The sequence below is a fragment of the Phascolarctos cinereus genome, unplaced genomic scaffold (assembly GCF_003287225.1).
Source record: "Phascolarctos cinereus isolate Bilbo 61053 unplaced genomic scaffold, phaCin_HiC Scaffold_5;HRSCAF=322, whole genome shotgun sequence".
Taxonomy (NCBI): Eukaryota; Metazoa; Chordata; class Mammalia; order Diprotodontia; family Phascolarctidae; genus Phascolarctos; species Phascolarctos cinereus.
The window spans coordinates 218,396,473-218,973,188 of record NW_027555958.1 but is presented as its reverse complement, the minus strand read 5'-3'; the positions used below and the strand labels follow the sequence as shown (position 1 = coordinate 218,973,188).

The 576,716-nt window shown below is 37.4% G+C and overlaps 2 protein-coding genes across 2 annotated transcripts; both read right to left on the bottom strand.

Annotated features, from left to right (window-relative positions):
- Positions 1-92,559: 92,559 nt before the first annotated feature.
- On the bottom strand, positions 92,560-361,134 carry LOC144457583 (fibrocystin-like). The gene is made up of 18 exons (XM_078155330.1): positions 360,887-361,134; positions 345,097-345,162; positions 339,214-339,342; positions 308,330-308,467; positions 273,676-273,789; positions 267,146-267,233; positions 256,780-256,934; positions 254,004-254,156; positions 249,702-250,580; positions 248,414-248,582; positions 245,949-246,106; positions 160,348-161,353; positions 142,002-142,137; positions 139,829-139,916; positions 128,563-128,670; positions 117,712-117,870; positions 112,693-112,836; positions 92,560-94,598 (listed from the first exon to the last, which is right to left on the bottom strand). The coding sequence occupies exons 1-18, from the start codon at positions 361,098-361,100 to the stop codon at positions 94,150-94,152; spliced, it is 4,353 nt and encodes a 1,450-aa protein (XP_078011456.1). The 5' UTR covers positions 361,101-361,134; the 3' UTR covers positions 92,560-94,149.
- Positions 361,135-362,197: 1,063 nt separating this feature from the next.
- Positions 362,198-541,939, bottom strand: LOC144457664 (fibrocystin-like). The gene is made up of 14 exons (XM_078155660.1): positions 541,835-541,939; positions 499,039-499,195; positions 474,375-474,587; positions 445,968-446,175; positions 444,894-445,051; positions 436,925-437,116; positions 435,325-435,450; positions 425,029-425,159; positions 410,547-410,659; positions 405,251-405,356; positions 401,868-402,002; positions 395,490-395,628; positions 391,115-391,361; positions 362,198-362,396 (listed from the first exon to the last, which is right to left on the bottom strand). Exons 1-14 carry the CDS (start codon positions 541,937-541,939, stop codon positions 362,198-362,200), a joined length of 2,229 nt encoding a protein of 742 aa, XP_078011786.1.
- Between the last annotated feature and the right edge of the window lie 34,777 nt (positions 541,940-576,716).

Below are 576,716 nucleotides of genomic sequence, written 5' to 3'. Positions count from 1 at the left end.
GCATTCAGAGTCCTTCAGTGTTCTATTTGGATGTAGATAGTATTTTCCTTCATGAGACCTTTGTACTTGTCTTGGAACATTGTGCTGCTGAGAAGAGCTGAGTCATTCATGGTTGATCATCACATGATGTTGCTGATATGTGTATTCTGGTTCTGCTCATTTCACTTTGCATCAGTTTGTACAAGTGTTCCAGGCTTTTCTGAAATCTGCTTGTTCACCATTTCTTATTGCAAGATAGTATTCCATTACATTCATATACCACAGCTTGTTCAGCCATTCCCCAGTTGATGGGCGTCCCCTCAGTTTCCGATATTTTCCCATCATGAAAAGGGCTGCTATAAATATTTTTCCCCTTTTTATGATCTCTTTGGGGTACAGACCTGGTAATGCTATTGCTGGATCAAAGGCATGCACAGTTTGGTTGCCCCTTGGACATAGTTCCAAATGGCTCTTCAGAATGGTTGGATCATTTCACAACTCCACCAACAATGTATTAGTGTTCCAATTTTCCCATATCCTCTCCAACATTTATCATTTTCCTTTTTTGTCATACTAACCAATCTGATAGGTGTGAAGTGGTACCTCAGAATTGTTTTAATTTGCATTTCTTTAACAAAAAGTGATTTGGAGCACTTCTATATATGCCTACAGATAGCTTTGATTTCTTCATCTGAAAACTGCCTGTTCATATCCCTTGGCCATTTATCAATTGGGAAATGTCTTGTATTATTATAAATTTGACTCAGTTATCTATATATTTGAGAAATGAAGCCTTTATCCAATACACTTGCTGTAAAGATTGCGTCCCAGCTTTCTGCTTTCATTCTAACTTGGTTGTATTGGTTTTCTTTGTGTGAAAACTTTTTCATGTAACATAATCAAAATTACCTATTTTACATTTTGTAGTGCTCTCCATCTCTTGTTTGATCATGAATCTATAACTCACTTAACTTCTCCTTTAAGGATTTAAATGATATACCACTTAGTGCATATATATTTAGTATTGATTCATTTAGTATTATCGATGGTGCCTTTTAGCAAGATGTAATTTTCTTCCTCTTCTCTTTTAATTAGATCTATTTTTGCTTTTGTTTTATCTGAGATTACAATTGTTACCCCTGGTTTTTTTTTTTAACTTCAGCTTAAGTATAATACTTTCTGTTCCAGCCCTTTACCTTTACTCTGTGTGTCTCTCTGCTTCAAGTGTGTTTCTTGTAAACAACATATTGTAGGGTTCTGGTTTTTGATCCACTCTGCCATCTGCTTCTGCTTCATGGGAGAGTTCATCCAATTCACATTCACAGTTACGATTACTAACTGTGTATTTCCCTCCATCCTATTTTTCCTCTTGTTTGTCTTCTCTCTCCTTTCACTCTTTGTCTCCTCAACAGTATTTTGCTTCTATCTTTCATCTCCCATAGTCTGCCTTCTCTTCTGTCAGTCCCCTGCCTTTATTTAATCTCTTGCCCTCCTACTTTCTTGTAGGTAAGATAGATTTCTATATTCAACTGATTGTGTATATTATTCCTGCTTTGAGCCATTACTGATGAGAGTAAGGTTCAAGCAACGCCCATCACCCACCCTCCCATATTTCCCTCCACCATAATAGGTTTTTCACACTTCTTCATATGAAATAATTTACTCCCTTCTACCTCTCCCTTCCTTCTGCACCCAGTGTACTCCTCTTTCTCATCTCTTATTTATTTTTATGTCATTCCCTCTAATTCATCATGTATCTGTACCCTCTGTCTATGCATATTTCTTCCAGTATTTGTGGTACAATTTGTAAGAATTACAAACATCATCTTCCCATGTAGGGATGTAAACAGTTTAGCTCCATTGAATTTCTCATATTTTCTTTCCTTTTCTTTTTACCTTTTTAGAAAGGCTTCTCTTGGGTCTTGATATTGAAGATCAAAATTTTTGTTCAATTCTGGTCTTATGAAAGCTCAAAATCCTCCTATTTTATTGAATGACCATTTTTTTCCTTTGAAGTATTATGCATAATTTCACTGGGTAGGTGATTCTTGGTCATAGTCCTAGCTCCTTTGCCTTCTGGAATATTATGTTCCATGATCTCAGATCCTTTAATGCTGCAGCTGCTAAGTCCTGTGTAATCCTGATTGTGGCTCCTCAATATTTGAATTTTTTTTTTCTGGCCACTTGCAGTATTTTTTTTCTTTGGCTTGATGGTTCTATAATTTGGCTATAATGTTCCTTAGAGTTTTTATTTTGAGATCTCTTTCCTGAGATGATCGGTGGATTCTTTCAATGTTTAATTTGCTCTCTGGTTCCAAGATATTAGGGCAGTTTTCCTTAATAATTTCTTGAAAGATGCTGTCCATGTCCCCTTTTTGATTGTGGCTTTCAGGTAGTCCAGTGATTCTGACATTGTCTCTCTTGGATCTGTTTTCTAGGTCAGTTGTTTTTCCAATAAGCTATTTTATATTTTCTTCTATTTTTTCATTCTTATGAATTTGTTTGATTGATTCTTGATGTCTCATGAGTCATTAGCTTCCCCTTGCCCAATCCTAATTTTTAAGGCATTGTTTTCCTCAATTAGCTTTTGTACTTCCTTTTCCATTTGGCCAGTTGTACTTTTTAAGCAGTTGTTTTCTTTTTCCAAGCTGTTGACTCTTTTTTCATAATTCTCTTGCATCACTCATTTCTTTTCCCAATATTTATGCTACCTCTCTTTATGATTTTTAAGTTCCTTTTTGAGCTCTTCCATGAGTTCTTTCTGGGCTTGAGACCACTTCCTGTTGTTCTTTGGGGTTTTCCTCATAGGTGTTTTGCCATTGTTGTCCTTTTCTGAGTTTGTGTCTTGATCTTCCTTGTCACCATAATAACTTCCTATGGTCAGGTTCTTTTTTTGTTGTTTTTTTGCTCACCTTTTTTGGGGTTTTTCCTTTCTTTAAACTTGAGCTCTGCCCCCACACCCACCCCCAGGGTGGAAGGGGCACTATCTCTTGGGCCAGGGGCTACAGTTCCTGGTTGTTTACCTGGTGCTGCAATGATGTTACCCTGAGATCCACAGGGGAATCCTCATGTCAGGTACTTTGCTGAGAAGATAGGGTGGGGAGTGGCTGGCACTGCTGGAGGCTCTAGGACTCTGGCAGCTTACCTGGTGCTGAGCCAAAGTCCTAATGCTGTTGTCTGAGGCTGATGGAGTGTTTTTGCATTTCTGTGGGGCTCTACTGAAGCATTGGATATCTGGCCTCTGGAGACTGCCTATTTTCCTGGGGCTACACTGAAGCATGTGGTGGGGAAAGAGGGCAACTTTGTGGTTGGTGTCTACCTGTTTGCCTGGGACTATGCTGAAGCACCTGGCAGTTCTTATTGCTGGAGTCTGCCTGTTCCCCTGGCTATGCTGAGGCAAATGGGGGAGGGGGAGGAGTTCTGGTGTTGACTTTTGCCTGCTCCACTTCGCTGGGGCTCATGATCTCTGGTTTGCTGAGGTGAGACTTGCTGTTGGCTTGCTGGCATGCTTCCCGTTCTGGACTGGGCTCCCCTTTTACTTGAGTGAGACAGAACTTTCTTCCCAATCTTCCAAGTTTCTTGAAAGATTGTTTCACCCCATCTTTTTGCTGGTTCTGCTGTTCCAGGATTTGTTTTGGGGTGCTATTTTATTGTTGTTTGGAGGTGAATATAGGAGCGTTACAGCAATTTACTGTTTACTCCACTCTCTTGGCTTTGCCCATTGAAATGCATTTTTTTAAGGATAACAATAGCTTTCCTTCTAAATAACTCCTAAATAATCTCATTCCCATTGGGTTGGGCTCGGGAAAAAATGCCTAGAGAAAATAGAAATGAGTGTGCAAAACCCCATGAAATGCACTATCTGGAAAGTTTTCAATTTACAGAGACCCAACTTACCAATAACATACACAAAAATGATTGCCTTTGGTACATCCTTTCCTATGCCCTCAGCCAACACTATGCTGAAATAACACAACACTTTTAGAGGACCATTAGGTTCAAAAGTAGACAAAGAGAAAATGGTATAAAGAGTAGGAAGAGTGTCAGGGTACTGACCCTAGTACCAGGTTGATGCAGGGCTTCTTCTTCCAAGAATGTCTCCTTCATTATACTGCCTAGAATTCAACATGTTGGAAACTTATGTTAGCAAGCATCTGCATTTCTTTTTTTTTTTTTTTTTGGTGAGGCAATTGGGATTAAGTGACTTGCCCAGAGTCACATAGCTAGGGAGAGTTTTATGTCTGAGGCCAGATTTGAACTCTGGTCCTCCTGACTCCAGGGCCAGTGCTCTATCCACTGTACCACCTAGCTGCCCCAAGCATCTGCTCTTTAAGATACTAAGGTTCCTCTGAGGTTTGGGGTTTATCAGTTATTTACACTTAAGTACGAATCAATTGCTATCCTTCTAGGGAAGCTTAGGCTAAGCAGCAGGACTAGGTATTTTAATCAGATAGATGAGAAGTAGGTTGTTGGGGAGGGTAGATAATGAGTGGTTGCAAAGATGGGGTATCACAATGACATACAAATATTTAGGGCAGTTTCATGACTGGGAAAGAAGGTCACAAGGAGATGGAAGAAACATGCAGAAATAGAACATGGAGTTCACCAAAGAAAAGACAGGGTTTCCACCATTTAGCCCAAGCCTATGCTCAGAACAAGAGTGAGGGAGAATTCTCTACCTCTTTTTCTTCCTCCTTGGGCCTCTTAGCCCCTTTCCCCAGATTCAAAACTTAAATCAGTTCTGTTTTAGTTTTTTCCCGTTGGTCTGGGAATCTAATTATTACTCAAAGCATTGTTTATGTGGGAAAAATATGTTCTAAGTTTAAAAAAACCTAGCCTATAAGTGAATTTTCATAATACTACAACCCATTTGTATGTTTAGAGATCTCCTGTACTTTCTTCAATAATTTTAATATAAACACTGGGTGATCATAGTGGATGGTATGAAAATATCCTCCATTTAGTGAATAGAGATAAGAATGCAATTGTCTCATGAAAGGAAATAATAAGAAAGATAATTAGGATAGCAATTTGAAGCATACAGTAGCATATACTATAAAAAAACTGCCTTTGTGTAACTATCAACCTACAGACACCAAATATTTGCATAAGCTCACAGATTTTGAGCTACAATGGAGTAAAGTGATTTGCTAAGGATCATACAGCTAGTAATGCATGAGGTGGGATTCGGACTTAGTTCTTCCTGAATCCAGGCCAGGTAATCTACTGCGCCACCTAACGGCCCATGCTGTTACTGTTACACTAAAGCCTCTGTAGGTCCTAAAATCGAGAGGCTTGCTCTAGCTAGGCCCTGTTTTGCATCTCAGTCCTGGATAATATAGCACCAATACAAGTATATCCTATACTGAACTGTTTGCCTTCTCAATGAGGGACATTGGGGAGGGAGGGAGAGAATTTGGAACTCAAAGTTTTAAAAACAAATGTTAAAAATTGTTTTTACATGTAACTGGGGAAAAATAAAATACTAAATAAAAGCTAAAAATGAGAATAATAATAATAATAATAAGACTTCCAGTTAAAAGGCATCCATTTTTTGTTTTGTTTTCTTTTCTTTTAACTGACTTCTCTTTGATCTCTCCCCTTGGATTCCTGCTGCCATTCTCCTAATCTGGCCCTAATTGCTTGGACTATTCCAACAACTTTCTTTTGTTTTTCGTTTCTATTTGCTTGGACTATTACAGTAACTTTCTATCCAGTATCCCTGCCACCATTTATACTTCCATCCTCTGTCTACCTTTTACCACCTTCTCAGATTATTCTCCCTAATTTAACCACCAAGCCTTTGCCTAAAACTTTCAATGACTCCCTACTGACTAAAGTTCACCCTCTGGAAGCTGCCATTCAAAGCTGTCTATGACTTGTCTCTTCTCCACCCCAACCTTTCCAGCCTAATTCATCCGATTCTTCCTTTTGTACTCTAAGATTCAGTGAAACTGAGCTATCTGCCATCTATCCTTATGATCTAGGCTTTTGCCACCTCTGAGTTTTTGTTTACATCTATAACCCTCACTGCCCTGTCTCTAGCTATTGAAATTCTACTTGTACTTCAAGATCTAGTTCAAATGCCAAATCCCCTATAAAAAGTTTGAGGTTTCTTCCAGTGAAAATAATCCTTCTTCCTTGGGACACACCAAAGAGGGACTTTGTACCTCTCATTGATCCACCCAATAGTCATTTATTGAACATTTTTAGGGATCTGAGAGGACTAAGCCGGGTGGAACTGCTAGGAGTATGAATAAACTCAGCATATGGAGGTCTGATCACAGGCTCATAGAAATAGAGCCAGAAGGTGATCTAAGAAGTCATTCAGTTCTCATTTTATAGATGAAGTCTACTAAGACTGGAATAAATGATTTGCACAAGGTTACAGAGCTCTGAAAAATCATAGGTGGGATTTGAACCCAGGTTTTCTGACTATGGGTTCAGTATATCATACTGCCTTTCTCAAAAAAAGGGACAATACAATGGCAAAATGAAAAATCCTCTACACTCAAAAGCCTTCATTTGACTTAACACGTTCTGTCTCACAATATAGTTATTTATGTATGTATTGTGTCTCCAGGGCAGCTAGGTGGTGCTGGGAATCAGGAAGACTCATCTTTCTAAGTTCAAATCTGGCCTCAGGCACTTACTAGCTGTGTGACCCTGGGCAAGTCACTTAACCCTGTTTACCTCATTTTCCTCATTTGTAAAATGAGCTGGAGAAGGAAATGGCAAACCACTCCAGTATCTTTGCCAAGAAAATCACAAATGGAGTCACAAAGAGTCAGACATGACTGAAATGACTAAACAACAAAAAAATTGTGTCTCCATCTATCTGATTTATCTCTTTGAGGTAGGCAGGTAGGTGACCTAGAAGACATAGAGCCCTAGACTTGCAGTTAAGAAGACACTTACTAGCTGTATGACCTTGGGCAAGTCACCTATCCTCCCAGAGTTTGTTTTTTCATTGTTAAAAAAAAGAGATAATATCAGAGCAGCTAGGTGGCATAGTGGATAAAGCTCCAGCCTTGGAATGAGGAGGACCTGAGTTCAAATCTGACCTCAGATATATGACACTTACTAGCTGTGTGACCCTGGGCAAGTCACTTAACCCCGACTGCCTCACCAAAAAGGCAAAAAAAAAAAAAAGAGATAATACTGTCTGCTACTTAGGGGTGTTTTGAGGGCCAGATTAGACCATACATGTAAAACATTTAGCAGAACTTTAAAATATTGTATAAATGCTAGCTATTATTATCAGGGCCTAAGTATCTTTGTCTCTCCAAAAAGTTTGTTGTCCCTCAACAACTCAAAGATCTGTGATTTCATTGGGATGAGTATCACCTTCACCAAAGCAGACCATTGTCTTTCTGTGCATTAGTCAAAAATATTTTGAGTCACTATCCAAAAAAAAATCTTCCTCCCTTTTCTGCCCCAGAAAACAAAACAAAACAAAAAAACCCAAAACAAACAAAGAAACAAAACACTCCATCACCATATGGGCCTCCTGGTGATAAGCTTTGTTAAATTCAGGTAGTCCTGTTAGTTAATAACTCTCCAGCTGTGGGAAGAGTGGTTCTCAAACTTTATTTTGTCCTTGGTTCACTATTTTTTGCCATGATTAATCATGGAAATTGAACTTTTAAGTTAGAAACACTAAATAAGAGGTAGGAGACTCAAATAGGAGAAGTTTCTTCTCAATAAATGCTGCCATTTTTTTCTTGAGCTTTCTGTGAGTTCAAGGCAAAATCATGTACGTTTTGAGTTTTCTATGTACATATGACAGGGAACTTTTGTTCATTTTGTGAATGCTATACTGAACATGTATGTGCTAGGTAATAAAATTGGTATAACACAAATAGCTTTTGTATTAAACAGTTTTTAAGCAACTAAATTTTCTTTTATCTCCAACATACAAAATTTTGTGGAATACCAAATAAAATTCTGATGAAATACAGACACCCTTTGAGAACACTGTGACAGAGTTTGTATACTATCATATTCTTCAATAATAATAATGATAATAATAATAATAATAATATTAGCTAACATTTATTAAGTACCTATTATGCGCCAATCAGTATACTAAACACTTTGCAAATTTTATCTTATTTAAGATACTTACAGCAACCCTGGGATACAAATGTTCTTATCATCACCATTTTACAGATGAAGAAACTGAGGTAAACATGGGTTAAGTGAACTGCACAGTGTCACAGTACCCCACCAGCTGCCTCTTCAGAAACCACATTCACTTTTGTGTCAGGATGAGGCTTCAGAAAAGGACATAAGTAGACAGTTTTGTGTGTTATTAAGTATTTAATACATTTTTGTCGATGAGAAAGATACTAAATGTATCTGGCCACAAGAATAAACAACTACAAGGAACTTAAAACTTTCTTCATTGTGTTCATTCATTAGAGCCTTACCAGGAGGTCTCCAGGTCCTGCTCTGTAACAATGCTTAAGGCTCCAAAGATCCAAGTCCAGGAGATCATAGGATTGTAGCTTGAAGCTGAAAGGGACCCCAGAGGGCATCTAGTTCAACCCTGAGGTTTTGAAGATGAAGAAACTGAGACTCAGGAGGTTGTGACCTGCCAAAAAGCATACAGGTAGTGTATATATCATCTGTGGTACATACATCAGTGGCAGAATTTGAATCCACATCCTCTGCTTATAGAACCAAGGTTATTTCCACCCTACTATGCAGTTTCTAAGGGCTTCGTGTGTGAATGCATGATCTTCAATTGGTATGTTTAAGTGTGTAGAGAAATTAACTTCATTTAAAGTGGCCAGTTGAACAAATTGAAATCAAGGACAAAATTATGTCATCAAGCTTTTAATGAAACTGCCACAAATTCGCTCAAGGCTGCCCAGATGATTTCAAAAGCAATGTGGCAGAGAGTATCTATTTCTGAGTGATAAATGCATGTTCAACTGCTAATGTTTCCTTTAGAAATTCTGGTGTGTAGCTTCACTGAAGCCAATTTATAAACCTTAACTACTGTAGCTAATTTAACTCGCTAATTTCAGACAATGTGCCAAATTAAAATCTGCATTTTATTGTATATCAGTTTGTCTACTGCTGGCAACATTAATATGCATTTTGTAGTGTGGAACTACAGACTTTTTAATTTCCTTTTATTTATGCTTTGAGAGGCTTTTATGTTTGCTGGATCTTTTTTTTTTTTTTTGCTTTTCTAAATTGTGACTGCTACTTAACTTACATAGACATCAGTTAAGAAAACTGGGTGGATGCATAGGGTCTGAGAAGGTCTGACAAGACAGAAGGAAACCAGGCTAAAGAAATAAAGGACATTAGCAGAGCTTTAACCACCAAAGTGGTTAACTGGGCTTTGTTCAAGAGTACCAACTTGTAAGGAGCACACTTCCTCCTCCAGTGTGCATTTTCTACCAGCTGTAAACCCTTGCCTACAACCTCCCACTGACACACACACACACACACACACACACACACACACACACACACACACACACATAAACAACTTAAAAAAAATAGATTTTGGGTTAGCACGCCATTGCCACGTTTTCTCGTTGATGTGGTACTCCCTCCCAGTGCTTATCCTCTCTACCTCCCAAAACCTAAGCAGACTGTCTTGGGGATAGGCTACCCATCCTCCAAGAATGACTCTTCCTGAAACCAGACTGTCCTTTCCACTAACAGACTGCCTTCTCCCATTCCTAACCCCACAGTTTTTGTTTTCATTTTTGTTTTGCCTAAGGTGTAAACAAAAAAAAATCATCTACGTGACTGGGCATTTGTAAACGCTGTCCTTTATTTCTAGTACCTCACTGTCAAAGAGGAAAAAAAATGCATTTATGTGAGTGCCAAAGGTACTCTCTATATACAGGTAACTTCTCATAACCATTTAGATTAGTGATAGGAAATTACTAGTGGATGTTTGTAACCAGAACATAGAATGGCGTGGTAGACAGAGAAAAGTCAAAACCAAGTTTGCCAGCTTTTGAACCTTTCTTGTGGAAAGCTGAGAGCCTTCCACTCCACTTTGCTCATTCTATAACTTTCCATCAGTTCAAAATCAATAAAATGCAATCTATTTCATATCATTTTGCAGTTATAGGACCAGAGATTTACTCCTGGAAGAGACCGCAGAGCCCATCTCATCCAATGCCCTGATTTGAGAGATGAGGAAACTGAGGGCCAGGAACACTATGTAACTTGCTCATGTTCTCACAGGTCATGAACATCAAGGTCAGAATTTGAACCCAGTTCCTCTGACCATGGAGCCAATGTACTTTCTCCTCTTTCATTTTCAATATGTGACTTTTAAAATTGTTCTTATAACATTTCCTCTGTGTGTGCTCTTTCTCCCTAAGTAGATTGTGAACTTCTTGAGGTCAGGAAACATGTCATGGTTTTTGGTTTTTTTTAAATCTTCTAACCACAATCCCGCCTCCCCCACTGCTTTTTTTCCCAAACCTCTGAGCATGATGCACTTCCTGGAGATAGCTGGAGCTCAGATATACATGCATTTATATATATATATATATATATATATATATATATGTGTGTGTGTGTGTGTGTGTGTGTGTGTGTATGTGTGTGTGTATATATGTGTGTGTGTATATGTGTGTGTATGTGTGTGTGTATATGTGTGTGTGTGTATATATGTGTGTGTGTGTATTATATACACACACATATACATACACACATACACACACGCATATGTACATGCATATATATGCATATATCCACATGTGTATTGTGTGATTATTGTGTGTATGTGTGTATATGCATGTATGTATATGTGCATGTATAATGTTCATAATTATTTGTATGCTATGCCCCCTTTAAAATATGAGCTCTTGGTAATCAGGGACCATGCTTTTTCTTTAAGTAACCACTTATTAAATGTTTATTCATTGATCAACTGGCAGACTGTCCAACCCTAGGAAAGTCATTTAGCTTCTCAAGCTTTGTTGGTATGGTGGAAAGATTTACCAGACATTTCTGCAACCAGGGAATACCAATTGCACATAGTGGAGCAAATTGGCCTAATATTCCATGTAGCATCAGGTTCTTCACTATTGTTTTTTTCAGTGTGTTTTAATGATATTTTTCTTCTCCTTTTTAATCCTTTAAAATTTTAAATTATTTTTTTCCTTTTTTAATCTTTTATTATAAGGGACAGTTTCTTGGGAGAAGGGAGAATAAAGAGGGAAATCTAGGTGATATAAAGCAAAATATGGAAATAATCTGTTCTTTTTTTTGTGGGCAGGAGTAGTGTACTCAGAGTGCACAAAAATGAGTGGTAGAGGTAAGAGGTATGAAAAGAAATTCATGTCTTTGATTAACTTTTACACTATCTACAATTGTTTTCATTAAAGATAATTGCAGAGGGGGAGTTTCCAGAAAGTAGATGCTAAAGCAGAAAAATGATGATGATGATGAGAAATTGGTATAGAACCATAGATCAAGAGCTTAAAGGGGATCCTCCAACTTCATCTAGCTCAACTCTCCTGTTTTATAGCAACCTGAGACCAAGGGACATTAAGTAAAATGTTCATATAGAGAGTTAGCAGCATAGGTGGTATTTGAACCCAGGACCATTGATTCCAAAGCCTGTACTCTTTCAAAAGTATCATAATAACTGTTTTATGCCTTTTGGAGAAGCCAGTGTTGTATATAGTACTGGACTTAGAAAGAAAATGGACCTGAATTTGAATCCAGACTCAGACACTAGCTATATGATCTTGGCAAGCCATTATCCTATTTGCCTGTTTTCTCACTTATAAAATAAGAAAATTAGACTACATGGGTTGTAAGGTCCCTTTTGGGAACAAATTTATGATTTTTTTAAAAAATAAATTTTATGGTTTATGAAGTATGCACAAATACATTACCACTTGATTCTCATAATAATCTTATTGTGATAGAGAGAACAGGTATTATCATTGCAATTTTACAGATATGCATACTGAGTCTCTGAAGAGCTGAAATGTGAGCTCCTTGAGGGGAGAGACTGTTTTGATCTTTCTTCACATCCATAGTATTTTGAATAGAGCTTCACCCATAATTAGTTTATTGATTAGACTCCTAGTAAGTGGTTAAGTCTGCAAACTAAATTGCTCTAACTCCAGGTCAAATGCCCATTCTGTTATGACTCAACTAAAAGACAATAGAGACAACATCTTAAATACCGGAAATACCTTGATAATCAAAATGTTGCCCATATCACCAATTTTCCAGGGCTTTCTATTTACCCATTCATACACGAAATTGTGCTTGGCTCTCCAATGCAAGCCAATGAATACTTATTGTGTTTGTTATGATCAAGGCACTGGGTTAAATTGTAATGATTACAAATGATGCAAACAAGCAGCCTCGAGGTTCTTGCAACCCAATAGGGTGGCTATTAGGACATGTTTATGAGTAAATAGGATAAAAAAATAGAATGTGATCCAAAAAATGGGAAGACTCAGACAAAGAAAATTTGAAGAGGGAAAGATTGATTTAAGCTAAAGGAATAAAGAGATGCTTCATGGTGGAGGTAATTCCTGAGCTAGGCCTTGAAGCAAGAAAAAGATTCCAATACGCAGAGATAAAGGGTAAATTTATTTGATGCATAGAGAATAGTCTGCTCAAATGCACAGAGATGGCAGAAAAGAAGACAAGATCACAATGCAACTAGTCAACCTGGGGCTAGAGAATAGAGGAAAGATGATTAGTATGAAATAAGCCTGGAAAAATAGGTTGACAGCCAGGTTGTGGAGGGCCTTGAAGGGCAGAATAAAGAGTTTGTATTTTAACCTATACGCAACATAGAACAAAATGTTATTAGTGTGAAGAAACCAAAAGTCAATGGAATTAAGTGGTCTAATACCATGAGAGGGTGACTGATGGGACATAGGTGACTTGGTAGTGGTAGTCAGGATGAAGATCAGGGCTGAGAAAACCTATGTACCAGAAGGGCAACAACGGACAGCAGGAGTCCGAGAAGGTTTAAGCCAGCAATGGAAAAGACGTGCAGGTAACAGGGTATCAGTTAGGGCATTATTAGGGTATTATTAGACTGGGTTATTTTTAAGGTCCTTCTCACTCTAAATACTATATCAATAAATACAATAATTTGTATCTATATTAGGTTGTAAGATTTCTAGAGCACAACAATGGGAGAACGTTAAGTCCAAGGTCAGTCCATAACTTAGGGCAAGAGTGTCAACAAGATACAAAGGCTAGAGCAAGAGTGGTTGAGGAAGCATGATACCACACTGGTGTCAAGTACATTTGATTCCTGTAACTCTTTCTGGATCTGGCTTCTGTATTTTTCTGTGCTTCCCATGGGGCCATACCAGCGGAAGTGGTCTAGACCCTGCATAGGAGGAGCAGGCAAATGGCGGCATCTGGTGGATACGAAGAACACAGGGGCAAGGAATCTGCCACAGACCCTGGTGAGCAACCCCTGGAGTGGGACCAACAAAGTGGAAGTCTGGTTGACAGCAGGACTTAGAAGTCCTGGCTCCCAGTCATGTGTCCTCGCCACAAGATAAATCTCTATTGCACTCAAAGACAGGGAGCTGGAAGATATACGGCCCTTCCAAGGGATGTCAGCAGCACCAAGAGAACCCATCTGTCAGGAATGCCAGCGAGGCCCAGCAGCAAATAATCAGTGAATTGTTTTGTGCCTTTTAATTTCCACAGGACCCTTCGATGATATTCATGTCTTTTGTCCAACTAACTCCACCAACAAATATTCACTGACTATTTAATAAGTAAAATGTACTAAGAAATACAGGTGTGGGCTGAAAAAAATAACCTGTTAAGAAAATGTAATGCGCTATTTCTTCTTCCTTATTCTTTCAACCTCATTATTTCTCCTTTCCCCAGTGATCTCAAACAATTAAAACTAGGTTTTGTTCAAATTATGTGAGATCTAAATTTTTTTCATTAGAAAGCATATATGTGTGTATAATATATATACAAGTTTAATATATGTATGTATATGTGCAAGTATATTTGTTGGTACAAATCAGCAAAAAATAAAAAAGACTCTTTTCCTACAAAGTCTGATGGGATACAGTCCGGGAAATATCCACACATAAGGCATTTTTAAAAAATGAGAACCATCTTCCAGCCCAGACTGAGACTTCAGCACCAAGGGGAGAGGTGGCAACATGTAAAGGAGGAGCTTGGCAAAGATCTGGGAAGGAGTCAGCCAAAGCCAGCAGTCACAGAGAGATCGAGTTACACTTAGGATATGCCACAGAAGTGTAAACAGAACAGTGACAAGAAAATTCTTGCCACTTTTACGTCATGTTTCTCAAGAAACTTTTCCTTCATTTTGTTAGTCGCATTCTCTCCCCCTTTCTCCTTCCCCCTATTTGTCTTCCTCTCCTACGCTTTCTCTGTTTTTCTCTTCCCCTTCTCTGTTTCTTTCTCCACTCCTTTTTTCTCTATCCTCTTCTTTCTTTACTCCTCTCCCTTTCTTTCCCTCCTTCTTTTTCTCTCCTCTCTCATTATCCCCTTTCCCCCTCTCTTTCTCTCAACTCTGCCTTTCTTCTTATTATTCCTTCTACTCTTCTCTCTCATCCCTTTCTCTCACATATCCTTGCCTTTCACATTTTCTCCTCTCTCTCTTTCTCTTTTTATCCTTTTATTTTCCCTTCTCTCCTTTTTCTGTCTTTCTCTTTATTTCTCTCCCCATCTCACACACTTCTATTCTCTCATTCCTCTCTCTCTCTCTCTCTCTCTCTCTCTCTCTCTCTCTCTCTCTCTCTCTCTCTCTCTCTCTCTCTCTGCCTTTCTCTTTTCCCCCTTTCTTTTATTTGCCCACCCCTCTCCAAGTGTTGTTGTCTTCTCCCTCTCACACTCTCTTATTACGGAGCCTTTGTCCCCTTGCCAGAAGCTGGCCTCGAGGCTACATCCACTTTTCTAATAAAGCAGCCCCTTTGTCAATGACAGCAATGATTACCTCTTACAGCTGCCCATGGTGTTGCATTTTGTAACACAATTTGGCCTCCTTCCGCCCCAGTTAGTCCTGTTTAGCGTACTGCAGGGGTTCCCTTTTTGATCTGTAATTGATATAATTGACTGGGAATAATCAGGGAAGCTTTATAGATTTTTATTGATAGCTAATTTTCCTTCGTCCATTGTTTAATTCGATAAGAGCATAACCTAATTTATTGTCACTCCAATAGGGATCCATTACCCTTTTGATAAATGCTTCTGGGGCCGACTTGTCAGTAACTGATTTCAAAGAGCTGTTAAAGCCTACAGAGCCCTTCATTAGTTAATGGCAGTTTAGAAAGCTAATGGTGTTATAAATTACAATCAATAAGTACGTGGAAATTACAGTTGTTGAGCAAGATAGCACTATATTATTAAACAAACATAATCCTGTACCTTTGCTTAATATACATGTAGGGAGTTTCTGAATCCATTTAAGAGCAACTATGATTAGCCCAAGAAACCATTGCTTGGGAGGAAGACTGCCTTCCCAGTGCTTAAAGAATAGTGCAGGAAATCTAGAGGAGGGAAGAAGAAAGGTGGTTTGGGGTTGGGTTTTTTTTTTTTGGTGGAATGGCAACCTGAAGCAATGACAAAATGCCACCAACGTCACCCTTCCTACACACAGATAAAAACAGACAAATAAACTCCTTTGCCTCGATCTAGTCCAGCAACACATTCACACCAAACCATGCCAATTAGCAGAGGGAACATTGTTGTATTCATCACGTAGCACGCTCAGAGGCAAACCCCTTGGCAGTCTCAGACAACTCCCTCTCATTTTCTTTAAGTGTCTGGTTGTCACGGATAAAGTTTTCTAATTGAGGAATACCATGGTTGTGTGACTGTGTTACTGTACAATTAACCGTGTCCAAATGCTTATTATTCACAACATCCTTTCGGTATTTGTATCTTCACTCAGTGGTATAGCCAGCAGATAATCCACAGCTGTGGGCTTCAAAGGACATAAACACCTATTACATTACTTCCTTACTGAGCCAGAATTGATTCATAAGATAGAATTGGGTTTCTTCTGCTCTTCACTCTTGTGATAGCCTAGTTCTCTTTGAAAAGATGGCCTAATTCCAGTTTGTTGAGTGAGTCAGAAGCAAGTCTCAGAGTAGTTTCTAAAGTTCAATGATAGACCAAGCAGTTTGCTAAGGCCTTCTGAATTACCTTCTAGTGCTCAGAAAATATCCTTTCTAGCTTGCATAAGAAGATGTTAGGATTATGGGGTGCAGTGGATAGAGTTCTGGCCCTGCAGTCAGGAGGACTTGAGTTCAAATGTGACCTGATACTTGATCCTTGCTGTGTGACCCTGGGCAAGTCACTTAACCCCAATTGCCTCAGCAAAAAAAAGAAAGAAAGAAAGAGATGTTAGAATATTGATACAGAACTAGAAATTATTTTAGAAGCCATCTGGTCACTCCCTTTATTTGTCAGATGAGGAAACAGAAGACCAGAGAAGCTTCTTAACGTGTTCAGCCATTACAGAGGAGAAGCAGGAATTTCATCCTGTTCCTCCTGATTTCAAGGGATCAATTCTCTTTCTACTACGCTAATGCTGCTTGGCTAATATTTAGAAAGGGAAAATGGAGTTTCCAAACAAAAGAGGTTCTCTGCTGTGAAAATACAATAGGTGACTGAAGAAATGTCATGTTACCATTTACCCCCAAAAAAGCCAAAGGCAGAGGGAAAGGGCACATATTAATAAAACAAAATAAGACATCAAACTAATAGTAACACTTCTTTTCATAGTAAAGACATCAATTTCAGAATGGCTGAATAAATTATGTTATACTTTCAATAGAATATTACTGTATTGTTAGAAATGGTGCAGTAGATAGAGCTCAGGGCTTAGAGTTAGAAACGCATGAGTTCAAATCTAGCCTCAGACACTAGCTGTGTGACCCTGGGCAAGTCACTTAACCTCTATTTGCCTCAGTTTCCTCATCAGTAAAATGAGAATAAAAACAGCACCTGCCTCCCAGTATTGTCATTAGGATTAAATAAGATAATAATTGCAAAACACCTAGCAGAGCCCCTGTCACATAGTAAGGGTTATATGAATGTTATTTATTTATTTATTTACTTACTTACTTATTATATAATGGATTCAGAGAAACCTGGGAAGACCTGTGTGAACTGGTACAAGGTAAAACAAGCACAAACAGTAGAACAATTTATATAATGAACAAAATAATATAAAGGAAAATACTTTGGGAAAAATTTTAGAAGTCTTGTCAATGGAAAGGCAAATTATGACTAAGAAGATGATAATTAAACACACTTTCCCCTTCTAGGCAGAGGTGATAGACTATAGGGGAATACTGAGATATTCCAACTTAACCTAAGTATTAATTTACTTTACTTGAATAGACTTGTTTTTCAAATGAGAGGATTTCTAAATGAAGGGGAAGATGAGTTGTGAACTGTGATAGCAATGCAAAAAAAAAAACCTCAAAACTTTTTTTAATGCAGAAGAGAATAAAAAAGAAATTCAGGAACGAAAAGATAGGACAATCTAGTCGCTATCATTTAATATTCACTTTTTAAAAACATAATATGTGAACGAGGTTTATAGTTTCATACACAATTTTCATGTTTGATCTTTGTTTATTAGATATTCATGCATGATGATGACAGTTAAATTCATAATAAAAAAGGTTTAAAAAACCCCCACCACTGAAGATACTTTAAACTAGTTAGGACTCCACCTCTATAAAAATACCTGAAATATCTTTGTTTCTAGTGAATATCTAAGATAGATGTTCATTTGTTTATTCCAATATTAATTTCTGCTCTTTGATAGAATCTTATTATTATTGTTAAAGGCCATAGGAGAAGTACATGAGTAACACAGAATCCAAATTTCACTTTCCAGGAAACTTGGCAGTGATTTCAAAAGATATTTTCTTCTATATATTAACAGCCTTTGATCATTCAGACTTTATTATCACCATAGTGAGGAGTGGTACAGAATTTGTCATGGAGTTTGGACTGTGGGTGTCCAATGGCCCAAGTGAATATATTCAGAATCGTAGGATGAAGAATGTGTGCAGTCAAATATTTTTCAATTCAGGCTGAAAACTGAAGGTAAGATTATTCAAACAGAGCCTGAAGTCAATTACCAAAGGCATAGAAAACTCAACCCATGATGTTGTTTTTCAGTCTCATCTGACTTTTTGTGACCACATTTGGGGTTTTCTTGGCAAAGATATTGGAGTGGTTTGCCATTTCCTTCTCCAGTTCATTTTACAAATGAGGAAATAGAGGCAAATGAGGTGAATAGAGGCAAATAGAGTCCAGGGACTCAGGAAGATGAGTCTTCCAGACTTCAGGCCCTATACTGTCTCCACTGTGCCACCTGGCTGCCCCAACCCATGGTACAGAGGCCCAAGAAGGGGTCTAGATTGGAATCAACAGTGGTATTAAGGAGCCGCAAATGTGAAAGAAGGTCAAGCAGAGGGGCCCAATGCTAGCAGCAAGAATGAAGTCTAAGTTCTGTAGCACATTGAAAACAGACTACGGCACTCAGCGTGATAGATCCATGATGGGTTTTATGCCAGAATATGTGCTGATGGTCCCTCCCACCAACTTTCCCTAAATTTGTTGCATCTGGTGAGTTTCTAGTTGTTAGCTGTAGCATTACACTTGGGAAATAGCTCTCTCTGAGTAGCAGTGGATAATATTTATTTCCAATCATGTGACAATAATTTCAACCTGATATGCTAATTCATTAAGCTGATAGGATCTTAGATTTAGACTTTAAAGGGACTTCACAGGTCATCTAGCCCAACCCTCTGATTTTACATATGAGGAAGCTGTGGCCCAGGGAAAAGTCATTTGCCCAAAAGCAGACAGATTACAAACCTCAGACCTGGGATTTGAACCCAGGTCTTTGGACTTGAACACTGTTTCTCACAAACTTTACAAATATTTCCTAAAATTATGATTAAATCTACAAAGGGCTTAGAGCAGGAATTCTTAGGCGGGGGCCTAGGAACCTTTTTATATTTGATAACTATTTCAATATAATTTGTTTTATTTGTAATTCTATACATTTTATTTTATGCGTTTTAGAACATTATTCTAAAAAGGGGTTCTTGGGCTTCACCAGACTGGCAGAGGGGTCCTTGATACATACACAAACAAAAGTTAAGAACACTAGAGTAATAACCACATTCTTTTGCCACTAATAGTGTGACCATAGGTAAACCACATGACTTCTCTGTTTCCTCATCTGTAAAATAAGGTTGTCAGGCCATATCTGGATATTTAGGTTCACTTTGGGATACAATATTTTAGAAAGGAAATTAATAAACTTGAGAGTATACAAAGGCAACCAGGATGGTTAAGGACTTTGAATTCACAATATAAGAGGATTTGATGAAGGAAGTGGGAATGTTTTGCCTGGAAAAGAGAAGGGTGTGGGAAGACCTTCTCTGTAGTCAACCATTCAAATAAATGCCTGTCATGTGGAAGAAAGATTAGATTTATTCTGTTGGATCTCTCAGTGAAAAAGAGGGCCTAATGTGCTGCCTCAGAAAGCATAGTAGTACTCCACCCTACTTCACTGGAAGCCACACACAATGATTTATTGACTACTTGTCTGGATATTGTAGACAGAATTCTTGCTCAGTTATGGGTTGGACTTCTGAGGTACCTTTAAAGTCCATTAGAGACAGCTAAATGGCTCAATAGTTAGGACACTGGACTTGGAGTCAGGAACACAAATTCGAGTCTGTCCTCAGATATTCACTAAATATATGGCTTTGGACTGGCAGAGGGGTCACTTATGATCTGATCACCTCAGTTTCCTCAACTGTAAAATGGGGTTAATAGCAGCATCTACCTTACAGTGTTGTGAAGATCAAATGAAATATTTTGGAAAGTGCTTAGCACAGTACCTGGCACATAGTAGACATTATATAAATGCTTGTTCCCCTCTTCCTTCACTCCATTTAAATTTTGACATTCTGGTATTCTTTGATTCTGTGACTAGTTTTTTTGAGCTTTCTTATCACTCTAAAATCCTATGAGTCAAATACCAGAAGTCCAACACTACCTTTCTATATATTTTTATAGGATATTTTCTAGGATACCATGATGGCATAATTAAGCTCATAGCTCTCCAGCAAGATGGTATGCTCATATACACTGAAATTCAATTGATATGGACAGGCTAGAAAATTTTTGAGGAAAAGGCTGTCTTGGAGGAACAGGTGGTACAGCTGATGCTCTTGCTGTATTCTTATCACACTTAAATAACAAGAGCCTCGGTTTCCTTCCCTATAAGGTAAGGGTTAAACTAGACCTTCCAGATCTGAAAATCTGTGATCTCATTATTCAAGAGATTCTTTGGCCACTGTGTTAACCTATCCTTAACTTCTATTTTACATGTCTTCTTAGGATAGAAGCCAACTCCAAGTCAAATAAATAGTGAAACAGAAGCTTGATCTTTGACATATCAATCTTCCTTCTCTCCCTTTCCATCCTCTCCCTTCAAGCACCCAGTGTCCTCATGGTGCTCTCCATCTGCCCACACCTCCCCTCCCAGTATGTGCTCAAAGTGCCTGTCTCTCTAGTATCCCTAATCCCTGACAATGTTCTTTATCTTTTACTCGCCTCCATCAAAATCTATATATTCTGCACCCCAGTTTCTTGTGGCTACCCTCATTAATATGGTAAACTAAAAATGGCTGATGTGTTAATGGGTGAACATGCTATGCCTTCCAGGTACATATTTGCATTTTCTTCATCTTCCTCATCCTCCTTCTCATTATCATCATCCACCACCACCACTATCATGATAGTTGGCATTTTTATGGAGCTTAATGTTTGCAATATGCTTTGTAAATATTATATCATTTTATCCTCACAATGACCCTAGGGGGGAGATGCTATTATTACCTCCATTTTGCTTATGAGGAAACTGAGGCATATAAAGGTTAAGTGACTTGCTCACTATCAGAGTAACTTTTGGACATGATAGTTCAACCATAAAGACTCTAATAGTGGAAATTTTAAGCACCTGGGCACACTGTGAGAGGAGATACTTTTTGGCAATAGTGGCTTTTCAGCACAAATAATTTTGGTCCAGAACCTTTTACACAAAAATAAGAGGAAGGAATAGAGTGGAAGAGAATCTGTAGCCATGTAGGACCAGGGCAGAGCAGCCTTCATCCACTCAGTTTGCCATGGTCAACACACATGGCCCATGGAAACAGGTCCAAACTGGACTTATACATGTAGCCATATGGATTTCTGATGAAGACCACTCGAGTTCAGGGCCATTGTTCTCATTTTCATTTGTTTGAGCACATCTTGACATTGTCATAGCCCAGAGCTTAGGTCAGAAAAGGAAGGAGTATCATAGAACCTAGCACAAACACTCCAGTAAGGTCACGTGACAGCTATAAAACCTGGAAGGAACCTTAGCAGTCATCTAACACAGTCCCTTCATTTAATGGAGGAGGCAACTGATGGGTCAGAGTGATTAAACAACTAGTCCAGGGAGACACAGGTGGTAAGTAGCAATGTCTGAGTTCAAAAGACATTCACTTGTGATTCAGAAACTCACTAGCTGTGTCATTATGGACACTCTCTAAGCCTCGTTTTGCTCATCTATAAAACAGGGATAATACTATTTCTACTACCTACCTCATAAATTGTAAGGAAGGCACTTTGTAAACCTTAATGTGTAATATAAACGTGGTTATTATATTTATCTGCCTTACAGTAAGCTGCATTTATACACACTATAAATGAAAACTTCCTCTAGGCTACTTCCCCATCTTGTACTCTAAGACCCCAGAGAACAACCACTGCTTAGGGTCCGGCAGTTAACTGCCTAAAGGTGACCATCCAGGAAGTTCACTAAATCAATATTTGGAGGGAGATGACTTTTATATATTTTCTTTTTATGAGGGACAAATAATAAGTAAGATAGACAGACAGACAGATAGATAGATGTAAGAGATATGTACAGATGATAGGAATAGATAGATGATATCTATGTTGTTCAGTCCTTTCTTTGGAACAGGACCAATGACATTCCGAAGTAAAGTCTTGACTTGCATGTGAATTAGATTTGTGAGGCAGAGTTGCGCAGTCATCGGCCTCACACTCTTCCAGTCATCGAAGTCTAGTGGCAAGACAAAAATCATGCCGACTGGCCACGGCCCAGTGATTGGCAGTGGATGACCTGGGCATCTTTGATATCTAACCAAGGTGTAACCACTTCACAGCACTGGCTTCAGCTGCCTTCCTGACTGTTGGAACAAGTTGTTCTCACCTATTCTGCCAGCGGAAGTCTTCTCGTGGTCAGGGTAGACATCCCCCCTAACTCGCTGACAGGTTTGCAGCCTGTTAGTTACCATCAACCTGGTTTAGCCTACCTGTCAAGACGGTTTTATGAGGATGTGGCTGCTGCGTATGCTACAGCTTCTTGGAGCCACAGGTGAGAGCTGGGTGAGAGGTGGACACCAAAGGTGGATGAACAGCCCTGAAAAGGGCTGAGCAAGCCCTCACACCAGACGTGCTAGTCCCCTCTGAACACCTCACATACTCCATCTATAGATAGACACATCACATATGTATAGATAGATAGCTATAGGTGATGGGAATAGATAAATGATACACAGAGGGCAAGATAATAGATAGCTAGATGCTGGGTAATAAATGATAAAAGATGATGGACAGATAGATAGCACTAGCTTCCACGCTGTGTCCAAGGGGTCATTACACATTCACCCTAAGCTTCTATGGCCTACAATATCTACAGCCATAGAATTGAAAAATTAGACTTGCTATAAAAATGAAGGCCCTGAGGCACTTCAAAATCCTAAATATCTTCTTAATTGTCAAAGAGAGATTATATCATGAACAATATAATCTGGGCATTATAAATTTCATTTCTTCTGGTCCTTTGGAAGCTGGTTATCTGACATTTGTTCCAACTCTAAATTTATGCTCCTTGAATGAGATTAATAATAATAATAATAACAACAACAACAACAGCAACATATTTATAAAGTAATTCAAGGTTAACAAAATGCTTGCCCATTTTATTTCTTTTAATCTTCAAGACAACTCAATAAGGTATGTTTGGTTATTGTCCCTATTTTATAGATGAAGAAACTGAGGTAAGGTAAGAAGAGTAGAGCAGATAACCCAACTGGCTCCAACAGGAAGTGAGCTCTGCCAAGCAAAAGTATGACCAGAGTACGTGAGGCAGCACTGTGGAGGGAGTGCAGAAGATCATCCTAGATAGGCCTCAGACTTCAGTGTGTCATTAGGGGCAACCCTCTCATCTTCCTATACCAGAGCCTTGTGGAATTGGCGGAGAGCAAGAAACAGTGAGAGAGACAGACAGATAGAGACAGACTTAGAGACAGAGACAGAGAGGAAACTGGAGGAAGGAATCAGGGGGAGTAGTTGGTGCTAAAAAAATTAGGAATCCCTGAAAAGCTGTCCCTGACTCGTTGAGGATCTGGAATGGGGTGGGGGGTGGAGCATCATTGGAAGAGAGCTTCTGATAAATTAGAGTATGAGAGGGTATACTGAACACATCCCATATTCGTGCCTATGGTTGGAGATAGGATTTGAACACAGTCTTCCTGACTCCCAGTAAAACACTACTGCATGATGTTTCCCATATGGTTAGGTAAACAGAATATCCAATTATCCATGGTATCCTATTTTATTGAAAATAACACAAACTATCATGTTTCTCTCCCCCACACACACACCCCAAAAGAAAAAAACAGTCACAACAATTGTGTGCTCGTAAAAGTTTAACAACCAACTCTCAAAAAAAAAAGTACCCAGAACACATTTTCAAGTTTAATTTACAGTATTAGCATTTTCTCCACCACTTTCTTTTTTTCTTTTCTTTTTTTTCCATCACTTTCTTAAGTCTAGACAATCAACAAAATAATAAATCAAGCTCTGATTTACAACATTTGCTGATTTCCAAGATATAAATGGATCACTCTGAAATTTTAAGAAGCTAGCTCCAACAGTCTCCTGCACTTGCTCTGCCTCCATCAAAGTAACTTTACATTATGGGCTAAAATTTAAAAAAAAAAATAAGAAGCAGGGAACAAATTGTTTCCTATAGCTAGTAAGTTATTCCCTTAATACACTAGTTTAATTACCACTACTAGCATTAAGTTAATAGGTAAAGAAGTAGATTCTCCTCCATGGTGTGTGAAGGTAGGTACAAAAATCAATATTTGTGCTGCCTTCAGTTTTACCTGGCATAACAGATATCAGCTCCCTTTTGATGCAGTTGTGTGGATAAATTTAGATAAACTTATTTTGCCCTGTTGTGCATGTCTGATGCATTCTAATGTGCTTCCCTAAGGACATAAATAGGGTTTGGTCTTGAAAGATCAGGAAATCAGGTACTTGGGAGGGGGGGACACTATTGAGAACCTATTTCTTTCTCGCTCTTCTTCCCCAACATCTCATTGTACCTTCCTGGGTATCATCATCCCAGTCATTTTCACAGAATTCACTTTTAATCTGGAAGGGAAAAAAAAGGATTATGATGTTAGGTTTGGGATAAACAGCAGAGCAGATGAAATCTTTAAAAATAAATGAAATATTCTGTGCCCAGGCATGGGCCATTAACGTTAAGTGAGGGAAGAGAAATACAAGTCCCACAGAGGGAGCTGGCTCCAAATAGACTATTTATCTGTGTTCCGTGAAGCATTGGCCGCTTTTCGGCTCTATTCGTTCTTTGCCACTTCAAAGATGCAGCAGAGGGGTTAGTGAGCGAATCGAGGAGCCATTCAAGATTGATTTCATTGCTTCAGTTGCTCCTGGATACTGCAAAGTTGGGGCCCTGTTCTTTCGGGGAAAATGACAGCCCTGCCAGAGCCGACACTCACCACCCATCTACCACGCCCAGCTGTGAATTAATCCTAGCTGCCAACTAGCGGGGGAAACCATTGTGATCCTAATGTTTCCTGATGGTGTTTTCACTGCCTGGAAGAAGGAGAATTTGTCCTTAAGCTGCTTATTTCTAAACTACATGTGAAGACAACAAATTGTGTGGCATGTTTATCCAATAAGCTATAGCAAGGAGACTGAAGAATCCGACGGGGAGGGAGGGAAAAGAAAAAAGCACGCTAACAGCCGGCATGCGGCAAAGAAAGCAGGCGAGATTACGAGACACATGTACAATTCTCCACGGTCCCTACAGTCTCTTGCGAAAAGGTAGAAATGAACTAATTTATTAGTAAAATCACATCAGGGCCAGTAATTTCATGTTAGTGAATTTACATGTAATAACATTAGGCTCCCAACCTCCATTTCCACGCAGTGTGGCCCTCTCCTATGATGAATGAGCTGCCTAAAGAAAGATGATGGTTTGATTGTTTTCACAGCAAACAGATCAGCATTTTAATTTCTTGCCTCTGTGTTTATTGCTTATTTGGCCCCTTGCTCGCCTTGTAAAAACTTGGCTAAATGGAAATGAATAAATGTAATTACTGCGGGTGACAGTGGTAATCTGTGTGGGTTTTTCATATTGGCTTTGCCAGCGTTAATCTAATCACTGGAGAATATGTGTCACTGCACAAACGCTCTGACGGAAAGCAGAGGCCTCAGTGCCAAATGTACACGAGCTGGAGAACACTGCTCTGGCCTATAGCTCCCACCTACGTCTCCTTCTGCTAAGGGCAGAAGAGGACACCCAGTTCAGAGGGAACAGTGTGTTCTACCCAAGGGAAAAAAGGACCCTGAAGGTAATGGGGTGTGCATTTGGGGCTTGCACAGACACCTATAAATAATGCCAAATTAAATATAAATAGGAAAGACATGCTTTCTTCAGTCAAAGAGGGGTGATTATAGCTCAGTGCATAAGTAGGTTCCAAAGTAGAGAGACACAACTAGCAATTTCTACACTTGTGGAAAAGTGGAGAGGACTACTATGCAGAGGGCATGGAAGAAGCAGGTAATATGAGATGTGACCATGAGAGGATGAAATACCTCTCGGTGTACCATAAGGTTGCTAAGCTGCTAAACAGGGAGTAGTTGTCCTAAAAATGAGGATACTGATGCCACCAGGGCAGGGTGGGAAGCAAGTGCCCTTTGGTTGATACTATTATGCGTCAGAACAAAACTCTAGTCACTTTATCCTAGTTGAAGGTCTCCCAAATTTTTAGGCTCTCTCTCTCTCTCTCTCTCTCTCTCTCTCTCTCTCTTTCTCATTTAATATTTAAGTTCACTTGGTTAACCCGTCTGAAACTTTAAAAAGTTACGAAAATTATAAAAATATAAAAAGTTCCAGTTATAAAAATGGGAATGGGGCAAGTATGCTTACTTGACTGTATTATAGGAGTAGTGGGTCATGGAGAAATTAAGCAGTGAAAATAAAGTTCTGGGTCCCAAAAAAGCTACAGCATGTGGAAGTCCTTTGTAAAGTAAAAAGTGCTATATGAAGATGAGGTGTTATTATCCTTACAGTGAAAAGAGATTTCTGGAGCCCAAGGATCTGGGTTCAAATCCTATCTTTGCTTCTCATTATACATGGGATGGAGGGTAAATCAAATGACCTATCAGGGCTTCAGTTTCATTACTTATATAATTAGAGAGTTTCAGAAATTGTTCTCTTAGAATGATCTCAATTCTAAATCATATGCTTCTTTGAATAGGTTTAAACTTTGGTTCTGCTACTTATGATCTGTGAAACCTTGGAAAAATCACTTCTCTCAAAGTTAGTTTTCTCATCCATAGAAAGAGGGGAATGGCTATATGATTTTTAAGTTCCTTTCTAGTTTTAAATCCTGTGGTTTTACTACTGTTCCTAGTTAACAGGGAAGTAACTTTAGAGGAAACATTCCTCATCCTCTGAGGGAAGTGGGGACACAAAGAGAGGACTTTTTCATTTTTCTAGATCCGTGATGAACTTATCAGGAAGAGTCGATTGAGAAAGGAGTATACAATACACATAGGGAGAGGGAACCCAATAGAGTAACACGTCCAGCAGATATGCTGTACAAGGGGGAGAAATATGAGAACACCATGAGAAGAATAAAGCCATCAGGACCCTTCAGTGACAGAGGTATGAGTTGACTTGGCCAAATGTGTTCCCTATGTGTAGAACTCTTTGGTAGAGTCCACTGTGTGTGTGCCTTCTGTTCCCACCAATGCTGTATGTACTTGTGAGAGAGTGCACCCCGGCTTTATGTGGGAATATATTGTTACTAGAGTTTGTGCTATTTCATTTCAGAAAATGCCTTTTCTTTGAGCTAATTTAATCTTCTAGCCAACTGTTAAAAGGTAACATACCAATTAGGGCTCAGGAGCCATGATTTGGGGAGTGCAGACCAACAGAATACCTAGAATGTGAGGTACATATCCCTAGTATGACTATAGGTTAATGTGGAATAACCCAGAAAGCTTGCTACATTAGCTATTCAACACAGTGTCTCATGAGAGCTCATTGAACAAGATGAGGAGATGTGGTCTTGATGGTAATACAATTAACTGAATTATACACTAGTCTAATGAATTTCCAACAAAACAGTGACCAGTGCCAAACTGGAGGGAAGTTTCTAGTAAGGGTGTCCAGGGGTCTGTACTTACTCCTGTCCTGTTCAACATAAGATCATAAATTGAGAGCTGTAAAGAACTTCAGTGGTCATCCAGCCCTACCTCTTCATTTTACACGTGAGAAAACTAAGGCCTGTCCAAGATGAGATTTGAATCTTCGGCTTGTCACTCTAGAGCCAACGCTCTTTCCACTCTACCACATTTTTTTTTCAGTGACTTAAAGGAAGTCAAAGGTAGCGCACTTATCAGATCAGCAGATGGAAAAAAAAGGAAATAAGCATTTATTATGCACCTTCTGTGTATCAGGTACTGAGCTAAGCATGTTAAAAATATGAGCTCATTTGACTATCACATCTAGCTCCAAGTTCAATAAGCCAATGGTGCTACATGGCAGCAAAGACGTTAATCCAATCTTAAGCCGCATTAATTGAGGGATAGTTTCTAGAACAAAGTAGGGAATGATTCTCCACTATGTTTCCCTAGGCAGCCCACAACTGGATTAAGTGTTCATTTCTGTGTGCCACATTTTAAGGAAAGACTTTGACAAAAGAGAGTATACAGTGGTAGAGTAGTTAAGGAAGTTAAAACCTGGCCAAAAACCATCTCACATGGAGAACAGTTGAAGGAATTGAAGATTTTTAGCCTGAGAAAGAGCAGACTTGAGGGTGTTTTGATTGTTGTCCTCAAGTATTTGAAGTTTGTTCTGCTTGGCCTGAGAAGGAAAAATAGATAGAAGTTGCAAAAAAAAAAAGTTAGATCATTACTCAATTGAAGGAAATAAAACCTGCTAACAGTTGGAGTCAATCATATGTTCAATAGGTTGTTTTAATGAGTGATAAGTTCCATTTCTAGAGATCTTCTAGTGGAAGATAGATGACTATTTATCAAGAAGCAATTTCTTTTCAGGTACAAGTTAGAGTGGTTAATTTCCAAGACTTTCTTCCATCTCTGAGGAGCTAAATTTGTAAATACATATCAATATATTCATACACATGCACATGCACACATGTGCATACATATATATGAAATGAATATTTGTATCTATGCATCCACAGACATATATATATGTAACATGAATATATATTTATACTTACCCTACTATGTATAAAGCACAATTCCTGATAATGTTAATTCTTTCATGGTGCTCTTTATAATTGTTAAGCTTTACTACTTGTTAGGATAATGCATTATATGTGTTTATATTTATATATTTGTTTGCTTGACTATCTAGCTACCTATTTATCTGTCTATTCATCTATCTGTCAATTTGTCTCTGTCTCTTTGATCCAGAATTATGACCTCATTTTTATAGGGATTATTTTTGGTAAATGTTCGCTCCATCAAAACAAAATGTCAGCTTATTCATAACTTATACTCTTTTTTTCAATTCATAATATATACATAATTTTCCCCCAATGACATGTTAAATTTTTTTTTAACATTTGGGTTTTTTTTGTTATGAGTTCCAAATTCTAATCCTCCCTCTCCTTTTCTCTCCCTGAGACAGTAAGTGATCAGACATAAATCATACATGCACAATGTAAAACGTTTCCATATTAATGATTTGTACTCTTAAAGAGTTGCCTGGTACATTGAAAAGTCAAGTGCTTTGCCCAATGCTGAATAGTTTTGTTTTCTTCAGTATCCTGATACATATTTTTAAGATTGATCAATTATAGGCAAGACTTGAATCCAGGAATTTCCAACACCAAGGTTGGCCCTCTCCCCACTATACCATACTAGCTGCCTTACATATATATTATTTAAAGTAGTACTTTCTTCTCTGATCTAAGTTTATCTTTTTTTTCAAATTTCTAGGATTACTTTCTAGTTCTAATATACCAGTCATAATCATTTAAGTTATTTTGTACTTTAACTTTCTATTCTGGGGACCCATAAATTATGGGACAAGTATACCACAGTATCTAGTTGGGCAAGACCATTGGCCATGATGCTCCTCCAGCATATGAGGACACACCCCTGTACTCTATGCACATCTATGCTGGGGACATCATCTGAGCATCAGTTTTTGCATTTCAGTCCCAAGTTCTTTTCAAAAGAAGATAGCAACATCTCAAAGATCAAAATAAAACCCACCTATCCTGATTTGTGGTTTTTGCTGTTGTTCAGTTGTTTCAGTCACGTCTGACTCTGTGACCTTAATTGGGGTTTTCTTGGCAAAGATACTGGAGTGTTTTGCCATTTCCTTCTCCAGGGTTTTTATGGATGAGGAAATTGAAGCAAACAGGGTCACACAGCTAGAAAATATCTGAGGCCAGATTTGAACTCAGGTCTTATTGATTCCAGGCCTGCTACCTAGCTGCCCTGATTTGTAGCTAGCAGGGTCCAAATAAAAACTTTCACCAAGGGATATTTGGACAGATTATATAAAGTAAATTTTTATTTATTAGCAAAGTGCCTTGCATAGAGTATTCAATTAATAAATGTTTATTGATTTGAATCTAGTTAACTAAGTTAACAATGGTTCTACAATGCCAAAGCTAGAAACTCATTCCTGTTTGTACTGGGCAAGATGCCATAGTGAGCAAGAATCGAGTTGTGACATGCTTCTTGCTACGTTCCCCAAACACAATGCAAATTATGTTGGTTTGTTTAAAGCAGTTATTGTAATAATTTCAGTTTGGAGCAACTACTTAGTCTTAAAGAAAATCTTAAAGTCCTGAGAGTGTTAAAGGAAAGTCATAATGGTGAGAATGTTTGTTTTCCTTAATTGGGAGTAGAAAGAAGCATGCAGTGCAGTAGAAAGAGCACTGATTTTGAAATTAGAAGTCCTGAATTTAAATCCTGGCTCTTCTACTTATTAATAAGTAATAAATAATAAGCTGTGTGACCTTGGGCAAGTCATATCTCCTCAGTTTCTTTATCTATATGTTCACAGCTTAGGTTAGAAATCTCTAAAACCTCTTAAAGGAGCAGCTAGGTGGGGCAATAACTAACTCACCAGCCCTGGAGTCAGGAGACCTGAGTTCAAATCTGGCCTAGCTGTGTGACACTGGGCAAGTCATTCAACCCCAACTGTCAAAAACAAAAACAAAAAACAATGGACTTAAAAGTGAAAGAAACTAAAACCACTGATTATGCAGAAAAGAGGTGTTAGTTTTTATTTTTTTTTTAAATAGAGATAAGGACTGGAGCTAGCTGTGTAGTTAGGTACGGTAAGGTCAGGGGAGGGGAATTCAAAAGGAAAATAAAAATGGGGGTGGGGAGAAAAGTTGGGGGAATTACTGAATATTACCATACTGAACATCTCTGATCTAAAATGAAGATACCCATCAGGATGCTTTCAACCTGCAGGTGACATGGTAGGGCTGTAAGGGACGTAAGGCCTGAGGCAATCTGTCAGGAAGGATGGCTGACAGAAGACACAATCCGCTTCAGAAACTTAAAAGGGCTCAGGAAACCAAAGTGAGGTGCTCACAGAGAAGAGGAACACAGCATTCAATCTGACCCAAACCACACTGGGTAGGCCTCCACCCTTTAATAACAAAGAAGGTCTATCAAGTTAAATATGGGGAGGCTGAAGTTGTCAGACCCAGAGAATAGCTTCAAGAGACAAGTGGCAATTGAGTGCAGGCCTCTTACCAGGGAGCGTCTCAGCTTGAGGCTTTGCTTTCCTCATTTGTGAAATGAGGGAGTTGGGTGAGATTGCCGAGTCATAGAATCCCAAGGTTGGAAAGGACATAGGCAGTCATCTAGGCCGACCAATGTAGGTGATGATCTCTGGGATCACTCCCAGTTAAATCTAAAATCCTGTGGTTCTGCACCTTAAACCCAAACAAAGGAGTGATACAGAAGTTTGGGCAGGCCAAGCCAAACTGGCTAATTTCTAGGGATGTTCCTAGAATCAAATACCATGTGCGTGTTGTTTTCTCCTTTTATTATATATAAACTTGAGTTCAGGGGCCATTTCATTTTGTCTTTGCATCCCCATTGCTGAACACAGTGGTTGACACATATAGGGTACGTGATATCAATAACACTAGATAGCATTTACATAGCCCTTTAAGATTTGCAAAGTGCTTTACATTTGTTTAACTCATTTGATCCTCTCAACAACCCTGGGAGGTAGATGCTATTATTCTTCTCCATTTTACAGATGAGGAAACTAAGGCAGACAGGGGTTAAGTGAGGTGCCCAGGGTTACACAGCTAGTAAGTGTCTCAGGCTGGTTTTGAACACAGATCTTTGTGATTACAGGTCCAGTGCTCCTCTACATTCCACAGCTTTCTCAATAATGTGCTTAATTTCTTGTTGACTTATTAATTGGTTTATTAAATCATGAACGAAATAGGTGGGTATAGTCTTGAAAGATCACATGATTGTTGTCCCTTCCAGCAAAAGGATGTTGATCTATACTTTATAGCCCCCTTATTTCTCGGTCTTTCTGTAAGCAGGGTGCCAATCTTAGACATAGTAGCCTTTGGTATGATAGTAACAACAATACTGCAATACCTCAATCAGTCTGTGGAATCTTTGCTGTGTATGTGTTTCTTTAAGAGCATAGATCTTTTTCATTTCTTTTCCCATGTCTTCCAAGAAAGCCTTCCTTAGGGAATCTACCCAACACAGCACTTTCTCTTGGTCTTTTAGAGTTTCATTGGGAATAGCATAGCACTTGTCAGTATTATCTGTTATTCTTTACTATCCCTACACAGTCTACCTGACTTCCTTTCCAACCATTCCCCAGTGATATTTTTTATACCAAGAGGCAGCTAGGTGGTGCAGTGATTGGAGCACTGAGCCCACAATAAGAAAGACCTCAGATCAAACATATCTTCAAACACTTACACTGTGTGATCCTGGATAAGTCACTTAACCTCTGTCTGCCTCAGTTTTCCCATTTGTAAAATGGGGATAATGATAGCACCTACCTTCCAGGGTTGTTGCGAGGATCAAATGAGATAATATTTATAAAGGGCTTTGCAAATATTAAAATGCTATATAAAAGTTATTTCTATCATCATCATCATCACACTGCTTCTTGTACATGAGTCATTGCTAGTAATATCCTTCAGTCTACATATGTTGACAATATTTCCTTTGCCCTATAAATTAGCAGCAAATCTGATTCAGGGAGTATCATGTAGGGCTGTTGCTGCTCAGTCATATTAGTCATGCCCAACTTTTTGTGACCCCATTTGGGGTTTTCTTGGAAGATACTGGAGGGGTTTGCCATTTCCTTCTCCAGCTCATTTTTATAGATGAGGAGACTAAGGCAAACAGGGTTAAGTGAGTTGCCCGGAGTCACACAGCTAGTAAGTATCTGAGGCCAGATTTGAACTCAGGAAGATGAGTCTTCCTGAATCCAGGCCTGGAACTCTATCTACTGTGCCACCTAGCTCTCCACAGTAGTGGTGTTAAACTAAACGGAAATGGAAGCCGCTAATCCATATCTAAGGATGCCTGCTGCTGTAATGACCTAGTTTTAAGGTATAATGTTACGTATGTTTTGTTGTATATTTTTATTTTGTTAAATGTTTCCCAATTATATATTAATCTGATTTGGATTGCCCTGGAGGGTTGTAGGTCACCAATGTATCCTGAAGGCTATATGTTTGACTATTTGCTGTAGGGGATAGAATGTAGAAGTTGGAGTTAGGAAAACCCAAGTTCAAATTTGACCTCACATACTTACTAGCTATATAACCTTGGGTAAGTCATGTATTTTCTCTGATCCTCAGTTTCCTCATCTGTAAAATGAGGAGGTTCAATTAAATGACCTCTTGGTCCCTTCTAGTATTAGATCTATGGTACTCCATGATTTATGGCCAAATAGAATTTTAACATTGTTCTTTAACAGAGCAGTATGAGTTAACCATTTCTTATTTCTCAGTCTCATCGATTGGTCATACATGTTCTCATCACGCTTTACCCTTTATTGCATGTTTTATGTGACTTATTAGATACAAGTCATCATTAGTGATATCCTGCCACCTATTTACAACAACCATATTGTTAAAACAATCACCTGTCATGTGACCCTCACTTGTGGCTCCAAGAAGCTGTAGCATACATAGTGTCCACACTCTGGTAAACCGTTTTGACAAATGGGCTAAACCAGGTTGTGGGTAACTTGTGGGCCTCAAAACCATCAGTGAGTTAGGGAGAAGTCTTCTATAAGTACATGAAGCCTTCCCTCGTCAGAATGGGTGGATGAGAATAATTTGTTCCAATGGCCATGAAGGCAACTGAAGCAGGTGCTGGGGAGGGCTTAGAATCTGGTCAGACATCAAAGATGTTGCGGTCATCCACTGCATCCTGGGCCATCGCCAGTCATCCTGACTTTGGTCGTGCCAATGGATTTTGATGATTCTGGAAGGGAGAGTGAGGCTGATGACTTTGTGCAACTCTGCCTCACTTAAATCCAATTCATTCACACAAGTCAAAGCATCACCCCATGATGTCATTGGTTCTCTTCAAAACGGAGGATGAACAACCATGATTCTATAATCCTAACTTTGACCCATAACTCTAATAACTCAAATCTGAAATTATATTTTTTTCTGAGATTACAGTGTTCCATGTTCTATAGTCTCTATGAATGAACATACTGGTATTTTTAAATTGGGCTTTTGTAAGTAATAGCTGAAATAATTAAAAGAAAACATTCTGCAATTTTCTAAATAGTATGACTTCATTTTATGTACTTCTTACCTACCTCATCAGATATCTGGAGTCCCTATAAAAGATATAACTCAATAAGTTGCCATTCAACCACATGGTATAATCTGAATAATATGTATTTTTTATTCTCCCTTTCTCTTCCCCTCCCCCACCCTTTGTTGGCTTGCTAGACTAATACCTTTTGAGTGTGAATAGATTTCATGAAAATGGCCCTATGTTTTTCTAAGGCTTCCTAACAAAAAGCCTTTTGTTTGTTTGATGACAGAACAACATCACCCACAAAATCCAAACCATGAAACTAAGTAAGACAAGGTGATAATAATAGTACAAGAAGAGATGGGTTGCGCTCATGTCTTTGATCCTTGGACCACTGAACTACCTTTGATGTAGTATTTTGCATCACCTAATTTGGGAAGTTGAGAACCAGATTCACTGAATCAAAGAACTGTAGGAAATCAGCTCTGGGAAGATCTCCCTATCACCATTTAATCCATTCCCCTGCCTCTACATTATTCCTAATACCATAAATATTAATAATCCTATATAAATAACTGCAGTGTGGTATCATGGATAGTGCTGGGTTTGGAGATGGGATGATCTGGATTGGAATTTAGCTTCTGATACTTCTTATCTATGTCGTGTTGGGTTTAATCTCTCTCTTAGCCTCAGTTTCCTCATCTATAAAATGGGTATAAAAACAGTACCTACCTCACAGGATTGCTGGTAGGTTCAAAAGAAATGATATTTGTAAAACTGTAATTTAATAATACTACAATAATGTTAACTATCATTATTTTTGTTTTCATTGTCATTATTGTTGTTTCCCTTAGCTTCACCCTTCTGAGTAGCTAGACTCTCTCATTTGTGTTGTCTCCTCCAATCAGAATTCAAGCTACTTGAGAGCAGAGACTGTATTGCTTTTATTTTTTTTTCCTTTCTATTTGTATCCAGAGCACATTAGTCCATATTTAGTGTTTGGCCCCATATTAAGACCTTAATACAAGGGTGTTTTCATTCATTCATTCAGGTCATAGAAAAGTTATGATCTGCATCAGTGGAGAAAACACAGCCAATGTTGCAAGCCCTTCTTTAAATAACTAAAGCACTGCATGATACGTGTTAAAAAGAAATTGATGATAATGGTAATAAAAATACTACCTGTCTAGCACTTTACAATGTTAAAAATGTTTTCACATACATTATCTCACTCAATCCTCACAACAATCCAGGGATGCAGGATAAAGAAGCAAGTTATGATGACTGATGAAAGAAAAGACTATAAATAACTTTTCTGGTAACTTAAAGAAGCAGAGGAGACCTCTGTTGTGGTTAACCCATAATGCTCTGTTTATTTATCTGAAATTTATCTGAAATGGTCTGTCTCTGACCACTAATTAACTAATTAACTCTCTGCCCTGTCTGCAGGTCTCCTCCTCCCTGCATATCTTCACTCCTATTCTTTCCAGCTAAAAATGCTCCCTTCTCCTTTGTCATTTGCTGATTTTTCCTAATCTTTCAGCATCTAGTTCTAATGCTGACTCCTTCAGGAAGCCTTCCTTGATCCTCCTAGTCAGGAGATAACCTTTTTCCTTCAGACTTTTTTGTTTGACACATACAATGCAATGCTTTAATTATTTCAAGAAGGGCTTGCAAATTTAGCTGTTTTTTCCACTGATGCAGATCATGACATTTCTGTGACTTGGATGAATGAATGAATGAAAAAAAAACATTAATTCAAGACTTAATATGGGCCAAACACTGTGCTGTGTGCTCTGGATACAAATAAAAAAGAAAAAAAGATAAAAGAAACATAGTCCTTGCCCTCAAGTAATAAGAGAATCAGTATCTCATAAGTCCAAAGAGTTTCCTAAAGGAAAACATAACAATAATGATAATGGAAGCAAAAATAACAATGATAGCTAACATTTTTGTAGTCCTATTAAATTAGCCTATAAAACCTTTTATAACAATTTTTCTTTTGATCCTACCAACAATCACATTAGGTGGGTATTTTTTTAATACCCATTTTATAGATGAGAAAACTGAGGCTAAGAGAGAGCTTTAGTGACTAAGAAGTATCAAAGGCTAGATTCCAATCTGGGGCATCTTGTCTCCCAAACCCAACATTATCCATGATACCACACTGCAGTTATCTACATAGGGTTGTTATTTATGGTATTAGGGATGATGTAGAGGCAGGGGAATGGACTAAATGGTCACAGGGAGATTTTCCCGGAGCTGATTTCCTGTGATTCTTTGATTCAGTGAACCTGGTTCTCAACTTCCCAAATTAAGTGATGCAAAATAACCTCTGTTATCACTACACCAGAAGTAGCTCAGTGGCCCAAGGGCCAAGGACTTTAGAGCAAGGGTTCAACCCATTTACTCTTGCACTATCTGGGTAGTAGGAAAAATTAAAGAAGTTTTATTGCCTCTGGTTTTTAACAAGAGGACTAAAGCACAAACAGAGAACTCTCACTTAAAAAAATAAAGATGGGAGAGAAAGTTTCTTTTATGTTTCAGGAAATTATTACATTTGGTGAAGTGCTTAGAGGTATAATATGTGCTGGATAATTTTCACAGCATTTGATGTAGAGAGTGTTGTGGGGCTTTTCCATGACACATAATCAGTATTAAACCAACATTTATAACATAAAAAATGAAACCAGGTTTCTCACCAGGAAAATTGGTTTCCATTCAACATGATATCCTACGGCATCCTTATAATTTTGAGGTTTCAGTCCCTGGTACTCACTTTACCTTAAGAGATGATGATTGGAGGTAAAGTGTCTTTGAGGTCCCACAAAAGCAAGTAAAGTCAATCCTTAGGGAAATATCTATATGAATATTGGAAACTCCCCATAATCCTAAGCCCCAGGGTGCCCATTGATTTGGACTTTCCTCTCACTCACCTTCTCCATTCCCCCCCAACCTACCCTTTTTGGTGGATGACATATCCTGACACAGCCTAAGAATAATTTTTTCAGTACTCCTCCTAGCCTAACACTTGATTACCTCCCATTACTTCACTCCTACATTTCAGTCAGAAATAAGTTCAACCTGCATTAGGAATGACATTTCACTTGTGTAAGGAGTACCGCATTAAGCAAATCAGCACCTGTTTGTTGAATGTTTTCCTTGTGCAAAGCCTACAGAGGGTTTTTTTAAAGTATAAGATAAAGTTCCAATGTCCCAGAAATTTATAATCTAGTAGGGGAATGAAGAAAATGCAAGTGTCAAATTAATGATAATCCAAGAGAAATTATGAAAAAAGCCAAAGAAGAGATCATAGGATTAGAAGGTCATAGAGCTACAAGAACAAGAAGTGTTATAAAAACTTAGAACATGAAGAGATATTTGTGGTATTGAGTGGTCAGAGGAGCCTTTGGGTTTTTCCACCTGTTAACATTTTCCTTGGTGATTTATCTGCTTATGTTCAAGATTTCTGAGTTTTTATCTTCCCAAGATCTTTGGTAATTTCAGGGTTTTTTCCCCTTATTTTCCCCTATTGTTCATTTTCTGACTCTTTCCCCTCTGATAGTGGTTTCCATGGCTCTGAAAGCATCTTTGTCTCTTCCCACACTGGATAATTCACAGTTCTCCAACCTAGGTTTCTGACCCAAATGACTTTTAAGGGGAAAGAATTGGCCCTAACTGGATATCGAGTTATTTCCCTGAGGCTTAGTGGATTACCACAATCTCTCTTCCTCCTCCCCAACCCCCACTAGACACACATACATACGGTGTTTCATTTCAGTGTCCTATTCTGTCCTGCTCTGTTCTTCCACTCTCTGGCCAAGGACCAGTAGTTCAGTGAGCTACTATACTGGTGGTACAGGGTTGATTTCTGTGGTTTGGTTCTCTGAGGTTCTGGAAGAAGGGAGGGTAGAAGTGTGTTGTTGAACTCTACTTTGACTCTAGACATGTGCCCTCACCCCTTTTGCTCTGTTTAGATCTCTGAATGAATTGAGTTTATGCATCCATGGTTAGGATTTTTAGCCAATCAGGAACCTCTTTGTTAATGACATGTTTTAATGCTCTAATCCAATCCAATATCCCCACTCACTGAACCACTATCGAATTAAATAACTGGTATAACACTCTAAATATAGGATATAACACTCCAGAAACATTCTTCCCAAAGCTTACAAAGACACTATCCATCTTTTTTGGTTGCTTCCCCACCTTGGACCCTTTAGCTCTCCAGAACCAAATTCACCCCCTAACAAAAAATACTCTCAGGCCAAAAGTTGAAGGAATACCAAAGTTCAGAGGCCCCTAAAGTAAAAGTACCCAAACTCCCAGAAGCCCAAAGACCTCCAAAAGCTTACTTCTCTCTCAGTCAATCAATCCACAAATATTTATTAAGTCCCAAAACACCTGCTTTGTGCTAGGCATACAGAAGGGAAATAGTCTTTATTCTCAAGGAGTTTACGATCTCATAATATGTGTATGTAAGTGAGGCATCGTGTTGAAGGTGGTGTTTACATGATCCTTGAAAAAAAGCCAAAGATTCTTAGAAACAGAAGTGAGAAAGAGTCTATTTCAGTCATGATACAAAGAGCCAATACAAAGTTAAGGAAAAGGGACATGGATGCTATGTGTGAGGGATAGTAAAGAAAGCCATTTGGACTGGATTAGCTGAAAAGGATTACAATGATGTGTATAAGGCTGGAAAGGTAGATTGAGGCCAAGTTTTGAAGGGCCTTAAATATTACACAAAATAATTCATATTAGGTTGTTTTTGTAATTCATTCTCTTTTCCTATTGAAGTTTCCCATCCCTCACATCCTTTTTCTTGCCTCTGCTAGTTTTATGACCTTATCACCTATAGTAAAGGAGGATAAAGAGGAAAGACCATCTTGACCTCTCTAACCCAGAGATGAAAATTATTCTACTTCTTCCCAAGCATTTCTTCTCACTGAGTACGTCTTATTAACCATTGTTCAGTCTGACTGCATTTCTGTGTTTGCTCCTTAAGCTCTTCCTTTATATTCTTGCATAGTATATGTGAGCAAGAGAGTGAATAAGACAGACTATGGAGCCTATACATAGCTATAGGTATGTATGGGAAACCAGTGTAAGGCAGTGGAAAGAGCTAAGCTTCCCAGTTAAGAGGATTAGTGTGACCTAGGGCAAGTCAAGGTTTCTCTACATTTCAATTTCCTCATCTCTCAAATGAGAGGGTTTGAATAGATGACCCCTAAAATCCCTTTCAATTCTAATCGGACCTGGGTTAGAAACAACATGGAATAGTGGAAGGAGCATTAATTGTGTAGTCATTTCACCTGGTTCAAACACCAGCTCAACTATTTACAACTTGTATGACCTCAGGCATGTTATTTAATGTCTCAGATCCTCAGTTTCCTTATCTATAAAATGATAAGGTGGGAGGAAGTGACCTTTAAGGTCCCTTCCAGTTCCAAACCTACAATTCTGTGGTCTATGATCCCATGAATCACAGCTCTTTTGCTTAGCACTTGTGTAACCTTAGACAAATCACTTTACCTCTCTGTGACTCAGTTTGCTAGCCTGTAAAGTGAGGGGGTCAGGTTAGATGATTTCTAAGGTCACTTTTGATTCTCAATCTATAATCCCCTGATTTTTCTCAGATCCAGATGTACAACAGTCTCTATAATTGTCCTTAGTTGGCTTAAACAGAATTAAAGGGGTTTGGTGGAGACCAACTTGTTCTCTTAACCCTTCTCCCAGAAAGGAGAAATGAGAAAGCATGGTGACTCCCTGCAGCTTTAAAAGTTTGATGTTACTGTTTTGTTTTGTTTTTCCTGAAAAGATTTCCATCGATTTAAAAAAAATGAACAAAATAGATGTTTCTGTGTTAACAGAGTGGAGACTACTTTAGAACTATCCATGGTCTGTGGAGAGCAGAAGTACCCAGACCTCACCCCCCCCCCGACTTTGCTTTTTTGAGGGCTTTTTCAGCTTCAAGGATATGAAGAGTGGGGGGGGGGGCTGGGAGTCAGGGGGGAGGGCAGGGAGGGGAATTAAAGAAACCATTGCTCTTGTTTCTGGAACTGCCAGCTTGGTGGATGGCTCCTCTATTTTCTATTTTTAATACAGAGAATTCTGAGCATTTACCAAATCTTTCTGGTTTCAGTCGATTCTAACGCATTTTATCTCCTTTATAAGGGATGGTGGGGGCTGGGGAAGGCAAAAAGGAAAGAGGATGTTTTGGCAATGAAAGCTTGAGCCCTTCAGTGCAAAGTGGGGTAAAAGTACTGTGGGAAACTGGTTATCAGAAAGTTTGAGGCACCTGTGCATCCTAGGCTGACTAGCCTCTGTTAGGCAACTTTACAATCCACCCACTGTCTCTGAAAAAGTTGAAGATGAGAGGAGAAAGGACCTCCTTCAATACATATTTATTAATTACCCACTATATTCAGAAGTACTATACAAGTGTAGGGGTTACAAAGAAAAGGGGGAGGGGAAAGCAAGGTCCCTGCTCTGTGGGGGCTCATATTCTAATGCACATACAACACATATACTCTATAAATGGGAAGTAATCTTAGAGGGAAAGAACTAATAGAGGTGGGGGGGGTGGAGGATTAAATGCCTCTGGAAGAAAGTAAAATTTGAATTGTCTTGAAAGAAGTCTGGAGGGGAGGAGAAGTAGTGCATTAGAGGCATGGGGGCAGCTACTGAAAAGGCTTAGAATTGGGAGATGGAGTATTAACTATGAGGAATTACAAAAAGGCCAGTGTCCCTGGATCTTGGACTTGGATAGGGATTAAGTGTTAAGGAGTTTGGAAAGTGTTAAATTAAGCCAAGGGAAGGGGAGGGAAATTATTATCATTCTAGATCAGACGTGATTTTTCAATAGTTTAGAAAACAACCATTTAGGAAACATCCTTTACCAATGCAGATTAGTACCTGCTGTATAATTTATGGTCTTAGAATGTTACCCAAAGGTGCTGAGAATGTAAATGATTTGCCCAGGGTGGCACAGCTGGTTACTGTCAGAAGTAGGACTCGAAGCCTGGTCATCTTGACTTTAAGACATAACTTAAAGAAAAATATCCTAAGGCCATTTTTTGTTTCTTACGTGTAGACACAGGATGTGGAAGACTATGAGATAGGGAAGGGAAAATTCAATGAGAAATAGAAGAATGAAAGAAGAGCAAACAGGCAGAGAAGGAAGGAACGGGGGGAAGGAGGAAGTGGAGAGAAGCAAATGGAGTGGGGGGACTGAGCTTTTCTGATAATTGACTAAACACACCTGAGGGAGACGTACCAGCTACAAATAAAGGAACAGCAGTTTAAAGCTCTCTTCTCTCTCCCCGGATATTTATAACGTTCTTTTCACTACAGCTGCACTAGTGAGCAGTCACAAATCAACTTTTTTTTTTCTCTCTTTCAAAAAAGGACCTCAGATATATTCCCAGAGTCTACACACAAAGTACCCAGCTGCAACAACAGGAACATGCATGAGAAATTACAATTTCCCAAAACGTTCCTTCCTAAAGGAGGGGAGGGGGAGAGAGAGACAGACAGACAGAGACAGAAGAAAGAGAGACAGAAACAGAGAGACAGAAGAGACAGGGACAGAGAAACCCATAGAGGGAGAGGGAGAGAGAGAGGAGAGAGGAGAGACAGACAGACAGACAGACAGATATACCTTGAAGTGTGTTTGTCCTCAAACTTTTTGTATTATGCTGTGATGTTTTGGAATAAAATGCAATGTAAGATTAAAAATAATGTATCCCTCTCTGTGTTTGTCTTTCTTCACACACTTATTGTACTCTTAAATAGTCTCTAAAGTAATCTTCCCTTTCCCCTTTGAATCTGATGTGCCCTTCTGGGCACAGATGGACTAAATCCTTTGGGCTTATTCTCATTTTCTTTGCTACCAACAGGCTAATGCTTAAATGGAGAAAGGTAAAACTGTCCTTTCACTTGGCAGGGGAGAAATAGCTTAAGAAGAAAGGAATTTCTTACTTTCTCTCTCTCCTATAGTCTCTCTCTTTCATTCTTCCCTCAGCAATTTAAAGTAGAATGATGGAGAAGAAAGTGTCCCAGTGGTCTGTACTGTCAGGATTGAGTCTTCAGGGAGGGAGAGGGTCAGTGTCTGTTAACCCTATGAGTTTGTTTTTGTTTTTTAAGTGAGAGGGAAGGGTTAAATCTGTGAGTTTAATCAGGCAGAAGACAATATAGAAGCCAGAAAGCTGACTCTAGAATCAGAGCCACAGTTCAACTCCCAGTCCTGGTTCAAATCCCACCCCTGCTATTTGCTAGCTACATGACTTGGTTCAAGTCATCTAACTGCTCTGGACCTCATTTTTTTCACCTATAAAATGGGTAAATTGGACTAGGTAGCCTCTAAATCCCAACTCTAAATTTATGGTTGTAAGAGGCAAAAATATTAAACATAATTTCAGACCAATCTCACCATTTTGTTTTCTGAAGAACCTCGAAAGACATGACAAAATTTCTATGTTGCCATTAGCTACATATAACACTCCCATTGGCTACAAATGGGCTATAAAGCTAAAAGTGAAGAAAGAAAAATGGGGCATCAAAGAGAGTCTAGAGAGGAGAGATAATTCAGCAACTAGAAGGGGAAGAAGTTTCCTCAGATATGTGGTTGTGTGGTTTGTCCTTTGTTCTTGAAGAGGACCATGACATCAGGAGATGATGATGACATGACTTGAAATTGAATTGGATTTAAGTGAGGGAGGGCTGTGCAAAGTCCCTAGCCTCCCTTTCCCCTCCAGAGCCATCTGCGTCCAGTGGCCAGATATAGGTCAGGACAACTGGAGATGGCTCAGAATGCAGCTGGAGACCTTGGCCCTTTTAAGCTAAGATCCTTTCAGTGAGGCAATGCCCATTAAGTAATTAGGGCTACTTAAGAAGTGAGCCAGGGGAGAGTCCCTTTAATTAAAAAAAAAAATCAAACTGGGAAGGGAAGACCCTCAGGTTTGCTGGCCAGAAGAGAAACAGTTACTATTTACATTCACTGTGAGCCAGGAGGACCCACAACACACCATTAAGTGGTGCTTGGGCAAGGATTCATGGTGGCCGAAACATACCTATTTCACTTGGGGGTTGCTAGCTAGATTTCTTTTTCAAAGACCATGCCTTAAACTCAATTCACTGTTGATCTCACAGTTTGGACAACAATAGGTCCCTGCCCAACAACAATTCCTCAGATAAAGGCTCAAAGGGAAAACAAGACTGGCAAGGAGAAGTAACTACAAGTACTCTAACCCTCTTCCACCTCAACTTCCTAAGCAACTGAAATCTGTGGTCCAGAGAGGGATGTGCAGGTGGTCCAGTGGACAGCAGACAGGAAGAATAGGGAAGGGAAACTCTCAAGTGAGCTCTATTGTCTAGACTAGAGCTTAAATTGATTAGCTGAAATAACGAAGAAAAACTTGCCAAAGAAAATACATTTAGCAACCAGTCCAATGATTCCTGTCGCATATTCAAGTTCAGTAACTTCTAACCTGTGCTAGGAAGGGTTCAGACTATTGCTACTTTTGATCTATTCTATCTTTCTGTCTGTTCCTTATTAATGGAAAAGAGCTATGCCCCATCGTTTGAACTTGAATCAGGAAAGGACCTTCAAGCTTTGGCTGACAACTAACTAGTCTGAAAATAGAAGTATATATATGGAGAAAACAATGAAGCAGTAGAGAGGAGGAATGATACAAATTTACTAATTGAACTTTTTTTCAATTCTAGTGTGAAAATTATGATGTATTTAGTTATGTAGAGCCTTACACTGCACTTTATGGGGGTGGGGAGGAGAAATTTTTGAGGATAAGTGCTTGAAACAAAATGTACAATCAAACAATTCATACAGAAGTATAAATTTAAGGCACATTAAGGCAGCCTTTTACAATGCAAATAACACCAAATTTTAGATCAAAGTGTTTGGGTTCAAATTCCAAGTCCCTTACTTGCAAGGCAATGTGAGCGCAGTTAGATAGACTAGTGAACCTGGATTCAAAGAGTCTGAGTTCAAATCCCAGTTTAGCTGCTTATCATGTGTACAACTTCTTAAAGTTGTACCCAACTTTAAGTTGGGCAAACCCCTTAACTTCTCTGCACCTCAAATTCCTTATCTGTAAAATAAGGGGGTGGGATTAGGTGGGTTCTAAGGTCCCTTCCAACTCTAGATCTATGAATATATCCTATTTCTACTACCTCCCAACTATAAGTCCATGACTTACTGACTACTTGTGTAATCCTGGGCAAATTACTTAATATCTCTGGGCCTCAGTTTTCTCATCTGTAAATTGAAGAGGTTGGGCTAGCTAACCCTTCCAAATAGAAAGCCCTTGGTACCTGAACCACTTTAGAGTACTTGAGTATTACTTGAGACCCTGACACTTTCTGCCTGTGTTACCTTGGCCATGTACCTCAATTTTATCTTCTATAAAATGACAGCTTTGGATTCAATGCTCTCTCAGGTGTCTTCCAGAACTACATCCTCTGAACTCTTTCTGACAGGCAATAATAAACGTACTACATTAAGAAGCCCTCAGTTTGAAGAAATTATTATAGCTGATAAAGCATAAACATGATCCTAATTAAGAAATTAGGTCTACTTGGCCTCTGGTTAAAGACATCAGTTCCAGCCAATGTTCCATCTTTAATCATAACATTTATAATTCAACAAGAATTTGATTCAACAAGAGAGAAGCAGAGTAGCAGAGTGGATAAAGAGCCAGCCTGAAAACCAGGAAGGTCTGGGCTTCAAATACTGCCATTGATACATGCTGTCTATGAGACCCCTGGCAAGTAACTTAACCTCTCAGTACTCTGGTCTAGAAGGCGGCTAGGTGGTGAAGTGGATAATGTGCCAGGTTTGGAGTCAGAAAGACAGGGGTTCAAATTTGATCTTAGAGACTTACTAGCTGTGTGACCCTGGGCAAGCCTTTTAACCCTGTTTGCTTCAGTTTCCTCTTTGTAAAATGTGCTGTAGAAGGAAATGGCAAAACACTCTGGTATCTTTGCCAAGAAATCCCTAAACGGGGTCATGAAGAGTCTGAAATGACTGAATAACAACAATACACTGAGTTACTCTCTAAGACTAATAAATTCCTGAGAAGGTGCTGATCTGTATTGGTAAAGGGAGTTTTCTTACCTAGGAGTCCTCTACATCAGTGAAATCACAGATCCACAAAAATAACAGATTAATAATAATTAAATAATCAACAAAAAATAACAGATTAACATGCACAAGGCCCTCTGGTGCTGTGAGTGACTTTGAGAGGAATAAGACAAGAGTCTCTGTATATACTTGGACCTCTGTGGTGGGTTGCGCACGAGCGAGGCCCATCCTCTGTAGTTTAGGTACTAAATTAGAAAGAAATGAGACCCTCATGATCTGTATAACAATGAAAAAAAGGAGGTTTGCTTGCCCATAGCAGGGAAGGAACATACAGAGAGGGAAAGGGATATTGATCCATGATAAAGCATTGATCTAGGTGAATTGAGCACCCTGGTATAGTTGATGCTGCTACTCTGAGGTTACAAGCCAGAGGGAGGAGCTACTGCCTCTGCTATCTTACAGGTTTTTGTACCCCTGGGCAGAGATTTATATCAATAGCTAGAGCCTTAGTCCTCTGAGGCAATCAATTTTTCTCAAAGACAAGTTCAATACCTTTTAAGGTAACAGGATGCTAACTTTCAGGGTAGCTAAGTGGCACAGTAGATTGACTGCTGGGCCTAGAGTCAGGAATACTCATCTTTCTGAGTTCAAATCTAGCCTCAGATACTTACTAGCTATGTGACCTTAGATAAGTCACTTAACCCCATTTGCCTCAGTTCCTCATCTATAAAATGAGCTGGAGAATGAAGTGGCAAACCACTGCCAAGAAAACCCAAAATTGGGTCACGAAGAGTCAGACATGACTGAAGAAACATAAATAAAACCCATCTTGGAGAAGGAGAAATTTGTTTTGGCTGAAGAAATTAAGGAAAACTTCACGGAGGAGGTATCATCCATTCTGGACTTGTAAGAATGGAAAGAATTTCATCAAGTGGCCATGGTTGAGGCAACATTCTGAGAATAGAGCATACCATACCTAGATGAAGGATGATATAAGACTAGAAAGGTAGGTTGGAATTTTGTTAGGTCCCTGAATGCAAGCCTATGGAGTTTTTGTGTTATTGGGGAGAATAGTTGTACATATATAATAATGATGACTAACATTTATATAGTGCTTTATGGTTTGCAAAACATTTTATTATTATTAATAGTGATAATAAGAGCCAACTTACATAGTACTTACTATGTGCCAGGCACTATGCTAATTGCTTTATTTATTATCTTGTTTGATCTGCACAATAATCCTGGGAAATAGGTGCTAATATTATCCCTATTTATAGATAAGGAAACTGAGGTAATGGGATTAACTGACTTGCCCAGGGTCATATTTTATTTCAGGTCTTCCTGACTCTGGGTCCAACGCTCTATTCACTGTGTAACCCAACTAGATAAAATAATGGATGGCTGGATGGAGAGACTGAGAAACATTTTTTTCGTATGTCCAGGTAAGATCACAACAATGATTTTTTTTTCCATTGTGACTTTATTGAGCTATGATGTAACTGGACTGAGTTACAAATTGTAAATTGCAACCTATAAAGCATCTAAATGTTCAGGAAAGCGATTTAGCCACTAAAGAAAATTTGGAAGTCAAGAACATTATGTGGAATTAATGCCCAGTTCAGGGTTCAGTCTCCTATATAGTGTTCAATCATCTGATAGGAGAGATAACCGAGTGAAAGGAATAAGAATTTGGGGATAAACTCAAAGAATGTCTTTTTGAGAACTTATAATTTGAATTCTGGATGCACAAGGCCTTGAAATCTGTTCATAATCTTCTTACCCGCTGTGCTTAATTAAGACTCTGAAACCATCATTAAAAAACACAAGTCACATTTCTTTTTCATCTGCTCTCCACACACTTACCAATTTCTAACCCTCCCTCCCCCACTTGTCCTAAAGGAAACAAAACCAGCTAATGTGGCAACACACTTGTCTTACTTTCTCTTAATCTTAATTTCCTCCAATGTGTTTTCACAATGTTCTTGGACACACACATGTGTACTATATGTTCTTATAGTAGGTAGAAATTGAAAACTTTTAAATATATAATTAAACACAATAAATAAAATAAAAAATAAATTATAAAATAAAACATAAAACTAAATTTAAAATAATAATTTTCCCTCAATTGGTAGAGGGAAATTATAGGTTCAAGTGCCTCTCCTTATCAACAGAAAACAATAGATTTATTAAGTGCCTACCATATGCAAGGCAGCATGCTTGTGAGTTGTGAGTGAATTATGAGTGAATTACTACTGGTCTTGAAGTCAAAATCCCTTAGGTTCAAATCTATAGTCTGGCAGTTATTAGTGTGGGCAAGTCCCTTGACTTCCTTGAGTTTTAGTATTATGTATAAAGTCTTTTTTCTTCTTTTTTAAATTTTGAGGCAATTAGGGTAAATGACCTGTCTGAAGCTGTTTGAACTCAAGTCCTCCTAACTCCAGGGCTAGTGCTCCACCTACTGTGCCACCTAGTTGCCCCCTGTAAAGCACTTCTAATAATATTTGTATGAACTACCTCAGGTTAGATGGCACAGTGAATAAAGTGTCCAGCCTGGAGTCAGGAAGCCATCTTCCTCAGTTCAAATCTGGCCTCATACACTTACTAGCTATGTAACCCTAGGCAAATCACTTAACCCTGCTTGCCTCAATTTCCTCATTTGTAAAATGAGCTGGAGAAGAAAATGGTGAACCATTAGCTTACAAGGTTATTTTAAAGATCAGATGAGATAGCACATATAAAGCACCTTACAAATATTAAAAGATTATAGAGATATAAATTATTACATAACAATTGGGGGCACCCTCCTCCAACACACAGGACAAATTCCTCCATAACACTGCTATCCCAGATTCAAGATACTCTGTGTGTCCACATCTTCTAAAATCATAACTCAAAAGCCCCACTAATGTGTTTACCTTTAATAGTAAACCAGACGTCACAATTAGTTCAAAGCGAAGGTGAATTTTAAATTTTAAATTAAATTTTAAAAGATGATACATTAAGAAAATCAGCAAAAAAAAGACATTTCTCAGAAAAATATAAACATAAGAAATTTCTTACTGCCTAGTTCAACAAATATAGTCTTATTAACAGAAATGACACTAAGGGTAATGCATTACCACCTCGGGCCTTTTCATCTGATTTGCAGCTGAAACCTGAATATGTTGCTTCATCCTATTAGAATATGAGGATATTGAGGGCAAGGTTTTCCATTTGTATCCCCAGAACTTGCACAGTGCTTTACACACAGCTTTATAATTTTTTTTTCATTCATTCATTCACAAGTTATAAATAAATGCAACATCAGTAGAAAGAATGGACACATGTAGGGAGCATACCTGAAGGTACAAATATGCAAGAACTATGTGTGGCCAAGGCAGGGGGTATATATGGAAGGATAGGCACAGAGGGAACATGTGTGACAAGGAATATGTATAGAGGGATGCCTAGGTAGGGAACGCATGTAGAATGTATTATCATTCTCCACCAAAATGCCCCTCTTTTGAATTTCCCTATTACTATTGAGGATACCACCATTCTTCCACTCAACCAGGCTCACAACTTTGGTGTCACCCTTGATAATAATAGCTAACATGTATACAATACTTACTATGTGCCAGGCACAATGCTAAGCGCATTCCAATTATTATTTCTCATTTGATTCTCACAACAAGCCTGGGAGGTAAGTGATATTATTATCCTGACTTTACAGATGAGAAAACTGAGGCAAACAGAGGTCAAATGACTTTCCCAGGGTCACACAAATAGTAAGTGTCAGAGACTGGATTTTAACTCAAGTCTTCCTGACTTCAGGCTGAGTGCTCTATCTACTGAACCACTTTGTTGCCTTCCTCTCTCTTACTAAATCCACATATCCAAATCATGCCAAATCTTGTCATTTTTTTCTCTACATGATCTCTCATGCGCTTCACATTTTCTGCACTCCTATAACAACAATCCTGATTCAGGTCCTCATCACCCCTTGCCTGGGTTATTACAGTACCCTCCTAATTGTTCTCCACTCCAACCCATCCTTCAGTCAATTGCCAGAGTGACTTTCTTGAAACCTGACCAGGCCACCCCTACTTTTCAGTAAACTCAACTGATACCTATTACTTCCAATTAAATTTAAAGGCCTTTGTTTGGCATTTAAAGCTCTTTACAATCTGGTCTCTACCTACCTTTCCTTTGTTTTCTTTTTTTTTAACATTTTACTATCCTCCACCAGACGACTTAATGTCAATAGCTTAGAGTGCTTCTCCTTGTGTGAACAATTCATTGTTAACTTGGTAGAAAAGCTGAGCCAACACACAGTTGGCAACAGTGGAGCAGAAATGGAGTGGGCAGTTTAAAAAAAATTATTTTTAGTTTTCAACATTCACTTCCATAAGATTTTGAGTTTCAAATTTTCTCCCCCTCCCCAAGACAGCATACAGTCTGATATAAGCTCTACATATACATTCATATTAAACATATTTTCACATTAGTCATGTTGTAAAGAAGAATTAGAACCAATGGGAGGAACCCCGAGAAAGAAGAAACAAAACAAAACAAAAAAAAAAAGAGAGCAAATAGTATTCTTCCATCTTCATTCAGACTCTACAGTTCTTTCTCTGGATGTGGATAGCATTTTTCATCATGACTCTTTTGGAGTTGATCCTTGCATTGCTGAGAAAGGCTAAGTCTATCGATATTAGTCATCTCACAACGTGGCTGCTATTGTGTACAACGTTCTCCTGGTTCTGCTCATTTCACTCAGCTTCAAACCATATAAGTCTTTCCATGTTTTTCTGAAGTCTGCCTGCTCAGCATTTCTTATAGCACAATCATGTTCTTTACATTCATATACCACAACTTGTTTAGTCATTCCCCAACTGATGGGCAATTCCCTTAATTTCCAATTCTTTGCCACCATGAAAAGAGCTGCTATAAGTATTTTTATATGTGAGTACTTTTCTCATTGTTATGATCTCTTTGAGTTAAAGACCTAGAAGCAGTATTTCTGGGTCAAAGGGTATACACAGTTTTGTAGCCCTTTGGGCATAGTTCCAAATTGCTCTCTAGAATGGTTGGATTAGTTCACAAAGGAGTGGACGGTTTTCAGAGATTTGGTGTACAACACTGTATTTACTTACCTGGGCCAAAATACTCACAAACATCAAGACTGGTTTGGTAAAAATGATGGGGAAATTCCGAAGCTGCTAAATGAAAAACGAGAACTCTACAGGGTTTACCATCAGTATCATACTTCTCTAAGAAAGCAGCATTTAATCCCATCAAAAGTAAAGTACAGGTGAAGCTTAGAGAGATGCAGAATTCTTGGCTCAGTAAAAAGGCAGATGAAATTCAATTTTATGCTAGTAGTAACAATCCAAAGTGCTTTTTATGATGCCTGTAGGTTATTATGGGCCAAAGACCTATGGTGTGTATCAAATACTCAGTGCTGATGGAGCCACATTGATTAGTGATAAAGACATGATCCTGGAGAGATGGGCTGAACACTTCCATGGTGCTCTCAACAGACCATCATCAATTAATGCTGAAGCCACTGACCATACACCACAGGTTGAAATCAATCCCTTTCTAGCTGAACTTCCAACTGAAGAAGAGGTTTTGAATGCCATTAGGCTCCTCTCTTGTGGCAAAGTGTCTGGTACTGATTCTATTCAAGTGAGATTTACAAGGCAGGGGGTCCACTGTTCATACAAAAGCTGACTGAAATTTTCTGGGTTATATGGCAAGAGGAGGTTATCCCATAGGAGTTCAAGGATGCCTCCATTGTTCATCTCTATAAAGGAAAGGGAAATAGATTGTCCTGTGACACTCACAGCAGGATCTCTCTCTTAGTCATTGCTGGCAAGATTCTTGGCAGAGTCTTCCTTAATAGACTGATTCTTCATCTGGAAGATAGTCATCTATTTAAGAACCGATGTGGCTTCAGAAAAGGCTAAGGAATGATCAATATGGTATTTGATGCTCAACAACTCCAGGAGAAATGCCAGGAGCAGAACAGAAGTCTGTACACAATGTTTGTGGATCTAATGAAGACCTTTGACACTGTCAGTTGTGAGAGCATGTGGAAAATTATGGCAAAATTTGGTTGCCTGGAGAAATTCATCAGTATTGTATGTCAGTTTCATGATGGCATGCTTGCCTAGGTTCTAGATAATGGACAATGCTTTTGTACTTTCCCAGGCACCAATGGAGTGACACAGGGCTGTGTGCTTGCTTCCATGCTTTTTAAGCATGGCGTTTTCTATGGTGTTGTCAGATACCTTCAAAGAGGATGAAAACAGCATCAAGGTCAGCTACTACACTGTCGGTAAATATTCAACTTGAAGGCTACAAGTCATGACTAAAGTGGAGGGAGAATTGATATATGACTTTTTGTTTGCCAGTGATTATACACTCAATAATGCAGCATCTGAGGCTGAGATGCAACAAAGTATGGATTGATTCTCTGCTGCTTGCGCTAATTTTGGCTTGACAATTAACACCAAGAAAACAGAAGTTCTCCACCAGCCAGCACCCTATCATCCATATGTGGAACCGTCAATTATAGCAAATGGAGAAATTCTGAATGCTATGGATAAGTTCACCTACCTTGGAAGTATACTTTCCAGGAATGTACATATAGATGATGAGGTTGATGAACTCACTGCCAGAGCTAGTTCAATGTTTTGTAGTCTCTGAAGGAAATCATGGGAGAGCAGAGGTATTAGTTTGCCTACCAAACTGTTGGGCTGTCCTCAGTGTTGTGTGCCTATGAAACCCGGACAGCACGCCAACACCGTGCCAGGAAACTGAATCACTTCCATTTGAATTGTCTTAGGAAGATTCTGAAGATCACCTGGCAAGATGAGGTACTAGACACTAAGGTCCTTGCTTGAGCTGAACTACTAAGCGTTCATACTCTACTGCAGAGAGGGCAACTCCAAAGGGCTGGCTGTGTTTGAATGCCAAAGGTACATTTACCTAAAAGACTATTTTACAGAGAATTCAACTAAATCAATTGCTCACACGGAGGTCAGAAGAAGTGATACAAGGACACTCTCAAGGTCTCTCTGAAGAACTTCAGAATCAATTGTGAGACGTGGCACAGGACCACCCAGTATGGCACGCCTGCATCAAAGAAGTTGCTGTGTCCTGTGAGCAGAATTGCTCAAAAGAAAACATGAGACGAGCAGATTCGGAGGCATCTCTGTTCCAAATGTTCATATCGATTATTTGTGTGCAACTTGTGGTAGAGACTTCTAAGCTCCTATTGGACACATATTGACGTTGAGCTCATATTGAGCCACAGCTGGACACACTGTACCCTGACCCCAACTTAGTGATGTCATTTTAGTCCTCTTCAGGAAGGACAAGAACCAATCAACTACTATAACAACCGATGACAACAATGACTATAACCACTAGATTTCTACTTTGTCATTGTTCAGTCATATCTGACTCTTCGTTACCCCCTAAACTTGTCTGTGAGGTTTTCATGGCAAAGATACTGGAGTGGCTCACCATTTCCTTTGCCAGTGTATACCCATTTTATAGATGGGGAACTGAGGCAAGTAGGGGTTAAGTGACTTGCCCAGTGGTGCATAGCTAGTAAGTGGCTAAGAACAGATATGAACTCAGCCCAGTGCTCTATTCACTATGCCACCTAGCTGCCCCAATGCACTGCTCCTACCCCTACTCCTACATTAATAGACACTGAAAGACAGCAGAGGACAGTGGAAAGATGGCCGCTTTTGGTGTCAGACTGTCTGGTTTTGAATACTAGCTTTACAATTTACTATCCTTGGTCTAGTCATTTAAACCTTACTGTGTCTCAGTTTCCCTACCTGGAAAATAAAAAAAGTTTGTAGTGGATGGTCTTCTGAGGTCTCTTCTGGCTCTACAATTTTGATCCCATGATTCTAATGGAGCCCCAGAAATAGTTAAGTATAAATATAAATACATACAAAATATCAAATATAAATAATATGTAATTTGTTGGAGGTAGATGGGGACTACCAGCAGAAGCCAGTGACTACTGACAGAGAACTAGTGTAGGAGGTTTATGCTGGAGTCATTGGAAGAGAAGGTCACAAATCTATCCTGTACTTAGCCTTCCCTCTGACTTGCTTTGTTGTGTCATGTGACCTCATTGATCACATGTTGCTAAAACTTTTAAGTGTTTTTGGTGCTTCACTCTGTGTTACTTCATAGAGATGCTCCCACTTTTCTCTGAAACCGTTCATTCGATATTCAATTACATTCACATACCAAAATTTACTTAGCTATCCCCTAATAGGTAGGTACCTCCTTAATTTCCAGTTTGGGCTACTATGAAATGAGTTTATATATATATGTATATGTATATATACATATATATATATATTTATGTATATGTATATACATATATACACACGCACACATATATGTATACGTGTGTGTGTGTGTGTGTGTGTGTGTGTGTATAGTTTTTCCCCCTTTTCCTTTTCTTTGCGATATCGGCCTGGTAGTTATATAGCTGGGCCAAAGGTAACACAGAGTTTTGTAACATTTTGGATACTACTCCAAATTAATTTTTAGAATGCTTTGATCCATTTTAATTTCCAAAGACTTTATTACTTGGGTAATATTTTGTACCTCTTGTTAATTTTCTTTCAGAGTGTTTCTTCCAAGTTTCTCACTCCTTTTCCAGTTTTTCTACTAGCACTTTGATTTTGTTTATAAAATCATTTTTAACTCTTAAACTAAACTTTTTGCTTTATTTCTTCTAGGAATATTAGATGATCTTGCGATCCACATATACTTTTCTTTGAGGCTTTACTTGCAGCTATTTTAGAATCTTTCTCTTCTAGGCAATACCATTGTAGCCGGCTGTGGAACCAGTGGATTACTGCCGTTCCCAGGCCCTGTCCAGTAACTGGAAGGCTCTGCAGATTCAGTGACAGGAGTACAGACTCCCCTTTGATCTAACTTCCTGACCTGACAGGCCTCAGATGGGGTTAAATACTGAATCCAAGACATCTCCAGGGTCAGAGGCATACAGCTTCTAATTACTTCTGATCCTGCTGCTTGCCCCAGTAACATAGCTTCCAGCCTACTGCCATCTATTGTCCTGGTACGCAGCATAGGCGAGGCACCCCTTCATGCAAGCTGGATTTGAGATACGCTCTGGGATGAAAGTGTCAGAGGGGCCAATCTCATCCTGCTCTTGCTCCTTGCACGGTTTCAGGCTTGGCTCTGTTGGACCTGCAATAGCAGCACTTCCCAGTTCAGTTCTGTCTCTGGACTGGAAAGCCTTGTGAAATACCTTTCAGGGTACATCCAGTCACCAATGCCTTTCAACCTCTTTTGGTCTGCTTAGGCCAATCTCAGATAGGAAAAAAAAAAGCAACATTGTAACTTTTACTTAGATATTCTGATCATGACTTGGTTTGGTCATCTTTCTAGGTCTTTGTTGAAGTGGTTGTGAGGTGAGGAGGAGAGCTGGATTGAATTGCTTCTTTCTGCTCCACCATCTTTGCTGGTCTCTCCAGCATAGCATGTTATATATTATTACTTTTGATGGTGTATGCACTCGTGTATGTGGTGTGTGTGTGTGTGTGTGTGTGTGTGTGTGTGTGTGTGTGTGTGTGTGTGTAAACCCCTGGAAATGGGCTGACTGACCACAAAACCTCCTGCTATTTATAGTTCTCAGTTTGGGAAGAGAAGAAATTAATGGAAGAAAGTTTTCATACATCTAAAAGGTAAGAGTTTGGCGACTCTCCAGGGGAACTAGGATGGGAGGGAAAGATGGCAGCAGTACCATTGCAGCTGCTCTCCCATGTCAGCCGCTTGCGTCTGCCACTTTCTTCAGTTCCCTTCTTTAAGACCATGAGTCTTCTACTGAGCAGCGTGTTGGTTGTTACTGTTGTTACTTGGTCGTTTCTGTTACGTTCAGCTCTTTGTGAGACTGGAGTGGTTGCTGTTTCCTTTTCCAGCTCATTTTGCAGATGAGGAAACTGAGGCAAACAGGGCTAAGTGACTTGCCCAGGGTCACACAGCTAGTAAGCGTCTGAAGTCACATTTGAACTCAGGTCTTTCTGACTCCGGCGTAGTGCTCCACCTAGTGGTGTGCTGGAGCCAGTTCTAACCAGCTTGTGAGAGCCATTGTTAAAATTTTCAGCGTGAAATAGAATCTTACAGATAGAATCACTACAGCCCTGATTGCTTTGTTGATTGTCTAGACTTGAGAAAGTATTAATAATGTAGATTAAACTTAAAAGTGGGTCTGCATACATTCTTTTTTTCAGAAAGCCTGGTTGTCATATATTTACCAGCACACCCTATATTGCTTTATAAACATTGCTTGAACTCATTAGAAGTACAGTAAAATGAGACTCCGAGAATGAAGTCATCACCAGACTGAAGGTCTGGTGACCACAGAACAATAATAATAACAATTAACAAATGATAATAATAACTAACATTTATATAAAGATTTAATTATTTATTTAGTAATTTAGTTTTTCCCAATTATATAATAAAACAATTTTAAATATTCATTTTTTAAATTTTGAGTTCCAAATTCTGTCCCTCCCTTCTCATCCCCCTCACTGAGAAGACAAGCAATTTGATAGTTATACATGTGTAGTCATGTAAAACATATTTCCATATTAGTTATGTTGTAAAAGAAAACATAAAAAAACAAGAAAAATAAAAAAGTTATATAATCATTTAATCTGTTATACAATAATTCAAAATTTGCAAGGTGCTTTATGCCAATTTCCTCATTTGAACCTCACAACACCCCTGCCTCCAAATGGGCTAGCTAGGATGGGAAAGTGATTGTATGTTTTATGTCCAGCTCCAGCAACAGTAACAGGGGTGCTGAAACAAGCCAGATGAGAGAAATCGGCATGCCCTATCCTGCTCTAGCCTTATTTCCATTTGTGTTTTTCCTAAATTTATTCAATAAAGAAATACATTGGCTAGATTTAATAAATGCTTTTCATAAACATCTGTGGTCACCCTTGTCCTTGTATTACTGAGTGTCCCTTTGTGGTATGAAGGAGGGAAGAAATAAACATTTATACAGAGCCTGCTCTGTGCCAGGCACTGTGCTTTCTAAAGCACTTGACAAATATCATCTTATTTGATTCTCATAACAACCCCATGAAGTAGGTGCTGCTATTATACCCATTTTATGGTTGAAGAAACTGAGGCAAGCAGATAGCTAGTAAGTGTCTGAGTTCAGGTCATCCTAACTCCAGGCTTAGTTACCTGTGTGTGAGGGCCTCATAGGAGCCATGAAGGACAGAGTTCAACTGCCAGCCCATTGTTAGAGAATTTTTCTCTCTAAATAAGAAGATAAGTGCAAGCCTCTTCATAACTACCCTCCTAAGGGCAGAATCACTATAAATGTGGGCACTATTTTATAAAGCTACGCCCTAGACCTGAGCCAATAATTTGGCTTTTAATAGCATATATTAATTAACATCCAACTATCAGATTTTTGCATTTAGTCACATATATTAGATGTTTTATCTCCCCAGCTAAGCTGTAAGATTTAGGTGATATTCTTTGGGTCCTTCATAGTGCTAATAAGCCTTCAGTAAATAATTGTCAAAGGATTGATTATCATTATTATTAGCAATACTATTATTTATATCAGATCATCTGAATCTCATGTAATCTTTGACAATTCACAGATGCCTTTGTCTTAGTAGTGACAACTATAAACCCCATCCCTCACAATATATTAAATTTATCCAGTAATTTATTTTCTAGTTACACTTGTGTGGTTTTTAATATCTCTGAGATGTAACATTATTCCACTCACATTGGGCTTGGCTCTCACTGTTCCCTAGGTCTGGAAGCTCCCATGGAACTTTAAGGGACTTCACAGATCACCTAATCCAACCACCTTGCTTTGCAGGTGAGGAAACTAAGTCTCAGAGAGGGCAAGTGACTTGCCCAAGGCCTGACAGGTAACAGGTGTCAGGGCTGGGATTTGATTGCAAATTCACTATTTTTCTACTATAGCACACTGCCTTCAGCCTTCTTACTCATTTTCTCAGGCTAAATTCCTGCATGTTCTTTGGAAACTAACCCAAATGCCTCTTCCAACAAAATTCTGGCACCAGCACCCAAGCCATTAACATTTCCTCTCTAGACCTCAGTCTTTCATTTTGCATATTTCTAATGCCCTTAAAGTAGCAAGCGTTAGACTTACCTGTTTCCTATACCCCCCTCCCAGCCCCCACTAGACAGTAAACTACATGAAGACACAACCATGTCTTCTTTTAAATGTTGTTCACCTCTCACAGTAAACAATATATGCCTTTGAAATTGAATCAAATCAGCTAGATACATGGAAAGCCTCTTGATTTTTTTTTTGCATTTTTGAAATGCACAAAAGAACATCCCAGAAACAGAACAATTATTGGTCTCATTAACAAAGAGACATTGCAAGTATAATGGGGTATTTCCTCCCCTACCACTGAACAGAAACATATGCTAAATAAATATGAAGGGAAGTGAGGACCTTAGGATTTGATGAGTATCCCAAAGTTCTATACAATATTCATGTATGGCTTATCTCACTCCAATAATATTCTGTGATACTTAAAGATAGCTATTAGATTTGTTTTTATTCTTACTGGTAAAGAGTTATTTCAGAGTTATTTGATGTATAATAAAAATAACAACAACAAAAACCCAACTGCGACTTGTTTGTAAATTCTTTTTTTTTTTAAGTGAGGCAATTGGGGTTAAGTGACTTGCCCAGAGTCACACAGCTAGGAAGTATTATGTGTCTGAGGCCGGATTTGAACTCAGGTCCTCCTCAATCCAGGGCCGGTGCTCTATCCACTGTGCCACCTAGCTGCCCCCAAAATCTTTTTTTTTAAATTTTTTGGGCAATGGGGGTTAAGTGATTTGCCCAGGGTCACACAGCTAGTAAGTGTCAAGTGTTTGGTCTGAGGCCAGATTTGAACTCGGGTCCTCTTGACTTCCGGGCTAGTGCTCTAGCCACCGGGCCACCTAGCTGCCCCCTTGTTTGTAAATTCTAAAGAGTTAGTTTTGCCAATAAAAAAGGTGAAGATGGGGTAGAGAACAGCCCTGCTCTTCTTTAGGTTTTCCTCAATATTTGTGAATGTTGCATTTATTTTCTGATCCTCTACTTTGGGTTATGTTGGAAGGGGACTACTCTTTCTAAAGTCTGAAGCATGGAAACAAAAATCTACAACCAATTGAGCATTCAGTAACCTTATGAAACATTGGAAACTTCATTAACTCTTTCTGGGCCATTGTGTCATGGTCCTAAATGGTTCTCTGAAAGGGTCAGTGAATGTAGCACCACTTTGTGCCAGCTCTTTATCAGCCACAATGAAGACAATCTGGGTCTGACTAGACTGGGGTGATGAAAGTAAAGAAAATGCCTTGTGTCAGGCTGATGTCACATTATGAGGAAGATGTTTGAATTGTTGTTGTTTCTCCTTTGCTTTCAAAGAGGACCAATGACATCAGGAGGGTGATTGCACGTGAATTGGATTTAAGTGAGGCAGGGCTGTGCAAAGTCATCAGTCTCACTCTCTCCTCCAGAGTCATTGGAGTCCAGTGGCAAGATCTAAGTCAGGATGACTGGCAATGGCCCAGGAGGTAGGGGTAAATCTTGCCCTCTTTAAAACTAAGGTCTTCCACAGGTCTCAGTTTGTCTGAGGCTATACCCATTGAGTGATTAAAGGCAAGGTTAACACTGAGACAAAAGATGGCCTAATTTGCCTTCCCAAAAGAATCAGTCTGAGAGGGGAAGACTCTCAGAGCTTTTGTAGATATTTGAATAGAAGGGATGAAAGAGAAGATGGGCAGCTAGGTGGCCCAGTGAATAGAGTGCTGAGCCTGTAGTCAGGAAGACCTGAGTTGAAATCTGGACTCAGACACTCACTAGCTGTGTGACCCTGGTTAAGTCACTTAACTTCAATTTGTCTTAATCCACTGGAGATGGAAATGGTATACTACTCCGATATATCTTTGCCAAGAAAACCCCAAATGGGGTCACAAAGAGTCAGAAATGACTGAAACAACTCAGCAGCAACACAGAAGCTACCAGAAGAAAACATATCAAAAGCCTACAAGAAGAGATCCGGCTTGAACCTCCGGCCCTTTGGTAGCCAGTCTGTGAATTGGCCATCAGGGCTTGGTTTAAGTTGCTTGCCAGAAGGATGTGGAGGAACCCATGAAGTTTGAGGAGTAGTTGTTGTGGATATATCCAGATGGTGGGAGGGAGATGCAATAAACCAATGAGGAGAATACTGTACACCATTTGCAATTGAGATAAAAATGCTTGAGAGGTAATCCTCCCCCAACATAGTCTGTAGGTGTGCCTTTGAGGGAAAGAAAAGGGGGTTAATGAGGAGCAGAAGAATGGGGCAGGAGAGATATGCGTCTAAGATTTCAGACCTTAACAGAAATAGCAAGTTGCCTACCACTTAGGAATTTTAAGACCAAAGTTTTCATTTCATTTTCATTGTAAACAAAAAGACTGGAGAAATTAAGATTTCGGATTCTGCCCCAAGAATTGGTGCTTTAGACTTTTGACTCTGTACTTTGTTCATTTTGATAGCACTTTAGCAAAATGTACTCCAGTCAATCCAAATGTATTTATTAAATGCTAGCTATGTGCCAGGCACTATGCTTTGTGCTGTGACAGATACAGATACAAAAGTGAAACTATCTCTGCCCCCAATGAGCTTACCTTCTGCAAAGGGAACACAGCTTGCTCACAGATAAGTAAATATAACTCCTATGCAAAATAAATCCATGTCTGTTTGGAGGGTCACTAACAATGAAGGGGATCAGAAAGACTTCTGGAGGGAAATTATTGTTGTTTGTAATTAAGTGTCCTTTGTTCTTGAAGAGGACCAATGACATCAGGAGGGTGATGTCTTAACTTGCAAGAGAATTGGATTTTAGTGAAGCAGAGCTGTGTGAAGTCATCAGCCTCACTCTCTCAAAGGAAGTAGTGCTTGAGATGAACTTTGAAGGAGTAAAATGTTCCAAGAGGTGGAGGTAATGAGAGAGGTCATTCAATGCATGGGGGAGGGGGAATCAGCCTAGATAAAGGCCAAGAGGTGGGAAATGCAATATCATGTTCAGAGAAAAACAACTAGATAGATAGAGCCTAGTGTGCAAGGGTGTGCCATCAGCCTGGGACAATAGGCCGGAGCCATATTGTGAAGGGTTTAAAATGTCATAGGTAAGGCTTTATATTTTATCCTAAATAAAGAACCATTAAAGCTTTTTGTATAAACCTGTCACACACCTGTGCTCCCCTGTAAATGAGTTTATGATGCTTTTAGAAAATATAAAATTGGGGAAAAGATTGGAATCTCAGTAGAACAGGACCAAGACTTGAGTCATAAATTATTATAGTTATTCATATGTCTAGATTGAAAACCCAAACTGAGGCATTAAAGAGAGGGTTGGTAGCTGCTGGACACAGGCAGCTCCCATCTGGTCATGTCCACAGGGATTTAGGGCTTAGGACCCCTAAACTCTACACTAACTTGCATTGGTACCAGAGCTGATAGCCCCAGGAGTGGGGAACCTGTGACCTGAAGTCCACATGCGGGTCTTGGGCCCTAGATCCTGGACTACCATCTGGTGCTGATATAATATACTGAAAATAATTCCAGAAAATAATGTAGTGAAAGAATTTAGGAATGAATGAGTGATTAAAACCATTTGTTAAGTACTTAGTATATGGCAAGCACTGTGCTAGTGCCTGCATTGGAGATACAAACACAAAAAGCAAGGCAATCCCTTGTCATCAAGAAGTTTGCATCCAAGTAGGATGTGACAATGCACCTGATGGAGTTCTAGTAGGATGTGACAATGCACCTGGTAGAGTTCTAGTAGGATGTGACAATGCACCTGATGGAGTTGTGCCAGGAAAGGTTGGTTTATTTGTCTGTTTTTAGAACAAAAGGATAAGTAGAGTCATTAGAGACTTGGTTGACATCTTTTCCATAAACAATTCTGATATCGATTTGGTAACTGTTTCCTGGACAAGAATTAGAAAGCCAGAAGGGGAGGTATGTGCATGACCACAGAGGGGAAGGAAAGAATATGGCTAGGGTGAAGAGCTGGATAAGTTGTGAAATGTATTCTGGATTCCAGGTCTGGCTGTATATAGTAGGCCATTTGTGTTCACACTGGCGGACTCACCAATCAAAACTGTGTGGACCCAGGGCCATGGTTCCAAGGTTGAATGGATTAAGTTACTTAGGGAAGTAACTGAACTAAGGAAATCCAAGAAGTCCCATGGTTCAGGATTCCACAGATCAGATGGCCAATGTGGACAGTCTCAAGGATTGTAAAGCTAGTGCAAAGAAATAATTATTTCACGGGAACCTCCCCCTTTCAACAACAGAATGAGAAATCTGCTTGGACACAAGAATATGATTCATCTGGTTTGATTGATTCAAGGCAACTAAAAATGCTTGTCTTTTCCCTCCTTAAGACCACTGTTGTCTGAGCAGAGAACACAGCTAATCCTATTATGAAATCAGATGTCAATGAGAGATGCAACAATATTGATTTGCCATTATTATCTGCACAGTGCTGCTCGCAATTGGCAAAAGTGCTAATTCCAAAGCTTACGGGACCATTTGAGGGAGGTATGGGGAATAGAAAGTAGTGGATCCTGGCTCTGCTACTTACCGCCTCTTTGCCCTTGGTCAAGCCACCTTGACCAAGTCTCTTGGCCTCAGTTTTCTCATCTATAAAATGGGGAGGTTACACTAAATTGTCTCTGCTATTATGATGATGATGGTGGTGGTGCTAGGATCTTCTAGAATTTTTAATTATCTGTACAGATATAGGTGGAGGATGCTAGGTCATGCAGTATATAGAGCACAGGGCTTGGAATTAGGAAGACTCATCTCCATGAGTTCAAATCTGGCCTCAGACACTTACTAGCTGCGCGGCCCTGGGCAAGTCAATTACCTTGTTTGCCTCTGTTTCCTCAACTTTAAAAAGGGGATAATAATAGTACCTGCCTTCCAGGGTTGTTGTGAATATCCGATGAGAATATGTATAAAGTGATAACACTTTTAGGCATTATAGGAATGCTAGTGATGATGAGGATGACGATTGATGATGAGGTTGGTGTGGATAATGATGAAACAAGAGCAGCTTGTGTTCTAGCGATGACTTAAAATTTGTAGAATTCTCCCTTCATAACAATCCTGCAGGTAAGTAGTGGAAGAATCATCATTTTCAGTGGAAGAATAGGCTTAGACACATTGTCCAGGTGACTTGCCCAGGGTCAAACAAAATGGCTACTAAGTGTCAGAGCTGATCTTTGATCCCAAGTTTTCTGAATCCAAGGTCAGTACTCTTCTTTCTTCCTTCCTCCCTCCTTTCTTTCCTTCCTTCATTCCTTCTTTCCTTCCTTTCTTCTTTTCCTCCTTTCTTCCTCCCTCCCTCCTTTTCCTCCTTTCTTCCTCCCTCCCTCTTTTTCTTCTTTCCTTCCTCCCTCCCATCCTCCTTCCCTTCCTTCTTTCTTTCCTTTCTTCCTTTCTTTCTTAAGTTGAGCATTATAGAAAAATAAGTACTAGATTTGGAGTCATAAGAGCCATGCTGTATTCTTCGGTTTGCCACTTACTAGCTACATAAAACATTTCACTTCTCTGAGCCTCGTTTCTTCATCTGTAAAATGGAGATAATAACACTCACACTACTGACTTCTCAGGATTTCTGAAAGGAAGGCACTTTGCAAACTGAAAAGCACTATATACTTTGAGAGACAGGGTGGTGCTTGGCACATAGTAGACTTTGCTTCAGGTCTCAACTGTGACACAAACCAGCTCAAGATATGTTCCTGGTAAAGTCACTTAACCTCTAGTGTTCTTGGAAACTCTCTAAGACCATAAATGTCAAAGCTATCAACCTAAATTAGTAGAGAGAGTTGACTTATCTTAAGTAGTTCCCTATACCAATAAAATCACAGGTTCAGACTCTATCCATATTATTAAATTTGTATGTTAAGGTTCTTACTTTTCATGATAATCAGTAATATTACATGTGTATATGTGTTTGTGGATTCCTATCACACTATGTTGTCCCTAAGGGTACAGAATATATCTCTTTTTTCTTTTCATCTCCCAATGCCTTGACCATAGTGTATTGCTATTAAATATTTGATACATGAATGAATGAATGAATGAATGAATGAATGAATGCTCAGCCAAAGGAACAGTTTACCTTTGCTTTTGTTTGGGCCATCTGTTTGGAAAGATAGATGGTCCATGAATTAACATTAGGAGTCTATTGCTCCCAACGCAAGTATTAAAATCCCATATCACTAAATGTTCCAGGACTCTCCCCTCTTGAGTGAATTTGAAGCTTGGGGGATTCCTTGTCCCCTTTGAACATTTTCTCTAATCAGTACAAGTTAGGAAACAGCTCATTTCCAAAGACATTGTGCATTTCCAAAGTGGTCATTTGGGGCATCACCAGCATCAGCCACAATCCCCCCCCTCCCCAAATAAGGAGATCTGTCTTTAGACAATATCATGGAATATTGTATTGCAGATGTGACAACATATTATTAAAACAGCAAAATCCCAGCTTCCATCTGCCAGTTGAGATGCAAGGCTTTGCTCCTTTCCCTGTAATGTTAGACTTTATTGGGTTTGTCAGCAGCACACTCCATTTTAATATTTGATAAATAGATACAGGAGGGGTTGTTTCAAACTACAATCCTGCTGTTTCCGTTGTTCACCTTCTTTCTCCAACTCTCTCTCTCCTCAAACTAATATCCCTACTCCCCTGAAAAGAAAAATCAATTTCAAAATGACTATGAAAATGTGTTTATTTTTTTTTTCTAGCCTTGGGATTGAAAAAGCTGAGGAATGATTAATTATTTGTCTGGGAAGATAATGTGGGCATTTGGGGGCATAGCAATTTTGCATCTTTAATTTTCATCAGTTCTAGTATTTTATCATTAAAACTGCATGACTATATACGAATATACAAAGAGTGAGTGTGTGTGTATGAGAGAGAGAGAAAGAAAGAGAAAGAGAAGAGAGAGAGAGAGAGAGAGAGAGAGAGAGAGAGAGAGAGAGAGAGAGAGAGAGAGAGAGAGAGATGGTAATACCTCATATCTCTTAGGCAGTATTTCCTGTGTTTCAGATTTCTACATTGTCTGACCCCATTTCAGTCAATTTTCCCTACCCTGCCTGTCTCCTATCCTCTGAGGGAGAGCACACACTCCTGCTCTGTTTATGCTAATTTTATGCTCTCTGAGTTGTGTCTGTTATTCAAAGCAGTTGAAGCAGTTATTGCCAGTAATCTTATTTCTTCTGGAGCCCCAGGGCAGACTAGGCCTCAAAATCAGGCCTGCAGACCGAGGCAGAGCCCATCATAGCCTGCTGGTAAATGGCAGTTCTTTCCCTCAGAATCTGATATCAGTTACTTCGCAAACACAGTAATAAAATGAAACAAATCAGATTTTCAAGTAAATAAACCAGACTTCAGTAGGAAGCGACAATGGTCAGGACAACAGGAGTTTAATAAGTGATACTGTATACATAGGGAAAAAATAAAAGGCCATCATACCCTCCTGCTCAGCTCCTCTTCTTCTTTAAACTTATCCCCTTCACTCACCTGCTGTCCACCCCACCCCACACATAAAGGTGTTTTATTCCCAGCAGAAGGAAAAGAACAAAAGTCCAACAAAACTGCTACTGGAGTTGACCGTGACTTTTTGCTGGCCTAAAATAAAACCCCAATGCTGAAATGTGTCCCGCTGTTCATGGAGCAGCTGGGGATGAGTTGCCAGTGATGAAATACTTATTCATTAAGCATGCAAGAAGGAAAATCAAATAGTCCTTTCCCTCCATCCATTAAGGAAAAAAAAAACACCTAACCCAAGAGAGTCCTAAAGACCCCTTATAGAGATGGAAACAAAGCCAGTAGCTGTGATTTGTTGGGGAAGAGAGGTTTGTGCAAAGGTAGCAAGAGAACAGTGAATGTTTTTTAATTTTATAATAGCAGTTCTCAGTAAGCTAGCATCTTATTTCTCCACTTTGACTTTCAAATAATAATGTTAGTTTATATTTCTGTAGTCCTTTAAACTTTAGAAGGCACTTTCTATACATCCTGTCATTTGACTCTAACAAACCCTATTAGTCCGGTGGCTACAGGTGTTAATTCCATTTTATACTTAAGAAAACTGAGACTTAGTAAGGGGATATGTTTTCCATAAGGACACACTTAGTGTGGAAGGAAGGATTCAGATCCAGGTATCTCTTCATTCCAAGTTCCACAGTCCCACACTACACTACTCGAAAAAAAAAGATAATTCTATTAGCAGATATTCGTATACCACTTTAGAGTTGCAAAGTGCTTTATTTATATCATGTCATAGAACTAACTCTTCAATGAAAGTGCTGTTCATTTCCAAATTCTCCAAATGAACACCATCCTTTTAAATGTTGACCTTATTTGAGATATCATTGAAGGTCCTTTCCAAACCTAAAATTATATGATTCCAAAATGCTGCTCCCTCCCTACTCCATCCTAACCCCCCTCCAAGAGTGTATCACGATAATTGATGAAAATAGCTTATTAACAGTAAATAACTTCTATCTAGATTATTCAGAACAAAAGAGCATTTTCTTTTAATGGAATAGCCTACCTGTAAACTGTCAGGTGATATGGGCCAGACAGAGGGAAAAGTTTAAAGTGATTTGAGTAGAAAACTATTAAACCTCTCCCCCCAAAAATAATTATTGAGTTAAAAGAAAATTGAGGTAAACTAATTAAGCATCTAAGTCCTGGCAAAAAACTGGAAACAAAGCAGACATCCATCACTTTGGGAATGGATAAACAAGTTGCCATGGATGAATGTAATGGAATATTATTGTATTGCAAGAAATAATGAATAAATTGAATAGTAAAGCATATGTAGCATCCCATCTAGGGCTGTTTTCCACCTCCCTCTTACATTGCCATTTTGGGTCTCTGTAGTGAAATTACTACTGCCCTTCTCAGGGTTCCAGGGGAAAGAAAAACCGAGGGCCTAGGGGAGTTTCTCCAATACTGACTCTCTAGCCCTCATTCATTGTGCTCCCCATTGATTTCCAGTCAGTCAGACTTAATTAGGTTTTAGAGAGGGGTATTAACTAATGTGGTAAGGGCAACTGGTTAAAAAAAAATTCCTCTCTACCTCCCCAACCTCCTCACCAGGTCTTGAACAGGGTATAGTGGGCTCAAGGATTACATGTGGCAAAGGGGTAATTTACAGATCCCAACTGGATGAAATTCCTTTCCCTCTTGCTCAATTCTTCATTAATTTTCACTTAGCTGTAGCTCTCTTCTGAGACCCAAAGGTTGGTGCCTTTGCAAAGTTCACCCCAAAGAGATCTCCCTGCCATTCTGCTGCCTGGAGCTGCCTTTTCCTGGTGTGTCTAATTTGTCATCTCTTAGCTCCTGACTTAGTCTAGTTTCTTAGTCTAGTTTCTTTAATGCCATGGTCAATGTTGGAGGGAGGAGGGATATTATCTCTTGGCTTGCTTCTCTCTGGTACAAATACATGGGGTTTGCCTCCTCAGAGAATATCCCAAAGCTCTACTACTGATGATAGGCCTGGAGGAGTTTCTGATACTTTAAACCAATCCTAATATATTTTCTGGGTAGCTCATCTGCCATCATCCAAAGGCTAACTGATTAAAGACTTGTTTGCACTTTGATCGATTCTATAACTCAATCAAATAGACATTCTCACTTGTTAACATTATCAAGCAATAGAGCATTTTGCATCTTATTAGTTATATTAATTGGGTTTGAGGAATTTACTCCTTTCACACATGGAAAATTTATATAAACTAATGCAAAGTGAAGTAAGTAAAATCTGAAAAATAATATACAAAATAGCCTTGAAATATGTATGGAAACAAAACAATCAAAATTCAATGTTTCAAAATTATACTGACCAAGCAGGGTTCCAAAGAAGAGATAAGAGAAGGGACCTCCCATCTTTTCATTGCAGAGGTGGTGGACTATGAATAAATAGAATACTGTATATAATGCCAGACTTTTTCAGTATGTTGGTTAGTTTTGCTGAACCTGTTTTTATTCTTTGTTACAAGGGATAGATGTCTAGGAAGAAGAGAGAGAAGAGAGATACATTGCAAAATGTGGGTGATGTAAAAACAAATTGATGATGTTTATTTTAAAATAATTAAGCTTAATAAGGATCTTTTTAATTAAATGAAAATTCCTTATCATTTTACTTGTTTAATCTTAACATATATTAACTCAGTGTTTAAAAAATAATTGTTTTTGGAATGCATTGGTTTTGGTTTGGTTTTGATACTACTATTTTAAATGGTTCTACTGGCTGATTTGTAAATGGGCTGGTTTTTATAGCCCAGTCTTAGCTGTAAAAAGCCTTACAACTGTGTAGATTTGTGTTTTTGTGTGTGGGATAGCTGGATGGTATAATGGATGCCTTACTGGCTCTACAGTCAGGAAGGTCTGAGTTCAAATCCAGTCTTGGAGGCTTTACTGTGTAACGCTGCGCAAGTCACTTAACCTATTTCTGCCTCAGTTTATTCATCTGTAAAGTGGGGATGATAACAGCATTTGCATCACAGGATTGTTGTGAAGATTAAATGGCATAATATTTATAAAGTTCTTTATAAACCTTAAAACCTTATATAAATGCTAGCTATTATTATTATTTTTTGTGTGTGTATATGCATGTACATACAATTTGCCTTTCTTCGTATCCACAATACTTGGCACAGTGCCTGAGCTAAGCTCAGTACTTTGTTAAGCACTTAATAAATGCCTATTGATTGAGTGCCTCATAGACTGACTGACTTGTTTATATGTTGCATTTTCTCAATAGAACGAAAGCTTCTTGACCATGGATTGTTTAATTTTTGCCCTTATATCCCTAGGACCTAGCATAGTGCCTTATACAAAGAAGGCTGCTAACAAATAACATATATGTGTGTATGTATATATGCATATACATGTGTATTTGTAAATGTGTATATACATATAATTATCTACATATATACATAAATATATACAGTTACGGTTGTAAAGCAACAGGTACCAATCTGTACTGGTAGGAGTTCCTCACTGATAAAATCACTGGTCCAGTAATTCACAAATATATATAATATGCAAACATATGAACATACATGTACACAAACGTATATGTGCCTTGAGTACAAAATATTCAGATCCAGGCAAAAGTAGCAAGTCTACAATGATTGAGACTCAGTGGAAAGAAAATATATTTGAAGTTAAAGGACCTAAATTTTAATCTTAAATCTGACACTTCCTATATAATCTTAAGCAAAGCACTTAATCTCTCTGGGCCTCAGTTTCCTCATCTATAAATTGAGAGGGCTGGATTGAACTAAGTGCTCTCTATTCCCCTTTCCAGCTCTAGGTTTATCATTCATCCTGTGGACCTATGAGAAGATTATGTCAAACTCTCACTGGTTGGATGGATGGGGCTCCTAGATTCCAAATTGTCACTTCTTATATCATGGCGACTCGAAGATGCTGAAGAAGATAAGATGTTACATAGAGAAGGAGTGGGATCTCCTTCAGTTGAATCTGATTCTTTCTTCCCATGATGTTACAGCCCAGATGATACTGATCAATGAAGCTGTGTAGGGAGATGAAGTTTCTAGCATAGAAAATGCCCCAGAGATTGCACAATAGAGAAGAGGCAGGTGTGGCTAGGGCAGAGACAATTAGGGAAGATTTGGACCCCCATACTACAATAGATACCCTATCTTCATGGTCTCTTTTGGAGGCAAAACAAATTATCCTAAAGCAACAATGAAACTAAATATGAACCTACTTGCCATGAGTCTGAAATTAAGAGAAACATAATGCAAAATAGACAGTGGACTTCTAATTTGATCTGTTTCTTTGGGCAAGTTACTTTAAAACCCTTGTCTTTCTCTAGATGTAAATTAATGATGCCTTACATTTCAGCTTGCAAAATGTTTTCCTTAATAGCCCTGTAAGGTAGGCAAAAACAAACAAAACTCCAGCATTCCAAATCATCCACATTTCAAGAAGTGAAACTGAAGTTTAGAGTGATTTTGTGTATTCCCGGGGCTCATGTTCTTAATACAGTTCAGAGCTGGGACTTTAACCCAGTTTTTCTGACTGTAGGATTGGTGTGCATACCATGGCCACACACTGCTTTTCAGAGATAGTTTTGCTACCTGCTGTATTAGCTCTTTTCTTTTAATAGTGACTTGACGACCATTACATAATGAATTCGAGACCATGAAGTCAGAACACTGATATTCAACATCCTGGTCTCTCTCTAATATGACTTTAGGCAAAACACTTCTTGTAGTATCAGTTGGATAAAGAGGAAAAACATCATTTCTACCACCCTCACAGTTTTGATTTTCACAAAAGATTTGTAGTGGCAGAGGTGATAGGGCAGAGGAACTAGTAAAGCATAGGAAGAATGTAGTGCTTTAAATGCCAGATCATTTTATATTTGATCTTGGAGGTAATGGGGAGCCATTGGAATTTATTGAGTGGGGATGAGGGAAAGAGACTGGCCAGACATGTATTGTAGATAGGTCACTTTTACAGCTAAATGGAGGATGGCCTGAGGTAGAAAGAGATTTGAGATAGGAAAACTAACCAGGAGGCTATTGTAATAGTAAAGACCTGAGAGAAAACCGTTTCATTGGCTACTGAGCCAAAACCAAGTATGCATATAAAAGGCAGACCTAAAGGAAAGTTCTCTCTCTCTTCTGTCAGCTTCCCAGTGAGGAAGAATTGTTGAGGTCTTCTCTGAGGGGGAGGTTTTTTTGGCTCTTTCTCTCAAGCAGCCACCACATGGCCTTGAACTCCTTGCATTGATCTTTTTATGTCTCCTCCCACCTCCCGATCTTACGCAAATGAGTATTAGAGGTGAAATAGACCTTATTATGACCTTTTGAACTTCAAAAAAAAACCCAGCAAGGTTCTTTTAATATTTAGAATTGATAGCTGTTGCAGCCAAGCCTGATAAAGATCCAGCCCTACAGAGCGATGTCCTTGACCCAGCCCAGTAGTGGATGAACCCACAAGTTCTCATGGGTTCAACCCACCTGGTCTAAGTAAATGCAGGACTCATGCATCAGTTATGTCACACCCAAAAGTGAACTTGGTGGGGGAATGTTTTGGAGCCATCATTTGAAGTCTGAGTTCCCTCCCCCATCTCCAAATTATTATTTAATAATCTATTTCACCAGATGTTACAAAGGAAAAAGAGAATTATAGCGTCCTAAGAGAAGAATTACTGGGAAAGCTGCAAATTCATTTTCAGAAGACACATACCCTAGTTTTGACTTTATTCCTACGTTGCTGTGTAACCTTGAGCAAATGTTAACGTCTCTGTATTTCTGTTTCTTTGTCTGGAAATAATACTATTCTCATTTCCCCCCCCCCCAGTTTCCTCATGGGAAAAATCATTTATGAATAAAGGTGCTTTATAAATGCAAGCAATTATTATAATTATTATAAAGTAGCTTATGAGATCAGACATGTGATGATTTTTCCTTGAAGACCAATGATGACTGGCATACCCTTCTTCAAAGAAACAGACAAGTCCTTCAGAGTTCACCTACACAATTAGAACGAATATCAACAAAGAGACCCCAAAGGGGGAAATGAAATAATCACCAGCAATGGTAATATGCTGACTTCCATGTGAATACTATGATAAAAGCCGCCTTGACCGAAATATTCAAGAATTTAAGAATACTCTTATTTTTTTTTCTCTTGTGTGAGAGTACATAGAAAGAAGCCATTGTCAGGCTTAAATGTGTTACTGTCCTCATGAGGAGAAAAATTTTTTTTTTCTTACACATCTCCAGATAGCTCTGACATCTTTGAATTATGAGGTCTCTCACCTCTCTCAAAAATGAATTTCAGCTCCCAGAGATGTCAGTTATTCTGTACTATGTGGGATCCTTCCCTCTACTTCATTATATATCATTTAAAGGAGGTGCCTTTGAAAAAGGCTTCTTGTTAGACCAGGATTGGAATAAATTATTTTGAGTTTTTGGTTCAGATACGTCTTGCTTTAAGCAAAATCAGTACAGAAAATCTGTTTTCCAAAATACAATATGTTATATTTTGGGGGAGGGGTAGTACTATTCATCTCACCAAAACATTAAGCTTATGGCAGGATTTCTTAAAATAGCAACATTCAAAGTGGTATTTGATTCACAAAAAAAATCAGTCTCCATATTACTTTGAGAAACACAATTATTCCACAAGGGAATGAAGATCTTAGCCTCGAAACAACTTCCACTTTCTGAGACTGTAGCAATGTTTGTATTTCCAACCTCTTCGCATTCATGTCACATGCATCTTGTGAATGGTTCCAGTGGGGGCAAATGGTGAACTTGGCCCATCAGCCAGTAGGGGTTTCCCATGGATTGGGTTGGTGTATGGAGAGGAAGGATGAGTAAAGGAGGAAGGAAGCTGCAAGCACAAATTTTTAAAAAAGAATTTGATTTTCTTTTGAAAATGAGAAAAATGAGCCTATAAAGACCATAAGGAATGGCTTTTCATTGAAGCCAATGAAGATTTTTTTATTCTCCTATTTGGGAGTGGAGAACTTAATTATGTGTTTTAAGTAGCCTGAGAGTTAATCTTCAAAAATGTTCCTTCTTTATTTCCTGATCCAGGCATAGAAGAGCTTTGCCTTATGACTTCTCTGCTCCCTCCCTCTTCCAGCTAAATAAAGTCCATTGCCTCATCTAACCATAATGAGGCAGAAAATATAATATTGAATGACTTAAAAATATAATAGGAAAAAACTTCCAAATATTGTGTGTTCAAACGTTTCTCCCCTCACTCATATAGAGAGGCTGGGGAAGAATTTAGTGCTAAATAAATGCTGCCTCAAACCAGGCAAGATAAAACATAAATCATTGCATTAAAAACCTCTAACAAGTCTATCTGCTTTTTGAAATGACTGGGAGATGAAAGAGAGGAGTCTCATTTAAAAAGGCCCAACGGATCAGTTCTGCATTTATATAGCTGTTATCAAAAGCAATTCATTTGGAGATCAAATAGACTGACAGATAGGACAAGCGGGGGATCACTACTGCCTTGAGGCAGCCAAAAGCCAGGATGGCTTCCCAGCACCATCACTAATATTGGGTCTAGTCAATGCTCATGTCTATTACTACTTTCAGCCCCTGCCAGATGAATGTTAATACACACTCTGCTCCCTGGCCAGTGGACTTGTAGGGAAAGGAGGAAACAGTAGTAGCATTTCCCATCTGGGCTAGTTGGGAGATCTCTCTGTCCTATTATGTTGAATTGCAGGCCTGTTAATCCTGACTCTAGGCAAAGGGAATAAAAGGAAGAGAAGGGGGGAGGGGGAAAGGAAGGAAAAGGGAACCTTCCTCCAGGCCCTGAGGCCCTACCACTGCTTTGTAAACTGCCAAATCAGAAAGAATAATAGCTTACATTTACATAGGACTTTACAGTTTCCAAAGCACTTTTCTTTTGAAAAACAAAAAATTTAGGAAACTAGGATTGGGCCCTAACTTTATACTGTCTGTATGACCTGGGGCAAGTCACTTAACCTCTCCTAGTTCTAGTCTAGGCAACTCAAATATTCTAAGTTATAGAGAAGGTGTAAATCTGTCTTTGCTATGGGTACTTCCCTCAAGGAGTTCTACTACATTAAAAGTAATTTCTACTATCTCAACTTTCACCTGTGGCTCGTCCAGAGGTCACACCTGGTAAAACCTCCTTAGCAGATGGGCTAAACCAGGTTGAGAGTAACTGACAGGCCTCAAACCCATTGGGGAGTTAGCGAGTATCTACCCCAAGGGTGGCAAGACTCCCTATCCGCCCCAAAGGTGGATGAGAACAATTTGTTCCAACAGCCATGAAGGCAGCTGAAGCAGACATTGTAGAGCGCTTAGAGTTTGGTCAGGCATTGGAGATGCCAAGATTATCACTGCACCCTGGGCCATTGCTAGTCATCTTGACTCATGTCTTGCCACTAGACTTTTATGACTCTAGAAGAGGGAGTGAAGCTGATGACTGTCTGCAACTCCGCCAATGACCAATGGTATCATTGGTCCTCTTCAAAAATGAAGGACAAGCAGCACAAGACTATATCAATAAATACACAAGTTGAGTTCTTATAATTTCTTTATCAGATAGATGTGTCACATTTATGTAGCACTTTAAAGTTTACAAAGCACTTTGCTTAGGGACTTTGTAGTGGATTCAAAGAACTGAATTCTAATGCTGACACTGATGTTTAAAACCTATGGGACTTAAAACAAGTTACTTGAGGCCTCTTGTTTTCAGTTTTCTCACCAATAAAATAAGGGGGTTGGATTAGGTGGCCTTTGAGGTCTCTATGATCCTATGAATCAACAAGGATGATATAGTAAGTCAACAAGAAACAACTCTGTGAGGTAGATAAGGAAATAATTTATCCCCATATCACGGAAGAGGAAACTGAGTGTTCAAGTGGTTGTAATAGTCCAGAAAACTTGAAGCTTATGGGGCCTGTCACTGAAACTCATAAAGCTCCTTTGTGACAAGCTGTGCATGGTGGACATTGAATATGCCTCTTATTTTTCTTTGTTCAATATCATCTTCATTACTAGCTTTTGTTTTTACATCACTTTGATTTCTAAATTTATCTTTCCCTGTACCACCACTCCATAAACTGTCCCTTATAGTAAAAATGTTAGAAGAAAAGAGGGGAAAAAAATCACTTCAGCAAAATTGTCACCTAGGATAATAGATCAAAAGCCTGAAGGAATAGTAGACACCATGAATTCTAATGCCTTCATCTTACAAATGAAGAAATTGAAACATAGAGATGGTAAGTGACTTATCCAGGATGGTATAGCTAGTAAGATTCTTGTTAAACCAGGTCTGCATCTGGGGCCATCGCCAGTCATCTTGATCTATGTCTTGCCACTGGGTTAGGGTAAAGTTTAGCCGTCAGTTCCTACGTAGGGTCATCTAATGATACATGCCGATTCTGATACAGGAAGTATCAAATTTAAAACTCAAGATTCCAGATGCTAGAACAGGTATCACCAAACTATGGTCCAAGGGCCAAATCCAGCCCTTTGACTATTTTTGTTCTGGCTTGTGAAGTAAGAACAACTTTTACATTAAAAACCATTCTTACTTTCTGGCTAAATAATAACAGGCAATTGGATTTGGCTCTTAGCTGCGGTTTATCCACTGCATTCTAGAAGATGATAAGCCTTAGACTAGATAAATTATGACCATCCAGCACAGTAACTCCCACAAAAGGTGTGAAAGGTGTGATGACGGCAGACAAAGATATGATGGCACCGGGTGCTTAAGGAGCTGCTTGAGGCCCTGAAAGACTGTGATTTGCCCAGGGTCATATAGACAATAGGTACACAAACACACTCAGAGAAACTACACAGGGCAGTTTTCAAAACTTGTCAGGGGAGTGGGACACAAATTATTATTTTAGTTACTTTACGGCTAGTTCAATTTCCGTTTTCTGAAAATGGATTATTTAAGATCTCTAGTTGGTATTCTATTAATTAGAGTATTTTATATTTCTGTAGATTACTCTCTATTTTTTTTAAACTCTTGTTTCTTGCTGGCATATACCTCTATTATACTAATGCCTCATAATCTCTGTTTTATTCCTTTTCTCTTGTGATTTCACATTGCTAAATAAGTGTTGAGGTAGATGGGAAAAGTCGAGTGCAACTGAAAGCAATCTTCATGGAGAAGATGGGCTTTGAGCTAGGAGGCCCTGGAGGATGAATACGATATGAATTTCCTGAGAGCAGGAAAAATCTCTATCCCTTAATACACAAAAGCCAAAGTTACACCTAACAATTCACTTATCTATAAAAGGAGGAGATTTTTATAACACTTTAAGGTTTACATGACGTTTTTCTTAAGATAATTCCATGAAATAGGTCATATAATTATTAGCATGTTCTTTTTAAAGAAAAGGAAACTTCAAGGATTTGCCAAGGGTCACACCATTTCTAAGAGTCAAAGTAGAGATTCAAACCTATAAACACCTTACTTCGATACCAGTGATCATCCCATTGCACTGTTCATTTTCAACTCTGACATCGTTATGCTAGGCAGTGAGTGGCATCCTCACGTTTTGCTTTTGTCCTTTGGATGTGGCTTTAATGCCACTCTGTATTACCTCCCTATCCCTAACTCATCTCACCAAGGATAGAGTGGTTTTTTTTTCATCCTTCCTACCCCTCCTTTCAAAGAGAGGGACTAGATAGAAGACCAAGATGTCTTCATCATGTGGTTACTCTTTTCTATTACCTATCCTGGATAATGATGAAGGCAGATTTGGGCTGGTTAGGAGATGTTATTTTGCTCATAAATCTGGATCTCTGTTCTTTGCCTCTTTGTATTTGTTCTTTCCTATTTTAGGTGAAAGAGAGCGGAGATGGTTACAACTAAGTGAGTTTAGAAAGGTCAGGCAGAGGAGCCCCCAGAAGTTCTGGACCTAGAGTAAATTTCCAGATCTACTAGAAGCCAGACAATGAGAAGTAAAGTCTCTGAGGACCAGCTACAGCTAGCAATAGTAGAGATGCAGTCTCATCCATCCATCAGCCATGCTGCATTTAGAAATGGAGGTGGTATGGCTAATGCTATGTAAAAAAATGCATTAAGTCTGAGTCTAGGGATTAAGTTGGCATGAGGGATAATACTCCTCCAGTTGTTGTGGGGGGAAATGTTTATAATTTCTGTTCTTTAAAATAAATATGTTTTGATAAAAGCTTAAACAAAAAAAAATAAACAAATAAATGAAATTCCATCCTATATAATTTGATCCATTTTCCTAGCCTTTGAGATTATTTTATATCCTGACTGTCATTTAATATGTGACCTACCTTTCCTGGCTTCATGTTTTTTTCTTCTTATCTAATGAATCTGTCATCTATGCTATTAAATATGTTATTGAGGTCACTGATAAAAATGTTAAAAACAGCACAGAGCTGAGGACACACTCCTGAAGCACTCCACTAGAAACATTCCTCCAAGTTGACATTGATCCATTAATCACTATTAGAGACATAGGATAGTAGTGTAGGGTACAAAAAGTACTGACTTGGAGTCAGAAAGAAAAGGGTCAGAATATTACCTCTGACATTTGTTTGGTATGTGATGATTGGCAAGATAGTTAACCTCCCTGCCTTTTAGTTCCTTCCTCTGCAAAATGTGGAGAATAATATCTTTATTTCTTCCTTCACAGGGCTGTTGTGAAGATCAGACAAATGAGATAAAATTTGTAACATGCCTTGCAAACCTGAAAGCACTATTGTTATTGCTATTGTTATCGTATTCTTTCTCTACGTAGGTGGGTGGGTGGCACAGTTGGATAGAGTTTTACACCTGGCACCAGAAAGACTCAAATTAAAATCTGGCATTGTACACATACTATGTGTAACTAACCCTGGGCAAGTTACTTAGTCTCTGTCTGCCTCAGTTTCCTCATCTAGGAAATGGGGATAAGAATAGCACTTACTTCACAGGGTTGTCACAAGGATGAAATGAGATAATATTTGTATTATATAAATACTATAAATTATTATTATTTTCATGTTTTTGTTGGGGTTCAGATAGAAGTGACCCAAGGATAAGGCACCATTATATTCTTATCATTTTATATTCAGTGTTCTGCAGACCATTGCAGATGGATGAAATAATTGCTTTTTGTAATTTTCCAAGTATATTGTGATGCGAGCTCATGTTTTGTAGAAGCATGTTCAAGACAACTCAAGTAAATGACAAGATGATAGGATTGGCATGTATGTCAGCCTATTTTTAAATTTTTCCCACTAGGTCTTTATATTTTGAAAGCTTTTTTATTATGTGCAGTTTGGAGATTAAGAGTATTCAATATGGTGACATCTATTTAAAACATTGTTCTTAGTTTGAGTGTTGGAGAAGGAAATGGCAAACCACTTCAGTATCTCTCTCAGGAAAACCCCAAATGGAGTCATGGAGAGTTGGACACGATTGAAAAGTGACAACAACTGTTTTCACCCCTTCTGTTCCCTTCATCTTTTGGCTTTTTAAGTTTTTGATTGAAAGCATCAAGAATTTCTGCTAGGTATTTGTATTGAGTCAATTCTGTAAGCTCTTCTTTATTGCTTTCAACTGAGTGATATACTGTTTAAGTTTTCTAAAGTGTGTGCCATCTCGATATTTATATAATCTTTCATTTTTTCCCTGAAGTCTTTAGTAATTTCCTCAAGCCACAGCTGCCATTGTGGTATTTGATGTTCATCTGCAAGAATATTTTTAGAAAACTCCATATTTCCTCCTATTATAATTATCATGACAGTGGTCTTGGCAAAGACTGTTGTGTGACAATCCTGAAATGTTTTTTATATTCTCTCAAATGTTGTTTGTAGAATAATATATTCATTCATGATGCTTACTAAAGATATGATTTTTTTTTAAATTGTTTGGTTTTGGTATAGTTGGTCTGCTATGTTGCCAGAATCAAAAACGGCTTTTCAAAATTTCATTCAAAGTATGCCCCATCTCCTTTCCAAAATCATTTTAAATCCTAGTATTGTTCTTGTCATACATTTAAATTTTAGGTATAATTTCTCAGGTCAGTTTCTTAAGGGAAGATTTTTAATGACTCTAGTTTCCTCAAAATTTCTGTCTTGATATTTTCACAATTTATCAATGATGTCTTCAATTTCAATTAATTTAATCTTAGAGGTGAAGTTCTTTTTTCTTCTTTTTTTCCTCATTGCCATGCACTGGTCAACATTAGGTTGTTGCGTGATGTGAAACAGAGAATACAATGGATAAAAAACAGTATGAAGCCTTTGTCTATACCTGGAGATGTCTATTTCCAATTTTTTATGATATATAGTAAGCATAAAATAAAAATATTTTTGTTTTCTATTAATATCATGCATATTTGGGATTCCACGGAGGGTTAGCCAACAACTCTATGTCATCTCATTGCTTTCTTTGACTTTTAGGAACACAATGGTTCAAATGTTCATCCAAACTAGTAGCTCAAATGCCCAGTTAACCAATGTTTTTGGGTTCCTACTAGGCCTCTACAGTTATGATTATAGTATCAGGACACACAAAATCTTCATTATACATCACTTTTCCTGGAATTACTTTGCTAAAGAGGCATTGCAATTTGTTTGAAAGTTTCTTCTTCTTCCCCTCCTCCTCCTCCTTCTTCTTCTCCTCCTTCTCCTCCTTCTTCTCCTTCTTCTTCTTCTTCTTCTTCTTCTTCTTCTTTTTCTTCTTCTTCTTCTTCTTCTTCTTCTTCTTCTTCTTCTTCTTCTTCTTCTCCTTCTTCTTCTTCTTCTTCTTCTTCTTCTTCTTCTTCTTCTTCCCTCAACCAGTTCTGAATCCATTTAATTGTATTATTGTTCAGTCCACCTGTCTCCATCCTATACACAAGTATACCACTATAGACTCTATAACATATTTCGCTGGAATCTACATAAACAATATCTATGATATGTCCCTATGTAGTGTAGTAACCATGTCAAAAAAAGAAAATGAGACTAGTATAGCATTATCCTTCTTTGATGATGCCATGCTGACTATTAGTGATTAATGCTTTCTTTTATATGTTCACTACACAAATATTTGGTAAAACATTATAGAATTTACCAGCATTTGAAGACAAGTTCATTTGCCCATAGGATTCAGACTACATTCTTCCCTCTATTGTAATTAGAATATTGGACTTTCTCATGTCCTGTACCATCTCCCCTATACCAACAGTCCTTAAAAGATCACTGACAGTGACTCTGTAATCATATCTGCCATGTCATTCAGAACTGCAGGATGCAGTTTGTCTGGAGATAGAGGTAATTTGAACTCATAAAGGCCATCTAGTTGTTCTCTTACTGTCTTCTCCCTTCTCTTGGGTGTTAGCTCTATATAAATCATTCTTTTTTGACCCAGTCTAGTACAAATACCATTCTTCTTAACCAGGAAAAGAAGCAAAATAACAGTTCAGTAATTCTGCTTTCTTTTGTTTTCATTGTCATCACCTCCATCCATTTAAAGCCACAATCTCATTCCTCTTCTCTTTCTTTCCTCAATATGTTAAGATGACCCTTTCTATTGTCTTTTGCATTAATCGCCAACTTCAACTCCTTCTAAACTTTAACATTTCTGACACTCTTCTAAGAGGACCATATCATGCATTTGTATTCAATATCAATTACCTGCCCTGACTACCATCTTCTATACATGTCTTCTCAAAAATCTAAGTTGGTTGAGATGTTCTTTGTGCTACCACATCTGAGCCCTTTATAGTTTCCCCTTTTCCTTCTTATTAACATTTTTTGTTATCATCTTCAGAATCTAATTCTTGTAAACTCCCCATTCCTTCTTGAGCTAATTTGGTTGTTGTATTGTTTTAATAGACTTAATTTTTCAAGTAAAACTGTACTATAACTCAACATAATTTTCCTTGCATTTTTACATTACTTGTTTTCTTTTAAATTCTCTGTATTAAGTCTGCCTTCACATTTGGACAGGACCAGTCAGCTGTCAGATAAGGTAGCAGTTGGTTAGATAGTAGCACTCAGAACATAACTTAGAGATCTTTAATGCTATTTCAGAAGCATATGTATCAGACATAAGATCACTATTATCCTGAATAAGGACGCCATGTAGATAAATGTCCTGGTGGGCAAAGCTTTCAAAGGATGCTGCTGTTTATACCATGGACATGCATCTCTGCACAGCCATCAGACACCAAGAAATCACAAGGCAGTGAGTGACTGAATAAAACACATTTCCTCTCCTTGCCCCTGTCTCGCACCCACCAATTCCTCTTTCTCTTCTCTTCCTTGCTCTCTTCTTCAAATGTTCATTCTCAAGACATACTTTTGCTGGGATTAAAACAGGGTTTGCATTTTAAATTTTCATTTACCAAACAGAAAAATATTTTACTAGAAGGGAATGGTATTAAGGAGAAATGATTTTCCTTGTGCCCTGAGGCCTGGCAAAGACAGGATTTGATTTGCTATGTTCGGCTGGAATCTGGATTGATACACAGAGATGAGAGGGGGTGTTTAATAAAATTTACATTTCATTTTCTCACTTGACATAAGTCTCCTGTCACTCATCGGACTGATGGGAATGCTGCAAATAACTTTTGTCAGACCCGAGATGGGGAAACAGGCTGCGAAAAGAAAGCTAAAAAAAAAAAAGTAAGAGAAAAGATTTGGGTTATTTTTATCTTGCATCTCTGAGATGGCGGTCCAACTGGTTGGCTCTGGGGCCTAGAGGATATGCTGTTTCACTTTGACATGAGCTTGATATGCTGATGTGCCTGAAGAACACTTAATTTCAGCCTCACTGATTGGAAAGACCATAACAACAGCAGAGTCAAATTATCATAAGCATTACTTAGCACAGAATGTGCCTTTCTTTTCCTCTATACCCTTTACCTCTAGAGCAAGGGTTCATAATTTTTTCTTATATCACAGATCCCTTTGGCAGTCTCATGAAGCCCATGGACCTCTTCTCAGAGTAATGCTTTTAATGCATAAATAAAAACAGAGGACTAATCAATTACATTGAAATATAATTTGAAGCAGTCATCAAAATCTGTATTTTAAAGACTCATCAACTCTGGATTAAAAACCTCTCTTCATTTGGAGGGAGAGAGGTTGGGTATACATTCAATTCAACTCAAGTAAATTAAATTGCACAGGTATTTAGTGTATACCTGTATTATGCCCCACCCTATGCTAGGGACTGTAGTGGATGCAGAAGTATCAAGCCTACCCTCAAGAAACTTATAATCTCATTGGAGAGACAATACATTCACATGCAAAACAGCTAATTAAAAGTGACCATACTAGGCAATATATGACAATACCAAAAATGAGTATTACAGACAGAGAAATGCCATAGAATTTCATAAGAGAGAGATTAATGGAGCTTAGAGTGAGGGAAGATTTCTTGTGGGGGTGGGACCTGCTTTAAAGTACAGAAGGTAGATAGGATTTGGCTAGCTAAAGAAGAGGAAGGGAAAAGGGGGAAATTTCAAACAGCAAGAGGAATTCCAAGCACAGAGGTGGAGTGAGAATGAATAGGGCATATTCAATGGTCTACAGGCCTGATTAGAGCAGAAAGTTCATGATGGAGAGAAAAAAGGAAATAAGGATCACAGATTTAGAGCTAGAAGGCCCTAACAGGTCATCAAGTCCATCACCTCCTTTCTACAGAGGAGGAAATTAAGACACAGAGAGATTAAAGGGCTTGCCCAGGGTCATAGAGTTAGTAAGTGTCTGAGGCAAAATTTGAAACCAGGTCTTTCTGACTTTGTGTCTAGTGCCCTATCTACTATTGCCTCAAGTTCCTGAGGGCTATGAGAGCCATGGTAAGAAAGTCAGACCTACCGTAGGATATAGGGAGTCACAGAAAGTCTCTGAACATTAGAATTACATGATAAAAGCAATATAGAGAAAGATTTCCCTGATTATCAATATAAAAGCTAGAGGAGCAAAGAGAGCCTTGAGGCTACCAATTACATAGAGATTAATTAGGATAAACCAATGAGTTTGAAATAAGGAAGGTCTGAGCTCAAATGGAGCCTCAGATACTTGCTAGTGGTATGACCCTGGGCAAGTCACTTAACCTTTTGTTTGCCACAGTTTGCTTATCTGTAAAATGAGTTTATTAATGGTCCCTATCTCACAGGGTTGTTGTAAGGATCAAATGAGTACAGTGCTTAGCACAGTGCCTGGTACACAGTCAATTTTATATAAATATTAGCTATTATTATTATTATTATTATTATTATTATTTTAAAATCCAAAGGGGGACTAAAAAGGCATATTCTGACTAATGTTTAACATGTAACTTTCAAGACCATTTTTCCCACACTGGAATTAGTTTTGAGGCTAACACATACTGATTGCTCCATAATAAAGGAATTTCTAAGTTAGCTGGAAATTGAATGTTTATATTTATCCATCCACTCTGTCTCTGATGCTGTTCTTTATGGTTGAGGACAGAATTCCTGTCCTCAATTCTTTTCTGCTCTTCCCACAACCCTGCATACATTTAAGGTGGCTGGCTAGAGTTAACAATGAAGTCTATGCTCACACATGAAAACAAAAAGGAATTTCATCCAAGGGGATCACGTGGCCTTGGCATCATTAGAACATAGAAATAGGAAGGACTTTAAGAAACATCTAGTTTGTCTTCCTGCCTCTAATCAAGATTAAATTCCATTTCAGGAAGTACTTGTCTAGCCTCCCCTTGAAAAGCTCAACAGAATACTGGTCCATACCAACTACTTGACGATGCAGTCCAATGTTTATCTCCATAGTAGGAATGTTATTTTTTTAATGCCTGGCCAACAGAGTGCATTTGTATCTTATTGACGTAGGTCAGGTAGTCAGGGACACTTTTGCTAGAGAAACAAACCCCTCAGCCTACAACACTCATTTATTATACTTTTACATTATACCTTATATGGTAATTCTATGGTATTTTTCATCTCTCCTACTAGACTATAAGCTCTTTGAGGACAGGGACTACATTTCATTCTGTGTATTTCTCATAGTTTCTAGAATAGTGCTTTGAAGATAGAAGGTGCTCATTAAATATTTGTGAAATAAATGAATGAGTGAATGGATTTCCTCTGCTCTGATTGTAGTTGAAATGATCACCAACATCTATATAACACTCAATACTTCTGTTCCATGTATTAAGTACTTTTTAAACATTCTTCCCTTAAATTAAATTATCGCAATTCCAGTAATTCTCATAGGTCCTCTTGCCTCCTTTTATCTCAGCAAAAATCATTCTGATTCCTGTCTCCATGTCTCTCCTTGTGCTATTTCCTCTGCCTGGAATGTTTTAACCCTATCCTCTCTGTCTATCCAAATTCTAACTATCACTCAAGACCCACCTAAATCATATTGGTATAGCTATTCCAACATTTAGAAATTTCTCCTTTCTCTGAACCTCTGGGATATAGTACCATAGGGCTTTATTATATGAAGTTACTAATTTAGAGATGTTAAATATACTTTCCAAAAGTCCACTAATAAGACAAAAAATTCATGTTAAATGATGATTAGATTACCAGACTAGACCACAAAATCCCTTTAACTCATACTGCAACTGAGTTTAACCATCTGCCAGTATAGTTCAATTAAGTTGTCTATCACTGTTTGCTCTTAAAGGGTTCTTAAACTGGAGCCCATGAACTACTTAAAAAATTGATAACTGTATTTCAGTATGATTATTTGTCTTTCAAATCCTATATATTTTATTTTAAACATTTAAGAATATCATTCTGAGAAGGCCTTCTAGGCTTTACCAGCCAGACCTCCAAAGTGATCCATGACATCAAAAAAGGTTAAGAGCTCCCATTTTATCTCTTCCTATTTCAGGTACTTTCTGGGTTAAATAAGCTGTGAGTAGTGACCTAGGAATCCAATAACAATTTCTAATGATTTCTATGTAGAAAAGTGGTCTTTAACTCATGTTGGAAAATGCTGTCCACATCCAGAGAAAGAACTATGGAGTCTGAATGCAGACTGAGACATATTATTTTCTCTCTCTCTTTTTTTTTCTTTCTCATGGTTTTTCCCATTTGTTATTATTCTTCTTTCACAACATGACTAATGTGGAAAAATGTTTAATATAATTGTACATGTATAGCTTATATCAGATTGCTTGCCATCTTGGAGAGGGGGGAAGGAGAAAATAATTTGGAACTCAAAATCTTATAAAAGTAAATGTTGAAAATTGTCTTTCCATGTAATTGGAAAAAATATCATTAAGTGGGAAAAAAGAAAAAAAAATAGAGGGGCGTCAATAAAGAAAAAATGAATAAATTTGGTAATTCTACTATAAAAAAAAGAGAAGAGGTCTTTAGAAGATCCATAAGGGGAATGGTTTAGGGAACACTAATGCTTATGACCATATTTTCTCTTATGCCAGCTATTCATTACACAATTGTTACTTCCAGGGCTCCAGAAGAAGCCACTCTATACCTGTGACACTGTTCATGAGATTATTATTTATATGTACAGAGCTTGTACAAGGTTGGCTCCTAGTCACTCCACAGGGCCTGCCTTTTCATCTTGCTCTAGGCAGGCCATGCTTGCAGCCACATACAACTTCACAGGGTTTGCCTTCTTCCCACTCTCCATGTACCTCCCTCCCACTACTTGCCAGCCATTCACAGCTATCCAAAAACCTGAGACAACTCTATCTGAGGATGAACTCTTTTGATAACAGTAACATATTTAAGTTAATTCCTCAATGATTAACATACTTCTTCTCCATTATATACACCATCCCAGTGGTTCTGAACCTTCAGCTGACATTGTTCAAACTGTGGTATCCATCTTCATCCTCCACTGACCTTATTTCCTTATTCCCATCCCTCTCAATCCAATCCCCACCAGGACCTCCCACTCCAAACTTAGCCAAGCCTTCACTGTTCTCTCTCCAACACATGCTCCATAGGTAACAAACTAGATTTTATCTTAAATTTTTTTTTTCCATTCTTGCTACCTCTGTCTTCTCAGATTCACTGAAACCTAGATCCCTTCTGAAGACACATCTTCCCTGATGACCCTTTTGAGCACTGGTTGCATTTTCACTCGTACTGCAATTCACTGGTCCTGGTATGAGTATACTCTTTCTTTGCTCCATCGCCACTCTCAGGATCACCTACTACAATCACTCAGGAACCTCTCCTTCTTTGAGGTTCATGAAATCCATATGTATCACCCAATCAAGATTTGGATATCCATTGTCTACAGGCCACAAGCAATCTCTCCTGCCTTCCTGGTTCACAGTCTTTCTCTTCTCCCCAACTTTTTTTCTCATCATACGGACTCCAACATGCATATTGATGCTAATTCAAATAAGCTAACCTCCCAATTCCTCAACTTAGTCATTTCCTATGACCTCCTCCTCCACCATACCAGAGCTATACACAGGGGTGATAATAGCCTTGATCTTACCATAACCCACAAGTATTGAACATATCCATGTTTGTTAACTCTGACGTAATTTTCTATGATCATAATCTATTTTCTTTTGACCTCTCCCTCTGGCTTGCAATTCTAAATCCTTTTCTTTATCCTCACCATGACTTCCAATCTCTGCTCTCAGGTCTTTCAAACCATTACCCTTGAATTGACTACATCTTCTTTTCCCTGTCTTGACCATCTGGTGAACCAGTTTAATTCTACACTGTCTTCTTGATTTTCTTGCCTCTTAATCCTATTGGATATCTTGCCCTTCCAAACCCAAGCCTTGGATCAATGGCACCATCTGTGGCCTTTTCTCCTATTCACATGGCTGCTCAATAAAGCTAGAGAAAATCATGAAACCATGCTGACTGGATCCACTGCAAGTTTCTGTTGGACAATACTAATTGGTTCTCACCCCAGCAAGACAATCCTTTTAACACCTCCCTAATAGATTCACTCCCCCACTCATCACAAAATCTGTCCCAAATCTTTCATCCTTCCTCCAAGCACCCATAGCTACCTCTCCCCCAAACCTATCATGTGAGAGTCTTGCCTCACATTTCATTATAAACTTTAAGGTCATTTACCAAAAGCTTCTCTCTTGTTTTCCATCTCAAACCACTCAGATGCCTTCTGCCCCTATCTCCTTCATCCCTGTTTCACATGATGAGGTGGGGCCATTCTCCCTGCTAAGGCTAACTACTCTATGTGAACAGTGACCCCATTCTTCTCTCTATTCTCCAGCAGATTGCCTCCTTTATTAACCCTGTGCTGTTGTTGTTCAATCATTCAGTCATGTCCATCTCTTCATGTCCCCCTGGACCATAGCATGCCAATACTGTGTATGGGGTTTTCTTGGCAAATATACTGGCGTGGTTTGCCATTTCTTTCTCCAATAGATCAAGAACAAAAGTTAAGTGACTTGCCTAAGGTCACAGAGCTAGTAAATGTCTGAGACTGGATTTTAACTCAAGTCTTCCTAACTTCAAGCGTAGTCTTCTAGCCACTGAGCCACCTACCTCTCTTTAGTTACTAACCTTTAATTTCTCCCTGTCTACTGGCTGCTTCCCTATTGTCTATACACATGCCTATGTCTCTCCCATCCTCAAAAATATTCTTGTTTGATCCATCCATCCCTGCTTGCTATCATCCCATCTTTTCTCCATTTTGTGGCTAAACTTCTTTAGAAGGCCATCTACATTAGGTCCTTTACTCTTACTCTCATCTTAATTCTCTGCAGTCTGGCTTCTAAACTAATCATGCAATCAAACCTGTTCCTCCAAAAGTTACTAATGATCTCTTAATATTCATTTGGTTACCAAGTCCTGTCAATTCATGACCTCTCTTATATATGTCCCTTTCATAACATCTCTTGCATATACCCCCTCCTCTCCCCTGACAGTATCACCATGCTGGTGCAGGTCTTTCACTCCTCACACCCAGAATGTCACAAGAGCACACTGGTTGGTCTCTGTGCCTCAAGTCTCTCCCCATTCCAATCCATCCTTCACTTGGCTGTCAAAATAATTTTCCCAAAAATGAAACACTGACCATATCATACCTTTACTTCAGTAGCTCCTTATTGCATTTAGAATAAAATACAAAATTTTCTGCCTGGCTTTTATAGTCCTCCATAACCCTAGCCCCTTCCTACTTTTACAGTCTTCTCATAACTTTATTCCCTTCCATGTTCTTTGCAATCCAGTGACAGTAGACTCCTTACTGAACACGACACTCCATCTCCTGACTCAGGATTTTCTCTGGCTGTTTCTCATGCCTGGAATGCTTGCATGTTGTTTCTCTCATTAGATTGTGAGTTCCTTGAGGGCAGGGACTGGTTGTTGTTGTTGTTTTAATTTATTTTTGGTTTTGCCTTTTTCTGAACGCCCAACATTTAGCAGAGTGTCTGGCGTGTAGTAGGAACTTAATTTTTGTTGAGGTTCAGGCCTTATGGATTATGGGCTTTCTATTATTCTATATGATTTCATGTGTGCTAATATAATGATGATGAGTTGGCACAGTGGATATAATATTGGGCTTAGAGTCAGGACAACTTGAGTTCAAATCCTGCCTCTGATTTATTAGGAGGGTGACCCTGAGCACCTGATTTAAACAGTCTCAGTTTGAATTTGATTACCTCTACCATCCCTTCTGACTCTAAATTTTTATTCCTCCCAAAGGCTACATACTGCTTGAGAACAGAAATCATTTCTTTTCTTGTTTAAATATTCTTCATAGTATGTGATCTGTGGAAAACAGCTCTAGACTTGTATCTCTATGCCCAGAGACAAGAGCTAAGTAAACTGAACTAAGAAGGGCTGAGACACTTAGCACTCTTGCCAAACTGACAGAGCAAAATCTAGCATCTAGTCTAGACAGGATTAGTCTGACCCAGTCTCCAAGGATAAGACATAGAAGAAAAAACTCAGCCAGTCAAGAGCTGGAAACACTTATACATTTGTATGTAGGATCAAGAACATGATGTTCACTTTGATTTAATTCAACAGATGAAGACTCTGTAGGGTTGTATATTTTTAATTTCTTTTTAAATTTAATATCTAGAGTTCTTTCTTTAGTAGGTTCAGCCAGTCATTCACAATAGAAAAATGTAAAGACTGCACAGTTTTCTACATTAAGACCTAGTGTTCCCCAATTGCCTAAAAATAAAAAAAAAGACCTAGTGTTGAATAACAATTGTTGTTTGTCCTTCATTTCTGAAGAGTTCCAATGACATCACTGGATTTAAGTGAGGCAGAGCTGCACAAAGTCTTCAACCTCACTCTCTCTTCCTGAGTCATCGAAGTCCAGTGTCAGGACAAAAACCAAGATCAGTTGGTGATGGCCCAAGATGCAGTGGATAATGTTGGTGTCCCTGATGTCTGACTAAGCTCTAAGTGCTCCACAATAATAATAAGGATCTGGTTGTGTATTAGAATATTGGGCTGAGTTTAAATCCTGCATCAGACATTTACTACCTGATTAAGTCACAACCTCTCAGATTCATTTTCTTCATCTATAAAAATGGGGATAATAGTAGGGTTGCTGAGAAGACCAAATGAGATAACATATGTAAGGTACTTTTCAAACCTTAGAGAACTACGTAAGTATGAGATGTTGTTGTTATTGTCATTGTTATTATTATCATTAAGCAGACAGACCACTGAGTCCAGTGGCACATACCTCTTGGATGGCTATTGCAGATGGACAAGAACTGGGCCCAGAATTGAACAGGATAAGGAAATTGGCCTGGATCGCATTTGAGAAACTTCAATTAAGTTTATCCGTTTCTCACTGCAAAAGCTGACATCTTTACTCCCATGGCTCTCCTAGTGTTGCTATACAAGATGTCCCAAAAGTTTGAGTGTGGTTTTAAGTTATTAAAGTTACAGTATTTTCTCTCTTGGGAGGATGAGTTATTGGGAGACCTGGCTGTCTCCCAAGGTATCAGTAATAAAAGGCTAAGGTTATTGCTTAAGTCACCCTGGTTTTCTTTAATAGCTCATTAAAGCTCTTAAAGCTTGAAACTATGTTAGGGCCCTGTGTAGCTTCAAATCATGGAACATGATAATCTCCAGAAAATCAAAAGCGCTAGTCACCCAAAAGAGTAACAGAAAGACACCCAGTGGCTGCTACATATTACCAATGACTAATGCTCAAATAAGTGGTATAAAAGGCGTCAAGATCAAGAAAGCAAATGATCGGAAAAGGAAGGGGACTGTCCAAGCAATGAGAACGATAACAGTTGGGCAATCTGAATGTTGCATTGTAATCCATGAAATGCCAAAGGAACTGGAGGAAAGCTTCCAACCCATTAGGTGGATCCTTGATGAAGGATTTATGGAAGGACATGAATGAGAAAAGCATTGCTCCAGAGTCAGATGACTTGGGTTCAGATATCACCTCTGACATTAATGGTGACCTTGGGTTTCCACTTCTTCATCAGTAAAATGTAGAAGGTTGAGCCAGATGGCCTCTCAGGTTCCTTCCAGTTGTAAAATTATGATTTTACTATTAGAAATAATGAATATAAATAGTATTATCACAGAAGAGGATGAGAGAATGGTGGGCAGGTTGTACTTTATACCAGTGGAGGGAGTTCCCAAGTTGATGAGATGGTAGATTGATCAGAGCTCCAAAGTTCCATATTTCCTTTAATTCCTTAGAATATACTGAAAGAGTAAGAAAATAAAATAAATACCAAGGGCTATTTTTTCATGGAAGGCATGAGGAGAACATAAGGGATTAAAACAATTCTACAACCTAAATTCAACTGTAGATGGAAGGGTGGTAGCAGTAAAAAAACAATCTGTTAAGGGGCATCAAGGGATTTGTGTATGGGCCTTGCACTGGTCATCTGCCATGTTTCAAATGAACTTCATCTTCACTTTAATTTCCTAGAATATCCCTCTTTCTTCAAGATGCAGTTCAAGCACCACCTTCTATATGAAGCCTTTCCTGAGACCCTTGACTACTAGTGCCATTCTTCTGAAATTATGTTATACTTAATTTATATCTATTTACAATTATTCTGGATATGCTTATGCATGTCCTTGTCTCCCCTGTGAGACTGTAAACTCTCTATGCTCAGGGATTATTTTGTTAATTGTATCTGTATCACCAGAGGAACTACCAGAATGCCTGGCACATAGCAGGTGCTAAATAAATGCTTATTGATTGATTGAAAGAAGTGAGGAATCATCCTGGGAGAATAGGTACATGTCTTCATAGTACCCAATAACTATCTACTTGAATATCTCCTGGAAATGGAATTCCTCAGCCTCTTTTAGCAAACCATTCTAGGTTCCTCCCCCCAAAAAAACATAATGTAGTTTCTTGCTTCTACCCACATCCCCCAAATTGCTTATTATTACTGGTTCATCATTTAACTTCCCAAAGCCATCTTCCTATATTCGTTTGTTTGTTTGTTTGTTTGTGTTTTTTTAAAATCGCTTTCTGGAAACAGGATTTCTGCCTAACTACATCTTTAAGTGGACATAGCTCTATGTATAAGCAGAGATCAAGATACTACCACTCACTATAGTTCAATTCCTTCTACTTATAGTTCTTGTAACAGACACGGGAGACATTATATATTCTGTAATCAAAATATGGAATAAATGCATGAATTTTAAATGAAAGAATTAATTAAAATGCTTAACTGTTATTGATATGCATAATTTTATAGATGCAAAGCTGTATAATATTTGCATGTGATTTACATTCAGTATTCAGATACCACTTTTGCATGCTGTTTGCATATATTTTAACATATAGTAATTACATATTTTTGCATTTAGATTGTTCAGATGTGACAGTCACTTAACTGAGTAAACCTAGTTAAGTGGTAGAGTGTTGGGAACAGTCATTGCATGTCAATATTTTACAGTATTCCTTCTATAAGAACATAGGCATTCCCATTCTGCATCAAAACCATGTTCCATTTAGTACAGTACTCCCTCACTTATATAGGCATCAGGTTATCGAAGGCCTAGTTATCTTCCCAAGTATCAATAATAAAAGGTTAAGGACATCACCTAATCTGTCCTAGTTTCTCTTACTAGCTCATTAAGGAGTTTGCATTAAAAAAAATTCCTTTTTTGAACCACCATTCTAGGGAGTTAATAGACCAATCAGGCAAAGGCCACCCTTCCCAAGTACCCATCTTGTTATTATATGATCTCCGTCATCCTCATGGGGAATTAACATTGGAAATAGGAAAGTTTTCTTTTAAACTGCCACACTTAAAAAAAAATCACAGTTATTCTTTTCTTTGGTAAAATATGAGTTTCTAATGAAACTTCATATATTATGTGTGTTCATGGGCTTTTCTGTTATTCATCCACTTGTCCCAAAGTAGATATGCACCTAAAGTACTTATTCTAGTTTCCAGCATTTATTATATTCTCATAATTTCTGGGGTTATAATAAATTCCTCTAGAATATGGATTAGACTAAATGAACATTAAGGTCTCTTCCAAACCTAAAATTTTATACTTCTATGAAATATGGGTTGAGACTGGAGAGGTAATAACAAAAAGTTAGTTACCATAAACACTGAAGTGTTCTACAATAAAGACCAGAGAATTCTAGCCATCCTGTGGTCCACTCGACTCAATACTCTAATCTAGGACACATACTGCAAATTTGAGCTCAAAATAGATGGGTTATGGAGAATCCATAGTTCCTCCAGGGACACAATTCTGACATGAGGTACCCCAAACATCATAGAGGTTGGGTGGATTAGTTACGGCGACGCAATTTGAGGTAGTAGAATGAGCATTAGATCTGAAATCAAAGGACCGGGGCTCAAGTCTTATCTCTTCTACTTGATCCTTGGGCAACCTTTTCTAAGGTCAGTTCCCTCATTTGTAAAATGGGGACACTAAGTTAAATGATATCTAAGAACTCTTCCACCTGTATTTCCTATGAACCTAGGAACCTATGGGGGGCCCTCAGTTATTCTGGAAGTTAGAAGGTAATAAAGACATAAGCCCTCAGATAGACTCCAGATAAGAACAAAGACCTTTGACAGGGAAAAATTTTGAGAGCTGAACCAAAAAATTGTTCCAAATGCAGAGTGGACCATTTTAGTCTGATGTCCACGTTTCCAGGAATTGCTTTATATTGATCCTTAGGACATGGTAAATTCCTTGGTTTAGTATTAGACATAAGAAAATGGACATTCTGATCCTTAGTATGGATATTCTTAACTCCTACAATATTATCCTCCCCAACTTCCTTCCTTGATTCCTTCCTTCCTTTCTACCTTTCTTCATTAATTAATCAACTGATGTATTTACTGTAGGGGATCAGTCTCTGGGTTTATTGATATTTCTTCACATTCAATGGCACTTCACAATGGGTTTCCATAGTGGGGGGAGATTCTTTCCTTCCACATGTATCTTCCCTGTCTTATAATGTAGCAGCTCTGTGTGTAATACCAGAAGAGTAGTAATTTTGCCAGGCAGCTCCAAAGCAAGCCTGCACCATGTCAAGAAATGGCCCAAGCAACACCATCTCCCAAGATTCTCTGCAGTGTATCTGCTTATCTCCATTGGCCTTTATCTCCAGGTGCTCCTAAAATTCTATGTGCTCTGGTACTGTTAAGGATACATACATTCAAAAAAGTGGCTAAAATGTCCATACCCTTTGACCTGGAGATTCTATTGCTAGGCATACACACCAAGGAGGTCATTGATAAAAAGAAAAACTCCATGTATACCAAAAATGTTTATAGCAGTGTTTTTTTATGCCAGTAAAGATCTGGAAACAAAGTACATGATCATTGGTTGGGGAATGCCTACATAAATTCCCATATATGAATATAATGGAATATTTGCTTTGCTTGAAGAAATAACAAACATGATGAATATAGAAAAGCATAGAATAACTTAGATGAACTGCTGCAGAGCAAAATAAGCAGAGCCAAAAAACAATTTGCACAGTGACTACAACAAGGTCAGTGCCACGAACAACCACACACACACACACACACACACACACACACACACACACACACACACAAAGATGAATATTGCAAAATTATAAAGAACAAGCTTGGTTCTGGAGGAAAGGTATGAAAAGACATCCTCTCACTCCCTCAATTTTTTTTTGCAGAGGTGGATAGGGTGTATTCACAGGTGTGGAACAACCAATTATGACATCAGATTTTTTTTTTGATGCATTGATTGAATTTACTGATTTTTTCCTATTCTTTTTTTCTTTTAAAAATAATATTTTTACAAAGGATGGCTCAGTGGGAAAGAGAAGGGATACAAAAGGAAATATAGGTGGTATAAAAAAAAAGATGTCCATAAAATCTATTTCTATAAAGAATGCATGAATTTATGTTGTCTGCTCTATTTCATCCTGCATCTATTTCACACAAGAAGACTCCAATTGAGAAGCCAACCAATAGATAACTCTGCCTCCTGATCTTTTCTAAAGTTTCCTGATGTTCTTCATGCCTCTCTCTTCCAGTTGTGAATTTGACCTGTTATTGATGGTGTTGATCAAACAAACACATTTAGTCCAGGGATGATCATCTCCCCACCTCTTGCTATCTCTGCTTCTATTCTCTTTCCCAAAATCTTAGGGAAACTCATGAAAATATCAACTGTCACATGCAAATTTTCATGAGGTGCAAACCTAATATGTTTGCACTACTTTGGACTCATGATAATCCTAAGCATGAGATAAAATCAGCTTATAACAAAACAGGAAGCTGCCTTAGGGCTGGAAAAGTTAGCTCTGGCAGATCATAGATAGGAGTCTTCTCCTGTCCTTCAAATACTCTTACAATTATGTTTCACTATGTGCTTGCATCTGTAACAACAGCAGACCCTTTCATATCTCTTCTTTTTTTGATCTTTTCTTTTTTGTGCCTTCTTTGAAGGCACCCAAAGAGCCTTCACAGAAATACCTCCTGATAATCAATGTTACTCCAATTTTATGACACATAGTACGCATTTAATAAATGTTTCCTGACTTGTTGGATGAAATGTTCATTCTTCCTTGCTAGGATCATATGTTATCTGTCTATCAATTGACTGAGTAAATATTTATTGTACCCATTATATACCCAGAATTGTGTTGGGTATGGGCTGGGCCACGGTGGAATAGGGGAGAAGCTATAAAACTATTTAAGGCATTCCTTGCTCTCCATTTTAAAGTACACATGTAGATACACACACAAAATAATTCAGGAGCCTTATTTCTCCCTTTCAGGCTCCTCTCATATGTCAGATTTCCTCTGTCCCTGCTCTACATCTGGAGAATTTGCCAACATTTTCATTTTAATACTCAAATGGTCAGGCTTCTATCTGATCACAATTGTCCCTGAAGAGGTGCCTGCTGCAGTGAATGTGGGTGGAAGGCCTCTGAGTCTGCTTGGGAAGATTTCCTCTCCCAGTAGAGGCCCAAGTCACCATTTTTTTTGCTAGCATGTCTCTGCTCCTGTAGCCTTTGCCCCTCTTGATCGAAGCTAGGATATAGCACCAGTAATTGATCTTGTTCTGCTAGTTGATACCCAAGTAACTGTGCTTGAGAATCCTTCCAATTGTTGACTTTCCGGATAGCTACTTGCTGAGCAGGAGCACCAATAGTGAGGATGTGGTCGTGGGATGGAAGGTGAGCAATGCCATCCACTGGGGCAATGTCTTCTCCCTGCACCGCTTCCCTACGCACAGTCCGGACTGTTCTTCTTGATAATCCATTCAGGGACTGTCGATGGGGCAGCTGGTTCAGCTTGCCTGGCATGGCCTTCTGTCCCCTATCTGTGAAAGGAAATAAAGGAAGAAATGGCTTTATTTATAGCCCCAATTTACCTTTCCAACCTTAATATGTAACACTCCCCTTCCCGCACTCTGTGGTCTAATCAAATCACTTCTTACTGTTCCTTATAAACAACACTGTTTCCTATTTCCATGCCTTTTCACCACCTCTCCTTCACATGAAATGCATTCTTCCCTTGCTTCTGCCTCTCCTAATACCTAGTTTCTTTCAAGATTAAGCTCAAGTGATGCTTTCTATGGGAATTTTCCTAATCCTTCAGGTGCTAAAAAAAAGTTTATATTTGTATATGTTCATTTTCTCCTTGTCTATCTATGTCCTACTTTAAGGAACTTTGGCTACTTTCAGTTATTTATTCCTTCACCCATCTCTACTTTTTTTATAGTCATAATGGAATTCCAGCACATAAGGCTTTCTCCTCTCTCACGTTTCATTTGCATCCATAGATCTTACCTCTTACATTCAGCATCCCCTTACTCACAAAATCACAAATTTTGAAATAGAAGGGAACATAGAAGTCAAATAGTCCAACCTCCTCATTTTAGAGTTGAAGAAACAAGGTCAAAGGAGTTGAGTGACTTGCTTAAGGTCACAAAGCTAATAAATCAACAGGCAAGATTTGAACTCAGGTTGTTACTGTTGTTATTGTTCAGTCAGTTTTTCAGTCATGTCCAACTCTTTGCTGAGCCCATTTGGGGTTTTCTTGGAAGATACTGGAATGGTTTGCCATTTTACAGATGAGGACACTGAGGCAAACAGGCTTAGATGACTTGCCTGGGATCACAAAGCTAGTAAGTGTCTGAGGTCAGATTTGAACTCAGGTCTTCCTGACTCCAGGCCCAGGGTACTCTATCCACTGCACCACCTAGCTAAATCCAGCAGTCTTGTGCTGTAACATCTTGCCTCACTCCATAAAAAGACAATGATTTTCTGATACATGCAGCTCCCATGATTGCTTTTTACTTTACCTCACTTCTAAATTCATCATCCCCTTTCCTTGCACTTATTGTAAATACAGGCAAATTCTACAAAAGTTTGCCCTGACCAACATAGCTTCTTAAGTATTTCATTAAAACCAAATCCCACAGTAAATTATAAAACTTGCTTACAATATCATTTGGCCATTTGTGATATTTACAACAGTTTTTGAAGCCTATTATAGATTGAACACAAGCTCCATTTTACACTTAGACAATATAGACAACTTATATATAGGCCATAATTTTCTGACATATAGCACTTTTATGATTGCCTTTTACTTTACCTCCCATCCAAATTTATTAACCCCTTTACCTGCATTTCTTTTAAATACAGGTGTATCCTACAAAAGGTTGCCCTGACCAACAGAGTTTCTTAAGCACTTCATTGAAATCAAATTACACAGTAAATTGACAAAAGTCAGTTATAATATCGTTGGGCCAATTGCTCATTTGACGTGTATGTGTGTGTGTATAGATAGATAGATAGATAGATAGATAGATAGATAGATAGATAGATAGATACATAGATATACACACACACACATATATACATATATATGTAGGTTAATAAAGCCTATTACATGTTGAATATTTAAGCTCCATTTTATATAGAGAAGGGCTGGGTTGCTCACAACCATAGGGACAATGTCCCAAGTGTTCAGTCCATATCACAGTCTACTGAGCCTGTAGTGGGAGGAGAGATATGGGGTTGGAGGGTCATCATTTCAAATCCAAAAACTTCTAAATTGCTGAGATTACCCCATGTCTTAATATGACCCTAGGCTTCATTTGTGAAGTATCTGGTTAACAGTACAACAGTACCCTTAGAACAAAGCTTCTCTGGATTTGAGATATCCAACTGTTTTTCCTTGATATGTGAGTTTCAAGTGCCCTGGTTAGGGACAATTTTTTTTTCTGCTAATAGTTAAATGCTATTCTCCTGAATACAGTTAGTAGTCAGAGTTGCCTTGGATACAAAAGTGCCTCCTACAAGGAGTAGCCCTGGAATTGATCTTTGCTCTAGCTATGCCCAGGTGGTTTGCCCGTGAAGAGCTCAGATGTAAAATGAAAACTGGCCATTCCAGGTGCTCATGTACCACCTGGGATGTCTGCCTGGCACCAGCTCCAAAGCTGCTAACAAATCAGGACCATCTAATGGTCAAAGGACAAAAGAAAAAAAAAGTAGAAACAAACCATAAAAAATGACCAGCACTTTGATTTTCCTCTCAATAAAACCAACTTATTCTGTGTAAGAACACTCACACCATAAACCATCCACATTCTAACCACTGAAGGCATTGTTCTCCCTGTTTAGAGAGAAAGCATTGGAAATCTTTTTTTTCCTCCTTTCTTTTCTTCTTCAAGTCAGAAGCTATTCATAAAAGACCAATACAGGATTGGATTTCCTTTGCAGACCAAAAATACATTTTTTAAAAAAATCTCCCCATGAATTATTTACATGGCAGCTCCAATCAGCAACATACCTGACAGACTCCCTAGCTGAAATGAAAGTTCACTATGTAAAGGTGCCAAGGGAGAATGGCAGCCTCCCACTGCGAGTTTATAGACAGAACTAAGTCAGCACACATTATATGTCAGAGCCAACATCAGAAGGAATCAGATCCTTTGATCTCAGACTTCCACAGGAAGCTTAGATCTCAGACAAATTAGATAAAAAATGAATTTATAGCAGATATGTGTCCTAAGGCACACAGCTGAACACTTGGGTTTTGGGGAAAGGAGGATAGCGAGTATCAAAACATAGAAATCAGTTGCATGTTTCTCCCTCCTTCTCCCTCCCACCCCACCTCACCACTGCCTTGGGGTTACATGCTCATTAAAATAAGAAGATGGGATTCCAACTTACCTCTTCCTGTGTCTTATATAATCCTTACTTTTTTTTTAAATCCCACAACAACAAAACAAATCCCAGCTATGGGAATGGTGTGATGTAACCCGGCCAAGTCTTAGAGATGTAATGATAAAGGGGGTTGGGGCTCCCTGAGGGGAAAAGATGTGGGTGATCTATTTCTGCTCTCCCCAGGAAAGCAGGAGCTCACATTGTATACTCTTCCATGACCACCCAGTATAGCTTGTCGGTTTCCCATATCCAGGCAAAGCCAAGTACAGTAGAAGGACCTCTTGATTTTGGATCAAACCATGCGGGGTTGAATCTTTAGGAATCATTTCACTTCTCTGGACCTTAGTTTCCCCATCTATGAACTGAGGACCTCAGATGACCTGTAAGGTCACTTCTATTTCCTGTGCCTTCTCACTTTTCAGGTACAAATAAATACATTGTACATGTGTCCTTAAATCTGGTTTTGATTGTAGTCATCTGTTTTTTTTTTAAACCAATGAGAGCATGTAAAGATATCACGCATATTTTACCTGCAAAATTATAGTGAACTTCAGTCTTCTTGGAAGGGGCAGCTAAGATGATTCAGGTACCTCTTTTTGCCTACTAATATTATATATGTTACTATATTCTGAACCTAGAGTTCAAAAGAGAGAACTAGGTGAGGACTAATATATTAAATGATCAGTGGATATAGAGGATAATCTCCCTTCATTCCAGGTTTTCATTTGTCAAATAAAAGAGAGTCCTGATACATGTCCCCACTCTTGACCCTGGGTTACAAGCATAGGAGTCTAAGAAAATTGCTTCTAATTCTATCTTTGCTATGTACAATATTTGTTTGAGATTATTTTGATATTCAATGTTTTAATATTTGATATTTTTCTATTTGTTTGGGCACAGCAGTGCTGGTCAATGTTTAACAAAACCCAAGTGCAGTAAAATGTATATAGGACTCTTTTAAGTTTGTTGCTGATTGTTCAGTCAATTTTTCAGTCTTGTCATACTCTTTGTGATCCTTTTTGGGATTTTCTTGACAAAGATACTAAAGCAGCTTGCCTTTCCTTCTCTAGATCATCTTTACAGATGAGGAAACTTAGGCAAATAGTGACTTGCCCAGGGTCACACAGCTAGTAAGTGTCTGAAGCCGGATTTGAACTCAAGAAGATGAGTCTTCTGGACTCCAGACTCAGCAGCTTATCAATTGAGCCACTTATCTACCCTGCTTTTAAGTTTAATCTGCATGAACATTTTCTCCATCCTTTTCTTAAATCTAGGCAATTAAAATAAATCATGCTCTGATTTGCAGCTTTTGCTAATTTTTGAGGAGTTAAGCTGAAAATTTAACAAGCTTTCAAACCTTTTAGAGCTGGCTTAGGCACATTATTGACTAGGCAAGTCAGTTCCCTGCTTTGAACCTCAGTTTCTTTTTCAGTAAAATTGTGATCATAATGCCTGTCCTGCCTATGTCATAGTAACTTGGTGAAGATTTAATGAGATAATATATGTAACAGCATTTGGTAACCATAAAAAAATCATGTAAGTGTAAGCAATTATCATTATTTTACCATGTTATACATCTAGCAAGTGACCAATACATTGGTTGAATGAACTGCAGTGCAAGTGAGTGTCATAAGCAGAATGGCATAGTGGATATCTTGAGAGTCAGGCTCAGAGTCAGGAAAACCTGGGGTGAAGTTCGGCTTCAGATATATATACTGCTTATGTAGGCCACACAACCTAAAAGTATCTCAGACAGCTGTGTAAGAGTTTAAAATCTAAAGTTGGTGCCTGTCTACATTAGAAGAGTGAGTTTTCGGGCAGCTAGGTGGCTCAGTGGATAGAGAACCGGTCCTGAAGTCAGGAGGACCTGAGTTCAAATCCGGCCTCAAACCAAACACTTGACACTTACTAGCTGTATGACCCTGGGCAAGTCACTTAACCCCAATTGCCTTGCCAAAAAAAAAAAAGAGTCTCTCTTTGTGGGCAGCTAGGTGGTGCAATGGATAGAGCATCAGCCCTGAAGTCAGGAGGACCTGAACTCAAATCTGGCCTCAGATCAAACATTTGACACTTACTAGTTGTGTGACCCTGGGCAAGTCACTTAACCCCAATTGCCTAAAAAAAAAAACAAAAAAAACCCCGCAAGAGTGAGTTTTCCCACCAGATGAAATCACAGCAAATGAAATCACAGGTAAATAAGATTGGCTTCTCAGAGGAGATAGAAGAATGTATTCCTCTCCATTTTTTGCTGAAGTAGAGCACTCCGGGTAGAGTGTAGTATGGAGCATTGGATAAAATGTCAGACTTGGTTGATGAGTTGGTTAATTTTACTGAACTGCTTATTTTCTGCTCCTTTTTTATCCCCTTTCCCCCCTCTCCATTCTCTTCTTCTTAATGCTCTCTAGGTCTCCCCCCCCCATTATATACCATTTCCTATTCCTTTTAAATATATAATAAAGTTATCATGTAAATTGCTTTTTTCTCCTTTTTTCTTCCCTCCTCCCCTCCGACCTACAGATGGCTACCATTAGACACAAATACGTGTGTATGCATATCTATGTGTGAAATCATTCTATACATATTTCTATTTATCAGTTCTTTCTCTGGAAGCAGATAGTGTCTTCCTTTCTATGCTAATGTGGGTAAGTGAAACAACTCTCTCTTGGTTCTTCTCCTTCCTGTCTGACCTCAACTTGATGGTTCTTCATCCAGGCCAGGCCTGTTAACTGTGGCTATCCTTCCAGGCTGCATTTTGGGCCTTCTTCTCTTCTCTCTATTCTATTTTTCTTGATGCTCTCATTCGCTCTCAGATACTCAATTGTCAGCTCTCTATTCTAAATTTAACGTATCTAAAACTGGACAAATTATCTTTCTCCTCAAAACTCTTCCCTCTTCCTAATTGTCCCATTGTAATACCACTATTCTCCCCGTCACACAGATGCACAACCCAGATGTCATTAACTACTCACTTCCTTTTACCCCCTCCTCCGTACCCAAAGTGTTGCCAAGACCTGCATATCTACCTTCATAGTGTCTCTCGTGCCTTTCTCTCATTTGACACTGCCACCACCCTGGTGCCAGCCTTAATTATCTCTTGACCTTCCTACTGATATAGGCTGTGGTTTGGTCTCCCTAGGGAGCCTCTAGTCTCTCCCTAGTCAAGTCCCTTCTCCACTCAGCTGTTAAATTGATCTTCCCAAAGCCATATCTGATCATTTTACATCCCTACTCAATAAACTCCAATGGCTCCCTATTACCTCCAGGATCAAATATAACAATTCTACATTGGGCTTTTAAAGCATTTCATAAATTGGCCCCTTCCTACCTTTCCAGTCTTCTTACTCCTTACATCTTTTGTCATCCAGTGACACTGGCCTCACTGCATGTCTGGGAACTATGCTGTTAAGATTAGGTGATGCTTAGAAAAAACAGGAAACAAAACGGCTGTTTCCCAGGGGAAGATTCAGATAACAGATCTTTTCCATCTGTAATTCTATCTTGTGGTAAAATGGCCTTTTTGGTCCCCATCCCCCTTTAATTCAAAAGCTTATACAGGAAGCCTTCCCCTTGTTTCTTCTCTAATAATTTATTAATAAGCCACAACATAAAAAATGTAGGTTAATAAAACACCAAGGCATTGTTGACTGCTTAACATAGTTAACTTAAGTGGCATTGATAAGATTCATGTAGATGGCCATATTAGATTATCTAAGAGATTAGCATCACTCCAACAGTTAGCCAAGGAATGTGACTGGATAGATTTCTCTTTATGGAATCTGGGGCCAGGAGACTATTCTAAGCATCTGTCCTGCACACAGATAGAGCAAATTACACCAGGGATGTGTCACAAAAATAAAAATAAAAATAGCTCCAAGAACAGTAAAACAGGCAAGGACATCTAAGGAAATGGTGTGAAGCATATATTAAATGGAATTTTCAAGAATTTCAGATTTGGTACATTATGCTTCTCCTTCCCTATTTCCATATAATACTCTATACCATTATAATAACACTTGATATTTTCAGAATATATTATCATGGGGCAGTAAATAAGAGATTCAACTTTGAAGTTAGGAAGATGAGGATTCAAATTCCTGCCTCTGATAGATACTGGCTGGGAAACCCTAGATATGTCCTTTAACCTATCCAAGACATAGGCAGTTGCCCAAGATTGGAAATAGCAGAGAATGTATTTGTCTGCATTGATAGAGTAAATCCCACGCCAGGAATTCTATATCTTGATGAAATAACAGGTCTGGCAAACACCTGTATGCAAACATCGAAATACTTTGCTGTTAAAACATGTGTAGATGTGTACATGTATACACATATATATATACACACACATATATATATATATATATATATATATGTGTGTGTGTGTGTGTGTGTGTGTGTGTATTCTCTCATATGTTTCTGATAAGAAATCCTATGAGGAAGAAGTGAAGGAATTTTTACTTCTATTTTATAGATCACGAAAATGAGACTTTGAAAGGTAATTAAATTTGCTCAAGAACATAAAGTTAGTAAAGATAAACCCTCAGAACCCAGGGATTCTAAGTATTATTCCACTGCCATAATGGACACCAGGAAAAGTGGAAGTATTTGGTAATCTTAAAAAGCTGTTAACTTCCTGCTTTGAAAAATTAAAATAAAACCTGGGGCTTATTCTATAAAACATAAGCCATATCAAATAATGTTATTCTTCAATAGACACTCCAACTGTATGATGTTGTTGGAATTTTTTATCACACGGAAATATTGCGGTGTTTGACCATTGTTTAGAATTATCAGGAACATAGCTTATTCTCATGGATAGGGATAGATGGACTTAAGTCCCCAAAACACTTTTAGTAGTCTGTAGAATTTTTCATTGACCCTACCAATAGTACATTGAGTAGAGCCCTGTGGCTTATTTCTGGCAAGATGTGAACAAAAATGGCTGAGAAGAGGTTGGCATGATTGGCTTATGATCAATCAATCAATCAGTAGATATTCATTAAAAACCTACTATGGGCCAGGCACTATGCTATGTTCTGGACATAAAAGTACAAAGAATGAAACAGTCTCTGCTGACACTCAGTTTACATCCTAATGGAGGAGACAGCAAGGATAGATAGATAGTAGAGAGACAGATACAGATAGATATAATAAATACAAAATAAATAAATACAAACATATACAAAATAGCTAAATACAAGGTGCTTTGGGACAGGGTATGTATAAGTTGTAAGACCAGGAAAGACTTTATTCAGAAGATGGCACCTGAGCTGTATTTTCAATGAAGGGAGAAACTCCATTAGATGGAGGTAAATGTGGTAAAGATGCTCAAGTGGTTGAGTAGTGTAAAGGCACTAAGATGAAAGATGGGTTGAGGAATAAAAAAGAAGGCCAGTTTGTCTAGATTGCAGAATTTTTGAGGGGAGTAATGTCCAGGAAAGATCAGAGCCAAGTTGTGAAGGAATTTAAAAGATCAACAAATTACATATTATCTTAGACATATTAATGAGTCATAGATTGGGTAAGAGAGTCACATAGACTGAATTGCATCTCGGAAAGAAATTCCCATATCATTGAGATAACACATTTATCAAAGCATCTAAGTGTTCAAGTGTCAATTCAAACCTCCAGCTATGTCTTTTGTCCTTGCCTGTAGGTTACTAGCTTGAGTAGGCATTACTTGAACCTCATGTTTATCTAAACAATTCAAATAGGGTGGAGTATACATATATACACACAGAATTTGATGTAGAAATACATGCAAGTGATACAGGAAGGAAAAAGAAGAAAGAAAAGATGAGATAAAGAAAGTAGATTAATGAGAAAATAAGTCATTAGAAAAAGCCCTAAGCTTAGAAAGAGAATCTTGAAAAGAGATATGAAATAAAAGAAAGGGTAAGAACTATAAAGAGTGATGGGGAGCAGACAAACAGAAAAAATGTATAAGAAAATAGTCATAATTGTAAATATGAATGGAATAAATTTATAAATAACATGGAAAAAGACAGAGGAATCATACATATATATACCCACACAGATACAGATAATACATACAAATACACAGATATATATTTACATGAAACATACTTGAAACTTAAAGATGCACGCAGAATTAAAATAATGAGTTGTGGCAGAATCTGGTATGCTTCACTTAAACAAAACAAAATAAAAAACAACCAGGAGTAACAATTAAGATTTCAGACAAGGCAATAGCAAAAATTTATTTCATTAAAAGATATAAAAAGGAAAACAACATTTTATTGAAAGTTACCATATGCCATTAAGTAATTTCCATTGTTAACATATAGGCACTGAATTGAATAACATCTAAACACATTAAAAAAAAATTGGGGGACCCTATAGCACCCCTTTAAGCTCTAAATAAATCTAATAAAAATAAACATGAAAGAAAATAAGGACCTGAATAGAATTTTAGAAAAGTTAAATATGATAGACATATGGCAATTATTGAATGAGAATAGAAATGAATATTCATATTTCTCAGCTGTGCAAGACACTTTTACAAAAATTGACCATGTATTAGGACATAAAAATTATACAAATGCATAAAAGCAGAAGTATAAAACACCATTTACTATCACAATGCAATAAAATTATCAAATAAAAGGCTTCTGAAAAGTTTAAAAATGAACTGGGGACTAACTTAATCCTAAAGTAGGGCCAGATGGATTTACAAGTGAATTCTATCAAACATTTAAAGAACAACTAATTCCAATACTATATAAACTATTTGGGAAAATACTTGGAGTCCCACCAAATTCTTTCACAATACAAATATGGTTTTGATACCTAAACTGGGAAAAGCCAAAACAGAGAAAGAAAATTATAGACCAACTTCCCTAATGAATATGGAAGCAAAAATTTTAAATAAGATATTAGCAAAGAGATTACAACAACTTATCTCAAGGATAATACACAATGACCAGGTAGGATTTATACCAGGAATGCAGGGCTGGTTCAATACTAGGAAAACTATTAACTAATTGACCATATCAACAACAGAACTAACAGAAATCATATAATTATCTCAATAGATGCAGAAAAAGCATTTGACAAAATACAATACCCATTTCTATTAAAAACACTAGAGAGCATAGGAATAAATGGAGTCTTCCTTAAAATGATAGATTAGTATCTATCAAAAACTATCAGCAAGCATTATATATAAGGGGGATAAGCTAGAAGCACTTCCAATAAGATCAGGGTTGAAACAAGGATGTCCGTTATCACCATTGTTATTTAACATTGTTCTAGAAATGTTAGCTGTAGCAATTAGAGAAGAATAAAAAAATGGAAGGAATTAGAATAGGCAAAGAAGAAACAAAGCTATCACTCTTTACAGATGATATGACGTTATATTTAGAGAATCCTAGAGAATCAAGTAAAAAATTACTTGAAATAATAAACAAATTTAACAAAGTTGCAGGATATAAAATAAACCCACACAAATCATTGGCATTTCTATATATATTACTAACAACAAAGCCCAGCAACAAGAGATAGAAAGAGTAATTCCATTTAAAATTGTCGTAGACACTATAAAATATTTGGGAGTCTACCTGCCAAAACAAAACCAGGAACTGTATGAACACAATTACAAAACACTTTTCACACAAATAAAGTCAGATCTAAATAATTAGAAAAATAACAGTTGCTGATGGGTAGGCTGAGCTAATATAATAAAAATGACAATTCTACCTAAATTAATTTACTTATTCAGCATCATAACAATCAAACCACCAAAAATTATTTTATAGAGCTAGAAAAACAACTACATAATTCATCTGCAATAAATGTTGGAGAAGATGTTGGAAAATTGGAACACTAATGTATTGTTGGTGTAGTTGTGAAATGATCCAACCATTCTGGAGAGCAATTTGGAACTATGCCCAAAGGGCTATAAAATTGGGTATACACTTTGACCCAGCAATACCCCTTCTAGGGCTGTATTCCAAAGAGATCATACAAATAGGAAAAAGACCCACATGTACAAAAATATTTATAGCAGCTCTTTTTGGTGGCAAAGAATTGGAAATTGAGGGGATGTCCATCAGTTGGGGAATGGCTGAACAAGTTGTGGTATATGAATGTAATGGAATACTATTGTGCTATGAGAAATGATTAGCAGGTGGACTTTAGAAAAACCTAGAAATACTTGTATGGACTGATGCTGAGTGAAGTGAGCAGAACCAGGAGAACATTGGACACAGTAACAGCCACACCGTGTAATGACTGACTTTGATAGACTTGGCTCTTCACAGCAATGCAAAAATCTAAGACAACTCCAAAAGACTCATGATGGAAAATGCTATCCACATCCAGAGAAAGAATTATGGAATCTGAATGCAAATGGGAGCATATTATTTGCTCTCCTTTTCCTTTGTTGGATTGTTTTATTGTTTAATTCTTGTGGTTTCTTCCATTAGTTCTAACTATTCTTTATACCATGACTAACAGGAAAATATGTTTAGTATGAATGTATAAGTAGAACCTATATCAGATTCCATGCTGTCTTGGTTGGGGGGAGAGGGAAAGGGAGAAAATTTAAAACTCAAAATCTTATGGAAGTGGGTGTTGAAAACTAAAAATAAATAAATAAATATTTTACAAAAATTGACGGATCAAAGAACAAATCATAAAAAGATAGATAATTTCATTTAGGAAAATGACAATGAAATGGTATACCAAAAATTTTGGCACACAAACCAAATCAATCCTCAGAAGAAAATTTATGCCTTTAAACACTTTTATAAACCAAAAAAAAGAGAAGAGTGGGGGGAAGGATTTGCAATTAAATGATGGAAAACCAACAAATAAAAAAAATACCAAAAGAGGAATCCTGAAAATTAAGAGATGGGGAAAAAAAAGAAAGAAAAACAAAGCTAAAAACTTATCCACTTCACACCTTACTTTGTTTTCTATCTCTTGTTTATTTATAAATTGTTTGCTTATCCATAAGTCTGAATGTGTCCCATGTTCTTCTAATTTTCTCATGATATCTCTATTTATATGTAGGTAATGTATCCATTTTGACCTTATCTTGGTAAATGGTGTAAGATAATTGGTCTATGCCCAATTTCTGCCATGCTGCTCTCTAGTTTTCCCAACAATCTTTACCAAATAATGAATTCTTAGCCCAAAATCTTGTCTTTACAATTGTCAAATATAAAGTTATTATGTTTATTTGCTGCTGTAAATTCTATGTCTACTCTATTCCACTAATCTACCATTCTATTTCTTAGCCAGTACCTGATAGTTTTGATAATTGCTGATTTATAATGTAGCTTAAAATCTGGCACTGCTAAATTTATTTCACACTTTTTATTTCCTTTGATATTCTTGACATTTTGTTATTATTTTTTCTAAGCGAGTAAAATACTTTTTGGTAATTAAATTGGGATGGCACTGAATATATAAATCAGTTTAGGTGAAATTGTCGTTTTTATTGTATTGGCTCTGCCAACCCATAAACAATATTTCTCCAATTATTTCAATCTGATTTTATTGTATAAAAAGTTTTAAAAATACTTTTGTAATTCCTGGATTTGTTTGGCAGGTGTACTAAGAGGTATTTTATATTATCTAGAGTTATTTTAAAAGGGGTATTTTTTACTACCTCTTCTTGCAGAGTTTTGTTTGTGCCATATAGGAATGCTAATGATTTATGTGTATTTACTTTCTATACTGCTATTTTGCTAAAATTATTGTTTCAACTAACTTTTTAGTTGAGTCTTTGGGATTTTCCAATTATATCATCATATTGTCTGCAAAAAAAATGAGTTTTATTACCTCACTCCCTATTCTGTTTCCTTCTATTTCGTTTTCTTCTCTTATTGTTATTGCTTGGATTTCCAATACAACACTGAATAATACTGGTGACAGTGGGTATCCTTGTTTCACACCTGATCTTACTGGGAAGGTTTCTAGATTATCCCCATTACAAGTAATGCTTGCTGATGTTTTAGAGAAAAGTTTTTTTTTATCCATTTAAGGAAAAATACATTTATACCAATACTTTCAAGTGTTTTTAATAAGAGTGAGTGTTGAACTTCATTAAAAGTTTTTTCTGGGGCAGCTAGGTGGTGCAGTGGATAGAGCACCGGCCCTGGTTTCAGGAGGACCTGAGGTCAAATCCAGACTCAGACACATAACACTTACTAGCTGTGTGACCCTGGGCAAGTTACTTAACCCCGTTGCCTAGCCAAAAAAAAAAAGTTTTTTCTGCATCTATTCATATGATCAAATGATCTTTTTTACTTTTAATATTGATGTAATCAGTTACGTTAATAGTTTTCCTTATGTTAATCCATCCCTGCGTTTCTGGTATAAATCCCACTTGATCATAATGTATAATCTTTGTAACATATTGTTGCAATCTTTTAGCTAGCATTTTATTTAGGATTTTTGCCTCCATATTTATTAATGAAATTGGCCTGTAATTTTCTTTTTATGTTTTTACTCTTCCTGGTTTAGATATAAATGTCGTATTTGTTCCTTAAAAGGAGTTTAGTATGATCCCTTCTTTGTCTACTATTCAACATAATTTATTTAATTAATGATTTATTTAATTTATTTCTATTACATTAAATTAAAAGGTTTTTGTACAAATAAAATAAATATAGCTAAGATTAGAAAGAAAGCAGAAAATTGGGAGAAAATTATAGACAATCAGATAAAGATCTCATATCAAAAATATATAAAGAACTTTGTCTTTCCCCAACTGATAAATGGTCAAAGGCTATGAAAAGGTAGTTTTCCAATGAAGTAATCAAAACAATTTATAGTCATATAAAAATGCTCTAAATAATTTTTGATTAGAGAAATGCAAATTAAAACAACCTTGAGATATTATTTCATACCTACCAGATTGGCTAAAATGATTCAATGGGATAGAAATGAATGTTGGAGAGGATGTGGAAAAATTGGGACACTAATTAATTGTTGGTGGCATTGTGAACTGATCCAACCATTTTGGAGAACAATCTGGAATTATGCCCAAAGAGTTATTAAACTACCTATATCCTTTGATCCAGCAATACCTCCTACAAGGTCTGTTTCCAAAAGTGATTACTGGAAAAAAGAAAAGAACCTATGTATTCTAAAATGTTTATATAGGCTCTCTTTGTGGTGCAAAGAGCTGGAAATTGTGGAGGTACTCATCAATTGGGGGATGGCTGAGTAAGTTGTGGTATATGGTTGTGATGGAATACTACTTGCTATAAGAAATGATGAGTCCAATGATATTAGAAAAAACATGAAAAGACTTGCATGAAATAATGAGTAGTGAAGGGAGCAGAACCAAGAGCACATTATATACAATAACAGAGATATTAAGAATGACTTTGAATGACTAAGTTATTTTTACTATTATAAATGTGCAAATTAGCCATAAAGGACAAATGAAGAAAGGCTTTATATGCATACATATGTAAGGATATATAAGATAATTTTACACATGTGTGTATATGTATGTGTCTATATGTGTATCTAATGGTAGCCATCTCTAGGGAGAGGTGGATGGAGGGTAGGAAAAAGGTAGAAAAAGAAATTTACATGATAAATTTGTTGTATATTTGAAATAAATAGCAAATTGTGCCTAGTACATTTGCAACTTCCTGTACAATCATATTTTTACTATGCTATGATATGGAAATACTTATTTTATTCCATAAATATGCACTAATGTAATAAAAAATAAAAGGGAAAAAATAAATAAAGCTAAAAGTTGGCTTTTTGGAAATATGTGTGTGTGTATATGTCATTAGGTAATGTTGTTAAAAAAGAAGAAAGAGGGAAAAAAAAAGAAGAAAGAGGAAAACCAAATGACCAGAATAAAAAAAAATGATAAAGAGGAATTCATAAGAAAGAAGGATATTATTAAAAACCACTTTCTATAACTATATCCCAATAAAAATAAATAAATAAATAAATAAATACTTTTAAAATTTCAAGATAACTAGATTGAAAGAACAAGAAATAATTTAGCCCACTCTCATAGAAAGAAAATAAACAACCTATAAATGAACTCCTCCAAAAAAGGACTACATGTTCACAGGTAATTTCTATTAAACCTTCTAATAATAATTCAAATATTTTACAGTTTGCAAAGCAAAAGGCAAAAGAAGAGATACTACCAAATTCTATCTATGTCACAAATATGGTTTTGATACCTAAATGAGGGAGAAGCAAAACAGATAAAGAAAACCATAGATTAATATCTCTAATAAACATTGATGGAAAATTTTTTAAATAAAATACCAGAAAAGAGGTTATAGCAGCATATCACTAAGATTATCCACCATAACCAGGTTGGATTTGTATCAGGAATGTAAAGTTGGACTAAAAGTAGGAAAACTACAATTAATTAATTGTATCAATAACAAAAACATGATTATATTACTAAATGCAGAAAAAGTATGACAAAATATGATATCAATTTCTGTTAATACTTAAAGACAAAGGAACAAATATGATATAGTTATATCTAAGGCCAAGAACAAGTATTATATAATACAGGTCAAGTAAAACTCTTTTTATAAGAAGATCAGGGTGAAACAAGAATGTCCTTAGCTACCACTTCTATTTGACATAGTGCTATAAATGCTAGCCATAACAATGACAAGAAAAAGAAATTGAGGAAATGAGTACAAAGAAGAAACAAAATTATTGGGCTTTTTTTAAAAGATAGTGTGATGATGTACTTAGAGAACCCTAGAGAATTAACTAAACTTAATTGAAACAATCAACATCTTCAGCAAAGTTGTAAGACGTAAGATAAATCCATGCAAATATGTAATGCAAATAAAACTGTAAGATGAGATAGAAGAAGAAATTACATTTATAATAACTATAACATGTATAAAATACTAGGAACTTGACCTATCAAGATACACCTAAAAACAATTCAAATACTACTACAAAACACTATTTATAGGAATAAAGATAAGTCTAAATAATTGAAGAAATACTAATTGTTCGTGAGTAGGCAGAGCCAATAATAATAAAGAAATGCAACACTGTTTAAATTAATGTACTTATTTACCAGCAATACCAATCAAACTTCCATAGAATTGCTTTATATAGCTAGAAAATAATAACTAAATTAATCTCGAGGAACAAAAGGTCAAGAATCTAAAGACAAATAATAACAAAAGGTGGGAAAGAAAGAGGCCTACCAGATCCCAAACTATACTACAAAGCAATACTTCTCAAAAATAATTTGCTGCTGGTTAAAAAGCAAAGAGATTAAGGGGCAGCTAGTTGGCACAGTAGAAAGTGCTCTGGCCTTGGAGTCAGGAGAACCTGAGTTCAAATCTGGCCTCAGACACTTGACATTTACTAGCTGTGTGACCCTGGGCAAGTCATTTAATGCCAATTTCCTCACCAAAAAAGAAAAAAAAAGTAAAGAGCTTGCTCAATGGAACAGATTAAGTACATAACAGAGAAGTAAACAAACCAAGTAGCCTAATCTTTGAAAAATACAAAGACCCCAGCTTCTGGACTGCAGTATGGCAGAAGGTAGGCTTACACTAACACCTCATACATTGTACTAAAATAAACTCCTAAAGGATACATGCCGTAGACACAAAAAGGTACAACAAAAACAAATGAGAGAAACAAAGAAGAAACTGCTTTTCAGTATTATGAAAAGGGAAAGGAACAGAGGAGGAAAGCAAGCACCTACTATGTGCTAGGAACTGTGCTAACTGCTCCATAAATATTATCTCATTTGAATCTCACAACTTTCTGATGTAGGTGCTATTTTTATCCTGATTTTTTAAATGAGGGTTTGAGGCAAAGAGTGGTTAAGTGACTTGAGAATTAAGTGTCTGAAGTCAGATTGGAACACAGCTCTTCCTCACCAATTGGTCTAGTTCTCTATCCACTGCTCTTGCTGATTGCCTCCAATAGGTGAAGAATTTATGAGCACATGAAGGACAAAGAGGATCATGCATGATAAAATAGATGATTTTTTTATAATATAAAATTTACAAGTTTTTTCCCATAAAAACACATCCAATATCAATAAGATTTGAAGGGAAACAATTAACTGGAGAAGAAACATTGTAAAAAGTTTTTCTGGTAAAGGGCTTGTTTCTAAGATATATAAAGAATTTATTTAAATTTATGAAAATAAGACCCATTCTCCAATTGATAAATAGTATAGAACATGCACAGGCAGATCTCAAGGGAACAAATCTAATCTATTTATAATCATATGAAAAAGTGCTCCAAATTACTAACAATTAGAAAAGTGAAAATTATTCTGAGCTTCCACTTAACACCCATCAGATTGGCAAAGCTGACCAAAAAAAAAAAGGAAAAAAAAGAAAATGACAAATGTTAGAAGGGCTATGGGAAAACAGGCACAATGATTCACTGCTATTGAAGCTATGAATTGGTCCAACTTTTTGATAAGCAATGCACAAAAATATACTAAACAGTATATGCCTTTTGACCTATCTACACTGCTGCTAAATGTATACCTGAAAAGAGATCAAAGAAAGAAAAGTTCTATGTGTACAAAAATATGTATAGCAACTTTTTTTTTTGCAGTAGCAAAAAAAAAAAAATGGAAACAGAGTGTCAATCAATTGGGAAATGGCTGAACAAGTTATGACACATGAATAAAGTGGAATACTATTGTGCTATAAGAAATGAGGGAAAAGACAATTTCAAGGAGACATGGAAATTCTTATATGAAGTGATACGGAATAAAGTGAGCATAACTGTAAGATAATTTTATACTACGACATGAATATCATAAAAATGAAAATTTCAAAATACTTAAGAATTCTTATCAACTAAATAACCAACCATGATTCCAAAGTACTGAGAAAGAAAGAATAGTGCCCGCCTTATGATGACAGACTAATGGAGATGCTAGACTAATACGTAGAATATATTTTTGGATGTGACAAATGCGGCCTTTCTTTTTTTGCTTCTTTTTTCCTTCCTTCTTTCTTTCTTCCATTTCATATTTAAGGAGACCTCATTTAGAGTGTAAACTTGTCATCTAGACTAAGTAACTAGTTTCTTGCCATCTGGCAAGTCAAAACCATCTGGCTTTGCATCACCTTTTGCTGAGGTGATTTTTTGGTAGGGTGGGAAAATAATGAAGGAGGACCCACAAAATATGGCTTAGAGCTGAGATAAGAGAGAGTCCACATCATGCCCACACTTGTTACAGAAAAACCTTTCAATGACCATACTTACGTTCTTGTATCATGGTGGCCTCTTTTTCAGTCTCTTCCAGTCTTCCTTGAAGCCTTGTGTGATGTATATGGTGTTGGGGTATGACCTGAGGATTTTTCTTTTTGTCCTCTTCCTGAGTTTCACAAGTCTCTTCAGTTTTTGTTTCTGCCAATGAAAAACACATAACACATTTGGCAATTTGGGGGAATGAAAGCTATATATATCTTAGCATAGAGCATGCTATTTCAGAATGATACTTTGTCCCTTTGTATATAGGTTGCCCAGAAAAGGGGTATGACCTAAATTCTAAAGGACAGACTGGGCATAGACTCAAAGCATTACTGTATTAGTTTGCTCATCTAGAGCAAAGGGCCATTCATCCCCATATCTTTGTTTTATAGAAGAAGAAACTGAAACAAAGAAATTAAGCCATCTTCCCACGTTCCCATGGCAAGTAACTGGCAGATTCAAAACAAGCACTTACCCATGCAGGGAAAGAAAGCAGAAACTGTTGCCAGAGGCTGAACAAGGCCACCAGATGTTGTCTTACCTTGTGACTGCTGGTAGGACCACATAAAAGCAGGGAGATCCTAAACTATTGTTAGTTTTAGTGTTAAGACTGGTCAGTTATACTATGATTTATTGTATAGTCAATTAGTCATCTCTGACTCTTCATGACCCCATGTGAGGTTTTCTTGGCAAAGATACTGGAGTGGTTTACCATTTCCTTCTCTAGCACATTTTATAAATGAAGAAACTGAGCCACACAGGCTTAAATGACTTGCCCAGGGTCACACAGCTGGCAAGTGTCTGAGGCCAGATTTGAACTCAGGTCTTCCTGGCTGCAGGCTGGACACTATCCACTGTGCCACCTAGCTGCCCTTCATACTATGGTAGTTGAGCTACGTGTTCTAAAAGGAGAGTAAACAAGATAGTTGAGTAAGGCCTTTTTTGTTACTGAGCAGTCCAGAGGGAAGTCCAGTGATCTAGCTAACTTATTTGTGTTTCATTATGCTATTTTTGTCACTAGGGAAAGGCTTGTACAACAGACTATGCCAGAAGCTGCTTGTGGTCTTAGGCATGTCATGGACCATATATTGAAAGGTCAACACGAGCTGCATTCTTGACCACATCTTTTGAGTACTTTCCTAGCCTCACAGGCAAGTCTGTGTCAGAGGACATGGGACCCTGGTAATCAGTGGTCATGGAGTATACGCCCAAAGAACACACATGGCTGGTCTTATCCTTTTACTTCACTCAGGTCACAAACTAAGCAAGATTAAATGATCTGGGATAATAAACGTGCTCAGAGTGACTGAATGAACCTGTAGAAAGCCTACAAAGAAGGATGAGATAATCACATGTAAAGGTGGGTAAAAAATTATATATCATTTCATCTAAGGCCATGTAAGATACACACACACACACATACACATATATATGAAAACAGCTGTGTGAGAAATGTGCTATAATTTCCCACCATTTTCAGATGATAAATTTGAGTCTGAGAACAATTAAGTGATATTTGTGCAAGATGTCTGAGGCAAGATTCAAACACAAGTATTACTGACCCCAAGACCAGTGCTTTATCCATTTCACAACATAGCCTGTACCATGATTGTATCATATATGTCTCTTTAATTAATTAATAAATATTAATATTGTCTTGACAACCAGACTGAGTTCCTTGAATGCAGGAACAGTTTCATCATATTGTATTACATATAGCACCCAGTACTGCTCAGAAACAAAATGGTCACCAAACAAATATTTATTGGCCGATGGATTGGCATTGGATGGATGGAACATGGTATAAGAAGCCATGTGGCTTATCCAACAGCAGGCCTGATAAGGCAGCAGAACAGTCATGTTGAGGAGTAGGGGGATGATGAAAATAGGGATAGGAGGCACAACAAAGAACCCCAGAATTTAATCCTGGACATGAGGAAAGTTCTCAGGTAACCACTTGACTTGATCCCAGAGATGACTCAGATTTCGGGTAAATCAGGAATAAGGACTAGGGAAAGAGGAAGTCTGAGAATGAAAGAACAGATTGATGAGACGTATTAGTGGACTGGTCAATTCTGTTTTCTTTAAGACCACACTAGACTTTTATAGAAACAAATGCCATTTCTATACTAGCACCTTGACACTTATTATCTGAGAAAATGCCAGAGTGCTTTGTGTGTTCATGCTACTGGATTTTTGGAAAATAAAATGAAAATCGGTTGGGTCTCTGTATTTTCTAGTGATTATTTCGAATAATCTACTTTGCTGTGCTAGGGAAGAAACAGCCTGAGAGAAACCCCTGTGATCACATATATAAGGGCTACCATTAGAAGAGCTCTAAATGTGCTCATGTTTCAGAGCATGAAGTAAACACATTCTCCACACATAGCCTTCAGCTCCATCCCTGTTGCCACTGAAGACTTGCTCATATTATAGTGGAAACTGTGTTAGCAAGAAGCGAACATCGTTCTCATTAAACAGGAGGCTGACACAGTTTCCCTAGCATAGGTAGCAAGACAGCTGTTTTCAGTGATGATGGAGCTGTTAAAGTCAGCTTGAAAATCAGCAAGGGACTGACAGTTTTCCTTTTCCTCATGCTAAAGGCCACATGATCCAGCTATACCCATAAACAATAGACAAGGCCCCCTAGCCTTTAGCCTTTCTATCAGAATGTCTTAGAGGGAAGGTTAAAGATGACATGAAAATATACATGCTGGTCCACCTGCCTAAAATAGTAAAACATACATAGTGTTCTGCCCCTCCATCCTATTGACTTTTTAATATAAATATATATTTTTTTATGAAACCAATATCTGTGGGAGTACCTGCTGTTACTATTGGTAGATGCTGGCATTCTCTGAGTGATGTGGGGAGAAAACAGAATTGGTGATGTACAGTAAATTTGGAGAGAGGCATAGGTAAATATAGGTGAGGCTGAAGAGAATGTTGGTGAGTCTAATGATTTCTGAAAATGATTGTCAAAGTTATATTTAATGGCCTTTAAACGTAGATAAGAGTGTCTCAGTAGGGCTCAGTAGTGAAAAGCTACTAACTTGGAGCCATATTTTCCCTACTCTTCCACAGCTTAATCCTGAATTTGAAAATAATTTAGTATATGGCCCGAGGAAAGTCACGGGAGTTTGGCCAAATGCATAGGGCACCAGACTTGGACCCAGAAAAAAAAAACCTGAGTTCCATTATCTGTAAAATGGGGATAATAATAGTACCTTGGGAAGTAGGATATGATAGGGGATAAAGAGTTGGATTCCAGGAATAATACCTGGGTTCAAGTTCTTTCTCTAACATATAGTGGTTATATGACCCTGGGTAAGTCATTTATCTTCTCGATGTCCAAGACCACACTCCAATTATTATAAATACAGTGCATAGGTAGAGGAGTCTTCCATAATGGGAGTTCCCTATACTGATGAAATAACAGCTCTTGTCCAAAGAGAGTGGGTGGAGATAACACTACTAATCTGGGCTTGTCATGAAGAATCAGACTTTTTCAATATGGTGGTTAATTTTGATAACTTTTTTAATTTCATTTAGCTTTCATCACGAGGAAAAGAAGGGGACAGAAGGAAAGCTATATCGGGAAATATGGGTAATATGAAAATAAGATATCGAATATTTTAAGGAAATTAGGAGATTGAGATAATGACATTTTTTCTCTAGGCTTTTAGTGACACTAGTGGTGAGCTTACATGCCCCTCATTTTGCATAGTTACAAAAAGCAATCATTTAATTCATCTATGTAATAGTTTACCAAGCATTAAACATAAAAGAACCACAACAAGGTACAGGATCATCTCTGTCTGAATTCCATTGAATAAGATGAAAAGAAATGAAAATTATTATGATCGTCATGGTCATAGTGATAGCTTACATTTACATCTAGTTTTAAAGTGACATATATAGGATAATGTATATCATACAAATATAATTGATTTTTTTTGTAATTTTCTTTATTTAAAAACAATATCCTGAGAAGGGTCCATAGTCTTTGAGCAGACTGCTAAAGGAGTCCATGACACCAAAAAGATTAAGCGCCCTTACTATATAGATATATGGGGCCACATATATCTAATTCAGTGATCCTGGAGCTGTCATTGAGCCCATTCCTTTGTCTCCAGGCATCAAGGGATCCTATACTCTTTTTTTTTGTTTGCTTGTTTGGTTTTTTTTTGGGGGGGGAGGGCAGACAATGGGGTTAAGTGACTTGCCCAGGGTTACACGGCTAGTTAGTGTTATGTGTCTGAGGCCAGATTTGAACTCAGGTCCTCTTGACTCCAGGGCTGGTGTTCTATCCACTGCGCCACCTAGCCGCCCCCAAGGAATTCTATTCTTAAAGAACTTTTAATGTCCCTTTCAGCTGAAATATATTATATGATTCTGTGACTCTCTGAACTACTAGAAAGAAAATGTAGGCATAATGGTAGTAAAAAACCAACCACATTTTCATCATACTTTTAGATTTTCAAAGCATGCTCACATATATCCTCTCAGTTCATCTTTACGCCAACCCTGCAATTACAAAGGGGCAACAGTTTCTGATCTCAGAGAGTTTATATTCTATAGGTAGGGAACCCATAGATAGATAATTAAATAAAGGATGTGTACACAGGGTCAATTTTTGTTTAGGTTAGGAGTTCCTAAACTTTTTTGTATCATGGACCCCTTTTTTTCAATCTGATAAAATGTATGGACTCCTCAGAATAATGGATTAAATGTATGAAATAAAATACTAAGGATTACAAAGAAACCAATTATACTGAAATACAGTTTTTTTAAAATATATATAAAAAAACAAGTTAGTGAACCTCAGGTTCTCAATCAAGAAATGGAAGACTATATACTGAAGACATAAGCTCAGCAAGTTTTATGTGGCCAGTTATCCATATAGGATTATAAGAGATCTCATTGGTGAATAAAACTATCCTTACTTATCAGAAACCAAGACATTTTAATTAATGCCTGCATTCCACAGATCAAAACAGGCATTTCCTTCTTTTGGGAATGCAAACTTACTTTTGATTTTTCTTTTCTTAAACCAACAAAATACCAGAAAGCACAAAGCAACCCACGAGGCAGCAGAACACAAAATAAGAGCCATAAGGATAGTAGATTTTTCTCCCATGTTAACAGGAAACACTGCAAATGGCTCAGATCGAACTCTAAATTTGGCACCTAAAAGTAAAAAAATGATAATAAAAATAATTAATTATATTGTGCTATAAAGAAGCAATATAATCATGATGGAAGGTTATTATTTCTGAACTGCTCTCATCTCTCAAATATAGTATTCATTTATGTAGTCAGCAAACGTTAATTAAGCACCTTTTGGGTTCAGCACATTGTTCTACATGATACAGAAGACACAAAGTTAAGATATGTCATGCTCTCTACCCTTATGGAGTTTATTATCTAAAAGTGAGAAGGAATCACTCTGATTTTCCATTTCTACATTTGAACAAAGTATACTACGTATATTCTTTTCTCTAGGTCTTGACTAATTATGGGGAAAATCACCTAGTTTGAACTCCTCTGCAATTCTTCACTTGAACCACTTTTATGTATGATTAATACAACAACTCACTCCTCTATACCACTTGCACAGTTCTTGGCTCTGACACTTAAAAACAATCACTTTAAAAACAGAAAATGTTCCCAAGTAAATATTTGCTGAATGGTTGAAGCAGGGGAAAAAAAATAAAAGTAAAAATAAAGGAACCTGCACCACACAGATTAAAAACAAAACAAAAGAAATAACCCCGGGGTAGCTAGGTAGTGCAGTGGATAGAGCACCGGCCCTGAAGTCAGGGGGACCTGAGTTCAAATCTGGCCTCAGACCAGACTCTTGACACCTACGAGGTGTGGCAAGTCACTTAACCCCATTACCTAGCAAAAACAAACAAAAAAGAAAGAAAGAAATTAACCCTGTACCTATTTCTAATAGGAAAGGCAAATAATCATAGTTGTCCAACATTCAATATCCATGAGAGCATAAACCACAAGGAAAAAGATTTCATGTGTGACAAGAGCTTCTGGGGAAAATGGAAAGTAGTTGTGTCTAAAACAATTTGGAACCAATATCTTTCTTAGACTATACACTACACTAAACTCTAAAAAAAAAAAATAAGTATAATCATAAAAAAAATTAGAAGAGACTAGAACAAGGGGAATTTCCACAAATATAAGGGGGGGGAATCTGTAAGTGAATAAGCAGTAAATGAGAACATTTCCTGAGTGCAAGGCAAACCCTCAGAGATTTAAAAATTTGCATAGAAGTAAAATAAAATGTATTCTTGAGGACCTTCTCAGAAGCTGGGGACTTTGTGGTCTCCGGATGCAAAAATAGTGAGTGAAGGAAGCTCCCTTTTATATGATTCTCAAGGTGTGAATGGTAACTAGTGCAGAGGAGAGGAGTGAATAGAGGGTAGATAATTTAGTATTGATTATATGAAAATTTAAAGTTTATTTATATCTGAACAAAATCAATGTATCTAGACTATAAAGAAAAGCTGTGACATTTGGAAGATTTTTTATGTGACACTTTGAAAAATTCTGATACCCAAGATGCATTGAGAATTTATAGAAATATGCAAGAGTAAGAAAAATCTTGCGATAGTAAGCAAAGAACATAAGCAGTTTAAACAAAAGAAATGAAAAACTGTCAACAACCACACAAAAAGATTCAAATCTAAGATGAATACAAATTATGAAATTCTTATCTTTAACGTCATAGTGAACAAATTAGCAAAGATGGTAAAATATGGAAATAGTCAACGTTGGAAGGGCTGGTAGAAAGTCAAGTACGCCAATACACTGTTGGTGGAACTAAGAATTTATTCCATTTTTAAGAAGCAATTTGGAATTTTATGAAAATATTATTAATACTGGACCTAAGCAATCCCACTCCTAGGCATTTACTTCAAGGAGGTAGAAGACAGAAAAATACTCATAGGAGCACTTTTTGTCTCAGGAAAACAAATGGAAACAAGGTGTATTTCCATCAATTGAGGAACAGAAAAAAATGGATGAGTAAATTGTGATATATGAAAAGAATGGAATATTATTGTACCATAAGAAATTATGGATATGAAACACTTAGAAAAACATAGGAAGTCTTGTATGAATGGATGCAGAGCGAAGAAAGTGGAATCAAGACAACAATATACATAATGACTATAATGGTATAAAAAAGCAAAAAGACAGCATTCAAAAACAAAATTATTCAACTGAAATGTAATGATCAGTTATGGTCCTTGAGACCGATGATAACCTTCCACTTCAGCTGGGTACAGAGATCATGAACTAGGAGTGAAAACATGTCATATATCCAATCAGACATGCGTGTTATGTTGGTTTGTTTTACTTAACGTGTCTTTGTTCTGAGGGAGAGATCTATAGAGTGAGTATTGGGAAAGTATAGTAATGTAAAAACAATATAGATTGATAAATATTAAAAAGTAAGCACATGACTAGAATAAATAAAATAGATGTAGACTATGTTAAAGAAATATTGAAAAGCTGCCATCAAACAGAAATTGAGAGACCTAAATTCTATTCTTAACTCTATTAGTATGTGAACTTGGCTAAGATTATATATATATATATATATATACATATATTGCCTTTCTGGGCCTCAGTTCCCTCATCTGTAACATGAGGGAATTTTATTTGATGATGTTAATGTCCCATTTAGCTCTTTGATACTAGTTCATTCTGCTCATGTGAATGAAGGAAGAATCATCCTCCCATCTCTACATAAATTCATAGAAGGCTCTGAGAGATTGTCAGAGTCTTGTCTCAAATCAATAGACGAAAAATTCAAATTCAGCTTCCCAACATCAAAGATGACAAAGCCACAAGGATATGTAAAACTTGACTATGATCATGAGTAGTTATGGTCAGAATTCTTTTGGAAACCAAAAACAAGCAAACAAATGAAAAAGCAACTCTGTTTTTATCTGAAGAATGCAGAAAATTCAGGTAAGGCTAGGGAGTTTTGTTTCTTCTAAGTTACTCAGGAAATGCACTTATTCTGCAAGATTCTATTAGTCCTAGAACTCATACGTTGTCAGTACCCTCTGCCCTTGGGGTTCCTCTGAGTGGGGTTCTCTCTGAGAGCTCCTCCCCAAACCTCCATTTGAGGAGAGCACCTAGGCCAGCCATCTCTTCATTCCCTGCTTGGCTACATTCCTTTGTGCCTCTCCGTCATGCCTTTGTGCCAGGCACCTTTACCCACTTCTTTCAGTTTCCTTTTCTGTATTGTTTCCCCCCATTACATTTTTAAGCTCCTTGAGAGCAGGAACAGTCTTTCTTTCTTTCTTTCTTTCTTTCTTTCTTTCTTTCTTTCTTTCTTTCTTTCTTTCTTTCTTTCTTTCTTTCTTTCTTTCTTTCTTTCTTTTTCTGTCTGTCTGTCTTTCTCTCTCTCTCTCTCTCTCTCTCTCTCTCTCTCTCTCTCTCTCTCTTTTTTTCTTTCTTTCTGTCTTAAATTTGAATCACTAGCACTTAGCATAGTGCTTGGCAAAAGTGCTTAGCAAATGTTTATGAACTGATTGGATGTGTTGACCTAGCAAGTTAATAATGGGATAGATTGATTACATAAATTGTGAGGGGGTGTCTTCTTTCAGTATTGTGTCATATTAAATAGAATCGAGACAGCCTTGTAGCACCAGAAATATTACTGCTTAGTAGTCTTCTTAGTACTGTGCAGAATAACCCACTGGTTATTACATGTGAACATCTTGCTCTGAGTTTCATTTGATTTGGTTACTGATGAATACATGCAAGCATTTTTTTGGAAGAAAAATTCTATGTCTTAAATGTCAGCACTCTTCTGGTGTTGTTAAATGGTTGCAGATCATAGAATACCATAATCTCCAAGGAATCAAAATTTCAGATCACTCAAAGGGCAAAGGAAGAATATACAGGAGGAATAAATAGGTGGTTGAATATTAACAATGGTAAATAGCTTGCATGATTGAACAGAATTTTTAATTCCAGGTTGAGAAATTTCAACTACATAAAGTGTTGGAGAGTTCTTGAAGATTTTTATTTGTAGGAAATCACAGGGATGAGGGAAGAGTCTGGAGGCAAGGAAACCAGTTAGGATACTACTGCAATATTTTGTGCTTGAGGTGATAAGTAACTAAACTCTGGTATTGGCAGTGGAAATAGAAAGGATGGATGAGACAACACTGCAAAAGTACTATCCAAAAACCATTATCTTTTTTTGGCAGTGGTTCAGGAAATGAAGAAGCTATTAACAGGGCCAGATTCATGAACACACAAGAAAGATCTAATTTTGACTTTGAGGCTGAATCTGTATTGCCTTGGTTAAATTACTTATAATTTCTCTGGCTTTCAGTTTCCTGATAGGCAAAAAAAGGAGTAGCAATATTAGTCCTCATTCTAGGGGCACTGAGGAGGAAAAAAACAATGAAAGTGATTATAAAAGCATCCTTTACCATGTAAGAGCTGAAGGATAATATATGAAATTAAAATCAAGAAAACTCATTAATCAATGGTTGCCACTACCACAATTTTAAAGCCTGTTTCACAAGAGAAGATGAAGATGGTTGGGGGATGGGAGAGAGAAGAAAAGAACATAACATTGTAGGAAGAAGTAATAATGAGAGTAAAGTTGCAAAAGTTAAAAAAGCAGAAGGCATGAATTGGAAATAATAAATCACTCAGTTTCCCTAAAGCAAAGAATTCATGTTAAAGAATAGTATGTGATATGGTTGGGATGAGAGAGAAGGACCAGATTATAGAGGTTTCCGGCTCTACCCCTTACTTGGACAAGTCACTTTCTCATTTCGAGCCTCAGTTCATCATAAAATGAGGGGGTTGAATTGAATGATCTCTAACCTTTCATTCTGTATATTTTTAGTCTATTTGACTTATTTGATTAAGTTTTTGTGTAAAAAAGGGGTCAGAGAGCTATTTTATATGTTAACATAATGTTAATGTCAACTGCCATATTTTGATAAAAGAAATCTAGAAACTACCTCAACCAGCAAACATATGATCTCTTGCTAAGCAGACAGATTGCCCACCAAAGTTAGAAACGATTTAGAATATAAACTCATTTCTAATAAAAAAAAACTTTAAGAAGATATAGGAAGATCAAAAGTAATATCTCCTCAGAAAACATTAAGAAATGGTGAAGAGAAAAATAGGTTTACTAACAGCTTAGTGAAAGACCCAACTAAGCAAAATCATCCCAAGGGCATTTTAGGATGAAGTTTAAAGAAGGACAACAAAAGTGAAAAATTCTGAAAAGTTTTTTTTTTGGTAAGAAACTTTTTTAAACCAGTAAAGACATTGTAACACCAATCACAGCTTGCCTGTGTTATTAGAAGAAATGCATATGGCACTATACACAAAGAAGGTCTGAGATGGAGGTGACCCTACTATGAGGATGTCAAAGGATCAATGTTCATGATATCTGAAAGAGAGCAGGATACCAAAAGTGTGTAAAAAAAAGTGTATTATTGCCAAAAATTAGCGCATATCAATAACATTGCTCCAAATATCTTATTTTCTATCTCAAAGATTTAAAAAATTATGAGAATAATAAACATAAGCATCACGACAATCCTTGAGGATGCTATGTATGAGGAGAGAGAACTAAAAATAATGATATTTCACAACAAACCACATCTTTATAGTTACTTAATTTAATGAAAGGCATTGAGAACACAAAATCCCATTGTGTTTATTTTTTTGTTGGCTATAAAAATCATTTGATTTCCCAAAGAGTAATACTTCCTATCCTCCATGTCTCCCACTTACATGTGAAAATCTTACAAGATTCCTTGAAAGATGACAGAACTGACAAGTTCTTTTGAAGACTTTCTAATTGTAATTATCAAGTGAGATATAAAGGAGGGAAATATATGTTCACCCACCATGCTTGTCATCATCATGGAGGATGCCTAGCATAGAAATAAAATAGAGACTCAATACAGATAGTGAGGTTCTCCAGATGCTCCCATTTGTGAATTGTATTGTGCTTGTTGAATCAAGTTCATGAATACTGCATAGCATCTGAAGTATCCACACAAGAAAAACTAAGTGGATGAAAAATACCTATTATCTAGTCTATCATATACAATTGAATTAATAATGGATCTGGTACAAATCACACAAATGGACAATAAACAAAGCTAGAACTAAACATGGGAAGACATTAACCTGGCTTTCATTTAAGAAATAACACAATTTTAATGACCTTAATTTTTTTTCCCTGAAACAAAGGTTCATCTTATTTTCCTCTTCTTTGGTATATTTTAAAGTTTACTTTTTTTCACTTAACAAAAACCTTTATTTCCCTTCTATCTCCTTGACCTTTGGGGAAAAACAAGAAAAAGAAACCACTTGTAAAAAGTATGCATATTTAAGTCAAAAATAATAATAATAATGCATTGGCCACATCTTCCCAAAATATGTCTCAATCTCTATCAAAGGAATATCTTTTTTTTAAAAAACAGCAATATTTGTCTCATTAGGATTTATAGTATGTGAGTATACAATCTTTAAAAATTGATTTTTTGCAATCAACAAAGGAACAATGAAAAGTCACATGATGGGTGTGAATAGTCTAAAACATTACAATGAAAAAATAATGCAGAAGTAGAGTAAATCAGAGACTAAGAAAAATATGAGCTACTTACATAATAAAAGACAGAAGGCTAGCTAATTGACAGCTCATACATTCTCAATCTATCAACTCAAAATATAAAGAATGAATGGAATGTCCTCAGCATGTCTGGTGATCCCTTTTTGGTAGATTTATGTAAAAAACCTAGATAAGATTTGCTCTGGATGGGCAAGCACAGATGGAATAGATGGTGACCACCATTAGAAGGTAGACCTGCCCTAAGGATTTGACAGGTCAACTGGAGAATGTTACTAGTTGGGGCATCAACGTTCTGCTCCAAAATCCTATTCCAATGTTCAATATGATATCAATCAAGTATGAGAGAAATGAAGGCTTCCTGAAAAAGATGTGATTACTTTTATTCTTTTATCTACATTCTTCCCAGTTTACATTGCTCTGAAGCTAGTTCTGACAGTTAACTTAAGTCTCTTCCTTCTGGAAAGTTATAAATAGGAACTCTGGGGAAAGCAATATACAGAAATACTTTAAGTCTATTTTGCTAACAAAGTTCTTTGAAGATTTAGAAGAGAGGGAAAAATTGCTCACTAACAGTTTCCCAGACATTAACAACAAGCATAGCCCAGAATCGGTACTTACTCAGATCCCTGATGCTGAAGAGTTTTCATCTACAAAGCAGTGTGCATTCCCCCTTGTTACTGAGTCCTCAAAATGACCTTCACAGTCTAATAACATATTGTTAGGTATGGGGCTTTAAGTTTTGCATATCATGTATCAGTTAAGCCTTGCAACAATCCTGTCAAGTATCCGCTAAAATTATTATCCTCATTCTATAAATGAGGATACTGAAATGGAAGAAAGTTAAGAGACTTAGACAGAGTCTCATAGCTAGTAACCATCTAAGGCAGGATATGAACTCAGGCCTTTCTGACTCCATCACTAATCCATACTATAACCTAATTGCCTATCTTCCTATTCCTATTTCACCAAAAAGGAAATTGGAGAACCCGATGATTCTCCAAAATGGTTTAGTCAAAAACACATTGGATTTGGTGTCAGAAAATGAGGGCTTCAATTCTGGGTCTTCTACTTATTACCTGTATGATATTGGGGGAAGTTGTTTTACCTAGAGCCTAAATTTCCTCATCCATATAAAAATGAGTCAGGCTTTAACAAACATTTAACAACCATTCCAACTCCAACATCCTAGGAAAAATCACCTATGAAAAGCTATGGACAACTACAATGGAAATGCATTTCATGTACATTGAAAAATACTTGACCCATGTATATACATTGGAAAACCTCTTATAGATAGTTAGAGGCTGTCCTTGTTCTTATTAGTCAACACTTGGTAATTTATCTTCTATTGATTACAGTGTCAATTCCAGGAATGAAGAGATCAAACCCTTTATCTATTTAATTCAATTGTATTGTACCTAGTATTAACGTGTATCAAAAAATGTTTTAAATCTATGATCTTAGGATCTTACATGAGGTAATTTTCAGTAGCAGAGTGTTCACATACAATAATGAAAAGAGTGTTAGATTTATAGTTAGAATCCTGGCTTTGCCATTAGTATGTTTGTAATCTTGGACAAGTTACTTGCCTGGAACTCAGTTTCCACATCTATAAAATAATGGGGGTTGGAATATTTTACCTCTAAGATAACTTTTAACTCTAAATCTGTGATCCTATGTTCTCTGAATAAAAATTTTAGCAGCTAAAATTCACTTCCATTGTTTCAGGATCTATTTTTTTAAATGAATGGATGAATGAATGAATAAATAAGCATTTATTAAGTACTTAACCTGTGCCAGGCACAAATGTTGAGAGCACAAATATAAAAAGGAGTTTGTATTCTAACAGAGTAAAACAACACATAGTGAATGGTGGTAGCCAGGGAGGGATGTTTTGGTCTGGGAAGTCATGGGGATAGTGAGTAGAGTGATAGAGTCATTGACTGATGTCCATTCCAGTAACGGTAGTGCTGATTTGGTTTCCAGAGAACAAGAGAACAAGACAGAAAGCAGAAAGTTAGAGTGAAATATGGTGGCATAGCATGAAGACAGCCAGAGTACACTGGCTCAGTCTTGGGATGTATAGGTGTGGTGAATTCTCATTAATTAGGAGTGCAGGACTCTTGATGAGATCTGGAGTGCCAGTTTGGAGGCAGAGGGTGGAGTGATGGGATATGACAAGAAGATGGCTGAAGTGGACTATGATGTGTCTGGGGAAACCTAGCTATGGTGTCCCTCCACCAGTGTAGATGACATCCATTTTTATTGTGGAGTGGATGATATTGATAATGGGATCATCACCTGGTGATCAACCATTCGAGCATGAGTTTCCCTAAATTTAATTGGGTTGGTCCTCAGAAGGCAACACAGTCCATTTTCAGACAAACAAACATCAGGTAATGTTAACATGTTAACTAATAAGGGCAGATGCAGACTTTAAATATATACAAGAGGCTTCACAATATGGATTAAAAACATCTAGATTAGGGATATAAAGTCAATGAAATAGACCTGAGAGGGAAATTAGACATAGTCTAGTTAAATCCTATCATTTTACACACGAAGAGACTGAGGTCTATAGAGGTAAAGTGACTTGCCCATGATCACACAGTAGCAGAGCCATGCTTCAAATCCAAGTCACCTTGAATACAAATACGGAATGTTCTGTCCACTGTACCAAGTTTTTTCTCAATACAAAGTTCTTAATTGATTGCAAGACTTGAAGTTGTTCAAGCTTGGTAGACAGATACTTGGAGAAATCAGGGTTGTTTCCATACTTCAATGAGGTATAAGATCATATTTTAGCCAAACACCAGTTTAAAAACTACAAAATAGGTTTTTTTCAAGAAACATTTTTCCAAAATTCCTAATGATCATATTTATATATCCTGGGCTTCAGAATGTTTTCCCCTCAACCCCCCCCCAATAAACAAACAACCCAAAGTTATAAATCTATTTTCCCCATCTAATATCTATCATCATTGCTATGAATTCCAACTTAGAAAGCCCTAAGAAACAAACAATGAGGCAAAGCTGCATTATTGGAGATGATGATATAATTGTTCTATTATTTTTACTTCCTATGTTAGATGAAGATTTCTGAAATTCCCAGTATAATTTCTGAGACTATATTTTAAAGTCATTCTTCTTCTCAGTGAATCAGCATCTCTTTATATCATCTCTATCCCACTTTGGAAGGGCATCCTCTTAAAATAATTAAGTCAAAACCTTTACTTGGAACAAAAGGATAAGAAGTAAAATCTTCAATTGTCACAAGGCCAGATAAGCAAGATTCAATCAATTTAATAAACATTCATAAAACACCTGCTACATGCTGAGCATGGGAGATAAAAAGAATAAAAATGAAACGATCTTCAAGGAACTTATATTCTACCGGGGAGACTACGTAATGTGTATAGATAGATGTACAAAATATACATTAAAAAGTAAAGCAACATGATTTCAATTGGTTCAGAGCACTAAAAACTGAAGGTTGTTTCAGGAAAGGCTTCACTTAGCAAATGGCACCTGACCTGTGCTTTAAAGGAAGCTTGGGTTTCTAAGGGGGTAGTTATACATCTCAAGAATGGGGGATATTTTGTGCAGTCCCAGCTAGACTTTGTCTAATATTTTCCATAAAAATATCAAAACTGGTAATAGAGGTTTCCCAGAATAGGGGACACTATCGTAATGATTGCCAATAGTGCTGGAGATGTGAGAAGAGTTGTCCACCCTTCCCAATCCACCTCAATTGAAATAAACAAGGAGTTTTATACATAAATATAAAATTTATACATATTTTTAATATAGAATTGAGTTTAAATTATTTTTACACTTTCCATCTTATGGTGCAAAGGGCTCTTCAAATGCTCTCCCAAGGCTCTTCTTCATCAATTAGGCCGTAACAATAGGTCACTGCTAACAACCTCTATAGAAGTAAAGATTTGGCTCCTTTTTGAAAATATTAGAATCTAGATCAAGTGTTTCCACTTTTATCTGGATTCCTGTCCATTATGGGTCACACTATTGCTATTTCCTATAGGTCCTGCTTCCATCTTGGTCTGTTTTCTCAGTAATAAGACCAAACTATGTCACTCTGTGAAACAAAATGGAAGGTAAACTTCCTATGTTTGTTTGACCAAAGCTAATTCCATTGCAAGGAAGGGGCTTACTTTTTAGGAAAGGAGCCAAAAGCCTGTAATGACAAATGTAAACAGTGCTTAAGTTACCTGGTGGGGATGTCACAGTGAAAAGAAAGTACCACTTTGATCCAGATCTTGAGACAGCCAGATTGGAGAAGCTTACTCGGCCATGTCGAGCTTCTGACTGGGTGTGCCCTGCATATACATAAGCAACAACTATAGCAGCAGAAATAGCAGGCTTTAATTCCTTCCCGTCCAAGAGAAAACTCCACAAGCCATCTCCTAAGCCCAGAGGTGATCCTTTAATTTTCAACCACCCAAAAAAATAGAGCTGGAAAATACATTTACATTATATGGTCCATCCCATTTCCTTCAGGCAAGACTTGGAACTAAACCATCCCAGATAATTGGATCTTGTTCTTAAAGGGCTTCCAGTAAAGACATTCTACAAGTTCCCTAGAGAAACAATTTCAGGGGCCCCATATAGCTGAGGGATTCATTATTCATACATTAAAATCTTGCTATTGTATTACATGGCAGAATAGTCAGCATTCTGTTTTAAAGTTCACTTATTTAATAATGATTAGAAGAATTGGAAGTCACCTTAACCTTTTTTATTCTTCTAATCACCACTAACCAGATCACCCTGAAAAAGTAACTTCAGTGACCTCCACTTTGGTTTTTCCCATATGGAATAGTAGGCATATAACAGATGTGAATTTCTAAACAGTAAGCCTGAAAATAGTTAACATTGAAAGGGCCGTGAAGAAATAGACACATGATCACACTATCTCTAGAGCTGCCAATTGATCTAACCAATCTAAAAAGCAATTTGGAGTCATGTAAGTGACTAAACTATTTCATACTCTTTGATACAGTGATCCTACTACTGAACATAAACCCAAAGGAGGTTAAAGGCTAAGAGAAAATCCCCATATTAAAAAAAAATAGCTAGCATTTATACAGTGCTTTAAGATCTGCCAAGTACTTTACATGTTATTTTATTTCATCCTCACAACAATCCTGTGAGATAGGTGCTATGGTTATCCCCTTTTCACAGATGTGAACATTGAAAAATCATACAGGGTCATATAGCTAGTTAGTGTCTGAGGTAGGATTTGAACACAGGTCTTCCTGACTTCAAGCTTGGTGCTCTATCTACTGTACTATTAGAGCTGTCTACACATCTGAAAATATTAGTAACAGCACTCCTAGAGGAAAAAAGGTGGGCGGCCGGTTGAATGAATGGCTGACCAAATTGTGGTATATGCTTGTAATGGAATACTTACATCCTAATAAGAAGTGATGAATATGAAGAATTCAGAGGAATATTCAGAGGAAGATGTATGAACTGATGCAGAATAAAGCAAGTAGAATCAGAAGAACAACATACATAATAAGTTCATTAATATACACAAAAATATTACAAAGTGCTTGATTTATGATTAGTGGTAATAACAAAATTCAGTTTCCAGAGCACTGATGGTAATGAAATAGACTTCCCTCCTCTCAGTAGAGGGGCAGAGACTATGGCTGTAAATTATGGCATATATACTGTCAGATGTAGTCTGTTGGTTTTCCTGATTTCTTGTTTTCATAATAAGGGACAGCAAATTGGATGGTGGAAGGGGTAAAAGGCGATTATTTTGATGTAAAAACAAAAGATAACAAAAACGCATTAATTAAAGATAAACAGTGAACCTTCTATCCAAAGCGCCCTAAGAGGATGATAACTTATATATGGCACCAAATTTAGAATCACAGTCACATAGTTATTAATTATTCTCCTGATTACCCTGCCTCTGAGGTTCTTCTAATGACTAGTGTCATTGTACTCCAGAAGTAGCTATATATTTGATTCGGTGAGTATAGTTCTTAAAGTTTATAAATTGGTTTGAGATCTATATGGCTGAAAGGTGCTATAAAGATATAGCGTGTCTAGTGCTACATTTTTCAATTCAATAGCATCATTCTTTTTAGAAAAATATTGCATTTTCTCATCAATTTTGCCAAGCTAACTAAAACTTCCTTTTTGGGAAACATATTTTACTTTATATCCTCTGAGCCTTAAAATAAATAAAAAGCCCAGAAAATGGAAATAAATAAGCCAAGACTCAAATAAATGATGGCTGCTCAAGACAAATGCAGTTTATACTCTTTAAAACCTATATGCATCAAAATTATGGTCAATAAACTCTTACAAACAATGAACCACAGAGTACAGATGTTCAACATGCAATCATTTGCTGCAGTTTTTCCTTTGACAAACGTCCTTATTGTGCTCGTCTTTGGAGGAATACAAAACAGCATTTAATCGCAATGTGTCCGTCGAGCACAGTGAGTCTGCCTCATAGAACAGCAGCCAAACTGCCTAATGGAAAGTGCTTTAGCTCCAAATGGGTGTGCTTTTGTGTTAAATACCAGCTTGCCTCAGAGATCTCTGAGAAGATCCCCTTTCTCTCTCTATGTATCTATGATATTCTCAAATTTGAAGCATATGTGCCCAAAAGCTGAGACAGTTGCTACAAAGTACAGTACATTACTCCAGGGTTCATCATATCCTTGGAATTGCAATTATAAAATATACAAATGCTGTTGACAGGCTCCTCTATAAAAATGGAAGTAAACAATGAGCTGAGTGGGGGAGCTTGGGATGGCATGGAAATGGGCTTGAAGGAGGACTGAGACTGATTAACTGCCTGACTACCAGGAAGATGTTTCTACCTGCTACCTCAATGTTTCTCTGAGCAGACTATGAGTCCCTGGGACATCTCCTCAGTAGCTCTTATATACACACACTATCAGAGAACTGCATAATTAAATATGGTTTTTTTTTTCAATTACTCTGAATGTTTTTCTTCCATAAAGTGATGGGACCTGTAACTAAATGTCAAAAGCATTGGGTTAGTTCACCAGGAAGGGCCTGAAGTAAGTCTGAGTAGATGATGTGATATTGTCTATCAGACATAGACTATAGCTAGTTCCAGTTTCTGCTGAGATCAGGGCAAAAGAAATGCAGCACAGACAATTTAGGCTAGACGCAGGGTAAAAATAGACAGCTGAAAAATATTGATGATGACGACTTCAGAGGAAGCATGGCCAAGTTGAGAGAGAGCTGGTCTCCTATCCAGGAAGACCTGTATTCAAATTCTGCCTCTGAAATATAATGCCTCTCTGACCCTGGGCAGGTCACTTAATCTCTTCCTTGAGACAACTTTCTTAAACTGTAAGTTTCAGAGAAGGTGCCAAGCTATATTAGTAGAGTTTGTCTCCTCCTCTGGGAGTTTCCCTAGTTTCTATCCCTACTTAAGTGGGACTGAAGTAAAATAAATAAACAAATAAGTAGATAAATAGGTGAATGAATAGATGAATAAAGAGATGAATAAATGAGTAAATAAAGTAAATAAATAAGTGAATAAATAAATAAAGGAAGGAAGATATATGGAATTTGGAATCTTTCTTTTTAAAAAGAAATCTGGGAAATCTTTTTGTTGTTCAGTCATTTTTCAATTGTGTCTGACTTTTTTGTGACCCTGTTTGGTTGGTTTTTTTTTTTTTGGCAAAGATAATGGAGTGGTTTGCTGTTGCCTTCTCCAGCTTATTTTACAGATGAAGAAACTGAGGCAAACAGGGTTAAGTGACTTTTCTAGGGTCATATATCTAGTAAGTGTTTGAGGCCAGATTTGAACTAGGTCTTCCTGACTCCAGGCCCAGTGCACTACCCGTTGTGCCACTTAGCTGCCCTAAGAAATCCCAGCAGAGTTTTGGTGTAATACTGATGAGACACAAGGGGAAAGGATCTCATAATGATCTCTAGATAAGATACAATATATGGTTTAGATCTGGAAGGGAACCCCTTGGAGATTTTCTAGCCTAATATCTTCATTTTACAAGTGAAGGAAAAGGTCTAGCAAGACAGCATCCTTGTTTTACAGATGAAGGAAATGGTGGTCCACCAAGATATCCTTTTTTTGGTTGCTTTTTGCTCATCTTTTTTGGCCTTTTTCTTTTCTTTTAAATTTGAGCTCTGCTCCCAGGATGGAAGGGGCACTATCTCAAGCTTCTTTTGTCAGAGGCTGCAGGCCCTGGCTGAGATCATAGAGGTAATAAGTAATACAGCCAGGATTCAAACCCAAATCTTCTGACTCCAAATCCAATGATCTCCAGGGCCCAGAAGAATGTAAATTCTGAATTTAAAAAAAAAAGAAAATAAACTCTTTGAGGGCAGGGACTCACTCATTTGTCTTTAAATTTCCAACTTCTAGCGCAGTGCCTTCCACATTATAGGCACTTAGGAAATATTTGCTGAGCTGACTTTCCAACACTGCATAGATGCTTCTTGAATTTAAAGTCCTTCCCAATCTTGCCTGTGCTTTAATTCCTGCTAAAAGTGAACTTCCAGAAATTTCCATGAATAGAACTGGAGAAACAAAGCACTCTATCTTGACCACGAGGTAATTAGGCAATACTCTTCAAGATATGTTGGCCAAGTAAAAGGAAAGCTACATTGTGAACTGGGTAGAGAAAAACAGCCTAAAGGGACAGGTTCACCAGACTCTAAATATGTCAGTACTGCAGGTATTATTTTCACAAAAGCAAGCATCTATCTAAGGACTGCAAATAGCAGCATAGCATAAAGGAATCATGGAATAATCCTCTGCAAACACAGTATTCATTAAGGGTTTTTTTGTTTGTTTGCTTTTTTAAACTGAGTGACAGTTATGAGTTTTGCAAACAGATCCAGGAGAGGGCCCAGAGAAGTGCAATGAAGATTGCAGAAGGATCATGAAAAAAAAAGGATTAGAAAACATCTTTCAAGGAAAAACTAGAAAGGTAACTTGGGTCAATAAGAAGTATGTTAAAAAGACAAGGGAATTATAAGGCAATCTGAAGATATGAGACCACATGTTGTCTCAAGGCTGCGGGTTCTCCACCCCTGGGTTAGACTTTCTGGTCAGAAGGGTTGAAAAAAATGGAATACATAAACAAGGACCTTTAGGCCAGAGCCTCCCCAGAAGAATTTTTGGAGGAGGAGAGGAGCAGGGTTTAAATTCCAGCTCTACTACTTACCACCTGTGTGATCCTGGCTAAGTCATTTAATGTTTGTGGCCCTCAGTTTCTTTTCTATAAAATGTGAAGTTTGGACTAGATGATTTCTAAGGAAATCTTTCAACCCTAGATACTATGACTAGGAATGGTTCTGCAAAGAGGCAAAGGGTATAAATGAAGCAATATCCAAACCTCTACTTTGATGACTAATTAGAAGAAAAAACCTGGGAATACTTCCTATAACTGAACAGGATGAGGCCTACTTACATTCAAACTATTATAGCACCCTCCCACATTTCTTACTTATTAATAAAAACATAATAAAATAGGTAACATTTATATAACACCCACTATATACCAGGTGTTATGCTAAGTGTTGTTGATCAGTTGTTTTCAGTCACGTCTAACTCTCTATGACTCATTTGAGGTTTTCTTATCAAAGATACTGGAGTGATTTGCCATTTCCTTCTCCAGATCATTTTTAGAGATGAGGAAACTGAGGCAAACAGGGAGAAGTGACTTGCCCAGGGTCACAGAGCTCAGACACAGAATAAGTGTCTGAGGCCAGATTTGAACTCAGGAAAATGATTCTTCCTGACTTTTAGCCCAGGGCTCTATCCACTACACCACCTAGCTGCCCAGTTATTATTTCATTTGCTCCTCACAACAACCCTGGGAAATAGGTGCTATTATCATCCCCATTTTATACATCAGGAAACTGAGGCAAAGTGAGATTGTTAAGTGACTTTCCCAGCTCACACAGCTAACAAGTATCTGAGGCTGAATTTGAACTCAGGTCTTTCTGACTCCAGGCCCTGTGCTCTATCCACTGTGCCATATGATTAAGAACTGATGGCAACCTATTTTGATGAAGCACATACTTGAAACATGTAATGCAATGGCCATTTCATGATAAACATAGAAGAAACTGAGGCAAACAGAGGTTAAGTGTCTTCCTTAGGTCATATAGCTAGCAGGTGTCTGAAGTTGAATTTGAAGTCAGGTCTTCCTGACTCCAGTCCTGAAGCTCTCTCTACCGCTCCAAAATAATTAAGAATTGATGACAACCTCTTTTGACGAAGCATATACTTGAAACACATCATGCAATGACTATTTTGGCATAAATATCAACCTACTTGCAGAAAAAAAAAATAAGACATTTATTATATCTAAGATTGCCTTCATCCTATACAAGATAACATTTCATATATATTAAAACAGCCATGAGGAAGATCAAAGGCATAGGGCCTAAAAGAAATCAGGTCAGTTTATATAAGCAAGTTATAGTTGTTATATTATAACCCATATTTGGAATGTTTCAAAGACAGACACGTCTATCTTTGATGGGGCAGACTAGCCTGGCCCAATTTTAGAAAAATATAAAGGTCAAATGAAATGTCAACACTGACTTGGTTCTATTAGTGATGCAATTTTGAAGTGTCCTTGATCTGTGATAAACACACACACAAAAAATTGAAATCTATTAGAAGATATGTGTTAGATAGTCACTTAATTCTTTTTCTTTTCTTTTTAGTTTATGGAATAAAATAAGCATTTCTGTAACATAATAAAATAAAAAAAGATAATTACACATGAAACTGCAAATCTATGATGTACAATTTGTGATTACTTTCAAATATGCAGTAAAATTCTTTTGTAAATTTCTTTTTTTTCTTCTCTTCCACTTCCCTGCCCTAGAGATGGCTACCATTAGACACAAATAGGCATATATGTATACAGTTATTCTATTATACTTCTATTTATCAGTTCTTTCTCTGCATGCAGATAGTGTCTTCGCATGTCCTTTATAATTAATTTGGGTTTTTATAATAAACAAAATAATTTATTTGCTCAAAGTTGATCTTAAAACAATAAGGCTGTTAGTGTACACGATGTTCTCTTGGGTTCTGCTCATTTTGTTCTTCATTATTTCGTGAAAGTCTTTCCACATTTTCTCTAAAATCATCAAGCTCATCATTTCTTATAGCATAGTAATATTCTTTCACCATCATGTACAACCACTTGTTAAGACATTCCCCAATTGATGGGCATCCCTGTGATTTCTAGTTCTTTGCCACCACAAAGAGAGCTGCTACAAACATTTTAGAACATACAAGTTCTTTACCTTTTTTCCTAATTATTTTTGGACATAGACCAAGTAGTGGTATTGTTGGATCAAAGGGTATACAAGGTTTAGTAGCTCTTTGCCTATAATTCCAGATTGCTCTCCAAAATGGTTGCATCAGTCCACAATTTCGCAAATAATGAATGTGTCCTAATCTTTCCATATTCTCTCCAACATTTGTCACTTTCCCCTTCTATCATTTTAGCCAATCTGGTAGGTGTAAAATGATATCGAAGGTTGTTTTAATCTGCATTTCTCTAACCAATAATGATTTAGAACATTTTTAATATGACTATAAATTGTTTTGATTTCTTCACTGGAAAACTGCCTACTCATATCCTTTGACCATTTATGACTCATGTTCTTGTAGATTTGACAAAGTTCTTTATACATTTTAGATGTATTTATCTAATATCACTTTTTGATGCTAGGCAGGAAAAGCATTAAAAAAATTACTATGTGTCGGACACTGTGATAAGTACTAGGGAGACAATAAAAGAACACAGGGCAGTACCCAGCCTGAAACAGCTTTCATTCTAATGGAGGAGACAAGACGTGTTGGAAAATGGAATGGCAAGGAGATTGCAGGAAGTGATCTGGAAGCTTGGTTCTCTGGAAGATAAGGCAAAGGGTTCACTTACCAGCACTGAGAGTACAGCCAGGGGTGGAATCGAAGAATAGGAATACAATAAGGAGACAGGACAAGTTAGAAAAATAGGAGAACTGGTGCCTCTTTAAGACGGGATTACACATAACCTGCCTAACCTGGAGTCAGGACCAACTATCTTGGCTCTGAAAACATCTCCATATCTGAGCAGGATTACTTTGCAGAAATATAATTATTAGTCACAACTGTTATTATGTGTTGTTAAATCATGTCTGACTCTTTGTGCCCCCATTTGAGACTTTCTAGGCAAAGATACTGTATTGGTTTGCCATTTCCTTCTCCAGCTCATTTTACAGATGAGGAAACTGAGGCAAACAGGGTAAAGTGATTTGCCTAGGGTCACACAGCTTGTTTACTTACAAGTGTCTGAGGCCACTTTTGAACTCAGGAAGATAAGTCTTCCTGACTCTAAACCCCACTGCACCACCTGGCTACCCCTATTAAAAGTTTTACATGATTAGTATTGGGCCTATCTTTCATTCTACTGACACCTGTTCTATAGAAGGCAGGATCACCATAACATAAAAAAAAAAGTTGTATGCAAAGAGCCAATTTTTCTAAAATAAAGGGAAATTAAAAGGTTCAAATTTATAATATAGGGTTTCCCTGTTCCTTCCCATCATTGTTTAGGAACGTTATATCAACAATGGCTCATTACACTTTAATTCATGCATATAGAATGCTATTCTTTTTTTTTTTCCTTTTTAGCCACAAAAAAGGAAACACGTGTTTATAATCTCAGGATTACATCCAGATTCTGCAGCAGTTTTTAATTCAGAGATCACACCTGAACCAATATTAGCAAGTGTGTATATTTAAAAGAACTATGTAAACTTTTCTTCCACAAAATAGCATGAACCCAGCAGAATTCAAGAATTCATATGCAAGATAAAATGTATGTACTGAGTTTCTTCTTTCTAGTATCTCAGTAGTGAACTGTAAGGTTTTTTTGTTTTGCGGTTTTATTTTTGGTTGTTGTTTTGAGGCACTTTTTGAAGTGTGCTGCTAAGAGAGATCCCTGTTTCTATTCTTCAGAATATTAGTCTCTTAAGTGGTTTTATTCACATTCCACACCTCAACTACCTCAGCCAGTGGAATTAAGCTACTCAGTTTCTCTAGGCAATTACAATTACTGGTCATCATTCTGCAGGAAGCATACATGATAAGGGAAAGCCCTTAGGTTGGATGGTAAAGAAATGTTGCTTGGGTCCCTGCATTCTCTTCCTCCTGAGTACACTTAAATCACAAACATATTATCTTATTTTAATCAAAGCTCTCCATTACCAAATGAGATGTTATAAATAGTGTTATCAGCATTGATTAGGTGAAGAAAATGATTAAGGTAAAGTGACTTGCTCGTTACAGCAAACCAATAGCATAAAGAGGATTAAAACTCAAGGCTTCAGTGTTTCCGATCCATGATTTAGCCAACAAGACTATATAGTTCTGACGCAGTGATGAGCTACTGTGTAAAATACTTCTAAGGCTCCAAAATGTTTTGTTAATGCTTTAAAAGAAGAGAATTATGTCATTGTCATTTCCTAATTTGTTATTGTTGTTCAGTCATGTCTGACTATTTGTAACCCTTTTTGGGGTTTTCTTGGCAAAGATACTAGAATAGTTTGTCATTTCCTTCTCCAGGTCATTTTACAGTTGAGGAAACTGAGGCAAACAGGGTTAAGTGACACTTGCTCAGGGTCACATAGCTAGTGAGTGTCTGAGGCTACCTGATTCTATGCCTGACACTATCCATTGCTCACTGAGCTGCCTTTCATTTCCTAATACCAAACTTCAATAAATTCCTCTGTTAAAACAAAGATATATACTTCAGGACAACAAACTGACATATGAACCAAGTCTAACAGAGTATGCCTCATGGGAAATCTGTAGTTCATAATCTATCTAATGTCAGTCAGGCTATAAATCAATCATCAAACATTTATTCAGTGCCTACTATGTTCTACACTGTGCTAATCACTAGGAATACCAAAAGAGGCAAAATAGCCCCTATCCTCAAAGGTTTTACAATCTAATGGAGAAGAGAGGCACACGTAAACAAACAAATAGAAAGCAAGCTATATACAGGATAAGTAGGAAATTATTAAAAGAGGGGAAGCACCAGAATTAAAAAGGGTTGGGAAAGACTGACTATAAAAGATGGGATTTTATTTGGGACTCAGAGGAAGCCAGAGAAGTCAACAGGCAGAGGTGAGGAGAAATTGAATTCCAGGCATGGGAGAAGGCCAGAGAACACATCCTGAGCCAAGACGTGGAGTCTCTTGTTTGTGGAACAGGTTGGAAGCCAGCGTCACTGGATCAAAGAGTGCATATATGATGGGGAGGAAGGTGTAAGAAGACTGGAAAGGCAGGGGAGGGCTTGGTTATAAAGGGCTTTGCATGCCAAACAGAGCATTTTGTATTTGACCCTGGAGGCAATAGGGAGCCAGAGTTTGTTGAGTTGGGGGTGGGGGAGTAACATGATCAGACTTGCAATTCAGAAAAATATTTTAGTAGCTTTGAGGAGGAAAAGGCTATGTTTCATCATTCATCCTCTGGAGTGCATGTATTTTAGTGTTGTTTTCCTTTGCATTATTGTGGTCATTGAGTAAATTGCTTTCTTAGTTTTACATCAACTCACACAAGTCTTCCCAAGTAATTTTTTTTCTCTTTGAATTCTTCATATTTTTTTTTCTGTTTTAAATAATGTTCTATTGAATTAAAATGTCAAAAAAAATTTTAGTCTTTCTTCAACTGATGGGCACCCATTTTGGTTCTAGTTTCTTGCTCAAGTACTGCTATAATTATTTTGTATGTATGAGACCTTTCTCTTTGTCTTTGACCTCTCTAATCATAATTCTTTGTGACCAAAGATAAATTGAGAGTTATAAGAATACCCTCAAAACTTTTTCCTAACCATTTAAGGGAGAAAGTGGATTTTTCTTCTCCTCTCCCTTCCTTCCTTCCTTCCTTCCTTCCTTCCTTCCTTCCTTCCTTCCTTCCTTCCTTCCTTCCTTCCTTCCTTTCTTCCTTCCTTCCTCCCTTCCTTCTCTCTCTTCCCTCCTTCTTCCCTTCCTCCTTCCCTCCCTCTTTCCCTCTCTCCTTCTCTCTCTCTTCCTTCCTTCCTTTATTTCTCTGTCTCTCTGTCAGTCTTTCATCTGAGTCTCCCCATTTTGCCTAGGCTGTTAGTAGCCACTCACAAGCCTAATCCTAGAGCTGATTTACATGGAAGTTTTAAATTGCTCTTTTTTGACATGGACCAGTTTGCTTTTCCTTAAGCAGGCTGGTGCCCTACCCTTTATCCTCATTCCCATGAACTCACCATGCTGGCGTCAGACTTAATATAGGAACTTTAGCCCTGTTGTAGCTCAGAACTCCCAAGGTGAAAAATCCACCAGCTTTACCCTCCCTCCCTTTCTCAGCAAGAGAAACTATATGTGGGTAACACCACATGCAGGTAAGACAATTTTTAAAAAAGATGTACAAACTACAGATCTATACAAGCAATGCCATACCTTTCAATACAGTTTCTGATGCCCCCTCCAGAGAAACAGCCACAATCCAAGGCTCTGAGGGAGGTCCTAATGATTCTACTACCCATCCCTAGAAAGGAAAATGAAAAGAGTTTAGAAGAGATCTGGGGAGAGACTATGAAAGGATTTTGAAACATTTATTTTCCAGGACACCAACCAAATATAGGATCATAGATGGAGTTGAAGGAGACTTCAGAGGCCCATCTATCTAGTCCAATACCTCACTTTACAGACACAGAAAATGAGGCCAAGGAGTTGATATGACACAGGTCACATATGTAAGAAGCACCAGAGGCAAGTTTGAAGCAAAGTCCTCTAATTTCAGAGCTAGGCATCCTTCCATCATACCGTGCTGCTTCCTTCAATGTCATACATGTTTTCGTTTTTGTGTTTACTGTAACCTCTGTGTAAAGTGCTTTGCAAACCTCAAAGTGCTATATAAATGCAACATATTATTGTTAGGTAGCAAGGTGTTAAAGTGGATAGAGCACTGAGTATGAAGTCAGGAAGACCTGAGTTCAAATCTGGCTTCAGACACTTACTACTCATGTGACCCTGGGCAAGCCACTTAACCTCTGCCCCAATTTCCTCAAATATAAAATGTGCATAATAATAACACCTATCTCCCAGGATTGTTGTGAGGATCAAATGACATAAAATTTTTTTAAGTGCCTTGCACAGTAGCTGGCACGTAGTAGGGCTTAATAAATGCTTGTTTTCCTTCCCTCTACTAATGTTCTATCTCAGTGCCTCATTGTGCTATAGAGATGACCCTGGAGTCGCAAAGGTCTTGCCAAGAGAATTTAAGTCCTCAAAGATCCTAGCAAGTTGGAAAACAAAAGTACAGGTGCATTAATGGACCCTTTGTGCCATCTAAGGATGAATCTGTCTAGGTTTAGATAGGTTCAAGACTAAGTTGATTGTAGAGTAATCTATATTTAGCTGTAGTCTGCTTCATGATGGTCTACTAAGTCATAGAAGGGTCACTGTCAGTGGAGGGAAGAGGAATACCCAACATGGCAAAAATCACAGATCTCTAAAATCTCGAGCAAGTATTTAATACACATCATAAAAAACTGATTTTGGGGGGAGGAAGAGAATGGATTGTTTTAGAGGGGAAGTAATTTGGAAGAGTTCAAGAGAAAGGTGAATGATCAGAAGGAGCAGGAGAAAGTAGGTTTTGTGAGAGATAAGCACCTCGTATGCCGATTAGAATGAATGAGGGAATGAGGAAGGAATCTGGAGAGGAAGTGAGGCAGCATGGGATTGTATAATATTATATCTTTCCTCTGGATAATTACCAATGTGACTATGGGCAAGTCACTTAAATTTCTGGACCTAAGCTTTATCAGCTGTCAAATGAGGGGGTTAAATTAGGCCTCTTTGGTTCCTTCCAGCTGGAGATCTATGATGTCTATCTCAGCCATCTTGCCTTCTGCTCACTGTAACCAGATAGGAAGGGTGCTTGTTTGCTTTTTCAAGGGCAAGAAGAGGTGATTTCATTAGTGCAGATTTTTTTTTCATTGTTCTAGGAGAGATGAGAAAGGAGGAAATAGAAAAGGGGCATGGTGCTACCAATGGAATTAGAAGAGCTCATCATTTGTGATTTTAAAGAAAAGGGGAAAAACACTAATGAAAATGACACTTAGAACAAATATATGTGTGCATGTATTCATAAACTGTTCTAAATGATCAAATACACTTTGTCAACATCTCTGGTGAGGAAGCCAGAGAAGTCAACCGGCAGAGGTGAGGAGAAACTGAATTCCAGGTATGGGAGACAGCCAGAGAACATATCCCGAGCCAAGATATGGAGTGTCTTGTTTGTGGAACAGGTAGGAAGCTCACTGTGAGGAGGGTCAAAACTACCTTGTTTGTCCCTTGCTCATAAAGCAAACACATTGAGATTGTTGTTTCTTCAGTCTTTTGGTGACTGCTGGAAAGCAAAAATGTGGAATTGAAAGTTAACCAGAGAAAGGAGTTAAGAAATGCAAAAGACAAAGGCAGCACCTTGGGCTCAGAAGGTAAGCATCCACTAAATGTGTTCCTGTACTGATGCGGAAGTGTAAGACACAAAAAGAATTAAATGAGCTGCTCTGTTAATCAGCATGTTTGCTGCCAACCTCAGAAGGTAGTCACCTATAGAAAAGGTTACCTGTTTATCCAGAAAAACAAGGAGTGGTTGCACTGGAAGCTCTATTCCCACTTCTCCATTGGATGGCTGAACTTGGATTGAAAGGGTATATGGTCGTTTATATACCACACCACCAGTATCGAGACTGCTTGAGTTTCTTTCCCATCGAGGAAACAAAGGGAAAAAAAGGGGGAGAGAAGCATTCATGAGATAACAAATTTTGCTGAAATCACTATCCTCTTTACTATGCATATATGTCACTAATTTAGAAATTAAAATTTGTCTGAAGGTTGAGCAGAACAAAGGACAGTGAACTTGAACTAGTATCACTGGTATTTTTCTCAATAGAATCTCTTAGACTTAGTAAAAAAAATAGCCTAGATAAATTTTAAAAATAAATAACAACTATAAAAAAAGAACTATGGATTGATAGATTGATAGATTCTGTAAACTTTGCTGACCAATATCAGTTATCACTGCTGCTATTTATTGGAAGAGAATCTTCCTACAGAGGGACAAAATCAGAATCTCAGGATTGCACACTTCTTGGTGGAAAGGACTATGTCTTACATTTAATACATATTTGTTTAAAACATACAATATGCCAGACGCTAGGTCACACAAAGATAAAAAAAAAAAAAGACAAAGTGCCTTCTCTCTGAGGCTTACAATCTGAATGAAGAAAGAGGTACCAAATACTCTGAGAGATACAAGAAAGGAGAGATTGGGAAGGGGGGAAAGAGGGAAGAATATGGAGGGATAAGAGAAGGCTTCATAGAAAAAGCTGCACTTATGCTGGGCTCTGAAAGCAAGTATTCAATAGCTAATAATGGGAAAGAAAAAGGAAGGAAAAGAACTATAGGCATGCTCAACTCGACAAGCACAAAGACACAGAGCCAGGTAAATATACACCTCCACCTTTACCCACATCCTAGCACCCAGCATAGTGCTTTGCATGTGAGGGACATTCAATATATGTTTGTTGGCTAATGAATAAGGAAATGAATAAATTAATGAATGAACTGATTTACTTAGTACTAGGAAATTACTCACACATTGGGGAGAACCTAGCTGAAGTTTATTAACCACTGGCATAAATGGAATGATAAAATGGAACAGAGCATTTAGTAAACCTTAGAGCCCCAAAGAAATGTGAATTATTATTAATATTTTCATATTTTTAATGTTATTAATATTTGGTGGGAAGTTCCATGAGGGTAAGGATCATCTCTAACTCATCTTTGTATCACCTCCAGTATTTAGCAAAATGGTCTAAATATAAAACTTAAAAAAAATTCACTGAATTAATGAATAACTGGATAAATATATGCATAAAAAAAGAATTACTCAGGAATTTCTAATTGCTAAAGTTGCCCCTTTCATATTAAACCTCAAAAAAGCTGGGCCTAAAGGTTATAGCTTTTATAAGGCTATGATCTTAAAAATGAACACTGTTCCCAAACACAAATAAACCAGAAGAAATGATGTGAATGGTATGATCATTCACTTACTATATACTAAGGATCCTCAGTATTTTGTGTGGAAGAGCAGATTTTCATTTCTCCAAAGCTCTGAGACTAGGAGGGGAGAAATCTGAGTTTCTTAAAAGGTAAGCGGAGGTAGTACGATAAGTACTGTACTGACAACTAAATCCCAGAGCAGAAGGGCTTGCTTCTGTCAATTTTCTCCCTTTCCCAAAGGTAAACTGGAGAGGAAAGGAAGTTCGGGAGAGGGAAGGAATTGGAGTAGAATATGTTATGGTCGTGATACTTGGATTGGAGATCTATCTAGCAGAAAAGGTTATGAGGGCTACCTATTGATTTTTATATACAGGCTGGGAATCCTACTGAACATAATATCATACTGCTACATAGACTGGTCCTAATTGTCATTCATTAGTATATTTAGGGTAAGTAGGTAAGCCAGCTTTCTGTTTTAATTAACCAATATGAACCAGGTTAAAGTGTAAGCCATAATCACCATTGCTCCTAGTTTCCTCAATCTCTACTCTTGACTGTACTTTCTCTGCTATGAGTCCCAGGCTGCTGGGAGATTCTAAATTCATTTTGCAGTTTGAATTCTGCCCCTAACCTAATCCTTGCATACTTTCCCTGAAGAGCTGCAAGTAAGAGGGAACCATCAGGATAGGAAAATCTGACAACCCCCCTTCATAGAGTCTGACATATCATCAGTGATACCAAGAGACCCAGTAGCTGGGAAAAAATGTCTGAGCACTAGCTAAAAGCCCCTTTCCTGACACACTTTTAAGTTTATTGTGAGCAAACATCTCTTATTAAATGTAAACAGCATCTCACTGGAGGTCAGAGACTTGCTGCTACAGCATATCCCTAGGTAATACCACTTTAAGCTCCACATAAACTCTTAAGCAGTTTCTATCCTAAAACCAGACCGTAGGTGGTACAGTTTTTTACGATATGTTATAATAGTGCAATAAATCTGTTAGCTTAAAATCGAATCTCCGTGGCCTTTTAGAGAAATCATCATTAAATGCAGGGTCCTGTTAATGATGCCATCCAAGTGAAATTGTTTAATCTGCTAAGGGGGTGAAAGGTCACCAAATGAATTTTTTATAATACATCAACTTGACACGCAATAGGGAAAACTGTAATAGATAAAAGCAAAGGAAAAGGGCACTGTCTTCTTCTGATAGGTCAATAGCAGCCAGGAGAGTCACTCATCCACTTTCCCTTCACTATGGTGCTCCTTTTCCATTTAATATGGACACCCAATTAATACCTCAGCACCACAGACAACCTCATTTTAGGTGACTTATAGCAATTTCTCCCCCTTCCCTGAAATGAAAGTGATCACAATACATCATAGCATTGTGCGAATTAACGTTAATTGATTCGAGTTACCAAGCAATGATGGGCCACTTATATAATCTAGGCGTTATTGGGTGCTGGAAGGGATGGAGGGAAGATTAGATTCCAGTGTCCGTTGCTGTGACGACGGGAGTCACCTGACACCTTGTTAGACAGTTGTAAGGTTCTATTGCCGGCCCCAGTGGGGTCGTCAGTAAACTGGAGTGATGTCCAAACATCATTACACGCTGCTCCGATATTAAAGCAAAGGGATTAGCACCTTATTGCAAGCAACCTGGATTTGTCATTGTGCTGTCGTTATCCAATTTCCAACTGCTAATGTAACTTTGGCCTGCAGGCAGAAGGACCTACAGCCAAACTTAAAAAAAACAGGGGGGGAAGAGAAAAAGCCCACCCCCCAATTTAACCCCTCATTTGACATCTTCCAATAACTAGTGAGGAGTGTGAAAGAATTTTTTTTTCCCCTACATTGCCTTAAGCAGAGGATAAAAGATAAGGAGCAACAAGAACTGGAAAATTCACAGTTCAGACAGTTTTGGTGTCCCTTTTGTCCCTTGCTTTCTGGGCCTGCCAGATCCAGGATGTTTAACCGAAGGGAGGGAGTACAGAAGGAATGTACCACAGAGCATCTACATTCCTCTTCCAGGACCAGCAAACAAATAGAGCCTGCCTGTCAGCTGCCTTTTTTAAAGCAAGACCTGTACAGGGTAAGGGATTGGTGATAACACCATCCCTCTCCCTCTAATGGCTAATAAGGTAGATAACCTTAAAATATATTTAGGCTTCGATGAAGAGTTCCAAAATATTCTGTGGACTTTCCATCTCTATTGTTCTGTAAAGGTTCCAAAAGGCAAACATAGGGTATTGTGTAATGAGTATAAAAGAGAATTTAATTCCAAAAGGATTCTGAAGTTTTGTTTTTCTGAAAAAGATCCAGTACTTTCAGTGACCCCAAGCTATTTCCTCAAGCCAAACCTTATCCTTTTAACACTATATACTTCTGATCATTATATAGGAGCATGATTTCCAAAGAATCAAAATTGTGAAAGACCCAAAAGTCAATAGAGAGACACATAGTGGGAGCAAGTAGACTTCAGAATATCACCAACAAGAGGCATTATGGGACAGGAGAAGGAGCACTAGCTCTGAGTACTTCAGTTCAAATTCCACTTCTGAGGTTTACTACCTACCTGTGTGACTATGAATAAGATTCTTAACCTTTCTGGATTTCAGTTTCCTCATCTGTAAATGAGAGGATCCCTGTGGTCCTTTCCAGATCCCAATCTATGATCCTTAGTGATAAAAGCTATTACCTGAGATATATGATTGGAAAAGCAGGTGAGCCTGTCAAGTAGAGAGAGCAAAAGATAATAGATACTTGGTCTGTAGGTTGCTCTGGTACCTATATACTGTTCAAGTACCTAGTCGTAGGGGAAGGCTTCCAGAAAATTGGGTGAACTCCCTGGGAAGGATTTGTGGTGGGTTATAAATACAAGCTGTATAAGATGAGAAGTTATAGATGGGTGTCAATCTGCGGCATCAGAGTACCCAAATCAGTGAGAGAATGGATTAATTAAAATACCTAATAGAATTAAGCATCCCCTTCTCCTTGTGTACAATGTAATGGAAAGGACACTTGACTAGGAGTGTCTTATTTTTCCAAGTATCCATTCCTTTGTACAACATTCTTTTGCAGAATTTATGTGTTTTCACTTGCTTATCACTATCAAACAAGTCCCCATTATCTTTTGAGGGAATAACAATTCTTTTTTTTCTGAAAATTTTAGAATTTTGTGACTTGTAGCCATACCGTATCAGTGGCAGAAAATGGTTTGTTTGTTTTAAAGGTTGGGCCTTTGTTGCAGGCAGTAGCTCAAGGCCATTAAAATAAGCTTCCAGAAGCACTCTCTTTCCACATTCCTCCTATTCAATGTTAGGATCAGTTCATCATTCTATTGCAATGTCTGCCGAAGATATATATGATAATGAATGCACTCTATGGGATGCACATTCAACTGTATGTTATAGTTGGGACAATGCTATGTTGTTAACTCTTTTTGCAGCTGTGTCTGACTCTTTGTGACCCCATTTGGGGTTTTCTTGGCAAAGACACTGGAGTAGTTTAGTGTTTCTTTCTCCAGTTCATTTTACAGATGAGGAACTGAGGCAAGCTAATAAGTGTCTGAGGCCAGATTTTGAACTCATGAAGATGAATCTTCCTGACTTCATTCAGGTCCAGTGCTCTATCCACTGTGACACCTAGCTGGGACAACAGACTTTCTTTATCCACCTGGTTTCTTCTGTGTGTGGATGGTAAGTTTGAACTCTTCAGAAAGGTAGTAACCAACAAAAGAAAATAAATTTCCTTGCAAAGAGGGAAGAACTGTTTATTGGGATGAAAATGATAAATACTAAGAAGAGTAAAGCCCACTGCATCTTATAATCCATGACAAAGGAAAGTAAAACCAGGCATAGTCTGACTTGCACCATAGAATTAGGGAAAGCAGATTTCAATGAGTTGAAAAGAGGTAGGATAATATAAACTCAAATTCCTTCGGGAAAATAAGGTACAGAGGGGTAGAAAACTCTCAAGAATGCAATTCTAAAGACACAAAGAGAAATTATTTCACAGGGAAAGAGAGGAGTGGTCCAAAGAGACTGATGTGGGTATACAAGAACTCATCAAGCAATTTAAGATTCTGAAAAGACATGCAAAGAAAATAGGAGCAAGAATAGGTAATAGAAGATGCATATGAAAGTGCACAGAACTGTGAGAATATTATCAGCAGAGAATATTGTATACAGTAACCACAATATTTTTTAAAGAATAACTTTGAATGACTAAGTCATTTTGACTATTACAAATACCTAAATTAACTACAAAAGACCTATGAAGGAAGACGCCATCTGCTTCCAGAGAAAGAACTGATAAAACAGAAGTATGTATGGAATGATTTCATACACACACTCACACACACACATATATACATATGTGTGCATATATATATATATATATATATATATATATATATATATATATAGAGAGAGAGAGAGAGAGAGAGAGAGAGAGAGAGAGAGAGAGAGAGAGAGAGAGAGAGAGAGAGATTTGTGTCTAATGGTAGCCATCTGTGGGGGAGGGAGAAAAAAGGAAAAAAATTTACATAGTAACTATTATATATTTAAAAGAAATAGCAAGTTGTACATCACAGATTTGCAATTTCATGTGCAATCATCTTTTTTTTTTAAATTCTACTATGTTATAGAAATGCTTGTTTTATTTCACAAATTAGAAATAAAATAAGGATGGCCAGTAAAGCTAAGGACAACAATAAAGGTTTTGGCTTAATTGGTTTTTTTGGGGGGGTAAATCTAGAACACTACACAGTCTACTGGAAGATAAATAATCATCCAAAGGAGATTGGCCTGACCATTCATGAAAGACAAATTGGTTGGAAGATATCTGTTGCCAGATTCCAGTGTGTATTTGAAAAGATGATCTATAGAACTTGTTCATCAATATGTATAGCTGGGACAGAGAGTACCAATGGACAACAATGTTTAACAGAATGAAAGTGAACTTTATTGCCTTTGAGAAATTTCAACACTCCTTCAATCACCCTGAGCTTCCCGCAAAAGCAAAGACCCATCTTTACAAGACTAGCTTTACATCAATGTTGCTCCTAGGCAGCAAGATATGAAATACCATGGTCTCTGGTAAATTTTATGTTCATATCACACTGAGGGTAATGGAGAGATGCATAGGGTAAAAAAAATGCAACCAAAGAATTATATGATAGGAAGAGAAGATGGTCTGGTCGTGTGGTGAGAGAAAAAGATTATAAATAGATAGAACATTCCACTGGTACTCTCAGAATATAAGGAGAATGGTGGACCTACAGTAAATTATGAGGACAGGGATAAGAGTATCACAAGATGGGCAAGCATGGATAATTTTATAACTTCATTATGAAATAAACCTCTGAATCAGTGAGATCACAGTTTGAATATTGACTACATAATGAGGGAAGAAAAGAGGATGCTGAATGAAGGGGAAAAACCATTGCTTGAAGAAGATGACCTTTGCAATAGAAATGATATAACAAAATCGGTATTATGAAGTTGATACCAAAGATAAAGAGACAGTAAGACAGCACCTTACTGCCCTTGGTGAATCAATGAACCAACAAATATTTATTAATCATGTCCTATGTGTCAAGCAGTATGGTAGGTGCTGGGAATAGAATTCCAAAAATGAAAGTGTCTGGCCTCAAGAAACTTATATATACATATCTACATACATGTACATATGTGTATGTGTATATTAGGGGAGATAATATGTACATAAATATATGTGTATGTGTGTGCACAAATGAAATAAATACATAATAAAGTAGCTAGGTATTGGCAACTGGGAAGATCAGAAAAAGCTTAAATTATGGTCAGCACACTCTTTAAAAAAGCAAGAAAGTTTGTGCTAAATTTTAGAAAGATTTGCATCAAAATGGTTACAATTTAAAAAAAATAGTTTCGGCATTAAAAGAGGTAAGTTTTAATTATCTAGATATTCTACTCATGTGGAAAAGCTAGTTCTTTAATGATGGCAGAAAAGGGAAAATTTATGTCTAAAATAGATGTATTTGTGTTTATGATTCCACATATCTGGGTGTATACACAGGAGGGGTGAGTTGAGATTATCAAACTTTCTAAAAATATGAAATACCTCATATCTTATTAATCAGATTTCTCTCAGTTTGGGTATTCTTTAGACCAATAGCTCTCAAAACTTTTTCATCCTGGGACCCCTTTACACTTTTAAATTTTATTGAGAACTCCAAAGAGTTTTTGTTTATGAGGGCTATATTTTTCGACATTTACCATATTAGAAGTTAAAACTGATTAATTTCAATGTATTTATTAGTTAATCCAAAATAATAATAATTTTATTACACATTAATATAAAGTATGTATTTTTTATGAAAAATAGCCATATTTTCCTAACCAAAAAAAAAACTTAAGTGAGAAGAGTGACATTGTTTTACATGTTTGCAATTGTCTCATGTCTGACTTAATAGAAAAGATCTAGATTCTCATATCTGCCTTGGCATTTAGTCTGTTGTGACATGTTGTTTTGGTTGAAGTATATGAAGAAAATCTGAGTGGAATTTTAATATTATTAATAGGCCAATAAAATCTTAATATTTATTATAAAAACGTTTTGACTTCAGTAACCCTGTGAAAAGCATCTCAGGGATCCCCAGAGGTCCATTGACCATACTTTGAGAACCAATGCTTTAGACATAAACATTTTTCATTTCCTTGCACTTTAAACTTTCATTAGCTAGTAAGAAGGAAACTAGAATGGTTTGTCATCACCCAAGCAAAGTAGCATTCTCTCTGAAAATCAAGTATCTGTCAGCTGAAATACCTAAAAACACATTGATACTAAGGAGAGCCAAATGTCTTAAAGAGAGCCTGGCCCATAATATAAATAAGCCAGCCTTCTTGCCTCACTTTTCTCTGTTGGATGCCTGAGGCTAACCCTTTAACTCATCAGTTTCAGTGCTACCTCCCAACTCCCAATGGTTAAAGTTGGCCAAGGGGTCTGGGCAAACTACAAGGCTGTTTGCCATATCATGTAATAATTAAATCCACTGGAGAGCGTTTGACAGGTGTTTTGTTCCTCAGTATGGACTTGCTCAGGCACACATAGTGAATCAGGAAATCGGCTTTCTGCCTGAGAAAATTTGCTTTACATCATGTGCCTAGGTCCACCATCTAGATTTTAGACACATGGAAAGAAACAAGACAGAGAAGATATTCCAAAGTCCCCACAGAAAACAGATGATATGATTTACAAAAGTTAGTTTCTTATTACATCACAAATGTCAAAGTCAAGAGTGAGTTCCAAATGGCTATGACAGATGGTGGGTAATAAACATAAGTGATGATATGGAAGTCATAACCTGTTGACAAAATAACGTGCTGTATGTTTGTGCTATCTCTACTCTCCTGACTGTTTCTATCTGCTAAGCCTCTTCTTGTCTCTTTTTGATTTCTGTACTCCTTGGATTCGTCTCCCTCTGCCCCTGCCCCACCCCTCCCCACCCCCCAAAAAAAGCTTAGCCCCAAGAAACTTACCAAATATCAGGGATATTGCATCAACTTTGACATTTACACTTCAACAGTACAGGCAGTTGCCCCTGTGACTGGAGGACTGTAGGGAAGAGAAAAAACTCCTCCCAAAGCATCCATTTAAAGAAGGCTCAGAAGCCCACAACTCTTCCTTCCCAACCTGCACCTTCCCCTGCATTCTTTGGACTCCATTATTATCATTTCCCCAGTGCCCTTCCCACCCCTTTGCAGCTTGTTTTTATATCTTATCTTCACCCATAAGATGGTAAAGTCCTTGAGGGAAGGAACTACCTTTCTTTTTCTTATTTGTATTCCCAGAGCCACCTGACGTGTAGTAGGTGCTTAATAAATGTTTATTATGCTGATTTAAAAAACATGTTCTTCAATAGTATTCTAAATGCCTATAATACCTTTTAATACTCCCCGAACTACTTCCTCTGGAATGATGTCCCACTGGGAGGAGGAGAAGAGAACAACTAATAATATTTAATATTGAAGCTATAATTTTCTCTTTTTTATCCATACCCATGAACATAATCTATAGATATAGTATCCCCATGACCTCAGGCTAGACGAAAAAGAAATGAGGCTGAGGGAGAGTAAGTTTACTTACAACTGAAATGAAACCTGGACCCATCCAAATTTTATGACTTGGGCTATGGATAATTTTGAATCTTCCTTGTTTGTGTATGTTTGTGTACATGTGTATACATGCACATATATGTGTACATACATATATTCATACAAAATATGCATTGCATTAATAATATCTGACATGTAATGTTTCACAATTTGAAAAGTGCTTTACAGACATCTTTTTTTAATCCTCACAACAACCCTGGGAGGCAAGTGATGTTGTTGTTGTTTTTGTTGCTGTTGTCTTTGTTCAGTCATTTGCAATCCTGCCTGACTCTTTATGACTCCATTTGGGGTTTTCTTGGCAGAGATTGTTTGGTGGTTTGCCATTCCTTTCTCCATCTCAGTTTACAGATGAGGAAACCGAGGCAAACAGAATTAAGTGACTTGCCCAGGATCACACAGCTAGTAAGTGCCTGATGTCAGATGTAAACTCCCAAAGATGAGTCTTCCTGACTCCAGGTCTGGTACTCTAACCACTGCATCACCTAGCTGCCCCATGATATTACTCCCAATTTATATATGAAGAAAATGAGGCTGAGAGGCTTAAGCGATTTTCCCAGCTCGTAAGGCACCAAAGCAGTATTTGAGCATGTCTCCTGACTCCAAGTCCGTTGCTCTTGTGACATATATGCATGTGTATGTATATACACCCATTCCTATATGAATAAATGTATGTGTATATATCTATATATACATTTATGCCTATGTATGTATACACACATACAAACACCTGTGCCTATAGGTATATGTATATTTAATGATAAACATATAGCATACCTGTACATATGTACCATATACATGTATAGGTATATGTGTGTGTATCAGAATTTTCCTGTGATTTTATTGAAACAGGGAACTCACTCCTGGAGGCTCGCTTCTCCCATGAAGATCTAAACTTAGATAGTTGACTCAAAGGTTAAGTTGTTTGTCTATAGTAATGTAGCCATTTCATATCCAAAAGTAGGAATTGAATCCAGAGCGTTCTGAATTTGATGTTTATCTTTTATCCATTACACCGCAGTGTTTTGGTATGTATGTCTCGGTATCAGTCTTTGTTGGTCCCTTTTTTCTAACTGCCTGTCTATCAATCTGTCTCTTTCCTTCCTTCCTTCCTTCCTTCCTTCCTTCCTTCCTTCCTTCCTTCCTTCCTTCCTTCCTTCCTTCCTTCCTTTTCTTTTCTCCTTCCTTTCTGTCTCTTTCTGTGTCTCTCTGTGTGTCTCTTTGTCTCTCTCTCTTTCCCTCTCAGTCTGTCTCCGTGTCTCTCTGTGTCTGTGTCTCTTTCTCTCCGTCTCTCTCTTTCTGTCTCTCTCTTCTCAGTCTCACTTTCTTTATCTGTAAAAAAGAATAATAATAGTACCTATCCCATAAGGCTAGTATGAGAATCAAATGATATAATGTATGAAAAGCACTTTGCAAATCTTAAAACACTATATTATGATTAGTGTTATATTTTAATTATATAGTCTCTGCCCTAGTCCAGTGGTTCTCATACTGTGAACAGCAAACCCTGGGGTAGGAAGGGATTGACTTATTTCAAGGAGTGGGGGTGGGGGGCAAGAATGCATATGTGTACCATGTTTATGCTTGACTTTTATTGAGATACAGTAAAATGTACATTATGAATACCACTGCCATCAATTTTAGAGTCTGCAAATTTTTTCCAATGTTGAAAAAAGATTCCTGGTACTTGAAAAATTGCAAACCATATTAGCAGATATTCCCTGAACTCATCTTTTCCACTTTTTATTTCCGTTAGGGCCATCTCCTTGCATGGAATTAATAAATCAGCAAATATAAAGTATGTAAAGTTTGTCAGGTAATCAATGAATTCTCTCTCTTCTCCATGAAGTCTTTCCTAAACCCTTCAGTAATTTCTCTCCTTCCTCCAAATTTTCTAGAGCATATTGTCTTAATCACTTCTTAACCCTTGCCACAATCTATCTGTACTACTTTTATTTGTGTGCATGTCATAAACCTATAAATTATAAGATCCCTAAAGGCAGGGATTGTCATTTTCAGCTTTCTATCCCCAGTACCTATCGCAATGCTTTGAGTTTTATAGTCATTTAAGTGATAAAATTATATTTATCTATTAATATATGATAAGCAGGATACTCAATTACCTCAATTTTGTAGATGGAGAAATTGAAATTCTGTTTGGTCATCCTTTTCTCCCATTAGATAGGTAGCTGCTTATGTGGCAGGGTATTCAACTAATATGCAATCTTGAACAGAAGTACTAAGTATTCCTCTCCTGGTTTTAATTGTATTGAATCTTGGATCCATTAGAGATGTTAGCATAAAAGTAATTGCTGCCCATTAAATATTAATTGATTATTTATTAACAGCAACACCAATGAGATGAGAAAAAGGTACAGCCTAGTTGAACTGAATACTCAATATCCAAAATGCATTTAGTAAAATATTCCAGAAACTAAATATTATATTTAACCTTGGTTTTTTTTATGAACAAAGATATAATGGACCTAATGTCAAGAGACATTTGGTTTATTTATTTTTTTAGTAGTGGTGATGACTTTCCTAAAATTATCCATATTTTTTCACCCAAATAGATAATTAGAGATAGATATCTACATGTGACTTTCATAAAGCTATCCACATTATCTCACCTAGATAGATAGATATAAATAAGTTTCTATATGTGTAGGTGAGAGAATGTGGGTAACTGTATGAAAGTTACAGATATATATATAGATAGATAGATAGATAGATATATCTATATATATATATACACACACACATACATACATACATACACATCTATACACATACATACATATATACATACACACATATATATGTGTATGTATATATATATATATATATATACATATATATATATATATATATACAGAGAGAGAGAGAGAGAGAGAGAGAGAGAGAGAGAGAGAGAGAGAGAGAGAGAGAGAGAGAGAAAGGAAAACATGATGTTCAGGCTAAGGGCTTATTTTCCTTTATTCAGCATCACCTTTTTCCAACTAGTAACGTAAGGAAGGAACTTTGTAAGCTAGAGCTAGAGAGGAGCCCCTTTCACTCATTCATTCATCCATCCATTTATTCAACTCAAGTGCCATTTCAATTAATAAATCAACAATTCAAGTCAGTGAACACTTATTAAGAGCCTACTATGTGTCAAGTATGGTGCTAGGTCCTGGGGATACAAAGACAAAATTGGAACAGTCTCTGCCTTCATGAAGCCTACATTCTACATGAGACCTATCCTGTCCTCCTTCCCCACCACCATCTTGCCCCAATTTTTTCTGACAACGTCTTGTATTTTCTTCTCTATTTAATATACTGAAATTACACTCTCCAATTTTTTCTAATGACCTTGTAGTTCCCAAATCTAATGTCTTTCTTAATCTTCCTTTTTCTTGACCTCTCTGTAGCATGTGTCATGGGCAACAACCTTCCCTTTCTGGATACTATTCTTTGGTTTTCATAAAGATGCTCTCTCTTGGTTTTCTTCCTGCTTACCTGATACGTTGCTCTTAGTCTCTTGCTGTATTTAAAATTTTTAGATAGATAGACAGACAGACAGACAGATAGACAGATAGATAGATAGATAGACAGACAGACATATAATTCTTAATTTAAACACCCATTCAAAAGCATTTCTATATTCATGGTAGAATACAAAAAAGGTCCACATATGAAACTGAATCTCCACTTCATAGGTGTTATTCAGTTGTATCTGACTCTTTGTGACCCCATAGCCCATACTGTCAATAGAGTTTTCTTGGCAAAGATATCAAAGTAGTTTCCCATTTCCTTGTCCAGTGGATTAAGGCAAACAGAGATTAAGTGACTTATTCAAGGACACACAGCTAGTAAGTGTCTAAGGCAGGATTTGAACTCAGTTCTTTCTGACTCCAGACCTCAGTGCTCTATATACTGAGCCACCTAGCTGCCTCTATGTATGTATAAGAGAAACCAAGCAGCATTTGAAACAAGAAGGCCTTAACCACTTGATTAGCATCATAAAAGATAGAGGATATAAAACTGATAGAACGTGGATTGAATTAGAGCACCCATCAGAGGTGTCTTCAGTTTACAATGTACAGCCTTCTCTTGGTTGACTGATGGTTGTTGTCCTTCATCCTTGAAGACAATCAAAATGACATCACTATGTTAGAGTCAAGACACAGTCTTCTGTTAGGGGTTGTGGAATGCATGTTATCTATTGCTATTTTAGATCTCCCTTAAGGCTGAAACTGACCATATTAAAAAAGCCTTTCCCTTGCTTGGTTTCTGAGAAAGTCATTGACAAATTATTATTTATAAATTTTGAAATACAGCAGCTATCTCAAAGCTTTTCAAATTTTACCTTTGAAAGGTTCGTACCTAAAAGCTATATTTACTTTAAAATGAGGCAAATTTCCTAATCACCAATAGAGTGTGCACTATTGTACATTGGTACAACAGCATTGTTGAAAATCAGTGTTTAAAGATTACTCTCCCCTGAGCTTTTATTATGCTTTTCCAGAGCCAATAAAAACATGAAAACAAGTATACTTTGCGATACAAAATAAATAACTGGAAGGATAACCAGGCTGTTGCAAATCTGTACGTTATAGTACAAATGTATGTCAGTTTTTCTATTTGTGTATGTCATCTTTGGAAAGAATGAAGAGAAAATTTAAGAGTCCTTAGTGATTGATAATATTTTCTTTTTGGGACTGCAAGGATTTGAAAGATATTTTTATATGGTTTTACTTATTTGCAAAGTGAGCCTAAGCCCTTAGGAAATAACAAAAAGTGTTTGTTCATTTTTAAAACATTATCCTCTATTTTTTTTCCCTTTTTATTTCTGTAAAAGATGGAAAAAGGTAGCTAGGTGGTACAGTGGATAGAGTGCCAGGCTTGGAGTCAGGAAGACTCATCTTCCTGAATTCAAATCTAGCCTCAGACGCTTAATAGCTGTGTCACCCTGCACAAGTCACTTAATCCTGTTTACTTCAGTTTCCTCATCTGTAAAATGAGCAGGAAAAAGAAATGGCAAACCACTCCAATACTGTTGCCAAGAAAACCCCAAATGGGGTCACAAAGAGTTGGACACAACTGAAAATGACTGAACAATAACAGACAACAACAAAAAGATGGAAACTTCTTATAAATTCTTGCTTTGCAATTTGAAACTATGCCTAAAGGGCTATAAAAATGTGCATACCCTTTGACCCAGCGATAGCACTTCTAGGACTGTATTCCAAAGAGATCACAAAAATGGGAAAAGGACCCACGTGTACAAAAATATTTATAGCAGCTCTTTCTGTGGTGGCAAAGAATTGGAAACTGAGGGGATGCCCATCAATTGGGGAATGGCTGAGCAAGTTGTTGTATACGAATGTAAGGGAATACTATTGTACTATAAGAAATGATGAGCAGGCAGACTTCAGAAAAACCTGGAAAGATTTGTATGGAATGATGCTGAGTGAAGTGAGCAGAACCAGGAGAACATTGTACACAGTTACAGCCACATTATGCGATGACTAACTTTGATAGACTTAGCTCTTAGCAATGCAAGGATCTAAGACATCTCCAAGGGACTCATGGTGGAAAGTGCTGTCCACATCCAGAGAGGGAATTGTGGAGTCTGGATGCAGATTGAAGTATACTATTTGCTCTTTTTTTCCCCTTCTGTTTTCTTTAGTTTCTTCTTTCTTGTGATTCCTCCTATTGGTTCTAATTCTTCTTTATGGCATGACTAATGTGAAAATATGTTTAATAGGAATGTATATGTAGAGGCTTTATCAGATTGTAAGGCATCTTGGAGAGAGGGGAGGGGAGGGAGGAGGAGAAAGTTGGGAACTCAAAAATTTGTGGAGGTGAATGTTGAAAACTAAAAATAAATTAATTAATTAAAATAAATTAATTAATTCTTGCTTTGTGATAATATATATTTACATATGTACATTTGTATGATTCTAATTATTTTACATACATATATGTGTACATATCACATATACACACATATGTCTACCTACATGTGGCACCCTCCTACATTCGACTTCTTAGATTTTTTTACTCCCCCCCCCGACACTTAATCACCCCTTCAGGATTAGAAAGTTTGCTTTGCTGGAGGCTATTTTCTTCCCAGTAATATTTTCCTTTTTGTATTCAAAAGGATTTTCAGGGAGTCCCGTGATTTTTAAATTATCTCTCTTTGACCCTTTTTCCAGGTCACTTGTTTTTGATGTTAGATATCTTACATTTTTATTTTTTTCAATTTTTTGATTTTGTGTGTGTGTATATATGTGTGAGTGTGTGTACTAAGTATGTATGTGTACATGTGTATGTATATATACACACATGTGTATATACATATTTTATACATATATGTAGCTATCTCATGAAGTCATTGATTTCTGTTTGATCTGTTCTAGCTTTGAGGACTACATTACTTGGGTAAGGCTTACCACTTTATGTTCTAAGTAATTTATTCTCCTTCTACTCAAAGCTGCTTCTTTTTTTTTTAAATCTCTTGCTTCATTTCTTCTAGGTAGTCTTGTGGTCCTTGTGAAAAATTCATCTTTTCCCTTGAGCTTTTGCTGGCAGTTTTTACAGAGATAATTGCTCTTTCTTTTGGAAATTATCTAGATTTTACATACACACATTATATATTGTATAATATTATACATATTATATATCAGGTATATATAGCATATGTCTTTATATCACATGTATAGATTTGCATGTGTATATATTTTATAGGCACATATATATGTGCATATATATGTATATCTCACATATATACACACATATGTGTCTACCTATATCTGTGTATGTGAGTATATATGATATCTGGCATCTATCTTGCTTTACTCATCTCTTCAGCCATGGTTGCTGAATTGGGCTTTAGTGACAAGACAGGTTCTTCCCCATGTTGTGGTCTTTCCTGCTTGGTCTCACCCTGGGTCCCCTGGGTTCCTGCACTAACATCTACTTCCCAGACTGAGGCCCCTCCTTGATCTTTGAGGTTCAGAGTTCAGGTTCTTCAGAGCCTTCTATGGCATCTCAGGGCCAAATGCTGAGGTCCTCAGGGACCTTTGTGCCTGAGCTGTGGCAGGCTAAGTGTTTCAGGGTTGCTATGATTGCTACCATTCCTCGCAGTGTCTTTTTGACCACCCTGGAGTTTGTTTGTTTGTTTTTAACTTTCCTGGGTCTTTCTTGAGGATGCAGAGCCTTGCAGGCTATATGTGTTAATCATAGGATGCTAACTCATTTGTCTACACCAGGGCTGACTTTGCTCCACGTATATTCCTGGTGGGAATGTAAACTAATGCAAATATTGAGGTACAATTAAAGCAATACTCAGTAAGATACACAACTTAATTATGCCTTTTGATCTAGAAATTCAAATTTAAGATTTTATAGTAAATACATCATAAAAAGGAAAAGAGGGTCTATCTATGCAAAATGGTTTATAGCAAGTCATAACAATGATGACATTAATACTACTACTATACTACTAATAATAACTAACATTTATGTGGCACTTACTATGTACCAGGTGCTGTGCTAAATGCTTTACAACGATTTTCTCATTTGGTCCTCGCAAGAACCCTGGAAAGTAGATGCTATCATTATCCCCATTTTATAGATGGAAAAACTGAGGCAAAAAGGAGCTAAGTGATTTGCTAGGAAGTATCTGAGGTCATATTTGAACTCAGGTCTTCCTGAATCTATCCACTGCACAACCAATTTAAAAATGAGAAATAATTTATGTGACTAACAATCAGAGGAACTTTTGAATGAATCATGGTTATATTAACATAATGGAATATTATGGTGCTATGAAAAATGATAAGAACAACGAAAGAAACAATCATAAAATCTGTATAAAGTGATCCAAAGGTAAATCAGCAGAACAAAAATAGTATACACACTGGCTGCAGCTATTTTTTTTTCAAGTAAGGGGGTAAAGGGCAGAAGTAGCATAAAATCAGGAAAATCTGGACAAGAACACAAAATAAAAATATTCTTTTGTCTAGTAATCATTGAGATGGTTCTATCTTGTTAAATGCTAAAGATTTTATGTAAGGTTTTGCTGCTTCGATTCTTTATCTGATTTTGCTGCTGTTGATCATAATTTGACTTTTTAAAATAATTTTATAATTGCGTGCGGAGTAGTGAGGCTGCTGGTTGGGTAGGACCACTCCAGTGATTTCACTGGCATATGGGAACTTCTTTTGTGGAAACTCCTTTTACCAATATGGATCAATACCTCCTTCATTACTTATAGACACTGAGAAATTATGATTTGGCCATCATCACATGGCCAATATTTATCAGATGTGGGACTTCAACCATAGTACTCCTGACTCCATGCTGGCTCTCCATTCAGCATGCCACACTGCCTTTCTTAAGTTTTTCTTTTAAAATTTAATTTAAAATTTCTGATATCAAATTTCATTTAAAAATTAAATCGAATTAGGGAATCCTAAAATGGATTTTTTTTCAAATCTTTCTTGAGAACTATCAGTGATCTGAGGATAATTAACCAGGTACAGAGTACATAAACAAAAATTAAAAGATCATGCATGAAAACTTGGGTAATTATCTGAATTCTCATTCTGACTTTAGAGTATTATTTCAGTCATGTGATTCAGGGTGATTAGTTTAACTTCTCTGTGCCTCAGTTTCCCCATCTGTAATGTGAAGCCAAGAAGACCTGACTGAATTTGCTACCAAAATTCATGACAACAGCTTTTACTTCAGCAAACACTTACCCAGAAGTATCTACTCCAGCTGAAAGACTGATCAGCAGGGCCTCAGTTGGCATATCCAAGGCTTCCTGCAATTCCCCAGTCTGTTGAGCATTGATAATCTGATGAGCCAAACGCTGCAATGCATCGGTGGATAAGGAGGGAGCCACTTTGGCACTTCCTATAGCTGACAGATCACCAATTTCAATGACCACCACTTTTGAATTGTTTTCTGAATAAGTTGGTGGTGGGACCCATGTTTCCATCTTTTTCATGAGCCTTCTATGCTGATCCATTCTAGGACAACTAGTACAAAAGGTCCCAGTGGGGCAGTGATGTTGCCTTTTGGCCGCACCATCAGCAATGGCCTTTAAGGTCCATTCACCACCTGGCATTACATGAACAATTCTGATACAGTCTTGGCCAATCTGTAAGAAACGAGCCAATCTTTGTTGAATGGCTGTTTCCCAACCTTCCAGTGTGATTGATAATGTCACTGTGAAGGCTACATGGATAGAAACTGCAGAATGCACCTCGACAGGCTCATCCCCTTGCAGGAGGATATACAAAAGATTATCCATGAAGCTGAAATAGTTGGTACCAATAGCCCCACTCTCTTGCCAAGCGTCTGATGGAACTGGAGTGGGCGGGATGAAATGTCCACGGAAGAAAACACGAGGGCTCTGAAGCTCAAAGTAGAACACAGCCAGAAGTTTAGAGGACCTTTCACTCCCAATGAGATAAAAACGCATGGCTTGAGGAACACAATTCACAAAGCAAATTTTGGTGAGTGAGTTGATTGGTAAAACAGAATAGAAAGCTGGTAAAAATGAAGAAGCAGAGCAGGAGGGGTGGGCAGCTATGCGAGAGAAGGTTCCCACAAAGCCACTTGTCACTGATAGCACTGGAGATGGATTTTTCCTCCCTGGAGCAATAATTTCAAGGATCAGAAGTGCATAGTCTGCCTGTTTGCAGACATAGCTTTGCAATGATGGTCTATAGGTGCATTTTTGGTCTTCTTTAAATATACCTAGAATATAATTAATATAATAAATAAGTGAGATTAATATCTATAATTTCCCATTATAACCCTGAGTCTATCACATCTATATAGACATAATGTTTCATCATCAGTCCTCTGAAAACATAGTTAGTCATTATTTGTCTGTATAATGTTGCTATTTTAGAACTTGTTCTACTGGTTCTGCTTACTTCACTCTGAATCACTTCAGGTAGGTCTTCACAGGATTGTCTGAAACTATCTTTTATAACATTTCGTATGGCATGAAAGCATTCCATTACATTCCTATAATTTGTTTAGTTATTCCCCAATTAATGGGCATCCCCTTAGTTTACAGTTCTTGACCACCACACACACACACACACACACACACACACACACACACACACACACATACACACAAAAGAGACACTATAAATACTTTTAAACAAATGGATCCTTTTCCCTTTTTCTTTGATCTTTTTGGGATATAAGCATAGTATTGATAACACTAAGGTTAAAGGGTATGAAACATTTAAATTCCAGATCTATGTAGATGATAGAAATAGTGAAAAATACATTTATTTATATCCTCACCACACTCTCAGCAGCAGCTGTACTGGCACAAAGCAAGAATAGTAGCAGTACCAGGAGTAATTTTCACTTCTATGCAAGTGCCTTACATCCAGTAAGTTAACTCATTTTCTCTCAATAGCAATACTATAAGACAGGCACTACAGATATGATTTTTCCCATTTTACAAACAAGGCAAGGAAGACTGATATAATTCTTCCCATTTTTGAAGCAGGATTCAAATCCACTTGACTTGAATGAAATCTCAAATTTATCTAATTTTGAGTCTTTAATGTTTCCTTCAAGTGTTATGGAACCTGCTGCCTCAAGGTCGCATGTGGCCTTCTAGGTCCTTGGATGTGGCCTTTTCACTGAGTCCAAGTTTTACAGAACAAATCCTTTTATCAAGGGGATCTGTTTTGTGAAGTTTGGATTTAGTCAAAGGGCCACACTTGAGGACCTAGAATTCTAGGTCTTTTTGTAATTCAGCAAATTTTTCATAATGAACTTGAATTTGATAGAATTTGGCATACATATCTAATAATGTTACTACTTTTTGACATTGCATATTACTTGCACAAAATCAGAACTTCTAGCAGCAAATATGTTTCATAAAGAAACTAGCTAAGACGGGGCTTTTTGACACATTTGTTCATTGAGGGTTGCTCTAACATGAAACCAGTTTGGTGAGAATTAAAACAAACAAAGCAATGATAAGAGGAAAAAAAAAAGATAGGCCAGAAATACTTCTGTTCCTCAATGAGTCTGTGATCTCAACAATGCGACTACTCTCTCTAATGATGTGGTTTACAATTCATCCATGCCCTCGATGATTGTACAATTTTTGTCAATGTCTTTCTGTACATTGACCTGAAAGGAGCCAGTCCAGGTCCTTAGGGAATTAACCTCAGTCTCACTATTACATGGATAACTGTAGATCATGTGGGTAATCCTTTGGTTATCCCTTTTCTTCACTATGGAACTACTAGACTGGCTTCTTTTATGGACATATACCTATATGCTAATATCCTTTATGCTGTATCTCTTTTACAATTTTTTATTGGTGATGTGTTTCCATTTGTTCACACGTACATTGTGCAACTTCCTATTACATTTTGGGAGACCCTCAACTTGAATTCTTCAGAAGCTATGGTATTCTATGTCTTACAACCATAAAGTACCACTGAAGAACTATTTTTATTTTAATGAGGCTTTTATTCAGATAAATACTTGGAAAACTAGCATTTCTGCCAAGGAAATCTAGACCATGACTCTTCTCTTCCTCTTTAATTCTAGGTAAAGTTCATTGACCATTGGCATTATCAGTACAAGATTTATGTGCTAATGGAATATTTTGTAGGTTGTATGGACAACTGAATGTCCTAAGTCTGGACAATAAGCAGTCTTCATCTCATTTAGGAAGTTCAGCAATGTTGCAGGCCTTAATGTAATTAGCATAATTTCACTTGCAAACTGGAGCATTTGAAGGACCCCACCATTTACAAAGAATCTGTCTTACATGTGGACTCTGGGTAGAATATATTTCATAACAGTGGCAAACACCTGGGACAAGCATAGGTCTTCATGTTTTATACCTGATATAAGGGATTAGAGAGTTATTGAACAAAATCATCTCTATTATTGCATATTCAAGGAATCTTGTATGATTTTATATACACATAGACATAGACACAGACATATACACATACACATACACATATACATATACACATATACACATACACACACATATACACATACACACATACTCATACACATACACACATACACATACACATACACATACACATACACATATACATATACATATACATATACATATACATATACATATACATATACATATGGAAGACACTTTGGTAGACAAATGAATTTAAGATGCGATTTTGTTCTTATTAATCAAATGCTTGTTTATGGCAAACAGAACATAAACACAATGTGATCCAGTATACACTATACCACTTAGTGTTATTATAAAGATATGGTATGTTAAAGAATGCTGTTTGCAAAACAGCCTCTTACAGTTGCATAACTTCATGAAGTCTTCCTTCAATGTACATGTGAATTATTCTCATAGCAATTTTATAGAGATGGGAAAGTATAAACATTACTTGAAAGTAATATTATAGATTATGAATTCAGATGACTCAAATTAAGCACTTCTCTTTAGCATGGATCACTTCTAAATATTGTACTTGCATCTTCACAATCAAGTCATTCATTTTACTATGCACTACTGATCAAATGTCTTTTGTGCTTGATATGGCTCAGTCACCATAACTAGGAATCAGAAGAGTTGGATTCTCTGTCTCTAAGAAGCTGTTTAATATTAGATGAACCATTTACTTTTCAAAGAATGAATTCTTATCTCAAAAATAATCAGTGCAGCTAAGTGGCACAGTGGATAGAGCACTGGCCCTGAAGTCAGGAGGACCTAAGTTCAAATCTGGCCTCAAACCAAACACTTGACACATTTACTAACTGTGTGACCCTGGGCAAGTCACTTAACCCCAATCTCCTTAAAAAAAACACACACATAACAACAACAACAAAAAATGGCATTCCTCTGAAAGACCAGAGATTGTCTTATAATTTTTATTCTACAGTGTGCATAACACAGTTCCATGTATACGATGGTACTCAATAAGTAAGTACTGATGGATCTAAGTTTTCTTTCAGCTCGAAAATTTTATGATCCTAATATTATTTAATATTCCTTCCAGTTTAACCCCAACCCTCTAGGTATCTTTGTTGTATAGCTCATTTAAATGTGAATTTCACTACAAAAAATATGGGCCTTTCTGATTAGGCATATTATAATTTACTCCTTTATTTACCTTGCATTTATGAAGCAACTGTTACACGTAAGATCAGTCAGTCAATTTTTAAGCACCTATTCTGTGCAAAGCGCCGTACTAAGTGCTGAAAGCTGAAAGACAGTTTCTGCCTTCAAGGAGCTCACGTTCTAGTAAGGGAGATACCATGTAAATAACTATGCACAAATAGTAGAGATATTCTGGTGATATGACAAAGAATAAAATTAGGGGATTGGGTTTAATAACAGTTTGGCTGTCATTTAGCTCTGAATTCTAAAAGCATGGAGTATCTAAGCACTAGCCTGTGAATTGGTTTAGATGATCCATCACCAGTATGTAAGATATTTAACTAGTCTACATGAATCCAGTCTAGCTGTCAACATTGTAATTGAATTTATTCTTATTCCCACAAATATATTTGCTTTAGCTCTTCTGCCAGAGTCAGGTGCATGTTTACTTTTCCCACAAAACTTCATACTATAATAAAACTTCAGCATTTTCCTAGTTCTGGCCCCCTTTTCTGTCACTAATAGCAAATTAATGGGTGAACAAATGAAATTTTAACAGTTAAAAGTTATATAGTGGTAGAGAAACCATATTTCTAACCCTCTATCGATGGTTACACATATAATGGGCTTGTCTGTAAGATGGGCATTTCCCATAATGTTTACATCTAAGGGGTCCTTACTCAGGGGAGAAAATTATCTAGCCTATTATTTCTTGGAGGACTGTGAGTGAGCCCACCACGCGGTGATGGAATCCAAATAAGATTCTGATTCGATGAGGAATACCCATACTATAATAGACTTAACAAAAAAGTGAAGACCGTCTTGTGAAGAAGGCAATATGGACAGAGAGGTGGTAATAGGAGAATCACAAAATAAGACCCTTGTCTTTGACACCTTGAAACTCATCTCTGTGATAAGAGATTCCATCATTTACCTGGCCAAAAAAAAAAAAAAAGTCAAATGTCAACACTCTCTGTCTATAGCACTGAGAAATCAGCACTTTACTAGATTGTCTCATTAGTATTGAAAGGCGAATGGTTAAGCAAGAATACTTTGGACTGTAACCTTCAAAGCCCATGCCCTGAGTGATCTGAAAATGATCCTGTCCCACTATGTTTGGGGGACAGAGTAATTAGAGACTTTATCCTACAAGGAATGGGAGGTGACATCCATTTGTTATAGATACCAAAAATATTTATTATCTGACTCAATTTGTTGTTATTTACCATTTGATTCTGTTTCATTAAATAACCTTTGCTCTGAATTTGTATTTTATTTGCCTGCTTTTTTTTATTTTTAGGCAAGGATACTGTAGTGGGGTTCAAAACTTTGTATTGAAAGCATTGCTTACTTAAGCAGTACTCTTTAATATAGTACCTGACATAACTGAGAGTGGAACTACACATAAAATAAAAGGCAACATGATTAACAAAAAGTGAATCCTTCAAAATGTGAGTTGTAGGGACAACAATAATCATATTGGCAATCAAGATACAGCATGTTTTGTAATGAGTATTTTATATGCATATCTTCAGTGAAACAAACATATACATGTTATTGGCTATTCATTAGTACAACTGGATATGCAGATTTGGTGACAACCAGTTAGCTTTCCCTATTTTGTCTTTTTTTTTTAATATTTCTTGATGTTATCACAAAAATATGACAGTAAAACCATAACCAACTTATGTTTTCAAAGCTACTCTGAATTTCAGGGTGCTAAATAGTCTGGATATAAGCATCAGACAATAAATGATTGATCAAGTTTATGTAAATAAGTTAGAACACTAATCATTTTATAAATCAGTCTTTCTCTAAAAAAAAAAAACTACCAATATCTTAAAGAAGGGTTTGCCAGTGCTAAACAGAAATACTAGGACTTCTTTTATTCCCATTTGCCTTTTTCCTCTTAGAGTTAATTAGAAAGAAAAAAAAAGAATCTGCTTGAGCAATATATTTAGTTTCAATTCAAATGCGCAGAAGTGCCTCTTTACTTTGGGAAGGTACAGGTGATATATACTGAGAGAAGAGCAATGTATACAACCTGACTATCATAATTCAATCTTTCAGGCAACATCTCCACCAGAGAATCCACTGAAATTATACCATTGACTAGCTTTTCAGCTCTTCAGTCATCTTTCAGAGTTTCTTCCTTTTTTGCTCCTTCCTCTCTTTTGGAAGAGGTTGACTCCAGAATAGTTGTAGCTGGTTCTCTTCCTCTTGTTTATGTCCTTTCTTTTCCTACCTCCCCAAATGGCCTTATCTGCCAGTCACAATTTCTGTGGTCTGCAATTCTGATCACTTTTAAATGAAACCCATGCTGGCCTTGGTAATCATAATGTCATTTACAATTTACCACCAAACACGTTTATTCAGTTAGTAGCACACTGGAGAAAGAAGAACTCCATATGAACTCACCGCTGAAGGCCTAATCTGATTATTTCCTCATGAAAATCCAGGCAGGGGTGCTTGTAAGAGGGGCCAAGAGAAGAAGGGAGAAAAAAAAGCTAGGTCTGGCCACAGCTGACTCTCATAATCAATGTGAATAGATAAGTGACACAGTCTGTGAGGGCCACAGCCCAGTTGCCCTCAGGGCTTCCCTCTCAAAAAAGGCCAGAATGGACAGGACTTAATAAATACTGAGTGACCACTGAATATTGACTTGACATATGCTATTTGCATTCAAGATGGACAATAACAGTGATAAAGTCCAGAAACTCTTTTCTAAATGGGGGAAATTAGATTAAACAGGTTGTATTTGTGTTTGTGAGCGTGTGCGCATGGGCACTGCCTTTGTGTATATCTCTAGCCTTCTCACAGGCCCCAGATATACCTTTATACCTTACCCTGTATTCTCCTTTCCTAAGACTGGAAACCTTAGAAATAGCAACTGAAAATAGGTGTGGCGTGTGGCGTGTGTGTGTGTGTGTGTGTGTGTGTGTGTGTGCATGTGTGTGTGTGTGTGCGTGTGTGTGTGTGTGCGTGTGTGTGTGTGTGTGTGTGTTTTAAAATACTCAAGTCGCTTCCAGGGTTCTGACAAATATTAACTTTGTGTCAATATTTGTCCTTCCTGTCGTGAAATGAGGATTTTCCACCTCATTTCACGTTTGAAAAGAAAATACGCCAAAGGGGTCGTCTTTACTCAGAAAAAAAAAAAATTAAAAAAAAACAACTCATATCCTTTATTTAGAAAAATGGATCAGAAGGGAAGAAAAAAAAAAGTATTTTTAAAATAAATGTTTTGACTCAAAGGCACATAGAATCCTTCCATCTTCCCCTTTTCTGTGAAAGAAAAAAAAGTTATATGTTTAAAATTGAATGAAACACATCAACATTAATGATTTTTTTTCCTTCAGGTTAACACCACCATTTCCCTCAGTAATTTTTTTAGCCATTTTGTGATGGATTCTACAATTCATGGTAGAGTAAAATATAGGAGATTTTTGACAAAAACAAAATACATAACTATTCTCCTATTTTCAAGAAGAGAGAAGAAATCTTTTCCAATTTCTTCTGTCAAACCAGATTTACACTTCATTATTTCCAATTTAACAAAAATTAATGACCACAAGATAAAATAAAGTGAGGAAAGGTTGAATTTAACCCTATTTAGATATGTTGTCCTGTTGCCCTAGGCTATTAGGAGTAAAAATACAAAGTCCCCAAGCAGTCCTAAAATTGCAAAGGGAACAGTTGAAATCTCAAGATAAAAGTTCAAGGAAAATAAACTCTTGTGCTATTGGAAGCATGGGAGGCTTCATTATTATTATAAAACATTGACTGTGCATCTTTAATTACTATTTTAAGATTTAAGAATGATGGTGCATCACAGAACTTCAACAGTAAGAGTAAGGTGGTTTCACCGTGAAGTGATGCTAAATGTAAATCAAATATGACTCAAAATTGTTATTTAAAACAGCTTTCTAATTTAGAGATTACTTGTGATGGCTTCTGAAGGTTTGTTGAGTGCCAATAATGCACCGATTCTTATTTAAAAAGAACCTCCATTTAAAAAGCAACAAAGATATACTTTGAAAAGTGGAAAGTGCAGTGGATCTGGGCACAAACCTTGACTCTCCTACTCACTACTTGTGTAACTTTCTAAAACAACCAATCAATCAGCAAGCATTTATGAAGTGTGCTAGGCACTGGGACGAGTAGCAATTTCTCTACATGCCTCCATTTTTCTCATCTACAACAGGAGAACATTGAACTAGAAGACCTCAGAGGTCCCTTCTAGGTCCCATAAGATCAATGAATGATCTTATGAATATATGTCAATTATCTGTCATTATAAGTATATATGTTCTTTGAAATTTCTAATTTTTGAAGTGAAAGAAGATTGAATGAATGAACAAATGAATAAGTGAATGAAACATGCATTAAGCACTTATTATGGGCAAAACACTGTGCTAAGCACTAGGGATACCAATAGAAAAGAAAAACAGTCCCTTCTCTCAAGTAGATCACATTTGGAAGCTTTCAGCTCTAAGTCAGATGGAATGGTCCCTTACTCCTTAGGCACAGTGGAAAAAAAGGTGGTAAAGATGTTGTTATTCAGTCATGTCTGACTCTTTGTGACCTTATTTGGGGTTTTCTTGGCAAAGGTACTGGAAAGATTTGCTGTCTCCTTCTCCAACTCATTCTACAGATGAGGAAACTGAGGCAAACAGGGTTATGTGACTTACCCAAGGTCACACAGCTAGTAAGTGTCTGAGGCTAGATTTGAACTCACAAAGATGCATTCCTGACTCTAGGCCCAGCACTCCATCCACTGTCCCACCTAATTCCTGAAGGTGGTAATACCTCTAGTTTGATGACATCTATACTGATAAGGTTGTGAGCCATTTGATTGAGTCAAGGACTTTGGTAACAAGATTATCTTGTACAGGTAGATAATGACTGGGGAACCAAAACCCTATGTTTCAAATTCTGGCTCTGCACTTACTGTGTGAGATCTTGGGTAAGCCACTTAACTTCTGTGGGCCTCAGTTTCTTTATCTGTATAGTAGAAAGGATTAAACTATGGTGTTAATGTCTCTATTAACTCTAAATGACAATACATTATGTTCTAGGAAATTAAAGTTATAGAATTTTCAAACTGAAGTCTACACATTTGTAGATGTTATTACCTACTGATAAAGCGTGACACTACAGCATTCTATTCTAAATACTTTGGCAAAAAGAGAAGGGGATCAATGTTCTGGGAATTATGAGCTTACAGTGAGGAACTTCCCAAGCATTGGAAACTTTTCTGGGCTTTGTGGTTTAATCAAAGATCCAGTAAGCATTTATGAAGTACCTATTAAGTTCCAGGACCTCTGCCAAACTTTGGAGAAACAAAGGTGAAAGGGAAATAGTTACTGCCTTCAGGAAGATTACATTCTGATGGGGAAATGGCTAAACGAACAGAAAATGTTCACAAGAAAAGGCCATTTGTTAGGTAGGTCCTACAATTGATTGCAAGGGTGTGTTAATAAATGTGTAAAAACTACCTGGGGAGAAGATTTGTGAGAATGTACACAGGACACACTTCTAAGTTTCATCTGCTTTATTAATATTTTCACCATCTCTTTCCTAAGTCTAAACAACCAACAAAACAATAAATCAAGCCCTGATTTGTAGTCTTTGCTAATTTCTGAGGTGATAGAGTACCAGGCCTGGAATTAGAAAGACTCATCTTCCTGAGTTCAAATCTGACCTCAAACACTTACTTAGCTGTGTGACCCTGGGTAAGTCACTTAATCCTGTTTGCCTTTGTTTCCTCATTTGTAAAATGAACTGGAGAAGGAAATGGCAAATCACTTCATTATTGTTGGCAAGAAAACCCTAAATGAGGTCACAAAGAGTAGGACATGATTGAAACTGAACAACAGTACCTAATGCTCACACTGAAAATCTAACAGATAATTCTTGAGAGGTAGTTTGAGCTGTCCCCAGCACACTTGTGACTGACTCCCAACAAAAATGGTATACTACTAAGATAATACATTAGCCAGTAGGACACAGAGTTGTTAGAGGCAGTAGAATTTAACTCAAGATCATTTGGAATTGTTTGTATTGCACAGAGATTTCTCGTATACCATGATTTTGCTTATAGATTTAGATGAACACTCCCCCAGTTCTTTAGTTTTATTTTCTGAATGTCATATAGAATTCAGGTCAGACTATATCAGTTAATTATAGTGAGTTGCTAAATTTTCAACATTGAATAAGCTTAGACCATAAACTCTTGAAGCTCAGGGATTGTTATTCCTTCCATCTTTTTTTTTTTATCTCTGTGTCCCTAGCACCTATCACAAGGTTTTTTTCACATAACACTTAGTAAATTTTGTGTTATCTTTACAGATAGAAAGTAAACTTTAAGCCAGAAACTGTTTCATGTCTTCGTATCTCTACCCAGCATACGTGCTTATTGTTTGACTCTTGAATTGTATTGGATTAGGTTGGATTAGAAATTTTCTACTCAAAGATTTAAACTCTGAATAGCAGACGATCAGGATCATATACTCACAAAAATACTCAGTGCTGGACAGAACCTAAGCACTCAATCTAGTACAACCTTCATCATTTTACAAATAGAGCAATTAAAGCCTAGATAAATAAACTGCCCACCGTCACACAGTTACCCAGTGGTAGAGTTAGGGTTTGAATTCAGGTCATGAGATCATAGATCCTGGACCTTACAGTTCCTTATTTTATAGATGAAGAAACTGAGGACTAGAGAAATTAAGTTACTTGCCCAAGGTCACTAAGGCAGCAAGTGGTACCATTTATCCCCTTCATCTCTCTGATTCCAAATCAGTGCTCTCTCCATTGCTTCAAAAAGTTTCTCACTGAAGGTAGGGATAAATCTGGGGCATGAGAATTCACTTCTTAAAAGAGATATAAGAAAGGGTTAAAGACAAACAGGATACCTCTATACTTCACCTAATTAAAAAAAATACACTGTAAAATTTATGGTGGGTTCACCATTTAACTTTCCTTATTTCCTCCCTCAAGTCCTCATTCCCTTTATATCCTGCATTTAAAACCAACCACAAGCTTTTCCCTCATCCTCCCTCCTCCATATCCCCCTTTTTTTTTCTGCTAGTAAACCTCGTCTGCCAGCTTCAAACAAAGCGATGCTCATGGCTTAATTTAAAGGCAGGGGCAGCCAACAGCATTCTTTACAAATACAATTCCTGGCTCACTCTCTTCCTAGAATGATAAACCTATCACCTCTCCAGCCCTCGATTTGAAGCTAGAACGGTAATTTTGTCGGATGCCAGAACGAAAATGAATGTGGTTGTGCCATGGCCTGCTCTGAGCTGTGGATATAATGAGATTTGAATGGGAAGCCCCGGACACAATAAATCTGCGCCATATGTGACCATTTCCTGTGTCAGTTCCTTTCTCATAACCAGTGGAGGCTTCCCCCCTCCTCTTTTTTTTTTCCCTTTCATGACCCCACACCATGACTCTGAAATCTTTCATGCCTGCTTATGGGCCTGGGGCTTTTCCACAGCAGTTGCATAAATAAATGAGTTTGACAGCAAACATCATAACAGTTAGCAGTAATGTGTGTTCACCACAAGTGCCCATACTACTCACTCGAGAAATGGGAGAGGAAAGAGCTTGTTTTGTTACCGTAAACAAAAGTATGTTCTTTTGACAAGTGGTGAAAGAATTAGTCAAATAAAGTTGAAATCTATTCCTGACGATTATTGCCACTTCTCTCTCTAGAGAGAAATGTTCCCACTTTTCAGTAGCCAGAACTCATAGACAGGTCTTGGTGAGATAAATCATTCCTTCTCTCCAGCAAAAAAAATATAAAATAAAAAAAAAATTATCTGAGATAAAAATCAGTGCTGGGAATAGGAAACTTCAGCCTCATCTCATTTTTATCTCAGTCTCCTTTTGCAAGGAGGGCTGTCAATTTATGGGAACTCAGGTAGAGCAGAGAGTATTTCCCAGGAAGCCTGTGGGTGGCAAGGCCACTAGACATGCTATTTAAAGGAAGAACAATATTTGTTGCTGTCATTTCAGTTATTTCAGTTGCGTCCGACTCTTCGTGACCCCATTTAGGGTTTTCTTGGCAAAGGTACAGCAGTAGTTTGCCATTTCTTTCTCTAGTTCATTTCACAAATGAGGAAACTGAGGGGGGAAAAGGGCTTGCCCAGAGTCACACAGCTAGTAAGTGTCTGAGACTGGATTTGAATTCACAAAGATGAGTCTTCCTGACTCCAAGCCTAGCATTCTATCTACTGTGCTACCTACCTGCCCCGAGAAACAACATAAACATGACAATTAATGATCATATCTTAAGCTCTCATGTTTCCTGAAGCTTCAGAATGTTTTGTTCCCAACCATATTTTCTTTATTTTGAAATTTGTATCAAGTAGCTTCAAATAAAATGGAAAATAGCTTTTTTATCTAGATATTCTCATAGATTAGTTGAAAGGCAACGTGATGCGATGGAAAGGAGCAAGGGATTTGGAGCCAAAAGATTTGGGTTAAAATCCTGGCTCTTCCGCATATTACCTGTGTGACTTCAGACAAGTCACTTCAGCCCTCTGGGCCTCAGTTCTTCATCTGTAAAATAAGATGATTGTACTAGATGACTCTGTGGCTACTTCTAGGTCTAAATCTATCCTAGCTCCCAGGATTCTGTGTATGGGGAACAAGCTAGGAAAACCAGGTTAAAAAAAAAAAACCAGCAGTACAACTTTACTTGAATCGCCTGATCTAACTACTTAGAAACACCTACTAAATTTTATGCAGCATGCATTTCTTCATCTTGGTTGTCTAGATTCAGTTATAGGATGCCAACTGGGTAAAACAGTCTGCAAACAAGAGGACAGATGACATGCTACCAGAAAACATTCAGAACTTTCTTTGTAATGATCTAATCCTGATGTGAGTGAATATGAGAGGCAGCATGGTACAGTGGATAGAAAACCCACCTTAGAGTGAGGAAGACCCAAATTCTATTCTTGCCTCAGGTATACACAAGTTGTATGATCACAGGGAAATCATTTAACCTTTCAGTTCCCCTGGCCAAGAGTCTAAAGCTCCAAGTCACAGACTAGTTGCCAATCTGTATTAGAAGAGAATATTTCTATGTTGGAAATTCCTCACACTGATGAAATCACAAGTACAGGACTGGCTACCCTCTACTCTCTCAATTCCACTCCCCTACTCTAAAAAAGAAAAAAAAATGGAGAGGAGCCACATGGAAAAGAACTAATGAATTATTTAGAAGAAAGACAATATTAATAACATTTGGCATTCAACTTTCACCTAAATAAAAATGTTAAATCAAATTAGCCACTTTTTTCCTAAAGGAGAAATCATTGTTTTCCTTCAAATCATTTTCTTTTCCAAGCTTCCTTATTCCTTCTTAGTGCATAGCCATCCATACGGCCATTCAGGTTGGTCCTTGAGTCTTCCTCACCCAGCATATATCATACGGTGTCAAACCTTTCCATTTCCACCTCCACAGCATCTCTACCATCTCTTCCCTTCTCTCCATTACCATGGCCCCACCAGTTCATCATTTCTTATAGAACAATAGTATTCCATTACATTGATATATCACAACTTGTTCAGCCATTCCCCAAGTGATGGGAATCCTCTCAACTTCCAATTCTCTGCTACCACAAAAGAGCTGCTATAAATATTTTTGTACACGTGGGTCCTTTTCCCTTTTTTATGATCTCTTTGGGATGCAGACCTACTAGTGGTATTGTTGGACCAAAGGGTATGAACAATTTTATATCCCTTTGGGCATACTGGAATTCAAAACTTGAAAAAATATTAAAAATTGTTTTAACATGTAATTGGGGGAAAATAAAATATAAGAAAAAAATGATATTCTACAAGGAGAGTCTGTTGTTGTTGTGTTTGTCCTTCATTCTGGAAGAGGACCAGGACATCAGGGAAATGATGACATGACTCGCAATTGACTTTGATTTAAGTGAGGGAGGGCTGTGCAAGGTCACCAGGCCCACTTTCTCCTCCAGACCCATCTGGGTCCAGTGGCCAGATATCTGTCAGGACAACAGGATCAGGATGCAATGGGAGACCCTGGACCTTTTAAGCTAAGGTCTTTTCAGGTTCTCACTTTGAGTGAGGTAACGGGCCATTCAGTGAATAGGCTTCTTTAAGAAGTGAGTCAAGGAATGGCCACTTTAATTTAAAAAAAAAAATCAAAGTGGGATAGGAAGACCCTCAGGGTTGCTGGACAAAAGAGAAACAGATACTATTTACATTCACTCTGAGCCAGCAGCACCCGAAAAATAACCATTAAGTGGTGCTTGGTCAGGGACCTATTGCTGGTCAGTCTATGAGCTCCAGAGTGAACTGGGTTTAAAGGTATGAAGTTGGACCAATCATGTCACTACCCTGCTCAGTAAGTTTCTGTGGCTCCCTATTATCTTCAAAACTTAATATAAATACCTCTATTCACATTTAAAACCCTTCACAACCTGATTCCAACCTACCTTCCCAGTCTTGTTATACATTATTCCCCTTTAAGTACTCCCTGCTCCAGTCAAATCTTGTTCCTCTGCAAGAAACTCCATCTCCTACCCAGTTCCAGTCTTGTTATACATTATTCCCCTTTAAGTACTCCCTGCTCCAGTCAAATCTTGTTGTTCCTCTGCAAGAAACTCCATCTCCTACCCAGTTCCATTGTACTGGGTACCCCTTATGCCTATTATTTCAGCCTCTTTTTATCCTTTGCTGCTATTGTTGTTGTTCAGTCATTTTTCCATTGTAACCAACTCTTCATGACTTCGTTTGGGGTTTTCTTGGCAAAGATACTGGAGTGCTTTGCCATTTTCTTCTCTGGCTCATCTTAGTGGTGAGAAAATTAAGGCAAGTAACTTGCCCAGGGCCATATGGCTAGTAAGTGTCTGAAGCCAGATTTGACCTTAGGAAGCTGAATCTTCCTGCCTCCAGGCCCTGCATTCTATCCCCTGTGCAGCCTAGCTACTCCCTTTGTGTACTTAATTTCCTCTAAAGCTCAGCTTAAGCACAACCTCCTACATGAAGCCCTAGCTGATTTTCTTCCACACCCCAAATTCCTACCTTGCTCCAAGATGTTTGTGACTCTCTTCCAAAACCATATTGTATTCATTTTGTGACAGTCAGTTTCCTCTGTGGATAGACAGCTGGCCCCAGAGACAGGAGGGCCAAGGTTCAAGTTCCATTTCTCACAAACACTGACTTTGTGACCCTAAGTGAGTCTCTTAACCTCTCACTGCACCAGGAATCTCTCTAAAACATTCAGCTGAAGAAGAGGACGTGACTTGCCTTCCTATCAAATTCCCTCACTTGAGAGTTCCTGATACCAGTGAAATCTCAGGCCCTGGCCCTAATCCTCATTATTTTACTTATACTTTTACGTGTACATGTCTTTCCCTATGTTATGTAAGCTCCTGAAGGCAAGGACTGTTCTGTTTTGGCTTTTTGTATTTTCAGTTCCAACCACAGCGCCTAGCATGTTATAGGCACTTAATAAATGCTTATTTATTGATAGATTTGCCACTATCATTATTATGTTCCTGATCAATTAATTGTTTTTCCCTCAATTTCTCCATCATTAAACGTGTACAATAACATTTTCTACTACTTCCTTTAAAGGAATGTGTATATACTTAATGTGAAATTTTTCTCATTTCTTTAGGAGGTCTATATAACTTGGGTAATCAGGTAACAATATTTACTGAATTCCTACTGTGCACAAAGTAATATTCAGATTGTCTTACTTTTTGTCTCTACTTCTGTTTTATGTGTCTGTCTACTTTCTCTCTAAGTACCTGCTTAGAGAAAAGGAAAAGAGGTCATGCCTTTTGATCAAAAACAGTGATTGAAAACAGAAAACCTAAAGTACTAGAAGGAACAGGTACAGGTAGATGGCACAGTGGATAGAGTACTGGGCCGGCATCAGGAAGACTAATCTTCCTGAGTTCAAATCTGGCCTTGGACATTTACGAGCTGTGTGACCCTGGGCAAGTCACTTAAACTTGTTTTCATCACTTTTCTCATCTGTAAAATGCGCTGAAGAAGTAAATCGCAAGCCACGTCAGTATCTTTTCCAAGAAAACCTCAAATGGGGTCATGAAGAGTTGGACATGACTGAAACAACTGACCAAAAACAACAACTAGGAGAAAACTGGAGGGTATACACAGATCCAAAAAGTTTGCCGATAAAAATGGAAAGGAAAAACAACAACAAAAACAAAATCAGTGGAATCTACTTGTGGTGAACTGGGCTTAAGTGAAACTCCATTTATAATCAAATGGAATGAAAACCTCAACTTGTCTCCATTGATCACAACATACAAGCTATAATGATGCACTGAGGGAGTCTCTACTCTAAGAGCAATTGGTCTGTGAGAAAATGACTTTCCCCTTAGGCCTTTCCACTGTTGCCGAATGTTATCTGACAAACTCCCTCCTTTGCCACTTTCAAAACCCTTCTCAAAATCTACTACTTCCAAGATGCCTTTCATGAGTTACTCCAGTTTCCCAAAGACACAAATTCAACACCTGAACACTTCTATACTAGGCATGATCATTGATGTTGATGCAACAAAGTTTACAAGTATCCCACTTAAGCTGCTACCTGCTCATTACTCTGAGATTAATGAACTTACTTACATCATTTTCTTTTCCTGGATTAAAAAGAAAAATGAAAGGAAAGATGAAATAAGAAAGAATAATTGTCCTTTGAAACCTTTGGAAAATATTTGGAGTCACTAAGAAAAAGGATTTCTTTTTATTTCCTTATGAGGTTACACGATTCTGATACTTCATGTGTGTGAGTACATATGTATGTGTGTGCCTGTGCAGGCCCAGTTTAACTTAGACCTGAAGTTAATAAGTGAGTACCAAATTCCATGTACACTATCCCCAGCACATGTTATTAGAATGCAAGTTTTTTTTAATGCAATGCTTGTTTCATTTTTGATTTTGTATCTCTAGTGCTTAGGTCAGTGCCTGAGATGTAGTAGCATTGAATAAATGCTTATTGATGGACTGATTAATTAGTTCTACTCAATAGCATTGAGAATAATTTCTCTTTGGATGAGGGAAGATTGCATAACATTTAAACATAGGAGCCAGTGACTATCTTCTTTCATTTTCTTAAGTCCTTTCTGGGAATAGCAAAATAATTGCTAATTTGCACAATACAAACAATGAGAAAAAAAACCTATGCTTTTTGCTCTCTGTTTCATCAGTTATTAGAGATTCTTTCTTAATACATCTCTAAGCAATGGGACAGATTTAGCATCCACTGTTAAATAAGAGGCAAATGAAAGACAAAAGTTTATAGTATGCCTCTGTACTCAACTCACTCAACTCCTGATCCAACTCCCAAGCTCACTGCTTTGCTGATTAATTAGGGCTTTCTCTTGGGTAACTACTAATCTTATTACCAAAACCAATGGCCTTTTCCTCTCCCCACCCAGCACACCTTCCTTAATTTCTCCGCAGCACTTCATAAAGTGGCCCAGCCTCACCCTTCTGCATGCTCTTAACTCCATGGCCCTGTATACTGGGTGGGTGCTCTTTCTTTGTCTCCTTTGCTGGCTTAATCTTATTCCAGGCTCTTAAACCATGGTATCCTTCTCCTACCCCCACCTTCTATCCTGGGCCCTATTCTCTTCTTTCTGTGTTCTCTCTTAGTTATTTCATCCATTCCTGTGTATGGCTTTAATTATCACTCTTTGCAGCTATCTCTCAAATCAACATCCCCAGGTCTGACTTCTGCCCAGAGTGATGGCGGTATCTTGTCAACTGCCTGTTGGAGATTTCCTCATAGATGTTTATACACACACACACACACACACACACACACACACACACACACACACACAACTTAACATTTGTTCCAAAACAGAACTCTTCCTCATTTTTTCTGCCTTTCCCACCAAACCTTCCCTATGCTAATTTCTTAATTTCTGTTATTGTCATAACCATTCTAAAAGTCTACTTAGGTGTCAAAACCTCAGAGTCAGCCATCTGTAAAAAAAGGAAACTTCCTTAATATATGTCAAATAAGAAGACAGGTCTCTTCATTTACAAGGCCTGACAACAATGTTAGTAATTATTTATCCAGCATTTTAAAGTTTGCAAAGTACCATACATGAGTTATCTCATCAGATCCTCACAACAACTCTGTATAGTAGGTACTTACTGTTCTTTTTATCCCCATTTTACAGATGGGAAGACTGAAGCTCAGAGAGTTACTGACTAGCCTAGGGCCACATAGTATCTGAGGAAGGATATAAAGCTATGCCTTTCCAATTCTAAGTCTGGAACCCAATCCACAATAAAGCCTTTTAATTTGGCTTTAACATTTAAATATATTGGAACAAGATGGGGGAGTGGAGCAGAGGAATGAATATTGCTGTTGCATACAGATCTTCCCATTACCTGGCAGAAAGATCACCATCTTTTTTTTGTACTATAGAACAGGTTCACCAAACAGCCTGGCCACAACTGCTGAGGCTTGTGCACAAACATGACAGGCAGGAGGACATTATGCGGCAGAGAAGATGGAGCCAAGGGGAGATCTTGCCAGGGAGCTAATGGATTTAAGGGTGTTGATCTCCATCCCTATTCTATTTAACTGTTGAACATGAGCATTACATACATGTCTCATACGTTGACAGTTTTCCTAACTTCCTAACTTGGAAAACAAATAGGATCAAATACGAACTCCTTCATTTGGCATTTCAAGCTCTGTCTAACCTAGTCTTTTACTATCTTTCTAGTGTTTTAACACATTGCTCTTCTCCATCACTCTAAGGCCTATTTGCTGTTTCTATCCCATGATATTACAGCTCCTACTTTCTGGTCTTTGAACTAGATGCCCCCAATGACTGGAATGGTCTCAAAATTCCTAACCTCTGCCTCTTTGAAAATTTGGCTTCCTTTAAGACTTAGTTCAAGCGCCACTTTCTGCTGGAAGCCTTTCCCTCTTCCCCAGAATCTACTGCTGTCCCCGCTAATGCTGCCTTTCATATTACTCTGTATATCACATAGATACATACATGTATGTATATACACACATATACAATATGCATATTGATGTTGATGCAACAAAGTTTACAAGTGTCCCACTTAAGCTGCTACCTGCTCATTACTCTGAGATTAATGAACTTACTTACATCATTTTCTTTTCCTGGATTAAAAAGAAAAATGAAAGGAAAGATGAAATAAGAAAGAATAATTGTCCTTTGAAACCTTTGGAAAATATTTGGAGTCACTAAGAAAAGGATTTCTTTTTATTTCCTTATGAGGTTACATGATTCTGATACTTCATGTGTGTGAGTACATACGTATTCAAATCTAAGAGACTTGAAGGCAAAGGCCAATTTTGCTTTTTCTTTCCTTCTAGGCATAGCACAATGCCTAGCCTGTAGTTAGCACTTAAGAAATGCTGAATGATTGATTCACTGATGGATGGAAGGAAGGAGAGGGAGAGAGGAAAAAGGAAAAGGAAAGGAATAAGCCTTTATATAGCACCTCCTATTGTGCTAAACACTTTATAAACATTACCTCATTTGATCCTCACAACAACACTAAAAGGTGGGTGATACTATTATCACCATTTTGCGATTAAGGAAACTAAGGCAAAGAGAGGTTAAGTGACTTGCTCAGGGTCACACAGCTACTAATGCTGGATTTGAACTCAAGTCTGCCTGAGTCCAGGCCCAGTGCTCTATCCACTAAGCCACCAACTGATGGAAAGAAAGACAGAGAGAAGAAAGAAGGTATTTAAACTGGATGATTCCATAAGAGTTATGAACTGAAATTCCAGGAAACATTTGAGGGTAAGTGAAGGATATAGGAATAGAATGATAACTTCTGATAAGCTATCCACTTCCTCAACATAAGAATTATAGCAAAACAAGGGGAACTTAGAATGAAGGATATGCTTGGATTAATAAGTGACCTACTTCCTAGCAGAGCCCTGTAAAAGGGAAAGTGAGCCATGTAAATAATTTGCTTTAAATGTCAATTAGGTGTATTCAATTTTTCTGGCCACCACAGTTTAGCAGAAAATAGCAAAGTATAATAGGCATTATAGGAAATGTTATTTGAGAACATTCTGGAGTACAACTGTAGGCAATGAAGTCCAGCTGGACTCCTGAGAAGTACTAGCAGACAGACAGTTCAAGCATACAAGGAGAGACATGATGACATATTTAGAGAAAAGATCTTCTGCTGCTTCGAAAGCTTAGTGGATGGAATTAGATGGACCTTTCTGCTTCCATCTCCACAAAATCACAGATTGCTGGAAGGGACTTTGGAGATCACTGAGCCCATCTAATACAAATACCTAGTTTTATCCATGAAGTATCTGAGACCCTAGAGAGCAGTCAAACAGCTAGAAAAGTATATAGAGTCATACCCCGGAAAGTAGCCGAGGTTATACAGCTTCTAAATTATAATGCTAGAATACATTTTGACTCCAAGGCCAGAGCTATGTCCTTGGTTCCTTCTCTTCTTGGTATCCTGAGCTTCCCCAGAGCTCAGAGGATGCAGGCAGAGATCCTTGCCAAACAGTAGAGCTAAAGGCACAAGTAGAGATTAAGAGCCTCCCTGGACATATGTGAAATAAAACTAGCAAGTAGAGGTATCACCTCTTGAGGGGCATCTTATTAGTCCTTCATGGTATGAACTGTTCTGGGTCATAAGTCAGTTTCTATGACAAATTGAAACTATTGTTAGACATGCATGTGGATATAATCCTGGGAACTCAAAAATTGGATATACAGAGAAATTATGTGTCATCTATCACTGAATTGCGAATCGCTCAACACCATACAGATTTCTGTTTTCTGGGATATGAAACTGATTTTTTCCTGAAACAAAGGGTATTCCAGATGAGACCAGCCACTGGTCTTTCAAGCGTAGTTCTTTAGGTTAATAACATCTGCCTCTTGGGGAAATCTCCCCACAATGCACCTGGCCAACTCTGCAATACCATACATGGTAGGGAGGGGTGATGATGGGGGAATTCCTTCCTGCCCTCTATGGAGATCATTTTATGCCCTGAAGCTTCAGACTTCATTATCCTTATCTTAGTGCATAATTACAAATGTTATTATTGGTCATAAAATTAACCGGGTCTTTCTTCCCCTCCCTTCTTCTCATCCAGTTCCAGCATTTGACTCCCTGACCTCCTGAGGCAGGGAAGTCCATGGGCTGATTACATGCTAAATGAAGAAGTATTTCCTTTTATTTGTTTTAAATTTACCTGCCATTAATTTCATTGGGAGAGTACTTGTTCCCATATTATGGAACAGTGTAAAGAGAGAAACAAATTAAGTAGTCAATCCATTTTCCCTCATGCTTTCTCAAACTAACAAAACTTTACTATCTACCTCCTGACTCTACTCTGTCAGGCATGTCTTACCATGTTTCACCAAGTTGGCATCCTCCTCTGCCTTTAAATCAGTAGTAGACTAAATTCTTGTGACATGCATCCAAAGCCATATTTTAATTGCATTCCTAATTCTCTGCCTCTTCATATGCTTATTAAGACTCATCTTTCACTGCTCAACACATTGTCTCAGCTCAGGCGAAGCCAATCTCTTTCATATCCTTTGCAAACAATTTGGTAAAATTTCTGTGATTTTTCTTCTTTTGTTTTATTCACCCAGAATACATGCCCATGTCATCTTTGTCAACTCATACATCTAATTCATCAAATTGGTGAAGAGCCTCAGGATCAGGCTAAATGAGCATCAATGGAAGGAAACAGTGATGTTTGGTCTCGAAAAAAGAAGACTTGGAGCTGTCAGGAGATCTATTGCCAAGCAATTAATTGAGAAGATGTCATGGGAAGGTACATTAGACTTAGCCACATAGGACCGAACTGGGAGCAGTGAGACTTCATTGTTGCTTTCCAAAAGTGGAATGGGCTGCCTAAGAGGAATTTGGTTCTCCTTGAGTACAAGTTGTCAAACAAAGGCTGGCTGAGTATTTATTGGAAATGTGGTAGAGGGAATTCCTGTTTAGGTATGAGCTGGACTAGATAGTCTCTGAGGTCAGAAATTCTGTGATCCTGAGATTCTTTCAAGGCTCTGAGACACAACTAATTAATGGTCATTGGTTGCTTACCACTCTCTTCCTTTGCCTATCGTACAAATAAATACATGATTAAAAATGTAATTTGTTTTCAGATAGTAAGTCATATCTTATGCTATAAAATAATTCTGCTGCTGACAATCATATAACCAGAACTCAATTTGGAAAGACTACTACTAATCAAGGGTGAGAAGCCAAATAGATATTGAGATCATCAATCCATGGACCTTTTGCTCAGGGGTTGATTAGTCAATCAATCAATTATTGCTGTTTGTCCTTCGTTCTCGAAGAGGACCACGACACCAGGGAAGTGATACTATGACATGCAAGTGAATTGGATTTAAGTGAGGGAGGGCTGTGCAAAGTCACCAGCTTCACTTTCTCTTCCAGAGACACCTAGGTCCAGTGATCAGATATAGATCGGAACAACTGGAGATAGCTCAGGGGGTGTAATCAATAACTAATCATTTATCAAGTACTTCCATGTGCCAGGCACTATACTAAATGTTGGGCATGTAAACAGAACAATGAAACAGTCCTTGCCTTTAAGTAGTTTATATTCTAACAGGGAGATAAGTACATAAATAAGTACAAACATACTCTGTACAAAGAAATACAAGGTAATTATGACTATAGCAATTGGAAATATCAGAAAAGACTTCTCATAAAAGATAGCACTTGAGTTCAGTCTTGAAGGAAACTGAGGAAGAAATACATCCCAAACATGAGAGAAAAACTAATGCAAAGGCATGGAGATGAGAAGGGGAGTGTGGTGTGTGCAAAACAGTGGCCAGTGTGTCTAGATTTCAGATTCCATGAAGAAGAGTAATGTGTAAGGAAGAAGACCAGAAAAGTAGGAAGGCATCAGAGTGTTAAGAGCTTTAAATGCTGAATATTTGCTCCTGGAGGTAATATGGAGCTACCTGAGTTTCTAGAGTGGGGAGGAGGTGATATGATCATACCTGTATTTTAGGAAAATCGCTTTGGCAGGTATGTGGAGGATGAATTAGAGTGAGGAAACAATTGAGGAAGAGAGACCAATTATGGGACTATTCAACAGTATAGGGAAGCAAGCAGTGATGGGGGCCTGCACTAGGGTGGTGGTTACCTGGGTAGTGAGGACTGGACATATTTGAGAAATATTGGGAAGATAGAAACGGTAAGATTTGGCACCTGATTGGCTATGTAGGATGAGTGACAGCAAGGAATCAAGGATGACACTGAGTTTCTGAGCCTGGGTGACTAGAAGTTTGTCATTATTATCTTTGACAATAATAGGGAAGTTCAGAAGAAGGTATTTTTGGGAGGTGGGGGGAGATATAGAATTGTTTTGCACATGTTGAGTTTGAGATGCCTATAAGACATCCATTTTGAAATGTCCAATAGGCAGTGAACTGGTCTTCACTTATTGTTGTTTGTCCTTCGTTCTTGAAGATAACCAATGACATCAGGAAAGTGATGTCACGACTTGCAGGTAAATTGGATTTAAGAGAGGCAAGGCTGTGCAAAGTCACCAACCTCACTCTCTCTACCAGAGCCATCTGGGTCCAATGGCAAGATATAGGTCAAGACGACTGTAGATGGCCCCGGGTACTAGTCTTCTAGAAAATTAGTCAAGACCCCTTGTATTGACAATCTTCAGAGTCAAATTAAGTATTAAACTGATTTATGGAGAATGGGAGGAGTAAGGATAACTAAGCATCCCAACTTCTTACTCTTCACTCTAGTGATTTTGAGGTTTTTCCTGTTGCTTGCTTTTATTCTGGTTCACTTCCATTCATACAACTTTGAAGTACAATTGTAGTTTCTATTCATTCCCTGCCAAAGTTCCTCTATTCATGGGAGTATGTAGGTTTGAAATCTACAAGGAAGTCTTTTTTAAAAAAACAATGTCCAGGAGGGACTGAGTATTTGGCAAACTACACATCTTCAAGGTATCAGATATGAGCTTACACATCCTCAGATGCTCTTTTCCTCTAGGGTTCAAGGAAAGCTGATATTCTTGGCTCTCTGCAACCCCAGCACCAAAACATGAAGCTATATGGTGGAGGCAAACCCACAATTGCCTGAAGTCAATGAAGAGGAGTGAAGGTAGCAGGGCAGGGAAGGTACAGTCAATAAGATTTCTATTTTCTTCACTTTATAGAGCCGAGTGGAGGAAATGCTCAGACAAGGATGTCACTAAAGTAGATATCTGAATTTAATAAAAACTGTCAGGAGGAAGGGGGAGTGAAGGTGGGGAGTGGAGCAAGATTTCAAAAATAAGACTGACAAGAGATAGGAGGAGAGAGCAGAAAGACAATTATAACTGATCAATGAACACTCACTATCCATCTAGGGTCAAGTGGCCACAACAGAAATATTTGAAAGGTGGGAAAAGACTACCACAAAGAAAGAAAATAGTACAATATTAAGAAATTCTTCAAACTTGATTATTTCCTAAGGGAAGAAAGGACTCTCTCCTCCCCCACCCACAATCTTTCCCAAGAAAAAAACCTCCCACATTTTCTTTTAAATACAAATGCTATACACTAAAAAGCTATTATCAGAATAAGAAAATAATGACTTTAGATTATGCCATTGAATCTCTGACCCTTCCAGCCTCCCAAGAGAATTCCCCATGCAATTGAATACATAGATACGCAAGGTAAGGCTCAAGCTCAAAGGCTTGGGCCCTCTCTTCAGAGAGAAAGATGAAGCACTAGAAGGTGGGATTTCATTTCTGTAGAGTGTATTTCTGCAACATTAATTCATTTCTGTGGGGACATAAGGGCCTTGGAAGTTTTCAAGGAAAGAAACAGAATTTGTGAGACTGGAGGAAGCTGGACCACCCTGAGTATACAAGTGTCAGGGCAGAAAGCTTCCAACACAACTAAGGGGATGGAGCTTGGATCACAATTTTGGCATTTGGGATTGGTTGCCTTTCTCTTTCATCCACTGTCCATTGGGTTAACTATTTCCAGTTGCCACACCAGTAATTGTGAAGGGTGGATTACAGATTTGGGGGTAGTGTGGTGATTCTGAGAGGTGATTGGGACAGTTGCTGCTACTACTGCTTTGGTCATAGTCAAGTAAGCAGTGACTGAAACTATGCCTGTGATTTCATTAGTATAGGGAACTCCCAGGTGAGGAAATTCCATACTTCTCTCTACCTATTCTCTCTACCAGTCTCATATGATATCCTAGCTAAATTCTGGACCCATTCTGGAAAGATTCACAATGCTCAGACTCCACAGCTTAAAGCAGTGGTGCTGTGATGGGAAGAGAGCCCTCTGGTGGCCAGAAAGGAACACGCAGCCTTTTGGGAGACTAGCTAATGTATGTACCAGACAAAAATTAAAGGGGCTTTTGGCCTCTTGGCCGAAGCAAAGCATCACCTGCTGGACAACTCATATAGTGCACTCCCTTGCTGGATGATGGTGCTACATATCACCTTCCTGCAAGATTAAAGAAGATAATGCAGCGACCTATTTATGCTATGGCAGTGCCTCAAATATTACAAGGGCATTAAGATGTCATACTTCATTCTACCAATGCAGTACATCATTTCAATATATCTGCATTTTTCCACATAGAGTTGGGAAAATGCAGAGAGTCTTTGGTTTAAAAATGACCTATACTTATAAACAACCAAAACGCATTCCAACTGCCTAATGTTAGAGCTCTCCAACACTGCCATGAGAGTCACTGTTGGAAACCCTTAGTAATTCTTAGAGAAAGTATGAGTTAAGAAGTGGTGGAAGGAGAGGAATATGGACATTTAGAACAGTTTAAGGAAGCTGATCTTCAGGTCGAATTTTCAGGCAGGAAATCTACCTGTATTCTGTGCCATACCCTAAAGCACCTTTAAAGAATTTTTATTGTAATTGGTTATATTACATGAAATTCTACCAAGAGATTTATTTTGATTGGCAAAGCTTTTTAAAAAAAAATGCAGATACCTCTTAAGAATGTTGTATCTAATGGTCATATATTAATATAAATTACCTTAAGTAACTTATTTTCTCCTAGCTCCTAGCTAAGCTGAACTACATAGAGAGGATAGAAATTTTGATTGGGTGTGGTAGAAGATGGAGGTAATTCTGGAACATAAAATATCTGTAGCCAAGAAGATTGGTCAAACGTACCTCACCCTCCCAAGTTGGAGTACCACTAGTGAATCTCTTACGGAAGTTAAAAGCTTCAAAAATCAGAGAAGGGTAAGATATTCATAAAGGGAAATAGAAAGATGCCAAAGGTGAACTTCAGCTACATCAAAAAAGATTGGTACTGTTAGCCTTGCCCCAGCAAGAAGCAATTTTCTTATTTTCCCTCCCTACTCTTTCATCATTGTTAACATCATTCTTATCATCCTCATAATAACTACAGACAGCTTGTGGTAACAAAGTATTTTCACATACATTTTACCTTTGATTTATACATTAACAATGTGTGGTAGGAGGTATGAGTATTATTATCCTTATTTTACAGACAAAGAAACAGAGACTCAGCAAAGTTAAAAAATTGACTATTATTATTAAATTCCCATAGCTGGGAAGTAGAAAAGCCAAGTCTAAGAATGAGGTTTTCAGAATTGAATTCCAGAATACTTTTCACTATACCACAGTCTTATATTCCATGACCCCTTGTTTTCTAAGCTGTTTAAAGCCCAGCCAAAAGCATGAGTACTTTTTACTTACTTTACATAGGATTTAAATAGAGTTCTGTGAGCTAGTCTAGAGATTCAGTAATTATTTGTACAATTGTTCCCATAGCAAAATTTATTCAGAGTTACTTCAGAATCTTAATATGTACTATTACAAAAATCAACTAATAAAGAATAGATAGAAAAGTGGAAAGTAGCTTGGTTGACTGAAATTAGGGTTAGAACAATGTCATTGAGTTTATGTCACAACAAAGTCCAAATAGATCCATGGCCTAAGTAAAAAAGATCATTATTTAAAAAATATAGAAGAATGGAAGGATGCACCTTATTTCATTATGCCTAGGGGAAGAATTCTTAAATAACATATGGTAGAAGTAATCATAGAAATTAAAATGGCTAATTTTATGACAAAATTGAAAATCTTTTGCATAAACAAAATGAACATATATAGAACTAGAAGAAAAGTGATTAACTGTGGAAAAATCCTTTCAGCATATATATTTGATAAAAATCTGATATCCAAAATGTTTAAGGATGAAAGTACATAAGAGCAAGAGTAATTTCCCATTGGATAAGTAGTCAAATGATGTGAATATCCTACTTTTCAACGAGGAAATGTAAGTATTATCATCTATATAAAAGAAGGCTCTAACTGACTAATAATGAGAAAAATATAAATTAGAAAAAAAAATCTCTGAGCTTTCACCTTGCAAAGATAACAAAAGACAAAAATGATAAATGTTGTCAGGACTGAGGGAATGCAGGCATAACAATGCATTGTTGATACAGCTATGAATAAAGCAAACATTAAGAAAAACTTAAAATTATACTTTAAAACCCTTTAATCTATTAATAAGGGAGGGCCTGAGTACCAGGAATCTTGGAATGAGATGAGGTACCTTTAACTCATTAAGCAGTTCAAAAAAGAGGTTTATTTGGTCCTAACATAGCAAGAATACAGTAGTACTTAGCTTGTATAGATACGATCCTCCTCATATCCATGTAAAAAGTTTCAACAGGGAAGTCATGGTGATTCCAGTTACCACATTTAATGGAGTCTTCAGATATCCACCAAGTTGGAAAGACCCAGAACTCCATATGGATGTAAACTTTCATGCCCTAGGTGACCAAGAAATCACCTCAACATAGCCAGAGGCCACCAAGAAGCTGTATCAAGGGTGACACAGCTTGGGCTTTGTTCTACCCCTTAGCCAATCAAGTCCTAGATTTATTACCTTTTCCTAACCCATGTTGGGGTTGGAGCAGGGATAAACCTGGTAGATATTGGCTCTATAATATCTGAATATATGTGCATATGTGTATATATATGTATACACACATATATCTGAAAGAAATTAAGACTATTAGGAATTCAGAAAAAAATAAATAAAGACCTCAGGGATATACGGAAGAACTGGAGCATGGCAAAGTGAACAGAACCAGAAAAATAATTTACATGATGTGTTCAATAATGTAAAAGAAAACAAGATTGGTAGATTTCAGACTTCTGACTAATTGAGAATTTGAAGGACCTGATAGATATCATGGGCTAAACTAAATTAAGTAAGTCCAATCATTTAGGTTAAAGGTTTAAAAATTCCATGAGTAAAAAAAAAAAAAATTCCATGAGTATAAGTACTCATGGAATGTAAAATCCAATTAAAATCAATTTTACTAATTAGGCTTTAAAATATTTTTGAAGAACTCTTCAAAAATGAAAAGAATATAAAATACCAGCTCCCTCAGTCTCCAAGTCAAGAACTCTGGCAGATGACCTTCAGGAAGTTGGAGCTCAGGAATAACCTCTAACAACAATTCTCCTTAGGCTAGGCCTTTTATACTTCAAGTGTCAGTGCAGGCAAAATGAGCTCTTTGCCCTTTAGAGAAAAAGTCCAGCCTACCTAATGCTGGAGCAAGTACCTGGGATATAAGATATAAGGAGGGAGAGGAGGGATAGTGAAGAGAGAGAAGAATGGAAGGATGGGGATGAGGATGAAGGAAAGAATACAGAATGGTCTCCTGCAGAAGCCAACCAGGGGTATAAACATAGCCTCCTCCCTAGGGATGTATGGCAGCCCTTTCGTCCTGACAATAACCCTCTAGCAGCCTGGTTGCTGTACAATAAACACAGGCTCTACCACAGTGAAACATACACAAAGGGATGGTTGATAATAGCAGAATGACACACACATTCTCAAAAATGGCCAATGTATCAATTTATATTTTTTGAACTGTACACATTAATTACACAGAAAGGTTTGAGGTTTCAGGGGGAAATAATTGGGATGTGATGATAGTGATAAGAGAAAGAAAGAGAGAGAATTAAATCATTTAAAAACAGCAGCAACAAATTGCCTATTAAGTTTCCGCATATTCAATCTCTCTTTCACTTAAATACTTCTTACACATTGATGCCAGATGAGTCTTCTTAACACACAGCTCTGATCATGGAAATTCATTGTTTAAAACTCTTCAATGTTTCCCCACTGCCTGCTGAATAAAGTCCACATTCCACAGCACAACATTCAAAGTTCCCCACAATCTGCCTCTAGACTACATTTCTCCCTTTTGTATATCCCATGGTCTATCTAAACAAAATTGTGTGCAGCCCTGGGAGACTTTTCCCACCTTCATGCTGTTCCCTATATACAAAATGTCTTCCCCGACCGACCTGTTGAAATTCTACTTGTATTTTGTGACCAAGATCAATACCACTTCTCCTAAGAAGTCGTTTCTGATCCTTCCCATGAATATAATTTTCTTATTCTTTTAAACTCATTTGTACATCTATAATAATTCTACTTTGTATTATGACTATTTGTGTGCATGTTATTTTCTTTACTAGATTGTAAACTACTTAAAGGCTAGAACTAGGTCTTATTTCTTATTCATCTTTGTATCTCCCTAATCCCTCAGCACAATGCTTTTTATATAGTAAATGTTCAGTAGATGTTTACTTATTTAAATTCAACTGAATTAAAAGTACCAAGTAAAATCATTCATGAATTGGAACTGATTGTAATACTGCTTATCCTCTATTCATGAACATCCATTTTCATGGCAAATAAGGGGTATGAGGAGAGGGTTTATTAGCACTCTAGAAAAATACCGACAATTATAATACTCAATTATCTGGTCCTGGAAGAAGGCCTTCTCATATGTCATTGAAATAGCATACTTGTGATCTAGCTTCCATCACACACACACACACACACACACACACACACACACACACACACTCCAAGATGAAACTATGAAAATAGGTAAAGAAATAAATGGAGGACTTCGAGATGCTCCCTGCTTTGAGATATCAATCAATATTAAATAGCTATGATTCTTATTATCACTTACATGCCACAGAGGGATCCAGAACCATAAAATTTCAGAGTCAGAAGAAGCATCAAATATAATTGAGTTTGACTTATACCTAACAGACATCCTATTGCATAACTTCCCTAACAAGCAGTTATCCAATCTTCACCCAAAGTCCTCCATTGATGGGGAGCTCATGACTTCTTGAGGCAACTCATTCCAATTTTGGATAGCTCTGCTCATTAGGAAATTTTTCCTTACATAGAGATGACATCTGTCTCTTTACGTTGCTCCTAATTTTGCCCTCTGCGGTCATGAAGAACAAACTCAATCCTTCTTCCACAAGAAAATTGTTGAAATTCTTCAACAGAGCTGTTACGTTCTTCCAAAACTTCTCTCCTCCAGGCTAAGAATCTTCAGTTCCTTCAGTTAATCATCAGACGGTATGATGCTTAATTCTGCAAAATACTAGCCACTCTTCTCCAGACACATGCTAATTTGTCTTTCTCAAATATGGCACCCAGAATTGACCACAATACTTCAGATATATTTTGATGAAGGCAGAGTACAATCAGACTACCTAGTCTTTTACATTACATTTCTATTAATGTAACCTACCCCTTTTTTAAAATTTCCATGATATAATAATGACTGCTCTGCTATGAAAACTACTAAATTCCCAGATATTTTTCTCTTTGTCTGAGTTATTGTCTTTTGGCCCCTTCTTCAGATTGTTTTTATGCAGTTGACTTTTTCGTTCAAGTAGGGGACTTTACATTTAACACTGTTAAATGAGGGCACAGGGAATTGAGAGTTGGCCTTGGCATGAGAAAGACCTAAGCTCAACTCCCACCTTCATCACATACTAATTTTGTAAATCAGGCAATAACTGGTAACATAATTGCTACTCAGCATTTGGAGAGGGAATTTCTTCAGCATAAGGTCTTTATAACAATGGAAAAACAAGTATAGTCCCTAAAATTGATCTTATGGATTTGGGCCTATCATTCTACTTTGTAGACATCTTTTGAGGAAAGGAAATCTGGGTATAATATCGTGTGTACCCTAGATTTTGTTTTAGAGTTCAGCAGAAATATATAAGACACTTCATGACACAGTGGATATAGTGCCTGGCCTGGAGTCAGGAAGATAAGTCTTCTGGAGTTCAAATCCAGCCTCAGGCATTTATTAGCTGTGTAACTCTGGGCAAGTCACTTAACCCCAATTACCTCACAAAAACAAAAACAAAAAAAAAATTGAGAGTTCTGTGGACTTTCAGAAAGCCCATTCTTTATCAAGGGGTTATCATTACATATTTCCAAACTAAGGCTTATACCCTATAATCTCATCAGGATAGTTGGGTAACTTGTATAATTGATTAAAGATATCCTTGATCAACCCACTTTATACAGCTATTATGCATGTGTACATATACAAACATAATACACATATTTACATGTTGAAATGTCTAAACATGTAGTAAATTAAAGCAACTCTTAATTGTCTGGATAACTGGGCTAAAGCAAAATCCTCAATAATCATTGTTTTGGGGAAACTTTTTTGATATAGATATTGTTTCAAGTTTCCAGTTTACTTTACATGTGTCAGTTTAGTTACACATATCTCTTCTCCTCTCCATTAATTCTTTCTTCAGCTAAATTAATATTTAAAATTAGTATTTCACCTGAAATAATCAGATAGTTTAAGAAAGAGTAGAGGCTCCCATTTGTACTCTTAGTATACACTGCAAACTAGGATGTTTTGAGCACCCTTCAACTCCTACTTCCTGGGACTATCTCTTCTCCACCCTCAGAATGCTTAAAGCCCCCCATAATGTCGCTATACACAGGCTTTACAACATGCCTTTCACGCTCTTTACCTAATCCTTTGTTCTAGTATGAGGTGGAGGGGATATAAACAGCTCACTAGATAACTTTTCCTAGGTGACTGCTACTTCTTTCCCCAGGTATCTTCTATTTCTTATGATAGTTCAATACCTACTAAATAAGTATTAAATACCCATTTCTTTGATCTAATGTATCCTCTGACTGGCTGGTTAAAGAAATACATTGGTGGGGGGTTTACACCTGGAGTATTACTCAGTGAGGCTCAGATATGCTACAAAGATAAACATAAATTCTTACTCTTCATTTCAAAACATCAACTTTACAAGTCCAAGATGAGAGAGGAATGTCCAGATAGTATGTCCATATCTTTGACCCAGAGATTTTACTGCTAGACATATGCCCAAGGGAGATCACTGATAAAGCAAAGAACTAGAGACAAAGTAGAGACCCCCTAATGGGGGTATAGTTAAGCAAATCGTGGCAGATAAATGTAATGGAATATTACTGTGTTATAAAAAACAACTATGATGAATACAGAGAAGTATGGGAAAACTTACATTAACTGATGCAAAGCTGAGTGAGTAGAGTGGAGAAAAATAATACACACAATAAACTACAACAGTGTAAATGTAAAGGACAACAACACGAAACAATTAAAATCAGTTACAAAATTACAAAGAATAAGCTTGTCCCTAAAGATGAGATAAGATACCTCCCTCTACTCCTTTGCAGAAGGAGGCCCTTATACAAAATTTATTAGATTTGGGGGGAGGGATATATTTATTGGTTTTGCTAATTTTTTTTTCCTCTTCTTTTCATTTTTTTTCTTTTTAAATTCTTTGTTAAGAGGGATGACTTTCTGGAAGGAAGAGGGATACAGGGGAAAATCAAAAAAAATAAAAGACAGCAGTAAGATTTATTTTTTAAAAGGATAGGCTATGGTCTTTACCACTGGATGAAATATTAAAATCAGTTGGATCACAGAGTCATTTGAATAGCTGAGTATAAGAAGAACTGTCATCTGTTTGATTAAACCTTTCTGCTTTTCTCAGGAGAGACCTGATAGTTTGGTAATGCAAGTATTATTATCTCCCTGTCATAGAGGAGGACACTAAGATTTAGCAATGGTAACTGACTTTCCCATTGTGATATGGTTAGTAAATATTGAATACAGATTTTTGTATTGCAAGACTAATGCGCTTCCCACTGTACCTAGTTGGCCCTCTTCCTAATACCTGGGGTGAGTCAAACATGGAGGAGATTACATCCTGAGAAATGAGCAATTTACTAAGTCTTTCTAGATAAACCCTACCACGGGTACCTCACGATCTAAGAAACAAGCCCATGACCCCAAATGCCTTTGATTTAACAGAACAGGCTGGTTCTATTATGTTGAGTCTGTAGAATAACTTTGAATATCCAGAGGCTAATTATCCACTTTACAGCTTACCTAGATTTTCCTTTTCCTTCTTGCTACCAGGTCATTTTATTGTTTGTTTTCATTTCCACTTATTAAGAGAGGCAGGCAGTAGAAGGGAAGGCAAGAACAAGGAAAGGAGGGGAGGGGAAATTCAAATCAACAAAGCTACTACTTAGATAATGATAATGACTCCTAGAGCCATGGGAGGAGGTTAAATCTTTAGGCAAAATGAGGGTTTTGATCTTTCTATAGATGTAATCACTCCATGCCTCCTCGGTATCCCATTATTAGTGATAACAGGGAGTTAGGTGAAACTCCAATGTAACATTTCCCAAAGACCCAAGTGGGAAAACATTAGGTATGCTAAACACCAGCTGCTTAAAAGAAAGTCATTGGGTGTGAAACTACTGTTGAGAAGGGAGTACACTGCTCAATTTATGGAGACCACTGGGATATCATTTAGGATAACAATGAGGTGATATACTAAATGGACTCTAGACTGTTTCAAAAAAAACTATTAGGAAGCTCTCACTCTCAGGAGAAGGTATATAATTCTTCAGAATCCTAGTGGAAGGTGATGAACCCTTTGTTGTTATGATGTTGTCTCTAGGTATAAAAAAGCTGCTCTGGAAGAACAAGCCAGTGATAAGATTCAAAGGAGAAATGCTACGAACTCATGTCTTGAAAATAGTATTTATATAATATAAATTTGTATACAAAATAATCAGAGTCTAGTGCCTCTGGATTTTATTACTAATATTAATAACAATTATCTTGAATTTGAGTGTAAAGCACTTATAAAATTTTGCAATGCTTTCACATACATTATCTGGTGTGATCCTGACAGATTCTCTTTGATTTAGAGCAGTGGTGTCAAACTCAAACAGAAACATATTCCTGATATCTGCTGCGCATTGACCTGGGAAATCACAAATTAACATTATCTATGTTGTACTATATTTTTATATATTTTATTAAACATTTTCTGATTATGTTTTAACCTGGTAGAGTTATGAGGCCAGCTAGCTTTGAGTTTGACCACTCTGATTTTGGAGGATCTAGAATTGGAAGGGGGGACTGCAGGTGCCATCTAATTTAATTTCCTTCTTTTACAGAGGGAGAATTTGAGACTCAGAGAGATTAAATGACTTGCCCAGCATCACATAGGTAGTAAGTATGATAAGCAGGATGAGAAAAAGCTGTGAGTTGGACTAGGTGACCTCAGAAGTTCTAAGATTCTTTGAACCTATGAAGTAACAGCAAAAGCTGGACTAAAAAGCAGGACTTCTAACCTCACAGTTGTAGTGCCCTTTCTATTATGTGACATAACTGAAAGATTCTGGAGAACTCATCAGAGGTTTGACAATAACACTATCAAAGGGTGTCAGAAGTAGTTTCACTGCCTATGTATGAATTAGGAGTGAAGTTGGCACAGGCACTTCATCAAAAAGTAGTTCTGGGAGGAACTCTCCAATGAAAGGAGAGGATCATAAGGGAAAAGTGGGAAAGAATATTGGAGAAAGTACAACCAGTCCTGGAATAGATTGCCAGGGTTAGCCAGGTGTCTATGAGTACAAGAAGACAGAATGATCCTGAGAGGAACTGGTTCAAAATGAATGGAGAGCACAGTGGAAAGAATAGATAAAGCTGGAGTGCATCACTGGAGGGGTAGAGATGAGGTGGATGGCAGAGAAAATGAGTAGTGGGAGTTGGGATGGGGGAAGGGGGATATTTTATGTACAAGGTGGTACCAGACCATGCTTTATGGGAGGAAAAAGATATTACCTCTGCAACCCAGAGACTAAAAATCTAACTGGAAGGATGTGACAGGCACAAATTAAAGAGTAAAGTCAAAATTAAAGGAAGTATGTGATGAGATATCAAATAGAATGCAGCCAATAATTCCTATAAGAGTGGATGAGAGAAGATAGAGACCATTTGGGACTATAAAAGTTAAGGTATACCTTTTGGGGAAGAGAGGATTTGAGCAGGGTTATGAATGGCATTATGAAATTAGCATTTTTAACAATGCAATAATATAATTCAACCAATATTTATTAAACATCTGCTCTGTAAAAGTCATTGTGAAGGACTGGGGCCAAAACAACAACAAAAAAGGAAAAAACAAAATAATCCCTGATGAAGAAGAAGAAGAAGAAGAAGAAAAGAAGAAGAAGAAGAAGAAGAAGAAGAAGAAGAAGCATTTATATAACACCTTCTACGCATCAGGTGCTGTTCTTGGCACTTTGCAAATATTTGATCCTCACAACAATCCTGGGAGGTAGCTGCTGTTATTATCCCTATTTTAGAGTTGAGAAAATTGAGGCAAACAGAGGTTAAGTGACTTGCCCAAGGTCACACAGTAAGTATCCGAGGCTGGTTTTAAACTAAGATCTTCCAGACTCCAAGCCTCACAATAATTCCATTCTTTGTGCCACCTAGCTGCCTTATATAGCTTACCTTCTGCTGGGAAGTAAGCTAAACTTATTCATTGTTGAGGATGAACCAGAGAGCATAAACATTGATAGAGAAGCATGGGCATGAGGCCATAAGATCCTAAGGTACCATGGTAGCAGTGGGTCAGAAATGAAGGGATGAATCCAAGAAACCTTTTGAAGGAAAAATCAAAACTACCTGGTTACTGGTTTGAATTGGGAGATCTAAAGGAGAGTTGCTAATGAAGGACTGTTAGATGACTTCAAGACTGTGGAACTATGACACTGGTGAGGTCACAGATAGTAATAATAAAAACACATATTTGTATACTGAGTCAAGGTTTATGAAACACTTTTCTCAAGATGGCCCTGCATTTCAGTTACTAGAAGCATTGTTATCCAAATATTTTAAGAAGGGAAACTAAGGTTTATAGAGGTTACATAGCACAAGATTATATAGTTAATAAATTAATATATAGTTATTAACTATAGCAATTAATATATAACTATAATATATAGTTAACTATAATTATATAGTTAATAAATATCAGGATTTTAAGTTATATCTTGAAACTATAAGCAACATCATCATCATTATTATACATATAAATTATATAATAAATACACATAAATTATATAATATTTATAAATTATATAATAATTATTACAAGTATAATAAATCATATAATAATGAGTATTGTTATTATAGCTATCATATATTTTAAGTATAAACTTTAAAGAAGGCTTTACATGTGAGCCTCACAATAACCCTGTGAAGTAGGTGCTATTATAATCCCATTTTACAGTGAAGTAACCTGAGGCTGAGAGATTAAGTGAATTTGCCCGGGATTCACATAGATAGTAGATTTCAAACTCAGGTATTCCTGATTTCAAGTCTAGCACTCCATCCACTGAACCACATAGCTGCTGCCTCAAAGTTCTCTTTGTATTACACTACCCTTACTTTAGGAAGGGGAAGTAATTGTTTGCTTTGGGGGAGTGAAATCAGATTGATTTAGGGTCTCTTCTAGAGCAGATCCTCTCTGCAAATGGTCCTCAAAATTCTAAAATGGAACTCAGGTACTCTATTTTGGCCATACAATAAAGTACATGAGAACAAAGGTTCCAATCAGGGATGATTCCATAATTGACCAGATTCTATTCCAAGTATAGGAGAGAATCAGACTTGTCTCTGGTGTTTGATACATGGGGCACAAGAGAAAAATGCCATTAACTTTGTTATTCTATGGCATCCAATGTCATTCCATGACTTAAAATCAGGACATATTCCAGGTACTGAAGAAAGATGGCTTACTTGATAAATCAAGGTTACCTATGCCTTGGGGCATATTTTGAGGCAGAAACAAAAAAAAAAGTAAAAACAAAATAATCTCTAATAATGATAATAATTAGCATTTATACAACACCTTCCACATGTTAGGCACTTTGCTTGGCACTTTCCAAATATTATCGTATTTGATCTTCACCACAACCACAATAACCCTACATATATATATATATGTGTGTGTGTGTATATGTATACACACATATATGTGTATGTGTGTGTATGCATATATGTATGTGTATATTTATATACACACATACATGCATATATATATGTATGTATGTATTGTTGTTGTTCAGGTATTTTTGAGTTATGTCTAACTCTTTGTGACCTCATTTGGAGTTTTGGCATAGGTATTGGAGTGGTTAGCTATTTACTTCTCCAGCTCATTTTACAGATGAGGAAACTGAGACAAACAGAAGTAAGCGAAATGGCCAGGGTTACACAGCCAGTCTGAGGCCAGATCTGAACTCAGGAAGATAAGCATTCCTGACTTCAGGCCTGGTGATCTATCTACTCTGTTACCTGGCTACTCCATTTATATGCATGTATAAACATATATGCATACATATGTATATATACTTTTAAATTTAATCTGCATTATTAACAGTTTCTTAAGTTTAGACAATAAGAAAACAATAAATCAGGCCTTGATTTGTAGTCGTTGTCTATTTCTAAGTCATAAATGGCCACATTGGGAATTTAACAATCATCTCTTGAAACAGTTTAGAAGTAGTTCCATCATACCTTTACCTCTTCTCTCTAAAAAATTTTGCATGTTCCTGTCACTTTGCTATAACTAACACAATATAAGCAGAATTGATTATATTTTGTACAAAATTTTGGAAATCATTCCAAAAGCCCAAGTGAAAATCCTGCTGAGATCTGTAAGAATGCTAACAGACATTCTCAACAGTGTCTTTCCTGTCAGTCATTCTGAGTCATCCTTTTTTTCCCTGTTTATTTTTATTTTCTGGTTCTGCTAGACAGCCAGTATGGAATTTTAATCAGAGTAATCAAAGAGATGGTGGCCTGCTTTATATATAGTTGCGAGGTCGGGTTCTTTTTGGAGGCCACCAATGTGCCTGTTACTTCAACTTCTAAGGCACAAGGTGAGACATCACAATCTACTAATTCCTCTCTAATTCAAAAGCATGAATTCCCTGAGAACATCACTTCAGTTAAACTGTTTATTGAACAAAGTGTGTGCCCTACAGGTCCTGTATGGGCCCATGTCTCCTGATCTTGGCCCAACAGTCAATAGCCTTCTTGATGAGATGGTTAGCTCTGTCTCTAAGTCTCCAGTTCCACTTCCTAAAGGGCAGATGCCTTAGAGATGCAATGTTTTTCTCCTCCCTTATTGTCCCTGCTTTGCCTCTGAAAAAAAGATGTCACAAATTATGCACCACTTTCAATTCCTGGGGTCTCTTGTTTCTTCCTCACCTTTTGTTCACTCTCTTCTCACATATACCCCTTCCAAATTATCAACTGTGCTTACAGTAGAACTTTATTCAGTCGGTCAACAAGTACTTACTAGGCATTTCCTAAGTGCTTATACCATGCTAAATGTTGGGGATACAAAGAGAAGGCAAAGACATAGCCCCTGCTCTCAAGAAGTTCACATTCTAATGGGGGTACAAATGTGAAAAATTGTACATGGAAAATATATGCAATGTAAGTGAAAGGTATTCTCAGAGAGAAAAAAACTGGCAATGTCATGGTAGACATGGTGGCAATGGAGTGGGGGTTAAGGGAAGAGTCAGGAAAGGGCTCCTACAGAAGATGGAGTTTGGTCTAGTGCTTCAAGGACACCAGGTGAGAGGTGAAGAGGGAGAGTATTCCAGGAATGGGGACCAGCCAGAAAAAAGCACAGACATGGAGCATAATGGGAGAGAAATAGCAAGGCATGTGTGTCACTATATGGTAGAATATGTGGGTGGAAGTAAACTACAAAAGTACTGGAAAAGTAGGAAAGGTCCAGGTTGTGAAAGGTTTTAAAAGCCAAGGATTTTATATTTGATCCTGATAATAATAAGGAGTCATTGGAGTTTACCCAATGGAGGTAGAGTCCCCATGATTAGACCTGTGCTTTAGGAAATTCACTTTGACAGATGAGGGGGGATGGATTGGGGTGGGGAGAGATGAGGCAGGTAGACCCAACAGAAGGCTATTGGAATAGTCTGGGAGTGAGGTAATGAGGACCAGCATCAAGCCAGCGGCTTTGTGAGTGGAAAGAAGATGACACAGGAAAGACATGAAGGGAGGAATGATAAGATTGAGCAACAGATTTAAAATGTAGTATGAGTGCAGGGAGGAGCTAGAGGTGACAACAAAGTTAAAGGCTTGGGTGACTGGGAGAATGGTGTTGTACCTTGATAGGAAGAGGAGAGAGCTTGGGGAGAAATTGAATGAGTTCTGTTTTAGACATGTTAAGTTTGAGATTCTATGAATTATCCAGTTCAAGATGTCTAAGAGGCAGCTGGAAATTAAATATTAGAGGTCAGGAAAGACATAATGAATAAAGATAGAGGTCTGAGAATCATCTGCATAGAGATATTAACTAAATCCACGGAAGCTGATGAGTTCACCAAGTGAGAAATACAGTGTATCAGTCTTCAGAGTCTAGTTTAAGAACTAACCCAGTTTCACTTTTCAAACATCCCCACCCACCTACCCCCACAGACAATAAGGCAGCAAGGTGGAAGGAGTCTTTGATTTAGAACCAAAAGATCTAATTTGAGTCCTGCTTCTGATATTTATCAGCTTTTTGGCCTTGTTGCTTAAACTTTGAGATTCAGTTTCCTCCTGCTAACTTCATCCCTTTCCCTTCCCCCACTCCAAAGAGTTCTAGTGAAGAAAGCACTCTGTAAACTTCAATTGTTGTTTGTTGTTGTTGAATCATTACAGTCCTGTCCAATTCTTTATAACCCCATTTGGGGTTTTCTAGGCAAAGATACTGAAGTGGTTTGCTATTTCCTTCTCTAGCTCATATTACAGATGAAGAAACAGGTAAACAGGGTTAAGTGACTTGCCCAGGGTCACACAGCTAGTAAGTGTCTGAAGCCAGATTTGAACTTAGGAAGATGAGTCTTCCTGACTCCAGGCCTTGCACTCTATCCACTGTGTCACCTAGCTGCTCTGTAAACCTCAATGAACCACATTAAACCTATTTTCTGTCTTGTAATGACATTATTAGTGGGTTAGCTAGGTGGCCCAGTGAACAGAGTGCCATGGTGGGAGTCAGGAAGATCTGAACTCAAATGTAGCCTCAGACATTTACTAGCTGTGTGACCCTCAGTAAGTCAGTTGAGCTCTGTTTAACTCATTTTCTTCACCTGTAAAATGGGGATAATAATAATACCTACCTGCCAGAATTGTTGTGAAGATCAAATGAGATAATAATTGCAAAGTACTTAGCACAGTGCCTGGCACATATAAGTGCACTGTATAAATGTTAGTTATCATCATCATCATCATCATCATCATCATCCTCATCTGTATATATAAGCATTATCATCACCATCATCACCATCATCATCATCATATTTATCATCATTATTTATTACAGAACTGTCAACAAAAGAGGTGAAAATGCTCCAGATAAGTAGAATAACTTACACAGAATGGAATCTTGCCCAACTTTAAAAAAATCCAGAAGAAAGTAATAAAGAATAAAATTTAAGTTTCCATGAAAAGTAGGCATAATAACAGAATCCCAATAAAAATTATTTTTAAGGTACCCAGCATTGTCCCTTTAAATGACTAATGTTTAAAGAACAGAAGTCCTCCTTTTTAAATGGCTTTCAATGAAATCCACATTATAATCTCTTTGAAAACACTCATTTCTTGCTAAATAAACATTATCTGATGAACAGAGGACTTCAATAAAACCCTCTCATATCTTATTATTCCAAAGTTTAGATAGGAGCTTTTACTTGTCCTCATAACTCAACTACAGGATCAGTCCCGTTACCCTCCTCCTTATCCTTTCATTGCCCTGATATTATTTCTGTAACATGATGGCTCTAAAAGAGAAAAACAAAAGAAAGAGGAAAAAAAAAAGAAACCCTGATACATGTAGCTTGCACTAAATTTGTGGTGACTGTAGCATTGTTTTAATCTAAACTTTTTAGGTTTCATTTCTATTTTTATTTGACCTTGAGATATTTCTGATAAATATAAATGAAAATCCCAGGTTTTCCACCTGAGAGCAGGAAGAAGCCATATTAAGAGCCTATGTTACCCTCATGAAGTTCTTATACCTGAAATAGTCAAAGAATGTTTGTCCACAAGTGAATATATGGATGGATGGATGGATGAATGAATAGAAAAACCATTATTAAGTGCTAAGCACCAGAGATACAAATTGAAAAAAAAAAAAAGGTGAGATCATCCCTGCTTTCAAGAAGCTTGTGTTTTAGTTTGGGGAAATAGTATACTCAAGAATGTTTGGTTGCAGGATGGATGGCTGGATGGCTGGATGTATGTATGGATGGAGCTGGTGGTCCTCTATCTCATTGGAAGAAACAGAGTTGGTGGCTCTATTTCATCCAAGGAATGTAAACAATCAAGCAGCTTAGATGGATTTTGCAAGTATTAGGAAAAGGGAAAGGGGAGTGGTAAGGTAAGAGGGGAACCTATGAATGGAGATGAAACTTCCACATACATCATGTGCTTCTTAAGGTATTTTGCTGACAAAGGGGTTGGACCAAGCCAATTTGGTTCTTTCTTTATCATTCATAGTCAAGAACACCTTTCCCTTACTATGAGCATGACAAGCATTGCATGAGCTTCTTGGACTGTTTCTGCTTTTCTACAATTCTACAAATTGTTTCTATTTCTTGGGCATCTATAGTGCTTGTGTGGGTTAGTTTTGTTGTTAACATTAAGATAATAACGGCAGCTACAGCCATACATCAAGCAAAGATGTATCTACTATACAAGTATAAGTGCCCACTAAAATAACAGTAATAACAATAATAATAATAATAACTGAATAAAGTCATTGACTGAAAAGTCATAGACTAACAAACTATTAGAGATTAAATAATCTCAGATATCTTCTAGCCCAAGGATTTTTAGCTTGGGGAGGTCTATGATGTTGTTTTTCAAAAATATTTTTATAGCTCTATTTCAAGGTAAATGGTTTCCTTTGTAATCCTACATATTTTATTTTATGTATTCAAAATATTATTCTGAGAAAGAGTCCCTAGGCTCCCACATCCCACACTGCCAAAGGGGTCCATGACCGATAAGGTTAATAACCTCTCATCCAGTCCAACCTGCCTCATTTTATAATTATTTTAACAAAATTTTTAAGAGGGTAAATGACTTATTGAAGGTTACACAGCTTGCTGGTGATCAAGGCAGAACCAGAACCCATGTTTCTTATCTGGCAGTCCAATACTATTTCCATTATCCTGTGCTATTTCCCACCACTAGCAGAGGCCTAGCCATGGTCCCCAAACCTGACTTTAAAAAGCACAAACAATAAAATGCTGGCCACTGAACTCATCCAGAAGAACATTGTTGTAAGGTTCCTTATTTAGTTCTAACATACATTCTTCTACTCTTCAAGAGTGGTCAAATGCATTGCAGTGAAGATTTAAATGCCCCTCGAAAGCATCTGATAATTACCTAAGCCAGAAGCAAGATGTTAGACCAGGCAGACTAATGATCTGATCGAAGATGGAAATTCCCTTAGTTCCTAAGGAGCATAAACATAAATCATTGTATAAATACATGTTTTTAGTTGGACCTCAAACTGGGGGAAAAAAAGCCTCTCTAGCGAGGAAATTATCAGCGTTCTCTTAGCATATCAATGCTCATTTCCCTTTAAGCAAAGTCCTTATGCCCAAAGAAACTCTGATCTTTCTTTCAAGTGTTGCTGTATGACTCACCAGTGCTAAATAAACACCCTTGTAAGCACTAGAGGTTGAAAATCCACATAACTAGACAGTAAAATGATGACTTTTAACAAGTTCCCTCAACTTTTCTTCTTGAATAATTATTGGAAAGTTTACTCTTTTGATGGCAGTTTGTATGTTTCTTTCTACTTTTTTTTTTTAAACATAGCTGACTTTCCCCACACTTTTCCCTGACTAGGCTTTGTATCATGTGAACTGTGAACTCCTTGAGGACCTAGTTAGTGAAAACTTATCAGATGCTGTGGAAGAATACCTCTAAGTTGCCTAAACAATGAATTGAATATCAAGAGCTGAGTTTTATCCAAGGATCATAAGATTTAAAGCTGAAAATGAATTTTAGATATCATGTCATCCAACTCCTTTTACGGAAGAACAAACTCTGAGGCCCAGAAAGATGAGGCAACTGACCCAAAGTCACATAGCTTATAGAATTGGGAACTGAGCTCAAGTACTCAGGCTGCAAATCCTGTTCCAAAATATATCACCCAATTTTATGGGAGTAAATTTATTTAGATAAGTACTTCTAAAGAAGGTACTTTATAAAAATCATCCATGGATCCACTTGGGAAAGAGCCACCTATCTTCCTCTTTCGATACAATATTTTGAGGGAAGTAATTTGGAGTCATTAAAATGTTTTAGTCACTGATGACAGTTAAGAATTTGGAATATAAAAACATGTAAATGTATGATCATCTATGTACGCTTTTGATGTGCACTGTAATGTTGAAGGATATATTTTAATGTCTGTTTTCATTAAAACTACTGTGAAATCCCCTGCATACTTTTTGGATAGAATCAAAGAGTTGCCATAGAAAACAAAAACAAAAAATGAAAAGTGACTTTAGGGAAATCAATAAATGTACTAGGTTGTTGATATATTCCTTTTCATACTTGAATATTTCAACATATCAATAAATCTATTATCATGTTAGCATGGGGAATCCTTCCATTGGAAGAGATCACAACCCATTCATATCTTCTTTTCTTTTGAAATTCTTGCCCATGTCTTTCCATAAATCCTTGTGGATCATCTACCCCACATGCTTGAAGCCTTCCTCTGGTTCTTTTAACATTTTGTGGAGTCCAGTTTAGTGCTTAGTATGTCCATGTACTACTCCTCACTTTTGATCCATGACTCACTCACATTTCCAGCTACTTGTTCTTCATTCTATCTTTTATGGTGCTTTTCTTTCATTCAGATCTTTCCCTTATCAGATAATCAGTCACCCTGCATTCATTAAGTGTGCCTACTATGTGTCAGGCATTGTGCTACACCCTGACAATACAAAGAGAGGTTAAAAAAAAAAAAAACACAGTCCCAGCTCCCAAGGAATTCAGTCTAATAGAAGAATTCACCTGAAATTGTGATTCAATGATTAGTGTCAGAATAAGATATTTCCTACATATGTGCCCCTGGGCAAGTCACTTAACCTCTGTTTGCCTCAGTTTCTTTAACTGTAAAAGGGTGATAATAAAAGCATGTACTTTGATTATTGTGAAAGATCAAATGAGGTAATATTTTAAAAATCGCATAGTACTGTGCCTGGCACATAATAGGCTCTATCTAAATCCTTCTTCCCTTCTCTCCCTATATACATCACAGATATACGGCATCAAGAACATATTGCTTCTGACTAGCTGTGTGACCCTTCACCATGTCCTCCATATCAGTATGAGAAACACTGATTGTCCCAACTAGTTACATATCTACTCCTTCTACCACCCTTTATTCTCCCTCAGGGCTGAAAGTATTCTCTTTATTTTCACATTTTCATGCAATACTTATCTGGAAAATAAAAACCTCTTCATTTATCCCATTCTACCTTGTATAATATGTTTAATGTGTATATCTCCTAGTAATATGTAAGCATCTTACATGAAGACACTGTCTTTTTTTTAATCTCAAATTTCTAGCACCTAAAACAATGACTAAATCATTTGCTAAATTTGATATAATTAAATTGAAACACTCTATGACCCCAAGAAACTTCCAAAGATGTATAACTCCAAAGGAAGAAAGCATACACTGGAAAAATCTAAATTTTGCAGTAATTCAGCAAGGGAACTACAACAGAAGTCCTTAAAGGTTCTTCTAAATTCTGACTGAATAGTTAAAGCTCTCAAGAATGGTAGATTTCTTCCTGAACTTTCTCTTCAGAGCTAGTGAGGTATACAGTAGGGCCAGCTTTATTTTTTTTTATAAATTTATTTATTTTTAGTTTTCAATATTCACTTTCACAAGTTTTTGAGTTCCAAATTTCTCACCCCTCCCCCTACCCCAAGATGGCATGCATTCTGAATACCCCTTCCCTTGGTCTGCCTTCTCTTCTATCTCTCCCCCCTCCCTTCTCTTATCCCCTTCCCCTTCTATTTTCCTGTAGAGCAGAACAGACTTCTGTACCCCATTTCCTGTATTTCTTATTTCCCAGTTGCATGTGAAAACATTTTTTTTAAAACATGTGTTTTTAAAACTTTGAGTTCCAAATTTTCTCCCTTCCTCCCTCCCTATCCACCCTCATTGAAAAGGCAAGCAACTCAATATAGGTTGTACATGTGCAGTTATGCAAAACACTTCCTTAGTAGACATGTTGTGAAAAACTAACTCTATTTCCCTTAATCCTATCCTGCCCTCCCATTTATTCTATTCTTTCTTTTGACCCTGTCCCTCCTCAGAAGTATTTACTTCTGATTACCCCTTTCCCAATCTGCCCTCCTCTCTATCACCCCCTGCTCTCTTGTCCCCTTCTCCCCTATTTTCCTGTAGGGTAAGACAGATTTCCATACCCAATTGAATGTGTATGTTATTCTCTCCTTAAGCCAAATCCTATGAGAATAAGATTCCCTCATTCCCTCTCACCTTCCCCTGTTTCCCCTCCACTGTGAGAGACTTTTCTTTTCTGTTTTTTTTTTGTGAGATAATTTACCCCATTCTACCTCTCCCTTTCTTCTCCAGTACATCCTCTCTCATCCCTTAATTTTATTCTCCAGATATGACCCCTTAATCTTCAACTCACCCTGTGCCCTCTATCTATCTATATATACATACATACAATTTTTTTCCTTCAACTACCCTAATACTGACAAAGGTCTCATGAGTTACAAATATCATCTTTCCATGCAGGAATGTAAACAGTTCAATCTTAATAAGTCTCTTATGATTTCTCTTTCCTGTTTACCTCTTCATGTTCCACTGAGTCCTGTATTTGAAAGTCAAATTTTCTGTTTAGCTCTGGTCTTTTCATCAGGAATGCTTGAAAGTCCTCTATTTCACTGAATGACCATTTTTTCCCCTGAAGGATTATACTCAGTTTTGCTGGGTAGGTGATTCTTGGTTGTAATCCTATCTCCTTTGCCCTCTGGAATATTATATTCCATGCCCTGCGGTCCTTTAATGTAGAAGCTGCTAAATCTTGTGTTATCCTGATTGTGTTTCCACAGTACTTGAATTGTTTCCTTCTGGCAGCTTGTAATATTTTCTCCTTGACCTGGGAACTCTGGAATTTGGCTACAATATTCCTAGGAGTTTTCCTTTGGGGATCTCTTTCAGGAGGAGATCTGTGGATTCTTTCAATTTCTATTTTGCCCTCTGGTTCTAAATATCAGGGCAGTTTTCCTTGATAATTTCTTGAAAGATGATGTCTAGGCTCTTTTTTTGATCATGGCTTTCAGATAGTCCAATAATTTTTAAATTCTCTCTCCTGGATCTATTTTCCAGGTCAGTTGTTTTTCCAATGAGATATTTCACATTGTTTTCTAATTTTTCATTCTTTTGGATTTGTTTTACAGTGTCTTGATTTCTCATAAAGTCACTGTCTTCCAATTGCTCTATTCTAATTTTTAAGGAAGTATTTTCTTCAGTAATCTTTTGGACTTCCTTTTCCATTTGGCCAATTTTCTTTTTAGGGCATTTTTCTCCTCATTGGCTTTTTGGACCTCTTTTGCCATTTGGGTTAGGCTGTTTTTTAAGGTGTTATTTTCTTCAGTATTTTTTGGGTCTCCTTTAGCAAGCTGTTGACTTGTTTTTCATGATTTTCTTGCATCACTCTCAGTTTTTCCTCTACTTCCCTTACTTGCTTCTCAAAATCCCTTTTGAGCTCTTCCAAGGCCTGGGACTGATTCATATTTTTTTGGAGGCTTTGGATGTAGGAGCTTTGATTTGTTGTCTTCTTCTGGTTGTATATTTTGATCTTCTTTTCACCAAAGTAAGATAATATAGTCTGACTCTTTTTGTGCTGCTTGCTCATGATCCCAGCCAATTACTTGAGTTTTAAACTCTTTGTTAAGGTAAGAGTCTGCTTCCAATGTGGAGTGTACTGTCCCAAGCTTCAGGGGTTTGTGTAGCTGTTTTCAGAGATACTTGTAGGGACCTGTAAATTTTCAGTTCTTCCCAGGTGGTATGATAAGGGGCAGGTATTTACTCCTTTCCTCGCCTGTGACCACAAGTATTCCTTTCTGTCCTGTAACTGTGAGGAGGGGTTCCTCTCCACAGCCACTCCAAGCTCCACCAGGCCAGTGCTCCTCCTCACCCCAGCACTGCCGCCCAGAACTGTGACCCAGATCCACACACGGGCAAAGCAAGAGATTCCTGCCTCAGCACTGGCAAAGAGATCCCTGCAGTCCTTCTCTGATCAGCCACTGGATTCCCCCTCAGTCTGTGGGCTGGAAGCTCGGGAAGCAGCTGCCCCCCCCCGCCAGGTTCTTGGGGAATGGAGCTGAGACCCCGCCTTCCTCTCTGACCACCGACAGAAACAGACTTTTCCCACTGACCTTCCAAGTTGTCCTTGGCATTAGTGGATTGAGGAGTCTGGAAACCTCCACAGCTGCCCGCTATTCAGTCCTCTGAGGCCTGCTCCAGGTTTGCTGCAGCCTGCATACCCACACTGCGCTGCGCTCCCAGTCCGGTGCGATACACCCTTCTGATCAATCATCCAGGTTGTCCTGGATTTGTTTCACTCTGTCTCCCTGTGGGTTCTGCTGCTTCAGAATTTGTTTAGAGCCATTTTTTTATGAGTATTTGGAGGGGTTTGGGGGAGAGCTCAAGCAAGTCACTGCTTTCACTCTGCCATCTTGGCTCCACCCCCTAGGGCCAGCTTTATAAGGATACAGCTGTCTATATGGTATATATGGAAGGGTATAAGAAAATCCTGCTTCCCACAGGAGCTTTCATTCCTTCTAAAATTTCATCATTACATGCTTTTGGATCTAGAATCAATAATCAAACGTTCTACCTAGCTCACACTTACCATGCATATCTCCTTTTGCTCTTCGTGTGATATTAATATTTAATTCTTTGGAGGCAGTGATGTCCCATATCTTGCCACATAGTAACATTAATAAAATATCTGTTTTGAAATGATGAGCCTTTGCTCTTATAGGAAAATGGGTCAGCAAAACAATCTTAAAATTTCCTGAAAGCAATCCATACCTCTCTCTTCCTCCATTTCAAGTCTGGTCCAGCTCATTATCCATCTGTGGTACCAGACCAAGATATTCTATTAGACAATCTCTATAAGATGTCTATGCACATTGAAATCAATAATATATATTTTTCATCCACTTGGTCTTTCCTGTGTGGATTGATAGGCCAAACTCCTTTCAGTGATTACTGAAATCCTCTAGATGTTTTGTTTCATTTTGTTTTGTTTTGTTTTGTTTTTTTTAACATCCTGGAGTTTGATGCATTCAGTGCAATGTCATTTTTGGATTAGAGAACCTAGAATTCCTCCATAAATTACATATCTTCCCTCATGGTGGCAAATACATTTGGTTAGCACACATCCTCCTCTTGTAATCCTTGCTTGAGTTTACTAATAGGGAGTCATTGAATAATATTATTTCTATTGCTACATCTTCCAAGAAATGCTGAATGATAATTGATGTGTGGATAGGAGACACTTGCTGTAAAAGAGCCTATAAGAAAATACTTTATTCTATCAAAAATTTTAAATGAGCATAGTGGGAACTTTTATTCTTTGCATCTTTTGGTAAACTATAAGATATTAAATATGTGACCAATTGTTGAATATCACTTATGGAAGTCTGCTTGGTCTTTACTAATACCTTCAGCAATGATGTCCTCAATTCATATGTAGTCTGTTGTATAGACTTTTAATAGATGGGAAAGGAAATACATAGGCTTATAGATTTTTAATGTCTTTGGGCTAACTTTTTATGTATCGGTAAGATTTGAGTTTTTTCAACACTTTTTATATCTTTCTTTTCTTTAGATAATGATCTCTCACATTCTTCATAATTATATTGTCTCCAGCACAGATCTCCTCTGCATATATACTTTGTCCAACCTGGGTCCTTCTCCCCTCCCTGTATTCTCTTGAGTGCCATTTCTACATCTTTTAGAGGTACCTTAGGGATTATGATGTTATTATATAAGTCTAGTGATTCCACAGTCCTTGATAGAGAAAGTGGTTTCTTAAAATATTTTTTGGCAAATCTTTTCCATTTTTCTTTTGTTTACTATCCTGTTTTCATTATCACCTTTAAATGATGTTGGGATGACTTAGCTTAGTCAGATATCTTGCCAAGCTTTTTTTTTTTACCCTCCACTGTTCATGATGAGATAACACTAGTCATGATCATCTAGCATCTATATTCATAAAAGTGTTAAAGATGTGTTTATATTCTAACCTGCTTTGGCAGCCCCATCTCCTTCCATTTGGTAAGTATATCAGATATATGCTGACTAAGGTATTTCTGGACTTTGTTGGGTTTTTTTGTTGAGACAATTAATTGACAGAAATTAAATTATTATGAATGAAATTATTATAGTCAGTATTAATAATATTTCAGTTGTCCACTTCTTATTTTTTAATTTGACAAACAAGAAATTTTCCTATAATTAGACCCATCCAAAAGTGGATGGGTTGCTTTGTGAAGTAGTTTCTCATCATTGAAGGTCTTTAAGAAAGGCTGTACAATCTTTCTTGGAGATGATCTACAAGGAATTCCTGCTAAAGTTAGGTAGAGATTGAACTAGTTGACCTCAGAGATCTCTTTCTATCAATATAAGACTATTTTATTTTATGCTAGTTTTTCACAATTTTTGATGTTTTATTTTTGTCCTTTATTAAATTCAATAAGTTTTCAACTATAATGACTCTTTATTATCTCTAGGAAAATTATAGAGTCCTCTGATTATAATTTATAGCCCTTCACAACCTTATAAATAAATGACTTCCTTTCAAATACTTTATGATCCAGCTAAATGGATCTTTCTGATATTTACACTTTATACTCCATGCACGCCCCATCTTCTCCTTTTGCATAAATTGTCTTCCATGCCTATAAAAGACTTTCTTTTCTTCTTTGTCTCTTAAAATCCCTAAATCCTTTCAAAGCACAGTTCAAACACCATGTCCAATATAAAGCTTTTCTTTATTCCCCCAGCTACTGGTGTCTCACCTTAATACACATACAAACAAATAAACAGATAGATATGTGTGTATGTACATATAAAAACTACATATAGAGTATTTATGCTATATATGTGCATATATGCTATTTCTTTTGATAACATGTAAATACCTTAATGGCAAGAAATATTTTATTTTTGTAGTTGTATCACTAGTGGCAGTTACAGTGACTATCACATACTGGCATAGTATGATGTATAATTCTAGTAGGAGAAGGAAGAGGAGGCAGAGTGGAAGCGGGAGGAGAAAGAGGAGAAGGAGGAGGAGTTTGGCAATTGTTTTTGTCATTATCATTATGTTTTTTGTCTGGTCTTATGATTTCATTGGTATAGATAATCTCTGGTGAAGAAATTCCTACAAATATAGATTAATAATAGCTCTGCAATTTCGGTTTAGAAAATTATTTGGCTCACTGAGAAGTTTAGTGACTTCTACAGAGTGAGGATGCCAGAATGTACCAGGAGCAAGACTTGAACCCGTCTTTCTGATGCCAAGGCCAGGTCTCTATCCATAATGCTATTCTCTCTAATAAGAATAAGAAGAATAAAAATAATGGAAGTACCAGTTAATAGTTGATAGAACACTAGATGAATTAGCTTTTAATATAGTCTCTTTTATTTCTTTCAATTTTTAAACATTTTTCCTAGCTTAAGCTTCTGCAGTTTCATCCTCTCCCTGAAATGAGAAGGAAACTAGAACTCTATCAGCCATGTTAGTAGTTGTCATCACAGAAGTTTGATTTTTTTAGAACTGTTAACAATCCTGCCACAACACTGTACATCTGTATTCATCCTGTCTTTATCTCCAACCTCCACATCACTATTATGAAATAATTAAAATGTTTTATCTGAAACATCCACTGAGGAAATCCTCTGTCTCTGATGAACCTGGCTTCTTCAATTTCCTGTGGCTAGCAGAGATCTTTGCATCTGAAGGTTCTCTGGGCCATGTTGAGAATATTTGTCTACTTCTGCTGGAAGCCCTTCTGATTAGTCAGGCTCCTTGAGTTAGAAACATAAGGATTTATAATGAAAAAAAGAATCACACAGTGAAAACAGAGAGAATGAAAAGAAAACAAACCAATAAAGAATCTATCCTATCATAACATTTGAGGTTCTGGTATTTGCTGGCTTTGGAGGGAGTTCAAAATAAATGAAGAAAATGTGTATTTCATTAAATGCTAATATTTGGAAGACAGAGAGAGAAAAGGATGAAGTGTGTCTAACCATAGTTGTAAGGACACAGTCCATAAGGAGCTACCCATTGCTGTACTATTACTTTCAGAAATGTTGCAGTAGAATGTCAAGGAGGGAAATTGTGTTCTCTGAAGACACATTGTGCATTGAGATGCTACTGAGGGGTTCCATGAATCTAATCCACTGAGATGGACACCATCACATACTTTCAGCTGAGACCACAACAAATTAATATGATCTTTCCGGCCAAACTCCAGCTGCTCAATACATTTCCTCATGAGGAAGACCCCATCGCTTCTGACCTCTACCTAGAACTGCCTGCCACAAACTACATTCTGATTCCCCAACATCTGTGATTGTTAACTTTATATCTGTTTGTCTTGAAATATAAATAGGCCATAAGAATACAACTGGGTTCAAGATGCTCTGAACCATAACAGCAAAGCTGCTTCCTTTCCTTCTTGGGAAGGGCCTTGGACCTCTGTTGGGTTTTAGAGACTGTTCACTGTTACGATTTCCAGGTTTTTTCAAATAGAAACTCAGCAAATATTTATTATATTTGAACTATTCTCTGTGAATCCCTACCCAGGTAAAGTGAAGGAGAGACTTGGGACAATTCTTGAGAAGAAACATCCATCAAGGAAAGCATATCTGGCATGCCACCGTCCATATTGGGAATTCCTCCAAAATACAAATTCATTAGATAATTCCAAAATTCATAGGTTCATGGGAGTGATCTGAGAGTTCATCTAATTCAACCACCTCATTTTTCAGGCAAAACAAACGAGGCTTCTTAAAGTTCAGTGACTTGCCTAAGGTCCCACTCATTCCAACTCAATATTCCAACTCAAGTACTATGACTCTAAACATGGTATTTTTTCCACCTACTTTCCACTATTCATTTTGGTGTGTCAATTTAGTGGAAAGAGAACTAAATTTGGAGTCAGAGGATGTGGTTTCCAAATCAAGTTCTGCTTTTTAGTATTTCTGATACTGTTGGCAAAGCATAGCTTTATGAAAGTGGATATTCGTTTTCTCACGTAGAAAATGAGAGTTTAGAATACATCATCTCCAAGGTCCTTTCCAACTTTAAATTCCATCCTGTGAATGACATGTTAGGTAATCACTGTTTCAATGGAAAAATATCCTAATAACTGCACATAATTTGGCTACAGAAAGGAAGCAGTATGCATACACAGCATAGGGAGTGGCACTAGCCTCCATTTTTCCCTCTCTGTTTGTTTTGGCTCCACCTGTCCCTACACTGACATTTGAAGATGGATTCCCTAAAGGGGTGGCTACAAAACTATAGCTCCTTCTCAGAGTCCTAAGTATAGCTTTGGAGTGGTGGGAAATACATATCTACTACTCAAAAATGAAGTACTTAGCCCTCACAGGTGTGATTCCCATTTAAACACATCAGCCAACATGATTACTATTAACTCCTAAATATGAAATGTTTGCTAACAGAAGTGATAAGAATCATTACATAGCACAACAATTCACCCACACAAAAACCTGAGTCACTATCTCATACCAATGTACATATGGTGTCCAGTAAGGAAGTGGGAGAAACTGAGCATAAAGCTTTAGAAACCTGAGTTTCCTTACTAATGTACCCAAGCCAATTCACATCTCTGGACTGAAAACCATGGACTCTGTAAGAGGCAGTCTATGTCACAGGTCACTTTCCATATAGGGTCATTCCTCTTCTAGGCCTATCACCTCTCCTATTGAATAAAAGCACTTCTCTGCTATCCTGGGACTTCTAAAGTAGTATTAACCTTTTGGGTTTTGTTTTTATTTTTATACATGGCAGTCTTAAGTCTATGATGAACAGTTTCCCAGGCATGCTACCTCAGCTGGGCTCTAAGGTACATTCTTTCAATGAAAAGCATTTTTCTTAAGCCTAGGAACTACAAAACCATTCAGGTCTACTGTCTGGGCTTTGAGGAGCTTCCCTCTCAAGCCGCTGAGGGCAATAAAAAAGACTCAAAGATGAGCCTCTGAAGTGCTTTCCATCTTTCAAGCTATACTTTCCCCCCAGCCAGCCCTTCAAACAGCTGAGTATTCTGCTTTCTCCAGTCAACTCCCAGCATTGGAGCTTTCCTCTAATCAGATCAGAAGCTCACATCAAATGTAGATCCTGTCTGGCTCTAGTCAACTGATCTCAAGGAGGTTTGACTTCTGTCTCTACCTCACTTCATTGCTTGTCAGTTTCTTAGCTCCAAAGGTCAGGCTGCCTAGGAACTAAGACTTGACTCAGGTCAGGGAAGTCATATATCATAGATGGAAACTGAAAACTATAGTAATGTATAAGAGTTGCATTTAATTCCTGAATTCAGGCCAGGGCTATGGAAAAAGACAGGGCTTAAGCTTCAGGAACATCCCCCCCGGGGACTAAAGGTCAATGGCTTCCAGGCTACAATGGAGGCAGGACCTAGCCCTGATACAATATTATCTCATTTCATGGCTCCAAGGGGAGACATAGAAAGAGTACTTGGGCCTAGGTACCCATACAAAAGTATAGGATGGGGTAGATCTCAGTCATAGCACAAAGTCCTAATCCATGAACTGAAGGTATAGTCATGAAGGAAAATAATCTCTGTTACAATGAAGAAATCTTATGGATTAATGAATGTGCAAGATAAAGTCCTAGAGGAAAGAAATAATCACAAGTAAAACCATGGGAAAAAGAAGGATTTGACCACAAAGACTCCAAGAATGGAAGAAGAAATGAATAAGCAGATGAAACAAAAAAATTGTAATGTAATTAAAATGCTTGGAAAGAGAATAAATAAATTAAATCAAAAAGTAAACAACCTCACTCAACTAGTCAATATCTTGAAAAATATAATGGAGAAAATAGAACTCAATCATGTAAGGAAATAATAAGAAACATTTTAACAGGATAAAAGGCTCAAAAATTGGATCAAATGAGAATCAGACAATATCAACAACAATTGACCTGCAAAACAGGACAAGGAGGTCTAATTTAAGACCCATTAAACTTCCTGAAAACAATATGGAAACAAAAATAAATAAATGAACCCAATCTAAATATCATATTTCAGGAAAATTGCCCAGAATTATTAGAGGCAGAGGATAAAGTTAAAATAGAAAGAATTCAACAGTCATCATTTGAAAGAAGTTTTAAAGTTAAAAACACATAGAAATTTCAAGCCAAAATCAAGTTTTCAGGTCAAAGAAAAAAAATACAGAGAAGATTAGTAGTAATCACTACAAAAGAAAAAAGAAATCTTGGAATATGACATTGTTGTTCAGATGTTTCAGTCATATCTGATTGTAAATCTATTTGGGGTTTTCTTGGTGAAGTTACTAGCATGATTTGTCGTTTCTTTCTTCAGCTCATTTTACATATTAGGAAACTGAGGCAAACAAAGTTAAATGACTTTGACTTGTCAGACTGCTAGTAAGTGTCTGAGGCTGGATTAAATTCAGGTCCTCCTGACTCCAGGGCCAGCAGCATTCTATCCACTCTGCCACCTAATTGCCACAGAATATGACACACAAAAACACAAATGAAAATAACATGACCAAGAATAATTTATTCTGTAAAATTGAGTATAATTCTAAAAGTAGAAAAATAGACTTTTACAATAATAAAAGACATTCAAGTTCCTGTTTAGAAAATTGTACTGGGTGGAATCTGTGAAATGCACACACACACATACACACACACACACACCCCTAAACAAAAAGAAATTAAAATTCTAAAAATAAGAGATATGCAAATTTAAAACAAAATCCCATTAAATCAAAAAGCAAAATAAGTTGTTGATTTTTTGAAAACACTAATGAAATATATGATTCTTAAAATAAATTGATTCAGCAAAGAGGAAAACCAATTAACTTCAATAATACAGAAATTTCTGGCAAAAAAAGAGAGGATGCACTCTACTAAATTCCTTTAAAATAGTTCTCATAGCTAAACTGGAAAAAATAAATAGGAGAATTCTCTATTCTTTAATATAGAAAGAGAATAATAGACTAATATAATAAAAATTGATGCAGGAGGTGGAGACAAGATGGCAGAGTAAAGGTAGGGACTCACCTGAGCTCTCCCCAAAACTCCTCCTAATACCTCTAAATAATTACTCTAAACAAATTCTAGAGTGGCAGAACACACAAAAAGATGGAATGAAAAGATTTTCCAGCCTAAGACAACTTAGAAGGTTGGCAGGAAAGATATTTTGCATGAGGGTGAGAGAGAAGTATGGTCCAGCACAGGCCATGCCAGTGCAGACCAGGCCCCAGCAAACCAGGAACACACCTTGGGGCAAATGAATCAGTAGTAGCAATGGTAGTTTCCAGACCTCTCAGCCCATAGATACCAAAGACAACTTAGAAAGTTAGCAGGAAGGTCTGTTGCACCTGGGCGAGAACAAAGGCTGCACAGCCCCCACCCAACAAACTGAAACAGCAGCAGCAGTGGCTGCTTTTGGAGCTCTCAGTACACATATGGTAAGGGGGTCAAACAACTGATCAGAAGGAGATTACAGGGGGTTTCTTTGCTGGAATTGGGGGCAGGACTTTGTGGTTTTGCTCATACTTGGACCTGGGTCACAGTCCTTGGTGGTAATCCCAAGGCGAGGAGAACACTAGCACACCAGAGCTTACAGCTGCAGTGGAGTGGGGACCCTCGTCACAATTCCAGGGCAGAAAAGAGTACTTGTGGTCACTCGCAGACCAAAGCACAGGCCAGGAGAGTAGTAAACTCCTGTTTACTACTTAAATCATATCACCTTGGAAGAACTGAAAACTTACAGATCTCTAGAAGTTTCTCTGAAAACAGCTGGACAAAACCCATAAAGCTTAGGACAGTATACCCTATACCTTGGAAGCAGAGGTGTTTCCAAGGTGCTTCATTAACTTTAATGAAGAGTTAAAAGTCAAGTAATAGGTTGGGAAAATGAGCAAACAACAGGAAAAAATTCTGACCATCGAAAATTATTTTGGTGACAAGGAAGATCAAAATATCCACTCAGAAGAAGATAACAAAGTCAAAGTTTCTATGTCCAAAGACTCCAAGAAAAAATATGAATTGGTCTCAGACCATGGAAGAACTCAAAAAGGATATTGAAAATCAAGTAAGAGAGGTAGAGGAAAATTTGGGAAGAGAAATGAGAGTGATGAAAGAAAATCATGAAAAAAAAAGGTCAACAGTTTGGTAAAGGAGACACAAAAAATACCGAAGAAAATAGTACCTTAAAAAACAGACTAGGCCAAATGGCAAAAGAGGCACAAAAAGCCAAGGAGGAGAAGAATGCCTTAAAAAGCAGAATTGGGAAACGGATCTATATGTACAAAAATATTTGTAGCAGCTCTTTTTGTGGTGTCCGCAAATTGGAAGTTGAAGGGATGCTCATCAATTGGGGAATGGCTGAACAAGTATGATATATGAATGTGATAGAATACTATTGTTTCATATAAAATGATAAGCAGGTGGACTTCAGAAAAACCTGGAAAGACTTTCATAAACTCATGCTGAGTGAAGTGAGCAGAACCAGGAGAACACTGTATACGGTAACAGCAAAATTGTACAATGACTAATTTTGATAGACTTAGCTCTTCTCAGCAATGCAAGGATATAAGACAACTCCAAAAGACTCATGATAGAAAATGCTATCTATCCACATCCAGAAAAAGAACTATAGAGTCTGAATATGGATCAAAGCATACTATTGGCTCTCTTTTTTTAGTTGTTGTTTCTTCTTTCTTGTGGTTCCTCCCATTGGTTCTAATTATTCTTTACAATATCACTAATGTGAAAGTATGTTTAATATTAATATATATACATACATACATATATATATATATATACTATATCACATTGAATGCTGTCTTGGGGAGGAGGAAGGGGAGGGAAAGAAAATTTATGGAAGTGAATGTTGACAACTAAAAATAAATTAATAAAGATTTTAAAAAAAAAAAGTAGAATTGGCCAAATGGAAAAAGAGGCACAAAAATTCACTGAAGAAAAACATCTATTTTTTAAGGAAAACTGGGAAAACTCCTCAGAATATTATAGCCAAATTCCAGATCTCCCAGATCAAAGAGAAAATATTACAAGCAGCCAGAAAGAAACAATTCAAGTATCACTGAGGCACAGTCAGGATAACACAAAATTTAGCAGCTTCTACATTAAAGGATCAGAGCGTTTAGAATATGATGTTATGGTAATCAATACAATGATCCAAGACAGCTCTGAAGGACTTATGATGAAGAATGCTATCTATCCCTGGAGAAAGAAGTGATGGTGTCGGAATACAGATTGAAGCATACTTTTTTTACTTTATTTTTCTTGAATTTTTTTGTCTATGTTTTCTTTCCCTAACATGACTGTTATGGAAATGTTTTACATGACTACACATGTATATGAAATTGCTTGCTCTCTTGATGGAGGGGGGTAGGGAGGAAGAGAGGAAATTTGGAACTTAAAGCTTTAAAAACAAATGTTAAAAATAGTTTTTCCATGGAACTAGGGAAAATAAAATACTGAATAAATAAATTTATTGCAGAACAAAAAAAAATAAAAGTTGATGGAAAAATATTGAATAAAAGATTAGCAATGAGGCTACAGGAAAATATTCAGTGCAATTTCCTATTAAAAGATTGGTTTTTACTAGGAATGTAAGACTAGTGTGACATTAGAAAAACATAAACATAAGAGATTATATTAATAATGAAAATTAAAACTCACATGACTATGTCAATAAATTCACAAAAAAGCTTTTGATAAAGTAATACCTATTTATATGAAAACATGAGAATGCATAGAATAAATAACTTTCTTTAAGGAAAGTAAAAGTAAAAAAAGTAAACCATATCAAATTTTCTATCTAATTTATCTAATTCTATCAAATTATCTATAATGGAGAAACTAGTTGAGGTCTTTCCAATAAGACCATGTATAAAGCAAGGATATCAATTGTCATTGTTATTATTTAGTATAGTTCCATAAATGTCTACAGCAATAAGACAAGAAAAAGAAGTTGAGGTAATAGGCATAGGAAAAGAGGGAAGATGTTGTTATTTGTAGATGACATAACATTTTACACGGAAAAGACTAGAGATTCAACAAAAAAAAATTGAAACCATTAATAAATTCAGTAAAGTAGCGAGATACAAAATCAGCATTCAAAAGTAGCAGTCTTTCTGAATACTACTAAGAAACTCATCAGAAAGAGATAGAAAAATAAAATCCACTTAAAATAACTACAGTATACATAAAATATTTGTGAACTTATCTACTAAGAAACACATAGAAATGCACAATTAAGTAATGAGACACCACAAGAAACAGAGAAGAAATAAAGAGAATTAGCAGAATCTAATATACACAGTTATATGCTGATACAACTGATAATTCAAAAGAAATTAAGAATTGATTGTAAAATACAAAATACTCAAATGAACATTGTCAAATAAAGATCTTAATTCAATATTAGCAATGGAAACTAATTTATATTAGAATTTGATTCATCTTACTAAAAATTTAAATTTTTAACAATTTTTCTTAAAAATTGAGAAAGAACTTTTTACCAAACTCCTTTTATGAGACAAATATAGTCCTAATACGTAAGTCAAGGGAAGATAAAACACAGAAAGAGAACTATAGACTAATAGCATTATTGAATATTGACTCAAAATTATATAAAATATTTCTCAAAAGACTATAGTAATTCATGAAGGAAAAAATTCCTTATGATCAAGTTGATTTCTATTAAGAATACAAGAACAGTGAAATGCAAAAAAAAAAAACAATTGATATTATCTTTTTTTAAAAGGAAACATCACAAATTACATGATTATATCAGTAGATATAGAAAAGGCTTTTGTCAAATGTAGCTCTCATTTATATAAAAACATTACTAAGCATAGACCTAGAAGGACCTATTTTCAAAATATGATAAAGAGTATCCACATGAAACCAAAAGCTAACATTATATACAACAGAGCTACACTAGAGGCATTCCCAATAAGTATGAGTAAATCACATTTGCCACCTTTCAGCACTGCTATCTGTCAGAGTCCTAGAGAAGCTAGTGATATAAATAAGGCAAAAAAAAGAACCTCAAGGCATAGAAACAGGCAAAGAGGAGGTGAAATGCTCTTATTTACTTATTGGATGATAGATAATTTATTTAGAAAATCTAAGGAATAAATTTTAAAAAAACACAACTGAGACAATCAATAATGTAGCAAGTTATAAAATAAATTCATAAAACTTAATAGCATTTCTTCACAGCAGAACAAAATCCAGCAAGAAATAAGACAAAAGGGAATTTCTGTTTAAAATATCTACAAAATATACAATATATTGGGAATTCAGATTACCAAAACACACTCAATATCTGTAAAGATACAATTACCAAAAGCACCTTAAGACAGTAAAGAACAATTTAAATAAATGTATGGATATTCAGGACTTATGGCTTAGAAATTCTAATAAATAAAATTACAATGCTAGTAGAATTAATTTACAAATCTAGTGATATGTCAATCAATTTCCAAAGGGATATTTTAGAGAGCTACATAAAATAATAACAAAATTCATTTACAGGAACACAAATCCAGAATGAAAAGGAAAACATTAAAAAAGTAGGAATGAAGGTATAATAACAATTCCAGATTTTAAAATATATTACAAAGGAATAATCATCAAAACAATCTGATAATGGTTAACAAATAGAAAGTAGATCGGTGTTATAGGCTAAGCTAAGAATCATAATTAATCAAATTCAATAACCCATTGATTTATATACTCCTCCCAATTAAATCACCCAGGAAAGAATTCTTTATTTGACAAAAATTGCTGGAAAAACTGGAAAGCAATCTGACTGAAATTAGGTTTAGACCAATTCTTACACTATACACCACAATAAATTCCAAATGAATATATGACCTGAATATTAAAGTTCATACTATAAAAAATTAGAAAAGAAGGCAAACATATAGCTTTCACAGGTATGGGTATAAGGTAAATTGTTGACCAAAGTGGGATAGAGTTGATCATAAAAAATATTATTTTGATTACATGAAATGAAAAAGCTTCTATGTGAACAAATTAAAGGAATTACACTAAAAAAGGAAGCAGTCAACTGGAAAAGAATCAAATATCTCTGATAAGATTTGATATTTAATACATATATACAACTAACAGAAATGTGTAAAACCAAAAACCACTCATCAATAGATAAGTGTTTAAAGGATATGAATCAGTAGCTCTCAAAAGGAGAATTGCAGGGGCAGCTAGGTGGCTCAGTGGATAGAGCACCGGCCCTGAAGTCAGGAGGACCTGAGTTCAAATCTGGCCTCAGACCAAACACTTGACACTTACTAGCTGTGTGACCCTAGGCAAGTCACTTAACCCCAATTGCCTAAAATAAATAAATAAAAGAACTGCAAATTACTTAATAGCAACATGAAAGAACACTTCAAATCATCAATGAGAAATGCACATCAAAATAATACTGTGGTTCAACAAACAGGCAAAGATGATCAAAATGGGAAGTAGTGCTGAAGGAGTTATGGAAAAATGGGCACACTAATGCATTCTTAGTGGAGCTACGTCCACAACTATTCTAGAAAGAAATTTGCAATTATACAAATAAGGCTATTAAAATGTCCATACTCTTTGATCCAGGGATGGCAGATAGATTCAAATATTCAAATAAAGTCAGTGACAAAAAAAGACCCCCTATAAACCACAACATGTATAGTATCATTTTGAGTGTGTGTGAGAAGGTAGAAATGGCACTAAAGAGAACAAAGGTGTGAAAGGTAGCTGGACTAGACCAAGGATAAATAACAGCAACCCATGCCAAGACGGCATAGTTATGAGGGCTTTAAGGAATTTCATTCACATGGTATCTGAAGAAGAAATAATGATAGATGTCTATTGATTGGGAATAACTAAAAAAAACAAGGTAGTATATGAACATAGTAGAATATTACTGACTTGCAAGAAATGATAAATACAATAAATTCAGATACACTAATTGATAGGATATATAGTATATTATATTTAATATTCAAGTGGATCTTTGAACTCATTGAATACCAATTTTCTGCAGTGATGCATATCACAACTATCCTTCCTATTAGTTGTCTATAATCTTGTTCCTGCCCTCCCACAAATTTGAGAAAGGGGAATGGGAGTAGATCCAACATTGCAGAGTCCTCTCTCAGTTTCTCTTGAAATGAAAAGGATATGCAAAAAGTATATGGGTTGTACATAGGTTTTCCCTTCCCATCTTGATATGACCAGTTCATCATTGCTTTTCAATTACAAATATCTTTAATGAAATTCCTTAATCCAGTGGTTCTTCATAGTTTCATATTTGTTCTATTCTACAGACTGGGCCTCTCCATTTTCCTTTGAGTGATACTTTTAATTCTTAGAGAATATGGTGGTATATGATTTCTCATTATATGAAAACACTGGTAGTATAATATCAGTATTAAAAAGATGGGCCCTTGTTATAGAGAGAAGTTTGGGGCTATATAGGAAAATCACAATTTATTGAAGGCAATATAGCCTGCTTTCCTTTTCATATTCAATACTAGATCCAATACACTCTCTCTCTCTCTCTCTCTCTCTCTCTCTCTCTCTCTCTCTCTCTCTCTCTCTCTCTTTCTCTCTCTCTCTCTCTCTCTCTCTCTCTCTCTCTCTCTCTCTCTCTCTCTCTCTCTCCCTTTTCCTCTCTTTCCTTCCCCATCAGTCCAGCTATCCTATTGCATATCACAATCTGGACAATAAACCTCCTTCATCTACTTCTTTTTTAGTTTTGGTTTTGGCTTTTTTCCTGGATAGATAGACTAAACTCTTTCGCGTAGCTATAGATGTCATCCAGGAAGTTCTGCAATGTTTCAGGTTTGATGCAATCAGCATGGTATTATCTATAAACAGAATCATTTGAAAGACTTCAACTATGTGGCCTCCTTCTTCAACCTGGACACGAGTTTTCCTCAAGACTCAGCTCAAGTGGTAATTTCTTCATGGCCTTTTCTGATTTTTCCAATAGCCAATGCCTGTTCTCCTTCCCCCTCTAAGTATTTTAGATTTATTTATTATCTATCTATCTATCTATATATATGTGTATATATTTTCCCTATGAATAACATGTTAGATCCTTGGAGGCAGGAACTATTTCACTTTTGTCTTCGTATATTTAGTAACTAACACCAGGCTAGACACAGAATATGATCCTAATCAATGTTTACTGATTGTTTGACCATGAGTCAAATCTGCCATGACCTGCTTTTTTTGGAGTGTATACTTCTTATTTTATTTTTTATTTTTTATTTTTTAAATTTTTAATTTTTTAGCTAGGCAATGGGGTTAAGTGACTTGCCCAGGGTCACAAAGCTAGTAAGTGTTATGTGTCTGAGGTCAGATTTGAACTCAGGTCCTCCTAAATCCAGGGCCGGTGCTCTATCCACTGTGCCACCTAGCTGTCCCTACTTCTTATTTTATGCCATGCATGATATTAATGATCAGAAGGTCACCAAACTGATTATCTTGCTCTATGTTTCAAAGAATCTTGTATAATTCTGACGTATGCGCGAGAGAATCCTTTATTAGAATGGAGCTTTTAAGGCAATGTTTAGCTCTAGAGAATCAAAGTCTTTTCACCATCAAAGATAGTGGAATTCCACACTTGGGCTCTGATATTAATCATGAATATGCCTTTAGAGAAGGTAGAAATGGTACTAAAGAGAACAAAGATATGAAAAGTAGTTGGACTAGACCAAGTATAAATAACAGCAATCCATGCTGAGATGGCATAGTTATGAGGGCTTTAACGAATTTAATTCACATGGTATCTGAAGAAGACTAAAATACTAAAGGCTGAAGAAAATCTAGGACTTCAATAACAAAAACAAAAGGTGATTGAGAGAACATAAATGGTTACCAAGTTATTTACCCATTTGCCCATTTCAATGAATTTTTATTAGGAGAAACTATGCATATGTGTATATACATATATATTTATACATATGTGTACATATATTCATCAAGAGCTTATTTGTTGGCTATATTCTCACTATTTATATCATTTCATTACCAATGATTGATTTAACATATTGTCGTTCTTGATAGCAATCATTTTTACTATTGGTTTATTCAAATTAATAATTCTAATTGCTATATTTCAAAAAATGTAGTTAAAGCATAGCAAATCCAATTCACAATCAAAACAATTTTAGAGCTGGAAGAATCCTTGGTAGCCATCTAGTCTAAGGAATCTAAGGAATGTGTGAAAACAATCCCTATTTAACATCGTTGTTCAATCATTCAGATGTGTCCAACTCTTTGTGACCCCATGGACCATATCATGCCAATATTGTCCATGAGGTTTTCTTGGCAAAGATAGTGGAGTAATTTCCCATTTCCTTCTCCAGTGGATTGAAGCAGAGGTTAAGTGACTTTCCCAGGGTCACACACCTAGTAAGTGTTTGGGGCTGGATTTGAACTCAGGTCTTCCTGATTGCAAGCCCAGTACTCTATCCACTGAGCCACCTAGCTGCCTAATGTAATATACTCAACAGGCAATCATTCACCTTTTCTGCTTAAAGACCTCCAATGGGTTTTGGGGGGGGATGGAAAAGAAAGAGGGGAGACCCACAACCTCCCACTTTCGAACATTTCTAATCATTAGAACGTTTTCCTGACATTTAACCTTCATTTATCAAATTGCTCTAATTCTGCCAGTCAAATTCTTGAAAATACCTATCATGATAACTCATACCATTCCCTTCCCTTCCCCAATCACATATGCCTTACTCTACCCTTTTCCAGGGTAAACATCTTCAGTTCCTTCAACTGAGTCTTGTATAGTATGAACTCAAGGCCCTTTACCATTCTCTGAATGCCTTTCAAGTTATCAATATACTTCCTATGTGATGGCACCAAAAACTGAACATAATATTCCAGATGTGACCGGAGGATGAAAGAGAACAGCTAGCTTATCCCTTCACATTACTTGAAGCTATGACTGAACGTAGTGTAAGAGCTTCCCATCAGTTTTTAGTCACCATGTACTGACTCATATTAAGCTGCTATCCTATAAACACTAAGATTTTTTTTAGATAAACTTCCACCTCTGCTTTCCCCATCTTGTAAGTGGGAAAGTTAATTTCTTGAACCAAAGTATAAATATTAATATTTACCCCCATTACAGTTCCCCTTATTAGATTATACTATGTTCAAGGCTAGCAAGACCCTTTAGGATACTATTTTTCATGTGTATTATAGTAAATATTTCTCCCAGATTTGTGCCATCTGCAAATGTGATAAAGCTATTGTCTATGCCATTATCCAAGTCATTGATAAAAAATGTTACTTGGCAGAAGGCCAAACACAGATCCACGTGGAGACCTCCTGCCAAGTTGATAGTGAACCATTAATGACTACACATTGAGTCTGGCCATTCAGCCATTTCCAAATCCACCTAACAATACTATTATTAAGTCTACACTTTCTCTATTTTATACAAGAAAAGCACAAGACAATTTATCAAGCATTAGCACCTAGCAGCCAGTCTCCTAACCAATGCTGCTGCCTAGACTCCTGGGGTTATGTGAGATCTGCCAGGCCACTAGCACTTAGCTAGAAACCACATAACCTGGATGACATCAAATTTTCCTTCCAGCTCAGACAGTCTCTGATTCTATAAAAAGCAAACAAACAAACAACAAGTAATATTCTTAAAGAGTTCACATAAATTTTCAACTCTTCCATTTCAGGAAATACCTCTGAAATTGCTCTCACAAAGCCTACATAAGAGCTTATTCAGTGTATTAATAGAGGTTGCTTGCTGTTTGGTACGGTTTGGGCTTTAGCTGAATGAGACAATTATGTGGTATAACACCATCATTCTTCAATAACATTTATCATCTACCATCTAATCTAAAAATAAATAATGTCTCAAGGAAAATGATTTAATTTTCTAGGCCCTATTCACATGAAATGCCAACAACCACACATATAGATATAATCAAGCAAAAACAAACATGAAAACAACATTTAAGTTTGATAAGACTCAGTGTGATAATATCTATAAACATATTGTTTTGGGGAAAAGTGAATTATAAATGGAAGACACGCATTTTGGTTTTATTTCATTCTTATTTCTGTTATGGCCAATTTGAATTTAAGTACTTAAGAACAGAACTGTAACTAACAATTGTGGGCCCCAGGGCAAACAACAAAAAATACCCCCCTGAATCAAGTAATAAGAAGCCCTTCAATGTTTTAAGACAAATGCAGCTGGTGAGGACACTAGCCCCCATGAACAGAGATCCCAGAACAATCTAAGGTCATAGGAAAAATTTTTTATAGAGGAGGCCACTGTTGGGTAGGACAAGCCTGTGGAAAAAAATCTTACATTGGGCTCATAGGATGGTGGGGAGGAACTTCCTACTAACCACATATTCCTGCTAAATAGATGAAAATTCAGTTATTTTTACCTGCTGAATGAGTGGAAATGTCAGTGCTCTCTAAATTTTGGCACTCCAAACCAAATCCTTAATCAACCCACTCTAGTTTAAGTTATGTTTAAGAAATGACACAAAGGTTATGATTTTTAGTTCAGTTTGGTTTTGGTTTTTGCTTATGAAGCAGTCAAATATTCCCTATCCTTGATATAACGTGTAGGATAAACAGAAACAACTGTGTAGGACTAAAGTTATCATTACATTGCCAAAGATCATGTATGAAAGAGGAGAGGAGGGTCAACTTCTTGATTCATTTTGATTTGATTCAAGAAACATTTATTGAGTCACTGTATCATGTATCAGGAATGCAAAGGCAGAAATGATACCTAGCTTAACACCTAGCTTTTTACTTTGTATGCTACAGAACTCAAGTTCCTTGTAATGGTGACCAATTTTTTAATTACTCAAGGTTCATTATTATAATTTGACATAAAAAGGAAACATTCTCCTGGATCATCTAGAATAAGTGTAAGCACTTGCTCCAATTCTGTCATTACTTTGAAGGCTAGGATAGTGAGATATTGATGGGCCAGGAACTTATAAATAAAATCCCAGTTTTTTCTCTATTTAGAATACGTTAGATGCATCAAAACCTAAAGAGCTGAACTGGCACATCTTTCTACATGCAGAACTTGGGATGGGGTAATTATCTTCAATATCTCATTCTCCTTCACTCTTCAAATCCATCCAGTTGCTAAATCTTATTTTTTATACATCCACAACATCTCTCAAATACAACCCTACTCTTTAGTCACACAGCTATCATTCTAGTTCATACTCTTAATCACGTTCTCTCACCTAGACTACGGCAATAGGTTGCTAATTGTCTCAAGCATCTCATCACTCAAATATATCCTCTCCACAGTTGATTTTCCTAAAGTGTGGGTCTGACCGCATCTCTCCCTCACCCAATAAACTTCAGTCATGAGCCCTCTTGATTTTAGGATCAAATATAAATTCCTCTGTTTGGCATTTAAAAGCCCTTCATAAATTAACAACAACTTGCCTTTCTAGCTTTCTTATTTATTATTCCCCTTCTTACTCTGTATAGTCCAGCCAGATTGGTCTTCTCTCTACTCAGACATAGTGCTACATTTCCCACATTTCAGTGATATTTTACCCAGCTCCAATGAGGCTCACTTCAAACTTTTAAAAAAACTGGTACAGATTGATCTGAAAACTAAGGTCTTACTTAATTCAGTCTAGTCCCTATTGCCAGGGATCATATCTCACTGAGGATTTTAATAGCATGTATCAATAAATCAAGCATTTATTATGCATTAACTATGTTCCAGGCACTGAGGATACAAATATTATTTTTATTTTTATTTTTATTATTATGATTAATTATAAATGATACCATCCTTGCTTTCCATGAATTTATCATATTTCTGGTACTAATAAACCTTTAGTATATTGCTTATAGAAACAAAATTCCCAAAGCCTCCTATTCAGTAACACAACTTTAGTGAATTTTAATGGAATTTTTTCTTTGACCAAGTCTCCATCAACAAATGGGGTGGGGAATAAAATTTAAAGCCATCTTAGAAATATTTGTCTACCTTTCATCAGCATTCTTTATTTACTCCAGGGCAAGTAAAGGCAAATAAATACTCCTAAACTTCTAGTCTTCTTAAAAGTATACATTTATGTTCATCTAGCTATGCTGTATTTAAAAGACTAAATAGGTATTGAAATCAGTCACTCAGCTAATTTTGCTAATGGCATGAACACTTTATGCTGAACTTCAAGACCTAGGATTTCAATGGAAGTGTTAAAAAAACAAATGCTTCCTAGTGCTTCCCAGGTGAAGTATTTAGTTTATCTATCATATTCCATTCCCCCCTAAACCCCAAATCCACACGAAACACTTTCCCCCCTGGATCACCTGAGTTAAACATTTCATAGAATCATGAGAGTTGGAAGAGACTTTAGAGGGCAGCTGGCTGAATTCCCTACCTAGTAGATAAATTCTGCCCACATCATAAGAGACTAAAAGTCGCTGTTTAACCACCTCCAATAATAGGAAGTTATTATTGCTCAAAGCAGCCCCTTCTATCTTTGGCTTGATCTAATAATAAAAACTTTTTTAAAAAATACAGCTCTTTTAACTTCCACTCATTGATTGTAGAACTACCACCAGTAGGTAAGATACAGAATTACTGAAATTTTCCTTCCACATGATAACTTTTCAAATATTTGGAGATATCTTTTCTCCCCTAAGTATTACCTTATCAAGGCTAGACATCCCCAAGCTTCTTCAATAAATGCTCATTTGACATTGACTTTAAGGCTGTCTTCCTATTCAAATTTCCCTGCTGTGAACATAACTTCATTTGTTAAAGTTCTTCCTAAAATAGAATAGAGAACTCCAGATTTATCCAGCTTTCTATGCACAAGTGCATTGCACAGGGCTCTATATACAGTAGAAACTTAATAAATATTTATTGAATTGAATTGAAGGTTCTACAGAGGATTCAAAGTAAAAGAATGGCCCTTGCCCTCTGGAAGATTATAATGAAGGCATACACATGAAAAAGAATAATGTAGACCAATAGGTTAAGGGCCAAATGAGTGGCATAGACAAAAACTTACATAGGAGTTCAGAAGAATACTTGTAGTACTTGTAGATGGGATGGTTAGGGACAGTCTTTACAGAGAACAAACTTTTCTTCCTAATACTTAACTACAATATTTTATAGAATGTGTTGCTTTATCTTGAATGACAAAATGATTCTTTCATTTACTTTCACAATTTTTAAAAAGATATTGTATTTTAAATGTCAATCATTTATTTAGTTCACTAATTACTTCACTAATTTCTTTTTTAATTACATTTTTATTTTTAAAAAAAGCAGCTTGATTTAAGGGATAGAATATCAATCTGAAAATGAAAAGAAATATAGTCTTGTCCTATCTCCATTACTGATAACTTCTGTGACTTTGGGTGAATCATTTCAACTCCAAGGGCCTCAGTTATTAGATGTAGAAAATGACTTCCAAATGTCTTATGACAGTGGAAAGGATTCTGGAAAGATGGCAGAGTAAGACAGGAAACACCAGGCTCCCCAAAATTCTCCCACAAACATGATAAAAATATTGCCTCAAAGGAAATTTTGAGCAGCAGAAATAATTAAAAGTTGAGGTAAAGGAGTTGTCCTCCCAAGACAACTTGGGAGGACCTTAGGAAAACCCAACCTCCAGGGGTGGAGGCCTAGCTCAACTGAAGTGCAAACACCTCGGCAGACTCTGTGGAATCAACAAATAATAAGCCCTGGGGGCAACAGGCAGATTCCACTATAGAAACTTTCACTTCACGGACAGAATAGCTGTCAGATAGCTGAGCAGGGGAAGACTAAAAGACTAAATGGTTGCTGGATGCCAAGCACAGGTGTGTTGACCTGACACAGCCCCAAGCTGTGGCTGTGAATAAGGAGGAGTGAGCACTCACAGTGAGGGAAGTAGCAGAGGGGAAGGGACCCTGCTAGCTGTAGGCACTTGCAGGAGAGACAAATGGTTTTGGTTTGGTTCCAGGGCAAAGGGGTAAAGTGCAATTTGCAGCTGCAGAGAGGGACTTCAGGGAGCAAGAACATTTGCAGTGACTTTCTGGCCATGGGCCCTAGCTATGGTTCAAGAGTGTAGAGGAAGGCCAGAAGTTGGACTCCCAGACAGAACTTAGAAAACTATGGTACACGAAACCTGAAGCCTGAGTCATCATCCCCCACACCTGGGGACTAGAACCTGACAATAATAATAAGCCACTAAGAAAAACAACAATAATAACAATAATGAGTAGGAAAAGGAGAAAAAACCCAACCATAGATAGCTATTATGTGCACAGAGAGGATTTGGGTTCATATTCAGAAGATCGTGAAACTAAAACAAACAAAAAAAAAACCATTCCTGCTTCAAAGAAATGGTCACAAATGGTCACAAACTCCCGAAAGAGTTCATGAAAGAGCTTAAAAAAAAACTTTAAAAATCAAATGAGAGAGATTGAGTGAAAATTTGGGGGAAAATAAGAGTAATCCAAGAAAATCAAGAGAAATGTGAAAAAAAAAAACCTCAGCCAATTGGAAAAAGAGATCCGAAATTATAAGGAGAAAAAAAAATCCTCAAAAAAACAGAATTAGGCAAAGGGAACCCAATGATAATAAAACAAAATAAAAAGAATGAAAAAATGTAAAAGAATGTGAAATATCTCATTAGAAAAACAACTGATCTGGAGAACAGATTGAGGAGAGACAATAGAAGAATCATTGGACTACTTGAAAGTCATGATTTTTTTTAAAAAAGAGTCTAGATATGATATTACAATAAATTATTAAGGAAATTTGCCCTGAAGTACTAGAATGAGAAGGGTAAAATTGAAATAGGAAAAAAAAAATCCATCAATCACCACCTGAAAGAGATTCCAAGGTGAAAACTTTCAGGAATATTATAGCCAAGTTTCAAAATTCCCAGGTTAAGGAGAAAATACTATAAGCAACAACAACAACAAAATTAAATGCTGTGCAGCTACACTCAGGATAACAAAAGAGGGAATAACATATATATCTAGAAGGGTATAAAAGTCTTCTGAATTTATAAAGAAATAGGAGGGCAAGGGGTTAGTATAAGTAAGAGAGGGAAAGGAGAGGATAAAGGAGGAACACATAGAGGGGTGGGTAGATTAAGGAATAGGAGCCCAAGGGGTGAGGATAAGGGAGGGATACTTTAAAAGGGTGAGGATTAAAGAGGTAGTGGTTAGAAGTAAATTAGATGTGTGAGGAGGGAATAGAGTAAAAACAAAGGGTGAGAAAGACAAATATTGAGGAAAATAGGATGGAGGGAAATATACAACTTATAATTATAACTTTAAATGTGAATGAGATGAACTTACCTTTAAAACAGACATGGATAACAGAATGGATTAAAAATCAGAATCTGACAATATGTTGTTTACAAAAAACATTTAAACATGAGGGATACACACAGAGTTAAAGAGCTAAAGTAGAATTTATTATGCATCAGTTGATGTAAAAAAAAAGCAGAGGTAGCAATCACGATCTCAGAAAAGTTAAAGCTAAAATGGATTTAATTAAAAGAGATAAACAGGGAAACTACATTATGATAAAAGGTATCATAGACAATGAAACGATATCATTAGTAAACCTATATGCACCAAATGCTTTAGCATCAAAATTTTTAAAGGAAAAGTTAAATGAGTTACAAGTGGAAATAGATAATAAAACTATGATAATGGGAGACTTTAACCTTTCCCACTCAGAACTAGACAACTCTAACAAAAAACTAAATAAGAAAGAAGTCAAGAAGGTGAATAGAATCTTAAATAAGCTAGATATGGTAGATATCAGAGAGAATTGAATGAGAATAGAAAGGAATATACCTTTTTCTCAGTGGTTCATGGTACCTTTACAAAAACTGACTACATATTAGGGCATAAAACTTATAGTTAAATTCAGAAAAATAAATATTAAATGCATCCTTTTCAGATCACAATGCAATAAAAATTAGATTCGATAAGCAGTCACAGAAACATAAATTAAAAACCAATTGGAGACTAAACAGGCTAATCTTAATGAATGAGTGGGTTAAAGAACAAACCATAGAAACAAAGAATAATTTCATTAAAGAGAATGTAAATAAGGAGACAACATATCAAAACCTATGGGATATAGCAAAAGCAGTAATCAGAGGAAATTTTATATCTCTAAACGCTTATACCAATAAAACAGAGAGAGAGCAGACCAACGAATTGGGAATGCAACTAAAAAACAAAAACTAGAAAACGAATAAGTTAAAAATCCCCAATTAAATAAATACCAAATTGGAAAATCTAAAACTTAAAGGTCAGATTAATAAAATTAAACATAAGAAAACAATTGAATTAATAAATCAGATTAGGAGTTGGTTTTATGGGGGGGGGAATAGTAAAACCATAAACCATTGGTTAATATGATTTAAAAAGAGAGAGAGAAGAAAACCAAATCACTATTATTAAAAATGAAAAGGGTGAATGTACCACTAATGAAGATTATATCAAAGCAATTATATGGAGTCATTTTGCTCATATGCCAATAAATTTAACAATTTAAATGAAATGGAAAAATATTTACAAAAATATAAACTGTAAAGATTAACAGGAGAAGAAATAGAATATTCTAGAAAAAGAAATAGAATAGGTCATAAATGAGCTTCTTAAGGAAAAAAAAAAACATCAAGACCAGATGGATTTACAAGTGAATTCTACCGAACATTTAAAGATCAACTAATTCCAACGTTAAATAATTATTTGGAATAACAGGCAAAGAATGAGTCCTACCAAACTCCTTTTATGAAGTAAATATAGTACTAATATCTAAAACAGAAAAAGCAAAAACAGATGAAGAAAATTATAGGCCAATTTCATTAATGAATATGGATGCAAAAGTCTTAAATAAAACAACAGGTAGGAGGCTTCAACAATATATTACAAAGATTATACTTCTGATCAAGTGGAACTTATACCAGAAATGCAGGGATGGGAACATAATGAAAACTATTAACATAATCAATTAAACCAATAACAAAATATTTCTAGCAGCTTTTCTGTGGTAACATGTTTAACCGGAAATTGGAAATTGAGGGGATGTCCATCAATGGGGAATGCCTGAACAAGTTATGATCTATGATTGTCATGGAATACTATTGTGTTAATAAAGAAATGATGAGCAGGATGCTTTCAGAAAAACTTGGGAAGACTCACACAAATTAATGCAAAGTGAAATAAGCAGAACCAGGAGAACTTTGTATAATGCCTCAAGTAACTTACAGCCTAATAAGGAGGGTGTGTGTGTGTGTGTGTGTGTGTGTGTGTGTGTGTGTGTGTGTGTGGCGCGCAGTTAAGTATGGTAAAAGGTAGAAAGTGAAAGGGCAAAAAAGCGATCCAAAGGGTTATTTGGAAAATTTGAAAAGGAAAAGAATACTTTTAACAATCAATTAGACTCTTCTATAAATAGCAGGAATATTTGGAGTAGAAGAAATCTAATCCTTATGCACTGAGACTTCAAGAAAGCAATAGGAGCAGTAACAGTAGCAGAAGCAGCAACATAGCATCATTGCATACTGTAAGTAAACTAAATCTATGTAGTTCCAATAAGCATTTGGGACTTTTTATTAATCTATAACTATTTATCCTGACCCTTTCATATCTAAGCAAATATTCTTCTTTCTTTTTTGGTTCTATGTCTATTTTCATCTCCAAAGCATACTAAAAGCCAGCCTGATGCTCGGCAATCAAAACTGCACCCCAGTTTTGGAGGAAATGGTGACTGTCACCCAGCATGCACTGCACAAGCACTTCTCACCATGCACCCCCTGCAACCGTATTCCATATGTCAGTCATTAGCAGTTATGTCAAGAGGGGCAGCCAGGAAGGGGGAGAGACAAGAGGAGGAGAAATAAAGGTAGGGGAGGAGGAAGGAAAGGGAAAGAGGGGGAGACACAACATGCGTGGGGGCAAGGAAGTTGGAGAGAGAAAGAGACCATCGGGTGCTTGTGCGTGACTCTCTTTCATATGGAATTAATGGTGGTTTAATGGGGTATGAAAGGATGTTTTACTGGAAACAATGAGGAACAATTGTCTAGCTCACGTTTCATTTCACAGGTCATTATTGCATTAAGAAGTAAATCGACCAAGTCCGGTAAATAACAGTCTGTATTGCCGAGAGCTTCAAACCAACAATCTTACCCGTCACCAACTAATATCTCTGTCATTTTAACCCTTGCAGGGTTGTGCTGGGGGGCTAAACAATTACAGTCTTCTCCCAGTCCTAGCAGGTGAGAACAATTCATTGCTCCTCTTGTCCCTCTTTTGCAAAGATCACAAGGCCATATTTTAACATTGTTGTTTTGTTGATGAGCCAGCCTTAGCCAACTGCCAGCTCTGGTGGCCTTGAAAAACAACCCCCTTTTTAGTGAGTGCTGCAGGCGTCTTTAAGCAGACTGCTTCCTCTGCAAAATTAATTGCTGCAAAGCACAACTCCTTGAAGCTTTTTGCAAGCTAACACTCAGCAATTTGGGTGGGCCACAGATATGCCTGATAGAACCAAGGGAAATGAGCTCCATTATGCTTTATAATAAAGTTCACCTTTGTATCACTAAGCATTGTTACTAGGCACCAAAGTCCCAGGAGTATGTAATGTCTGAGATGCCTTAATGTTTGTCTCATTAACTCTGGAAATTAAGAGTGAGTCCTTAGAACAGGCTGTGTTTAAAGTTTATGCTTAGACAAATTGCAATTTTGACACTTTGATGAATCTGTGATCTCATCAGTGGTGACACTCCTTTTACCATTCAGTTTGACATTCAGTGACTTCCCATCCAGTGTAATTCTTGTCTTTCTAAAAATCCTCCATTGAGTATTCACCCCATTCTTCAGGTTCTTTGAATGTTCTTCATGTAGGATCTTCAAGTAGCTATTGCTTGGACTGTTTGTTTGTTCTCTTTCATTCTCACATGATCAGCCCTCCTTTCCCAGTCATATATGCATTCATTAACGGCTTTTTTGCCACTTGCACAAATTAATACCCACAGGATAATCAAGCACAGGAAATCAAGCAGTGAAAATCCCTTTCTACTACTCACGACAAGAGTGACATTTATTGAAGGTTAGATTGAAGCATAAAGGTGGGATGGTATGGCCGAAAACATTCAAAGTTATCAACATTACCACTACTGACCCCAAGAATCTTACATAGATCTAAAAAATATGTATGACCCCCTTGAAGCATGCTCAATTAGCATTCTAATCAAGTGCATGAACACTTGGGATGGTCTTGTTTCTGGGAATGTGTGATAGAAGAACCCTCCACTCCACTTCAAAGCATGTTCAGATATCCTCTAAATATTTGCTTTAGGGCATGATGACTCAGGATACTATGTAGTGGTGAATTCTTTTAACTGTCTGCTGAGTCAGAACTCCATGCATATATTGAAGTGGTGATTCCTGCTACTCAGGTTCCCTCTTCTTGCTGGCTTTGAAGCCCATAGATGACCCTCTGAAGTATTGGAGAATCTTGTTGGAGATGTACATCTTCCCTACCTATCCCTAGCTGTGAGCTTGCCTCCTAGGTAAGCCTGTTCCTAGAACAGACCAGTTCCTTTATATGTCATCTTTCCTTTGGTATAAGTTGCTCAATAATTCTTGATCTGAATTGGTAGAGGGAGTTTCCTCATTGGGAGTTCCCAGCACCAATAAAATCAAAAATCTAGTTTAAAAAAAAAGAATAAACGTATCTCTTATTATAAGTTACTTGAAGAAAGAGATCATGTTGTTTTTTTCATCTCTGTATCCCTAGCATCTAGATCATGCATGACATATGGTGGGCACTTACTATTTATTGACTTGAATTGGAAGGAAATTAACTACTCCAACACCTCTCTGCCTTCCATTGCCAATTTCCAGGTTTTGTATATGCTAGGGAACAGTATAATCAATCACGTACTTTTAAAATCAAAATGTGGCTTTAAATAGAACAATACAGCAAATCTCACCTTTGCTGTATATCAGATCAAAGAAAGGGGAGGGAAGCAGAATTCTTATTTTTATACTCTGTTCACTAATATCAATAACAGAGACTAGCTCTGGTGGCTACTCAGCAAGTTTGGCTGCTTCCAGAAGTCCTTTAACAACTTAAGGCTTCTTATTCCATGGTATGGGTTGTTCGTATCATCCAACTGAACAGGACTCTGACATCCCCTACAATTAATGAAGTGAAGCCATGTTGTTATTCAATCTTTGCAGGGTAACACATGAAAATGATATGGAAAGGTCACAGATATGCATCACTCTAGAAATATAATATCACCAGAATACAATCCATCATGATCTTATTATGATTCTGTTAGTCTGATCAGGTCTCGTGGATAAAGGATATTAGAATCCTGAAAATAATTTTCTCTGACTAGCTCTGTATCATATCATAGGACATCTTGTACTACAAAGAGTCAGGGAAGGTGAACTTCAGGGGACATAACATCTGCCTTCAATCATGGGAATCTGTAGCAAAAACACATCCCACATGGTGCATTCATGGCATGCCATAACTCAGTGCAGCTATTTGAACATCATCACTTCAACCTCAAAATGGCTCTATGGGGCAGCGAGCAGCAGGTGCTGGGTTAACAGCAAAGTTACAGGGTGATGTCTATTGGTAACTTTGGGGCTAAAGAATCAGATGGTTATCAAATAAAAAGTGCTATTATTGAGCTCCAGCTGCTGAAGAAGCATATCATCTGGGGATGTGTTAATTATCCATGAATTGCCTAAAGAACCAAATTTTAAGGGCAACATGTCCTTTGGGAAGCTAGATCAGAAGGCAAGTAAACTCTCATGCTCCAGACCAAACAAAGACCCTTAAGCAGCAGCTCTGTCTAACACAGGACAATTTATATATTACAGATTTTGCATTTCTACTTTCATAATACCTTCCAACAACATTGGTGATACAAATGAAGGTTAAACTTCAGAATATGATCACCAACAGCACACTTCCCAGGAGTCACCTTCTAATGGAAAAAAATGACCATCTTTCTAACATCTATTGTCTTCCAGGGATTCTCTATGGCTCCGGATCATGGAATGCCATAGCAAGCATTAAATTTTCAGAGCACCCAAAAGGCAATGGAATAATGCATAGCAAATAGAAGTAAGTTGCAGTATATTATCAAAGAATAATTGCACTAGAGTTGTGCTATAAAGGATATCCTCAAAAAGATGTATGACTGGGAAAGGAGATGAGTGGGTCTGCAACAAGAGCGTGAGATAGCTGGTAGGTTTCAATGGTATCTATACAATGTCAAGGGATCTAGATCTAGAGGAAATCCCCAAGCATATGGGGTAGAAGTTTTATTGAAGAATGTGGACAAAAGTAGTACAGAATAAGCAGGTGCAAATGGATTGTGATCTGAACAGTTGGAGAGAGTACCCTTATTGATGAGGTCACAGAGTCATCAAAATAACTTTGCACATACTAAGTGATCAACCAAGATTTGTGTAATTGAATTGAATTTAAATGAAGTAATAAAATCAGAGAGGGTAGAAGACAGAATTTGAAGATTCATTAGATTACAGCATTGTCTTGAGTGACATGCCATAGGTGCTGATGGAAAAAAAAAAACTTGCCTGTAATATTTTTTTTAGTAATATTTATTTATTTGATTGATATCAGTAAGAAACAACTTCCATTTATTTCTACAGTGCTTTCAGATTTATTTTTTAAATTTTTTTATATAAATCTATTTATTTTTAATTTTCAACATTCACTTCCACAAGTTTTTGAATTCCAGATTTTCACCCCATCTCCCCCTCCCCCCACCTTAAGATTTGCCTGTAATATTTTTTAAAGCATAAAAGAGCTCTTCCTTTTGGAACAAAATTTTCAGATTAACACTTACAAATAGAAAGAGGATGAGGGGAAAGAAGAAGGGAAAGAAAAGGGAAACATAAAGAGGAAATCCAAGTGCCAAGAATGAACTTGGAGCATGTGGGAAATATAATGGACTGAGTTTTACAAGAACAGAGGGTTTGCATTTGTGAGAGTTATCTAGGCAAGGTGGAGTCAGATTGTGCAATCTTAGAATAATATGTGTACATTTGACACAGTTGACAACAGGTAACCCTTGTACGTTCTTGTAGAGGAAGCTGGAATTATCAGAGTGGCATTTTTGGGAGATTTATCTGCTGGCAGAATTCAGATAGATTGAAGGAGAGGCAGAGAGATTGAACAACAATGCTACTGAAAGAGTTCAGCACTGAAGTGATGACAGTTTCAACAAAGGTTGGATCAACATGATTTGTTGACTGAATAAACTTGCAAGAGCAAAGAGAGAGAGGAACCAAAGATGATTAAATTTTTGAGTCTGAAAGTCTAGGAGGGTGGTGATTCTACTGACAAAAACTGAGGAGTGAAAAGAAAAATAAGTCAGTTTTTTATTAGGGGCAAATAAGTTTAGATTTAGGCATGCTGATTCTGAGGTAATGGTGGAACTCACTGATAATGTCTTCTTGGCAGTTAGAGTTCAACTGAGAAATCACAGTTACTGCTATGGATTTGTTTGTCATCAACACTGAAATAAGAATGGATGATCTCTGTTAGGAAAAGGAAACATGGGGAGAAATGAGTCAGGAGACACAGACTGAATATTAGAGGAATGTCTGCAGTTATAGGATGGAAGGAAGAAGATAAAACAAGAAGAGGGCAGAGATAAGAAGAAACATATAATTTTAGAACTGAAAGGGACCTTGGAGATTAGTTTATCTATTTTTATCTATCATTTTATCTATAAGGAAACTGAGGCTCAGAGGTCAATTAATCAACAAGAATTTATCAAGCATTTACTATGTGCTAGGTACTAAGTATACAAAGAAAAAGAAAAGCATCCGTGCTCTCAAGGAACTTACATTCAAATGGGGAGGAATAACATGTAAATAAACAGATACACAAAAGATGTATACAGAGTAGATACAAGTTAACCTTACAGGGGAAGATACTGGCAGCTGGGTGGGACAAAAGAACACTTCTCGAAGGAGGTGATATTTGAGTTGTCCTCAAGGAAACCAAGAGGGATTCCAAGAGCAGGAGCTAAGGGAGAAAGTTAATAGCATAGTAGTAGTTAGCAGATAATTAGATAAATTAGAATGAAACCTAGGTCTTCCTTATACTATCTCACTCTATATATATAGAAGCCAAGTGAAGAAAAATTTTCAAGGAGACAATTATAAACAATGAACACATATAAATTATCAGCATTACTGTGTTTTATTTTAAAAAATCAGAAAGATATAGAAAGGAGAAATTCCATTTTAAAATAACTACAGATTGTATAAAATACTTGGAAGTCTACCTACCAAAATATAGATAGAAATTACACAAACAAAATAAAGCTACAAAACACCTTTTACACATATAAAGACAGACATAATTATTTGAGAAACAGTAATTACTTGTGGGTAGGGCAAGGCAATACAAGAAAAATGGCAATAATTCCTAAATAAATTTACTTATTCAGTGTTATAACCAATGAGTTACTTTAGAGAAGTTGGGGGGAAATAATAATGAAATTCATGTAAAGGAGCGAACAGTCGAGAATGTCAAGAAAAAATAATGAAAATAATTGGAAAGGATGATGGGGTAGTCTTATTAGATCTCAAACTATTCTACAAAGCATTAATCATCAAAATAATCTGGTACTGGTTTAAAAAGAGGAAGAGCAAAAGGAGAAACAGACACACACACACACACACATACACACACACACACAGAAAAAGACAGAGAGACAGAAACAAAGAAGGGGAAAGAAAGAGAGAGAAGAGGAGAGAGAAAGGGAGGAAAGGAAAGGAGAAGAGAGGAATACCAATACTATTGTCCAATAAGAAATGATGAAAGGATTAGCTTCAGAGAAATCTGGGAATGCCTGAAAGAACTGATGCAGAGTGAAATGAGAAGAACCAGAACAATTTATATACTAAATCAAAAACATTCTAAAAATGAACAATATTAAAAGACTTAAGAACTCTAATCAATGCAATGATCGATCATGATGCCAGAGTAACAGTTATGAAGAAATGATACCGACCTACTGACAGAGAGGTGATAGACTAAATATTTAGAAAGAGAAACACAATTTTGCGCACAGTCAATGTATGAATTTGTTTTGCTTGACTATGCACATTTGTTACAAGAGTTTTGTGTTTTTCTTTCTTTTTTTCTTCAGTGGTCAGATCTGGGAGAGAGGGATATAGAAAAGACATATGATCAATGAAAAAATAAATACACAGCAAATTAAGTCATCAACATTTTGATACTATACTAGGAAAAAACAGAAACTTTTTTTTTAAAGGTGAAGCACTTTGTAGAAATGAGGGAAACAAATATTGAGAGAGATAGTCACTGTTCATGTTTGGGCCATACTAAAATAATATAAATATTACTTCCTAAATTAAGTCATAGATTTAGTACTATATCTATCAAATCTCTGTTGAGGTTCTTTTAAGAACTAGACAAATTAGTATTATAGTTCACTTGGAAGAACAAAATGTCTGGACTTTCAAAGAAAAATTTAAAAGAACATGAATTAAAGGGCCTTCAAACTGCTATATAAAATAGTTGTCATCAAAACCATTTGGTGCTGCACAAAAAAAATAAAGAGAAAAAAGAACAGACTAAATGAGCAAGAAAAAAGAAGTAATGAACAGCAGTTTGATAAATACAGAATACAAATTACTACAGGAAGCACTCAGATTTTGACAAAAAGAACTGATATTAGGCCAACATCTCATACTATATACCACAATAAAACTCAAAATCTGTATGTTAGCTAAATTTAAAAGGCCATACCCTTAATAAGAAAAAATTATAAGGAAATCAAAATAAAGGAAATACTAAAAAAAACCACTTTTTACAACTTTGGCTAGGGAAAGAATTTTTAAGCAAAAGTTAGAGATTATATATGATTGATATAAACAATTGTAACTACAAAAAATAAAAATAAAAAGCTTTTGTACAAGAAAGGTCAGTGAAGAGAGAATGGTAGATGTAGAATATGAAAGAAATATTTTCATCAGATGTCACCACCAAAAGTATGATTTCCAAAACATAGGAGAAAATGATATAAATTTATCATGTAAATTACTATTCCCTAATAAGCAAATCATCAAAGAACAGGAACAAATAATTTTTAAAAGAAAAATTACAAACAATAAATAACTACATAAAATACGTTCCAAATCACTAATAGTAGGAGACATACAAATTATTACAACTCTGAGGTTTAACCTCACACCATACAAATTGGCAAAGATGAAAAAAACAATCAGGACAAACAGTGTTAGAGAGGCAATAGGGAAATGCCATTGTGATGTATTATTCGTGGAGCTGTGAAGTAATCAACCAAAGTGGATTTCAATCTGGATAGAGATAGGGGATAAGGACTAGAACTGTGAATTCACTGATGGAGGGAATTCTAGGTTGAGGAAACTACCTCTACCAATGAAGATTGGACTTTCTTTGTAAATAATAATCTTAGAGAGTTGCACTGAGAAATTATGTGACTTTCCAGGGTTTCCAAGTACATTGTTATTCCTATTTTTTCACATGCGTTCCAACATTTTTCATTTTCCTTTTCTATCATGTTAGCCAATCTAATAGGTATGAGGTGGTATCTCAGAGTTGTTTTAATTTGCATTTTTCTAATCACTAGTAATTTAGCAGCACTTTTTTTTTCATTTTTGGCTATAGTTAGCTTTGACTTCTTCTTCTGAAAATTGCATGCTCATATCCTTTGACCATTTATCAACTGGGGAATGATTTGCATTTTTATACATTTAACTCAGTTCCCTATGTATATTTGAAAAATATATTTTCCCCTAGTTTCCTGCTTTCCTTCTAATCTTGGATGTATTGGTTTTGTTTGTGCAAAAACTTTTTAAATTTAATGTAAACAAAATTGTCCATTTTACTTCCTGTGATCCTTTCTATGTCTTGTTTAGTCATAAATTCTTCCCTTATCCATAGGATCCCATATGTAAAATTTACATTCCCTTAATTTGCTTATTTCACTCTTTATGTTTAAATCATGTAGCTATTTTGACCTTATCTCGGTATAAAGTGTGAGATGTTGGTCTATACCTAGTTTCTGCCAAACTGCTTTCCAGTTTTCCTAGCAATTTTTTCTCATTAGGTCTTGAAAGATGAAAAATGTATGCATATACATATAGACAACATCTCTTCTCATGAAATAAATGGATTATAACACAGCCAACTCAATCAAATCAAGCATTTTTTATAATTTACACTTTTCATTATGACAAAATCACACATGCCACAGCCTACATCAATTACTGAAGCATCTTAAAGAATTATATTGAGTGGATAATAGTCTATTCATTATGCACATATTGATGTAGCTATGGTTTCACTGTGTCCACATAGTCAAATGTGGTGGATTTTTTTTAGGGGGGAAGATATAACTTTTTCTGCTTTGTTTTCCAAAGTTCCTAGTTAATTCTTTTGTCATAAAGTAGAAAACTGGTAATATTAATGAGTTAATTTGATCAATGAATATAGCCCCAACAAATAATTTAGCCTCCATAATAGTATTTTTTAAAGGGGAAAATTATCTATTTTAGTTGTGTATGTTTATCAATTAATGAGGATATGATCAAAGCATAATCATCTTGTTAAGTTGCTTATACTGAACAAAGCAATGAATTAATTGCCCAAAGTCCTCACCTGAGTTTGTGCTATATGAATATTATGTAATATCTATTTTTCTACCTATCTTTATACACATACATACATGCTATTATATATACATTATAATATTATAGAAGGGGGAGAAAGGTGGGGAAGAAGGAGGAGGACTACAACAACTCAGATGAGGAGACTGAGAAAGACAGGAGGAAGAGGACAAAGAGGATGAGGACAACGAGAATGAAGATGAGGAGGACAAGGATGAGAAGAAAATTATTATGATAAAGAGGAAGAAGAGATGATGAAGACAGGAAGGAAAGAGGAAGAGTTAAGAAGGGGACAAAAGAGGAAGAGAAAGAAAAAAAAGAGAAAGAACATATTTCTAAAGGGATGGTACCTTTTAAATTAACCACTGCAATACAAGAAAAGAAATGGAAATTGCTCCCATGGATTATGTGTCCTTCCACATCTTCCTTTACAAATCAAGCATGGAAATCCTTCTGACTCACAGTATGTACTCTTTCAGAATGTGATCACAAATTGTTATGCTTCCACTGCATTTGAAGTCAAGGCAAGTCAGAGGGAGGGAGAAAATAAGGTATAGAAAAAAGTTCACTTTGGAATTTACAAAGTGGTACTGAAAGCTTTATCTGTCTCTGCTTGGGATAAAAAACCCTTGCAGTCATATATCCCAAAGATTCTAATATTTTCTGAGCCTCCACTATGACTTTATATTTTAATACCCTGACATCTGGAATCCTAAAAGTCTAATGTTTAACCATAAATATCTGCTGAGATTAAAGAGCTATATACCAAGTTTCAATCTTTGGGGCCTATAATTGCTTGGGAAAAGAGAATGGTATTTCCCCCTCTAGCTAGAAAAAAAAGACCTCTGCACACACAGATATTGGCAGACAAATTTTCTAACAACCATTTCCTCTCTTCATTTTCCCCTCTCATTCCTTACCCCCTCCCTTTTCCACTCTTCCATTTTATAATACCATCGCACTGTCATTCCCAGGACAAATGGGGAAAATAGAAGCCTAGACATCTTTTTTTTAAAGATACATTTTTCCACGTATAACATAGCAAACAGTGCAGAAAATAGTAGCTACTCCAGACTCTAAGCATTTAGAGCATCCACCCCCAACAATACTTGGGCTTTACCATTATTCACTCACAAACTACTTCATCATTCCCTGAGCTGACAGGTCAATGCCAGCTTTATTTTCTTTTTTGTCAACCCAATCTTTTATTTTTGATTTGAAGCAACAGTCCCTCATAAGACCTCCAGTGTGGTAATGATATCTTTCTCTCATAAGAGATAGCCAAGAAGTATTTCACAAAGAGAATGGAGTTTCTGGTGAGTACAATAAAGGTGAATCAAGTAAAAAATCCTACCTCAGTTGGGGTAGTTTTAACTGCAAAAGAGAATTAGCAGAGTAGAGAAAGGTTTATTACCTGTTTTTTTCCTATTATTACAATGAACAAATATGGCATCTTTGCAAAATTGAGTATAGCTTTCCTTTTCATTGAGAGGCATTAGAGAGGAAGAAGAAGAATTCTTGATTTGGATCCCAAAAACACAGTTTTTTCAAGAACCAGATCCTAAGTTGAGTAGGTGTGTGACCATGGGTAAGTGATAATTTCTGTGCACTTTAATGCAATCGTGCAAAATGAAGATACTATAATCATATTTATGCTTCTTAAATGACAGGCTTGGGATGAGAGGAGAAAAATCTTTGCAAACCCTAGGCATTTAGGCTATTATATAATTATAATGGTGTTTTAAGCTTATTTATTATTATGGTAACTATGGAAAATTAGGATATTAGGAAACATATTTGTTCAGCATTAATGCAATATTAAGAACTAGCATGGTGTGGAATAAATAGACAGCTGGGCTTAGAACCAAGAAAACTTGTCTTCAGATTATATTTCTGACATACACTGAGTGACCCTGAATGACTCACTTTATACCTCTTGCACTCTAGACAAGTTTTGATGACTATAAATTGCCTATTTGCATTAGTAGAAGGAATTTCCTCATCTAGAATTTCCTTATACCAATTAAATCACAGGTCTAGTTCTTACCATATCTATATCAGTAATTAATAGCTTAGAATTTTTTCTTTTCTTTTTTTTTTTTAATTTGAGACATAGAGTATGTGTCATCAACCAAAGCTTCCCTTTTCCTCCAACACCCTCCCTACCCCATCTAGCTCATCTAAATTTTCCCTTGGAACAAAAATTCCTATTTTTTGTTATATGTTAGAGAGTAGAGAAATTCCAATATTTTGACAAATGGCATGCTACCCAAAAGTGGAAGGAAGAAAAAAGCAAACGGGGGCTTGTTTCATTATTCAAGGCAACTAGAAGTAAAATATGCAGGTAGGGACTTTGACCTTAATCAATGGCAAAGCAGACGCAGGAATGTGGTTTATTTACACACCTTTCGCTGTAAATAAATATGGAACATTATTCATGAGTATATTTATTAAACCTGGAATAAAGCATAACAAACAATAACAAAAATGCTTTCTGTGACTATTATACTACTTTGCATTACCTCTTATGCACATCAAGTACCTAGTAGGCAGTGTCTAGTAGGCAGAATAACTTGCTAGTCGAATGGAAAAGTCTGCTCCTAATTCCCTTCCTCAAGTTTTTTTATTAACTTAGTTTAATTTTGTTTGCTTTTGTTAGCATGCAGATTGCTTGACCTCTCTTTTTCATATATACACACATTTTCCCCCAGTAGTAATGTCCCAGGGTTGTCTTAAGATGTAACTGACCTGTGTTGAAGCAGGATGCAACCCATTCCGACTTGGATTTTGGAAAAACAGAAATTGGTGGTGGCAGATCCAGGGCACTGCCATCTAGGTCTTTGAAGAGATACTTTATTGGACTTTCACAGTCCAATCCAGGACAGACCATTTCCCCTGTTTCCTTTCTATGGTAGTAGATAAGAAGAAAATGTGTCATTTAATGAAAAGAATAGAGGAAATCTCATATTAGTGTTGTCATTTTGAAAAAAAAAAATAATTCAGAAGGATACCATACTTGTTATATCTATGGCAGATGTTACTTTAGCTTTAGAACATATTCTAAACTTTATGTTTTCTGCCATAAGCAAGGAAGGAGGTCATCTCCTTTACATATTCTGGTTGAGAATTAGCATGTATTTATATGGAAGACCAAATTTTAAAAATTAGGATATGACAAAATACACTTAATACTAATGCAAAGGATTCTTAACATCAGGTCTATGAGTTACTTTTTAAAAATCTCAAAGCAGTATTTCAATATAATTTATTTCCTATATAATCTTACATGTTTTATTTATTTGCATTTAAAAAGATAATTCTGAGGTTAATAGGCTTCTCCACACTGTCAAAAGGGTCTTTGAAACAAAGGTCAAGAACTCTTGCACTAAAAGTCTTAGAAAAATAATTTAACTTTTCTTCATGATTCTGAAGGTACTTCTGGCCCTTATAGTATCTCAAGTTAACCAGTGAATAGCCATTATTATCATACTATGCATATACAAAAATGCTTATAACAGAGTATTCATTTTTTAGAACATTGGATAATAGAGAATTTACAATATATATTTTGATTTGGTGCTTATTATTATACAATAGTTCCAACCACATATATGATATAAAATCAAATGAATTATCAAGTTTTTTTTCATAATTCACCACTACCTATATTCAATAGGAAATAAGATAGAGGGATTAGACCTGTGGTATCACTGATACAGGAAATTCTCAGATATGGAAACTCTATCTACCAATGTAAGAGGATATCTACTCTGCAATCTATAGTCTTAGCAAGAAGACCAGATAACTGAGAAGTCTACTGACTTGCTTAGGGTTACACACCCATGAAGTGTTAGAGGCAGGAGGCTCAAATCCAGGTCTTCCTGGTTTTGAAGACAACTCTCTATCTATTATGACCAGTTGCTTTTCATGTAAATGTAGTAGTTAGTCCAAACACAGGAAAAAGGGGAAAGTGTTATTATACATACAACATACATATTATAAATGTGCAATTTCACTCATTGATTCTAGCCATCTTCAAGAATTTAAAATGGCTCACGCCAACCATAAGGACATTGATTTCCCAGTTATAAGTAGAACACTCTCCTTGTGATTTTTCCTTTTCAATTCCCACAAAGAAGGAAATGAAAAGAACAATTTCTTTCCCCAGTGCTAAATTCTAAATTGACATCACCAGGCAGAAGTCTTAATGGGGCTTTTCATCTCTTCTTTCTCTTTTCTTCTCTCTATTCCTTTTCTTTCCTTTCCTCTCCTCTTTTCTTTTCTTTCCTTTTTTTTTTTAACTGAACCTGTGATTTCATTAGTAAAGAACAACCAGTAAGGAAACTTCCTCTACTAATCAGTATCAGGCATCTGCCCTGAAATCTCAAGTCTTAGAGATTCCCCTGGGGCACTGAGAAGTTAAGTGATTTGTTCAGGGTCACACAGCTAGTAAGTGCCAAAGGTCAAATGTGAACATAGGATTTCTAAAGCAAGTTCTCTATCTGCTGTACTATGGTTGCTTCATAGCCATGTGGGAAACCATCAGAGCTAGTGCATGGAGGCAAGGACTCGCCAAATAATGGAATATGATATGTTCAACATCTGTTCAAACCACACTCTGAATAATGTTTCAAAGTCATAAGTAGGCAGCCTTGTACCCATCTAATGACCATGCCCAAATAATGGTCCTTCAGACTGACAATAGCTTATTTTGCCCTAAGGGATGGAACTCTGTGACAATTATTTTTTTCCCAGCCATTCAGAAAACATCTGTAACAAAGATAGCTACCTTAAAGAAGTGGTCACATGATTGCATCTAAGGAATTATCTAGTTAATATAATCAACATAAGAACATGATTTCCTGTTGGATGTCTGGATTTAAATTTTTGGTTTGAACTAAGTTCTGTTGATCAGTATGGTAGTAGATACTCAGCACATTTCCTCACACTGTTTTGTAAATGCTCCTCTATATAAAGGGCTAATTTGGTAATGAAGATTGAAGTGGGGGAGGTGGCATAGTAAATACCCAACCATTCTAAGTCAGGGTTGAGGGGTCCAAACTAACAAATATAAGATTGGGTTTTTTAAGCAGAACAGCTTACTAATATAATAGTATTCCCTCTGAAATATTTAAGGATTTGGGGAGGTGTCTAGTGCCACTCAAATGTGATTGGGAAATTATCACTTCATTTGCACAGGCTGAAAGCAGTACCTGAGCCTAGGCGAGGAGAAGTAGAACTTGTTCTGATCTTTGACCTTGAGCATCTTTGTCCTCTCTGCTGTGATTAGGGGCATGATGCCAGCGCTATCAAGATTGGGCAGAATGCAGACATCCAAGTCATTGCTATAGCAGCTCTTCACAAAGTCAGAAAAGGTGACTCCTGAAATGGACAAATAAGATATGGACCATATGAGAGCCATCAACCACAAGAGGAGCAAGCCAGCGTTTTGTGATCGTGATGGCTTTTTACTGTTGCTCAGTATCACTCTATGTAAACCTCTATGGCACAGAAGAGTTACATTACCTATGTGCAACATTCAGCTCTGCTAGTTACTACCTATGTAACCATCCACAAGTTACTTCCCTTTTCTGGGCCTCATTTATGAAGTGAAAGACAATAATGCTGAGGATGATAACCTCTAGCATTTATGTAGTGCTTTAAGGTTTTCACAGTACTTTACATACATGATTTTAATGCTTACAATGAGGAAACTGAGGTTGAGAGAGATTAAGTGACTTGTTTTGGGTCACGCAGTATCTGAGGTAGGATTTGACCTCCATTCTTCATTATTGCACATGCCACTCTCTATCTACCTAGATACCAACTTGTGGCCTATTGGCCACAGTAAATATTAATTTACTGAAACAATAGCTTCTTCTAGCCCTGGACTTAGTATTTGAGAGAAATCAGAATACTGCAATGTGTCTTTGTTACTACTCACAGAAATAGAATAATCAATATTGGCATGTGGCAATCATTTTCTTCAAAGACTTGACTCATTTATTTTACAATTGGACAAACTAAGCAATAGAAAAATTAAATATTTTTGGAGTGAGTCAGTAGCAAAAAAAAAATACAAAAAGATCTGCCCATTAGACCAAGAAAAAGAGCAGAGGAGTAGAAGTCAAGTGACCTGGATTCTCGGCCCAGTCCCACCAATGACTGTCTTTCTGACCTCAGGCAAGCGAGTTAAGTTGATGTCTTTATGTCCTTATTTGCAAAATGGAGGTCATTCCACTTGCCCAACCTATTTCACAAAGTTATAAAGCACAAATGAGAAAATAGTTATGAAGCTAGCTTGGAAAGAATAAAAGCATTTGAACATAAGAACTCAGTCACTATTTATGCAAACTAGCAACCTGGCAGAAGGCTTGAGGCAAACTACTGATGAGATTGCATTGCATTAACCATGCTTGTACCAGGTATTTAAGGAGGGGGGCCCAATGAACCCAAATGCTTGTGCCAAGTGGCTGAAGTGAACCCACATGGTCAACTAACCGTCAAGCTTCATAATCCCTGAGACAGAAGGATAATTCCTCACTTTATGCCATGCATCCTGAGGCCATTGGTTTGGTTCCACAGTGAATCCAGGCCATAATATTCCAACCCGACCTCCTCTGGGATTATTTGGGGCTCGATCCCTTGATGTGAAGTCAGCAGAAAGAGGTTTAATTCTGTCTTCTATGCAATCAAAAGAAGAGCTAGTGGCCACAATGATCGAATTCCTGAGAACTATCTGTTTCTTCTTTAAGGAACAATGTTCAGCAGAGGATGTATATATTAATGGAAGAAGACCAACAACATTGTCCACCAGAGTCACATTATCTATCTCCAAGTTGCTTTCTGCATGGAACATGGCTCCATAATCAAAGTTCTTGTATGAAAGGAAACCAGAGATACCAGTACAGTTGTATAGTCCATCTCCCTTATGCAGATGGAGTCCATGAAGGCTAGAATGCACCACATTTCCAACCCAAGGATTTTCAGCCACCGAACAACTATGGCCCCTGATATGGAAGCCAATTCTCTCTGATCCTGCTACAGCATTCCCAGTGAGGTTGACATCATTTACCTGGTTCAACTTGATTCCTGTCACCCAATCCACTGCTCTTTGTGGCTGCCTGGTCAGGACAATGAGGTTCTTGATGAGAGAGTGGTTTTGACCCTCTAGATCAATACCATGGCCAATGGTGTCAAACAAAATGTTATCATATAAGAAGATACTTTTACTGGAATATACACGAATACCCCCTCCACAGCTCTGGTGCACAGTAGAAGAGATGATCCAGGATCCCAAAGATACATTATTGAATTCAATAGATGGATACAGCAAAGACCCAAAGTTCTGGATTTCCACATTTGAAATCTGAAGGGTACCTGAAAATAGAATAGACATTGTTATAGCACCCCCCCCCAAAAAAAAGAGTATAGGGGAAGTTGGATTTAAAAGCAGCAGAAAATAAAGAATTTTACTGAAAACTGAAAAAAGACCATTCTCAGGTACAGCACAATAATTCTTAGTGGCAGAACCTGAGCAATTAAGTGTATTGGAAAAGCTGGCTCAAGGTTTCATAAATAGCTCAACAAGGGAGGAGTGGAAGGGTCTTTAGTAATGCATGCACTTGTCCATAGGTCTAGGCTAGAATCCTAGAATAGATGTAGATATGAAGATTCCAAATTCTATAGCCCCTTAAAGTTTACAAAGCACTCCTGACCCCATCCTTCCCAGTAGAATGTGAGCTCATTGAGGACAGGGATTATTTATGGTTCTGTCTTTGTAGCCTCAGTACCTAGCACAGTTCCTTGTAGTATAGCTACTTAGTACATGCTTATTGAATTGAACTGAACTGAACACACTTTGAAGTAGGCAGTGAAGGTATTATTTATTACTCCCATTTTAAATTTAAAGACATCGAGGCTCAGAAAATACAAGTGATTTGCTTAAGGTTATACAGTATTAGAATTAGACTGGAAAGCCAGGTCTTCTGACTTCACATCCTGGACTCTTTCCATTATACCAAATGGCCTTGGAAGAGCTAAGTCCTGGACCTGGCTGTGTTAGGTAATTCAAGACTATACCTTAGGGAGTTAACCTCATGTGATGGAAAGGAAGAGGGGGAGACATGATAAACTTTGTCTTCAGTTCCATTGACTGAAAGAGATATGAATACATAAGATGACTACATTGCTAATATGTTTCAAGAAGCATTGGAGAAGGAAAGGAAGGAAATAAGGTAATAAGCATTTATTAAGTGCCTACTATGTGCCAGGCACTGTGCTAAGCAGTTTGCAAGCATTATCGCATTTGATTCTCATAACAACCCTGTGAGGTAGATGCTATTATGATCCCCATTTTACAGTTGAGGAAACTGAGGAAAACAGAGGAGGTAAAAAATGGTGTACATTAACGCACTTGTGCCAAGATGCTGGGGCTTACTTGAATGTGGATGACAACTAGACCCTTAATAAGTATTTGTTGATTAACTAGTTAAGAGATATTAAATTCATTGTTAAAATTTCCCTAAAGATCAAGAGAAACTTTTTTCTCCATTTTCCCTCAAAACCATAGTAAGCCACACATTACTGAAAAGACTGCAGAATATACCTCTTTTCAACTTCAGTCGAAGGGAATTAAAAATTGTTTTTTTTAACCAAAGGATTTTGGCCTTTTTATAATGATTAGTATATGCCTAGGGTCTCAATTTTGCTGTAAAAATTCACTTTTTTGAAGAAATCGGTGAAGTTTTGCTGTTAGGTTTATTTTACTTGGATGCGTATGAAACAAGTGCTGAAAACTAGTCCCCAGCAAATTGTTAATCCTCTCAGGGGTCTGAAGCAAGAATTAAGCTGAGATTTTGCACATAACCACTTTGCTATTTCTCCTTTTGGAAAATGCACTTATAGCAAATTGTTAGCTCAATGATTCATAGGCTTCTGGATGAAACTCCTGATACTCCTAACCAAGAACCAGAATTATTTACATATGCTCCCAGTTCAATGAGGGTTTGGGAAGGGGCTAGGAAAACCATCTTAAGCTAGCACATAAGAGAAGATTCTTCTTTCTTCCTTTCCACTTCCCCTCCTCCTGTGTCCTAGCAAGTCTTATTTGCCTTTCCATATCAGACTCCTTTTTCTTCCCTTCCTCATTAAGGTGATTTTTCTGATATTCACAAATGTTCACAAATAATCACAAATGTGATTATTTTTCACTTTAAGTATAACAGATCATTTATAAAAGTAGCAAAAAAAACCAACTATCAAGACAGAGGTCAATTTAAACCATCACAAATGACTAGATAGCACAATGGATACAGTGCTAAACTTGGAATCAGATAGATCTGAGCACAAATCCAGCGCTTGATCCATACAGGGTGTGACCTTGAGCAAGTCACTTAATCTTTCTCAGTCTCAGTTTCCTCATCTATGAAATGTGGATAATAATAGCATCTATCTCCCAGAATTAAATGCAAAGAGATAACATTTGTAAAGTGCTTTGAAAACCTTAATGCTCTATATACATGCTAGCAATTATTACAAAATAATGGACATTTATCCAATTTTGTGGATATTTAATTAGATAGCATAAAAGAAAACAATACTTTGCTATGACAATCATTCCAGATTTTTCCTAGTACAGGAGCTTTGTTTTAGAACACTACAAAGTGCACATTCATTGTTTTTCTAGGTTGAATTAAGCAAAGGATTGTCCATCCACAAACCAAAGGTCAGCCTCAACCACCCTCTGAACCTAAATACATAAGTAGATTATTTGGTTAGGAATGGGCCCTGGATCATATCTTACACATGGTTAAAGATTCATCATATAGGCCCACACCAAAAACCATCGAAGGAAGAATCTAACCTCTAGAATGGAGATTTCTAATCAATGACTTATGACTGAAAGGCAGCAAAAGATTAAATGATATTCTACATCAATGACCTGAGAGGGAACTTCCAGGACTATGTCTAAAAATAAGTGAAATCAATCTTTAAATAAAACAATCTGCAAGAAAGAAAACATTTTATTGACAACTGACGCTCTAAACATGCCATCACCGACACTGGAGGAGCCAGGGAAAACAGCAGAATACAAAGAAACCATGTAGGGTTCAAGTTATCTGCAAGTCTGAAGAAACTGCACAATACAGTCAATCAAAGCTCACAGGACCATAGATTTAGAGTGAAAGGGACCTTAGAGGTCAACTAGTCCACTGCTGCCCCCATTTCACAAAAGAGGAAAAAGGGGGATCAGAGAGGTATAGTGTCATACAGGTAGCGAATGAAAGAGGCAGAATTTGAACTTAGGTCCTCTGACTCAAGGGCAGCTAGGTGGTGCAGTGGATAGAGTGGTGGGCCTGGAGTCAGGAAGACTCATCTTTGTGAGCTCAAATCTGGCCTCCCATACTTGAAGGAAACTGCAAACTTCTCCAGTTTCTTTGCCAGGAAAACCCCAAATGGGGTCATGAAGAGTCAGACATGACCGAAATGACTCAACAATAACAACCTCTGACCCAAAAGCCAGCATTCTTTCCACCAATACCATGGTGCCTCTCTAGAAAGATACTTTCTCTGAGCTAAGAATGCATGTCTCTTTTTGTTCTCAGCCATATTGCTTTAACATAAAACTGATAAATGGGCACAGATTAAGATAATGAAATTATAAAATTGCTGATCTGGATGAGATCCCAGGCATCATGGAGTCCAGCCCCATCACTGACCAGATGAGGAAACTCAAAATTCTGTTCCTGGTCAGAGTTTAGTCTGTGACTAGAATTACTGAACCATTGAAATTTCACATACCTGAAAATTCTTCTCCATTAGGTTTTTGAAAGGACCCCACAACCATTCTTCCACCACATGGAACATCAGGCTGGATTTTTATATTTCGAGTCAGGAGGCCCACCTCAGCAGCCAGAGAAATATGCCTGCCATCTTCCATTGAATGGGAACTTCCTGTGGCAGAGGGGACAAGGGGTGATAATACAATCTTAAAGTCCATTTTGGAAATCACCAGCTGGGGACCCAGTGAAACTGACAAATGAAAACATTTCTCCCCCTCAGAAGTTCTACCCACATTAAGGCTCGCTTTTCCTCAGGCGTTCTCCACCAGCACCAACTGAGAAATGAGAAGGCCGCTCACTTGTCTCTGGGATCAGAGTGAGTGTGTTAGAGCAAGAATTCATTTGTTCTCAATTAGGTAGGTACTGTCACTGACAACTGGCGTCCAGAAACCAGGGCAGAGCTAGCCAATTAGTAGGGTCCCCATCCTCCTTCCTTAAGTATATCAGCTCTAGACATCAGAGTTTGCTTGTACACTGTCAACTGACCACTTTCATGGAAATGAGGAATCCCAGATCAACTAGGCCAGCGACAACACTAAGACAATTATTTATAGCTGTAAAAAGAAAACAAGAGTTAAATTTGAACAGAGAGCACTGTGCACCTCTTGTGCATTCAATAGACCAGCAAACCTACTGCTCCCCAAGCAAGGTCTCTACAAAGCTGAATTGAAACAATTTCTGGCTTCTTTGTTGTTCCTCGCAAAAGATGCTTCATTGCCACCCTGTGTTTTTTCACTGGCTGACCCCCTTACCTGGAGTTCTCTTCCTTTTTATCTCTGTCTCTTGGCTTCCTTGACTTCCTTCAATACTCAGCTAAAATCCTATCTTCTTCAACAAGCCTTTCTTTCCCAGTCCTCCTTAACATTAGTGTCTTCCTTCTGAGATAACCTCCAATTTTTCCAGTATTTATCTTGTTTCTACATAGTTGTTCACATACTGTATCCCCTTCATTCAATTGTAAGCACCTTAAAGGCAGGAATTGTTTTCCCCTTTCTTTGTATCTCCAGCACTTAGCACAGTGCCTGGCACATAGTAGGTGCTTAATAAATGCTTGTTGACTTAACTTAGGCTGTGGACAAATTTTCATTACACAGGGGAACTTAGCAATAGGACTTGGTATGTAGTTATCTTTTTTTTTTCTTACTCTTAAAAAAACAAACAGACAGACAAACAGAAAACCTCCATACCACAAATTAGGAGAAACGACTTAAGGTTGCAGATTCCAGTAACGAACCATATTCTTCTTTCTCCACAAGGAGAGAAATGTTTCTATCATTCCTTTACTTGATGACAGTAGTTATTCATTGTACCTAATGGCTGTCTTTTTGTTTTCCTGAATCAGGGCCTTTTTATTTTTCCTTTTATTTGTATTCACACAAGAATATTAGGAATATTAAGGATTGGCAGCTAGTGAAAATGTTCATTGTCTAATGTCCTATCACCCCTAGGTTAAAATACAAACTCTTTTGTCTAGCATTTAAAGCTCTTCACTGTACAGCTCTAACCTCTCTCCCTTGACTTACTTCACATTACTCCTTCTTGTATAATCTATGCTGTGGCCTACTTAGTGGCATTGGGCTTCCGTGGCGTTTTGCATAGACTGCCATCTCATGACTGGAGTTTTCTCCCTCCCTCACCTCTACCTCTTGGAATCCACCCTCCAAGGTTTAGCTCAAATGTCAGTACCTCCATGAGGCCTTTCTTGATTCCCTCAATTGTCACCCATCCCTCCCTCCAATAAAATTTACATTGCATTTGTTTTGAGTATAGTTTGTATTTCTTTGTCAGTATGTATATTTCAAATTTCTCGTAGCACTCAGTATGGACCTCCTTTCCTTTGCACGGTTGTTTCAATAAATGCTTATTGAATAGTATTGAATTCATTAATTTTATAATAAAATGCATTCACATTTCAATAAACAAGATGTCTTTTGTACAAGCATATTTCACAAGAATCAGTTTCATGGTGATGAGAGGTAAGTAAAAATTTATAACAAACATTCCGTTTATGATTCACTGCCCAAAAAATGAACTGGAAAGTTAGGGGCTGGGAGTTAAATTCTGGTTTGGCTACAGAACTTCTGTTTGAACCTTGGAAAAGGTTTTTGGTTTTTTTGGATTCCCCCCCCTGCTTCTTAGCTTCCCGTTACCGAAAATACCAACATTTACCTTTCAAATATAAATGTTTATACGAAATAGCGAAATTAACAGAATCATGGGAAATGTCTTTCATGAGGCATAAAAAATAATCTCCCTTTGGTCTATTTCACCATAAGTAAAATATTACTTATCCATCTAAATCATAGGATTATTGTGAGACTCAAATGAGAAAATATATTTTGCAGTATTTGGAAAAAAACTTAAAAAAGAACAATATACAACTGTAAGGTATTAATTTTTTTTCACCTGCTACTTATGACTTACGTGACTTTGGGGAAATTATTTAATCCCACTGTGCCTTAGTTTCTTCCTCTATAAAGTGAGATAATTGAGCTAGATGATCTCTAACATCTTCAACATATAGATCTTATGACTTTCATCACTTCCAGGGAAGTAATGGCATTTATCAACCCAGATAATGAATCTTCATATGATTTGATAGGAGAGCTAAGACTAGAATTCATAGTCTCTGAGGTCAGTCTGCAATACAATTTATTAAACCACATAATCCTTTCAGCAAGCTAAAGAATACAGTCACAAAGGTTCATTGATTTCTTCCTTGTCAAAGTCCTTACCAAGGTGTCGGTGGCTGAGGCACTCATGGATTCTAACATTTTGACCCATGACTTCCTTTACAGTGAGGATTTCTGCTTCATGAGGTTCATAAGATGAAGAACTCAATACAATCTTGTCTTGTGGTCTCCAATCTACTGCATCCTCCACTAGAATCCTGTAAGTAAGGAGTAAGTAAATAAGCAGTGGAGCAGAATTAATCAATCAACATGCATTTATTAAGTGCCTACTATGTGCCAGGCACTCTTTTAGGCACTGGAGATAGAAGTACAAAGACTGGCTCAATACCTACTTACAAGAAGCTTATATTCTATTGTAGGAGACAAAAATACATACACATATATGAATATATATGCAGCATCAACATAAAGTGAATGTATACAAACATATGCAAAATAGTTAAATACTAAAAAGTTTGCTGTTGTTTGGGCATTTCTTAGTTATGTCCTACTCTTCATGGCCTATTTGGTATTTTCTTGGTAAAGATAACTAGAGTGGTTTGCCATTTCCTTCTCCAGAACCAGGTAGTTTAGCAGGGTCAGGAAATCAGCAGACAAGGAAATTATGAAAGACTTAATGTAGAAGATGGTACTTGAGCCTCATTTTAAAGGGAGTAAGGGATTTTATCAAGCAGGGGTAAGGAAGTAATACATTTCAGGCATGTGGCATAATCAGTACAAATATATGAGGACTAGAGGTAAAGTGTCAGATGTGAGGAAAAGTGTGAAGGCCATTTTGGCTGAATAGGAAAATACTGGAGGGGAGGATTATATAATGAGACAAGAAAAAATAGGTTACAGTCAAGTTGTGAAGGGTTTTTAAAGCAAAATAGAGTTTATATTTTGTTCTAGAAGCAATACAAAGCCACCAGGGTTAAACGAGTAGCGAAATCACATGGTCTGATCTGTACTTAAGGAAAATTACTTTGACAGCAGTATGTAGAATGGACTTGTGAGGTAAAGTGAGCAACTTAACACACGGAATCCAAGTAATAACATTTTTTTAAAAAGAGAATAAGACTTAAAAGACTTGAGATTTATGATTAGTTCAATAACTGATCATGATTCCAGAGTGTTGATAATGAAGAATGCTACCTGAATGAGAAGCGATGGCGTGAATATGCAGAATGAGACACACAGTTTTGCACATAACCAATGCAGAAATTTGTTTTGATCGACTATGCATATTTGTTAAGAGGGTTTTATTTTTCTTTTATTTTTTTCCAGTGGTAGGGGGGAATTAGGAGGGATCATAAATGTTTTTGTTAGCTAATTTTTTAACTAGGGGCAGCTAGGTGATAACAGTGGATAGAGTGCCAGGTCTGAAGTCAGGAAGACTCATCTTCCTGAGTTCAAATCTGACCTCAGACAATTAATAGTTGTGTGACTCTGGGCAAGTCTCTTAACCATGTTTGCCTCAGTTTCCTCATCTGTAAAATGAGTAGAAGAAGGAAATAGTAAATCACTACAATATCTTTGCCAACAAAACTTTAAATGGAGTCCGGCATGACTGAAACGAGTGAAAGTGAATGGTGATGAGGGCTTGAATTTAGGTAGGAGCTGTGTGAGCAGAGAATTAGATTTGTGAGATTCTAGGGAGATAGAGATGTCAAGATTTGGCAAGTGATCGGGTATGTGGGATAAAAGAGAGTAAAGAGCTGAGAATAATGCCAAAGCTATGAACCTGGGGAACTGATAAGGAGAAAGATAAGTTCAGCTTTGGACATACTGAGTTTGAGATGTCTCCAGGACATCCAATTTCTAATAGGCAGTTGGGGATATGGGAATGATGCTCACAAGAGATCTGGGACTGGATGGGTAGAAGTAGGAGACATACAACCCATGGGAGTTTACCAAGCAAGTGAGTATAGAGCAAGGTTTCTTTAAAAAAATGTATAATGTATCCTTTGGCAGTCTAGTGAAACCCATGGAATCCTTCTCAGAATAATGATTTTTAAATAATTGATGGAGATGCTAAAGTTCAGTTAGAGGTTGATTTAAAAAAAAAAGTAATGACATTTTTCCCATTGAAATTCACAGACTCCCTGAAATCTATTTGAAATAGAAAAGAAGAATGCCAAATGAGAACCTCAAGGAATAGTCACAGGATATGGATGATCAGCCAACAGAGGAGATTTAGAATAAGTGGTCAGATAGGCAGAAGCTACACCAGGAAAGAGTAGTGTTAGTGTAAAATGTACTATTATACCAGGGGCCATCAAAATTGCAGGAAAGTAAAAGTATACTCAATCTTTCAAATCAATTACATTTTGGGTGACGAAGGTAAAAAAAAAAGACATGTTCATTCCCTCTTAAAAAAGTTTTCCAAATTGCGCAAAGTATAAAGAAAAGGAGAGCATAGTTAAAATGGGCTAGGTTCTGTGAAGGCCCCTCTGCAGTGCCTCATATAGCTCCATGTACACCGCAGGTGCTTACTAAATGCTTGTTGCACTAAATTAAATTGAATTACATCAAAGTTTTTAATAGCATCATTTTTCTTTTGTTGACAGATGGTTTAATTAAGTAAAATTCTTTCAGATAGAGCCTTATTTTTTCATTCTGAAGGCATGTAATGGTGAAATCACATTTTGTATCTAGAGTCCCTGTCCTAAACAGGAAACAAATGAACAAAGTTTACTGAACAAAGAGGGAAATGAGTTTTAAAGAGAGGAGGTCAAGAACTCACCCTCCCTTCTTTTTCCTGTGTTTGTTGCTTTTTATATTGTTTGGGAGTTCAGAAAGAAACTTTACTACATTAAAGAGAATTCCCAGAGAAGGAATTATTTGGGTTAACACAGGATGCACTCATTCATTCATTAATTCATTCATTCATTCATTTATTCATTCATTCTTGATTCATTCATCCAATAATCACCTATTAGGCGACTACAACACGCGAAGCACAATTCTATGTGCTGGCAGAGATGCAGAAACAATACAACATTTTTTTTGTTTGATTGTTTTGATCCTGGTAAAAGATGTTTCTAATATGTTTGAATTCAATGGCTCCCCTTTTCCCAAGTTTGGGATACCAAAAGGCCCTGTCCTTGGCCTTCATATTACTCTCTAAACTCTCTTTGGCAATTCCAATCGCTACCAGAGTTCCAATCTCATTAATACCTCTATGCAAATGACTCTATAGAAATCAAAATCTCAAGTTTAAATCTCTTTCCCTAACCTTCTGATCTCTTATTTTTGTATTTTTATCCATTTGCTATTCATTCGTTCACTTGTTTGTTTATTTGTGGCAGTGAGGGGAACAGAACCCTGGACCTGGAGTCAGGAAAAACTGAGTTCAAATGCTGCCTCAGATGCTTTCTAGCTATGTGACCCTGAGCAAATCATTTAACTTTTCTCAGGCTCACTTTCCTCATCAGTAAAAGTGGAGATAACAGCACTTATTTCACAGGGTTTTGTTTTGGGTTTTGTCTTTTTTTTTAATCAAATGAGATAATATGAAAAACATTTAGTAAATTTTAAAATGCTATTTAAATGCTAGTGATTGTTGCCAAAAATATGATATGCAGTTAGATGGACATATGTTTTACACACACACACACACACACACACACACACACACACACGTACACATATATGATACAAATCTAGGAAGGATAGCTAATATTTTAGATGACAGACTCATGATTCAAAAGGATATCAGTGGCCAAAGATGGAATCATTGGCCAAATTTAGCAACTGAAATTTAGTAGAAATAAATATAAAGTCATACAATGAAGTTCAAAATACCAATTACATAAGAATAGGCTGGAGTAGGCCTGGCTAGACAATAGAGTAGCAAAGCTCCGTCGCTTTTAGTGAACTCTAAGTTCAGTATCAGCTCAACAGTATGGCAAGGTAGCCACCAAAGCTAAAAGTTTCTTCAGATGCATTAATAGTTGTGGCCTCTACCTAACTTGCCCAATACAGTGGTATATATCACCATCCTACTTATTGTCTGGGCTTGCCACCTGCATATCATCCTCAACTCTTCACTCTCTTCTTCATCCATCCCAGTCCTGTCATCTCTATCTTTGTGACATCTATTTTATATGCCCTCTTCTCTTATCTGATACTCTTACCACCACATACTACAGACCCATACCATTTTACATCTGGATTACTTCAATAGTCTGCTGGTTGGTATTCTTAAGTTTCTCCCCACTCCATTCTACCTATCACTCAGTTGTAAAACTGATCTTCCTAAAATGAAGATCTGACCAAGTCCCTCCCATTCTAGTGCATAAACTCCAGTAGTTCCTTATCACCTCCAGGATCAAATATAAAATTCTCTGTTTGGCATTTAAATCTTTCCATAACCTGCCCCCTTGACCATGATAACCCTCAGACTACATTGGGAGTTTAAGGGTTAGTTTTGGTAGCTTCATTTTAGGAAGAACAGTGTCAAACTGAAGTGCATTCAGAGGAGAGTAACTAGAATGGTAAGGGGACTGAGACCATGCCAAATGCGAAGTTGAAAAAAAAAAGTGATAATGGCTATGTGATAGATTGAAGCATTTGTCTTCAAGTATTTGAAGAATTATCATGTGGAAAAAATCATTACAGTTTTTTTGTTTGTCCCCAAAAGCAAGAGCTGGAAACAATGGGTAGACATTGTAGAGGCATATTGCCTCTCAATTAAAAAGAAAACAAAACAAAACAAAAAAAACCTCCTGACAATTGGATCTGTTCAAAACTAGAATGGGATGCTTTGATAGCTAGTAAGCTCCCTATTAATGGAAGACTTCTAGTAGACTTTTATTATATACAATCTAGAATTGTGATTCCAGGTTAAATGACCAACAAGGTGGAGGAGTAGATATTTTCTCTAGTCCCTAACGACTCTCAAAAACTCCCCAAAATAGGAGTTATTTACAAAAACTCCAAGCTATCTCTAAAGGCTAACACCAAGAAGCTTAACAAAGTAACAATCTGATGAATTAAGAGCAGAGAAGAGTAATCCCTAATTTGTAACATACTCACAGCACCTCCTTCTTTCATCTCCTGCCTTGCTCTGGCAATGTGGCATAGCCTATCCCACTGGCCTGTACTGTGAGATCCATTGAGGAATTTCCTTATTGCTGTTGTAGTTTCTGCCCAGTTACATACTACCCATGCCTCACCCCATTTTTCCGTGGCAACAAGCAACTCTGCCCAACCACTTGCAGGGGAGGGGAAATGAAAAAATATAGAAGCATGTTCTGCCTAGGTTGACAGCACACTGCAGTAGTGCTCATCCAGAGAATTAAAGAAAAGAAGGAATAGATCAGAGAATCAGGATGCCTCTGGGGTTATACTAGCCCTGAAAGAAAAGGGAACTGGTATCCATCTGCAAACATTCCTACCCTCCTTGAAGTCATGCGGGGTATGGACTGAAGACATTGAAAAGTGAATTCCAAATGTAAAAGAAAGTTACATTAAGAATGTAACTTTCCCTTAAGTTTCCCTTTGAGTTACCTACTGATTCCTTCCTCTTTGATGGTGAATGTCTTGGGGTACATTCCAAATGGAGAAGGAAGATAAAACCTGTACACAAATAACCACAATATCAGGTAAAAGATGTGTGGGAAAAGCACTGAATTTGGAGTCAGAGAACCTGGGATTAAATCCTGCCTCTGCTATCATTTCCTGTGACTTTGGGTGAGTTGCTTCAACTCCTTGAGACTCAGCTTTTTTAGCTTTAAAATACAGAAAATGAATTTGATGAACTCGAAGGTCCCTTCCATCTCTAAAGACTATGATCCTATTATCCACAGTGCAAAAGGGGAGGAAGTCAAGGCTAAGGGCCAAAAACAATTTGAGGATAGACATTATTAATCATTCCACTAATCAATCTATCCATCAATAGGCATTTTTAGGCACCTCTTGTTAGCCAGACACAATGGTTCTAGGTACTGGGCATACAAAGAAATGAAACAGTGTCTACCATCGTGAAGCTTACATTCTATAGGCAGTCATAAAAAGAACGTAGTGCATTCTTAATTTCATCTGCTCACATAGGCTAGGCACACCTTTTCCTATACTGCCTTGCCGCTCAATCACTAGGGTGATGGTAGGGAGGGTGATCTGAACCTTCTGGGGATCCCTACCTGAAGAACTGCAATATACCCTCCTAAAGATAGACACCTGAACAACACCCCATCTCCTCTGCCCCAGCCCTCCTATAAACCCTCAGCTTTCACCTAGTCATTCCAACCACTTAACTCATTCTCTCTGGTCTTCACACAATCAAATCCTTACTTATAATTTGTCACAAATAGCTAGGGAATCCATTTCCAGTTCTGCCTGTTAAATTACCAGTCACTTCTGTGATTAAGTATTAAGACTGCTCCTATGCACTTACTAATGTCTATATTTTAAGTCATATATACTGTTTAAAATATATTCATTTATGTACATGTCCTATCCCTTAGTAGATTGAAAGATCCTTGAAGCCAAGGAACATATCATTTTTCATCTTTATAATCCTAAAGTTTGCCTATAAACTATGGGACCTCACACATAGTAGGTGATGAATAAATACATCATCATCATCATCATCATTATAAATGTTTCTTAAAGAAATGGATGAATGGGTGGATGCCATCCAAATATTAGCCTTTGCTTTACTCCCATAGCATAATATCCATATCACCTGATTCTACTCTCACTCCCCCAGTTTCCACCTCCACCGATTCAAAGAGTCCTGGCTTAATGATTGTTCCAGTCCTTGATGCATGCAGTATCTCTGATTGATGGTAATGAGCATCATACAGGGGAGAGAAGAGACCTCAAATGTTCTGAATATAAAACCAGAAAGACGAAGAGTTGTTTGGGACCATAATTGTAACCAAAAATGGGAACCAGATGGGAAAAGAAAGGGAGGAAAATATGAATAATCACAGTGGAACTCTCCTGAAAGATAACTTTTTAAAAAGATAAACAAAATATCAGCACATTTTCCATTCTTTTGCTGTTAATACATTACACAGCTGAAGGAAAACATATCTCCAAACTGTTAAGGGAGCATAATTGTATGCTTCCTAAATCACCTTTAACATCTTTTAAAGCCATGTATGAGAAACACATATATAAACACACACACTTTAAACTGTCTTGTTAACTGAACTAAAATTCTGCTAAAGCTAAATGATAATGGCTGCATATAACCCCAGGCTTTAGGCTATTCTGGGCCTGGGACATTTTTTTTTTCTCTCAAGAAAAGATGGTTATGGGATGAGTGACTTGTGACTTTACAAGAGATTTGGTATTTTTCTTCTGTAGCCAATCATTTGCTAATCTCATTCCAATTTATTGAAGGCCCAATAACATCAACAGAAATCTTTAGTGCTCACCTACAATGTAAAGAGCATTGTGCTAAATGCTGAGGAAAAATACAAATGTTAAATGACACAGTCCGTGACCTTAGAGAATGTATGGTCTCAGATTGCTTAAGACTCCACTAATTGGCCCTCCTCATGACTCCATTCAAAATGGAGCAACAACCTTATAGACAAGAAGTAGTAGTAACATTCTTATACCAATATATCTAGAGATATTCAGAAGGTCCTAAAACCTGAATGGGCAGGTAGGTGGCACAGTGAATAGAGAGCTGGGCCTGGAGTCAGGAGGAATTGATGCTCAAATCTGGCCCCATATACATACTAGTTGTATTACTCTGGTAAAGTCACTTTATCTGTATGCCTCAGTTTTTTCATCTATAAAATGGGGATAATAATATCACCTACCTTACAGAGTTGTTGTGAAGCTCAAATAAGATAATAATTTTAAAGCACTTAACACAGTGCCTGGCACATCATCTTCATCATAACAAATGTTTGTATAGCTCTTGCTAAATAAATGTTTGTGATTATTATTGTTATTATAAAATTCAGGTTTCCATGAAAAAATCAGTTTGACATAAATCTTTCATTTAGCTAAATTTTTTATTAGTTTTGTTTTGGGTTTTTGTTGTGGTTTAGGAGGGTTTGGTTGTTTTTTTTTTTTTTAATTGGCAGACTATTGCCTATGTTAAACATTTAAGGGAATACGCGCGTGCACACACACACACACACACACGCTTACACAGATCTTGCTCTCTGGTAGTGTAGAAACATAGCTAAGTATCAAAGTCCACCTTCCTACACAAAACAGTCAAGCAGAAATGCAGTGCAATGGTTATTGATAAAAGCAACTAGTAAAATCGTTCAAAACACGGAGAGACTGATGTGGGCTGATGATTCTTAAATCTGCCTTACCTGCCCCAATCTTTCTGCTTACCTCAGATCACACATCTCCAACAGCTTTTCAGACTCGTAACGCTAGATGTCCAGGAGACATCACCAGGTCTAAACTGGAGTTCAATATCTTTCCTCCTAAACCCTCCATACCTTCTACCTTTCCTATTTACTACAGAAGGCAACACCTTCTCCCAGTCCCATGGTCTCACATCTTAAGATTCATCCTGTATCTCTCATTATTTTTCACCTCCCATATCAAATCTATTGCCAAGTCCAATCAATTTCACCTTTGCAAAAAAAAAAAAAACAACTCCTTTTTCTCCTCTGGCACTGCCACCATTCTGGTGGCCGTTATTACCTTACCTCTAGACTATTGTAATAGCCTGCTGATGGGTCTCCCTGCCTCAAGTCCCCCTCCACTTCAATCCATTTTCCATTCAGCTACGAAAGTGATTTTCCTAAAGCACAAGTCTGATTGTGCCACCAACACCACCACCCCGCTCCATAAACTCCAGTGGCTTCCTGTAGTCCCCAGGAGTAAATACACACTGCTCGGTTTGGTATTCAAAGCCCTTTATAACCTAAAACCCTCCTACCTTTCCAATCTTCTCACACTTTACTCCCCAACACATACTCTTTGATCCAGTAACAATGGTTTTCTGGTGTTTCCATGAACAAGACACTCTATTTCTCAGCTCCAGGAATGTTCTCTGGCTGTCTTCCATGCTTGGAACACTATCCCTCCTCTGCTATACCTACTAACCTCTCTACTGTCTTTTAAGTTCCAACTAAAATCTCATTTTTTACTAAAAAATTTCCTTGGTCCCTCTTAATTGTCTCTCTGTTAATTATGTCCTATTTATCCTGTATATAGCTTGTTTGTATATATTTGTTTCCATTTTGTATCCCTCGTTAGATTGTAAGCCTCTTGAAGTCAGAGACTGTCTTTTGCTTCCTTTTATATGACCAGTGCTTAGTATTGTATATTATGCACACAGTAGGTACTTAATAAATGTTTGTTGATTGAGTGATTGAAATCTACTATCTCCAGCCTTGATATCTCCTTTGAGCTGTAGTCCTGCATTTACAGTAATCAGTCCAATAGTGCTACCTAGAAGTTATACAAGCACCTTAGCTCAAGATGTTCAAAATTAAAATCATCTTTGCAAGAAAGATTGACCCTGAGGCAGCTAGGTGGCGCAGTGGATAGAGCACCGGCCCTGAAGTCAGGAGGACTTGAGTTCAAATCTGGCCTGAGAACAAACACTTGACAATTACTAGCTGTGTGACCCTGGGCATGTCACTTAACCCCAATTGCCTAAAAAAAAAATTGACCCTGTTCCATACTTTATCATCTCTATTGATAGTACCATCAAAGGAAATTAATTTTGTCCCAGGATGTCCTTTTCTCCTTTCTCTGGTTGTACAGGCATGACATTTACAAAAGTTCAAGTGAAAACTTTTCTAACCAAATACTAGTCTCAATAAGAAAGATCCCTGCTATAGGAAATGACATGAATTCTGAGTTGGCACTAATTAATACTAGGGTGAAAGCCAAATTCACTATAGTATAATCTATGGGGGTGGGGGAGGAAGAATCAGAGAGAAAATAATTGCAAGCACACCCTTATTGTAAATAAAATTGTAGGAGGATGTCTACACTACTTTAAACAATAAATGATTTTCAACTAGTACTCCCATTTTACATATAAGGAAAATTAGACCAAAAAAGTTAGTTTAGCAGCACAATTTACACAAAATTAATTTGCTAAGTATAAAGTGTTTGTATTTTCATTCAAGCAAGCCCTCTAAGATTTACTAAATAACAGTTATAACCTAATTCAAGTAACTCTGTTTTTCTAAGTAATAAAATTAATTTTCCTCTAAATTTGTCTGTAATTCATACTTTTCACTAATTCAGACAGACTAACAACTCTCCTATTTACCTTGAACTGGTACGGTTTTATTGTATAACTCTAAAATACATGTCTCTAAAGGAATTCATCCAAATTCTAATTTACTAATCTTTCATAAATAAATGTTCCTGAAGGTGATTTCATTTAATAATTAACTTTGCATTAAAATAACACCTTAAAGTGAAGCAGTATAAATAACAAGCACACATATGGATCCAAACAACTTTGACCTCTCACCTCTCATTTCCTGAGGCAATATCAGCTCCAAGATGGGTCCAGGCCTTCCTGGGGTATGCACTATGAAGCTGCAACTTTCCATAAACTCCTGGAGCAAGTAGAAGACATGCACAGGAAATTAATAAGCATAGCAAGAGAAGATCACTAAAGAGGTTAGAATGAAAAAAAAGGTTAATGGCAAAAAAAAAAGTATATGACAAGTTGAAAAGTTTACATTTAATCTGATAAGATCAATATGGATGCTCTAAATATCTTTATATTGTCCCAAGTGTACCCAATTTTATATAATATAAAGATGATGCAAAGCTTGGAAATAAATCTATAATCAATAGGAATGGTGCCAAGATGGCAGAGTAAAAGCAGTGACTTAGCTGAGCTCTCCCCCAAACCCCTCCAAATACTTGTAAAAATGCCTCTAAACAAATTCTAGAGCAGCAGAACTCACAAAAAGACAAAGCAAAACAAATTTCCATCCCAAGGCTGGATGGTCAAAGGGAAAGATCTGTTGCTCCAGGCTGGGAAAGGAACGTAATGCAGCATGTGCTGTGCAGGCAAAGACTGGGCCACAGCAAACCCAGAGCAGGTCTCAGGAGACTGAATCACAGGGAGCTGTGACAGTTTCCAGACTTTTCAACCCACATAGTTGTCAAAGACAACTTACAAGATCAGTGGAAAAGGTCTGTTGGACCTGGGTGAGAGAGGAGCACAGTCTGGCCCCAGTCGTTGCACAGCCCCGGGGCAGTGGCCACAGAAGCAGTGGCTACTTCTAGAGCTCTCAGCCCACAGAGGGTGGAGGGATCCAGTGACTGATCAGAGGGGGATTGCAGAGATATCTTTGCTGGCACTGAGGCAGGATTCTCTCACTTTACCTCTGCTTGGAACTGGGTCATAGTCCTGGATGGCAGTCCTGGGGCAGGAGGAGCACTGGCAAGGCAGCGCTTGTGGAGATGATGGAGAGTGAACTCTCCTCCCAGTTCCAAGGCAGAACAGAGTGTTTGTGGTCACTCATAGATGAGAGCACAGGCCAGGAAAGGAGTAACACCTCTCCTTTGATCATACCACCTTGAAGTTGTACAGGTCTCTAGAAGTATCTCTGAAAACAGCTGCACAAAAACCTCCACACTGGAAGCAGAGACCTACTTTAACAAAGAGTTTAAAAGTCAAGTGATTGGCTGGGAATATGAGCAAATAGCGGAAAAAATCTCAGACTACAGAATTGTACTTTGGTGACAAGGAAGATCAAAACACACAACCAGAAGAAGACAATAGAATCAAAGCTCCCACGTCCAAAGCCTCCAAGAAAAAGATGAATTGGTCTCAGGCCATGGAAGAACTCAAAAAAGATTTTGAAAAGCAAGTAAGAGAAGTAGAAAAAATTGGGAAGAGAAATGAGTGATGCAAGAAAATCATGAAAAAGAGTCAACAGTTTGCTAAAGGAGAACCCAAAAAATACTGAAGAAAATAACACCTTAAAAAAATAGACTAGGCCAAATGGCAAAAGAGGTCCAAAAAGCCAACAAAGAGAAGAATGCCTTAAAAAGCAGAATTGGCTAAATGGAAAAGAAGGTCCAAAAGCTCACTGAAGAAAATAATTCCTTAAAAATTAGAATGGGGCAAATGGAAGCTAATGACTCTATGAGAAATCAAGACATAAAACAAAACCAAAAGAATGAAAAAATAGAAGACAATATGAAATATCTCATTGGAAAAACAACTGACCTGGAAAATAGATCCAAGAGAGATAATTTAAAAAGTATTAAACTACCTGGAAGCTATGATTAAAAAAAAAGAGCCTAGACATCCTCTTTAAAGAAATAACCAAGGAAAACTCTCCTGACATTCTCGAACTAGAGGGTAAAATAGAAATTGAAAGAATCCACTGATTACCTCCTGAAAGAGATCCCAAAAGGAAAAATCTTAGGAATAATTTATAGCCAAATACTAGAGTTCCCAGGTCAAGGAGCAATATTGCAAGCAGCCAGAAAGAAACAATTAAAGTATCATGGAGCCACAGTCAGGATAACACAAGATTTAGCAGCTTCTACGTTAAGGTATTGGAGGGCTTCAAATATGATATTTCAGAGATCAAAGGAGCTAGGATTAAAACCAAGAATCACCTACCCAGAAAAACTGAGTATAATCCTTCAGGGAGAAAATGGACTTTCAATGAAATAGAGCACTTTCAAGTGTTCTTGATGAAAAAACCAGAACTGAATAGAAAATTTGACTTTCAAATACAAGATTCAAGAGAAGCATGAAAAGAGCATGGGAAGAGAAATCATAACTGACTTATTAAAAGTTGAACTCTTTATATTCTTATAAGGAAGGATGATATTTGTAACTCATGAGACCTAAGTATTAGGGTAGATGGAGGGGAAAAAATATATATATATATATGCATGCATGTATGTATATACACATACACAGAGGGCACAGGGTGAGTTGAATATGAAGGGATGATATGTAAAAAATAAAATTAAGGGCTGAGAGAGGATTGTACTAGGAGAAGGGGAAAGGGAGAGGCAGAATGAACTTATCTCACATAAAAGAGACAAGAAAAAGGCTTTTACAGTGGAGGGGAAGAGGGGAGAAGTGAGAGGAAATGAGGTGAGAGGGAAATCTCATTGGATTTGGCTTAAAGAGGGAATAACATATACACTCAGTTGGGTATGGACATCTATCTTACCCTATAGGAAAGTAGGGGGGAAGGGGATAAAAGAGGGGGGATGATAGAAGGGAGGGCAGATTGGGGGAGGGGTAATCAGAAGCAAACACTTTTGAGGAGGAGCAGGGTCAAAGGAGAGAATAGAATAAACAGGCGGTGGGATAGGATGGAGGAAATATAGTTAGTCTTTCACAACATGACTATTATGGAAGTGTTTTGCATGACTACACATGCATAACCTATATTGAATCGCTTGCCTTCTCAATGAGGGTGGGTGGGGAGGGAGGAAAGGAGAGAATTTGGAAAAACAGTTTTCATGTACAACTAAGAAATAAGATATACAGGCAAAGGGGTTTAGAAATCTATCCTGCCCTACAGGAAAATACAAGGAAAAGGGAATAAGAGAAGGAGGGGGTGATAGAAGGGAGAGCAGATTGGGGGAAGGGGTATTCAGAATGCACTATCTTGGGGTGGAGGGAAGAGAGTGATGGGGAGAAAATTGGTAAATCAAAATCTTGTGAAGTGAATGTTGGAAACTAAAAATAAATTAATAAAAAAGAAAAAATCTATAATCAGTAAGTCAATAAACAATTTTTAAACACCTACTATATGCCAGGTACTATGCTAAGCAATGGGGATATAAAAAGAGGCAAAAGGCAGTCACTTCCCTCAAAGAACTTACAATCTAACAAGGGAGACAACATGCAAACAAATATATACAAAGCAAACTTTATACATGATAAATAGGAAATAACAGAGGGAAGGCACTAGAATTAAGAGGGGTTGGGGAAGTCTTCCAGTAAAAGATGGGATTTTAGTTGGGACTTAAAAGAAATCAGGGAGGTCAGTAGAATCTGTAGAGAAAGATATCATATTTAAAGAATTGTCCACTAGAATACCACTGAAATCACTGCCCTTAATATATAAATTTGTTGTTTGGGTCTTTTATGTTATTTATTATGTTTGGAGTGGGAGCAGGGCCAGTGTGGAGTGCATTTTGTTTCCTAGAGGAGAAGGATTTAGTGTTATTGGTTTTGTTTCCAGTAACTCACATTAACCTTTTATCCTGTTAGACTTATCGAAGACTACATCTTTAGGTCCTTAGTTTCAAAATATGATTCTCATCAGACAAAAGGGTTAAAGTCTTAACAGAGATTTGCTTGATGCAGTCCAGCTATATTCCTTCAGGTCTTTCCTTCTGTACATACATAAAGTGCCAAGCTCCATTTTAAACATAATTCCTAATTCTCCAAAACCCACAATTCTCAGCAATGACTTTCCCAAGAAAAAGAAGGCCAAAAAAACCTTATTTGTATAATTTGTCCACTTTCTGTCTCCTACAACATCTGGCTTGATACAAGCACTTAAAGAATGTTTACTAATTAGCAAGTATAGCAAAACCTCAATGAACTAGAACCTAAATGAATGGAACTCTAAATGGTAGGATTTTTTTCTTCACTGTGATTTATAAGAAAAGGCCAATTTTAAAAATTGATATTACTTTTGGGTTTTTTTGGAGGATAAGGAAAAGAGGAAAGAGAAAGAAAGAAAGGGAGGGAAGGAGGGAGACAGGGAAAAGGAAAAGAGAAATTAGAAAAGAGGAAAGAAAGGGGGGACTGACTAGAGGAAAAGGAGAAGAGAGGAAGAGAGGTAAAAAAAGAAGAGAGAAAATGAGACAGAGAAGAAGGGAGGGGAGGGGAAAGGAAGGAGAAAAGAGGGGGAGGGCAGGGGAAGGTGAAGAGAGGGAAAGAGAGGAGAGGAGAGGACTTCCAGAGCATAGCCTGTATTATTACAGATTTTTTTTTTCAATCTCATATACTTTCTACATATGTTATAACAGATTTTTTTCAGTCCCATGCTTTCTACATCTATGGGCTTTTATATAATGAGAATCAGCTTTCATGTTGCAAGAAAGTGGACTAACATATTTTTAGAAGATTTAAAGCAACAAAAAAAAGCTTTTGCCTTTTGCAAGCAAAAAAGAAAAAAAGTTTGCTGTTTAATCCTGAATTAGTCCAACATTTCACTTAATCAATTAATGCACTATTTCTTTGAACATCCTTATTGATGAAGATTAAGAGAAGCTAAATCTGTCATTTATGTTGCAATTTTACTTGCTTCATGGTAGATAATTATGGACCCAGCATGATAGGAGGAAAAAGCCCTACTATTTCTTTGTTCATTTCATTCTAGTACCACAAAGACTTGAGAGAAACCCAATTGTGAGATCCTTAAGGGTATATCTTATCACCATCTTTCTATCCCTATAACACCTGGCACTATTCTTCAGACATATTAGGTACTCAATAAGTATTTGTTGAAAATTAGAAGGCTGATGATGACACTAACTGAATAAACTTCACCAATCCAATAGTATCAATGCTTCTCATTATTTTGATGAACTAACCCCCAAAGAGAGTGTTTCTGAGGTTTAACTGAGAATCTAGAATGTATTGGATACTGCCCAAAACCTGCATTCAGAGCATGGCCTCCGATTGGAGATGGTGGAGGTTGGATATCAGAGAACTCCCCCTAGATCTTTTTAAAATTTTCAACCACAATGCTTAGCACAGTGCCTGCCATGCAATAGGCACTTAATAAATGTTTATTGACTGACTAAATGAATGAATATTTAAGATATATTCCTTAAAATTATGTAATTTAAAAGATTTCTAAGAACGATGCCCAAGAATAATATACTTGCATTGGTTGCAATCATGATTAAATATTAACTTGTGTGAAATCAAAAAAATCAGAGCTGGCCAAAGGGAGACACAGACAGAGACAGAGAGACAGAGTAAAACAGAGAGATGATAGAGAAACAGATGATAGATATAGAATACAGAAATAGATGTTATATATAAATGATAGTTTACAGAAATATATAGAGATGTAGATAATGTAGAAATAGATGATAGAAAGATAAAGATGATATAGAAAAAGGTGATAGTTGCTTTTGTTCATGTTCATCCTTCATTTTTGAAGGAAATCAATGACATCATGAGTGTATTACATAGATATGGATGATATAGAAATAGATGATAGAAAGAGAAATTGATTGATAGATCATGTGGCATTATCACCTGTGCATTGACAGAAAACAAATTATCACATTTTCTAGAACCAACAGGGAGAGATGATCTAATGTTTAATGGTGTTAAGAGTCCTTGGAGGGACCCTAAGAAGTAAGAAAGCAATTCTCTGACCATCTTCATTATCCAATATAGAATCACCCAAACCAAGAAGGTGGCAGAGCTTACAACAATCAAGGGGGGAAAAGTTCATTATTCCTTTTAAAACTGAACTAGAATTTCCATTTAAAACTGAAATATGTGTAGGACACAATATATGTAACTGAGAAGGCATTTTAGGTTGTATTTTTTTTCTATGACACCTTTTTCAGTTGAATCTATCATTATAACATCAGCAAATGTACTGGTTGCCCATACTATTTTACCGCGATATGATCAACTAGAAATATCTCACAACTAATAAAAATCTACCCAAAATTGTCTAGTAGGCACACATAAGAGCAAATTCACAGCATCTCCTTCCTACTTCCCACACGCACAAGTATGTAAACGCAGCATGTTTATATTTTGAATTGATGTAATTTTAATCCAAATGGATGATTGCAGAGCAACTGCCTCTATCAATGAAGATCAGTGCCAGATTAATAATCTTAAAGACTAGTCTGGGGCACTGAGAGGTTTAGTGACTTATCCAGGGTCTCACAACCAGTATGTGTCAGAGGCAATTAACACAGGGCATTCTGATTTCAAAGCCAGCACATTATATGAGTATGCCAGGTACCTTTCTACATGTTATTTGCTTAATTTAAAAAGATATAAACACATATTCCTACCAATAGTTCCCGGAGCAATATTAATTCCATCCAAACGATCACAGTAGACTCCTGCAGAGGCTTGAAGCTGGATCAAAAGTGTTTGCCCTTTCTGTAAGGGCTCAGAAAAATTACCTGTTTAAAAAGAAAAATTTTCCAGTAACTTCATTTGAAGTTTAAGGATTATGTTAGACTTTCAAGAAGGCAAAAGCAAGTGAATATATTAGACTATGTAGATGAGTTACTGATAACATGCACTAAATTATACACACATGTATATTATACAGAAACCTATAACCACACAATGACTGAGCTAATCACAAATATTTAGATTTGCTCATTCAAGTGAGCTTCGTAAAAATATTTACTAAGCAACATTTTAACCAAGTTGTTATGTGATCATATAGGTATGTGTATATGTGTACATATGTATAACATGTGTATACATATATACATGTGCATAAATACGTACATATATACACATACACAACCTATATAAACATATAATGTACGAATGTGTTATTTGTATATAATTTATAATACTTGGTATGTGTAAGTATACATGCAAATGCATAATGTATACATGTCAATAGACTTTTTGGGTAGAAGAACCTATGTGTACAACTAACTGGTTCTCCCTTTTTGTACTCAACTTTTAAAAGCACTTTTGTTTCTGCAGCTAAGATCTCCTGATTTACTGGACTCGAGTGAAGTTTCCACTTGTTATATCTTTAACATCTTCTCTTGCTCCATATAAACAGAAATTACAATGTGGGGAAGGCATATAGATCAGATACAAACTTAATACATACAGGTTCAAAGTACAACTTTTTGCATTAAGTGGATGAAATTTTTGGACTGCTGAAACATAGCCAATGGTTCTACTAAGTAGCCAGATACCGTACCTTTTAAGGAATGTGTTCTTTTCTAAGCCTAACACTGATTCATTCATTCAACAAGGGTTTTAAAGCACCTACTATGTGCTAGACATTGCACTAATCATTGGAAATACAAGTATAAAAACAATATAAAATGGTATAAACACAATCCATTAATATCAACACCACAACTCGCTGGCAGAAATTGACAACAGCACATGACTAATGTGGAAATATGTTTAATGTGACTGTACACGTATGGCTTATATCAGATTGCACGCCATCTTGGAAAGGGGGAAGAGGAAGGAGGGGGAGAAAATTTAAAACTCAAAATCTTGTTAAGGTTAAGGTTGAAAACTAAAACTAAATAAATAAATATTAAAAAAAGAAAGAAAGAAAAGAAATTGACAACAGTCATCCTCCATTTTACAGGCAGGAATAGAGAAGTTTTACCAGATTTATCTGAAGAATTCACATGCTTGCCAAGACTGGCAGAAAGACTAAGTCCAAGGAGGATTATTTCCCTCTGGAGATATTTCCCTATCCTTTTGTACCTGGTGGTATAGGCATAGTTTCACTGAAATTATATGCCCTATAAGGAAGTAATGGAGAGTAAGAAGGGAGTGCAGTAAGGAGAGAAGGGAAAATAAAGTCAGCATACACAATGGATTGAAAATACATACAGAGGGGCAGCTAGGTGGCACAGTGAATAGAGCACTGATCCTGAAGTCAGGAAGGCCTGAGTTCAAATCCAGCCTCAGACCAAACACTTGACACTTACTAGCTGTGTGACCCTGGGCAAGTCACTTAACCCCAATTGCCTAAAAAAGAAAATACATACAGAAAAGTCCAGCAAGAAAGCTAACTTTCTATATTTTTGACTATTGAGATAAGGATAAATTTGAGAACAATTATAGATTTATATATGTATATTACACCTTCTTTACAAGAAAAAGGTATATTTTTACCATAACATCTAAGTTGTAATTTAAATATCCTAGTGCAAAGTCTATTTCATAGTAAGAACAACAGAATAATAAAGGTATAAGGCATCACAGAGATTTTCTAGTCTTTCCCCCTCAAATCTGTTTTTTTTAATTGATATCTTTTGATTTTACGTTGCCTAAATTTCCACTAGATCTCTGCTTCTCTCAGACAGCCGCCTCTTATGACAGAATGTTATAAATGAATCCTCTTATAACAGGGCTTCCAAGTCTAATGGAAATCTTAAGGATTATCTAATCTATATGAGTAGTCATTTTGATGGGTTTAACTATTGAGTGTAAAGCAATTACAATTACAAAATTATTACCAACCAACTGCTACTAAGTTAACTAATAAACCGTCTAGGCGTTACTTATAAATACTTCATTCTCATTGCATGGTTTTGGAGAGCCTCAAAGACATGGTTTGGTCAAATAGGTCAGTATTTTAATCCACATGTTGCAGGTATAGGGGAGAGACAGCAGAAACAGAGATGTTAAGTGAATCTGCCTAGGGTCACACAGCAAGTGAATAAGAGATCAAGGATTAGAACTCACAGCCTATGAATTTCCAGCGTGTGGCTTAACCCACTAAGCCATGCTGTCCCTCTGTATAGGTAATAGCATTTATGCTATCAGCAGAACAACTAACGGGTTCTCTCAGCCAACATGAAGATGTTGCTAGAGCAGAAAGAAGGGGAACAGAGAGGAGGGGGACGTTAAAGTAAATGCGTGTGGTATAGTCCTTATCTTGTGGTGATAAGTCTGTACAGTAAGCTGTATTCCAACTGTGATTTCATTTATTTCACGGAGGGTAGTTTACAGTCTTGGAAAAAAATGGCCTAGCATTAAACAGATACCAGGGAGGAAAAAGTAGGACAGTTTTTGCCCTAGAGAAATGTATGCAGAGTCCAGCAAAAAAAAGAGTTCAGCGTTCCTCTAAAATTAGAGATTAAATCAATTATGCAACACAAAACTGCAGCAGATGTGGATTTTTTTTATGTCTGTGCAACATTAGCCAGCTTGCCATGATCTTCCAATATCTGAAATGACCAGAGTTTTTATTTTGTTGGTCTCCTTGGTCCAAGACTTAGAAATATGGTGGGAATGGAAAGTAAAAGGAAGGGAATAGGTGGTATAGGCGAGAAATCGTAACAAAGTGTCCATCTAACTTTAAAATGAAGTGGTTTGGGTTTTTTTTGCCAACTCTAAAGGCCTGGGTTCTCCTATTATTCCCAGAATGAGTAAAAACAACAACAAAAGCAGGAGAAGGTATTCTTCTCCCCAGCATGTTCTGTAATCATAACCTCGAGCAATCACCTACAAAGCAGAAGTCTCTTTTATACAGGATAATGTGGACAGTCCTTGGTTTTTATTCCCCTACTCAATCACCCACAATAAGACTTTGAGAAAGAATATACATTGTACCTACCTTCTTTACAAGAAAAAAGGTGCATTTTGCAGATGTTATCTAAGTTGCATTTTACACTAAGTTGGAATTTAAATATCCCAATACAGTGAGTAGTGAACAGAATCTTCTGTCTCGTAGTGGGAACAACAGAATAACTATCGAGTGTAATAAAGGTAGAATAATAAAGGTAGACAGAATCTTAGAAATGATTTCGTTTCTTCCCCTTCAATTCTTTTTAAATTGATATCTTTTGATTTTATATTGTGTACATTTCCACATAGATCTCTGTTCCTCCGAGAAAGAAAAAAAAAGATCAACAAACGAATCTGATATTATATGTAGTGTTCTATACCCACTGTACCTCATACCCTCTTTGGAGCCAAGTTTGATGATTATAATTTCACAGCATCCAGTTTCAATTTTTTTAGTAGTTGTTTAGTCATTATTCAATAGTATTTGACTCTTTGTGATCCCATTTGGAGTTTTCTTGGCAAAGATACTGCAGTTGTTTGCTATTTCCATCTCCAACTCATTTTATAGATGAGAATACTGAGGCAAATGGGGTTAAATGATTTGCTCAGGGTCACACAACTAGTAATTGTCTGAGGCCAAATTTGAATTCAGGATGATGTCCTCCAGGTTCCAGGCCTGGAGCTCTATCCACTGGACCACTTAGCTATCCTTTTTAATTGTTTATTTTTGTTCTTTCCATTTACATTCTTATAGTCAGTAGTACACTGAAGCTAACCCAAACCAGTTAACAAGAGCCAAATGAAATTTTCATTGTGAGCATTTATAGCTGGGCAAATGCTACAAACCAGGGTTTGATTTGCCTTTTGCTAATTATCTAAACTTAATAAAGTGATGAAAAACAGGGTTTTGTTGTTGTCCTTCCTTCTCAAAGAGGACTAAAATGATATCACTATGTCAGGGTCAAAGTACAGTATGTATGACTGTGGCTGATCTGATCAGTACAAGCTAAGAAGGCTTTCACAGAACAAGCACAAATATTCTATATGAACATTTGGTATGGAGATGTCTCTAGACTCAGGAAAGTGATGGAAAGCATGTTAATAATGCAGACTAAATATAAAGGTGTATATGCATTTTTTTTAAAGCAAAGAGCTGGTTGTTAAACATTTATTAGCACAACCCTGGTTGTAATTATTGTTAATGTCGTTTTCCTGGATCTGTTGACTTCACTTTTTATCAGTCTATAAAAGTCTTCCCATTCTTCTATGGAATCATCACATTCATCCTTTATTACATCCTTTCTTACAAAGTAATATTCCTTTACATTCATGTGTTATAATTTATTTAGTCCTTCTACAACTGACCAAATCTCTCCCATTTTACAGATGAAGAAATTAAGATCTATAGAGATAATATTATTTGCCCAAAGATTCATTGCAATTCATAGCAGAATGGGGACTGGAATTCAGAGCCAAGTATTTTATCTCCTCATCTAGTGTTCTTTACACCAGATAGAGCTGTCATCAGATTAATTGAATGAATCAAGATTATGAAATAATATAGTAGAAAGACCAACTTGTTAATCTCAGAATCTTACATCTAGAGATCTCCATTATACCTCACCATCAAATAATGGGAATTGATTTACAATGGCATTTGCCACTGAAAAACAGGCTAATGTGTGCCAAGCCAGGAAACCAGAAAAGAAGAAGGTGAGAGGCATCGAGGCCTCAAAAAGTGAGCGATAGATATTGGACAGCAAAGGAGAAACTGACAAGAGGAGGGAAATAGAGCAGAATTAGTGGTTACTTTCCAATGCTACCCACCTCCAAAAAAAACAAACAAACAACCCTGAATTTATGTTATCTAAATAAAAAGAACTATTTTATTTTTGTCTTTGCAACACCCACATCTGGTTTAGTATCTGAGTAGTTTAGATAGATTCAGGCAAATAACACAGTGGGGGGGGGGAAGACTTTGTATATTCTATTGCCAATGACCTAATTTCCCATCTAACATGTTCAAAAACTGAATCATTTGCAAACTGATAGGAGACCTTGTCCATATTCAGAACACAAATTGATATACAATGAAGTAAATTAAAATAGCTTCAGTTAGTTAAAATAAAATTAAGGTAAGCAAAAATCTCACTCACTTTCCCTCATAAAGTAATTCCGTTTATATCTCTGTATCATGCATTATAGAATTAAAAGAAGATAGCTCTAGAGTCAAATTGACCTCAGAGGCCAACTAATCCAACCCTCTTATTTTTCAGATGAGGAAACTAAGGCTCATGGAGAATAATTTCTTGCTAATATATTAGTGTTTGAGACAGGATTGGAAGCCAGGTCTTCTGACTTTAAAATTAATGAGATTTTTTTCCGCACAACGTTGGCTCAAAAGTTACATTTACTGTTTATGTGACGTATCAAAGAATATGAAAAGTTGAGTTGGAAGCTCATACTTGTCTAGCTCATACTTGAAAAGGAATCTACCATATGCTAGACAAATGACCATCCAGACTTGGTTTAAAGATGTTCAATGTGGACGAACCCACTACACTGCAAGGCTGCCTAGTCTGCTTTTATATTACACACACACACACACACACACACACACACACACACACACACATGCACATATACACACATACATACATACATATATACATATATGTGTATATGTATATATGTGTGTATATGCATATATATTTTTATAACTATAACAACAATAATAATAATAAATTACAATTTATATAGTTCTTACTTACTATGTGCCATGCACTGTGTTAAGCACATTACAATTACTATCTCATTTTATCTTAACAACCTTGGGAGGTAGGTGCTATTATGATCTCAATTTTATGATGAGGAAAATGAGGCAAAAAGAGGTTAAGTGACTTGCCCAAAGTTACACAGCTAGTAAATGCCTAAGTCTAGATCTCAATTTTATGATGAGGAAAATGAGGCAAAAAGAGGTTAAGTGACTTGCCCAAAGTTACACAGCTAGTAAATGCCTAAGTCTAGATTTGAACTCTGGTCTTACTGATTCCAGACCTGGCTCTCTATCCACTGAGCCACCTACCTTCCCCCGTGCAATTATTAAGAAAAATATTTTTTCTTTACATTAAAACTAAATTGACTTCTTTAGAAGTAGCTTCTATCTATTCCATCTAACTCTGCTTCTTAGGACCAAGCCTTCTTCTACATAATAGCTCATTAAATACTATCATGACATTATACCCCCCACATACATACACATCTTTTCTTTCACAGGTTATACATCCCCAGTTCCTTTTGTTGAGCTTCGTATACCATGAACTCAACACCTTGCTGTCCTATAGATAATCTCTGGTTGACCAATTCTCCTCCTAAGATATGGTACTCAGAACTAAACATAATCCTGACTGTGACACAATGGCAGTATTACATACTTACTCTTGGACACTGATCCTTTTTTAATGAATGCTAAGATCACATCAGTTTCCTTGCTTTGTCTGCATCTTTTCTAAACTTTGTATCTCCTCTAGCAGGTAGCATAGCATTCTGTACACAATAGATGCCTACTAAATGTTTGATGCATTTCCTCAATATGAGGACAACTTAATCATTTGTATCTTTTAAAAGCCCTAGATCTAGTTCTTTCTGTGATTGGGGATATCCTGGCTGCTGATTTGTAAAAAAGGTTAGGTTTTAGGTTTTCCATATGGGTATGCAATATACATACATACATATACATGCACATACATGTAATGTGCAATTAGATCTTTATATACACACATACATACATACACACACATATATACAATATATATGTACATATACATACACACATACACTATATATATATATATATATATACACATGTATATGTATATATATACACACATATATATGTATATGTGTGTGTGTGTGTGTGTATACACACACATATACATCCATGCAATTTGTCAGTACAATGGATCGAGCACTGGGCCTGGAAGTGCTCAGGAAGAGAGCTGAATTTAAATGTGGCCTCATACATTTGCTAGCTCTGTGACCTTGGGTGAGTCACTTAACCTCTGTTTGTTTCAGTTGACTCATTTGTAAAATGAGAATACTAATTATAGCACCTATATCCCAGGTCTGTTGTAAAGATCAAATGAGATAATAAGTTTAAAGCACTTAGCACAATGCCTGGCAAATAGTAAACATTGCATAAATGTTGCTGTTTTTGTTGTTACATACAATCCATATATTAAAACTCAAACAGTCCACCACAGGTTTCTTCAGAGTACCATAAGACTAACCATTACGAGTGACCCATAGTTTGAAGTCTATACAAATCTTACTCATCCTTCAATGCCCACCTCAATTCTTACCGTACTCTACCTCACACAGAACTTTCCCTTCTCTGAGTTGCATTTATTTTCAATGCTACAAAATCAAGGATTTAAGTGTTCTATAATTACATGTATATTTATGCCTTATATCCTTAGTTAGCCTGTAAGCTCTTTGAGGACAGAAACTATTGATTCATACTGTTCTATCTCCCCTAGTACCCAACACAGTGCTCGATTTGGGGTGGAGTGGAGGTGGTGGTGGGGGAATAGGCTAGATCCAGATCTATGATTTTAGTTACATATGGAATTTCTAGTGAATTTTTCTCCAATAATGCTGATAAACAGTTCATCTATAATACATAGTCTTAGAATGTTGCCCATTACATAGAGAGGTTAAATGACTTGTCACTGGTCACACTGCTTGTATACGAACTCAGGACTTCTTGATTTTAAGAAAGACCTTCTATTCACTAGGCTTTGTCGCTTGGATTAATTAATTGTATGTGAATATGGCCTTTGGTCAGACTCCCTTTTCCTCCCTCTTTCCCTCCCCTTCCATTTACCACTCAGTGGTTTAGGGCCTTGTGCACAAAGTGTGTAGAGTGAAGAGCTATGGAAAAAAAAACTTAAAATAATGATTGAGCTAAGAGTTATGGTAAACATCTATAATCCCTGTCACAGGAGGATGAGGCTAATGGAAACTGAGGCCTGGAGTTCTCAGCTATACTGGGCTATACTGATCAGGGGACCATACTCAATTTGGCATTAATATAATGAGCTCTGGGGTGGGGACATCAGGGTACCAAAGGAGGAGAAAATTAGCCCAGTTCAGAAACCAAGCTGGTCAAAGCTCATACGCTGATGACTAATGGGATCCAGTCTGTGCTTAGCCTGCACATTTCCAGCCTGGGTGAGAGGAAGGGAGGGAAGGAGGTAGAAGGAAGGAGGGAAGGAGAGAAGGAAGGACAAAAGAAAGGAAGAATGGAAAGAAGGACAGAAGGAAGGAAGGGGAGGAGGGAGGTAGGAAGGGAAGGAGACAGGAAGGAAAGAATTGATAGTGGATTTCACCATCTCTCTAAAGCTATAGATTATTTTGAAGAATAGAGATTAGAGAGATAGAAATTTCCCCTTTTAATCTAAACTAGGTGATACACAGCCTTTTTTTGCTAAATAAAAGCCACCTCCAATTTTCTCCAGAATTTATGATTGCTTTCAGAACCTATGATGAATTCATTTGAACAGCTTTATTGATACAAAATATCTTTCTTTTGAGGGTAGATTTTGAAAATAACCCAAAGTTATCCAAAGCCATATTTGGTAAATTAAGTGAACAATGAATCAAAGACACCACTACTAGACATCCAAGGTGATCAAAGATAGAATAAAAGTTCCCATATACACCAAAATGCTTATAGCAGTACTTTTTGTAAACACCAAGAATGTGAAACAAACAAGATCCTCATTGACTAGGGAATCAAAAAATATATGGTGGCATGTGTATGTAATGGAATATGGTTCCATAAAAAGCAATGAATATGAATGATGTAGTGAAGCATGGGAAGGCTGATGCAAAATGAAGTAAATAGAGCCAAGAAAACAACATGCACAATCACTATGACAATGTAAATAGAAAGAATAAGAATTACGCCACAAAGTGAACATTATGTAATATACTGATCAAACTTGTGTTAAAGATAGCATGTACTTCCCTCCCTTCTTTGCAGTTTTGAAACATGAATAAAAAATATATTGGTAGAGACGATGCATTAGTTTTGCTAAATTTCTTTTTCCCCTTCTATTTTTAAAAACACTTGAGTAAGAAAGAGAGAGGGATATATTTGAAAATGAAAGTCATGTAAAAACAAAATATATCAACAAAATTAAAATAATCTAGATTATGACTATAAAATAATGACAGTGAATTCATATGTGATTTGTAAATTAGTTTTAAATGCAATTCAAAAAATGAATTTCAAAAACATCTTAAGTGATGGTACACCATTGAAATAATTAGACAGCCTATAAGGTTAAAGGTATGAATATTCTTTGATCCATATGTGTGACTGTTATCACAGCTTTACCAATGACCTGAGAGGCAGAAGTATCCTGGAAACAGGAAGCTGGCCTTCAGAGAGAAGGATTCCCGAATGTCAGTCCAGGAAAATAGATGAAAAAGTCAAACCACCCAAAAAGTCAAAATCTGAAATAGCAACTCATTAGTAAATATTCTTCAGAAGTTTTTTTGGTTTTGTTTTTGGTTTTGTTTTGTTTTGATGAGCAATTGGAGTTAAGTGACTTGCCCAGGATCACACAGCTAGTAAATGTTGAGTATCTGAGGCTGGATTTGAACTCAGATCCTCCTGACTCCAGGGCCAGTGCTCTATCCACTATGCCACCTAGCTGCCTCTAATTAGCAAATATTCTTTAAAAAAAAAACCACCAGGATACAAAGGAATGAGTCAAAGGAGAATAAGAAACTTCAAGTTGTGGTCACTAAACATCTTCAGAAGATTTTTATAAAAGGTATCTGCCAAGTCAATATATGATTGACTGCACAGGAAACAACCTTTGGAAGCCACATTAAGAAGCTTCCTCATTCAGAGAGCGAAGGACGATACAAGATTTTTCAGGGTACATAATCACTGGGGCCTCGTGGGTGGTAGATAGCTATAAATTTTCAGCTGCCTAGCTTGAAACCTATGGGAAAGAATCTTTAGACGAAATAGGAAAAGTCTGGTCTCAAGCTACATTCTCTTCACCACCACTCTTCAACTCACTTCCACCACAAACCAAGATTTTGGAATCATAGGATCTCAGAGTTAGAAGGACCTTCTAAGGTCATCTGGTCCAACCAATACCTGAACAAGAGTCCACCCTACAACTTACCCAAAAAGCGTTCATGCAATTTTGCTTATAATCCTCAGTTGAGGAGGAACCTACTACATTCTGAAATAATCTGCTGGACTTCATATAGGATGTTTTCCTTACATCATTTTGCCCTTCTGTGACTCTCACTCATTGCTCCTAGTTCTGCCTTCTGAGGTCAAAGAGGACAAGTCTAATTTTTCTTCTAAATAACAGTCCTTTAAATACTTGAAAATAGCTGTCATTTGCCCCCTAAGTCTTCTGTTTAGAAGGTTAAATATGTCTTTAATACACAAAATTTCCTTTAACTAATACACACATAGTGTGATTTCAAAGCCATTCACTGGCTTTGAAATTAGACATTCTCTGATACACGCATACACACACACACACACACACACACACACACACACACACACACGTGTTCTATGTACAATGTGGTTCCAATGTAATCTGATCGGGGCAGATAATAGCAGGACTGTCACCAGTTTAGTCCTGTATCTTACCTCACCCTTATTTCAGGCTAAGAGCACTTAAGCCATGGCACACTGCTGACTTACATCAGCTTTCAGTTCTTTAAAACATTTGAGTCTTTTTTTAAAAGTTGAGCTACAGGCTAGCCACAGCTCCCCCATTTTGGACTTGTGAAGCTGATTTTGTCTTTTTAACCAGGATGTAGTAATTTATATTTATCCTTATTAAATATTATCCCATTCAATTTGGTGCAATACTTTAGTTTGTCAAGATCTTTGTGGATATTTGCTTTGTCATCTAACATGAGCCCTTTTCTCCTAGCTTTGTGTCATATGAAATTTTTTCCCTTGGCTTTGTTTTCTAAGCCCTTCAAAATCTGGTGCCCCAGTCTATCCTTCCAACCTCATTATACATTTCTGCTTTCTATAGTCCAGCCAAACTGAATTTTAAGTTTGAAATTTCCTCACCCACTTTATCTTCTTCTCTGTGCCTGTTCTCGCTAGTCATCTTCATGCCTGGAATTTACTTCCTCCTCATTTCCTTTAAGAAGCATGTCAAGTACCATCTTATATGAAAAGCCTGATTTGATGGTTCCAACTGCAAGTGCCTCCTTAATATCTTGTATTTAATTATCTTCTATTTATTTTTTATACACTTATACAGTGTCCCAAAAGTCTTAGTGCTATCTTATCTATAATAGCATTAATTAATAGCCTCAATAACCAAAAACTACATTAAGACTTTTAGGACATCCTATACATGTATATTTTGTCTCCTTCAATAAAATGCAAGCTACAGTAGGGATCAGGTCATTTTTTTGTCTTTTTATCCCCAGTACATATCACAGTGCCTGGGAATTAGTAGGTGCTTAATGTTTGCTGGTCTTATTCCTTCATTCCACTAACATTTATTAAGCAACTACAAGATAGGCTCTATGTTAGGTTCTATGGAGATAGACAGATAAGTAGATAGATAGATATAAACAAAGAAGTCCCTGTCCTCAATAGCTTTTGGTTTCTTAAAAGGGGTGGGGAATAATTGTACACAGAAAAATAAATGTAAGAATGAGGTTACATTGATAATTATGCCCAGTTAAAATAATTATTTTTGTTAGGTTTAAATATTTTTTAAACTGAATCAAATAAGAAGATGAAGTGTTTTCCATGCGTGGGGAATAGCCTGTGCTTGTGGATGGAATGTCATGTGTGGGAAGCAACAAGTTGGCCAATTAACTGTAACATAGAATTCTTAAAGGCAAATAATATACCTAGAAAGGTAGATGACAGCCAATCTGTAAGAGGCTTTAAATACCAAATGGAAGAGTGCTGAAAAATGATCATGACCAAACACCCCAAAGAGGAGAACATGAGAGGACCTATCCTCTCGATTCTTTGAAAAGTGTGAGATCATGGGTGTAAAATATTGTATACGATAATATAAAAAATATGTTGTTTAGTTTTTCATAACTTTTTTTCTTTCTTCATCTATTACAAGAAATGGCTTTCTTAGAACCTGTAGAGGGAGGAATATGGTGAGAATGTAAAAGATATAAAAACAAAAGATATTAATAATTTCTTTTTTAAAAAAAGTTAGTATTTTATTTTAGAGGCATAACTGCATTATCTACACCTTTATCCAAACTATGGACTGAAATGCTAAAATGCACAGGACCAAGCAAAGATTCCTGGGTAACTCTGCTAGATACCTTCAAAGTTGACATCAACTCATCAATAATTACTCTTAGCCTTTAGTCAGCTCTAAAGCCACCAAATGGTATTGTTGTCTAGTCCATATCCTTTCATTTTTTTTAAAAAGTGTAACATAGGAGCTATTGTCAAATGCTTGGCTGAAATCTATATAAACCATATTCTTGGCATTTCTTTATTTATCTGTGTAGTAACCTGTTTCACACACACAAATAGCCTCGGCAAAATAAGTTTAATTTACCATGTATTCTTAATGAAACCATTTTGGTTGCTTGTGATCATCTCTTTCTTTTTCTGGATGAACATTAATCAGTCTTTTAATACTATATTTTCCATATTTTTTAACCAAAAATCAAAGTCAATCTCCTCGACCAAAAATTTATAGATTTCTAAATTCTTTGAAACTTAAGGCATTTACTCTTCTCCAATTCTATGTATTTCTTCCACTATTATGATTTTTCTTTTAAGAAAAATTACACTTAGACAACAAAAAAGTAGTTCTACATACAAAGCAGAACAAACAAAACAAGTATTCTCCACGAAACCATGAATCTTACTTTTCAGTATATGATACATTTCACGTGTTATTTTCAATACTTTCCTGCTCGATGGTGCTTTCTTCTGGCATGTCCAAACAGATGGCTCAGCAAGCTGCACATTTCTCTTGCCCTTCTCTGTCCCTGACTGTGCTAGGGGAACAAGAGCTTGTCTATCCTTATTGAAGCTGGCTTTGCCGAGAGTCTCTTGCTGGCTGGCATTTAAGGCGTCAACAAGAGTGATCAAGGCTCATCTTGGGATATTCCAGAGTTCCAAAGTCCCTAGCAATGTGTCCTGAGATGCCATAGAGGGACCTAAAGACGCAGCACTCTGAATTGTGATATGCCTAATTCAGGGAGAAAGAGGTCAGTGTGTGGAGCAAGGTGACTCAGACAAACCAGGGCTGACCAACCCACATAAAAGTGTAGCAGAAGGAAAAGCTAGACCCTACAGTAAATTTTCATTTGGGGTGGAAGAGTTCATTTACTGTAGTTGTTCACTGGATTTCCTGGTTATTATTTGGCCCAAGTTTTTGTTAGAGTAGGTTACAAGTGAACTGTACATGTTGCCTGTGAAGGGAGTCATCTTGGTTAGAAATCCTCATCGTGACCTTTCAAAGATCATCGAGAGTGGCTCTGGCATCACATCCAGCAGTTCTTTCAAGAACTTGGTAGGTGCCATGTGACAAGAAGGGTTAACAAGCCTATATCTTACCACACTGAATTTGCTTTGACTAGAAATCTGAGAGCTCAAGTTACCATTGAATTCAGACAAGACTGAGCCAGTTTATTCTCAAGAAAGATTTCAAAAGAGAGCCTTGTTTAATCAATACATCGATTGGGAATTGGGGGGAATGAATAGAAACATCCAGGTCTACCTTACCTCAATATTTATACTGAAGAACAAAGTTACTTTTAAGAACTTTATATTTTTAATTTTTCCCTTTGTTTGATACTTTAATTCCTTGTTATTTTCCTGTCACAATAAATAGTAAAAAAAAAAAAAACTATAGGCCACAGTGTCGAAGAAAGCATGTGGTACCAAAGAAGTCCTAGGATTGTTTATGAGGAGTATGGCACAATAGGAGAAATAAAAAAAAAGAGGTCTCAGTGAGGGAGGGAAGCACTGAGTTTGAAATCTAAAATGTGCAGTAAGATGATGATATCCAAGAGGTGAAGATGCTGGTTTGGACCTGGTTATGTAGAATAGGAAAATTGAGATATCAGGGGTTTGATGGTTCTTATGAATATTGAGATGATGAGCATACCTAGAGAGATGGTAGGGGGATAAGGGAGAGGAAGAAAGTGAGCTAGATGCTGCAGTCATTCAAAAAAAATTGAAATGATTCCTGGGTAAGAGTGGTAGGAAATAGTAATAGCCGAGAGAAGGTAAGGCATGAACTTTTCATGATAACAAGAATAAGTCCTTTTCACTAATTAAATATCCTGACATAAGGTCCAGAATTAACCTATGTTATAAGTAAATCTTAAGTCTATAATACATGGCATTATAGTAAGATTCCAGCACAGTTTCCAGTTTTTCAGGGTGCTAGCCTATTACCCTCAAAACACATGATTTGCTGTCTTCCTTTTATTTGTGTTGTACAGGTTAATTTGAATCAGAAGGCAGGGGCTAAATATAGAGCCACTTTATACACAGTTTAGAATGTCATTAGTGTTCAATTAAAGGTAAATGACAATAGTATCCAAAGAAGGTATCAGATCCTTCTTTTCCCTAAGGAGTATTCATTTCTCAGGTCCTATTCACTAAACTCAAAATAATAAATTAACATGTTAGCTATTCTGTTCTATTGATGCTTAGATTACCATAATGCATTAATTCAATTCAATTAAACAAATTTATTGAGCACCTACCACATGCAGAGCTAGGTAGGTGCTGTGATACTTTCAAGATATACTGGGGAAACTATAGCCCAAAGGCCAAATTCAGCCACTTGCTTAAATTCATCTGTCCTGAGCAGTAGAGTATGAGATGATAATACTGTGGCAGCTGAGCTGGAACGAGGAATGTTATTCTCCTACTGATGTACGGCTGTAGTGATTCTCTTAAAAACAGAGTCTGGGAAGTTTGATTAGAGTGGTTCAAAAACTGTGAACAGAATTTAACCCATTTTTTTTGGAAAGGATTTTTCACACTGTGTTTGGTTCCCACTACATATTTGACACTACTAAGACCCAAGTATTTCAACAAATTTCTTTTTGGATGATTCAGCATGTTCTGGAGGTAACTTTGGGTCATTAATGGCTATGCAAATGGAGAACAGACTCTTTCAAGTTCTATCAAGCTACAAAGATTGCAAGTCTGGATCCAGAGACAGTCTGCATGTCTTCTGTCTGAGGACCAGCCTTGCTAAGTGGAGAGAGGTTTATCTCCAAAAGGTTTTCCATCAGAACAATTCGTGAAGACTGAATAATAAGGCCAACAGGGATCGTGATCTGTATAAATGAAGACAGTTCCTGCAAATAAAGAAATTATGAATCTTTCAGACTATTGAAGATTCAAGTGACAAGAAATTGAGTGTGATATAAGGGAAAAAGCATGTTGGTAGACTCAAAACAATGGAATGGGCATTACTACAAAGCAGAATAGGGCTCTTTTAATCTCACAAAGGAGAAGCATAAGGCAATTTTATGAGCTTTGAATGTCAAAAGGACTTTTTAAAATAAATATCCTTCTAAATGGTTAGATAATCTCTTATAAAGTTCCAAAATACATTCTCTTCCTCCTCTTTTTCTCTTTCTTCTATCATCTGCTTTCTTTTTCTGCCTCTAGCTTCTCTCTGTCTCTCTCTGTCATCCTTTTGACTTTGTTTTGTTGCTTCTTGGTGTCTCATGAAGTCATTACCTTCCACTTTCCCAATTCTAATTTTTAAGAAATCATTTTCTTTTTTTCTTTTTTTATTTTTACATTAGTGATTTTGTAAGTAAGAATTAGAACCAATAGGAGGAACCACCAGAAAGAGGAAACAAAACACAACAGAAGAATAAAATAGCAAATAGTATGCTTCGATACACATTCAAACTCTATAGTTCTTTCTTTGGACATGGACAGCATTTTCCATCATGAGACCTTTGGAGATGTCTTAGATCCTTGAATTGCTGAGAAGGGCTAAGTCTATCAATATAGTCATGGCACAATGTGGCTGTTACTGTGTACAATGTTCTCCTAGTTCTACTTACTTCACTTGGCATCAGTTCATACAAGTCTTTCCAGGTTTTTCTGAAGTCTGTCTGCTCATCATTTCTCATAGCACAATAGTATTCCATTACATTCATATACCACAACTTATTCAGCCATTCCCCAATTGATGGGTATCTCCTCAATTTTCAATTCTTTGCCACAACAAAAAAGAGCTGCCATAAATATTTTTGTACATGTGGTCCTTTTCCCATTTCTATGATATCTTTGGGGTACAGACCTAGCAGTGGTATTGCTGGGTCAAAGGATACGCACAATTTTATAGCCCTTTGGGCATAGTTCCAAATTGCTCTCCAAAATGGTTGCATCACTTCACAACTCCACCAACAATGCATTAGTGTTCCAATTTTCTCACATCTTCTCCAACATTTATCATTTTCCTGTTTTGTCATGTTGGCCAATCTGATAGGTGTGATGTGGTACCTCAGAGTTCTTTTGATTTGCATTTCTCTAATCAATAGTGATTTAGAGAATTTTAAGAAATCATTTTCTTCAGCTGATCTTTTTGTACCTCTATTTCCATTTGGCCAATTATGTTTTTTAAGGTGTTATTTTCTTCAGTATTTGTCATGCCTCTTTTACCAAACTTAATTGTCTTCCTTTGCTCTCATTTCTTTACCTAATTTTTCCTTTACCATTCTTATCTGATTTGGAAAATCATTTTTTAGATTTTTCTAGAAATTCTTGTTGGGCTTGTGTCTAATTTAATTTGAGGCATTATTTTAATGTTGTTTGGAGAGCTCAGCTGAGTGTTTTCTCTACTCTGCTATCTTGGCTCTGTACCTGGAAAGGGTCTCTTTTCCTTTGTTATAAGGGATGACTCTCTGGGAGAGTACTGCTGGGGAAAGGGAATAGGAATTATGTTTTGGACTACAATTCTGCTGCTAGCCAAAACCATGTGAACATATACAAGTGATATGGCATGGTGAAGAGAACAGGGAATGGAATAACCCTGTAAAACAACCTTTGGCAAAAAGAAGAAAGAAGTATCACTGCTAAAGGAGAACAGTAGTCAGAGAAGTAGAAGGAGAAAGAAAGGACGCCGTCATTATCACATAACGCAAAATTGTTATGTTGTTATGCAAACCCCTTCCTTAAAGTTTTCATGGTCTTTCCTGGTTCTCCTGTGGGCTCCAATCACATTCTACCATGCATCAGATTTGATTCTCATGTTTCCTATCTAACCCCCAACACCCCTATACCAATCTGGAAGTTCTTTAACAGAACAAGCTATGATACTGTTCATCTTTGTATCATCACTGTCTTAAAAAGTACTATAATTATGCATGTACTTAAAATATTTCTTTAATCGAACTGAATTGAATGTGAATAAGAAAAAAAATCCATTGGGTTTGCCAAATAGGTCATTAATGACCTCCAAAGAAACAATTTCAGCAGAAATTGGGGGTGGGGTGGGAGAAGTCAAACTTTAAGGCACAGAAGAACACATAGCAAGGAAGTGCTGTTAGAAAAGGGTATGCAAACTACTCTCTCACTAAGTTGCATAATGCAAAGGACAGAGATAGGAAGATAGCTGAATCAAATAACTGGGTCAAAAGAACTTTTTGTTTCTCTTAAATATAAGACCAAAGTGTGTGCACAAATTGATTTAAAAGTTATTGATAATTTTTGTTTCCATATTACCTACATTTTCCAATATATTTGTTCCAGAGTCATACCTTGTAACAAAGAAACTTTTAAAAGAGGGAAATAAATACTTCAACAAAACTAACTCATACCTCAGCCAAGTGTCACATTATGTATTATGTTCCACATCTAGAATTTCTCACTTCTAAAAAGATGAGATACATTTTCATTTCTCTTCTTTGAGACGAAGTTTGTTCACTATAATTACACAAGATTCAGTGGCATTTGTTCTTTTCATTGACATTGTTGCAGGAATTACATGTTACCTTTTTCATAGTTCCCCTTACTTCACTCCCTATGTTTGTCTCTCTCTCTCTCTCTCTCTCTCTCTCTCTCTCTCTCTCTCTCTCTCTCTCTCTCTCTCTCTCTCTCTCTCTCTCTCTGTCTCTTTGCTTTTTGGGAGGCAACAGGGGTTAAGCGATTTGCCCAGGGTCACACAGCTAGTGAGTGAGAAGTGTCTCAGGCCATATTTGAACCCAAGTCCTCTTGACTCCTAGGCCAGAGCTCTATCCACTGAGCCACCTAGCTACTCCTTCCCTATGCTTTTCTTTTACCAAAATATTAATTTTTTTTTTACTTTTTTAAACAAAGAAGAATTAGAAGAGAGGGAGAGAGGGGGAGAGAAAGAGAGAGAGAGAGAGAGAGAGAGAGAGAGAGAGAGAGAGAGAGAGAGAGAGAGAGAGAGAGACTGAAGATACCAGAGAGAAGACAATTAAGAGTGCTAGGTCCCTAAGGAGATAGGAGAGGATGAGCTCAAGGGCATAGGTTGAAAATAGAAAGCCTTGGCCAAGAAGAGGGACAATTTTTTTTTCAGAAGCAAAAGTGAAGGAGGCCAGTGTAGATGAGGATACAGATAAACGTTGAGTGTGGAAAAAGGGATTTGAGAAAGGGAACATTAGATGGCCTTGATCTCAGTAAAGTAGGAAGTGAGGTGTTTAGATGAGACTGTTTTTTGAATTCTAAAAGCTATTGAACATTTCAAAGGGTGGTAAATGACTCTAATGTTCATAGCCCAAAGCAACAGGAGAGTGTGAGACAAATGTTTTATTTCAGACCAACATATTTATGTTACTAACAGGGAAAAATAAATGGTTTTTTGGTATTAGATATATAACAGGAAAGTGAGCCATGGTGCTAGACTCATAGCAGCAGAGAAACCTGAAAGAGTTGTACCAAGTCTATGGTTTTTTACATTCTGGGACAAAGATAATTCAATATTTCTCATTATGAAAAGGAGAAGGATGAAGACGTCTTGTCTTTGCAAGTGGCAAACTTCTGTTAGCTTCTTAGTAAATTGCACGCTTATTATGTCCTTGTATTTATTAAGTGACATTTCATGATTTGGTAGACAGTAAGGATTAGGACCTGTGATTTCTACAACATGATTGTTTTTTCAGAAAACCTCGGTGATTAGAAAAGAAATTGAGGCTGTTAATAACTTCAGTGAAATAACAGGATACAAAAGAAATCTCTTCAAATTATTAGCATTTCTACAAAAATCCAGGAGGAAATTATAGGAAGTTAAATCCCATTCAAAATGATGACAAAATGCATAAAATATCAGGAAGCAAGTCAACTAAAATGATGAGGGCTTAAAATGGATACAACTATAAAACACAAGCACAGACAAATCAGAGGAGAGATATGTATTGCAGTTGGTCAAAACCAACAAAAATCAATCAACTACCAAACACACTTATTATATGCCAGGTGTTATCATAAGCTCTGGGGATATAAAGAAAAAGTTAATGTAGTCTTTGCCTTCAAAGAGGTTATTGTGGCTCAGTTGTTTCAGTCACATCTAACTTTTTGTGACTCCATTTCAGATATTGGGAAAGATATGGGAGTGGTTTGCCATTTCCTTCTCTACCTCATTTTACAGATGAGGAATCAGTAGCAGATTCTTTGGAACTGTGGATGAACTGTGGTTCATTCTCAGGATCTCTCCATTTATTCGTCATTAGTATTTTTCTCCGTCATATGCTGATATTAAGGTTTTTCCCTAAAATTTTACAAACTTCCTTTATAACGTAAATGGAAATGGAAAATGCCACCATCAGCATGCCAATGTACAAGCTTTGTTGAGGTACACACATGCATACCCTGAGCTAGAAGGCTCTGACAATAGTGACTTGCTGGTCCAGAATATCAAAGGAACTAATGAAAAGAAATGCAGAGGAAGGTAACCTAGCAATTCCAGATCTTAAATTATATTATAAAGCAGCAATCACCAAAACTGCTTGGTACTGGCTAAGAAATAGAGAGGTGGATCAATGGAATAGGTTAAATATGCAAGACACAGTAGTTTGATGACTATAGTAATCTATTATTTGATAAACCCAAAGACCCAAGCTTCTGGGATGAGAACCGACTCTTTGAAAAAAAACTGCTGGGAAAACTGGAAAAGAGTATGGCAGAAACTAGGCATAGACCCAAATCTCACACCATATACCAAAATAAAGTCAAAATGGGTTCAGGACTTAGATATAAAGGCTGATACTATAAGTAAACTGGGAGAACAAGGAATAGTCTACCTATCAGATCTACGGAGAACAGAAGAATTCATGACCAAACAGGAGATAGAGAACATTATGAAAAGCAAAATGGATAATTTTGACTACATTCAATTGAAAAGTTTTTGCACGAACAAAGCCAATGTAACTAAGATTAGAAGGAAGGTAGAAAATTGGGAAAGAATTTTTACAACCAGTCTCTCTGATAAAGACCTCATTTCTAAAATATATAGAGAATTAAGACAAATTTATAAGAATACAAGCCATTCCCCAATTGATAAATAGTCAAAGGATATGAACAGACAGTTCTCAGATGAAGAAATTTAAGCCATCTATAGTCATATGAAAAAATGCTCTAAATCATTATTGATTAGAGAAATGCAAATCAAAACAACTCCGAGGTACCATATCACACCTATCAGATTGGCCAACATGACGAAACAGGAAAATGATAAATGTTGGAGAAGATGTGGGAAAATTGGAACAATAATGCATTGTTGGTGGAGTTGTGAAATGATTTGACCATTTTGGAGAACAATTTGGAACTGTGCCCAAAGGGCTACAAAAATGTGCATATCCTTTGATACAGCAATAGCACTTCTAGGGCTATATCCCAAAGAGATCAAACAAATGGGAAAAGGACCCACATGTACAAAAATCTTCATAGCAGGTCTTTTTGTGGTGGCAAAGCATTGGAAATTGAGAGGATGCCCATCAATTGGGGAATGACTGAGCAAGCTGTGGTATATGAATGCAATGGAATACTATTGTGCTATAAGAAATGATGAACAGGCTGACTTCAGAAAAACCTGGAAAGACTTATATGGTCTGATGCTGAGTGAAGTGAGCAGAACCAAGAGGACTTTGTACACAATAGCAGCCACGTTATGCAATGACTAAGATTGTTAAACTGAACCCTTCTCAGCATTACAAGGATCTAGACATTCCAGAGGCCTCGGGATGGAAAATGCTGTCCATATCCAAAGAAAGAATTATGGAAGTTGAATCACTGTCACTTATTTTTACCTTCTGTTGAGTTTTGTCATCTTTCTGTGGTTCCTCCTATTGGTTTTAATTTTTACTTACAACTTCATTAATGTGAAAATATGTTTAATAGGAATGTAAATGTAATGCCTATATCAGATTGTGCACTGTCTTGGGGAGGGTGGTGGGAGGAAGGGGGAGAAAAATTTTCAACTCAAAAGAATATGGAAGTGATTGTTGATAAATCAAAATAAATTAATAAAAAAAAATAGTGACTTGCCCAGGGTCACCCAGCTAGTACGTATCTGAGGTCAGATTTGAACTCGGGGAGATGAGTCTTCCTGACCCTAGGCCTGGTGCTCTATTCACTGTGCCACCTAGCTGTCCTCAAAGAGTTTATAGAATATCCTAATATAGAAGACACAAGGTAACCTTGGAGGGGAAGATATTAGCAGCTGGGGACTGAGAAAGGTCTCCTGAAGAAAGTGAGTTGAGTCTTGAAGGAAGGCAGGGATTGTATAAAGCATAGGAGAGGAGACAGCATATCCTAGCAGTGAGGAACAAGATGAAGAAGAAGAGGAGGAAGGTTTGCAAAGGCATGGAGTGGGAGATGCAGCATTATGTGTAAAGAACTTTAAGGCCAGAAAGGTTGAGTTTTAGAGTATGTAGAAGAGATAAATATATATACATACATACATGTATATATATATATATATATATATAGAGAGAGAGAGAGAGAGATACACACACATATACATATATATACATATACACACATATGTGTATATATACATATACACATACACACATGTGCGCATACACACACATATGTGTATGTGTGTATGTATATGTATATATACATATATGTATATATGTGTGTATACATATATACACATATATGTATATATACATATATGTGTATATATATACATATATACATACATAATACATATATACGCGTATATACACACATATATATATGTATGTATGTATGTATATATGACTGGAAAGATAGGAAAGGCCTAGGCCATGAAGAACTTTATATGCTAAACACAATAGTTATGTGCCACTCTTAGCATAGTAAGAAGTTGCTGTAGGGGTGTGAGGGTGACATAGTTAGCTAGAGGCATAAGAAAAATTCAGGTTAGCAGCTATCTATGATGAAGGGTGGATTGTAGTGATGAGAGAATTGAGACAGTAAGACCAGTTAGGAAGTTGTTGTAATCACCTAGGCAAAAGGAGAGGAGGGTTTGAACTAGAACCTTGGCTTCATGAGTGGAGAGAAGATGTTGCAGAGATTGAAATGACAAGATTTAACAAGTGATTGAATATGTAGGGTGTTTTTGGTTGGGATCGAGCCAGACTGATCTGGTGCTTTGGATCCAGGACAAGAACAGAACGAGATACTCACAGTGATTCAACAATTACAGAAGTGGATTTATTTAGTCATCATAAGGCAAGGTTACTCAGCAAGCAAAAAAGCAATGGCTTAGGTAAAAATGGCCCTCTACATCTCCATACAGAAACACAGCTAGCCATCAGGCAGCAATGCATATGGTAACTCTCAAGATAATCTCATCATTGGTACCCTTGCCTCAATTTTTTTATCCCTCTGGTCCATCCTCTGCTACTGCTAGAAATGGTTTTCTTTGAGAGCAGACTGAACTATGCTGCTCCCCTATTCAGTTATCTCCAATGGCTAGCCCTTCACAACCTGGTCCTAATCTATCCTGCCTCATTTAATACATATTCCATCCTCTCCTACACTCTGAAATCTTGCCACACTGGCCTTTTCTCTGTTTTTCAGGCAGAGTGCTCCATCATCCATCCCTTTGCTACTACATTGGCTCACCTATTCTGAAAATGAATTCCCTTCTATAAAATCACTCTATTCCTTCAAGATGCAGTTCAAGCACCCAACTGCTACATAAAACCTCTCCTGATGTCCCCAAATGCTAGTTATCCCTACCCTCAGAGTATTTAACTACATTGCACTTATTTGTATTTATTATCTTTACATATTTATATAGATACACATATGTGTATATACATATATATGTCTGCATATATTTACATGTGTTATTGGTGTCTTCCTCATTACAATGTAAGCTCTTTTAAAGTAAGGATAATTTCATTCTTTTTTTTTTATTTGGGGGGAGGCAATTGAGGTTAAGTGACTTGCCCAGGGTCACACAGCTAGTAAATGTCTAAGGCCGGATTTGCATTCCTGACTCAGGGCCAATCCTCTATCCAATGTGCTACCTAGCTGCCCAATAAATTCGTTCTTTGTACTTGTATACCCTCCACCCAGCATATTGCATGGCACATAGTAGGCACTTAAATTCTGGTCAATTGACTGATTGATTCACTAAATTCACTAAATTGATTCACTAAAGACATTCACTAAATCTTAAAGGCACTATCTCCTCCTAGCAGACAGTAATCACTAAAAAGCAGTAATCATTAAAAGTTTTTGGTGTGGGTTAAAAAATAGAATCTGTAGAATAAACTACATAATCAGAAGCAAAAATTATTAAAATAAGACCAGTATTCAATAAATTCAATAATATAAACTATTATAGAATTATATATACATATATATTCTATATTACATATAGAATTATAGACTATGTGATGAGAACTATAGGGATAATTGTTCATCAGTTTGATAGAAAATAGGTTTAGATCAGCATTTATGCTGTATACCCCAGTAAATTCTCAATGGATATTTAATTTAAATATAAACGGTCACTAATTTTTTTTAAAAAAAGAGAACAGTGAAAAGAGATGTCTTTTGAAGGGGAAAAATTCTTAACAAAATGATTAATAGAGAAGACTAGAAAGATAAAATAGACAATTTCAACTACTCAAAATTTTTAAAAGATTTTGCATGAACTAAGAAAGGGAAATTGTCAGATTTGGGGAGGAAAGAATTTTATATCAAATATATCTGATTAAAGTATGATATTTAAGACATATAGGGAACTAACTCATATTTACAATAAAAAGCCATTCTCCAAAAGAGAAATGGTCAAAGGACATGAACAGTTTTCAAAAGAATTGAGAACTCTCCACAACCTTATGAACAGTGATCCAAATAACTACTAGTAGGAGTAATGTGAATCAAAACAACTCTGGAGTTTCATCTCATATCCACAAAAATTGGCAGATTGCAACAAACAAAAAGTCAGCATTGGAAAAGTTGTAGAAAGGCAGAGCTATGAATTGGTACAACCATTATGGAAAAAAAAATGGAATTATGCAAGCAAAAAAAAAATCATTAAATGCCATATTTCACCACATAATCGTCACACCCTGTTTTTTCAGTCCAAAAATTGGTTTATAACCTTTCATTGCTCATGGTACAATTCTGTTCATCATGCCTCTTAAAAGGTAAACAGAGCAGCAATGTATTCACCAGTGGCATCTGGATATGCATTTATCTATCAGTGCACATGCACTGTCAGTATATTTCCAAAAGCCAATTTGTGTGGTTTGTTTAGAGCACTACAGTACTAATGGTATTATCACTAACCCAATGAAGAGCTATAGGCTTTCATAAGGGGAGCGGGCAGATAGGCGAAGCTACCATGAGTAAGTCACGTGACATGGTAAGACTTGCCTCTTCCCATGCTAGCTCAACTGTACAGTTCATCTGCCAGCAACAAGGTTTAGTAATAAATGATTTTTAAATAATACTGGCATAATGTTTAAAAGCTTCACATAATGGTAGCACCCCATTTTTGCAAAAAAATTGGCATAGGGGCAGCTAGGTGGTGCAGTGGATAGAGCTCCGGCCCTGAAGTCAGGAGGACCTGAGTTCAAATCCAGCCTCAGACCAAACACTTAAAACTAACTAGCTGTGTGACCCTGGGCAAGTCACTTAACCCCAATTGCCTAAAAAAAAAATTGGCATAAAATCTGTGACGATTATACGGTAAAATATGGTATTCATGACCTGGGACCCTGAGGTCCCATGCTAAACATACATAACCCAAAGATGAAGGTCCTATATGTACCAAAGTCTTTGGGAAAGTAATTTAACCTTTCTAGGCCTCAGTTTCTTCATCTGTAAAATGAAAAGGTTAGTCGAGAAGGCCCTGAGATTCTTTCCAGCTCTAAATCTGTGATCCCATGATGCTATGAAAAATTCATAGGAATACTTTTGTGGTAACAAAAATCTAGAAACACAGCGAGTACTTACTGACTTGGGTACTATCTTCATTAGATGTTTTGTATTTGTTTGGCTAGCGTAATGATAGGGCAGTTAGTTGGCTCGATGGATAGAATGTTGCACCTGGAGTCAGGAAGTCTAGTCTTCCTGAGTTCAAACCCAGCCTAGATTTGAGCAAATCACTTTACCTTGTTTGCCTCAGTTTCCTCATTTATAAAATGAGCTGGAGAAGGAAATGACAAACCACTCCAGTATCTTTGCCAAGAAAACCGCACATGGGGTCACACAACTGAAACTGATCAACAACAGCAAAATGATTTTTTTTAAAGTGACTCTTTATGCTGTGCTCTTCAAGGTTTATTTAATTAAGAGGGAGAGAAGAGGAAAAGAGGAGATGCCCAACCTATGTGCTCACCAAATATTAATTTGAGACTAGAAAATATCAACTTTGGTCCAATATATTAATTTATTGCATGTTGAAGGACTTTCATTATTTTATGCACATTTCTAGGCATTTGAAAACACATGTACAAAATAATTTGGGTCATTTAAATGTGCTCCCTTTAAAAAAAGAAACTTAGAAGAAGGAATTCCTATAATATATTTTAGCAATGAAAATGGTATTTCTAAAAATGTATCATCGTTCATGATACCCTGTGGCTTAACAACCACAGCATCAGACCCCAGGATATGTTTTAATCTACACTGTCTTGGGTTTGTCTTCTTATTACTTAATCATCCAGTGGACCTTTTGGAACTGCCAGTTTGTGAAGGAAGCAATAAACTGTGTATGGATTTTTCTTTTTCTTTAGGATTAAGAAAACTCCAACCAAGGAAGCAATGAAAGATACTTCCAAATGCCTGGTACTTCATTTCCTGACAATCAAAGTCATGCACTAATGATCACCCTAGGCTCCTGTCTGAGAATGAGACGGGGCTGACAAGTATCCATCACTGGTCATGCAAAATAATATGTGACAAGTTTTTAAACTAAAAACCCAAGTCTCCTGTTTAATTACTGAGCAGCTAGGCACGGCTCCACATTACCCTGTTGTGACAGCCCAAACCAGCAGTGAACAGCTGAATACAGTCAAGGCCCCCTGGGGGTACTGATGGATGTGACATACCACTTGCTTACTTAAGGGACGGAATAGGGCTTTCCTAGTGATATTTAAAACCATTAGTTTATACTACTTGCTTCGTCTAAGTCTCTTTGCAAAGTATTACAAATGAATATTTTTAGTTGCTGTTTCCATGGACAAAATAAAAAATAATAAAGTGTGCCCACTGCTTCTACATGGTTTAACACTTAGGTCAATAACATCTTAATTCAATTGACTGATGAGCTAAAACAAAGATGCATGTTGGAGCACATGAATGATCTCCTACCTAGGGCTACACTGAACCAGCAGGTAGCATTCTGGGAAGAAGTAAATTTAAGCCATTTCTCAGGAACCTAGAAAAAATGAAAAAGCTACAATGAAAAACTGAAAGGGTCTAAAATAGTCTTTTCTCAGTCAGGCTGTCCTTTTTAGTAATATGTGAACTTTGGCCAGGTCTTGGTACTTTCTCATTTTCCTACTTATTTGCCCATTTCTTCAGACTGACTGCACTGTGATGGGGCCATCCCCTTGTCATGCCATACTCCACCATTGACTTGGCATTATTGCATGTTGAAGGACTTTCATTATTTTATGCACATTTCTAGGCATTTGAAAACACATGTACAAAATAATTTGGGTCATTTAAATGTGCTCCCTTTAAAAAAAGAAACTTAGAAGAAGGAATTTCTACCTAGGGCTCTGCCCTGAAGCCCTGCACTCATTAACTAGGCACCTCCAGGTCTACAACTCTGGACTCAGGCTATCTCCCTGACATGTTTCAATAATCCTACCTCCCCTCTGCCCCACCCTACCCTACCCTTTTGTTTTGTTTTTTTGTTTTTGTTTTGTTTAGTTTTTTTTTTGTTTTACTTTGGTTTTTATTTTGTTTTTTTGCTAGGCAATGGGGTTAAGTGACTTGCCCAGGGTCACACAGCTGGTAAGTATCAAGTATCTGAGGTTAGACGTGAACTCAGGTCCTCCTGATTCAAAGACTGGAGCTCTATCCACTGCACCACCAACTGCCCCTACCCTACCCTTTTGAATGCTTACTCCAGGAACAGTAATCAAATAAAAATTCCTAGAAAAAAAATTATGATACCACTTGCCATTACTATGACTTTACAGATCAAAATACCTCTCCCTCACCACTATTCCCCATGGGTGTTATCCTTCCCTTTTAGAGTGTAAGCTTCCTGAGTATAAGAGCTTACTTTTTTGTACTTGTATGTCCAGAATATTACACAGGGCCTGGTATATAATAGTTGTTGTTGTTCAGTTGTTTTAGTGGTGTCTGACTCTTTGTGAACCCACCTGGGATTTTCTTACCAAAGATACTGCAGTGTTTTGTTATTTCCTTTTCCAGTTCATTTTACAAATGAGGAAACGGAGGCAAACAGGGTTAACTGACTTGCTCAAGGTCATCCAGCTATTAAGTATCTGATTAGATCTCAGAAAGATAAGTCTCCCTGACTCCAGGACTAGCACTCTATCCACAGCACACATAGTTGCCCACAATACATAGTAAGAGCTTAATAAATGCTTTGTTCTTTCTTTCTTTCTTTCTTTCTTTCTTTCTTTCTTTCTTTCTTTCTTTCTTTCTTTCTTTCTTTCTTTCTTTTTCTTTCTTTCTTTCTTTCTCTTTCTTTCTCTTCCTTCCTTCCTTCCTTCCTTCCTTTCTTTCTTTCTTTCTTTCTTTCTTTCATTCATTCATTCTATTCATTCTCAATTCTTTTGACTGCAAAATATGTGGTGCTACAGAAAGGTTAAGCATAATATAGCAGAAAACTCATTGATCTGAAAGTAAGAAGACAGGCTATTTGTGTGACATTGTGTAACTTTAATCACTTGGGACCTTGGCTTCCTCATCTGCATAATGAAGGAATTAGAACCTATCTGAATTTAGGATCAAAGGAAATGAAAGGTATCTCAAAGGTCATCTAATCCAACCCCTTATTTTACAGAAGAAAAACCCAAAGCCCAGGGAAGGTAGATATTTTGTTCAAGGTCACACAGGTAGCAAGCATCTCAGGGAAGATTGGAAACCTGGTCTTCCATCTCCAAAGGAAGTGATTTTATTTTCACTGTGCCACTTTGCCTGACCCTTTTAACTCTGAAAGTTTGTAAATTTATAAGTCTATGACTTGCCTAAAGTCACAAATTTCATGGTGAAATTGTAAGTAATTTCTCCTTCCTTTGAACTAATAGAGTAGTTTATATATCAGTATTCTAATACTCCAATAGATTTGTGGAGAAGGGAGGGGGAAAGCAATTTATTAAGCACCTGCTACGTGTCAGGCACTGTGTTAAGTGCTTTACAAATATTATTTCATTTGATTCTCACAACAACCTAACTAAAAGGTAGGTGCATATTACTAACTCCATTTTACAGTTGAGGAAACTGAGGCAGATAGTGATTAATAGACATGCCCAAAGTCACACAGCTAGTAAATATTTGAGGAGAGGTTTGAAGACAGATTTGTGGTTTCATAGAGATGAATATTTTGGCTAATGATACAGATTACAATCGATTCATGCTCTGCCTAACCTATGCAACTTTTATCTGAGTCCACTCATAAGCTCAACAAAAGGGTCTACCTAACATATTTCTTTGAATTCTTTTGACATCACTCAGATTTTGTTAAGACCATATGGGCTGCTCATAAACTATACCTCAATATCTCCCTTAGCCCATTTTGTTTTCATATCATGTATATACACTGTTTTTCTTAAATAATTTCTTTTTTTTTCCAATATGCTACTAAATGTTCACGTCCACAATGTTCCTCTTAATTGCCTGGTGGATGATCCTCAACTTCAATTCTTTGAGAATTGTCATGGTCCATGATTTATAACCACAGAACATCACTAGAAGAATATTTATATTAAAAATATGGGCCTTTATTTCAGGGAAAAGTTTGAAATTATTAAAGTAACTTTGCAATTTCTGAAAAGTAATTTAGCCCCAGCTTGCTTTCCAGCTTTTCAATTACAAACCTAATTCATTGTCCATATGTACTATCTGTTCTTATGTGTGCCTATGCATGTATGAACACCTAAATATGTTTGTGCGTGTGTGTGTGTGTATACATATTATATATATATATATATACAGAGAGAGAGAGATAAATGTCTGCAGATACATAGAGATCAAATATTGAAATCTATACAAGTTCTTACATTGCTCTCCATAACCCTTCCTGCCTCAAAACACACACACCATATGTTTATTTCTTCTCCATAGGTTTTCATCATACTGGTCTATCGTGGTAATATTCATCCCCTTTGTAGGATTATTAAGCATTTTTTGACCTTTATATATAAAGGAATTCCAAGCCTTTCTCCTGGGCCCTCTTCCATTCCCACGAGTTCGATTATTATCTCTTTATATGTGACTTACAAAAACCTACATATCCAGGCTTTATACTTCTCCTGATCCCTAGTCCCATGCTTCTAAATATCTATTGCATTTCTCCACATAGATCAATATCTTAAACTCACTCAATTTAACCAAACCTTAACTCGTTATCTTTTTCTTGGACTCATCTCTCTCCCAATTTCCCTGTTTCTATAGAAAGTACCGCCTCTCCTCCAGTCACCTAGGCTGATTATCTGGAGAGCATGTCCAGCATTTTACCCTCATGCACCTCCTCACACCTCATCCCTAGCCGCCTCATCGAGGGCAAGTCCAAACAAGGAAAGTTTCACAGCATCTCTCCCACCCACCTCCTTCTTTCTATTCCACACCAGTCACCCTAGTTCAGGCTTATCACCTCTCACCTGGACATTTACCTCCTAACTCATATACACATGTACATATGTGTCCCCTTGCATCTAGTCTCTCTCCTGTCTGATCCATTCTTCACATATAGCATTAGTATGACCATGTCACTCTCCTGCTTAAGAAGCTTCAGTGACTGCTTGTTTCCTCTCACATAACACACAAACTCATTACGGCATTTAAAGCACTTTACAATTTGACTCCATCTTATATTTCCAGGCTGATTACTCATTATTCCCTCTCATGTGCTCCGTGTCCTAGCCAAACGGGTCTATTCACTACTCATAATTCATGAAATTCCATCCCTTGCCCTCTTACTGCTTTTTGCACAGGCTACAACCTCCCTTTCTAGAATGTCCTCCTTTCTTATTTCTGTCTCTTGGAACCCCTAGCTTATCTCAAGGCTTAGATTAAGTACAACCTCATTCAAGACTGTATTATTCCAATCACTTTCACACACACACACACACATGCACATATATGTGTATGTATCTACATACACACATATATACATATGTATGTGTGTACATATACATACATATGCAAATATATGTATATGTGTGTATATCTCATGAGTAACCTCCCTCTGTTCCCCAGGAGGATGTAATCTCCTTGATATCAGGTAACGTTTTACATTTGTATCTATAGGGAAGTGGCTAGTTCATGAAAAATAATTTTAGGAAAATAAAGGAGCAAGGCTGACTTAGGTGAAATGAATGAAACATCATTCAACTCTGATAGAAATTAATCCATTGAAATGACTTTATTTCTATGTATGTTTTTAATAGTATACCCACAATTGGCATGTAGGACTTTGATTTTGCCAAAAATTTTTTTTCTTTTTCTTTTTTTTTTTTTGTTTTAGGCAACTGGGGTTAAGTGACTTGCCCAGGGTCACACAGCTAGTAAGTATCAAGTGTTTGGTCTGAGGCCGGATTTTTACTCAGGTCCTCCTGATGTCAGGGCCAGTGCTCTATCCACTGCGCCACCTAGCTGCTCTGATTTTGCCAAATACTTTAAAGCAAAGTTGTGGTACTTCCATTACACCTCACCAACAATAATCATTTTTTGCTACAACATTCAATCTTGAAAGCAGTGGGATACAATGGAAAGAGTATTATCTCTAGACCTGGATTTAAACCCCTACTGTGATGCTTACTTTTTGAACTTGGGTGAGTTATTTGTTGGCCAAGCTGCCTTCTCACCTAGGAATTTCTGTCTGTGCCTGGGGCCTTCTTATCCTGAAAAATCTCTCCACCATGCCAGGCCACTTCTCCTATTGCTGAGTTTCTTCCAGGGGATTCCAATTCCCTCCTGAATATGATTCTGACTTTCTTTAGACTTGCCACCATGACTAAGTTGACTTCTCGCACTGGAACTTTCCTTTGTGTATGTGGGGCCTTGTAACACTAAAACATCCTTTGGTCATAATCTGACCCCCTTTTCCCATTGGTGAGTTCTTTCTGGGTGCCTCCACTGTAAAGACAGGCCCACAATGGCCATGCTTCATTCACCTCCTGGCTATGATTATGACTAAGAACTTTGCTACCTCTTCCTCCATGTAGTAAGTCTCTTCCTCCCCCTCTCCCAAACTCTCACTTTTCAGCTCCCTTTTATGTTGTCTTCTTCCATTAGACTGTAAGCTCTTTGAGAACAGGAGCTCTCTTTCTGCCTGTATTTGTATCCCCTGCACTTAGCAGCATAGTACTTGGCACACAGTGAGAGCTTAATGAATATCTGTTACCTGAAGGGAGCTTAGTGGCCTCTGAGGTGCCTGTCAGCTCTGGATCTGTGATCATATGGTACATTCCTTTCAATTTGTATGATGACATTACAAAGTCAAAATACTGGAAGGTCTTTAAAGATTTCAAAAATACCATCAAACATATTAAAAGAGAATCATTGCACTGTGTGACGAATACTGGCCTGGGAGTTAGAAAATCTAGGTTGTGGTAATCTGTCACAAACTTACGTATGCTTGAAGAAAATGACCTCTCTAGGTTTCAATTCCTTCACTTATATAAATATAATAATAATAATAATAATAATAATATAATAATAATAATAATAATAATAATAAAAAATATCTGTATAGCACTTTGCCTTTTTTTACAAAGTTTTTACAAACTTTTCAAAGTTTACAAAGGACTTCACATATAGTTAATGTAATATAGGATATATGTAATATAATATGTACATAATATGCATATTTACATATAGTTGTACATATATTTATAATGAATGGATTATACTAGACCATCCCTCCCACCACTAACATTTCATGACATATTTTATGAAAGCCTAAAAAGCATTCACATTCTAGCAAGTGCTCTTCCATGAGCTGTTTGTTCCATGTGCAATCAAAGTAACACTTTGGGTGAAACTCAGTTTACTAAAAGCCATGATCAAAGTCCTATGAGAAACGATATAAACCTAACATATCTTTCTCTCACAAGGGTCTTACATGACCAATGAGAGTATTATTGAATAGGGGAACGGAAATGAAGCTGGCATCTGTCATGCAGATGTAGAGCTCTGAGCAAAGCTAGCCTAGTTAAAGCTGATATCTTCTGCCAGCACCGGGTGCCCTCAAAGGGAGGCCACCAAGAAATTCAGCTCCAGAAGGTTGGGCCTTGGATCAGATGGCATCAGATATCAGATCCTCTTTTGGCAGCACTCCGTGCCAATGTCCACATCTATTAAATCTATTTACTAAACAGTCTCATTATCTATTTCTTGTCGGGATTTCTTTAGGGTGTGGTGGAATTGGACAGATGGGTTGAAAGCCTTCCTTCAGGCACGGTATACACAGGATTGGACAGATGGGTTCGAAGAAGCTACCTCGAGGCCTGGAACACACAGGCAAAGGAGAAAAACCACCACCATTTTCTATAAAAGAGGGTTTTTTAAATAGTAGAGAATATGGTAAACAAAGAGAAGAGAATTGATATCACAAGTTAAAATAGCAAAGTAATAGAACATTACTCTTCAGGAACCATCTATGACAACTTGGTGACATATGTCACCTTCACTACAGAAGATCACATTCATTAAGCAAGCAGCATGGGACAACACTATGTAATTCCAAGAACCTATATATGATTTGTGAGTAGGGACAGCTTTACATAAGGGCAGAATATATATGTCTGAAGTGATTTAGCCCAAAAGTCCCATTTTCTATCTTCTGCGATTTTCTTTTACCTACCTCATATTCCCACCACTAGAGATTTATTCTTTTGGGTTAACTAATTTCTGTCTCCGAGAGTCCTCTTTTAATAAGCAACTATTCTCTGGAGGAGAAATCCATTAAAGAATTAACATTATATCCATGAATTAATTTCTCTAAGAATTAAAAAATAGATAGTCACATACATGAGAAAAGATGCGGTAAAAGGTCATAATAACAGGAATAATAGCTTATGTTTAAATAGAATTTATGGTTGGCAAGCTTTCTGTGCAACTATTATTGTCTCCATTTTATAAGTGAGGAAATGGAAGCATGGAGAGATTTTATGTAGAAAACCAAGATATGGAATTTATACCCTTCTGATGACAAGGCCAGTGCTCTTTTTTTTTAACTTGATTACTATTACATTATCACTATATCCTAGAATCATGTGATTTAGAAACTTTAGAAAAGATGTAGTCTGACTCTCATTTTACAGGTGAGGAAACTGAGACCTGGAGGGGAAAATAGGACAGCTAGGATTATGTCAGTTCCTCTGACTCTAAATCCATTTATTTTACCACTATACGAGAGAATGGGACAGAAAGTGAGTGTCATGCAAGCCTAGTATAGAGCAATTCATGGCAAGAAAGCCCTGAACACACTGATAGTCCTGGGTACATATGATCAGAGTGTAAATGAATGAGAGAATGTGGATGAGGAAAAGGGAAGTGGGAGTTCAAGGCTGGCAAGCTGCTTATGTCATGATTTTGCCTAGGGCTAGTCCTGTTTATGAACTGACTTATTTCCCTAGTCCTCAAAAAAAAAAAATCAATCCAACACGTGATTTAATATGGGACTAACTATTTCCCAGATTCCTCAACTTCAAAGCATGATTTGGCTACACTCCCCAAATCCCTGGCAATCTTTATATAAATCTTACCGACTTTCAGTTCACCACCTGCAACAATAATACAAGTTGCATTTAAAATGTTGCTCCGGTTCACAGGAAATTCTAGGGTTCCCAGAATATAGAGGCCTTTGAGAAAAGGAAGATCGGTGTCTACAAGGATGGTCCTGTCTGAGGAAGAAAAGATAGAAATCACTTAGAACCATGAGAAATGAGAAGAATCATCAGCCACTGCCCCCTCCTCACCCCGCTCCAGACAAACTTTATAAGGCCACCTACGAGCTCATTGGAACGCTTTTCTTTCTTTCTTTTTAAAAGAACCTTTGCTGATGACTTTTCATTTTATTTCACAGTCATTCTGGACACACCCCATCACATACTTGCAATCAGCTCTCATTATATGAATGAATATACATTAAGCAACACCAACTGACATGGTGACTGTGTCTGATGGTGCAGAGAATATTTGGTACCCTTCTTCCCCTCTCTCCACCAAAAGGAAGTCAGCTGCCTTTCATCATCTGCTCTCCAGGGCCAAGATTGGTCACATGATACTTTTTTTAGGACTTCTGTGACACTCAAGTGTCACATGTGTGATAGGTTTGTTTGGTTTCCTTTAATTTTTTTCTTTTCCCAAAGAAGAACCTTTTTCTTGAAAAGTTAGGAGAAAACATGGTATAAAGGGGAAATGGGCTAGATTTTTAGTCAGATGACCTGGATTCATAAGCTATCTCTGGCACCTTTATCTGTGTGACCTAGAAAAAGCCATTTAGCTTCCCTGTGACTCAGTTTCCTCATCTGTAAAATGAGGATCAATCAATAAACATTTATTAAGCACCTACACTGTGTTAAACACTAAGGATACAAAAAGAAGCAAAAGATAGTTCCTGCCCTCAAGGAGATTACAGTCTAATGGGGAATGATAATAATAGAGTTGTTATAAGCATTAAATAGCTAATATTTATAAAGCACTTTGCAAACCTTAAAGGGATATATAAATTCTAGCTATTATTCATTATTTTTATTATCACTGTCATCATTATTATTAATTCATTAAAGGAACTTTATTAGTAAAAACACACCCCTCCAAAAAAAATGTGACCTAGAGTAAGTTATGTAGGGATACAAAAAGAAGAAAAAGACAATCCCTGCCCTCAAGGAGCTTATAATATAATGGGGATGATAATAATGGAATTGTTGTAGGGATCAAAAGAGATAATATTTGTAAAGCACTGTGCAAACCTTAAAGTGCTATGTAAACTCTAGCTATTATTTATTATTATCATTACTATTATTAATTCATTAAAGGAATTTAATTAGCAAAAAATACAGCAAAAATAGTGTGAACTACAAGTCATTTGAGGATACAAAATGTGTCAGCTAATTCAGCAAAGGGATTTTATTAGTAAAAATACAAAACTAAATCAATAGTTAATAAACACTTTATAACTGTTTAACATGAATAGTGCACAAAATAATTTCATGCTAACACATAATTGGCTTGTACTTAAATTTAAACCCACAGACGTATTCACTGTCCTTTTTCATTGTTTCACTTCAAATCGAGTCTATTTCTTTTTTAATCTCCTGGAGCGCTGGTGCAGCTCATGGGGATCCCTACCACACCTGTTCTTCATTTCCTCTTTCATCTCAGCAGCTTCCTTATAACTTCAGTAGCTAGAACTTGTACTCATTGACTTTGTAGCAAGTTACAGTGCAGCGAATGATGAATAATGGATATGTATTTTAAAACAATGTCAATATTTCATGGACTCTAAAGTACTACTCTCTGAAGTCTGTTGTAATTCAACAAGAATCAAGGATTCGGAGTAAGTTTGCCTGTGAAAACCTAGTACTTAAAATCATCAACATCTGCAAGGCTTTTTCAGTAGTGATCATGTTGCCTTAAACCTAATTCTTACTTCAATGAACATTTTTTTCTCTTTAAAAATTTTTATGTAACTCCCTGTGTATATTAGCTTTCCATGAATTATTTCTCAATAGCTTTATTGGTTCTTTGGCATTTTAAAAAGCACTATACTTTCTCTTTTCTTACTAAAATTCACAAGATTTTTAGTAATTGATAGGAATTTACCAAATGATAGGAAGTTACCAAAAAGGCTCATATTGAAGAAAAATCTTTCATTTTCTCCCCTCCTTGCTTCATAAGATCAAATGTGGGGCTAAAAAGGACTCTGGAGGCCTTCTTTTCCAACTTCCTCCTCTTATAAAGGGGTAACCAAAGAGGTTAAGTGGCTTTTCCAAGGTCACACACATTATAGGTGTTAGATGTAAGATCCAAACCCAGATCCTGGCTCCAGACCTAGTGTCCAGAAAACATTAAGTCACTGGATAGAGAAGAGGGATGACTGGCAGGATCTGCCTGGCTAGTACTGATAATGGCTATACAGATACATGGGCAGCAGAGTTGGACCTAAACAATGAATCTAAGCTTTGTGGCAGGCTCCATAGAGGAAGACTAGTTCTAAATTTAAAGACTGCATTTGTTTGAAGACCTCTACCATTACAACTTGTTTTACAGTTGCCTCTGAGTTCAGCCTAGCCAGGAAAGCTGACCTCTCTCCTTTCTGACTTTTGACCTATCTTATTGACCACACATCTATCTCTTCTTCCTGATACTCAGCATTGATTTCTGCCCCCTACAATCTACCCCCTTCATTCCTGGTTTGGCTGTTTCTCTTCCTTCACTGAACTATCCTCATTTCTATTTTGACTTGGATATACTGGCCTCTGACCACATATCATCTAAACCCTAGCCTCAGTAGCCAATTACATTACCAACATATTGTCCGAAGCCTCCTGCTGTATTCTCATGTGCCCATTATGAACAATAGCCAGCCTAACTATTAACTCAGTCAAAGTGGGACAGACCAAGTGCAAACCCAAGCAACAGCATGCCTTCACTGAAACTATTATGGCAATACAGGAGCAATCAGTCAGAACAACTTATTAGCAAAATTCATTTATAGAATATACATCAGAAAAACTCAGCAGCACCAGATGAATGATTAATCATTAGGGAATATACTTTTGTTTTAGTCACAGCAACTCAAAACTATCTACTAAGGTATGGAGGGGGTTTAATGTTCATGAGAGCAGGGAGTCACCACACGAATGAAATCACAGCTCCTCAACATATTTGGAAGTATAAGCATATTAAAAGGAAGAATTGACAGTAAAAGTCAAGGTGCCCACCATGTTGCTATTACCACTGCTTAGTCACAGCATTTTACTATGTCAGTGACCAATCCTTCCTCCTTAGACCAATCCTTTCTCCTTAAGGAATTGAGTATTGGCATATGGAGGGAACCATCTGGGCTTTCTGTGACTCAATGGGAGGCTGATGAGGGAGATGATCTGGAAAGGGGCTAGCAAAAGAACTAATGAGCTCCAGATGTAATTAAAGACTGACGCTCACCCTAAGGGGCTCAGGACAGGACATGTTGCCTCTTGGTTCTAAATCACACCCTCTTACCAGTTGATCAATCCATCACACAATAAATAACCAATCTCTTTCCCTACCATCTTTTGCATTCCCTTTCCAATGTTTCTTTGGGTTTTTGCCAGAAAGGCTATGCCTGACAGAGGGGTAACCTTTGGGGTAAGGAGGAGGAGAATAAAAATGCAATTTTAATACCTAGCAAATTGAATAATTACTGCAGTTTACCAATTATTCATCTACCATATGCAAGAGGAAAGGCAAAAAATGACATAGCACCCTTGACTCTGGATCTAAAGACAGGAAGATCTGGGTTCTCAGATACAAGTTCTGTGAGTCTGTACAAGTCACTTAACCTATCTCACCTTTAATTTTGCCACCAGTAAAATGGATATAATTATGGCAGCTATAAAGGGTACTTGTGAGGACCAAACAATATAAAGTACTACACAAACCTTAAATTTCTGTATCAATATTAGCTGTTATTTATTATTATTACTACCATTATTATCATTACGATATCAACCAAAACCAGAAGCATTTGTTCTTTAACAGACAACCTAGCTATAACAACATCAACCTCCATGTAATCTGGAATAGATCATTGTCCAAAACTGCAGACCATGAATGTGTGTCTCACACATAACTATCTAACAAGTTACCACTGGAGATGTCTCTCAGAAGTCCACAGCCTCTTTTAGGATGGAAGTCATTTGGACACTCTAGTAACAAAGAACTCAATATAGTCTCCACATTAGGCTTAAACTCATTTCTTCTTTCAACCAAGTTGGGAATCAAGGTCACTATTGTGCAACATTCCAAGAGTCTGACACTTCCCTAAATCTTGTTGTAATGGGATCAAGGGCAAAGGGCACAGAGCCTGGGAATAATGATAGGGTCACATGTACATGCATAATTCAGTGCAGTCTTACTGTTTATATGGCAGTCAATGGAGTTAATAAGCTCCATAACTTAGGTAGAAAAGCACTTTCTACTACAACCGTTCTATTGTCCTTGATGTATTCTAAGTCCCATCTTAACACAGGAACAGAGAGCTCTGAATACCAAATGAAAGTTACAAAATGCAGGACTAATTATAATTATCAGTCGTTCAGAATTTCCTGAAATTTCTTTGTACAAAGTAAAAAATGTCAGAATTTTTTACTGATCCAAGTTTCAGGGTTTTTCATTTTTGTTTTTGGTTAGTGCATATTAGAAAAAAGTTACAATGTTTCAAGTGACTAAAAAATTACAAGGTTTTTTCTTTCAAAATACTGTTTCTCTTTTTGAACTGAAAAGAAACTTCATAAAAATAATTTTCACACTGAGAGTCGGGGTATGTTGTTGCCTCTGGAGGAGACATCTCTTGTTAGAGCAGTGGTTCTTATCCTAAGGTTTGTGAGTACATGCATGAGTATATGAGTTTGTATGCATGTATGTATCTATATGCACATATATGTGTATATTCACCTGTGGATACATACATACATACGTGTATATGGACCTCTAAGTTCCTATGCCTGCACATATGTATATATGTGCATATTTCCATACATGTATATACACATGTACAAGTTTAGATATATGTTGATAATTGCATTTCAATATCATTGGTTTCCTTTGTAATCCTGTGTATTTTTTTTGTGCCTTTAAAATCATTCCAAGAGGAGGTTTCATCAGACTACCAAAAAAATTTAAGAACCCCTGCTTTACAGAATCTACTTGTTCTTTCAAATGAGGCAACATCTTAATTTATGAGGAGGGTAGATACATCCAGAAAACAGTATTCTAAAAAAGGAAGACTGCTTCTTGCATATAAATAGCCCTTAAAGATGAAAGGTTAAATTGATTGATAATCATTTCAAGTCACACTAATTTATGGAGCTGCTGGAATTTGATCTTCTGAGGAGCTTACCCTCCTATAGATCTATTAGAATAAATAACAATTAAGAGATAGAAACTTCTTTTTATAACCCAGCTCTTTTCAAAGAGTTGCTAACTTCATAGCCTGTCTAATTCACAGTGGTCATTTTCCTGTCATCATCTTTCCGATTATTATTTTTTCCACACTGGCCCTGTGTATGACTCGGACCATAAAAATCTTTTCCACTACTCAGAATCATTCTTAGGAAAGGACTGCTGTTTGTGTAGTCATGAAAACAGTGCAGCAAAATGTGGGGAAAGTCCCATTCTACTTGCTAATACATAGTTAGGATGAATCAAACTTAGAGCTGTGAAAAGCCAGAAAGGGAACAAGGTTGACATAGGGAAAGAAGAATAGACAAAATAAGAACTGTATAATTTTGCCCCCAAAGTTTTAAAAAATCAAGTTCTTTTAGATCAATGAATAAAATGTTTAAGCTAAGGTATTCCTATATTGCTGATTGCTCTTAACTCCCCAAAATGTTTTCTCTATAGGAAGATTTATATGTTAAGCTTTCTGCAGCATCTTATTATTATAATGCTTATACACTGAAGACAAGCTGTAAAAGACAGGCATCAAATGTAAGAACAAGATGAATTGCAACTTTCCGAGAAGCAGCTTTCCGAGAAGGGAGTCTTCTTACTGACTCTGAATTTTCAAGTTGAAAGATAGATTTTTGTTCTCCTGATGAGGAATCAAAGGACTGAGATGGGATAATGCCAGTAGCACTCGTTCAATCTTGAAGAGATTTATTAAAAGGAGTCTAACTTTTTCTCTAATGTCACAGGATGAAGAAGAACAAGACTAAATTTTCCAAAGCTAGAAGTTAGAACCTGGCTCCACTTTGCCCTTTGACCTTGAGATCATTGAAAAAGAAAGTGTGCTTTATCATTAGATAAAAAGGTTTTTTTAATGTATTTAAATTCAGAATTAAAGAAACTATTTAGCTGCATTCACATATTTTCATGCTTTTTAATACCTTGAAATCTCCAATTGCACTGTTTTCCCCAATGCAGATTGTTTCCTTTAGACTTTATAAGTTATGCATTCCAAATGTAATCATCAGTTGATTTCTAATCTGAGGATGAGCCAAAGTTAGACTGATCTACAGATGATAAAGAGAATCAATGTATCTTCAGAAAAATAAATTCTTGATCTTGAACTGGGAGGAATTTTTCAAAAGTCATCTATTCTAATGCTCTCAGATAAGAAAACTGAGGCAAAAGGTTAAGTGACTTGCTTGAAATAATAAAGGCAGTGATGGAGGGGAGTTTTTGAACCCAGATCTTCTGCCTCCAGAGTGATTGTTCTAGGTCAAACACAGTATGATAACTGCTGTAAATGTACAAAGAACAATAGAACTGGCATCAGAAGAGCTAGGCTATTCTGACCAATATAGACAATATCTGCTAGTCTATCTCTACCATGTATCTTTATTTTTTTTTCTTTTTCTATTCTTTTTCTTCCTTTATTCTTTGCTTCCTTCCCCTTTCTTCTCTCCCTCTCTCCCTCCCCTTTTTCCTTCCTCCCTCATCCTTTCTTCCTCTCATCTTTCCTTCCTTTTCTTTCTCTTCATTTTCTTCCTTCCTTCCTCCTTCCCTTCCTCCCTTTCTTTCTTTCTTTCTTTCTTTCTTTCTTTCTTTCTTTCTTTCTTTCTTTCTTTCTTCCTTTCTCTCTCTCTTTCTTTCTTTCTCTCTCTCTTTCTTTTTTCCTCTTTTCTGAATGGAGTGGTACCACACCTGTGAATTCATTGGTGTAGCAATGGGTTTGAAGCAGGGAAGAGTTCCAAGTCCCAGCACTGTCTCTTGCTAGTTTCTTACTGATAGTATAACTATGAGCAAGTCATTTAATATCTTTAAGCTTCATCTTTCTCATATGCAAAAAGGAGATAGTAACATGATGAGTACACAGGGTGGTCATGAGGAGAACATTATGTAAAATATAGAATATTATATGATGTGAGTTATTAAATCATCTTCTTAGAGAGACCTACTCTAAAGCCTTGATGTGGATGTGACTTTGGGCCTTCAAAGATTATACCAGTAGAGTATGAGCTCAGGCAGGTCTACTCAAGATGGATATGACTAGGGATAACCTGCATATCTTTTGTCTAAGCACTAGCCTAGCTAGGTTCAGAGGGCTTCTTTACCACGTTGGTACAGGGTCATGAACCATCTACTAAATTGCACAAGGTCAAAATCCATTTCTGGAGAGAATGACCGTATACAGAAAATCATGGATCTTTGAACTATGACATTACATAAATTATAATGATACTCCAGTATTTTCTGAGACAAACATCTAGTTAGTTATATTTAGCATTGAGGCTAGCAATATAATATGGATATGGATAGCTGTTTGCAGGGCACTCAAATCCCACTACTAAGTTTTAATGAACTCTGTTATCTGTTACTAAATTCATACATGAGGTAGCAAAATATTGATACTCAAATTATTAAAGCAAGGGTTCTTAACCTTTTTATGTATAATGACCTCCATTACCAGTCTAGTGAAACATAGATTTTCATTTAAGAATAATGCATTTAAATGTATAAAATAAAATACATAGGATTACAAAGGAAACCAGCAATATTGAAATATATGTATCAAAATGTTAAAAAAAAACACCTCAAGTTCATGGACCCCAGACTAAGAACCCTTGCTGACAGAATGATATTTATCTTTTTTAAATTCCCCTCAGGAACACAATTGCTTGAAAATAAACCATTCCCAGACTCTAAGTTATTCCTAGAGAGGAAAAAGCTGATTTTCAAATTCTGTCAAATGAGGCAAGCATTTTCAAGTGAAATTGATGAGACAGTTCCATGCGTCAACAGTTTTAGTAGATGAAGCCCTTTCCTTTTTGTCTTTAGCAATTTTCAGAAAATAAGAGCTTTCTGTATCTATTTGACAGAGAAAAGAACAATAAGTCCAGACATCATAACTATTTTTAATAACATCAACAGTTTCTTCTGTTCTCAAATATCTGTATGCTTCTCACGAGGTGGGGAAAAAAAAAACTATGACACACAGGATTTCTTATAGTTAAAACAGCTGTTTGCTCCATTTGTCACAAATAAGTAAAAATAATTAAAAATAAGTTCAACACCATTCATCAAGAATTTATTATACACTTACTATGTGCCAGGGACTATGCTAGATAGTAGGGTGATAAGGAGACAAAATTGATATTGTGCACTTACTGTGTATCAGGGACTATGTTAGCTCATGGGGAAATGAGGAGACAAAAAATGAAAGCTATTGCCTTTAAGGAGCTTACATTCTACTGCAAATTGGCAATTTTTTTTACCTCATCTAAATAAACTATACTTTTAAATCAAACATTGCATATGCAAGTTGTATTTCATGCTTTAATGAATGACTGTTGAATTTGAGTTAATTAATTTTTTTTTCCTAATGCTCTACTAGTAAAAGGTTTGCTTGGTGGCTTCTACAGAATTGGGAAAAGTTTTGAGTATAATCCTAGGCTCATGGGATAAAAGGAAGGGACTTTAGATGCTGAGTTCAACACACTGATTTTGTGAGCTATCAATGGATTGCCTACTAACAACTAACCTACCTAAATCCTGAAGAGCACAGAATAAAAAGTCTGCCAAATGATAATGAATTTTTTTAGCCATAGCAACTTCTTCAGAACTTCTGTCTTTATTTTGAGCTGGAATCTGCATCACTTTAACTTCTACCTTTTTCTTATAGTTCTGTCTTTTGGGGCCAAACAAATTAATTTAAATCCTCTTCAAAATGGCAGTCATTCAATACCAGAAGAGTGATTATGTGCCTATTATATATTATCTTCCCCAGACCAAATAATTATCTTCAATCCCTATAAAGATTCCTCCTTTGGCATGGTTTTGAAACCTTTCACCATCCTGGTGAATGCTCACTTGGGGACCCCAACTGAGATGTGAAATAGAATGATGTTAAATTCAGATGCACCATGAAAGCCAAAGGGCTCTTTCAGATCTGCATTAACTATTCTTAACATCATAATCATAACTGAGTTTGGCTAACATTGATATGGGCATCCCAAATTCCCATATGTGTCTATGATACTGCACTCCCAAGGTACCTGAAATTCTCAAAACTAGGAATTTTTTGGTGCAGTTATAGCATCCTTTTGCCTTAACTCTTTTTTGGTTCATGGATCCCTTTTTACAGTCTTCTGAAACCTATGGACCTCCTCTCAGATAAATATTTCTTCAATATATCAAATAAAATATAGAATTTCTAGCCTGGATGGCAGAGTAAAAGAAGGGACCCATCTGAACTCTACCAAATTCCCTTGATTTTTTTTTTAAATGCCTCAAATTAAATTCGGGAGGGGCAGAACCAACAACAGGATGGAGTGAAAGAGTTTTCTAGCTCAAAATAATTTAGGAGGTCAACAGGAAGAATTGGTCTCACTGGGGTAGTGGCTGGGCCTGGAGCACAGTGTGCTACAGGAGTGCCCCAGCAAGACAGTAGCAGGCCTTTGAGGCAGCTGCAGTAGTGGCAGCATCAGCAGCTCTCAGTCCACAGATGGTAAGGGGATTGGACAATTGATCAGGAGTTTACAGAGAACACTTTGCTGGTACAGGGTACAAGAACTTGTCCCATTGCCCATACACCATTCCAGATTGTAGTCCCAGGGCAATTTTCTCTAATAAAAGTCCCGTTTCTCAAATATATAGAGAAATGAGTCACATTTATAAGAATATAAGTCACTGAAGAAATCAAAGCTATTTATAATCATATTAGAAAATGCTCTAAATCACTATTGATTAGAGAAATTAAAACAACTCTGAGGAACCATCTCACACATATTACATTGACTAATATGACTGAAAAGGAAAATGACAAATATTGGTGGGGATGTGGAAAAATTTAACACTAATGTACTGTTGATGAGGTTATATACTGATTTAACTATTCTGGAGAGCAATTTGGAACTACGCCCAAAGGGCTATAAAACTGTGCATATTCTTTGATCCAGCAATACCATTACTAGGTCTATATCTCAAATAAGTCAAAGGAAAAGAAAAATGACTTGCATGTACAAATATATTTACAGCAGCTCTTTTTGTGATAACAAAGAATTGGAAATTGAGGGGATGCTTATCAATTGGGGAATGGCTGGGTGAGTTGTGGTACATGATTGCAATGCAATACTATTGTGCTACAAGAACTGATGAGCAGTATTCTTTCAGATAAACTGGGGAAGACTTATATAGATTAATACAAAGTGAAATGAACAAAACCAAGAGAACATTATACACAGTAACAGCAACATTGTACAATGGTCAATTGTGAATAACTTAGCTATTCTAGCAATACAAGACAATTCTGAAGGACTTATGATGAAAAATTTTATCCACCTCGAGATAAAGAACTAATGGAGTCTGAATGCATATCAAAATATGTTTGTTTGTTTGTTTGTTTTTACTTTCTTTATTTTTCTTGGATTTTTTGTCATTTTTTTGCAATATGGCTAATATGGAAATATATTTTGTATGACTTCACATGTACAATCTATAGCAAATTACTTGCCTTCTCAAAAAGGGTAAAGGGGAAAAAAGGAGAGAATTTGGAGCTCAAAGTTTTAGAAAATGACTTAAAAATATAAAATGCATAGGAACATAAAGGAGTCCAACTACAATTAATACATTTATCATAATATTTTAAAAAGTTCATGTACCCCAGGTTAAGACCCTTATCTCTAGGAGGTCCCTAGAGAAGATTTACTAACAAGGTACCCTGGATTCCTTCATCAGGTTGCATAGCAAAGGAAAAAAAAACCTGGAGAAAAAGTGACACCACACAAGTTTTGCTTGGTGAGTTGAATAGGAAAAGGGAAATCAGTAAAACTTGCTAGTATTTTGTCTCTAATTGCCTTTAAAATAATTTTTAAAAACTCCTTGGGGAAGGGGGAAACAGAAACAAAAAATTCCTGTGAAGTAAGTGAAGTTTGTCTTTGATGTTCCCTAATCCAAGCCTTCCTTCCCTAACTCCTTCTTTCCAGTACCTACAACTTCACAAGATAGGAAATTAGGGCCCCAATGCTGCTTTCAAATTGTCAATATTCTACCATTAATCCCCTTTCCAGTCCCAAGACATCAATTAACCGGCATGTATTAAGTACCTGTTATGTGTCAGGTACTGTCCTAGATGCTAGCATTACAAATGCAAAAATAAACAAACAAATTGAAAATAAATAATTCCTAATGTCAAGAAGTTTACATTCCTCTGAGGTACCACCTCACACCTATCAGATTGGTTAATATGACAAAAAAGGAAAATGTTGGATGTTAGAGGGGATGTGGGCAAACTAGGACACTAATGCACTGTTGGTGGAGTTGTGAACTGATCCAACCATTCTGGAGTGTAATTTGGAACTATACCCAAAGGGCTATAAAACTGTGCATACCCTTCAATCCAGCAATACCACTACTAGGTCTACATTCCAAAGACATTCAAAAAAGGGAAAAGGACCTATTTGTACAAAAATATTTATAGCAACTATTTTTGTGATGGCTAAGAATTGGAAATCAAAGGGATGCCCATCAATTGGGGAATGGCTAAACAAGCTGTGGTATATGATTTTAATGGGATATTATTGTGCTATAAGAAATGAGAAGCAGGATGATTTCAGAAAAGCCTGAAAAGACTTAAATTAACTGACGCATAGTAAAGTGAACAGAACCAGGAGAATATTGTACTTAGTAACCACAACATTGTTCAATGAACTGTGAATGACTTAGCTATCCTTAGCAATACAATGATCCAAGACAATCCCAAAGAACCAATGATAAACCATACTATCTGCCTGCAGAGAAAGAACTGATATTGTTTGAATACAGATTGAAGCATTTCACTTTCTTTCTTTTTTTATTCCAGTCTTGTACAAAATGACTAATGTGGAAATATTTACATAATTGCACAGGTATAACCTACATCTGGTTGCTTACCATCTCAGGGAGGGGAGGGATGGAGAGAGGGATGGAATTTGGAATTCAAAACTTTAAATAAAAATGTTTTTATAAAATAAGTTTTCATTCCATTAGAGATGACATGTCCAAAGAGGTATATTCTGAAGATCTGCAAAATAGTGTTTAGGAAGGGAGGGCACTAGAATTTTTGAGGACTTCTACAACTTAGAGGAGAGGGGGGAATGTATTCTGGGCATAGAGGATAGCAAGTACAAAGTTAATAAGTCAGGAGATGGGGTGTTATCTATGAGGAACAGAGAGAAGGCCAGCACACCCCTGTATTGTTCTATAAATTTTGCTTGAATTTAGTGGCAGTGAAGAAGAAGGCTCAGGGAATGAAGTCATCATCAGACTGGAGGTATGGTGACTTTAGGCCAATAATAATAATAATACCAACAACAATAACTGGCATTATAAAGTGTTTTAAGGCTTGCAAAGTTCTTCACATTCATTATCTCAACTGAAATTTACAACACCCTTGTTTCTCAGGTATTCTGGAAATAGCATTAACCTCACTGCAATACCAGAAAACCATTTATACAATTACTTCAGAGGCTAGAATATTTCCATAGTGATATAAAAGATTTAGTGTACCTCCTAAATTGTTAGTTTCCCACCAATATTTTCCTCTATCTGCACTTATCATTTTATTTTTGAAGGCAATTCCCTGGTAGAAAACACCCTCCACCAATATATACCTGCAGAATAGCAACTGTTCTCCAACTTACAGTCTTGGGTCACTTGGGTTTCGGATTCCTAGGTCGTAAGTTCAACAATTTGCACTAAGTGACACAGCTTGCACGTGTCAGAGTCAGGACTTGAAAGCAGGTCTTTGTACCTCTAAGACCTCTAAGGTTCTCATTCACAGGATATGACACATTGGATATAAATTAGCCAGTCATAACTCTCCACCAAATAGCTTAATTTAGACCACCTTGTCTACAGTCAACAGTCTCAGTAGACAATGCCATTTTCTCATCACTGCCGTTCCTCTGATAATTATGCATACAAAAACAAAAAGCAGGTGCTTGCAAACTATGCAAATAAGAGAAAGTAACCCCTGAAACCATTTCACTGCAAACAGAAGATCCAGCAAGCTGCTTCAATGTTAAAACCATGGGAGGTCTGTGAACTGCTGTGGTGCTAAACCACAGGAGGCCTATGAGTTGAGGAAGGTGGTAAATCCTAGGAGAGCCATGAACTGCTTAGTTGGCAAACCACACCAGGCTTATCAATTCCTCAGGTGCTAAGCCACAGGAGGTCAATCAACTGCTCAGGTGGAAGGAGTAAGAAGGAAGCAAGCTGTTCTTAAATGAAAGGCTACCAGCTCACCAGGGGGGCCAAGATAATGAGGTGAGCCTACTGAGAACACTAGATGGCGGAGAACTCTATTTAAGAGGGGAGGGAGCCCCCTCTCTCCCAGTTGATACATCTTTTTACTTGGATGAGTCCCATAGCACACAGAAGAAGCCTCTGGAGCAGTGTGAGTCCTAACTGGTTTTATCTCCTGAGTCAAGAGGATTACCATGGAGAGCGCCAAGCCCAGTTACTACGTACAGCTTATCTTGTAGGACGTACACCTCTGCTCTGGGAGCTGTCTCATATTACATAGGCCGCTAGATGGCGCAGTGGATGAAGCGCAGGGTCTGGGGTCAGGGAGACCTGAGTTTCGTTCTGTCATCAGACACTTATTTGCTGTGTGACCCTAAGCAGGTCATTTAACCTCTGTCTTAGTTTCCTCCACTGTAAAATTGAGATTATAGTGGCACCTTCCTCCCAGGGTTATCATGGGGATCAAATGATAAAACAGTGCTTAGTCTAATGCTTGGCACATAACAGGTACTTCATAAATGCTAATTTCCTTTCAACTCTTGTGTCTCGCCTAGTAAGAATATACCTTCTGTATGTACTTGAAAACTCTCCTGATACCCCTAGTTATTACTGCTCACTCCTTCCTCAAATTACCTTGCTTTTCTTCATTTACAGTTATTCCTTCCCACATCAAGACAGTCTCCATTATGGTTTCAATATATCACAAGTGAGCATGAGAAATTGAATGGGAATTTGGGGGGAGTTTTGCAGAAGCCATAATCAACACACGAAGGCCAGCAGATGAAAGAGAAAGTTTAGAAACTCTGTTTCATACAGTATTTTGGTTTAGCATTGACCTACATGTAGCCTATGAACAAATGACCTAAATTTTACAATAAAGTACTGTAAACATCCCATAAAAGAAAAAGAAAAAGAAAAAAATTCAGACTTCTCTGGTACAAAGGGAGGGCCAAAATATTTTACCAGATTTTCCAGGTCATGGGTATGCTGGACCCCTAACCACAGTGATGTGGGAGGTATAACTGTACTTATATATTACACCCCCTCAGTGAGAATGTAAGATCTTTGAAGACAAGGACGTTTTCTAAAAAACTGTTATTTCACCCAATATCTTGTATTATGTCTTTTCATGCAGTTTGTCTGGACTCTAAGCAGGGAATAGAACACAGATACTCTCACCCCTGTTCCCCTGAGAAGCTCTCTTTTCAATATCTTCCGTACGACTTTCGTTCACTGATATTTTTAAGATTTAGGTAAAAAGCAACAGCAGCAATCTCTTATGTTTCTATAGAAATAGGAACTGGACCTATGATTTTCTTTTTTTTTAATTTTTGTTTATTTAAATTTTAATTTATGATTTTTTAACCTATGATTTTCATCAGTATAAGCCTTACAGGGGCAGACAAACTACAGCTCACAGATATTTGGCCTGCTGCCCATTTCTATACAGCTATGAGCAATATAATAAGCACTCTTAGCTCTCAGGCTGTACAAAAACATGTGACAGGCCAGAATTGGCCCACAGGTGGTAGTTTGCCAACCTCTGGATAAAGAATATCCTCTACCAATGCAGATCAGCATCTACCCTGAAATTTACAATTTTACAGAGTTACTTAGAGTACTGAACAGTTAAGTGATTTGCCAACGTTCATGTAGCTAGTATGTATCAGAGGCTAGACTTGAATCCAGGACTGCCTGACTTCAAGGCAGACCTTCTATCCACTACACCAAACTCCTTACACATATGTATAGCATTTCTTCATTTACAATAAAGCTTTCAGGTACATTAGTCCAATTTCATCCATACAACATCCTGACAAGTTAAGCACTGCAAGTAATAGACTACTTTTACAGATGAAAAAACTGAAGCTGAGAAAGATGATTTGTGCAAATGCACAAAGCTAGTCAGAGAATTTAACTTAGAGTTCCTGATTCCGTGTTTGGTGCACTTTCTGTAGATTACCTTCACCTGGAAAAGTAATGTTAGTTTTGTGGAACTTATTTTTTTAATCTCATTTTTTATTCTTTGTCACAAGAGATGAATCTCTTAGAGAGGGAGGGGGAAGACATATATTAGGAAATGTAAGTGATACAAAAAAATATCAATGAGCATTTTGTAAAGAAAAAAAGAGTATCTTTAAATTCTCAAATTAAAAATAAAACAACATATACATGTATTCAAAATTACCTTGTCTAGTTGCTGGTTCCAGACACCAAACTTCTACTCCTAAAGTTAATTTTAGAAATAAACATATGCCATGTATTCCCTAAGGATGTGGGGATAGGAGGGCTATTGGGGAAAAAAATCAACACTAATAAGCTGTCACAACTCCCAGAAAACTAGAAGTCACTGTCCCAGAAGATGAACAAATCCCTATAATATCCTCAAGATGGGTTCCTGTGTCTATGCTCATATGTCCACATGCATGACTTAATAAAAACAAAGTTCACACCACAGAGGTTGGGGAAGGGGAGGAGGAAACAGAGGAAAAACTACAAGGCACCAATGATAAAAAGCAAATTAAATGAGCCAACAAAGTATGTGTGTGCTAATATATGGCAAATAGCTAACTAAAAAAATGGTTAAAGCTCTAAATCTACTCTAGATGGCAGATAACAACCATAATGACATACTTTCAAACCTCTTTACCCTGAACCATAGAATACAAAAGGTTTGTACCGTAGAAATGGAAAGAACAACTGGGGCAGGGCTGCTAACTGCTGGATTTTGACCTGGTCCAGGGAATTGTGGGATACTAATAAATCATCCCCAGAGGCTCTGGCCCACATGATCCCAAGTATTTGTGTTGTCAAAGCTATACACCCTATCAGAATTCACAGGATTACTTTTTTGGTCCCCCTAGTAGATAGAGCACTGGACTCTAGTCAGTAAGAGCTGAGTTCAAATCCTGACTCAGATACTTATTTGCTGTGCAACCCTGGGCAAGTCCTTAATTATCTAAGCTTCAGTTTCCTCATCTGTAAAATGAGGATAATAACATGAGAAACTTCACAGGGTTATTATGAGGATCAAATAAAGTAATGTATATAAAGCATTTTCTATACCTCAAAGTGTTATATAAATATTAGCTATCATTATTATTTTTTTTACTGCTCTTTTATCTCTCCCCTAGAATATGAGCTCACTGAAGGCAAAGATCATTTTTTGGTAACCTTTGGTTTTGCATCTCTAGCACCTTGATCAGTGCCTTGCACATAACAGGCACTTAATCAGTTTTTGTTGTTGTTCAGTCATGTCTGACTTCTTGTGACGCCATTTGGGATTTTGTTTCTTTTTTTCTTTCTTTCTTTTGCTTTTTGGTGAGGCAGTCAGGGTTAAATGTCTTGCCCAAGGTCACATAGTTAGTAAGTGTGAAGTGTCTGAGATCAGATTTGAACTTGGGTCCTCCTGACTCCAAGGCCAGAGTTCTATCCACTGTGCCACCTAGTTGTCCCCCATTTGGGATTTTCTTGGCAAAGATGCTGGAGTGGTATGCCATTTCCTCCTCCAGCTCATTTTACAAATAAGGAAACTGAGGGAAACAGGGTTAAGTGATTTGCCCAGGGTCACACAGCTAGTAAGTGTCTGAGGGCATATTTGAACTCAGGACTTCCTGACTCCAGGTTCAGTGCTCTGTCTACTGCACCACCTAGCTTTCACTAAGACATAGTACTGTGCTCATATGCCATGTATATAAAGTGTTTTGAAAATCTAAAAGAGTTAGCTATACAAATGTCAGCTGTTATCATTATGGTGACTCTCCCAGGGGATATGCTTTTGGATAAGGCACTACTATTATGAGAAGGCATTAAGATGTCTTGCTAAAAACCACTGATCCTGGGGTCACAAGATCTGGGTTTGAGCCCAAGTGCTAATATTTAGCTATATAATCCTAGGCAATTCAATTGATCTCTCTAAACCTCAGTTCCCTCATCTTTAAAATGGGGATAAGAATAATAAATTGCTACATGCAAGGGCTGTTATAAAGAAAATGACTTGTTAACCTTACAGTGTCTATATAAATGTGAGCTATTATTCCTATTTCCCTTGAGTAGTAATGGTGTAGAGAGACTGACATTTGACCAGCATCTGATTCCTCACTGGTGATATGGCAAGGCTATCCTCTGGAAAGCAGTAGCAGTGATGGCCTATAATTCCATTTCTATTCACAGATCATTGCTCTATACTCAGTGCAGTATGTGCAAGTGCCCCCATCCTCAGCAGGCTTTATGGCAGCCCACTGTCTCTAAAAACATTCATTCTGCCTGAGAAATACTTGCACTGGTTATATGTGCTGCCATCAAGCAGAAAAGAAAACATGGCTCAATCTAGGTAAGATCAACGTTTGTTGTTGTTGTTGTTGTTATTGTTATTGTTGTTGTTGTTGTTGTTATTTTAATCCAGACACCAAATTGCTATCAGGTGAAGTTATCATGTAAATAAACAGAGAGAAACAGATGGCTCCAGACTGAATCCCTGGATTTCAGAGCATTGCTGATGTTATAAATGAAGAAAACATAGGACAACTCATTAGCAAAAGAAGCAGGGCCCTGGAGTGAAGAGCAGCTTGACAAACGGGGCTCATGTTTTTTAACAGTGCATCAAGAAAAAAAGGAAAAATAAAAAAAACAACATTACTTCCACTGTTAGTTTTTGTTTAATGGAATGCCATAGATTCCAGCCTTCTGAATACACCTGTATGAAATGTGCACTTCCAAAGATGTTGCAAGAAAGCATTTTATAGTACTATTAAAAGCAAGACACCAGTATGTCCCTTTTAAAACCTTACCCTTAAAATGCAATGGATACATACTTGGTTTTTCCTTTTGAGTTGAATAATATCGTTATGGCTGTCTATCTTTCTTAACATATCTAAACATTTTCAGCAAACTATTTGGTCCCATTTATAAGAACTAGAAGAAAGATCCCTATGGAATTCAGATATTGCCTAATTCTTACTTGTAGCCTCAGTACAATACCATACAATAACAGTAGAGAAACAATTTGCCTTCACATGTCCTCTCCCAACCCTAGCCTCAGGTTCATATGGGGTTAAGTACAGAGGTTGTGTTATTGCCCAAAATTCTTATCTATCAGTATTGTGCATGAATAAAACTGGATTAGGCATAATTTATCCTATACTGCACAAGAAGGTGAGGGGAGAAAGGAGAAGCTTACTTGCACAGTTTTTGTGGATCAAGATAAGTAGATAATCATAAACAAATCATATTTTCTAGCCATTGATATGCTCAAGGAATGATATTATGAAGCATGGTTATTCCATCATGCAAGTTAAACAACCCCTTCTCTTTGCGAGTTTTATTTTTGTTGTTACATGTTGCATACCTTATATTACATTTTTATGCTACCTATAGTGTATTATATATATATATACATATATATATATATATAATATGATTATATGTGGGTATGTATATATGTACATACATATATACATACCCACATATACATATACATACATACACATATACATGTATGTGTACATATTTAAGACTGGGTCCCTCAATCTCACTCAAACTGGAAGTAGTATCCACTCATAGATGCAATTGTACTGCTAATCTGTATGGAAACATTGAATAGCTCCATTTCCAACTTGAATCAGTTTGCCCCTCCTTAACCATCCTAGTGGTCCCTCACTCCCAGGGATCACCATATTGATTATCATTCTTATTGTTATTATGATTAATAATTATCATTGTTATTAATCATAAGAACAATAATAATAATCTCATTCTCTTCTTTTTCAATATTTCCTATGAAAATGGTTCTGGATTAAATCACTATCCTAACAGTATCCTTTTTTTATTTAATATTCTGTGGAATACTTCACAGGTGGATAAAATAATGGCTTTTCATAACCAAATAACAATATCCTGATGTAAATTCATTTTCTGTAGGTTCGCTGAGAGTATGTTCAAAAAAATTTCAGTAGGATAGGACAAAGGGATTACATGAACCTTATCCTGTTTCCAACATGAGTTTTTATTTCTTCTGTAGGATCTTATTTTTAAGTATTATCATTGCACATAGTTTGGGAATTATAAGTATTGAGTATAGGAAAAAAATCTATTAAATGGTGTTTTTAAATTTTTATGGATCAAAGTTGTATCTGAGAAATTATGGGACATATTTCTTCCTCATGTTCTGCTTCAACACCATCATCAAATATGCTTTGCATAATTAGCAGCTAAGTATCAATAGCTTCCGCTTTCAAGCTGAGTATAAATTCATAATTCAGTGGGTATCATTTGGACAATTCAATCTTTTAGTGTAATGTTGAAAAAGAATATCACACAGTTACATAATATTTTAAAAGGCATTTTCTTCACAGTTCTTTGTTACAGGGACTACAAATGCTATTACCCTCATTTTATAGATGAGAAATTTAAGACCTGGACAGATCATGTGTCTTTCCAGTGGACTCATAGCAAGGTAGCTAGTGGATAGGACACCAGGCCTGGAGCCAAGAAGACCTAAGTTCAAATCAATCCTTATATATTTATTAGCTGTGTCACCTTGGGCACACAGGGTTTGACTCCTCTGAGACTCAGTTCACTTATTCATGAAAGGGGGCTAATAATAACACCAACCTCCCAGAGTTTTTGTGGAGATTAAATGAAACATTTACAAAGTACTTTGCAAACTTTAAAGACGTATATGTGTGTATACATACACACATACATACATACATATATATATGCGCGTGTGTGTGTGTGTGTGTGTGTGTTTGTGTTAGCTAGCTAGTAGTAGCAGCAACAACAGTAGCAAGTATGGTAGTAGAAACTGGAATCCAAGTTTTCTAACTCCAAGCATTCTTTTCCCCATGTATGATGAACCTAATATGATTCATCTAGTTTACTTCACAAGTAGTACTGTGACCTTAACATTAAAATAGCTTGAGTAAAAAAAAAAAACAAAAAACAGACTATTTAGAGTTAGAGTCACATTAATAAAATTCTGCATTAGAAGAAGAATTCTCAACCTCATTCCAGAGTTAGTTATACTCAAAAAAATTTCAACCATAACTAAACAAATATGATTTGGTATTGGGAAATCATGAATTATTTAAATCTACATTCCAGAAACACCTGGTATGGAAAGCAGGCAGATCATAAAGTAAAGAACAAAAAAAATAATTTGATTAGAAGCAGTAAGAAAGTCACTGGTCTACATTAAGGGCCTTTAGTAGGCAGTTTTCCCAAGTTAGCTATTTCTTTTCTAACCAGAAGCATAAAACACATATGCAATCACTCAGATTTCCTTTTCCTTAAAAAAAAAAGTCATTAACTCTCAAAATAATATTAATTCCATGAGGCAAATTCTTTAGGTGAAAAATTTTGTTAGGTAAATATATTGAAATCACTATGATTAAGTCAAGGAATAATTTCAATTCTCAGTAAAAAATTTCAATTTTAATTTCTCTGTAAAATATTTTAATTAAAAATAGTTTTCAAGTGATGGATTTCTGAACAGTGTTACCAAAAATAGCAAAAACAAGAGGGGAATTTGTTTTTTAAATCTAGACAGCATTTTGAATTCTAGCTATCTAATAGTGAACTAGGAAAGTGAAGTTCCAGCTAAATCCTTGAGAAAAAAGTGTTTGGGGGAGGCTCAGAAGAACACACATACACATACACACACACACACACACGCGCGCACACACACACACACACACACACACACACACACACACACGCTCCCAGTTCTTTGTCCAGTGGAGAACTCGGAAAGAGTGAAGGACTTGGCCTTCTCTTTAGTATCTTAGTGGAATCGTGTGTAAGAGTCAATGGCAATGCCTGCATCATGAGCTGAGGACAAAATAGACACATTGAGGAAAGCCAACCTCAGGACTCTACAAGGAGCCCAGCAGAATGTAACACTATGCCTAATGAGAATTTCATGAGTACCACACAACGGGAAGAAAAGAACTTTGAAGCAAGAAGCTGTGAGTTACTACCCCTTTGCCACATGTGATCTCCCTTTGATTCTGTATGTATTGGTAAAAACGTATGTCACAGTTTTTTGGAAGGAAATGCTCTGTACCAACTGTATTTTATATAGTATCTTAGTAAGTACTCTTTTCTAAAAGCTCATTAAGCCTAGCTGATTCATTAATATCAACTGTTAATCAATGAGAGAAGCACACTAGTGGGGTATTAAAAACACACACACACACACACACACACACACACACACATATACACACCCCAGATCCTCAGGGTCCTCTAGAACTCTGAAGGGAGAAGTAGTAGCCTTGCTCTATGGAGCCAATCTGCCCATTGGGAGTTAGGAGGCTGAGCCCAGACTATGAAGTATAAATAGAATTCTACATGTATGAAAACAAATATTTCCCTCCCTGTGAAGAAGGCCACAAAGCATAGTCATTGAATATTTGTGGTTAGGTTTTGTGTATATGTTATGTTATATCTAAAAAGTTCAGAAGGGGAAATGACAGAATCTCAATAAGTGAAGGACCTTTACAAAAGTAGTTTTGAAATTGCTCCTGGGCCCAAATAGGTATTATTAAAATGTGGTTGCCAGCACAGGTGGCAAAGGAGATGTAAAAGCAAAAGAGGGAAGTTACAATGGCATAATAGGAAAAATAAAATGTATTTTTATTGGTAGAAAATTATCAAGAAAGCTATATTACATACGTGACCACTACATTTCAGATAGGAATTATCTTTCCCTGTTTTGGGGTAATAAATATGGAGAACAGAGATTGTCTTAATGAGTTTTGAAAATTAAACAAGACTTCCAAGCTGTTTCACTAGAGGAGAAGCCCAGGTATATAGGGCGCTAATGAAAGTGATTAGAGTAAGGATCTAATTAAAGGCTTAGCACTTCCAGTAAACTTGAAGACCATGAACATATAACTTCTAATTCGAAGAGAAGGTTTAGTGTGAGCTCTAATTAACCTCAAGAGATAGCAGGCTGATAGTAAATTAAATAGGGATTGATAAACTGAGATTAGTGGGATGACAGCAGTCTATAATTGTAGGTGTTTATATTTCTTTTAAATCTTGCTCCTTACTATAATTCTATATTGATATATCTCTTACAGAGAAATATTAGACATTTAAACTGTTTATTTTATTTAAAAATTCATTTTTAAGCTAAAGTATATCCAAATATGCATGTTTGTGATGGTCCTTTTCCTCCTTCCCTCTCAGCTATCCGCTAATGAAGAGGTGACTGTCTAGCTTGGATTTTTAACCCAAGACCCCAGTGTTTTTTCGTTTTTAGGTGCATAAATTGTAATCATTGTGCCTAGGCAGTACTAATCAAAGGATATGCCTCATAAATTCTATTTCATGTCTGCAAATATCACAAGCACTAAAATAATATTATTATTAATAATAATTATTATGTAAATGAATATACAGACATACATTTATATATATATATACATTGGTATATATGTGTACACATACATATATACATACATATATATACATATATACATACATATATACATACATATATACATACATACATATACACAGAGAGGTGTGATTCATTCACTATCTTTTAGAATGGAAATTCCTCCAACTAATAAGAATCAGAAAAATAGTCTTAGAGAGTTTCCTGGGGCATTGAAAGAGTAAATGAATTGCCCAGGGTCAAAAGAACTAGTTTGCATCTGAGACAGAATTTGAATCCAGGTTTTCCTGATCCAAGACTGGCCTTTTATCTATTATGCCATGTTGCCTATTTAAAAAAAAAAAAAAACTTAACCAATAAGAATATGGAATTATAAGAAAGATAAATTAGGGGAGAATTATTCATTTCACAAAAGTATCCAACATAGAATTTCATTTAAATAGCAAGCTGACTTACTATATTCTAAATGGTTTAATTTACAAAAATTAAATTCACATGCAACTTTAAAAGGAAAACAACATAACACCTGTTGCATAAAGTGAAGTCCACTTGCCTGTAATGAAAACCAGCTGTCACATCTTGAAGTCATATCCAAAGCAGTCATTCTTTCCACTAATTTCAATGAAGAGTGAGTCTCCTTTTTTCCCCACTACCCCACCTACTACTAGTGATAAATTGGAGTAGGTGGCCTTCAGGGTCTTTTGTGGAAAGCATGGCTCAAAGACCAACAATGTTTAAAGAAATACTTGAGGCACAAATTTTATACCTTTAGATGAAGCATTTCCAAGCTTTACATCTGATTGTTAGGTAACCTCTTAAACTTAATCCTCTAGAAGCTTAAGGAATAGCTTCTCTAGAAGCAAGAAAATAAAAAATTGAGAATGACCAACCTAAAATGAGTACATTTGAAGAAATGACCTTTCATAAATATGTGCTTTTAATATGTAAAAGGGGACAAAATAAGCAGCATCTTCTAGCAGGTAATAACTACCAACCTTAATGCATTTCTATTTGACACAGAAACCTGTTAATGATGCCAACACTAACATCAAATGGCTTTGATCAGCTCCACTGTGATGTAAAACACCCTAGCACAGCCATTGAATGGAAATAAGGACAAAACAGAAGAACTATTATTAGAGAAACAGTAAGATGGCATTCATGTCTTCAAATAAGAAAAGTTCAAAGAAATATAGAAAATGAAAAACAGAGTGGATTCCACCACTAAAAAAAAAAAAAGGCTGCCAGAGGCTACATGATATCATATCTATACCCTTCAAAACAGAATCCTATCATTTTGAATTAGAACACACTTTCATTCTTCTCAACCTGCTGTGCTCTGCCAAAAGAAAATTAGCCTAACCATGCTCCAACTCCTCCATGAGACACCTACAGGTAGAATGCAGTGACATCTCATAGGTCAGCTGGAGACAAAGGATGCTGCAGGAGTTTAAGGATTCCTAATACATAGTTACATTTGTAAGGGCTCTGTCTCTCATGGTGGAGGTAGCTTTAGAAATTTGCAGAGCAAGTTTTAAAACTGATATCACTTAAGAGATCTTTGTTGTTCAGTCATGAACATGTTGTTCAGCCCTGCCCAACTCTTCATGATGCCATTTGTGATTTTCTTGGCAAGGATATTGGAGTGATTTGTCATTTCCTTCTCCAGCTCATTTTAACAGATGAGGAAACTGAGGCAAGCAGGATTAAGTGACTTACCCAGCATCACACAGCTAGTAAGTGTCTGAGGTCAGATTTGAACTTATGAAGAAGAGATCAACTGAATGATAAATGGAATTCTCATACATTCAAAAGGCACATGAGGTCAGATACACTGGTTTCTGTAGCATATTTTTGTCAAAAAGGAAAATGTAGTAGTGAACTGTTTATGATTACATCACCTCTGCCCCAATGTGATACCGTAGAACAGAATTTACACATCTTTCAAAATCTAAGAACACTGAGTTCAATGTCTATAAAACACTCTGAGCTTCTCAAATGAAAATAGTGTAGTACTTTACATGGTGATATCTTTTATTGGTATAGTAAAATCCCATTTTTATGGAATAGGTTGGGACCAAGGTCATTCTGTAAAAACTGATTTTACAGAAAATGGAAATTGGCCATTTACCCTAATAATTTTATTGCAAAAAATATGCCATTCTACTTGAATAATGTTGGGAGAAGTCCCTCATTTTCATTTTACTACTTAGAACACACAAAAACACAATAAAGCGTTATATTAAAGTCTTAGAAGGTATCACAAATCTTTTTTACCAGCCACTTTCATTTAGTAAAATCATCTTTCTCTTGAAATTTTTATGTGAAGATAGGATTTTTTTCTGCCATAATAATTATTGCCTATTTGGCTTCACAAGGTTGCTATGAAAATTGAATAAAGAAGTATCCAAAAGCAAATAGAAGTTATATGTTAGTTCTAGAGGTCAGAAGGTATAACTAGGTACAAAAATGATGAGAAAATATGGTTAGTACACTAAAAATAGCAACCTTCACCTCCAAATTAAATGTCAGTTGTCTATACTACATTCCTAAGCATTAAACCTGAACTACTGTATCATGGTGGCTTTATATAATTTGTTATTACCACATTCCCATTAAATGACCCTAGGTTCATACATTTAGAGTAGGAGGAGGCCTCAGAGACCAGCTAGTCCAACCCCTCATTTTATTGATGAGGAAACTGAGGCCCAGAGAGGGTAAATGATTTGTTCAAGGTCACAGAGATGGTATCAAGGATACAATGTATATGTAGGTCCTCTAATTCCAGAGCCAATGCTCTTTTCACTGTAGCAAACTTCCTCCACTTATTCACTCATTCACTCACGCATTAATGTATTTATCCAACAAATAATTAAGAGCAGGACAATAGACCTTCACTCATCCATTTAGTCATTCATCTATTAAATTAACATTTAATAAGCCTGATGTGGCAGAGAAATGCAAAGTTCAGATAAGCCCTAGCCCCTGCTCTTAGATATACTGAGTAGGATCCTAGGACAATTTATAGGAGAATGCACATGTTAAGAAGACTTGGATGAACTGGTATTTGCACTGATAAAAGGAGTGGTCATGTAGGTGAGTAAAGGGGTCCCTGTTATCGCCTTAATTTGAGAAATATTTTCACAATAAAGTTCCTTTTTATTTTTTTGTGTTATACCGTATATTATCTGTCACCACCAAGAGCATCAATGTTACAGAAATGGTCCCATCAGGCCTGTGTTTGGACATACTCCTTTGGTTGTTTGGCTAATTACTCAACTTCAACCTAAATCGAGATATTCCCCATGAACACTTAAGTATGGATGGCTCCATAATTCATTGTTGTTTACTGTTTCTAAAACCCCCCGAGTTCACCGAAATTACCCAGATGCCTCATATTATTCTGGACTGTTTGTACAGAAACATTATATGGAAAGACCACATCATGCAAAGAATATACCTTCTGTGCTTGTCAATAATTTACCCTCTTTCTTCCCCTATAGTAGAAGAAGGGACTCTAGTCACTGGACAAAGTTATCTTAATATTTATGTTCTGGAGAGAGCAACATTCTACTATGGGGCTTCACTATTCTACTTGTGCTTTTGGGGCTATGAATCCTTAAGAAGTAGTATTGTATTAGGAAAACCACCAGCAGGCCAGTAATAGACTTTTATCTGAAGAACAATGAACAAAAGAATCTGATATCCACATATCCTTTATTCAAAATAAACAAAGATAGTACTGGGGAGTCAGATACCCACAATAGCACCTATTCACAAACCCATGTAAGAATAACCCTAGGGAGACTAATCAACAAAAAACTAGATGTACTTTGTATTAGACTAGAGTTACATCTTACATTCTGTTTATGTATTACATGCATTTCCTCTGTTTACCCAAAGCTCAAAGTGGCAACTTTTTTCTAAACAATTCTTTTGTTCCTTACTTTAACAGCAGATTAAAATCCCTTAAGAAAAAATTCTGAACTAAATTAACATTGAAACTTGAAGGAGGGTTATTATTTTATGTTATAAACTGCCCAAGTCCATTCACTTTTCTCTGAACTTACTGAGAACTATTACCAAAAAAGATTTAACATAAGGGCCCAGTGACAAATACTTCTATCCAAGGAAATAAATTGAGAAAGGTTTGTGACCTGTTTGATCACCAAATAATGACTTTGTTTTTTCAGAGGTGGGGGGAAATGGACATAACAATTCACTCAGACTGCCTACTGAGGCACAAAATGGTTATTGCCGATCTTACCAGTGGAGAGAGTACCCAACATTATAAAATACGGCATTTTTAGAAATGTAGAATAATTATCAAAATAATTTTAAAAGTAACAATAGAGGCAACAAGGCATAGGGGATAGGAGCAAACCTTGGAGCCAAGAAGACCTGGGTTCAAGTCTTGCTTCTAAAATGTGTGATGATAGCAACTCACTTCATCTCTCTCTCAGTGTTCCAGGAAATTTTCTATGAGAAGCATCAGATCAAGGGCTGATTTGTATCAGTTAGAGAGAGTTCCCTACACCTTTTAAATCACAGGTCCAGTCTAAAAATGATAATTAATACTGATAATATTTTAAATTTATATAGTGTTTAAAGCATTTCAAATATCCTCTCATTTTATATCAATTAACTCATTATTTGAAAGAAACTACATTCATATGAATTGATCTGAAAAACATTATCATGGTGGTTTTGTCTAATTCATTATCACCATAATCCCTCATTATGTCAAGAAAGTAGAAAAAGTAATACATCTGTGATGTGAAGGCCCTGAACTTAAAACACTGACTTCAAGAGAGACTCATACTTCCAGAAATGTATCCCCTGTCTCTCCATCCAACCACACTGTGTCTGATGTTAATATCACAGTTTCTTGGAGGGTTTCTATATGTCCTGTGAGCACACCATGAACAAAAAACCAAAAGGCCCAGGGCCATAAAGTATTCCAGGGGGTCCGGAAATCCAACCCACATGGGGACTTCAGTCAGAAGCAGTGCCAACAAAGATGGCTAAGATTTTTCCACACTGTGGCTAAGAGTCCCAAAGGGTGCTGGAAGCTTGGCCACAAGTACAAGTTTCTCGTGCTTTCTGCAGCAGGGGGAGTTTGGGTTAAGCAGCCTCCTCGCTATGAAAAAGCCAAAACTTAGCTCTGAAGTCATTCTACTAGCTAGATTCATCAAACGTAGAAGTAATACCTGAAAGATTTTGGGTTGAGGGATTTTTTCATTGTTGCTTTGTTTTTAAAAATGTTCATTCCATTGGAATGATCTGGATGTAACAATATATTATGCAACTTCAGGGTCACCAATTCTATCCCACAGAAGATTTAGAAGGATTGTCAATATGTTTAACTTTAACACAAAAGTAACTTACATTCCTATAGCATTTTCCAAAGGTTCCCAAAGCCTCTGAGGGAAGTAACAAATGTATTCTAATCCCCATTTTATAGAGGAGGAAAGGAAATCTCAGAGAACTTTAATATCTTTTTCATGATCACACAGTAAATATCAGAGCCATGGACAGAGCAAAGCAAACATATAAATACTACATAATGTATGTACAGATATTTGCTATGTGTTGTCTATATATTTATATATCTACACACATATGTATAAACACATATAGACATATAGATACTTATGTTATCACCACTTATAACTTGCATGTATGTATGTATAATAGAAGGAGGGAAACGTACAACATTTTCCCCAAACTCCTCAATTTTTTTCATAGGTGGACATTTCAGAGAAAAGGTTTTGACCTGACAGGAGGGGGGAAAACTTTCTAACAATTATAATGTCCAATAGGAGAACTGGTTGCCCCAGGAGGTAGTTTACTCCTGATTGCTAGAGGTCTTTGAGCGAAGGTCAGATGGCCAGGATCACCCACTGGCTCATATAGACTAAGAGCTGAAAGGCACATTTGAGACTCTCAAGTCCAGCCTGCTCATTTGAGAAATGAGCAAAATCAGATGCAGAGAGGTTGAATGATTTGGCTAATGGGAACCAAGCAGGGAGTAACAGAGTAGAGATTTAGAGTCAGCCTCTGCAACTTCATACCCTGTATTCTTCCTTCTGTGTACACCATGTTGTTTTCATTGGTAAGGGGCATTGGGAGATCTAATGGCTCGTTAGAGGAAGAGCAAAAAAGCTAGTGTCATTGGATGATAGAGTATGTGGGTATAAGAAGACTGGAAGGTATAAGAAGAACTGGAAAGGTAAGAGGGAACAAAGTTATGAACAATTTTAAAAGCCAAAGGATTTTATATTTGATTCTGGAGGGAATAAGGAGCCACTGGAATCATTTGAAATAGGAAGTGTATTTTCAGGTGCAGGTCAAACTAAATGACTCTCTCCCTTCCAACTTTGATATTCTGTGGTTCTCTGGATCCATTTCCCTATCCTATACTGTGACTAAGGCAAACATACTTGGTTTAATGATGACATTGGCAGTTATATAACCATTATCAAGTATGCAAAGCACTTTGCAGAGATTACCTTATTTGTGTCTCTCAAAAATCCTGTCAGGTAAGTACTACTAGTACTCACAGATGAGCCAACTGAGACTCAGAGAGATTAAATAATTGGCCCATGGTCATACAGCTAGTAGGTTTCAGAGACAAGATTCAGACCCAGTCTTCCTAACTTTAAATCTAGCATTCTATCCACCATGCCAGGCTCCAATTACTTATTACTGCAATTTACTTGCTATTGCAATGGGGAATGAGGGTCTCTAATGGTATGTCCCCACATGATGAGACTAAAGAGCCTGCAAGTGGGAATATTGTGATGGCATATAATCGAAGTGCCTCTGAGAGATATTAGAAAGTGTGTAAACATTAAGTTCCCTCTGGTTGTCTGTAAAGGCATTCAAAAGGACCGAGTCAGCTTTGGCTTCGTCTTTTTGCCTACTCTGCTCTGCTTGACCCCTTCAGTCATAGCAATCAGTCAAAGGCAATATTGTAATGGGTTTTATTAATCCATTCTGTTTTTCTGGCCCAATAGCATAGACCCAATATATCTTTCTATTTCTTCCCAAAATGTATGCCTTTTTATTATGCTGGTACATTCCATATTAAGGAATATTATTCCATATTATTATGGGGCAGTTAGGCAGATCAGTGGATAGAGTGATAAACTTGGAGAAAGAAAGACTTCTCTTTCTGAGTTCAAATTTGGTCTCAGACACTTATTAACTGTGTGACCCTGGGCAAGTCACTTAACCCTCCTTGTTCATATGTGAAATTGAGATAATAATAGCTATCTTCCAGGGCTATTGGAGAGTCAGATGAGATAATAATTGTAAACTGCTTAGCATAGTACCTGGCATATGATAAGCAATACATAAATGATAATTATTATTATTATTATTATTATTATTATTATTATTATTATTATTATTATTATTATTATTATATGGGGGCAGCTAGTTGGCTCAGTGGACAGAGTGCCAGGCTTAAAGTCAAGAAGACTCCTTCTGAGTTCAAATTTGGCTTTAGACATTTACTAGTTGGGTAACGCTGGGCAAGTCACTTAACCATGTTTGCCTCAGTTTCCTCTTCTGTAAAATAAACTAGAGAAGGAATGGCAAACCATTCTAGTATCTTTGCCAAGGAAACCCCAAATGAGGTCACAAGATTCTGACACAATTGAAAAACAACTGAATAAATATTCCATATTATGCTGCAATATACCTTTAAATCAAATCAATATTATCTGCCAATAAAACCTATTGCTCATTTTAAATGTATACAAGGTCATTTTTCTTATAAAAACTCAGAGCTCGTTTACTTACTGGGTAAGATCATAACGTCATCACCTGGTGCTGGGGTGGTATGATTATATCCACCCCAGCCCTCTTCAACATCTTGCCATGTTGTAGGATGGGACCATCTTAAAATGGGTTCAGGTACAGCCAATGGAACTACAAAACAAAAGGAAGATGACAAAAATCTCAATGCAATTTTTGTTCATTATATTAACCTCCTACTTTCACTTTACTTTAAGATTCTATTGCTACCCCCTACACAACTAGTTATGTTTTGAACCAGTATGTTTCAGACGTGTCTTTTAGAAGACTGCCATGGTGGGAGGAAGGGAGAGAGGAGAAAGAAAAGCATAAATGGGGAAAAAAGGATGGAGAAAAAGACACAGATAGTAATCATAAATGTGAAAGTTGAAACGCTATCTCTTTTTTTCTCTTCTGTTGAGTTTTGTTTCCTCTTTCTGATGGTTCCTCCTATTGGTTTTGATTTTTACTTACAACTTCACTAATGTGAAAATATGTTTAATAGGAATGTAAACATATAGCCTATATCAGATTGTGCACCATCTTGGGGAGGGTGGTGGGGAGGAAGGGGGAGAAAAATTTTAAACTCAAAGGCATATGGAAGTGATTGTTAACAAATCAGAATAAATTAATAAAATTTTTTTAAAAAAACCAAGAATCACCTCCTCAGCAAAAAGAAAAAAAAAAGAAGACTGCCATAGTGCAGGTGCTCATCACTTCTGACTTGAACCATTGAAATAGTTTACTAGTTGGAATTCCTACCTCAATTCTCTTCCCAGTCCAGTCTCTCCTCCACTCAGCTGTCAAAATAATCGTTTAAAAGTGCAAGTTTGACCATGTTATCTCTTATTCAGTTGACTATAGTGGGTTTCCATTGCCTTGAGACTAAAACGTAAACTTCTGTTTGACTTTTAAAACCATCCATAACTTGGCTTCTTTCTCCCTACCTTTCTATTCTTCTTACACTTTACACTCCCCACATATTCTGTCATTCAATGATGCTGGCCTTCTTGAAGTTCCTTGAGCAAGACATTTCATCTCCCAACTTTCACTGGCTATCCCCCATGTTTGGAACTTTCCCCATCCCTGTCTCCTCCTCCTAGCTTCCCTGGCTTCCTTCAAGTCTCAGCTTGACTTCTACCTGCTACAAGAAGACTTTGCCATTCCTCCTTAAGATTCATGATTTTCCTCTGAGATTACCTCCAACTTCTCTGGTATGCATCCTGTTTGTACATAGTTACTTGACCATAGTCTCCCCCTTAGACCATAAGCTTCTTGAGATCAGGGATAAGTTTTTGCCTCTCTTTTATTACTCTGCCCTTGGTGCAGTGTCTGGCATGTGTTGGTGCTTACAATAATTGCTTATCACATCCATCCTCTTATCTAACTATCACTCAGCCTCCAAGCTAGTTCCTGCTATCTTTTGCCTCTCGACTGAACAAGTATAGTAGCTCCTCTACTGGACTTCCTCTCTCCAGTAGCTCCTCCATGTAGATGGCAAAATGAGCTTCCAACAACATATTCAAATAATCCTTGAATACTCTCTTGTTCAAAAATCTTTCATTGGCTCCTTCTTGCCTCTAGGATATAATCAAAATTCCTCAGTTTACTATTTAAAAGCATACCACATTCTGGCTCAAGCTTAATTTCCAATTTTATTTAATGTAACTCTCCTTCACACACTCTACAATCCAGCAAACTAGCCATTTGGCTGTTTACCTAAACTCAGTATTCTAACTCCAGTCTCCCATTATGTTGTCATCTTCAATTATTAGAATACAGTCTGTCCTCATGTCTCTGTCGCTTAGACACTTAATTGCTTTTACAACTCACGTCAAGTGCTTCCTACCTGAAGACTTTCTTGATCATTCCACTTGCTAGGGCTCTCTCCTTTCTTAAAGTACCTTTGTAATAGCTTTCCTGTACACATGCTTATCCCAAATAGAATATAAGGTCCTTCATGACAGAGGTTATTTCATCACTGTATTTGCATCTGGGGAGTCCAGCACAATGCAGGACACCTAATAAGTGTTCAACAAATGCCTGTTGATTGATTCCTGATTTCAAGGGAAACCCTCTAAGTCAAACTGCTTCCCAAAGTAAATAGTGTAAGCATTATTATACCCATTTCATAAAAATTTTCCAGAACTTAAAAGTCAGAACATCTGGATTCTTTAAATAATGGACAATTCAGGCTATTTCATTAAAAAAAAAAGTATGCTATATCCCCTATAAAATGGGGATTACCTCATTTTACAGCAAACGAATGCTAACAAAAATTGCTTTTTCACTTATATCTCCCTTGTTACCTAGTTCTTTATGGACATGGACCCTGCTTTATACAATACCAAGGATCCATTTGGATTTCAGGAATGGTCTATAAACTTAGATGAGACAAAAATACATCTTTATTTTCATTAACTTTGGGTTTCCCTTGTAACTTTCTGCATTTTATTTTATTCCTCTAAAAATATCATTATAGAAGTCTCTAAGTTTCACTAAATTTCCAAAGGGAAACATGAAACAAAAGAAGGTTAAGAATCAATGCACTACATACCACAATGCTTGGTATATAATAGGAACTCTATAAATATTTATTAAGTTGAATTCTGCCAGAAAAGAACACCATCCCCCCAAAATGACTCACATATATTTCATTCAACCAGAACAGTTTGCTATTATGTTTGTCACTTAATATGATTGGTTAAACAAGTGCTTTATGATTATGATGTGTCCATTTTAAAAAAATGTGAAGTAGATTTTCCTTTACCCCACTGAATGATGGAAGACTGACTATATCTAGATTATTTGAATCAGATTGCTATGGAAATAGCAAATAGGTAGGGTAGGCATAGATGGGTTAAGAACTGTTTTGTTGAAGGAGACATCCACATTGATGACATGACAGATCCATTTGAGTTTATGGATAGTGTGTGTGTGTGTGTGTGTGTGTGTGTGTGTATGTATGCATAGACACGCATGCACACACAAATACATATATTGGTCTTTGCATCCCCAGTGGCTAGCGCAGTATCTGGTGCGTGTGTGTGTGTGTATGTGTATACACATACACATGTATATCATACACATACATACATATATGTATATATACATACACATACATGTTTGTGTGTGTGTGTGTGTGTGTGTGTGTGTGTGTGTGTATAATGATGCCCTTCTTTCTAGCCCTGATGTTTTATGACAGATTTACTAACATTCATTTACTGATATGGTACACATACTTCCATGAAGTAACATGACTGTGTGTGTACAGTTTATGAAAACTGTCATACAGAAAGGATAAGTTTCACATGCCCCATTTGAACTTCACAGACTAGTGATGACTCATAATCTTCATTGTTTAAATCCATTCATTAACCAAAAGGTCCATAAGTAACTAATTAAATTGATTTGGAGAGGCAAGGCACATGATAATGCAAGAGGAAGATGCTTTGAAAATGGAGACTAGAGAAAAAAAATAAATATAATAAGGAAGCCCTGAGTTATCTAATGATTGAAAATGGCAAAATGATAGCCCTGATTTCCCTTCCTTGACTTCTGGGCCTTAATGTAAACCTCTTTGACTGATATAACTTTGAGTGATTGATAAATCCTCTAGCTTCAAGGCAGTGAAATAAATAAGAAACTTGTGACTTTATGCAACACTGGTCTTTCTGATTCTTTTGTGGAATCTTCTTAAGTCCAAAGGCTATGAAAAAGGACTGGGACAGAGACCATCTATGAATACACTTTTTAAGTCATAAGAAAAGAAATGGAAATGGCTGATCATGAAGATAAGATATAAAAAAGATAAGAACCAAAGGGCCTGTTTAATTTACTAGAAAATCATCTTTGATACTACATTGGTTCAACAGAAAGAGCATTGGGACCAGCCTTCAAATCTTGTCTTGAGTGATCTTGAATAAGTCACTTAACCACTCTATGTATCAGGTATTTGCCTGTTTAATCTCTAAAATGAGGGATTTGTACTAGATGGTCTCTGAAGTCTCTTTAGGCTCTACTTCTGTGATCTTATGATATTCTGTATAGCCGTACAATTATTGCAATATAAAGGAAAACATGTCACATCTCAGGAAATTTCTGGAGAGAAAAAATGTAACCCCTCATCCCTCTTCTGATTCCCTGGCTAGAAAGTCAATAAATTCTTTAATTTCCTATTTAGTCTTTCTAATTGTTACCTCTTTCTCCTGTTCCTGAAGAATTTTCATACACTGGTGCCATGGTAAGTTCTTTACCTTCTTGCCTTGCCTTGTCTCTCTGTTCTGGTTGGTCCTTTAAATATGATTCTGTGAGCAAAATCTTTCAGCTGGTTTAACTATCGATCGGGGAAAAAAATCACTTCATACGTCTGTGCAATGAGAACAATTAGACCAAAAGCCTCCTCTTGGATTTAGGCTTCTATATTCTTTTTCCATGGCTGCTCCTCCTGCTCTCTAGTTCTGAACCTCAATTCCAAGACAGTTTGTATCTGGTTCCTAACAGCTGAATGAACTAAGCTGAAAGACCGACACACTCAATCAGAGGTTCAGTAGAAACTGGATACCTTGTCCTTGTTCTTAGCCAAGAATATGATAAATTCTCCATGCCAGGGTTGCTAATGATTAACCTTGCTTGGTCCTCTGTTTTATAATAATTCCAGTAATAAAATTACATGGAGATATAGCATTATTAATATATTCTCAATCCCCACTCCACCTTTCCATTAATTAGCAGGTCATTTCCCATCATGGCTCATAGAGAAAACATTATAAATAGCATCTGCTTCATTCTCTAGTGAAAACGAGATGGCATCTTATATTAGTCTTCATACCAGAACCTGAAAATCACTGGCCTTGTCCACGTTTATGATATGTTGCCTGAATGGAAATCAACCCACCTACAAATAAATTCCAAAGTAGAATTGAAGAACCATTAATAGTAGACGGAATCTCCATGACATTATTTTATATAGTCCTAGAAATTCTAACACTGGCTCTAAGAAAGGAGAAAGAAATTAGAGGCATAAAGATAAGGGAAGAGAAATAAAACTATATCAATTTTCTGATGATATGATGGTTTATATAGAAAATCCTAGGGAATCAGCAAACTAATTAAGGTTATGAATAGCTTCAGCAAAGATGTAGCCTGCCAAACAACCCACAAAATTAACATATGTAATATACCTAAATAATAAAAATGAAATCCAAGAGGCAATAATACAGAAAGAAATCTCATTCAAAATAATTACTAAATGCATAAAATATTTTAGAGTCAAAAGCAGAAGGAAACTCTTAGAAAGAGGTTTATTAGTAATGAAAATGCAGTTTCCTGAACCTGGGGATAAGCAAATGGATCAACAAAAATATTATACAGTACTTATGATATATTCAGCCTTTGTAAATTTCACTTTAGTAAATTCTAAGGTATAACTTTCAGTTGAAGTTATATTTGTTTAACCTATTTAGTTGAAATCAGAACCAATACTTCACTGATTTTGAATGACTCTAAGGTTTTCTTTCTAATTGGTTAGGGGTTAGAAGTCCATTTGAAGATACATATTCCAATTTACAAATGAGTCAATGTCCACATATCTGTGATACATATATATATATATATATATTATATATATATATATATATATATATGAAAAGTATTTATTTGTGGTTTTCCATTCATACTTCCATATCGCTTCAAAAATTATTTTCTTTTCTCATAGTTGTATTTGATATCTAGCCATATGCATTATTAAGGCTATATACAATGAAATTGATGTTAGATATGGAAATGATAGAATTGGTATATGAAGGCTGAGGTCAAGGTATGGGTACCTGAGAATGTATATGAATTATTGAAGGAGAATCTCCCTTCTTGTAATAGAGCAGAACTTACCTGAGGTTGTTGGAATAGCTCCTTCCTTCACCAGGAGTGTAAGTTGAACTTGGCCTTCACCTGAAACTGAATTCAAAGAATAAGAATGTGTCAATGAAGCCAATAACCTCAGGAACACAAATAGAATATCAGAGAATAGCAAATACATGATCAATTTGCCATACTCTCCCTCTCTAACCTCTCTTCCTCTATCTTGTGAACAAACAAGGAAAAACAAGCAGACAAGGAGAGCAACAACAACAAAACCTTCTCATTCCATTCCCAATTTTAGTGCCTAGTGGTTAATCTAATGATTGGTTCTCAACATTTTCTCTTTATTTTAGCTGAACAAACTAAATTGCCACAGGGTCTTCTAGACAAATAGCCCCCAAACAATAAGAAATCTTTAGCCATATGTTCTTTGAAAAGCCAATGGTGGCCAGCAGGGCATGCTACCCATCCCATTATTTTTCTACCAATCAGAAGGCTTTATTTTTGTGTCTAATGTACCCTCCACCAATGGGAGTCCAGATCACCCATAAAATGTATTCCCTTTACCTTTAACCAAATCATCCTTTCTAATGAAGACTCTTACTTCCTCCTCTACCCCCCTTTCTCCTCATCTTCCAGACCAACTGAGCACATTTAAAAGGCCTGGGGTTCATTAATTTTAAGTGTTCAATAAATTAGTGGAAATAATCAAAAGGCCTGATTCTTTCTGATAATGGCAATTTGATGTCAGTATAAACCAGTAGATTAAGCTGGGAGCATATGCTTCTTTGCCAAGTGAGGCTGCTATAATTAAATAGGGAATGCATCTACAAGGTGCTCTCACGCCTGATTAATTAGTAATCAGGTGCTCAGTCTTCAACAACACCTTGTCTCTCATTGGTTAATTACATCTTTACCTTGTCAGAAGTCATGGGAACCAGGACCTAACATTTATGAAGGTGCCAGGTTTACTGGAGCAAGGCCAAGAAGAAGACCTATGTCAGTTTATACCTGTCCACCACTGTAACATCAAACCTTTCCCTCCACTAGAGCATGAAATAGGGATAAAACTGCTTTCAAATTCTTATGTGTGGACTTTTGAACATTAAAGCCAAGGAAAAATTAATGAAGTCCCTCGGGCCAGAGTGATCCATAGTGAGGCTGTCAGGGGTTCCTACCATATTATCGTCAACTCTCACTCTCCTTTTTTTCATTGTTTCCATTTTAAATAGTTCAATTTAAATGTAAAAGTGTTATGTGTCTACGTTTTCATATGTGTATATATATGTAACATGTGATGTTATATATAAATATGTGTAACATTGTATATATATATATGTAATGTTATATATGCATACACACATATATGCATATATATAATAAGTTTCTAAGATTATATTACTTTGTCTTTCAAATGTCTCTTCCATACCCTAAGCTTATTTTTGCTTACAAGTCTTTACTGTACTCTCCTCATGGAATGCTTAGACTACTTTTCTAGCCCCATTCAAATCCCATTAGTCTTTCAGGGCATAAGTCAAGTTCCATCTTCTTCATGAAGCCTCCCTCAAGTGGAAGACAGGAAAGTATAGTCAGCAACTCAAAAAACCTGTGTTATGATCCCAACCTTGTTAATTACTGTGTGACCTTGGACAAGTCACTTAACCCCTGCTCTAGGACAGTTTCCTCCTTTACATTACATTCATAATAATGCCTATCATTTTATGTTAGTTTTATATGCATGAAATTTTTTTGAAAACTATAATCATTATACAAATATAGAGCATTCAGATCAAAATTATATATGTATGTACCCACACCTATACTGATATGTGTGTATAATATCTTTCTCAGAATAACTCAAAGCTCTTTACAAACATTGAGTAATTCTTAACACCTGTCAGAGAGGAGAGAATGTATGAAGGAGGAAAAAAACATTATTTTCTTGAAATGAAAAAATGAAAAAAAATTAAAAGAGAAATGGAGATATTTATAAAGGTCCTTTGAGGGGAGTGATAACATAAAACTTAATCCAATGATCTTTCCAATAGATCATCCTTTCAGATGATCATCTGTCTCCTCATGTGAGCCAAGTTCCAATATAAAGCTGCCTGGTCATTACTCCTATCTCTGCCATGTTCCTTTGTGTAGCTATTGTGACTCTTCTCATCTGGGTGGATATACTACTTTCCTTAGCCCTTTTTAGATGCATTAAATGTCACCCAGGTCCCAAAGAGACCTGTTCACCAACGTGATCATTGTAAAACTACTATGACAGCAAGCTGACCCTCACATCTCATTTCTTCTACACAATCTGAAAAGCCAATGTGATTCTGAAATGATTAAAGGGAAGAGGAATCGGGTGAAAAGAAAGAGAATTCTGACTTCTATCGCTTCCATTTCTTCCTCTGAAAGCCAGTTATGGAGTTGGAGAATAGGTCATTAAAATGCCCTAGCCACTTTTTCCTAAAGTGAATTCCTCAGATCCCATCAGTGGCCAGGAACCAAGCAAAGGCCAAAAACAGGTGTCCCAAGAAATCTTTCCTGCATAACTACAGGAAAGTCTGGTGGCCACTGGCATCACATGCTTTCGCAAGCAACTCAATCAGCTCAGCTAAGGTTTAGAAAGAGCTTTGAACCTACAAATAATGTATGCCCTTTATAATTTGGGAAAATAATGAAAATCAGGGGCTAGAGGTACTAACTACAGTGGGAAAGTTTAAAAGATTATATGTACTTTGTGATATGTGTGTGTGTGTGTGTGTGTATGTTTTCTTAGTGCTTGTGATTTCTGATTTTGTATTTGTAATTCAAGAACAGTTAATCTACCTTGTTTATAAAAAGAGCCTCAATATAGTTGATCCATCCTAGAGTGTGTAAGAAGATATATTCTTTGAAAAATAAAAGGAAATCTCTGTGCCAATTAGGGGCCTAATTGCTCTTAGGAGTTCTATATAAACTAAGCCAAAGGTAAACATAGACTTCCAGGATGTTGTGAGCTTGGAATGGGAAGGAAACATGCAATGAAAACAGTCTCCAGAAGCAGGTTAGGAATAGAGGTGTTCAGTTAGATGGTGGTTAAAAGGGCTATGTGTAGGTAAAATGACCACATGGTCATCCTTAGGAAAGTGAAAAAGGGAAATATTTCTACATCCCTTCAGTTCAAGTCCCATCTGGCCATTTTGGAAGAAGTGAATACCTTTCCAAGGAAAAAAAATAAGGGGGCAAAGGGGTTCATTTCTTTAGACATAGTGGCAAGAATTCAGAACTTCAGGCTCCAGTCTCAGCAGTCCCACTTATTATATGTATTACCATAATCAAATCACTTCCCATCTCTGGATCCCAGTTTCCTTACTGTAAAATAAGGAGGTTGCACTGAATATCCTCAAAGCATCCTTCAACTCTAAAATTCTCTGATTTTGTGATTGAATTGAAACATAAATGCAAATTGTAAGATCTTGAGCTCATAGGACCATTGCATTTAGAGCTAAAATACCTTAGAAATTATTTAGTACAATACTATCATTTTATAGGTGAAGAAACTAAGGCCTCCTAAAATAAAGGTACTTTTTTAAAGTCCCACTGGTTTTAAGTGGCAGAGCCAGGATTTAAACGTATATTCTCTGAATCCAAATCCAGTGCTCAAAGAAAAACGATTTTCCCTTTATAGGTACATCCTTCCAACTTTGACATAGTGATTTCTACTATTTAACTGTAAAGTACTCCCCCTTCCATATGTCAACAGTTCGGCTACTAAAAAGGCAGATAAATAACTTTAGTATAAGGAAAAATTATGAAATCAATTTGTGAAGAAACAGTTTCTCACATAAAATGAAGAGAGACATAACCAATTGAAATATATAAGAATGCAAACATTTCCCCAATAAACACATGGTCAAATGATGTGAATAAGCGCCTCTCTAAAAGATATGAAGATACTTATAAAGATCACTTTGAGGGGAGTAATAACATAAAACAATACAGTGCATACCCTTTGACCCAGCAATAGCACTTCTAGGGCTGTAGCCCCCCCCAAAAAAAATCATGAAAATGGGGAAAGGACCCGCATCTACAAAAATATTTATAGCAGTTCTTTTTGTGGTGGCAAAGAATTGGAAATTGAGGGGATGCCCATCAATTTAGGAATGGCTGAATAAGTTGTAGTATATGAATGTAATGGAATACTGTTGTGCTACAAGAAATGATGGAGCAGGCAAACTTCAGAAAAACCTGGAAAGACTTGTATGAACTGATGCTGAGTGAAGTGAGCAGAACCAGGAGAACATTGAACACAGTAACAATCACATTGCATGATGACTAACTTTGATAGACTTATCTCTTCTTAGCAATGCAAGAATGTAAGACAATTCCAAAAGACTCATGATGGGAAATGCTGTCCACATCCAGAAAAAGAACTATGGAGTCCGAATGCAGATCGAAGCATATTATTTGTTCTCTCTCTCTCTCTCTCTCTCTCTCTCTCTCTCTCTCTCTCTCTCTCTCTCTCTCTCTCTCTCTGTTTCTTCTTCCTTGTGGTTTCTCCCATTAGTTCTAATTCTTCTTTACAATGTGGCTACTGTGAAAATAGGTTTAATATAAATGTATATGTTGAACCTATATCAATTTACATGCCATTGTGGTGGAGGGGAGGAGACAGATGGGGAGAAAATTTGGAATTCAAAATCTTACAGAAGTGAGTGCAAAAAACTAAAAATAAATGAATAATTTAAAAAAAATTAATCCAGTGATTTTTCCAGTAGGTCATCCTTTCAGATGATCATCTGTCTAGTAATATAAAGCAAGTTCCAATAGCAAGCTGATCCTCACATCCTGGGTTCAGAACCAGGAGAACATTGTACACAGCAACGTCAATGTTCTAAGAATGATCACCTATGAAAGACTTAGTCTGATTAAGATCATGAAAAGGCAGTTCTGAAAGGATGCGTAATGTAAAAATGCTATACACCTTCAGAAAGAGAGAACTGATAAACTATAAATACAGACTGAAGCATACTTTTTTTAATTTTATTTTTTTGTTTTTGTTTTTGTCTGTTTCCTTTCACAACATGACATATGGAAATATGTTTTGCATGACTTTACATGTACAATCAATATCAAATCAGTTCCCTTCTCAAGAAGGGAGTGGGAAGGAGAAAATTGGGGATTCAAAATTTTAAAAAAATGAAAAAATTTACATGCAGTTGCAAAATATTTAATGAAATAAATAAAATATATTTCAAAAAAGAATAGAAACCTTTTTTAAAAAAACAAAAAGACTACAATTACCAAAAGAAAAGCAACTTTGAAAGATCTGAGAACTCTGAATAAAGCAATTACCAAACATGACTACAAAGGGCTGAGGATGAAGCATGTTTCCTACTTGACAGACAGGTAATTGGCCGGAGATGAAGAATGATACAAACATTTTCAGACAGGACCAAGGTATGAATCGGTTTTATTTTATGATACTTATTTGTTATGTCAGTTTTTTAAAAAAATTTTGTCAAGGGGAAGAGGATTCATAAAAGAAAAGAATACCAATTAAGCATTTAAAAAATGCATAAAGGAGAATTGGAACTTCAGGGGAAGATACAGATTATCAAGATAGCTTTGAAACACTGGTTGAATGTATTATATGCTTTCAAAAAAGGAAGTAAACTGAATATCATGGAGCTTCATGGTTTCATAAGCAATTTTCTTTTTCTCTTTTGTATATATGGTAACATTCATGTTTATCAACTTCAAAATATTTTTTCAAGATGAAAAAAAATTTAAAAGACTTTCCAATCATGATTATTATGTGATTCTGTGATTCTCAGGCACAATACATCTTTCTCTTCTCTCTTTTAACTCTAAGGAAAGAGGTGGAAGACACAGGTAGAAATGATAGTGAAACACCTGAACCCAGCCTACAAGTCGGTGCCAACTCCATCAACTCTGATCACAAGCCTCTATTTGACTCCATCTGATTAGTTTCTTCAGGAATCAATAACAAATATTAATAACATTTGCTTATAGGCTTAGACTACTTTTCTCTTTTATAATATATTGTATTTATTTTCTTAACTGTTTCCCAATTATATGTAAAAAATTAACATTCATTTTTTTTTAAAAAATTTGAGTTCCAAATTCTCTTTCTTCCTCCCCTTCAACATGCCTTGAGAAGGCAAGTAATGTATTGATTATACTTGTAAAGTTAGACTACTCTTCTTGTCCTACCCTCTCTCTGCCTCACACTTGGGGTTGGCTAGAATAGGCTCTCTCTCTAGAAAGTAAAGACTAGGGGTGGGGTAAAGGCTAGAGATGAAAAAAAGGAACTCTACTGGGTTTTCTGATTTAAGATTCACTCAAAACCAACAGTTTGCCCATGAACACGAGTTGTAATTACTAAGCAAGCAAGGTAAGAAACATTAAGGTATAGAGCACTGGAGTAGAATGAGCTCATTACTCCCTTATTGTCAGGAAGTGGAATAAAAATGAAACCTGTTAATAAGAAGTTCATCAATCAATATACATTTGATGTTATATATTGAATTTGTTGTATACTAAGGGGAAAAGCAAGCTACACATAATAGAGTCTTAGATTATTATTTGTATTTTTGACAAAAAGCATTTTTACTAATCTGTTCTTCCCACTACCCTTTCCCCAAAATTTATATTTTAAAAATCCCTCAATACTTATTTTCACAGTCCAACAAAACAGATCCTCACATTAACCAGGTCCAAAATGACCTGGTTCTTTCTACATTTTAAATTCATAACCTCTCTGTCAGGAGGTGAGTGGATTGTTTCATCTTAATCCTTCTGGACTTCAGGTTTATCATTGAGTCGACCAGAGATACAAAGTCTTTCAAGGTTGTTTTATTCTCCATTTTTTATCATTGTATTAATTGTTCAACTGCTTTTGCTCACTTGACTCCGATTCATAGCAGGAATAGGCAAACAAACCACAGTAGATGAATATCACAGAATGTTATCATGCCATAATAAATAATGAAATGGACAATTTCAGGACTGTTCTCCCAAGTTATGCAGTTCCTGGCAGGATGGAGACTGTTTCAAGGGTGGCTAGCAGACACGACATCTATCTTCTCCATTTCAGTTTGTACCACACCTTGACATTAATGTATATGCATTGATTCTTGAGATGTGGGGTGTTACTTCCCCTCTTTTAGTTATAGCTGGAGTGTTTCAGCACCAAGGGTACTCTTGAACTAAGGGGAAGCAAAGGTCCTCATTTACAAGGGTCTTATAAATGGAGGAAAATATGACAGGTTTTATTGTAAGCAATGTCAATGACCCTTTTATATGATAACTCCTTACCTCTTTCCACATCATTCCTCCTCCCTAAAGATTTCATTTTGTATAATAAAGTAGTAAGACAGGTTGAAGAGACCATGCCATACAAAAATTGAAGGAAACAAGTTTACTTAGACTGAAGAAGAGATGATAGAACAAGTGTATAGTTGTCTCTGAGCACTGAGGGCAAGGACAGTGTTTCTGCCTTTCTTCCTATCCCCAGAACTTAGCACAGTGCCTGACAAACAATAAGCACTTGATATATGCTTGATGACCGACTGATTTAAAGGTTTACTATACAGAGGAGAATTAGACTTGTTGTTTCACTTCAGCTAAGAAGGCAGAACTAGAAACACTAGGTAAAATAGGTAGATAGAAGCAGATTTTGATGTAATGTAAGGAAAAGTTTCCTAATGATTAGTGCTATCTTAATGTGGATTGGATTACCTTGGAAAGTAATAGGTTCTTGTTAGAAGACACAGCATCACAGATCTAAAGCTAGAAAGGACCTCAAGGGTCATCTAGTCCAACCTCTTCATTTTACAGAAGAAAGTGAGGTCCAGGGAGTTTATGACTTGCCCAAAGTAAAATAGGTAGCAAATGTCAGATATGGGATTTAAACTTAGGCTCTCCATTTCCACAGTCAGTACAAGAACAGAAACTGGATGACCACTTGTTAAAGAGCAATCTTGTGGCTTCCTTTTAAAATGCCCACTGACAGCCCTTCCAAATGAGATTCTGTGATTGTCCGATTAGATTTTGTAAACCTTTTACAATGAAAGATGGCAGATAAGATTAAAAGATGCATTTCAAGAGCAAGGAAAAATAGAGTTGGCATTGGGAGTGTGGAGGGGTGACTGTCACACACACACACACACACACACACACACACACACACACACACACACATGCAGGAACTCTGGAGCCCATGGAACAGAAAGGTCCTTCATTCTACATTTAGAGTTCTCAGTTCTCAGTAAATACCCACTACAGTAGGTGCCAGGAATTGTGGTGGTTTGGGAGGATACAAATATAACAATGAAACTATCTTTGGCCTTGTTAATTATATTCACTACAAAGTAGCATCTGGGATTGAGAGGAGTCAATGCAAAAGAGAAAGATGTCCTTTACTACTCATTACCCAATCTGCTACTGTCCCAAAACTACTTTTAAAAGAAGATCTGTGTTCTTCCCTGTGCATTGTACTAGAGATGTTCAAATATGGAATTAGTATGTAGGGGTCTAAGGAAAAGAATGGAAGAGATGCCACCCAGCTCCTCTGGGTGTTTCTATAGCACTGGGCCTTTGTATTCTGGTCATGATGTGAGTAAATTAACTCCTGCTTAACCTATTTTGAGTAACAGTAGGAATTTGAGAAGTACAAAGAAGAAATTCCTCAAAACTAAGTATGTCCTTGACAGTCACCCAATATAGCACTATGCTATGTCTGGATCTTCAATTAATCTTAGTTTATGATAATGATGAATATGATAAATATGACTTGACAACAAACAATGGGAAAAGACCTAATTTGTTTATTTAGCATTTTCTGAAAATATGAAGGCTTTAAAATGTTCCTAAACCTAGTTTTGTGGCTCTGAGGCTGGAAATCCAAGAAGAAAAGAAAGTGTTTATATTTTATTTAATTCCCACTTTTTTGTTTTGTTTTGTTTTCCTCGCCTATTTTAAGTGATAGGGTAATAAGCTATTGGCTTCAATGGCAAGATTTATGTTGTATCTCATGCACTTTAGCAGGGAAAAATCTCACAGGAAAGGGCTTACTTGCAGTGAACTTTTACTGAAGCAAAGATGACCTGGTGGATGTAGAATGAACACCTAGATGTTTAAGTCCTGGAGAATTCATTGGAACTATACCTCCGTTTTGTTTTCATTTTTGTTTTTCTCTTTCCTCCCTTCTCCCAATAGAGAAGTTCCTTATGCCAATCAGGCAAAAGCCTTTTCCGTCTATTCCAAGCTCTGTCCTGCTACCTATATTTCTGCCCTGGAGGTTGGTGTATTTCCCTTAAGTCAGCCCTTCACATGACTGGTAAAGTGCTTGGGGATCCTTGGGGGATGAACTGTGCTATATAAATGTAAATTAATTTAGTAACTAGAATGCTATGGATTGCCTTAGGGGACCTCAGGACTAGAATGGCAACAGAGGAATGAATAAGATTCACCTCTCCCCATACTCCTCCCCCTCCCCAACTCCATCCCAGGAAATCCTCCCAGAGAGCTTTAGGAAACAGAAGTAAAATCCTTGAGTCTTCAGTTTGTTTCAAAGAGCTGTATGGAGGCGGAAACAAGATTAAATACAGAAGATTCCAATTGGTGATGTATTCAGTCTCATTACTCATAATCCTTTGAGAAAGAGGAAGCCTAGCGAGTGGACATTTCTGCCCATCTCTATCCCTTGGAAAAGTTAGATTCTGTGAGATTCTCCTTAACTGGGAATATCCTCCTAGACCCCTCTGCTTATTGAGTTTTTTTAAGTAAGGAAACCAGATGAGAAAAGCCCATCTGTCTTCCCAGCCAAAAGCATTCTTGCCCCCATGAACATCAACACCAGCTTCTTTCCCTACCAGACTCCCTTTCTCTATTTGCTTGGGAGAACTCAGAGATGAGCATTAGCCCGGCTGGCTAGATATCGTTTTTTTTTTTCTAGTCAGGTCAGAAGAGAGTAGCATGTCAGTAGCATCTGAGCCTGATAACTCCATGGTGGACCTGCTCAGCTGCCAGCTCCCACAATGCCCTAGTTCAGCCATGTGCCACTAAGTAAGAGGAGACTGTGTGAACTCCAGAATTCTCTTGTGAATGGCCCAGCATCTGATGTAAATTTATCACCCGGTGCTGGTTGGCTAGGGGGGAGCTGAGGGTGTTTAATGCACTCCTGCCACAACCCAACAGTTTGCCCTAAAGAGTCTTTTACTGGTACAAAAGGATGAGGTCAAAAGTAAGTTGACCCCTGACAGAATGTACAATTATTAGAAAGAGGCTATGTACGAGCAGCTGCTGGAACCCCACTGGCTTAGCAATGGGCCTCCAAGAGTCAGAATATGAATAATAAACTCAAGATTGTTTTCTCCACCCCCACTGCCTCGCCCCAACCTTCTCCCCCTGTTTTGGGCAGGACCTATTACTTTTCTACAGGAAGAATCATGGCCCTCCCTAGCAGCTGCAATAATTGTGTTCCTATTGTAAGTAAGACCTCCTCCTGACCACCCCCCTACAAGTGGCCATTGTGAATGGAGAGTCAGTGATTATACGCTCCAAGACTGATGCTTTGGGGGACCCAGCTGCCTAACTGCTGACACACGAACGTGTGGAAGGAAAAAGGTGGGGGGGGGGTATGGAGCAGGGAATTGAAGGGAGTCTGCGTCTGGGAGATGGGACTCCGGCATACCAGACCTTTTGCATAAGTCAAGCCTGGAACAACAGAGCTTTATTGGGCCCTACTGACAAGAGAACTCATCTCCCTTTGAAGTGGCGGCTGTGCATGGGGCTGGACAGCTTTTCCTCCTTTGGACCAAGCAAACATCCTTCTTTTGATATGCTGCATGCTCATTATCTCTGCCCCATTTAATGATTTTTGATTGAAGGGTGGCGGCTTGGATGCCAAGAGGGTAGTTAGAACGGCTCCATACAGCTAGGCCTACAAGAAAGACTTGCCTTGTCCATGGGACTAAATTTGGAATTTCTTAACAGTGTGTGCTTGTTCTTAGAGGCAGATAAGGACTGAGCGTGAAATTCTTAATTAAGCAATAAATAGAGAGTGGGGTGTCAGCAGATGTAGCCGGTAGTCATAGCAACCAGTCACATGGGTAAGGGAGCTGAGACTAAATGTAGGCCTCAGGCCTAGGTCTGACTGACAGCTGAAGAATCCTACAAAGCTTGTAAACTGGATTAATTAGTTGACTAATTATTTCAGAGCATTAATGTAACTAAAAAAATTTTTAAAAAGTAGTTCCTCACAAACTGAAGAAACAGGAGGAAAAGCAACAGCTATAAACAGAAGACTCTATGTGACAGGGATATTCTCTGGGCTCAAAGTGGAACCAAAACATTGGGCCATAAAAGGACAAATAGCCTTTCTTGGTTTTAGTCCAGACTTTTGCAAACATAAAGGAATCATTATTCCTAGATCATATTTGCTTCTCAGCATGATATAGAAGTAACAGTTCAAAATTACTGATCAGACAAATGTGTGACATTCTACTTCTCTAGCCTCAGTTTCCTTGTCCATAAAATGGGAGATCTGGAGAAGATGACTTCTGACATCACTTTCAGGTTTACAGCTATAAAACTATGAAACAAAATTATTTCTAGGTTCTACCAAAGGGTATCATAATGGGCGTGCTTATACCCAGGCAGCTTAATTTCAGGTCTAGTCTCATAAATCCTTCTGCTACTTATTACTTGTATGACGTTGGGCAAGTCACTTAACTTCTCTCCCCCTCAATTTCATCATCTGAAAGTAAGCTCTTTGAGGACAGGGACTGTCTCTGCTCTAGATTTTTTTTGTATCTTCTATACTTAAAGGTACAAAGTTTGGCACATAGTAAAGGCTTATTACATTTTCATTCATTCATTCACTAATTCATTCATTCATTCACCTATAAAATAAGAGGATTGAACTAGATGAACTCTGAGGTCTCTTCTTATTCTAGGTCTATGATCCTGAGTCCTTGCTTCCTCAGAATTCTCAATGGATTTAGGACAATCTGAATAAAGCCTCCAGCCTTCAAAGAACTCTGTATTTGTTAAATTAGCCATATTATTCTATTGAAACTAATCACTGAGAGGATAGCAGTCTCCAGTTGAGAAAACACACGTCATAGACACTCTGTCACATGCCCCTCTGTTGGTCTTAGTTGTAAGTTCTAAAAAAGATATAATGCTATCCTTTCAGAAATGCTTGCTGGGTGTATGCTTGGTTTGAATCTCATGATATTTCTGATCCTCTGGACAAATAAAAGGGATTTGTAATGAGTTCAATTAAAGCAACCTCACTCAACAACAAATTTGCAGAAAGGTAAGTCAGCCATAGCTGGTTTAAAGTATCATGAACCACCATATCCTGAGATAAATATCTTCAACCCCATTTTACAGATGAAGAAACTGAGGGGGAGGGAGAAATTAAAAAGGGTTTTCCCTTAAGAGATAAAAGAAAATCACAAAGGAGAAGCCTGCTCTCAACTAGAAGGAAGCCAAAAGCTGTCCCTGAGGTGGGGGGAGGGGGAAGCCAACAAAATGCTTGACTGAGGCATTGAGCTTACTAAAACCCTGCCTCCGGTGATGGATGGGGTAAGGGCAGCTCTCCACCCAGCCAACCCCCATCCCACCTCAGCAAAGTGGTTGAATTCCAACAATTATCTAGTAGGCAGCACACTCTAGTGGAGATAAGTAGTGGCTTACAAGCTGGAACGCCTGGGTTCTTCTAGCCAACACCACATTCAGAGTGACATTAGACAAGTAGTTAACAATTCAGTGGACAGAACTGAAAATGGTGGTGTTCTTCAATTCCTACCTTGTAAGTATAAAATGAAAACAAAGCCTATGGATGAACCAAAACAATGAGGCAACCCACTGTCCCAAAATTGGTCTCCCAGGAGTGAAAAAAAAATGCAGAATTGTGAATCAGTGAACCTGTTTTCAAATCCCAGCCCTGTTCACTGTTACTGGCTAATTGTTCAAGTCATTTACTGGCTCTGCACTTCAGTTTCCTTGTTTGTAAAATAGGTGAATTGAACTAGGTGACCTCTATGGGTTTTCCGAGGTCTAAATCTATGATACAAGACATGTAACCACCAGAGTAAATTAAAAAGCATTTTAAATGGGCACCTCTGCATGTGATGTCAATCATTAATACAAACACATGCAAGCCTTACATCTAAACAAAGATGGGGAGAGAGGAAATCAAGTAGCAGGCCTAATAAAAACCACATACGGTTATGTATCCACTGGTTCTCCTTTCTACTCCACCTTGGCTTAATTTTCATAGGAATCCATGTTTGTGACTTAACTTTGAACATCCCCACTACCCTGAATCCCATACTTGTTTCTTTAACTTCCTAATATAACAAGCGGCAGAGGGATAAGCAGATAATAAGAAGGGACAAGGCTTAATGAAGGAAAAGAGAGTGGAGTCAAAGCAAATTTAGTGAGATAAATGACTTTCCAAAGACACTTAACTGGTCAAAATATTATTTTCAGGACCCTATAAAGTAATCTGAAGGGAATTCTGGAAGCTTTTCAGAGTTGGCCAATTTCAAACTTTACCTTCTAAAACATGGGCATGAATCTTCACATCGATGGCACATTGAGACCATGAGGTCCTGACAGTGACTCCTTTCCAAAATGGAAGGAATTCTGTATATTTTAACTAGTCAGTTCTATGTCATCTAGAAAGTTCCAGGATTTCAAAGAAATTAGGCACTGCAGGGGGTAGGTTTTCTCTTTGTTGTTGTTATTAGATTATAAGCTCCATAAGAGCAGAGACTGTCTTTTGCCTCTTTTTTTGGCCCCAGTGCTTAGCACAGTGCCTGGCATGTAGTAGATACTTAATAAATGTTTATTGAATTGAACTGAATTGTTTTAACACACTTGTAAGTTCATTGGTATATGGAGCTTCTCAGTAAAGAAATTCCTTTTACCTAGACAAATGAGCAACTTCTCAAAAAATTCCCTGGGGGCACTGAGACATTAAATGGCTTTCCCAAGGTCACACAAGCCTTAGCTAACTTCAAAACTCAAGTCAAATGCCACCTTTTGAAAGAGGCCTTTCCCTCTTGGTCAAGCTGCTAGTACCTTCCCCTACCCATTTATTTGCATTTTATCTCCCCTATTAGAATGTGAGCTCCTTGAGAGCAAGGATGATTTTTGCCATTTTCTAAAAATCATCAGTGCTTAGCACATCTGACAAGTAGTAAGCACTTAATAAATTCACAATGAAGATTGATTGACGTGTTAGAAGAGGATCTTGAACTTGTGTCCTCCTGGCTGAAACCAAATTTCCAACCACTAGCTAACGCTACCTCTTTAAGCTTAAATATAAACTCAAAATAAAATGTGGAGAAGTGGAATTTGCCCCTCTTTGGGCCTGTTTCTGAGTATCAGTTATATCATAATTCCCTATCACCACTAGAGTACCAGTCAGATGGGAAAAGCCTTAGATATTTTCCCCAAAATTTTAGAAACTCTGATCTTAATGTACTGTGAGTCCTCTAAATCACAATAAAGTGCATAGAAATTGATGTATTTGCAAGAGGTTCAAACCCTCCTGCCTCCTCAGTTCAATTCAACCCAATTCAACAAATTTATTAAGTGCCTACTATAGGCAAAGCTACTCAGAAGACAGAAGAGGGGCATTGTCTACTTTAGGTCTGTAAGTGTCCTTAGGCAAATTTAGGAACAGCAAGCTTCTAGACCCTATTTCCTTCCCTGCCACCTTCACTTATGTCCTGCCACTAGACTTTGATGACTCTGGAAGAGATAAAGAGGCTGATGACTTTGTGTAACTCTGCCTCACTTAAATCCAATTCACTGAGAAGTCAAGACATTGCTCTCTGATTTCACCGGTTCTCTTCAAAAATGAAGGGATGAACAACATTTCCTTCCCTGCACACACACATCGAGTCTTGAACTGCATGTCCACCCATCTTGCAATTTATCCCTTTTACCCAATAACCTACTTATTTATTCTGAGCCTTTCCCCTATTTCAACTTTTTTTAAAACAGGAAGCTTAAAGTGACCTCCCAAATAGATTTGTATTTAGTTGATGCTTATTGTCTCCCCTAAAAGCATGTGAGCTTCTTGAAGGCAGAGACAATTTTGTTTTGATCTCATATACTCAATGTCAAGAGTATCTGGTAATTAGTAGGCACTTAATAAATGCTGTTGATTGATTTACTGTCCAACTCTCTCTTCCCAGTCCAATTTATCAACCTCTCTTTGGAGTGCTATTCTCTCCACACACACCTGCACTGGATACCCTTCAAATACTCTAAAGTAATTTCTCATTCTTCCTTTTAGAAGTTTTCTACCAGTCTGACATTGTCTGAATGTATGCAAAAAATTCCTGGTGCATCCTTTCCCTTCGAGAAAAAAAAATCCTATTTTCTTCAATTGCAGCAATTCTGTACATCAATATCAGAGTTCTCTAAAGTAATGGTATCGATCTCAAATAGAAATGGGGCCACTAAACCATATATAAGGATTCCTGTGGGCTTCATATTGACTTAGAAAATTATATGTTAACATTATGTATGTTCTACTATATTTTATTTATTTTGTTAATTTATGGAATTTATCAATTCCATTTTAATTTGGTTTGGGCTACTAGTAACACGTTTGAAACCTCTACTTTAAAGTATATTTTCTCCTCACTATCAATTATTTTACAAATGTTCATGTCCCCAAATTAAGAAGCAATATACATACTTATATGCAAAGAAAGTCAAATGACACTCAACTAGTAGAATCCAGTAGTATACATCCACCAGACATTCTTGATCATATACTTACCCAGATAAGTGAGCTCCCCCAATTGGCTGTTGAAGAACCAATCACAGGCCTTATCACAAGTGGCAGATGGAGGAGATGGAAGCGACTGGCCAACTCTGGTCCCACACATCACCAGGATGTCAGCATGTGGCTGCACATCTTTATGCACCATGAGCAGGTAATTACCAGAAGTAAAATTATCAAAAGTTGCTGAATACTGTGGAAAACAGGTCATACTGGTCACTGACAGCACATCTTGGTTTTCCGTCATTTGGAAATCATGCCTCTTAAAAGAGAATGTGGGCTTCAGAATTAGAGAATCAACCTTCAAATCCTGGCTCTACAAAGTCACCATTGTGACTGGGGCAAGTCACTGAGCCCTTATCAGTGTCAATTTCTTTCTGTGGAAAATGACTGGATGCTACCAAGAAGGGTAAGCCGTCATCATATCACATCAGCAGCATTCTCAAAGTGGTGCATTCATAACTAGAGATTATAGATTTAGAAGTGAAAGGGACATCAGAAGTTCAACGCCTTTATATTACATTTGCATTATTGAGGCTGAGCCAGGCAGAGATTTGCTAAGGTCACTCAGCCAGTTAGTAACTGAGCAGCTGGGACTAGAATCCAGTGTGCAGATTGGTAAACCAAAATTTTGCCAACCTATTACCTACTCTTAAAAGATTCAGGCAATCATAGCAACATGTCTCAGAAATAATACTGAGGAGATATGAGAAGATTCATGAAGGGAAATAAAACCCTCAGAAATTCAGGAAAAGAGAGAGAATAATGTGACTGAGTCCCCAGGGGGCTCCAGTAGCAAGTCTCCTTTTTGTCCTCTAAGAGAGAATACTCATAGTGAAAGAGGAATTAATAGAAGAGCTGAAGGGCAGAGAAGGAGCTCAACAATGACCTTCCTATAGTGACCCAACCTTTAAAAAACAAAATCCCGCACTTAAGTGTTGGAACTCCCAGCATATTTATTTACATTTTAAGTGTTGGCCACAAGATGGCAGTGTGTCAACACAGACATACACCCCTATGATATTTATCTGGCTGCAACTATTTTCTAATGGGAATAATTTGGTTTACTAATCTGGCAAATAATAAAGCCATTTCTTCAGATAAGTTTTATGGCAGAATATCTTCCTAGTATATTAGAATTACTACATACTTTTCAAGTATAAGAAATATGATAAGATGAGATTTGAAGTGATTCAAATTTTTTTTTCCATCTAAAAGATAACCATATCTCACTGTGAGATGAGTTCTAAGAAAACAGTTATAAGAATGATTAGGAGGGGAGATTCAGGGAGAGATTGCATTGACTAATCAATAATTGCCCAGGGTTACCTGAAGATTGATGTTAATCCAAGGAGCCTCAAATCTCAGCAAGTAGGTATCTTGATCCAAAAGCAGGGCCATCCAACCGTATGGGTTGGACAACGTATCATACACAAAGTTAACAGTGGTTGTCTGATTTCTACTGTCAGTCACTGTTAAATCATAAGCAACTTCTGGTGCTTCAGCTCTAGGGAGACAATCAGGGAAGGGAAGAAGCGTTTATTAAGCATTTATTATGTTCCAGGTATTGTACAAATATTATCTTATGAATCTTCACAACTCTGAGAGGTAGGTACTGCTATAATCCTCATTTTACAGTTCAGAAAAATGAGACGGAGGTTAAGTGACTCATCCAAAGTCACATAGGTAGTAAATCTGAAGCTAGTCAAATTTTTCTGACTCCTGGTCCAGAACTCTATCCACTATACCACCTAGCTGCCTCTTCAGCACAAAACACAATGAGGTTTCAGTTTACTGACTAATTCTGAATCAGGAGTACTTGACTTCCCTTTTCATTTCTGACTCCCTCGTCCTTTCTAGAAATATTTCCATAGGCACACCCATTACAGGTAGCAACAACTAGTGGATAGAGAGTAGGCCTTAAATCTGGAGAGTTTTGAGTTCAATTCTCAACTGTAATACACAATGGCTGTGTGACCCTGGACAAATCATTAAACCTCTCTGAGTCTCAGTTTCCTCACCTATAAAATGGATATAAGAGCACCTACCTTCCAGAGTTTTTATGAGGGTCAAATACGATAACATATATAAAATACTTTGCAAACCTTAAGGTTCTCTATAGGTACAACCTATGATATATTACAAAGATCTCAAAGTAAGGAAGACTGCTTCTGATACTTAGTGGCAGTGTGACCCTGGGCTAGTAACTTACCTCTCAGGGCTCTAGGCAGCTGTCCGAGACAATAAGTTTCAGAAAAAGTGACAAGACATAGGCAGAGAGAATATCCTAATCTGATAGCTCCTCACATTGATGAAATCATAAATCCAGTCCTTATCCTTTCCTCAACCAGGTTCATAGCTCCTCACATTGATGAAATCATAAATCCAGTCCTTATCCTTTCCTCAACCAGGTTCATAGCTCCTCACATTGATGAAATCATAGATCCAGTCCTTATCCTTTCCTCAACCAGGTTCTTGATGTTGTTGCCATTTATATTTCTGTGAAGGAGGCTAGCGTAGACCCCTGTGAGCTCCAAAGAGCCCTGGGGCAAATGTCTTTTGATGATCATTCCTGCATCTAACACAACTCTGATGTGCTGCAGTTGGTTATACCCTCAGAGCTCTCTGGCCACTAATAAACGTCATCTTAATAAGGTCATATGGGACAGGGCCTTTTATTATTAATTAAACAAATGCCCAAAGCTGCAGTCCTGAAGCAGGATCATCTTATCAGCTCCAGATAATACATTAATATTGGTAATAAGGTCTTTCTATTGACCAGTGACTGAAGCCCAGGTTCTGGCAAGCCCTCGCTCTCTGAAGCATGAGTGGGATTCCCCAGCAGAGATAATTTCTTCCTTGAACAGAGTGAAACACAAAGGATAAGTTAGATTTTTGATGAGCTCACTCAATAAAGAGCTACATTCCCAAATCTCAAGACAATTCTAGGAGTGGCTAGAAATTCTTAAAATTCGTTATTATGGGAGCAATGGTTATAATTTCCAAGTTATATGCAATTTGCATGGTGGAAAGAGCACCAGATTAAGAGTCAGAGGACTTCAGTTCCCCTCTAGCTCTAAATTCTATGAGCAAACTTTGCTGTTTCCACAGTAACTTGAAGGGGGTAAATAGGTGATGAAGATCATATTCATGATCATGTTGGTGGTGATGATAATGATGATGATGGTGATGATGAAAATGATGATGGAGATATTCAGGAGCAGGGTAGGACTACCAGAAATTAGAGTAGGGTTATCCTTAAGAAGCCTGGATTTACTGATGAATGTAGATCGTGCAAGGACATGGTAGAAAATATGTAACACATCATTGAAGGATACAAAAAGTTAGCATCTATAGAATATCAAACATAAAATGAACTGGTGGTTAGATTTCTACATTAGAAGTTTTCATTAATGGAGAGATGACAAATCCCCATTCTACAAATATAGAACCAAAATATCCTGTAGAATCCAACCAATAAACTGCACTGGAACTAGACCATTATCATAAAATGAAGTATAGCCTACAATTGCCCAGACATAATGATTCATAAAAAAAGTTTTAAATGTTTTCATAATGTCACTATACCAAATACACATAAATTTCCAACCTACATGGAATCAAAAACATTCAAAATATAGACACCTAAAAGAGATCAAAACCTTGTGGGAACAGGATGAGTAGGTTCACTTTATTCTTGTCCCCTGAGCTACCACAGCTATTCCTAGAATGTTTTCAAAGGAGGAGCTTGAATCCAAATACTTTTACTTAATGACAAAACGCAGTTATTTTATCCACCTATGCAACCCTCCATAGAATGCTAAACAGAAGGGAATAGCAAGATAGTGACTCATACCAAGATGATTTTTTATATACCTTCATAAAGAGATGAGAAGAATGGCATAATAAGTAATAATTATCATATGGAGAACTAGGAGAAAAAGAAACTATGTGGGAACAAGAAGAACACATTAAGCTTATTATCCTACCACTAGAATTATCCAAAAGATGTTTCCATTAAGTCTACAAAAGATAAGACTGCATTCCAATAATTCATATGTGTATGTGTGCACATGCATGTGTGTGTATGTGTGCGTATTATTCACTTGTACAATAATTCTCCCAATATTAGCCATAAAGATAAATCAGGATAAAGACCTGGCTCAAGACCATTTCTACTTATTAACGAGTAGAATTAACTATTATTTGTATAGCACCTTAAGGTACATTACAAATGTCATCTCATTTGATCCTTATAACAATACTAGGAAATAGTTGCTATTTTTATCTCCATTTTACAGATGAGAAAACTTAGGCAGACAGAGCTAAAATGACTTGCTTAGAGTCATATAACTAATAAATGTCTGAGGCTGGATTTGAATTCAGGTCTTCCTGATTCCAGATCTAGTGCTCAGTCTGCCATACTTCCTAAGCTGCTTGAACTCCATCAAAAATGATTAGAAGAACACTGATATCGATTTAAAAAAAAAAACCTCACAATTTTACAAGGCTTTAAAGTTTTTTCTATACATTATCCTATTCTACCTTCATTAAAACCCATTGAGGTAGGTACTAATATCACATGAATTCTCTAATACCACATTGCCCCATTATTATACATGTACAGAAACTAGTCACAGAATAATGTTGAAACCTAGTTTTGAAAATAGTCCATAGTTTAATCTACAAGGATTATACAACTTCTCTGTAAAGTATCTAGTAATTTGCAGTCTTCACTTTTGAAACTCCTGCCCTGGGGCCCATGGTGTAAGTCACACGGCCCACTTTATCTAACTGGCTTCTGGACTCTGGCCATCTTTTATTGACATCTGACCTGTACTGCCCAGGTACTTCCTCTACTCCACTCTCCCATCCCACTCCTCCCTTTCCCAGCTCCAGAACAATCCAATCAACACTGCCATTGGGACTAGATTCTGTCATTCTGCTTTCCTGGGGCTCTACTTACTATCCTGGTGTCTTCTCAAATTAAACCATTTCTCCCTGGTCACCGCTCCTCAACAGAATGTTGCTTCCTTTTAAGTTCCCTAAGGGTAAGGACTCCCTTGATTTTGTATTTGCATAGCTAGCACTTTATAAAGTGCTTGGCACATTGAAAACACTTAATAAATGCTTTTTTAAAAAATTCATTCAAGGAAGTGATTTTCCAGAGCCTTACTACTGCAGTATATACATGTATAGGCTCTAAAACCATCAAATGGACCTGAAACATATCAGGCACTAACTTAAAAAAAATTAAATACATAACTCTTCAGTGCTGAAAAAATTCTTAGAATTCACTTAAGATATCCCTAACACAAGTTCCATCTATAGACAGTATCCTCAACAAATAATCCAATTTCCAAGTGAAGGAAGCTGCTTGGTTGAGTGGATAGAGCACTGGGCTAGGAGTTAAAAAGACTTGAGTTCAACACTCTCCTTCCAATGTTTACCAGGTGGTGTAGTAGATAGAATTCTGGACCTAGAGTCAGGAAGACCTGAGTTCAAATCCAGCCTTAGACACTCACTAGTTCTATGGCCTTGGGCAAGTCACTTACCCTCAGCCTTAGTTTTCTTATCTATAAAATAGTAATAATAATAGCACTTACCTCCCAAGGTTGTAGTGAGGATCAAATGAGATAATATTTGTAATGCACTTAGTATAGTGTCTGGTACATAGTAACAGATATTTAGATATAGATAAATAGATAGATACACATACATACATACATATACATAACACATGTATGTATAACATATAAATGTGTATTTATATAAGAATAAATAGAAAATCACCTTATTATTATTATTTTTATTATCTTGGGATTCTGTGCAACCCACTCTACCTCTCAGTGCTTCAATTTCCTCATTTGTAAAGTTCTTATGTGGAGGAAGACAGAAGATTTCTATTCAATGGTCTCTAAAGACCCTTCAAGCTCTAAATCTATGGTCCTGTAATCTGGTATCCTATGACCTCCAGTGATAGAGAACTCACTATTTGATAAAGACGCCCATTTTGCTCAAATTGAAAAGGTTTTCCTTTGTATTAAATTCCCACCATAATTTCTAACCATTGGTCCCAGTTCTGACTTCTGGGACCAAGTAAAGCAATTCTATTCTCTAACATACCAGCCCTCCAACTATTTGAAAATTGCTGGTAAGTCTTCTATAAGTTAAAACATTCTCAGTTGTAGCATCTAATGACCATATAGATTTATACTCTTTGTCTTCTATCTGCAATTCTGGGCATCTTGTAGCTTCCATATGTTCTTCCTAAAATGGAAAGTCTGAAATTGAATGCAATACTCCAGATTAGGTCTAACCAGAATGTTCTTTCTATACTTACTATGCTTCTTTTAATTAAGTTTAAGATCTCATTAGCTTTTGGGGTTGCCAAATCATACTACTGACTCATATTAAGCTTGCAAACCAATAAAGATCCCTGGTCCTTTTCACATACAGTGTTTAGCCAAGCATCCCTCGTCCTATACTTGAATAGCTGATTTTTTAAAAACTCCAGTTGTGAATTGAATACAGACTGAGGCATGCTATTTTTCACTTTCTTTCTTTTTTTTCCTTTTATTCGAGTCTTCTTGCACAAAATGACTGATATGAAAATGTTTTTAATAATTTCATATGGATAACCTATATCTGAGTGCTTACCATATCAGGGAGGGAGAATGGAAAGGAGGAAAGGAAGGATAGAATACATAACTCAAAACTTTAAATAAAAATGTTTAAAAATTAAGGAAAAAAGAAATACTAGAATCATAGGTTTTAAATCTGGAAAGGACTTCAAAGGTCATCTAATCCAATTCTTCATTTTACAGTGAGGAAACTGATAAGTGAATTGCCCAAGTAAGATGTACTTAAGCATCAGAGCTAGGATTTGAACATATTATCTGATTCAAAATCTGGTTATTCTATCCACATACTGCCTCTAATCTTTTCAAAAGATGTGTTGTTTTGGGTTTTTTTTTTTTTGGTTTTTTGGTTTTTTTGGCTAGGCAATGGGGTTAAGTGACTTGCCCAGGGTCACACAGCTAGTAAGTGTTATGTGTCTGAGGCTGCATTTGAACTCAGGTCCTCCTGAATCCAAGGCCAGTGCTCTATCCACTGCATCACCTAGCTGCCCCCAAAAGATGTTTTAGAGGGGGCAGTGAGGTGGTGCAGTAGATAGAGCACCAGCCTTGAAGTCAGGAAGGCCTGAATTCAAATCAGGCCTCAGACCAAACACTTGATACTTACTAGCTGTGTGACCCTGGGCAAATCACTTAACCCCAATTGCCTTTAAAAAAAAAAAATTTAATTTAAAAAAAAAATTAAAAATCAAAAGATGTTTTAGATGCATTGGGATATTCTAAAATAAATGTACCACTCCTGAAGGAATTTCATTTTTAAAAATCCAGTTGTGAGACTTTGCTTTGTTAACTTTAAATTTTATTTTGCTACACTTAGGCCACCATTCTAGTTTGCTGAGACCCTTTTACACTCCATTTTTTAACTCTTTTCCTTTTTCTTTTTCTTTTTAAAAAGGAATTTTGTATGTGAATTTGTGTTTATTTCAGCCAAAAGAAAATGCTCCTTTTCTTGTAAGAAACTTTCTAAGATCTGCCCATGAGAAGAATCGGGGAATGACAAGAAGTTAAGGAGATAAGTACTGTCACTGAAAAATTTTCAGGACAAATGTAGCTGATATCAACAAGTGACATATTACCTATATCCAGGGCTATGCTAGGGCTGCGTCAAACTGCTCATGAGAATTGATTATTAAACTTTCATTGTAAACATCTGTACCTCAGAAATAGGGAAAAGGCACAAATCAGGCCTTGATTTATTGTTTTGTTGATTTACAGATTTATGAAAGTGATGGGGAACATATTAAGATTAATTATAAAGTGGGTCATGTGTACAACTTTGTGGGGTAGGGTTTTTGAGATCTGGTTGTTAAACATTTGTGGTACACTCTTCCCAGATCTACCCTAAACACACTTTGTATCAGAAAGAGAAAACTCCAAAGCTTCTAGTTCTGAGATTCTGATTCTTGTCTAATTTAAGTTCTAGAAATATAACCTGGCTTCCACTAAAGTCCTAATCTAATGTCTCATTACAGTGTATGCAGGTGGCCCTGTATTCTCACAAGTGATTCTAGGAATCTCAGTCTCTGAAACACCCTGCCAAACTGAAAAAGCTTTAAGTGTGAACTTGGTGAAAGACTGTATACCTGCTGTCCAAGAGTTTACCTAACTAAAGGTCCATCACCAGGTTAGCCATAATGCAAGTATTATGGCACCATGAAAAGAGCACTGGATTTGATCCCCAAAAACCTGGTTTCCAATCTTGGCTGTGGCTCTTCCTACCTGTATAATCTTAGAGTGGTCACCCTACTGCCCATGGACTCAGGTTCCTCATCTGAAAAATGGTACTTCCCATATCTAAATCTATAATCCTATGATAAGTGGCGATGGGGACACAGCAATTCATAAAGATAATTTTGTCAAGTTTGGCTTCCATCTGCTTGGGTATTATCCATATGTATGAAATCACAGATTTAATGAATTATAGAAATAATTAAGCATAGATATTTTAGCCTGGATCTCTGGTCAAGATCCCTGCTTTGCATAGTATCTTTCATTCACTAACACTCAAAGTGTTTTTTGCAGTGGATTATTTTGCTCCCAGTAATTTCATATTTGATACGGATCTTTTGCAAGGTTTTAAATGTTCTTATATTCTAACCCCTAATGTGATGAAAGAGATAAAAAAGATAGGGACACCTGAGAATAAAAGAAAGAATCATCAGATTTCATTACCTAACCTTAATTGAACATTTTGAGAGATGTTTTTTTGGGAGAGGGGAGATTAAGGAAGAAAATAAAAACTTTGATTCACATCCTATTGCCTTTTGCCTTTTATTAATTTTGACATTTCCTATTTTAGTGAAGACCAATGGTCAGGAATTTTGGACAACCATAGGATCTTAAATTTTAAAATAATGAAATAATAACATTCATTTATATGTCAGCGAAAGGTTTAGCAAGTACTTTCCTCCCAGGAACTCTGTGAGATAGGCAGGGGAGATATTATTATTTTACAGGTGAGGAAATTGAAACCCAGGGAAAGAAGGGTACTTACTCAGGGTTATATAGATAGCAAGCATCGAATTCAAACCCAGCTCTCTCTTGATTTCAAAACCTACACCATAGTCCTGTGTGCTACACAGAGTAAAGCTACTCCTACTAGAATTGCTTGGGTTTTTTTTCCATATTAAAAGATCTAGGAAACAAATGCAAGTTATTTGTTTAGAGGAGACTGAACAATTCACCTCAAGGCAACAGCTCTAGTGTACAAAGCCTCAACTTTAGGTCAGGAGATAGGGGTTTAAATTCTGCCTGAGCTATTTGTTAGCTGTGATCATGCATCAGTCATGACCTCTCAGAGCCTCAATTTTCTCATCTATAAAATGGAGATAATATTTGCATCACTTTCTTGACATGGTTGCCAGTAGGAAAATGTTTTGCTAACCTTAAATAACTACATAAATGTGAACTATACTGTATTACATACATCATGAACCAAATATGTGAAGTTATTTTATATTCTTTATGTTATGTCCTCATTTCCTTAGAGAATATAACAAGAGGTAATGGGAATAAAACAACAAAAAAAGACTTAAATTGGGCATGGGGGGGAAAAACTACTGGATCCCCCAAACGTTGAGGCAAGATTGGTTTGGCCAAAGTTTTAGTTTGGTTGTTTCCAACTTCTCTTGTGCTTCCATGCTGTCTCCTTGGCTGCCCAGTGGTCCCCCACCAAAACGTCAACCAAGTTTGCATCACCTGGCTGTCCTCCCATGCTCCAGAATTATCCTTAACTCTTCAGTCCTTACTCAATAATTGTTCCCAATAAAAATGGCCATGCCCTTGGTTCTGTGGCTTCTCAAAGCAGAGTAAGAAACAAATTCAAACAAAATGTAAATGACTTACAGGTTAAAAGTGTCTCTCCCAAGGACATTCACATTTTAGTATAATAAGTCTGGATGACCAATGCCTTAACCCCAGAGAATCCATTTTCAAAGGTAAAATTTCAAACACTGTTACAGGTGAGAAGGAAAAATGTGTTTTGAAAGAAAAGCCTTCCTGGTCCATCAAATTATACCTTTCAGGAGATCACTTACTCTATATACAAGGAAGGTAGGCTTAATTCCCAGTAATAAAGGCTAAGAAATAGTGTAATGAGTAAACAATGTATAGAGTCTCTTTTCCATGAATATTTTTAGGATATATCCAAAGGATCTGTAATTTCATCAGTGGGGAAATTCATCACACCAAGTATAGCTCATAAACCTTGTAATTTTTTATTAGATAAGTGAGGCACTCAGGAGTGACTTGTCTAGGAACACACTGCCAGTATGCTTCAGAGGCCAAATAGAACTTTGGTTCCTGACTCTAAAGACTGCTCTTTACATAGCCACTATTTCATTCTGCCTCTCCCATACAGTAATATTGACTGGCACCTGCATAATACTTTAATGTTTGTAAAGCAACTTACAAATGTTATCTTATTTTATCCTCACAGCTACTCTAGAAGGTAAGTGTTATAATTATCCCCATTTTATAGTTGAGGAAACTGAGGCAGACCAAGGTTCAATGACTGCCCATGATCACACAGCTTCTTAAGTGTCCAGGGCTGGATTGGAACTCAGGTCTTTCTGACTCCAACTCCAAACCTTTATCCATCATCACAAAAAGCTACCAATTATATTAATACATAAGCACAACATTGCCAAAAGGACACTTTTAATTATAATATGCAATTCAATATGATTCAGTTCTATTCAACTACTTCCTACAGGACAGACACTGGAAATAAAAAGACAAAAATCAGACAATTATGCCCTTTGGCCATTTATATTCTACTGGAATGATAGAACATGTACAGAGCAAATAGGTTGAATGTTAGAAGTAATATTTGAACTCTATCTTTCTGTCCCCAAGCCCAACATTCTATTTATTATGTCAGGCTGTTTACTATCTTTACCATAATACCTCATTATTTCAATAAATCTATGATCTGGTCAATGTGATATTTTATCCACCAGCAGTGAATATAACCCATCCATGCATGATCTAATCTTATCATGTATGATTCTTGTCTATAACTTCCTGAAAACTTTCCCAAAAGGATCCATCCAATGTGTTAATGTTCAGGCTAGCTGAGTGTTAGTTCTGATTCTTGCTACACAAGTAACTCATGTTCTTTTCTAGTTATATCTATCTGTATCTATACATGATGATCCATTCTATACCATGCCAGTGCCAGCTCACACCAGTTGGGAGAGTTGATTGTTAAATTTTCATTATAAGCATTTACACTTCAGAAATTGTCAAAGACAACAAAGCAGGGCTAATTTTGTTGATCATCTAGACCAAAAGTGGCAAACATGATGTTCACAGGAATGGGGCTCACAACACTCCCAAACTAGATTAAAATATAATTGGGAAACAGCTAACAAAATAAATTAAAATGCAATAGAACACACATAGTGTTAATATATGATTTTCTAAGCCAAGATGCAGTGCTAGGGATCCTTATGGACAGTTTAGTGTCCCTGATTGGTTTTTGTTTTGCTTTTTTTTTTTTTTTGAGTTTGACACCACTGGTCTAGACTTAAAAAGTAATGAATAAAATGTTAATAATGCAGGTTAAACTTAAAAGTGTTTTATGTGCACTTTTTTTCCCCAAAGGATGATTGTTAAATGTTTATCAGCACAAACTCTGTCTTTTCTTGAACAAACACAAATTATCATTTGGTGATATGGACTACAAGGGACTTATACTTGAGTTCTATAGTACAGACTTTCTGACACACCTTGCTCTTCCTCATTCTCAATACTCCCTCTCCTATCACCATGCTTTAATATTGGTCTAGAATCCTCTCCCTCCTTACTGCTGAATCTTAGGGATCATTGGTTTGCTTCATAACTTAACTCAAGTACCACCTACTCTTACTAATATAACACGTTAAGGTTTACAAAGAATTTTACAAATATTCTTTCATTTAGCCTCTCAACAATCCTAGGTAGTAGGTGCTATTATTCTCCTCATTCTACAGATGAGGAAACTGAGGGAAATAACAATTAAAGTGACTTGCCCAGGATCACAGAGGTAGTAAGTGTCCGAGGCCATATTTGAACTTGAGTCTTTCTGAATTCAAGTTCAGTTCTTTATCCACTCCACCACCTATTTGCCTTCATGAAGCCTTTTTTGATCCTCCTAACTGCTTATGTCCCTCCTCCCAAAACTATCTTACATTTGTAGCACACATGCTCTGTTGCTGACTCATTTTTCAGTTGTGTCCAACTCTTCATGACTTCATTTGGGGTTTTCTTGGCAAAGATACTGGAGTGGCTTGCCATTTACTTCTCCAGCTCATTTTACAAATGAGAAAACTGAGGCTAAGAGGGTTAAGTTACTTGTCCATGGTCATACAGCTAGTAGGTGTCTGGGGCCAGATTTGAACTCAGGAAAATGAATCTTCCAGGTTCCAGTGCTCTGTCTACTGCTCCACCTAGCTACATAAGCTCTATAGTTAACCCCCATTCTCCTAACCCTGACTTACAATGATAAATTAAGTTCCCAGGGAGTGGCTGCTCCATTTCCCCTCAGGGTTCTAGAAGTAACCCCTGAAGGATTTGGGGAGGTAGTATATCTCATAAGCTCTACCAATGAACTTCCCTGATGATTATCCGTTGATATCAGTTAGTCAGCCAGACTTAATTATTGTTTAGTAAGGGGGATTTTCTCAGATGGTATAGTAAGCCTAGCTGGTCCAAAACATTCTCCTCAAAAGTCTGTGCCATATTTTTTTTTTCCATAACTGCAAACAGAGTCCAGGGAAAAGAAGACTTGAGTTGACAGCACATGTGCAGAAGGGTTGACATACAGCTCCTGGAAGTCCTTTGATGGAACCTTTAGACCTCAATGTTCTCCTTAGCTATGTTGTAGCTTTTCCTTTGCAGGAGCCCATTACCAGGACCTGAGATAGTTATCTAGCCAGACAGGATGGTGGGGTCTCAAGGCCAAGGTTCTTTTAAGGTGTCAAGGCAGATGGAGAGGAGGAGGAGGAAGAGTAGGAGGAGGAAGAAAAGAAGTCAGAAAAATAACACCACAAGTATCAAAAATTCACATCAACGTAGTGATATGTCATGACTTCAGAGGACTGATTATGAAGCATGCTTTCTGTCTCCTAGGAGAAAGCTGGTGAATTATAGGTACAGAATAGATATATATTTTCAGACATGGTCAATATGTTGATTTGTTTTATTTGACTCTACTTAATTTTTACAAGAGAGGGTTCTACTGGGAGAGGCATTGTGAAGCAAAAGTGGCCTTAAAAACAGCCTCAAATAAAACAACTAGGTGATGTAGTAGATAGAGCACTGGGCCTGGAGTAAGGAAAATCTGAGTTCAAATCCTACCTCAAATACCTATTAGCTGTTTTACTCTGGACAAGTCACTTCAACTCTGCCTCAGTTTCTTCATCTGTAAAATGGGGATAACAATGTCTGCCATGGTTGTTGTGAGGACCAAATGAAATAATTAAGTGCTTAGCAAAGTGCTTAGTATATACTAAGTGCTATCTAAATGTTAGCTATTAGAAGGCTTGAGCAGCAACAGAAAGGATGACTGTGTCTGGGTAAGAATAGGTTTGTTTACCAGTACATGATCGTTGGTCTGTAGAAAAACAAACAAAAAAATTATTTGTTACACTCACATAAATAGATAAATGTTAGCAATTATCATAAAACAAAGGAATATCTTTAAAAGTGGTGATAACAATATATCTAAAATACTCTTGGTTCCTGATGGAGGTAAAGAAAGCAGAAGGTGCTTTATAGATACATGTATATGAATGACAAACAAATCCCTTATTCCCATGCACTCATATTTTCAAGATGCCTTGAAGACAATTTGAGATAGAAGAAGCCTCCTCAGCTATCTCTGACCAAGTGAGAGGGAACATAGAATGGTTGGGGTGGCTGCTACCTTTGCTAAAGGAAACCAAACCCAGAGGACCAAAGGGTAACTGGAAAGGGAACAGGAAAAAGACAGAGGTGAAAGAGAAAGAGTGAATAATTAGGAGCATGGGCTAAGAACTATATTCTTAAACTCTTTCTCTTTCTCCTAGATCCCTAAATATTTGTAAGAAGTACACATCACTGTTTCTGCTTCTTAACTTCCCTATGTCTTCCTATCCTCATCCTCACTGCTTTATCAGATACAATATGGGAGAGGCAAAGATTGGATTCTGTAGGCATGCTCCAAAGCACAGACACACATTCACATGTCAGAGCAGAAGCACTTTCTCTACTTTTTCCTGGTTGGAATATCACCAAATAAGGAAACTTTCTCTGCAAACCAGAGTGGGTACAGGGGTGGGGTAGGAGTGTAAGGGAAGTCATTATTTCCACTAAAATAAGTTGAATCATGTTTATGAGCCAAAGGGTCCTAACTGAGGCAGCAGATCAGAAACTGAATCCACTAGGCCTCCTTTTTCTATCTTCTCATAGAAAATGTTATATTAGGCAATAGACTACATTAATAATTTGGTGTCTGTGGGCAACAAGAGAAAGAAATATAAACGGTCAAGAGAAAGTGGGGATGGGCAGTAGTGGTAAATCTAGTTGATGGCAACCTGCTTAAAAGAGTGAAATTGTGTAGACAGAAAAAGTTTTCACTTGTAGGCCAAATCCCTCATTTTAAAGATGAGGAAACTAATGCCCAGGGGAAATTAAACTACTTAAGGCCACAGAGTGCCAAGGCCCAGACTCATCTCCTTATTCCTGGTCCAATGCTCCTTTGGTGAGAATGATATTGTCTCCTTCATTAGCAGGTAAGTTCCTTAAGAGCAAAAATTGCATTTTTATCTTTGTATGCCCGGCACTTAGCAAGGTATCTGGTATAACCCAAGTCCTTAATAAATCCTTGTTGATTTGACTTGACTAATGTAGAACTATTAACAAATCTACCTTATTCCCTACAAAGTCTAGGGTAGCTGCAGATTCTAGGTAGATATACTGGGAAAGACGTATTAGATCATATAACAAATGGTGTCACCCATCAGTATTACATGATAATCTTCCTTCCTCCCAGAAGAGGTTTAAATGGAATGAGATTTTTCATGAAATCCATACTGCATCATTTTTTTTTAAAATACAGATGGATAAGGAGGGTATCTAAGAGCTCTGGATAAGCACTGGAAATGAGAAATACACAATACAGTACGAAAAGCAATTAAAATACTATCTACCTCCCACTCTACTAAGGGTATTTCAGTGACCATCAAAAGAGGGAAAAAAATGAAGCTTGAATCAGTTCACATTCTTCTAGGCCAAACTGTAGCAGAATTAGCAGTGGGCAATTTCTGCAAAGTGCCAAAGGAACATCAAAAGTGGAACCGCACCACGAAGAGAATTTCCCAACCATAATTAGTACAATTTTCGTTTGCCCTAAATAGCCACCAATTTCACCGTGCCCTAAATAGCCACCAATCTACCTCTCTTCACTGTTAATGAAGCAAAGGAGCACAAAAGTATTTCTAATTTGGAGGAGCCAAGGGAGTCTGCATGGGCCATTAGCAGCAGAAAGCTTCATTACTGGGAGAAGACTCCTCTCCCTGAACTTCTCCTGGCTTTATGTGCGAAAAATCAGGAGGCAACCAGTCCATTTGCAAAATTAACTCTTTGCTTTGCATTCACAGCAGCTTTTGTAGACTAAGGGGGGTGGGGGTGGGGAATAATAGATCTTCTATGCTGCTTTTCTTTTCTTTTCTTTGGGGGGGGTGGGGGGGAGTGGGTTGGGGATAGCATTATAACCAAGAAGGTTTCAACTGGAGGACAATTTGCTTAGAAATATGGAGGAATTTCTAGCTAGAACCTCCCTGTTTAAGCACCAATTTGCCATACCAGTTGTATAAATGGTTATGTAATTTAGTGCAAGTGTACTGTGCAGAATTGTTGCATGTCTACTGCCCACAAAGGATTTGCTAAACCAATCAACAATACCAACTAGAACAAATATTAACTTCCTAGTTCATGTTTACCATTAGCTTACTTATCCTGAGGGTCCATAACTCTGTGTATCAAGACAAACACTACATTTAGCTCTAAATGCTTTCAATTTGGTACAATTGTGGAATAAACCCATTATAATTATGCATCTCCTAAACCAGAGCCTGTCATAATAGCTAACCCCCAAATGGGGTTGCAAGCATCTACTAGATATTAATGCTCATCAGTGTTCCTGCTCTAATCTGTTACCAAGTAAAGGGAGCAAAATGGAAATTTTGAACACTACAAACGATTTTTAGTGGCATGACTACATGTATTAACATGAATTCCCATTGCTGTGGTTTTGTTACATTAACTCTTTCATGATGGGACCATAATCTGTCTCCTGTCATCAAAAAAGTAGATTATTTCACTTCTAGGCTGGGACAGGAGGCCCTGAAAATAGGAAAACAGTGGCATCCAAGAATCTTTTTCCCAAAACATTAAATTCCAGTTCAAAGTCTAAAAGTGCATAGAATTTGGCCAACATCCTAGAACAAATGTTCTTAACTTGTGTCTGTGGATAGATTTCAGAGGGTCATGAACTTGGTTAGGGAAATAATTGCACCTTTATTTTCACTAACCTCCAACTGAAATTTAACATGTCCTTAATTTATGATTGTAGGCAACAGAACACAATATTATCAGCAGTAGTGATGATGGCTTTTTCACAGTATAAATCATATACATTTTCATGTTACATTGCAGTTTCTGCAGATATCTCCAGATATTTTTATGTTCATCATTACTTCTGACATATTATAAGTATTTGACCCTCCTCTAGATCACACTTGATTGACATCTTATTGGTTACAGATTGCATTTTAATGCAATTGTTTTCCTTTACAATCCTATGCCTTTAAAATGGTGTTCTAAGAAGGGATTCACAGGTTTTACCAGGCTGCCAAGGGGTCAAGATACAAAAAAAAGATTAAGAACCCCCTTCTTAGAGTAAGTCCTGCAAGAGAGTGGACAGGACTTCAGAGCTTATAAGTCCTTATGTTGTGGCATGATTTTTCACATTCTTAGTCTGTGGCACTAATAGGAACAGTTAAGAATTAACCCATGTTTCTGCTTATTCTAATGATCTCTACTGAAGTCATCAGTTATTGCAAGGCTGGACATTAATCAAGTCACCCGAAATATCTGGGCAAAAATGGCACCTGCCTTCACACCACCTATGATACTCTAAGACCTCTGTCTTTACACCTTATAGTCTGTGATGTGAGAGAAATACTTCCCCATTTCTTCTTGCTCAATGAAGGTAGAAAACAGATGTTCAACGTTTTCTCCCTATGATAATTCTCATTCTTCAAAATATTTGCCTTCTCTCCTGTTGTTTGGATGAACTCAATTCATTGAAACTTTCTTTATGACTTCTATTTTTTAACTCCGATTATTTCAATTGTTTTCTTCTAGGCTAAAACTAAGTTCTCTGAATTTCTCAAATTAGCACTTTGTAGCTACAATGGAAAGAATACTTCCCAGTGACTAAACACTGTTCTTTGATTTGTAAGTAAATTGTATTACATCCTTTTCAAAAATGAAAACACTGTTCAGCTAACTCATGAGCAGCCTGGGGTCCATTATGATTCCTAGATTATTTTCTACTTGACTTTTTTTCTGTAACTCTAGCTGCAAAATGAAGATCATACCTCTTTGAACTTGCTTGTCTCACAGGGGTGTTGTGAGAATCGAAGAGATACCATTAGTGATGCTATGACTGTTATCCCTAGGAAGGAGAGTTAGGCGATTATTAAAGGAAAAGCTAGGCCAAAATTTCCATTTGAACTCTTCTCTACTTTTGAATTCGCAGAAGCAGGGGGTGTCTCATACTTCGAACACTGACACATTAAGAACCGCTACATAGGTAAAAACTGAACGCATGCACTACAGGAGAGGATATTAGCCAAGATCTAAGAATCAAGGTGATAAACAAGAGCATTAACCTCCTCCTCTCTGGCAGAATTAGGAAGGAAGCAAACCAAAATTAACATGAACAAGCCAACCAAGGACGTGTTTCAGGATTAAAATGACCTTGTTTTTGTGTTTAACCTTGAATATCTGCTTAATTTTTCATGATGTGAATTAAATTAGAGGATCTAAAATTTTTATCTCCCTATAGTCTCTAAAATGGTATAACTCATACTGTTTTGAGATAATATGAGAAGGAGCATTACTGAATTGATTAAAAAAAAAAACACTAGACCTGAAGGCAGGAAGACAGAGGTTTGAATCCTGTGTCCAATATTTACTGGCCATGTGAGCCTGGGAAAGTCTCTTATGCAGTCTCAACTTTAGTTTCCTCATCTGTGAAATGGAGATGATAAAGAGAATATACCTCAGAGAGTTGTCAAGAGGACCACATGAGATAATATATGTAAAAATACTGTGCAGATCAAAGCGTCTTTGTCTACACTTGGTTTCTCCACTTCCCCTTCTCTCACTCTATTCTAAGCTCTCTGTGATCTGGTTTCTGACCTAATCATTTAAATGAAACTGCTTTCTCCAAAGTTATTAAATATTTCCTGTCAAATCTGATAGCCTCATTCAAAGACCCCAGCTTCTGGGATTAGAATTCACTCTCTGACAAAAACTGCTGGGAAAATTGGAAAAGAGTATGGCAGAAACTAGGCATAGATCAAAGTCTCACACCATACACCAAAATAAAGTCAAAATGGATTCATGATTTAGATATAAAGGCTGATACTGTAAGCAAACTGTTGAGAGCAAGGAATAGTTTACCTATCAGATTTATGGAGAACGGAAGAATTCATGACCAAACAGGGGATAGAGAATATTATGAAATGCAAAATGGATAACTTTGGTTACATTCAATTGAAAAGTTTTTGCACAAACAAAGTCAATGCAACCAAGATTAGAATGAAACTAGAAAATTGGGAAAGAATTTTTATAACCAGTGTCTCTGATAAGGGCCTCATTTCTAAAATATATAGAGAATTAAGTCAAATTTATAAGAATGCAAGTCATTATCCAATTGATAAACGGTCAAAGGATATGAACAGACAGTTCTCAGATGGAGAAATTAAAGCCATCTGTAGTCACATGAAAAAATGCTCTAAATCACTATTGATTAGAGAAATGCAAATCAAAATAACTCTGAGGTACCACATCACACCTCTCAGATTGGCCAAAATGACAAAACAGGAAAATGATAAATGTCGGAGAAGGTGTGAGAAAATTGGAACACTAATGCCTTGTTGATGGAGTTGTGGAGTGATACAACCATGTTGGAGAGCGATTTGGAACCATGCCCAAAGGGCTATAAAAATGTGTATACCCTTTGACCCAGCAATAGCATTTCTAGGGTTATATCCCAAAGAGATCATACAAATGGGAAAAGGACCCACATGTACAAAAAATACTTATAGTAGCTCTTTTTTGGGGGCAAAGAATTGGAAATTCAGAGGATGCTCATCAATTGGGAGACAGCTGAACAAGTTGTGGTATATGAATATAATGGAATACTACTGTGCTACAAGACATGATGAGCAGGCAGACTTCAGAAAAATCTGGAAAAGACTTGTATAGTCTGATGCTGAGTGAAGTGAGCAGAACTAGGAGAATGTTGTACATAGTAATAGCCATGTTGTGCTGCGACTAATATTGATAGACTTAACCCTTCCCAGCAATACAAAGATCTAAATCATCTCCAAAGGCCTCATGATGGAAAATGCTATCCACATCCAAAGAAAGAACTATGGAGTTTGAATGCAGATCGAAGCATACTATTCTCTATTTTTTTTCTTCCGTTGTGTTTTGTTTCCTCTTTCTGGTGGGTTCCTCCTATTGGTTCTAATTCTTACTTACAATACCACTAATGTGCAAATATATTTAATAGGAATGTATACGTATAGCCTATATATCAGATGGCATACTCTGTTGGGGAAGGAGTGGGAGAAAAATTTAAAACTAAAAAGCTTACAGAAGTAATTGTTGCTTTTCTCAGTCCTTATCTTAAGCTATTTGACACATTTGACTCTATTGACCACTTTTTTTTCTTCTGGATACACTTTCTTTTTTTTTATTTTTAATATGTGTTTTTAAAACTTTGAGTTACAAATTTTCTCCCTTCCTCCCTCCCCACCCACCCTCGTTAAAAAAGCAAGTATCTCAATACAGGTTATAGATGTGTAGTCATGCAAAACACTTCCATAGTAGTCATGTTGTGAAAAACTAAGTATATTTCCCTTCATCCTATCCTCTCCTCCATTTATTCTATTCTCTCTTTTGACCCTGTCTCTCCTCAGAAGTGCTTGCTTTTGATTATCCCCTCCCCCAATCTGCCCTCCCCTCCATCAACCCCCTGCTCTCTTGTCCCCTTCTCCCCTTATTTTCCTGTAGGGCAAGATAGATTTCCATATCCCATTGTGTATATTATTCCCTCCTTAAGCCATATCCTATGAGAATAAGATTCGCTCATTCTCCCTCATCTTCCCCTATTTCCCTTCCACTGTAAAAGCCTTTTTTTGTCTGTTTCATGTGAAATAATTCACCCCATTCTACTTCTCCCTTTCTCCTTCTCCCAGTATAATTCTCTCTCACCCCTTAATTTTATTTTCCAGATATCACCCCTTCATCTTCAACTCACTCTGTGCCCTCTATCTATCTATCTATCTATCTATCTATACATACATATAATTTTTTCCCTCCGACTACCCTAATACTGACAAAGGACTCATGAGTTACAAATATCATCTTTCCATGCAGGAATGTAAACAGTTCAAGCTTAATAAGTCTCTTATTACTTCTCTTTCCTGTTTACCTCTTCCATGTTTCACTTGAGTCTTGTATTTGAAAGTCAAATTTCTATTCAGCTCTGGTTTTTTCATCAAGAATGCTTAAAAGTCCTCTATTTCACTAAACATCCATTTTTTCCCCTGAAGGATTATACTCAGTTTTGCTGGGTGATTCTTGGTTGTAATCATACTCTTTTGCCCTCTGGAATATTATATTCCAAGCCCTCTGGTCCCTTAATGCAGAAGCTGCTAACTCTTGTGTAATCCTGATTGTGTTTCCACAATACTTGAATTGTTTCTTTCTAGCTGCCTGCGATATTTTCTCCTTGACTTGGGAATTCTGGAATTTGGCTACAATATTCCTAGGAGTTTTCCTTTGGGGATCTCTTTCAGGAGGTGATTGGTGGATTCTTTCCATTTCTACTTTGCCGTTTGGTTCTAAAGTATCAGGGCAGTTTTCCTTGATAATTTCTTGAAAGATGATGTCTAGGTTCTTTTTTGATCATGGCTTTCGTAAGTTCAATTGTCATCTCCATATAGATAACTGCCAAGTCTATATATTTAGTCTTTGTCTCTCTTCTGAACTTACTGTCTACTGAAGATTTTGAAATGGACGTATATTAGGAATCTCAAACTCAATTGATCCAAAGCATAACTAATTATCTTTCCCCCAAAACCTACCTTTCCAAATTTTCTATTAGTGTCAAGGGCACTACCATCCTTCTAGTCACTAAGGTTTTCAAGCCCAGTGTCATCCTTGATTTGTTTCTTTCTCTCACCCTACATATTCAATCAATTGCCAAATGTCGATACTTCCAACTCTTCAATATACATTGAATGGGTGACCTTTCCTCTATTTGTACAATAACCACTTTACTCTAGGCCATCACCAGTTCTCACTTTGACTATTATAATGGTCTCCTAATTGTATTCTTTGCCTCAAACTTCTCCCTATTCCAGTTTATTTTGCACACTGATAGCAAAGTGATTTTTCTTGAAAGCAAATCTGACTATTCACTAAGCTCCAATGGTTCATATTACCTCTGAGACAAAACTTAATTATCTCGTTTGCCATTTAAAGTCCTTTACAAACTATTCCCAACCTCTGTCTCTAGCCTTATTATACATTACTCCCCTTCCTGGACTCTTGGGTACAACCGGATTGGTCTTATCTTCATTCCTCATACACAGAGCTCCATCTCCCATGACTGTGTCTTTGCACTGCTCATTCCTCAAACTTCGAAGGCATTCCTTCCTCTTTTACACTTCATGAAATCTCTTACTGCCTTCAAAACTCAGCTCAAGAGCCACTTTCTATGCAAAGTCTTTCCTGATTTCTCAATGGCTAGTGATCTCCTTCCCTAAATGAATCATATTTTTCTATTTATAATTTATATGTATGTATATACAGACCTATTTTGTATAAACTTATATATGTAATGTTATCCCTCCAAAAAGAATGCAAGCTCTGTGAGAATAGTTATCATTTCATATTTATTTTTATATCCTTCAAGCACAGTACCTGGAATATAGTAGGCACTTAATAATAGCTTATTGATGACCAATTGACTTAAATGATCTCTGTAGTCCTTTTCTTCTCTAAATTATGATCCCATAGGTTGAGCTTCCTATCTTACAGCAGGGGAGATTACACTACACTGGTTATTAGGGATGAATGATACTTGTGGAAACAAACTGGGAGAAGGAACACAGCCTTGAAATCTGCAGTATTCATGGGAGATATATGTCAGTGTCAAGGAAAGACAGAGGCTTTTGTAGAAAGAGCAAAAAACGGCAGTCCTTATGCCAATAAAGCATTTTCTCATTTCAGTGAAGCACAGAACATGCAATGCCTTTCAACAGGTGTCATCTCTTCACCTCAAACACTAACCATTATGAACATCGGTTATTTACATCCTTCTGACAACCTGGATGTCAGGGTGAAGCCACACAACAGCAGTAAAGTGGCAAGTGATACAGAAGCATGCATTAACCTGGGAAAGAAACAATGAAGGAGAAACAAATCTGTAGGTTGCCAATATTTTTCAAATGTCAAAACTACATTAGGGAGAATGATATTTTTTTCTTTAAAAAAAAGCAATTCAAAATAAAGCATTGATCGAGTGCCTTGGAATCAAAGCTGTGATACAGAGATTTTTCCATAGCTGTCTGCAAGTAACCAACTAACTAGTACTTATAGAGCACCTCTCATATGGAAGGCTACATGCTAGGTGTTGGAAGTGTGAAAACATGGTCGCTATCCTCAAATACAGTATTTCAAATACAGGCAAGATAGGGAATATACATCAAAAGATAAATAATGACAGGCCATTCAAGTGAAAATAGTGGGTGACTCATGAGGTAGAACTGATGACAAGAAAAATACAATAACCATATTTGCTAGGTGGCCTCTACTCCATTGCAAGTAGGCCATAATATTTGGAACTCAAAGAAACCTTATATGTCATTTTTAAAATTTTTATTTTATTTTCAATTAGCAAGACTATATATTCTATCCCTCCCACCCACCCCCAATTTAAAAGAAGAAAAAAGAAAATATTTGTATATGTAATCCAACCCCCAACTTTATATTTGGGGAAACTGAGGGCCAGAGAGATGAAGTGCCTTACCTACTCCAAAAAACAACATGATATAGTAGAAAAACGCTGGACTTCTAGCCAAAGACAGACCTGGTTTCAAATGGCATCTCTAATGCTTACTTGTACTGTGACCATGGGCAAGTCACAACCCTCTGAGTCTCAGTATCCTTGTTGATAAAATGGAGATAATAGTACCGGTAGCTCAGAGTTTTATTCTTAGTATCCAATACAGTAATATATGTGAGGCACTTTGTAAACTGGAAGGTGGTTTATAAATTTCAGCTATTGCTATCATTGAATATGATTACGTAAGTCCAGAGGTGTGCTAGAGTCAGCTAGAACTGGCTTGTAAGAGTTAATTATTCATTTTTTCATTGTGAGCATTTACACCTCAAAAACTGGCAAATGTTATAAATCATGGTTTGATTTATTGTTTTGTTGATTTAACTTAAAAGTGTGCCCTGAGTACATTTTTTGGAAGCTGGTTGTTAAATATTTACCAGCACTGCATAAATCCTTTGACTCCAAATCAGCACTGCATCTCTTGCCCTAAGTAAGTTTGAAGAGTATTAGAACTCATTCTGAATAGGCTTTTTTTTTTCTGGATTTGTTTGTTAGGTTTTTATGCCCTAATACAGCATTGATTTTTGTGAAGGTGGTATACACAGCTAAGAAACAGGTATACTCCTTTCTATTCTTGTTCAATATTCTCCAGAACTTTATCACATCTAAGTTTTCCACTAGCATAGTACTACAGGCTATTTCCTTGTGTAACTCATTTAACTTTTCCTTCAAGAATTTGGATCTGGGCCATTTGGTGCAGATATGCATACCTTTTAGCAAAATGTAGTTTCCCTGATTATCTCTTATTTAATCAGATCTATTTTTGCTTTTGCTTTGTCTGAAATCATGATTGATCTCATGCCTTTTTAACATCAGCTATAGCATAATATGCCTTTATTTTAATTCTTTGTGTCTTTCTGTTTCAAGGACATCTCCTGTAAACAACATACTGTTCAATTCAAGTTTCTAATACATTCTGCTATCCTCTTCTGTTTTATGGATGAGTTCATCCCACTCACATATACAGTTATGATTACTGTGTATATCTCTCCATCTTGTTCTCTTCTGTTTATCATTCTCTTTATTACTGTACCCTCCTCAAAAGTCTGTTTTGCTTCTGACCACTGCCTTCCTTAATGTACCTTCCCTCTTATCTTGCCCCTTTCCCATCCCGTTTCCCTATTGGGTATGATGACTCTTTAGAACCAACTGTGTGTGTGTACATATAAAGTCTTCCCTCCTTGAACCAGTTCAGATGAGAGTCAGGTTCAGGTGTTTGCTACTTCCCCCACCTGCCATTTTCCCCTCATTTGTAAAACATCCTTGCATATTCTTTCATGTGAGATAATTTTCCTCATTCTTCTTCTCTCTTCCCCCTTCTCCCAGTGAATTTCTTTCTCATCATTCCATTCTTCTTTTGAGATCATCCCAACATAACAGACTCACACTCATGCCAAGTAGACAACTGCCAAATGCCCTAATCATGATAAGGTCCTTACGTGTCATATGAATCATCTTTCCATATAGGAACGTAAATAGTTCAATCTTGTTAAGATCCACGTTTTCTCACTCATATTTACCTTTTTATGCTTCTCAACTCTTGTGTTTGAATGTCAAATTTCTATTCAGCTCTGGTCTTTTCATTAGGAATTCTCAGAGAGCTTCTATTTCTTTAAATGTGAGTTTTTGTCTTTTCGATGTAGGATTATACTCAGTTTTGCCTGGTTAATTATTTCTGATCGTAATCCTAACTCCTTTACCTTTCATGATATCAATGCTTTCACAATTCCAAGCACTATGATCCTTTACAGTAGTAGCTGCTAAATTGTGTCATCCTAACTGTGGCTCCATGGTATTTGAATATTTTCTCTCTGGCTGCTGGTAATATTTTCCCCTTTATCTTTGAGCTCTGGGTTTTGAGTATCATATTCCTTGGGAGTTTTCATTCAATGGATTCTTTCAATTTCTGCTTTGCCCTCTGGGTCCAAGATATCTGGACGATTTTATAATTTTTTGAAATATGATATCTAGGTCCTTTTTTTAATTTTTTTTTTATTTTTAGGCAATTGGGGTTAAGTGACTTGCCCAGGGTCACACAGCTAGTAACTGTCAAGTGCTTGATCTGAGGCTGGCTTTAAACTCAGGTTCTCCTGATTTCAGGGCCAGTGCTTTATCCACTGCACCACATAGCTGCCCCTCTAGGTCCTTTTTTGACTATGGCTTTCAGGTTGTTCAATAATTATTTTTTTTAGACAATCAGGGTTAAGTGACTTGCCCAGGGTCACACAGCTATTACGTATCTGAGGCTGGATATGAACTCAGGTCCTCCTGACTCTAAAGCCAGTGCTCAATCCACTGTACCACCCAGCCACCCAACTTTCAAATAATTCTTAAATTATCTCTCTTCAGTCTATTTTTCACATCAGTTCTTTTGTTTCTTTTCCTATGAGACATTTCATGTTTTTGTCTTTTGAATTCATTTCATTGTTTCTTGATTTTCATGGTGTCATTTGCTTCCATTTGCCCAGTTCTAATTTTTAAGGAGTTATTTTCTTGTGATGTTTTATACCTTTTTTACAATTTTATCAATTCTGATTTTTAAGGAGTTATTTTCTTCATTATGTTTTGTTCCTGTTTTACCAAGCTGTTAATTCTCTTCATATTTTTTTGAATACCTCTCATTTTTTCCCAATTTTCCTTTACCATTTGTATCTGATTTTTAAAATAATTTTTGTTCTTTTATTTATCATCTCTTTCTTTAGCTCTTCTAGGAATCCTTATTGGGCTTGTGTCTAATCTACATTTTTTTTTCCTCTTGAGGCCTTCCTTGTGGATTTTTTTCAAGTCATTGTCTTCTTCTGGGTTTTGTATTGAGCTTCATGGTCACCATAATAGATTTTTATGGTCAGGTTCTTTTTTGTAATTGTTTGTTCATGTTTCCAGCCTATCTCTTTACTTTGGATTTTATGTTAAATTTAGACTCTGATTTGGGTGGGAGGGATGTCTGGCCTGAGCTTTTGTCTGTTATCTCTTTCTACCTCTTTCACAGCTCAGTGGTGGCCTGTAAGTTTTCAATGCTTTCAAAGTGATGTGATATGTGGAGGGGTCAGGTCACTACCTTCCTGATCTGGGCTCTTATTTTTAACCGGATAGGGTCCCTGCTTCCTCACAACCATGACCATTCCTTCCTGCCCTGCAATTGCAATACAGAACTAGGTGAGTGACAGAGCCTACCAGATGGCACCCATTCCAGCTCCCAGTCCTGGGACAGGTACCCTGGGATTGCCTTCTGCCCAAGTCACTTATCATCCCTGGGTACAAGGCTGCTCCCAGTGCCACTAATGTCATAGCCCATAGGTGGTGTCACTTCTACTCACACTCCTAGACAGCCCCCACCCCTGTGTCTGCAGATCTCTCTGTCTTTCTTAGCTGCCCTGGGCTGAAAATATGACTCATTGTGACTTTTTATTAGTTTGGAATTTGGTTTGGCATTTTTTAAAAAGCTGTTGTAGGAGGGATATGTTGGGAGAGCTCTATAAAAATGCTGGCTTGACTCTGCCATTTTAGTGTCACCTGCCCAGGCTTTCTAGAAAAAGTGTTTTTTAGATATAAAAGTGTTGTTTAGATACAAGCAGTGAAGCTATAGGACAGGGCATCATTCCCCTCTACCTTCACAGAATATGGCAGCATATGAGCCCTGAGCACAAGGTCAGACTGGGGAGAACTGAAATGAGGGGGAAGGATGTACTTATATAAGTCAAGGCAGTAGAATTTTTCCTAGCAACAAACAGCTTAAAAATAACCTCATCACTCTCTTTCTTCCTGTAAAAGACTTTGAAGGTACTCTCTCAAAGTATTTTTGCCAAGACGATACATTAAATTAACCTTTGCTCCAATGAAAATCAAGAAATATGCATCTTTCCAACAGAACATAAGCTCGCTGAAGGCAGGTACTTTGTTAATTTTTTTGGTTTTGTTTTTGTATCCTGAGCACCTACCACAGTATATGGCACATGGCAGGTACTTAATACATGTTTGTTGATTGATGGATTGAACTATGCTGAATTTTCACTATTTATATATTCTGATAGGTTTAGAAAGACATTTTAACATGTGTATGACCAAGCTGCCACACTAACTACAAGAAATTAGAAATGACTAGAAGCAGGGTGGGATGAACTCAGAGGAAATCCAGAGAGCTAATAAGTCATCCAACCCAATTTAATCCAATAGGCATATATTAAGTGCCTATTAAGCACAAAGTGGGTAACGCGGTATTAGATAGAGCAGCAAGCCTGGAATCAGGAAGACCTGAATTCAAATCCAACCTCAGACATTTACCAGCTGTATGACCCTAAGCAAATCACTTAACCCTATTTGCCTCAGTTTCCTCACCTGTAAAATGAGCTGGATAAGGAAATAGCAAACTACTCCAGTATCTTTGCCAGGAAAACCACAAATGGGCTCATGAAGAGTCAGACATGACTGAAGCAACTCAACAACAACAACCAATGTACCGGGCACCATACTTAGAACTGGACATACGATGATAAAATGGGAAAGAGTTCCCTGCCCTCAAGGACTTTTATATAAAAATGCAACCAAGAACATCTCTGTTAGGAAGGTTTTCAAAGCTTAAATCAAGATGTACTGCCTAATGAGCACTGCTAACCATATGATATGGTTTCCAAGTCTTCTAATTTGGTCTCTTTACCTTATGAAAAACTTATGAAAAGCAGACCACAGACTTACATATTCCCAAAACAGTCAAGTGTTGGAGTAACTTTAACTACATAGTGTCTTCTATAGAGTCACTTACATAACTGATGGGATGCCCCAACATTCTTACTTCCTTATGGGACCCACCGAACAGCAGGCATGTCCTGATGTAACCATACAATCTGACGTTAACCATGCCACAGGCCCCCAGACTCAATACAGCCACTGCCCTCAGATCCAATTCATATATTTGAACAGATGTGTTCTTGTACTCAACCACAATCACATCATCCATTTAACCCAAGACAGGACCATAAAACCTAACTATCCATCTTGACCAGACAGGACCGCAATAGCTAACCAATCAGAAAACAGCACAACCAGAATATTTAACCACCAAACCATAGAAGGAATCCTTCCCTAATACCTAATCCTTTAACAAATCCCTCTCTCCTTTTTAATATTCATAATTTCTGCTATGTAATCAGCATCAATACACTATAAATTTGGTTGTGTTGGCTTACTAAGTTGCTGGTTCCCCTTGGAACCTAACCCACTTCTGAGGGGTGTCAATCTTCAATAAATGCTTGTACACTCAGAGTAGCGTGATCTGACTCTGAATTCTTTGAGACAGTGCTGCCACAACACACCACAAAACTTCGACATAACCAAAGATCACCAGGTTCTGACAAAAGCTAAGCTTCAGTCAGGCATTATGATAGGAATTATGAAGAAAACCTCTTCTGTTGGTGCTACATATCTTCAAGTCACTGATGTTCACTAATATTAGATGTCACATCTATATGCCTTCACGAAGTCTTACTTCAACGTTTTTTCATAGGTGTAAAGTTAGCCCTGGGATTTTAAAGGCTATAGCAGTAAAACGCTATCTGTCATATTTTACCAAGGCAGGAATGCTTCAAGTACCACCTCGCATTTACTAGATTGAGTAAGCTACCCAGGGACCAATTTAGCTGTGTATGAGAAGATTCATCCCTAGAAGGTTAGCTGCTAGGTGAATTCTTTGACCATAGTGACCCACTGACATTGGTCATAATTATAGAAATTGATAATGAACATTTTCCAAGCTGATGAGACTAGAATAAAATTAGATGCTTATTAGCAAAGGCTACTCAAAAATCATTCTGGTATCTATCATGCCATCATCTCAAATTCATCAATTTAAATAAAATGTTAGTGAGCCCATGATTGGTCACAACACAAGGAAATAAGATGCCTGAAAACAAAGGGGAGAAAGAAGATAAGGGGAAAATAAACATAAAATGAATATGAAAAAGATAAAAACCAGGTCATTTGGCAATCATCAGCTGCAAGTTTAGCAGAGCAGTGGCCACCCTATTATACATTATAAACAACCAGGCTGCTGATTTAATGGTAGTCTGAGCAGCATAACGAAGAAATGCTTTCTCCCATATTAATAGGAAATATGTTGTATGAATCCAATACTTCATGAAATTAACGAGGAAAAAAATGAATTGGAGAGAAGCGACTTTGCAAGTAATGGGAGGCTACAGCAATTGCTACCCTGGAGCAGAGTGAACAGTTCGTGTGCACTTGGGCAAAGTGAATATAAATGAGAATGGACACTGCTGGAAACTTTTTAAACAACATTTTTAATTTAAATCTATTTCAAGTTTCCTGTTACTCAGAAGTTGTAGAAGTGAATCCTGTTAGTCCAAAATGGCAATTAGGATTTAGGGGCCTTTGGCCCATTCCCAAAAACATCTAAGGCTAAGTGGTTAAAAAAAAAATGACAACTTAAAATCATGGCACAACCTAGAGTTTGGGCAAATGTAATTCTTAAATACTTATTTTCCATCCCTTGATATACCCCTCTTGTTAGCCAATCATTTAAATCTAGAAAGTGAGGAACTGTTTTACTTTAGAAGAGACCCAACATGGTATATGCTTGATATATTCACTTGGATGACAATGGAGAGATGTCATACTTACAAGCCAATAGACATACGATGAAGGATTACATCTGGGCCACAAACACTGCCCCTGACAGTCTGACCAAAGGTTTGGTTGACCTGACAGGAAGAGGCAAGGTTTTCTGCAGAGGCAAGAAGGTAACTTCCCTTATTCCCAGAGACAGAGCCATCCTGGTCTTCCATAATAGCTGCATGAGGAAATGGGAATGCTACTCGGTTAGGAGAGTTTAGAAACTTCAGCTGTTTAGTCTTCACAGTAAATCCACCTGAAAATAGGAAAGAGATTTAAAAAAAAACCTCATCAAATCTCATAATATCAACTACTCAATCAATTGATTAGCAAGCATTTATTTACATTCTAGCCACAGTACTGGGAGCTGAGCAGACAAAGATAGAAATAAAAAATCCTCTGACTTCAAGGAGCTAATATTCTAACAAAGTTCATTACTATTATCCCAGCGATCTTATTTGGAAGGAAAACTTTTAAGTATACTTCTCTATGATGCTGCTAAGACTTGGGTTTCCCTTTACAAATGATCAAATGGATTTCATTTTTCTTTTGTTTCCCAACTTGCTAGCACAGAGCCTGCTCTATAGTAGCCAGTTCATAAATGCTTGTTAAAATGAATTTAATTACAAATGTGTCCACCAGAGGCATACGAGGATTCTGGATTTTCATGGATCCTTCACGTGAAAGGTCCAGTCAAAGACATTTCCTAAACCCTTGGGACTTCTCAACTGCCCTCTGCTTTCCCTTAAATTTCCATGTGGAAATGATGGCAGATTCATTGGTAGACACAAAGATAAGGGCCATACTCTATATAAAAGAGGCCCTGCTGAAACATATAAACAATGAAATACCTGTAACAGTTATCTTAAAAAGCTGGGATCTCAAACAACATTCTTTTTAAAATAACATCCACATATACTATGTGGATTGAATTCAGATAAAATATTGTTACTTTTTAAACACTTGTCCACAAAGAATAAGTCAACAGACATTTTACTGAACACTTATTATGTGTCAGGCACCGTGCTTCGTGCTGGGTGTTCAAGTGCAAGCAGAAAGAATGACTATGATCATACTACCCCATTAACTCTCCCTATGACTTAGTAACAAATGTTCTCTAAAGCCAGGAGCCCCACTAGAGAAATGAAAAAGAATCAGTGCACGACATTTAGGTAAGTACAATGAATAAAGAACTGGACCTGAGGTCAGGAAGATCTGAGTTCAAATCCTCCCTGAGACAATTACTAGCTGTGTGACGCAGGGTGAGTTATTTAAACCCCTGCCTGCCTTAGTTTCCTCATCTGTAAAATGAGAGGAAGAATAACTTTCCAGTCATTGCTGTGAGGAAAAGAATGAGGTAATATTTATAAAGTACTTTGTAAACCTTAAAGCACTATTACAAATGAATGAAAGACATTTGTAGTCACAAATGATCATGGATTATAAGGCCCAAAAAACAGCTGCTACCTCCTTCTGTAAGAGATGTTCTTATATGACCAATTAGATTTCTATTCCCTATGCCATACAGGCTTGGAGTCATGCAGTATAACATCTGGGTCCAATTCATTGGATGACAGCAGCAAAATGATTCCCAACTTTCCCCATAAATATATCAACATTTATATCATCTTTATCTATATCTGTATCTATATATTTATCTTTTCTTTTTCTGATATATGTGGGTAATATTTCACCAGTTTCCTCTCTTCCCAGAGATTCTAGGATAATGATTACTGGTATTATCTGCTTCTTCTATTCCCAAAGCTATGCTTTGGAATCTTTGAGAATTATAATTGGTTGAGGGAGAGAAGGAAGGGAAAGAGAGTCTGGATCACCCCAGGGCTGACCCTGCTAATGTATTATTCACCTCATAGATATGGGTCTGCTCTCATTGCCTTGGGCTGGGATCTGAGAGACCTTTCTTATCAATGAATTCTTACAGCTGAGGTGAACAAATAACCACAAAAAAACAAAAGAGGTCATTAATTCTGTCCATGGTACGAATTTCCTAACTCTTAACTTGAGCCAGTCTCTAAACTTCAAAGAATACACAATATAAGGAGACAGACAAAGATACACACAGAGCTATGTATATATCAATAAAGATATATTTATTTAGATATAAATATATGCATCTCTATATGTATATATGTATCTCTCTATAGATAGATAGATATAGATTAGATATAGGTAATAAACATGCATTAAACAGTACATTTGGCCAGGACTTTTAATTTGTTACTTTCCTGTACCTGTGAGAAGGATCAGCAAACCAGAGAACTAGAAAATGCTTCCACTATAATGGTCTCTAGCCTCTTGGCGACTCTGGTCACCCTTTTCTAGTAAATCAATGTCTTTCCTAAAATATGACATCAGGACTGAAACACAATGTTCCAGATACTGTAGCCTGCCTAGGACAGAGAAGAATGTGACCACCACCGCCTGCCCCTGTACAGCATATTTCTCTTAATGCAGCCCAAGATCATGATCAGTTTCTTCAGCTGGCATATCACACTCTTGGACTCATACCACATTAAATCCAAAGCTTTTTCAAATAAACTACTGACTACTCATGCTCCTCTATCTCTTACTTGTGCTACTGTTTCTTTTTAATTATTGTTGTTTTTTGTTTTTCTTTTCGACTCACGTATAAATTTTATAACTTTATAGTCATCTCTTATTTAATTTGAGGTTTGAGGTCCAACATTGCAGCCTGTCAAAATCTTTGTTCAGTCATTTTTCAGTTGTGTCTGACTCTTCATGACCCCATTTGGGGTTTTCTTGGCAGAGTTATTAAAGTGGTTTGCCATTTCCTTTTCCAGGTCATTTTACAGATGAGGAACCTGAGACAAACAGGGTGAAGTGACTCGCCCAGGATCACGCAGCTAATAAGTGTCTAAGGTCCTCCTGACTCTATGCCTGGCATTCTCCATGGTGCCACCCAGCTGCTTGAACCTGACATTACTGCCTGAGAAAATCTCTAGCACAAAATGTCACCAGTATTTTCCCAATCCACCCCCTGCCACTTTGTCTTTCATGTACTGCTTATAAATATTGTTGCATTGAATCAAATTCCCCAAATGTTCACAGAAAAACTAAAATAGACTCTCCTGACTCTGGGGTGCATTTACTGTCCATTCACTCCTTTGGTACTCACCTTACTGCTTTATCTTGTTATTATTATTATTATTATTGTTATTTCCTGCTTCTCCAAGCAGATTTTAAACCCTTTGGTGGAAGAGATCATGTCAAAGCATCCCAGAAATCTGGGATGAAATGGACATCAGAGACCACCCAGTAGAGATGTACCCAAGCACACAGAAAGAGTTGTCATAAGAAGTCATAAATAAGGCTTTGATTTAGAGCTAACATTTGTGTGATCACTACAAGACACATCTTGATACTATTTTATGGTTTACAATGTTTTCTTTCCTCACAAAAACTATGAGGCAGATAGAGGAAATGTCATTATACCCATTTTACAGATGAGAAATGTGAGGCCTAGAAAAGTAAAGTGACTTATTTGCTGAAGGTCACAGAACTAATAAGTCTTAATTTTTTGATTCAAAGATCGATCCTCTTTTCATTACACAGTGGTAACTCTCATTGATTTACTCAGTATCTCATGAAAATTGTGAAGCAGCAAAGCAATTCCTGAAGAGATCCCTCATCACCTGAAACACTGGCCTCTAAACAACTAAATTTGATATTATTTCTATTTTCATAACGTTAATGGGATATGAATATGAATTCCATGCCAAGATAAAAAAAAGTTCTTTATAGCATTAAAAAAGGTTGTCAAAGGAGCATTAATTCTTACTTTGCAGAATTTACTTTCCTCCAAAACTGACTCCTTCTGATTGAATTACTTGGTTGATCTGTCTGCAATGATCAATAGGCCAGATTATCATCTACTTCCTTTCACTTTTTGTTTTACTGAAATAACCTTTAAGTTTCCCTAGGTTTTTGTTTCTTTATTTTATAGAGATTGGGATGGGGAATAATAAATTATCCTGAATTTGAATAGTTCTGCTATCCAATAACAATAACACCAATAATATTAGAATTGTGGCCTAGAAGATCTAAGCAACTGGTTCATATGCCTTTCATCTGTAGATTTCATCTAATATCTCTGTTGATTTATTTCCATGATTAAGAAGTAATTATTAGCTAGGTGGTACAGTACATAGAGCAATTAGCCCTGGAGTCAAGAGGACCTGAGTTCAACTCTAACCTCAGACACTTACTACCTGTGTGACCCTGGGCAAGTCATATAACCTCAATTGCCTAAAAAAAAAAATCACTAGATAACCTCTACTCTTCATAACACTCTGTTGCATTTCAGTCTAGATTCCTTCCCGGACCACGTACCCCTAGAACTCACCTTGTCCTTGATAGCAGCTCGAACAAGTTCTCATGGCGATGCAGTTGTTTCGATCAAAATTCGCAAAGGTCGTTTTGGACACCAACAATTCCTGTCTCTTAGGGGTTTTTACTCCCACTGACATACATGAGCTCCCTTGCTGATGGTAAAAAAAAGAAAAGAAAATATAACAACTGGCCAAATAAAATGAATGAACTGATACAGAAACAGGGCGGTTTATACAATAACAGCAACACTAAAGAAATGAACATTGAAAAGCTTAAGAATCCTGATCAACATCATGACCAATCACCGTTTTAGAGGACCAGTGAAGAATTCTCCCTCCTGCTGGAGAGGAGATGCACTAAACATTCAGAATGAAATGCATATTTTTGGACATTGGCCAATGAAAGAATTTGTTTTGCTTATCTCTGCATATTTATTACAAAGCTTTTATTTTCCTTCTTCCTCCTCCCCAGGGTGGGTAAATGAGGAGAAGACAAAATAGATGTTTGTTGATTTATTTTACATATATATATATATATATATATATATATATATATATATATATATATATATATATATATGTATATATATATATATGTATATATATATATATGTATATATATATATATATTTATATATATGTGCTTTTTAAAATATCAAATAAAAATTGAGTTGAGAACTTTTCTAGTGATTTATTCCCACTCCTGTATGTAAGCTGAGGCTACATGGCAATCATGAAAGCTGTTTCCAAGCCATGCCTCTTTCTGCCCCTTGACTGGAAAGACTCCTCTACACTGGAAAACCAAAGAAAAATATAAGGAAGTTCTTATTAGCTCTGAATTTTTTATTTACTCTGGCAGAGTAAACTGTGATATTTTTACTAGCTCAAAGACTTTGGACAAATCAGCTCACACCCCTGGGCCTCAGTCTCCTTCTCTACAAAAAAGAAGAGGTTGGGCTAGATGGCCTCCAAAGACCCCCCTTAGTCCTTAGTCTTATAAAACTGAGGAATCATATTTGTTACCTTTAAAAAAGCATCCCTAAAAATAGATAAGCAACGTCGTGTATTAGAAAGAGTTTTAGACTTGGGAATCAGAAAATGTGTGTCCAATCTAGCTCTGACATTTACTACTGGTACTTTTGGGGTGTGACCTTAAGCAGGTTAATTCTCAGTTACCTCATCTGCAAAATGGGGGCATTGGACTAAATTGCCTCTAAAATCCCTTCCAACTCTAAATTTATGATATATGATCTGATGATCTCTAAAATTCTATGAAGTTTGGATTCAGTCAAAGGGCCGCACTTGAAGACCTAACAGGCCACATGTGGCCTTGAGGTTGCAGATTCCCCACTCCTAGATTATATGGTCTCTAAGGCCCTAGGTAGCTAAGTGTCTTTGTGGATAGTTTACTGGAGTTGGAGTCAGGAAGACTTGAGTTCAAATCTACCCTTAGACATTTACTAGCTTTGTAACGCTGGTCAAGTCACTTAATCTCTGCCCACTTCAATTTCATCATCTGTAAAATAAGATAACCTACTGTTCAAGGTTGTTAGTTGATCAGAAGAGACAATATTTGTAAAGTGCTCTGCAAATCCTAAAGTGCTATATAAATTCTAATTAGTATCATAATATCATATTTCTATAATCCTATGATCTAAGCCTCACCTGAAAAATGAGTATAATAATTATGCCTATTTCATAAAGTGGAGATGAAGAAACTGTTTTGCAAACCAGAAAATGCTATATACGTGAGTTTTTACTAATACTATTACTCTGGGCATTAACTCACAAGAAATTAATCCACGCACCTAGCCACCAAGATTGCATTTAATATAATAAAACACAGATACGTCTGAGTAAGAGATAAATAATCTTGCACAGATATTCAATTTATCAGAAAGTAGTGTATTCTCTGTAGGTTCAGGTCTATTCATGATTGCATGTTTACAATTCTAAGTGGTTGGTCTGAGAATGGCCAAACACTTTGAAAATCCCAACTCCTAAAAGAATGGACCACATGAAAGTCAGTGGCTGAATCCAAAGTGACATGGCCAACAGAGAAGCAAGCACATTCCTTTTTTAGCATTCTACATAAAGTTATATAGCTTTTGAGTGTGTATGTGTGTGTATATATATGTATATATGTATATATATATATATACATATATATATACATACACATATGTGTATATATATATATAATATATTATATACATATACGCATACACATTAGCTTCTCAGACACACTTGCAAGTATGATCTTCAATAATTGGTTTTTTAAAGTGATCCATGAGGCTCATACAGAGCTTTTTCTCTGAAAAATTTGAAGTCTCTTCACTTTGATTGTTAAGTCTATACTTGCACTGTCTATGAGACAATGAGGCAAAGGCAACATTTTGGCAGTGAGGCTAGAACTTTAACTCCCAAGTCAATGCTCTATTCACTAGACTAGGAACTATAGCAAATGGGAAGACACAATATCCATAGTAAAGTGCTATTTATTCTGATGGCACAATGGTTATTTCTGTTTTCCCATCAACTGAAGAAGTTCAAAATATGAATATAATACAATATTTGATAAAACTGAAGTAATTTATAAACTTTGGTTTGGGTCCTAACCAACCTCATGTAGTAGCCTAGCCATATCTTACTTACATTTTCAGATGCCTCACACTAGGATAATAGACCATTCAAATAACCAAAAAAAAATAGTAGCCCACAACTGCAGCATCATCAGGTTCTAAAGTTTACCAAGCACTTTACATGGCTAAGAAATATCAGAGCCAAAACTTAAATGCAGTTCTTCTGACTGGAAGATCATTCACTGTTTTCTTTAACATCCCCGACTATCATTCTGATAGAAAATGTTTATAAAACTTCAACAGAATCCCCAAGACAACTATATTTTGTTGCATGAATCTATTTCTCATGACAAAATACAGAGGAGGGACTAGAATCATGATTTTTTTCCATAAAAGGAACTTCCAGGTAAGTAAACTCACTCCATCAGTGCAGGTTATCACCCTCTCTGAAACTTAAAAGTCATAAAATACCTAGAGTACCATAAAATTAAATTATTTACCTGGGGTTGCACAGCCAGGATTTGAATCCAGGTCTTTCTGGATTTTGAGTTAGATCTATCCATTACATATTATGCAGCCTCTCTATAGAATAGAAATTATATTTAAATGATAGCAAGAAGGTCTAGGTTCTTCTTCTGATTCTGTCACTAACCAGTTCTGTGATTTAAAAGTTCTGTGATTTCTGAAGAAATTTTTATCTTTACTTCTGGGACCTCAGTTTCCTCATCTATAAAATGGTGGGAAATAGGAGTGATGTTGGACTTGATAACCCCTAAGGCTGTTTCTTCCTCTACAATCTTGTAGCTCTGTGATTTAAAAGAATGACTTCCCTCATGCCAACAACAGTGTAAAGATTAACCTTTGGAGATTCTAGCAATCAGATTTTGTCCAGAACAGACCTGGGGAGTTTTGTTTAACGTTTCCCAACAGAGAACTCTAGTAATGCATCCGTTAAGGGATTTAGAGGCATTCAACTACACTGCATTACTAGTGGCACCCCCAGGGTGTGATTATCTTTGATTATCTCGTGATAATAACCCTTTGTCATAATTTACATCTTAATTTATGTAATTTTCCCATTAATAATGATGTCTAGTTAACATCAATTAAAACTTTGTGACATCAATTTAACAAGAAAGTTAGTTATTCATCTCCATGGTTCTTCTTTTCCTCTTTTCTTTTCTGCCTTTTTTTTTTTTTGGTGGGAGAAGGGGTTAAGGGTTAAAGGAGATTTCTGGGAATGTTCAAGGCCTCTGATCCAATACTGTAATGGCTTTTAAATCTGGGGAGCATCCTCTCCAAACAAATATAAAATCCAAATAATCATAAAATCTCACAAGTATTAATGCTTTGGAAAGAAGGAAAGATTAGCATTAATTTTCCCCTCATGAGGATTGTCCAAAAGATGTTTGGGAAGATAATGGGACAGGAAATTTAGCATTAATACAGTGCCTAAAAAAAGTCCTTATAGGTGTGAATATTAGCTTATGAATTAGTCCCTTAGGAGAAGTAATAGATGGCATGATAGTCATTGATGATGATGATGATGATGATAGCTAGTATTTACATAGCACTGAAGATTTTCAAAGTGCTATACATAAAAACAAATTGGACAAATCATTAGAACCAGAGATATTGAACCTTCTTTATTTCTGTCTTTGCCCAGTTCTGATTTGTACAACACTGATTTACGCTCAATCCACAGATTTCCTAATCCACACAATTACATACTAGAGGTTGCCAGATTGCCTGTTACACGTCTTTGATATGAATTCAATATCAAGCTTGTAAGCCATATAAGCCATCAACATGGCAGCTTTATGAACTTCATGAAAGAGGACCAAGACACACACCATACTCTCCTGCTGCCTATCCTAGCTCTCATTTCCATACATCTCATCTTTCCCAGTTTCAATGTAGGGGCATGTTGGCCCTTTTTGTTTCATGTTTCAAAAAATAGACAGTCACCTAGAAGCAGTTCCTAGGCTTCCTCAAGTCAAAGAGTCACCAGCCATTCCTTCAACTATGCAGTGGTTGAGAGCTATAACAATTGTCATTGTTTCAGAAATGTAGGCTTGGGACAGCACTGGGAAACCCTCATAAAAAACAACAGTAGTAGTAGTAGACATAACTTTATACTATTACAAAGTATTTTACCTGTATTGTCTTATTTGAGCTTCAAAAAACACTGTGACCATTATTATTTCTGTTTTCTAGGTGAAAAAAGGGTCAAAAAAAAATTAAATGGCTTATGGCTGTTTCACTTTCTAGATGTGTGACCTTAGGCAAGTCTTTTAATCTCTCTGGGTCTCAGATTCCCATTTGTGAAATGAAGGGTGTGGGCTAGATAACCTCTAAGGCCCCTTCTAACTCTAAATCTATATACCTATAATTCTATGCCTGAAGTTACACAACAAGGATCGGGCGTAACTGAAGATAAAACATAGGTCTCATTCTAAGTCCACTTCTTATTCCACTCTGCCACAATGCCTCTCATCTAAGGAAATGAAGACACACTATCTCCATTTCTGCCTATTCCTTCTACCTTCAGAAGTTTCTTTGTCTGACATGCATGGGGGCAAAGGATTCATGAAGAAAGCTGGCTTGGCATAAATGGAGTCAGTCTGTGTGCTTACCTATGGAGAGTGCTTAAAGGTTTTAGTGGGACTGAGAAGGTGGAACTGGGAGTATTGGAATGAAGTTTTAGGAAGGTAGATTTCCAACTTATTTAAGGAAAACCATCCTAACCATTGGGGCAGGAGGTGCATATGTGCAGGAAACTCCCAGTGTACTGTGTACGGATTGGCAACTTAACTGTAACTTACAAAGTGTCCTGAAGCATTGAGAAGTTAAATGTTTTGCCCATAATCGTACATCTAGTTGGTGCCAGAGTTGGGATTTGAACACAGGTCTTCCTGACTCCTTACGCTCTATCTATTACATCATGTTCTCTCCCTCCTGACAACTAGAACTTCACAAAGTGAAATGAGTTGTTTGGGAAAGAAGTTTCTATCACTTTCTTTAAATTTTAAAGTTTCTTATCACTTTAAGTCTCCAGATAGAAGCTGAAGGTGTAATAGAATGGATTCTTATTAAGATATGCACTGGGTGGACTAGCTAACCTGAGTCTCCTTCACCCTTAAAATTCCATAATCTTTCCATTGTTGGCAAAACTAGTATTGTTGATTTTTGAATATGCTATCAACTAAGATCAGAAAAATATTTCATAGTTCCCTTGCTACTGGTTAAAAAAACAGAGCTTGGTATAGTTTTGATCTCTATAAGTATAGTTATCCAAATGATGGGCTCCTTCCCTTTTACCAATGACACTTAAGATTCACTGAATGAGTCCTATTACGGTTAAGACTTTCCAGTCTTCTTCACTTTGCTGTTGTTAAAGTTGTTTCAGTTGTGTCCGACTTTTTATGGCCCCATTTGGGGTTTTCTGAAGAAAAATGCTGGAGTGGTTTGCCATTTCCTTCTCCAACTCATTTTACAGATGAGGAAACTGAGGCAAACAGGGTTTAAATGACTTGCCCAGGATCACAGAACAAGCAAAGGGTCTGGAGCCGGATTTGAATGCAAGTCTTCCTGACTCCAGGCCTGGCACTCTATCTACTGCATCACCTAGCTCCTTTATTCCTCCCTTTTCTTTGTATCACCAGTGCTTAGTTACTGTGCCTGGCACATAATGGGCACTTAGCAAACGTTTGGTGACTTGACTTGATTGAATTAAAATACATAACACAGATCTCACTGGAGCATTCCAAGATGATACTATCAGTGGACATCCCAAAGAACCATACTTACCTTTGAGGCATAATGACCAAGCAATAAGCTATCAGTAATTGAAGAATTTGCATCACTTTCCAAGATGTCAATCCCAAAATCTTTGCACGGATAAATCTGGAAATTTTTAAGCTGAAGATTGCTACTTCTGAAAATCTATAAAATAATAGCATGTGTTATGGTAATGAGCTATATAGCATGATCATCCTTTAATCAAAGCTTATATTTCATAAGTATTGACTGAACAAAACAAACAAAGAAAAGAAACCTGCTATATTTTTCTCAATCCAGTAAGCAATTGTTTAAGAACCTACTCTGCTGGGGCAGCTAGGTGCTGCAGTAGATACAGCTCTGGCCTTGGAGTCAGGAGGATCTGAATTCAAATGTGGCCTCAGACACGTGACACTTACTAGCTGTGTTACCCTGGGCAAGTCACTTAACCCCAATTGCTTCACCAAAAAGATAAAAAAAGAAAAAAAAAGAACCTTCTGTGTTCCAAGCACAGTGCTAGGCAATGGAGATATGAATATTAAAAAAAATAGTGCCTACCCTCAAGGAGGTTATATTCTACTGCTCCTCCCCCCCATGCAGAAAGAAGAAAGCACTGAATCTCAAGGGATTGAAAAGGTTTGAGTATCCACACTAGCACAGATGTTCCTGTCCTGCTCTTATGTTACCACTTGGGTCAGCACCATTTGGCAATAACTTCTGTAAATGTTTCATTACTTTTCAAGATAACTAACCTCTTAATGAGGTCAATGTGAAGGACCCATATATTTAAAACACCTAAAATAAGTTCATGATTTTCATACAGTGCAAATAGAGAAAAATGAGTTTCCAAAAATTTCTGAGCTTCGTATCTTCCTCCAAAGTGTAGTTTTATGAGAATCAATCTTATTGTTATCTAGTTGATTAGTCATGTCTGATTCTTTACGGCCCTATTTGGAGTTTCCTTGGCAAAGATACTGGAGAGGTTTGTCACTTTTTTCTCCAGCTCATTTTACAGATGGAAAAACTGAGGCAAACAAGGTAAAATGACTTGCCCAGTGTCACACAGCTAGTAACTGTCTGAGGCCAGATTTAAACTCAGGTCCTCCTGATTCCAGGGCTGGCACTCTATCCACTGCAACACCTAGCTGCCCTTCAACAATCTTACTAGCAATCTATAAAGAAATAACTAATACAGCATAAGCACAGATTCACTGTTTGTCTGTCTCAATATTTATCTGTCTTGATTATAGCTTAAATCTGGACTTGAGCCACTATGTCCATGAACAAGGACAGATATTAGCATAGGCAGAACAGGGTAGGGAGAAAAGCAATAGAGTTGAAGGTCTTACGGGACATGCCACTGACCCTGGAGAGTCATTTAACCTCTCTGGATTTCAGTTTCTCCATTTTTAAAATGACAAGGAGTAGGCTAGATGTTCCCTAAGGTCTCTTTCAACTCTAAAAATTTCTGATTTTATGCCATAGCTGCTGGTCATTTTCAAAGGAAAATAGTCATTGGAAAGTTAATAATAACTTATTTATTTATTGAGCAATTATTTACTTAGGGTCCTACATATACATACACAGAGATAGAACTATATGTACTACGAATATAGATATAAATCAGGATATGTGTATATTTATATAATCAATTCTCAATATTCACAAGAATAACTCATTTTCATTTTCTTGTTGGCAACTTGTTATGCACAATAGAGATAAAAATAAGAGGTATGATGCATGCAAATTTGTGAAGTGGCTGGTATATACTAAGTGTTTCACTGCTCTTGTTCATCCTACCATTATAAAGAGTTCCCTGTGTATCCATTGCGTATTTTCATTGTTTGCTGATCCCATCATCAATCACAGGTTAAACTATTCATTTCTGCTTTGCTCCCATACTCTGAGACCCTTAAGGATCTCAAATGGGGAAGCAGAGATCACTGACAGATTATTTCAAGATGGTGTATCCTTCATGATCTCCGATGCCACCCTCTAGCCATAAAGGACAGAACATTGGGGGTGATGTCACCAACCTTGTCACCTTCTAAAAGCAGTGACCAAAGTTCCAGAAACCTCTCCCTCAGTATTCAGAGGGTGGTCAAGATAGAGAGGTTTATAGCAGTATAGTATATAGTACAATATTCTCACACTGTCATCTGACACAGTAGAATATAAGATTCAAGTTAAAAAATGTTTTAGTATTGAGAATTTTATTTGCTGTAGAGTATTTATGATCCTGTAGATTCCATAGGTTCTGAAAAATGAATATTATCTAAAATCAATTACTTTTCATTGAGATGTTAGCACAAAAGGTCACATAATTCTAGGGAATTACAAGCGAGAAAAAATGTTTTGCATGTTTCCAATTTTATTTTATGTATTGTATTTTATGGATTATTTCATGGTAACTATGTTAGGGAAAATGCATATTATCAGAACCAATGTTTTTTATAAAGAGTTATATGCACAAAAGTATATTTTTAGTAATCTCTAGTGAAAGATTATAGTTTTTGGTGGTTGTGGGAACCTAACCCCCTATATCCCATAGGTTTAATATATCAACATTCTGTTTTTTCACTTTTAGGCAATTTTCTAGGAACGTTACTCCAGCAAAAGTTAAGGATTGACTATGACTGTCTTTGTGTGTGTGTGTGTGTGTGTGTGTGTGTGTGTGTGTGTGTATTATATCTTTTATACATATATATGTATACAACTATATATATACATATATATACATACATACAAAGAGATGAGAAGACAGAAAGAAAGAGAGATGGGGAGTGAGAGAGGAAGGCAGGGGAGAAAGAGTAAGGGAGGAAGGATGGAAACAGTCAAAGTACTACTTCTCTATTGGAATAGTTACAGCTGTCCCCTAAGCACCAGGCACAGTCTATTAAACAGAATTGGTAGCTAATAAATGCTTGTTGACTATTGAATGCAAAGAAGAATATATTCTTTGGAATTGGCCAATGTAGGCATTTCTTTCCTTGAATATGCATATTTATTATAGGTCCTCTTTTTTTCTCCAGTAAGGGGAGGTGAGAGAGAGATAAAAGACATGTTTTTGTCTGCTTAAAATTTTAAATTAAAAATATAAAAAAGAAAGTTGCTTTAAAATAAAATAAAAGATATCATCCCTAGCCTTGAGTATGTGGAAAGGAGGGAGAAAAGACTTTTGTTCATTAAAAAAATTTTTAAAAGAAAGTATATACACAAAAATAAAAGATACAGTCCCTGCTTTGAGTAGCTTATAATCTAATTCCAAATTATAATTCAGGTTATCATTATTATAATTGCTCCCCTCTTTAGTAAATCCTCAGTTAGTAATAGGGAAATGAAAGATTTTTCACAGCTCTCCTATCCTAAGAGAATCATGAAGGACATTAAGAGGTGGCTAGCTTAGACTTTACCTGAACACCACCTTGGCTTCCCCAAACTGTGAAGTTCTGGAACAAAGTGGGACCAGTGTCATTTGCTCGTGGTGGTTCAAACCTGGGATATACAAGGAGGCCATACCTATAAAAGAAAATTATAAGGCATGATCAGCAATTTTCTGATTTGATAACATCTATCCTTTTCATGGCAAGGCAGAAGAACACAAGTTATTCATAGAGATTGAGAGCCTTGATTATTATTTATCTGGTATTCCCAATGATCTAAATGCTACCACCCTCATTTTTCAAACAATTTTCTTCCCACCATTAGTTTCAGAATATACACTATAACTTGGATAGCACTAGAACTACCATTTTATTTTGTGTTAATTAAGTTATTTAACTTTTACATGATCTGATTCATTAAAATTTGTTCTTTTAATTAACAAGCTTAAGCTACGTTTAGTAGTTTTATTTCTGTCCTCCTTCTCTAAGGTATTATTGTAAAATAACCCAAAGCCCTCAACAATGGAGAACATCAGGAATTTTCCACTGTTTTATACGTATCATGCAAACACAAAGCATCTTAACCATTAAATGGGTTTCTGCAGAAGGTTGCGCCTTTCTCATTTTTAAGTCATAAGAGCAAGATTTAGAGCTTTGGCTCAGTGTTAGCTCAGTAGAAAGAGCCTTGAATTTGGACTCAGGAAGGCCTGAGTTCAATTCATATCTCTGACAGCAAGTAGACATGTGACTTTGGCAAGTCATTAAACATCTGTTACCCTCAGTTTTGTCACCTGTAAAATGGAGATGATAACATCTCCCTCATAGGGTTGTTATGAGGTTCAAATGAGATAATATATGCAAAGCTATAAAATTACAAGATACTAATAAAAAAAAATTAGGGCTGGAAGAGACCTCAAAAGCCATTGAGGAAATATATGAATGCTAAATAACCTACTCAAGGCCACCAAGATGGGAAGTGTCAGAGGCAATATTTGACATCTTCAAGTAGAAGCTGAGTGATCACTTACTTATCAAGGATATAACATAAGGGATTCCTGCTCACGCTTAGGCCAGATGGACAAGTTGGCTTTTGAGATCTCTTCAAACTCAGATTCCAATGATATTAAAACTTATGCATCAAAATGAAACCCCACCAGTTAAGGACAATTAGTCAGAAAACTTCTCTGAATTAATAGAAAGTCTGAAGCACAGAATAATTTTTAAAAAATAGAGTTTTATTCATTTCAAGCGCAGACTTCTTTTAGCTTCCTCAGTGCTATGTCACTTGGCTCACTCTGCCCAGCTAATATGATGGCCTGATGCTCCCATATATATCCTTCACTACAATTATGCCAGTTTCTTCTCCAAATTAGCATATGTTTTATATTTATTCCATAATAATTTCTGCCTTTGTACCTTTATTGATTTTGCTTCTTTCGGTCTGGAAAGCCCTTTCTCCATTTCCTTTCCATCTATTTGAATTCCATCTATCCTTCAAGGTCATCTTCTCCATGAAGCCTTTGCAACCTCCATATCATAAGCCCAGCTCTCTGCCCACTCTACTTTGCTTTCTCTAACACTAAGTTTATATGTATGTGTGTGTGTATACATATATACATATATATGTATATATGTATATATGTATACATATATACATATATATGTATACAGTATATATATATATATATATATATATATATATATATATATATATATATATATCAGGAGTTCTTAACATGGGGCCATGAATTTTTAAAAAAATACTTTTTACTGCATCTCAATATAATCAATTTTCTTTGAAATCCTATGTATTTTATTTTATGTATTTAAAAACATTATTTTGCTTCTGTTTTTTTTTGGGGGGGGTTGGCAATTGGGGTTAAGTGACTTGCCTAGGGTCACATAGCTAGTAAGTGTAAGGGTTTGGTCTGAGACCGGATTTGAACTCAGGTACTCCTGACTTCCGGGCCAGTTCTCTATCCACTGCGCCACCTATCTGCCCCTAAAAACATTATTTTGAAGAGACCATAGACTTCACTTGACTTCCAAAGGTGTTCATAACACAAAAAGATTAAGATTTCCTGTTTCATATTTTATTGAGGGGATCTGTTCTGTGAAGTTTGGATTCAGTCAAAGTGCAGCATTGGGGACCTAGAAGTCCACATGTGACCTCAAGCCTGCAGGTTCCCCACTCCTGATATGCAATGCCTAAAATAGTAGAAGAATATCATCTATGTAGTAATCATTCATTTCTAGTAATTCTCATCATCTTGATTGACTTATTGTCACAGTGAATATAATAAATTTTATAAATATAAATGAAAGCTATTAAAATATGAAAACCTTTTATTGTCTCAAGTGAAGGATACCCCACTTATATTTTTATGTATGTTCCTAATTGGTTTAGAAAATTCTTTATTTAATAATGGGCAGAATGGTTCTCCCTGATGCAACTCCGATTGGAGGACCATTCTGGATAACTGTTGCTATAATTGACAGTGAAGCTTCCTTTGGGGTACAGTAAAAGTAGATGGCTGCTGAGGTCCCTCTCAATGCTAAATTCTGTACCTTTGGGATTCTGTGAAATTCTGAAGCAGCAGAATGTGAATTCAGAGATTTAATGTAGTATAGATTATTAATATAAGGTATATATAAGACCAGGAAAGTAGGTATCAGTAATTAGGACTTCCTTATATCAGAGTATGAAGAAATCACATCTGAGCAAAGTTTTACCAAGCTCTGTTGAAATGCATGGTTATTTTTTAAATTATACGCTGGCATAGGTATCACTTTTGTTGTTAGTTCCAAACTATCAGAAGCAGGTTTGTATCTAATTGTGTGGTGTGGTAGTTGCTAAAGGATTATTCAAAGTGAGAAATAGCTAGGCTCTAGTTTCTAGGGGCAAAGAATCAAGACTGGAAAGGTAAATCTTTATCAGCAAATAACTTCATTCTATAATATAATAAAGGAGTATCAGAACGGCAGACGTGGAGATCCTTTTATGACCCAATAATTTCTTTTGTTGAGTGTTTGCCCCATCTAACTCATGGAAAAATAACAAAAATAAGGATCTCTCTCTCTCTCTTTCTCTCTCTCTCTCTCTCTCTCTCTCTCTCTCTCTCTCTCTCTCTCTCTCTCAAAAAAAAAAAAGAACAAAAAGAAGAAGCTGGAATCTCTGGGGATTTTTTTTTTCAGAATCAGGCTATTGAGGGAAGGTAATAACTAGAATGATTTCCTAAACTGAAGCACCATAACTACAAGCTGTGGAAGATGCAAAAGCAGTTAATACCAAGAAAGAAGCTAGACAAAAATGAACAAAGACTGAATCAGCTATGGAAGAATTTCTAACTTTGAGTTGAAAGACTCAAGGTAAAATGAAAGCAACGACTTAATACAGATAAGAACTAGCAAGGAAGGCAAGTAATTATACCTAGTTTTACAATTTGATGTCTTTAAATTTTTCTCAAATTGTATATTCACATTTCAAAATCATAACTAGTTTGACAGTTTTGCATAAATATTTCAATGGATCTATTTTTAATAAAAAGATTAATTGATTTAAAAATTGTGCTGATTATCTCACTCTATTCACAAAATCTTAATTAGCAACAACAAAAAGAAAAGCCTGAGGTGGGTGAACCACAAACTAACACAGAAGCATCTCTATGATGCATCTTATGAAAGAATAATTGTCAATCTTAGTATGTACAAAATACTCTCAAATGCTGACCTTAAAAAATCAAAATTTGTAATGTTACAGGATAAACAAAGACAGAATAGGAGTAAAATTGTGAATAACTGGTATTTGTATACTGCTTTAATATTTATAAAATGCTATATATAATATGCATTTTATATGTATAACATATATATCTGTGTACGTGTGTGTATACACACATATCATCCCATTTGAGCACCACAGAAACCCTGTGATGTAGGTATTTTTATTCCCATTTTATACATAGAGAAATTGAGATTCTGAACAGTTGCCCATGGACATGTCATATAGATGTAATGTCATGTAAAATGTCAAAAGGGAGGCAGCTAGGTGGTGCAGTGGATAGAGCACTGGCCCTGAAGTCAGGAGGACCTGAGTTCAAATCTGGCCTCAGACCAAACACTTGACACTTACTAGCTGTATGACCCTAGGCAATTCACTTAACCCTAATTGCCTAAAAAAACAGAAAGAAAGAAAGAAAAAGAAGAAACATTAAAAGGATCCTCACTGTGAGTTGAGGCCTTTTTCCACTACCTTTTCTTAATCATGTTAAAGAAGCAAAATGGCCAAAAAGGTAGAAATCTGGCCTCAGAATCAGGAATGATAGGATAATGAGATCCTATTAGATATAGGGCTAAAAGGAACTTCAGAGATAATCTTTCCAAATGACTTATTTTACATATGAGGAAACTGAGGCACAGAGAGATTCACTGACTCATCCAAGGTCACATAGGTAATACATGGCAGAATCAGGATTTGAACTCAGGTGCTATGACTCTGAGTTCAAGGTTCTTTCCGTTATATCACTGCCTTCCTCTGACCTTAAAACCTGGGTTCAAGTCAGACCTCTCTCATATTTGTTGTGTAACTCTGGACAAGCCACTTAATCTCTCAGTGACCCAAACAAATGTCTAAGATTGCAAATTACATAAGAGATGCTTATCGGCATCAGTGGAAGACCTTTCCTCATGTGGAATTCTCTATACCAAAGAAATCAGAGGCCCAGGTTTTTTTTCTTTTTTTTTTCCAATTGCTGAAGAAAAAAAAAAGTAACCCCAAAAAAATCCCTAGCACATGATCCCTAAATTGGGCAGATGACTAAACTTGAAATGAGAACCTAAAATGATCAGGTTTACTTATTTTCTACTATGCATGTTCTAGTTTCTAATTTACTTTCACATGCCTCTATCTACTACTATCTGTCAAAGAAAATCCTGGACTATGAACTTCCTCCTCTCTATCTTTGGCCAAGTTATCTCACTTTCCTGTTGGCAAAACAAAGATCAAGTTACTCACCTCCCTTTTGGAGGAGTACAGATTATTTCCTAAAATACTCTAAACAGAAAGTGCTCAAGACATTGAGAATGACTAGTAATAAAAATAATTAACCAGTCTTGCGTATAAATTATACTGCAAGATCAATTTAGGCAACCTTTTGCGATGCAAAACGCTTTACATACTAGAATCATGGATGCTCATTAACTACAAAAGAATTCTACATTTTATATGTAAAATTAAAATTTTTATACATGCATAGTTTTACAAACATACAGCCCAAATATAGCCCTGTTGCTGAAATATATCTGTATGAGTTTCCAATGGAGATACCTTGTGCAGGAATGGGCTACATTCTGACTGAAGGACAGGAGAGTAGCTTTCGAAGTTTCACTGGTTGCAAGATGAAAGAAATAACCATATCCAGCAGCACACACCATGTTTCTCTGCAGGAAATAATGTGATTGTTAGAATAGTTATCCCTCAGATGCTAAGATTCCTGGGGGAAAAGAAACTCTGATTTCAAGGTACTGTTCCTCTGCTCAATCTGTTCTTATCTATACTTTCCCCTTCTTATCAAGGTGCGCTGACACTTCCAGGCAATAGCTGAACTGTTTGCCAACATTAAATCTTAGGGATGGAAAGGACTTCTACTTATACCCCTTCCTTTAAGTAGCACAACAGGAGTGCAAGTAACCCATTCCAGATAACTAGTATCGTGGGTTTTCAAGCTGGCCTAAGAAGGAGATTGTAAAATGCCTTTCCTGCTATTACTTAATAAATCTCACAGAAGACATATATAGATAGGTTATAGAAGATAGATATAATGATAGATAAATGATAGAAGATAGCTATAATAGAGACAAATGGTGGAGACATAGAGAGATGGATGGATGGACAGAAAAGATAAGATAGATGGATGGATGGATGGATGGATGGATAGACAGACAGACAGACAGACAGACAGACAGACAGACAGATAGATAGATAGATAGATAGATAGATAGATAGATAGATAGATAGATAGCTGGATGGATGGATGATAAACATTTCTTTACCACTTTAGGGGAGCCAGACACACAAGGGAGAACAAAGATAAACCAAACAATGTGACCAAGCGTGCCCAGACAACCTATACAGGCTGCTACTGATCCAGTGCATTTCTGTAATATCACACTTCTTTTTAAAGAAGGCAATAACCAATGGCTTAGTAGCACGAGCCATGTCCGCCCTCAGAGCAGATAAGAGGCACGGCAAGATTTTATACATAATCTAAGGACATAGCCAAAAGTTGAGTCCAGGAACACAACTCAATAGAACTCACCATCTTGCTGATTGAACTATTGCTTAAGTTAAGATCTATATTTTCTCCAGCCTATATGCAACTATCTAGTTATTCTTAATCTTTCCATTGTACAGAACGTTTTCTCTCCCTGTGTACCATCTTGCCTATTACCTCTCCATTTCATTACATTGATTTTTTTTTTACCATTTTCCTGCTATATCTAGGTCACTTAATCATGCACTTCACCTAATCAGGGAACCCCCGAACTTTCAGAGTTGGCAGGCACTTTAGGCAATATCAGACTCTTAACACCATCACTCTATGGAAATGAAGGCCCACAGAGAGGGAGGGGATTTGTCAGGATCATACAGTCAGTTAGAGGCAGAGACAATAAGTGAATTTAGGTCTCCTAGATGATGCAGGAGACAAAGCACTGGGCCTGGCACCAGGAAGACCTGAGTTTAAATCTACCCTCAAATACTTATTGCTGTATGACTCTAGGAAAGTCATTTAACCTCTGCCTCAGTTTCCTCAATTGTAAAATAGGGATATTGATAAACTTTATTTCCTGGGGTTGTTGTTAAGATTAAATGAGATATTTGTACATATCTGTTTGCCTCATAATAGATACTTATAAATGTTTGTTCCCCTCCCTTTCCCCACTCCCTGCCCAGGGCTCTTTCTGCTATATCAAATTCCCTGCCACATAGTACAACCTCTGTAAAAACTATATATTACAATTTTAAACAAGTAAATATTAAATTGAACTCTTAAATCCATTCATATACTGTTAGTGGAAGCCAGGACAAGCCACAAGACTATAAATACCTTGGATGCTATGTAGCCTAGAGCAACATGTTGATTCAGTGAGGCTTAGTATCTTCCTCCCCTCAATTTCTATGAAAGGCCATCCTCATTATGGAATTAAAAACATGATTAAACCAGAAAAAACAATATGCGCAATAACTACTGCAGTATAAATGGAAAGAACAAGAAAAATAAGCTTAACACTGTCTAATTATTGTGATCAAGCTCAACCGAAAAGGGAAAGACAGAGAGAGACAGACAGAAAGAGAGACAGACAGAGGCAGAAAGAGACAGAAAAGGAGAAAGAGAGAGACAGAGAAAGAGAAAGAGAGAGTGAGATAGAGAGAGTGAGATAGAGAGGGAGAGAGAGAGAGAGAGAGAGAGAGAGAGAGAGAGAGAGAGAGAGAGAGAGAGAGAGAGAGGGAAAGAGAGAGAGAGAGAGAGAGAGAGAGGCAGAAAGAGAGAGAGAGAGAGAGGGAAAGATGGAAAGACAGACAGAGGCAGAAAGAGACAGAGAAAGAGAAAGAGAGGGAGAGAGAGAAACAGAGAGAGAGTGAAACAGAGAAAGAGAGAGAGACAGAGAGAGAGAGAGACAGAGACAGAAAAGGAGAAAGAGAGAAAAAGAGAAAGAGAGAAAGAGAGACAGACAGAGGCAGAAAGAGACAGAGACAGAAAAGGAGAAAGAGAAAGACAGAGAAGAGAGAGAGAGAGAGAAACAGAGAGAGAGAGAGAGAGAGAGAGAGAGAGAGAGAGAGAGAGAGAGAGAGGCAGAAAGAGACAGAGACAGAAAAGGAGAAAGAGAGAGACAGACAGACAGAGGCAGAAAGAGAGAGAGACAGAAAAGGAGAAAGAGAGAGACAGAGAAGAGAGAGAGAGAAACAGAGAGAGAGAGAGAGAGAGAGAGAGAGAGAGAGAGAGAGAGAGAGAGAGAGAGGTACATTTCCCTCCTTTCTTTGAAGAGATGGGAGATTATGGATACATCATCAACTGCTGGGCTTGGTCAATGTCTTGCTGAGCTGATTTATTCTCTCCCTTTATTCTTTGTTACAAGAGGTGACCTGAGTTCAAATTTTAGCTCTCTCATTTATTAGTAATATAACTATAGAAAAGTCATTTAACTACTCAGTTCCCTTGCCTGTGAAATAGGATAATATGTTTGATCCATCTCAGAGAATTATTATGAGAAAACTCATTGTAAACCTTAAAGCCCAGAAGAAATGTAAGCTGCCATTGTTGTTGTTATTATTATTATCATTACCCCATACAAAATCACAGGAAAGGGTCACAGCAATTGTTTATCACATCCTTGGGAAGTACTTGTTAAGAAAGCCCCAATCACTCATATCTGGTTATAGGAGAGGAGCAGATGTTAAGAGTTAGTATCCCCTACAGTGGTATGTTGACAAATGTTTAAAAACCGACTCTATGAAAAATGTAAGCAAGACACACTTTTAAGTTTAAGGGAATGTTTTCCTCATCATTTTTTTAAGTCCAGACAATCAATAAAACAATAAATCAAGCCCTGATTTACATTTGCTGATTTCTAAAGTATAAATGCTCACACCAAAAATTTAACAATCAGCTCTGGCCCTAGCCACATTCAACAATGTAACAATTTAACAATTGGAGCTAGTTCTAACACACTCCTGCAGGCATTTACCTTTGTAAGCTCTGTGAAAGAGCACATTTGCATGAAACCAAAATCAAACAACTAGGTGCACTTCCTGGAGTCAGGAAGACCTGAGTTCAAGTCCAGCCTCAGACACTTACTGGCTCTATGACCCTGGGCAAATCACTTAACGCAGCTTGCCTCAGTTTCCTCAACTGTGTAATGAGCTGGAGAAGGAAATGGCAAACCACTCCAGTATCTTTTCCAAGAAAAGCCCAAATGGGATCACCAAGAGTCAGATGTGACTGAAACGACTAAACAACAACAAAAATCAAGGCTCCCTAATGAATGCTGGCAATAATAAGTATTCCTTCTTTCTGCTAGCAGACAGGTAGTGAGATAAAGGAGTCAGAAGCTCAAGTTTTCTCTTATAACTCAATTCAATTGTACACAATTCAAAATTAAGCCCCTAATATTTAGCTGGTAGCACTGTGCAAGGTCCTGAGGATATAAAGTCCAGTATAAGCAATCCCTGCCCTCAGGGACCTTAGGTTCTACCAGGGAAAAATAATATCACCATAGATAAGTAAATACAAAATACGCATTTTTAAGTTAAATGCAAAGAAACTTGGTGGATAGAGCACTTTTTTCAGTTGTTTTTCAGTCACGTCCAACTCTTTGTGATCCCATTTGGGATTTTCTTGGCAAAGATACTGGAGAGGTTTGCCATCACCCTCTCCATCTCACTTTACAGATGAGGAAACTGAGGCAAGAAGGGTTGACTTGACCGGGCAGGGTGACATAGCCAGTGTCTGAGGCTAGGTTTGAACTCAGGAAGATGAATCTTCCTGACTCCAGGGTTGGCATTCTATTCTCTGTGCCACCTGGCTACACTTTGGGGCATCAGAAAAGGTCTCTTATAAGAAATTTTCCTTGTACTGATCCTTGAATGGAGTTATGATTCCAAGAAGAAAAGCAGAAGGGATAGACCATGAAATATAGCCTGAGCAAAGGTGCAGAGGTAGGGATAGAATAGTGAATATGAAAGAAAGGTAAGTAGACCAGTTTAGTCATAACAAAGTATGTAAGGGGAAGTGATGTGAAAATCAATGTGGACCAGAAGTTGAAGCAAGGTATTGAAGCACTTTAAAGGCCAGAGAAGTTTTTATTTCATCCTAGAAGCAAAAGGGGCCATCGAAGCTTCTTGAGTAAGCAGATGACATTGTCGTATATGTACTCTAGAGGCAGGATTGGAAAGAGGAGAGGGTGGAGACAGAAAAAATATGAAATGGTTGAAGCAAGAGATGATAAAGACTTGAACCAGAGTAATGTCTGAATTATGATCATTTCATTTCTCTTTTCCCAGATAAAAAAAGTCACACTTCATACGGTGTTATTATCAAGTGATTGTGAAAGCAAAATATGCATGGACTCTTGCCCAGCATGTACTGTCCCCCACTCCTAATTCCTATCCCAGTCAACACTGGTATTAATGAAACATCTTGTGCTAATGTAAAACTGACTCCAAAATGCTGACCTTCCCGGATGGGCAAAGCTATTGCCACTTGACTTGGGCCCTCCATTACCTGATGACGCTCCCAGTTTCTGGAAAAGAGGCTTTGAAGATTCGAGCCCCATTGCTTACCAGACTGTTTCCCTCTCAATTTCAATTGTGTATGCTGGGGCTGATTCATGAGGAAAAACCACATATTTATGCAGGCAGCTGGTGGCTTGAGGGGAAAGGTTTAAGGCAAGCAGGGAATTTTGTGTGGAAATCAATTCTTTTCGGAAGTCAATGTATTATGGACGTTCATGCAAGAAAAATTCCAGAGAGAAATTAGCTGCCCATGTATGGCAGATACCTTAAGGTAACGCATCTATAGTCACTGGAATAATGTTAGTTAACCCTTCAGGCACCGCTTAAATATACATTACCAACTGAGTAGATATAATTAGAGACATAGTGTTGGCCCTTTAAGTATATAATTCCTTAAAGAATTGATTCAGGACACCCAAATACATTCCAGCAAACTGTAAGTGGACATTTCCAAATTGCCCTTCTGCAGGGCTTTCTGAGCAGTATACGAAGCAAGGGCCTACTCATAAGAAACCCTGAAAATCAACTAATCTGCTTATGTCCATTTAAATGTGGAGGGGATTGAGGGCGGCGGGGGGGGGGGAGGAGAACTTAAGCTCTTTGGAGGTAGACAATGGTTCATATTTGTCCTGAGTTGATGAGATAAATCTGGCTCAGTTTAGCAATCCTGGAGAACTGTGACCATAAGACAATGGTTTAAAGAGTGTATTAAAATAGGTTGGAGGTTTCATATTCTATATGCCAAGATCAGAGAAGAAAAAGATCATAGGTCAAACCAACCCTCTACTCATGGAGAGAAAAAAAAGAAAGTATTTGCCCCTCTTCTGAAATCGTTTTTGCAGCTAACATTACGAAGCTGTTAAAAGTGAGAGCCAGGAAGATATTAAGAAACCCCACAGACACCACTACCCAAAGGACTAGTTTCTTTCCTAAAAGAAGCAGCCTTGAATTTGCCTCATCTGCAGCACTGCCTGTGAGTAAGGGGGTGAGCTGGGAGGGAGGACATTTTGTAAGCTGTGAAAAAAGCAATTTCACAACTGAAATGCCCGAGCAACATGAAGAGCTAGAAGGTGAGTTAACTGTAAAGGTGACTGAAAGCGGGGAAAATTTATATACACTGTGACCAAGTGTTTGGTCATAGGATCTGGGCCATGGCAATTCTGGGATAATAAGCAACCAAAAAGTCCCTGCAGAGACTATCAAGTACCTGTTCTTTCCCTTCCTTCTGCTTGCCTACTCGCGTGGGTAGACATGCTCAAGGTCAGGGTGGTATTTGCTGGCCAACAGGACAGCTAGGTGGTACAAGCAAAGAACACTGGGCCAAGAGTAAGAAAGACCTAAGCCTGTGTCCAGACAGATACACTTAGCTTCAGCCAGCCTCAGTTTTTTCACCTCTAAAATGGGAATAATGATAGCATCTACCTCCTAGGATTCTTATAAGGATCAAATAAGAAAATATATGCAGACCAGAATATATATTTCATATGTATGTCATATATATACAAATATGCATAATACACATACATATATATATATATATATGTGTGTGTGTGTATATGTATCATACATCATTCCCATATGTACATTCACAGACATCATAACCGCAATGTATATTCAGTTTCTACTTATGTCCACTACCTGATATATGTGCATCCATATCATCTATATTTGTATCCGTTATCATCTATATCTATGATTGTCTATATATATGCCTACATCTGTATCATCTATTTCTATGTCTGTGTGTGTGTGTAAAATGTGTATGTGGCATAATGGATAAAGCACTGATCCTGGAATCAGAAAGACCTCTGAACTCAAATCCATATAGAAACACTAGCTGTGTGACCCTGGTCAAGTCACTTAACCTCTATTTGCCTCAGTTTCCTCAACTGTAAAGTGGGGATAATAGTACCTGCCTCACAAGATTATTATAAGGAACTAATGAGATAATATTTGTAAAGCACTTAACACAGTAGCTAGCACATAGTAGGTACTTAATTATTACTTGTTCCATTCCCCAATATCTATATTTATAATCTATATTTATATCTAACCACATACTCATTTGTTTCTCTGACTTCTCATCCTCTCCTTGTTTGTATGTGATGAAAATTTGTGTTTGCTTGGGAACAATGAATCTATCTGATGCTTTCTTGCTTTAAAAAATATTGTTATACTTTGTTTCTAACATCATCTACATGTTTTTATTAATATTTTCTTACTACGTTTCAGTTTACCACAATTTGGGAAACACTGCCTCGAAGGGAATTATGACCCTAAAAGACATACATACCTGGGACTCAATGGGACCCACCCATGAATCAGTCTCTTTTTGTTCAGTCATTTCAGTTGTATCTGACTCTTCACGATCGAGGTTTTCTTGGCAAAGATTCTGAAATGGTTTGTCATTTCCTTCGCCAGATCATTTTATAGGTGAAGAAATTGAGGCAAACAGGGCTAAGTGACTTGCCCAGAGTCAAACAGCTAGTTAGAGTCTGAGGTCAGATTTGAACTCAGGTCTTCTTGACTCCAGACCTGGCATTCTATCCACTATACCACCTAGCTACCCATAAATCAATCCCCAGAATAAACAAATATCTGTGATTTTTATGCCAGACTGAGTCTAGCAAGTAGAAAACAAGAAAGCATATTAGCCCCTTTGCACTAGGTTTTCCTGGCACACTCTCTTCTGCTCTACTAATAAAATTCACATTCTTTTTTCTAATATCATTGGATTTGGAATTAAAGGGCTCGTGTTCAAATCATACATGCCTCTGACATTTAATAGCTGTGTGACCTTGACTAAAGTTATTCTACCTCCCTTGGTCTCATTTCTCTCCACCTGTAAAATGAAGTGGTTTTAATATCTAGGCTACGAATTCCCTTTCAGCTCCAGATCTACTTAACATCTGTTTTCTGAGGATACAAACAAAACATCCTTGCCCTCAAGGAACTTTTTACTGCTTGACTTTCTCTTCTAATTCTAACTGAGGAGAGGTTATGTGACTTTGGGCAAGCAATCTGACTTCCTCAAACCTCAATTTCCTTCTCTGTAAAATGGAGGTAATAAGACTAAAATAATAATAAATGATAATATCTTATTATTTACCATACAAGTCTATTTTAAGGAAAGTACTTGGTAAAGCTTAAAAATCTACAGAAGTTTTAGTCACTGAGTCAACTGAGAAACAAAACAGCCTCAATGTCAATGGTGGTAGATGGAAATTAAAAGCATTAGACAGATGATGCTCAGATGAAGTAAACCAGGCTAGACACTCTGACTAGGAGGATAACATCAGGCAAGTCTGACAAGTCATAAAGGCTATAATTATTAATAAAGCAAAGGACACATGGCAATGAATGCAAAGAGAAAGGTCAGAATATTGTTCAGAGTTGCCAAATAGAGACATTACAACAGAAGGGACAACATCAGTAGGTATTAAGGAAAATAAGCAAGGATGAAGACAAGTACATGTATACTCACATATAATCAACTTGGGAGACACCAAGCCTAGGTAATGATCTAAGAGTCAGGATATCTGTATTATGCTTCCATTTCTGTTACTAATCTGAAGTGTATTATTGACCACTTCATTTAATTTCCCTGTGTGTCAATATGATCTAGAAAATGTGGATAATATAACTTGTTTTAGGGAACTCATAGGATTATGCTAACAATTAATTGATGGGATATCTGTGAAATCATTCGTAAAACATGAAATCCTTCTACAATGCATACAAAAATGGCCACATTTTCCCTAAATTTAAAAAAAAGTAAACTTCTCCCTACATTCTAGGCCAGTAAATCATCTTCTTGTCGCTCCTTTTGGTGCCCAAGCTTCTCACTATTTACTCATTTCTAATCTAATGCAATCTGGATTCTGCTACCATCATGCCATAAAAATTATTCTCACATACATCACCTGATTCTTCCTAGGTTTTGTCTTACTCCTTCACCTCTCTCAAGTATTTAATGCTTTTGGCCACATCATCTTTTTTTTAAACTTCCTTCTCTATCAAGAAATCCACAAGTATTTATTTATTTAATCAAGTATTCATTTAGCACCTATGAAAATCTAGGCAATGTTCTAGGTATAGGGAATACACAGACTATAATGAAACAGTTGACCCTCACAAAGATTACATTCTATTGGGAGAATCAATATGTGCACATGTAAATTATGCAGTTATATCCAAATAAATATGAGAACATGAGGACTTTTTTTGTTTTGTTTTGTTTTTTTGAGATGGAGTAACACTAGGAGTTGTGGCTATCAAGAAAGACCTCAGGGAGGAGATGACATTAGAGCTGAGTTTTGAAGGAAATGAGGGATTCTAAGAGTGGAGATGATGATGTGTGAGTACATTCCAAGCATAGGAGATAAACTACACAAGGGTGAGGAAATTGGAAATTAATGTGTGAGGAATAGCAAGAAGGTTGGTTTGTCTGGACTATAAAGTGTATGAAGAGGTATATTGTATAATAAGATTGCAAATATAGGTTGCAGTCAGGTTATGAAGTGATGTAAATGCCCAGCAACAGAGTTTGTATTTGATCCTAGAGGTAATGGAATGTCTAGAAAAATAGTGAAAAGATAAGGTCAGACCTGTGCTTTAGGAATGTCACTTTGAAAGGTGATGGGTGAGGAGGGGATGAGTTGAATAAGGGAGAGACAAGAGTCAGAAAAACCAATTAGGAGGCTATTGGAATAGTCTAGAAGACACATGATGAGGGCTTGAATTATGATGGTAACCATGAAAATAGAGAATGGGATAGATACAAGAGCTATTATGAAAGTAAAATCAAGAAGATTGAGCAACTGATTGTATATGTGGGGATAGAGATACTGGGGGATCAGAGATGACTCCAAGGTCATAAACTTGGGTGACTAGAAGGAAGTGGTGGCTCTGAGAGAAATAGGGAAGGTTGGGATAAGAGTGGGACTGGGGGGAAAGAGAATGAGTTCTATTTCATAAGTGTTGAATTTGAGATGTCTACTGGACATCCACATAGAAGTGCTCAATAGATAGTTGGTGATGTGAGACCAGAGCTCAGAGAGAGAACAGATATGTAGATTTGGGAGTTACCAGCACAGAGAAGATGATTGAACCAATGGAAGCAGATGAGGTTACTAAGAGAGAAGTTGAGAAGACCCAAGTCAAATCCCTACAGGACATAACTAAAAAGGGTTTGGGAACATGGGGGATGATCCAACACAGTAGACTAAAAAGGTACAGTCAGACTAGTAGAAGGAAAACTACTAGAAAATAATATCATGAAAATCCAAGGAGAAGTTCCCAAAAGGAAAGAATTACCAACAATATCAAATGTTACAGAGAGGTCAAAAAAGATGAAAATTTAAAAAAGGTCATTGGATTTAGCAATTAGTAATTATTATTGATTTAATTGTAAAGTGCATTTCAAATGCAAATGACTCTGGGTTCTTAAAGGTTATGGCAGCAGAGCCAATAGGCCCTACCATGCTGGAAAGCATACCAAGGTATGGAAAAGTTACAATTTGCTTTATTAGAGCCCATACTGATGAAATTGTCTCATCATTGAAGTTAAGTCCAGCTGTGATGAATATCACCTGGTTTTGGTCCAGCCACATAACAGGAAGCCATCATCATTAATACAGATAAACAACATAATAGAGAATGCAGAAAAACTGAAAACATAAACAGATTGGACAAAATATAACACTGAGTTCAACAGAACCTAATCAATCTAAAAACAAATAGCAATTTTTTTCACTTTTTGAAATAATTTTAACATCCATGTTTTCTTTTCCAATTTTCTACCACAGTTTTATTTTTTATGAATAGCCTTCAATTTATTTAGATCTTTTTTGTATTTCTTTTTTAAATAATATTTTATTTTTCCCTAATTACATGTAAAACATTTTTTAATATTTGTTGGGGTTTTGTAAGTTTTGACTTCCAAATTCTACCCCTCCATTCTTCTCCTCCTTACTCCCTGAGATGAGATTTTTTTTTTCATTATTCCTATAACACTAAAAAAAATGAGGCTAAAGCACATTCAGGTTTATACTAAGCACACATACCAATAGTAGGACATAAGTTAAAATATACATATATATCTTAATGATGTACTACATAATGATATGAACAAATATATATGTACGTATATACACTGTGTGTGTATGGGTGTGTGGAGAGAGAGTAAAGAATGCTACAATAACAAGGTAAAAACACAAAAAAAGTTTGCAGAAGTCACAAGTTTGAAAAAGAGGGAAAATTAGATATTGAAACAATTACAAGAGCCAGAAAAGGAAACGAAAAACAAGAATATGCTGACCAAGTTATAATGAAGATAAAAGTGTTTTCGTGGGCTTCTTAACATAGTAGATATAGAATTGGAAGGGACCTTAGAGATCATCAGTTCTCATTTTGTATATAAGGAAACTGAGTCCAGAGAAGGGACTACAGCTTGTCCAAGTTCACATAAGTAATAAGTGGCAAAGCTGGAATCCAAGCTTATTCTCCAAATATAATGCAGAGAGAAGTAAATAATTGTTTGCTTGTTTGTTCATATGTACCAAATTGAAGGACATGTTATATCTAAAATGTAAAGTATGCTGTAAGATCAAATGCTTTTGACCATTTCTACAAGCCATTTCTAAGTCAATATTTTGCCACTGCTGATTGGGTCTTGCCTAACTTGTCAGTCAACATCAATCGAAGTTGACTGAACAACTTTTCACCCAATCGGCTTTTGTCAGTTGTGGCTTATCAACTCGTCCCTTTTCCTTTCCCTGTGTGCCAGTATATGTCATTTGCCCCAAAAAGTACTGCTGCTCAATACAGATGATCCAATATTACCAACCGCATGTTACCATGCAATGCTTGGCATAGATATGGTCCTTCCTAGAAACAGAAGGATGTGCTACAGAGATCACCTTTGGGGTTTTCTTTCTTGTGACTCAGATGTCATTCGATATGTCCAAGATTCTATAGCCAATGACTCACAAAGCATCCTAAAATGGGATGCCCTTGGACCCAAACTGAGTCCAAATAAAAGCACAGCATGCTCTCAGTATATTACAAACTCAGAGCACTACAAATGTTTCCAGGTCCATGAGTTTCAGTTTCCTAGGACCCTTGCAGTTCTGCCTGCTTCCTTTACAAGCATATTAGATGCCCCCATTAGGTACCTAAAATGGTGTCTAAGTGCTGTACTTGGAATAAACATAATTAAGAGTCTGGAGGAGAGTTAAAGAGATAACCACAACTTTTATTAAGGGTTATTCAGCTGAAGGTAATTGAAAACACACGATTAAGAACAGAGAAGGAAAACAAGAAGCTCATTTTCTCTGCTACTCAGAAACTTCACTAGCTTTATAGCAACGGGCACAATACTATCTCAGGGAAGGATTCTGAGTCTTTTTTGGTTTAACCCTTTCGTGGACAATCCTTATGTTTCAATCACAGGTAGACAAAAACTAGAAAACCATGCCTATTAATCTACTACAATCCCTCACTACAAACCCAAATACCAAAGTGGAACCAAGAGGCTTCTGGCAGCTACTCCTTACCTCAAAGATAAAATACAAACATCACTGTTTGGATTTTAAATCCTTTTATGATCTGGTTCCAACCCCCTTTTCCAAGGTTCGTGCTCATTTTTCTCCTTCACACATTCTCTGTTCTGGCCAAAGTAGCTTACTTGCTATCACTCATATAAAACACCCCATCTCCCATCTCTGTCCCTTTGCACAGGCCTCCTTCCATGTTTGTAATGCATTTGCTCCTCACCCCTACCTCTTAGAAGGTAGCTCTCTAGCTTCCTTCCAAGTTCAGTTCAAATGCACCCTTCAAGAGAAAGGCAATCCTTATCCTCCCAGTTGCTTCTGCCCTTCCCAAGATAATATTTTGTATTTAGTTGTCTATATACTTATATATGTTGGTTTCCTCCAATAGAATATTAACTGGTTCCTTGGAGATTTGGTATTGCTTAATTTGTTTGTTTGGTTTTGTTTAATTGTTGCATACTTTAATAATGTTGCTTGGCATTGTTTAATTTTTGTGCCTGGGAATATGGTAGGTGTTGAATAAATGTTTATTAAATTGAATTGAATTGGAAATTTGAAAGTTCTTAAGAGCTACCTGATGAAGTTGAATGTGACCACCCAAGAAGTGGTTAATAGGATACTGGTTATATTGTGTAGACTGTATTAAACCAGGAAGTGAATTTGGAGCAGCTAAAATCTTAGAGTAAAAGACTTGCAGTCAAACTTATGAAAAAAAATTGCTTCTGAAGAAATGGAGTAAAAGAATCTTTGCATCAGCTTGTGTCTCCCCTCCTTCCCTCCTTGGCCAAATGGGGACCTTGTGAGCTTCCAAAGGTCTGGAAGTTTGGGACCTTTCCAACTTCCCATTGACATCCTAGCAGATTACTTGGATGGCAGAGACTGCACTGGGAGCCAAGGATAGACTGAATATAATGAAAAAGGGCAAATTCAGTATTCTACTAGGAGCCCAGCAGAAAGTTACACTATACCTAAAGGGGACATCATGAAGACTCATGGAGGAAAGAAAAATACTTCTAGAACCATGATGTTGCCAGTGTCACTTTGCCATACTAGACTCTCTAATCTTGAGCCCTCTTTCCTCTGGACTCTACATACACTTGTGGGAAAATTTGTCACAAATTTTGGGGACAGAGGATGTTTTGTGCCAACTACTATATCACCTTTGCAAATATCCCTTACTAATCCTTAGCAATAATGCCTTACTGCCTGATTAGGTGAAGGCAAACTAGACCATCTTCTGTCTCAAGTCTTCCCTAGCCTTTAATTACTGAATGGGCATTGCCTCAGATGAACTGAGATCTGGGAAAGACCTTACTGTAAAAAGGCCATCATCTCCCACTGCAACTGGAGCCATTGCCAGTCATCTTGACCTATGTCTTGTTACTGGACTCTGATGACTCTGGAGGAAAGAGTAAGGCACAGCTCTTCCACACTTCAATCTAATTCACTTGCAAATCAAGGCATCGCAGTCCTGATGTCATTGGTCCTCTTCAAGAACAAAAAACAAACAACAACATCGACTAATAATCACTGGGGAAACACAGTGGTGGGGGTTTGCGACCTATAGAACAAAAAAACAATTTTTAAAAAACCCTCAATTCCCTCAGGACTATTTCTAGAACCTTAAAGGGAGATACGTCATCTAAGCTTTGGGAACCAAATCTAACATTACAAGCGGAAGTTAGGGAAATAAGTCCAAAGTATGTGTTGAGTACTTTAATATAGAAAGGAAATGCACATAGAAGGAGTAGTGGCCATGGTAAGATGCTCTGGTCCAGGAAGTCACAGAGATGGTAATGTGAGCCACAGGAAAATTGATTGACAATTAATTGGTGATATTGCCCTAATTTGCAACAAACTCCAACTCCATTCCTTCTCACAACTGCTGTTATTCAATTGAATTTACTCTCCAAATGAGCCTCTTGGGAATTCATGCCTCCTCTTAACAGAGCTTATGGCCTTACCTCTACAACATTGGTCGGATCTTGGATGTAGATGCCAGCTGGTGACAATACCTCAATACTAGAAAGACCTTCAGTTCCAAAAACTCCAATTACCACATTGTTTCTTACTATATTCCCCTGTCCTGAGAAATCTACACACACAAAAAGAAAGAAATCAAAAGTAGAAGCTTTAGAACTATAATTAATAATCTTGACTGGTCAAATCCTTTTAAATCTACTAACTGATTATATGTCTCACAGAGCACATGGAATATGCATATGTCATATGTATATGTATATAGGTATGTAATATAAACAGAATATAGACAAACTGTGCTGAGCATATTTAAGAATATTTAAGGCATTATACATTATGCCATCGGCTTGCTCTGTAAAATACATGACATCTTAAATTTATTATAATATATTTAAAACAAATTCATCTATTTACCAGTTTTTCTTCTGGGGACAGCCTTCCAAGGGAGATGTCTCATTTCCATGTAAGTCCCTGAGGAAAAAATACAGTGTAACCGCAGCACATTTCGTGCCACTGAACAAAACAAGACATACCAACCATATTTCTTTTTTTTTTAATGTTTTTAAGTTTAGGAATCACACAGGAAAACTGAGATTTCAGGGACCCATCGATCATAAACATTGAAACTGGGAGAGAGAGAGACAGACAGAGAGATGACTGAAACAGAGGTACAAAGTAATCATCACTATTGTCATCCTGTTCCTAGGAAGAGCCAAAAATGAACCACCCCCAAGAAAGAAGACAACACTTCATGCTGTTTCCTGTTACTTTATGGGTCAGATTTGGTAAGTTTAGGATGCATAATTCTACAATTTTTAAAAGCTGCCACCAGGTGAACAGTAGTATCTGGAATCTCAGTGGTCCTTCATAGTACAGTTAATTTTCACACAGATATGGGCAATTGAAAAAATAAAGAAGATTATACTTTTCTACTTAGTTACATTTTTTTTTCCAGGAGTCAGTTAGGTGGTATGGTGGATATAGCACTGGGCTTGGAATCAGAATGTTCCGAGTTCAGATTCAGCTTCAGACATTTACTAGCTCAGTGACCCTGAACAAGTCACTAAACTTTTTTCTTCATCTGTACAATGGGGAAAATAATAGCACCAATCTCACAGGGTTGTTGTAAGGACCAAATGAGATAATAGGTAAGGAGCTTTATAACCCTATTTCTTTAGAGTTTTAAAACATTAGCATAACATCTACTATTCTATGAAATAATATGTAATTAGCATAAAACATTCCTAAATAAGACATGTAATTGAGAGATTTAAAGAAATGTAAACTTTGGTCCCTTTCCTAATATAAACTGTTATTCATTTTAGTCTTTTCTCTCTTTGCTCTTTAAATTTTTAAACAAAGAAACTTTAACTCTTGGATCTCTTTGGTGGTTAAAATTCCTGGCCTAATATACAGCTTTCTGAGTTGCAGTCCTCTGCAGATCTTCCTCAGCTATCCTTACTCATGACTATGTAACTTCTTTCTGTTTAAACATGCCTTAGGCTGCTTTCCAGATTCTCTTCTTCAGGTCCCTGCAGAGGCATTAAAAAGAATAAGATTCCATCTAGAACCACTAAGAAAAAAAATAAGATTTCATCTAGAACTAGCATCTCACTTGGAAAGGAACAATTATTATGAATGAACAAGAATGATTAGCTAATCAGAATTTATTAAGTCTCAGTATTAAGTGCCAGGTACTGTGCTAGGTGCTATGGATACAAGTTCAAAGAATGACATATAACCCCTAACATCCCTGGCAAGTGAGCAAGTCAAGTCAAGTTATTAACCTCCAAGGGTCTCATTTTTCTCATCTATAAAGTGAGAGCATTTATTATCTTAGTATGTGCTAAGCAATAAGGATACAAACATAAAGGAAAAGGAAGACAAGACGTGACTGGTAGAAAAACCCAGAGAATGAAGTGGGTTAGTCTGAGCCCTTCCTCAAAATGGCAATTCCAGGAAAAAAATTACCAATAAGAGAAAGGGGCCTTGAAGAAGGTTGAGGAGGGAGGGAGGGAGAAAGTAATTGAGCCATAATGGTGACATCTGGAAAATTATCACCTATCCTTTGATTGAAAATCTCTCTAATTAAGGAAAACTCACCAGTAGACATCACCATGACAATCTAAGGGATCATATTTGAGCTGAAAAGAATTTTAGAAATCATCTGGTCCAATGAGGAAAATGAGGCCCTTGGAGGTTAAGTAACATTCCCAATGACCCACAGAAAGTGGCAGTCAGGGCATGAACCCAGGTCCTCTGAATATTTTTGCATAACATTGTCAGGAATTTTTCCCCTTACGTCAAACCCAACTCTATTTTTATATAATTTCTACCCATTACTCCTAATTCTTCTCACTGGAGCCAATCAGAATACAGCCAATCCTACTTTCAATAAAGAGCTTGAAATATTTGAGAAAGAACAGTTATACTCACCCCCAGTTCCACCCTTTAAGCCTTCTCAAGGATAAATATTCCTAGTTGTTTCAATGTTTCATGTGCCCTTGCTCATCAATGGTGTATCCAGAAATGAATACTGTATCCTAGATGTGGTCTGAGTAGGGCACAGTACAATGGAGCTGCTAATTCCCACATATTTCACATCAGATTTCCATTAATAAAGCCTAAGCAGCCACTAGTTTTATCAGCTACCACATCAATCTGTTGACTCAAATTCAGCTCATATTTGTAGTCCACAAAAATTCACAAAACCTTTTCACAAAAACTGTTGTCTATATACACCAATCACATCTTATATTTATGCAGTTGACTTTTCGTTTTTAATTATTTTTTTTTATTAACAAGCATTTTTTTTCTCACTTCCACTCCCAAAACTAGAAAGAAAAAGAAAATAAAAAGAACCCTTGTTACAAATACACATAGTCAAGCAAAACAAATTCCAACAATGGCCATGTCTGTAGTGATAGTCCATCACCTCTCTGTCCAGGAGATGGGGAGCAGCTTATAGTATATGAAGTAATGGAATACTATTATGCCATTAAGATATATCAATGGGGGCAGCTAGATGGCATAGTGGATAGAGCACTGGCCCTGGAGTCAGGAGGACCTGAGTTCAAATCCAACCTCAGTCACATAACACTCACCAGCTATGACTCTGGGCAAGTCACTTTAATTGCTTCACACACACACACACACACACACACAAAATATACATTAATATATATATATATATATATATATATTATATATATATATATATATATATATATATATATATATATATATATATATATATATATATATATATATATGGGTGGTTTTAGAGAAATGTGTGAAGATTGATGCAGAGTGAAGTGGGCACCTGCTCACTTTTTGAAAACATATGTAGCACTTCTCATTTCTCCTTGTTAAATTGCAACTTATTGGATTCAATCCATTGTTTCAGCCTACTGAAATCTTTTTAGATTCCAGTTATGTCATCCAATAGCTTAACCACCATACCAAGATTTTGATCTCATCTGAAAATGTGATAAGCACACCATCCAAGGAATTATTCCAAATGTCTAACATAACAGGGCCAAATGAAAAATATCGTGGCACTCCATTAGTCAATCCAGCAATTATGAAACCACTTAACCGTATTATCGCCAACTATCTACAATTATCTACAACACTCCAATTTGTTCACAAGACTATCATATAAGCCTGTCAGGTACCTTGCGAAATCCAGGCACACTGTGCCTTTGGCACATCCGTTATCAGCCAATCTAGGATTTCAATATATCAATGACTTGTGACCTCAAGGTACAGGGTAAGCCCCTCCATTGATGAACACAAATAAAAGGTTTTGGAGTTTGTTCTTAAGTTGCTATGATCAAAAAGTTACCAGTCAATCTCTAGTCATAGGCTTCTTTAAATTATCTAGACTGACCCTTTGAAAACAGATATCAAGTTTTTCCCTGAGCCTATAATTAAAACATTTCTAACTTAATAGGATCTGCCAGAGACTACACTCTCCTGGCAGAGACTCCACCAAGTCACCCCTGTACCACTTTTTGGCATTAGAGTAGACTTTCAATGAACATAACTCTGCCAAAAAGCAAGTAAGATTTATCTGCCATCTCTTTTTTTTTTGATAAATCATGCTTATTTAGAAATATAAGCACCCCTTTAATAACCCATATTCAAATTTTCCTTGAAATAGACATCCAGTTTACTTGCCCATAGTTTGAAGAATCAATTTTTTTCCTTTTTTCCCAAAATTGGGATGGAATTTGCCCATTTGTTTCCTTCAGGACTTTTCCTATTCTTTATGCCTTTTTTTTTCTTCAAATAACTCTAACAACAATTAATCCATCACATTTTTAGATACCCATAAATATTGTTGACCTGGTTCCATTTTCCTCAATATTTGTTATCTTTGTTCAGCTCATTCTGAACTTAAGCCTCCCTAGATTTAATAATAATACTAATAACCAGCATTTATATAGTTTAATGTACGGAAAGCACTTCACAAATATTATCTGATTTGATCCTTACAACAATTGTGGGTGGTAGGTGCTATTATTATCCCTATTTAAAGATGAGGAAGCTGAGGCAGAAAGAGTCTTATACAAGGTCACATATGTAGTAAGTGTCAGAACCCAGTTCTTCCCGACTCCAGATACAGTGCCCTATCCACCACATCTCTTAACTGTATTCCTACAAAACCATTCCTCTCGTTTGTGTTCATCTTTAATGATTAGACCTTACTCCCATCTTCTGTGCCCATCTTTAAACTCTTACTCAGTCAGGGGCTACTAGGTGGTACAGTGGATAGAGCACCAGCCCTAGAGTCAGGAGGACCTGAATTCAAATTCAGCCTCAGATATTTACTAGCTATGTGACTCTCGGCAAGTCACTTAACTCCAATTGCCTCAAAAAACATTTTCGTCAATGTAAGTTTAACATTTCTTTAGATACCCTCTTCCTCTTCTTTCTCAACAAAATAATTTAAGTTTCTGTCTTCAGAGTTTTATTCTTGAGATTCTTCCATACTTCTTGAGCTAACCTAAATTTGTGATTACTTGTTGCTCCTTATTTCCTAGGCAGATTTTCTTTCATTTGATGTCTCTCTCAACTTTCTCTTAGCCCTTTGATTCCCAAGCTTATGTCAATTTTAATTTGCATTTAATGCTAAAATTTCCCCATTAAACATTTCACTTAGCAGACCTTCAAGTTTTACAGTCTGGCTTTTGATCTAGAGAACCAATTCTTAAAGGGAGATAGCATCTTTAAATGAATTTAAATACAACATAACAAGAGCTAGAAACAGATCTCTTCACACCCTTCATCCAGCAAAACATTCTATGGCTCTCTTGTTCTGCTCTGATGCCTTTTTCATTTTAGACCTATCCTTTTTATTAGCTGGCTCCAAGGGGGCACTGGGCTTTGGGCAGTTATTGCCCCATTGTTCCCCATCATTTCCCTATACAGTGGGTGTAGGATGAATATTATTATGGTATTTCAGTTCAAAATGTGATGCATTTGAGTTACAACATAAACTTGATTTCTTGAGAAGTCAATAGAAGGCTTGAGGGAAGAATTCAAGAACTCCCAATGTTCATTTTTGGCAGCCTAGGTAACACTTGGTATATTTCTGTGACGTCATGCAAAAAATATTCATTTGACCTTTAAATAAAGAGAAATACTGACAAGCAGTATGGGGCACTGAACAGAGAGGTAACCTTATTTTTAGGAAGCCCTAGATTCAAGTCCTACCTATGACATGTACTAGCTCTCTGATCATGACTAAATCATTTAATCTTTCAGGAAATATTCTAAGATTTGAAATTACAGGTCAGTTGCAATATTGCATCAGCAAGAATTCTCCCAATGGGAATTCAGATGAAATCACATCTAGACCAAAATAAAATAGCTAGCATTTATATAATGCTTTGAAGTTTACCAAGTGTTTTACATGTGCTGTCTCACTTTATCCTCAAAACAACTTATTGAAGTAGGTGCTATTATTCTTTTTTAACCTTTCTTTACTATTTTTATTGAATATATTTATTTTAATAGTATTTTATTTTTTCCAAATTACACATCAAGACAATTTTTAGCATTCATTTTTACAAGATTTTGAGTTCCAAATTTTTCTTTCCCCCATCCTCTCTTCTTCTTAAAATAATATACAATTGATATAGGTTATATATGTGCTATCACATAAAACATATTCCCATATTAGTCACAGTTGTGAAAGAAGAAACAGATCAGGGGGGAAAAAACAGGAAAAAATGAAGTGACAAAAATATGTTTCAATCTGCATCTTCATGATTCCTTTGTACTTATCTTGGATCACGGTGTTGCTGGAAGAGCTGAGTCATTCATAGCTGATCATCACACTATGTTGCTGATACTTTGTACACTATGTCCCTGGTTCTGTTCATTTCACTTTGCATCAGTTCATACAAGTCTTTCCAGGTTTTTTTCTGAATCTGCCTGTTCATCATTTCTTATTTCACAATAATATTCCATTACATTCATATGTCAAAGCTTGTTCAGCCATTCCCCAATTAATGGGCATCCCTTCAATTTCTAAAATTTTGACAACACGAAAAGGGCTGCTATAAATATTTTTGCACATGTGGATCCTTTCCCTTGTTTTATTATTTCTTTGGGATACAGACCTAGTAGTCATAGTGGTGGATCAAAGGGTATGCACAATTTGGTTGCCCTTTGGGCATAGTTCCAAATTGCTCTGCAGAATGGTTGGATCAGTTCACAACTAAACCAACAGTGCATTAGTGTCCAAATTTTCCCACCTCGTCTCCAATATCTATCATTTTGCTTTTTTTGTCACATTAGCCAATCTGATATGTGTGAGGTGGTATGTCAGAGTTGTTTTAGTTTGCATTTCTCTAATCAAAAGTGATTTAAAGCACTTGTTCATATGCCTATAGATAGTTCTGATTCCCTCATCTGAAAACTACCTATTCACATCCTTTGACCATTTATCAGTTCAGAAATGGCTTGTACTCTTATAAGTTTGACTCTGTTCTCTCTGTTTGAGAAATGAGGCCTTTAGCAGAGACACTTGCTATAAAGATTGTTTCCCAGCTTCCCTTCTAATGTTGCTTGCATTGATCTTGTTTGTGCAAAAGATTTTTAATTTAATATAACCAAAATTATCTATTTTACATTTCTTAATGCACTCTTTTGGTCATGAACCTGTAACTCATTTATCTTCTCCTTTAAGAATTTCAATGCTATGCCACTTGATGCATATATGTTTAGTATTGATATCATTTCATTGTCTGTGGTACCTTTTAATAAGATATAGTTTCCTTTTTTATCTCTTTTAATTTGGTCTTTTTTTTGTGCGTTTTGTTTTGGTTTTTTTTTTTTACTTTGTCTGAGATCAGGATTGCTGCCCCTGCTTTTTTTTTTTACTTCAGCTGAAGCATAACAGATTCTGATGCAGCCCAGTACCTATTTATTCTATATGTGTCTCTCTGCTTCAAGTGTTTCTCACAAACAACATATTGTAGGATTCCAGTTTTTATCTACTCTGCTATTGGCTTCCGTTTCATGGGAGAGTTCATCCCATTCACAGTTATGATTACTAACTGTGTAACCCTTTCTCTCCTTGACAGTGTTTTGCTTCTGTCTACCGCCTTCCCTAGTCTGCCCTCTCTTCCCTCAGTCCCCCCACCTGTACTTAATCTTTTTCCCTCCTACTTTTCTGTCGGGCAAGATAGATTTCTATATTCCACTGATTGTGTATATTATTCCCTCTTTGAGCCAATATTGATGACAGTTAGGTTCAAGTGATGCCCATCACCCGCTCTCCCATCTTTCCCTCCATTGTAATAAGTTTTTTTGCACCTCTTCACGTGAAATAATTTACCCTATTCTACCTCTCTCTTCTTTCCACACACAGTGTACTCCTCTTTCTCATCCCATAATTATTTTTATGTCATTCCTCAAAGTTGCCTTATATTCACACCCTCTGTCTATGTATATTCCTTCTAGTTTTACTATTAGTGGTATAATTTTTAGGAATTATAAGTATCATCTTCCCAGGTAAAGGTGTAAACAGTTCAGCTCCATTGAATCCTTGATCTTTTTGCCTTTTTAAACTTCTCTTGGGTCTTGATATTGGAGACAAAATGTTTTGTTCAATTCTGGTCCTTTCTTTATGGAAGTTTGAAATCCTTCTATTTCATTTAATATCCATTTTTTCCCTTAAAGTATTATGCTTAATTTTGCCAGGTAGGTAATTCTTGGTTGTAGTCCTAGCTCCTTTTCCTTTCAGAATATCATGTCCCATGACCTCAGATCCTTTAATGTTGCAGCTGCTAAGTCCTGTGTAATCCTGATTATGGCTCCCCAATATTTGAATTATTTCTTTCTGGCCACATGCGGTATTATTTTTCCTTGGTGTGATAGTTCTGTAATTTGGCTATAATGTTCCTTGGAGTTTTTATTTTGGGATCTCTTTCCCGAGGTGATTGATAGATTCTTTCAATGCTTATTTTGCCCTCTGGTTCCATAATATTAGGGCAGTTTTCCTTGCTTATTTCTTGAAAGATGTTGTCGAGGTCCTCCTTTTGATTATGGCTTTCAGGTAGTCCAAGGATTCTGATATTGTCTCTCCTAGATCTATTTTCCAGGTCAGTTGTTTTCCCGATGAGATATTTTATTTTTTTTCTTGTTTTTTTTTCATTCTTTTGAATTTGTTTGATTGATTCTTGATGTCTCATAAAGTCATTGGCTTCCACTTGCCCGTTTCTAACTTTCAAGGAACTGTTTTCCTCAGTTAGCTTTTGTATTTCCTTTTCCATTTGGTCAATAGTACTTTTTAAGGAGCTGTTTTCTTTAATGGATTTTTGTATCTCCTTTTCCATTTGGTCAATTCTACTTTGTAAGCAGTTGTTTTCTTTTTCCAAGCTGTTTTTTCATAATTTTCTTGCATCACTCCCATTTTTTTCCCAATTTTTCTTGTACTTCTCTTACAGATTTTAAGCTCCTTTTTGAGCTCTTCCATGAGCTTTTTCTGTACTTGAGACCACTTCCCATTTTTCCTTGGGGTTTTGCCTTTAAGTGTTTTGACACTGTTGTCCTCTTCTGAGTTTGTGTCTTGATCTTCCTGTCACCATAACAATGTTCTATGGATAGATTATTTTTTGTTGTTGTTCTTTTTGTTCATATTTTTGGCCTTTTTCCTTTCTTTTAAATTTGAGCTCTGCTCCAGGTGTGTAAGGGGCATTGTCTCAGGCATCTTGTGCCACAGGCTGCAGTCCCTGGCTGTTTACCTGGTGCTACACTAATGTTGCCCTGAGGCCCATAGGGGACTCTCGTGTCTTGTGCTTTGCTGAGGTGGTTGGATGTGAATGGCTGGCAGTGCTGGAGGCCACAGGGGCCTGGCAACTTGGCCAGGGGTGAGTGCTGGTGTCTGTCATATGCTGAGTCTGGTAGGGTGTTTCTACATTTCCCCAGGGCTACACTGAAGTACGTGGCAGTCTGGCTAATGAAGGCTGCTGTTTGCTTGGGGCTATGCCGAAGCATGTGGCGGTTCTCAGAGCTAGAGTCTGTCTGTTCTCCTAACTATTCTGAGGCACATGGGGGGAAGGGCTGGTGTTGGCATTTGCCTGCTCCACTAGACTGGGGCTCAGGATTTCTCGCTGGTTTGCTGAGGTGGGGCTTGCTGCTAGCTTGCTGGATCACTTCCTGTCTTGGACTGTACTCCCCTTTAACCCAAATGAGATAGACCTTCCTTTCTGATCTTACAAGTTTCTTGGGCTAAAAGATTGTTTCACCCCATCTTTTTGCTGGTCCTGCTGTTCTAGAATTTGTTTGGGGACACTATTTTTATAGTTGCTTGGACGTAAATATGGGAGAGTTAAGGCCATTTACTACTTACTCCACAATCTTGGCTTCTGGAACCATGGAGTGTTATTATTATTTCATTTGACAGTAGAGGGAAATGATGCTTAGAGGTGAAGTGACTTGCCTAGAATTACACAGGTAATGAATAGCTTGGGTGGGTTTAAATATAAACACAAATTTGAATATAAAATTGATGCTCCCTAAAATTAGGATTTCTTTCCTTGGACTCAAAGCCTCTGCATAGGGTCATTTGCTGGCCCAGAATTCTGAATAAAGAGGGAGGCAGAGTTGATTTCATGTCTATGAACAACAGGCAGGTTGTAGGCACCAGAGGCCAACACATGAACAAATGGAAAATCTGAATTTTTTAATGATAGATACTACTGGGAGGAAAAAAAAATGTTCTCCTCAGTATCGCTGATGATGACCAGTCCTCCTTCACTTACCCACTAGTAGTCCATGGCCTAAAATGTTGTAGAATACATTATTCTCCACAATGATATTTGAAGTCCTGGATAGGCTAAGGCCCCTGCTGAAAGAATCCCGCACTGAACAGCTCCGTATGAATGAATCTAGAATAGGAATGGAAAGAATATGTTTAGAAGTGAAATGTAACTTATTTCTTATAGTCCAGTCTCTGCTAAAGACACCCAAAGGAAGCCATGTTGTATAAAAAATCATGCACTCACTGACACAGATAAGTTAGAGAGAATGACAACATTACTCAGCTTGGCTAAGGAAGACAAATTCCCAGGGAAGTGGGAATCAAAATTGTTAATAGGAAAAAAAGCACAATTTAATCGCAAAGCAAAAACTAAACCATGAAAACCATGCTAGAGGATGGGAAAGCATTGTAGGTGATCCATGAACAGGTGGCCATTACAAAAGTTATCATTGGTCCCCCTGACTTCAATCTGGTTAGAATATGACAAGACTTCCTTAGGTTTCATGAAGGAGTAAGGGCTATGACTTCACAACTGACATAGCTGTTAGGTTGGGTTTTTTCAATAGTATTAGGTAATATGAGATAAGGGGGTAGGCTGCTTTGTGAAATGCAAATCCGTTTTTTTAACATACTATGAAAGATTTTTCTGTGATGGATTACAGAGATCATGGAATCATAGACGGAAAGCTTGAGGGGACCTCAGAGGTCATCTAGTCCAACTTCCTCATTTTACAGGTGAGGAAACTGAGGCCCAGGAAGGGACAAGTAGATCCTCATCCCTAATCATGATAAAAATTGAATGCGACTTTTTTTTTAATTTGAAAACTATTTCAGTACACTTAGAACATTTAGTACATTTAGTACATTTAGAACAATCACTGGAATGTGTACAAAGCTCAACAGACTTTGAAAAGTAATATATCAAGGTCTTAGGATCATAGATTTGGAGCTGAAACAGTCCTTAAAGGTGATATAATTTAAGCCCCTCATTTTATAGACGAGGAAACTGAGGTCCAAAGAGATTAAATGACTTACCCAAGGTCACACAGGTAAGTGGCAGATCTTGGACTCAAACACCAGAGATTCTAAGCTCAACAGCAGCCTCCAGCTCTCAGCCAGTAGCAGCTCTTGTAGATAGTAACTTGAGTGTGGCCAAGGTAACTTTTCCACAGAGAAAGGGGCCTTCAAGCTGTCATGAAATTCTAGAATCTGTAGCATGTCTGCTAAGAATGGGCAGGTCCTGGGTTACTCCTCCCAAGGAATGCGTATTTGCATTTTGAAGAAACTTAGATACAGTGGATAAACCCAAAGGCATGAATATTAGTAGGAATTCCAGCACTATGGTTGGTCAATCAGGACAACAATGAAGAGCAGAGGGACCTTTGGGTGGTGCTGAAATCAAAGCATACAAGAGCCCCATCTCTTTTTTCTGGCCTTGATGATCACCTGTCTCTCCTGCATGTAATATAAGCCTACAGAATCAGGGCAAAAAAGGCAGTTCTTTTTATTCCCCTATTGGATGGAAGGGAAGAAGGGTGAAAAAGAAGAAAGGAAGTGAGGAAACAAAAGTAAATGGAATATTATAGTTCTAACCACCTCACCTTTCATAGATCCAATCACATTTAGTGCACACAGGTGTTTCCGAAAGGTTTGTCCCATGTACTGAAATTGGACTCCCTGCAGTTGGACCTGGCTGGGCTCTCCTGGGAATGACTGCACAGTAACTACAGCCCCCAGATCCACCGATCCAAGATTCTTTTTACTCCTCAAATACAAGCAGTGCTGGAAAACATCTAAAACACAGTAAAGGGAAGTGTCACAAAATAGACAATTATTCCTTGCACTACTTTGCTGCTGTAAAAAGGGACCACTCCTGGCAATAGCAAACATGATGCAGGTATCACTTGGTGCCATAGAAATAACTCCCTGAAAATGCATTTTGTAAATCAATATGTTCTCTGACTCATTTTAAAATTCATTTTGGAAGCTTATAATTTAAAATAAATGTGCTGTGTCACCTCTTTGTAATCAATATTGGAGTTCTTCTTGAGAGACAGCATAATCTATGGAAAGAATGATGTCATTGTTGTTCAGTTGTTTCAGTCATGTTCTACTCTTCGTGACCCTATTTTGGTTTTCTTGGCAAAGACACTAGAGTGGTTTGCCATTCCCTTCTCCAGTTCATTTTACAGATGAGGAACTAAGGCAGACAAGGTTAAGTGACTTATCCAGGGTCACACAGCTAGTAAGTGTGGGAGGCCAGATTTGATCCCAGGAAGATGAATCTTTCTGACTCCAGGGCTGGTGCTCTATCCACTGTGCCACTTAGCTGCTCCAGAAATAATGACAGACTTGGAAAAAGGAGAAGGAGGATTCAAATTCCACCTTGGCCACATATTAGCTCTGTGATCAGACAAGGCATTTAATCACTCTGAGCTTCTGTTTTATCACTTGTAAAATGGGAACACTACCAGTAGGACATATTTCTTAGGTACGATAAGATCATAAGCAAGGGACCTTAGAGGTCAAATAATTCAATGTCCTCATTTTCTAGATGAGAAAATCAAGGTGAAAAAAAAGTTAATGTAGGTAGTATGATGCAGAGCCAGAATTCAAATTAAGATCCAATGACTCTAAGTTGAGCATCTTTCTACTACACAATTTAAGATTCAAATGAGATGTGTGTATGTAAAGCCCCTGTAAACCATCAAATACCATGTAATGTCAGTTATAATTAAAGTATTTCACATGTAACAACACCACCACCATTGTCACTGCTGCCAGTAAGGTTAATAACAGATATAATAATACAGTCTTTGATTCCTGTATTCATCTTTTTGAGAGACTCATAGGATTACTGTTGAGGCAGCTAGGTGGTTCAATGGATAGAGTGTTGGGCCTGGAGTCAGGAAGACCTGAGTTGAAATCTGGCCTCAGATACTTTCTGTGTGACCCTGGGCAAGTCATTTAACCCTGTTTGCCTCAGTCTTCTCATTTGTAAAACGAGCTAGAGAAGGAAATGGCAAACTACTTCAGTGTCTTTGCCAAGAAAACCCCAAATGGGGTCACAAAGAGTTGGACCATGACTGAAAAATGACTGAATAAAGGATTAGTGCTCCAGAACTAGATGGGGTATTAAATGTAATTTAGTCCAAAATCTTCATTTTACAGATAAGGAAACTGAAGCCCAGTGAGGTGAAGCAACTTTCATAGGGTCACACAGGTAGTAAACATCAGAGGCCAGATTTGAATACAGGTCCTGACTTCAGAGCCTCTTTCCAGTGTATAATGCCTGATTTGGACAATATCACTTGTAGGACCTGTCTCTCCAAGATGTAACAGCATCAGCTAACAATACCCTGTTGCCAAATGTCTTATTTTTCCTTTATGCATGAGGAACTTCAGAGACAAATAAATTATGTAAATTGCAAAGCCAGGATGAGGGCCAGTTTCCTTTTTCTCTGTTCAGTATTCTTTTTCACTATTCTATGCTCCCATCCTCTAAATTGCTAAAGGGTTCCTAGCCCCACTTTCTATGAAAGAAGGGAGGTAGAACACCCTGAGGGGTTGAACATCTGGGAAGAGGCTTACATATAGTCATTTCAGTTTAGCATTCATCCTCTGGATAGCATCCTCTGTAAAAAAAAAATTTTTTTAATTAGGAAGGAACAATACTGTGTCCAATTCCTTCTGGTTCTGTCTAGAGGGAAACCTTGTCATCCTACACAATGTGTGGCAAAATCCATAATCATGGCAAGATCCCTGGATAGATTCAGAAGATCTAGGTTTGCATCTCAGCACTGATAATTACTGATATATAACTGAGGAAATGTCACTTAACCTATGTGAAACTCAGTTTCCTCATCTATAAAATGGAGATAATGATAATTATCTACCTATGTCATGTGATTATTTTTAGGGTTAAATTATATAATACATGTAATGCATTTTTTAAATACAAATTTAAATTATTGTTATTATTGTCATAAGCTTCTTTAATATCTCCCAGTTTTTCCTTCTATATTTTCTAGAATAAGGACATTGGATTATTTTATCTCTAAGGTGAAAAGCCTTTCCCTATGATCCTATCATCCCTAAGAAATAAGTCCTATGGGTGCCATTCCCATTTTACAATTTACCATTTATACTATTTGTGATGGGGACAAATGGATGAAATTCGAGTATATGAGAATAGAACAGGAAAAGGCCTAATTCCCCCAGAAAATATGGCTTGGAGCTCTGAACCTCATGCAGAATAGTAAACAAGACGTCTGAACTTCATTCCTAACTCTGTTGCTATTTCATTAGCTCACTTGTGAAATTAAAACAAAAATAAATTCCCCTTCCCATCTCTACTTCAGGAAGAGAAGTCAGAATGATTAAATGAGTCTAATTCTCACTTCTTGTATAGGCTAGATTATCAACATGACTTTCCCAGAATAAAGTTTGTGACCTTCCAGTCACAAACACAATCCTTTCTAGAGTATACATGTAAGAAAATCTAAATATGTAATAGTACATTGAGTTATAGAAACATTGAGCATTCAAGCTGAAAAGGCCTTCAAAATCATATATTCAAACTTCCTCTTTACTCAGACATGAAAACTGAGGCCCAAGTGTTTTGGTCACATCTCAAATCACAGATTAGTGAAAAGAAAAGCCAGAATGTGAATCATATAGGAACTAGAACTGGAAGGGTCCTTAAGACTATCTATTCCAATCTTCTCACTTTATGGATGAAAACTAAGCCCTAGGACTTAAGTTACTTGCCCAAGTTGACACAGGCTGTCATCAGAAGCAGAACATGAATCCAAGCCCTCTGAATCCTGAATTCTACTTCCCACCCCATTTTACAGATGAAGACTAGGTCCAAAGAGTAACATTTTAATTTGCCCAAGGCCACAGAGGTAAGTCAGGAAAGGAAGTGGTTGGTGGTGGTAGGTGATTTGAACTCCAGTAGTCTGAATCCAAATCTCACACTCTGCTATATTAACATGCCTTTTCAACAACAGCAACTGTTCTTCAAGCCAGAGCAAGGATTCAAATTCACATTAATGAATGCGCCTTTCTCTCACCCTTCTATGTATTTCTTGTTCTCTGACTGTTTTGACTCTATACCTTGATAAAGTTTTGTACTAAGCCTTTGGGCCCAAAAGTCTCTCCTCCAGTTATAGACTCTTCACAATCACTCCAACCTACAAGGCTGACTGCACACCCACATACACTATACACTATGAAGGGGAGCTAGGTTCCACTCTAGTCAGAACCAGGAGGAGTTGGACACAGTATTATCATTTCCTCATTATAAAACTTTATTTTACCCCACATAGTTTGGCCATAGCTTATTCCACACTGTGTAAGAGGGAAGACACTCATGCATATTAATTAATTTGGACAGCTGGAATCAAATAAATACTGTAATGAACAAAGGCATCAGATATTAGGCAACATAGCATAGTTAATAACTCTTGTGACCATGATTTCTGACTTCAATTCCTACTCCTATTCTTAATTTTTCACTTAACTGAAGTACCCGTCTATAGAATGGGGAAATGACGTCTGGAGTAGTTTCTTCCCTAGAGGCAAGGGAACCTGAAACATTTAGAAAGTCCTGTCATATTTCTCCAGCTACAGGGGACACCTGTACAGAGGCAGGCTATTATCATTTATTTAATTTAACAACCTTTCTTGAATTGAAGCAGATTCTCCAATGTAAAATATTAATTAAAAGCTTTCAATAAGGAGGACACATTGCTGCCTTCATTCTGTTGTTTCCAAAAATCCACAAAAATTCCAAAATTCCAAAAATATAACCACCAATATAACCACCTACCTATCTACATCTACACACACACACATACACACACACACACACACACACGCACACACACACACACACATTACTGTAACAAAGATGTAGATTGCAACCCACAAATTCAGGCTAAATACATGTTCAATCGAACCACAGTCCTCTTCCCCCTGTAAAGATAAAAAAAAGCTCTGGAAGAAATGTTGAAGAAAATTATCTTATCGTGACTGATGATTGTAAGAGTTATCATGTAACTTGTAGTTATCATATGTTATCATACAGCATGCTTTATTCTTCTACTGTTATCAGTTATGTCTTAGCCTCTCTCTGGATGGTTTATAATTTGGGGATATTGTGGTAGGGGAAGGGAAGATGTCTTGTCAGAATGGTACAGCAAAAAGGCCACAGTGGTCACTGCAAAAGGATCCGGAGAAATAGTAGTACCTTCAGTATGAGTTTTTCTAGGTTTTCACTACTGACATTCCCCAGTTAGATCTTCCAGCTAACTGTGGATACAAAGTAAGTGGAAAAGGATGACAATGAGGAGGACAAGAAGGGGGAAGACAAGGAGACAGTATAGCACAGCAGAGTAGCCACCACAATGACTGTTTTTTGTGTTATAGGAACAATAGTATTTAGAGACGAACAGTATCCCAAAGGGAAATTTCATGCCCTTGAATATGACTTGGTATCTATTTTACATATGCCAATATGTATACAAGGGGTCATGCTGATAGAATGTAATCTCCTTGAGGGCAGGTTCTATTTCTCCATTGTCATTATATTTCTTAAAATCTAGCATAGCGACTGGCACAAAATGAGTGCTTGTTGATTGGTCAATTCCTGGAAGTACCTGTGGCTAGCATCTCCCACCTGGAAGAGAGAATTGAGTTCATTATGAGGATTCTCAAGATCATTGGCACTTTCATTGGATTTGTGGCCCAGGATTGTAGGTAGGGAGACATGACCTCAAATTTGAAATATTTATCATCCAAATTACACATGCTAATAATAAATTACAATTATTACCCAAAAAATGGATCATCTAAAAACTCATTCCTGTTATACTTTCTCAGGACTTGATTTAGAAAAAGGACTCTGCTACCTTCTTTGTGACCTTAGGTAAGTCATGTCTCCTCTCTGGGTCTCAGTATCCTCATCTATAAAAAAAAATGAGGGGATTTGGACAATATGATCACTAAGGTTCCTTAGAGTTCTGAATTTATCATTTCATGACCTTGGAATAATCCATCTTAATCCAATCTAACAAACATATTTCAGATATCTACTATGTGTAGCTTACTAAAGTAATGTCATTCACACATATATACGGGATAGATAATCCAGTGGCTAGCAATAAAATATTGATAAAATATTTTGTACTTTAATGCTTTTTGCTATAATTTTTATTTCTCACATTGGTGCTCCCTAATATTTTTTAGCAGAGACACCTTGTCACCGTTTTATCTTGCTGTTCCTCATGCTCATGCACAGTAGTTCTGAAGGACACATAGTGCTTTGTAAAATTAAAGTTAAAAATAATTTAGATTTGAAAACTTTTTTTTAAGATTAGGGTCGAAACCCTGAAATATGATTAAAAATAACCAGAGCTAGTGCTTCCCCTTGTGAAATTGGTCATACTCATAGATCAAACAGGGTCTTAACCTCAATAACTACATAATCCATTAGTTCTCAACCTTTTCCAGGTAGTTGTTGTTTTTCCTTTATTTTCGAAGAGGACCAAAGATACCACAGGATGATATCTTGACTCGCACATGAATTGGATTTAAGTGAAGCAGAGTTACATGTCAGCCTCAGTTATTTCAGCCTTACTCTCTCTTCCAGAGTCAAAGTCCAGTGGTAAGACAAAAGTCAGGACAATTGGTGATGGCCAAGGTGCAATGGATGACCTTAGCATCTTCAATGACTGATCAAGCTCTACGTACTGCACAGATCTGCTTCACCTTCACCTTCAGGACCATTGGAACAAATTATTCTCATCTGCCCATTTATTTTATTTTTAATTAACAGAACAAAACAAGCATTTCCTTCCTTACATATTTTTTGTAAAACAACATTTTTTTCTGAGAAGGGATCCAAAGCCTGAAACACTGCCCAAGTGATCCATGACACACAAAACTATTAACAATCTGTGGGCTTAGCAAGGGCATCAATATGGTTCAAGACCAGTGACCCTGCCATCTACTTAAGTCATGTTCACAAAACCAGAGATTATCAATTTTTGAAGAAATCTCAAGGATCATCTAGTCTAATCTGTACCAAAATAAAAGTCTACCCTGTACTCTTCCCAACGATGGTCATCCAGCCTTTCATTGAAGACTTCAAGTGATGGGGAACATTTCACTCTTGCCTTGTTCTAATGATTTAAAAGTTTGGTTTGGCTTTGTTTCCCGATTTTTTGAAAAATCTTTTCTCCTGCCTTAACACTTTCATCTTGTATGTGTGAGGTTGTCTTTTTTAACCCAAGTGTAATACTTCACATTTGTCCCAATTAAATTTTATTTTATTATCTTAGACCCAATATTCAAATCTATTGAAATCTATTTGGATTCTCACTCTATTATTCTAACTATCCCTTTTGTTTCATCTGGAAATGTGACCAGCATGCCATGGACACTTTTAACCAAGCCAGTAGCAAAAACATTAAATAGCCCAGGCCTAAGCACAGATCACTAGGTCACTCCTACTTCCAAGTTGGCATCAAGTCACTTACTATGCAGTTATTCAACCAGCTCTGAAACCACCTAACCCTACTATTTATCATTTAACCCATGTGTCTCCAACATTTACATAAAAGTGGCATCAAGAACATTTTCAAATGCTTTACTGAAGTCACTCTGGGTAAACTATAGCTAGAGCCTTTCCTTTATCTACCAGTCTAACAACCCAATCAAAAATAGAAATGTGGTTGTCTGGCATGAGTTGTTCCTGATGAAGCCAAGCTATTTTTTTGTGTGATCATTACTTCCTTTTCTAGATGTTTATAATTATCCCTTTTGTATTAATTATGCTCTAAACATTTTCCATGGATCCTCACTGGTCTATAGTTGTGAGGCTTACTTTCTTCCCCCCCAAAAAAAATTAAAGATCAGTGTTCCCTTCTCTAGTCCTATGGCTCCTCACCTTTTTCGTTAACAAAGATCACTGGCAAGAAAAATCACTGACAGTGGTTCAGCCATGCCATTTGCCAAATTTTTTAGGACCCTAACATATTGTTCATCTGGGCATGGCGGATTGAATTCACTAGACAGTTAGGCTTTCTCTTACTATTTCCTTATTTGTCTTGGGATAAGTAATCTCCTGTCTCACAATTCCATTCTCACTTTTATCCTACCAATTTTTTAGACAAAACATTCATAAAATATAAGAAATGCATATGGGATTTCTACATATTCAATGTAAGAGAATTTAATAGCTGAAATGAATCTGAGTCCCATGTTGTAACATTCTAGGGAACCAGGAATGATATAACAAAAGGGTTAGAGTTTACCCAAGGCAGCTTCCAGTAATATCAAATCACGTATCTGAATAAAGAAAATGGAAGGAACTTCAATTTCCAGACTTTAATATTTAAAGGTTATATATTATCTAGGGAAAGAATTAATGCAATTTAAAGAATAGACGTGCTTCAACGTTATCCCTACTTAGAAGAACTTCAAACCTAGTGATTCCATAATATCATTACAATGTTGGCACTATTTTTCCGCTCCATATTACTTGTTACCAGAAGACTCCCTTACCTTCTGGAAACTTGGCTTCAGTACACAGATCAAGGTGTGCCATCCTCTCACTGGTGAGATTTCCTTGGATGACAATGTTCCTGCTGAGTAGAGCCACTGTAGCCCTTAAAGCAAGGTGATGCCCAGCTATATTATGTTCTAGAAAGCCATGAGAATATCTGAAACAAAAAGAAGCACAGCAGAATATATCAAACTGCAAAGGTTATTGTTATTGATGTCAAAGACTGTATTTTCTCCCCTTTGTATCTAACTTATACTGCTTTGGGGTAGTATATCATGAATAGGACCTGTACTTTATAAATTATTAATAGGACAACTAAAATTTAGAGTTTGCTATCATACACAATAGTAACTCAGTCAAGAAAGATGTTCATCTAGAGATTCATCCTAGCATAGTGGATAAAATGTTGGACATAGAACCAGAAAGTACTGGGTTCAAATCTTACCTCCAACATGTTACTTATTTTTGCCTTAGTTTTGTCATCTGCAAAATGAGGGTATTTTTAAAATACTAGAATATTTACCTTACCCGATTTTGCAAGACTTAGATGAGATGAGTAAAACATTTCACAAATTTTAAGATATTATGTAAATTTCAGTTTAAAAAAAACCTATGATTTCATTGGATCAGAAAACTCAGTTAGGAAACTCCCTTTGCCAATAGAGAATAGTTGCACCCTATTCTGTAACTAATTGATCATTACTAGAGACACTGATGATTTACCCTTAACCACATGGCCTGTATATCTTGAACATGGAATTTGAAACAGGTCTTCTTGAGTCCAAGGCTGCTTTCTATTCACTATATCATGCTGTGTCTATTTTTAAAAGTATTATCACCATTATTACCATCATCATTGTCATTATCACCATCATCATCACCACAACTACCACTGCTATCATGGAGTGTTTCATGGTTAAATCATTTTTATCAAAGAAGGATTTAACTAGAATAGAATTAAATTAATGAAAGACAAGACCTCCTCCCAATATATCTGTGACTTCTCCATCTTTCATCTACATCAGACCAACTTAAGTTTTAAGCCAAGTCCTATATCAAGCCAAACATATTACCTCAAAGGTGACTTAAGATAGAGTTCTGCACCAAACACACTGTCTATGATGGCAACCTCTTCTTGCCCTTGGGAACCTTCCAGGGTGACTCCACTAATGACAACTTCTTCCCCAGGATGCCAGTCCACAGGGTCCTCTAAGGCTAACATGGTATCGTTGGCTTGAGCTGCAGTCCGTAGATATGTGAAGCTCACCTCTGGCATTAGGCCTAAAGCAGTTCAGGTAATAAAACCAATAAGAACCTTTTCATAAAATGGTTAATACAAAGTGTTTTCTTTAAATGAGATTAAAAATACTTTAACCATACTAGTATTTATTTACCAATGCCTTTGTCTTCTGATATTTAAGTCATAATAGCTGGATACATTTGAAAAAAATGACACAGTCGCTATTTAGTTTCCTCATAAAAAATAAGCCAAAGTAAAACCACATGCAGTTATTCTTAATCATAAATAGAGATGGAGGGGGAAAATGGAAAAAATAAAGACAGAAATGGAAAGGTACGGGTAATATGAAGTAATAAAGTAAGTGCCATCAGCAATGGCTTTGGCTGGTTCTTGTGGCAGCTAGGTGGCTCAGTGGATAGAGTGCCAGGCCTGAAGTCAGGAAGATCCATTTTCCTGAGTTCAAATCTAGCCTCAGACACTTACTAGCTGTGTGACCCTGAGCAAGTTACTTAACCCTGTTTCCCTTAGTTTCCTCATCTATAAAATGAGCTGGGCAACTAGGTGGTGCAGTGGATAGAGAGCTGGCCTGTAAGTCAGGAAGATTCACCTTCCTGCATTTAAATCCAACCTCAGACACTTACTAGCTATGTGACTTGGGCAAGTCATCTAACCATGTTTGCCTCAGTTTCCTCTTCTGTAAAATGAGCTGGAGGAGGAAATGGCAAACCACCCCAGCATCATTGCCCGAAAAACCTCAAATACGGTCACAGAGAGTCTGAAATGACTGAGTAACAACAGTGGCATAGAAGAGAAAAGATAACGTAGTGGGAATATTAATAAAAATAATAGTAGCTCACATTTTTCTAGCACTTTAAGATTTGAAAAGCACTTTCCCTTTGAAGTTTGCATTAGCTCATTCAAAAGAAAACTGGACTTGGCATCAGAGGATTGTAGATCTAGAACCAGAAGGGACTTCAGAGATGATGAAGGCCAAATTCCCTAATTGGTAGATGGGGAAACGGAGGCCTATGGAGATGAAGTGGCTTGTCCAAAATTAAACAGGCAGTAACTATCAGAGGTGGGATTTGAATTCATGTGCTCTGATTCCAGAGTCACTTCCCTTTTCACTATATCACACTGACTTTGGCCTCAAATTTCTCGGTCGCTCTGAGCTTTCTTTTTTCTCATATGAAAAATGGTAAGATTGCATTAGAGGGTCTCCAAGATCTCTCAAAACTCTAGATCTTATGATGCATAAAGACTGGACAAAAATGTTTCTAAGGTTTATGCCAACCTTAAAATTTCATTTCAACCCTCCCTACTCCTAAGACTTTGGAGCATGTAAATTCATATTAAAGTATGTCAAGGTTGTACCCACAATGCAGAAACTCTTCTGCCTGGTTTTTCGTATACTCTGTAATTGGTTACCATACCAATTGTCCAATTACCATTGTCCAAATTAATTTTCAGTGAAAGCACCCTCTTCACTGAAGCAAATACACATCAGGATCAATCCTGCCTACTTTCCTTCCTTACCTTGAGTTGTTTCACTCATCAGGAACTTCACCAAACACATGGAACCTGAAATGGGCCTTGAAGGAAATCAAAGGATTATGAGAGAGAGAGAGAGAGAGAGAGAGAGAGAGAGAGAGAGAGAGAGAGAGAGAGAGAGAGAGAGAGAGAGAGAGAGAGAGATAAGGAAGGAAAGTATTCCAGGCACAGAGGAAGGCTTGTACAAATGCAAACAGGAAGGATACAGGATGGTGAGTTCATCTTCCACCTACCTCGCAGAGTTGCTCTTGTTCTCTCTCTTCCTGACTTCCCTCTCTGAATTTATATAGCAATTTATGTCTATTTCACACAACTTATCAGTTATGGAGTATCTTGTTCTGTTGGTGAATGTCTTATCTGCCAACCCCCCTATAAATTTGCCACTCACAGGTCCACGGATGATATGTTTTACAAAGCCCTAGTACTGCCTCCACTTATGACCTTCTCAAAAAGCACACTGGATATTCTGAAACATGTCCTAAGTCCCTGCAGAAGTTAGTGGATTCACCTTTGGAATTCTCATCCTGGGTCTGATCTGAATTCATTGAGGGAGGGAGTGCAAACTCATCTAACTCACCATATTTAGCCAGCCCTAGACTACACAATGCTTCTCTTCCCACTCTCTCAAGCTTGTATCCCCAGCATTACTCCCCTCTAGCTCTGGACACAGCAAACAAATAAATCTAACATTATTTCTGCAAAGGGTATGTCAATTGACTGACCTATATAGCAACTCACCTCCCCTATAACTCCACAAACCAAGTTTGCCTTCCCTGGGCATCACTCTTTATATGTGTTATATTTGTCTCCAATATTAGAATATAAAGCTTCTTGGAAGCAATACCTGTTGTTGCTGTTGTTGTTGTTATTGTTTGTCCTTCTTTCTTGAAGAGGATCCATGACATCAGGAAGGTAATGCCATGACTTGCAAGTGACTTGGATTTAAGAGTGGGAGGGCTAAGCAAAGACACCAACCTTACTCTCCTCCAGAGCCTCCTGGGTCCAGTGGCAAGATATAGATCAGGATGAATGGAGATGGCCCTGGATGTAGTGGGAGGCCTTGCCCTTTTTAAGTTAAGGTCTTTCCCAGGTCTGTTTGACTGAAGCAAAGCCCATTCAGTGATTAAGCCTAGGTAAGAAAATGAGGCAAAGAATGGCCTCTTTTACTTAGTTCAAAAAAAAATCAGTCTGGGAGGGGGAGGCCCTCAGGGTTTCTGGCCAAAAGAGAAACAATTACTATTTACACTCTCTTGGAGCCATCAATGGCCAAACAATGACCAAGTGAGACTTGGACTGGGACCTATTGTTGGCCAGTCAATGAGAGCTAGAGTGATATGGGTTTAAGGCGTGGTTCTTAAGAAAAAATGTAGCTTGTAAACCCCAAGATATCTTGCAAAGTTTCAGCAATCAAATTTATATTCCTTTGGGAAAAGCACCTGCAGGTAAAGGTATGATAGTCTATGTTGCCAGAGGGAAAGGAGGGAAGGGGAAGAAAGGAAGGAAGGGAGGGAGGGAGGGACGGAGGGAGGGAGGGAGGAAGGAAGGAAGGAAGAAGGGAAGGAAGGAGTTGCTCAATGGGGACTGGCCAGTGGGGCAGCTAGTAGTACTCACAGGTAGTTTGTCCATCATTCTCAAAGAGAATCATGACATCAGGAAAGTGATGCCATAACTTTCAAGTGAATTGGATTTAAGTGAGGGAGGGCTGTACAAAGTCACTAGCCTCACTCTCTCCTCTGGAGCCATCTGTCATAAAATGTTTGTATCATCAGTATTTAGCCCCATGTCTCCCACACAGTAAGCATTTAATAAGTGTTTTTTTTCATTAATTCATTTATTCATCTATCCATCCATCCATTCATTCATTAGCCTGTTCAAAACTTAACATGCTGCTGAACATAAATGCTCGATAAATGTGATTTGTTGAAGAGGAGGTATTTATAATTATTTGATTAATTTAGTCATCATGACAGTGGCTAAACAGCCAGTTTTGAAGGCAAGAAGGCTTGAGTTCATCATACCTCTGAAATATACTGGCTGGGTGAACCTGGGCAAAAAGGTATAAACTTTCGGTGCCCTAGGCAACTAAGACTATAAATGGTGGAGAAAGTCCCACCCGGCATTGGTAAAGGGAGTTTCTTTGCCTGCAAGTTCCCCAGACCAGTGAGATTTTTGTTCTACCCTTGTCCTAATTTAATCCACACAGCCAAACAAAATAATTCCATCCCCAAAATATATTTCTTGACTTCAATGGTCAGATTAGATTACACATAGCATTTTCTATTCCATAGGTAGTAAATTTATCCTTGTCTCAGAAGATTGCTGTAATCTATTACTGATGAGAAGGGGTCATTTGCATGATTGATTTACAATGAACTAAATACACTTACAATGTACATACCTTAACACACAAGGAGAGTAGCTCATCAGCGTGACTCCTTCTTAATGGCTCCAGGTCTCAGTTTACTAAAGCAACCAGTCACAAAATAGGACCACCCAACAGTGTATTAGATAATCTGAAATTCAAGAAACTTCTGACTCTCAGCTGCCTGAATTCCCACATTGGTCCACCTTGTTTCCTATACTGAATTCCATATTTTTCTCAATGACTCACAAAAATTGATCCATTTCATATTTTATCTCTGCTCTTCACAAGAAGTTTCCTAGAAATGAGTGATATTGGAAGTAACGCCATATAAAGCATACGTTCATTCCCAAACCATTCTCTTCATGGTGCTTTTCCGTCCTCCTTTGCAATAGATCATAATTTACCTTTTGCCCACAGCAAGTTACTGTCCTCCCTTGTGCATTAAAAAAAGTAATAATACTCAAATCGCTAAGTACAGAGGTTGCCCACAATAAATCATTTTCAAATTATTTTTAACTTTCTTTTTCATTTACTTCTGGGTGGGGAGGGAGAAGAAGGGTGGCTGGACCATAATGGATGCCCTATGCTTAAAAGGTCTCTGGATTTCATTGCATGGATTATTGGTATGGCTTCTGAAGTTGACTTGAGCAATAATTTAATATTTTTTAACACTACAAGTTTCCTAATTTCAGGGCAGGTGCAAATTAACTCATAAATCATCTAAATAAAAATAATTTTAGTTCTATTTTTGTAGATTTTTTTAACTTTTGGGCATAGTGGAAAAAATATTTTGCATTGTATATGCATATATGGACATTCCACCTTTAAATATCTGCTCAACTTTAGACATTTTTTTTAATTCAAGAGAGCTATAAGCTCTCCATCACTATTACCACTCTCCCCAGACCCTGAAATTTTCTAATGTGCTGAACTGTTCAGTGAATCTAGAAATACAAATTTATTCTTCATGCTCACCTAGCATTGTGCTAAAGCCACAGAACTAAATTGTGGAGTATGTTATATTCAACTAAAGCCACATAGTGTACTCTTCAGTATCTCTTCAAATGGACAGGTGGCAGAGACCACTGAAAATCACAAATTATCCTTTAACTTCATTTTAGCTATTAATTTCAATCTCTTCCCTTTCCAAGTTGACTAGAGCTTCTAGGAAAAAATATAATTATCTCACTGATCTCATCCACTATCACATATAAGCAAATTACTCTGAAATCTCTATCTCCAGTACTGACTTCTTCTTGGCTCCAATTCTATGTTTGTACTTTACTGGATATCTCTACCTAACTATCTCACTTTCACCTCAAATACAACCTATTGAAAAATGAACTCATGATCTTTGTGCACAGACTAAACTCCCCTCCCAATTAGTTATTTCTTACCCTCTCCCAACCTAGAAACCCTAGAGTCAGTTCTGTAATTTTCCTCTTTCATCTTCTCTAATATGTTCCAACATTCCTTTCTTCAAAATGTCTCCTAGATTCACACCTTCCCTTCCATTCCCACTATCACTTCTCTAGTTAGGTCTCTGAAGACCTCATAAAAAGAGATGTCGCTGTTTACTTTCTGTTACTCTTGCAATCCATTCTACATAATGCTGCCCAGGCTAATCTTCTCAAAACACAGCTTCTATCAGAAAATACCTTTGCTCAATAACTTAAAATGGCTCCTTGCTTCAAGTTCAAATTTGTCTGACTGATATTCAAAATTTGCCACATCATTCATATTTTACCATTTCATATCATATTTGCCTGGTTTTCTAGGCCCATATGCCAACCTCCAAATCAATACTTTTGTGTACTCTCCAATATGTATATTTTGCTCCCATAAGGCCAGCCTCTTTCTTTTTACATCTTCTTTTATAGCATTCTTATTCTCACCTCTGTTATTGCTTATAATGTCCCTGCTACCTCCATATGCTAGCCCTCTCCTTTCCAAACTCAAAAGTTCTAACTTCTTATCCAACCTCCAGAGTTCAGTCCTTTTTCTATTCTCTCATCCAATCTTCACTAGCCACTCCAGGGCACAATGAGCTTTTCTATTTATGCACTCCTATTTTACTTGTTGTCTGAACTGCAGAATCTAACACAATCCTTCTATAGTTGTTTCACATGTATACATGTCTTGTCTCTCCTACTTATATGAAAGCTCTTTGAGAACAAAGTCTCTAATTGTACTTCTTAACCTAATAAAGGGCTTTATCAGTATTCTCATTTAATCCTCATAATATCCTTGGGAAGTAAGTGTTATTATTATTCCCATTTTATATTGTTGTTTTATGTTGTTGGGTCATTTTTCAGTTGTGTTTGACTCTTCATGACCCCATTTCGGTTTCCTTGGCAAAGATACTAGAGGGATTTGACATTTTTTTTTCTCCAGTTAATTTAATAGCTGAGGAACTTAGGCAAACAGAGTTAAGTGACTAGCCAATAAGTGTCTGAGGCCAGATTTGAATTCAGGAAGATGAGTCTTCCTGACTTCAGGTCTCGTATTCACTGTGCCACCCAGCTGCCCCTCTGTAAGGGAAACTGAGGAGGATAGATCCTCCCCAGTCCCCTATATAACCATCTCATGACCTAACAGTGTAACTGCCTCATGATCTGACATAAAGATAGATGGGAGTTACCATGAATGGCCAGAGCTGACCGTGGAGGTGAAACATTAAATAACCAACAAGCTATGTTACCTGAGAAAGCAATCTATCTCAAGGAACATTTTTCTTGAGAAAGGTGGGTAACTGTCCAAGGAATTGATCACTCCTTGGAGACCTGTGCAACAAACAGGTATTTAGGGCTCTGATCAAGCCCTAATTTTTGTTAGAGATGTGTGCATGTCTGGACTTGAGCTCACCAAGGATATGTACACAAAACAAAATATCAAGATTGCCTTTCCCTGGTTTACATAGATATAAAAAGGGTCATTTGAAAGGGAGATTTTGGAGTACTTTGATGCAGAAACAGGGACTCCAAGGTTTCCATTGTGTCCCGGGGTTGGATGCTCCCTGTTGTCTCCCTGACCAAACCCACTGGGCCATCTCCAGTCTCCCTGGTTCTGAGGGTATTTGATCTCACCTGGTCAGTGAGTGTGTATCCTTTCTTTTCTTATTCCTACTTTCCTTTATGTTGATTATTACTTATTGCATTGAATGTTACTTTTATCTTTATTGCTTGTGTAGTTTTTAATCATTATTAATCATTGTAAAATAAATGTGATTATTTGTTGTTTATCCTGAGAACGTGTCATTATATCTTGAGATCTGAACCTAAATTGAATCTGCACAGTATATAATCCTTTCAGTTACACCCTCCCATTTGATAGGTAATATTAATAATCACAGCACTTATATAGAATCTACTATGTGCCACTTTACAAATGTCCTCTCATTTAATTATTTAAGATGAGAAAACGGAAGCTGACAGAAATGACTTGCCCTGGGTCACACAGTTAGTAAATATCTGAGGTCAGATCTGAAGTCAGGTCTTTCTGACTCAAGTTAAGAGCTCTATCCACTGTGCCACCTAGCAACTAACAATAGACATTCTTCATCCGCTTGGTTGTTTTCATGTGGAGATAGTTGGACCAAACTCTTTTAAGTGATTTCAGGTCTCTTCCAGGAGGATCTGTAGTATTCCATTGCTTAACACAATCACATGTGAAGGACCTCACCATCTATAGTAATTCCTCTTCAACCTGGAGTTATCTCCCATATGACTATGATGAATAACTTTTACAAGTGTATACCTACCTGGGGATCCTGAACACAGTTATTTCTGTTGTTATAACATTCAAGTAATCTTGCATAACACTTTATTGCAAATATACTTTAATGATCCCAAACTTCTTCCTAAAACAAAATTATTTTTTATATATAACAATATTTCATCGGTGTTGTTATTGGGCTGCTGGTCCTGGAATTATAGTCAAAGAATTATAAACTCTTTGCTTTTCAAAGAATTACAAATTACTCAGGGAGAAATGGAAAAACATACATTGGGCTTCAATATATAACAAACAGGAAACAATGAAGATATGGACCAAAGGGTATCAACAAAGAAATGTATGACAAAAATTTTGGTTGTTCACAGGACAAGAGCAAAGGATAACTGGTTGATAATGGATTTCAAGAAAGTGAGAAAGCTCCAGCTCAGTGGATAGACACTATGTGGGAAACTTAATAGAATATTTGGATTTCAAGTCTCACAATCTGGGCAGGACTTCGTGGACTACAATCTGCTTTATGAGACAGGTCATCCTCTTCAATGACGGTATAGAACCACATGAGATTTTATCGAAGAAATTTGATAAGCCATATAAACTTTACTCAGTATTACTCCAGTGCTATCCTATGTGGATTTCTTTTGATGGAGAGTATAATCCTCAAAATTTCAATTACAAAGTAATCTATGTTTCACCCTATGCTACTCTTTAAAAGTATAGGCATTGCTATCCTGGGAGATGCACTTCCTCTCTGGGCCACGAGACAACAAAACACATAAAAAAGCTATTTAAAACATTCAATTGTTTATGAATATTCTTTAAAGGAAGAAAGATGCGTTCCTAACAAGCAATTTAATATACTACTTAACCACTTTTCCAAGTTGGCCTGTGAGTCAGCAAACTGTTCATTAACTCTTCCTAATGACTCCTGGTCATAATTATATTTGCTAAAATTATTGTTCAAGCATATCAGTGTCATTCATTCATAATTGCCCCATGCCCCAAGAGCCGATTCTATTGAATGGGAGCAAGGAGAAAGAAAGCAGCATTGTACAGCAACAACTTTTTAAATTGCTTCAATATTTTCTGAACAGAGTGGGCACCTGCCCACATTCAACCTTCAAACTCAATCTGCCCCTAACCTCAACCAATCTGATTTAAAATCATGCAATGCCAATAACCTCTGATGAAGAGGAATAACTGTTGTGGTCTTCAAAACAGTTTGGTGAAAACAAAAATGACAATAATATATGCATGAACATTGTAAAAGTATTTGTCATAAGAGAAGACTGGAAAAACACCTAGAAGCCTGGAAATTATTGTTTTTCTATCATATATATTTAATCAGCTTCCTATTTTCTACAACTAAATGATACAGTGGAGAAAACTCTGGACCTAGAGTCAGGAAGACCCAAGTTTAAACATGACTTAGACATTTACTAGCTGCGTAACTCTGGACAAGTCAGTTTACCTCTATCTGCCTCAGTTTCCTCATCTGTAAATGAGGAAATTTCCAAGGGCTATGAGAATAAAATTAGATGATACATAGTAAATCTTAAAATGCTATATGAATATTATTATTGTTTATGGATTTGATCTCACCGATATCCATAAGGGAAGCAATGTTTTAAAACATATGTACCTGTGTATAAGCTATTAAAGGGTGGGGGTTGGGAAGGTATTTAGTGTTATGAAAAGGTAACTTTGATAGTATAATTTATTTTGGCTATTTCCATAGGCAATAGCTTGAGGTATCAGGGAAATCATTTGATGATAGTGACCTTTTGGTAAAAGAAAGGTACCAAGAGACCGTGTAGTGCCATAGAAGGACCACGTAGACCTGAATTCCAGCCCTAGCTTTGCCAATAACTCTTTGCCCTTGGATAAGTCACGTAACCTCTAGAGGTTTCCACATCTATAAAATGGATATAATTGTAACTGTCCCCATTAAATTCATAGGGCTGTTGTAGGCAAGGAAGAAGGGAAAAGAGATTCAAAAAAATCATTACAAATGGTAAAATGCTATATAAATATAAATGTTACAATCATCTCCATTAAACTGCAAAGTTAAAACATGGAGACATTAATCAACAAGCATTTATTAAATACTTACTATGTGTCAAGCACTATGCTAAGCACTGAGGATACAAAGAGGCAAAAATAATCCTTGTTCTCAAAGAGGTTTTAATGGGAGAAAAAACCAAATAAATCAAAACATACTAGATAAATGCAGGGTGGGTGGAAATTATCCTTAAAAGGGATGGAACTATAAGCTTAGCAGACTAGGAAAGACCTTTTGGAAGATGTGGTGCTTCAGCTGAGTGTTATAGTGATCCAGAGATTCTAAATAACAGGGGTTGGGAGATACAGCATTCCAGGCAAGGGGAACCATCAGCGAAAAGACATAGAAATGGGCCATGGAGTATTCGGTGTACAGAAAAACAAGCAGACCAATGCAATTGAAAAATAGAGAAAGTGGAAGAGAATAGAATTTGAGAATATTGAAAAGGAAGAAAAGGCCAGGTTCTGAAGAAGCTTTAAATGTCAAACAAAAGAATAAACAAATAAACTGAGGAATGGATGAACAAATTATGGTATAGAAATGTAATGGAATACTATTGTTCTGATCTCTTATCAGTATAATGACCAGTTAAATTCCAGAGGACTAATGAAATACAGTACCTACCCCCAGGTAGAAGGGTTTAGAATGAAGAATGCAGAATAAGACCTTTTCTTTTCTTTTTTTTTCTTTTCTAGGATATGGCCACCATGTAAATTTGTTTTGATTGGCTATACATGTTTGTAATGGGTTTTATTTTCTTGTGTTCTCAAATGGTGAAAGGAAGTTGGGAAGATGTATTCTAGCTTATTAAAACAAATAAACTGTTTTTAAAATAGAATAAATCAGAATTACTTTTAACATGAACTTGTCTTTCTGAAGCCCCTTCCTCATATCAAATGGAAAGATCACGAGGCTTGATCAATATTTATTTTATTATTGTTAATAGGGAAAGGAACCAAACCTGTGATTTTATTGGTAAAGGAAACTCCCAGGAGTTTCAATGCTTAGAGCATTGAGAAGTTGACTTGTCCAAGGTCACAAAGTATACATACATATATGTGTGTGTGCACGCATGTGTGTACATATTTATATACACATATATTCATATTTGCACATATATGTAGATATTCACTGATGTATATACATATTCCTGTATACATACATACATATACATGTGTGTATATGTGCAGGCACATGCATATATACCTATTGTGCATTTATACAGAGGTAGGGAGCTACCTGTGGACTGTAATATACATATTTATGTGTGTGCATCAATAAAGCTTAATTCAACATTATTCATTGATTAACTCAGCTTTCGGCAAAGAGGTGCAGTTGATATCAATCTTGCTTAATGAGGAAAGAGATCTTTCATAGTCCCCTAAAGATTGATAAAGAGAACAGAAAAAGAATTTGCTCATTAAGCACACTGACAGGAGGGTCACTTACGTATTTGAAGTCTTTAGTAGCTACTACTCATTGCTACCCATGAATAGCATTACCGTAGGGATACCAACTTTGAACATTTCTATTTATTCTTAACAAGATTAAGTACTAACTATTCCCCCTTGGCCAATGCTGACATTACCTGAGATTTGAGTTTTAGCCAGATTATCCATAGGTATATTTTTTTCTGCAGCAATGTTCCATTCTCAGCACTGCTGGCTGCCATAATAAGAGAGACTGAGCATCCTCTTGTCCTAAAGACTCATGACTACTGGAAGCCCAAAGTACAACAAAGTCAGTTTGTCCAAAAGGGCTCTGTTCACATGGATGTGTGTTCCTAAATTGGGAATTATAACTCAGAGAAGTAAACTGAAATCCAAACTTCTCAGTGTATAAATTTTTGGAGGACAAGAATACCATCTTGCATTTTCTTTTAATGTATATTACATTGTACTGCATATATATGGATGCTTTCTAGATAACAATTATGATGTTTTCTTAATGAAAGTATTTTATGTCTGAAGACCTGAATGTGACATTAGGAACAACTAAAGCATGAACATAAAATGATCTGATAGACCAAAGAGAGTGTAGGACATTTTAAATGTATCATTTCCCCGTACCACTGAGAGCCACTAGCTATGATACCTACTACCTGGATGGGAGCAAAACTCTGGCAAAGCGAAGCTTGTGTGTGCTCGGTGTTATCTGCATGCAGCTGTGAGCCTTTTGCATCATTGCCAGTTAATCTCTGTTGTTACCGAGTGAAACAGGGAATGTGCGCCTGCAGGAAGGAGAATGAAGGCTGGAGCAATCATTTAAACGCTCAGATCAGCTGGCTGCATCCACAACTGATCAGTGTAAATTTCCAGCACCCCTGATGAAAGGGAATTAGGCACAGAACTCTGCTCCCGTCGCTGAGAATTGGAATCCTCATTTCCCTTGGCATTGGGGCTTGGGCCAAGGCTAAGAAAACTCATTTGGACATAGTAACAATTCATGCTTTCTTTCAAAGGCCTTCATCCAAAATCCCGTGAGCCTGTTCTAGAGATATGGAAAGTAAAATTAACTGGCTTTTCCCTCCTCTCCTTTCCCTACCCCCCACCCAATCAGGCCCTATTTTCACCCCTTCACTACAAAACAGGTTGCCAGAAAGAATCAAAGTAGAAAGGTCAAAATACCCAGGAAATAGTTCTATCAGGATGCAATGAGAACCATATGGAACATCTGTTCCTGGTTCCTATGAGAACTTCGGGCCACACTGACAGACCTGGAAGATTATCCACATTTTGGAAATATAGTGCTCATACAAAGGAGACCTCAACTTTTTGTACTGAAAAATCACTTCACCTAATTACTATCATAATAAATTTCATTGAGTGTTTGACTAGATACACAAGCATCACTATGGATATAACTTTATTCATGTAGGTTCAAATTAGCATAAGGAAACCTGTTTTCAGATTTTATTATGGTCCTTGTTTTTTGTGCTAGCCCATAACTACCTAGAGAACTCTCAAGAGTCAGTAACTGTTACGCAGACCACTTTTAGAAGTGTACTTGAATACTGAGATACAATTCCTGCTCTGGTTTTTACTCTCTGAATTGACTACAGGCATTTTTCCAAGTCTACTATCTCATCTTCTGCTTTGGCAGCATCCCTGAGGTGAAAGGATGGATGGATGGCTGCTTGGATGGATGGATGCATTCATTAAGCACTTATTATGTGCCACTGTATTAAGTGCTGGTAATACAAATTCATAAGTAAAACAGTTCCTGAGATTTGGTGGCTATAGGCTACAGGAGTATAAGAAAGTAATTTAGTCCCTTAATGCCCCAGCTTCATAGACTCCTGACACATCCTTATGGATATCTGGACAGCATTTTTTTTTTAATTAGCCTTATTTCGTCTGCTGCAACCCATCTCACAGTTACTGAATGTATGAATTCCTTCCTCTAGAAGTGAAGAAGAAATAATGTCAAGTCAATATTATTATTGCTATTGTTGTTTTGTTATCATGTATTGTACATCTTAACTAAAAGTACAAGTTCCATTTGGGGAGACTCCTTTCCTAAACAGAAGAAACTTTGGTATTTATTGTGGTTGCTTCCAGCTCTTTTTGGTTGCATGCTAAGAATTCATGGTTTGCTTTGAAGCAGGAGGCTTGTAGCATCACAAACCTGAATATTCAAATGGTAAGTTATTTTTCTTCTAACTTCTGGAATACCTTTTGCACTTTTCTGCCCCATCTCCACCACTCTAAGACAACAGTAGTTTCTGTCAAAGTCATTCTTAGGATATTTTGGAATATTCAAGCTAAGCAGACTGCCTTACCTAAAATAGCTGTTACTGTTCCATGTCACTGACTGTACATTATCTTTAGGTTAATTATGAAAATCACCCCTCATGGGTTTTTAACTCCAGTGCTTAAGTCTAAGATCACTGAGAATCTTGACTATGTAGCAAGGCCCAGTTTCTTAAACAACCAGTCATAGGTTTCAAAAAGACTATCCATAAGCTAAATCATGCTAATTAGCCTTCAGAAAAAATTGTCCAAGGCCTGAGGCACAAGGTCAATCAGCACTGACCAAGTAGCATTCAAAATATATATATATATAATATATATATATGTTTATACATGCATATTTGAGGCTGGATAGATCCTACCTAAGTATAATGTGTATGTATGTATGCATGTATGTATAGCTATTATACATAAAAAGGACCCAAAATTCATCCCATAACCTACCAGAGGTGGGGAACCTATAGCCTCGAGGCCACATGTGGCCCTCTAGGTCCTCAGATGAGATCCTTTGACTGAATACAAACTTCACAAAACACATTCTTTTATTTATATACTGGTACTTTGATCCATATAAAGAATGCTGATAACAGAACCAGAAAATTCTTATAGCCTAAAGTAACACGTCCTTCATCTAGGAGTACCAAAGGCAATCATCAGCAACTTCCTCACTCCCAGCAGTGTAGAGCAGAGCTCTGGCTAAATTTCCTATATTTACAAATGTATATCTTTCAATAAATCTCATCAGTATTTATGAGCATTGGGCAAGTAGGGGGCAAAGTGGATGAAGTGTTGGTCCTGAAGTCAGGAAGGCTCCTCTTCCTAAGTTCAAAACCAGTCTCAGACATTTAGTAGATGTGAGACCCTGGGTAAGTCACTCAACCCTGTTTGCCTCAGTTTCCTTATCTGTAAAATGAGCTGAAGAAGAAAATGGCAAGCCACTCCAGTATCTTTGTAAAGAAAACTCCAAATAGCATCATTAAAAGTCAGACAAAACTGAAAAACAATTGAACAACAACAATATATGAGAGTTCCATGTTGGGTTTTGCTCTCTCCCTTTAATGGCTTTGTGATACTATAGCCATTCTTTCGGAAAGCTAAAAGTTGAGGGCAGAGAAATACAGCCTAATCACCTCTGCAACCCTTGAGATTGTCCCCATGGAATTTGAGCAAAGGGATCTTCAAAGGTGGTCTAATTAGCCACTACACACACACACACACACACACACACACACACACACACACACACACACACACACTATCAAATGCAGACACGGCTGCACATAAGTGATTACCAAAGAGAAAGTTGTGGATCTTGTATTTTATAATATCCAAAGAGAATAAAGCTGAATGGAACCAAAAACTTAGATTTGGCCTAAAAAGGAAAAAAAGGAATACATATGGAAGAGAGGTTTGAGAGGAGTAAGCAGCAATTTAAGATAAGATAGAAATATCCAGGAAATTAGGTAGAGGGAGGATATTTAAAAGAGGTAAGAGGAAGAAACTTCAATAGAAGAAAGGAAAAGACCATTAGTAGACAATGAGGGAAATGTTACCAAACAGAAAAAAAAAAAGGAAAACCTTGGTATAATATAGTATGGCTGGTCTTTTCTACCAATGTGCCTCATTTTTGCAAAAGGCATATTTCTAAAATCCCATAGAGACAACTGAACTTTTGCAATTGAGTCCCATTTTAAAAATAGTGGAAAATTTGCTATGTAAAGGAAAGCTACAGTAAATCTTTTTACCAAGTGGAGTCAATCTCTCATTTATTGTTTATCCTTTCTCATGGCCAGGAGAGATGCCATATCCCTTCTGACCCTCTGAGTCCAATGACCTTGCCTAAGGCATCACCCCTTTGCTGCCATATTTCATCATTTCTGCTTGCACACTTCCTGCCTCACTCCCTCCTGGCTGCCAAAATCCTGCCATGCTGAACAGGGGAGGAGAGCCAAGTGCAAAGTGGACTATCTTTCCTAGTTTTCAGTTTTTTTACCTATGATACCCAGCAATATCTATATTCTGATTTTCACATGAATTAATAATTTGTATATGACAAAACATTAGATATCACTTCATCGATGTTTTATCAAAAGCAAAGCCATTCTTCTGATTAACCATGGTGAGGGTATTTTTTTTTTCAGAAACAAGTGATAGCAGGTGTTCTACACGGACTTTCCCTCTGGCCAAGGGGCAGGAGAACAATAAAGTTTGAAAAATCACTGGTTTAAAGGTTGAAGTAAAATATGAATACCTTACAGTAATTTGGGGGTGGTTCAATCTAAATTAGTGAACAGTCTAGATTGTATGTCATTATAAATATAGTGTAAATCATTTCAAATATATGTATGAATTGCAAATGCAAACAAAATATTTCCAAGTAAAGTTCCTGGTAAATTTATTTAGTGGACATTTAAGACTATTTTGTGATTAGCAACATTAATTTCCATACTAGGAATAAACCTGCTAAAGTTTCAAAAATAATTTCATGTAAGTTAGATTTAAACAACCTATCTGATGTACTATTTATATACAAAATTGCTGATCAAGTACTTCATAATAAAAATAATATATATAAGAGCTCTTACTTGATATAGCTATATATTTTATTTTTATTATAAAGTAATTGATCAGAAACTGAATATGTGAATAAAATTTCAAGTATGTTTTTTAAACCTAATTTATAGCAAATACTTTTTAAAATGTATATTACACATTTTTCCAAAAGTCTTAGTACAATTTTAAGCTATTAAAGCTGTAAGTGTATATGTGTGTGCAGATAAAATGTTTTCAATGTGTTTTCCACAAAATAACCCAGTAAGGTAGATATTGCATGTCAATTGTTCTGGATGTCACAGTGGAAGTATCAAAACTGGCACCCAAGCTCCCATCTTCCAGTGAAAGCTCTTGCTATCATACCATGATGCCTCTCATACCTAATGCAAAGGTAAACTTTGTCTCAGTTCGGATCTAATGATAACAAACTCTAAATTATTAACATCCAAGTATAATGTTTTCCCATGATGCTTAGAATAGTTTGAATGCCTTCAGGATCTTGAGTTTATTTTTTTAACAACGTCATCAGACAAAACAAAGAAAAATAGGAAGGAATTTGTACATGTTTTTTTGAGGTGAAGGTGGGAAAAGTGACAACTAAATTCTAGGAGAGTTCTTAATCAAGGAAAATTAGACTTAGAAAGAACAGGAATTTTGAAAGTCTAGAATAGCATTGGGTGAATGTTCCATTAGAAATATATAAATATTTATATGTATTTCTATATATGTAGAAATATATATATACACATATATAATGCATATATGTAGAAATATATATACATATATAATGTATATATGTAGAAATATACAAAACCTAAATTTGACTGCACCCTTAGATCTCTATTTTAAAATACATATACATATATATATTTAACTATACTCTTAGATATTTATTTTAATATCATACTTTTGTATATTATTCAACTCCAGCCTCCTAATAGCCAAAGGCACAAGAAATTTCAGTCTCACAAACTGAATACATACTGTAGTAAATAATAAGTTGTGAATTTATGCCTCCAGGTTTCAATAACCTTGGGAAGAGTGGATGAACACAACTTATGAATTTGAAACATCCCAGAAAGCCTGTCATGGAGGGATGGTAACTACAGCCCTAAGCTGGTAGGTTAGGGAGATGAGGTCCTCCGCAAGGCCTACAGCTCTGCTATGGTTCATCTGAAGAGCCTCAGGATCAGAACATGAAGGAAGGATTATGGTCTAGAAGAAATGGGTAGATATGCAACAGGAACCGTAGGAGATACTCCAAAGGGAGAAGAACAGAAATTGGTAATTATTTTCTTGGCTTAGAAGGCACATCATGAACCTGTGAAGGTGATGCCTAGTGAGGGGAGAAGAGAGACCTGACATTAAAATAAGAGGCTCTAGGGAATATAGTCCTAGGTCAAATGGGGGAGACTTACAAAGACTATCCTGGAAAGAGAACAGTTTAGGAAAAGTAAGAGCTGTCTTTGCAGGATTCATTGTATACCTCATAAACATTCCCCATATTATACAAATAAGGGCTACATTTACCATGCTAAAAATATATGATGTGCAAACGTTTTCTTATGACTGTTATCCCTTCAACATTGCAGGGGTTAGGGACAAGGCACCCCCACAATTTGGAAAATTCAACATAAAACTTTTTGGCCTTCCCTTTGTTTCTTTTCTTTTCTTTTTTTAGGCAATTGGGGTTAAGTGACTTGCCCAGGGTCACACAGCTAGTAAGTGTCAAGTGTTTGGTCTGAGGCTGGATTTGAACTCAGGTCCTCCTGACTTCAGGGCCAGTGCTCTATCCACTGCACCACCTAGCTGCCCCATTGGCCCTCCCTTTGTACTAGAGAAGAAGTTTGAATTTTTTCTTTTTCTTTTAAGGGGTGTTTGTGGTACTTCATTGTAAAACTTGGGTTGATATTATATAATACTATACATATATTTTATGCATTTTTGAGTTTCTAAACCTTTTCTGTGTCATCTCCTGGTCTTTACATGTCATTTGCGGCTTCTGCAAAATTCCCATTTAATTTCTTATGCCAACTCACAATATATCAAAACCATAACGGGGAAAATCACAATGTGGAATATCTGAATATATTAGTAAGGATAGAGCCTAGACCTATTGTTTCATTGATATAGGAAACTCCCAGAAGAGGAAACCCCCTCTATCAAAAAAGATTCAATTCTTTCTCTGCAACTGATCATCTCAAAGAATTGTCTAGAACAAAGGTGTCAAGTATGGGGTCCATGGATATGGACACTCACTCTTGAATGTCTCCCAGCCAGATGAAAATGTAATAAAAATATTTTAATAAGATAAATAAAAATGCAGTAAAATATAGCATTATATTTTAAAACTAAGTCAATATGTGGCCTTCAGGAATCTCTATATATGGATTAGCGTTCCCCTTTTCTATTTTTACTTGATACCACTGATCTAAAGCACTGATAAGTTCAGTGACTTGCACAAAGTCATACAGTTGGTATGCATCAATGGAAGAACTTGAACTTGGGTCTTCTTGGCTCTGAGGACAGTTCTTCCACTTCACTGAGATGTCTCTCTTTTTACCATATGTTATTAATAATAATAATAAAAAAAAGCTGACATCAATATATCTCTTCCTAGGCATTATTTCATCTATTGCAACCTGGTAAGACCATTGAAGGCAGGATTTGAATCTACACCTTCATTCCAAAGTCTGTTGTAGTGATGATATTATCTATAAGACCTGATTCCTTTTAAGAAGCATGTGATTTGAATGTAAGATCCAAGCCATTTTAACAGAGAATCCTAACAGCTCAGGATAAAATTAGCCACTCAATCATTTGCTATGTATACTTTTTTCCTTTACCTTTTATTTCATCGATACTGCTGGTACTCAACATTACAATGTTAGTCTTATTTTCAATCCCTCCCTATTCCTATTCTCAAAAAACTTTCAACCTGCACTTGATTCCTATATCTTTTAATTTTCTGAAAAGGACAAAGACAGGAATCTAGACAAGGCCAGGAAGCTCATTTTCTCCTAAGAAACTGTCAGGCAACTTTCTCAGGGAGGTAATGGGAATGGAACAGGAGACATTGATAAATTTCCCTTCTGAACAATCAATAAAAACCCCCTCAATCCTGCTCAGACTCCCACTGTGGAAGCAAGAACCGTAATTACATTGTCAAAAATTCAAGTTGCCCCAGCAGATGGCAACTCCCTTTAAAAATGACATGTGAATGGCAGTCAGTTTATGGGTGGTACACCCTGATTGGCAGTAAGATCGGCTAAAGCTAAAGTCAACTGTGAAATTTCCCCATTGACTCCAGCCACCCAAGCACCAAACTGCCATTCACATGGAATTCTAGGACTTTTTAGTCATATTAACATATCACCATGAGTACTTGACAGAACTTACTAAACAATCTGAACTCAACCATAGCTTGTCCCAATTCTTACCAAATCAGGAAAAGGGAAAGAGATGGGAGGGGGGCCCACCGAGAAGGAAGGGAAAAGAGGGAGAGAAGGGCAACAAAAGGAACAAAAGGAAGGAAAGGCAAGGAGACAGAGGGAGGAAGAGGAGGAGAGAGCTAAGGAAAGAATGAGGGAAGGAGAGACCTAGGAAAAGGGAGGGAAGGAGGGAGAAAAAGAAAGGGAGGGAGAAAGAGATGTAAGGAAATGAAAGGAGATAGGAAAAGGGAATAAGAGAGGAAAAACAAGAAAGATGGGGAGAGAGAAAGAGAGAGAGAGAGAGAGAGAGAGAGAGAGAGAGAGAGAGACACCGACAGACAAAAGAGAGACAGAGACACAGAGAGACAGAGAGACAGAGAGAAGAAGGCAAAGTGTAGGAAGAAATGAGAGGCAGAAAAAGGGATGGAAAGAGAGAAACAGGGAAAGGGAGGGAAGGAGAGCAAGTAGAAGAATAAAGAGAAAAACAAATGAAGAAAAGAAAAAAGAAAGAGGAAGGAAGGGACAAAGGAAGGGAGAAAAGGAAGAAAGAAGGAAAAAAGAGAGAAGGGAAGAAGGAAGGAAAAAGAAAAGTTAAAGAAGGAAAGAAAGAAGAGGAAAATAAATTTAAATCTGGCTTAACTTCATCTTCTCTGTGACAGCTGAGCAGTTCAAAGCATATTTGCTTAGTGATTTTGATCTATGATCAGATATTCTGAAGTGGGAGGGGTGAGGGGACCTAGTGCAAGGGATATGGGAATGGAAGGAGGGAGGAGGTGGGAAAAACAACAATTCTGACATGCACTCCAATTTGTGCAGTTCCACACAACTCAAGTTGTGGCTAAATTAGAAACAGTCAGAAGCAGTTCTGTTTGATGTGAGGGATAAGATGCCAGCAAAAGGCCTCTAGCCTCCTTTTCATTGGGCCCTACTTTGCTTCTGGCTATGTTGTGGGCTACATAAAGAGTTTCCAAGAAGCCCTGATTACAGCCATGCTCAGGAATGGTCTGAATATGCTGCTGGGAAGCACATGCCCCAAGAGCAAGGATTTTTTTTTTCCACCCAAGAAAACTGATTTAAATCAAAAGGTGTTTTCTAGTTGGTGGGAGCAGAATCTAAGGAGCCAGGGAAGTTAACTCAAGAACTAAGAAGCAAAGAAGTCTGCTCCTCTGAAAGAAGAAATTTTGAGTTGGCTCGAAGCAAATTAAAAGATAGACATGAGGTATGAGACAGGGGTTTTATTGCCCTTTGCTAAAGGATATACCCAACCAGAGGCTTCATATTTGTCACTATTCTTGCACCCCCACCTTGATGCCTTGATTAGACTGTGTCAAAAAAAAAAGGATTGGCCACTGAGCCAGCAACAGTAGCCCAATCAATAGCCCTTAAAAGAAGGAACTCTACCCTCAACAGCCCTTTCTTCCTGTCTCCTGAGTGTAAGGAGAGGAGGGATGCTTCTCCCCCACCCCACAACCCATAGCTATGGCAGCTTCTTACTCATGGCAGCAAGGACGTGTCAATCTACTTACTATGTGCCTGGCACTGTGCAAGTGCTGAGTAAAATTTGGGTAAGGTAATCCTCAGCCTTGACTTTGGGGCCCAGCTGCCTCTTCTGCTTATGTTTCTTTCCCTAAGCACAGGTGACCACATAGTTATGCTAAGAGATGGACTTCTAAAACCTAGGGACTACCTAGTGAATTCAAGAGTAGCTGGCTTCCTCAATTAGTGCTAACTGGCAGCAGGAGGAGCTTTCTATAGATGTCTCTTAGAGGAGAAGATGACCATTAACATCAAGATGAGCCCAAGCCATGCCTTGACTTGCCAAAAGAAATGGACAATGGAGTGGTTATTCAGACAGTAGTTCCAAGTCAAGATGAAGGTTAAAGAAAAAGTCTCACAAAATATTTTATGTTTCGTAACCATCCATGAGAGTATAATAGGAGTTACAGGCTCATGTTTTAAGTCTTTGTCAAAGGATGCTTATGAGTGCTGTATTTTAAGCAGTTTCTGTGTATGAAGAAAATGAATAGCTGTCTTGTATGTGATCTACTTTGTACATCGATTACCTGTCCAGAAAGGACCCTGTTGATCATATAAGCAGGGACTCAAGCTAATGTGTACAAGCCTTTCATCACTGATGGAGAATGATTACTCCATGCTCTGTGCCTGAGTGAGAAGTGGAGTTGGTAAGCGCATAGGAAGGAGAGATCCTACATATTCTGATTTTCTGACTTCACCACACATGGTTCCTGTCTCTCCAGAGAGGCCTCTACAGGGAAAGAAAGATTCTGGGAAGAAGCCAACATGTAGAAAGGCCAATGCCTCAAGTATGTCCCTGTTCCCAGTTTGCCTCAGAACAGACTTGGGGAGATTTCCCCTTGGGTTAGACTAAGGACTCTCTCTCTCTTAGGTAAGGTAGGATATCACTCAGGTTCTGGCTCTCCACTATGTTAACTTTTGGTCTGGTACCCCCGTTTTGAGAAAAGCGACATGACCAGCCTCATGGACCCAATCTTCTGCTTCCCTCCTGGCAGGAATCAGTGTCCTTTGAAGAAGATGGTGGTGGGGGTGGGGAAGGGCTCTAGAAATAATCATATCTCCCTGTGAGCTGTATTTAGACAAACCCAAGTGGACAAACAAACTACATTGGTAACACATACGCATGTACACACACACACACACACACACACACACACACACACTACAATCCCTTTTGGATACACCCTAGACTTGAACCAAACCTTAGTTTAAGTGATTTCCCTCTGGGTTCTGGGGTGGAAATAAAGAAAACCAGAGACAATGAGAAAAGGCTGCTCCCTTTCTTTAGAGGCCAGGCTCACCCAGGACTTATCCAAGTACATATGAGCCTAGGGCAGGGTGCCTTAGTGGAAACAGACACCCCACCCCAACCCACCATGATGTTACACAAACAGTCTAACCCTAGCATGATGGTACTGAATAATAAGATAGAAGACCAAGTTGAATATTGCATTTTGCCTATACCTACAGTACTTCTCCCTCTCCTTATATTGACATTCTTTCTGGCTTTAAGATTCAATTTAAATACCACCTCCACCAAGAGGCCTTCCTTAATATTCCCTCTCTTCCCAGAATTTTTTTTCTTTTACCTTGGATCTCACAAAACACTTACTTCCTCTCATGTTACTTTCTCTCATGTTCTTATTATGCTCTATCTGTATTCTATTATTCAAGGTACACAACTCAAAGGCAAGTTCTTCCATGAAGCCTTCTTTGATGTCCCTTTGGAGTCTGAAAGGGAGACTCAGGATCACAATGTTTCTTTGCATATTGGACAATAGAGAGGAAATCATTCTTTCCCCTGAATTCATAAGCCCTACTTTGGAAGTGCCAACCAATAGAACAAATTCCAAAAAGAATTAGGGACAATGATATCTGCAGGATATCAAGGGAGGAAAAATCTCTTTTTGACCTCCTCTCTTCCAACTTCAGTCTGTCCTCCACTCAGCTGTCAAATTTATCTTCCTAAAGCACAGGTCTATCTTCTCTCTCTCTCTCTCTCTCTCTCTCTCTCTCTCTCTCTCTCTCTCTCTCTCTCACTCTCACACACACACACACACACACACACACACACACACACACCTCTATTCAATAAACTCCAGTGACTTTCTATCAACTCCAGTATCAAATATAAAATCTTCCATTTGGCATTCAAAGCCTTTTATACTCTGGCCCCTTCCTACTTTTCTAGTCTTTTTCTGACTTACTCCCTTCTATATACTCTAAGATCCAATAACTGTTCCTCACTCCATCTCCTAGCTCTAGGCATTTTCGCTCTAGGCATTTTCACTGGCTGTTTCCCCCTGCCTGGAACTCTCTGAATCCCCATCTCTTCCTTCTAAACTCCCTGGCTTCCTTCAGATGTCAGCTAAAATCCCATCTTCCTCAGGAAGCCTTTCCTGATCCCCTTAATTGCAGTGCTTTCTCTCTGTTGATTACCTGCAATTTATCCTGTTTGTACATAGCTAGCGTTTTCCTTCCCCCATTAGACCATGAACTCCTTGAGGGCAGAGATGGCTTCTTGCCTTTCTTTGTATTTCCAACATCTAGCACTATGCCTGACACATAGCTGCTGTTCAGTCATTCTTTTTTTTTTGGTGAGGCAATTGAGGTTAAGTGACTTGTCCAGGGTCATACAGCTAGTGTCAAGTGTCCAGATTTGAACTCAGGTCCTCCTAACTCCATGGCTGGTGCTATATCCACTTGCCCACAACACATAGCTGCTGTTCAGTCATTCTTTTTTTTTTGGTGAGGCAATTGAGGTTAAGTGACTTGTCCAGGGTCATACAGCTAGTGTCAAGTGTCCAGATTTGAACTCAGGTCCTCCTAACTCCATGGCTGGTGCTATATCCACTTGCCCACCTAGCTGCCTCTCAGTCATTCAGTCTTGTCCAACTTGACTTTTCATGATCCCATGGACCATAGCATGTCAGTACTGCCATTGGGTTTTCTTGGCAAGGATACTGGAGTGGTTTGCCATTGCCTTCTCCAGTGGATTAAGACAAACAGGGGTTAAGTGACTTGCCCAGGGTCATTAATAGGACCTTAATAAAGGCTTGTTGACTTGACTTGAGCTCAAATGGTGGTCTGCTCTTGCAGTAATAAAGATTGGATCACTCAGCTGCTATACTTTCTGATTCTTTAATTATTCAATAAAACAAAGTATCTCACAGAACACCTAAGCTCCTTACTCAATCACAGACCATCCAAATAAACAGCACTGGTGAAAGTCTGTATATTAGGCAAGAAAATACTTGCATTCATCTGTTTTCTAGATTGCTGCTCTTTTGTGTCATTGAGCTCCCAGTTCTTCCCATATGGGGCCCTGGGCAATTTGTTATGTAGTCTGTAGCTTCAATATGGCCCCAGGAAAGCACAAAAGGAGCTAGGAAGGAAAATATGAGTAGGCCTTTGTGCTTGTAGCTGCCAGAACCACCACCGTGGTTGTCAAGTAGCAATATCTATTTTTAATTTCACAAATCTGGATGTGTATTTAGGGGGAGGGGATGGCTTACTTTTATTGCCTGCTATTGATTGTAAGCCATATCAGTTGATCTTTCCTTTCCAATGTGTTTTAAGCACATAAAGAACAGTGTACATTGGAAGCACAGACCTGCAAGCAAAAATTTGGGGACCACTAGGTGTGGTACAACTCATATGTTGTCAGACTCTAACGATGTTTTTGTTAGTTTTGCTGTACTCGTTTTATTTTCCTCTTCTTTTCCTTTCTCTGTTTTAAGAGATGGTTGTAGGGGGGAGGGAGGGGAAAGCATATATATGGAGATTAAGGTGACAAAAACAAAAGATATCAATGAAAAGGCATTAAAAATAAATTTCAAAAACTATCCTTAATCTTTATGTTATTTATAAAAAAAAAAGGGGGGGGAAGGGGGCTTGTATGGGTTAGTGTCTAGAGAATGACTCTTGAAGCCAGGAAGACCTGTACTCAAGTCCTGCTTCTGAAACATTCTGGCTGTGTGTCATTGGATAAATTATTTAACCTCTCAGTCCTTTAGGCAACTCTCTAATACAATAAATGGTGTAGAAAGTGAATTGGTAGATTGGTAGATGTTCCCTTGATCTACAAGTTCTCAGTAGCAAAGGAATCACAGATCCACTCTCTATCCCTATTAACTAAAATAGAGGGTAGCATAGGGAGATCAATGAACTCAAAGACAGAAGACTGAAATTGGAGTCCCAAATCTGCAATTTCCTAACCTGCTAACTGTAAGCAAGACACCTAACTTCTCCCAGATTCAATTTCCTCATCTAGAAAATGGAGGTGATATTTGTTTTACCTGTCCCAAAGAGTTACTATACAAAAAGCACTTTCTAAACTGTAGAACACTATAAATGAGCTATTCATATTTTTCATTTGAATTTTAAATTCCAGTAAAAATTATACTGGTAGCACTCCCTAGCACAGTGGTCATCAAATATGGAGACATTGGTGGCCTAATTAAGGTCCTCTAGGTTGTACCAGGTGGTTCACTGGATTGTACCAAAATGTCTGGGTGAGAAATGATCCAAGGCAACCAGAGAGAGAAGAGAATTGCAAGAAACTGTTCATTTTTACTGAGGTTTTCATAGCTAGTAACTTACTCAGTGCATTTTGATGCCATCAAGTTGGTACTGTAACAATGCAACCACTAATGCCAGTTTCAATAATCAATCAGCAAGTATTGATTGGATACTAATTATATGCAAGGCATTTGTATTACTTGCTATGGGAGATTCCTAATTTAAGATAAGGTCTCTTCCCTCAAGGAGCTTTTAATGTACTTAGATCACCTATCTTTAGACTTCTAGATAAAGGCAAGGAAAGCTTCCCACATGTACAAGAATGGAAGAAGCATGATGGAGAGGTATAGAAGACCTTATTGAAGGGGATCCCTTTTGATACTTTGATCTCATGCCTTCTCCTCTTTCTCATCCCAATTTGAAAAGACAGAAGGACATCAGGAAGCCTATAAGCTCTGTTTACCCAAGTGGTTTGCTGATCCCAAGTTCTCAAAATAATTAAGGAGTATCCTTCAATGTTACTAGACTTCAAGACCACGGGAAAAGCTAGGTGATAAGAACAAAAAGAAAAGAGAATTGGGTGAGTGAAAACGGTGGTCACACAATGTGATCACCAATCATCTGTCCACTCAGAAAGCTTTTGTTTTGGATGATCTGACCTATGGCTAACAAGAAAGCTAACACAAAAGCTTAAAGATAGACTTTTTTTTTTCGGCCAAAGACAAGGTTTATTAAAGATCCACCATATTGGCCAGACTCAAGGAATCTGAACATTTCTGAGATATTGGCTTGGTTCTTAAGGAATCTGAGCCAAAGATAGACATTTTAAAGTACTAAAGTGAATACTATTGCTAATGATCTATATATAAACTGTCAGACTTTTATACCAAGCATTCACTTCATTATCCCTTCTCATATGTTGGTCTCCAGGCACTATATAAATGTATTTAACATCACAAGAGAAATGGTGTTGTACTGACAAGAACATAAGACTTGGGAGTCAGGAAATTTGAGTTTAAGAACTAGCTTGGGATTCAAGGATCCAGAATAGACTTTTGGGGGTGGGGGAGAGGTATGCAGAGGCAGCTCTCTGAGATTTATTGTACCCATCCTCAAAACCCAGTAGCTCCCAGATGTGTGGGATTTGGACAAGTCACTTAACCTTTATAAGCCTCAATTTCTTCATTTGCAAAGTGAGATGAAAGATTCTTGAACTACCCACCTAAAAGATAGGATCAAAGAACATACTGTATGTAAAGCATTATAGAAAGATAAGCTAATAGCACCACCCTGGTCTCTTCCTAGAAATTCTAGTACCTGGGCCAAGGGTGAGGGAAAAAGTGGGGAGAGAAGTCAGGGAACAAGGCCCAGTGGGAGCAGAGATGCAGACCCTGGGACATCCTGAAGCTGCTGCTGGGGAGGGAGTAGGGTGGAGTTGGGTCACTTGAGGTCAATGAGGACAGGGAGGAACATCCCTCTCCCCAAAAGTCCAATTCCTATGGAACAACCCTGGACTCTCCAATCCCAACGAGTAGGCTGAAGGGGGCGGGGGCGGGTAAGGAAGAAGCTAGTGGGTAGAAGGCAATAGGAGAAAGCAGGGCAGCATTCCCTTGGAGGCATAGGCCACTACAACCAGGAAAGGAATGGAATGTGATTGAGATGGTAGCCATACTATGCACAGCACAAGACTGCCTGAGTTATACGAGTCATGGAAAAGCACAGTCCCTGATGTCTGGCACCCTAAACAAAGCCTCAATTTCTCCACCCTCCTTAAAGTTTTGGCTAATTTTTTTCTAATCTGGTTCTAATTGTTTGGAAGGCTTATCTTACACGAAGCCTAAATTTTACCTCTTTGCAACTTCTACCGACTCAAAAATTGACAATCTTTTTTTTTTAATAAACTAAAGGAAAAGCTCCTGTTTAAGAAAATTGGGGATAGATGGCATTTGTTGATCAAAGGCTAGACTGAGGTACTGTAGGGTACAGACAATTGTATGTAGGCTCCTCATGGTTGTATTTGTGTCCCCAGTGCCAAGAATCTAGTGGGTGCTCAATAAATGTTTGTTGATTGATTGATCCTAAGTCCTTTCTTTGATCTCTGGAAATAACCTTCTCAGCACTTTGGGAGGGGTGGTAGAGATTAAAACAGAAGCCTCTCTATGTTCCGTTTGATGCTGGGCTGCCAAAGTAGGAAAGAATCAATAAGTATTAAATAATCATGATAGCAAAGGTTCTATGATTTCATCAGTATGGGGGAAACTCCCTCCACCATCACAGATCACAGATAGTAGATAAGTCCTAGGGAGTTGCCTGAGGCACACAGATAGATGTAAGTAATAATGACAACACAGAGACATTATCTGGTTTAAAGGAAGAGCCCCATGCTGAAACCAGACTGTCCTTTCTTCCACATCATTTAGCAAGCAGAGAATTCACTTATAATATTTCCCAGTACATCCAAGTTTAACAGACATATCTCCAGCACAAATGATGGCTCATTTGGGACACTGTGTGATTTACGTCCTGCTTGTGCTAGACACCGGGCAGGTATGTGATGTCAATTAACCTCTCAGTGCCTCTAGAGAACTCAAAAACAAAGTTTCTGAGTAGTTGCCAATTAGCTTTAGTGGGGTGAGTTCTTCTTCTGGGAAGGGAACATGAACACAGAAAAATCACAGTCTAGACCAAAAGTAAACTCTCTGGCACGCTCATTCGGCTGATCGCCAGCCTGACTCACCATGCAGGGACAGCGTTCCATTCCTCACAGCGAGAAATTTGGCTCCATATGGAAAGAAGATGGTAGAAGGAGAACTCCCATGGAGGTGGATCAGAGCTTTGCCATGGTAAGGTTTATCCTGGGATCCTATCCGGAGCTCACCACCATGTGATACAAGGATGCAGTGAGCATGGAGCTCAATGGGTCCTGGGCCAGTAAACATCAGCTTGCCACCTAATTGTCAAAAAAACATAATGTTAGACCCTCTGACAAGATGTGTATTCTCTTCCTTCTGGAACTCCAGGGAAAGAGATTTTTATTTAATTCCTCAGTAACACAGTTCAGCCTTATTGTCTCAGGAAATTGTTCCTCTTGTCTATTCTCTCCTGCTAGTGTTTGAGCTTATTCCCTCTTGGTCTGCCCTCTATAAGCCAAATTATAGGGGTCAGACATGCAGCAATGAAACTGTCATGTTAAGATGCAAGCTAAAGATGGCTATGAAAATGGGTAAATCAATAATTAAAGTGTTTGAAAAAGAATTCTGTGACTACATGTTTTAAAAGGCTTTAAAATAATTTCTTTTAGTGAAAGGAATACTTATGTTAGCGTTCCTGAAATCCCAAATCTGTGTGGATTTTAGCTCCAAGTTACTTATTTTTTCCTTCAAATCTTGCAAGTTTCAAATAATGATGGGGTGAACATTTATGATATTGTATACAAAAATTTAGTCCTCTAAAGAATTGAGATTACTGGATCCTGAAATTAACAGTGTTTTGTTGAGGGAAAAAAATTTTTTAAAAACCCATTTGAAAGAGAAGAACAGGGAAGGACATAGAAGGGAAGGAAGGGAGGTAAAGAGGGAAGAAGGAAAGGAGGGAGAGAGAAATGGAAGAGGAGACAAGAAGGAAGCGAGGGAGGGAAGAAGGGAAGGAAAGAGAAAGGAAGGGAGAGAGGGAGGGAGGAGAACTTTGTATAGTACCCAGAAAGACCTGAAAATTTGAGGATGTAGCAGAATCATAGAGTAGACCACTGGACTAGAAAGAAAAACAGAAGGTGGCTTAATAGTATCTGCATGACACAAAAAGTTTAGATAAAAAGTCATTAAACCTTCCAGATATTCAGAAACACATTAACTGCATGTACACAGATCACCTGGATTAGTAACTATTTTTTTGTCACTTTTCATATGGATTGCAGGATAGTAAAATCTTGGAGCTACAAGGGACTTCAGAGGGCATCTTATTTCTGGACAAGAATCCAGACTCTTCTTGAAGACCTCTTTTGATAGAGTAACTCACTACCTTCCAAGGTAGCCCTTTCCACTTTGGGAAAACATTAACTGCTAATAAATTTTTCCTCATATATCAAAATGAAACGTGACTCTCTAGCTTCTGATGTTTTTGCATTTTACAAAAGTACCATCGTCCCCTCTCATTTGTAGTGAAGACAAAGTAAGGGAAAAGAATTTGTCCCATATTACCCAATGAACTAGATTTTGACATGATAAAAAATCCTGTTCCCTCCGGTCCTTATCAAGTGTTATATCCCTTCAAATTTGCTATTCAGATCAGTCATCAGATCAACAAGCATTTATTAAGTGCTGTACTATGTACAGCAGGCACTATTCTAGACACTGAGAATTATAAAAATGAAAAAGGAAACAGAATCTACCCTCCATAAGCACATGTTCAATTATAAGACACATAAATTAATGAACGAATGAAAAGCATTAATTAAATGTTTACTATGTGCACATCACTATGCTAGGTGCTAGGTATCCAAATAGAGACAATGCTTTCAAGGATTTCACATTCTAATGAGTGAGAAAAAAATCGTAGAAACGAGGTTTCAGTTGCAAAGTATACGCCAAATGTATACAAGGTAATTTTTGGAAGAAATTAATAATTCTGTAAATTGGCGATGAAGGTGGATTCCATTCCAACCATGGGGAGCAACCAGTACAATGGCCCAAAGATTGGAATGGAATCTCATGTGTGAAGGATGTCAAGAAAGCCAGTCTGGCCTGAACGTAGAGTATAAGGAGGGGAGTAACATATATAAATACCCCAGAATTGTGTAATTGTTGCTATGGAGGATCAAATTTGGTTTTAAAATTTGTTGCTGTGTTCTTATGAAGGATCAAATTTGGTTTTAAAAGAGTATAAAATATGCTATTTCAAATCTGAGAGTGAGGCCAAGTAAAGAGGCTCCAGGTGTTTTATTAACAAGAGGCAAAACGTTGCCAGGGAAGAATCATTGTGTAACCCTTTAGCTTCTGGAGAGAATACAGCAGCATCCTTCCTAGATATAAGGAGGAAAGGCACTAAGATTTAATTAATTACCAATAAATAAATGCTCACTTTTATGCTATGGTTTTTATCCTCAACAGATGTCTCACCAGAGAAACCCTGCCTTAAGTATTAAAGTTTCTCCTTGTCTGTTTCTCTCTCATTTTCTGTTTATGTGTCTCTGTTTTAGTCTTTGTTTCTCTCTGTCCCTGTCATTCTGTCTTTCTCTGCCTCTGCCTTTGTCACTACCAATATGTGAGCATCAAACATTTAAAATATGAAATAATATATACATTAAAAATTTGGGGTCTCCTAAATGTCTTAGTGAAGTTTTAGGCCACTAAAGTTTCAAAGCGCACTAAGATTTTGGGAACATTCTGTACTCATTTGTGGCCACTTTTTAATGTTAATAAAAATAGAATTAAATTCTTCCATTTTGCTTTAGCATTTCCCAAAACATAGCTTATCCCAGGCTTCTCCCATGCCCTAAAATGTCCCAGGTAAGTATTTATTGTTTCCAACATGTTTCAAATCTCAAAGTGTTCTAGGGCTAGAAAATACAAAAACTTAAGGGTAAAAATCTTGATGTGAAGGACTGCATTATCAAAAGAGGTCTTCAAGAAGAGTCTGGATTGTTGTCCAGAAATAAGACACAGAAGTAAGAAGCTCAAAGGGCATATCCCATTGTAATTGGGAAAGGTCATGGTAGCAATTACCTTTACATACCTATCAATAGTCCTCCTTGCTTCCCACACACCTTTTACTTTCATTCTAAGATAAGGGTAGTGATTGTATTAGTGTCTTAGCTTTGATTTGCTGCCATCTTCAATCTTAGAACAAAAAAATTATCTTTATTGTAGAGGTTCACAACCTTTTTTTGTGTCATGGATTCCTTTGGCAGTTCAATGAAGCCTATGGACCCTCTCCTGAGAATATTATTTTTAAATGCATAATATTGTATGGATTTAATGTATGGGATTACTAAAGAAACCAATTTGTTGAAATACAGTTATCAGAAACTTTTTTTAAAGTTCCTGAAACCCAAGTTAAGAAACCCTGTACTGGTGTTACAAAAATATAAAATACTCAAATTAAAATATTATAAATAACCCCATTTCAGAAAATGAAATTGAACAAGTCATAAAGGAATTACTAAAGAAAATTTCTGTTCCAGACAGGTTTACAACTGAATCTTATCAAATAATTTAAATGTCAAATTATTCTCAAAAATTGAGAAAGAGAACACCTGAACAAACCCCTTTTACAAAGATGGATGTGATCCTAATGACTAAACCAGTGAGTAATAATGTGAGAAAAAACTATAAATGAGGCCACAAATAGCTATTGATGCCAAAATTGTAAATGAAATTCTAGCAAAAAGACTATGGCAATATATGCAAAAGATTATTCAATATGACCAAGATAGATTTATACTGGAGAGGCAAGGATTATTCAATATTAAGAAAACTATTAAAATGATTAATCAAATTAAGACAGAAACAAACAAAACCACATTTATATCAATAGGTGCAGGAAAATCCATTGATAGAAAAAGGCCATTTAATATGATGAAAATTGCATGTTAAAAACCAAAAGTTAGCATTATTTGCAAAAGAAAAACACCAGAAGTTTTCCTAACAAATATAGAGAAAAAGCAAGGTTGATCCTTCTTATCGTTATCTGACTTCTTTTTACTTCTTTAAAACGAATCTGTGATTTCATAAGTGTCATTAGTTCACAGATAGCAACTTTTTCTACCAATGTGTATCAGCATCGTTCAGCCTCAGACACTTACTAGCTGTGTATACATGGGCAAGTTATTTAACCTCTTTCTAGCTCAGTTTTCTCAACTGTAAAATTGTGATAATAATAGCATCTTTCTTACAGTGTTGTTATGGGGATCCAATGAGATAATATTTGTAAAGTACTTCAACGGTGAATATAACCAATAAATATTAACAGATATTGTTGGAAAGCACACTGATGAAAGGGTTCTGAGTTTAGGTTTGGAGTGCTGATTCAATTATTAGGTCATTAGGTGACCCTTGAAAAATCTCTTAACACCTTGGGGTCCTATTTCTCCACATAAAATGTGTTCTATCTGCCTCCTTAGGATGTTGGAGAGTTGACCAAATGTAGGTAGGTCTGTATAAACCATACAAATCAAATTAAGAGTGAAACATTCAGCCCACCCAATTTCTAGGTTTGGTCTTGGCAAACCTTTGCTTTGAATTAAAATAAAGGCAATAAGAATAAAAAATGCTTTGTTTATAGTACTATTATAAAGGATAATCATTTGCTAGTCTAAATAAATTACCTTCTACCTTTAATACAAATGCTGGCATGTGAAAATATCTCCTTGGGCTCCCTAAGGAAAAACATCAAATGAAATTTCAGTCAATCAATCAATTAATAGTTTTGTGTAACATCTATTATAGCTAGACATTGTTCTAGGTTCTGGGCTGTTGTTCACTCATTTCAATCCTGTCTGACTCTTCATAAACCCATTTAGGGTTTTCTTAATGAAGAGACTGGAGTGGTTTGACATTTCCTTCTCCAGTTCATTTTACAGATGAGGAAACTGAGGCAAACAGAGTTAAATCACTTGCCCAGGATTACACAGTTAGTAAATATCCGAGGCCAGAGTTGAACTCAGGAAAAGGAATCTTCCTGAAATCAGGACCAGCACTCTATCCATTAGCTGCCAAGTTCTGGTTATACAAAGACAGTTCCTGCCCTCAAGGAGTTTACATTCTATTGAGGGAAAACCTGGATGAGTAATGTGGTACAGTGAAGAAAAACACTGATTCTAAAGCCAGATGACCTGAATTCAGATCCTTCATGACAATTACTACCTTTGTGGCTATGAGAAAACACTAACTACTCCCCCACCCCACCACCCAGTATCTCCTCATCCCCATCCCACTCTCAGAGGCATCAAAGGATTTTAAGAGGAGGAAGTGAGACATGAATACATATCATGCATGTGGGCCAGTCTACTCAATGTCACAGATAAGAGAAATGGAATATTTGTGTACAAGGAATTACAAGTCAACCCAGATCTTTGGAATATAGAAGGCATGAAAGGGAGAAATGTTTTGTAAGCCTGACAAGACAGGCTGGAGCCAGATTATAAAGATCTTTTCAATCCCAAACAAAGGAGTTCTCATCGGCTGCTAGAGGCAATAAAGAGTCAATAGAATTTCCTGAGCAGGATAGTGAAATGCTTACAGCCCAGCTTTAAGAATGTCATTTAAGTAGATATATGGAAGAGGGTTTGGAAAAGAGGGACCAGAAGCAGGAAAAAATAACTTTGGAGGCTATTGCAATAGTTTAAGTGACAGGCAATAAAGGCCTAGACTAGGGTGATAGTTGTGTGACTGAAAAAAAGGAGGCAGATGTGAGAGATACTGCCATATAACTGACAAGCTGTAGCAGCCTAATGGATGGGGGTGGGGTTTTAGGAAGGAGAATAAAGAGTTAAGGATGACTGAGTTCAAAACTTAGTGACTGGAACGATATTAGTCCTCTTCAGAGGAATAGGGAAATTGGAAAAAGGGACAGGATGTCCTGGTAAGGAGATTGGGGGCAGGGGAGGATGTAATGTCCAATTGGAATTTCAAGAGACACAGTAGGACTGAATGTAAAGATTTAAAAGTCAGTGGCATAGAACTGATAACTTAGTCATTCTCTGTAATCAAATCCCCAATTAGATTGTTTTTAAAAGGGAAAAACACACAATTTTAGCTATTATCCCCTCCCTTAAAAAATAAAAACCATATACAACATAAATGTATTATTCTTGATTTTGTTACATGTTTTGTACATTATAAGGAAGGTAAAAATAAGAGAACCAAAAATGGTATGAAGTTTAAAAGTAAACAAACTAAAAGAAAGACCTATGACCTTGATTTCAGACCACCTACCTACTAGAGTAACCAAGGAGGAGACATCAAGAAAAATACTTCATCAATAAAAACATCAAGAATATATACAATACTTTGCTTCTCAAGACTTAATTGAAGAATGGAATATTTTGTCTAGATCTGTTTTTCATTTTTTTAATGAAACTGATTATATTAAAATATTTGTCATTTTAAAATAATGATGATAAACCTATTACATGTTAACATAATAATGTATTTTTACAAAAAATATATCTTCCAAACCAAAAACCTCTAGTGAAAAAGTGACATTGTGGGGCAGCTGGGTTGTACAGTAGATAGAGCACTGGTCCTGGAGTCAGGTGGACCTGAGTTCAAATCCAGCCTCAGACACATAATACTTCCTAGCTGTGTGACTCTGGGCAAGTCACTTAAGAGAGGCAACTACTTCACTTAAAAAAAAAAGTGGCATTATTTTATTTATTTCTGCAAATCTTTTTAATGTAAGGCTCAATAGAAGAAAGCTAAGTTCTCTTTTATGCTTCTCTTTTCAATCTATTGTGATGGGTTGTTTTGATTCAAGTATATGAAGAAAATCTGGCCTTTCACAGATACATAGTAGGAAAAAGAAGTAGTATTTAAATAGACAAAGAATGGCTTAGTCTTATTATGAAAGTAGTTTTAACCTCATGGAGCAGCTGAAAGGTCTTGTAAACCCTCTTAACTTCATTCTTTCTACAACAACTCCCTAAGGCAGTCAGCTGCAAGCATGTCGCTGTCTGTATCACTGGAGGAAGGTTTTACACTTAAAGTTTGCTTCACTAATAAATTCACAGGTCTAGAGCAAATATATGTGCATTTGCACTCACATGTGTATGACATGCTTTTCATTTCTTAAGAGAAAAATTTCCAATTATCTCCTGAAACTTAGGCCTCACTTCCTCCACTTGTGTAATCACTGTATTTGCAATTAAGAATTTGTAAATACAATTTAAATATTAATATATTATATTAATATAGTATCTTATAGTAATACAATATATTAAATATATTAATTAAATAATTAATAAATTAATAAATTAAAATTATATATTAATAATAGCTAGTTAGCACTTGAGGCAGCTAGGTGATGCAGTTCATAGAGTGGTAGGTTGGTGTCAAGAAGACTCCTCTTCCTGAGTTCAAATCTGGCCTCAGACATTTACTAGCTGCATGACTTTGGGCAAGTCACTTAGCCCTGTTTGTCTCAGTTTCCTCATCTATAAAATGAGCTGGAGAAGGAAATGGCAAACCGTTTCAGTATCTCTGCCAAAAAAAAAAATCCAAATGGGATCATGAAGAATAGGACATGACTGAATAAAAGTTAGCGCTTACATCATTCTCTTATGTTCTGCGAAACACTTCACAAATATTTTATCTCCTTTTATCCTTACAACTGATTTGGAAATAGATACAAAATGAAGATAATAGCACCCACCCCATAGGGGCATTTGTGAAGATCAAATAAAATAGCATATATAAAGTTCTTGGCAAACCTTAAAGTGCTATAAAATTTTCACTATTATTCTTGCTTTCATTGTTAAATGACTTCATAGGGTATTTGTGACAAATGCATTTTGCAATTTTTTTTAAGGCAACTGGGGTTGAGTGACTTGCCTAGGGTCACACAGCTAATGTGTCAAGTATTTGGTCCGAGGCCAGATTTGAAAGCAGGTACTCCTGACTTAAGGACTGGTGCTCTATTCACTGTGCCCTTATCTGCACCCCTCTTTGCAAACTTTAAAACACTAGATTAACATGAACTACTTATATTATTCCTCTGTAGGGTTGTTATGGGGAACAAATGGAGCAACAGGAGGGAAGAACTTTGAGAAGTCGGTCAGTAATTACTTACCACGCACTTACTATATGGCAGGTGCTTGGCTCTGTACTAGATACAAAGAAAAACCAAAACACTTTCCTGCCCTCAAGAAGCTTATAGTCTAATACAGGAGACAACATGTAAAAAAAGAGGTACATACAAGACATATACAGAGCAGGAGGAAAATAACCAGAAAGTGAAAAGTATCTGAGCTGGGAGGACAGAGGAAGGTCTCCTACGGAAGGCAGAATCTGAGCTCTGTCTTGAAGGCAGGCAGGAAAATTAAGAGAGACAGAGACAGAGAGACAGAGAGAGACAAAGAAAAAAAGACGGAGATGGAGACAGAGAGAAATGTTGGCATGAGAGAAAGACAGTGCAAAGACACAAAGATGAGAGACAGAGTGTCCTTTGTAAGTCATTGGAGGCAGTACAGTGTTGTAGGAAAATACCGTGGGTAGAACAGAGTCAAGGGTAAGAAGACTGCAAAGATAGAAAAGGGTCAGGTTATGAAGAGCTTTAAAAGCCAAACAAAAGACTTTATATTTGATCCTTAAGGTAACGAGGAGCCACTAGAGTCTGTTAGGTGGGAGAAGGGGGCATTACATGGTCAGAACTCCATTTCAGGAAGATGTCTTTGACTTTGGCAACTAAGTACTAGATGGATTGGAGTGGGGAAATATCTGAGGCAGGGAGAACGATTAGAAAGCTATTGTAAGAGTCGAGGTGAGACCACTACAGAAAAGTGTGAAGTATTATAATTCTATTGGCATTCAGCTAGAATTCTAGATAACAAACAACATTAAAAATTCTAGTTCAATAATACAAACCAATTCCATGTTCCTCTAGCAGTCCAAACCACTAATACTGCTTGGCTGATGTACTTAAAACAAATTCTGTTTGAAGGAGAAATCCTGAATAGTAGATATTTTCATGAGTTCCTGTCTATTTTGCCTTCAATCTACTTAAAGATTTTTCCCCTTGGTATTGTATTTATAGGCAGCTAGGTGACTAAGTGCCACTCAGCGGAGCACCAAATTTGGAGTCAGGAAGACCTGAGTTCAAAACCAACCTCAGACACTTACTAGTTTAAGTAGGCAAGTCACTTAACTTTGTCTGCCTCACTTTCTTCATCTGTAAAATGAGCTGGAGAAGGAAATGGCAAACCATGTCAGTATCTTTGCCAAGAAAACCCCAAATGGGGTCATGAAGAGTTGGACATAAATGAAACAACTGAACAAGAGACCAATTTATAAGCAAGTCATGCCTTTCCTCCCCCAATCCTACTAGGTTTATTAGTAGCATTAAGTGCTCTCTATTTCACCTAACACAACACCTGGCACAGTTACCCTGTAATCAAATTATTGACTAAATGACAACCGTTGCCAAGGAGTATAGCACAGAATGGAAATACAAGAGGGTCAAATATAGAACCTGAGGGCAAGAGGAACCATACAAGGGGAGAGGAGGGGCAAGTTGAGAACTATAAAAACCTGAAGAACCAGTGACTCAAAAGCTAAGGGAGAACACTTAATGGAGTACTGACATGGGCTCTTGAACTATTTCTACAACTATTTGAAAACAGTGGCAGTATATTTTTCATCAAGAGATGTGGTATAATGGAGAGCAAGACCTGGGCTCAGGCTCCACCTCTAATACATACTAGTTGTATGACTGTGGGCGAGTCACTTAAACTTTCAGTGCCTCCTAGGCATTGTTCCTTATTTCCTCTGAACTTCAAAACCGTGGCCCCTCTTCTGCTGGCACATGCTAAAATTTTCCTTGGTGTCTGAGGCTTCCATGCCCTGGAACAATCTACTACTGGGAAACCCACTCAGCAAGGAATATCCCTCTGTAAGTCCACTCCCTTTCTCCCAGTGGGGAATTTCTCCAGGACGCTCCATTTCATGGACAGGCAGAGGTTGACTTGCCTTCCTTCTTCTCCCATCACAACTCACTTCCTGACCATTCCCCCCCAACCAGGTGACTTCATCCTCCTTCCCCTTTCATCCCCTTTACATGTTTTGTCTTTCTTCATTGAGGACAGGGAATGTCTTTTTTTTTTTCTTATATTCATATCTCCAGTGCTTAGCACATAATAAGTGCTTAATAAATGTTCATTTCCTTCCTCCCTCCATTTTCCTTTCCTTTCTTCCTTCCTTATTTCCTTCTTTCTGGAGCGAGTGCCAACCTGCAAGGCAAAGTAAGCTCCTCATTCACTATGCTGATGAAATCACAGATCCAGCCCAAAAGAAAAAGTCTCTCATCATTCCAGTTGTTAAACACTCGTACCAAGGAGTCAGTTTTATTCAATGGGGGGAAAAGCACTGATTCTGGAGTTGGAGGTCTCCAGACTATATGTGGGTTCAATTCCATTTCTGATGCTTACTACCCTTCTGATCAGAGGCAAGTCACCTCAGTTTCTAATCTATACAATGAGATTAGAATTGAGCTAGGTGAACTCCCAGATTTCTTCCAGCTCTAAGTGCAGGATCCCACAATCCCTTGTGGGATTTTAACTATTATAGAGGGCTACCATCCATTCAGGATGATCTAGGTACTGTATATAGTTTTGCCTGGAGAAAAGAAAACAGAACAGAGGAGCCCTAGACCTCCCTCTGGTCTGAGCATTCAAGGACTACTTGCTTTACCCAGGGTTGGTGGGAGAATGCTGTTTGAGGAAGGAAGCTTAAGGCCAGAGCCTGAGCTCAGACGGGGATGCATGCAGCTAGCTTCCTTTTGTTAGTGGAATCCGGATTAGGTTTCCGCCTGATCCAGTGGAGCACAGCCTGGGAAGCCTTCGAGGTGGGCTTGTCCCCGGCCAAAGATGCGGAAAATCAATTTGGCTGGCAAACGAGAGCCCCCAAGAGCTCGGTCCACGCTCTATAATCCTATCCACCAGCAGCTCAGGAAATAGATGCCCGAGCCGTCACATATTCATGGAAGATATGAGGCATAAATCAGGCTTTACGGTTTGGGGGCAAAGGAATGGAAGCTCTGCCTGGCTACTAATTAATCAAGTCTAGGCTCACCTAAATCCCCACAACCTGGGACAGCAGCCATGCATGCATATAAGCACTGCTACTTTTTTTAAATTTCAATTAAAATAGATTATCGGATGAAATTTTTCCCATTAGCTGGTATTGCTTATGCATCTCCCCTGTTCTTTCTTTAATTAAAAAACATGCTTATTGTAATACTTGCCAGAATCACTTTAACGGTATTTTAATTGTAATGTCTCTGCCTGATTAAAAAAAGAAAATATGAACTAGAATTGCCCACAAAATGTTCTCAGGATGCATGGTGGAAGCACATAGGCACACACCCATACACACACATACACACACACACACACACACACACACACACACACACACACACCCCTCTCTCCTCAGGATGGAAGCCACGTAGTATTTCATTAACTAACCTGATGCATTCCCATCAGAAATGGACAACATAGGAAAATTCCACAATGGAACCAAAACCAGTGGTCTGAAATTCAAGTTCTCCTAACAAATAGCACTTAGAGGAAAACTTTTTCACCAGCACATTGTTCCCTGGCAAGAGAAAGTGCCAAGCCCAGTTACAAACACACAGCCCAGGAGGAGTCCAGTCAACCCCACCCCACCCCCAACCTGTAACTTAGGGGAAATGGAGCCACGGGAAAGAGAAGCTGGAATGGCAGGTGAATTGAGACCTGATTCTAGTTCTGTCAGTTTAGTTCTACTAACTTCCCTTTTTTACAGACAGTTTAGAGTTGGAAGATCAGTCTCCAATGAATTTCACTGCCCTGGGAAAGCTACCCTGTCCTTTTCTCCCATTTACTAATGTCATAGCAATGACAGTAGAAGAGCAAATTGTACATTCAACTTTTCTGGAAATTCCATCTTGCCCTCAACTTAATTTCCTTTCAACTTTCCAGCCTTGAACCTATAGGCATAGGCTAATTTGCCTAGCCAACATAGAGGGCCTCAATGCACAGGGAAACAACAAATGCTACCCTAGGGAAGTAGTCTCTGACAACATTTCCAGATCAATGAGTTGTAAAGAGTTATCTAAAGTAAGCACCTGCTGTTTCTGATGTTGGTTCATTACTAACTAGAAGGTAAGAAGTGCACAGTCATTGGGTTAGAAAAGGCTATGCTGGGCACAGCACTCCCTGCTTCTATGGGAAATCCTTGAGCCCCTTCCAAATGACTGCAAACTTCTATCCTCAACCAGAAAACCATAAGAGTATTGGAAAAGTGTGGTTTTTTTTGGGGGGGGGTTCACCTTGAATAGTCCAAACAGCTGTGGTCACTAAACTGACACAAGAGTTCTAGATTGATCTGTAGCATGTCCAGGACTTTGAGGTCAAAATCCACTTGTGAAAATGGTGTCTATAGGCAACCACCTATATCAGAAATCTATTCCTTACCTGCTATGTCCATGAAGCCCAAATAAAGCAGGGAAGTGAGATCATTATATGAGTAGTTTTCTACCACTCTCCATCCCATATTTCAGTTCAGGCTCTCTTTCCTCCCCTTCTCCCATCCCCAATACTCCATATATACAAATACATATACACACACATACACATGTGTGTATATACATGTATATACACACATTCATGGAAGGAATTAAGTATCGATGTTAGAAAGATTTTTGAATGAAAGGGAGAGATAGTTCATCAATAAACATTTATTAAGCCCCTACTATGTGCTAGACACTGTGCTAAATGCTGGAGATACAAAATGAGGCAAAAGACAATCCCTGCCTTCTAGGAGTTTACAATCTAATCAGGGAGATAAGCAAATGAATATGCACAAACAAGATATATATATATATTATATATATATATATATATATATATATATATATATATATAGAGAGAGAGAGAGAGAGAGAGAGAGAGAGAGAGAGAGAGAGAGAGATACATACATATAAAATAAGCAGGAAATAACTAAAAAGAAGTAAGGCACTAGAATTAAGAGAGGTTGGGAAAGTCCTCCTGTAGAAGATGGGATTTTAGTTGGGACTTGCAGGAAGCCAGGGAAGCCAAGAGATAGAAATGAGAAAGGAGAAAATTTCAGACGTGAGGGATAGTCAGGGAAAATGCCTAGAGGTGAGGGATGGAGTGCCTCGCTCAGGAACAGTAAGAAGGCCAGTGCCATTGAATTGAAGAGTCTGTGATAAAGAGCAAAGTGTAAGAAGACTGAAAATGTAGGAGATGTATGGTTGGATAGATGAGAGAGACAGACAGACAGAGAGAGAGAGACAGAGAGAGCTGTGGGAGAGGGAGCAGGTGAAGGGACTTCTCATGTCACAGTTAAGCACTAAGGATTAGGCCATCAGACGTGGTACCAAGTCCAGGGTGAGTGAAGGAGAGCTGGCACTGCATTACCTGAGGTAAGGGACTGGATGAAGGTTTCCCCTCTCAGATTGGTGGCTTCTTGAGGGAAGGATAGTATCTTCTTCCTCAGGTCAGAGGCTATTTCTCTCCCCCTTGCACTTCTCTCTATCTACCATGTCCAAGAGCTGGGGCCACTTCTCTCTTCTCCTTAGCTTCCACCCTCATACCTTCCATTCATGTTGTCTTCCCCCATTAGAATGTGAGCTCCTTAAGTATCTTAGTCTCTATCTATATTCCCAGCCTTTAGAACAATGTATTGCAGATTGTAAATGCTTAATAGAAGCTTTATTCATTCATTGATGGAGATGCAGACTGAGAAGTGAGTGAACCCCTTTGGTATGAACTTTGCAAATATGTTAGGCAAGAGTGAACTGAGGCATCTCAACCAATTTCCCCCATCTACAAATTGGGGGAGTTAAACATAATGGCCTCCAGTGTCTTTTAAAGCTCTAACTCTTTGATTCTCTTGTTCAAATAGAGGCATGATTTCCAAGGCAAGGGAGGATATAGTTTCTCTGTTCTCTAGAACTGTGGATTCAATTCTAAATACCATATTTTTAGGAAGGCAATCAACAAAATGGAGCAGGTCTACAGGAAGGTGACCAGGATGCCAAGAATCCTGGGGACAGTGCCACGCAAGGATCAATTGGAAGAACTGAAATTGTTTAATCTGAAGAAGAAAAGACATAAGGCAGGGATGGAGGTGACAGGAATTACAGCTGTTGTCAAGTATTTGAAGAGAAGTCATGGGAAAGAAGTAGATTTGTTTTGTTTGGCCCCAGAGGGCAAAGCAAGGAGAATGGGTGGGCCACGTAGAGAAGCAGCTTTGGCCACTGTGTAAGGAAAAAATTCTGAACAATTAGAGATGTCCAAATGGGGAAGGGCTACTTGGGGAGATTCCCCCTCAGAGTCTGGATAACCACTGCCCAAGGGTATCGTCACTAGACTCCTATGCAGGTTCAGAATAGCCTAACCAGTTAGTCATTTAGTCAACAGGTGTTAAGTGCTTACTATGTGTCAGCCATAGTGGAAAGCAGTGGGAATACCTAGAAAACAAAAAGAATGTGGTTCCTGTCCTCAAGGAGCTCACATTTTAATAGAAGAGACTACATGAAGAAAATCGTACATATGAGATATATACAGCATTAAAAAAGATCATCTCAGATGGAAGAACTAGCAGCTAGGAGAGAGAGGAGACCAAGCAAGGCCTTCTGCAGAAGATGGAATTTGAGCTGAGTCTTGAAGGAAGCAAGGAGGAAGAGTATCCCAAGCACGGGAGAAGACAGCCAATACAAAGGCAGAGAGATTGGAGAGAGAGTGTGAGACAATGAATGTTGGATTGTAGAGTATATGTGGTATAAGACTGAAAAGATAGGAATGGACCAGGCTGTAAAGGGCTTAAAAAACCAAACACAGAATTTTCTATCTGATCCTGGAGGTCATAAGGAACCAGTGATCTAAGATGGACAGAGAGTGATATAGTGAGACCTGCACTTTAGGAAAATCATATGAGCAATTAAGTAAAGAGGATAGATTGGAGCAAGAAAGGCTTGAGGCAGGAAGGCCAACCAGCAGGCTATTGTAGTGCTTCAGGTGAGAAGGGCTTCCAAGGGTAATGGTGGTATTAGCGGATAGAAGGGGACATATTTAAGAAAGATTATAGAGGTAGAAACAACAAAACCTGGTAACAGACTGGTATGTGGGCAGAGTAAGAGTATGTTGAGAATGACAAAGATGTGAGTCTGGGTGACTGGGACGACAGCAATAGGGTGTTCAGAAGAGGGGAAAATCAATGGAAGTCACAGAAACATATCCCATACTCTAATACTCAAAAAAGAGCTGTGGTCTTATATGGCCATTTCCTTCAGTAAAGCAGACCATATCTCATCCATGCCAATGCATCCTCTTTTCCATATCCTCCCATAACTATACCCTTGGAAGATCCACCTAATTGGCCTTTAATGGGCTAGAAGTCCTCTTTTCCTTCTCTCAACAGTACAAGGATACCAATGGAGCTTTCAAAACATGAAAATAACACTGAAACAAATGTTGTTTTTCTCAAAAATTCTCACCAAGCACAAGCTTATAAAGCTGAGTATATAAGTAGCAGAAAATTATAGAATTCATTCATTTATGGTACACACATCTCAGAATCACACCATAATAAGGCAATGGCAGAGTACAGGGTAGGTCTCATCAGGCTAAGACATGGTATCAGTAATAACTTACATGAAATGAGTGCCAGAAAAGATGTCATCAAAATGACCAAAAAGTAAGTTGAGCCAATCGTGTAGGGAAAATGAGAGAAAAGAAACAAATGGCCCAAGTGCTGTATTGGAAGATAGATTTCTTTTTATTTATTTATGTATTTACTTATTTGTTTATTTATTATTATCCAGATGTTCTTTGAGTTTTCCTCATGTAATATAGTTCCCAGAGCCCTCACTTTCCCAATAGCCTGCCTGTGTACATGCTCAGATTAACCCATGACTCTTTCAAACTGCAACATGCCAAAGTGAAAATAGTATTCAAGTGTGGACTGATCAGCACAGAGTACAGCAGAATTATCCCCTTCCTTGTACAGGACAATACCTATTCATTCAACCCAGTATCACGTTAGATTTCAAGGGCTGCCAGGTGCCAGGTCACACTGTTAATATATATTGAGTTTTTAATCCACTAAAACACTAGGATTTTTTTTTTTCACATGAGCTGCTCTCTATTAGCTGCTAGGCAGTTAATATCTTTTATCTTAGGTGTATAACTTTATGGGTATCCCTATTACATTTCATTTCACAGGATCATAGATTTAGAACTGGATGAGCCTTTATAAGTCATCTGAAAATTGATCGGTTTTGATCTACTCTTCCAGTCTTGGGAGACCTTTTTAGATCCTTATTCTGCCTTCTAAGGTATTATATTAGCTATAGGTCAATCATTTCATTCGTGTCCAACTCTTTGTGACCCCATTTGGGGTTTTCTTGGCAGTGATAGTAGAGTGGTTTGCTATTTCCTTCTTCAGTTCATTGGCTATACCTCTCAGATTCAGGCCCTATGTAAATCTGATAAACGAAACTTCTATGTCTTTTTCCCATAGTAGGCACTTAATAAATATTTATTGATCGATTGATTGATTTGCTGTTAACACTAACTAATAAGGGATAGAGTTTGTTATTTTCTTTTTAATTTTATTTCATCACATGGTGTGGAGTGGGGCAGTACAAGAAAAAAAAGGGGGGAGGGGTCTTTGTTATTCTTTCATTCTCATTTCCTATCCACCCTTGAATTTTCCCCCCAACCTTGGTTGCTTAGTCCTTCAGCCTTCTTTTCTGCTTCCTTAGTGTCCCTGTACAAATTCAGAGGGAAGAAAATGGCAAAGGCATCATATTGCTATCCCAATAACTAAAGATCATATGCCTAAGGTCTCAGCTCAGGATCTGTTTCTTGGCACTGACAAGAGGATGACAGTCTTCCTTTATTGCTGTGGCTCATCATAATTACTAGGAATAAAAATAATAAATTTTCATTCTGAGATGCCTATGGCCATTGGGCATCTGAACATAAAAAAATATGTGTATATATATGTATACATATATACATATGTATAATTAATTAAATTGAGGGAACATTCATGATTCCATCACAACTCATTAGTATTAATTGATTGGTTTAATTCTATTTTGTGTTTAACAGTACCCCTCCCCCCCAAAAAAAAAGACAGAAGAGTTATAGAGGGCAGAGAGAGAATAGCTTCTGGACCCTAAGTTAATAAATATGAAATAATAATAAATGTAGCTGGACCACTTATCATTAGTTAAAGAGTAAACTGGAAATTTTTAATAAAGTTCATGAATCAGTGCACATGGCATTAAAATATGAGTCCAACTCCAGATTTTATTCTGTATTTTTTTTTACTTATTGCCCCTAAGAAATTTACACACAAAAAGCTTTCTCATTAATCTTTCTCTGTTACTGAATTAAAAAAAAAGTGCCAATTCCATTATACAAATGGGAAAAACTAAGGCATTAAATGATGTCAAAGTTTCAAAGTCCCACAATAACTCAAGATAGAACTGGAGCCAAAAAGGCTTCTGATCCACAGATCAAAGCTTCAATTTCTAGCATTAACCATTTGGATACCTGGCTTCTGAGAAGGGGAAGATAGCATGAGGCTCAAATCTTGCCTCTGAGCTTAGGCGAATTACTTAAATTTCCTGAGTCTCAGTGGACCATCACCAGTCGTCTTGACTTAAGTTTTGCCATAGGACTCCCAATGACTCTGGAGGAGAGAATGAAGCGGATGACTGTGCACAGCCCTGCCTCACTTAAATCCAATTCAAGACATCACTCTCTCCTGATATCATTGGTCCTCTTTGAGAATGAAGGGCTAACAACAAACCTGAACCTCAATTTCCTCATCTCTAAGAAAAAGAGATTAGACTCTATGGTCCCTGAAGTCTGTTCAGCTCCAGATTTGTGATGCAATGTGACACAATGCATTTCATAAGATTTACTGCTGGGAAGATCTTGTAAGCAATCAAGTATAACACTCGCATTCTTCGAATGAGGAAACTGAGGCAGGGAGAGGTTATAAAAGTCCACAAATAATTGCAGTGAAATTGTAGGTTCTGTTCCTGTCTGAGGCAACTAGGTAGTGTAGTGGATAGCTCTGGGCCTGGAGTCAGGAAGAACTGAGTTCAAATCTAACCTCAAACACTTGCTCCCTGTGTGATCCTGATCAAGTCACTTAACTGTCTGTCTCCATTTCCTCAGCTATGAAATGGGGATTACAATAATATAGCACCTACCTCCCAGGGTTTTTTCAAGGATTAAATAAGACAATACTTGCACAATACTTAGCATTCTACCTGGCACACAGTAACAAACGTTTGTTCCCTTTTTTAAACATGCAAGCATTTAGAAGGAAGCAATATGTCCTATAACATTGTGGATGATAATAATAATAATAATAGTGAAAATAAAAGCTAATGTAGTGCTTACTATGTGCTGGGTACTGTGTAAAGTGTTTTACAGTCATTTGATACCAAGATGCTCATTTGATCCTCACAACAATGCTAGGAGGGAGGAGCTAGTATTACCTCCATTTTACAGATGCAGAAAATGAGGCAAGCAGAGGTTAAATGACTTGGCCAAAGTCACACAACTAGTAATTGTCTAAGGCCAGATTTGAACTCGGGTCTTTCTGTCTCCAGGCCTGGTACTCTATGTGTCGGGCACTGTGCTAGGCATTGGAGATAGGACCAAAACAATGAAACCATCTCTACCCCCATAGAAATTTTTGGTCCTGCTTAAGATTAGAGGATACCACTGGGGTCAGTTCTTCTTGCCAATTTAAAAGGCTAAAGCTGTATCCCAGGACTTGCTGACCATGATAAATTGTGAGAACTTTTTGCATCCTTTGATCTTCTCTTTACCCAGTTTTGTTTATCCTTGGTCATTTCATCCTTGAACTGTTTATTTTGCCTTGATCCAAGGATTCCACTGATTCATTGTTACTGACTTCATTATCATGATATTTTTGCCTGTGTCCCTTCACACAGTCAGATGTGTAAACAGGATGGGGCAGCTTGGGCTCTTTTACCCAGGTATTTACATGAGTAAAATCCCTCCACACAAGAGTCAAGCGGTCCCCATAGCCGTGCCTCAACAGACCTCCAATGGCTTGTATTCCACCTAGCACATTTCCTGGCACACAGTAGGCACTTAATAAATGCATGTTGTTTGACTGACTAGTTGATTCTCAAAGGGAATTGGGGGAAATTGGGGCCCAGGAAAAGGGTAAAGGGCAGCAGAGTTTGTGGGAAGAAGGAGATTGAACAGGCTGCTCCATTTCCCAGGACAATGACACTCAATGACACTGCTTTTACCCCTCACTGGATTTTCCCCAAATGCTGAGACTCCTACCTATGGATCTACTTTATTGGCCTGACTTTCCTTCACCACGCTCTGAACTCTGTAACACCACACACCTTGAGCCCTCCAATGGCACCACAGAAGACTCTGTGACCCTCCATGTCTGTCTCACAACCAAACTATAATCCAAAGGGAAATAAGTCAACTCTTTTGAGAAACTCTAGCACAGTAGAATTTTAATGTTCAGAGATTGGGTAACTAGGCGGCATAAAACAGAGGGAGCTGACCTTGAAGGCAAGAAGATCTGAATTCAAATTCGACCCCAGACACATTAACTACATGACCCTAGGCAAGTCGTTTAACTTCTGTCTGCTTCCAAGGAGGATAATGATAGTGCCTACCTCCCAAGAGCAAATGAGATAATATTTGTAAAGTGCTTAGCACAGTGGCTTGCATATACTAAGTGCTTAATAAACATTAAGCAGCTAGGTGCTGCAGTGGACCTGGAGTCAGGAAGATTCACTTTCCTGAGTTCAAACCTGGCCTCAGACACTTAGTAGCTATGTGACCCCAGGCAAGTCACTTCACCCTGTTGCCTCGGTTTCCTCATCTGTAAAATGAACTGGAGAAGGAAAAGGCAAACCACTCCACCAGGTCTGCCAAGAAAACCCCAAATGAGGTCAGAGAGAGTAAGATGTCACCGGAGTGACCGAACAACCACAAATTTGCAGAGAAATTTTCCTCATTTGGAGTTCCTTACCCCAACAAAATAAAGGGTCTAGTCCAAATAATAGGAATGGAAATGAGTACCTGCCACTTCCTCCATTCTCTCAACTTTGTGCCTCTGCCATGAACATCATCACCCAGAAGTACATGAATGCCAGACACAATTTTTATTACCAAACATTGTCATGGCATCAGGCTAGTTAAATTTCAAAAATGCCTCTGCAGAGCCATCCCACTTAAATCCCTAGATTTTCTTGTACTTCCTATGCATATATGACATTCATTCAATCTCCCACTCTGCTAATTGTGACAGTGCCTTTGCACAGAGGGGCTCCCACATAGAATCTTCTCCCCATGTCACCTTCATCTCTTGAAATCCATAGTTCCTATTGAGGTCTAGCTCAATTACTCCTCTTGTTGTTGTTTGGTCATTTTTCATCACATCCAACTCCTTTTAGTATTTTCATGGCAAAGAACCTGGAGTGGCTTGCCATTTCCTTCTCCAGATCATTTTACCGATGAGGAAACTGAGACAAACATGGTTAAGTGACTTGCCCAGAGTCACACAGCTAGGAAGTATCTGAAGCTGGCTGAGATTTGAACTCAGGAATATGAGTCTTTCTGACTCCAGGCCTGGCATTCTATCCACTGAGCCAAGTACTGCCCCGTGTTTCCTTTTGCAAAAAGCCTTTATGGATTTCCCCAGTTGTTAGTGCTGACTCCTATTCCACCCTACTGAAATTACTTTGCATTTCCTTTCCATTGACTTATCTGTGTTCTTACTGTTTCCCTTCAACAGAATGTAAGCTGCTTGAGAGCAGGCACTCTCTGTCTAGCAGAAAGCCTGGCATGTAGGAGACTATATTACTTAATAAATGAACTAAACTGAAGTCCATTTTAAGTTCTCCCGCCTCTGCGACCCTCGCCAGGCTGTATAACAGCCCTGTTTATCAGGGGAATAACTAAAATGGTCAAAGGTCTGAGCAGATGGACCTTGAAGGGAAATAATGTAACTAATATCGAGCCTAAAGAAGGCTAATGCTCAGCCTAAAGAACAGAAGGCTGACCAGTGACCACATGAGTAACAAGACTCTTCAAATACGTGACCAGCTATGATGGTGACAGAGTAAATTTTGGATTAGAACAAGGGAAGTGAGTTTAAACACAACAGCTTCAAATTAAGGAAAAGCTGGAAGGATTATCAGGATTGGGAGATGAAGGAAAGGTATAGAATCTTTAAGAATAAGACAACAGGTAGCTGTGTATCTGGAATGGCTCACCCGAATTCCTGCTTAGAAACAGGACAACGGGTGATATGACCTTGAGAGTTCTTTCCATCACTATATCTTATAATTATAAAAAATGCTGTAGGTATCTCTAAAACTAGAGTATTTAAGTCAATCTGATCTAGGAAATATATTTTTCTTGTATTATTTGTTCTTTTTGTATATTCTGTGCAGGTGCACGCACACACACACACACACACACACACACACACACAACGTAGGGGAAGCACCATGGTATAGTAGAAAAAATAATGGATTCAGAGTCTGACAACCAGGATTCAAATCTCAACTCTTGCTTCTTAGTTGTGTGACTTCAGGTAAATCACTCTTGGTTTCCTCCTCTGTAAAATGAAAGGGCTGGAGTAAATAATAATAACAATAAATAGCTAATATTTATATAGTGTTTACCATATGGCAAGCACTGTGCTAATCTCTTTACAAATATTATTTCATTTAATCCTCATAATAATACTGGAAGGTGGGTGTTATCATTATCAACACCATTTTATAATTGAGGAAACTGAGGCAGAGGTTACATGACTTGCCCAGGGTCACACAACTAGTAAGTGTCTGAAGTCACACTTGAACTCAGGTCTTGCTAACTCCAAGTCTAATGCTCTATCCATTGAGCCACCTATCTTCTCCATGATATATAAGCTCTCTTCTAGAATAATAACTAATAATCATAATAACTAACATTTACATAGTGTTTTAAAGCTTGGAAAGTATTTTACATGTATTATCTCAGCTGATCCCCATAACAACTCTGTGAAGTAGGTCTTGTTATTATCCTTATTTTTACTGTTGAAAAACAGATTAAGTGACTTGCCCAGGGTCACACAGCTAGTCAGCGCAGGAGGCAGAATCAGAGTTCAAATCTTCCTTCCACCAAGTCCAACATTCTAAACAAACTACCTGGCTACCTGCACCCTATGATTCTCTGCTTTGCTGTTGCCTCTTTATCTGTCCAAATCCTAAGAATCTTTCAAGGTCTAACTCAAGTCTGTCCACCTTCCTATAGTTAGGCAAAGGACAACTAGTTGGCATAATATAGAGAGAGCCAGACCCTGAATCGAGAAGACCTGACTTAAACTTTGGATTCTGACATTTACTAACTGTGTGAGGACAGGCAAAGTCATTTAACCTCTGTCTGCCCCAGTTTTCTCATCTGTAAAATGGGGATAATAATAGCACCTACCTGCCAAGGTTGTTGTGAGTACAAAATGATATAATATCTACAAAGCACTTTGCAAACTTTAAAGCACCAAATAAATATTAGTTATCATTATTACTATTAGCATTTATCTTCTGTGCCACACACAGAGGCACTTGAATATTAACTGTGTCGTAGATTTCTTTACAAACACCATTCTTTGTGTGTCTCGCCTTCTCCGATGATAACGTAAGCTACCTGAGGGCAGGGTACTTCTCTTGTATCGTCCTCAGTGCCTGGCACAATTCTGACCATTTACTGAGGACTGAATTAAACCGCACACTTCTTTCCAAGAGAGCAATGACCATGATACCATGATTCCACCTACCTCTGTAATGAAATCTTGAGAGTTATGTTCTTTACATTCCCCTATCAGGTTTCTACCTATTCCAGTTTCCTCCACCCCTTTTTGCATTCCTTCCAACTTGTTCCTTTTGAGTTGAGCATTTCATTTACCTCTGAACTTGAAATTGAAGAGTCAGGAGACAAAGGCAAATTCCAGTTCTTTTCAAAATTTCCCCGGTTCCTCACCCATGCACTTTTTTGCATTTTTTCTTATTCCTGTCTTCTGTGTGTTTGTGTGTCTCTATCTCTATCTCTGTGTCTCTCTGTCTGTCTCTCTCTCTCTCTCTCTCTCTCATACACACACACACACACACACACACACACACACACACACAAATTCGATTCCTTTTTTCACTTTGTCTGAAGTTAGTTGTCAAATTGGGACATGACTAGGCAACTTTTTATTGAAAAATTTCCCCTAAATGGTTCTCTGAATACAATCCAGAGATGCTTGAACCCCTGAAGACACCCATGGCCCTTGGAGGGATTATACTTCTGTAAAAGGAAGAGCCCTGTGGCTAAGGGTCTCTACAGACTTTCTTTTCTCTGAACTGCAGTTTCCAGGGGGTCACTTAACTCTATCATCTACAACCTCTAGGCGGTGGGCAGCTGTTAACAAGGCAAGACTCCCTAAGCCACTGGCTATACATATGCAGAGGCCTACAAAAAGAGGAGGGGCCAGAGCCCAAGATGGCAGATTACTTTGGTTGTCCTAATGAGGCCTAATTAACCAGTTTGGCTGAAAAAGTCTTCTTGAGAAGAATTTAAGAATGCTTTAAAGACATAGATTGATAAAAATGTCGTGCCCATATAGGTCACAGCTAAATCTTTTAGAGATGACTACAGCTTTACATACTATACAGGATGCAAATATTTTTATAATTACTATATATGGGTATATTAAAACTTTACACCTGTGTGCAAAGTTTTATCATGCTTCCATAATTAATCAAATTTCCCAAACATGTTTTTTTATCTGCCAGTATTCCATAAAGAATGTAAGGTCCCTGAAGGCAGGCACTGGTTTAATGTTGTCACTGTATCTCTAGAGCCTAACCCAGTACCTAGCACAGAATGGGCCCTTAAAAAATGTTTGCTGACACAAATGGAATTGAATTGACTCAAGTCACTTTGAATGACTATTCTTCATCACAGCAGGAAGAGATATTTATACTTACTTAACTGAGATGAGAAAACTGAGGCACAGAGAGGAAAAAAATCACTTCTAAAGGCTGTAGGAGAGCCAGTGACTGAGCTCAACCTTGTATCCTTATTCTCTTCCAAGTTTCTAGCCTGCTGCTCATTTTGTAATAAGGAAGCATACTTATTTGCCTTTTCATGGGATCAAGAAATCAAAACCTCAACAGGGTTAAAAGCAGGAGGAAGTTGGAAGGAGGAAATTCTCTTGGCAGAGAATTTCAAAGGCAGAAAAACTAACTAATTTTAGGGTCTCTGGCTATGTTGTGGGAGCCATCCAGGACAGGCATGTCTAAAGAGTGTTCTGGAAAACAATGACACCCTTTAAGGATGCTGCCCACATTGATTTTCTTGTCCTTGAAAAGAAAAATTAAAGAGGTGCTGGGCTCCAAAGACTCAGGAAAAAGGGGTTCCCAACTTTGATGCCCCTGGGACCTCATCCCTGGCATCAAAAGGCAGGCTGTCCCTCTTCCCCCTTTACCCACACACTCTTGACCATATGCATTGAAGGAAGAATTCAATCAAGTCCTTCAACTTAAAAAAATAAGTAACTCCCACCCCCTGGCCCACTTGAAGAAAATTAAAATCATAAAAGGACCATCAGCCCTCCAACTCTACAGACCTTTAATATGCAGCATTCTGAGGACACTAGTAGTGATGTCAAGTAGCAGCGTTTGGCCGCTCTCCACTGTGACGTTGTCGCCATCTTGTGGCCGACCTTCGGGAATCCAGCTGTAAGCTCTGGACCATCTACGACAGACCTGGAGGGGAAAGGAGTCCTGGAAAAGACAAGGTCATTAAAAAAATTTTTTTAATATGGTTTTCCAACAAAAGTCAGAGGAGTTTAGGTGTGTCAGTAACACAAGGTACACTTGTGGGATTTGGAAGACACCAGAAAATTAAAATCAAGTGCAAAATCTTTGACGCCATGAATCACTCCCTCCTTTTTCTTCTCCAACAGTCAAAACAGGGACTGAAGAGTGAAGTGAAATTGAACCTGGAAATGCCCGGTACAAGTTCATGTGCTGAAATTAGATTATAGCCCTTGTAAACTTACAATGATATATGAGAAGTGGTTTCTTATTTTTGTTCTCAATAGAGGGTCTCTTCCTACCTAAGAGAGGTTGGGGAGAGGCGAAGAGGTGGATGTAAAGGGTTTATTTTATTTTATTTTATTTTGAGAGACATGTATTGAGTCTTGTACAAAAAGTAATAAATAGCTGAGAATAGTGAGAATTAAAATGTTCTGCTTGATGGGTGGCATTTTGCTTTATATAATTGGTATCATTTTTCACTGGCTCTACTGCCAAGTGTCCCTGTTTTATAGAGACATTCCTCTTTTCAAGTGCTTCCCCACCCCCTCCTTTCATTCTACCTTATTTGGTATTATTATTGCTTTTTCCTCTCTGGATCACTCATTCAGTAGTACCGAACAAAACCCATAGAGAGTCAAAAAGCTGATTGACTTCAGGATGACAGGCAAATAGCCTGGAATGTCATCAGTGAGAGGCAAAAAGAGAGGAGAGAAATAAAGGTAGAAAGAACAAATAACTGACTACCCATCCCCATCTTCTCTCTGCCTCTCAGAACTTTATTTTTTTTTCTTTTTGAACAAAAAGCCCACCCTGAGAAGGCACTTCCCTGAATTCTTTGCAAAGGCCAATGACCATGGATGTGGAATACTTGCACATAATGTTAGTCTTTTTCAATTATTTTTATTCTTCGTTATAAGGGATGACTCTTGAGGAAGGAAGAAAGGTACATGGGAAATGATGGTGACATGAAAGCAAACCATTTAGCTGAGTGTGGTGGTATACACTTGTCATCCCTGCTACTGGGGAAAGCAGAGGCTAGTAGATCATTTGGGCTTATAGGTTCTGAGTTGCATCAGGGCTTAAAGTTAACCATGTGTCTAAATTAGGTCTAGTATCGGTACAGTAAGTCCCTTAGAGAAGGGACCACGTTGCCTCAGTAGGAGAGGATCATCCCAGAATCACAGCAGATTAAAGTTTACGGGCTGTTCACCAGTGGGATCGGACTGTGAGTTGACAGCGCACTTGCAGCCTGGGTAAGCTAGGGAAACCAGTATAAGAAGAAGAAAAAAATGCAATGATAGATATCAGAAAATATTGGTTGTGTTATAGATGGAGTATCAGACCGTAGTTCAAATTCTACTTCTGATATTTATTAGCTATGCAAGAAGAGAGAGAGATGGGGGGAGAGGCAGAGAGAAAGAGACAGAGAGACATAGAGATTCCTCATCTTTAAAAATGAGAAAGGTGGATTAAATGACCTTTAGTGTCCCTTCTGGCTCTAAATCTATGAGTTTTTGTTAAATGAATGAAAATCTTGCTGGAAATCTTGCTGGAATCATTGTAAGGACTGCAGTTAAGGAATCAGGGTGAGGATAGAGAATCAATGCTCTTAATTATCAAAATACATTATGACACCACAAGTAAGAAGCTGAGGAAACCCCGATATCTTGGAATCACAGATTGGAAAGGGTCCTATAAATCATCTTATCACCTTATTGGACCCTTTTATTGTATCCCACCATATTTTCTTATGAAATTATTTGTCTTCTGAAAAACAGGAGTCATTTAACTTGTTTATCTATGAGGCAGATGGTATAGAGTAACTAACTTGATTTTAATGATTAAAAAAAAAACTGAGTCCCAGAGAGATTATGTGATTTGCCCACAATCACACAACTACTAAGTAGCAAAGCTCTTATCAGAGTCTTTGAGTTGAGTCTCTTGACTTCTATCTAACCCAGTATTCTTTCCACTAGAGTATGGAGGATTTCACAGTACAAAATCTGCCTTTTCAAATATCATCTGAGGTCTTCTTATACTTATTTAACATCTTTGCAACACTCTTCCATCTTTATCACAATCATTAAGTTACTGTATATGCAGAGCTATAACTAGGAATTTTTGTACCTGGAGCAAACAGCATGACAAACAAGAGGGTGGCGAGTAGAGGGAAAGACACTGCTCCATAGATGGGAGGGGAGAGGGAAAAAGAAAGAGAGAGAGAGAGAGAGAGAGAGAGAGAGAGAGAGAGAGAGAGAGAGAGAGAGAGAGAGAGAGAGAGAGAGAAGAAAGAGAAGGGCAGGGCAGGGCAGGGCAGGGCAGGGCAGGGCAGGGCAGGGCAGGGCAGGGAAGGGCAGGGCAGGGAAGGGAAGGGAAGGGAAGGGAAGGAAGGGAAGGGAAGGGGAAGGGAAGGGAAGGGAAGGGAAGGGAAGGGAAGGGAAGGGAAGGGAAGGGAAGGGAAGGGAAGGGAAGGGAAGGGAAGGGAAGGGGAGGAGGAAAAGGAGGAGATGGAGAATGATACTGACATAAGGTCACCTTGTAGGGAGAAGAGAAATAGGGTGGATCATCAAAAGAGCTCAACACAGTTGCTAATTTTCTCTTTTAAATAATTATTCTTACTAATTAGGTGCCAAACTTTATTGTTTCTATACTGCTGAAAAACTTCAAAGGCTAGTAAAATGCTCTAAATCACTCATCTTCTGAATATATTACCTTGGCTCAGTTTTCCAGTTTCCCCACCCAATTTATCTCTGTGAATATGATGCACTTCAAAGTTCACAGAATATACTGATATGTGATCTGCTTCTTATATCAATAGATCTCAAGGTGCTTGGAACATATTTTTGTGTCTACCTTAGGAAAAACGAATTACCTCACTCCCATTTTACAGAAGATCAAAAAATCATTTCCCCAAGAACAGACAGGGAGGAATACAAGAAGACACAACGTGCCCAGTCCTTGATTAGTCCATGAATTCTGCTGAACCAAGCCCTAAATAAATAGCTAGAAGTTTTGCAAAAACAACAAGCTGAAACTTCCCTGCCTCAGAGAGGAAGTGTGTGCCATTTGTTTTCTTCCTCCAACGTGTCAGTGTTTCTCTGAACTTCAGGGACTGTGCAGTATCTGCAAATCTCCCATGTCACCTTAAATGGACTGGCAACACCACCAGTTATCTTGAAGGAAGTCACTGATCAGCAAGTTGGGGCAATAACCAAAGCAAAGATGTGTTTGTGATGCAGTACATGAGGCTCTCTCTATTTGTAGTGGAACCTGGATGAGAAAGACACAGCGGTATTGCCTGATACTGAAGCACAAAGCATCCACAATCTGTATAACAATTCTCTACTTTGTAAAGAATGGAGCCCCCAAAATCATTGATTGTTTACTTCTCTGGAAGTTCTTACCCCAACCCTATTTCTAAATTTCCTTTCTTCTATTCCATTCCTTTGGGGTTACCATTGTAATACCTAAGATTCTTTAGTTCTACAGAGCTTAGCTGTCAAAGCAGGCAGGATGCGGGGCAACTAGGTGACACAGTTCTGGGCTTGAAGTCAAGAAGATGCATCTTCCTGAGTTCCTCAGACCCTTACTAACTGTGTGACCCTAGGCAAGTCATTTTACCTTGTTTGCCTCAATTTCTTCATCTGTAAAATGAGCTGGAGAAGCAAATGGCAAACCACTCCAGTATCTCTGCCAAGTAAATCCCAAATGGGCTCATAAAGGGTCAGACATAACTAAAATGACTAGACAACAAAAAAAGGAGGATGTAATATACCTGACGACACCCCACCATCAGACTCTTTCGATAAGCTGACATAGGACTTGGTAAGATTTAGGAGATTTCTCTGAAAGAATACTCTCCCTTGTAACCTAGTCTTTGCTCTCTATACATAAATCTGCCAACTTAACTGACTCGAATAAAATCCTGTGACAAGAAAAATAATATGGAAAAAGTATTTGATTCCTTCAATGCTACATGAGCACTTTTCCCTGAGACAATTTTCCATACTTACACCCCCTCCAAGAAAAAAGACTATGTTTGAGAAGATATGGTAAGAGTTCACCTATAAAGTCATGGTAGTGTTTAAAACATTTAGTCAAAGACATAGATACAGATAGATTAGATAGAGATATACTTTTTCCCAATACACCACATCAGAAGCTCTATCCATCTGTTATGGAATACTGTTGTCATATAAGAAATGACAAGCAGGATGCTTTTAGAAAAACCTGGAAAAACTTACATGAATTGATACAAAGTGAAGTGAGCAGAACCAAGAGAACATTGTATGCGGTTAAAATAATACTGTGCAGTGATCAATTATGAATGACTCAGCTCTTCTCAGCAATACAAAGATCTAAGACAATTCCAAAGGACTCATGATGAAAAATGCTATCCATCCAAAGAAAGAACTAATGGAGTCTGAGTGCAGTATGAAGTATATTTCTTTTTTTTTTTGCTTTATTTTTCTTGGTGTTTTTATTTGGGGGTGGGGGGTGTGTGTTTTCTTTCCAACATGACTAATCCGGAAATATATTTTGCATGACTGCACATGTATAACCTATATCAAATTGCTTGATGTCCTAGGGGTGGAGGAGAGAGGGAGGGAGAGAGAGGGGTGGGAGACGATTTGGAACTCAAAAAATTTAAAAACTAATGTCAAAAATGTTTTTACATGTAATTGGAAAAAAAATAAAAGATTAAAAAAAAGCTCAATCTACCAATGGCTCACACCAGAGTGAGTGTGTGAGCTAACAGTTCCAAGAAAAGTATTTGGATTCCATCATCTGTATAACAGTAAACAAATCCTTGAATTTCTAGAACTAGATATTCTTTTGAGAAGGTCTATTCAAGTCATAGAATATAATGAAACTAGTCTGTATCAAAAAACAAACAAAAGACCAGGAAAAAAAATCTGCTTACCTGTATTGTTTAAAAAGTCTAAATGTCTTCAGGGTATAGAGCTGACTAAGTTCTCAGGTCCAATGATTCAGCTAGTTCCAAAGCCAGCTAACTGAACTATTACTGTCTTACCCACATCTTTTCATGTTGTCCATAAGACTGGCAGGTGAGCCTTTGTGAAATGCTTTGCTGAGACTTAAGTAAATTGTACGTATAGCATTCCTCTAACCTACCTATTAGAATGTTAGGAGTTCTGTACATAGCAGATATACAATAAATTTTTTTTAATAAATCAGTAAAGAATAGCATTAGTTTAAACTCTGATTAATAAGGCACTAAAATGTACCTAAAAGTTTTAAAAGAATGTTCTAGAGATAATCTACATGTTCAATTTCATCAGTTTTAATAGTTATATTTATTATTCTAATGAAAAGCAAATTGTGGAAAAGTCATTTTCTTCTCTAGTTTGTTTTACAGATGAGGAAACTGAGACAAACGGAGTTAAGTGACTTGCCCTGGGTCACACAGCTAGTAAGTGTCTGAGGCTAGATTTGAACTCCTGAAGAGATGTCTTCCTGACTCTAGGCCTGGCAGTTTATTCACTGCACCACCCAACTGCCCATTAGAGATTTCTAAGCCAGATTATATGAGTTTTTGGTGTTAGCTACTCCCATTCTTGTCTTAAAGTTACATTTGAAGGAGGATATTTTAGTTAATTTTCCCTGTAAAGCTGAAGAAATTCCTTCTTGTTTGATCCCTTTCAGAGGTCTTGTAAGTATTGTGGGGGAATGGGAGTATTGCTGGGTATGGAATCTCAAGAGAATGGAGGTGGTACTCTGGTCTCTGCCCTGAAAATTCTCATGGGCCATTCTTAGTCACATGGTCAGGAGCAAATGAATTGAGAGGTGACTGATTGCACTGGAAAATACATTATGGAAACAAAGTCTGTGTAAATTTCTTTGGACCAGCATATAAATGATGATGAGAAAGAATGGAACAAAAATGAGAGAAATGAAGGCAAGGGAGTGACCATTTGAGAAGAGGAAGTGGTAGGGTGCAGCTGTGGTATCTGGTTCTGAATTGTTTTCCCCTTTTGTTGTCTTTTTGCTAAGTGAGTCCTTTCACAATTGTTTATATCAACCAACCAATTGACAAACATTTATTAAGTGTTTGCTGTATGCTAGGCACAGAACTGGTGCTGGGGATACAAAGGCATAAATGAAATAGTCCTTATTTCTAAGGAGATAACATTCTATAGGATGAAATGTGTGTATGTATGTATACACAATTTAAATACATGTTCTATGTGTGTGTATATATGTATAAATACAAGATAACTTTCAAAGGTGGGTCGCTGTCCTTGCTGCTGTCTTGTCCAATCCTTTTATTAGTGATTAGATGCTTGGGCACTGATATAGAACAGTGAGGCACTACCAGCTGTGGAGGATATGGAAAGGCTTCTATAGGAGGCAGTGTCTACAATGAGCTTTGAAAAGAAGCTATGGACTCCAAGAGATAGAGGTGAGGAGTGAGGGTACTCCAGGTGTGGGGGACAGCTTATGTAAAGCATTGAGATGTGATATGGGTTATATGTGAGAAACAGAGAGAAAGCCACATTGGCTAGATCATAGTGTGCATTAGAGAAAACAATGTATAACATGACTAGAAAGGCAGTCTGAATCTGTGTTGTGAAGGGGCCTTCAGTGCCAAAAAGAAGAGTTTGTTTTTGGTACTAATGGTGATAGGAAAGTTAAGAACATCACTTTGGCTACCTTTGTGGAGGATGGGATAGACCTCAGTTGTGGTTTGTGTTACTTCAGAGCCCACATGGATTTTGTATCAGAATAGGTTTTATGATGAAATCTGTGGTGAATTCCACTTTAGAGTTGCCTATATGAATGATAGCAATTGAAATTATTCTCAAATATTCATCCCTAGAGAAGGCAGCAGGAACTGGGTATATGACGTAGGTTTACTTATCACTCCAAAGAAGAGAACTTGTAGTACTGTTTGCCAAATGGGAACAGATATCTAAAGTCTCTGATATAAAACCATCTATGTGGCACAGTGGGTAGAGCTATGGACCTGGAGTGAGGAAGATCTGAGTTCAAATCGGGTCTAGACACTTATAGCTGTATGACCCTGAACAATTCACTTAACCTCTGTTCACCTCAGTTTCCTCATCTGTAAAATGAGGATAATAGTAACACTTCCCTCCCAGAGTTATTGTGAGAATCAAATTAGATAATATTTGTAAAGCACTTAGGACAATGCTCGGCACATAGTAGTACTATATAAATGTTAGCTATTATTATTATTATTATTGTTATCAAATGAGATGTTTATTAAATACTTAACACAGTGCCTGGAACACAGTAAGTATTTAATAAATTCTATTATTATTGTTACATTTATTGCAAGACTTAGGTTCTAGTGGACATTATTATGACAGGTGTGACTTTTCCACAATTTGCTTTTCATTAGAATAATAAATATAACTATTAAAACTGATGAAACCACTCCAATATCTCTGCCAAGAAAACCCCAAATAGGGTCATAATGAGTCAGATATGACTGAAAACAACTCTGACTGACCGACTGACAATTTCTTCTTTAGAAGGCAATGGTGTACTTTTTGGACAGCTTCTCTTTTTTTTTTCCTGATGGCTAAACTTGACGTTGCCCTGTTGCCAACACACACATAGAACATGTATTTAAATTGTGTATACATACATACACACATTTCATCCTATAGAATTCTCACACTGGTGATCACAGATTATCCTTACATTGCCCTGAGGGACACGTACCAGGCAAATTCAACCAATATCACACCCACCTTGACCAATGTCGCCTTGGACCCAGATGGCAAAATTCCATTACTCAGAATCTCAGAGCTATGGAAATGACAATGCCTCCAGCACAGTGCCTGCCTCCGTTATCCTGGGAAACAACCCTGTGGAGCTTCAGCCTGGCAAATTACCTCCACAAGTAATGTAGCCACAACTACTGAAGATACAGAAAGAAAGGTCCTTTTTCCCAATATCCTTAGTACTGTCAAATGGTTCAACATCAGAAATTGTTATGATTGCATCAGTGGAAATTATTTTAACAAAGAGTTATTATCATTTGGTTTCCAATGGCATCTTAAAAACAGTGGTAATTCTCTGACTTGCAGCTAAAACTTCCTTATACGGCAGCTAGGAGCTGCAGTGGAATGCCTGGAGTCAAGAAGACCTGAGTTCAAATCCTGCCCCAAACACTTCCTAGCTGTATGATCATGGGCAAGTCACTCAACCTCTGTTTGCCTCAATGTCTTCATCTATAAAATGAACATAATAATAACGGCAACCAACCTCCCAGGTTTTGTTATGAGGAACAGATAATATAAGAATTGTAAAGTGTGTAGCACAGTGCCTGTCACATAGTAAGCACCAAATTAACGTTGGTGTTGTCATTGTGGTGGTTATTGTTGGTTTCCCTCGTTAGAACGTGAGCTCCTTGAGATCAGCGACTGTCTAACTTTTCTAACTGTATCCCCAGCACTTAGCATAGTGCCTTGTTCATACTCATGAATACAAATCTTGCCTCCCCAGCTAGATGGTGATCAGTAAGGTAGAGACCATGCCTTATAAATTTTGGTATCCCTAACAGTAGCTGGATAGGTTCTACATAAATTAGGTTGCACCAAAATATATTTTAATTGACAATGTGAATTGATTGGGAGCAGCTAGATAGCACAGTGAATGTAGCACTGGACCTAGAGAAAAGAAGACAAATTTAAATCTGGCCTCACTTTCTTGCTGTGCCACATTAGGCAAGTCACTTTAGCCTCTATCTATCTCAGTTTCCTCATCTATAAAATAAGGATAATTGCACTTATCTCTCAGGGTTGTTGTGAGGATAAAATAAGATAATATTTGTAAAGAGCTTTGCAAACCATAGAGTATCATAGAAACACTTGTTACTACTACTATTACTACTACTATTACTACTACTACTACTACTACTACTACTACTACTACTACTATTATTATTATTACTACTACCACTACTACTACTACTACTACTACCAGTACTACTACTACTGCTACTGTGATTGTTGTTGTTGTTCTCATTGTTATAAAGGATAGAGCCCTGAGGTCAAAGTCAGGAAGACCTGGGTTTGGATCCCACCTCAGATGCTTTTAGCTGAATGACTCTTGGTAAGTCACTAATCTATCTGGAGCTTAATTTCCTCATCTGTAGAATAAGGCAGTTGGGTCTGATGACTTCTAAAGTTGTCTCTAGTTCTAAATCTACGAGCCTATGATTCTATGTACTGGTGCTGGGAAGAGAAGAAAGGAGGCAAGCTACTTTGTCCTATCACTCAAAGAATGAGAGAATCAATATAATTGGGGTGGGAGGCAGTTAAAGTGGGGAACAGGGGGGAGAAGAGTGGCAAGAATGCATTTCTTTCCTAGCCTCAGAATATTTAGGTACGACCTACTACCCTTCAATAGCACACTTTCCATGGTGATTATTAGACATGATAGACAAGTTAGGGGCTATCAGGTGGGCACCAGGATTAGGAAGTATAGGCAAGAGGACCTCATAATAGAAATAAGAATTAACCAGTAGATCAGGAATCCAAGTAGGCAAGTCAGAAGTTAAAGTTAACAGATATAAAGAATAAGCAAAAATCAGAAAATCAGAATCGCAGAATCTCAGAATCAGAAGGGTACCCACAGGTGATCCAGTCTAACTCTTGGATAGGAATTTCTTCAAAAACATCCACAGTAAGTGGTCACCCAACCTCTGCTCATAGACATCCTGCAGCATACTGTTGGATCATATTGAGCTGGTGAGTAATTAAATGCCCTGAGTTTTGGGTTTGTTTTCTGTTGTTTTCTTTTGTTTTGTTTTTCTTGTACAGGTATTAGTATAAAGTCGTATTTCCCTTCCTGCATTTATTTAATTATTTGTGGGTTACTGCTCTTATTTGACTTCTTTTTTAAAATTTAAAACTAAGTACAGGACTTCACATTTAATCCTATTACATTTTATCTCAGTGGTTATGGTCATTGGTCCAACTTCACAAATTGTTTTGATTCTATCATCAGAGATATTAGCTGTTTGGGCCAACTTTGTGCCATTTGCAAATTAGATTTAGTGTGACTTCTATGTCCTTGCCATATTAAATTCTATATCCATGACTAAGCATCTGAGTCATTAATAAAAACACTGGATAGGACAGAGCCAAAACAGAGGCCTGTAACATGTGCTTTTTAAAATCATCAAATAATAAGCTCAATGAGATCTTGTACATTTTCTACATTTTCAGTCAAATGTATGAGACTGATAAGGTCTGATATAAAAAAATCATCAATGAAAACTTCATATTTTCTTTTTTTAAATTTTTAACATTTTAATTTAAAGTTTTGAGTTCTAAATTCTATCTCTCCCTCCTTCTCTCCCCTCTCCACTTACCTGAGACAACAAGTAATTAATTAGATTTGAGTTATATATGTGCAATTATGTAAAACATCTCCATACTAGTCATTTTGTACAAGAAGGCTCGAATAAAGGACAAAAAATTAAAGAAAGAAAGCAAAAAATAGCATGCTTCAGTCTGTATTCAGTCGATATCAGTTCTTTCTCTGGAGGCAGATACTATGCTTTATCGTCAGTGCTTTGGGATTGTCTTGGATCATTGTATTACTGAGCATAGCAAAATCATTCCCAGTTCTTCATCGAACAATGTTGCTGTTACTATGTACAACATTCTCCTGGTTCTCTTCAATTCACTATGCATCAGTTTACGTAAGCCTTTCCAGGTTTTTCTGAAATCATCCTGCTTGTCCATTTCTTATAGCACAATAATAGTCCATTATAATCATATACCACAGCTTGTTTAGCCTTTCTCCAATTGATGGACATCCTTTTGATTTTCAATTCTTAGCTACCACAAAAAGAGCTGCTAAAAATATTTTTGTACAAATAGGTCTTTTCCCTTATTTTTTAATCTCTTTAGTATATAGACTTAGCAGTGGTATTGATGAATCAAAGGGTACGCACAGTTTTATGGCCCTTTGGGAGTAGTTCCAAATTGCTCTCCAGAATGGTTGGATCAGTTCACAACTCCACTAACAGTGAATTAGTGTTCCAGAAAAACCTCATATTTACATCAAGGTCACTCGATACACAGGTAATATTAAAAATTTGGGGGTCCAGGCCTGCAATTTCATCATTTGGTGATTTTCTAGTGTGGGAAGTCCTTCTACCAGCATATTAGTTGACATTGGTCTGTCAATCCATGCTCTGAATAGAGCTATTTAGCTATAGTTATGTATCTACTGACCTTCATAACAATCCATCCTACATTTATTTCTCTCCTCTTTTTATTTTATTAATAATGTAATAACCATCAATAAAAACAAAGTCAAACCTAAACCAAAAAGTAACATCCTACTCCAAATCATCATCCTTGAACAAGGAGGACCAAACAGATTAAAAACATCACACCAGCAAAGAATAAAAATAACAGCTAATAATAGCTGTTTTATGTATTTATATAGTACCTACATTTATATAGCACCTACCATGTGCCGGGGGCTTTATACATATTATCTCATCTGATTTTCATACCAACCCTGGGAGGTATGTGCTATTATTGCCTTCATTTTACAGTTGAGGAAACTGAGGGAAACAGACTTGCCAAAAGTCACATAGCTAAATAAATGTCTGAGACAAGATTTGAATTCAGATCTTTGAGATTCCAGGCCAACCAAACAATCTACTGCACCACCTTAGCTCCCTACAGAAAATAGAATACACTTCTGATTCCTCTGTCAATCCTGTCGAAAGTTCAGCTATCTTTGGCTCTCTTCACCCCAAGTTTGGAATTGAATTCCTTTTCAGTGATGGTTGTTCTACTTTTCCAATTAGAAGATAGTCTTTCTGATTGGAAGCATTTGTATTTATCCTCACCATAAAGAATCTCTTTTAAATTTAAACACTCTCCATGACACTAAAAAACCATTAGCAAGAAATCCTCCCACTTTATGTCTCTTCTGATATTGATACAATGTTATTTTTGAAGGATCATTTATCAAGGAGCTGTGGATGATCTTAACATTCTACGGATTCAATGTGTTGGAAGACAACCTTTACAGCTGTGTTTTCCCTACCAAGTCAAATTTTTTGTTGTTTTTTCAATCCACAAATAACATTCAGAGTAGGAGCTTGTATGAGTCTGAAGATGTGGTCTGTTACAGAAATTGTCTGTGAAAAGCTTACCATACTTGAATCAAGAATACTCCTGGTGCATGTATAACATTTGGTCCAGACCTGTGATTTCATAATTTAGCAAATTCCTAGTGTGGAAATTTCCTCCACCAGTGCAGATCAGCAAGTCTACAAAGTAATTCTTACTAGTTTCTAAAGAGTTTTGGGTTTAGAGTTGCTGAAACATTAAGAGACTAAGTTACCTGCTCATGGTCACACAACTGTTTTGTCTCAAAAGAACACTAATCCAGGTCTTTCTAATTCCAAGGTCATGTCTCTACTGTGTCACCCTGCTTCTCTGGTGATAATTACATTAATGACAACAATAATTACTATAACAATTGACAACTATATGGTGCTTTAAGGTCTATAATGCGCTTTAAATGCCTTATGTCATCTGGTATCTCATCTATGTGGTTGGTATTACAAGTATTGTCCTTGTTCACAGGCATAGAAATTGAAGCTTCTAGAGGTTAAGTAATTTCCTCAGTGCTTAGGCAGATAGGTTGGTGATTCCCGATATCCTCTCATTAGCCTTTTTTAGGTAATAATACCATCTATGGTTTTGGTTTTTACTCCCAACATTTCTACACTGTATTAGGTTATTTTCACTCATGCCCAGTGCTTCGTGACTGCATTTGGGGTTTCTTGGCAAAGACACTGGAGTGGTTTGCCATTTTCTTCTCCAACTCCTTTTATGGATGAGGTAATGGGAAAACAAGATTAAATGACCAGGGTCACACAGCTAGAAAGTGTCTGAGGCCAGATTTGAACTCAGGAAGAAGAGTCTTTCCTGACTCCAGGCCTAGAACTCTATCCACTTTATCTACTGAACCAATTTCCACACTACTATCCTTTCAAAACTATGTAATTTACAGCAAGAATTTCTTCTTTTTATATTTATTCTAGTCCATCCATATAATTTTGGAACAGGTGCTAACAGATGGCAAGATTAGGAAAGGACTCGTGAAGGAAGTGACAGTTGGAGGAAATTAAGGATTCTAAGAGGCAGAAAAGAGGAAATGCATTACAAGTATGGAGGAAGCATATTACAAGTATGGGCAATAAGTTTTATGTGTGAGGAGTTACAAGAGGGACTGTTTCTTGGACCACGGAATATATGAAGGAGAATGATAATAAGTTTGAAGAAAATGTAGGCTGGAGCCAGGTTGTAAAGAGTTTAAACAGCTAATATTGATACAGCATTCCAAGTTTTGCAAGGTTCTTTCCATACATTGTCTCACTTGAACCATATGCCAACCCCACGAGGTAGGTGCTATTATTATTCCCATTATACAGATGAGGAAACTGTGGCTGAGAGATTTTAAAAACCTTGCCCAGAGTTACAAAACAAGTATCAGAGGCACAATTTGAACCAAGGTCACTCTGAACCAAGGTCACTCTGATTCTAAGTTCAGTCCTCTAGTCACTATACTATGCTCCCTTTCTAGAGGTATATCAGCAGTTAACCAGAGAAACTGGAATTAAATTTTCTTTAAAGCAATTAAGTGGTACTGTCATCTGGTAACACTACAACATTTCCCCTCAAATCAATGGGCCTATCCTTTCTTTGTTTACCTTCTTGCTCTAAATGTGAGTTTAAATGTACCCCTTTTATCATGGGCTACTCCTTTTAACAGCCCAGTTGCCTACTACTATGTAGGAGGAGCAAAGCCATATAATCTCTTTCCATTCCTGGAGGGGAAAGGGAGAAGGATTTTTCCACAGTGAATAAAACCTTACTTAGGTAGATGCTAATGTATTTATGACACTTTACCTCACCCTACAGGGAGGGACAAACCAACCAAAATATATTCTGTATTCTATTCCAAATAACTACAACATATAAATATAGACTTATCAAAAGAGCAATAGCAATTGATATTTTTTAAATGTGTGTGACATGCTAAGTGCCACAGTCCAGAATCACCAAAAAATACATTTTAAAAAAAAGACATTGACCTAGGGTCTGGCAAGTATAACACACACACACACACACACACACACACACACACACACACACACACATACACACACACACACGAGCAATCCAGCCAAACTAGAAGATTGACACACATGAGGTAGCCTTTTTCCACTGTGTTGACAGATTGCCATTTAACTGGCGAGTACAGAGCAAGTGTTTCTGTTTCCAGTCACTGGTAAGAGACAAGGTTAACATTTTAAGTGATGGACTACGGCGTGTTATTTCCCCATGCAACGGACCCACGACTGCACTACATTTGAAAACACTTAATTTTAGTGATGGAATACATGGAGTGTACTTTCCAGGCTGTGAACCTTTGACAGCTCCTCTGTTTCCTACACCAAGAAAACCTTTTTTTTCCTTCCCCTTTATACCTGAAGGAAAACAAAATGAATATATGATGGAAGGGAAAGAGGAGTGCAGGGGAGGCTAGGGAGAAGGAGAGTGCACTTTATGAGCATCCATGTATTTTACAATGGAAGCATTCACTGCCATCTGCTCTAATTATTCCTAATGTTGGGGCCACCATCTTCATACAATAGAAATAATGATCTCCTCAAGGGCAAAAATATTCTTTACAGAAACAAACAAAAGTTGATTATGTTTAGCTCCCAGGCTGAAGGAGCAACAAGCTACTTTGTAATGAAGAATCAATTAGGGAAAAGAGTAGGATTCTGATTAATACAAATAAATTGGTTCCTCCCTTGATACCCCTTCCTTTCTTCTCTAACCCTGCCTTTTCTGAGGGATACCATATCCAGAGACTATAGTAGAGGGTGCTAAAAGACCATTTTCATTTGATAAATGTCAAAGGCTGATTTTGTAATTACAAATCCATAGGACGATAAATCTAGAAGTGGAGGGGATATCAGAGACCATCTAACCCCAACCTGCTCATTTTATAGATGAGGAAACTGAGGCCCAGAGAGGTTAAGTTTCTATTTAGATCTGAACCAAGCCAGAACTTCCTCTATAAGACTTCAACTCCAATCCAAATCTATTACCATATGTTAATTGTTTACTATGCACTAAAACTGTGTTCTGTGGCTGCTTAGAACTCAAAGACAACATGATAAATAGTTCCTGTCCTTAAAGCGCTTACATTCTACTGTGCTCACATTTAATTGATACTAGAAACCCAGCACTTAGCATCGTGCCTTATACAGGAACTTCATAAATGCTTGATGATCTGATCAACACAGTGACAACTGTACTTCCAGAGGACACATCATGAAACATGTTACACATCTCCAGACTGCAGGTGAGGCTAGAGGTGATAGGATTAGAATACGGATTGAGACCTGTGTGTATTTATTGCTGTTGTTTGTCTTTCCTTTTCAAAGATGACCCATGACATAATGGGTGATGTCTTGATTTGTGTGTGAATTGGATTTAAGCGAGGCATCAGCCTCACTCTCTGTTCCTGAGCCATCAAAGTCCAGTGGCAAGACAAAAGTCAAGATGACTGGTGTTGGCCTGGGCTGTGGTGGATGACCTTGGCATCTTCAATGCCTGACCAAGCTTTAAGCACTCGAAAATGCCTGCTTCAGCTGCCTGCATGGCTGTTGGAACAAATTGTTCTCATTTGCCCTTTCCACCATGAAAAGTCTTCACATGCTTGGGGTAGGTATCACTCTAACTCACTGATGGGCTTGAGGCCTGTCAGTTACCCTCAACCTAGTTTAGCCTATCTTCCAAGACTACCAGGGTGTGGCCACTGTGCATGCTACAGCTTTGTGGAGCCACAGGTGACATTTGGGTAAATCAGGTGGACACCAAAGGTAGATGAGCAGCCCTGAAAAGAGCTCAGCAAGCCCTCACACCAGAGATGCTAGTCCTCTTGAGATACACATACTCACTCACTCACACACACACACACACAGACATTCCTGCATTAGTCATGTCTATATATGTGGTCCAAATATATATATATATATATATATATATATATATATATATATATATATATATATATATATACATATATGGACATGGCTAATGCAGGAATTTGTTTTCCTTGACAATACATTTATAATGGGTTTTGTTTATCTTGCCTTCTCAATGGGATAGGGCAAGGGGAAGGAAAGGAATTTGGAGCTGGAAAAAAATAAGAATTTAACTTAAAATAAATAAATGCTTGCTGACCTGACTTGACTTGGAAAAACCGTAGATAATCCACTGCTCTGTTTGAGACCTCTTTAAGTAAGTTCAGAAATCCTGGTTAGTCAATTCTTCCAAAGTTTAAACCACTCAGGGTAACACACAATCACACTGGCCTCCCCAGAGTCCTCAGATGCAGGGATGACCCCTGGTTGGCTGCTGCTAATGTTGATAACACATTTCTTTTTTTTTTTTGTTTCCACTTAATAGTATTTTCTTCCAATTACATGCAAAGATAGTTTTGAACATTCACTTTTATAAGATCTTGAGTTCTGAATTTTTTTCTCCTTCATTCCTCCCCAAGATGTCAAGCAATCTGATATAGGCTATTCATGTACAATCATATTAAACATTTTTCCATATTAGTAATATTGTGAAAGAAGAATCAGAACAAAAGAGAAAAATCATGAGAAAGAAAAAAAGAAAAAATAGTATGCTTCAATCTGCATTCAGACTCTACAGTTCTTCCATCATGAGTCTTTTTGGAATTGTCTTAGAACATTGTATTGCTGAGAAGAGCTAAGTCTATCAAAGGATAACAATTTCTAGAGCACTTTAAGGATGGCAAGGAATTTTCCACCTCACTGACCTAGGTAGTAAAAATGTTATTATTCTCATTTTTGCAGAAAAAAGAAAGTGAGATACAAGAAAGGTCAGCAATCTGCCCAGTGTCACATTAAATCAGAGAGAAAGTTCTGATTCTAAATTATGTCTTCTGACGGTGAACCTGGTATTCTTTACACTCTGTTTCCTGAGGGAATCAAGGTTCCCCAAGACTATTACCGAGACAATATGGTATAATCAAAAGAATTCTGGCTTTGGAGTCAGAGGACCTGTGTTCAAAACCCAGCTCTGGCACTTACTACCCTTATGACCTTAGACAAGTTACTTAATTCCCTGGGTCTGAATTTCCTCATCTGTAAAATAAGATTAGAAAATAAGGGGGCAGCTAGGTAGCACAGTGGATACAGCACCAGCACCGGCCCTGAAGTCAGGAGGACCTGAGTTCAAATCCAGCCTCAGACCAAACACTTGACACTTACTAGCTGTGTGACCCTGGGCAAGTCACTTAACACTAATTGCCTAAAAAAAAAAATAAAAAATAAGATAAGATTAGCTTATGAGATCCTTTCTAGCTCTATCTAGGTCTATGATCCTATGATTTTCTGATGGATGTAACCAATCTGGAGTCAGAGGCACCCAGGACTAATGATCAAATGAGATAATATCTATAAAGCATTTTAAAATCTTGAAGCATTGCAGAAATGTTAGCTGCTATTGCTATTATTGATTATTGTTATGCTTGATACCTCACAATCATCAATACCATTTTCTATATTGTGAGAGTGGGTTCAATTGGGATGTGTGGGGCTTTGTATTGGGAAATGATTAATATAAATCAAAAGGTACTAATAAAGCTACAAGGAAAACACCCATTAGTTATCAATGTCTTGTTAGACTATAAATTCTAGTTATAGACTATATCTTGTCTAAATCTTGTATCTCTCCCCAGCAGCTCTGCATGATCTACACCCACTGGATGTTTGTTGAATAAAAAAAAAAAAAGATGAAATGAAGCCTTCCATGCCTAAAATTTCTGGAAAGTTGCACAGACCTTTAAGTTCTAGTTGCTTTCTCTATGTGCCCACTAGGAAGTGCATGTAGGCTTGTTATAAGCACTCTTGTACATATGAACAGACAATTGAATTTTGGAGCTTTTAGAGTCCAGTTTCAAATGCAATGTTCTGTTTAGTCCAAACTCATCCACTCCATGCTGTCCCTTGTCAGGCAAACTCTGTTTATTACCTCCAGATGCAATGAATCATCTACTGACTTGAGCAACATTAGAGGTAAACAGTAAGGTTAAAATGTAGAAATAATTGAATAACACCAGCTAACGGTAACGACAAACCAGGCAAAGGAGGAAATGGACCCAGAGATTTCAGATAGAACAGCATGATTGAAACCCTCGACCTTCAGGATCAAAACCACATGCCAGGTTTCCATGATGGGAAATATTTTATTTTATTCTTCATTTCAAATATTCATGTACCAATTGTCAATATGAGTGAGGGTGAGTGCCTGAAATAAAGGAATGGACCAACAAAGAGTTGGCTAATATGATTTTTTAAATGTTTCTCTGGTCCACAAAAAGAAAACCTCTAAAATCCAGAGTTAGTATTTCAAATACAATATCACATGTTTCGAAAACTCCGTATTTAATCACTGTTCCTAGCTTACTGTTTAGGGAAGTACATGCTCCTTTTTAGCAAAGTTCCTCTTAGTAAAAAACACATACACAAAGTGAAAGGGCTTCAAAGCCTGTCCTGAAAAGAAAGATAATAGGATTCCACACCATTTCCATGTGGTCAAATATCACTTCAATCCTTCATTCTTCATTCACCTGGATTTCATTGTATATAACATATAAACATGTATATGTATGCATATGACGGCCTACAAAGCCTTAGCATGCCCTATTGGAGGAAGCAAGATGAGGACATTCCAAGCCTACTAAAGAATCCAGAAGCATAGTTCCCACTCAAGCAGCCCCTGCAAAGCTTAGGGGCCCAAAACTAAATGGATCTCAAAAGGCTGACCTGAAAATAGTGCTAATTCAGCTTCCTAAGAATTCAATAAGAGAGGCATCTAGGCCTTCAGAGAACATTGCATCTATATGTAGTATGCTTTCAGCCAAATCCTGTAAACTTTTAGAAGTGATTCCTTTGCTAAAGATTATTTACTCAAGTTGTTAAGGGTGGCTACACATGTTAACTGTAAAGGTCTTTCTTTTTGGCTCTCTCTCCTTAGCAATAGTACCACCCAAGTATCTCTTTTATAACAACGTAAATAAAAATCAAAGATGGAACTGAGTGACCTAGTCCAACCCACTCATTTTCCAAAAGAGGATACTGAGGGCCATCCACTGTGCTTAAGGCAGAGCCAAAAATAGAAGCCAGTCAGTTAGTGAAAAAGCATTTATCAAACACCTACTATGTTCCAGGTACACAAAACAATCCCTCTACTCAGGAACTCACGGTTTAACGGAATAGCTCATATTTATAGGGGCAGCTAGGTGATACAGTAGAGTGCTGGGCCTGGAGTCAGGAAGACAAGTCTCCCTGAGTTCAAATCTGGCCTCAGATACTTACTAGCTGTGTGATTTTGGGTAAGTCACTTAACCCTGTTTGCCTCAGTTTCTTCATTTGTGAAATGAGCTGGAGAAGAAAATGGCAAACCGCTCTAGTATCTTTGCCAAGAAAACCCCAAATGGGAGCACAAAGAGTCAAACACAACTGAAAATAACTGAGTAACAACAAGCATTTAAAGAGTGTTTTAAGATTTACAAAGCACTTTATAAATGTCTTATTTTATCCTCACAACAATCCTAGGTAATATCCCCATTTTACAAATTAGGAAACTAAGGCAGGCAGGTTCACTGACTTGTCCACAACTAAGTGGGTATATGGGGCAGGCTTTGAACTCAGGCCTTCCTGATTCCCCAACACTCTGTGCATTGTACCATTTCACTGACTACTTCTCTGAACTTCTCTTCTAATCTCTTACTTCTTCTACTACATAACACTGCCTTTATTTTACAATTTATAATGAGTAAGAAGACTCCTCCTAAAATTTTCCTTGGCAATCCATACAAAGTGGGGGTACAATACTAAAAGAAACCAGTTATCTACATAGCTATCATTGTTCCTGGTGGAAAAGGATGGCACACATACAGGGCAAAATTGGTTACAATTCCCTGTTTTCAGCCACTCAAAAACTGTCTGAAAGCATTCCCCTTTGAGCCTGAAATTTCCCATGGCTAGTATCTACCCAAAGTAGCTCCTATTTTATTTTGGAAAATTGGGAGAAAACACTTCATCTTTTTTTTCTGAATTACATAAGCCAGAAAGAAGAAACCGCTCTGTCCTGCTTGCCATTCTTAATTCACTAAAAATACAGTTTTCCAACTTACAATCTTTCAGCTTCTGGGGTTGGAAGATTTAACCCAGGAGGGCTATTTGTCTTTTTATTTGAAAAGGTTCATGAGAGTATTAGGCAAGGCACTTGCATTTAGAGACAACAAAATGAGCTACCCAGGTTTACTTTGCCTAGTTATAGGAGCTAAAAAGACTTTCAAATACACATTAGGAGTATGTTAAGAGAAAGACCAATAATAGTTAGGAATCCATTGTAGCTACAGAAAATTCAAATGGGGGTAGAGGATTCATAAACCAGTGTACCAGTCAGGCCCATTATCCAGCAGGGGACACTGTGATATGAATTCAGATAACATACTCTGTAATTCTCCAGTCAAGAACTAGAAAAAAGACATTTAGAGCTAGCTGTCATTCTTCCATATAAAATCTCCAGCTAATCTCCAGCTAATGGGAAACTTTGCCAATCTTTCAAATAGGTAGGGTTTACAAATGTATGTGTCTGTGTAGAGAGAGGGAGAGAGAGAGAGAGAGAGAGAGAGAGAGAGAGAGAGAGAGAGACAGAGACAGAGAGACAGAGAGAGACAGAGAGAGAGAGAGAGACAGAGAGAGAGAACAAACCCACACATATACTGTCTACATTCTTCACCCAGCAATTGGCAACTAAATTTCCCTTGTAGACAACTATGAGGACATAGCAATAGGGAAAGGCAGAAGATGGCTACATCGGAAAAAGTGGTTGTTTCCTGGATGGTAAGAACTTAATACAAAGCTCTGATTGTCCCAGTCTAATTATGACTCTGGTTTACATGCTGAAACTCAAAGAAATGAATAAAAGAAATGACTGAACTTAGTGAAGCAAGAAACTGAGTCTTTAAAATGGGATTTCTCCTGAAGTAAAATTTATATGAGAAAAAGGGATTTTCTTTGTGCTTTAAAAAAAAGTTAAGCCACCAACATATTTGTGTACCTGTTTATGTATAGACCTGGTCAAAGGATTGAGACTAAAAGTTCAAAGAAATGTTATAGACCTGGATTTAAGCAAAGCATTTGACAAAGTCTCTCCAGATATCCTTATCAACAAGGTGAAGAGATGTGAACAGGAAGATGATAGGTAGACTGGGAGGTTCATAGCCTTATGATCTGGAAGTAGAAGTGACCTCAAAGGTCATCTTGTTCAACTCCCTCATTTTGTAGATGAGGAAACTGAGGCGTGGAGGTTTAGTGCTTTGCTCAAGACTACACTGGAAGAAAGTATCTTTGAGTCTGGTTAAATTTCAAACCCAAAGAGTATTGATTATTGGATCAATTCCAAGCTGGAAGCATGATAGAATGTTGGAATAGCCTAGGAACTGGTCCTCGGCCTTGAACCGTCCAACACTTTTATCAATGATTTGGATAAAGATATGGAAGACTTATTTGTCAAATTTGTGGGTGGTGTCTGAAAAAGGCGAGGGGTGGAAAAAATAAAAACTTATTTTTTAAAATGAACAAGAAAATATCAGTTACTAATGACCCATAAGCTTACTTGCTTATTTTTTTGAAATCTAGGCATATATTAAGAACATTCCTCATGAAAATATGAGAAGGAACACAAGCTAATCCACCTATCTTTGGAGCCATTGCCTATCAAACACTGCTGGGGGGGGAACTATTAGAGCCAGCTAACAGGATTTTGTTAAAAAAAAAAACTTCAGCTAATGGGAAGCCTTGCTAACCTTTCAAACTTTCAACTGTAACCTGTGTGTAATCTCCTCTTACCAGAATGTGAGCTCCTTGAAAGCAGAGAATGTCTTCTTTTCTATTCGCAACCTCAGAGTTTTGCACATAGGGAGCACTTTAACAGAACTTTTTCATCCCCAGGGTCCAAAGAATTAAAGTTGCAGGTTACTCAAAGGGCAAGTAAATAGGTTTCAACATGTTACTAACAAAGAATTACACAGGGGAAAAAAAAGCCATATGAAAAGTGGCATTTAAAAGATGTATGTCTGGTAAAGGAGGTGGCTAGCTGGTTAGCAAGAGTAAGAAATAACTAATGGAAACTCTTTGTTCTCCTTTGGTATCTACCTAATGTCAACATTACAATCTGCATCATTAGAGAGAACACCTGCATCAAGATGATAGACCAAACTAGGAAAAAAACTCCAGACAAGAATTATGTTACATTCCCAAACTCCATCAATTGGGTTTATAAATGGCTGGCTTTTCATACCCTATTCTCACCATGCAGTTTACAGATGAGAGGCACATGTTTCTGAACAAATGAACCCCACAGGAGATTTTTAAAATCTACCTATCTGTGCCCCACAAGGAGAGAATCACCTTTGAAACTTCTTGGCAGGGGAAGCATTTAAGCTATGCTATGGGCATGCCCATAAGGGCAAAAAAAAAAAAATAGTCATGACAGTTAGCAAATACAGTCTATTTCCTTCTATTCTACAAAGAGGGTCCAGGAAATTATATAAAATGATTCTTTTAAAAACTCCTTTAGCCTAAGTCGTCAGGAGTATAAATATCAAGGGTGGCTACAGAAAGTCTTTGCTAGAATATCCAAATAATTGCCATAAGTATCAACACTTTTACTCAGGGGATCTAGCTACAAAGTGCTACATACTACGGATGACTTGAATATACTTGTACCTTTTTTTCCAAGGAGCTTTTTCCAAAAATCTATTCTCATGCATGAAACAGACAAAAATAATGTTAATAGATCCCAAAGCAGAATTCATTATCTTTCCTTCCAACTCCATCCTTATTCTAAACTTTCCTCTTATTATCAAGGGCACTGCCATACTCATCCTCCAGACTCACTGACCTTCATAATCATCCTTGACTTCTCACTCATATTCACACTACATATCCAATTGTCAAATCTTCTCACTTGCACTTGACAACACCTTTACCTACATCACCATCTCTCCACACACAGAGCCCCCACTCTTGCTTTGGTCTGTATCACCTCTCACAGGGACTGTTACGATAGCCTATACATCAAGTCTTTCCTCATTCTAATACATCTTCCACATAATCCCCAAAATGATTTTCCTAAAAATATAAACTCCAGGGGTACCCTATTACCTCTTGGATTAAATATTAACTTCCCAGTTTAACACTTAGTGTTCTTCATGCCCTAGCACCTTCCTGCCTTTTCTCCCTTTTCTCTTGCCTTATACATACTATCCTCTACATGCTCTGCAGTCCAGCCATACTTGTCTACTTGCTTACTCACAAAAGATGCTTTTATCTCCCATCTTCATGCTTTCATACCAGCTGTTCCCATAAGGGCACAGCAAGCATTTCCCCCTCATCTCTATCTCCCAAATCCCTGATTTCCTTCAAGATTCAACTCAAGCGCCATCTTCCACATGAAGCCTTTTCTAATCTCCCTACCTGCTAGTCTCCAAACTACCTCGCATTTATGAAGCATATATTCTGGATATATTTACATATATTCTCTGGGAACCTACATTCTAATGGAAAGACAATGCCTATGGAATGTTTCACTGCAAATCAGATGGGAAAGTCCCATGTACTTTAGAGTGCCTCTCCTTCATAATGTCATTTCCACTGATATAATCTTATTGGTTTCTGATGTCAAACTATTTGACAGTGCAAAGGACATTGGCAAGAACTTTCTTTCCTGGGTCTTCAGTAGATATGGCTGTATCTCCACAGAGGGCTTCCTTCCCTTCCCGAGATTATGGTTGCGGGCCCTGTGCTGGAAGCATTGCTATTCTCAAGACTCTTGAATTCAGGATCCCAAACTGTCTTCATCAGATTCTAAGAGAGGACAGTGGTCAAGGTGATGATGGTGGTTGTATATGCTGCCTTCTATCTCTCCCTCAGGGTACCTTGTTCCTACTATCTTCTCATGTGGAATGTAACCTCTTTGAGGGCAGGGACTATTTCACTTTTGTCGCAGTGTCCTTGAGGCTTAGTACTGTGCAAATGTCTGGCACATAATAAGGGCTTCATAAATGCTTGGGGATCGATTGATTATAGAGAACTTTAAAGTTGTACAAAGAACTCAACATGCATTTTCTCATTTGAACCTTATAACAATTCCATGAGGGAGATACGAAAAGCATTATTATCTTCACTTTACCAATACAGAAACTGAGACTGAAAAAGGTTAAGCAACTTGCCCATTGATATGAGATGCTCTCCTTATTTTATTGTTCATTCGTTTAGTCATTCTGAGTCTTGGTGACCTTATGGACCACAGCATGCCAGGCCCTTTTATATTCCACTATCTCCACTATCTCCCAAAGTCTGTCCAAGTTCATGTTTCCATGCTTCCATGACACTATCTTATCCACCTCATCCTCTGCCATCCTCTTCTCATTTAGTCTTCAATCTTTCCCAGCATCAAGGTTTTTTTTTCAATGAATCTTTTCTTCTTATTATGTGGCCATAGTATTTCAGCTTCAGCTTTAGTATTTGTTCTTCCAATGAGTAGTCTAAAACTAAGAAACCAAGTTTCTCTCCTTATAGATGGAGATCAATATCCTATGTCTACATGAGGTGGTGGAAGAGAGTTGTCCAGAGCAAGAAAGGAGAGCTCTTTAAGTCCTTTTCAATCTGGAGAATCTCTTCAGGTCTCTTCAGGCACTTTGAATGCCTCTAGCTTCTAGCTTCAAGAGAAAAGGTGGACAAGGACAACCCTCCTTCCGGTTGCTGAAGAGAAAATAAGACTCTGGAAGAAGCTGACATGAGAGGAACTGGCAGTCTCCATCAGGTCCCTATCCTTGGCTTGCCATACTATAACTTCAGGGAACTTCCCTTTGAATGAGATATCAGACTCCCTCTTGGTTGAGTTGAGTTACCTCACTCCCAGTGGGAGAGATCCTTCACTTTGTATTGTGTAGTATGTATTCTCCAGTGTATACCTTTTTCTGATTTCTGTTTTGCTGCAGAACTGAATAAATGGGTTTCTTGACTAATTGCTTTCTGTGTTCATTGTTAAATTAGCATTTGATAGAAAAGGGGTCAAGTTTTGAATGTAAAGCTTGGGGTCTTCCTGCTTCCCATATTAATGAAATAGTAATCAGAAGTTAGCTTGAACCTGAAAATCAAATCCCCTAGAATATTTAAAGGAGAAGACAGATATAATTCTAGCTCAGCACTCCCTTTCTCTGAAGAGAACAGAATGTCAGCCTCTGGTTCCAACTTTCTACTTCCCCTTCTGCCAAGAATTAAAGTCTCCCTTGGAGAAGGAGGATGGGGGAGGAGAAGAGGCTAGTGATGTCTATATTGTCTCTCTTTGAGCCACACAATGACACCCACATGCTACATATGGGTGATAGCCTTCACTACACAATGAAAAATATTATTCTGAGAAGAAGTCTACAGGCTTCACCAGAATGCCAAAGGGATCCACGACAAAAAAAAAAAGGTTGAGAACCTTTGTTTTAAAACAAGAAACTAATCTATAATTACAGAATATCCAGCGTCAGTGTAGCAGGAAGGAAAGGTATTTTCTTCTAGAAAGGGACCTTCCTGGAGGCTTTCAGATCATACCACACTAAATTCACTAGAATATCTCTGTTACCAGTCTACTGACTCCCCATCCATTGTTCCATACTTAAGAAGAGCACCAGCCTTTCTAGTGTGGTAAGTAGTGAGGCATCAGCTATTAAGCTGATGTGTTTGCAGGTGTAACAAAAAACTCTTCCTCCCCCAAACTCTCTAATTCAGTTCCCCATGCATGAATTGCTACAATCCATTTGTGTTCCAGTGGAATTATACAATATTTCTAAAGAAATAGATTTGCATTACTTTCAATTATATAGAATCATTAATCAAGAAATAACTCGAACTAACTGCTAATGAATTGTTTCCAAGTAGAGTTCCTCCAGGCCTGCTTTAATGAATAGATAAGACTCATCTGTAATTAGCAGCCTGCATTAGCATGTAAACAATTAATGTGCTAAAGTCCTTAAAAATGGATTTTTTTTCCTCTCTGACATTAAATATGCTGCCTCTAATCTTGTTTCTAATATCAAGTACTCAGGTTTTACTATAGGGTATTCAATACCCTCTATTTTCTTATTTTAAACATTACAAAACTAGCTATGATAGTGTCTTGAAGGGAGGGGTTTAAGGAAAGTTTAGAGGAAAAGAGAATGGATGGATGCCTGTTGTAGAGCACTGTTTTCTAGTCCATACCATAATGGCCTGATAAAATAGTGAAAATCCCCCTCAGGACCAACCCTGCCACTTTCTCAGCCTTTATATATTTGTTCTCAGTGGTTCAGAAGACTGTATGCTATGAAGAAAGATGGAGCTGAAAGAAGGTAAAGACTACAAAGTGTCATCTTTTTCTTACATTTTGATCAATTCTTGACCTGGATTCCACAAAGGGATCATGGATAGATTTTAGGGAGTCTATGAACTTGGATGAGAAAAAAATTGCATCTTTATTTTCATAAATTACAACTAAAATCTAGCATTTCCTTCCATTATGTGTGTTTTTAAGCACATTTTTCATTATTCATCAAACTACCAAAAGGGTCCATGATACAAAAAAATTTTAAGAACTTCTGATGTAGAATTTCATCAGTGTAGATACCCACTCCATCTATGCAAATTGCCACTCACACCTAGCTTATTCTGCATGATTTTTGTCTATAGGTACCCACAAATCTTCTAGAGAAACCCAACCTCATCCATTGGAAGCATTTTACAGATCTTTTAAGATCTTCTGGATACCAGGGAGCACTTGAGCTACATACATATTGCTACGATGTTCTGTTTGAAATAGATTGAAAATCACATCTGTGTCTGCAAAATTGTATTGTATCTAGTACAAATTTCTTTGATGTATAATTGGTCACGTACAGTCACTCATCCCAAATTAATCTACACAGGTACCATTTCCACTTCCTCATACAGTATATCTGGTACTAATGTGTTAGAATCCAAATGTTATAGTGCTACCATTATTGTTAAGAACATATTCCGAATGAAATGTTGATAATCTGTTCCATTTTTCTATTTGTTGTCCTCCTGTTTTCATCTAGAAATGACTTTGTGATAATCTGTTTTTGTTCAGTTAATGCCAAGCTTTCTGCAGCCTCATTTCCCTCTCTAATGCTTTTTAATGTTTCATTAATCAATATTGCTCATAATCTTCTGCCATCCTCCTCCATAATTTCTTGCAAATGGATTTGTACTTAAAACTGGAGTTTCCCTTGACTGCTAACTCTTCTCTTCTTTAGAAGGAAATAAAGCTTTTCAGTAGGTGAGGAAGTGTCTGGGTACTTTTGGCCTCCTCATTATGGCAACTGGTTTACACTGCTTAAACTTTTCTAAGAAATATTGATAACCAGTCTCCACCTTTACTTTTATCCATGTCCTTTTTAAAAAGAATAAATAGCTTAAACAGGATATAATTGCACACAAAGTCTTCTTATCTTTATCCTTTCTTTTATTTTGCCCTTTGTTCTAACTAGTCAATGGAGTGACTGCAAACTGACTGCTAATTTAAAAATTAGTGCTATGTCAGTTACCAGTTTTTTCCTCTCTTTTAAGATATGGTTATATTACTTTTTATAACATTTTTCAGTGCTTACCCTACCCAGTGCCTTCTGAACACCTTCCTTAATAATTATGTATGATTTAGAAATATAAATGAGAGTGGTTAGAGTGCCAGACTTAGAGTCTAGACCTAGGTTTGAATGTCACAATGGGTACTTATTCTGGACAAATGACTTAACCTCACCAAGCCTAGGTTTTCTCATCTATAAAACAGGGATAACAATAGCACATGCTTCACTAGGTTATTGTGAGAATAAAGTATGATAACATATATAAAGCGTTTTGTAAGCCTTAAAGTGATACATATGTATGTATACGTGTGTATGTAAATACATGTGTTATGAGGTTTCAAAGTAGTCCACAAGCCCTCTTGCATTTCTCAATTCTGAATATATTTCCCTAATATATTTTTCACCATCTTCCCCTCTGCCACTTTTAGCAAGTCACCAAGGATCAAGGTAAAGGACACACGGGTTTGGAGTATGTTGTCAAGTGTTCTTCACAGAATCCCTTCACCTTGACTTCTGATATTGGCACATGCAATTATCTTAAAAGCAGCTCTTGTTAATGCTTATCACAAGGATCATGGTAATAGGAATAGAGACTGGACCTGTGCCATCATTAAAGAACTCCTCTGTAAAATAACTCCCTCCACTAATGCAAACCAAAACCTTCTCAGCAATTTACAATCTTTGAGTTTCCTGAATATTACTGTGCTAAAAGAAATGAGCACGTGGATTTCAAAAAAACCTGGAAAGACTTGTATGAACTGACAAAAACTGAAGTGAGTAGAACCAGGAGAACATTGTACACAGTATCAGCAGTATTGTGTGATGATCAACTGTGAATGACTTAGCTCTTCTCAGCAATAGAATGATCTAAGACAATTCCAAAGGACTCATGAAGAAAAATGCTATCCACCTCCAGAGAAAGAACTGGTGGAGTCTGAATGAAGATTGAAGAATACTTTTTTCCACTTTCTGCATTTTTTCATGGTTTTAATTTTCCCCTTTGAATCTGTGTCTTCTTTCACAACATGACTAACATGGTAACATGTATTGCAGGATTGAATCTATATCAAATTTCTCACTGTCTTGGGGAGGGAAGAGGTGAGGGAGGGTGAGAAAAAAATTGGAACTCAAAAACATTTTAAATGAATATTAAAAATTGTCTTTAGATGTAACTGGGAAGAAAATAAAATACCATTTTTAAAAAAAGGTTCCTGAGGTGCTAAGATGTTGAATGGCTTGACCAAAGTCATACAGCCAGAATGTGTAAGAAGGACTTGAACCCATATCTTCCTGACCCCTAGGCCAGTTCTTTGGCCATTACACCATGCTACCTCCCATCATGAAAATGAGGAAGGCAAAATAACCAAATATCCTATAAAATTATGTACCTTGGATGCCAATGAAATTCACTCTGCCAACTCCCTTATTTCCCTCTCTAAGAAGAATCTGTCATCTTTCCATTTAGCAGCAACTTCTTAATGTCTTTTTTGTTTCTCTTATGAGAATGTTGATATCAATGTGATTCAGTTCCTCTAATAATTTATCAACTTGATTATCATTAGTCAAGGATCTCAAGCTTACTTTGCCAACTATTAAATTCAACTTTATAGACAGATGATCCAGAAATTACAATTCCTAGTGACCTTGGTCCCCATTTCTGACACTACTACCATTGCCACAGAAGCAGATCTGGGATAGAAGACCAAAGGTCCTTTTGTGTTTTTCTTTATTTCATGAGTTACCAATAAGTATTTCTATACTTAGCCAATCTGGTCTGGAAACAGTAGGAACAGCCTATCACTGGATCTGTACTCAAAGCCTTTTAATTTGGTTGGCCCTGCTAGTATATGAGCCATTTGTGAACCCCATAGCCTTTTCACCTTTTCCCAAACAGAGGAAGGTCTTAGTTTCAACTAAGTTTCAACATTTCTTGTTGTCTGTTTGCACTGATAACTTTATTTTGCCCAAATTGGATACATTTCTATAGGGAATTAATGTATGTGTTTTTGGACCATAGATTTATATCCCATTTTGGTCTGTGGGCAGCTCCAGTCTATGCTTCTGCACTGACATAGTCTTCCACAACTCAGGTTTACCCTTAGGAAATAATGTCCCTAAGGAGTAGGACTTTTGTGAACCTTTAAAAATTGCCATTAGTGTGTTCTATAGAACATCTCCAAGGAATATCTCAAGCTAAACTCTTCCTTGTGTGAATATCAGATTTGAGAGGTTGGGGAAAAGGGTCAGATCAGTTAATCCACTGGTATAGAGAGCTCCAAGTAAAGAACTTCTTTCAGTGTGGATCTATATTCCTCTGCCTCACTCAAATCCAATTCATGCAGGAGTCAAGACATCACCCTGTCATGTCTTTGATCCTCTTTGAAAACAAAAGACAAATGACAACAACAATAACAACATTGTTAGTCTTAGAGAGTTGCCTGAAAGCACTCAGAGGTTAAGTGACCTGCCCAGGGTCACACAACCTATAGGTATCAGAGATGAAAGTTAAACCCAAGTTTTCCTGACTCTAAGACTTTCTATCAACTACAGTAGTGATGTCAAGCTCAAATTGAAATGGGGCCATTAAACTCTACGTAAAGAGTTGCATGCAACAATGGCCCACTTGCCTATTTAATAGCTCTGCACAACATCCTTGCTGCTTCTCAGGTGTAAGATTACATCATTAAAAAAGAAGCAACAGCAACAAGTTTACACTTAGTACTACTCTTCTCAACCATTTTTGAGTATGAGGATCCATTTTAATAGTAAAAATTTTCACCACCCCACATGATAGCAATTGTTCAATTAATATCTGTTGATTTAAAAAAATACGTGATGATTATATACATTTTGAAATGATAACATATCAATGTGTGAAACATTTTATACTGTGTCACACTAGATTTTTACTGGAACTAAACAAATATCAAAATGATAATACCATTAGATTATGAACTGTTTGAAGGCAGGGGCTGTTTTTACCTTTTTTTGGTACAAAATTTTTGGAGTTAAAAGGCACCAGAGAAGCCATCTAGTTCAATCCATACCTCAACAGGAATCCTCCATACAACCCACCTATCCAGCCTTTGCTTAAAGACCTCCAATGAGGAGAGACCCACAGCCTTCCCTGGAAGCCCATCCAATATTGGATAGTTCTAATTGTTAGGAAATTTTGCCTAATATCAAGCCAAAATTACTTCTTTGCAACATCTACCCATTTTTCTTATTTCTGTTCTTCAAGGACAAGAAGGATCTGTCTAATGCTTCTATCATATGATGTATGATATGTGCTTCTGTTATATGACAAATACTGGGTTGCCAAGCCTCACTTATTATTTTCTTTTTCTCCAAGATAAATACTATCTTCAATTGATCTTCATATGGTATGATCTTGAGACCTGTTCACCTTCTTCTGGATATTCTACAATTTATTCAATCTTCCTGAAATATGGTACCATATTTGGCCTGACCAAATCCGGGTACGGCAAGACTGTCACATCCCTAGTTCTTGACACTATGTCTCTCTTAATGTAACCTAATGCCATATTAGCTTTATCAGCTAATATATTATGGACCAGCAACTTATACTGAGGTTGCTGTGCACTAAAATCCCTGATTCATTTCAAATGCCTTCTCATCAGATACTTCTTAAGATTTTTAAAAAAAAAAACCCAAATACCAGACTTTATATTCATCCCTATTAAATTTCATCTTATTAGATCTGGCTCAACATTCTAGCCCATCAAATTGTATTAGGATTCTGATTCTGCTGTACCAATGCACTGATCACTAATCCTAAGCTTTGCTTGTCTACAATGCTATTAGCGTGCCTCCTATGCCTTTATCCAAATCTTAAATAATACATGATCCAGCAGATTCCTAGGACATTCTATTAAATAACTCCTTCTTATTAAACCATTAATGATGACTTTTTGGGTCAGACCATTCAACCAGTTCTGAATCCTCCGGTCATTGCCTACGTTTCTCCACCTTTCCACACGAATTACCTAAGAGAATTTGTCAAATGCTGTGCTAGAAACCTACATAAACTATACCTGTAGCATTCACTTGATCTACCTTTTTAATGACCCTGCCAAAAAGGAAATGAGGTGAGTCTGACATGGCTTGCTCCTGATGAAGCCTTGCTCTTTGTGATAGCTGCTGCCTTCTCTAGGATTCAGGACAGAAAGTCACTGAGACACTGACACAAGATAAACTTTCACAAATGAAGCTTCACAGTGAGCAAGAGGGTGTATTACAAACCTGCAATGCACAAAAGTACATGTTAATGCCATTTAGAAATATACTCAATTTGGTCACAATCAGCTCGTTCCTCTCATAAGTAATCATGGAGCAAATAGAGAAACAAATAAGAAATGTCATGTGATTAAGACTAAGTTACATTTTTCACAGGCCTAATTCTCACACCAACTGGGTGAAGAATGGAGAGTCATAAACCTACAGATTATCTTTACTTACCATGGCATCCCACCTGTCCACACCCTAGAAATGTAGTCACACAGTCATAGTCCATATACCCTGTGCATAATCTCAAAATCAGAGTAACCTAAAGTGGTTTAGTCACTGAGGGGACATGGAGAACACATCCATATAAGAATGCTTCAACCCCTTATGACTCCTGAATTATTTAATAGAAACGTGTGAATAGCTCAGTTGTTTCCCAGAGCCTCAGTAACCAGGAGCTCAGGAAGATATAGGTGACAGAGTTCTCTTCCCACTATCTTTTGGTGGGCTAGAGCATGGTGTAAAAGGAAAAGTAATTGTCTTAAAGTCAAAAGACAAAGATTTAAGTCTCAGCTCTAATATTCACTTCGTAGGGTGGGTCATGTTAGTCTTTCTGAACCTGTTTCCCTGCCTATAAAAAAGTGATTACATTCTTTAAATCACATATCATAAGACTAATTTGAGGAAAGTGCTCTGGAATTCTTGAAGTATCATGCACATGTGACCTATTACTATAAAGACTCAAACCTATTTGGACTTGCAACTGATACTTCAATTAGTTATTATTATTATTGACAAAATATCAATATGGAATTCGCACTGTAGTCAAAACTATTGAGATAATTCAATGAAAGTAATCATTGTAATAATACTCCATTAATCCAATAGCCCACTGGATCTATGATCTAATGAATGTGGGTATTCCCTGTAAAGATTTAAATTACAATACATCTATGGAGGTAGCTAGGGGCAGTGGATAGATCACTCGGCCTAGAATCAGGAAAGCCTGAGTTCAAATCCATACTTAGACACTTACTTAACTGTGTGACCTTGGGCAAGTCACTTTATCTCAGTTTCCTCATCTGTAAAATGGAGATAAATAATAGTACCTACCTCTCAAAGTTGTTGTGAGGATCAAATGATATATTATTCATAAAGTTACAGCACAGTGCCTGGCACACAGTCAACACTTGATAAATCAGTTTTTCCTTCCTTCCTTCCTTCCTTCTATAACTGACCATCCTTTGTGACTCTCATCCATGTCCACCAATAAAACTGTGACCAGGAGTCCTCCCAATATGTTGGGGACTTTCCTGACATTGTCCTGACATGACATAGGTAACAATGGAGCACTTGAACTGTCCATCAATTGTTGTTCATTCTCTATATGTGACCATCCCATCATTTTTCTGAATACATATTTCTTTGATGATTTCCTTTGCCTCACTTCCCCCCATAATTTCTCATTTGTAATGTGCTGTAACTTGCTAACACTAGCCATACATATTAGGGTAATCCTCAACTTTGTTTCCTCAGAGTTTGTAGTATTATATGAATGTCATTCAATTTCATTGGAAGAATAGTGATGTTAAAAAGTGTACCTTTGTTTCAGGGAGATAGTTGAGATTACTAAGGGGACCACGTAGGTTACCAGGCCTTATTCTTATTTCTATCCAACTCAAGGCTCAGCTTATCATTCGTTTGCAGTGCCCGTTCCAGATATCTCTCCTGATGGATGAGCTCTATAGATTGTCTATCACGTTGCACATCACTGTCTGGACAATAGTCATCCTTTATCTATTTGGTTTTTCCCGCATGGATGGTTAGGTCAAATTCTTTTGATTGATTACATATCTCACTTATGAATCTCCCTAATGTTTCTGCATTTTTCCCCATCCAGACCTGTAAAATCACATGTGATTTCAGTGTGGAAATACCTGCCATCATTGCATATCAGCAATTCCCCTGTAACTTTTAGTCTTAAAGAGCTGTCCAGGGCAAAGAGAGGTTGATGGATTTACCCAGGGTCAAAAGTCAGTGTGTGTCTGGGGCAGAATTTGAATCTGGTCAGGTCTTCCTGACTCCAAAGTTGGCAATGAATTTTTTATCTAGCTATCTAGGAGATTATGAAAATTAAGAACTGGGCAACATACAAAAATTGTTAACCCGACTTCTACAAATATTTTCATCTAGGACTTTAATGTTATTTAAATAAAATATTGTTGAACATTTGTATTTACATGTAGGTAAGGACCCATATGTTATGTTTATATGTGTCCACAGCATGTTTTCCCCTCTCCACAGTCCAATCTATTTGCCTCCTTATAGCTTTTGCACACCCTTCCAAGACCATTCATGCTACAAAAACCCCAGGTTCTGTTTCTAATACTCAAAGAAACATCACAACACCTTTTTAATAGGCCTGTTTCCCAAGGGGGAGATAAAAGGACAAGGTAAATTAAGGGAAATACCAAGTATAAACTTGAAACCTACTGTCAATAAAACTGAAAACAAATCCTAAGTGGAGGCGAAGAAAGGCGGGTGTGGGAGGAAGAGAAATGTTAACTGGTGATCTCTTTCTTCCTTTTATTTGAGGAAGTTAAGTTTGTTCAGCTCCTTGCAAGCTGTCTTTGGCTAAAATCACTGTTAATGAGCTTTGACATTTGAAATTTAACTGAGCATAAGCTAACAGCTTCCAGCATTGCACCACCCATGAAGGCAACTGGAAATATTTTGCTAAGGCCAAAGACTGGCTAACAGTCTGTTTATTGAAAAGACCTGGCTCTCAAGAGAAAGTGTTTATAGCAACCACTTTACCTACTGCTTCTCAGCCCTGTGATGTCTGCTTTGCTTTAGGGTCTGGGGTAGGGGATTGGGTCTGGCGGAGGGGGGGGTGCTCTTTAACTCCTTCTAGTCACAATTTTAATTGTTTACTGCTTTAAAAGGAAGCCTTAATGATCTTCTTGCGCCTGTAGCAACCTGCAGCTACAAGGACAGGCTGGAAATTTCAAGTCAGGACTTAGGTGAATGAGTCAAAATCACACAGAGTGCTTATAGGAATTGCTATTTAGTTCTATCATATGCCTCTTAGAAAGGCATCCTGAAAATATTTCTGTGTCATTGGCCATCCCGTCAAATGAACCTTTCCTGAAAGAGAAGATGGCAAATAGATAAACTGTAGCAGATATTTCCTTCCTTGGGCTTTTTCCTCCTTTCTCTTTCAGTGAAATTTACCACTCTTTCTCTCTCTATAAACTGATATGCTCAATATTTAAGCTATTAACATTATATCATCAAGCAGACAGTTACAAACTGAACATAGTATATCTCCTTGGCACTAGATGACAAGAAAAGAAGTTGAGGCCCCAAAATGGATTTCTCCTTCTCAATGGAATTGTGGGCTTGAGAAACTCTTTGCTTTTGAGCCCTGAAATTGAGCTCTGGATATTTTCTCATTCAGGCCTTTGAATAAAATGAGAGTAACTATACTTCATTGCCTGTGATAAATTCTTTTATTATACAGATCCCTTCCAGGGGAAAGGGGACTTAAATTTTTTTTTAAGTTTTTCAGTTGGGATATGTAATTTTGAGGGAAGAGGGGCTTTTGAAGCTATATGCTACTATCTACCTTCTACTTCAAATTTCTTAGAAATAAGAAAGTTATAAGTTTTTTAAACATAAAACCCTGACTCAAACAGCATGGAAACAGCACCGATCTTGGAGACATAGGATCTATTTCCTACTCTTTTACTAACTACTTGTATGACCTTTACTAAATCATTTAACTTCTCTAAGACTCAGTTTTATCAAGTGTAAAATAAGAGGGTCAAAAAAACCCCCCAGCCTCTGAGATCCCTTCCGGGGGAGCTAGGTGGCACAGTAGGTAGAGCACCCAGCTTGGAGTCAGGAAGATCTGATTTTGAAACTGGCCCCAAACACTTCCTAGCTGTATGATCCTGGACAAGTCACTTAACCCTGTTTACCTCAGTTTCCTCACTTGTAAAATAAGCTGGAGAAGGAAATGGCAAACTACTCCAGTATCTTTGCAAAGAAATTCCAAATGTGGTCACAAAGGGTCAGACATTACTGAAAAATGATTGAACAACAAAGGTCTCTTCCAGATCTAAACCTGTGACCTAAATCCAGATCTAAATTCCATTATTACCTAACTAGTTTCCCCAGTGGATTTTCCAAAGACAAAAGTAATTTAGAAACCACTATAAAATTTGCTCACCTCCTGACTGCTAGGCAAGAGGTACCTCAGGAAGCCTCAGGGAGTGGAGGAGAGAAGCATAATAATGAAAAGGACAAGTCAGAATTGCAGCAAACAGACCTTGATGTATAAAATGCTCTTCCACAAGATTTCTATACTGTCCTTCTTGCATCAACTATTTTTAACTATAGAAGCTATGTGATGGGGCAGCTAAGTGGTACAGTGAATAGAGGGCTGGGCCTGGAGCTACGAAGACTCATCTCCATGAATTCAAATCTGGTCTTGGACATTTACTAACTGTGTGATCCTGGGCAAGGCACTTAACCCTACTTGCCTCAGTTTCCTCACCTATAAAATGAACTGGAGAAAGAAATGGAAAACCACTCCTGTATCTCTGCCAAGAAACCCCCAAAAGGGATCACAAAGAGTCAGACACAACTGAATCAACTGAGCAGCAACAAGCTGTATGACACTGCGGGTGGAAAGCTGGGCCTTGGAGCCAAGAAGATCTAGGTTCAAGTCTTGCTTCTGACACATGCTGGTTGTAAAACCCTGGGTAAGTCATTTAACTTCTCAAGGATCCAGGCAAGTAATTCTCTAAGACTATAAACTAGCAGGAAGGTGCCAAGCTGCCTTGGTAGAGTGACTCTTGTCATTTGGGAGTTCCCTTTATGAAAGAAATCACAGGTCCAGTTCCTATCCCTCTTATGGCACTATGAGAGGCACTGGTATAGTACTTAGAGAACTGGCCTCCAAATCAGGAAGACCTGGGTTCAAGCTCTGCCTCTGTGAAATGGATAGAGCACTGGGCCCGGAGTCAGGAAGACCTAAGTATAAATCTGGTCTTGGGCATCTACTAGCTGTGTGACCCTGGGTAAGTCACTTAACCTCTGTCTGCCTCAGTTTCCTCAACTGGAAAATGGGTATAATTATATCATCTAGTTCCCAAGGTTGTTGGGAGAATCAAATGAGGCGATGTTTGTAAAACATTTAGCATAATGCTTGGTACATAGTAAATCATGTATAAATGTTATTATTATTACTTTTCTTATGGCTGTGTGATGCCAGGGATGTCATTTAACCCTTCAGTGTCCCAATCAACTCTCTAAAACTAATAGCCATGTAGAAAGTGGCAATATTGATTGGAAGAGGGAGCTCTCCTCTGAGAGTTCCCCAAACTAATAAAAGCATTGGTTCAGTCAAAAACTCTGTGGGTATATATTATATATGGAATATATTCAGTTCCTTTGTTTTTCAGTCATATCTGACTCTTGGTGACCCCATTTGGGATTTTCTTAGCAAAGATACTGGAGTGGTTTGCCATTTCCTTCTCCAGCTCATTTTACAGGTGAGGATACCAAAGCAATTAAGGTTAAGTGACTTGCCCAGGGTCACATAGCTAGTAAGTGTCTAAGGCCAGATTCAAACACAGGAAGATGAGTTTTCCTGACTCCAAGTCCAGCACTCAATCCACTGTGCCACCTAGCTGCCCTGTGGAAGATACAGATATAGATATAGATATAGATATAGATATAGATATAGATATAGATATAGATATAGATATAGATATAGATATAGATATAGACATAGACATAGACATAGATATAGATATAGATATAGATATAGATATAGATATAGATATAGATATAGATATAGATATAGATATAGATATAGATATAGATTTAGATATGGATATATGTATGTGCGTGAGTGTGTATAGACAGACAGACAGACAGATAGATGACAAATAGATAGATAGATAGATAGATAGATAGATAGATAGGATAGGATAGACAGACAGATGGCAGATGGATGGATGCATGGATGTGGATGGATGGATGGATAGATAGTGTGTCTCATAGTATAATAACAGGGATAGGAACTGTACCTGTGATTTTTTTCATAAAGGGAACTCCTGACTGACAAGAGTCACTCTACCAATGCAGTTGTTCACCTTCCTGGTAGTTGATAGTTTTATAGAATTAGTTGCCTGGAGCCCTGAGAGGTTAAATCACTTGCTCAGTTTTGTACAACCAGCATGTGCTGGAAGCAAAACCTGAACATAGATCTTCTTGGCTCCAAGGCCAACTTTCCATCTTCAATGTCAGAGAGCTTCTACAGTTTAAAAATAGGTGATGTGAAAAGGATAGTATAGAAATTTATATATATATATATATATATATATATAGATGTATATATATATATATGTATATATATATATATACACACACACACACACACACATACACACAAATCATACATATATAAATAATCCTATATATACACACACATAGTACCTTACAGACTATTTATATATATATATATATATATATATAACATACACTTATGTGTAAATATATACTTATAGAATCTATACTTACAGACAATATATACTTATTGTAATATATACTCACATATAGTGACTTATAGCCTACATACATTTATGTATAAGTATATAGTTATAGTTTATATACTTATAGACAGCATATAATGTAGTAACATATATTCACATACAGTAACTTATAGTCTATGTACATACACATATACAGATATACTTATAGATTATATACTTGTAGATAATATATACATATAGCAATTCATATATAACCTACTATAGTAACATATACTAACATACAGTAACTTATGGCCTATATATTAATTAACTATACATATAAAATATAGCAATTTATAGACTATATAGTGTATGTGTATTTATGTGTGTATTCATCATTCCTATTCCATGGCCAGCCATTCTTTTTTCTGCTCACACATCTCTTTGACACCTTCCTTTATGCAATCCTCTTGCCTAGTTCTTCATTGGTCACACCCATTCATTGCATAAAGGTTCATTGCCTTTAGGTGTTGGGAGACACCTCCACACCAAAGGTGTTTGCCACCATCATAAATGACAGCCAGCCCAGAGTTCAAATGGAAGAAGGACGTATAGGGGAACCTTCCAGAGGCTGCTGTTTGCAGACAGCATTGAGCAGATCTAGGGGAGGGCAAAAACCATTCAAAAAGAGAGAAAGATAGCAGACCCAGAGCCAAGAAGACCTGGTTTCAAGCCCTGCTTCTGATACTTAGTGGACAAGTCCCATTACTCCTCTGTGTGTGCATACATATATGTATGTATGTATTAATACTAAGAGGCAGCTTATCATAATGGATAGAGAAATGGCTTCAAAATTATGAAGACATGAGTTCATGTCTTGTTTCAGACATTTACTGGCTATGTGACCTTGGGCAAGTAACTTAAGTGCTCTTGGCAGCTCAGATTATAAAACTGCAGAGAAGGTGCTGACCTGCATTAATAGAAGCAGTTTCCTCACACTGGACCTCCCTATACCAATTAAATCCCAAGTCTAGTCTAATCCCTACTCCCAGGACAAAAAAAAAATTATAAAAACTCACCCTTTACAATCCCTAAAATTATTTATGAAGATTACATAATAAGCCAATTATGAAACTCCCTATAGCAAACATAGTTCCTTAGATAGAACACTGGCTCTCAGAATCAGGCGACCCAGGCTTACATGTTCCCTTTCAACCCTTATTGCCTGAGTGACTTTAGGTAAGTCACTTAAATCACCCTGGATTTCAATTTCATCACATGTAAAATGTTGGGGTTAATCTACATATCCTCTGAGTTTCGTTCCAGCTTGTCAGATCTATCATTCTATTATCACACTATGCTCTGTTGTCAGACGTCTGTTATTAAGTGGCCTCTGTTAAAAAAAAAAAAAGCCAATAGATTTTGAGAATCTAAATATGTTTCTGCTTATAAGCAGAAGAAAACAGAACAAGAAGGTCCATAAAGAAATGAGATGAATTTTCATTCTAACCTGCTCGTGCTGCTACAAATCCTTTCTGTCCAAGACTCATAGGCAAAGATGTCAGTAATATTAGTCGTGCTGCTATTTGGAATTGGACTATAAAACAAGGAAAACACTCAAGATTTGATGTAGGAAAGGTATACTAACATCATAATCCTACCACAATCTCAACTCTAGAACACAGCTGGAAATCATTTTTAAAAGGGAAGAACGTGGGGGGGAGGGGCTCCTTGTACAACACAAATGCAGATCTTATGGCCAAAAAAATCTTAGAATCACAAAACACAAAAACTCAGGTGTGTTATTGACAAAAGGGACTCTGGAATACTTACTCACAATCCATTTACTCTTATTTTAGATAAATATAGCAGTGACTACAAATCTCTCTTCCAGTACATAAGCATCAACATTAGAGACAGTAGATACAGTGCAGGACCTGGAAAGAGAAGACCTGAGTTCAAATTCCATCTCAGATATTTACTAGCCATATGACCCTGAGCAAGTCATTTAATCTCTGTTTGCCTCAGTTGCCTCATATATGAAATGGGGATAATGATGGCACCTATCTCCCAGGGATCAAATGAGGATCTTGATGATTCACATTTTGAGGATTAAATGAGATACTTGCAAGCACTCTGCAAACCTTTTTGTTGTGAGTCATTTTGCTCATGTCCAGTGCTTCATGACCCAATATGAGATTTTGTGGCAGAGATACTAGTTTGCTACTTCCTTCTCCAGCTCACTTTGCAGATGAGAAAACTGAGGCAAACAGGGTTAAGTGACTTTCCCAGGGTCACACAGCGAAGAATTCTCTGAGGCTAGATTTGAACTCCCAAAGAGGAGTCTTTCTGACTCCAGGCTTGGCACTCTATTGACTGAGAGACTCAGTTGCCCCTGCAAGCCTTAAGTTACTATATTAACATGCTTTAATATTAAGTAATATTATCTATCAATATTTCATATTATTTAAAATTTAATAATAATAATAATAATATCATAAAGGGATGGCCCTGACCTTTTACCCCAACCCTTTTCTAGATGTTTCCAAAAATGGTCCCAAGTAATTCAAGAAAACTGACCCAGCTGTCCCTAGGAAAGAATGAGAACTGATAGACTGTCAGAAGAGATTAGAGTATTCCTTCCCACTCCCACCCTAGCCAGACCCTGTGAGAAATGCTGGTGCAAAAAAAAACACTTCCCAGGTGCTGAAGAAAAGAGAAAGGAAATGATAACATGTTACTGTAACACTACATGGAGCTTGACACAAAAACCTGTTTGTGAAGTACAAGAAGAGATTACTCCTATGAGCCCTGAAAGAATCTGAATAGTGGAGGCCCAGTTCTACCATGTGAAAAAAAGAAGGAGAAGGCTTAAGACTAAGTGGCTCAGGTCTTAAACTATAAATACATTGAACATTTTTTCCACTATGGGTTAGTCATTAGAGAACTCTTTTCCTGAGAAAGCAATGAGTACCATCTGCAGGAAGCTGATAAAGAGGAAAGGAAAGAATATAAGCAAGTATTAAGTGCCTACTACATGCCAGGCACTGTGCTAAGCGCTTTACAAATATAAACTCATTTGATCCTCTCAACCTGAAAGGTAGGTACTGTTATTATACCCTTTTTACAGTTGAGAAAACTGAGGCAGACAGAGGTTGTGACTTACCTGGGTTCACACGGGTAGTAAATGTGTGAGGCTGGATTTGAATTCAAGTCTTCTTGATTGGGCAGCTGGTTGGTGCTGTGGATAGAGCACTGGGCTTGGAATCCGAAAAACTCATCTTCCTGAGTTCAAATCTGGCCTCAGATACTGTGTGACCCTGGACAAGTCATTTAACCCTGTTTGCCTCTGTTTCCTCATCTATAAAATGAGCTGGAAAAGGAAATAGCAAACCACTCCAGACACACAGAATCTCCCTCTGCTACCTACCATTACTCAGTAAACATCTCTCTTTCTTTAAAGTGCATCCCAAATATTTCCCCCCCAACTCTGACTTTCCAGACTTCAAAATCATGCCTCAGCAGCTGTATCATCCTGGGACTTCCTTTAACACCTGGGACCTCCTCTCCCTAGAACATGTAACACCCCTGTGGCCTTCTCATTCTGAATATCTCTTCACCAGGTCATCCTCTTTTCTCATTGCTGAGTTCCTCTTAGGGCCTCCATTTTGTGAAGGGCCCCAGACTGTCAATTATTCATTTTCCTCCCGCTCTGCTCCTTGCTCCAAAGCCATACTCCACACCAGGTACCTTCATTCCTTCCTATCTTTTTTCCACTTCCTTTTGAGAGTGACTTTCCACTGAATGTGAGCTCTCTGAGGCCAGGGATGGGCGTTCTTTTTGTTTTTATCTGTATTCCCAATGCTTAGCACAGTGCCTGGCACTTAGTAAATACTTAATAACTGCATTACCTTTTTTTCCTTCCTTTTTTCCGTTCTCTCCACATCCATGTTGTCATCGATAGTTTCTCTTCCCAATAAGTTCAGTAGCTGGCTCACAAGTTTTTTCTCCACACCATCCTTAGTTCCCTTAGAATATCCTGGCCTCTAGGTTTCTCAACTTTCCCAACTCCTGTGACCTCTGCCTTCAGTTCATTTCGACCTTGCACAGGAGCAATCATCACACTTTAGACCAGTGGGCTACAAAATGGGGGCCAGAACCCCTTGCCAGCTAACACTAAAGGTTATGTGATCAACCAATCAGGGGGCAAGAAAATGGGTCACATTCCACCTTCCCTACCATAGTGAAGTGTTGGGTTTCTCTCTAACACAAAACTTCTATCCACACCCCCCAAAACTGCCCCTACTCCCCTTTTTCCTTCTACTATGCAAGCTCCAGAATTCCTGATTTCTGAGCCTGCATTGGCCCCTATGGGCAGTTATGACAACTACTACCTGAGCACCTATAGTGGCAGTGCTATTGAGAAAATCCCGCTCTGCTCCAAGCATAGCAATCCCCATGCCCCCCAGATCGCCTTTGGGCTACATCAGGCATCCCTCCGAGGGCGAAACTGGCAAGTAAGAGTTACTGCTGCTGTTCTCCTTGTTCTTGATCTATCACTCAGACACATCCAACTCTACATGATCCCATAGACTTTGGCAAAGACACTGGAGTGGTTTGCCATTTTCTTCTCCAGTATGCCCCATTTTACAGATGAAGAACTGAGGCAAATAGGGGTTAAGTGACTTGCCCAAAGTTGCACAGCTAGTAACTGTCTGAGGCCAGATTTGAACTCAGAGCTTCCTGACTCCAAGCCTGGTGGTCTATCCACTAAACCACCTAGCTGCTCCCCAAAGTAGGAATAGGAGCCATTTAAAAAAAAAGTTTTGGATGCTTTAGAGTGAGTTGAAGGGGATGAGCAGGATGGATGAGTAAAAGACAGGTATCATTATATTACCTTTCCCCCATCCTGACAAACTTTCTATTCTTTGTTTTTGTTTTTTGGTGAGATGATCAGGGTTAAGTGACTTGCCCAGGGTCACACAGCTAGTAAGTGTCAAGTGTCTGATGGCAGATTTGAACTCAGGTCCTCCTGACTCTAAGGCCAGAGTTCTATCCACTGTGCCACCTAGCCACCCCTAAACTTTTCTATTCTTGAGGGCACCATTTACTGAAGTTCACAAACACGGTATCAGATTCCACTTCTCATTTTCTTCTCATCCCATATATCTAACCAATTGTCAAACCCCATCATTTCTCTCTCCACATCTCTTACATCTGTTTCCATATCTCTATTAACATAGCCATTATCCTGCTGTAGGCCCTCCTTAACTTGGCCTGGGATGGCCTCCTGACTGGTTTTCCTGCCTCAAGCATCTCCCCTCTCCATCTTGCTGTCACACTGCTACCAAGGTAATTTTCCTAAGCATGTGTCTGACCATGTCACCCCCCCCCAAACTCCAGTGGCTCCCTATTGACTCTCATATCAAATATTATTTCATCTCTATCTCACCCTTTTTTACTTTCTATTTTTGTATAAGTTTTATACTGCATTTTAAAGTTTTCAATCATTTTTCAGTAGTAGGCAACTGTTTATGATCCAACTTGAGGTTTTCTTGGCAAAGATACTGAAGTGATTTGCCATTTCCTTCTCATGCTCATTTTACAGATGAGGAAACTGAGATACACAGGGTTAAGTGACTTGCCCAGGGTCACACAGCTAGTAAATGTCTGAGGCCAAATGTGAACTCAGGAAAATGCATCCTCCTGATTCCAGGCTTGACATTCTATCCACCATGCCATCTAGTCACCTGTCTCAAGGTTAGCACAGTGATAAATGTTTATAATTTACGCAGGAAGTTAGCACAGTAGTAAATGTATACAATATACAACTAAATAAATATACATGTGGGGACATTGCTCATTTTTACTTTTTTTAACTAATTAAGTAGTATAATCAAAACATGGGGACTATGGCCTTAAACCACCAACTCATCTCACCCACCTCCATGTCCCCACATACCAGAATTCCTAACGTTGGCTTGGTAGAATACAGAATAACTACTACTGTTTGCACAAAACAACCACAGTTGTTTGATACATGCATATGATCCGTGATTCTGCAAAGCTCACTTTACTTATAATGTTGCCACAGAGACTATGAATGACACAGCCTTTTTATTTCAGCTTGCTTCTTCCCTAGTTCAGATCCTTCTATCTTCTGCAGCTTGTGAAAGAAATTGGTCTTTGTTTGGAAATAATACAAATCAAATAATACATCAGCATTATTTATAAGATGGCATAAAGAAGACTGTCTCAATCAACAGAAAACTTCCATTCCAGGGGACCAAGAGGATGATAAAAATGAAGCATCAGAAGAAATTCAAAATGTTCCATAGTAATAGCTTAGAAAATGAGACTGATCCATTTTGAAAGGTATAGGTTATAGTAGATGTTTTTGTTTGTTATGTGCTAAAATAAGAGGGAGTGTGTATGTGACTGGGAGGTGGGAGGGTAGAAGAACAGTACAAGGTAAATATGGTTGTTTGGTTTTTTTATTCTTAGCTTCCTTTCCCAGAAATAACTATAGCTATTTGTATTTATTATAGAGTATCATATTATATTATATTTCACTGCATTGCATTGTATTGTACTATAGCTATTTGACACAATGTGTGCCACAAATCAAAACACCATCACTATTTTACTATCAAACTGATAATCTATCTGTTGTCACATATTCTGCCTGCTTCCCGTAAACTGACAAAAACAAAGGCTAGCTTCTTTAAAGTTCAGCAGTGTGTAGCTTCATCTTCACAAAATGAAAAACATTTCAAAGTAAACTTAATTAGTAAATCTATAGTTACTGTCTGACTAAACTAAGTCTTCAATTTTAGTCTACAAAACATGATAATTTTATGAGCAAACTAAGCTATCGACAACACATTTTTATATTCTGAAATTAGCAAAGTAATTTTAGATCTGTAAAGAGTGCTAAAAATATATATCGTATGTATTTCCACATCACCTGAAACTTGTAATCCTCTGATAAACCCCCTGGACCCCCAAAAAATTGGGGGAAAAGAAGATGTAGGAGCTATTCTGACAGCTGTAAGTATCTCTGAGAATCAGCATCTGAGAGCTGACAACTATTGCCTGGTCCCAACTCTAAAAGTACCAAATTGCAGGTTTCTCTCCAGGCACTCTGGGGTTATTTGACCCTGCACTAGACTCAAAAACACGAAAAATGAATGAATGTCACTAGCAGTCTCCATTATCATCAACAATCACCACATTGATGCTACCAAGAGTTACCCTGGTTGGCTGCCCAGTATAGAACCAACAATAGTGTAAGCCAAATAATTTCTTCCCACTCCCTCCGAGAGAGATGACTATTCAGTGGCAATGTCTAATGAGAGGTGTAGTGATCCAGGGACGGGTGGTCAAAGTTGGATAATGTGGCCTGACTTTTCTAAAAGGCTGAAATCAGCTAATTCCCACAGAAACCTGGTGCTGCATCTAAGCTATAGAGTAGGGACATATCCACGTGGGGTACGGCAGCTCCTTCTGACAGATCAAGAAGGGAGGAAGCAACTATCTACGACCATATATGCATCCCAACTTTCCAGGATGACCATTTAGCCCCTTGCTGAGGCAATCAAAAAATCTCCTTGTGAAAAAGAAGAAAAAAACCCCTAAAGATGAACAGGAAGGCAGAGACATTTCCAGGTCAATAAAAAAGGGAGGAAAAAAATGTAATAATTAAAGCCACATTCTTTAGTCACTGAAACCATGTCAGTTATCTCACTGCCCTCATTTTTCCCCTTTCTTCATAGCTAGCTTCAGTGCAAAAACAGCCAATTAGAGTCTCTCTAAAAACAGAATAGAATACTGGCAGTAGGGAGATATATACCCTGATTGAAATTACCCCAAAGGGCATGCATCTGTACCTATGTTACCTTGTAAGCATGGGGTAACTAGTGTTAAAGAAATCACTAATAGGGTGACTTTTCTATTCCCCTACCCCCACTAAGGAGAGAGAAAGAGAGTGGGGGGAGAGGGAGAGACAGAGAGAGACAGAGAGAGAGAGAAAGAGAGAGAGAGAGAGAGAGAGAGAGAGAGAGAAGAGAGAGAGAGAGAGAGAGAAACTGGAATCCCCTTTCTTTTCCTAGTTGGGTGAGATGGTAATGAAAGGTCTTAACTTTACCTCTCCTGGAGAATCTTTAGGGGGAGGGAAAGAGGGGAAATAAAGAAGTTCCCTATTAAACAAAAACGTTCAAATTAAGAAAAGAAAATACTCCTAAATTCTCCAGAACTGCCCAAGGCTGAGGGGTTTTTTTAATTCTTTTAAGGAAGGAGAAATTTCACTGATCCCATCCTGTAGTCCAGCTAACTGCAATTTTTATTGTTATTTCTTTATTTCCTCCCCTCTCAAAGCCAGATTTTTTTTTCTCATTTAGTCCTACAGAGATTGTCCTGGAGTGTGACCTTTTCTTCCTTCCTTCTCCTTCCCCCCTCCGGGCTATTGCCCTCATGCCAGTAACTAGATAACACACTCTATCAGAGATTTAAAAAAAAAATCATTGGGAAGGCACTAGGGCTGATAGTGGCATCAATCGTAGCTTGACACAGACGGGGGTCAACCATTTATCTCTCCTGCATAGCCTGTGGTTACTTCAGCAGCCATCTTGGCAGGCTACAGCTTAACAACCTGGTGCAGATGTTACCTCTCCTTGCTTGCACTGATAATATCTGCACCCTGAGCCCTGGCACTTTACTGCCTCTGTCTGGTTCCTTTAATTTCTTTCTCCACCACTCCCCACCGCCAATTCTTTTTTTTTTTTTAATACAAAAGCCAGGTGAGAGTCAGTGTTCTCCCTCCATCCCTCTGGGCCACTAAGAAAGGAGTTAGAGACTGTAAAAAATAATCTTGTTTTGCTGGGCCAAGATTTACAAAATAAAATTTGAAAGAGGCTTTGCTTGTGAGTCAAGAGAGTCCTGGAACTACACTCACAAAGCATAACTCTAAATTTCACTGGACACAGAGCTTTAGAGAAAGAGACCTTTCAAATCTATTACTTTTCTCCCTTTTGCCTCTTTCCTCTCCACTTAACTTCATAGGACCATAAGGCAAGAACCAGAAGGGACCTTAGGGGTCATCTCTGCTCTGTTTTGTAGATGAGGAAACTGGGGCCCAGAAAGGTTATGTGCCTAAGGTCCCACAGTAGCACAGCCAATAACCCAACCTGTAGTCCCCAGACTCCATATCCTTCCACTGTCATGTATTGGCAGACATCCATTGGTGCAACAGATGGGAAGTCAGGAAGACTTATTTTCCTGAGTTCAAATCCAGCTTCAGACACTTCTTAGTTGTGTGACCCTGGACAAGTCACTTAACCTTGTTTGCTTTAGTTTCCTCATCTATAAAATGATCTAGAGAAGGAAATGGCAAACCGTTCTAGTATCTTTGTCAAGAAAACCTCAAATGGGGTCGCAAAGAGTTGGGCACAGCTGAAAACAACTAAAACATAACATACTACACTTCCTCCTTCTCCTCTATCTCAACTTTACGTCATAGTACTTGTCTGTTGAATTAATGCTTTCTTTGTATGAAGGATGAGAGTAGGGGCCTTATAAATTAGCCAAGTATTTACACAATTCGATGTGAGGAGTGCCAGGCCAAAAATAAAAACATCTACCTCCTCATTACTTATTTCCAAAATTATAACTTTACTTCTTGGGGACTTCAAGAATTCCAGATTATGATGCAAATATATTTGGGAAGAGCTGAACCTTTTCTGCTAACTCTTTAATTACATGGGTGGGGAAGATGTGTCAGAGAGGGAAAGGAGAAGGAAAAAGCTAGGAAGGAGGTACTGATTAAGCAGATGGAAGAGCCCCAAATTTTACCTACTTCACAATTTCGCCTAAGGCTGACAGTGCCTACAATAATAGATAATAAAATTCTACTTTCAATCTCAAAACCAATCTGCATGGTGAATTCTTGCCCCCATAGTTCTCCAGATTCATATCAGTATTAATGACTTTAACCATCTCCTCAGCCTAGACTTTATACTCTAAACTCCAGCATTACAGTAGCACTGACCAATGAAAAGTCACATCCAGATTCAAAGCATACTTTAATTATGAAAAAGCGTACCTTTAAAGGGCCACCTTTTCAAAGAGTTTTTTTCTTTTGTTGCTCATCCTTCGTTTTCAAAAAGGACCAATGACGAGTGATGTTGACTTGCTTGTGAATTGGATTTAAGTGAGGCAGAGTTGCACAAAGTTGTCAGCCTCACTCTCTCTTCCAGAGTCATTTTAGTCCAGTGGCAAGACAAAAGTCAGGACAACTATAATCCATTTACAAGAAGCTCTCAAATAAATGCAATATCACTTTAAACCAGGTAACATTATCTTTCAAAGATGCCATAGAAATACACAATATTGTTGTTGTTCAGACATTTTAGTTGTGTCCAACTCTTTCTGACAGCATTTGGGGTTTTCTTGGCAGAGACACTAAAGTGGTTTGCCATTTCCTTCTCTAGCTCATTTTATAGATAAGGAAACTGAGGTAAACAGGGTTAAAGGACTTGCCCAGGGTCACGTGGCTAGCAAATGTATGAGGACTGATTTGAACTCAGGTGTTCCTGATTCTGGGCCTTCCATCCTGTTCACTGAACCACGTAGCTGTTGTGCTCCATTGCTGGTAGCTTACATTATAACGTGGTAAATAACTGGCTGACTAAATACCAATTTTTCAGTTAGACCAGAGGATCCTAGGTTGGAAGTTGGAAAGGCTTTAGAACTCATGGTATAGTGAAAATTACATGAGATTTGTAATCAAAGGACTCAAGTTTGCCTGTGAGACTTTGGATCAGCCATTTCACTTGTCTGGGCCTCGTTTCACATCTATTAAATGAGGGAATTGTACGTAATGACCTCTTAGGCCCCTTTCAGCTCTAAACCTATAATAATTTAATTTAAACTGGCTTATTTTACATATCCTAGCTGTGCTTTCAGAGTCTATCCTTTTGCCCTTTGCGATGTCAATGCAAAATTCCCTTACCCTTCTAAGGAAAGGTAAAATCAGTTCACAGAATAGCTCACTTTCCTGCTTCACTTTCCCTCAACTCCCAGTCTCAAGCCACGTCACACACTGGTCAAAATGACAAAATCTACAACAAAAAAGGGTTTGATGGTTGAAACACAAGGTGCCAAGAAATTATTTTATTGACTTACTACATCACTAAACATTTCCTTGTCCAAAATTAAAAGCTATTGGGTGGAGTAAATGAAGAGCCAGGAATGGTGGGAAAAAAGAGACAGATTGACACTGGGATATTTTAGTATGCTAAGAAAATTATTAAGGCTTCTCTTTCTCATAACCCGTTGCTGTATTCTAAGGCCACAGGATTATAGATTTAGAGCCAGAAGGCTCTGAGAGACCATCAAGTCCAATTCTCTAAATTTACAGAGGAGGAAATTAAGGCACAGAGAGATCAAGTAACTTTCCCAGGGTCATAAAACTAATAAGGGTCTAAGGAAGTATCCAAACTCAGGACTTCCTGACTCCAAATTCAGCTAGTGCTCTATCTAGCATGCCAGCTTTGATGTTTCATCTCATTCTTCATTCATAGAAAAGAATGTGAAATTAACTTATCCTGTCTTTAGTTTTGTTACCCATTCTGACTTAACTAGAGGTGTACAGCAAAGATAAATATGAGGCTCTCTAGTTTTCAGGACAAATCAGTTCTACTTCATGTCAATAGGTATGGACTCAAGCTTTTAACAAGTTACTTTGGTGACTACCTCACTCAGATGTGCATCTTGAGGCCACATGTGGCCCTCTAGGCCCTCAAGTGCGGCACTTTGAGTCCAAGTTTTACAGAACAAATCCTTTTATTAAGGGGATTTGTTCTGTGAAGTTTGGATTCAGTCAAAGGGATGCACTTGAGGGTCTAGAGGGCCCATGTGGCCTTGAGGCTGAAACTTCTCCACTCTTGATATAGGCCCTAGAGTCGGATTCAAATCTCACCTTGGAAACTTACTACTTGTGCAAGCTTAGCCAGGTTGCTGGGGGCAGCAAGATGGTACGATGGATAGAATGGTGGGACGAAAGTCAGAAAGACTCATCCTTTTGAATTCAAATCTGGCCTCAGGCATTTAGTAGCTATGTGACCCTGGGCAAGTCACTTCACCCTATTTGCCTCCATTTCCTCCTCTGTAGAGAATGGGAGAAGGAAATGGAAAACCACTCCAGTATCTCCACCAAGAAAACCCCAAATGGGGTCACGAAAAGTAGGACATGCCTAAAACAACAACAAAGCCAAGTTGCTTAACCTCCCAAGGACCTCAGTTTCTTCATCAGGAGTATGACTGGATGATCTCTGAGATCATCCTGGCTCTAAATCTGTGATCCCACAGTCAGAAACTCTCCAGAAATAGCAGATTTTATCTAATCACCATTAATTTGAGTCTAAATCTCCTTTCTTCATACCTTCTGAAAACATAGTCAAATTGATTCTGAGAACCTGCAAGAATAAAGGTAAGCACGTTTAGAGTAGTCCACACACCAACAATTACAGTAACAGCTGCGACACTTACTATTGCACCTGTCCTTCCTTTGTCCTTCAGTGAATCAATCAACAGATATTTATTAAGTACCTACTCTGCCCCAAGGGCAAGAAGGTGCAGTGGATAGAGTGCCAGGCCAACAGGCAGGCAGGCTCATCTTCCTGAGTTCAAATCTAACCTCAGGCACTTACTAGCTGTGTGACACCGGGCAAAGTCACTTAACTCTGCCTCAGTTTCCTCATCTGTAAAATGAGCTGGAGATGGAAACTACAAACTACTCTAGTTTCTTTGCCAAGAAAGCCTCAAATGGGGTCAAGAAGAGTCGGACATAACTGAAAAATGACTGAAACTAAAAACGATGCACCAGGGACTGTGTTAGGTGATAGAGATACAAGTAGAAAGAATGTAACAATTCCTTCTTACAAGAACCTTACAGTCTGGTGGAGGAGGCAACAAAGACATATTTATGCAGAAAGGCAAAAGACTGCGCTCTCAAGTTGCTCACAGTCTAACAGCGGCTTCAATGTACAAACAACTATGAACAACCAGTATACACGCTGTCTCAATTGGGAGTAATTCAGAGGGAAGGCACTAAGACTAAGGAGGCCTGGGAAAGGGTTCTTGCAAATACTGAGAACTGATCTAATACTTGAAGGAGACTAGGGAAGCCAGAGCTGAAGAACTCTGAGTTGGATACAAGGTATTTGGGGAAGGAAGGAAGGTGGCCACAAGCAAATGAGCAGTTCAGGGAAGGCTGAACTCAGAAGGCAGACCTGGAGCGATATCTTGAGAGAGGAACTCTACAAGGCAGAGGTGAAGAAGGAGTATATTTCTGCCATATGGGACTGTCAAGACAAAAGCACAAAGAGAGGATATGGGCTGTTATTTGTGAGGAACAGGGAGGGCGATCTGGCTGGATCATAGACTATGAGAGTGGAGTCGTGTCCAAAGAAGCAGGAAAGATAATCTATGATAAAGTAGTTGTGGTTTCGGTGTTTCAGTTATGCCTGACTCTTCATGACCCCATTTGAGGCTTTCTTGGCAAAGACACCAAAGTGGTTTTCCATTTCCTTCTCCAGCTCATTGTATAGGTGAGGAAACTGAGGCAAACAGGATGAAGTGACTTGCCCAGGATTATATTGCTACTGAATGTCTAAGGCCAGATTTGAACTCAGGTCCTCCTGATTCTGGACCCAGCACTCTGTCTATCCACTGTACCACCTAGGAGCCCCTGCTGAAGTTGTAAAAGGCTTTAAAAACTAGACTGAGGCTTTTATATTTTATTCTAGAGACAAAGGGAAGCTGCTGGAGTTGACTGAGTCATGGAGTCACGTGGTGGGATCTGTGCTCACAGAAAATCACTTGGGCAACTGTATGTAGGATGGACTAAATGCAGAGGTTCTTAATCTGGAGTCTGGTACAAAAATTTTGGTTAAGTGTATTTCAATATAATTATTTTCTTTCATAATCCTATGTGTTTTATTTAATGCATCTAAAAACATTATTCTGACAAAGGGTGAATGGTCATCACCAGACTGCCAGAGGAGTACATCACACATACACACACACACACACACACACACACACACACACACACACACACACACACACATACTTAACAGCCCTGGCACTAGAGGAATTCTGTGAGGCAAAGGTAAGAAAGGAAAGATAAGGACAAACGAGTCAGGGTGACCAATTAGGAGGCTGTTAAAATAATGTAAACAAGAGGTGATGAGGACTTGAACTAATGTGGCAACTGTGGGAATAGAGAAAAGGGGTTGGATGAAAGAGATATGGAAAAACAGCAAGGTTTGGCAGGTGATTAGATGTTGGGACATCACGGATAATGTCAAGGTTATGAAACTGGGAAACTGAAAGGATGGCAGTGCCTTTCATAAAAATAGAGAAGTTTGGAAGAGAGTAGGAATTAGGGGGGAAAGATAATTAGCTCAGTTTTCAGACACATTGAGTTTAAGATGTCTCCAGGATATCCAGTGTGAAATACCAAGCAGGCATTGGCAATATAGATCTTTGGCTCAGAGGAAAGACTAGGACTGGATATGTGTATAAGTACAGGCAGTTCTATGCTGTAACTCAACATATGTGTTCCCCAAAAGCACCCTGGTATGCAAAATTGCACATGAAAACCATGGAGTTTATTGGGAAAATAGGGTTGGGACACAATACTCAAAAATTGCATCAGTGACATTAAAAGAAAAAAGGTATCCACTTCCACAATTTTATATATGTCAAATGGTTTTTAAAAATGCATAAATACTGCAATAAACAGTGGTTGCCTCCATGGCTATTGGCCACTGCTCTGTCCACAATCCAAGTTGCACAAGCAAATTAGACAGGTCAAAATTCCTGACCTTGAAGTGAGAGGTCATGAGTGAAGGTGGGGCAGGTGCTGACCCAGACATTCTCCACACATAACTCCTACTACAACAGAAAAAAAAAATGTGTTGACATATTAGCTTGTCAAAAGATATGAAGTTTGCTTGTGGAAGTGGGTGTCAGAAGGGCTGCAGCTTTGTGACTTATTGTGAAATGGTGCTATTTTCTGCATTCAAGCTGTTTCTAGCAAGAGTAAACTTAAAATCCAAATTATATTTAAAATATTCCCAAATATATCAATCAAACTGGGAAAATTCACATTCTTTACATAGGTGTTATAGCAGAACTGACTATATCTACGTAATACATACATAAACACACACACACATATATATATACAAATAAATATATATTTCATCTTCATAGAGATGATAGTTAAAAGCACAAGAATGTATGAGATTACCAAAGAGAGATTGGATAGAAGAAAAGAGGACATAAGGTAGAACTCTGAGAAACACCCACATAGTTAGAGGGTGTGAGATATATGATGTGCCAGCAAAGGAAAGTGAGAAGAAACAGTAACATAAGAAGCAGAAGAGAAGTGTCCTAAAAACCCAGAAGAGAGAATGGTGAAGATGAGAGAAGGCCTTCAACCAAGGCAGCTGTGTGGTGCAGTGGATAGAGCACTAGGCCTGGAGTCAGGAAGATGAGTTCAAATGCAGCTTCAGACACCTTCTAGCTATGAGGCCCTAGGCAAGATGTCTATCAACCTCAGTTGATAGGATAACAATAGCACCTACCACAGAAAGTTATTGTGATGATTAAATGAGATAATATACAGAAAGTGCTTTGCAAACCTTAAAACTCTATATAAATGCTAGCTACTATTATCAACAGGGTCAAATGCAGCAGGTAGATCCCAAAGATATGATAAAGGCTGAGGAAAAGGTCAGTACAAGTTAGTAATTAAGAGTTACTTGGTAATTCTGTAAAGAGTAAATTCACTAGCTGTGTGACCTTGGGCAAGTCACTTAACCCCAATTGCCTTGCCAAAAAAAAAAAAAGAGTAAATTCAGTTGAGTCGTAAGGTCCAAAGCTAGATTATAAAGGGCTAAGTGACAAGATTCACCAAAAGTTTGGCTAGGAAAGTACGTAAAGTTAAGACAAGAGCTGGAGAGGACAGTAGAGTCAAAGATGGAGGTGACAAGTATATTTGGAAGAAATCCACAAATCAAGAGTGATTGAAAATTCAAAAGATAAAACACAATCCATTGGAGAAAATAGGAAGGAATAGGATCAAATATAAAGGGGTGACATAAAAAAAAACCTTCAGTAGAATCTAGATCAAACTATGGTTTGATCAGCTTTTTTTTCCCATTATAATTCAAATGGTTTTTTTGGTTCCTTTTTCTTTTTTTTCATCTTAAAGTCAATTGCTTTGGGAGAGATAACAGCAATGTTAACAGCACCTTCCCAGAAGCCAAAGAGGACATAGGTCTTACCTTATCCAGAGCCTTGATCAGGAGCAACTTGAAAAGGATGTAATAATGCCCTCTTCACCATCAGAAAGAGCGATAGAACCATGAATACATTTCCATCACTGAGAAATGGATGTCATTCAAATATGTAGAAACTATAGCAGCTAGGTGGCACAGTGGATAGAGTGTTGGGCCTGGAGTCAAGAAGCCTCATCCTCCTGAGTTCAAATCTGGCCTCAGACAATTACCTGCTGTGTGACCCTGGGCAAGTCACTTAACCCTCAATTTCCTCATCTGTAAAATGAGCTAGCGAAGGAATTGGTAAACCACTCCAGTATCTTTGCCAAGAAAATCCCGACTGGAGTCATGGAGAGTCAGATGCAACTGAAAAATGACTTAACATAGGCCTAAAATAGCTAAGAGGTGTTTTCTAGTCCTTGAGCCTGTCTGAAATGTCTATGAAGCAGAAGCCATGAACTGGGTTGGTAGAGCCATCAAGTGGAAGGAGAGCTATACATGGCTGGCACTAAATTAATTACTGGCACTGAATACTTCACAAAGTTCTGGAGGGGAAAAAAAGGGATGAAGTATTGGAACAAGTTTTCCAAGAGGCTTTTTGGAACCTCTCTTTTTAGACAATATTAGAACAGATAGCCTATGTAGAATGGTTTCAGTTTGACCCAAGGGCAAAGAAATAGGCGAAACAACTTCTCGGATTCCTTTCCAGACCTAGTGGTTAAGGACTCTGTCTGCCACTACATAACTCAATTACAGTGATCCCCAGTTGTCATTGTTCTCTGTACTGTGGACAGGGGGAACAATGCTGCTGTTTACAAAAAGTTAATGGATATTGGTCTCGGATACACAAGATGGAAAGCAAGCCTGGCTATTCAGTTGGTAGGCAGTTCCAGTGCTGGCCTGGGAAAGGGCTTCCCACAACATAACTGGCACAAGAGCCTGAGTTCAAACTCTCGGTTCTTGCCCCCCATTAAAATTTAAAATCAGATTCAGCCCAGCACAGAGTGGCACCAGAGGATTGCAATTTCATCCAGCATGTGATTTTTCTTAGCCTTGCAATTTCTTAATGGGATCCCCTGAGGGCTGGTGGGTAGAAGCATTGCACTACTAGTCAGGATTTGCTACAGGCAGCTTAATAAACATGGCACCTGCCCCATGACAATTATCGTAGCACCAGCTAGGGCATAGAGGGGGAGATAAGGGATAGGAAGGTCAAGCCTCCGGCCTCTAGCTGCAGGACAGTGAAAACCAGGGGAGTGATTTCGAATTCTAATCCAAAGATTGAGGCCACACAGTGGGCCCAGAGTTCCTCCAACATGGCCAGGTCTCTGCTGAGCCTAGCAGGCAGCCTTTCTGCCATTTGCGATCAGTGTGTATCACACATCTCATCAATGTCACTGTAGCTGACATCTCATTATGCACCAGAAGTGGACGTGGACAGGTACTGAACACCAGAACTTTTACTTTTTCTTATTATTACTCCAGTGTGCCATGAAGCTGGGAGTTAATTAAGTCCTGTGGGACAGACAATCAGTGCCTTTTGCTAGGTTAAATTACATTATATACAGATGCAAAAGAGCAGAAAAAATAATTCCCCAGATTTTTCCTTGTTAATAGAATAAGTTAGAAATATGATGATTCCAAACTGGAGGCTGTAGTCAGACTAGCTCCTTATGCTAGGGCTTATGCAGGGCTAATTAAGTCGTATAGCAATACCGCAAGGTATTTATAGAGTGACTTTCTTTAAGGATCTCCAAGCACTTTAAAAAGCCCTCTTTAACAAATTCCCATCACATCCCTGGCAGGTAGTTTTACCAACTCTACATTAGCAAATGGAAAAACTCATAGCCAATATGGGGATATAAACTGTTGTTAAAACCACATAATCCCAGACCTGGAAAAACATCTCCAGAGATCATATGGAGTTATAGAATATTAGAGGTAGAAGGAATCTTAGACAGCATCTAATCCAAAGCAGGTCTTTACTATATGGGGAAACTGAGGCCCAAAGAGATAAATGAAATTATTTTTCAAGTCAATATAAGCCAGTCAATTGAAAGCCAGAATATAGTTCATGCTATGTGTCTGGGCATAACGATGATGATGGGCTGGTGATGATGATGATGATGATGATGATGATAAAATAGCTGGTATTTAATGGTGCTTTAAGGTTTACCAAGTGGCTTAAAATATTACCTCATTTTATGCTCAAAACAACCCTGGAAGGTAGGCACTATTACTATCCCCATTTTATAAATGAAGAAACTGAGAAAAACATGTTAAATGACCTCTCAGGGTCACAAGGTTCATAAATGTTTAAAGCCAATTTGAATTAATTTCTTCCTGACTCCAAATCCAACATTCTATCTACTGTACCACCTAGCTACCTTTTACGATATCTAAAATTTGTATAGTCGACTGTTTCTATGTCCCTCAGCAACTCATTCTTTTAATTCTCATACTTTCAGAGAGTACTTTATCTGGGTGTGGAGGTGAACCTGGGTTCTTAGAGGGTTTACTAGCAGTTCAGAAGCTCAGGTAGGTATGATAGTGTTGAAAAGTCTTCAGCTATGGTCCTGACAATAGACTGTGTCTGTTTTCCAAGAAAAAGCCTAGGTAAGTACAGAGCAGCTTATCACCAGTAGGCTGGCCACTCGGTGATGGATTCATTAGCCATGAGAATCCATGAAATAATGTATGTATGTATGTGTTTATACATGTTAATACATACGTGTGTATTGCATGCATTCATGTACATGCATATACATTCAAAAAAGCTTTCAAGCCCATGCAGCTCCCTTCTCCTTCTGCAGTGATCAGTGATAGAGTAACAGAAAAGAGAGTAGAGGATGCTATAAACCACCCAGTTTTTAAACTCTGCAAAAAATAACTTAGTCATTGACACTCCAAATATAAGTTTCTTGTCCAATAACCAACATACCACTGGAGGGATTGAATTCTATAAATCTTAAATTTTGTGTTTTATAAATGAAACCAGAAGACAAAAAGAAGTTGAAGCTGATTAAATGAGTGATTCACAGGTTCTATATGGAGGGACAAATAAATTTGTTCTATTAGCATGTGTCTAAAGGTAATATGAAATGTCTTTTCTTGGGATTTATGTTCATTTCTTTTTGTGGTATTCACAATCTGTCTGTAAAAATACCACTTTGAGGGGAGGCGGAGCCAAGATGGTGGAGTGAAAGCAGTGACTTGCTTGAGCTCTTCCCCCAAACTCCTCCAAATACCTATAAAAAATGGCTCTAAACAAATTCTAAAGCAGCAGAACCCACGAAAAGACAGAGTGAAGCAAATTTCCAGCCCAAGACAATCTGGATGATTGATCAGAAAGGTATATATTGCACCGGGCTGGTAGCGGAGTGCAGTGTGGCGTGGGCACGCAGGCCACAGTAAACCTAAAAAGCAGGCCTCAGAGGACTGAATCGCAGGCAGCTGTGGAGGTTTACAGACTTCTCAACCCATGAACACCAAAGACAACTTAGAAGGTCAGTGGGAAAAGTCTGTTTCTGTGGTGAGAGAGCAGCTAGATCTCAAAGCCAGTTCCAGAGCACAGAGTGTGGACATCGAGCGCTGGCTGCGACCTGAGCTTCCAGCCCATAGACTGAGGGGGAATCTAGTGGCTGATCAGAAGGGGATTGCAGGGATCTCTTTGCCAGTGCTAAGGCAGGAATCTCTTGCTTTTCCCATGCTTGGATCTGGGTCACAGTTCTGGACAGCAGTCCTGGGGGGAGAAGGAGCTCTGGCGTGGTGGAGCTTGTAGTGGCTGTGGACCTCTCCACAGCTTCCTCACAGTTCCAGGACAGAAAGGAGTACTTGTGGTCACTAATAGACCAGAGCACAGGCCAGGAAAGGAGTAAACACATCGCCCCTTATCATACCACCTTGCAAGAACTGAAAATTTACAGGTCCCTACAAGTATCTCTGAAAACAGCTATACAAACCCCTGAAGCTTGGGACAGTATATTCTCCACATTGGAAGCAGACTCCTACCTTAACAAAGAGTTTAAAACTAAAAGTAATTGGCCAGGATTATGAGCAAGCAGTGCAAAAAGAGTCAGACTGTATTATCTTACTTTGGTGAAAAAAGAAGATCAAAATATACAACCAGAAGAAGACAACAAAGTCAAAGCTCCTACATCCAAAGCCTCCAAGAAAAATATGAATCAGTCCCAGGCCTTGGAAGAGCTCAAAAGGGATTTTGAGAAGCAAGTAAGAGAAGTAGAGGAAAAACTGGGAAGAGAAATGAGAGTGATGCAAGAAAATCATGAAAAACAAGTCAACAGCTTGCTAAAGGAGACCCAAAAAAATACTGAAGAAAATAACACCTTAAAAAATAGCCTAACCCAAATGGCAAAAGAGGTCCAAAAAGCCAATGAGGAGAAAATGCCCTAAAAAGCAAAATTGGCCAAATGGAAAAGGAAGTCCAAAAGATTACTGAAGAAAATACTTCCTTAAAAATTAGAATAGAGCAATTGGAAGCTAGTGACTTTATGAGAAATCAAGACACTGTAAAACAAATCCAAAAAATGAAAAAATAGAAGACAATGTGAAATATCTCATTGGAAAAAACAACTGACCTGGAAAATAGATCCAGGAGAGAGAATTTAAAAATTATTGGACTATCTGAAAGCCATGATCAAAAAAAGAGCCTAGACATCATCTTTCAAGAAATTATCAAGGAAAACTGCCCTGATATTTTAGAACCAGAGGGCAAAATAGAAATTGAAAGAATCCACAATCTCCTCCTGAAAGAGATCCCCAAAGGAAAACTCCTAGGAATATTGTAGCCAAATTCCAGAGTTCCCAGGTCAAGGAGAAAATATTACAAGCTGCCAGAAAGAAACAATTCAAGTATTGTGGAAACACAATCAGGATAACACAAGATTTAGCAGCTTCTACATTAAAGGACCACAGGGCATGGAATATAATATTCTGAAGGGCAAAGGAGATAGGATTACAACCAAGAATCACCTACCCAGCAAAACTGAGTATAATCCTTCAGGGAAAAAATGGTCATTCAGTGAAATAGAGGACTTTCAAGCATTCTTGATGAAAAGACCAGAGCTGAATAGAAAATTTGACTTTCAAATACAAGACTCAAGTGGAACATGAAGAGGTAAACAGGAAAGAGAAATCATAAGAGACTTATTAAGGTTGAACTGTTTACATTCCTGCATGGAAAGATGATATTTATAACTCATGAGACCTTTGTCAGTATTAGGGTAGTTGGAGGGGGAAAATTATATGTGTGGAGGAAAAGAGAGAGAGAGAGAGAGAGAGAGAGAGAGAGAGAGAGAGAGAGAGAGAGAGAGAGAGAGGGCACAGGGTGAGTTGAAGATTAAGGGGTCATATCTGGAGAATAAAATTAAGAGATGAGAGAGGATTATATTAGGAGGAGAAGAAAGGGAGAGGTAGAACAGGATAAATTATCTCACAAAAAAACCACAGAAAAGTAAAGGCTCTTACAATGGAGGGGAAATGGGGGAAGGTGAAAGGGAATGAGTGAATCTTATTCTCATAGGATTTGGCTTAAGGAGGGAATAACATACACATTCAATTGGGTATGGAAATCTGTCTTACCCTACAGGAAAATAGGGGGAGAAGGGGACAAGAGAGAAGGGGGATGATAGAGAGGAGGGCAGATTGGGAAAGGGGTAATCAGAAGCAAATACTTCTGAGGAGGGACAGGGTCAAAAGAAAGAATAGAATAAATGGGGGGGCAGGATAGTATTAAGGGAAATAGAGTTAGTTTTTCAACATGTCTACTATGGAAGTGTTTTGCATAACTGCACATGCATAACCTATATTGAGTTGCTCACCTTTTCAATGAGGGTGAGTGGGGAGGGAGGAAGGAAGAAAATTTGGAACCCAAAGTTTTAAAAACACATGTTTAAAAAAAATGTTTTCACATGCAACTGGGAAATAAGAAGTACAGGAAATGGGGTACAGAAGTCTATCCTGCTCTACAGGAAAATAGAAGGGGAAGGGGATAAGAGAAGGGGGGAAAAATAGAAAAGAGTGCAGACTAGGGGAAGGGGTATTCAGAATGCATGCCATCTTGGGGTGGGGGAGGGGGCAAGATGGGGTAAAAATTTGGAACTCAAAATCTTGTGGAAGTAAATGTTGAAAACTGAAAATAAATAAATTTATATTAAAAAAAATACCACCTTGAAAAATAATTATAGGTTGTACAGCAACATCTGCTGCAGAGGATGAGATAGATAAATACTCTGAAGAATTCATTAACATCGACTTTGATACTCAATGGCTTCTATGAAAAGGTGGGCATAGGTAAAGACAGTGAAAAATGTGAGACAAAAATAAAGAATGAATGAAACCAAAGGCAGTATATAAAGATATCTATACCATACCATCTCTTGCCCCTTCCTTACTTTAAGAAAAGAACAAAAAAGGCACTGGACAGTGAGATCAACAAATAATATCACAAAAAATTAAACCAATTATACTTTAACAGTAGGCAATGACTCATTACTGATGAGGGAATCACTGTGGAATAAATTAGTTATGTACAGTTAAAACACTAACTTGTTAGAAAAAAAATCAAAATTAATATACCAGAAAAAAAGAAAAAAATTAGAAGTATGGGGTAGATTGACTCCAACCTGACCTATTTAAATAAGTTTTTGATACTCAAAAGTAGAAAATAAATAAAGGAAAGAATATCAACATTGATTATAACAATTTCATGAGAAAATCTGACCAATATACATCAATTGCTGTAAAAAGGAGACAAAAAGAGACAAAAAGTATGTTAGTCAGCAAGCAATTTACTTGCCAAGCAGTGAAATATAATAGCCAAGGGCAACACTGGGTTAGAATATATGTTCATTTGTAAAATCATACAGAAAAAGATGGTAGAAGATTATGAGTATTGTCACTTCACTAAACAGGGAAAGTTAGAGGAAAGAAAAATAAATTTAAGGAAATCTTGGTAAAAGACTCAACTATACAAAGTCATCCAAGGGCATTTAAGGAGGAAACTGTAAGGAGGTCAACAGATGAAAGATAGAAAAGATCTTTAAAGAAGGAAGGCCAGAAGGAGCTGTTAGACAAGCTTAAAAGTTACATGTTGAATTTATTACATACTTTAAAAGAAATCTGTACATTATAGGGATCAAAATCATGGCCAATTCTCTTTTTATATCTTACTATATATGCGATAAATATATATATGGAAGTGCTGATTTTGGTGTTTAAGTTCAGAATAAAAAATTAAATTAAAAATGGTGACAAAAAGGAAAAGATCTGAAAAGATCTTTAGAATTCTAACATCATGGTCCCAGATGTGCTTCTTGAAGTTGAAATGACATTCAAGAAGATAAAGATAATGCGAGCAGCTGGTCTACACCAAATATATACAGAGAATAACTGTGCTAATGGTGCTAAGATATTTGAGGTCATTATGGTGGTATTTCTCAAGGTATTTGTGAGAAGAAGAAGATACCAAAGGCATTGAAACAAATTTAGGACCACATTGTGGATAAAAGAAAGAAAAGAAGAGGTGACTGAGAGACTACTAGACGACACAGGTATCAAGATCATTCTCAATGAAATTATTCAAAGGAAAAAGTCTTTCATCAGCTGTATTCCACAATAAGTTATATCTTTACCATTGCTCAATTAACTGAAAGATGCAGAGAAAAGAAGATCCCATTGTACTTGCTGCTTGTTGACTATATAAAAAAGTTAGTTGATTTAGTAGAGCAAAACAATACTTTAAAGGTTTACTTCCAACAAGGTGTCTCTTATTCATACATAACACTGGCAGGTGTGGGTATGATTGTGGAGGGTATAAATGATGAGCCAGTGTTCACAGTACTCAATCACTTTGTTTCCTCTGCCCACTTCCCAGTGGAAGGAGGGCAAGGGAGCAGAAAAAAAAAATCTTTCCTAGGACATCCCCATCTTTTTCTTGGGGGATGGTTTTGGATGTGATCTTTTCTCAGGTCACCACCCTTCACACTTCTCTGCGGAGATTTGATCAGCCATACCCAGTCACAACAAAGCACTTATTTTTTAACCTAGGGATAACATAATGACATAGTGATCCTTTCCTTTCCTCTTTCAAGGAGTTTTTATCAGATGAAAGTTACAATCATAATAACTCATTGCTTCCAAATAGGAAAATTCTCAACATTCAGATCTCTGCCTTAATTTAGATTTACCTTCAGCCCTTTCTAACCCCTTGCCCCTTTAAGTTTGAAACAAAAAATCGGGAAGGATGAAATATTCACAGTCTAATAGAGGAGTCAAAGAAAACTATTATGTGCAAACACAAGATACATGCAGGATAAATTAAAGATAATCAACAGAAGGAAGGCACTAGAATTAATAGGAATCAGGAAAAACTTCTAGAAAGTGAGATTTTTGCTGGGATTTGAAGGAAGCCAGAGAAGCCAGGAGGCAGACAGGAGGAGGGAAAACATTCCAGGCATGGGGGACAACCGGTAAAAATGCATAGAGTTGGGAGATTGAGTGTCTTGATTGAGGGAAAGCAAGGAAGCCAGTGTCAATGGATCACTGAGTATCTAGAAGGGTGGGGGAAGGGGGAAATAAGGTGTAAGACAACTGGGAGAGTAGGGAAAAGCCAGATCATCAAAGTCTTCGAATGACAAGCAGAGGATTTTACCAGGAGGTAATAAGGAGCCACCAGAGTTTATTGAATAGGGATATGAGGTGGTCAGACCTGAGCATTAGAAAGATCAATTTATTTTGGGGGCATTTTTTGTTTTTTGTTTTTTGTTTTTTATTAATTAATTTATTTTGATTTATCAACCATCACCTCCATGAGGTTTTGAGTTTTAAATTTTTCTCCCCCTCCCTCCCCACCTCCCTCTTCAAGATGGCATGCAATCTGATATAGGCTATACATATACATTCCTATTAAATATATTTTCACATTAGTGATGTTGTAAGTAAGAATTAGAACCAATAGGAGGAACCACCAGAAAGAGGAAACAAAACACAACAGAAGAAAAAAACCAGCAAATATTATGCTTCGATCTGCATTCAAACTCCATAGTTCTTAGAAAGATCAATTTAATGACAGATGTAAGTCTATGTTCCCCTTATCCATTGAAATTATATTTCAATCTAGTCTCAAAATATAGTCCTCTGGACAATTTCAACAACATCTATCAATCTATCTATGAAGTATAATATATTATATACAAGATTATAATACATTATTTATATTACATATCATCATATATTTGCCTACTAATGTGTATATGTATGTATAGACCTTTGAGCACCGGTGTGTGTATTTGTATACATGCATACACACACATATATTGTCAGGGCTCAGGAAATGCTACTCAGTACTTTCTCTTCTTTGTTTAACTGCTTTATTGGGGTGGTAATGAAATCATCACCTAGAAGAGCTTTCAAATTTGGCATTAGTTAATGCCATGAAGAAATAGAATGAAATATTTTCACCCTAGTTTGTCTAAGGAAGGAAGGAAGACAGAAGTAAGAAGGGGAAGTTCTCAAATGGTTGCTACAATATTTAAGAGCCTGAAAATCGGGAGTTCTTTGATTTAATACTGGATTGTCTTGAGATCTTGGCCAGATCACTCTGGTACCCCAGAGAGTTGTTTCTCTTGTCATTCAGTCATTCAGTTGAGTCTGACTCTTCCTGACTAATACCCTAATTAGTGTGTTAGTGCACTAATATGATCCATGGAGTTTTCTTGGCAAAGGTATTGGAGTGGTTTGCCATTTCCTCCTCCAGTGAATTAAGGCAAAGAGAGGTTAAAAGATTTATAAAGGGTCACACAGCTAGTAAGTGTCTAAGGAAATATCTGAACTTAGGTCTTCCTGATTCCAGGGTCAGTATTCCATCCACAGAGCCACTTTAGCTGCCCCTGTTTGACCAAATCACCCTGTTACCCAACAAGGTTATTTCTCTATCTTCCCAAGATTAGAGTCACAGAACTGTAGAGTTGGAAAGAACCTCGAGACCTCTGGCTCAACATATCTCTTAAAGCTATCTACACTGTGATGTCTCCAGAAAGTTACCATCCAGCCTCTGCTAGAAGGGAAAATCAACCACATTCCACTTTTGAATTGTCCTAATTGTTAAGAAGTTTTTCTGACATCAAGCCTAAATTTGTCATCAATCCGTCGCTCCTGGTTTTATCTTCTCTGGATATTCAGAAACCTAATCTATCCTCTGTGTGATATTTAAAATGTTTGAAAGCAGCAATCATGGCCCCCTGAGACATCTCTTTTCCAAATTAAACATCTCCAGTACTTCCTTCCTTGTATGACAGGGACTCCAGGTCCTGGAGGTCACTCTCCAACTCATCAATGTCCTTCTTAAATTGTGCCCCCTTATAACTAATTCCAGTACTCCAGAAGTTTTCTGATGAGGGAAAAGTACAAAGGGACAATCTTCCCCTTACTCCTGGAAACTATAGTTTTCTTCATATAGCCCAAGATCACATTTCTTTTTTATGTTTGTTTGTTTTGTTTTGTTTTTACTGTCATGCTACATTGCTAATTCACATTTAGCTTATGATAGACTGATACTCCCAGATCTTTTCCACACAAGCTAATTTTTAACCATGCTTTTGTCATCCTGTACTTGTAAAACTAATTACTTTTTTTCAAACCAAGTATAAGACTTTACAGGGCAGCTGGTGCACTAGATAGAATTCCAAGCCTGAATTCAAGAAAACTTATCTGGACAGACAAATCTAGCCTGTGACCTTGGGCAAATCACTTCACTCTGTGTGCCTCAGTTGCCTCATCTGTAAAATGAGCTGGAGAAGGAAATGGCAAACACATTCCAGTAGCTTTGCCAAGAAAACCCCAAATGGAGTCATGAAGAATAGGACATGGCTGAAATAGCTGAACAATAACAAAGAAGACCTTACATTTATCCAAATTGAACATCATCTTAATAGAATAAGCTAAACACTTTAGACTGTCAGGACATTTTTGGATCATGACTCTGTTGTCTATTAGGTTACCTACTTCTCCCCATGTTGTGTCACCTGAAATAAGTATGCCACCTATGGCTTTAACCCAGTTATTGATTAAAATATAAAAAAGCAAATGATCAAGTAGAGATTCCAGTGACCCTCCACTGGAGATTTCCAGCCAAGTTTGCATTAAACTATTAATAACAATATTTTTAAACCAACCACACACACAATTTGAAGTCCATCTAGTTATATAATAATCTAGTTTATATTTTTCCATATTTTCCACAAAAATAGCATGAATTAGGAAAGATCAAATGCTTTGCTAAACTATGTCTTTTTATTCTTCTTTTCAAAAGCATTCTTCTTTTCAACTAGTTTTGTAACCTGGAAGTTGGGGGTGTGGGGGGAGGAAATTAAATTTGTCTGCATTGACCCAATCTTGATGAAGTCATGCTAACTATTTGAAATTACCATTTCCTTTTGTGATTCTTCCCTATCTCTTTGGTCATCTGTTCTAGAATATTCTTTAGAAATGAAGTCCACATCATTGACCTATAGTTTGCAGTCTCTGTTCACTTCCCTTTTTTTTATAAATTGGTCAATCAATAAACCTTTATTAAGCACCCACTATGTGCTATGCATTATGCTAAGTGCTGGGGATTCAAAGAAAGGCAAAAGATAGTCCCTGCACTAGAGAAGCTCCCTTCCATTGAAGGAGAGGATAAAGTCATCCCTTTTCTAGCCTTGCAGTATCTCCTCCATTCTCCATGATCTTTCAGATATCATTGACAAGGGTTCTTTCATCACACCCACCAGTTCATTTAGCACCCAAGGATGTAGCTCATCTGGGCCTGTTAACCCAAATTCATCAGGGGCAGTGAGATGATGTCTTACTATCTGTTTGTCTCAAGCATCAGCTCATGATAGCCATGGTTGCTTTGTCATTCCAGCATTTCCAAAGCAGTAGATTATAGTTAATACCAGAATACTAGAAAGAATAATTAATTTAAGAATCAATGTCATATTCATTTATTCCTCTTAATGAGTTGCTTTCCCTTATTACTGTAGGAAAGTTGGCTTGCATAGAATTTTTCAAGTGCAATACCTTCCCTATACATCAGTCAATCAATAAACATTTATTAAGTGCCTACTTTATTCCAGGAGGGGCAGCTAGGTGATGCAGTGCATAGAGTGCCAGGCCTGAAGTCAGTAAGACTCATCCTGTCTTCAGATCTGACCTCAAACACTTAATAGTTATGTGACCCTGGGCAAGTCACTTAACCCTGTTTGCTTCAGTTTCCTCATATGAAAAATGAGCTGGAGAAGGAAATGGTAAACTCCACCAATCTCTTTGCTAAGAAACCTCCCCCACCCAGGGGTTGCAAAGAGCTGAACATGACTGAAAATTACTAAACAAGAGCATACGCCAGGAGCTGTGCTAACTTGGAAGATGCATATCAGAAAAGAAACTCCAAACTCATGTGTGGTCCTTTCAGGCTACATGAAGACGTATGTTCAAAAATTATTTTGTAATCTATATATTTTCAAAAATTTAATCACATGCATTTCACTCCTTTCATTGGAGAGTTAATATGTTATCCATATAAAACATTGTATGTGTGTTGTCCACTAGCTGATAGGATGTTTTGCTGTATTTTTTTTCTTTTTTTGTAATTTTATTACAAAGGAAGTCATATCAGGGATGGGTTGGGGTATACTGAGAAGTTAATGTGGTACAAAAAAACATTTTGATAAAAAGGAAATTAAATTCTGCTAGATTCATAAACCATTCTAGCTAAAGAGAACTCAGAGATAATCTGGTTCAACTGCCCCATTTTGTAGCTGAGGAAAATTGAGTCTCAGAGAAGTGACCTACTTACCCAAGGTCAGAAAGCAAGCTGGTGGGTGGCCCAGCCAACACCATAATCCAGGTGGAAGCTGGATCCTCACTTTTTCCTTTCCCACTTACAAGATTCATCAAATCTACAAGTACTTATTAAGCACCTACAATATGCCAGGCTCTGTGCTAGCCACCAGGAATACAGCCCAAGTCTCCTAACTCCCAGACTAGTATCCATGCCACTACTGGGAAGGAGTAAGGACTTTGGGATTTAGAACAGGAGACCTAGTCTACTCCAAACAACTCATTTTACTGCTGAAGAAACTAGACTGAGAAAAATTAAGCGAGTTGCCTAAGACCACTTTGGTAGCAGAGCTGGGATTTGAACTCAGGTACTTTTGATGGGGTGCTTGGGTGCTTGTGTTTGGGTGCTTGTGCTTGTACTCAGACCCCGATTTCTCCCTACTCTCAGAAACACTGCCTTTGACAATTTCACCCCAGCTCAAGGACACTGTGCCTAGCAATTACTCATGAGTGGGTCCCAGCAAGACCCTTATCTCTCTCCTTGGTGCAGTAACAAAGAGCACCTGAAGGAATTATTAGTTTGAACTGGCTTTGCACTGGGTCATAAAGATACTCTTACCCACTGGCCTATCTATACTACCATCCTACCTCATTATCTACATCCTGGACTCCTCATTATCTGTATTCTAGACCTAAGACATATGTATACTCCCTACCTCTATCTTGTCAAACAAGATATTGATTGGTGGCAGACTGGACACCTCTCAGTTACCCCTGACTGCTAGTTAACTTAGTGACATAGCAGGCCTAAAACCACCATGTGGCCCGCCTTGTGGGCTTTTCCCAGTGAACTCTGGGTAAAACACCTGCGCAGTAGATACAAGAAGTGCATGTTCCTTTAAGAACTGACCACTCCTTAACCACTCCTTAATCCTGCCCTGAATCACCTAGTTAGCATATTTGATACGTTTTATTATATTTTATCCTATATAAACTTTAACTGTACCCCTCTAAGATCACAAGTTCCTTAAGAATGCTTGCCTGCTGAAAAGCATAACAATAAACTTTTTGCCAACTTGACTTAAAGATTGCTTGAGTTTGTGAATTCATTGCAGACAACCCCGTCCTGTACTTCGGTCTTTGAGGGGTCTCAGCCTCTCAGACCACAACATTTCAATGCCAAATCTGGTGCTTTTTACACTAAATGAAATCACCCAGCAATCCTGATAAAGATATATGTCAGGGATGGATTCAATTTTGGATAAGCTCAGTACATACTCTTAGTGAAAAGTGGTCTAAAAAAACCCTAAACACACAGTCTCAGATAATTTAGGTGGGTTCATCCTGGAAGTAGTTAAATGTCCCTTAATGGTTCCTTCTATGTCTAGGATGCATCATCTCTGATTCAGGATAGTCCCTACAGAAACCATGCCAGCAGATGACCTTACACCAGGGAACACTCTAGTCTGAACTGGCAGAGATCCCTGTGGCAAGACAACAGAATCAGGTCATTTCTGTCCTTTTTGAACACGCACAAATCCAAAAGCAACAAGTTCCCTCATTAAAAGGTTGTTTCTACCCACTTGTTTCCTTTCTTCTTTGAAAAGAACACAATTCCTTCCTTTTGGGGCAGCTGAGAAAATCCCTTGGTGTGTTTCTTATGGAAAAGTTTCCACTCACCCACACACCATTCCCGTGACTCTTAAAGGCTGACTTGCATTTGTTCTGGCTCCTTAGAAAAGGTTAACTAAAGAAATCATCCCAATGTGTCTTGCAGACATAGGCACCCCAACTTCTGCCTCCTGGTCTTAATGCATTTTGGATCCCATAATCCATCTTTAACCAAGTTCAGCCAAAGGGCTAGAAAACAACCCCACAACCAGAAAGAGAAAAAAAAAAAAAGGTCAGTCTAATGATTAAACATTACCAAGAACCTAGTAGATAGGAAGTAACTAAATCACTGTTCCCTCCTCAAACCCATCAGGGCTTCTCTCTTATTTCTTTAGTGCATTTCACAAGCCTGGATCTGTCCCTTACAAAACTGTTGAAGAAATGCTCTCTTAAGGAGTTTGCAGTCTATCAAGGAAGTCAACATGGTACATATAAACATCAAGGATCGTGTGAAAGGGACCTAAAAAAAAATTTAGTTCAAGTCTTTTATTTTACACATGAAGAAACTGAAGGACAGAGAGGTTTAATGACTTGCCCTAGATCATACAGATAGACTGGTAAGATTTGAGCTTGGGTCCTTTGATTCCATAGCCAATGCCCTTTTCACTGTTTCACAGGGATCTTCTATGCACATAAAAATATATACAAAGTAGTTTGAAAATGCATTAATAAGATGATATGAGAGGCACTTTGCAAACTTTTCTTTTAAAAGTATTGTTAATGCAGATATCATCATTAGGTGAACAATTTTTAAAACTATATATATTTAGTGCTTAGAATTGACTAGAATAGTTACTGCCTCTGAAGCCTGAGATGATAATATGCTGCTACAAGTGAAAATGTTATATTAAATTCAGTAAGAAAATTTATACTATTTAGTGGTTTATAGCTATTAAATAATGAAGAATCAGTGTTTCATAGGGCAGGGGTGGGGCAGAGAAGGAAAAGAATCACATTCCCACACCCAAGCAAACTGAAATCACATATCCCCTTGTGAAGTATAGTGCAAAAGGTGCTAACTTTGGGATTGTCAAAAGATCTGGGTTCAAAACCTGACTCCGCAACATATTACTTATTTCTCCTTGGACCAGCAGCTTTGCCTCTCTTGGTATCAGTTTCCACATCTATAAAATGTGAAAATGGAACTGAAAAAACTACAAAACATATGCTGATGATCCCTAGGGTCCCTGATAATTCTATGATTCCATCTGTCATCCCAGTAAATCCTCATTTTTCTCAAAATATTTGAACCAGGGATTTGTTTGTCCACCACTGTGAAATCACACTGTTCAATTTCAGCAGTGTTTTCATACTGATCCCTTTCTGAGACTCATTTTACCTAAGGGAAGGTCCATGATGACTCTCTTTGGCAGATATGTAAATATTGTCTTCCGGTCAAATCCTAGTCTGATGCTATAGCCTGGATTCTCCATAGCTATGTCAGCAGAGAAGGGCAACTAAGGGGTGCCATAGTGCACAGAGTGCCATGTCTGGAGTCAGGAAGATTCATCTTCCTGAATTCAAATATGGCCTTAGACACTTAGTAGCTGTGTGATCCTGGTCAAGTCATTTAACCCTATTTGCCTCAGTTTCCTCATCTGTCAAATGAGCTGGAGAAGGAAATGGAAAACCACCTCGTATCTTTGTTGAAAAAAAACAACAGACACAACTCAACAATGTGGCAGTAGAGAACAAGCTCTTACAGTTGCTATGAAGCTGAAAAGGTTTTGAGTATGTCCTCCTAAAACCAGCCACTAGGTTACTCTCAAGGTGATGAATTTTTTGGTCACCATATTTTTTTCTTTTTAAAATATTTTATTTTTTTCCAATTACATGTTAAAATACATTTAAACATTTATTTTTAAATTTTCTGAGTTCCAAATCTCTCCCTCCATCCATCCCTTCCTCCCCTCTTGAGAAGGCAAGCAATTTGATATAGGTTTTACGTGAGTCACCACAATTTTTGAAAACCACCTACTAACTCACAGACCATTTGCTTTCTGATTCTGTTCCAATAGAGAAGGTTCCTTGAAATGCTGAGGGAAGTTATCTCTATCCTGCTCCTGTAAGAAGCAATTCATGCTTAGGAAATGAAACAACAGACTCTCTGAAAGCAACCTCCTCGCTCCTGTGCTTCAAAGGATCACAGATCTAGATGTGGAAGGGAACTCAGAGGTCACCCAGGCTACCCTCCTTCAATTTACAGATCAGGAAACTGTGGCCCAGGGAGGCTTGGTGAATTTCTCAAGGTCACACAGGTAGTAAAAATCAGAGGCAAGATAGGGTTTTCCCACTGTTTCACTCACTGTGGAAAAATAATGGAATCATTTTTGAAAAATGATTGAAAAATATTGGAATTAGGGCAGTGGATAAAATGCTGGGCTTTGAGTAAGGAAGACTCATCTTCCTCAGTCCTATTCTACCATCAGACACTTACTAGCTGCATGACCCTGGGCAAGTCGCTTAACTCTATTTGCCTCAGTTTCCTCATATGAAAACTGAGCTGGAGAAGAAAATAGCAAACCAATCCAATATCTTTGCCAAGAAAACCCCAAATGGGGTCATGAAGAGTCAGACACAACTAAAAACAACTGGACAACAACTTGAAGTCAAAGACCTGAGTTCATATCTTGCCTCATATCTTTATCATCTGCTGGGAAAGTCACTTAATCTCTGTCAGCCTATTTCTGCATCTGTAAAATGAGGATGATAATAATAGCACCTACCTCGTGGGGCTTTTGTGAGGATCAAATGAGGGAATACATATAAACCTTAAAATGTTATATCAATGCTAGTTATTATCGTCATTTCATCAATAAAAACATATTAAGCATCTACTGCATGTCAGGTGCTGTACTAGGCTGGGTACACAAAGATTAAAAATAAAATAGTCTCTGCCCTCAAGGGGCTTACATTCTACTGGGGGATTATAACAGAAAGTTCCATGTCATTCTCTCCATTTCCTAGATAGGGAAAGAGAGGCAGAGCACGGCAAAATTCTCATCTGACATCAAGGCACAGCCTGTAGGAAATCTATTTCTCAACTCTAACCTTCCACCACCAGGCTTCATTTCTCTCCATTACTCAAAGGACCTCAATGTGGCATTGTAACACCACCCTATGCTATTCCATAGAGTTTTTAACTCTCTTCAGCCTACCTAAAATTCCTTATTTGGAAAGGCTTAGAGAGGCAGATATGATCATTCCATTTCCATAGTCAGACACTAAATGAGCCAGACTGTTTCTACAGAGTATTAAGTTTCCCTGAGAAAATTCCACATAGCATTTTTCAGACACCAAAGGTTTGGATTTATGAAGTCTTTCTTTAGAACAAGATAACCTTGTCAAGTCTCTAAACTATTGCTACTATGCATCTCCCAAATAGGACTATTTTCACAGGGCCACTGACACATGGCTCGGTTTTTCCCTGGCACAGGGACCATTATATCTAGACGAAAAGTAAGCCCAGATCACCTGGGACAATTCAACTTTAGAAATGCATTCTGGCATAGAGAGATGACAGACGGACAGAGACAGAGATATGACAGATACATAGATAGATACATAAAGATAGAAAGAGAGAGAGAAATAATAGGGAGATAGAGGATATGTGTGTATATTTTATATACACATATATATAGTTATATTCTTTATTTTTGCCATGTGACTGTGATTCCATTGGTATATGGAACTTGCCATGAGGGAATATTACTAATGCAGATGGGAACTTTCTCCAGGACCAATAGTTACCTAGCACACTGAAAGTTTAATAAATTTGGCACACTCAAATATCCAATATGTGTCAGAGGTAGGATGGCTGATATTAACCAGTAATATTATAATACCTGGATTTACACTGCCCTTGTATTCCATAAAGTGCAAAGAGCACATAGAATTATGAGCTCATTTATCCTTGCCATATTTTAGTGTGAGAGGAAAAGGCAGATGTGACTAACCCATTTTACAGCTGGAGCCAAGGAATCGAAGGGAAATACTACAAACAGACCAAGTTTAGTGTATACATTATAATGATATTACAAAGCACTTTATATACATTATGTCATTTAATCTTCATAACGACCTCGTAAGGTAGTTACTACTTGAGAGATACCTAGAAAAGTAGAAAGAGGGGCTGGCTATAAAATCAGGAAGACTTGGGTTCTAGTCTTGCTTCTGGCACATGCTAGCTATATGACTATGGGCAAACCATTCACCTTCTCAGTACCCCTAGATTAAGGTAAATAGAGCCATTTCAGAAACTACAGAAAATATCAGTTCTCAATAAATAACTCTTTCCTCCAGAGACCAGAATCTCAGTCACTTATACCCCTGAGCAAGAAAGTGATTTAACACAATGTCTGGTATATGGTAACCACTATATAAGTGCTAGCTATCATCATCTTCTTCTTCTCCATCATCATGATCATTATTGTTATTATTATTTATTAACCCCAACATAACTTCTAGGAGTTACTCCATCATATGGATTCCCCTCTCTGTGGATCCTCTGTAAATATATGTGGCATTAAGATTTCTATCCTGATTACCCTCTACAGTAGTGACTATCTTCTTTTGCCAATGCTTGTCGCTGTATTATACATTTCTATTTCCCACATCCAGGGATGTACTGGTAAATGTTTAACAACCAGCTCTCAAAAAATATGAATGATATCTTTTTAAATTCAATCTGTTTTATTAATACTCTTAAAGCTAGAAAATCAAGAATGCAATATATTGTACCCTGATTTGTAATTATGATTTATTTCCAGGGTATAAATGCTCACATTGAAAATTTAACCACGGGGGTTCCAGATGGTTCCAAAACACCCCTTCTCTGCTTCCAGCAGGTTATTTGGCACAATAACTCATGTTTGTCCTCCTTACTTCCAAAGTTTTTTATTTCTTATATTTTCCTTGGTGTCTAGCACATTTATTTCCTTTCCTGGTGACCGACTCTCTAACCGCTAGCCCATGGAGAAAGAACACAACAGAGCCCCTATCTCAGCCCAGTGTGTTTGTAGTTCAAAAAAAAATCACCCGAGTACCTCCATTCTTCTGAAGTACAAGTTACACAGACCCAAGTTTCAAATAAAAGAGGTTTTCCAGAGTCTAGAAGAACTATAACCCCTTCCATATTAATAGGAGGGTTAATCCTTCCAATGTCATGTGGGTTCATAGTGGGTTTAGGGTATTGGGTTCTTTTTTTAATCATTTGTATCCCTGCTCTTGTAGAACCTGGAAGACATATTTCCCAGTCAATACTTCCCACTAGGTTTACGGCATCCCACTCCCTGAATCACCTTGGGCACCTGGGTAAGCTACCCAGATTCCTTGGATTCCTTCTAAAACATATAGAAAAAGGAGAGGGAGTCACACATTTCATCTGGTACCATCATGAAGCAGAAATTAAAAGATGTATAATCTATACTATCTATATATCTAGTTACAAACACCAATGCCACCCTTTTCCTTTCTCTAATTTCACATATTCACTCACTTCCATTCGTTCTTTTCTATCACATTGCCACCACCCTGATCCAAGGCCATATGTCCAGAAGACTCTAGTAAAGTAAGACTTTAGTATCTTAACCTCCAGTTCCTCCCTACTTTAACTTAATCTTTAGATTATTGACAGACCAATTTTTCTTAAATATCACTTTTATCAGATCACTGTCCTGCTCAAAGAAACTTCAGTGGTACAGTGGGAAAAGCACTGGAGTAACAGAAGACCTGGCTTCAAATCTCAGCTCTTCTATTCACCACCTGTAGGAAGTTGTTAGTCATTTGAGTTCTTGAGACCTCAGTTTTTAATCTATAAAACAAGGAAAGTTAGACTGATGCAACCTATATAAACTTGGCCAGGTTACTTAACCTCCATTGACCTCAGTTTCTTCATCGGTAAAATGAGAACATTTACCTATTGAGCCTCTAAGGATCCTTTTAGTTCTAGGTCTATGAATGAAATGGTCTCTACAACTATTTCCACCACTAAATTGATGATTATATGATATCCAGTGACCTTCAAGAGTCCCTCCAACCTATATTTTCAACTCCAGTTCCCATTTTCCTAAAACAAATCCACAACCTCAGTGAAGTGATCTATTCACTGTCTCCAAATACGCATATGCACCTCTGCACCTTTGTTCCAGATGTTCCTCACCCCCTGAAATTCTCTTCTCTTCTCTCCACATGTCTGAATCCTAATCCTATTAAAGATTCAAGTCTCTCCATTAAGTTTTCCGGGATCACATTAACATTCAACACCAATCATCATCATCACCACAATCATCATCATCATTATCATCACTGATAAACTTAGGTAATATTTTAAGGTTTTCAGGATATTTTACATATATTATTTCATTTGATTCTCATAAAGACCCTAAGAGAAAGGTTCCACAGGTATCATTAGACCCATTTTGAAGATAGGGGAAAAAAGCTGTAGCTCAGAGAGGATGACAGAATCATAGACTCAGGAATAAAAGGAAGCTTAGGCACCAACTAGTTCATCCCTGTTATTTACAGATGAGGAAACTGAGGCACAGAGGTAAAGTGAGTTGCCCAAGACACACAGCTAATTAGCATTACAGGCAGTTATTGGACTCAGACCTTCCTGATTCCAAGGTGAGCATTCTATCCATTGCATCACACTATTTCTCAAAGATCTTAGTCCCAATGCACAGTTCTAAAGGTATGGCTGAGTCAGAAAGGAGACTAATGGGCCCAACCCAGAAATACAAGGAAATGTAAGATAGGAGCAGAAAGGGAGGCAGCCCCTATTTAAAAAAAAAAGTCTTAAGAAAATAATCCAAGTCTGACAAATGGTCATTCCTCTGACCAAAACTGTCTCCTACAGCTTTACTCACCATTAGTATTTCAGCCACTGAAAAATAATAGCTAACATTTACATAGTGCCTACTGCCCTGGGCACTTTACAAATATTACCTCATTTGATCCTCACAACAAATCTGGAAGGTAGGTGCTATTATTATTCCCATTTTATAGATGAGAAAACTGAGGCAAACAGAGGTTAAGTGACTTGCCCAGGATCAGGGACTTTCCTGAGGCCAGATTTGAACTCACATCTTCCTGATTCCAGGTCCAGAATTACTAACCTATTTAATATCAGTGCTTCCAAGAATCCTCTTGTCCTTCCCCAACCTGGCCTTCTGGTTTTAGCTTGCTAAGCTCCTGATATTAATCCCCTTTCCTTTCCTTTAAAGCAGGGATTACTTTTCCACCACACCTAGTGTTTGTCAGGGCAAGAGGTGGCACCTTCTATCCATACATCCTAGTTTGCATGATGCCACATAATACCTTGTACTGTTAATTAACTTATTTCCCCCCCAATGACTATGCTAAAGGTCCTAGGGGGTAAAGTCTATGTCTCTCATTCCCCACCCCCACCATACATACACACCCACTGAGGGCCTATCACAGTGCTATAGAAACAGCAGGCAGTCAATGAATATTTTTTGAATGAATGATCTGAGTTCATCCATAAGTTGCAACTTTAGAAAATGGAAATTTGTTGCTTTAAACTCTTATAAGAATTCTTGGGGCCCTTCCAAGTAACAGCCAACTGAGGCTACTGTTTTGGCCCAGATGCTTTAAGAACATAGTTCAAGACAAAACGAAAGTGGAAACCCATATTCTAATTTCCATCATTGAATCATTTTGACAACTAAATACATGTGATTATACCAGGATCCATACATAGCACTAAGGCTCAGGTTATGCAAAATCATACACTTCAGTAAGGCATCTAGTACAACTTCCAAGCAGATCTTAAAAGGATACATTCCAATTTTGGAATATGTCTTTTATTTGTCCATTTTTGAGGCAGCTAAGTAGCACAGCTGATAGAATACTAGATATAACATCAGAAAGAACTGAATGCATAAAACTAGCTATATGTGATACTGGGTAAATGAACCTTCAGGTTTCCCATCTGTAAAATAGGAATAATAATAGCACCTACCTCACAGAGATGTTTTGGGTATCAATGAGACAATACAAGTAAAGTACTTTGCAAACCTT

Bases quoted from the DNA above. Each gene is read 5' to 3' on its own strand.
- LOC144457583 (XM_078155330.1), bottom strand. From the start codon at position 361,100: ATGACCTGTTTTCCACAGTATTCAGCAACTTTTGATAATTTTACTTCT. The intron at 273,790-308,329 runs GTAAGATTTATA...CTTTTTAAACAG, and splicing joins AGGTGGTGAACTGAAAGTCG to GTAATTTTTCTGAGCCCTTA. The intron at 139,917-142,001 runs GTAACCTTTTCT...TTTCCTTTCTAG, and splicing joins TTGTTTTTCTGGATAAACAG to GGATGGGTAGTAGAATCATT.
- LOC144457664 (XM_078155660.1), bottom strand. From the start codon at position 541,939: ATGATTGCTCCTGTGCAAGGTCGAAATGAACTGAAGGCAGAGGTCACA. The intron at 499,196-541,834 runs GTGTGGAGAAAA...TGTCTTTTCCAG, and splicing joins TTCTAAGGGAACTAAGGATG to GACTCCTTTCCCCTCCAGGT. The intron at 435,451-436,924 runs GTGAGGTGGTTA...TTCCTATTCTAG, and splicing joins TGTGATTGGATCTATGAAAG to ATTCATTCATACGGAGCTGT.